Raw genomic sequence first — 546,163 nt, forward strand, 5'->3', positions numbered from 1 at the left:
GTGCTGAGCGGCGGGTCCGTCAGCCCTGGCTGCTGCTGTGTTGCCGTAGTGTCACCTTTTCTCATGGAGCGGACGCAGAGCTCGCTGCTGTCCCCGCGTTAGGCGTTAGGATGCTCTTGGAGGAAGATCAAACTGTTGCAGGGGACGTGAGTGACTTTTCATTTCCTTTTAATTACAAAGCAGATTTGTAATTAATTGATCCAGGCATTTTCTTGAAGAGGGATGAAAGTAAGAGGATGATGCAGTTTCAAAATCAGGACAGATGAAACGCCACGGCAGATTATATTTAATGCTGTGAGCGGCCTCACCAGCCTCCAGCGGAGCTCTGGTCCCTGTGCCATGGGGGCTGGTGGCTGCTGACCAGGAAATGCCACAGGGTTTGTGTGTCCTGCTCACTCGTGTCCCACAAACGCTGGCTGGAGAGGGGTTTCTGACACCCCCAGCCTGGCAGCGCTGCTGCATCTTCAGTTTCCATGGCAACAGCAGGATGCTGTGCGGTGGCGCTGGGTACCGGTGCTCACCACGGGCTCCTGCGGCACCGCCGGGGCTGCTGGTTCCTGCGGGTGAGGGTGGCACGAGCGGCCGGAGGAGCCCGCGGGACGCAGGTACAGGGCACCGTGTGTGGCAGGGGGACACCTGCAACCCTGCAGGGAAGCACAACACACATAGATAAGGGCAGGGAGAGGCAGGTTACACTTTTTCCACCGTTCTCAGGAAGTCTGCAGGTGGCTGATGCTTATCTGTTGTCTTAATTCTAGTTTCTTTTCACCCATGGGTGAGGACGGGCAGGGCCAGCGCGGCACCCAGCACCCCCCCCGTGGCCGGGGCTCCCCGTGCTCCCGCTCCCTTCCACAGACGCGCTTTTCTCTTTCTGCAGTTTGTGTCTTTTCTGTGTGCTGGAACTCACTGCCCTTTGCTCTGCCTGTAATCTGCCGTGCGTTGTATTCCGTCCACATCGCCACCCCGCTGACGGGGCATGGCCACCCTGGTGACAGGGCATTCGCCTCCCCGGTGACAGGGCATCGCCTCCCCGGTGACAGGGCATTCGCCTCCCCGGTGACAGGGCATGGCCACCCCGGTGACAGGGCATGGCCACCCTGGTGACAGGGCATCGCCCCCCCGCCCGGGAGCGCTTTCCTGGCCCGTTTTGGTGCTGGCTGCTCGCAGCAGGGCTCCGCGGCCCCGCCACCTCCCCTCCCAGCACCGGCACCTCGGCAGCTTTCCCGCACACATAATCGATGCACCTCGTTCCCTTTTTGACAACCCCACAGCCGACAAAAGGGAATAAAATGTGAAATGCCACGCAAATGGCATCCCCAAAGAGCGGTAAAGTGCTAAACCACCGCTCCTTGTGACAATGAGATGAGATGAGATGAGATTTTTGTCTTTAGACAAATAACCCTAGTTAACAAAGGAATATTCAAACCCTGTAACAGAGGTGACTCCTCAGAGGCAGCGGGAGGCGCCTGCGCTGCGCCCCGGCCCCTCGCACCCGCTGGTGTCAATGCCCAGGGCAGGAGCCTCTGGCGCGGCACAGGGACCGGGGCCGGCACAGTGATCACAGGGGAAATTTGGGGCCATCCTGGGCTGTGCTGTGCGCTGGAGCCGCCAGCGTGCAGCTCGGTCTCCCTGGCGATGGTTGCCATGCGATGGCTGCGCTGGTGCTGCCGCCGTCAGCCCAACGCTCGGCTCTTCCCAAGGGAACGCGCCGTGTGCGTCCCCGGGGAGGCTCCGCGGAGCCCCGTGATGTGACGGCTGGGACAGACGTGTCCCCGCGATGGGGACAGACGTGTCCCCGTGATGGGACAGACCAGCGGTGTGAGCCCGCGGCAGCCGGGTACGGCAGCAGGAGCAAACAGTGCGTTCCCCAAACCGCGTCCCTGTCCTGCCCTTCCAGGGCGCATCCCGGGTCCAAACGCGCGTCCTGCCGTGGAACAACCATCGGTCACAGCCCTGCAGCAGAGAAAGTTTTCCAAACAGAATGTGGCCAGGAGGACACTGATAACCTGTATTTTGGTGGTTATTTGGTGCCCAAGATGCAGTTTGTTGTCTCGCAGTCCCTTCTGTGCTCCCGAGTTTGAGGCACAAACAACTCTAGAGTAGCATTTTCTCTCTCCCCAGCAAGCAATTACAGTTATGCTGTAAGTTAACTCTGCTATTTTTAAAAATACATCCTCTATAGCAATGCAAGTTTCTTATTTTAAATCCAAATGCAAGAAGGTAGCAGAAAAACAGTGGGAAGAGGCAACACCCCCAGATGAACAAGTGCTTTGTCTTTTGACAGGCCGTGCCTGGTTCAGCGCGGAGCCGCGTGCCCGTTCATGCCGCGAACGCCGTAAGGGACAACACGGGGGTGCCGGGACCCCACCTGCACAGGGCTCAACGGGTGTTGTGTGCAGAGGGGTCCTGGCTTGGAAAAGCATCTGATCACGCGTTGAAAATTATCCTGCAAGAGCTGTTCTCTTGTAATCCCCCAGGATTTGGGGTTCGCCATCAGGACGGGCTCAGTCGTTGGCGGGGGCCGGTGGCTTCACCCGCTGCCCGCGCCGATTCCCCGGTTGCCCCAGCAGAAATCGCCTGGTGTTGCCTCATTTACTCACGTCTGATTTTTGTATCCGCTTTTCCACATGAACAATAGCGGTGAATCGAGCGTCAGTCATCAGACAGACATAATTGGATTTGGAAAGTGTTATATTGTGAATTAAGTTGACTGATGGGGAAGTGTCAGTTTTATTAACAATCTTCCTTCAGATGATAATTTTATATCTATAAGGATGAATTACAAAAGCGTACTTGAAGGCATCAGTTCAAAACGATGAAGTCGTTTTAATAAAGGCTGACTCTTTCTTTCATGCACTTGTTTTTAAATATTTTATCTCCTTGTGGGAAACTATATCCAATTAAGAGCCAAAACCGGTGTAAAAATGCCACATAATCATGCGCTTCGTTTGCATCTGGAGCCCGGGCGCGGAGCTGCCGGCCGGGCAAACGCCGGCCAGGGAGCAGCTGGCGCCGCGCGCCTTCGGGCCCCGTTCCGCTCTTATTAACGAGAGCAGAGCACGGGTTTCCCTTGGCAAACCGAAACACCTTGCCCCGGGGAAGCTCCCGCTGGCGTGGCCGCACGGGGAAGCCCCAGGTGGAGGAATCGCCGCTCGCCGGTGATGGATTCCAGCTCCAGCCCACGATGCTGCCGGATCAAAACGTGTTTTGCTTCGTTTCCCACCTCTGAACAACTTTTGTGGTTGGGGTGTTGTGTGTTGTCCCCGTGGCTGCGGGGAGAAGAGAAGGGGCTGAATTCTCAGGGTGGGAAGAGCTGGACAAGTTGTGCTTCACACAAATGATCTTTAAGAGGAATTCGCTGCAATACAGTGCTTAAATAAATGCGAGGATTATACCAGCATGAAAAAGTTGGAGTTTTGCAGTGAAAACCTGTTTCTGTTGAGGATTGTGCTAAACAGCCGTGTCAGACCCAGGGAAGAGCGAGTGATGCTCCGGGACACCAGCCCGGGATGCGGCTGCCGCCCGAACCGCCCGGCGCCGGGACGGGGCAGGAGGTGTTGGCGTCTCCCCACGTCCTCCTCCAGATGCCTATTTATATTTTATATCTGTTTATACTTATTTACAAATAGTTATGTATAACTTTTATTTATATAACATATTTTTACACTTTATATAAATAAATAATGTATATTTCCATTTGCCTTGAGAGATGAATGGAGGGAGCCAAGTGCTGAGTTTGCTGATGACGAGATCACCCGGGGCTGCCGGAGGGCGGGCGCTGGTACCTGCGCCGGGATGAGCCCCCGCGCTGCGGGGACCTGTCCTGACCCCTCTCAGATAACGGGGGCTGCTATCAATGTGCCCACCGCTTTCCCCTCACTAAAGGGATCCCGGGCTCCAAAGCAGAATGAGAATTCCGGCTGCTCTTTGGTGCAGATCTGAATCTGCTGCTGGAATGGTTCTGCGCTGCAATGGTTTGAAGTCAGATGCTTTAGCAGCACAGAGAGCGTGAGGCCGGATTTGCATGTGAAATGAATCATGCCTGATGTGATTAAAAATGCCATAAAGGTTGAATTTAAGCCTTTTTTTGCTACTTACTATTAAAGTTTTTCAGTAATTTTCCACCCCCTCAGATAAGCATCGTTCAGATGAACCGGAGAGAAACTTTCTTTGCGATTCATTTCTGAGGGGTCTGGGGGGAATTCTTCACTTTTCAGCGAAAAAGGAAAGCTAAAAATAAAGGTTTTTTCCACCAGATAAGTATTTTTGTAGGAGCTGAGATTGTGGGAAACACGAGGGCAGCTTTTCATCCTGTGAATTGTTGGTGGTAACTGATGAGCAAAGGGAGAAGGGGTGGGCAGGGTGCGATGGGCGTGTGGAGCAGCTCCGGGCACCACGAGCAAACAGGAGGTCAGACTGGGTTTGTGTTGATCCATGTCAGCGTTTCGGCATCAGCTGGCACCTCTGTGTCCATCCCACCAGCATCCCCATCCACCTGCATCCCCATCCCACCCGTATCCCCATCCCACCCGTATCTCCATCCACCTGCATCCCCATTCCACCCGTATCCCCATCCCACCCATATCTTCATCCACCTGCATCCCCATACGCCTGCATCCCCATCCCACCCGTGTGTCCATCCCACCCATATCTCCATCCACCTGCATCTTCATCCCACCTGTATCCCCATCCCACCCATACCTCCATCCACTTGCATCCTCATCCCACCTGTATCCCCATCCCACCCATATCTCCATCCACCTGCATCCCCATCCCACCAGCATCTCCATCCCTCCGCATCCCCATCCCACCCGTATCTCCATCCCTCCGCATCCCCATCCCACCGCATCCCTGTGCCCACGGACACAGCCGTCAGTCCCTGAGGACGGATTATTTGCATGATTAAAAAAGAGGGGGAGGAACATCACAGGCAGCAAACCACATTCCTTAACTGTGCTCTTATGAAACAGATGCGTGTCAGTGTATGTCTTAATACGAGCGTCTATAGCAATGACAGCAGAATCCGTCAGTGGCTGGAAGGAAAAAGGAGATATCTCTCCATCTATGTAGATGCGGGGCTGAAAGCGTATTTGTATGGAAATGTGGTTTTTCTAAATGCACGCTAACTTACCAGTTGCTACAGGAGATATTGTATATTCATAGCGGGAAAGCTTTTCACCAGAACAGGAGTTTTCCAAAGCACTTTGCATGATTTTTGCCTTTTTCTCCAAGTGTCGGAGTTTGACTAACACATTGAAAATTAAAAAATAATTGAAACAGATCATAGGCGCCGCAGCAGGGGCATTATTTTCCGGTGAGTGGCAAGGGAGCGGCGGAGCGGTAATGCGCGCCTTTTGTAGCCCTGTCACTTTGATGAATTCTTTAGTACCATCAGAGCAGCGCGGGGGACTCGGGCTTTAATCCGCCTCTCCCGCCGGGGAGGTGCCAGCTGGAGTCAGGAGCCTCGTTCCGCAGAGGATCCTCCGTGTTTTCTGCTAATCAGCAATATACTTTTGCCTTGTAAACACAAATTGGACACGGGAAGGCGGCATTAGGAGTGTTGGGTTTGTGCCTGTGCTTTTTCCCCGGGCGCGGAGCCTGTGGCTGGTTGCAGAGGAAAGGACCACTAAAGGCTCCTGCAAACCCAGCACAGCCCACAAGGCTCAAAAAATTATATATATATATGTATATATAAGTAGTGAAGTGTGGGGCAGGTGAGCAGGGCGATCGCTGCAATCAAAGGTTTACCTCCTAATTAACAAGGATGCTATTCCGCAACCCATGCCTTCGCCTCGGATGTGAACATTTGTCCGCTCTGGGCTGCCCAAGGCCAAGTTCACCTGAGACGTGACGTTCCTGGTGCTCCCGAGCGCTGGGCTGGAGCTGGCGGCCCCGGGGTGTCTGTGGGCGCGTGGTGGGGCTGATCCCGCTCTGCTGGGGGCGGCCGGGAACAGCTTCCCAGGGAAAATAAAAACAACTCATGGCTCGGAATCGTATCTGCCAGCGAACATTTCCATACCACATCTGCTGCTTTGAATTAGGACCTGAATATTCATCTCCAAAATGTATAATTTATACTTACAGCAGACAATTCATAATTTAAGTGTTATTGCTCTAAATTAAGCATAACATTTAAGCTGGCTGTGGACCAGATAACGAAAACCAAGACAGCATGAAGAAGGGGAGGCGCTCCCGCCGCAGGGCCCCGCTGAACTGCGGTACCCGCGTCCTGCCCGGGCAGGGGATGCTCCGGACAGGGATGCTCCGGACAGGGATGCTCCAGGCAGGGATGCTCCAGACAGGGATGCTCCGGACAGGGATGCTCCAGGCAGGGATGCTCCAGACAGGGATGCTCCGGACAGGGATGCTCCGGGCAGGGATGCTCCAGACAGGGATGCTCCGGACAGGGATGCTCCGGACAGGGATGCTCCGGGCAGGGATGCTCTGGACAGGGATGCTCCAGGCAGGGATGCTCCGGGCAGGGATGCTCCGGACAGGGATGCTCCGGGCAGGGATGCTCCGGACAGGGATGCTCTGGGCAGGGATGCTCTGGGCAGGGATGCTCCGGGCAGGGATGCTCTGGGCAGGGATGCCCTGGCTGGAGCAGTGGGACCCGCGGTGCGATGCCCCCGCCTCCTGTGACAGCACCCGGAGAGAAACGCAAAAAATTCAGAAATGAAAAAGGAAAATTAAACATGAAAATTTAATTAAATCACCCTTTGATCACTCTCTGTGGAATGGACTTAGTTCAGAAGATTATTTGTTGGAGAGCAATAATAGCTTCTAATTAGGATAGGATTCAATGTGAAATGAGGTTTTTATTATTTTTTTTAAATCAACTCGTTTTTCCCCTGCACAAATCAACAAGACTCTGCGCACATTCCCAGCCAAATATTATTAAAGTTGTATTTTATAGCCCAGTTACTTGCCATTGTTTACCCGTCTGAAATTTCTGGTATAAATTCAAATTGGAAATATAATCAAAGCGGTCGATGGAGAAGCAGTTCGTGCTTTAATTGCAAAAGCGGGTGCGGGGCGCTCTGTGTGCTCCCTCGGGACGCAGGGCTGGCGAAGAGCGTTTGTCCCCGGCGCTTTGTCCGTCCTTCCCGCGGCACGGCTGGGGTGCTGTGTCCCGTCCCTGTCCCCACCGTCCCGCTGAGCTGGGGACAGCGGAGCAGGTGGCACGAACCCCCCCGGCAGGTGACAAGCGGGGACCCTGGTGGCCGCCATCGTCACGTGCCGGGCGCTGGCTCCCGCGCTGCAAACCCCTGCGAGCGGCCGCCTCGGCGCTGGGAACGGGGCCCTTAAAGATTTGCATATATCATAATAAATGTGAGTCATAACCAGGCAGCATTTAAAATGCTCACCGAAAGAAGGAACCAAATATCCCCATTAGAGCTTTTATCCCCTGCTATTTCGTATCACAATAAAATGTCAAAAGGAAAAGAGAAGCAGATTTCTGATATTATTACTTTGAACTTTTCTTGGCTGTACTCCCCTGCAGCATGACATTTACCGAGGAGAGGGGAGAGGGAAGAGCCTGGAATATCTCCTTCATCATCTTTATTTCAGCGCGTGGCATCGAGCGGCTGGACCCCATGTCCCACCTGTACAGGAGCGGTGAGGGGATGACATGGGGACATGGGGACCTTGTCTGTCCTGGCACCCGCTGGGGACGGGCGCCTCCGGCTGCTCTGCCTGGGTGCAAAAAGAAGCACTGGGGAACATTTATATTATTATTATTATTGTAATCACCACCACTATCAATAGCAACATTAATATTAATATAACAACACATGGTATAGTACAGTAATATAATAACAGCAACACTGAGCGCTTTTCACGGCACCAGCCGGTGATCCCGGTGGGTCTGGCCCAGCAGTGCCTCTGCGGTCGGGCTTTGCCATGGGATTTACACCGCGGCACAAAGGTGCCTCCTGGGGACTGCAAATGAAGCGGTTTGTAAAAAAATTATGGGTCATTAAAGTTCACAGTGGAAGGAAAGGCGTGAATAGACGTCATTAAAAAGTTAGAAGAATGAAGTGTTTCTTCCATCAAAAGCTTTTACGAGTCCACTTAAGAAATCCATTTTAACTGTATTTTAATTTCATTTATGGACCTAATAAAGTCAAAGAGTGTCAGGGAGTCACAGAGGTGGGGCACTAACACCTTGTGTGACTTCTATTTTGGAAAAAAACCACTTTTTGCCATGGCCTGAGCTCCCGGGGCTTTGCTGGCGCCGAGCGGGGTGCCCGGGGTGTCCGCTGCCTCGGCGGAGCCGGGGATGCCGGGGGGCACCCGCCGCCTTTGGTGGCCTGTGGTGGAAGAGCTGAATGGCTGAGGAAGAGCTGAAGAGCAAACGGGAAAGCTAAGCCTGTGGAGCAGGGTGAGGAGCTGCCCGGGGCTGGAAGGGACCCTGCAGCCCCCAAAGGTGGAGCCCTGAGCCCTGCGTGGGGATGTGGGAGCTTTGGGGTTCCGTGGGTCCCAGCTCTCTGCTCCCGGGGCCGGGGCGGCTTCCCCCGCTGCTCCCCAGCCCAAGGGCTCGTTTTCCATCCCCTCACCAGGAACACTCCAACCCGGCTGCGCTGCCAGGCTGCGGAGATCTCCAGAGCTCGTCTCCCCCCTGCACCGCGGCCGGCAGAGGCGATAGACCAAATCTCGGTTTCACATCCCATTCTCATTCCCCGTTTGCTGGGGCACTGGTTCATTTTGCAAACCCGAAGGCAGCGCCTGCCGAGCGCTCGGGTGCCCGAGCTGCTCTGCGCTTCCCCTTCGCTGCAGCCAGACCGTGGCGAGCTTTTCCGAAAGGGAACATAGAGATGGCGAGGGGCCGGGTGAAGTGAGGATATTTAATAAATAAATCAATCTTGCATGGTGAGGGAGAGCGGGAATTAAGATGCTGGGGCATTACTTGGCAGGGTTTGCTCTTCCTGCCAGCTCTCGCCTCCCGCAGCCACGGAGCCGGTTGGTGCCGCCAGGGCTGTGGGGCCGCGAGGCCGATTCCAACAGGTCCTGCCAAATTCGGGGATCCCTGGGCCGTTTCTGTTCCCTTGGGAGCACGCAAAGTTCTAACTGGTTTTCATTGTATTTGTGTATCTCCTGGAATGGGGTCCCCCGTTCCGGCAGCTGCACCGCGGCTGCTTTGCCCTTGGCCCGGCTGCTGGTGCTGCTGCGCCGAGTTTGATCTGTGCAAATGAATCCAATTGAGCAGCTTCATCTCTTGTGTTTAATTTTCATATGAACATAGGGGGGTTATACCTGGCACAGCAAGAGCCCAGAGGCAGGACGAGGAGTTTCTAACAGGCAGGAGCATTAACAACCTTACAGGAGGTGCCTGGAAAAGGAAGTTCTTGCAGAAATGCTCTGTCCTGGGGCTCTGGGCACATTTTGGCGCGATTAAAAGAAATAAACCCCGAAGCTCCCAGCACTGGATGATCTCGTGTGATCAGGACGCAGTTCCAAGCGAGGTCCTGGCAGAGGGATGTGCTGACCTGGAAAGGCAGGAGCGCTGCCCAGGAGATGCTGCGCGTGCGGCTCCGGCTTTGCCCAAATGATGCAAATCCTGCAAAACCAAGACCCGGAGCTGGACTGTCAAAGGGCCACACTGAACCCCGGCAGCTGCGGCAGCACCGGGGGGTCGTGCCGGGCCCGGGGTCCTGCCGTGCCAGGGCGGCGGGTCGGGGAGGGAGCAGCGGCTGCGCTCGCAGCGCGGGAGGGAAGGTGTTGTTATGGTAACAGATGCCTTGTATTCTCCAAAGGAAGCACCATTTGGGTTTAATAGGGGGAAACGCAGGGAAGGAGAAAAGGCTGATATTTCAAAAAAATTTAATGAGACATGAATTGTACACCCTCGTTCTCGGGAGTGCGTGATGGCTCAAGAGGGAGGATGAGGGGCGTTTATGACCCGGCTCACGCGCCGAGCGGGGCTGCCAGCGCTTCCGAGGAGCCAAACCACGGGGCACCCGCTTGGCTCCTCTGGGGCCGGCAAACCAGCTCAGCCAGGATGCCCCAGGAGATTCTATGTGCTCTAAAGCCTCAGCTTCTGCCAAAAGATGCTGCTCGTTTGACAGCACCACGGGGAAGCCAGAGCCGAGGCACCCTGTGCAGGAAAGCCTGGCCATGGGCAGCACGCGAGCGATGCTGGGGCTGTCCAGCTGGTCCAGGTGCATCCCTCCTGCTGGTCCTGGATCATCCCTCCCGCTGGTCCTGGATCATCCCTCCTGCTGGTCCTGGATCATCCCTCCCGCTGGTCCTGGATCATCCCTCCTGCTGGTCCTGGATCATCCCTCCCGCTGGTTCTGGTGCATCCTTCCCATTGGTCCCGGGGCATCCCTCCCGCTGGTCCTGGATCATCCCTCCTGCTGGTCCTGGAGCATCCCTCCCGCTGGTCCTGGATCATCCTTCCTGCTGGTCCTGGATCATCCCTCCCGCTGGTTCTGGTGCATCCTTCCCATTGGTCCCGGGGCATCCCTCCCGCTGGTCCTGGATCATCCCTCCTGCTGGTCCTGGAGCATCCCTCCTGCTGGTCCAGGAGCATCCCTCCCGCGTGGCACAGCCGTGGCACCATGCTGGTGCAGCCCACACCAGACTGGGCTCCCCGAACATCCCTCACCTTCATCTCCCACCCGGCTCTCACCTTCGTCTTCTCTACCTGGCAGTGCTGTTTTGCCAAGGAAAGGCATTGGTTTGATAAGGAACACAATAATTAGGAATGTGCCAGAAACCAGGTATTAATAGAAGTGCTATTAGAGAATTTATGGATGATTTAAGATGCAGCCCATTCTCCTAGTGAATGCCTCGTCTGTTTAAGAGCAGTAATTGCCTATTATCTAGCAGCTTCTGATGTGCTTGGCTCGTGCTGGCATGAAGATGCAGCACATATTTAAAGAGCTAATGCCAATTCAAAGGACCTGCTTGTAATTTTAAACACAGGAATCCAATAAAATTCAAATGGCAGCCGGGAGGTGAAAAAGCAAACGGCACGGGCCAGGCACCAAATCAATATGCAGGTAAGTGCCCCAGAGCACAGAGCTGGGCGCAGCTCTTGGTAGCTGCTTAAGCTGCACAAGACAGTTCTGCTTATCTTTAAAGCGGGTACATTTTACCCCTCCCTTGCTATATGCCACTTATTTTGTGCCCTGTAGCAAAGACAGTTTCATTGATCAAACAGAAGCCAGTTAATGGCTAAAGGAAAGTGAAAAATAATGTAACATCGAGTAAGGCTGAGAGCGTCCTGCTTGTTTATCTGCACATATGTCTTTTGAAATACACCGGTTTGCTTTTTTTCACAATCCTGTGGAGCCTTTTTGCTCTTTGAAGTGCACTAATCTACCGGAGAAGCCTTAATTTCTGTATCGGGGTAAGCGGCTCCTTTGCTGCTGCTCTGAGCACCAGGGCCCTGTCCCGAGCGAGAGGAGCAGATGCTGAGCGCGGGCGGCCCCGGGACGCGATGCTCGGGGGAGCAGCCGCCAGCGGGAGCATCCAGCCAGGCTTTGGTCCTGCTCCGAAACCCACCGCCATGGTCCACCGGCCACCACGGTGCACCGGCCACCACGGTGCACTGGCCACCACGGTGCACTGGCCACCACGGTGCACCACTGACCACAATGGTCCACAGACCACCACAGTCCACCAACCACCACGGTGCACTGACCACCACGGTGCACTGACCACCACGGTGCACCGGCCACCACGGTGCACTGGCCACCACGGTGCACCAGCCACCACGGTGCACCGACCACCACGGTGCACCGACCACCACGGTGCACCAACCACCACGGTGCACTGACCACCACGGTGCACTGGCCACCACGGTGCACCGGCCACCACGGTGCACCGACCACCACGGTGCACCGACCACCACGGTGCACCAACCACCACGGTGCACTGACCACCACGGTGCACCACTGACCACCATGGTCCACAGACCACCACAGTCCACTGACCACCACGGTGCACTGACCACCACGGTGCACCGACCACCACGGTGCACTGACCACCATGGTCCACAGACCACCACAGTGCACAGACCACCACAGTGCACAGACCGCCACGGTGCACAGACCGCCACGGTGCACTGACCATCACGGTGCACAGACCGCCACGGTGCACTGACTACCACAGTCCACCAACCACCACGGTGCACTGACCACCACGGCAGAGGGATTTCATATCTGCAGGAAGGAATCCTTCAGTGGCAGGCAGCTTTCTTGGCGGCGGAGGGAAAGTTCCTGCTGTTTAGCTTGCAGGGCTCCCGCTCTCTCTGCATGGAATAAATGCCTTTTGAAATCCAGCCATGGGAGCCGGGAAGCGCGTTCAACTGTCTTCTTGGCAGCTTTTAATTTATAGCATGTGCACTTTGACGTGTTGATCCTCGTGATTGCACAAGGAATTGAATTTTATTCCGATTTATTTGTTCTACTTTGTGCCTCCTGTTACTTATCGCTGCAGCATCGCAGGCTGCGGATGGGTTTTGTTCAGCCATCCCAATTAAAGCCTGCAAAGTGCAAATACACACAAGAGCAGCTGGAAATACAACACGCAAAAAGCAAACAGGCAAACAAGCCAAGGCCCACGGTGACTGCAAACCCAGCCATTCTGGTGCGAGTTTCTCCAAGAGGACTTTCAGCGGTAGAGCTGGCTCTGTGCGTTTCCCAGGAGCCAGCCCTGCCCTCCGCCGCCAGCCCACAGCAGCAGCAGCGCCCGGTGCCGTGTCAGGAGCGTCAAAGGGGTGTGTGAGATCCGTGTGAGATGTTCTCCTGGCTGCAGCGTCCGCTCTGCGGCCCCGGACATTTCCTGCTCAGGTTATTATCTCCCGGCTCCCCCGGCCCCTGCAGTCTCGGTTATTTAGAGCCTCATTTTCGGAGGGCTGAGCGCCGGCAATTCCAGCTGACTTCAATCTCCTTGTCTGCAAGAAAGGGGACAATGACGGCGACCTCCTTTACACAGCACTGGGAGATTTGCTGATCCACAGCTGCACCCAGGAGGTCAGGATTAGTCATAACGATCCAGAGTGGAGATAAAAGGGCTTTGCACTGTTTTATAGCGGTCCCTTCCTGGCTGCCGTGTGACGCTGTCCCCTCTGAGCAGCGCCCGCCGTGTCCCCGCTGCCCTGGCCCAGCCGCAGCGCGGTGACCCCGGCCGTGCCCCCGGCAGCTCGGACGGGCTCTCCTGGAAGCACCCAGAGCCCGTCATTTCCCTGGGTATCATTAATTGCCCTTGGCGCTATGGGAAAAAAAGGTCTTCATGTTTAATTGGAGTGTGTCTGGCTCTAATTCCGCCCAGCGGTTCTCGCAATACTCTGTACCTGGAGCCCCGCAGCGCTGGCCCTCCCATGCGAATCCCTCTGCAAAGGGTCCAGGTCGTCCCACTCTCTTCTTCTAACAAGCTCAATAGACTGAGCTCTTTCATTTCCTCTGGGGGAGGGATTTTTCCAGCCCTCAACTCATTTTTGCCTGCGTTCCCTCCACGAAGCACCTGCCTGCCTTTTGTGGAGCGTTTGCTCTGTTTGTGTTGCCATCAGGCAGGATTTTCTTTTCTCCTTTTTTTAAAGACAGGTCTATGTTCTCCTCGCAGGTGGCACTATAGAAATCCATAAATAAATAACAATACTGTTGAAGGGCTCTGGCGGGTCACGCCGTCAGAGCTGGTTCTGCGGAGCATGCGGGTGTTCTCCCCCAGCGCCGTGCACAGCACCGCGCACAGCACCGCGCACAGCATCGCGCACAGTACCGCGCACAGCACCGCGCACGGCGCCGTCCGCGCACAGCACCGCGCACAGCACCGCACACATCACCGTCCGCGCACAGCACCGCCCGCCCCGCCTGCCCCGCGGGGACCCCGCGGCTCCCGCGCCACAGTGTCACCTCCTCCCCCAGCCTCCCGCGGCGCCCAGAAGTGACAATGACATGGCAATCAATGGCAATGATCTCCCAAGTAGCCCAGCTGATAAACACGCTCTCCAGGCTGCTGCGAGCATGTCTGAGCTGCTCGCTCTGAATAAATTGGGTTTGATGTACACAACGCGAGGTGTATATACTGCTAGATTTATTCCTTCAATTCCAGTTGCTGCCGAGCCCCTGCTGCTGCGGGGGTGGGCGGGAGCGCTGACGAGCTCCCTAACGAGCTGCGGGGACACGGCCACACTGGGCAGCTCCTGCCACCGCGGGGACAAGGGTCACATCTCCACTCCCTGCGGTTCAGGACCGAAGGGCTGGTCCCCATGTGCTGAGCACACCTGTGCCATGGGGAGGGAGCCGGAGCCAAAGCAGCTGAGACTCGTTATCCTATCTAGTTAAAGTCGGCCATTGCAGGGCAAACACTTGCACTCACTTTAGCAAAAATTGGGCTTTAATGACTCCCCTGAGGCTGCAGTACAAAGCAGCAGCAGTGGGAACATTGGTTTTCCCTGATAGCTGGGCTGGTTACCCTGGTGGCAAAGCCTGGACCCAGGTCTGTGAGCTGGGGCTGTGGGAGAGGTTGGGATGGAGATGGAGATGGAGCTGGGATGAGGTTGGAGCTGGGGCTGGTTTTGCACCAAGGTAGCGATGCCGCTGGGCTTGTTTGCCTGAATGCTTTGTTTGTGTTTGCTTTGTTTATAGAGTATGTGTGAAAAATGAATATAAAGGTGCTAATCAGGTTTGGTCCTGAACGTGAATCTGCTGCAAATATAAACTGAATAGCAAGTGGAGGGGAAGGTTTTATTGGAAAACAGGTTTTCAGCTCAGCCAGAGGCTGTAACTCACGCCTGGGTCTGAAAACCTCGGTAGGTTTCATGGTCTGAAGGCTGAGCGGAGCTTTGCATAAAAACACGCTGTTTGCAAAGGGGAGGCGAGAAACCCCGGCTCCCCGTCCCCCAGGTCCTCTGTGCACGTATCCGTCAGCTCCTTTGTTTGGTTGCTTTAATTGAGCTTGCTATTTATAGCTGATTATTGGAACCAGGTCGAACTCATCTCGGTGCATTTCCATAAGGAGACAGGCAGTGAGTCACCGCGAGTCCCTCCTGTCCCCTCCTGTCCCCGTGCTCGCTGGGGGACGCCCGCCTGGCCCCACCGCTCTCTCCTGCCACCCACCCAACCAGAACGCCTCTTACACCTCAGGTCGGCCTTTGATTTGCAGTTCTGTTCTGCAGAAAATACACATTAGCCTTTTGATCCCCAAAGTGGGCTTTTGAGCAGGAGCTGCAGTAAAGTCCCGGGCATGGGGACGCTGAGCCGCGTAACTGCTCCTGGTGACATAATGAACGGCTGCCGCCAGCACTCTCGCTGGGTTCCCGCACACTTCAGCTGCTGTTTAACACAATCATTTTCTTTTGCTGGCTATAAATATGTTTGAATTCTCTGACCTCGTGAGCCGCATTATTCTTGGAGCAGAATGATTTCTTGCTCTGTGGCTCGTAGCTTGGCTCTGGCCTTGGAGCTGCCCCGACAAGTGCGTGAAGCCCAATTCACAAAGCAAACGAGACGCAGGCAGCAGACCCCGAGGGGGCAGAGCGCCCTCCGCCCCAGCCCTCGCTGCCACCGAGGGGCTGGGTGACAATTAGCAAACAACGTGCCCGTGGACATCACTGTCATGGCGCCAAGAGCCTGGAGGAGCCCGTCCGACCCCTGATGCTACCCAGGGGTTGCAAATGTGTTGCTGCACCGCTGCTTGTGCCTTCCTGCGCTCCCCAGGGCGGCTTGTCTGTCTGTCTGTCCAGCAGCCGACACACGTCGGTGGGGCAGCAGCCCCCAGCGCTGCCCGCAGCCAGCTCCGCGCCTCCCTCCAGCCGCAGCAGTTTGCTTGCATAAATAATTAACAATCCAGTCCCCTATGACTTGCTCCTCATATTCACTGCTAATCCCAGCGTTTTGTTGAAAACCTGTTCCTTATTAATCGCTCCTGGTTTACAGTAGCTCTTAGCTGTACAGTCACTTATTAACAAACCCGTTCCTGTTCCGATGTTCTGCTGGCGGTGACCTTGTCCCCAAACCCCTCTCTGCTGCTCTTCCCTGTGAAACGGCTGCGCCGCAACAGTGCTGGACTGGAAAGAATTTACTGCTTAAATAATTTGTCTAGATTCAGTACAGAAAGTCTTTTGAGGAGATTCATCAGCTAATAAAGAAAATTGATTCTGGAAGCCAAAGTCAATACAGGGTTAGAGAAACAGCAACCCCGCCCTGGGCTCCCTTCCAGAAGCCTCCGCTGCCACATCTGGCTGGCGCTGCCACATCTGGCTGGCGCTGCCACATCTGGCTGGCGCTGCCTGTCCCAGATCAAGGGGATCTGCCTCCCACCCGCCGGCACCCGGGCGCCTCTTTTCCGCACCGGAGCCAGCAGCAGGGCAGCGATGCCCCGTCCCCAGCCCGGGCGTGCTCTGCCCAGCCTGCTCTGCTTTTGGGGAAATATTTTCCCTTTGCATGATCTGGAGGACAAATACCATGAAATTTAAGAAATAGAAGCACCCAGAAAATGGCTCGAACTGGCTGTCAGAAAGGGAGGAGGGACCTGACACCGTGACTGGGGCCGTGGAGCAGACTGGGCACCTTTCGTGGCAGCCCATAGGAGATGAAAAATAGCCAAAGGAAAGAAAGAGAAAAGAATATTTGGCAGAAACATTCAGCCATATGGCTGATTTGTACTTCATGTGTGTTTCTCCATATGTTGTACGTACATGTGTTTGCTTACCCCATGTGCACTTTGCGTGCCAGCGATAGTCTCAAACCTATCAAAATTAGCTTGTAAAAGACTGAGGAGCTCTAGGCACGCGTTCCTTCCCCTGGCCGCTCCTCAGAGTCGTTAATCCAAACCACCTTGATCGCCTTGAAAAATTAAAGCTGCCTCTGCCCTGCGCGGCTTTCCCGCTCACTGCGGCGCTGACCGCGGGCTCCGGCAGGTAATTTACTGCCAGCACGGTGACATTTGCTGGGAAGGGAACGCTCGCTGTCTTCATCGCCTCTGCTGGAACCCGTGTACCCATCAATAATTCAGGTGCCCTCGGAGCCACCCCCAGCAGCTCCCTCCCTGCTTAATGGGAAAGCAGGTTTGTGCCCGGCTCGCCAGCGATGCCGAGCCCGGCGGCGACCGAAGCAGCTCCCAGCATCGCGGGGCTGCTGCTCTCAAACCAGGGAGGTGAAGATGCGTGTAGAACTGGGAACACACAGAAAACATCTCCCAAGTCATTGCAATCATCAGAACCAAAGGAATATCTGCAGGTGCCAAGCCTGCTCCCCCAGCGTGATCTAAACTGAAAATTCAGAACCGTTTCCTGGTACAAATTGTCTGAGCGGGACGAAACAATCAATGGGAGATATAATCTGCGACTGGTCTCTGCAGCCAAAAACATCTCATCTGTGAACACAAACTCGTTAGGAGCGTGATTAATGGGGTGTGCAGGCAGGAGCCGGGGGTAGGAGCTGCCTGTGAGCTCTGCCCTCCGCTTCACCTGCTCTCCCAAAACCGCGCCGGCTGCCCCGAGCACCGCGCGCTTTGCTCTGCCAACAGCTCTTCCTCCCTCGCTCGAGCTGGGGGAGCATCCAAACCGCTCTGTTGGCAGGAGAAGCAGCCCCAGGCTGGTAAAGGCAGAAACGGCCTGGGAAGAGCAGGACCAGCTGTGGAAAGACGCGGAAAGGGGAGAAACGGGGTTGCGGTTCTGGGGTGGCGGGTGCGGGCTCTGCCCAGGACAGCGGCCCCGCAGCCCCGCGGTCCCCGTGCGGTCCCTGCGGCGCAGCCCTTTCCAGCAATGCCCAAATCTGTATTCAGGAGAGACCTCCTTTGGTTTCTCCTCCGAATTGTCTGCTTGATTAGACTTATCAAAAGCGCACGTTGAGGAACAAAGATCCTCTTGCTGCTGCGACCTGACACCAGTGTAAGAAATGACCCAAAGGCTCTCGGCTTCCTCATCAAACAGGCCCTGAGAAGCAAAAAGTGAGGAAGATTTTCGGAATATGGTTCAAACAGTGAGAGGAATTAATTCTGGAGATGCCACAGAAATGATGGCCCATAAAGTTAATGAGATATTGCTGAAGAAAGGGTAAACAATTAGGACTATTAGCTGCAAAGATAAACCAAGACCTATTGCCCTCAGAAACACTGAAACTAATTAAATTGAAAATTACAACATGGGAGTACAAAAACAAAAGCAAATAAATTGAGAGAAAGAATTAAGTGGCTTAATATCACGATGATAATATTATTAGCAATAGGAAGCGGGGATGGTCTGATTAAAGCTGTTTGTTCTCGTGCTGTCACCGAAAGCGGGTGGCGAGGGGCAGGGGGGCCCGCGGCTCCGGGTCTGTCTGTGGTGCCGTCCCAGCGCCGTGACCCCCCGGGGTGGCTGTGTCACCCTGGTCCCACCGCGCCGGGAGGGAGCTCGGGCTCCTCTGCCCACAAACCTGCCCACAAACTCTGCCCTCGCCCGCCACGGCCACGAGAGACCTCCAGGAGAGTCATTAGCGCTCCAATAATTGGTTCCGTTTAAAGGGATTAGAGCCAAATGAACTTTGTGGTTTGCCACCCAGAAATAATCCTGTTTGAAGTGGACGGACTGTCCTGCGGTGTCCAAGGAGACGGTGAGCGGGCAACGTGCTGCTCCAGCGGATCCTCGACCACGGGGGCTCCTGCTCCTTCCTCCAGGGACCTTGCGGAACGAACCTCGTGGGGCTGGCGCATCAGCTGCGGCTTCAGCCGGCGTGATGGACCGGGGAACAAAACCCAGCTGGGAACAATAGGAGATGCTTCGGGCAGGGATTTGTGCACCGAGGAGGCGGCTCTGGCGTAAGCCCTGGGCTGAACCTGGGATTGCTCGGGTCAATGCAAGGCTCCAGAGGATGAAACAGGCATTTCTACTTTACTCCTGTGCTTTTACCTCTTCTGGCCAAGTTATTTACGGGTGGAAGGTGATATGGAGCCGGGTTATTCTATTGCCATCCCAGCAGCTCCTGGGTGCCGCAGGAGCTGGCACTGGGCTGTGCCCACCTGCACCGGGACAGATGAAGGACTTTGCAGCCGGGAGATAACCTGTCTGGGGACATGATAACCCATCCGGAGCGATAACCCATCCAGGGAGATAACCCATCCGCGGTGATAACCTGTCTAGGGCAATAACCCGTCCGCTGGGCAAGCGTTGACCTGGAGGGGCGCGTGTGGCAGAGCAGGGTGGCTCTGCAAGGGCCGACCGAGCACCCGCTGCCCTCTGGGAACAGAAAACCGATAACGTGCCCCTGGGCTGGGCTCCTTTTTTGTCTGTTTTCATCACCAAGTTCTCTAATGATTCAGGAAACACATCAGCAACGTGCAGGGTTTGGGCTTTGGTTTTCCTTTCTTACACCGTCTCTGCCTAACAAAAGGAATCAACACCGACGCATTTCATTTATAGGCTTAAAAAAAAGTTACTCCTCCGTCTGGTTAAAAGAATCTGGCAGGAAACACAAGGATTGTTCCCGGCCAGTGGCTCGATCTGCAGAGGCGGTGAGAGCTGGTTACAAACCGGCTGCCCCGAGCCGGAGCGGTGTGGTGTGTGCTGCCCACCACGAGCAGCAGCGGGGCAGTCCCTGTGTCTGCTCTAATGGATATAAATGGTGACCCTTAGTGCCGAAAAAGCTGAATAGATACAAATATTACCCATACCTTACGGGTGCGCTGGGCCTCGTTATCCTTGGGCAACTGAGGTTATGTGGAGCTCTTCTCCTTTATCTGCCTCTGTCTCTCTTGGCAATGTGCTGAAGCAGAAAAGCCTCTGGGACGAATCGCTGGAGAAGCTGGAGAGGGGCTGGGACCCCGAAAACTGGCCCGGCAGGGGTGAGTTAAATCATGGGCTTCAGTTAAATCTCTGCAAATAGTTACTTGGTACATTTTGTTTCTCTGTCTTTACAAATCGCAGGCAAGAAGCCAGTGACATTTTGAAAAGGATCCGCGGTTATTTCTGACTTTCTCCCAGAAAGGCGGAGATTCGCAGGGTGTGCGAGTCGGTATCGCACAGGACGGCTGCTTTGCCTTCCCCGGGTAAACATCTACCTACGTGCTCCCGTCGCCGCTGCGCACGCTGCTCCGAGAGTACAGAAATAGCCCTTCGGTAAACAAAGCCGGCACTACGGAGACTCCCCAGCGCAGGATTTCGGGGGGTTTATCGCCCTGGCGGAGCCGCCTGCGTTCGGGAATCCCACGAGCGACTCTTCCCGCTTCTTGGTGGGAGTTATCTCGCAGCACACGTTGTGTATTCTACAACTGAATCTATAATGCAACGTTTGCCAGCGCCAAATGCAGGAGCACTCAAGCTGAGAATTTGCTTTCTGCAAGTATTCTGACTAACAAAACTGAGGCCCTAAAATATTCCCGGGAAGTGCTTACAAAAGGCTTTCAGATATGTCAAACGATGTTCTTCATATTATCTCAAATTTGCTCTCACTTTCTAAGGAATCCTCAGCCTTCCAGCTCCCCGGTCCCTTTCCCGCCCGCGGTGGGTTTGGGAGGAGGATGCACATTTACACGGCCGCGCCACCGTGGATCTTCTCACCAAAACGCCGGTGAAGACACTGAGCTGCGTTTTGGCACTGAAATGTTCACACGGATCCATGAAGCTCCAACTCTGTTCACTTGTGTGTTCCTGGAAGCCCCTTCCCCGCAGCCGCGGTGCCCCCGCACGCAGCCCAGGCCCAGCGCCTCCGCTTGCTGCTTCACCAAGGCAGGAACACCATTAATATGATGAAAATGACCTCAAATTGCTATTGCTGGATTATTTAATCTGTCCAAGCTCTTTTCCACTCTCAGCCACCATAAACGAAGACAAATTGCCTGTCTGGTGTTTAAAGGTTTTGGAACACAGGACAGCATCGATTTTGTGTATCTGGAAAGGTGACGGTCCCTGCGCTTGCCAGCCAGCGAGCGTTTTGATGAGAAAGCGCCTGCGGTGCTGATCGTCCCCGCTGATACCGGCACGGAGAGATCACCCGAAAACAGGGAGCGGGGACGAGATGGGGCAGGAAACATCCCCTCCCCGGGCTCCCTGCGGTCTCCTTCCCGAGGAGCGGAGCAGACGCAGCACTTTGCCCCTCCCCGGGAACCATCATCTCCAGTTCTTGGCTCCTATGGCTGAGCGCTCCCCATTCCAGGTGTCTCTCCAGCCCCGTCCCCGCGGCGCTGGGCTGGCACCGGGGCCACCTCACTCCTCACCCCGACCTCACCGTCACCAAAATGGGTGGGGAAGTCTCCATCACCCCCCGATGAGCCGCTGGAGCCTGGGGAAGAGCCGCAATCGCACTTGGCTGCCCCGGCTGGTGCCAGTGGGTTGCTGGCTCCTGTTCGCCCAGCCGAGCTGGGTGCCGATCAACAAGGGCAATTACACCCCAAACTAGTTTACACGCTAAATAAAACTTATTTCTCGTTCATCTTTCCTTCGGCAGGTTCCCAGGAATAGCCCACAAAGGGGCAGCTACAAAGGAAAAAGTGATTAATTCTTGGTGGCACATTTAAACACCATTTTTATTACAATTCAGCCTTTTCGCACACTTTGCCCTTTTCTGATTCATTCGTGCTCTTTTGAGGTGGAACAAGGCTGATGTTTTGCAGCTCCCATTTTTCAAGAGGAGATTTTAACTCTTGATTTGCTGCGGTGGCTGCGTCAGTGAACGAGAACCTTTCCCCTGTGCCCGTGGAAACAGGGGTGCTCGGAGTTTGCTCCGGGTTTGCTCAGAGTTTGCTCCGGGTTTGCTCCCTGGGAGCAGCAGCGCGCTCTGCCCTCCCAGCGTGGGACTTTGCTGCCAGCAGGATCCAGCCCCACAATGATGGGGTTCAATGGGACGCAGTGGGGTTCAATGGGGCGCAATGGGGCGCAGTGGGGTTCGTTGGGGCGCAGTGGGGTGCAGCCCGGCCGGGGCCATCCCTGGCTGAGCCCCCCGGCTCCGCCGCACCGTGCCCCAGCAGCGCTGTTCTACAACAGCGCAACAAACCCTGAAAGGTACTGGAAATAATTCTACTATCTAATGCATTCAGCTCTGTTTGTTTGCTTTTAAATTAACATCAGGGATGAAATAATTCACTGAACTACAAAGAGATGCCTCAGCTTGACAAGAATCACAGGCAGGATTTCTTCCACTTTCAGTTATCACAGGAAAAAAAAAACATTTCAACATCTTGTCTGCTCAGTGGAAGAAAAATAGTTTTGTACTCTATGCCTGGGAAACAAGGAGCTTATCAAAAAGATCTCAGGCATCAGAGGGACGCGGTGGCAGCGGCGCTGAGGAGGCACCTTTTCTGCCAGCGGCGCGAGGACGGGGCTGCAGCAGCATGGGCTGCGCTCGTTAACTGCTGCTGCCCGTTAACTACTGCTGCCCGTTAACCGCTGCTGCCCGTGACCAGCAGGATTAACGCTTCCGGCGAGGAGAAGGGGCAGTGGCACTAACAGGGAGGAGAAGGGGCAGTGGCACTAACAGGGAGAAGGGGCAGTGGCACTAACAGGGAGGAGATGGGCAGTGGCACTAACAGGGAGGAGATGGGCAGTGGCACTAACAAGGAGGAGATGGGCAGTGGCACTAACAGGGAGGAGATGGGCAGTGGCACTAACAGGGAGGAGATGGGCAGTGGCACTAACAGGGAGGAGATGGGCAGTGGCACTAACAGGGTGCTCGGGGCCAGCGCTGCAGCCCAGGGCCAAACGAATGGGGGGAAAGGGAGGGTGTCCAGGGATCCCTCCATCCCGACACGTGGGGATGATTAGGAGCTGCTTTAGCTAATGACGAGGAGCTGCAGCAAAGCAAGTGCGGGTGGATAAGCCGGACTAGTCAAAGACCACATAAGCCTGGAGTCATAATTAGACACGGGGAGAGGAGCCACGACCTTGGAAGAATTAGGGAAGAGGACTCTAATTAGCGGGCAAAAGGGCCAGGCGCTCTTTAACCTGTTTCTAAGAGTCACTGAACCGCCCCGGATGACTTTGTTGCCGGGAGGATTTGGAGGACGAGCTGAGGAGCCTGAGCAGAGCGGACGAGCGGGAGCAGAGGCCGGGGGGCGCGGGGAGGCGCTGCCGGGCGGCCCCGCGCGGACCCGGGTTAATGACGGATCAGCAGCCCCGGGACCGGCTCTGGTGCGGTGATTATTTCTGCATGGATTAGGGCTGGAAAAGGCTTTTAACTCGGGGAAGAGCCTGGTGAGGTTTTGCTTCTGGGCAAACCGGAGACAGAAAGATGGATCTCAGGGAAAGGCTCCTGCGGAACATCAGGCCACAAAGTCATAAATTTCCAAGCGGTTTTAGTGCACAAATGCCTTCAACTTTAACACCTCGGGAGCAAACATGAAACACAGCTCAGAGAATGAAATAAGCCAAAGGAACTGAAAACGTCTGTCGGTCGGTCGCCCTTTTGGAGGATGCTCCAGCTGCTGCTTCCCCAGCTGTGCGGAGGCTCCCAGGAGCATCCCAGCGTGCGGTGGCATTTCATGCACAGCACTGACACATGGGGACTCGTCAACACGGGGGAGAAGTCAAGGGATGTGCAAGTTTACACTTTAGGTTTTCTTTTATTTCTATTTAATTGAGCTGGCTTGCTAGTTTGGGTTTGAAAGCTTCTGACTGACCCGCAGTCAACAAGGGTCCCTGGGATTGCGCTCCCCGCTCCCATCAGGTCTCTTCCACCCACTTAATGAAAACAAATGCCACGGGACAAGGGCCATCCTTCTTATTTGTCTTTTCAGGCCTTGAGAATGGGCTTGCTTTAGACTTCCTTTTATACACGTTATTTTAACAAATGAACCAAGTTATATACCCTGGCTGCTCCCAGATACATCTAATTCCCAAGCCCTGATGGAGCTGTTGCTGGTCTCTGCTCGTTAATCCCGTTAGTGTCAGCGTTTGCATCTGGTCCCAGGTGCCCGAAATCCACGTTACTCTAAGAGGGTGCAAAGGAAAAGCTCCGGGAAACATTCTCCACATTGGGGCTGGGGGCAGGGCTTAGCAGCCAATTAACAGTTGCTAATTACCTCTGCCCTGCCCCTGGCCCAAATCCTCTGGAGGAAGGAGCTGAGGAGCTGAAGGGGGGTCAGCTCCTTTTATGAAGCTTGTGATCCCAGGTTTGTAACGAACCCCAGCGTGCCGGCCGGTGAAACGCACTCACCTTTCGAAGGCAGAGAATTGGAGCTTCCTGGGTGGTTTGTGGCAGGAGAGAAAAGCAGGCGCGGGGGCGGGAGGGACATGTGTGCAAGATGCCAGCCCAGAGAACACACAGGTGAGCAAACGAGCTGCTGAGGATGGATGGGGCTGCAGCAGGACCGCGGCTGCAGCAGCTCGTGTTTCCAGCGGCATCAAACTTCATTCACTCCTAAGTATCTCCAAACTTTCAGGCCGTTTTTCCCCTCAGTGCGGAAGCGCTGCCGCAGCTCCGCTTGCCAGCCCCGCGGGTGCTGGGCGATGAATGAGTGCGTCAGGGAGCACATTGGAAATAACAGCTTACTTTTATTGTAGATAAAAGAGGAAGATGGGGGAGAGCGGAGAAGAGCTGAAATAAAACACCCGCAGCTGTCCCCTGGTGCCACCGGTGTCCCCTGGACCCCCAGCTCGGCTGTGCCTGTTCCGATGGGAAACAACTGCAGGTGTGGCAGAAAGAAGATATTGAGTGTTTTGGTTGGGGCAGAGACCAAATATTTGGGTGTTTGTCCCGTGCTCGACACCTTTGGCGATCCCGGGAGCGCCGATACCGTCCCTGCCGCACAAACAGCAGGAGGTCTTACCCTTGAGCGCTTGCTCTGCCTTTGTTCCCTGGAGCAGACACCTGCTCTTCCCACAAACAAAGCCGTAAATCGCCGGGCAAGCAGGTTTCAAGGGGAAGAAAAAGCGGAGCAGGGATGACAGCGGCGGGGAGTCGAGCGAGGGGGCGAATTACGTGAAATATGGCTGAACACTTCCACGCCATAAATATATTTCTGATCACAGGTAATAAATCATGGTAATTATTCTATAAATAAGGGAAAGGCTGGCTCTGTGGTACCTGGCTTTTCTCTACAGGCCTCTGGAGCAAATTTGTTAGCACCTTAAAATAAACTATTTGCTCCAGATTGTTTGTACTCTCTGGCTGAGTTGTCTTCTCATTCATTTTTCATCCCCTTTGGTTTGGTGGTTGGGAATCTTTCTGTGCGTTTTCCCCCGTCCGGCTCTGACAAAGAGACGCGGAGGGAGGGGAGTGTTTGAAAACCCAGCAGCAAGATCCTGCTTTGCTTCTGTGCCATGAGGGGTCTCGGCAGCCACGATCAGTTTCCCTCGGTCCCCCGGGCTGGCTCCCGTCAGGGTTCCTCGGCCCGGGAGGGCTGGGCTGCAGAAGGGGCCACGCCGGGTGCCGGGTGGCGGTGCCGGGTGGCAGTGCCGGGGTCGCGGTGCCGGGTGGCGGTGCCGGGTTGCAGTGGTCGCGGTGCCGGGTGGCGGTGCTGGGTGGCGGTGCCAGGTCGCGGTGCTCCGGCGACGCGGAGCCGCGTGTCTGAGCATCCCGGCAGAGCAGCCCATGCCAAGGTCTTCCCTCCACACGTCAATGACACGTTTTGTGACCAGTTTGCCACAATGTCCCCCTGCAGCCGGGGGATCCGTGTGCAGCCCCCCGCTCTCCCAGAGCTCCCTGTGCTGAGGCCTCCGTTTAGTGTCTTTTCCACAGGGCTGTAAACTCGCAACACACCATTTTTTCCCTTTTATAGATCAGCATTACTAATTTATTGGAAGTTTACTATTTGGAAATGTTCTCATATAAATTAATGGGAAGGTAATATTAAGCCCCAGTCCCTGGGGGAGGAGGAAGCCAAACAAAATCCACCTTCACTGTGCTCAAGGAAAGGCAGCCCGGTAAATCATCCCCTTGGCTCTGCAGGGACCGGCGCTCCAAGGGCAGGAGCAGCACGGGGCTGTGCCGGGGACGGGGCTGTGCCGGGGACGGGGCTGTGCCGGGGCTGCGGCTGTGCCGGGGCTGCGGCTGTGCCGGGGACAGGGCTGTGCTGGGGCTGCTGCTGTGCCGGGGACGGGGCTGTGCCGGGGCTGCGGCTGTGCCGGGGCTGCGGCTGTGCCGGGGCTGCTGCGGGTCCCGCGCTGGACCAGCCCGGCTCTGGCGCTCGGGACACGCAGGGTGACATTTGCTGGTCCTACAGGATTCTCTCCTCTCCAGCTCCCAGCTCCGCACCACCTTCCTTCACAACTTCGGTGGGGAAACGTGCACCCTGACAGTACTTCCCGCGGTGCTTTTCAGGAACGCAACATCTCCAGAGGCTTCACCAGGCATTTAATTACCCACCGGAGGAAGACGTGCCCTACTCAGCTTTGGTTGCCACTGCAAACCAGCAGCGTCCCGCAGGCCACAGCGTGTGTTTGTGTCAATTGAACGGCATCATTGGTGAGAGGGTTCCCAGCCCCATGTGAGAGATCGGAGCCGGCGCAGGGACAGCTCCCCCGGGGATGGGATGGGGTCCCTCGGCACCCCCGTGGCCGGGGCCGGGCTGGAGGTGACGGAGCTGGGGGGTAACGTTGTGTTCATGTACACACGCCTCCTTTCATTTGATAAAACTGTTCCCGTCTGTGAGAAAATCTGACTTAAATCGCTTCTCCCACCGCAATGTAAAAATGCCGTGGCTCGGGAACACTGACATGCATGAGAGTCGGGCTCACTTCTCTTGCTGAGCAGGAATGATTATTCTGTATCACTTTACAAAAGAGACCTTACTGTAATATACCTGCTGTGCATTGATAAATAGCACCAGCAGATAATAAGGGCCTTAGGCAAGGAGCAAGGAAGAAAAAAGGCTTTCTGGCATGTGAACACAAATGCTTTAAATGTGAACTAAATTGGCCTTATCATTCCTCAGATTTGCAAAATTAAACCGTGCCCAATTGTCAACATCACTGAGATATATGCGACCAATATAGCCAAGCAAAGGGAATCTATAACAGCCCTGCTAGAGATGCTTGTAGGGTTTAAGGACATATCATTAATGAAACCCAATGTTCTGATTTTGTTATCCTACCCACCACCTCCCAAAATGGAAAGCTGGAGAAGTTCATCAGTTTTCAATCAGCAGCTGCTCTGCGCGATGTGGTTGCTCTATGTTCGCTGGGAACTGCAAGTTGGTGAATCAAAATCATTTTTGCTCTGACCCTGGCTACACCTCACTTACCCAGAGCCCCCGGACTCCCGCCATAGCCCAACCCCCCTCCTGCAGAGGCCGGGGAAGAATATCCATCATTTTCTGTTTGTGCACCTTAACCCGTTCAGCAAAGCAGGCCTGGGTTAGCTCCTCTTTCCCGCGAGGAGCGGGGCGAAGCGTCGCTCCCTGTGATGACACCTCTCCTTGAAGGCAGAGACCTCTGCTCCAGTTCCACGTCTCCAGATTGCTAATGTCTCGCAGCACTGTGCGAGGGAGAGCCACCTTGCTTCACCTTGGATGCACAGCCCGGGAAACCATGGCAATGCCGGAGCCAGAGTCACCTCTCTAATGATGGCCAGGGTTTCTCGGCAGAGTTAACAAAGGCAGGTTACCTCTCGAGCTGTTCAAACACCGCTCCCAGTCTCCTGCAAGTGCTGGTTCTCAGGCGTTTGATTTCGACCCCAGCTGGTGCCCTGGGCTCGGCGACAGGGCCGGGAGGCAGCGGGGACAGCTCGGTGTGCCGGGGCTGCCGCCAGCCAGGAGCTGACTGTGCCCCCATCAAAACAGAATGTACCTGAGCACGAAGCGCGGGGTGAGCAGGTGGAACCTGGATGCCTGTGCTGAAGGCAATTAAGCTGCTCAGATGCTCATCTGTCCTCAGGGTCCTGCTTTAGTCAGGGCTTTGCAGGCTGGGCAGGAGGTGGGGGGTGCGGGCGAGGAAGCCAGTTAGAGCAGGATGACTGAGCTGAGCTCGCTCCTCAGGGAGCTGGAGCAGAACAGAGCAGAGCAGCCCCCCCTCATCGCGCTGCTGCTGCTTCTCCCGGGGTGTTTGTGTCTGGAGGAATCTCACACGAGGAGCTCGACCCCATTTAGAGACACGCTGAGAATCCTGACAGCCCACCCTGCCCTAAGCTCTACCAGGGGCCCATAGACCTCCTAAGCGAGCTCTTGAAACAAGAAATGCAAGAGCACCTCGGGACTGCTGCTAAATACCGAGAAAAAGAGAAACCACCAAGATCCCAGCTCAGCTCCAAGAACGAAGTGGTCCCAGCTCTGCCCCACGTTGGTCCTGTCCTGTCCTGTCCTGTCCTGTCCTGTCCCCAGCCAGACTGCTGCCAGTGACCTTGGGGGGCTGATGAGGGACCTGCCGGTAACAATGAGCACCTGGGGCTGGGCAAGCGCTGTCACCATCAAGGGCTGGGGCTCCTGGTGCTCTGGGGCTGTGTCGGGGGCTGGAGAAGGTAGGCATTTTTTCCTTCATTCATTAATCTCTCAGGCTTTAGCTTAATTATGCTACTGGGCTGCTAAGTCAGGGCTTCATGCTTCCTAATTTTTTCTTTTGTCTTGCATACACACATGAGACAGATTTTGCTTCCACGAGGGATATTTATAGGACATATGTTAGAGCTTGAAGAAGCTGATTAGCAATGTTTAGATTTAAAAAAAAAAAAAGAGAAAAAAGAAGCTGCCTGAGAGCAGCCGAATCGGACGAATGGTAGAAAACCTTAGACAGGGTGCCAGTTCTGGGCCGTGCCCCCAGCCCCCCCGCGGTGCTGGACAAACCCGGCCGGGGCGCGGGCAGCGCCGCGGTGCCCAGGGCAGGACGCACTGCCCACGCTCCTTGGGAACGACTTTGGGGACAGAGGCGGCTAAATAGCACGTGGCCCTGCAAAAGGAGCTGGGGCTGGGCGGCTGGGGCTGGGCGGCTGGGTGACGGCCCCGGGCACCCGCGCTGCAGGGGTCAGCGAGGCTGGGGGGCTCTGCAGCCTGGGGAGCAGGCGGCAAGCGGGTGTGCCCCTGAAACACCCCCAGGTGTCTCAGACCCCACCAGCTCCTCTGCCTCGCTGTGTGGTCCTATCAAGACCGTCAGAGGAGTCTGAGACCTTGGGGGATGCTTTCTTAAGTGAATACGAGTCCCGGAGTCCCCTGAGAGCTGCTCAGAGCGTAAATCTCACCAGGCGCCTCCCGAATCCCGCTCCCCACCAGCACAGCTGAGATACCAAAGCGCCATGTCACAAGGAGGCAGAAATTGCATTGTACTCCTCTCTTCTCCACAAGCTCTAAGTAACACTTCTCTTTTCCATATGAAAGCAAAATGGGTAATGACAACCTATTTCTATTGAAGAGACTATTTTCACTCCTTTCGGCAAGTGTAGCTGGGATAGTGTCTTTCTTGCCACTCAGAGGCAAATTAACCGATTTTTGCCTCGAGAACACGCCTGGCGCGGCGCAGCCGGTGAGTTCACCCACCACAGGTGGCACCCTCGGGATGCCCACAGCTCTGAAAGCTCACGGTGGGTGGGTGATAACGCAGGTGCTGTTATGGGAAACCTGGGAAGTGCAGTTTGGATCACAGGGAAAACCCTTTTTCTTCCCAAATATGGGTCCGCAGGAGCAGCCGTGACCCGGCGCTGGCAGCCCCTGCAGGCAGCGCTCGCAGCTCCGCGCCAGCGTCAGGACTTCGCTCTCTTGGAGAGATGACTCTGAGAAGAACAAGTTAGACAAATGAATTCACTAATTACTTCCTTCCCTCCTACTAAATGGTGGGATAATTCGCAGTTCCTGCTCCCGCAGCGGGCTGCTCCATCGCCTGCCGCCCGCTCCGCGCTCGGCAGCCCCGGCAGCAAATGAGCCAGACAAAGGGGGCCGAGATTGCCGATTGGCATCCATCTGCCTTTTGAAATGCCACTAAAAATGGTGCAATGGCTATTTTAAGAAGGTGCAGAAGCGATGCCTCATGTGTCACCTGGTCCAGCAGCAGCAGGGATGCGGGAGAGCAGCGAGGATGTGGGAGAGCAGCGAGGATGCGGCTCGGACACCCGCGCTCCGGCCAAACCTCCTGCAAGGTTTGCTCTCCAAGCTTCTCTGAACCCACAGAGCAGCCTATATATAAGAGCTTTGCATGCGCTCTTGCTTTGGACTGTTGAAAGCCTTAACTCTGCTTTGATATCTCTTTTTGTGGTTCAGAAATACTCCGGGAGCTCCTGGTTGGTGCCGTTTCGGTGCAGGGCAGAGGGCAGAAGCTCTGGAAGGGGCTCGGGGGCAGAGTAAAGCAGATGACAAGGACACGGGGCCTTCCAGTCCTGGGGTTCGCTCGCCTTGCTAATGTCTGCAGAGGCAGAACAGACGTGTACAGCCCAATAAACACAGGCACTCCTGCTGGGTTCCAGCCCCTTTTCAAGCTCTGCCTGTGCTGCCCGGTCCCAGGGCTCCCCAGAGGCCGTCCTGTCCCCCCACTCCAGCACACACCCCCACAACAGCTCTGTGCCTGTGGCACAAATGGGGAAATCGTACTTTTTTAAGTGGGGATGAGTTAAGAGGATTTGTTTCACATACAAGATAGCTCTCATTAATGTTTGCTCGTTTGGGTTTATTTAAGCCTTAATTGATTGTCTTCTACTTAACTGTGTTCCGGTATCTCTCAGGCTCCAGAACAGACTCTTAGGAGACTGACAATGCCTGCTCTTCCCTCCTCCTCTCTGAAGATCTTTCATGTTAGTTTGCCGGGTTTAATGGATTATAAAGTCACTGGGCTTGCAGTAAAGCCGAGCTTTCTCTTTCAAGTCACTGCACATGCAGCCTCCAGAAAGGCTGCGTCCAGGTGAGTGTTGTGCTTTGATACTTGTTTTTGCTGAAGCTGTTGTAATTTGCAGCTATGAACATCACACATAAGATCATGGGAGTGCATGTCGTGAACGTCCCTGGGTCTTGTGGCTCCCTCCCTCCCGGCTGGAGGGACGAGAGCTCTGGGCAGAGCTGCGGTCCAGCCTGGAACTGGCCTCGTCATGGGGATGGAGCGGGGACTGTCACCGGCCTTGCAGCATCACGCGTGCACGCTGCCTGGCCTGCAAGTCGGGATTTCATGGGTGGCTTTGAGTGGACTGTGCCCAAACTGCCCCAGGAGGTCAGAAACACGATGAGGGAAAAACACCAACCAGCCATCATTTAGGACACTTACGTGGTCCTGGTTCTGCTTGGGCTCGGATAGGAGAGACCTGGAATCTCACGGGAGAAGCTGTCCTTCAGGCCAGCCCCTGAGACTTCACCCTTCCCAAAATAGATTCCTTCCGACCAGGAATCCAACTCCAAATATCCTGGGGATTTGGATGCTGAACTACAGCACTTCTAGTGGCAGCTGGAGCTGCTCGGCGGGAGCACGCGAAGGAGCAGGGGCTCGCGAGGCCCCACGGGGCGAGCGCCGACCTTTTGTCTGCCTGCCTCACTTCAAGGAGGCTCCTGCTGCTTCCACACTAAGTTTATATGCAGGCAGAAAAGAAACCCAGTGACTCAGAAAGGCAGTGAGGAGACTCGTTTCTACTTAAGTCTTGCTTGTGCTGCGAGCGTTGGGAACAAAGCGAGCGGCGGCTGGTGAAGTGCCCCTTCCTGCTGGCCTGTGCGGAGCTGCGGTTTGTTCCCTGCGGGGACTGCCCAGGCGGCTCCGGCTGCAAACCGCAGCCCTGATTCCCACTCGTAGCCAGCAGCAGCTTCGAAGAATCTGTCCCCAAATTCATATAAAAACTTCCTTTACTGCAGCAGCTGAGCAGAAACCATCCAAAGAAGCTCATATTTTCAGGAGAGACATTTTTCTTTCAATACACTAGCGATAGGAATAATTAGCTTCTTACTGGCATCACCCCTGGAAAGAGAGAGAAGCTATCAGGCGCTGATGAAACACCTCTTAAAATAACCAAAGCCTTTCCCACCACGTTCACTTGTCCTCTTTGTGCTCTATTGTCTTTAAACGAGCACAGAGCGAGAGAGGCACGCACTTGGCGCCGAAGGAAATTTGGTGGTGGCGGCTGCTACAAATGTGCTGCGGGAGCCTGAGGAGGAGGCGGCTGCGGGGAGATGCCGCTCGCCAGCGGCACATGGGCGCTCACACTCGCTCGACACGTTCCCTGCAGAACAGATGTGCGGGACCACGAGTGGGAACTCTTTTATCGGTCGGGCGCAGGAGGCGGCGGGGGCCGAGGGATCCCGCCCGCTCCCCGGGACTTTCAGAGCACGGATTAAAAATGCAGCCCCTTTCCCGGTGCTCTTTAGGAAACCGCCTTCAGCGCGGGGACTGGAGGCACCGGCTCCTCAGGGACGGGGAATCAGCGCGGTGACACCTCAGTCCCGCACCGCTGACCTGCCAAACGCGCGCCTAACTAAGCTGGCAGTCGGGCTGAAGCAGGTGCCTGCGGATTAGGCAGAGCCCGCAGCTGGTCCGGGTCCGGGAGAAGGCGCGTTCCGGCGCCCGCTCCGCAGGCGCGGGAAGTTGCTGCCCGAACGCGCCGTCTCGGGGAGCCCGGGGCCGTTTGCCGGCGGGTCCCCCCGCGGGCCCCTGCCCGCCGGCTCCAGCGCCCGACGGAGCCGCTCCCGGCCCGGGCTCCGCCGGCAGGTCCGCCCCCGCCCCAGCGCGGAGCGGAGCGGAGGGGCCGCGCTCCGCCCCCGCCTCCTCCCCGCGCAACTTCCCCGAGCCGCGGCCCCCCGCCCCCGCCCCGCGGGTGCGCGCACAGACGCGGGCGCGCCGAGCCGCGCTGAGCCGAGCCGAGCGGAGCCCAGCCGAGCGGAGCCTCGCCGAGCCGCACCGCGCCCGCCGGGGCCCCGCGCCTCTCCCGCCGCGCATGGGGCGCGCAGCCTCCGCGGGCGCGCAGCTGCCCCGCCGGCGCTGAGGGGCCCGGGCAGCCGGAGCGCCGACCCCCGGGCATGCCCGCCCCGCTGCGCGCCGCCTGCCCCGCCGCTGAGCGCCGCCGCGGGCGCGGAGCGGCGCGCCCGGATGGAGAGCTGAGGCGGTGAGCCCCGCCGGGCCGGGCCGGGAGACGTGACGATGTGGATGCGACGGCTCCCGGGAAGCAGGTAGGGCCGGGGCGCGGCGGCCCCGCGGAGCCCCGCGGAGCGAGCGCCGGCTGCGCTTCTCGCCTCCGCCCGCCCGGTGCGCTCGGGGAGCGGCTCCCGGAGTTAAATAATGAACTTCGCGGAGCGGGGTGCGGGATGGGGAGCGGGGCGGCGCGGCTCGGCGGCTTCCAGCGCTCCGGGAGCCGCGGCCGGTCCCGGTGCCCGGCGGGGCTCCCTCCGTCCGGCCGCCCTGCCCGGGGACGCGGGGGTCGGTGTCCCTTCGCTGGCCCTGCGCGCTGCCGGGAACGTGCGGTGCCTTTCGGGGAAAGGGGCCGGGGAGCGGCCGGGGCATGTGCGGCGGACGGGCAGCAGGGTGGATGGATGGATGGATGGATGGATGTGTTCGGGGGATTAATCGAGAATTGCAAAGCAGAGGAGACGGAGGCAAAGTGTTATGTAACACGTTTTCATTACCGCTGCGAAGTCATCTGAGCCGAAATCTTGTTATTTCCATGGTGGTGTGTGTGGAGAACACTAGTTACCCAGCCCCTGCCCGCGCTCTGCCCGGCTGCCCCCGGAGCCGCAGGGAGACCTGTTTTCCTGTGTTTTGAGCCTACCTCGGTGGAATTACATTTAAAGCAGCAGCGTGTTAAACAAGTGAGATCATAAGGAAAACTACAGTGCTGTGTGATGTGTGATCAATTCCTCTCCCCCCACACGCGATTTTGTATTGAGAAGTCCTGGTTTTGAGCTGACAAGTGATTTGTGTGGGGCAGGGGTCAGACCCTCCTGCCTGCCCTGAGCATTCCGGCTGCGGAGCCGAGAGCGGTTCCTGTGCCTTGTCCTGTTCTCTGGCTGCTGTGGAGGGGGGTCCCAAAGCCGGGGGTCCTGAGCAGGCGTCCCCACTCTCGCAGCCCACACCGGGGCCTGTGGCTGCTCCCCGGGCAGCAGCACTCGGTGCCCCAGGCAGCTGCGGGATGAGCAGATGGATGCGGCCCCACCGCCAGCCCTACCCCGTGGAGCCCCAAGGGGAGCCCCCGGCCCGCTCCGCTCCACCTGCTCCGGCAGAACATGGCTGCTGGTCGGGGGTGCGGGGGGGAGGTGGCGGGGCCCCTCACACGCCGTGGGAGCTGCGGGTGATGCGAGAGGCCTTTGTCCATCACCCGCCAGAGTCACTGGAGGCTTTGTCCCTGTGCCTGAGCTTTGGCTGGAGTCCCGGAGGGTGAAACTTGAACTGAGGTTTTGTCTGCGCCGAGGAGCCGGAGGAGGCCCTCAGCTTTGTTTCACACTTGTGTGTGCGCGCAGCACATTCCGGGTGCACATGGCGAGTGAGCTCCCGGTGTGTCCCCGGCCTCGTCCCCTGTCCCCAGCCGATGCACCGTGGCAGCGCGGGCACACGGACACCCTCACGCTGCTGCCGGAGACGTCTGTCCGTCCGTCCGTCTGCCGAGGGAGCGCTGCTGCCGCTGGGAAGGACGGTCTGCGGTGATGTAGTGACCTCAGGAATCGCTCCTTGGAAAGCGCCCGAGCTGGTTTCCAGGGTCCTCGCGTGCGGATTCGTTCTGTGGCAGATGAAGAGCCCGGTGGAACGGGAGGGCTGTTCCTGAGGCTGGAGCCAGCACAAGGCTGTTATCTTGGAAACAGAGGACGCCCTCTGCTTTTTTATTTTTGTGAAGAGTTTAGCAATGAAAACAGGAGCCTTCCGGTCCTTTCTCTCCTCGATTCGCCTTGCGAATTTCTTTGCTGTCTATCCTGGATTCTCAGCGCCAGGCTGTCCTCTGTACCACCTCATCAGCTTCCAGTCCCTCCGTGTTTTATTTTTAATAAGAGACAACTTTACCGCTAACCCTGCCTGCTGCTCTCACTTCTCTCTAACTCTAATTGCTTCTGGCTTTATTTCTGACATTTCCCATGTCGTTTCTCCTCATTTTCTTGAAGACTGCTAGAAAAATAGCTCCGAGAGAAGCAGCAGACCTTTCCAGCGCCCGTTTCACCCCGCGCAGCCCCTGCCTGGAGCTGCTCTCTGGCGTGGGAGATGGTGCCTTATTGCTCCTTTCAAGTCGGATTCCTTTTGCCCGGGGCGGCAGCAGCTGCGTGACCTTGCGGGCGAGCTTTGCTCCTACGCTGAGCAGGGCGAGACCCGCACACCCACCTCGCTCAGAATTATTCTGCCTGCGTTTTGCTGAAGGGGACTGGCTGCTCCCCGGCTCTGAGCGGGGCTGGGGGGCAGCGCTGCAGCCCCCTGCAGTCCCGGGGGTGCTCCAGGTCCGCTCTGCCCTTCGCAGGTGTGGACGCGGGGGCTGCGGGGCGAAGGTCCGTTATCTGGAGGACGGCAGCCACTGTCACCTCCCGAATTGCAGCGACGTGTGTGCCTGCGGCTGCGTCAGCGCCTGCGCCCGCCGGGGAGGGCACGGCAGCGTTTGCAGCGTGCCGCCTGCCGGCCCCAGCCCTGCTGAGGGCTTCCCTTCTGGAGCAACCGAGACGATCTTTTAAACAATATGCTGTGCTTTTTACAGCATTTAGCTCCTGAGTGATTTGCAGTATGAGTAAAAATATGGTTTGCCATTTCTAACCGATTGTGTAAAGCAACTCATTAAAAACATACATCCCTGCGCACTGGCACCGAGGAAACTTTATGGGCCTTGTAGTTACTGCCAAAGCAAACATTTTCCATGAATTTCACTCATCAGGTTCACGCTGTCAAATGTAGATTCAGCCGCTCGTCAAAGATGCAAGCCTTGCAGTCTGGAAAGTAATGAGAGCAGTAAGCAGTGGGAGTTAATGGCCTCCACCAAGGAGCCCTTACTCATCCCGCAGCCGCGCAGGGGCTGCGCTGCCTGCTCCCGGGTGAATTGATTGCCACAGAAATTCATCTAGTGTCACCGGCTATGATACTTAACAGGCACAATAATGCTTGAATAAACTGCACTTTTATGCAGCGGTTCGTACCTCCTAACTGGCAGCAATTTCACAGATGAGGCGAAGGGAGCGGCGCTGGTCTTTAGCAGCCTCATCCCTGGAGCATGAATAATTGTGGTAATAACGCCGGGGCCGCCGCGCTGCCTTTGTGGCATCGCCCCAGGGTGAGGGGTGGGAGCTGCTGCTTGCCCTGGATGCTCGGGGGCTGCCCTGTGTTCCCAGCGTCCCGCCCGCGGGACGTGGGACCCGCTGTCCCCTCCGCTGTCCCCTCCACTCTGGGTGTCAGAGCTTGGGTTTGCTTTACGTAACCGTTGTCCGTGGAAAATCAGGAGCTGCTGATTTTCCTTCAAAGGCCGGGCTGTGGAGGGAACCGCACGAGGCAGGGACCAGCTGTGCGGGTGGCCCGGTGGCCTCGCTCCCCCTCCCTGTCCTCGAGGTCTCCCAGCATGGCTGGTGTACGTTGGTGCCTATATGGATGTATACGGGGTGGCGGCGAGCGCCCCGAGTGGCTTCGCACGATGGCTCTGTAGGGTGTGAATAATCCATATGGCTTCCGACAGGTCTGGGGTTGATTATGGAAATGTATGCATGCTTAAGCCTTTAAATATAGTTAATGGGAGAAGGACTGGGAGGAAGGATTACGGGAATCAATATGAGGAGCGGGAGCTGCGCCGCTCCGGGCTGCTGTGCTCGTTATTCTCGTTAGCGCTGGTGGTGATGAAGCGGGTTACGGCAGCTCAGGCCTGGCGGAGTTTGGGACCAACGCTCTTGCAGCAGCGTCGCCCCTCGAGGGCACGGCGGTGGTGGGATGGAGCCCCCAGCGCCTACACATGGGGTGGGTTTTACTCTGTCCTTCCTTCCTGACCTCCTGTCCTTCCTTCCTGTCCTTCTGTCCTTCCTTCCTGCGGTACCTGGGCAGGGGCTCCCGAAGCGGCCGCTGGCCCCTCCTCACCCCGGGTACTCCCTTCTCACCAGAGACACTTTGGTTTTCCCACTGGAATAATGTAAAACGCTGGACCTGAACTGCCTCCTCGAAAATGGAATTCAACTTGATATGAATATTTCCTGTGGCTCTTCTTACCGGGACCTGCACCTACAGACTTTGATAGCTTACATAATTTCCTGTGATGGAGATGTACTTCATCTAATTTCACTTTGAAATGCATTGATTAAATCAGAACTGCTGGGAGATTTAAACTGAGTCTCTGTGGCCTGAACTTAACTGTGGGAGGTTTACCTGCCTTCATCCTTCAACATTAATTTGGTTTTATGCGGATTCCTCGTGAAATGAGGTTTTGTCTGCCACTGAACTGCTGCTGCTTTCTGGGTTTATCGGCTCCTTCCTCTGAGCGGCTCGGCGAGCGGAGGCCGCGCTGGATCCTCCTTCCAGGGGACTCGGCGGGGACCAGGGGGCGGTTCTGGCATCGCCTGTCTCCGGTGCCCCTTGCCCGGTTGCCCAGGCCGAGGCGAAGCCCCCGCGCCGCTCGTGGCACAGACAGCGGGTCCGGGGATGCTGCGGTGAAGCTCTCGCCTGGGACCAGGGCTGCCGGGTGTGATGCTCATGGAGCAGCACGGAGACTTGATAACGCCAGAGATAACCAGAGTTACTGCAGGAGCATGTGTCACTTTTCCAGCGCGTCCTCTCCTCGGTTCAGCCTTTCTGGTACCAAGCAACAGCGACAAAAAGAAGAGAAATCTGTCTTGGCTGGAGATGGATGAGCCATTGGGCGGAAATCAGCGGGGACGGGGGCAGCGAGCACCGAGCGCCCCGGGCAGGAGGCCAGAGCGCCCGCCGGGGACTCGACCGGGTCCTTCCCGCACAGCGGGGGTGGCGCAGCCCCGGCAAAGCCCCTGAGCCTGGGGCCGGTTCTCAGTGCGGGACCACTGCCCGCCCTCGGGCCAGCGCCCGCGGAGATTCAGTGGCAGAGGCTTCCCAAGAGCCTCCATTGGCTTCCTGGAGAAATTTAATGGACTTTTTTTAGAAAAAATTGAAGCTTATCATTCATGAAGTGTTCATTTTCAACTCTGATCTGCAAAATGTCTCATTGTGACTTGGAGATGATGTGTGGGCAGGAGTTATGCTTTAACATGCGATGATTTTTTGCTTAGATTTGCTCTGAAGGGCTTTCTTGACAGCTCTGCTTTTCTGGAAGCGTCGGTGCACCCCAGCGGTGCCGCGTCCGTCCTGCCGGTGGCCGCTGGTGTGTCCGGCAGCGATGCCGTTGCTGCACACCAGCGTGGTCCAGCTTGCCCAGTCCTGCCCGGAGCTGTGGGGAGCAGAAGCCGTTCCCTGGTGCCGTGTCTGGTGGGCAGCCCTGGAGCGGTAACGACGCGGAGCGTGACGCTGGTGACGTGTTTCTTGCAAGAGAAATACAAATCTGGGCCCTTGAGGTGGAAAAACCGGAGCTTGCCGGGGTGTGCGTGCGCTAACGCAGAGGAGCCAGGGGATGGAGCGGCGCTGGCGCGGGGGCCGTGGCGGGACGAGGTCACCGTGTGCCCCACCGTGCGAGGAACGTGGTTTTGTGGAGCGGGGCAGGGATCGGTCCCTCTCATCTGCAAGGGGCTCTGGCCCTGGGCACCCTGGGATGCTCAGGAGAAGCTCCAGCGGTGGTTTGGGGCGCTGTAAATAGGGAATGCGGCTGCATGGCGCTGGCTGAGTGACGGCGTGAGCCGCTGCGGCTCCGTGCTCAGCAGTCGAGGCTCCGTTAAGAGCGAACGGTGCTAATTGATGTTGCCACTTGACTGCATGTCATTCAGGTTAACGCCGTGGCGAGGTCGGGGGGCAGCGCGGGTGCTCCCCCCGGGATTTGCCGGCCCGCGAGCCGTGCCCGCCGCACACGCCGTGTCCTCGGAGACACGTTCCTGTAATTGCCAGAGGCCCGCGCGTGACCCCAGCCCCGCTGCCCGTGCTGCGATAGCATCTCCGTCTGCAGGACTGAGTAATGAAGCGTCAGTTAATTGACATGGATTAGGACATCCACTTAAGTACCCACTGACACGTGGGTGATTGATGCCGGGAGCCCACGTGGCCGCGTCCCGCCGGAGCCCGGCTGAGCCCGCTGGGGTCACACGGCGCTGCCAGGGCAGGGGCTGCTTCAGAAACAGCTTCCGAGAAGGATAAACCTGTTTTCTACAAGTGGTTGTTTTTCAGGGGTTTTCTTGAGAAACTTTGTTTGCGAAGGATGAGGATGAGCTACTTGTCTTCTTGTTTCTTGGCTTTGTAAGAGGCTCCTCTCGCATCCTCCCATGTGAAATATTCAGAACTTACTCCGGGTTCTTGTCGCAGAGAACCTGGCAGAATCAATTTTGCTAATTTTGATGGATGAGGATGGAAACGTTTCTTGGGGCAGTTCTCTGGGGACGTTTGCTCAGGCGTGCAGTGGGAAGGGATGCGATTCCGTGTCCTTCCCGCTCATCCCTCCCGAGGTCCGGCCCGGCGAGGCTGCTGGCACACGGACCCGGCGCTTGCCGGGAGCCCAGATGCGGTGGCAGATGCGATAAGCTGCAGAGGTTTGCAAAACGCAGCGAGGGCTGGGGGGTCTCCCGTGGCCGCCGTGGGCCTGGCAGAGGCCCCGTCTCTCCGTTGGCGATAACGCTTTGAAAAGTTTCATCGCTCCCGCAAAGAGGGTATTTTTTTCCTTTCAACGAGATGCGAAGCGGAGGGTGTGTGACTCACGGCAATCAGGCTGGGGAGGTGTGTGCCCACAAACAGCGCCGTGTTTTCCAGGCGCTCGTGCCGCTGCTGACTCACCGGCACCTCGATCCGGCGGATTCGGCTCCCGCAGCCGGCGCGGCCGTGGGGAGGTGGCCGGAGAGCTGCTCTTCTCCACCGAGAAGAAACTGCGCGGTGCTGAAAGGGGATTTAAACCTCTGTGTGAAAGGATCAAGAGTCTTTGTCCCGGATTTCATTCTCCCTGCCTTCGCGTTCTATTTTGGTTTGGCTTTTCCTCCATCTTTTTGGACGGTTCTCTGTGTTCCATGAGATGTGTCCCGCCGTGTCTCTCCAGCAGCGGGGTGTCCCCTCCCCAGCGGGGTGTCCCCTCCCCAGCGGGGTCCCAGCAGAGCCCGCAGCCGGTTCCGGAGCTGGGGCTGGTGTTCCCCGCTGCCCTCCTCCCGCCCCGGCTCTCGTGCCTTTGCTTTCTCCAGGCTTTTCCCTATTGATGTTTCACACCTTCAAAGAGTGCTCTGCTGCTGCTATTTTTTTTTTTATTGTATTTCTTGCTCCATAAAAGCCATCTGTCTGCTTTCAGAGGCTTTATCTCCCTCATCTTCTCCATTTCTGTAAGAGCGACTGGCTCTTTTGAAATTCTTTCCTGGTGTTTGTCCCCGTGTGCGGCGCGGAGGTTCTGGGCAGGCTGTGCACCCCGGGGCTGCGGGGCCTTCCCCGCAGACACCAGCGTTGGCTCTTGGGTGTTCCAGTGGAAATAAGCCCCGAATTGGCTGGATTTCCCAGGGACCCGTGCAGACGTCGTCCCTCGCCGTGGGAAGAGGATGCTTGGCCCCGTGTCGGTCATTGGGCACGATGGCATACCTGAGCACATCTGTTTGGGAAAGAAGCTCAGCACTCGGGTTATTCGGTGGTGCCGAAGGGCGGTGTGGGCAGCAGCCTTTACCGTGCTCTCCCTCTCTAGAGAACGAGCCCTGGGCCTGCTGCAGACACCCGCTTTTGTTCACAAATCGGTTGTTACATGGAATGCACACGTGGCAAAGGAAGAAAACTCCCGAGCAAAGCAGGGGAATGGGCAATTCCTTCATTTTGTGGCCATGGTTGATGTGCACCTTCCTGCGCAAGCCGGTATCCGCAGCAGGGGGCCGCCGAAGCGACCGCTGCCCTTGTTTGTTGTGTGCAGCATTAGGGATGATCGCTGAGCTCCCGGGTTTAGTGCTCTCGTACACGCGTCGCAGTCCCTTCGGTTTTCCGTGTGCTTGGCAGGGCGGGCGTTCCCCGCTCGTGGTGACGATGGCGCGGGCAGCGCGGTCACGCTCGCCCGGGGACACCCCGGCGGCTGCTGGCGGGTGAAGCGGGTTTGTGGTGCTCACGAGGTGCTGGAATACACGAGGAGGTTCAGAGAGAGCTAAAATAAGGGAAAAAAACCCCCTAGTTTCCTTAGGTGTATGGGATTTTTCTAATATCACCAAGAATGGCGCTGGAGACTGTGACTGTTCAACAAGATACATGGTAGACTTGAAAATCTGAGTGAAACTTCCCAGCGAGCTGTATCTGAACTGAAGCTCCTGCTGCTGCCCGCTCCCCGGCGCTGGTGCAGAATTTGGGGGGGAAACGAGTGGAATAAGTGGGCGACAGGTGCAGGTTTGTGCTGGAAAGCCAGCGCTCACAAACCCCCTTTATCCCGCGGGACAAAAGCCGAGTGTTCTTGCCCAGGGCTGATGAAACGTCCCACTGTCCGGCCCCGCCACGCTAAATGCGCACAGTGTTTGCCGGCTGGGCTGGTGGGGATGCTCTGCTGGTACCCGGGGATGCTCTGCTGGTACCCAGGGATGCAGGGACCGAACCGAGCTGGGAACAGCCAAACCGTCCCCCTGGGAAGGGTTTGGGGCAGTTTGTTGGAAGGGTTTGGGGCGGATCGTGGCCCGGCCGGGGTGGGAAGCGGCGTGGCCGTGGTGCTGTCCCCGTGGCACACGGCCGGCAGCTCGGGGCAGCTTGCCCGAGCCTCGCCTGGCCACGTCTGGCAGATGGAAGCGCAGCCCGCTGGCTCTTCCCGGGGGAGCCAGACCCGCGCGAGCTCCTTCTGCCGGAGCGGGGATTGCCCAGCGCCGGTTCTGTGCAGAAATTTGCTGAGGACATTTCTCTGTGTGAACGCACACACCGACTCCTGGGCTCCTCGCCCCCCGCGCTCTTCGAATCCGATCTGCAACAGTCCCACACGGCTGGGGGAAGCGCTGGAGGGCGGGTAGATGTTGCGCCCTTTCTAGAGCGAGTGGAGCGAGGCTGGCGAGCCCGGGCGGCGTTTGCCAGCTCGCTGCGCCAGCCGGGCGCTCGCGCTGCTCCTGGGGCTGGCGGCGGGCGCTGGGCACCCCGGCCTGTCAGCAGCCTTGAGAATCTCTGAGAAACTGAGCTTGAAACCCAGAGCTGAAGGTTGGCTGAGCTTTGGCGTGTGGAGCAAACCTGCTTCTCCCTTTGCGGCAACGCCCCGTGCGCCCGTTCGCTCTGGTTTCTCCTTTTTGCTCTTTCCGGGATGCGCCGGCCCCGGCTGCCGCGCTGGGGCTTTGCCCTTTCGCTGCCTCCGGCGAAGGACGGACGCGCAGGCGAGAGCAGCCGGGGCCGCGGCTCCGCTGCGCCAGATCTGCTCCCGACAGCCTTGGCAGGGGCTGCGCCTACCGCATCAGCATATTGGCGGTACCGCTGGGTATTAATTATGCCTTCCGCACTCGCGGCTATTCAAATGTTAAAATTGTTTATTTGCAGCTGGGTGAGCTCGCAGCAGAGGCGGAACGCGAGCGGCTCCCCGCGCCGCGGCCGCCCCAGCCCTCTCTGCTCGCCGGGATGCGGCTCCCGGGCACAGACGGGGACGGGTCCGGCTGCCCCGTCTCAGCATCTTTGTCCCGGGGGCCCCGCTGCTCCCCGGCCCCGCCGACCCTTCCCGCCCCGTTTTCCCCAGAAGCAGGTGCTGGTCTGCCCGGCTGTGGAGTTGAGGATTCAGCCCGTTTCACCCTCTGCTGATTCCCCTCCGCCATCAATCCCGTCCCTCTGCTGCGGGAAGTGGTGTTGGTTTAATTACTTGCGGGAAGAAGGGGGAGAGCAGAAGAACTTAGGACTTTTTTTAAATATCACTTTTATTAGCAGGTAATCCTGCAGCTCAGGTCTGTAATATAGCTAGGTAGCCATGTGGCACATTTGATTTACCTAGATGCTACTGCGTGTCAGCTTTTGTGCCTTAATTCCCAGTCCTGGCTTTAAAGAGCTTGGCAGCCATATTTTCTCGGCTTTATGATTATCTTGGAGAAGCGGCTGCAGTGGTGCAGTGAACAGCGAGTTCCCAGCTCCCGTTGGGTCTGGGTTCGGAGCGGTTTGTCCCCAGAGACGCGCTGGGGTCGGCGGTGCCCGCGGTCCCCGGGGTGCCGGGGGGTCCGCGGGGTCTCCCGCTGCTCCCGTGGCGTAACCCCCTGTGCCTGTTGGCACCTGTTGGTGCTGCCCTGGCACAGGAACGTGCTGCTGCCTCCTCCCCGCGAGGCTGGTGCTGGATTTCCATGGCAATGGCTGGCGGTGTCACAGCAAAGGACGGTCGCTGCGCTGCAGGGATCACCGGCGCAGGAGCAGCTGCGGCTGCCGTCCCCACCTCGGCAAGGACATGCGACTGCGGGCCAAGTATCTGCCACCGCCCAAGCCGTCCCCTTGTCGTCTTGCTCCAGCGTGAATGTCACCACCGAGCTGCAGCGGCCTCATTCTTCCTCTGTACAAGGCCAGTGGTTTCCTGCACGCGCTCCCGCGACGCGCCGTGTCCGGGCACCTTGCAGGACGCGCGCCCGCGCTGCCCAGGACGCTCTTCCCAGAGCGGGGTCCCCGCTTTCCTGCCACGTCTCTCCTGGACAAGCGATCGTCGCCCGTCCCCGGCACGGCTCCCGCTCGCGCTCCAGCGATTCACGGGGATATTTCTGTCTCTTGCTCGCTGGTTGGAGATGTGAAATGCTCAGAGTTCGTAAATCATCCCAACAAGGACATAACCTTGATTCCCTGTGCAATACCAATAGATTACCTAACAGGAGGCATGAAATGGAAGAATGGCTCCATTTGTATAATTCTACATTAAAAATCAGCCTATTCTGCACTTAATGCTGCCAGTGAAGTGTCTCCACAGTCAGGGGAAAAAGGGGCCGGTGTTGGAGAGCAAACAAGCACCTTATGAAAGGGACTCAAATCGGCACCTGGCGCCTGGGGAGTCACGCTCGAGCGAGCCCGGGAGGCTGCGGGAAATGGTCTCTTGCGAACGCCGTGCAGGCTGCTGACGGGCCGCGTTCCGCTGGCTGCCAGAGCCGCTCGGTGGCCACGGTCCCGGTTAATTGCTCCGACAGATTACCGGACTCGGGATTGCTGGGTGTGCAGCAGTCGCCTGGCTCTGCAGCCGCTGGATTAACCCGCGTCCTGCCCGCGGCAGCGGGGCTGGCGGCGCTGTCACCGTCCCCAGGCGTGCCTTGCAGCCGCTGCCCCAGCTCGCAGCCTCCGGCCTCCTTGGAATTAATCTCTCAAGTACCAGCCTTCCTCCTCTTGAAACGGCTGCGTCGGAAAGGATTTGAGAGGGGTTCTTGTTTCATACTGGGGAGAATTCTGAAGTGTCACATAGAGTGGGAAGGCTGCGATGGCTCCGTCTGAAACACCTTCACTGCCTTTGAAACGGAGATTGGCTCGGTTGGGCTCAGCAAAGCAGCCATGGAGCACTTAATGTGCGCGATCCCTGTAATTATCTGAGCAGTTTCCTTGAAATCTGCTCTTGTACTTCTAGCAAAGTGCAGGTAGATATTATGTTTGTAGCAGTTTCCCTCGCTGTGTGAGAGTACAGCCGCCTCTCCATCCATTAGAGCCATGGGAGCGGGTCTGGGGTTCGCAGGAGTGAATGATTTGGATGAGGAGGGCGAGGAAGGAGCCGAGGATGGTGAGGAAGGAGCCGAGGATGGTGAGGAAGGAGCCGAGGGTGGTGAGGAAGGGAACTGAGGAAGGAGCTGAGGATGGTGAGGAAGGGAACTGAGGAAGGAGCTGAGGATGGTGAGGAAGGGAACTGAGGAAGGAGCTGAGGATGGTGAGGAAGGAGCTGACGAAGGAGCTGAGGATGATGAGGAAGGAGCCAAGGATGATGAGGAAGGAGCCGAGGATGGTGGGGAAGGGAACTGAGGAAGGAGCTGCGGGCTCTTGTGGCACAGGCGCATTTCTGGGACAAGGACAAGGTGCAGGACCCCGGGTGGGAGGCGTCCCCGCTCCTGGGGCTGCCCCGGGACGGGTCTCTCTCACCACCCGCTTTGGGGGGTCTGGGGCACAGCAGGGTGGTCCCAGGGTCCCCGGCTGCCGCCGGCCCCACTGCGCGCTGCCGCATCCCTGCGCCGAGCGCATCGCCCCGCGTTGCCATGGCAACGGCAACTCCTACACGCTGCTATTTATTCTGAAGGACACTTGCTCTTATCTGTTGTTGCAAAGCCCTCAAAAGATTGCATGCCACGCAGAATTCCTGCGAGGTAGCCGGACTCGCCGCTCCCCTCCCACAAGCCGCCTCTGGGGCCGTGCCAGCCGGCGGGTGGCCGGGAGGACTCCGTGGGTGACAGCCCTGGGCTGGCGTCACTCGACGGGATGCAGGCGGGAGGGTGACGCGTGGTGTCCTTGGGCAGGACAGGGTGCTGGGGTCTCTGCCTGCCCTGTGCAGCCTGGGCGAGCTGGGGGTGTCTCCTGTGTCCCCCCATCACCGGAGATGCCAGGAGCGGGGGACACTCCTGTGTTAGGGTGTCAGCGGGTGCTGCCTGGCCGCGCTCAGCACGGTGTTTGTGGCACAGCCCGTGTGCAGCCAGGGCGTGCGTTGTGTTTCCCCCGTGTCCTCGTGCCGCCGCAGGGACCGGCACAGCCAGGGCACAGCGATGCCTGGGCAGGTCCCGAACGCCCCAGCCCGGGGCTGCCGTCACCGCAGCCTGAGGACGGCACGGGCGAGCAGGAGGAAGTGGGAAGAGGGGAAAAAATGTGGTTTTCGTCCAAGCTGCCAATCCCGGGAGCTGAGCGCTGGCGTTCTGGCTCTCGGGAGCTGCCGCGGCAGCTGGGGTTCAGGGGTTTGCGCTGGGCGCATCTTCCCCCGGTCTGCGGCTGTTGATAAAAGCGCCGCGTGCAGCTTTGCTGGCGGAGGGCAGGGACAGGTCTGGGTGCAAGGGACACGGGGACATCCCGGGTGGCCTTAGGGGGTCGGGCAGCAGCCGGTCCCAGCCTGATGTGCCGCTGGCCTCAATACGGGCGTTGTCACGGTGGATCCATGGTTGATGCTCTCCCGACTCCTTGCCGGTGCTGCCGGTGGCCCCGCGGGGATTGCTCCTGGTGCTGCCACCGCTCTGCCGGCCGTTAAAAAAAGCCACCAACAGCGTGTTTTGGGTGGTTTGGTTTTACTGAAGCCTTGAAATCCTTCCTCCCCCAGCCTGAACTATTTTGGTATTTGTTGGCTGTTTATGGCTCTTCCCATTCTCCTTCTGCGCTCTTTTCCCTGCGTTGCCTTATTCTTCCCCAAAATAAATGCTGTTACGCTTTGAAAAAATACCCAATTAAAGAAAAAAAAAAAAAAGGAGATTCTCTGAGCAGAAAAGACGGTGCCGGAGAGTATCCAGGTCAGCTCCCTTCGCTTCATTCGCTCCCGCGTGGAGGGAGTGTACAAATGCTTCTGTCAACCAGATGCACATTTTCTAGTGCTACCGAGGACTTTACGGGGTGCAGCGCTGCGGAGGATTAGTCTATTTAGCCATATAAAGCTCTCATTAACTCCCGCTGAGTTTGACAAAAGTCTTTCTTGTGTAAAAGCTGAATAAAATGGAGTAAAGATTTTAGGCTTTGGCCTAACGATTTTTTTGTAAAAACAAGACAAATTTGCCTATCAGGCGTTTCCTTACCATGACACTCGGTGCTTTGTGTGGGGCAGCGTCTTAGGGGCTCTGCCCCCGGGGTGGGTGTTGTGGGAGGGTGCGGGTGCTGCGATGCTGTTCTGGGGGTGCAGGCTGGAGCGCTGGGGGACGCTGGCACCGCTTTCCGCGCTGCCGGGGGGAGCGGGGGTGCCGGGTCCCTCCCCTGCCTTTCTAACACGCTCGCTGTCTGTCCGCAGGTCAGGTTGCCCGCTTGGAAGCCATGCTTGGATTTTAATAGCCATGTTCCACCTAGCCATGGACCTCGCCAGCTGCCAGCCCGTGCCCGGCGGCGCCGGGGGGCGGCTGTCACCGCGGCCGGCGCTCCGGCACAGACTGTCCCGCGGCTCGCTGTGGGGCGCGGGGAGCGGGGAGGAGCTGCGGCGCCCCGGCCCCCCCTGGACCTGCACCCCCGTGCCACCCTCGCAGAGACCCCGCTCCCGCCGGCCGCCCCCCGCCGCCCCGCTGCCCGCCGGCCACCCCCAGCGCCGGCCGCGCTCCCGGAGGGGCCGGCGGCACCTGCGCAGCCGCGGCTTCGCCCCGCGGGACGGGCGGCCCACGGCGCTGCCCGAGGTCATCGTGTGGGGCCCCACGGGCGAGGAGGACTCCCTGGAGAGCAGCACGCTGCCCGGCGCCTTCGCCACCACCGTCGCCACCACCGCTGCCGCCACCACCACCACCACCGTCACCGCTGCCACCGCCGCCACCACGCCGCCCCGCGCACCCCCCAGCACTCCGGCACCCGGCGGGGACACGCCCCGGAGCAGCCCCGGCCGCACCAGCACCGCCGAGCCGGCCGCCGGCCACAGCAGCGGGAAGGACGCTCGCCCGCCCCGCGGGCTGGGGGACAGCACAGGTAGGGGCTGCCGGGGGGAGAATGGGGCGGGGGTCCTGGGACAGGGGGTCGCTGTGGCACGAGCATCCTTGGCGGCAGCGCTGCCTGGGTGGAGATCGGTGCGTGATGTTGAAGGGCACTGGGGAGGCGAGCGGCAGCTGGGCACGTGCTTAACGGGGTCGGTGGCATCGTTTGGGTGAGGACGAGCTGCCGCGTCCCTGGCACGTCCCTCTGTGTCCCTCTGTGTCCCTGCCGTGTCCCTGGTGTGTTCCCTGCCCCGTCCTGGGACAAGCGTTTTGGGAGCCGTCGGCCAGCGCTGTGCCGAAGCCCCGGCCGCGGTTTTGCTGGCGATGCGCCGGTGCAGGGCTGTGCATTTTTCAAGCCCTGCTCCTCTCTGTTGTATAAGCTTTAGCGGCTGGAAGTGTTTGTTCTCTGCTGGGAAAAACATATGGCTACAAATTAGGATTAGGTAACTTGTCTGTACTTTTTATTTGCCTCAGCGAGCATCGCGAGTCCTCCTCCCGTACGGCAGGAGCCCGGGGCGGGCGGGGGGGATGCTGCTCCGCAGCTTGTGGTCCCTCAGCTCTCTCTGGCTGCAGCCCCGGGGGTCCCGCTGGCAGCACCCGAGGGAGCTGGGGCCACCCTGGGAGCCGGCAGAGCCACCCCAGGGTCCCTCAGGCCAGGACACGCCAGTGCATCATCGTTCCCGTCGGGTCCGGTGCCGCCGTCGTGCTAACGAGGGCGTTTCTGCCCCCGTGTTCCTCCCTCCCCGCGTGCATCGCCAAGGGGGCTCGTGCATCGCCAAGGGGGCTCGTGCATCGCCAAGGGGGCTCGTCCTGGGTGCCGCCGGGGCCCTGGGCCCTGGGCTGTGCAGGCAGCAGCGCTCACCTAGATGAGCAATTAAAGCGCTCTCGCTCAGTTAGCTCGGCTTCGCACCCCACTCCTCCTTGCTGAGGAAGTGAGAAGAAAATAAAGCCAGAAACAATGTCTCCGTGACTCACTAACAGCAAAACAAGCTTTAAAACCGCCCTGGAACAGCGAGCACTCGGCTTGTAGGTAGGAGAGGAGGCAGAGGAGAGATGGCTTGTGGTATCCAGAAGGAGAGGCTGTGGGTGCTGCGGGTGCTGCGGGGTGGCTGGGGTGCCCCCGCTCAGGTGTGTGTCCCGGTGCCACCCCTGCCCGCCTGGCAGAGCCGATGGCGCTCAGATGGGCTGCAATCTGCTCACCCAAGCGGAGTGTATGCTTATGCTTTTCAAAAATGCGCCTCCTTTTTCGGGGGCTGTCATCATCATTTTACGGTGGAGCACGGAAGGAGAGAAATCATTAACATTCCAGCATGCGGCAGGGGGCTGGGGCTGCGAGGAGCCTTGTGGGCTCCTGCGCCCAGGCAGAGCATCCTCTGTACCGCGCGCTGCCCGAAAAGCAGAATAAAAGAGAAGAATGAATCAGAGGCTGTCAGAGCTCAGGCGTGAATTGCACTCGCTGGGTTGTCTGAGGCTCTCCTTTCAGTATTATTAGAATAAAGCCACCGTTAATTAAACCTTTAAGTGTTTTGTAAGGCAGAAGACTTTATTTGCCGTCTGCTGCTCTTAATGGTGGTTTGATCGCCAGCACGCAGCGTGTTTGGCGTCGTGCTCTGCGTGCTGGGGCAGGAGCCGCGGCTCCATGTTTCGGGAGGTGAGGGGCTGGGGGCACCGCTGGGCTCGTGGCGTCCCAGCCCCCCCGCTGCTGGCCGGGAACGTATCGGCAATAAATAACAACCATATAGAGGCGTTTGCTTCCCCCCCGGCAGAGGACCCGGCCTTCAGAAAGAAGGTGCGGGAGAAGGGGTGCTGGGCGCAAGGAGATAGCGCATGCAAAAGGCTTCAAAGGAATTAATTAAAGATAAAATGTGTTTAAAAGAAGACCCTGGGCGGTCGGGCTGGAGCCGCCTCTTTGATGCGCCGTGCAAAGGCGTGGGAGCCATGCAAAGGCGTGGGAGCCGTCGCAGCTGGGGGGCTGGGGGCGTCTGTGGGGCCGTCGCCCCCGTCCCGGCCAGCCCCCCGGGGATCCCGCGGCAGAGGGGGCTTTGCCGTGAGGGTGGTGGGAGGAAGAAACCCGAGTCCCGGGCTCGGGGGCCGCGTGTGGCGCTTGCCGAGCTCTCTCTGGCGAGCAGAAGCGCCTCGGTCTCGGCGGGATCAGCAGATGTTGTGCGTGCGTGTGCACCCGCACCCACGTGTGTCTAAATGAGCCAGAGCCTCGCCGCTGCTGCTCTCAGAAGTATTTATGGCTCGGTGATATTTGCTGTAACACCTGAGAAGATAAGTCCCAGCGTCTTTAGCATAAGCCTCTAGGATCATCGTACTTGGCAAGAATATTTCCCAGCAGCAGCAGGATATTCTCCTTTCATCAGCCCGACCCAAACCACCGGGAGGTTTCCAGGAACCTTGCTGTGGTTTGGGTTTTTTCGTTATTTTCTGAGGAGCTGTGTCTGCGGGTCGGGGTGACCGACGCTGCCTGGGCCGGGATGGGGCCGGTCGCCCCGATTTACCGGGCGGCACCGGGTGGCTGTGGCTGTGCGGGCGGGGGGGCTGTGCGGAGCAGCCCCAGCGCGGTCTCCAGCGCAGCGATGAGCGGCTTTGCTCTGGAGCAGGGTTCCAGGTGCCGTGTTCCCCCCGTATCTAACCCTCCTGTGATTGTAGATTGTTTTCTCGCGAGCTGTTACAGGGCGGCAGTGCTGGTGTTAGAGCCTGAGCCATCCCCAGGAGGGGCCCTTTGCGTCTGTGATTGCTGCAGACAGCCACGCAACACTCCTGATTGAATTTGTGTGTCCAAATGTGGTTTATGGGCTAGATGAGGCTCTCGGGGATCAGGCGCGTTCTCTGGGGGCCGGGGAGGCTGAGACGCCGCTCGGGTCCAGCCGGTTTTCCCCAGGGCCCCGGGATGCTCGGGATGCTCGGGATGCGGGGCGGGAGCCGGGACAGTCCGTGCGGGTGTTCGGGGCATCTCTTGGTTGTTCCCACCACTCAAGATGATGCTCTGCAAAATGAAATGGAGCTGGTTTTTCCTTTTTTTTTTAATTTTTTAATTTTATGCAACTTAGAGGCCTTGCCGAGCGTCCTCAAAGAGCTGCGGCTCGTAGCTGTTTTCTTGGGAAAATGAAAAATACGGTCTCCCTAACCAGAGCTGTTGAAATAAAGGCCTTGGGGGATAGAGGTTCTCTTTGTTTTTAATTAAGAGCTTCTATCTCCTGTTCGCTGCCGTTGTGCGCTTCTGCAGCAGCGAGACATTAGTCTGGAATGGATTTTCTCGTGGAATTAATTCCGTTGATGCGGAGGTGTCCGGGAGCCGTCTCAAAAGGTGGCCAGAAAGGCCACAACTCAGCGCTTTCATCTCGGTGGCAAATATATGGTCTTTAAAATAACATCCAAAGGAAGCCCTGGCGTTCGCTTGCTTTGAGGAAATCGCCTTTTCTGGCGATGTGAGGAGCCTGCGGTTGCGTTTCGCGGGTTGGTGCGGGTGCTGCCGCCCGGGGGGATGCTGAGCGTGGGTGTCGCGCCGTGGAGGGGACCAGAGCTTGGATGGGGCCTGAGTGGAAAATCCCAGCGACATTTCAGCATTTCCAGGGTTCAAAAGTGCCTTTGAAGAGCTTCCCTCCTGGCAGGCGACACATTAAATTCTGCTGCTCTAGCAGAAGCGCAGGGGTTTGGACACACTTTCGATTCCATTAAATACTTCTCCTGTAATTACCCTCGAGTTAAATGGTCACTGCGTCAAATCGGCTGGTAAAAGCCTTGTCGGAGGAGCCGCTGGCGGTGCCTGCGCCGGGACGCGGCGCTGCCGGGACCAGCTCACCGAGCATCCCCGGCCCGGCCTCTGCCGCTTTCCTCACCGCTTACTGACGTGTCGTTAGGTGACCGCAGGTCCTGCAGCTCTCTGGCGTTGCAGCTTCGCCGTTTGAAACGTTTGCCACGGAGACGAGCAAACAAACCCAAGGTGCCGTAAGTGCTGCTGCCAGGTCCTGGCGCGCAGCCGGCCCCGTGTTCCGGGGCGCGGTGTTCGCGGTGAGTCACGGGCTCGGCAGAAGCAGAAGGGCCGTTCTGCTTTACGAGCTATCGATTTCACCCTGCAGGTCCCTTTCCTCCAGACAGAGCGGGCTCCAGGGCCGTGGTTTAAACACCACGTATCTCCGCAGCCGTCTCTCTCCTCGCCTCCCCGGTGCTCTGTGTCCCCAGCGGGGTGTTCTGCTCTCCCTGGATACCTCATCCATTAACTCCTTCTCCTGCAGAATGGATGTTTCTCTTCGATTTTGCTCCATGTGGTTCTTTGTATTTCTTTGAAGACCCAGAGGAAAGGACCTGATGCATTTGCAAAGTAAGAAAAAAGACCTGTTAGTCTTTATTGCAGAGGGTATCGCTACAGGGCTTCGCAGGGACTCACCCCAGTTGCCCGTCAAGTCCCTGTCCCTCGTTCCATCACCGCTGTGGTTAACGCTGTTGGGAGAAACATTTCCCATCCCCTTAATCCCCCCGGGCTCTGGTGCAGAATTAATATGCAATGCAAAGGAACTTGCTTCTGTGCCGGTACATATGGCAACTTATGTATGTGATGGAGTCTAAAATTATCCAGGCCTCCTTCAAATCCCTGTGTCCTGCTCCAAGGAGCTGCCATCCTTCCCAGTGCTCAGCCACCTGCAATCTGTTCTGCCGGCGCCTTTCCCATTATGTAAGTGCAAGGATTAATTGCATCGTTAGGTTCTCCCGCGTCCCCGCCGCCTCTGCTCGGCTCCCATCCTTGCAGAAGGGCTCGTCGTTTCCGACGCCGCTTCTGTTTGCAAAGGAATTGGGCACCGGGGTGTTTTTGTTTTATTTTTAGAGTCTTTCCTTTTATCTTTCTCGGCCGTGTCCCACTGGGAGCTGCTCCAGGATTGCTGCGAAGGATGTGGCGGGGCGGGCACCGCTCGCGCTGTGCTCCTCGGCTCTGTTGGGACGTGGCTCCCGTTGGGAGGGTCCTCAGGGACCCGAAAGGTGGGGCTGGGAGCCTTTCTCTGCCCCTCGCCTTCGGCTGGTGGCATCTCCTCGTGAATTCCCTTGGGAAGCGAGAGCCAGCGGCGGCTCCCGCCAGCGCTTCTGGAGGAGCCGTCACAGCGCGCTCGGACCGCGAGTAAACCGCGGAAATGGGTCATTCGCCAAATACGCGCTTGAGTCGAGGGAGAAAAATAACTCTGATCATCCCATTCTGCAGCCGTCCCTCTGTCCAAGTGGCCGTCCCTCTGTCCCAGCAGCCGTCCCTCTGTCCATGCGATGGGAGGGACCGTGTGGCTCGCAGCCCTGGGGAGCAGAGGAGCCCCAGGTCCTGGGCTGTGCGTTGTTCTGCAGCTCCCCGTGGTTCGCTGAGCTCCCGCCGGAGCGGCGCTGGGACCGCGAGGATCCGGAGAGCGGCAGGTCGGACGTGTTGGCCTTCGGGAAGTCATTTCTCCTCCAGCAAACCCCTTGGCCAGAGCTGTGGCTGACATCTGCTCTGGACCACGTCCTGTGCTTAAAACCCATCGGGACGGCTGCTCCTTTCCCCAGCTCTTCTCCCAGACGTCTCTGTAGTGTATCCGCTGGCAAAGCAGAATGAGCGCTGGGAGACGCCAGGTGTGCGTTTCCTTCAGGAAACCCTCCTGCTTTTATTTTGGAGGTGAGTGCTTTTGTCCCCCAGATGCCAGCGCATCGCTCACCTCCTCCCGCCCGCGGTCGCTGCCCGAGCGCTTGGCTCTGGGTGTGTTTCGGTGAATCAGACTCACCGAAGGTGACCTTGGTTTTATTGTATTAAACTGTCAAGACTCGCATCTCTGAGCGCTTGATTTACGCCTGGGACGCGTCCTGGCAGCAAAGTCCGCGAGCGCTTCCTAAAAAGGTGTCACTGCTGGCCGGGTTCATCGCTCGGAACCCGGGATGTCATGGTCTCCGCATCCCAGCGGTGATGCAGCGAGGAGCCGGTGGATGTGGGGCGGGATGCGGCGGGGTGCGGAGCGGGGCGCGCGTGGCCGCGGGCAGGGACACGGAGGGCTGGGGGCCGCTCCGTGGCGGGGGTGGCCTCGGGTGACGGGTGTCCCTGCAGTTTGTCCCCCGGCGCTGAGGCAGCCTGGCACAGCTCTCCTCCCGCTCCGCCCCAGGCCAGGAGCCTTTTCCCTCGTGTTTCGGGGGGATTCGCGGTTCCTGGGGACGCGTGGGCTGGCGTGGGACGCCGTGTCCCCTGGGAGGTGGCGGCTTCGCCCCGGAGCCGCCTGAGGCAGCAGCAGCTTTTCTGCCTTGCTGAGTTTTGTGGGCAGCGTGGGCAGGGACCGGACCCCCGGGACACAGGGGCGAGATCACGGATTCCAAGGGAGTCAGAGCTTTAGTCCTTTGAGAGAAGGCGGCAGAGCAGCAAGTGTGATCCGCGGTTTAAAATACCCCGACAAAACTCCTCTGGCCTCATTATCCAGCCCGGTGCTGGGGCCCCGGGCGAGCGGGGTGCGCTGTGCCCGGAACTGGGGGGCCCTGGCGTGGCCCCAAATCCAGGCGCTTTGGTGGGAAGTAGCAGTGATTTCCCTGCCACGCACACCCGCAGGAGCTGGGAGCCCTGTGCGTGTTTTGCACAGATGCACATGCACATATGTATATATATATCTATAAAACTGCTTGTTTTCCTGTCGTCCTAACACTTATTTATTTATTAAAAATCTGATCCATCAGGAGCTGCAACATCTGTTTGTGAAAAATAGCACATCCTTGGGCTGCAGCCAGCAAAATCATTTCATTACAAAATTGCAACTGTAAAGCAGCACAGAATCACAAACATACTGTACATCGAGACGCTTTTGTTTCCAAACTCCTCATTAGGAATGATACGCGAGCCAAAATTATACCCCGTGTAAGGTGAATTAGGAGAAAGCGAGCCCACCCGACCCAGCGGTCGGTGCGGTGCTGCTGATCCCCGGCTCACCCGCACCCGCTGCGCGGCTGCGCTCATGCTTCCCGGCCGGCCCGGAGGGGACACGTCTCCACATCTCTTCCGTTCTTCGTGCCTAATTCGGGCTGACAAGGAACATACTTGAGAGGGTAGGAAATGAGAGGCCTGGCTTTGAGATTATTTTATGTAAGGCGGGAGGGGGGGTTGGGCCGCTGCAGCGGGGGGGTCTGTGGGGGGGGGTTTGGGGGGCTCTGCTCACAGCTGCCCAGGACCCCAGAATCACCCCTGGGCTCCCATCCCCACTCTCTCTCGTTTCTTCTCTCCCCAGGTCTGGCGGTTCATCAGATAATCACTATTACCGTGTCCCTCATCATGGTCATTGCTGCTCTGATAACAACTCTTGTCTTAAAAAATTGGTAAGGTCCCTCCGGGGTCTGCTGGGCTTGGGGGCGCGGGGACAGGGTGGGGACAGGGTGGGGACAGGGTGGGGACAGGGTGGGACAGGGTGGGGACGGGGTGGGGACAGGGTGGGACAGGGTGGGGACAGGGGGGGGACGGGGTGGGGACAGGGTGGGGACGGGGGTGCGTTTCCAGCTGCGGGGGCTAAAGCCCGTGGCGCCCGCCGGGGCGGCTTCAGAAAGACATTGCAGGAGAAAATCCTGCGTTTTCAATACCGAAACCTGCGGAGGAGGCTGAGGCACCTGCGTTCATCCGTGTCACCGCGCGGTGGGTGGCCTTGGGGACCGGCACGTGGCCAGGGCCGAGTCCCACGTGGACACGTGTGTGTCGCTGCTCGGGTGTCACCTGCTGCGGTCGGAGCGCGGTGGCCACGGCAGGACCTGTCCTGCGCCCGGTGGCATCTCAGCCGCCTTTTGAGCAGCTTTGCAGCTGCTCCTGACGTCCCCAGCCTGGGTCAGCGACCAACAATTGCATTTTCTGCCCTTGCCCACCCTCCAGGGGCTGAAGAGCATCCCCTGACCCCTCGGGTGCCGCCGGTCGGGACCGTCCCCTGTCCCCGGGGTGCTCATGTGCTGCTCCAGCTTCGCTCGCCGTTTGTTCTCTCAGCACGGCTGGCGTACAGCAAAATAGGTTAGCGTCTCGCTCCAGGCGCTCCTGCCTTTACCTGTTTTCCCAGGGACCTGCCCTACTTTGGGGTCAGCGGTGCTGGCGCAGCGATCCGGCTGCAGCGCGGGCCGGTGGCAGAGCTGCCGCGCGGTGCTGCCGCGCCGGGCGGGACGGCAGCTCTGTCCTCGGCACAGCAGCTCCGGTAACCTAATGCTGAAGCCAAAATGGGATAAAAATTAAATACAGCGATCTCCTCGAAGAGCAACCTGATCTGGTGAAGATGTCCCTGCTCATGGCAGGTTGGACTGGGTGAGCCGGGAAGGTCCCTTCAGCCCAAGCTATTCCGTGATTCTATGATCAGTGTAGAACAGAAATTGCTAAGACAAGTGAAAACGGGTGATCCGGGTGGATGCCAGCGGGCGGGCACGGCCTGAGCGGGCCACAGCCTGTGTCCCGGCGGGTTTGCTCAGCTCCAGCATTTGCCAAACCGCTGTGGTGTGTCACACCGCACGCTGGGCTCCCTGCGGCACTGCTTGTGCTGGTGGGGACAGAGCTGACCCTGAGCACACGCTGGGTCCCTGGCCCCGAGGGGACACAGGCTCTGCCCCCCGTCCCTCGGCTGTCGCTTGTCCCCCGGGGCAGGACGGGTGGGCAGTGGCTGCGAGTGTCCTGCTCGTCGTGAGTCCTTGTGCTGCCGTGGCGGAGCCGGCGGCTGCTTTAGGGCTGTGTGGGTCACGTCAGCGGGTGCGGAGCGGCTGTGCCCGCTGCGGGCGGATCCACCGTCCCCAGGGTGGCCCTGTGCAGGCAGCACCAGCGTCCCCAGCTCCCGCTGCCCTCGGAGCTGCCACCTTCCCAAACCCACTGTTACGATGGACACTGTCAGTCCTGTTCAGAAAAAAGTGACAAATTAATCAAATGTGACCCTTAATGAGGAGCAGCCTGATCTGGGGCCGCTTGTCCCGTGGAGCCTCCGCAGGGGGAGACCGGGAGCGGGGTGGCCCTGCCGCTGTCCCTCGGCCGTGTCACGCCGGCTTCTGAGCTGATTTGTGCCCATAACTTAAAACCTCTTGGTGCCTCCCAAACGGAAAGGGCTTCACTTCATTGTTCCCACCTCTGTCTTTTCACTTACAGAAACGTTTTCATCTCCTGCAGGTATAAACCTCTGACTTGCTAACTAATTCCTCTGGTGGTAAAAACCTTGTATCTAAAATTTACATTTGATCCTTAAAAAAAACGCAAGCCGAATGACTGCCTGATTGTGGCTGATCTTTCCAATGTGCCGAATTCTAATCTAATATTGAGTGACGCAGAATTACCAACCGGTAACGCGTGGTGCACCGTGTCCCCTCTCCCGTCCCCAGCTGCGCGCAGAGCGGGCGCCCGCGGCGCAACAGCCACCAGCGCAAGCTGGAGCAGCAGGAGGAGAGCTGCCAGAACCTGACCGACTTCGCGCCGCCCCGCGTGCCCAGCGCCCTCGACATCTTCACCGCCTACAACGAGACGCTGCAGTGCTCCCACGAGTGCGTGCGCACCCCCCTGCCCGTCTACGCCGAGGAGGCGCTGCGCTCGCCCGGGGATTATAAAACCACCTTCAATGGAAACAGGTGAGGTGGCGGCGCGGTGTCCCGCAGGCTGGGGAGCGGCGGCGCGGTGTCCTGTGGGTTGGGGAACAGCAGTGCAGTGTCCTGTGGGCTGGGGAGCGATGGCGCGGTGTCCTGCGGGTTGGGGAACAGCAGTGCAGTGTCCTGTGGGTTGGGGAGCGATGGCGCAGTGTCCTGTGGGTTGGGGAACAGCAGTGCAGTGTCCTGTGGGCTGGGGAGCGATGGCGCGGTGTCCTGCGGGTTGGGGAACAGCAGTGCAGTGTCCTGTGGGCTGGGGAGCGATGGTGCAGTGTCCTGCGGGTTGGGGAACAGCAGTGCAGTGTCCTGTGGGCTGGGGAGCTCCATCCCGTGCCGGGGTCCACTGGCTCCTCTCCTCCCCAGGGAGATGATGCCCTGGCTGTCCTGGCTCTCCCGGCCACTGTGATGCTCTCCCACCCATCAGCTCAGTGTGGCCGTGGCCGCTGGACCCCTTGCCCCCCAGTGCAGACGGGGCTCTGCTCGGTGTCCCCTGTCCCCACGATCAGCCAGCCCTGGCCGCGTTCAGCACCACACGTGTTTCGGTTCCTGGCTGTTGCTGCCAGCACGTAAATGCTGCTGGATCCATCTCCCAGCATCGGCGCTGCCTCCCAAGCGGCATCGGCAGAGCTGCCGGGTTGGAACAAGCGGGGTGGTTAATGGGAGAGCAGGCGGCGAGAGCCAAACCAACCGCGTCTGGTGTGAAATAACGATGCGTTAACCAGGGGCTTTGTAGCAGCCGGTGGTGCGGTGCGGGGGACGCGAGCCCTCGCTCTGCCTGCCCTCGCTCTGCTGCACCGAGGGACGGGGACAGCGCGACCCTCCCCACACCCTGCGCCGGCTCCAGAGCCTGTTGGCGCTTGTGCGGTTCCACCACACCGTAAATGCACGTCCCCCAGAACTAGAGGAAGAATCAGGAGAGTTTTGAGCTTTGCACCATCCTGGTTTCCAGGAGCAATACGCCCATTCAAAGCGTTGCTGTAGAGGCATTCTTTCTCTCCTCTAACACAGCTGATTTCTGCAGCAGCCCATCTCGCTTGCTCCTGCTGCGTTACATGCCAGCACGTGCAAGCCCCTTTTTTGCTCGCTGCAGACCCTCTTCTTCTGACCGGCATCTTATTCCCGTGGCCTTTGTGTCTGAGAAGTGGTTTGAAATCTCCTGCTGACTGGCCGCAGCCTGTTTGACTTCCGGGGGCAGGGCAGACGCCGTCGGGCTGTTTCCTGGTATGTACCGCGTCCGTCCCGCATCCGTCCTGTCCCCATCGTCCCCTGCACGCGATGTGCCGCTCTGCCCACCCCGCTGCCGTCCTCCCGCTCGCGCTCCTGTTGGGATGTCGGACCCGAGCAGGGTGATCCACCCGGACACGTCTCCTGCCGGGGATGGGGCCTTGGGTACCAAAACGGCTTTTCCACGGAGGTGAATTACAGACGGGCTGAGCTGGAAGGTCGGGACTGGGGCGGATGTGGCTTGAGAGCAAAGGGTCCCTGGGGCAGCCTTGAACTTGAGCCTGACCGTGTGGTTCTAAAACCTCGACAAGCGATGGGAATTTCCGTGCTGTGCAAGGGCCGGGTCTGTAATTAACCTCTTGCTGCATGATGGACAGCCCGTCCCGTTGGAGTCACGCACCCGCCATGCACGCTCCATCGGTACCCAAAGATGTTTGCTGCCATAAACGCTTCCACAGTCCCTCTGCGAGGCTGCTGGGGTCTCCTCCTCCTCCTCCTCCTCTCCGTGCTCTGCTCAGCCCAGCCTGTGCACGGCCCCGGGAGCTGCGCTCACAGCCGGCGCTGCTGCCACAGCGGGGATGGCCCTGTTGTACTGGTTTCAATAGTGCACTGGTTGGGGGTTCTTTGGTTTCTGAGTTGGCCTGAGCCGTTTCTCCTCCCTGCGTTGCTGTGGAAGGCGCACGGCCGCGGGCGGTGCCAGGGCCGCGGCCGGAGTCGCTGCGTGCCGGCGCACCGCGGGGCAGCAGAGCCGCGCGCTCAGGTGGATTAATTGCTCTGTTCCCAGTCCCCGCTGTAATGAATCATATATTCCGTGTAAATGAAATTTCCAGCCTTCCCTGAGTGCAGCTGGGTCGGAATAGCCTGTTTAACATTGTGCTCAGCTATTGAACATAGAAATATAATTAGATTAGCATGGAAGGGAACAAAAAGGGAAGAGTCTGGGCCGTGTTGGCTCAGCCGGTGAGGGGGCAGCCGGAGGAGAAGCGAAGGGTTCAGCGTCTGCCGCCGGTGTTTGTGCCCCCAGAGCCTCCCCGGCTGCAGGGGCTGCGCTGTTCAGTGCAAAAAGGCTCTCACTCCCCATCTATTAACGTGCTCTCATTATTTCTTCTGCTGTGGCCGCTGGCTGGCACTGAGGGTGCCCTTGCAGCTCTGCTTTCCAGAGGAGAGGGAGACGCAGCTCTTGGGGAGCAGTGGCTGTTTCCTGACTGGCTTTGGCTGTGGCACCAACGTCACCTGAAGGTGACCTGGGCTGCTGCCGAGCGGCTGCTTTGCACAGGGAGCTCCCATCGCAGGGTTTACAGACACTTTCTCCTCCCAGCTCCTTCCTCGTGTGTGCAGAGGATGGAGGGGACACAGGGTCCCCGCAGCGAGACGAGCGGAGCGCGGGGGTCTCTGCGGGGGCAGACGCTGCCCCGGTCTCCGCGACGGAAACCTCTCTCCTTGGAAAGGCTTGAGGCACTTTATAGGTTTTAATTGATGGCACTTCACTGCTCTGGGCTGTCTAATAAGCAAATTAGTCCTGGCCAATGCGTGGAGTCAGAGCCGGAGGCAGCAGGCGGGCGATGTGGCCGGGGCCAGCGGTGGAGCACAGAGAGGGAGCGCGGGCGTTTCGGCGCCGTGAGCCCCGGGGGCCTGGCTGGAGCCTGACGTGGGCTCTACACCTATCCATCGGCACCGTGCGAGGACCGAACGTCGCGCTGCCCGAGCAGCAGCCGCACATCTGGCGGTGCCGGCGGCACCGCGGGGAGTGGGAGCAGATGTGGGACCCCGCGGCACCGCAGCCCCGGCAGCTGCCGCAGTGCCGGGCTCCTGTCAGAACCTGGTGGGGCCCCTGTGGTGACACAGCCAGCAGATGCTGGCGCTGTGTCCTGGGGTCACAGCCAGCCCGGGCCACAGGAGGGACAGGAGGGTCCCTGTGCCAGCGGCGCGGTCCCCGCGGTGCCGGCAGTGTCACCCGCAGTGAGCGGATGCTGGGGCTTCCCAGCAGATTGTCTCTGGAGCCTGGCGTGGAGGGGATGTCAGGGCCAGGAATGTCACACCTGGGGTGTCACACCCAGGAATGTCACACCCAGGAATGTCACACCCAGGAATGTCACACCTGGGGTGTCACACCCGGGGCTGTCACACCCGGGAATGTCACACCTGGGGTGTCACACTGTCAGGCTGTAAGAAGCAAGCCCATGCGTGCAGGTGACAGAGGTGACAGGCGCTGAGGCAGAGGCAGGAACAGCCGCTGTTTTGCAAACCGAAAGGTGACATTTGCTGCAGACTCGAGTGGCTTTGGCCGGGCACCGCAGCAAACCGTGGCTGCTTTGGTTGGATTTCCGACTGGCTTTGGGGCTTTCTGAAATGAAGTTTGAGATTTCGCATTATTCTTGTCCTTAATCCCACTCTCTTTGACTGAAAAACCCCATGGAATGAGATTATACAAAAATCTGTAAGGTTGATCAAGCGCTGACCTACTTTGCACAAAGAGGCTATTTGGAATACAATATAGATTTTACATCCTGCGATGCATGCATTAAATAGTATTCATCCAGAACTATGTAAATGTTCGGCATCGCTGTCAGGGAAGTAGCAATTTGAGACCTGAGAACTGTACCGGTGCCGTAACATTGGTCTGACCCCGGCTTTGCACAAGGCAGTGAAAACTGCCGGCGCTGTGCGGTAATTCGGTAATTCCGCGCTCCGAGCGCGCGAGCAGCTGCTGTGCTGGCCCCGCTCTGCCTGACAACAGCAAACGGTTTGTATTAACATTGACAGATAATGAGTCATCACAAAAATCCAGGCTTGTCTTTGGAGGAATACCAGCAGTCCCAACAGCCCCGGTGCGGGAGATTAAGGACTCTGCAAAATCTGTCTCGCTAATTAAGACTTCAGTGTTGTTCTTGGAGACGTCGTATAATTGGGCATCTTGCTTAAAAATAATGTTGAAGGAAGAGCCCTTGAACACAGAGCATATCGCGTTTCTCCATGCTGACAGCCAGCCGGTCACAGGTCACGGTGTAGATCGGGGCATGTATGTCCTGAGCACGCCCCAGGCAGCACTTTGCATATGCTGTGTGTATCTATATCTATATCTATATATCTATATCTATATCTATATCTGCCGTATATCAGGCCCGCACATGCCGCTGCGTCGGGCACGCTGAGCTGCATTAGGGCACCTATGGCTGTATATAAAGTCATGTACACGTAAAGCAAGTGGCCACACGCTAATGATGGGGAGTAATTGTCTTTGCATGAAGGTTTAAAGATTACACAGGGAGAGATATTTCAGAAGATGGCAAATAAATAGCTTAGGAAGAACTTCAATAGGATCTCCGGTTCTGATGCTTAAACAATGCTTTATTGATTCTTTAGGGCATTTAACTTTAGAAAATCTTCTTAGTGCTCATCGTCATCTTCTCATGTGCCAGAGCGCCGGCTGCTCCGGCCCCGGGTGCGGAGCCCCAGACGCCGGGTGATCAGACATAGGTCAGGCTTTGGAGGAGGCTCCGAGCAGGGCGCAGGGGGGCACCCCGGCCCCGCGGTCACCCCACCTTTCCCCTCCCCCCGCATGCTCCGGCGCCGGCCATGGGTGAGCAGCGCGGGTCCCTGTCCTGGTTTAATCTTTTGTCTTTCTTCTCGTCCTTAACAGGATTCCATTGGTGAACCTGTAAAAACCATAAAACAAATACTGGGTTACCTGTACCTACCATTTCTGTTTACCAGTAGGAGACTCACAGAGCAGCGTTCTATGGGCCAAATATATTTTTATAAAAATGAACACGCCTATAGGTAACTGTGTTTTTCAAAGAGCGCGTTTTTTGGAGAAGAGAAGGAAAAAAGGGCGAGCAAAGAATCCGTGGAGGAGGACGAGGAACCGGCGAGGGACCGAGGGCAGGGACCGGGCGCCTGGCGTGGACTGACTCCGAACCTGTGCCAATAACACCGTTATGTGCCATGGACCGAGGCAGAGACTTCGCCAGAAGCCGAAGCCAAGTCGCTAACGCCTGGAAACGCTGTGGAGGACGAGGGGGGTGTCTCTTCTGGTGGGGTCGTTCATTCCGGTCCATACGCATACATACATATGATATATGTAGAGAGAAAATATATATATATACACACACAAACACTTTTTGTACTGTAGCAATTTTTGAAGATCTTAAATACGCATTTTTAAAGAAGATGTCATGGGCTAAAAGTCTCATTTCTTTAACACGCATAATGCGAACTAGGTGAACTGATGTTTTCTACTTTGGCAGCTTGCCTTTCAAACCTATATGTGTATATATAAGTAGACATATATACATATATATACGTGTGTGTGTGTATGTATAAGCATATATATGTATGTATACATATATATCTCTAGTTTTGGTTACTTGGGAAGCGCTTTTCCAGTGGGGCTGCGCTGCCCGGGCTCCGGGGCGGGCGGAAGCGCCGGGACGGAACCGGTTGTGGCTGCACGGACGCGTCTGCGCCACATTCACCAAGTGCTTTCCTGCCGGAGGAGCTGCCGGAGCAGGCGGCGGGACGGCTGTTGGCCGGACGGCTGTTGGCCGGACGGCTGTTGGCAGGACGGCTGTTGGCCGGACGGCTGTTGGCGGGACGGCTGTTGGCCGGCCGCTCCAGCCCCAGCATTCGGGGCGGCCGGGAAGGAGCCTGGGAGCCGGCGTCTGCCCTTCGTGGCGCAGCGCGGTCCCTGCGGTGCTGGTTGTGGCGCTTCGGGGCTGGCCGGGGATGGGTGCTGGGCCTGGGCTTGCAAATGATGGGCTTCTTGGCACAAGAGACAACTGCCAGGAGTGGGGTGGGGGAGGTGTTTTGGAAAATGGCTTCAAATTCGGCCACGACACCAAAGCTTGTTCAAGCCCTTGTGAGAAACGCGAGAAGAGCCGGTGGCTCCTGCCCCGGGTTCTCGTTGGGCGGCTGCCGCATTCCGGGGGGGCAACGACAGCAGAGATCAGACCAAAGTCCTCCCGTTCTTTTTGTAAACTGCCCTTCGTAAATGGTAGTGATTTTTTTTAGACTTGTCCAGGTACACATTTCTACTCATCCAGTAATTATTCAGCTCCATTTCTTTATTATAACGAGTGTGGAGTTATAAAAAGGAAGCAGAAGCTCCTGGTGTTGCGCGCAGCCCGTGCGCAGGCTCCCGTTTCCGCACCCTCCTCTGTCCTTTCCTGGTGGAGTCGCACAGTCTGGTTTGTTTTCCCGGAGCTCTGCAGGCTGCCTGGGAACAAGTCTTCCTTGCCGGACCTGGTGGTCACCGGTGGACTCGAACCAAACCTCTCCCAAGGCTTTGGCAACATCCCCAGCGACTCTGATGAGCCTCGAGCGTCCCTGGGTGGGCTCTGCTGCCCCCGCAGCGGGGGGAGGAGGGGGGCCCCTGTTGCCAGGGGTCCGTCCGTGACCGAGCCGCTCGTCCTGCAGAGGTGGTTTCTGGTGGGCAGACTGTGCGTCCCCTTGCCGGGTGGGGTGTCGGGGTGTCAAACAGGGCCGGGTCCCCTCGGGCATGTGCAGCGGAGCGGGATCTGCGCTGTTTGTGCGTGTTACAAGAGCAGAGCTTGGTGCGCTGGGCAGAGGGTGCTGCGCCCGGCTCGCGGGGCGGTGGGTCAGGTGTCTCCATCATCTCAGTGTACTGGGGCTTGTGTTTCGCTGGTGTAAATGGTGCAGCCCCGGCAAATCACCCTGGCTGGCACAGTGTTTGAATTCTTTGACTTCGCTGGCATCAATCGCTCCAGCTCAGAGCCGCGTCTGCCTCCCCCATCCATGTCGCTGTGTACTGGTGTGCGCTGGCTGCGCCCGGCCGGTGTTCCAGGGGGTTTACCGCTGTGATCTCGGTAGCGATTTGACCTCGTAAAATGTGTCTCGACTCCCTCGTTCCCGAGCGTTTGAAGCATCGTTCTGTGTTGCAGGGAGGAGGGGGAGTGTCCGGGCAGAGCTGGGGCTGGCAGGGCACTCGGGCTGGTGACGGTGACGGAAGGTGCCCTGTCCCCCTGTCCCCAACCCATCCCCTGGGGAAGGTGTGTGTGGGGGTGTCAGAACAAAGGTGAATAACTGACCCCAGATGGCAGGAGTTGGCTTCCGATGGCAGGACTTGCACGAGCTTTCCACGCAGTCTGCAGGAGGACAGGTCCTGGTCGCCGAGAGGAGCGGTGAACCAGGGAACACAAGTAGATGCACAATCTCCCCTTATTTATAAGGACCAACAGCACTTGCACTTTATGGAGAAGCCCCGCACGCCCTGCACGCCAAGCACATGGACGGGCACAGCGCCGGGAGGAGGGAGCTGCACGGGGGCTGATTGCGAGGCAGGATCCCAGTGTCTTTTGTAGTAAAAAGAAATGAACTGTGGTTATTTCATTCCTTACCGTTGATGAAAGCCAAAAAAGAAAGCAAGCAGTGAAAACATGAAGTCGTATGCACGTGGAACAGACCTATGGGGCCGATCTTTCACGCAGGGGAAGAGGCAGGCGAGCGTGGGGTTTGCAGACGCGTTCCCTCCTGAGCTTTGCCACGTTAACGCCACATCGCTCCGAGGTCGTTTGGCGCCCACAGCCGCGGGTGGCGGCGCTGGGTGGGCTCCTGCGGCCCTGCCCCTCGCCGGGCACGGAGCTGCGGCTCCATCCGGCTGAGCCAGCCCAGAGCTCCTTGAGCAGTAACCGGGAGGTTTTGCCAACGCTCACGCCACCGGGTGCTTTGGATGTGCTGGAGCCGCTCGCCCGAGCAGCCGGGTCTGGCTGCTGCGCTGTGACAGGTGGGACCGGGAGAATGAGGCGTTTTTGGTGTCGCTCAGCCCAGCCCGTTTTCCAGCCCCGTAGCATTGTGCAGGTAGCAGGAAATGTCCCGCGGTGAAACGCAGCCCTGGCAACGCGGTTATGCTGGATGGACCCGTGAGACATCCAGGGGTGCAGCCCAGACACGGCCTCGAGCGTCCTCCACCGCCCAGCAAAACCATGTTTCCCGGATGCCATTTCCATGGGAAAACAGGTTTGCCCTGCGTTTTGTTTCATTGTGGATGTGGCAGCTTGTGAACGAAAAAGGCTTTGCTCTTGCTTTGCTGTAGACTTCCAGCTCGCTGCTCCTTGGTTCTCTTTGGTTCGTTCTCTGGATTTCTCAGCCCCTCAGCCGTTGTCAGAAATGCGGCACAGCTGCCCGGGGCCGCGCACCCCAGGTGAGCTGCCGAGCGTCCGTGTGCTGCTGCCGCTCTGCCTGCTGGACGCAGCGGCCGCGGACGAGCCCTTTGCTGCCGGCACCGCCGTCCCCTCCCTGCGCCAAACTGGGCTGTGCTGGGCTGCTGGGCCGTGTTGGGCGCCTGGGTGTGCAGGGCCGGGCTGGTTTGGTACCCGAGCCCCTCGCTGTGCAAACGGGGCAGCATCTGCCCGCAGCACCCCCGGGCGCGCGGGGCAGGGGGGCCCGGCCGGGCGCCCGTCTCCCCAAATCCGATGGGTTTTCCTCCACTCTGTCTTCCCAGTGAGGGCTCCGGGCAGCGCCGGGGCCGTGGGGCAGCGCCGGGGCCATGGGGCAGTGCCAGGGCCATGCCGGGGCCGTGATGGGGCCGTGGGGCAGCGCCGGGGCCATGCTGGGGCCGTGACGGGGCCATGGGGCAGTGCCAGGGCCATGGGGCAGTGCCAGGGCCATGCTGGGGCCGTGATGGGGCCGTGGGGCAGCACCGGGGCCGTGGGGCAGCAGAGCCAGCCCGGGGTGCGTTTCGGGTTCCCTCCTCCACTGGCAGCGTGTTGCGAAGGACGGTCGTTCAGCTAAGATGGTAGTTAAATAGTAGATATTCTACACATATTATATATTTTGTAAAAAAAGAAAATAATAATAAAAAAAATAAATAGAACAAAAGTATATCTATAGTATCTCAGCCCACCCATTTCAGGAGGAACATGGTTGGAGTTTTCGTTCAACCAGCTATAAAATCTGTAAGTGACTCTTTCAAAACCAGCAGGAGATCCCTCACGTTCAGTCCGCGGGTTTGGCTCCAGATCTCATGTGACGCTTCTCACGCATTTTTAAGGATTATTCTCAGCGTTTGTAGGTACATTTTTAATAGTGTCACGAGTGGAGATAATATTTACTTTGAGAAAAAGTATATGTTGCACAAAAACGTACACTAAGGGCACAGATTTCTGACCCAGATTCTTCTATTTTAGGTTCCGAGGGGTTTATTTTTGTTCAATAGGACATGTACAGTGAAGTTTACACTTTATTTTGCCAAAAAAAACAAAGAAGTTTTCTAACATGAGACAGCTTTTCCTTATTTGTAACCGGTTTGCCATCACTGAGCGCTTTGGTTACTTGTAACCGGTTTGATATCACTGAGTGCTTTGGTTACTTGTAACCGATTTGATATCACTGAGCTCTTTGGCTACTTGTAACCGGTTTGCCATCACTGAGCGCTTTGGTTACTTGTAACTGGTTTGGTATCACTGAGTGCTTTGGTTATTTGTAACTGGTTTGACATCACTGAGCACTTTGGTTACTTGTAACCGGTTTGGTATCACTGAGTGCTTTGGTTACTTGTAACCGGTTTGGTATCACTGAGCGCTTTGGTTATTTGTAACCGGTTTGCCATCACTGAGCGCTTCTGTTATTTGTAACCGTTTTGACATCACTGAGCGCTTTGGTTATTTGTAACCAGTTTGGTATCACTGAGTGCTTCGGTTATTTGTAACCGGTTTGCCATCACTGAGCGCTTTGGTTATTGCCGGGAAGCGCCGGGGGTGCCGGCGCCGCCACCCGCGGGGCCCACACACCAGACCTGTCTTCTCCCCGAGTGGTTTTCAATCTGTCTCTGTACTGGAAGCTGTGTATTTGGAAGCACTGTAAATGCCACCTGTACCGACCTCCCTCTGTATATTTAGTACTCTGATGTTGCTATTAAAACTGGTATGAGAACCGCGTGGCGGGTGCTGATTGGGTTCCTGTGCGCCCCCCGGGACGGGACGGGCTCGTTTTGGGGTGACCCCTCGGCATAAGGGGCCCAGGGCTGCCCTGGAGAGACGTCCCTGGGCCGAGCGGCCCCACTGTCTCCTCGGAATGGGGTCTCTGTGTCCCCCACCGCGGGGACACCCCTGCATGCGCCTTGGGACAAAGTCCTTTAATAGGGCAGTTAGGGAGTTAATGAGACGTCACTAATGATGTTTTAAATAACCAGCTATGCAATGAGGTAAGCAGGAACCGCTTAAGCCGGATCCATGTTTCACATGGATGGAGGTTGCTGTGAGCAGACGTGTATTAACGTGATGCTTCGTGTGTGCAAATCCGGGTTGAATTGGTGCCGATGTGCCACACTGAGGCTGTTGTGCTCCCAGGCAGGGCTTGCCGGACAGACAGACGGATGTGGGGACGGACACCGGGCAGAGCTGCCGGGCAGCAGGGACGGTGCCAGAGCCCCGTGCCCGTGCTGCAGGACGCGCGACGGCGTGGGTGCCGCTCTTCAAAATACCTTCCGACCCAGAAACAGGGAGAGAAAGCCCTTTCCAGCATCTGTGCCGGCTTTGAAGAGGGATGACCTGAGCAGACAGAGCTCGGCACAGCCGCCCGCTGCTCCGGTTCCGGCCGTGGCAGCCGCCGCGCCGGAGCCCCTGCAGTGAAACGGGGACCGGAGTGCTGCCCAGCCAACCCCCTAGAGATCCCTGCTGTGGGAAAACACACAGGGAAACAGAGGGACAAAGTGAGATGCTCTTCATTTTAGGGCCAAATTGCCAGCTCAAATCCCAGTGACAATGTGTACAAGCGAACAGGACGCGAGTGGCCCCGCAGCTGCGTATACCAGCTCTGCTCCTTCCCAGATCCGAGCGGGATTTCAGGGTATGAAATACGGCGCTGGGATCTCATTCCTTTCCCCGCTGTTTATCACAGCAGGAAAGGTACGCGCTGGCGTGAATGCTGCAAGTGGCGCTGCCCGAGCGCCGAGGAGAAAGAGTGTCTGAGCCGTGCGGCCTGGCACAGGGGACGAGGGCAGCCCGGGGGACGAGGGGGAGCCCAGTGGCCACAGCGGGCGCTGCATGGATTTGCACGGTTCACGTGGATTTGCACGGATTCGCACAGTCCACATGGGTTTGCACAGTTCACACAGGATTGTGCAGTTCACACGGGTTTGCACAGTTCACACGGGTTCGCACAGTTCACACGGGTTTGCACAGTTCACACGGGTTCACACGGGTTTGCACAGTTCACACGGATTCGCACAGTTCACACAGATTCGCACAGTTCACATGGGTTCACACGGGTTTGCACAGTTCACACGGTTCACACGGATTCGCACGGTTCACACGGATTCGCACAGTTCACACGGGTTCGCACAGTTCACATGGGTTCACACGGGTTTGCACACTTCACACGGATTCGCACAGTTCACACGGATTCACACGGTTCACACAGTTCACGTGGATTCACACGGTTCACACGGATTCGCACAGTTCACACGGATTCGCACAGTTCACACGGTTCACACGGATTCACACGGTTCACACAGTTCACGTGGATTCACACGGTTCACACGGATTCGCACAGTTCACACGGGTTTGCACAGTTCACACAGCACACGGATTCACACGGTTCACACAGTTCACGTGGATTCACACGGTTCACACGGGTTTGCACAGTTCACACAGCACACGGATTCACACGGTTCACACAGTTCACGTGGATTCACACGGTTCACACGGATTCGCACAGTTCACACGGATTCGCACAGTTCACACGGTTCACACGGATTCACACGGTTCACACAGTTCACGTGGATTCACACGGTTCACACGGATTCGCACGGCCGCTGGGCTGGTCGCAGCCTGGGTGGCTGCAGGGTGGCTCCATGTGCTTCGCCAGGGCCCGTTGCAGCCACCCCGTGTCCCTTCGGGGCTGCGGCTGGGACTGAACAACAGGGCTGGAAACAAAACACGAGCGCAGTGATGCTGCCGCACACAGTGCTGTTAAAAAGTAGGACTAAGCATTATCCAAGTTTAATTATTATAATTATACCGGGGCGAAGTAATTGCTGGAGATATTTTAAGCATCAATCAACATGCTATTCCGAAAATCGAAGGCCTGGTTTATCCAGGGCTAGGTGGTAACTCTCGATGTGCGACAATGCTGCCTGCGAAGGAGCAGCCCACCCAGGAAGGATTTTTAAGCTGGTTTTATCTTGTTGGCAGACGGAGTTTTTGCGGGGGTGGCGGGAGAGGCGGGAGGGGGGAGGGGAAGGGGGGTCCCCTGGCCACGGGAAGCGGTCGTGCCAGGCAGCAGCAGCTTTGGGACGAGGAGCCGTGTGCGGTGACCCCACTGCAGCGGCGGCTTTGGGGGAGATTGCCTGGGGCTGGATGATTTAGCGATGCTGAGATCATTTAAGCTTGTTATTGTGGTTTCTATGGCTCTCTGGCTGGATGTAACAAATAGTCTGCATCATTTTCCAGATGGATCATTCTTAAATCATCCAGGACAGGCTTCAGGGCTCAGCACTGAAGCAGCAGAAGGCACTTCAGTTCAATAAATGCTGGAAATGTGCTATATTGAGTGCTAGTTCTTATTAAAAGTTTAAGTACATCATCTGAGCTGATGGGTCTCGCAGCCAAGATCCCTGCGCTTCGCACTTCTGAGTGCCTTGAGTCCCACGGGGCTGGGGACAGGGACAGGGACAGGCCGTGCATGGGTGGCTCTGCGGCGGGGGGGACAGGGACAGTGGCAGATGAGCTGGACCGGTAGCTCATCCTCCAGCCCCCATCCCTCACCGGGCCCAAACGTGTCGGGACTTTGGGCCAAACAAAACCTTTCACTGTGATTGGAATGGTTTGATTCATCGCAAAGTTCCATCGCCAGCCGGAGGGGTTTGTCACTGCTGTCACCGGGCGCTGTGCGGACCAGGGTCACCCGCCCCGGGCTGCGGAGCTGCCGAGTGCCGCGCTCGCGGCGCAGCCTTGGCCGCGGATGTGCTGCCCGGTAAATGACAAGCGCTGAGAGAGCGTTTTATTACTGCCAGGCAATTTGCGCTAATAAGCAGTTTGAAGCGGCAAAACCTCTCGGCAGAGATGAACTGTGGCAGGAGGCTGTTGGGGAAGGGGGAGCTGCAAGGATGCTGCAGCCGAGGGGACCTGCACGGAGAGCGCCGGCATGGCCGGGGGGTCAGCCCATGGGGGGTCAGCCCACGGGGGGTCAGCCCACGGGGGGTCAGCCCACAGGGGGTCAGTCCACGGGGGGTCAGCCCACGGGGGGTCAGCCCACGGGGGATCAGCCCACGGGGGGTCAGTCCACGGGGGGTCAGTCCACGGGGGGTCAGCCCACGGGGCTCCTCCGCACCCGCTCCCCATGGCACCCGTGTCTCCTGTGGCTGCGATTCGCAGGATTCAGATGCCGGGCTGGTGCCAGATCTCATCTTGGGTTTATTGACACTGATGTGACCTGAGCCCTGAGACTCCGGGACCTGCTCTGCTCTGCCAGGAGTGACATGTCTATATGTTTTTAATAAACTTAGCAGGATGGAATCCTCACTGCTCCTGTTCATCCTCTGAGCATGATATGCACTGAAAACTCACATTTATCTTACTTCCTTGTCAGGTCAAAACAGGAACAGAGTTTCTTTGGGGTTATTATTATCTTTCCTTGCAGATTTGCAAGGGATGTGCCGGGAGCAGAGGATGGGAGGCAGGAGCTGGGGTCTTGGCAGTGTGGGTGTTCAGAGATACATCGCCTGGTTTCGCTGGCTGCGGAGCATGGCCTCGTGTTCCAACGGGCAACACTGACATGTATGGCCCAAGTATGGATGTGGGGCTTTAGTTTCCCAGAAAAAGCCGTAGTTAAGCAATGCTAATTCAGCCTCCTGTTGCCACGGAGTGTTTCTGAGTTCTATGGTCTGTTCGTGATGGCAGCAGGGGGGGCAACGCAGCCCATTTTTGCCTGAAAAGTGGGATCCGCTCTGTGACAGCTCAGTGTTTTCCCTCTGGTTCTGCTCTCCGTGACCTCGCTGGCTCCATGGCCAGGGCAGCTCTGGGCTGGATGGGCTGGGGGGACACATCCCCTCGGGCTGAGCCGAGCCTGATGCGGGGAGCCGGGCAAGCATCCCGGTCCAGGACCGTTCGGGTCCTGCCTGCCGGTGGGACAGCAGCCGGGCTGCCCTCCTCCCCAGCCACGCGTTTCCCATCCCCAGCACATCTTCCTCTGCTTCTCCGTGTCCAACAGGCTGGCCAGCACTTTGGCCTCGGTCTATAAAAAGCACAGCTTGACATTTGTTTTTCCCTGTTTCTCATTCGCGTTTTCCTTCTCCTTGCTTCAGACCCCGTGCTGACATCCAGACCAACAGCTCTATGCAGAGCAGTGGATTGCGGCCAGCTCCACTTATAAAATGGTTTTGTGAAGCCATGAGGAGAGCAATATCCATGTAACAGTCCATAAACCTGTACATCGAAGCAATTAGCCATGATCGCAGTCTCTGGTAAAGTCCCATGTTCACCGATTTGCTTTCAATCCGCTCAGAGAGCCGTTCAGCTGGGAACCATCCCGCAGCCGGCGACGTCCATCGCCACCGCTAATGGGTTGGGCCGGTGTGTTTGCACTGTTACGTTCTCCCGGGGTTTTGGAAGGCAGGAGCCTCAAAATCTGCCCCTCCTGGGCAGGGCAGTGGGAGCGCTGCGGGTTTCTTTGGCCGTACATCGAGTGTCACGGGGGCAGGAGCCGGCTCGTGTGGGCTCAGACATGCTGCCCTCAGCCTGCAAAGTCTTTGCCAGTCAGGTGGGACGTGTGGCTGAGAAACAGGAGCCAGGACTGATATTTAAAATGCAAATAAACCCCCTTCCCTCAGGACTGGCAGGTTTTAGCGCTGTCTGGTCTCGAATAATTGACTCCCAAAGCCGCCAGTGCTGAGCAACTCCGCAGAACATGGGGACGAAGCAGCGAAGAGCCCCCAAAGCCCTGTCCTGAGCCCGTGTCCCCGCTCGGTGCTGGGGACAGTCTGGGGCCACTTGTCCCAGGATGACCTGGAGCGGGGCGAGCGCCCTGTGGAGCAGAGTCCCCGTGGAGCAGAGTCCCCATGGGGCAGAGTCCCCGTGGAGCAGAGTCCCCATGGGGCAGAGTCCCCATGGGGCAGAGTCCCCGTGGAGCAGCGTCCCCAGGGACGGCACACAGGCAGGGACACAGCGCGGGGACAGCTGTGTGACACCCAGCGGCCTTTCTGCGGGGCGCTGGGGACAGAGCGCACAGCGCAGGCTCTCGGGTGGCACGTTGAACCAGCCAAGAGCGCGGTGGGACAAAAGCCTTTTCCAAAAGATGCCGTTCTCGCTGGAGAGCGTCCGAGCGTGGCTGGAACCCCCCAAATCAATTTGGGATGGTTTGCTAGCCAGGCCCAGCTGGCGCCGTACAAGTAGAGTGTTGGCTTGAGCGGGTTTGAGGGCTGCAAAGAAAGAAAAAGGAAAAAGTGACAGTTCACAAGCTCCATGAAATTCCTTGGAGGGTCCAGCTGGGGGTCTCTGAGAGGAGGCTGAATGGGGGCTGAATGGGGGCTGAGCATCCCTGGCAGCGGCGGGTCCAGCGACGGGGTTCCCAGGGAGCGGGGGAATGGGGGCTGTGTTTTCAAGGAGAAAAAGATGAGAAAAGAGAAAGGAGTAGAAGGAAAAAGGATGCAAGGCGTCAGTGGGAACAGCACCGAATGGGCACTTCTCAACTTAAGCAAAGTTTGGAAGAGCTATTAAAGCAGGAGCTCAGTGAAGGGGGAAATTGAAACGTTAGGGGCTGGAACGGAAAATTAGGCAGAGATAATGGCACAATAGCACTGGGGTTTGAAGTGCCCTCCAGTAATTTGTTGTGAAGAGCTGTGAAACGCTCCCACGTGAGATCATCTCTGTGCAGACACCCAGGAGCAGCGTGGGCACGGCTGCCCCGGCCCCGCTGCCCCGGCCCCGCGCCCTCTGCAGCCCCTGCCCTGCGGGCTGGGGACACCGACGGACCCCATGCCGGTGACGTGGCGGTGCTGGCAATGTGGCGGTGCCAGTGACGTGGCGGTGCCGGTGACGTGCCGGGGCTGAGTGGCAGGTGGATGAGCAGCCGCGTGTGGCACCGGGCTGGACAAAGGGCTTTGCCGTGGCTGCCGGGAGGTGAACCACTGTTTGTTTGGTCCGTGAAGTAAGAAAATCCCTGCACAGAAAACCAGCTGTAGCAGCCAGACACAAGGACAGGCGGACGCGTTCCAGCCAAAGCGGGGCTTGCTAAAGCGGGGCTTGCTAAAACAGGGCTCTTATCGGCCCAAGTCAGGGTGCTGCCTGGCAGCGGCTGGGGACACCAGCACCCAGGACACCAGTGTTTTGGAAAGACCCGCTGCTGCTGCATGGCACAGCAGGTCACAGCAGGTCACGCCAGGGCTGGGGACGGCTGGGGTCCCTGGTGGGGCTGGTGCTGAGTCAGCACCTTCGCAGCTGGGCAGGACAGGGATGGGCAGGGTCAGCTGCCCAGGGAGTGGGACCCTCCCAGCCTCGATTGGGCTGGGGAGAGGTTATTAAGAGGCAGGTGAGCAGCCAGTGGTGCCTTTGCTCAGCCCCTGGAGCCCACTGGTCCCCGGCAGGGATGTGCTGGCCCATGGGAATTGCCAGGGGCACTTCTCCTTCCAGCCCGCGGCCACGAGCCTGGTGTGGGGAGAGGTGCTGATCCGGCAGCTGAGCCCCGCTCTGCGTTTCCACTACAGCGTGGAGGCAGGTGAGGCGTTGGGAGGGACGCGGCGTTGGGAGGAGGGCGTTGGGAGGGACGTGGCGTTGGGAGGAAAGGCTTTGGGAGGGATGCCGTGTTTCGAGGAGCTGCAGCAGTTTTGGTGGGATGCAAACCCCAGGAGCCGTGGCAGCGGGGGCTGCGCTGCCTGGGGAAACTGCGGCTTCTCCCCATGGTGTCTCTCATTCCCGTGGGGCTTTCCAGGCTGTGGGATTGCGGGGTGAGAACCTGCAGAACAGCCGAACAGGGGCAGCGGTTGCGTTTTGAGGCCAAGCTGTGCAGCGGGGTTTGGGGAGATACTCAATACAGTAAATTTCTCTTTAATAGAACCTTAAATATGCACGCGCAATATTTACATAAGCATTGTAACAGCTGCAAAGGAGTCATTAAGAACTACTTACAGAGATAATCCCGATTTTAAAATTCCTTTAATGTGCGTTTCCAGAGAGATTACAGCCACATCTATCTGGTCAATAAAAGCACATGCCCCTCCGCAGGGTTCGAGGGCAGAGCACGAAGGCAATCGACAATAACTGGGCAAAACATATCCGGATTAAGCTGTTTGTTTCTGGCTTCTGTTGGCTTAGTTTGCAGCCTAATGCCGTTTCAAAGGAATATCTTGTGCGCTAATAAGCTACCGAGCCTGAGCAATCAAATGCACAACTGATAAAATCAATCAGTGCCCCGATAAAAGGTTTTTCTCGTCGGTTCGGTCTGCGGGAGTTACTTGTGCTGGCAAATAAGCGTTTCCCGTCCTCCCCGACCGCGGCGACGCGGCTGTTCCCGGGGCCGGGGCTGCTGCTGGGCCCGGGCTGAGCGGGAGGACGGGTCTGGGGCCACTTTGTTGCTGGTTCTGTTTGCAATGTTATAACCTCCCTCAGCATCTCCTGGCCAGGGGGTTTTGCCTGCATGGGGGTTCCCATCACAGCACCGAGCTCAGGGCTGTGGGCACAGCTGCAGTGGCTGCTGTTTCTTCTCTGTTTTGTGTAATGGGAGGACAATTCTGGGTTGACCTGAATGCATAATCACCTTTCCTTTTCCTCTCTGTCCTCTTTTTCCTTCCCCGGTCCCACTGAAGCCTGGATCCCCTCCCTGTTCCTGCTGCGCTGGACCCGCTGGCTCTGGGCACTTGCTGTGCCAGTCCCAGTTTCTGTAGTTCTGTGGCTCTCTGGGCCTCTGGGATCTGAGCCGTGGGACAGATGGGCCCGGCTGCCCTGGGCGTTCGTGCCCGGCTGCCCTGGGCGTTCGTGCCCGGCTGCCCTGGGCGTTCCCGGCTGCCAGCCGCGTCCTGCGAGCACGCGGTGGTTTGCCATGGGGGGTGGTGATGCGCCGGCCTCCCCGTCGCCGCAGCGCCAGCCCGTTGCCCATCAATTATTCATAGGTCACAGCGAAGCCCGGCTTTGCCATTCCGTTGAAACCCTCATCCTGCAGATCTTGTACTTCTGGTTATAAATATTAGATAGAGGCTGAGGTTCGGTAGCTGTGAGCTGCAGGGTCAGTCGTCGCCCCCCACGGGGGGAGCATCAACCGGAGTGATTACCTGGAGTTTTACACGGCAGCTTAGACCTGAATTTGCCCAGTGAGAGTGATTTCGGTAACTCTGCCCTGCCTCTGAATCCGCAGAAGTTCACAGAAATAAACGTGTTCGGCGCTGGAGCCAATGTGAAATCGCTTCACCGAACAGCGCCGCTCCACCGCGCCAGCGCCGTTGGGTTTGAAAGCTCCGTGGTGCACTGAGCCGGCGCTGCCGCCCCGCCGGGCTGCACCGGGACCGCTCTGCGGCCAGCCCGGACGCACAAAATGTGCCGTTTGCTACCCGGAGAAACCTCGGTGTCTTTCTGCCTCAGTCCGTGCCCCAGCAACTCTGGTTCCAGCCGGTGATGTCCTGGCTGCTTGTCTGCAGCGGTTTGGAGGAAAGATTGTGATGGGGAGGTTGCTGCCTTGAGCTGGTCCGGGGGGTTTGGGAGGAAACCAGCCCAGGGCTTCTCTGGGCAGAGATGCAGGGGGTGCTGGGCTGGGGATGCTGATGCTGTGCACGGGGCAGACCCGCAGCTGAACACCGGGATTCGGCTCCGTTTGCAGAGCCCGGGAGCGGTTCAGTTGTCGGGTCCCCTGCAGGACCCGTCCCGTGCCCCCTGCTCCGAGCCGCTTGCCCAGGGCAGCGGGACATCGGCAGCTTTTCCGTCGCCCATCCGCTCGTTTTCCGGAGCCGGGCTGGAAGCCCCGGTCTGCTTCCCTCAGCCTCATTTCCCTCCACAGAAACTGCTTTTCCTGGGCTGTCAAATATTGTTTTGCCTGAACTCCCGGAGGAGACAAATGAAACATTTCAAAGCAAACACTTGGGAATAGGTGTAGGGGAGAGGAACTGGGACCCTCGGGATGTTCTCCCTCTCTGCCGAGACCATACACGCTCCTTTTAATTTCAGGAGTTATTTCTGGCTCCTTCCTTCCCTCCCGTTCCCGCCATGGGAAGGCGGTGGGGAGGACGGGAGCGCGGGGGGACCAGCTCTGCACCGGGACGGGGCTGCAGCGCCTTCCCAGCGCCTGGGGGCTCGGGGAACCTGCTCCCCCGCAAGCGAGAGGGAGCCCGGGGGGGTGAAAACAACCTGCAATTTCAGCTTGTAATTTATCTGGTATGTGATAGCTGAAGCAATAATTGTATTTGTGGAGCCAAAAAGTGAAAGGAGATAAGTGGTTTAATTTGAATCAATATTAATTTTATGCAATTTAACTTTTTATCGCAGCAAATACAATTATCGTACTCGGGATCCAAGTGTGGGCAGGGTGCTTGTGGGCTGAGAGGATTGTTCATCGCTGTGTTTTGAGGGGTGTAGGGAGCGGGTCCCCGCGGGGCTGGGCAGAGCACCGGCGCTGTGCCGAATGTCTTTCTGGTGACGCCCACACGGGTCCTCCGCAGGGATGGGGCAGCAGCGGGTGCTCGGTGACATCCGGGGGGGTGGGACCCCCCTTCCTGGGCACCCTCCGCTCCTCCCGTGTCCGGCGCGGGGACACCGGGGTTCCCGTCGTGGGTGCCGGCTGCCGGCTGAGCGTCGGTGCTGCTGAAACCGCCATGCGAACCTTTGTGGCGTCCTCGCTCGCGCCCGGTTCCTCTGTTTCTCGGGTGTCTCCTCGAACGTGTTACTAATGCAGCCGCGTTAATTGGGAAATGCTGGTGCTGTCTCCATACACCAAGGACAGTTCCTGAACAATCAGCGCTGCAGAGCATTAAACACAGCATTTATCTTCCTGAAAATTGGTACAGGCTTTGAACATAGATTTTCACCTTAGGGCTAACCTGTTCCTTTGGGGAAATGGCTGTAGAATAAAGGATGTTTTGATCTGTTTTGCTTTAGCCTTTTTAAATACATCTGGAGCACAAACTGACTGCTCGTTCATTACCCGCGTTCTGATCGCCTGCGATGCTGGGAGGGGGAGCGGCGGCCGATCAGAGGGACCGACAGCATCGCGACCCCTGCAGCGCCAGCCCCGGGGACGGGACGGGACGGGGTCCCAAAGACGGGAGCAGCCCCCCTGTGGGCGGTGGGGGCGGCCGGGACCCCGGGCCCCCCGGCGCTCGGGCACCCATGTGGCCGCAGAGTTTTGGCAGGAACGGGAGCAGCCAGAATGATTTTGTTCCTTTGCGCAGGTCCGTCCCTGTTACTTCTTTCTCAGAACCAAAGAAAAACCCACCAGAGACGGATGTCCAAATTTTCAGGTCATTTTTTCCCTTTTCTATGGTAATGTATCAGCAAGCAGAAGCAATCCTCGGTAAGTGCCCTAGGACAGAAGAGCTCTTTCAGGGAATGGGCTGTGAGATAGTATCTTTCACTTAAAGTGCAATAAATAAATATACTTCCCTCTTCAAAAAACATGGGGAAGCTGTGCCATGAATCTTGCAGAAAGTGAGGAGACCTGTGAAGCATTCGGTTTTAGACATAATCAGTCATGTTATGCATTTAAAAAGCAAGAAAGCTGGGAAACCAAGCTGCAAGGCTCTCTTTAATGTGCAAAAGTTTTGGAAAGCTGCATTTCTCACGGTGACTGATGGCTGAGCGGGCCCGGCCTCTCGTTGAGATCTGCATAAAGATCGCATTATGGTAAAATTTATGGTTTCAAAACGTGTCTTTCACATGCTCTACTAAATTCTTCATGTTTTACACCAGCTTCTTATCAGCGCCAGGTAACAATATCTTGCAGTTCAGTTTGAGTCCTCGTGGGAAGCGAGGGGGTCGTTCAATTTAAGGGGCACATCTTTCCCAGGAAGAGTCAGGAGTAGAAACCATTGAATGGCTGAGATGGGTTCAGTCTCGGGGCAGCTTTAGCGGGGGAGCTCACCCTCCGCTCCACAGCCGCTGCGTGACCGTGCTCATCGCAAACCCAAAATATGAGTGAAGGGTTTTCAGGACAAAGCACGTGGGTACAAAAGGCTATTCGGAAATAAAACTTCTTTGGGATTCGCTGTTGTTCCCTTGGAGCAAATCTCACTTTTAGGGTAGAAAAGCCTTTTCCCTAAGTGCAAAAGCATGTACTGCGTCCTCCGGGCAGGGAAAACGTGTGATTCGCACCCCTGGCGGTGCCGAAGCCCCGAACCCGCGGAGCGAGGCTGCGGCGCCGCCGGTTCCCTCGGCTCCAAAACACCCAGCGGCGCTCCCGCAATGGGGCGGTGCAGCTGCGCCGAGCCGGGAGCACTCGCGTCTCCGTCACCACATCCCCCCCACGGTAATGAGTGCGTGGCTACGAGGAGCCGTGCCAACGGCTCTTATTCCCGGCTGTCACCGTGCTGGGGCGGCCGGGGGCAGAAAAACCCTCCAGGTTGAGTGGAATAAGGTGAAACGGCCATTTCCCAGGGCTGGTGTTTCCCGGCGGGTTTCCTTGGTTTTGATAATGTAAAAGCACTTCAGTGTGTTTCTGACATTTTCACATCAAAACATAATTATGTTTCGCTATTCAAATATTTAGAAGAAAGTTCTTAACCAATCCTTGCTACATTAATTATTCCAATTAATTATGTATACATTTATAAATAGCAATATAATTAATATTTAACAGTATTTTTATTAGAGAATTTCAAAAGTGTATTGAAAATCTGCATATTTGAAGTGCTACCTTTTAAGCTGAAGGACGGTTTTCCTCTTCATCTCCGTCCCGCTCTGTGGGTTTAAACTCTGTCTGTGCCTCCCCGGGGAGGGTATTTTTAGGTTTGGGCTTTTTGTTTGTTAATCACCGTTTGCAGCAGGAAGCACAATTTGGGTGCTGCTAATTGTCGCTGACCCTGTGCCCGCGTTGTCCGGTGGGGACGTGGCTGTGCCGCTCCGGCAGCACCGGCAGCACCGGCCGCACCGCGCTGTGCCTGCGCCGGCTCGGCAGTTGAGCTCATCGCTCTCTCTTGCCTGAAAGGCAATTCCAGGTTTCGTAGCTGGTTTTGTGCAGGGTGAACGTCCCAGGGGAGCTGGGGACCCCCGGCCGGCACAGCGTCTGCAGCGCGGCCCCGCCAGGGCGGCACGGGCGGCACCCACAGTGATGCTACAACTGATGGGACTGTTTTCTTAGAGAATGCGCCTCTGTCGAAAGAGAAAATGATGATGTCTTCTGCTGGTGTGTTCTGCAGGCTAGAACAAAAGAGAGAACAACGTGAACTAAAGGACAATTTCAGTGTGGATTTCAGTCGAGGAGAAGGAGGTGAAGGCTCTTTGGGCTCCCGCAGCGGCTGCGTTTGAGCCGGCGCTGTCCTGGCGCTGTCCCGGCACGGTCCCTGCGGCGGGCGGTGCCGCGCTCCTGCCTCGCGTCCTCGCCTGTTCCCAGGCTCCCGTCACCCCGAAAAACCTGCCTGTGGTGATGACACTCGGGTCATCAGGATTAATAAGGATCAACTTCTGCTGATGTGTAGTCAGGGAAAAGCACCTGGAGCTGCTCTTTTACGACTGATTAATTAGGGGGAAAAAAATGCTGTGGTTCTAATTGGCATTTGAGTTCTCTCTGAGTTTTAACATTCATGCTATGCAAATATATCAACTCCTAACAATGTCTAACAAGATCATTTGGAAATGAGTGTCCCTGGGGGATTGCAATCACGGCGCGGGGAAGGGCCCGCGTGTCTCCCGTGTTCCTGCAGGTGCAACAGCAACATTGGTGTCGTGGTGTGGGTGGATATGAGTCCCGGGGGGGCCCCGGCCCCCACCCCGCTGTCCGCTGCTCCTGGGCCCTGCAGAACACGCTGTTCATCTCACCGAGAGCAAAACTGCCTCCTGGCCCTTTGTCCCGCGGTCTTGGCGCCGCCCCGTTGCTCCCGCAGCGGCGACGCTGCCCCGGCCCCGCTCCCCCGGCACCAGATGTTTCGGCAGAGGGAGCAGAATTGCTCGTGATTAATTGGTCCTCACGGAAGAGCCGTGTCTGGCTCCGGCTTTAGGGGTGTGTGAGCTGGCTCTGGAAGGGAGCCCGCCCAGGCCGTCTTGGTGATCTAAGGTGTTCCTGGAGGTCTTGTTTACACCGCCGTGATAAAACAAGTCCTCAACATATCTTAATGTGCTAATTGGGGGTTATTACGGCCCTTTTTATTTATGATTATATTACAAATTTAATACTCCGTCTCATTTTACTCTGCACTAAGAGCTTTGAAAGGATGATAATTACCTCTCATGTAAACCTATACTTATATAGAAAAAATGACGTGTGAAATGAAAGGCCTGAAGAAACGGCATAATCTGTGGTTGCTCTGCGTAGACGTGCGGGATACGCGCCCGCCCCGCTCCGGGATGTATGCAATGTGTACGTGGGCCCCGCGCCCCTGCCGTTTGCCCGCTGCACGGGAGCCCTGCCCAGGGAGGAGTGATCCCCCGCCGGCACGCGGAGGGGATGGTTGTGCCCGGTTGAGCTGCCTGGGTGAGCTCCAGCGTGCGCAAGGCACCGCTGCCCGGGGTGTCCGCGAGGCGCCGCCTGGACTCAGCGCGCGGGAGCTGTGGGGTTTGCTGCGTTGCTGGCGATGGCTCGTGCTGCTCCAGGCTCAGCGTTGCCGTCGCATCTGTGCATCTGTTGTACAGAGCACGGGAAAGATTAGCTGCAGATTTTAAGAGTAAAAAAAATAGTACAGGTACAGGGCTATGAAAGCAACAAGCTGTTGACATCAAGGAGGTACCAGAGCACCCGGGACACTGCACAGCGTTTCCCTGCCGCGCTCTTGCCTCTCGCTGCCTCTTCTGTTCTTTTTCCCCTCTTTTTATCTCCAGGGCCTCAGGGCAATAATTATTTTTTGACTGGAACAATAAGGCAAAGCTGTGCGCCCGGCAGGGATAAGTTTGGATGTTATTTGTTTTAAGTGACTAAGCTGATTTGCTTAATGCTCATCTCGCGGCGGGGACGCGGCAGGGGCGGCTCAGCGCGAGCTCTCGCGGTGGCACCGCGGAGGAAAGGTGGACGATTCCTCGGGCAGAAAAGCGGGAGGAGACGACAGAGAAGCAGGAGACGGGCTGTGCAGGGTTCTCTCCATCTTCCCTCCATCATCCTCTCTCCATCTCTCCATGCCAGGTGCCAGCATCTCACAGGGGAGCAAGATCAGACCCTGACGCCCAAAGCCCAGCTCTGTTTGACAATGCTGCTGGCAAGGCCACGTCTCCCATCAGGAATGAAATTCTAGCTAAACTGCAATATTTTTTGCCCCTCTGCTTTTGAAGTTTGTTAGGGAACTTGCTAAGAAGGCTAATACGGAGGTTTAAGCCTGTTCAGAGCAAAGCCAGCTGACCCAGTTAAGTCACCTGTCCCCAGCATAACGGGCTGGATATCTGCTAAACCCGTCAGTGCCAGCGAGGAGCAGCCGCTAATCCTCCCTGGCGGTGCGCGGTGTCACACGGGGCACGGGGATCAGGGGATCAGGGTAACCGGGCCCTGCACCCCGCAGGCTCCCTTGCGGCCACGTCCCTCCCTGCCGGGGTTATTTCAGTGCCGGGGAGGGCTGAGATCGTCCCTGTGTCCTCGGGCTCAGCCGGGCCCTGCAAGACGTGCCCTGTGGAGGCTGCGGCTCTGCTGTGCTGCTGCTCTGCTGCTCGCCCGCCTCTTCTGTTTCCCCGCTGGTTTTCCCAGGGCGCTCACAAACAAGCTGCTCTCGCTCCGCAGCCCCGGCAGCGGCAGCTTTGCCGCTCGCTGCTGCTGCGGCTCCGCGGGCTCCCTCACGCCAGCGCGGCCAGCGGGCGCTCCAAGGGCACTTGATGAAAACCAACAGTGTCCTCCAGCATCGTGGGGTGTCACAGCCTCGTGCTCCCCGAGCGCCCCTGCGGCGCGGGGCGGCCGGTGCCCCGTGTCCCCGGGGGTGCTGACCGACCCCCGCCGTGGTTTCACACCTCCAGCTCGGCCGGGAGGGGCCTCTGGTACGAGCTGCCCCCACCCTCCCCAATATTTGCATTGCAACAGATGCCGCTTTATGCGTTTTCTCTCCCTGAAGCGCGTGGTGGTGACGGAGCGGCAGAGGCGCCAGGTGGGACTCTAACTACCAGAATCAGGGCTCGTTCAGTGCTTTGATGGCATCAATTAGCTCCAGGGTGCAAGTGCCAAGATTTCTCCAATTACGGCAGGTAAATCTCTCCGTCTATAATAATCTCATTTGAAGTGGTTCAAATTAGTTCCATTTCTGTTATACGGAGACATTCCTCCATATGCACCTGTGTACAGAGCATAGAAAACTAGTTGCTGTGCCGTGACTTTTGCCGATAAAGCCTGTGTTTGTAGAGCAGCCGTTCTGCTGAAGAACGGCTCATTTCTGCTGCCATCTGTGTGGCGACCGAGGCCCCAGCGAGTCGCCGGCCCGGGGAGACGAGAAGTGAGTTCTCGGGGCGAACCGAGACCTTCTGGGCGGGCTCGGGGAATCTGGTTCTGGAGCAACACAGAATTATAGTATCCTTCTTGAAAAAAGCACCAAACCTGTGTGGGAGAAGCCGCGTTGTCCTTGCTGTGACTGTTCGGTGGATAAACAGCCACGTTTAATCTTCAGGCTTTCGCTCCAACACCTTTCATCACAACTGTATTAACTTCTTCTCTTTTTTTTAATGAGAGAGCATTAAATCCAAGAGGATTTGCAGCAAAAGTGAGTTTCGTATCCCAGTTTCCGCACCCAGGAAACCAACTGCTGAGTCCAATCGTTGTCAGAAACCTTTTCCAAAAAAAAAAAAGAAGAAACTCAAAATCTGCACAGAAGAAACACAAAGTCTTTGGTGTGAAGAGAAGAGGCGTATCTCCCTGGAGAATGTGATAATTTATAATGAAACATTATCTACAGACCCATATGTTACATTTGCTATTTATGGCTAATTTGCTTAAGCATTTATAATGTGCACCCCAAGGGAGGACAATTTGTCTTTGGGCAGCTGGCTGGCCAGGGAGGGAAGGAACACGACGCTTTCCATCGGCACACATCGGCAGCACCGGCAGGGACGGGGCGCGGGGACGGCTCCCGCGCGGCACCGCCGGGATGCTCGGCACAGCAGAGCGGGGAACCGGCCGCCCCGGCGCTCCCCCCGTCCCAGGTCACTGCTGCAGCCCCAGGACCGGTGACCCTGAGCTGTTTCTGGTGTGAAGAGCGAGGGGCCGGGCTGTCCCGCGGTGCAGAGCATCCCCAGCATCTCCCACCAGCGTCTGGGCCTGGATGAGAACCCAGAGAGCGCGTGTGAAGATGATGGATGCTGCTCTCAGCGCCGAGCTGAGGAGATCCTGGGATATAAACATGACAGTTTATATGGCGGGTATGACTGCTCTGCTCTTCTCGGATGATGTGCAGCCGCAAACATTTCAATCACATCCTCGGCGAGGGGTGGATAACCCAGATGACTCTCTGAATCACTCTCTGCATCACTAAAATATTTTCAGATCTGATCAGAGACGTCTCAACAAGATGTTCACAAATCAGCCCAGGAATACGTCTCCCTGCTTCTGATGTTCAAATTCTGCCCTTGAGCTCTCAGAATTAGAAAAGATTGTGATGATTTGGAGATTTCCTCCTGCTACGTGACCCAGATGGCTCCTGGGAGCGCAGGAGCTGGTCAGGGAGCGCAGGAGCTGGTCAGGGAGCGCAGGACCAGGTCAGGGAGCGCAGGAGCTGGTCAGGATGCGCAGGAGCTGGTCAGGGCACACGGGGAGCGGTCAGGGCGCGTGGACCGGCCGGGCTGCGATGATCCTGCACCCCCGGCAGCAACTGCCCCGCTGCACAGGCTGAGAACCTCATCTGTCCGCTCAGCCACGAGCTGCCGCAGACAGGACGTGGTTTTCCACCCAAGCACGGTGTGGCCGTTCTGCTGAACTCAGGTCCAGGTGCTTTGCACCCGCGGGGCTGCAGCTTCGTTCCTGGTTCTGTGGTTCCCCTGTGCTCGTGGCTGCTCACACGGGGATGGAGTACGATTGCTCATTTACCGGGTATCGGTGGCGTCGGTGACAGACGCGACTCACGCTCTCCTTGCAGGGAGCACGGGGTCACAGGCCTGTTTCTGCTCCGGTGACTGTGCCGGTGCAGAAGGCGGCTCCGTGCCGGCGGGAGCGGGCGCAGCGCTGGGGCCGCGTGCGGGTGCACGTGTGCACCCCCGAAATGCAGCAATAGCAGTCGGCTCCTGCCTTTCCCTGGCCTGTCCCACCCCCGTCCGGCTCCGCAGCAGCAGAGGAGCCGCTCGCCCTCCCCGAACGCTCCGATGACAATGCTATGGCCGCTTTCTGGCAGCAGCAGCAGCGTTCCGGTCCCTCTCCCTCGGCCCTGGAAGCCGTACAGCTGCCTGACGTGTGACCGGAGATCCAACATCTCCCCGATACAATATCAGCCTCCTGGAGCTGATCTCAATAGAGGAAATCAAAGTGAACTATTAAAACTCATTACCATCTTTATCTCCAATGCTGCAGATTCTATTTGCTGTAATTTTCTGAATGCACACTGTATTTGCATGGGCAAGAATACTCTCTGTTTCTGCCCCTCAGTTTTGTTCTAAGGGACAGTTGGTTGCAGCCACAGGGACGAGCAGCAGCACCCGCGTCCCTTTCACAGCCCGGCTCGGAGGCGGTTTGGAGCGCGGGAGCCCAGGGCTGCGGAGCTGCCGGGAAGCCTGGACTGTGGAGAATGGAGCTCAATAATGCAGGAAAACGTCTTGGCGTGTTGAAGTGTTTTAAAGGGGTCAGCAGGGGTACTCGCCAGCGCTTTTCCTCAGCTTGGTGCCCGTTGTGCCTGAGCTGCACAAGGACGAAGGGGCAGGACGGGCTCCGCTGGGCTGCCGGGCTCTGGGACCCGCGTTCCCTGGCACCTCCTCGAGCAGATGTTGGAGCCGCTTCCTTTTGCCAAATTCAAAGTTTAGCATCTGTTTTTACAGCAAACCCTGACTGTGTTTCTGCAGCCCCCTCCAGCGCTTCTGCTCGTCTCCATCCCTCCTTGACAATTTATATTTTAATGCCTAAGCCATGCATAAATGTACCATCTGTAAAAGCAGCGGCACGGGGCTCCTCGGCCTCTTGCTGAGCACAGGGCTGCCTTGCTGGCCCGTGTTGCGCTCGCCAGCGATATCTTGTCTGAAAAATAAAGTCTCGATGTTAATCGGGCTGCGATCCTCCCGTTCACCACAGTTCACCCGCAGCCTCGGCCGCGTTCATTGGAGTTTCCCGTTCCCGCAGCCTGGGAGCAGAGCGCCAAGGCAGCGGCACAGTAATTAACACCGAGGAGTGGAGTAAGGATTCTTTTAAAAAGTGCTATCAAGCAATGAGCAAAGTAATTGAAAGTAAGGCATGGCATGTGGGACACAGGGCGGCCAGCCCTCCCCATCACGGCGCCGTCCCTGCTGGCAAGAGGGGCCGGGCCCTTCCCCACAACGCCGCCCGTTCTGCTGAGATCCCCCCCAGGTTTTAGCACGGGAATCTCATCTTTTGCAACTAGCAGAGGTTCTAATTTTTTGACAGCCAAATTAATATTCATTAATCATCAGGGAAGAAAACGCTGAGCTGTTTATCATTGCTTCATTAGATTTAGCCAAATATCGGCTAAACATGATTACTTGCGTAAACTCCTGTGGCCAGGCTCGAAATTTGTAGTCAAAAAAGAGCATCTGAAGAGGGCCGGTGGCAATCAGCTGTGCCCAGAAAGGGAGCGGCGGCACGAAATGTCCTTATTTGCTCTCTTTAGCTACCGTTTTATTTGGTTTTATTTGTATTTATCCCAGCTATGCCTGTGGGTGATCATGGGGAGGCTGGACCCCCAGGTGCCCCAGTTGGGTTTTGTGGGTGGGGAAATGCAACCTGTTCCCCCCGCCTACACACTTAATTAAGCTAATCAAGCCTTCCCCCTCCCCATCTGCTTCCCTGCCAATAAAAGCAGCGGCTGCCTCAGCCCCAGCTGTGATGTTCTGTGGATGCACAGCTCCAGCTCCAGCTCGGCTCCAGCTCGGCTCCAGCCCAGCTCCAGCCCAGCTCAGCTCCATCTCCACTCCAGCTCAGCTCCAGCCCAGCCCAGCTCAGCTCCATCTCCACTCCAGCCCAGCAGGGACGCTGCAGGACGCTCTCCAGTGGAAGGCAGGTCCCCTGTCCCCCTCCCCTGGGTCCCCTCCCACGTTAAATACCTCTGACAGGCGCCCCAAGAGGGAGCAAAGGCTCTTCTCTGCATTTCAGATCCACTTGCTAATTACAAAGTGCGTTCATTTCTGCACCCTGCTATCCCATAATTGATGTTGGGTACCTCTCACAATGAGCCTGATTTAAATGTATACATGTTTCTCCTTCTCCTGAAACCCTGCTGGCTGTGAGACACCTAATTAACAGCAGAGCTTTCAAAGTCTCCCTAACAAATGCAGCCCTGTGTTTCTTAGCACAAGGACTCTCATTAGCGAAGCTATGCTTTGTGATTATTTATACCCCTTCTATAATTAAAAATGCTGAAAGCTAATTACAATTATCCATCAGTTTTTCAGCATACCGGGTCTAGAGATCTTCACCTTTTTTTGTTTTCTTACAGTTGTTTTTTCTTTTGTAACCGACATCCCCTTGTCCTTCAGGCACCGGTGAGCACGGACCCCGGCCCCCCCGGCTCCGGCCCCCCCGCAGCACCGGGTACTGGCTTTGTTACGTACTTCGCTCCCGTGTTGCTAAAAGTGGTGTTGGCTTTGGTAGCTGGAAGTGGCAGCGATTGCTCCTGAGAGCCCAGGGAGCGTGCGAGGGGCTCACGTGTGTGTGCAAGGTGCTCGTGCATGGGGGGGTGTGCAAGGTGCTCGTGTGCAAGGTGCTGGCCGGTGGCAGCCATCGCTGTTCTGCTCCCCGTTGCCCATTCTCGTGGGCTCGGGGCCGTTCCTGTTGCCATGGCAGCCCCCAAGCTGCCACGTCCCCATCCTGTCACCCCCGCGCCGTGACCCCCCGGCACCTCCCGGGGTCTCGCAGTGGGACCAGCGGGGGGGCTACGCAAAATGACTTTTGAATAGAGCAGGTTCCCTGCTCGGGCTGAGTCTGGGAAGTCGTAATCTTAATATGAACATCTTTAAATATCCTTACTAATGGGCTCATCCTTTAATTTCCTGAAGCAATGACAGTTTCAACAGACCCTATATCACGGCTAAGATGGGATCTGTCACCGAATGGCTGAATTATATTTCATTCTTTATTTTTATCAGCTCCACTGACTTATTTATTACATTTAGAGCCTCGGCCAGCTTTTGTCTGGCCTGCACTTTGCTGCTGCTCGTAGAGGAAAAAGCAATAGTTTATAAAGCCATTTTCACAGTGTCCCCATAATTTTAGGCCATGTCTGAGGCTTCATTTTGAATGAAACTGTGTAGATAAACTGTTATTCACGGTGATGCCTGTGAAGTCCTTGGCAGCCCCCAGAGAACACTGCCTGCTTATGAAGGGCTTTCCCTCCGATTTCTTTTTGAAGAACAAAGGGCAATTTTCCCATCTCCGCAGCAGCCCCCGCGGCAGATGCCGCTCAGGGCGTAATCTTGCAGCTTTTGGTTTTACTGAAAATGTAATAAAGCCCCAGGGCATGTGTGGCTGGAGCGGAGCCCCGGGCTCGCTGCCCGGACAGGAGCGGGTGGGTTTCGGAGGCGGCTGTTCGGGGTCGTCGGGGGGTGCGGAGGCGCCACGGCGCCCGGCTCGTCCCCGCGCTGCTCCCGGAGCTGGACGGTCCCAGCCGGGCCTCGAGCAGCTGGGCGTCCTCAGCTCGGGGTTCTCGAGCCAACGGCGCGTTTGTCCGTGTGGCCCTGGCCGCGTTCCCGCGCTGCCGCGGGGTCGCGCTGTCCCCGCGAGCGACGAGCGTCTCGCGGCGCCGGGCCGGCTCGTGCCATCTGCGAGCGCCGGGCGGCCGGGGCAGCGCGGCACGGGACAAGCTGCCCGAAAATGCCCGTGACCTCCAGGAAGATGCTGTTTTGGGGACAGGGAATTTTCCAGGCAGAAGGGGAGAGCAGGAAGGAGCTGGGGGAGCAGAGGAGAAGCACACGAGCAGCTCCAAGAGCTTCTCCCGAGACCCAGCAAGTGCCAAAGTTAATACATTTAATGTATTTTGTGCATGCCATGCCAGCCATTAGAAATGTGCTTGTTCTGTCATTGCTCTGAGGCGGCCGCAGTGAAGCATTTGTCCTCTGATTGCATGGGGAAAAATTAGAGTGCCCTGAGCTGAAATGGTCAGCCAAAAATAACGTACAGCTTCATCCTTGGAAGGAAATTGGGCATTGATTGGAGGACAGAAGTTCGGTGCAATACTTAAAGCAATGTGACATTCCCATGCGTTAGGGCAGTGTGCAAGGTAGGCGGAATTCGGGCCATAAATCACCGGTCCCTGGCCGTGCTCCTCGCGGGGCTTTGCCCGCGGTGGGACCGAGCGGCTCTGGTATCCCGTGTCCCGGTCCCCACTCGGCGCGTCAGCCCCGGCCTGTGCCGAGGTCACCGCGAGGACCGGCCGTAAAACCTGGCGCGGGGAGATGGTGGGAAAGCTGGTACAGTCATTGTCACACCCTGACTGAGCAGTCGTGGGGGAGGCGATGGAGCCAATTAGCTCTGGCGTAAACGCCAGCCCCACCGATCTCTGCCCGCTCGGCGGCGGGTGGGTGGACGAGGCAGCCGCGGGAGCTGCCGACGGCTGTAGGTGTGTGGGGTTTGCATCGGCAGCCGCTTCCAAGGCTTTTCATATTATTAACAACCTCCTTAGCGAGTGTTCGTATTCCTTCAGTTCCTATGCCAAGGGATATTAAAAGGGAAAAGAAAGGCAATTTTTGGCTTAGGTGATTATGAGATTGCTTCTGTTGCTGCTGACACGACGGTGGGAGTGTCTGTGCTCCATCGCTTCCCGGAGGAAGGCTGAGCACAGACCAGGAGCGGAGCTGTGCCGGGGTCGCGCCGGCGCGGGCTGTGCCGAGGGGTCCCCAGCACCGCGGTGCCCGGACCGGGTGCTCTTCCTGGGGGAGAAGCCGCCCGGTCCCTTCGGCCGGAGGCGCTTTCCCCATCACAGCCCGTGCAAACCATGAGACATTCCTCTCAGCCCTATGAATATTTAAAGTCACTTGCAGAATCTCAAGGGCTCCCTATCTGCCCTTCTTAGGGACAGTAATGATCTCTGAATGTGAAATAAGGAATGATTATAACCCAGGCATCCCTTTAATAACGAGTCGAGTCATTCCTGTGCTTGGTGGCAGAAGTTCTCTGGAAGTTTTCCATGAGCCGAAGCGATTTCCCTGCTCCGCTGCCTCCCCGGGCGCTCTGCACCCCGCTCCGTCCATCGACAGGAACAATGGCCAGGTCCTCTCCTCTGTTATTCTTGGGCTGTGCTAAAAGGCTTTGAGAGGTCTCTTGGTTTTCATTGAATTGATTTTGCTGCGGTTTTAATTGGCAAAAGGGGGATCAAGCTCCAGCTCTCAGGTAATAAGGGCATTGTCTGTAGCTTATTTATGTTTTTCCATTTTAAGTGCATTGGCTTTTATCTCATTGCATTTTCCTCCTTCACATAACTCACTCGTAATTACCTGTTCTCACACGAATTGGATGCTTCCACTTTATCAGCTGGGTTTTTAAAAGGCTGCTAATAGCAGAGATGCCAGAGGGTGATGGGAGTCGTGGTCCGAGGGGACATCATCAGGTCCCCAGCATTTGTGGTTGAGGGGACATTGTCAGGTCCCCAGCTCTCATGGTCTAAGGGGACATCATCGGGTCCCCAGCTCTCATGGTCTAAGGGGACATCGTTAGGTCCCCAGCTCCTTGTGGTCCGAGGGGACGTCGTCAGGTCCCCAGTTCACATGGTCAATGGGACATCGTCAGGTCCCCAGCAGGTCAACACAGTGCCGGCAGCAGCTGTGGAGCCGCCAGGAAAGGCTCAGAGCTCCTATTTCAGAGCAAACTTCCCAACTCCAGCAGTAACTTGAGGAATCCCCAGGCACGTCCAAGGACGTAGAGCCAAGAGCTCCATTCCCCAAGCTTAGATATATATATATATTTAGACAACAGAGAAGAAAGGAGCTTATGACTAAACATCACCGTGGCCTGAAGAGCGCGGCGCTATTTGAGGCTGCTGCCTGCTATCTTTGGACTCTGACTCTCTGATGAGTAACAAAATATTTGCTTTTTTTTCCCCTTTATGGGTCTGCCATTTCGCTGGCACAATCCTGTCCTATTGACCTGAAGAACCTCAATTTCAAAGCTATTAAAACCTAATTTTCTATACCAGGCTCCTGAGACAGGCACTAACTTCATAGAATAATTCATTTCTTCCCTCTGAAAGAAGAGAAAGAGGAAGCGAGAGGGAGGCGCTGGAGCGGCTGTTTGTGCGTGTCCGCTGCTGGCACCGCCGTGTCCTTCCGGGAGAGCGGCGGGGACGCGCTCGGGTGATCGCCCCTTCGGTAGCCGGAGCCTCGGCTGTTTGCACGAGACGAGTGCCGCTGGCTGATGCCGCCCGCTGCTCCGCGAGGGTTCCGGGGGTGATGCGGGTTTGGAGCCGCGGGGTGAGTCAGTCCGGCACCGCTGCCGCTCCCCGCACCGAAACACCGATGTGATGGGAGAGAGAGGCGCGGCGGAGCCGCGATCCCGAGGGGGACGCGCTTGCCCGGCCCAGCGCGGGCGAGCGGGTTGTGGAGGCTGATGCCAACTCTGCTGCTCGCTGGTTTCACTGCTGACCAAAGCACAGGAGGTGGAAAATGTGCCATTTTCTGGGGCTGGCATCTCCTGTCGGTTCCCGGTACCTGCTGATGGAGCAGATGCCCAGGGCTCAGTTCGCAGAGGAGCACGGGGAGTGTTGGGGTCCAGGGCAGAGCTGGGGGTCGTGTCCTGGCAGCAAACTGAGCAGAACAAGTCGGGAACTTGGGGGCTCCCCACTCGGGTCCTGGGAAAGCGGTGGGAAATGGTGGGGGCTGGGCTGTGGTGGGGCCGTGAGGACAGCCCGGTGTGCCCCCGCTGCAAACCCGCGGCTGGTCCTGCTCCGCCAGCCGCCGCTTAACGGTCTCAGTCGTGATAACACTTTGTTGGATAAGTGCTTTTTAAACCCTACAGATAGATAGAGTATCTGGAGTGGCATTTTAAAAGAGAAAATTGAGACAAGATTCATTACAGGCACCAGTAAATGTCAAACATTTTATCAACTGTGTAAAGTGCCGTGTTAAGTTGTCTTTTCCCCCCAAAGCTTGATTAAAACTATAAATGCCTTTTTAATATTAATATTATTCTCTTCTCTGTGCTGCTTGTTTGGTTATTTGTGATGGCAGGAAAGGGCTGGCAGGGGATGGGATGCAGGCAGGGGATGGGATGCAGGCAGGCGTGCTCGGTCCTGGCGATGGGGGTGCCTGGTTGGGGCTGCCCAGGGGGTGAACAGCTGCCCCCCACCCTGTCCTGGGCTGACCCCCCCGCTGTGGGACCCTCGTCCCCAGGCCACCTTTGGGACTCCAAACCTCTCCCGCACCACCTCTCTGGTACCAGGAGAGCCGTCGGGAGCAGGTTCTTCTCGCTAAGCTGTATTTAATTAAAAGCTGGCTCTTTGTTGCGTGTGCTAATTAGCAGTCTTTGCTTGGAGGTTCAGACTCAATCAATATCTAAATCCGTGGTCTAAATCTAGCACAACAATAAATAGCTGCACAGGCAGTTTCAGGAGGATCCCAGAGCTGCTGTTGTTCTTGGCAGCGTGGGGCAGCACCGGGGGCTGCATCTTCCCCCAGGGGCTGCCCGAATTGGCAGGAGATGTGCCCACCATGCGCACACCTGAATGTGCGGGAAAGCTGCTCTTTCGTGTGCACACCTGGACGCACCTCGCTCGCAGGGCCCTCGATTCCCCTAAAACCGCCTGCACGGGTCCCATTGCCTCACCGCAGACTCATAAATGAATTTTGAACACCCGCTGCTGTGTTGAATCTGCAGGCTTGTCCTCAGAGATCAGCGCTGGACTGAAAACGATGCGGTTAAGCGGTGGATCCGTCAGCGGGTGCCTCCGGTCTGCCCATCAGCTCACAGGACACTTGGCCTCCCGTGTAAACACTGTTCAGCGGAGTCACTTAGACGTGTAAATCAAGACAAAAAGGGATGTGGAGAGCAGCCCAGTGAGTGTTCGGCGGTTGCTCTGTTGTGATCAAATAGGCATTGAACGGTAGTGGCCGTGACTGGGCGCTCTGCGGGGTTTCGGTCCCGGTGGCTTTGCCTCCAAGTGCTGTAAGAATGAGGGAGCTGGAACCACATTGTCACTGAGCAGCCGGGGGGTTTGGGGCGCCCTGGTCTCCTGCTCAGTGCTGGTGGCAGCGGGCACGTCCCCAGTCGCACCGAGGGGTGTCCTGGAGAGAGGGACATGGGACAGAAAACACTCTTCAGGGGCAGCGTCGCCCCTGCGTCGGCACTGCCGCTAACCCGTGCGTTAAACCGCAATAGCAGGGACTCTTAAACCCCATCCCGAGAGCACCACTGGGGTGGATCAGAACCAGGTATTTAACTACCATAGCAAGATTTGTATTGGGTTTTTGGGTCCGGGCTGGGAGCGGGAGGTTCACGCGAGCACAGAGAAAATGGATGGTTGGCAACTCCCGTCCGAGCGGTCCTACAGATCACCCGTGAGTCACAGTTATATAAAGCTTCTTATATACTAAACAATCTTGTTAATAAAAGCAGAAGTGCAGGGTCCGGTGTAATCCAGCCAGTGTGACTAACGGGCTTTATAGGCTCCTGGTGCAGAGGCACAAAGATTCCCCAGATGGTGCAGGAACTGATTTCCACAGCAGTGATTCTCCCCTGGAGAAGGAGAATGAGAAGGGGCGATGCCTTGGGAATGGCCTGGCATCATCTATCTATTTGGTTTTAATTGGCTTTCCCAGAGTCCCAGCCCGACCAGCCCACGCTGGCACAGCCTGATCTACACGCGCGGTCCCTTCGGTCCCTCCTGGTCCCTCGGCCGGTTTGTGGACAGCAGTTTGGAGACCTGCTCGCCGTCCCTGGTCCTCCCAGTGCCACTAAACCCTCCTGAGCTGCAGTGCCATGTGTCACCCTCTCCTGCAGCCTTTTGAAAGCGTGAAGAAGGGGACAACTGCGCAAGGTGGCGTTTCCACGCTGGTACCGCAGCACGTGCTCGTGGCGGGGCAGCTCGGGCGGCTCGGGCGCCAGCAGCAGGTAGCGTGGCGTGTTGCGGCTGCTCCCAGACCTCACCCCATCTCCCGTTTCTCTTTTCCTCTTTAAAACGCCGCTGGATGCTCCGGGAGTGCCGGCCGCCCTATGTGAGCGCGGGAGGGGCTTCTCAAAGCTGCCTCCCTTCCAAGGCTTATTTAATCAAAAACCAGTTTTATGGGGCACGCGCTAATTATAACTTTTTAGCCCGGAGGATCAAAATGAACTTGTTGTTTGTAATTCTATAATTCAAATCTACTGCAATTAGATTGGATGCTCAGAAGTTTTCAGAATAATTCATCTATATAAATGTGCTTTACTGAGTTGATTTTTTTTCTCTCTTGAAATTTTTTGTGTGCTTGTATGCAAAGGAAACTGCCTGAGGATGGTTCTTGCAAGAAGTAGGGATGCTGGTTCTTGAAACTATGATGCTGGTGAGCAGTAATAATTATCCCTGTTTTTTAATAGCGTGGTGTCAGATATCCCAGGCGACCGAGCGGTACGGGAGGGGAAACCGCCCCGGGAAGCACGGAGCCGTTTGTCTGGTGCGAGCGGCAGCGGTTTCCCACGGGGTTTGGTGCTTTCCTGGGAGGCGCGGAGGCTGCGGGATCCAGACCCCATGGAAGGGGAAGGCGGGAGAGGCCATTAGTCCCTCGTTAACGACCCGCCAGAACTTTCCCTCTGGCAGCTCCAGCATCCCAGCAGCGAGGAAGGGGACTTGGGGGCTGTTGGGTTCAGGGGGTACGGAGCGCTGCCTGGCCCAGGCGGCCTCTGCATCGCTGGATTTGGACAGAACAGGGAAACCAGAAGGGAAAAAATGCACTAGTCCAAGTTTGAAGTGGAAAAGGGCAACGCTGAGTTTATTCTGGAGTAGCTCGTGGCAGCTGCTGGGGCGGAGCAGACGGGGTCTGGCAGAGGAACGTGTGGCCACGTCCACACTGACCCTCCCAGCAGCTCCGGCGCGTCCGCACATCCGACGGCGGCTGGAAACCCGCGGCGTTGCACAAGGGCAGCGGAGTTGCGGCGGTCTGAAGGTGAGCCGTGACCTGCGATCGTCAGCGCGGTGCTCCACAGCTCTAAAAATAGAGCGTTGCCAACAGAGAAAAGGTATTTTTGGAAAAGCCGGTTATTGGGGCCGACCTCACGGCGTTACCGCAGCCGCTGCTCGGAGCCCGCCTTTGATTTCCTTCTGCTCATAAGTTTGATCAAGTGCCAAGAAAGAGCTGGTGCGTGGCCATGCACAGCAGCGCCCTGCGCGTCCCGCCGCGCGTGCCCACCGTGCGCCCCATCCCGTCCAGGGCTGTCGGCAGCGACTAACGAGCTGCTGTTAATCAGGTGGGGGAGCCCCAGGAGATGCAATTAGCCCTGACTTCACTCGAGGCATCGCAGTGACGCCTGGTTGGAACCGTTAGAAAACCCGACCCCGCGGGTTGTGCACATGGCGTGTAACACACTGAGAGAATGTCCCCGGCAGGTTATTGACCGGAATCGCTGCTCGAAGGGACTCTGAATGCAGGGAAGTGGGTAGAAATGATGAGCTCCAGCTAGAAATCCACTCAGAGTGGGTGCATGAGGTGTATTTTTCTTCTTGTAAATGCAAAAAGACAAGTATCTTCTCTTGCTCCTGGCTGCAGCAGACGGCTCACGGCAGCTCCGCCGCGCCTCCCCGACGAGGATGGAAACCGCCTCGCATGTCTCGTACAAGTACCCAAATTAATGCCATCCTTCACTGGAAGTGGCACATCCAACTGCTCCCCAAAAGGTGAATGTTAACACTCCGGTTTATGCTGTTAGCCCCGTGCTCTGGCCTGGGGCCTGCAGAGACGGGGCGATGGAGGGGGCTCGGTACCCCCGCCCGTCCCGCAGCATCGCTGTGGGAATCCCCAGCGATCGGTTGTGCCGCCACATCAGGTCGCTGTCTCGGAGCGTTTCAATGCGAGAAGAGGAGAGATAAATCTTCCTGGATGCAGACTCATTATCTATGTGGCATTTAAGCATAATTTATGCCCGCCGCCTCGCCACTTCTCTGGTAGGAAATTGCATTGCTGGTTCCCCTGCTCGCGGCTTCTCCGGCAACTGTGTCAGAAATATTGAAATAGATCGATGTGACTTGAGTTCCCTCTGCATTTTTATTGCCGGTTTATCAAGGCGGGCATGGCACCACATGAGTTATGTTGGCAGGAGGAGGACGGTGAAGGCGCGGGGGTCTGGCTGCCCTCGCCGGCGCTACAAAGGGGTTTGGGCGTCTCAGCGCTCCCCGCTGCCTGCACCAGGGATCCGGCTGAACCCTCCGCGCCTCGGCTTTTCCTTCTGGTTTTGTAATGGCATCCTGATTGGGGAACCAGCAGAATCTGTGAAAACAAAAGGAAAACAAACAAACAAATTAATGAGCAGCGTCAGGGGAAGACAAAAGTGTTTCCTGGCCAGCGGCCTTGGCAGGGGTAGGAAATGGTTTGGTGCCGTGGAGCTGCCAGCCGGGAAGTCAAGTGGCGGGAGCCACAGGCTCCGCTCAGCCCGTTCGGTGCCGTAGGCTCCGCTCAGCCCGTTCGGTGCTGCAGCCCTCGCGCCAGGGCTTGGAGCTTCATCCCCAGACCAACCTGCTTGGGAACTCTGTGCCAGTGAGAGGGACAATGGGCTGTTGTGGGGACCCGCAGCACAGCCCCTCTGCTCGCGGCCAGCCGGCGCACACCGGCATCCTCAGCCTGTGCCGTGTCGGCGGAGCAGGGGCAGCGGGGACAGCGGATTCATAGAACCTCATCTGCATCCTCAGGCCCTGCCGCGCACAGGCAAACTCGCCGATCCACACCAACTCGGCCGTATGTCGGCCTGCGCCGGTCCTTGCTCCGTGACGACGCTCCAGCGCGCCCGTGTCCCTCCTCTCCCCCGTGGACCAGCCCGTCTCTCTCTAGAGAACCCAGGGGGTGGTTTCTAGTCCACAGGAAGTGATGCTAAAGTGCTTTTTATAGCAATGCTCCTTTTCTGTAGAACTTTCAGAGTTTGCCCCCAAGTTTGGGTAGGAAGAAGAACATCGTTTCCTTGCTCTGGTGTGAAGTCAGGAACCAGATGGAGACGTTCGGTGCCTCACGGGGATTATTAGAAACAAAATAAGCATTGGCAGGAAAGCATGCCATAAATCCCAGCCTTTCTGTAAGCTCTGAATCTGTTACGCGTTAGACTGTAGTCTTCTAAAACAAAAGGAGACCGAATAGACTGTCATTGTGTAAATATTTCTGCTGGGAAATGCTGCCTGAAGAGAAGACACAATAGCTGCCCTGACGCAGGTTTTATTGGAGCGAGTTGGCACCCGTCTGTTTGTAGGGAGCGGAATGTGCTTGTAGAGATTATACCAGATTTACAGTGATTAATAATGGATTGGACATGGCAGACTTCAAAGGGTTCGGCTCCCTCGCAGTTTGGTGCTGGGTTGAGTTGAAATAAAACGGCAGATCCAATGTCGTCTGTGCACACCCGGACCTCGAGCTGCTACTAAAGACCTTCCCGTGTTTGCTTGGGCTGTAACTTGTTACTAAACTCTTGCAATGTGCTCCCTGCAGCAGGAGCTCCCTCTGCCACTCGGCCTGGAGGCTCCGGATCACACTGAGAGCAAAGAAAGACCGGGACTTTTGACATCAATAGCACTGTTATTAATGATGCATTATTATAAATATGCTCTGCCCAGCGCATTGCTTCTCTTTCGCGACCTGCTCAGGCATGTGGAGGTATGTCGGGATGGATGTCTATCTGTATGTTGGGATGTATGTATGTCTGTGTGTTCGCCCCTGCATCGCTGTAAGGTCACTGAGATGTGCCGGGCAAAGACCAGGGACTGCAGCCGAGTGCATTTCGTAAGTGATAAATGCGTCCGTGTTAATCAAGCGTTATTGTGCGTTGCAGTCGGGAGGCATCTCGAGCTAATGAAGACGTTTCCCCTCTTATCTGCGCTATCTGGCCGGCTGGCAGAGCTGCCGAGCAGCGATCCTCCCGCTCCAGGCGGGCTGATGGGATTTGCACCGCTCCCAGTTGCCATGGAGAAAGTGTTGGATGGCTTTAATACATCTCTCTGAATTTCTCCCCGGAGTTTTCCCGTGACAAGCTGGACTGGAGGTAGCGTATAAGAAGCTGTAATCTTCCAACTCTATGAAAAAATGATTGATGGAGCGTCGGGGCACGAGCAGCTCGGCGGGGTCTGCGGGGAGGTGGGCGGTGGCACCGGAGGGTCCGGCCGTGGTCCCCGAGGGCTGCGCGCTCACCGGGGATTAGAGCAAAAGGAATTAAACAGATATTTATTTTCACATCAGTGTATTCCCGTTTATAAATCCTCATGTTTATAATACATTTGCCCGTTTGCTTTTTAAGTTAATGAAAACATGAATGATTGATGAAAACAGAGGGAAATGGACATTCCAGTGCAGCGTGCAGCACGTCACTCAGCCGCCCGGGCAGCCGCGGTTCGGCTGCCTTCCCCGGGTTCACCACTCTGCCCTGACCCCACCCTGAAAGACTGTTGGGCACGGCCCGTGCTGGGCTCGGGCAGACCTGGCGGGGCTGTTTTCACGGGGAAAGGAGCCGCGGGCCGGGGAGGAGCAGGGAGCGAAGGCTGCGCTGGCACAGCCGGCAGCGGGTTGCGGGAGCTGCGGGAAGGGGGCGCGGGGCGGCGTTCAGAGCAGCCGGCGTGTCGGTGCCACCGCATTCCTCTCCTTTTCGCCCTTTTACTTGATTATTTTTACACTCCACATCCCCAGCGGTGCTTCCGGCTGCTTTAGATTCTCTAAACATTTTCTCTTCGGCAGCTCGTGGGTTTTTGCAATACGAGGCCCGTGGATCGGCGGTGACCGTCGCCTCCCGAGCAGCCCCTGCCGGGCCGGGCGCGGTGAGCGGCCGCTGCCGGAGCCAAAACCAGGTCACCCAGCTCCCTGTGCTCTCTGCCCTTTGCTTTGCAGGGTTTTGGTGAAACCCCCTGCAAACGCCGCCGCTCGGCGGGAGCTGCCCCGGCGCTTGGATCGGAGGTTTCCCACGGAGAGAAGAGGTTGCGTGCGCTTCAGCTGATATGCCAGGGTTAAACAGTAATTAATTAGCGAGTTTATGGTGTTTTCCCATCTGAAATTAAAAACAAAAATTATGCAGAACATGCAAGGTAATTAGGGAGCAGCGAGCTGCCGCACACCTTCAAACGAGAGCTCTAAAGCGTGGTGTTCGGCGGCGGGTGTTCGGTGTGAGGGCTGAGAAGGGCTCGCGCCCTCGGCCGCGTCCCTGCGAGTTCCCATCACGGTTCCCCTTCCCTCGCCGATCCAGGGAGGGCCCCAGCAGCACCGGGGTTTTAATGTTCTCCGTGCTTATCCCTCATCAGGTTTCCCGTTTAAAATCCATCAGCCAAGATGAGAGAATTGGTTCATATTTTCTGTGCCTAGTTTAATTGTTTTATTCCCTCGCCTCTACAACCGGCCCCTGGTGTTTCACCCCCCATGATTCAGCTGTGCAAATGTTCCACCTGTCTGTTAGGGGGGAGCGCATGGAGCAGGTCGTGCCTATCAAACGTGAAGTTTTTCCTATAGTTGGTTCAATAATCTGAAAGGAAAACTTGTCTGTTCCCCCGGGTTCCACTGCGCACCAGCTGCTGCTCTGGGCAGGCGGTTTCTGGGCGGTTTCTGTGTCCGGCGGTGCTGCCCCCGGCACCCCCAGCCCAGCGTCCCCAGCCCTGGCAAGGGGAGCAAACAGCCAAAAACGTGGTCTGAGCATCTTCTGCTGCGGGACTCGGGTGCTGGACGCGCCGTCCTCCGCCCCAGCGGCGCGGGGGCGCTCCCGAGGGGATCCCTGCTTAGGACAGGGGTTGTCCCATCGCTTAAACCGTTTTAAAGACAGACTGTGCTTTTCATCAAGCTCCTTAATGGTTTTCCCTGTTTTTCCCCCATTTTCCAGCCTGTGTGGGTGAGCACGACTCCCCTCACAAAAAGGTGGGGGAATGGGCATGAGAAATGGCGGCGACGTGAGCCGAGCCAAACGGACGGCAGAAGAAAAATCGTCCTCGCGAAAGTGCCGGCGTCAACCTGGCAGGGGAGGGGGAGAAGGATGGCGCTGCAGGAGCAGAACACGAAGGGCTCTGTTGGAATGGCACCTGCGCAGGAAATATTGCCCCAGAAGACAATGCTGGGGATGTCAGAGGTAATTGCTCTTCTCTGCTTTATTAGCTCCGCGCGCACGCTCCGGGTGATGATGGATCATGTTTGCGCTGCCGTTTCTCCAGTTTTCTCTGTGTTGTGTTTGCTTTCTGGTTCCTTCCCGCCTCTCTCTCTTTCTGCTGTTTTCTGCCTTTTCCTGTGACTTTGGGCTGCTCCCTCCCCGCGGAACCAGGCACGGCCGTACCCCAGCATCCGCCACATCCCCGCAGCGCGTCCTGGGGCGCCCACAGACCCCAAACCTGCTCCCCCTCCGGGTCACCCCCCATTAATTGCTCCACTGCCTGTGTTTTGGGCACATTTTCTGAGGCTCCAGCCGTACCAACCCTCCCGCTGCCTCTTGCTCGCCCCAGCCCACTTCTCCTCCAGAAATGATGAGATCTTTTCCCCGTGCGCCAGCTCGGGTGGGTGGGCGAGACTTTGGGTGATGAATTTGCTGCAGGCAAAGGCCTTTTATTTCTGCGTCAGAGCCTGTGGGTGGAAAGGGCTGGCGGCGCGGGGTGGAATGCCGGGTCGCTCTCCCTCGCGGTGACGGCGCGGGACGGGACGGCCGGGCAGGCGAGGACGAGGAGGAGGAGGAGGAGGCACCTCGCGGTGCTGGGGTCGCTGGGGACGGTGGGTGCCGAGCGGCCCGTTATTGCGGTTTGGTGCCCGCAATCAATACGAGCTCACTGGGGGTGATATTTTTATGTCTCTGGAACACTTTATTTGGTTTCTGAAGTGCTCGTGTTCTGGAATAATTTCTCCAGCCTCGTCCAAGCCGCTTGTCATGTCTGTGCTAAGTGAGTTTGAGGGCTATTTTCTAGTCCACTTCGTTGTTTCTATTTTATTGTTTGGCTGGCTCTAAATTTACATTGACGTGGAACTCGGTTTTGTTTTGCTGACTTGGGCGTGAAAAGAAACGCGTCGCTGTCATCTGGAAACGCCTCCGGGACACGTTTCTCTGGGGCAGCTGCTGAGTTTTCTGGGTTCTGCTTCCCTCAGCCCAAGCCCTTTTCTCCTCGTTTCTGTGTCTCTTCATGCAGGGCCGTGGGGACAAAGGGCCGTGGGGACAAAGGGACGCCGTGTCCCCACAGCCGCGCCAGCCCCCTCTCCATGCCCCTCTAAAATCAAGCAGCAAATTAAAGATGGCCCAGGAGCACGGGGAGGGAGGGGAAAGCCTGATCTGTACAGAGGACAGTTAAGCCTGCAGAAGGCTCATGTATTTTACCCACTGTCACATTTAAAAGGCGCTGGATTCACTATACCGTTGAGTAAATACTATTTTTTATCGTGTTTATTTGAGAAGAGCCATTGCTTTCCGGTCAGGAGCTGCTCCTGCTCGGACGAGGCTCCAGGGCGGGCGCGGGGGCTCCAGGTCCCGCGCGGGTGGCGCTGCCGTCCTCGGGGGCCGCGGCGCCGCGGCTGCGCCCGGGGCTGAGGATGCGCCCAAGCGCTCCCACGGCTCCTCCAGCAACAGCTGCTGGGATGGAGAAACCAGACAGGAACTCCCCGTCTCCCGACTGAAGGCAGGAGACGCTCAATGTTGACAGTGTCCTGATCCGAGGTGGTGTCCGAGCATCCCAGAGCGCGGTGCCTGCTGCGGCTCTGCCCGGCTCCGCGCCAGCCATTCCACAGGTATTGAGGGTTTCTTTGAGAGCCGTTGTGCAGAATTCCCTGTCTGTGGACGCAGTGATCTCAGTTTAACTCTGCTGCTAAATATTTTGACAGCCGCTGTCCTTGCAGCCGGGCGCAGCGCGTCGCGTTTGGTGACGGTCCCTGCGGCTCACCCACCCGCTCCTGGAACAGGGGAACGCTCCCAGCTCCACCCCCGGCATGGGAAACGGGCGAGGGGGCTGCTGGGGGCTCAGCCTGTGCCCCCCGAAAGATCCCCAGACTGGCTGGGGTGACATTTAGCCCTGAGCATCTTGCTCTCCGACAGAACACGAGCAGAAACGCTGGAGGCAGGACCCGCAGCTCAGTGAAGCAAGAGAACAAAAACCTTCTGCATCGCTATTTGGAAACGCATTTTTCTTTTCTTAGCCCATTTTGTGGGGAGGAATTGATCTGTCTAATCTCTAATCTGTGACTATGAAATTGTATTTCCCTCTTAATGGGCCTACAAATGTTACAGGCGGATGGTTTGGGAGACGGGCTGTGAACGGCAGGAATGCTGAAAAGGGCTGGTGGGTTCTGCTGGGCTGCAGAACCCGGGACACAGGGGCACCAGGTCCCCAGCAGCCCCAGGTCCCCAGCAGCCCCGGGACCCCGCGCAGACCCGACGTTCGTGCCCAATTCCTGCTGAAATGGGTCTCCAAGAAACTGCATTGGGTTTGGGTACCCCCAGTTCTGAACTCACACAAGCAAGGAGAAGGGAAAGGAAAAGGATGCAAACCCCATGATGAAGCTGGTCGATGAATGAGTTGGTAGCAGGCAAGAGAATGAATATGGAGCAGGAGAACCTTCACACCTTCACAGGGTTTAAATACAGCTGGTTAATCACTTTATCATCCAAATACAGGTGGATTAATGTAGTGGCTTAATACTCTGTTTAAGCAGCTGAGTTTTTAAAAAAGCTAAATAATTGAGGGAATTACGGTAAAATTAGGAAACGTAACAGTTTTTGTACTGGTTATTGTCAGAGCTCCTGGCCCCGGGGCGGGACGGGGGGACAGGGAAGGGGCTCCCAGCGATGGGGAAGGGGCTCCAGGGATGGGGAAGGGGCTCCGGGGATGGGGAAGGGGCTCCCAGTGGTGGGGAAGGGGCTCCCAGTGGTGGGGAAGGGGCTCCGGGGGTGGGGAAGGGGCTCCGGGGTGGGGAAGGGGCTCCGGGATGGGGAAGGGGCTCCGGGGATGGGGAAAGGGCTCCAGCCCCTGCGGCGACAACCACCTGAGTGTGAAATGACTGTGGGAAGAAATGAGCTTCCCCTCCTCGTGTCTGGAGCCGGGAACTGTCACCCGCTCCTCCAGCTCCTCTCGTAAACACAGAATTTATCCATCAGCAACCAAACCAATAGAAGTTGAATAATATTTGTTGATTAATGTAGTCAATGAATTTCATATTTTCTTTAAAATATTTGCTGCATATTTCTGTAAATTATTCATCCGGTTTATAAGGCAAAGCAAATATTTGTGACTAGATATGAATTATGTGATTTGTGAAAATGAAATATTCATGAGTCATTTTCATTATTCACCTCATCCTGGAATTGCTACATAAATCTGATCAGACGAATGGATTTGGTGAGGCTCAGCCCGAATTTACGGGTATCCCAGGGCTCGCTGGCTCCGGCGCAGCGGAGCAGATCTGGAGCGGATCTGGAGCGAGCGCTGGAGCGTGTGCAGGTGCTGCCGCACGTGGAAAGCTGCGTTAGCCTGAGTTTCAGCAGCGGCAAAGGCGAGAGGAGCCTGAGGTTTGTGTCCCTGCCGAGGACACGGGGGACGCGCGGCGCCGTGGGGAAGGTGCTGGGGACAGCGGGAGCGTCGGCCGTGCACGAGTGAAGAGCTGCTCAGCAGAACCACAGCGCACCGCAGCGCTGCCGGGGGAGGACAAGCGCGGCAAACGCTGGTGACAGAGCCCGGGGACAGCGGGACCCCGGCAGGGACACTGAGGCCAGGAACGGATCCGGTGCCGCTGTTAACAAAGGAAAAACAAGAAATTTGATGCTGAAAACTGAGTTAAGCAGATGCTTGGCTGTTAGGGTGCGAGTCGCGCCTCCGGCTAGGCTGGGACTGTGGATCTGCGGAAAGTTAGGCGCACGCTGAGTGCGGTTGGAGCGGTGCCACCCGCGCTCGCTGCCGCTCGGTAATGAACACGGCTGGTTCGGAAGCTGTAAAATGAGCACTCAAAAATTCAGCTTTGGGGACCTTCCTATTTTCCAAAGTGTTAAAGTGCTTTCTCTTTAAATAGCAAGCTTCCATTTAGAAAATAGACCATTCCGCAGATCGCATTATACATCTTCCTCTGCCGGGGCGTTTTGCTCAACACGGCACAGGGACATCGTAAAACCCGCGTGCTCAGCCAAGTGGAATTGCTGACTCTATTACACTGGTCAGAGAAAACCATTTGTCTCCATCCACCCCTTGTCCACCGGGACGGGGCCGGCGGTCCGTCCCAGCGGCGTTCGGCACGTCCCGCGTCCGCACCCGATGGCGCTGAGCGGAAACTCTTCAGGCTGCGGAACCCAAGCTCCGCTCTGCCGCTGCAGGGCTCGGGTCACCTGTGGGATCATTTAAATCCGCGGGAGGTTGGACGGGCAGGTCACCCTTGTGCATGGGGGTCAGCCGAAGCACCAAAGCCCCCCAGCGAGGGTGGCAGTGCGGGGACCCCGGGGACCACGGGCAGCCCCGAGGGAGGACACAGGGCTCTGTGCCGGGGGCGCCCCCACGGGCCATCCCGAAGATCACCTTGCGGGCACAAGGCAGGAGCCGCGACGTTTCCCGGCCAGGGCAGCTCCTGCGCTGCGCTCCGGGCTGTTCAGCCGTGGGATGGCATTTTCCCCTTGCCGGCTCTGGAACAGCACAGAGCAGCCGTTTATCAGCGCTGTGTGCGCATCCAATCTCCCGGGCTCTCTGCTTCGCCTCCCGTTATCGCTCGTCTCCGCGGCGCTTAATGAAGCAGCTATTTTGAGGCGACAGCCTAATGAATTTGAGAAGTTTTTGACTCTTTTATTGCTCCATTTCAAATACCGGTTACCTGGAAAATAGTTTTAATGTTGCGTAGACCATTATGAGCCAAAGCGTTTATTCTGGGTACCCTGCGCCGAGCTGTTTGGCGGAGCTGTGGGGCCGCAGCCAGCGCACTGGGGGGTTTTCCTGAGAGAGGTGTCTCTATTTAACGCCCTTTTCCCAAACAGCTTCTGCCAGCAGGTTGTGTTGCTGTGAGGCTGGAGGTTAAAGCGGTAACGACATGGGCGTTTAGTGACCCAGAGAAACCGCACCCCGGCCACTGCAGCTGGGGGATCTGCCACACGGGCCCCTGTTTGTTGGGGTTTCTTTCCTCTGGTCTCTGGGACCTCTCTTTCCAAGTTTCTTCTCCCCATCTGCTCTGCTGAAAGTCTTTGTTCCTCAGTCATTTATTTTTTAACAGAAAACCGAGATAAAAATCTCCAGTCCTCCAAGGGACGTTAATTGCTGTTACTGTAGAGCATGCACGGCTGGTAATTATAGTTTTTGCTCAGCAGCTGATGGACTTGGGAACCGCTTTTAATGCTGCAAAGGCAGGGAGAGGGAAACTCAGTAACCCGGGCGTGCGTCTCGCGGCGCTGGGACGGTGCCGTGGGCTCCGTGACGGTGCCGTGGGCGCTGGGACGGCAGGAACCCGGTGGTGAGGGCTGAGAGCGGTGACACGGAGCCCCAGGCCACCTGTCCCCTCCAGAAGCGTCTCGGGACCACCCGCTGCCCCGCGCCCAGGGCGCTGGTTTGTTGGCACCGGAGCGGGCGCAGCCGGAGCCCCGTGAGCTCGCGGCCACAGCGGCTCTAATTTTAAGGTCCGTTAAATATGATTTAAATATTTTTTTACTCATTAGTGATAATTTAGAATGATTCTCTCTTTTTTTTTTTTTTTCGGAAACTTCAAGTATGATTGTAATAGCTTTGTAATTTGGGGCTCTATCATTAAAATTAATGATATCCTAATGCTCTGTGTGCACTGGAAAAGTCTGATCAGTTTTTTCCCCTTTATATATCATTACTAATAGAACATTTTAATGGCTGTAATTTCCAGCCCTGTAGATGGAAACCTAAAAATAGGAAGAAAGCCCATTTCATCACGCCATGCCAGCCCCTAAATAATTCAATTACATAGACTGGAATATCTGAAGCCGAGTGTGTTCCAGCTGCAGATAACCAAAAGTACTTGATATTGCTTTTAGAGCAGGGCTGGTTATTACAAGGTCTGGCTCCCCGGCCCCCGCTGGCCCCCCTGGGATGCCAGAGCATCCCCACGGCCCAAGCCTAAAGCTCCCTAAAGCCGGGCTCAGCCCCTGCTTCATTACTGCGCGTGTTCTCCTGCTGTAGGGAACTGCAAAGCCTTTCATCATCCTACAGATGCCTCCGTACAGCCGCCTCCGTTCACATCTTTACCTTGCAGAGTTTATCAGATGGATTTCTGCTATTTGTTGGCTTATGCTTTTATATTTTGGCGTTGTTTGTTTGTTTGTTTTCCCAGGATATTTATCAGTGTTTGGGATAAAAAGACAAAGCAACAGAGAAAATTAGTGCAGCTGCCAAGTTATTGGGCTGGAAGCAGGAACAAATGTGGGAGCATCCCTGGGCTGGGCGATGGAGGGGACAGTGTCCCCAGGCTGGGCGATGGAGGGGATGGTGTCCCCAATCTGGGTGATGGAGGCGATGGTGTCCCAAATCTGGGTGATGGAGGGTATGGTGTCCCCTGGCTGGGTGATGGAGGGGATGGTGTCCCCAATCTGGGTGATGGAGGCAATGGTGTCCCCTGGCTGGGCGATGGAGGGGACGATGTCCCCTGGCTGGGCGATGGAGGGGACGGTGTCCCTGGGCTGTGATGTCTGTGACCCGCGAGCAGCCATCTCTGAGCCCATAATGCTCAGTTTAACTCTCCAAAACTTCTTTTCTCACAACCAGAGAAAGTGCTCGGAGCAGCTATTAAAGTGTAATCAATCAGTGTCAAATAAAAGTCATCAGAATATGACTGAGAGCCTGATTGCCTGTAACCAACATAATTAGACGGTGAGGACTTTCTTTCTTTTCCCTTTCTGCAGGAAGGCTAAAAGCCTCCAGAATTGGAGCTAATATCCTATGTCTGGGGAAAGGTGAATTCACATTTGACCTATTGTTCAAATACAAATTCCCCTCAGATGCAGCGTGGCGCGGTGACGGCAATCGCGGCAGCGGCTTCGGCACAGGCCTGCCCAGAGAGCGCCGCAAAGTTATAAACCCTGGTGCTTGTTCCCTGTCAAAGAGTCTCCTCGGCATCCCCAGAACGCCGTTCCCGTCTCCTCAGGCTGGCCCAGGCAGCCGAGTGTCCCCGTCACCTCACTGTCCCCTCGCTCTCCAGATCCTCTTTGGGTTTATACTGGCATTAACGAAGTACTGGTGTTAATGAAGTATTGGCGTTAACGAAGCGCTGCCGCCCCACCCTCGCCCCACGTACCAGCGCCCCAACATTGTCCAGCTGAGCCAAAAGCCAGAGTTACGGCTCTTATCGCACATTTCCAGAGGAGAAAGACGGGGTTTGGTGCCCGGTTAGCCAGGTTGCCTGGCTGTGGTTTCGGTGAGGTTTTGTTTTCCGACAGCTATTTATTTTCTATTAGATATTCGATGTTTTTCTCCTGTCCTCCTGCCTTTAAGGCGACCTGCAAAGGAAGCAAACAAATGAGTCTCTCATTATTCTGTCCTTTTTCCTTTGCTCCTGGAATGTTTTATTGATCCATTTCTTCCTCCCCTCGTTTGTGTGTGTTTTGGCACGGAGCGTGGTTGGGGACGGTTATGGTGGGCTGTTTCACCCCCTTTGGTGACGGGAAATCGGAGTAAAGAAGGGCAGGGTGGGGGTGTCCGGCACCGTCTCGGCAGCGCGGAGCAGCCGCGCTCGGTGGGACCGGGGAGGGTTCCTGGGGGAGCCCCCGGGGGACGCGTGGGGGAGCCCCCGGGGCGCCCGGGCCCCGCAGCCCCCGCCAGCTGCTGGCGCTTCTCCTCAGCCTCTGGCGTTTGCTTTAACCCGTCCTGGGTCTGCAGTTCCCTCCCAGGATTAAGCGTGAAGCAGCGAGCTGTCGATGCACGGAGGTGAGCGCGCCCCGCGCGGAGCCGCTGCCGTGGCCGAGACGGGAAACTGAGGCAGCACCAGCGTCCCGGGCGAGGGATGCGGAGCCCAAAACCACCCTGCGGGGCAGTTCTAGATGCCACGTGAGTGCTGGCAGAAATCATTTGTGATTAAAGGCTGTGCCGGCTGCTGAGAGAGAGGATGGACAGAACACTGTGTGTCAGGGTGGACAGATGGACAGACAGCCACTGGCCATCCAGCATCCTCCCGGTGGGCCATCGTTTGCCCGCAGGCTCCATCTGGTGGAAGATGCTCCCCGAGGAGCCGGAGGGAGAACCCCTCGGTGTGTGGGGTCCCCTCGGCGTGCGGGGTCCGCTGGGCACCCGCGGTGACAGGAGGGTCCCCAGTGGGTTGGCAGCGCTGGCACCCACCAGCACCCACCGGCAGCTCCCAGGGCTCCCGAGCAGCCTTTCCCTCCTTTCACCTCCCAGCGCTCAGCCCCAGGGTGGAACCGGGTGCTTTTCAGTCTGCTGCATGTTCTGCCTTCATTGAGGTTTATTTGCCATATAATGTGACACAGTAATTTCACTGTGTATAATTTAATGACGCATCAGGAAAGAATTAATTGCTGGAAGCAGCGCTCGTGCCGGACGGCCGTGCTGGGGTTTGGTGGCAGCTCTGCCGCGGGCGAATGGGAACGCTGCCGGTGCTGCCGGTGCCGCCGGTGTCCCCGCTGCCGAGTGTCCCCGGGTCCTTTGCCAGCCGGCTGTGCCCCGCGCTGGGGACGCTGGAGGGACGCGCTTGGAGACGGCGCTCGGTAGGAAAACAGGATACGCAAACCCCTCAACAGCACATCCAATTTCCACTCATTAAGCCACAATTTCCATCATTTTAATTACATAAAAGGCAGATAAATAGCAAGTATGCTCCTACTTGTGCCTTTTCTCTTAATTATGAGTCCTTTGCACGGGCCAGTTTGCAATGAATCAGCCTTTAAACAGTGTTCAATCGGAACATGTTTGAATTATCTTGTTGGCCGATCATTCCCCAGAACATAATAAAACAAACATTAATTACTACTTCAGCGGGTGTAATCTTCTTGAAAGCACTCGACGCCACTCGAATGCCATTGTAGCCTCATGCTCCGCGCTGTGAGACACGTGGGTGAACAGGCACGGCAGGTCGGGGTGCGCGGGCAGAGCTCGCGGGAAACTTTGGTGAAGGAAAACCCTAAACCTGTTGTCCAAAGAGGAGGAACGGTGCTGCAAGGCCACCGCGCTCCTGGCAGCTGGGTGGGATCTGGTGCGATGTGATGGGATGCAGCAGGATGCAGTGAGATGCAGCGGGATGCAACAGGATGCAGTGAGATGCAGCGGGATGGTGAGATGCAGCGGGATGCAGTGAGATGCAGCGGGATGCAGTGAGATGCAGCGGGATGGTGAGATGCAGCAGGATGCAGCAGGTGCCACTGCTTGTGTTTCCACTGGCATGGGGCTTATTTGGGCCGGGTCTCAATCAATTTGGAACATTTCATGTAGGTGTAAATGGCAACCCCTGATCTCCACTCAAAGGTTCCGATGGTTTCTTCTGCTGCTTGTGAGATTTGTTCCCAGAAACTTTTTTAATCAGTAAAACAAATTCTCAATGACCCATCTGAGGCTTCAGAGAACCAGGGAAGCTGTTGTGTATATGAGTCAACCCTAACGCAAAGCTATTTCCTTCCTCATTTGCGAACCCGAACATTCAGACATACACAAATTAATGGGTATTATTATGAGCCTCATTAAAAGAACTGTTCTTTAGGGGGAACCGTCTTCCCCAACACAAGCACTGTGTTCTGTTTGCTCGGCTGTTAATTGATGGCAAACTGTGCAATTCTCAGTTTCGTTATGATGAGCTCGTGTGGTCGGTAACTCGCGCTGGTCGCCCTCCCGGTGCGAGCGGCGCCGGCGCCGGGGTGCACAAGCCCTGGGGACCCGGCCGCTCCGGAGCACCCTGTGCGTCCGATGCCAGCGAACCCATTTCTCTTCCCACGGCTCTCGCGAAGACGCCGGACTTTTTAGGGGGATAAATACCGCTCTGTGTTGGTTTTTTTCTCCCCGTCCTCATGTGGATTGATCCACCACAAGTGTTCATCCTCGCCTTAAGTAGAGAACAGGCACCGCATCTCAAAGCTTCATTTTGCCTTTTGCCATTAAATTACATTAAAAGGGCTCTCATGTTATCTCTTAAGTAGGTGCTTTTCATTCCAGCCACATTTCCTCCGTTACCGCCAGGCTTGTCTCCTCAAAGCAGGAGCTCTCCTGGCGCACACAGGAGCAGAGGCCATCTCGGCTATTTCGCGCAGATTTTAGGCACCTTAAACCCGACGGGGTGTTACGATCCGAGTGCCAACATCTTTTCCACCGGCATGTGAACAGGTGTGAGCTGCTCCTGCCCCCGGCTGCAGCCCCAGGGTCCCTGTCCCCCCATGACATCCATCCCTGGCGATTACAAATCCCGTGACTGTCCCTGGGAGCGATGGGTGCTGGTGGTGAGCTGGGCACCCTGTGCCCGGAGCCGCGCTCGGTGCCGAGGCTGAGAGGCGCGCTCGCTGCTGCACGCCCATGGCCGCCGGTGGAGCCCGCAGCTGCGCTGGAGGAGGAGGAGGGACGCTCAGCTCGTGACCTGGTAGCATGAAACCATCGGGCCAGCCCCACCGGTCCCTCGGCTGCCCGAGAACAGCGCTGACTAATTGGGAGATGCTTGGCCAGAGCCCCATTGGAAGCCTTGAGCAAATTTTTCTTTTACGATGGATGAAAAAAGTCAATTTTCAAGAAGTGCATCAAGCCCTTAATTGGGACTTGAATTCCTAAATGGCAGAGGGTGCGGTGAACCTGGCTCCTCGGGCCGATGCGTCCTGGTTGTTAGAGAGCAGCCAGCCCGGAGCGGGCGGAGGCGGCGGCGCGTGCGTTGCAACGAGCCCCCACAACCAGAGTTGATTTTCTTTTGCATCTAAAAGCAGACATGAGTGGTACTTATTAATTTGAGTCCACCTCTGAATGCACTTATTGATTCAAGTCCAATTAGTTTTCAGAGTGCCCAGGTAGGAAGTAATCATTAAAAACATGTAAATTAAGTTACCGGGGAGCTTAATAGATTAGTCATTGACTTTCTAGCTTATGTTGGCTCTTAACCTTCAGCTTAAATTAATCACCAACAATTTTTCTGGACTGGCTGCAGAAGGTTGGAGCGCAGGGGCTGCGGCACCGTGGTGAGGGCCGGCGAGCGAGAAACAGAGCCGGTGCTGGGCACCGCGGCTGGCACCGCCGTGAGGGCCGGCGAGCAGGAAACAGAGCCTGTGCTGGGTACCGCGGTGAGGGCCGGCGAGCGGGGAAAGGAGCCTGTGCTGGGCACCGCGGCTGCCGTGAGCTGCTGCCTGTGCCGGGGGGTTTGCCCACCCCAGGTCCCGCTCTGCCAGACCCGGCACCCAGAGCCGGTCCCTGGCTGCGGGAATGGTGGCTTTGTCGGCTCACCCGCGGTGCGTGTCCTGGATCGGAGCCTCGGGGCTGAGCTGTGACAGGTGCCGGTCTCTGTCCATCCCCGCCGCTGTCCCTGTTTCCCCCCATGTATCACAAGCGGGTTTCCCAGCCTGCAGTAACCAAACCTCGGTTGCAACTGGAATTAATAGCAGCTAATCTGAAATTATTAAGGTGCTCCTAGTCGATGCCCTAATAGATTAGGAGGTGCCCGGTAGAAAGCTGGAGTCTCCGAGCCCCCCTGCCCCATTGGCAGCAGCTCCGTCAGGGAGGGGGAAATGGAGGAAATATCTTCTAAAAAGATATCAGGCTGTGCACATTTGAAAAAGCTATTTCTAAAATTGCAATTACCAGGGAAGAGAACGAATTACCACTTCAGGGAGCGTCACACATGGAGAATCAGAGCTTTGGGAAATAATCAGAAGAATATATTCACAGAAGTGCATTATTTATATTGAAACATTTTAAAGCAAAGGTCACGAGGAGAAGCTGAGGATTAGTAAATAGGAAAATGCAAGATCGCTTCGGTGCCGCGATGCTCGTGGTCCGTTTTGGGGACGGCCGCGTCAGTCACCGCGCACAGGGTGTGGAGGGGAGGGGACGGTGGGTCCTCGCGCGGTCCCCAGCGGCACCTTCGCTTGTCCCAGCTCCGCCACAGCGCGTCCCAGCTCGCGTCCCCCCTCCCTGCCCGAGGGGCCCCCAGAAAGTATCTGCCGTGTATAAGCAGCAAAAATAGGATTGATTTACTGTAGCGACATCTCAAAGCATGGAGCGGCACTTTTACACTCACATCACCCATTAGACATCTGAAGGCATCAGCACAGCCCATTTCATTTTTAGAGACGTACAAAATGCTCAGAGAAAGCCATTTGACATCCCCATTCTGGGAGCTGTGATAGCGTGCTGGAAATGATACAAACGCATCAGAAGTCTTACGTCTACTCATTTCGGCGCCCGTTTTCCCTTTGAGTCGTGTCAATGTGCTGCTAAAGATCTAGTAAGTGCTGCTCTGTGATTTTTGTGTGTCCCAGCTGCTGTGGACAGCGAGCTGAAACCGGAGTGTCAGGGAGCACCTTACGGGAGACGCTGGGGCACCCGGCGCTGTTCCCGACCAGCAACAGCTGCGCGCTGAGCAGCACCACCCGGCTCTATTAACGAGACTTCACAAGCTCCCGGCTGCTGACAAATGGCCACAATTTTAGCCCTTCCATCTCCCCCAATCAATACCTTTTAATCAAATCCAGTCACACCAAATCGAATTAAGGGAAGTGTCCAAAATAACCTCGAAGTGCTGGGGGTGCGGGGAACCAGCTGACCCGTGCAATCCTCACATCCCCTGCCTGAGCTCCGGTGGTTTCCTGAACGTGCCCCTCGCCCAGCGAGAAGCTGGAGAGCCCATTTCATTACAAGGTTTCCCGCGGCCAAGGGCTGCTCAGGGGAAGCGTTTGTACCACCCGGGATGTGCTGATCAACATGCCCAGGCAACAAAGGACTGAAAATATCTAGGTGTGTATAGCACACAAAACTGACGGCGCTGTTTGCCTGGTGCCCGGGGAGCCGGTGCCGGGGGGACCGTCCCGGGCTGCCCTGCGGCCCCGAGCGCGGCCGACCCGCCAGAGCGCGCTGGGCTGTTCTGCCGCTGTGTCGCTCTCGTGCCTCCGTCGTGTTTGTGCGCTTTCCTTGGGGTTTGCTCTATTTAGCTGCTCAAGCGTCCACCAAGTTTCAGAGCTATTTCTGCGTATGAATTATTCTCTGACACGATTCTGCAGCACTGGTTATATTTAGAGAGCTCGTTCATTGGGTGAGGCTTTCTCGTTTTCCGTTTCGTTGGGTGATTTCTGTGTTCCGTGTTTCAGGCTCCGGTTGATGTGCGCTAACTAATTACATTGTGTGGCGCCAGATGAGGCCGAGCTCGCGTTCCTGCGGTGTTTGCAGCGATGTTGGTTGGCGATGCTGCCGGGAGAGCCGCGGCCCCGTGCGCGTCACAGCTGTATCGGCGCTGGAGCAGCTCTGGAGGAAATGTTCAGCTTGTAAAGAGAAAAGCTGCTGCGGGGGACCCCATTGCTTTATTCCACTTTCTATGAAGGGCCCAGCTCTCCCTGCCGCGTCTGCATCCCGTGTCCTCACCGAGCGCCGTGCCGGGGCCGTCCGGACAGCGCTGGGGTGTCCTGGGGCTGTTTGTCCGTCTGTCCTCGCCTCGCCGGATCCTTTCCTCCCGCCAGTCTGGCACCACTTCTCACACAAGCTCTCCGTTCCCCAGCCAGCTCTCTCACCTCCTTACCTTGATCTATTTTTAATGCTGCTCTTGTTTTTCCTCCTTATCCTTCTGCCTTCCATAAAATAATTGACTTTTCACGGTGCAATTGGCATTTTACGGGCACTCCCCGGGCACGTGTCCTGGCTCCCCACGGCCGGGCTCTCGGGAGCCCCAGCTGCCTCCCCAGCCGCCAGCCCAGCTCCAGGGCCACCGACGTGTCCCCAGGGGCCACTTGTGTGCAGCGTGAGCTGCTCCTGCCAGGAGCCGCGGTGGCCGCGGTGGCCGGTCCCTCTCCGGGAGCCACGGTGCAGCCCTGCGCTGGAGCTGCGCCAGCGGCGGCAGCTGGAGCCTGGCAGAATTAAAGTCTTAATTGCCTGTGATAATTAGAAATCTGAGGAAGTTTCCCCAAAGCACAGAACTGCGTCCTGGCGCAGCCCGGGCGTGCGCGGTTCTGGGCGCTGGAAGGACGGCTCCTTTGTGCCTCCGGATCAGCCCAGCGAGCGCTTGTGGCTGTGCCACCAGCGGGGGTGACAATGCAGCAAAGGCTTCAATAACCGTCTTCAGTCCTGTGCATGCGGTTAACTGCAGCTGCAGATGTATCGTTCCTGCTAATTGTGCAGGTAAATCAGAGGTACCAGGTGAAACCATAGGCAGAAGATGCTGCTGCTGCGGGGGGCCAACCTCGCCATGGGGGTCCCGCTGTCTGCCCCGCCGACAGCGCATCCCAACCCCATTCACCCAGCAGACCCCACCGGGCCCCTCCCGGCCTCTGTGCAGGGTTGTGGGAAATGCCAGGGCCGCGTTTCACACGGAATGTGAGTCCGAGCAGCCCCGGGCCCACAGGGTCTCCGGCGGGAGCTTCGGCGGTAGCCAGCCACCTGGGGATGGTTCATTTGGAGACGGCTCGTTGGGAAGAGCCGACCCTCTGCGGCTCCTGCCGTGGATTAGGAGAGCCCGGCTTGCCAGCGCCGCCTTATCTGCCCAGTAATTGAACGGAATAAGCTCTCTTATCTCTCTGGTGCGGCTTTTCCCTGACAGCCCCTTATCTCGCAGCCCTTGGAGATTGTGAGCGGCTGTCGAGCCTCTGGCGAGGCTGCTCTGTCCATCCGTCCTCTCCCGCCGGGTTTGGGTGTCCCGGTGTGTGAGTGGGCACGGCCCCCCCCCAGCACCCCGGTGTCCCCACAGCCCCTTCCGAGCCCTCCCGGGGAACCCAGGGACCCGGGACGCAAGACATTCCACTCTTCACTCTTTCACCCAAAGCTTTGAAACGATTCCCCACCATCTGCGATGCCAGAGAAAAGCTTTTCGGCGGACGGAGCGGTCGGCGGTGGGGGCTCTGCGGTGGGGGTTCGTTTACGTGTTCGGAGGAACGCGCGTAATTGGGTCTCTTAGGTAAACGGTGCAGGATTGAAGCCTCTGCAGCCGTAGGGCTGATGGACCACTGAGGAGACATTAACATGCGAAATGATGACCATTAACTTGATTAAAGAAAGGACACAACACGCATTTTGTTCTTGTAGCGCAGCCGCTTCTTCCCATGAATCGGTACTTGGGGATTTTGATTTCCTTACGCCAGGAGACAAAACACCTCGGAAGCGGCGGGTAATTGCTTCTGGGCTGAGTTTTTCTAGGCTAACCTAATCTTGCCGGGGATTTGCTTTTAGCCTCAATGTGAGGGTAGATTTTCTTTAAGATCAGGTTGAAAAACACTCTCATACATTAGAAGCAGAATAAATGGCTTCTGAGCACTGGATTTGCACAGGCTTTCAGGAAGTGATGGCTGACCCAAAAATCCAGCCCGTCCCACCCCTGCGAGCCGAGGAGCAATGGGGTGACCCCGGCACGCCGCGGGGTCCTGATGGGGTGACCCCGGCACGCAGCGGGGTCCCGATGGGGTGACCCTGACAGGCCGCGGGGTCCCGATGGGGTGACCCCGACACTGTGGGCTCTCGATGGGGTGACCCCGCACACCACAGGTTCCAATGGGGTGACCCCGACACTGTGGGCTCTCGATGGGGTGACCCCGACACGCCACAGGTTCCAATGGGGTGACCCCGACACTGTGGGCTCTCGATGGGGTGACCCCAACATGCCGCGGGCTCCTGGGGAGCGACTGTACGTGTGGGAAAAGCGGGTCAGCCGGGAGCACAGAGCGGGCAGATGTGCTCGTAATTAGGATGCATCAAATCGGTTAATGCTGAAGACAAAGAAAATTAGAGAAAATGAAGAGGAAATGAAACGTCTCGCACAGATGCAGGAGAAATATTTTTAGTCCCTCTAAGCCCGTGGCGTCCGTCGTGTTTGAAGAGCCCGTGCTGGGTCCCGCGGGACCGCTTCCTTTCAAACGAGGTTGCCATCTCCCCGCGCTGCAATTAGACATGTCCGCACAGCTTCGATTTAGTACAACCAAAGCACTTAATTTTCATTAGAAAGATGACATTGTGAGCAGTTATGAAGGACGAGCGACAGCCGCTGGGATCCGCGTTCCTGAGGACAGAATGGGACACACAGATGCACGAATTATCGGGCACCTTTCCCACGCTGCTTCTTCTCTGCGAAGAAGATTGGACTCGATTGTAGGTGCCTCTCCTGATGTCTCTTCCTAAATCCTATTTACATTTGTGTTAGATAATTCAGTATATCCATAAATTAGTGTTGAACACCAGTTTGTCTTATAGAAGTGCTGAATAATCTCCGCCTCCTGTGTATTCATGGTCCAGCCGGGGATCCCCAGCGCGGCCGGGGGTGCTGTGAGTGTTCGGGAAGGGTCCCCGTCCCCAGTTCCCACAGCTGGAGCTGCCCAGAGCCGGGCGGGCACGGACGGGGCTCTCGCTGCCCTTCAGCTCTCCCACCAACCGTTGCTGGTTCCGGACCGTGACACCAGCGCTGCTGCCCGTGGGCCGAGACCCCGTGGGGCAGGAGCCGGGGCCGGGTAAACAGGGTTGGTTTGATTATTCAAGTTTTCCGTGTCCATGAAAGCAAAGATTCGTGTGGCTGAGCCCGAAGACAAACTGCTTCAAAGAGCAATTTTAATTGAAATTATAATGATGAAAGTTTTGCAGCCCAAATTGAAATAGGCGTTACAAGTATGCCCGCCTCCCGCAAATCACGGCCATGAGGAGCAGAAACAAACCCAGGGATTTTGTGAGAGCCCTTTGGTCTGTGTCTGCGAGCGATGACAGCTTCCTCAGCCCGCAGATTATCTTCTTCTCCGGAGAAATCAATAAGCGGCTGTGCCATCCATCTTCTCTGCAGCTTTTCCCGTGCTCCTGCGCTCCCCTTCCACAGGCACCGGGCTGTCCCACGGGCACGGGCTGGGTGCTGCCGGGCCGGCCTGTGCCCGGGGATGCTCCTCCTGCCTTCCCACCGCACCCACCGCACCCACCGCACCCACCGCACCCACTGCATCCACTGCACCCCACTGCACCAACCGCACCCACTGTATCCCATTGCACCCCACCACACCCACCACACCCACCACACCCATCGCACCCACCACACCCCACCACACCCACTGCACCCACTGCACCCACCACACCCACTGCACCCCATTGCACCCCACCACACCCTACCACACCCACCACACCCATCGCACCCCACCGCACCCACTGCACCCACTGCACTCACCGCACCCACCGCACCCCACCACACCCCACTGCACCCCACCGCACCCCATTGCACCCACTGCACCCCACTGCACCCCATTGCACCCCACTGCATCCCATTGCACCCACTGCACCCACTGCACCCCACTGCACCCCACTGCACCCCACCACACCCACCACACCCATCACACCCATCACACCCATCACACCCACCATCACAGCCATCACAGCCATCACACCCACCACACCCACCACACCCATCACACCCTATTGCACCCACTGCACCCACCACACCCATCCCACCACAGCAGGGTGGGGATGGAGCCCCGGCCGTGCCCCCGCTGTGCCGCTGCGGCTCCCGGCAGGAGTGTGGGAACCCGGGGGTGAAAAGCTCCTGCGCTCCCCAAACAGAAAACGGATGCTGGTTCTTCTCTCTTCAGCATTAATCTCTGTCCCTCCTGGGAAATTATGCCACAATAAATCCTTATTTCTCATGATGGCTTGCCAGTTTTAATAATGGTTTTGCAGGGGATGGGAGAAGCCGGCGAGCCGGAGTGCGGGTGGGAGGACGCAAGCACCAACAGGTCGGGCTGATTTATCCTCCTCCCCAGCTCCGTTTGTCCAGCTGTCGCGCAGGACCAGGTGAGTAACTGTTTCCTCAGTAATTTCGGCCTCGCCCTGATCCCCAGGCACCCGTGCTCCTCTGGAGTCTCTTTGCTGCCCAGCTCCGGCCGGTGAGAGCTGGGGGTCTGCAGCCCCCCCGTCGCGGTGCTCCTGCGGGTGTGGGGAGCAGAGCCCATCCCGGGGGGTGCGCTCCGGAGCCGATGGCACCGCAGGACGGCGCCGGCCGGGTCCAGCGCCGCCGGTGGACGCTGTGCCGCGGAACGCCGCGGTCCCCGCTCCCGTGCCGGTGCTGGAAGGGACAGCCATTGCAGCAGCTCCCAGGGCTGCCGCTGCTTCGTCTGCTGGAACCTGTGAATGCCGCCGTGCCAGGGGTTTCATCGTTTTCTAACCCAATACAAACAATTTGTAGAGCTGCGTAGAAGAAAAATAGAATTTGTCCTTAGTTCCCAGGGTGTCTGACTGGCCAATGTGGATAATTGTGTTTTCCCTTATTTGTGGAGGTAACCGAATGGCCAAATCCAATTACTCTGGAAACGCTGCTGCCATGCAGAGGCCAGCATGGGGTTTCTCTGAGCCGGGGTGGCCGGTGCTCCCGGTGACATCGGGATCGCCATCGCCAGCCTGCGCTCGGCCACCGGCCCCCTCTGCTCCTGCTCTGAGGAGCACGAGGGGTTGAGAATGTCTATTTATGCCCCTTGAAAACGTGACCCACAAATGAGGAAGAAGATGGAGGCAAAGACCTGTTGCATCTTGTCCCGGGGCCGTGACAGCCGGTGCTGGGACCGCCGTGCGCCCCCTCGCCGGGCTGGCAGGGGCCCTGGCTCCTTTCCCACCCGCCCAACAGCGTTTACTGGGGAAATGCTGCCAAATAAAGAAAACCCAAAGCGGAGCTGTTGCCCCCATGAGCAGTCAGCTCCTGCAGCCACGCATATGGCACTTGAGTGGCTTCAAGCGGGTCTCGTAAGGGACGGAGACAAACGACCGCGGGCCCGGGGGCTGCTCCGCTGCGCCGGGGCCGGTGTCAAATGTTTGAGCCGGGAGTTACTATAGAAACTATCTCGACTCCTCTTTCTGTGCAGCCTCGTTGCTACTAATAAATAGCCTCATTATTTTGCAAAAAGTGCTTCGGAAACCAGCAGCACCACGGTTCGGGCAACACAAAATTAATGATTGAAAATAGTGGGGCCATTTTTTTCCCGCACCATAAAGAGTGGGGAGGCCGGGTTTCCATTAGGGAGAGTTATGGCTCATTTCTCCACTTTTGCTGTATTTATGTTTCATGTATTTGAAAGTTATTTCAGCCACTATCACAAATTACTAATTCCCACATTACATTAAACGTCTGTGAACAGGAATGGCTCCTGCCCATCAAAACAAACCGGGAGCGAGGTGCTTGCGGGGACCCGGTCCCGCGGGCGATGCTGCCGGCGCTGCCGTCCCGGCGCTGCCGTCCCGGCGGTGCCGCGGGGACGCCGGCGCCTGGGGCCACGCGGCCTCATTCCCGTGATGAACTTCTCCCCTCTCCCGCAGCCGCCTCCACCCAGAAATGTGCCGTTTCCATTCCATCTCAAGCTCTTCCCGGTGCCCAGAGCAGCCCCAGACAGGACAGGTAACAATAACAACAGGAATAACCCAGCCCTTCAGAAAGAAGCTGAAACACACATTGCTCTTTATTTATTGTATTTTATATATATTTCTATGCTGTTAATCACGCCCATTGCTGTGTCCTGGCAGGCGGGCCCTGCGGAGCGCACGGGCTCTCGGGACTGACTCGGCTCCGGGGTGTCCACAGACACGCGCCCTGTGACCAGCTCCACGTGCTCAGTCCGCCGAGCGCAGCCCAATCTCGCTGGGACAATCAGACGATCCCCGCGGTGCCGGAGCCTCCGCGGCTCGGTCCCCAGACCCGGGAGGTGACCGGCGCTGTCGGATCTGCCTCACTTGTGCCATCTGAAAATCTCCAGATCCGGGCATCCAAAGCCGGAGCATTTCTCTGGCGCAGCCAGGCTGCGCTGTATCGCAAACACCCCGCGTTACCGGGACCGCGTGTCGTACAGACGATGCAGCACGAGCCCCTCTGTGTGTGAAACGGGCGCTTTTAGGGGCAAGCTCCAGCCCCTCTCAGAGCGTTTTCTGCCGTAGATTTTATAGCTCTTGCTATAAACCTCCGATGGGAAGGGCTGCGTTCTGCTCTTTGCGTTTGCACTGCCCTGCCCGTAGCTGCCGGACTCTGTGCTAAATCCAATATCATAATTCATGGTATTCGGGAGGGAGGTGTTGCCAGGAGAAGGTGGGTTCGGTGTTTCCCTCCAGGGAGGACGGTCCCTCAACGAGCCGCCCGCAGAGCGTCGCTGCCGCGTCCCTCCATGCCGCCGCTTTGCGAAACCTTTTGCAGCCACCGAGTTTTCTCTCCTTTGCCTTGTAAAAGCTGGGTAGCGTTGTTTATATCCTCGCGCCTTGTCTCTATATGGAGGCATTTTTGTAAAGATCTGAAGGAAAACTGGAATTGATCATAATGGTTTGCCTCTGGCATGAATCACCGCGAACAAAAAGGAAACACTGCTCTCCACGGCTCCTCTTGGAGGCCACGTTAATGACTTTCCATGGTGCAGACCCAACATCTCGATGGGAGGCAGCCAGGCATCAGAGAGAATGATGGGGAATGTAATGAATCATTTGTCTTCCCTGCAGAAGGAAGAGTGGCAGTGGGAAAACAGGCTCTTAACCCTTCAGTGACCGCCGCCGCTCGTGCTCCCGGCGCCCGGACGGGCGGGGAAAAGGGGAAAGAGAGCGCGGGAGATGGATGAGAGGACGTCGCCGTGCTGGCGAGATTTCGTATGGAAAACTCACTGTCAGAACAACCTGGATGTCAGATATTGCTTATTTTGCTGCTGACGATATAGGGCCACATAGGAATTAACTTTCTCAATAATGGTAATAAAGTGCATTTGGCTTTGTGTGCAACATCCTTCACCTGGGGATGCTGCGGGCACCTCGCTGCTGCCACCTGATGCAACAGGCTCCACCGCCCAACTTTGGGCTCCGCTGCCCAACTTTGGGCTCCATTGCCCAACTTTGGGCTCCACTGCCCAACTTTGGGGCTCAGCGCTATTTATTGAGCAGCGAGGGAAGCGCGGAGCACGGGTCCCACACCGTTAGCTGCGACCACAAACAATTGAGTAATTAGAGCACGGAGCGCCCCCAGACGCAGAGCCCGGCTCCCTGAAACCCAGACTGTGACGGACCAGCCCTGCTCCATTTAATTGGAAAATTTAATTCAATTTTTAAAAATGGCAGGAAATCTGTGAGGATTTTACTCGCTGTCAACCATACTGACCTGGGGGAGGGGCAGCCCGGGCTGATCCCATACAGGCAGACGGGAGGTCCCGGTCGCGCCCTCGGTGCCGCGGATGCTCCGTGGCTTTGGTGATGGTGACAGAGCGGGGACGGCGGAGGGACCGGTCAGCGCTGCAACTTCCCGACATGCCGGAATAAATCACCCGCTCTCCTTTAATCAACTCCGCTCCTTGTTTCCTGTTGAGTGAATTAAAAAGCTTTCAGCAGCACATACAAATAGCGGACCAGCCTCACGACTGATAAACGTTCCTTTTGAACTTCAGCACAATAGGGGAGCCGATTAAACTTTTAACATTTTTAATCATATAATTTATTTAAAATGTATTAGCTGAAAAAAAATAAAGGAAGATCTTTTCTTTATTATTTTCTTAAGAGGAGTTGGCGTTCGAGATGGATAACGGAGCCCAGCAAGCTCGCCGCTGCCGTCACATTCAAACCAGTCCCGCAGCTCGGCCTGAAACTGCCGCCTTTCCGTGAAACCCGGGCCTCAGCTGGGCCGGGAATGTCCCCGTTTGGCAGCCGGACGATGGTGACAGCCATGGAAGATCCACACCCAGTGCAGCGGTGGCACCGGCTCGTCTCCCGTCCGTCAGTTCCGACAGCGCCCGGCACGGCCGGGTCCCGTGCGTCCCCGTTCTCGGGGTGCGGAGCAGGATGCTGAGCGGCCGCCCCCGCGTCCCTCACTGCCCTGTGGTAATCGATACCCCTGCCAACTACAATGCCAATAGTTTAATGCTCGATAAATGGCAGGCATAAAACCCAGCTGTTGTGCTGCTCAAAGAAATTGAATTAAGGGTGAGCAGAAGGGATTCGTCACTCGGCCACGGATGCCGGAGCCGCCGGGTCCAGCCCCATCAAGGACCTTTTGGCTCGTGCTGGTGACGTGGGCGAAGAGCTGCGTCCGACCCCCAAACCCGCACAGCCCCAGCACCGCCTGCCCCGCATCGCGGCAAATAAAGGGATGCTTGTCTTTGCAAACTTTTTAATTACAGGCAGCTTTTGTTGCAATGGACACGTATTTATGTCTGATTATTTTTCCTAATGCATCTGTGACACAATCAGGGTTTCCTCTGCACGCACAGGAAGATTTTCTTCATCAGTTATTAGACTTCAGCCCCCGAAGAGCAAATTAGGGGACATGAATATGCAAATCTAATGCTTCTAAACTGATAGCACCAGCGCTTCCTCCGGAGGATCGAAGCTGCGGTGACATTTGGCTTCCAACTCTTTGCATTCTGGGGGTGGGGTTTATATTGTCTTTAATTTGTTTTTATGCACTGGAGAGAGCTAAAAAAAAAACCTTGCACCAAAGCTGCTCTTTTTTGCTCTTTTTTGCTCCTTTCCTTGCTGGGTTGTGTTTGTTTGGGGCTGTTCAGCCGATATTTGCCCCGTGCTGAGGAAGCTGCGGGCGCAGGGGAGGCGCAGGTGCCGTCCCCGCGGTGCTCTGCACGGCTGTGCCAGCGAGGTGATTTAGCATGAGGGACAGTAGGGGATGTGCCGGATGGCCGTGGCACAGATGGCTCCGGTTTGGGCTGCGACCTCCCCAAACGAGCCATTTCGGCCGCCCCAGTCACCCGCCGGGACCCGCGGCAGAGCTCTGGTCAGTTGAACGCTGCCGGCTGCGGGGCAAACCGCCAACCAGGGCGGCCTCCCCGGGAAATAAACACCGGCTCTGGGGTTCGGCTTTCAACCAGAGCATCTGTCGGACCCCGGGGAGGATGCTCCGGCACCCGCACCAGGGGCTCTGCCACGGCGCAGGGCAGCGATGCGCAAACCCCCGTGTCAGCGTCCGGGACGTGCCCTGGGAAATAAACGAGGGAATGTAGTCAGGGATGGGAAAGAAGAGGAGTAACGTTCAATTCTGCACATGGGGAAGGGATATTTTTAACAGACGCTCCATTAACTGCCAGCAGGATTTGATTTTTCTTTTCTTAGCGTGCGAAACGCTCAGGGAGCGTCAAACGGCGCTCAGTGGCGGTTTCGCTCCTCGCTGCCGTCTGTGCAATGTAGTTCGGATTAACAGAGCAGCCCCCGCCCCGAGTCCCTCCCCACCCCCAGAACAGCCTCTTGCGTGTCCCCAGGGCCCCCTCCCCGCAGCCCGGCTGCAAACCGGGTCAGCGCCACGGCGGGGCCAGTGCGGGTCCCCACAGCAATGGGTTTGTATCGCCTGACGAGGTGAAACGAGTCCCCCGCAATTAATAACCCGCGCGGGAGAAGCCGATGAGTGAAGGTGGGGGCTGAGCACAGGAAAGGGCAGCAGTGAAGGACCAGGAGCATGGGGGGATTCTGAACACCAGGAAAGAAAAAGGCAGAAATTTACCAAAGCTCTTTTATCTAAATGATGTGGCTCTTCGGAAGATGGAAGATCCCCCAAAAGCCGGCGGCCCCCCAGTTATCAGTCTCCAGGAGGAAATACGAGCTCCCGGGAGCTGTGCCGCTGGTAATGGATTGCATCATTCTTTGCTGCGGACTGGAATGAAAGAGCCTTTCCGTGCAGCAGGAGAGCCGATATTTCATGGGAATGGGTGTTTGAAAAGCAGCAGGTGAGGCAGCGAAGCGCCGGACAAGCGCCGGAGCGCTGCGAACCGCAGCACCGCGAACCGCAGCACCGCGCCGGGTCCGGAGCCGCCACCTGGCTCTGGCCAAACACAGGGGGCATGTGGTGGAGCCGGAATTTATTCCCTAGGACTCCTACTTAATTAAGTGCTTCATTTGCATAACCTTGCACAGTTACTCACTCCTGTCATCATGAAGTTCAGCCATGTGCAAACAGTTAGCAGAAATAACACACATAACTCACACTTACGTTTGTTGTACAAACGGTTTTACACGACGCGGTTAAACGGGCCTGACGTGCGGCCAGCACCGTCCTCCCTTCCCGTTTAAAGAGAGGAATCGATCTCCACGTTGATTTGTGGGGAACCGTTGCAGGTCTTGCCGGGCTCCGCTGGCTCCTCTCTGTTTCCTCTCCTGCCCGCTCGGGGTCCCCACAACACCCACACATTTATTTCCCTGTAAATTAGCAAAAAGGCCAATCTGAGGGGTCCTTGAGGCCTGATGTGACCTTATTAAACCTTTCCCTTGCTCTTAAAGGTCACCTGTGTTCAGGTCTCGGCAGCCTGTTAACCGACAGCATGTGTGTCAAATAATGAAGCGGCCAAAAATACACCAGGTGCGCGTACAGCGATGTATTTTTAGGGCAGCTCTGCCCTTGCTTGCCGCCGTCCTCCCGCCTGGCACCGGGAGACACATCCCCGGTGACACTTGGTGGCCGCGCAGCAGTGGCAGCTGGAGCTGCCGAAGGACTCGTCACCTCGCGCCCGCAGAAGCTTTTCACCCCTATGCGGAGGTTTCGGAGGTGTCTGCAAGGTCTGAACACGCCAAGCGTGAGCAGGTCCGGGCTGCGGGTCCCTCTGCGCGGCTGCGGCGCCAGGAGCACACGCTCATCCCTTGTAGGGGGGAAGAACGATTCTAACGTCTATAAACTCCCAGGAAGGTAAATGCATTAACCTTATCTTGATCCCAGAGTGTAATTACATAAAGCCCGGCTCCCAGGTAAATTAGTGCATTAATAACAATTTTGTTCCTGTAATTACTATCATTTCTTAGATCTCACAGCTATTTGCTAATTCGGCTGTGCCCGTGAGGGCATTTCCAGCACCGGACCCAGCGCCCGCGATGGCCCAGCCCTGGCCACACAGCTCCGTGCAACACACGGGCTCTCGGGAAACCTGTCTTTCAACTACAAAGACTGTTCATAGTTTAAACAAAGATGCTGCGAATAGACCAATGTGATGCTTGTTCAGCACAGGGGTCAGGCTGGTCCCCACCTGGGGACACGCGCTGGCCGAGCACCCGGGGATCAGCTCCCGTGTGCGAGAACACCGTCACGGGCAGCGGGTCCGGCAGCGGCAGCACACGGCAAATGCGGCTGCGGAGCCCCCAGATGCTCGGGGACCCCCAAGACCCCCCCAGCCACCCCACGAGGTCCCTCCGCATCGCTCCGGAGGAGGAAGGAGCATCGCTGGGGTCTCCATGGAAACGGGCGCCGAGCGAGGCTTTAATGTGCCGAGCGGCTTGGCCGCGGCCCCGGAGCCGTCGGCGGGAGATGAGCTGCATTAGGGAGCAGCGGGGGGGATGCTGCTCCCAAAATGGGTGCCAGCAGAGTATTGAGACCATTAGGCTGGAGAACCTGCTGCCCGCAGGCAGGGAGCCGAGCCTGCGCAGCCAAGGATCTCTTCAGTTCATTTGGCCCCTTTTTTCTGTGTGCAAATTGTTCATGAAAATACTTTGATTTTTTTTTTTCTTTCTGAATTTGCCTGTTAATTTGGAGCGAGGGGGCAGATGGTCCATGCAGATGGAGCTCAGAGCATCTTCCTTCCTATAGAGACACCACACCTTTCCTTAGGAGACAACATGAAGCACGGACATATAAGACACTCTGCGACCCATGGGACCCACAGTAAAACACAGAGACCCGGCCGAGCCCCCGCGCCTCTCGCTCCATCTCCCACCCTGTGCGTATTGCGGAGATAAACAGAAGGCCGGAGCCTCCGAGGCTTTTATCCAGGACTTTTCATTTAATTTAATTATCGAAGTATGTTTCCCCTGAGATAAGATCTGCGTGACATTTGATAAGCCGTACCTCCTGGCACAGTCCACGCTCATGTACCAGCTGAATGTGTTTACAGAACCTAATAAACCGGTCTTATTGCAGGAGGCAAAACCAGCATCCGTCTCCATCACCCGACGGTGCAGAAAGTCCCAGCAAAGACCCCCAGAGCCCTTGGGGTGCTGCAAACTCTGAAGCTCCGCTCAACTTTACACCCGGGCAGGACGTGAGTTCCACCGGGGAGCAGCGGACCTGATTTTAGATGAGTTATTGGTGAGCATCGTCCCCAGCCGAGCGTCCCCTCGCCGTGGTGCAGCTGCTGCAGCCCTCGAGCACCCAAGGCCCTCTGGTCCAAGCACTGTCGGGTATCGGCCCCCGGAGCCCCGCGGGATGAGCCCCCCCAGGACCTGCTCAGGCCCGGTGTGGCGCTGCCCTGCGGGTCCCGGCCGAGCGGGAGCTCCCCCAGCCCCTTCCTGCGGGACACGCTCATAAAATGCGTTTCCTACAGCCATTGTTTCACTCCTGGAACCCTCAGCCTGGTTTTGATTGAGTGCACTTAATATAGTTGTTCTTGTTGCAGAAAGGATTCTGAGCCTGGTATTTGGCAGCCTCAATCTTAAAGGAATCCATTAGGAGCAGCTTTTTTTGCAGCCGTTAAATCAGTGGTTTATCGAGTCAGTTTTGCGCTTTCAGGGAGACATGTGGGAGAAATGGGGAATAAACCTCCCAACTCCAGTGCTGGGACTTCAGTGCAGTATTTGGGTTACATGTTAATAACCAAAAAGGGATTTTCCTCTGCACAAGAACATCTTAGACCTCACTTTAGAGAAGTACAGGCCCTGAACTTCCCGAGGACAAGACAGAAGGGTAATTACCCTAATAAATATTCCTTACCCTATTCCCTTTGGGTGGTGAGTGCCAGGAACCGCGTGTGGCTCCGTGCACCAGACGCGCCGGTGCTGGCACCAGCGCAGCCCGCGCCAGGTACCGCCGGCAAAGGCAGAGCCTCAGCAATTCACATCAGGTAAATTAAAGCATTTCATTTAGATCCTGACCTTTCAGAAGAAAATGAATAATGCATTTCAAAATAAAAACTCATTTCAGACTTGAGAATCAAAACACTTCCAGCTGGAAATGCCAGGGCAGCGCATTGAACGCCGGGGGGTTCTGATTCCGTAGGTGGAAACACCACTGGCCCAAAGCGCGGTGCCGGCAGCTGCTCCGGCGCGCGGGGCCCCCCCTCGGGGCAGCCCATGGAGCGGGGGGCTCCTCGGGTGCTGCTGCAGCAAAGCACAGAGAGCAGAGACCGCACAGCAATAAACTCAGCGCCGCCCTCCCTCCCCGTGTCGGTGCTGACGCAGACGCCTTCGCCTGGGGCTGCCGAGCCACTTACAAACGGGTCTATCAGCGTCCAATTTGGCAAAGGCTCTAAATACTCATTTTAGCTAATGAAGATACCCAGTAATGTCGCATTACAAGGCTGGCAAACTCCCAGCAAATATTATGGTGAGCCTTGGTTTAATCAGGGCTTTCTCAGGCAGTTGCACTTTCATGCTCCTAACAGGAAAAATAAGCTGGGTTTAAAAGCTTGAGCCCCAGCAGCACCTGCTGAGGCTGCGGCGGCTTTGGCACCAGCTCCCCTTTGCATTAGTGCATTTCCTGGTGTCTCGGGCCCTTTCCCAGCACTGGGCAGCTCTGGCTGCTCCTCCTCTGCGTGGCCAAGGGTGCAGACCCGCTCATTCACACGCCCTCCAGAAACGTCGTTGTACGAAAACGCAATGGAAGTTATTCAGCTAATGTACTTTAATAACCCAACTGGGGGGCCTCTCTGCGCTGCAGACAGTATAATAATTTTTAAAATATTAGCTGTCATCTGCGATCAGTCCTGGAGAGGCAGAGGAACTCGGCACACAGCTCCGCCGAGGCCACTAATTCATCAGCCCCCGACCCATGAAGAGAAGCAATGTGGAGCTCAGAGGCAGAGGGAGAGCCCTTAGTACCCCAGCCCCCCTGATTACAGTGCCCTGGGGGGGGTCTGATGTCCCTCAGCCCCACAGGAAGCGGGGGTGACAGGGGGGACCCCACGGCGGGACGGACGGCACTCGCCCCCACGGGGCCGCAAGGCCTTTCCCCTTCCCACGGAGTGAAACGCAACCACACTTTGTCAGTTCTGCTCAGCAAGTTTAACTGATCAACGGTGAGTAAAAAGTATTAAAAAAATCTCCTGAAAATTGCTTCAGTGTGTGCAAAACTCAGCATAGAATATAAAATACTTCAGAAATATTCTGCAGAATCAGATCTGTAACTCAAGTTAAAAAATAAAGACTCCAACATGCCTAAAAATACAGTAACGCTTAGCAAAAATAAAGACATCCTGCAGGCACAACGCATGGCTACAACACGTTGGGCTCTCCCCGGTTTGTGCCACACGGCACCACCAGCACCCACAGCAACGCCCGGGGACCCCGACGGGCGGCCAGAGCTCCCGGCGCGGGGAGGGGACCGGAGGGGACAGGGCTCATCACGGCCCCGGCAGAGAGACACGGGCACGCCGAGGCGCACAGCCGGCGCGGGGACCGGCCCCGGTGCCCCGGGCTCACTGGTAGAGCACCTTGACGCAGAAGGTTTCCTCGTTCTTGTCCTCGTGGTCGTTGATGTGGATGAGGATCTCCTCCTCGCCCGCCGCCCGGCTGGGCGCGAAGCGCAGCCCGATGGTGTACACCTCCCCGCCGGCCACCTGCAGCAGCGCCGGGGAGCTGGCACGGGCCCGAGTGCCAGGACGGGGGGCTGGGGGGCGGCAGCGTGGGGACGTACCTGGAAGGAATCCTCCTTGAACTGCAGCAGGTCGGGGCGGTTGGTGCTCAGGAAGTAGAGCCGGGGCGAGGGGTAGGGGTTGGTGTAGGTGATGCGCTTGTTGCAGCCTCTCCCGCCGCCGGCGGGCAGCGAGATCTCGAACGCCTGCGGGGGGAGCACGGGCCGTGGGGGGCGGCACAGACCGCGGGGGCAAAGGAACAGCGGGGTCTCCCCCACAGTGGCCATGGCCTCCTGCACGGCACGTCGATCTGGGGCACGTTGCCACGTCCCTCCCGCCACAGCCACGTTTGATCTCTGCCCACAGGTACAAAGGAACCGCGTCCAAGTGAGCGCGTCCTGCCACCCGCGCCTCCGTAGAAGCGAGGACAGCTGCCCAGAGGGCCGGGGAGGGCACCGGCCGGCTCATCCTGCAGCTCATTAACGGATTCTGCGGGCAGAGCCGCGGTGCGCGCTCCGGTGACGCCCCGCGGCCGTGCAGGCAGCCTGGCACATGGGGGACATGGAGGCAGCGGTTTAAACACCGATCTGAACCTCCCCCGGTACAGAGTGCTCAGGGAAACATCTTTAAAAGGAACACGTTAGCCAGGAAATGTAGTTTTAACTCCGAGGCAAGGCCTCTGCCGGCACAGCGCTACGGGAAAGCAGCGCTGCAGCCGTAATTTCCCAACCAGGGGTATGTCAGAGCTGACACCCCTCAGCACAGGACTGCCCCCAAAACACCGGAGAGACATTCACCACAGTCTCCAGGGAGGTTATTCAGGCACCAGAGGACCAAATCTGTTCTGGAGTGACAAGTGTCACAAACACAAAGCAGCAGGAGACAGCCCCGGGTTACCGGGCAGACCGCGAGCGCCGCCCCAGCGCCGCCACCGCGAGAGCCGCCGTACCTTGGAGATGAGCGGCTGCCGGCAGGCCAGGCACAGCAGCCAGGAGGACAGCAGCTGGTGGGACTCCACGTCCACCAGGTTGAGGTAGATGAAGCGGCTGCCCGCGCGCCGCGGCCGCACGCCGATGCGCAGCTCCTGGGCGCCGCTGGCGGGGAGGACGAAGGCGCCGTCCGGGTCCACCTGCGGAAACCAGCACCAGGAGCTGCAGCCATGACAGCCAACAGCCGTGGCCCGTCGCAGCTCCACAACGGCCAGCTCGGAGCATAAACCGGACCCGGCTGCTCCTAACGCCCCGCATGCCAAAGCCACCACTACCGAACCCCAGCTACGCCGAGTTGTGTAGGGAACGAGAAGCTGCTCGGGGAGAGGCAGCTGCCCCTGTCCCCTCGACGGCTGCACCCAGGGACACTTTTTCCTTTGTTTACGGGACAGTGATGAAGTTTTTGTGCCACTTATTATTCACTTTTGCAATTACGGCCGAATGAATTCTAAAGAAATTGTTAGTCTTCACATGGTCTCATTAATGCAGATAATTTGCCCTCTGGGGTTTCACGCCGATGATCCTGCACATGACAGCTCTCATCAAAAGATAATTACGGCAAGCGCTTTACGCAGTGAGCTGCTCGCCATCCGAGGGGCCGCCCTGCCCGCGCCGGGGTCTCCCCGCGGTTACCTGCAGCTCGTGGGGGTGGGAGGCGAAGGCGCGCACCCTGCGCGGGGCCGCGGTGCCGCGCAGCAGCAGGGACAGGCGGGACAGCTGCCCGGCCGTGCAGCCCACGTCCAGCCGCTGCAGCGAGTGCACGTAGAACTGCCAGATCTGCACCGGCGCCGCCAGCCAGGCGTCCCTGCGGCACAGACAGACCGACGGGGCTCACCGACCGGGTCCCGGCTCGCTCCCACCTGCTCCCACAGCACCACTGACACAGAGGCAGCCCAGCTGGCCCAGGAGGCATCAGCCTGCACACCAGAGATGCGCCGGCCGGGGATTATTTAGAGGAAAAGACAACGATGTAAAACCCAGAGCCGCAAGCGTTTTGCGCAGCTGGCTCCGAGCACCCTCCTGGCCGGGCCCGGAGCCGCGAGCAAGGCCGGGCGGGGTGAGCGCGGCCGGGCGGGGTGAGCGCCTCCCGCCCGCCGCGCGCGGGGGTCTCGGTGACCACTTTTGGGGTCCTGCTACTTACATATAAATAGCAACAAAGAACTTTTTGATCTGCGGGCTTGGTCCTCCGGCTACTTTCAAGAAGATGTCCTGCGGCTCCCCGGGCCCCTGCGTGCAGAAGAGAGCGCGGCCCAGCAGTTAACCTCGAGATCAAACCGGCTAATGAGGGCTCCAGGGCTTCCTTCCATAAAGGAAAAACCCGCCATCAACCCACTTACAAAAGCAGATGCTTTCAGCATCTAGTTAAGCTATGTTATTAAGTTATTATACAGCTTGGCTGAGCTCTTCCAGTATTTTTAATTACAAAAGAGGATACAAACAACTATCGCATTCCAGGTCTGCATCTGTAATCAAATTTTGGCAAATTTTCCCCAAGTTTTCTAACAAGCCCTAATCCAATTACCATACTAACGTGTTTCTGCAATGGCAATTAGCAACTACCCTTCGTCACCATCTGCACACATGTGCCCAAGTCTATTTTTCCTTTGCACATCCCCCAGCTGCAAAGCAAGCCCAGGAAAGCCAGCCCGTGCTGGGCATCACCAAACGGGCTGCGCGGGGAGGGATGCAGGCCGGTGCTTAGGCTTGGCCTAAAGAGCCCCCAGCCCAGCACAGCCACCCAGCACCAGGAAGGTCCGTCTCTTCTATGGACATAGAGCTGCTTTTCCCCGGCATTTTAACCGTCTTGTGTTTGCTGGGGAGCACAAGCAACCGCAGGCTGCTGCACGGCGCGATACGGCGCAACGTTCAGCTTCAACCGCAAAAACGATGCGGCTGCTTTTAATTGGGAATAAAGGGCAATTCTGGCTCCATCGCTGCCAGGGTTTCACTGCCACAGGCTGATAAACGGGGTGCAAGGCATTTGCTGACAAAACAACCACAGCAGAAGGACACAAAGGACAGACAGACGCCGAAGCATCACCAGTACCATATTTTTGGTTTCGCAAATGATGTCAGGGTCGCTGCAGCGAACAAACATCTGGGGTTCCCCGCCCGGCATCCCCAGCGGCGCGCCTGCGGAGGAGAGACCGGCGTGAAGCCACATCCAGCATTTTCTCTTTGCGCTCGCAACCTGCACCCGCACGGCACAGACCAGGACGCCTCATGTCAGGCTGCCAGCAACCGCACGGGCGTGCTGGTGCGGGGAACCGAGGATAAAATTAACGCAGGCAAGCTGACAGAGGGCAAGCGAGGAGCTCGAGGCTGTGAAAGGGCGAGGAAGCAGAGCTGAGCACGGCCAGAAGGCTCCTGTGAGCCGCGGCAGCCGGCGACGGGCTCACCGGGGAGCGTGTGCCAGGGGGGCAGCCGGATGGTCTTCTTCAGGAAGGTGAGCTCCGGGTGGTAGAAGCGGAAGGTCTGGTCCACGACGTGGGGCTGCGGCTCCACGGTCACGTGCAGGAGCGCGATGGGCTTCCCCCCGCTCACCTGGAAGGAGACCTGGCCGGGGAGAGGGACGGGGCTCGGCAAGAGCGACACTGCTCCTCCCGCAGCCCCTCGAGCGGCGCCCTCGCCGGCCCCCTCACCTGGATGTGCTTTGTCTGCCCGGCCCCGCTCTTCCCCAGGGAGCAGGCGGCCGTGTTGGCACCGGCACCCAGCCCCGCCGGCCCCTGTGGGTGCGAGAGCGGGCTATGGCACCGCCACGGCGGTGCAGGGCCCTGTGCTGGCCAACACGGCCGAGGGAAACCCTTCAATGAGGAACAGCTTCCAACGGGGCTGCGCTCACCTGCGCTGCGATGACGGCAGGGTCTGCGGAGAAGGTCTGGTATTTGAAGGGGATGCGGACGGTCTCGTTGGGGCGCAGGTACACCTGAGGCCTGAGGTCATCGCGGAGGTGGAACATCTCCTCCTCCACCGGCGAGACGCTCTGCGTCAGCTCCTTGAAGTGCCGCCACTCCCGCGGGTCCAGTATGACACTGGGAGAGCGAGAGCAGAGGTGCTGGTGAGGACCGGTCAGGAGCCAGCGCCACCCGGCACCGCCCCACAAGCACAGGGGACACCCCGCTGCAGCCCCACCTGAGCTCGGGGTGGTCGATCTCGATGGTGACAGTGTGCTGGACGCCGTAGGGGTTCTTCAGGGAGAACTCGAAGAACTCTGCAGTGCCCAGCACGGCGTGCACGGTGCGGGTGGCGGCGATGGCCTGGCTGAGCACCCGCGAGATGCTCTCGCCCTTGGTGTGCTCCCGGTAGGCGGCCACCAGCTGCAGGTCCCGGGCACGTTGCTCCTGCCAGCCCTGCCGGGTGGGGACCGAAGGGACCGTGAGCCTGGAGCCACCACAGCACCCCCAGCCCGGTGTCCCCCTCCTCACCAAGAGCTGGGGCGTCCTCCCACCGCCGGCGTCCTCCTGCTGCCGCACCAGCGCCATGCGCCGCAGCTTGCGCCGGCGGGCGGCCGCGGCCTCGCTGGAGACGGCCGGGGGGACCGGCCTGGGCTCCGGCCGGCGGCTGCACAGCGCGGACGCCAGCTCTCCATCCACCTCGGCCAGCCTGCGTGCCCGCGACACCCGCCCACCTGCGGGACATCACCATGGCACCGCCGCGGACACGGCCAGCGCAGCCCCCGCGGTGCCACGGGGCTGCCAACATGGACCCGCGCAGAGGGCCGGCGCGAGCCCGGGCCGCAGGACTCACCGGCGGCGGAGCTCAGGGAGAACCGGCTGCCGGTGCCGTCTGGGACCGCGCAGGAGCGGGACGGGCGTGGGGACGGCGGCTGCTCCGGCGTGTCCTCGCACGGGTGCCCTGGCGGGAGCGGAGACGGGTAGGTAAGCAGAAACCATTTCCACCACTGTAAAATCTACTGTGAAATCCACCCCCACTGCAGCTCTTTACAGACAATTCTAAAAAGCAGGAGCAGTAGCTGTTCGCTGACGATGCTGCTCCCTCCAGAGCCTGTTGCCGTTACCACCGCACACCGGGACAGCGGCACCAAGAGCACGGCGCCATCCCAGGCGATTCACCACCCAGCCCCAGCCAGCGCCCGCTTCCATTCCGGTGCTCTCCATCTCCATCCCCGGCACTGCCACCGGCACCGCCGCACCTCCCCACTCCTGCTGCGATTCCGCTCCCGCAAAGGCCGTGCCCAGAGCCGGACGAGGCTGTAAAGCCACCGGGATGTACCCAGCCTAGAAACCCCATCCCCGTCCTTACAGGGCACTGCGCTTTTCAATATTGGCTTTAACAACAGTACTTTGACATTCAAAAAGAAGAGAACAAGAGGGAAAACAAACGGCAGTGGAGAAGCGGCTGCGTCCTGGGCAGCACCTCTGCCTCCCCCCGCCCTTCTGTGGGCGCAAGTCAAACCCCTCCCCAGGTTGTCCTTCCCAGGAGCTTATCGTCCCCTCGCAGGCAAAGCACGGAAACGATGATGTACGGTATCTCATAATGGAGCTAATCTTTCTTCTGGAGATAAGATTTGAAACCTGGAGTCACTGAACGTTTATAAGACGGTGAATTAAATATATAAAATAAAAGCACCCAGCGGGTTCTGGGAAGAAAAGGTTCCTACAAGCGTGGGTTTTTTTCGGGTACGGCCTCGCGCGTGCTGCACAAGCTCCAGGCCGCTCGCTCGCACCCAACCTACGCGCCCCCGGCCCCCCCGGCGCTGTGCAGCACCAAACCCTTGGCTGGCGCGGGCAGCGGCTCTTACCGACGTTGGCCAGGCAGAGGTGGAGGCGGCCCCGGGTGGCCACGCGGACTCCGAGGGGCCGCAGGGCACCGTGCCGCAGCGCCTCCCGGCCCAGCTCGGGCGCCTCCGGCTCGTACTCAGTCGTGGCCACCTCCAGCTCGTGGTGGGTCCTGACGGCCGCCCGGCCCTGGCGCAGCAGGGGCTGCGGACAAGGCGAGGACAGAAATGTGTCACCGGGGAGCCGGTCTGGGGTGGAAGGGGCAGGTAAGGAGGTCTTTGCGTGTCTGAGGTCTGGGGGTTTGGCCCCAGAATACTGCAGCGGTTCAGGGAAGTGGAAGTTAATGTTTTGCCATTGCTTTGGAGAAGATGACAAACCCTACAATTAGGGGCTCGTCGGGTTGACATCGGTCTTGGTTACACAGGGGGGCTGACAGCAACTCGATTACTAAAGACACGAGGATAAGGCAACGGCATCTCAATGCGGGGACAAGGGGAAGGCGCCCGCAGGCCGAGCGGGTCCTGAGCCTGGCAGCAAAGAGCCGCGGCTCGACCGGTACCTCCAGCCTGAGGGCAGCGGAGCCCACGAGGAGCAGGGAGTCTCCGTCCCAGACGTCGATCTGGAGGCTGTGCTGGGCCAGGTAGCGCAGGAACCAGCGCTGCTCCCCGGCGCGCAGGAACGCCGGATCCACCAGGTACCTGAGCTGCCAGCCCGGCGGCCCTGCCGAACGGGGCAGCGTCACGGGCACGGAGCCCCCGCGCACCGGCACTCCGGAGAACCTGCCTGCGCGCTCACCCTGCGCTTAATCAGCCTGTCTGCCAATTAGTGAGGTGCGAGGTCCTCCGGACCGGCACCTTCCCACTGAAATGCTCTGTACAGACCCCTCTCCATTAACAGCTCTACGTGGAGAAGGAGCCTTATCAGCCCAATGTGGTTGGGGTCTCTTGGGACCAGAGTTTAATAAGACAGAAAGAAACAAGAAGCATTCAGCTCGCTCTGGGCTCTCTGCTCTCACCTGTCACCATTATTGGGTTTTGGGTTTTTTTAAAATACATTTAACTGCAGTGGGAGTCGGCAACCTCAGCATCTGAACTGCATCACCAAGGACTGCTGCTGCTCTACTTCAAACGCTGGACACTTTGAACGTGTTTCATGCACAAACTAGCAGGTTTGCTCTTAGAGCAGACACCGCCCGCTGAGGCGAGCCCAAATCCGACTGATGGAAAAGCTGCACGAGGAGCCTAAGCCAGAGCTCACCGGTGCTGAGGGTCCCGTCCTTGTTCACCCGGAGCAGGAGCTGCGCCGCGGTCCCGCCGTCCATGCCGAGCAGCTGCAGGCGCGGCGTGGTGACGGGGGGGAAGCGGTAGAACTGGAAGGTGAGGAAGATGGTCCTCGGCCATGTCCCCTCCTCGCTGTCCCGGGCGTCCCTTGAGCAAGAGAGGGGCTTGATGAGCTCCCCAGCGCCACCTCCCAGCCCGAGCTCCTCGCGTGTTGGGCACCCGCTGGGAGGCAGAAGGACAGGAGAAGATCAGCAGCATCACAAGTGTTTGGACTTCCCTGAAGAGAGCAGGCATGTGGTTTGCCTTGGCTTTCCAAAAAGCCTCATCATCCCAGCTGCCTCCTGCCACGTGTGTGATGGAGGAGCCCAAAGGCAGCGTTTTACCTTCGCACACCCTCGGGAACACCGCGAGCAGGGCCCTCCAGCCAAACCCACCCCCCACGGCCAACTTCCTCTACACTACACATGTTTATGGAGAAACCCAGCATTAAGGAGCTTTTACATCACCTTGGGGCTAATGGACACAACCAAAATGGAATATGATGTACAAGTGCCCAGAAAGGGCAAGAGCAGCATCACAGAGCTCCCGGGGCATCACCTCCACAGCAGGTGCTGGGGGAAGCGGCACCTTTGCAAGGACTTCTCCTGCTCAAGCATGAGGGCTTAGGGGGGATTTTGGGAGGACTCTCCCCAGGAGAGCCCTCGGATCCACTGCAGAAGGTACCACGGGGATCCGCCATCCCACCTGCCGAAGGCCAGGAGCTGCAGGGTTACTTCGTTGCCTTGCAGAGGGTCGGCTTCCTCCAGCTGCAGGCTGAAGCTGCCCGGCTCCGCCGGCTCCGAGATCTCCACCGGCTCCCCGTTGCGGTCCAGGATGTCGGGGAAGCCGGCGGCGTGCAGGCGCGCCAGGAACGCGCGGGACAGCGGCGCGTGGGAGCTGGCGAGAAACGGGGCTCAGGGGCGCGGAGGCGGCCGCGGGGAACCCCGAGGGGCCGGTGACAGGGACGGGAGCCCGGGAAGGGCGGGAGCGTCACCTGCCTGCCTGCAGCCCCACGGCGGCCATGGGCACCTGCAGCGGGGTGAAGGGCAGCGCCCGCAGCTGGTCACCGGCACAGGGCTCGGCGTCCGGCGAGCCCAGGTCGGCTTCCAGGTGAGTGATGGCTCCATCCTGCCAAGAGCTGCGGCCACGTGGCACCGGGGACCGGCCCCTGTCCCGCGGTGGGGACGGGAGCTGGGACACCGGGAGCTGGAAGGAGAACAGGGAGAGTGAGCAGCCCCCAAGCACCCCCCTGCAGAACCCCAGGCCAGCCGAATCGGCACCCCTCCCGCTCAATCACCCCTCCCGCTCAATCACCCCTCCCGCTGAACGGCTCAGACGCCGCGTGCTCCGGCATGGGAAGTGGGAGCTCGAGGGCTCGTCCTTCTGCTCCATGTTTCGCTGCTGCACCTGCCCTGCCAAGGGGAGGGACGAGAAAACGCAGCAGGAAGATCAAACTGCTTAACGTGGTCTTATGAAGCATTTTGTTTCATCAAAAACGTTTGCATGCATTGATCCCTGCATCGAGATATTCAAAAGCATAAGAGGGATTTTTAGCATCCATAGCTCGATTTAAACGCCGGTAGCGGGATGTGCCCCCGTACGCCGCCGCCCGTCACCGTGTGCGCTGGCACGTGGCACTTACCCCCGGTCCCTGCGGCGATGCCGCCACGCACGGTGGGGCTGGCGGACCTGCGGACAGGGACGGGAGATACTCAAGCGCAGCCGCCACCCCCCGACATCGCACCCACAGCTGCGCCCTCCCCAGCCAGCCCCCACCTGCCCTTCCAAACCCGGGGTGCCGCCGGCTCAGCGGGGCGCTGGCTGCCTCCCAACCGCTCCTTCGGGTTATTTTTCCACTAAGCCCCTTGCCCGGGGCAGGGACACGGCACATCTCCCGCGCCATGCGCTGCCACCTCTGCCGTACGCGGCAGCTGCTCCGTCGCCAGCCGAGCCGCGGCTCCCCGGGGCCCACGGTGCTGCCCACGTGGGATGCTTAATGAGACATGGAAGTTTAGAACACTTAAGGTTTCTCCATTATTTCTTGTCACTCCCTTCATCTGTTCATGCATTTGTGCCCCCAAACAGTGGGAGCTTTGCTGTGTTTCTGTTTGGCTGCTCCTGTCCCGCTGGCACAGCTGAGCTCCCCGAGCGCGGCTCCCCTGGAGCAGAGCAGGCACAGATGTTCTATCTCTGCACCCACGGGATGCCAAAAACCTTATTTCGCTTTCACCACCAGATATTCCAGCTATTTCACGCTGACTGCCGCACAAAGGGAAGTGCCCTGTGTCCCGCTCTTCTCAAACCCCGTTCTCTCAGCTGGGATGGCTTTGGCCGGTGTCAAAGAGACGACGGGCAGACCCATCGGCAGCACCGGCAGCCGAGCCAACAGAAGATGCGCTCAGCCTCCGCTGGCCAAAAGGACCAGATGGTGTCACATTTTCCAACAGAGCGCTACACCAAGTTAACAGAATGCTGTGCGCGGCAGCTCGGCTGCAGGCTGGCTCTCCCGCGCGGCTGCTCACCTCGCGGCACAGCGCCGGGACCAGCGCCGAGCCGCCCGGCTCCCCCCCTGCCGCCAGCCCCCCGGATCCCCACACTCAGCCCCGGTGTCCTGGACGGCGCCTGGGAAACCTCCTGGAGCTGCAGCCGGGAGGCAGCGCCGCTGAGCGGAGCCTGACCCAGAGCTCCCCAGCCCCATTGCACCTGTGGGGGTCTCTGCTCCGAAGCCCCTCGCACCAGCAGACCCGGCAGAACGGCCGATGCTGGGAGCCGGGACTCGCTGCGGCACAGCCGCGGTGCCGCTGCCATCTCGTGGCAGTCACGGCAGCACCGGAGCGGCAGCAGTGCCCACGCTGCACCCACCACCAGCACCACCCTGACCCGCCAGCCGGATCACCGGCTCACCGGAGACAGATAAGCTCATAAAACACTGAAACGCCACGAGGCACCTGCAGCATCGCACCGAGACCGCACGGGACCTGAGAGCCGAGTTCAGCTCGACAGAAACTCGCTTCGCTCCTGTAATTCACAAACTAGCTCACTGGAGCTCAAAGTCGTGTTTTTCTCCCGAGCAGACACCAGTGCCACACTATATTTTAAATGTCAGCGATCTGGAAAACACTCACTCAGCGACGGCGTGGGAGGCTTCTCCAACCTGTCCCTGTCTTTACGTAGGATCTGTGCAGCAGTTACAAGATGTTCTTCCGAATCAGTGGAAACATGGAATTGGACAGTCCCAGACTCCACGTGCTTCCCCTGAAATTGGAAACAAAATGCTTTCAGACAGCGAGCTGCGCGCAGGCCCCTCCGCCTCCGAGGGACGATGCCCGTGCCCTGCAGCCAGATAAACCGCGGCGTGTGCCGGAGGCGGCCTGGCACGTCAGCGGCTTTCGGCAGAGCCTCTACGGCCAGCCTGCCCAGCAGCCCTTACCTGGCGGGAGCCGCGGCCGCCCGGGGGGGTCCGGTACACCAGGGCTTGGCAGGGGCCGCGGCGGGGGCCGCCTCGCAGGGGCAGCTCCACCTGCGCCTCCCCGGCTCCGGGAACGGGGCTCCAGACGGCCCAACGCACCGAGCGCATGTCAGCGGCCTCACCGCGAGCCTGGGGGGGAAGAGGGGAGCAGGGTGAGCTCCAGCACCCACCGCGAGCCTGGGGGGGAAGAGGGGAGCAGGGTGAGCTCCAGCACCCACCGCGAGCCTGGGGGGGAAGAGGGGAGCAGGGTGAGCTCCAGCACCCACCGCGGGCCTGGGGGGGAAGAGGGGAGCAGGGTGAGCTCCAGCACCCCCACCTCGCCGGAGCCGGGTTCTGATCTGCCGCAGCGCCCCACGCCCGCGGCGCAGACACCGCTCCCCTGCCACCTGCTCCGCAGCCGTTCCCTTTCCCAGCGCCTTATTTCTCTTTGGCACCCATTTCCCCCCGCAGCCCCACCTTCCCGCTCCCACCCCTCCGCAGGCTCCGAGGAGCACCAGGAGCGCTCCCTCCAGGTAACTGCACCTGATCGCCTCTGTGCTATGGATCTGCATCATATAGTGCTGATGTAACACAAACGCACGATATAACGCCCCTCAAAGCACAGGCTTTCTGTCTCCTGTGTATGTTCAGCACACGCAGGCTGAGGCAGGGACACCAGCACCCACACCGCTGAGCCCACACTCACACCGCTGCATTAAGGGATATACGTTATAAGCAATACGTATGTTTGACCCCCAAAAGGCAGCGTAAAGGCTCCCACTTACCCACAGCGTCCCCCTCACCCGGGCAGAGCTGCAGAGCAAACCCAGACCCGCCAGCGCCCGCAATCACCTGCACAGGCTGCTAATTAGGGCAGAGCAAGCGGCTTTGGGATTATCGGCTCTGCCGCCCCAGCTTCCCGGCACCGCCAACGCTTCCATCTGCACCAGGAGCCCCGATCCCCGCGGGTCCCGGGGTTTCAGCTGTTTACGGGTTAAACCCAACACCGAATTTCTGACAGCAAAGCTCAGCTTCTCCTGCCCCTCAACACAAACCGCTCTGGCCTGTCCCACTCCACAAACATCTGCTTTCCCCCAGTTCTGCTCCGGACAGCTCCAGGGAGACAGACACTCGCTGCACTTGCAACGAGCATCTCAGACGATGATTCCGGCCCCTAACGAACCTCCGACCATCGATCCGGCCACTGGAGGGGTAATGAAGGGGAGGACTGAACACTAAGGGGAGGACTGAACACTAAGTACAGCTAAGCTGTACAGCTAAGCTGGGTTTAACCTGCAGAAAGGTTAAACTCAGTTCCATGTAAATGACCGGTAAGTAGGTGCTAACGAGCATGGTCTCTGCAGTCAATAGAGACTTGTCCTGGCTTTAAGGTCTGGACAACAGGCTGAAGCTCCAGAAACACCTCAGCATTCAGGAGAAAATAAAAAAGCCAGAGAGATTTCTTTAGAATTTAGCATTTACGCTGAAAAGTTAAAGTCTTTTATAAAACAAAAAAAGAGCTAAAATTTTCCAAATTTTCCTGCAGGACCACTGCAGGCTATGCTTCTCCGTGTACACAGTGGAGAAATACAACCACATGTAATTAAATGACTCAGTAAGCCCTTTGCAGGGTATTTTGTGCAGCGCTGCAGAAAACACCTGGACATCTCGTTGGCCCTTCGTGTGGCACCGCGGCCACGCAGCGAGGAGCCGCTGAGCCTGGGGGGCGGGCGGGGGTCTCTATGAGGGGAGCCGCTGAGCCTGGGGGCGGGCAGGGGTCTCTATGAGGGGAGCCGCTGCGCCTGGGGGCGGGCAGGGGTCTCTATGAGGGGAGCCGCTGCGCCTGGGGGCGGGCAGGGGTCTCTATGAGGGGAGCCGCTGAGCCTGGGGGCGGGCAGGGGTCTCTATGAGGGGAGCCGCTGAGCCTGGGGGCGGGCAGGGGTCTCTATGAGGGGAGCCGCTGCGCCTGGGGGCGGGCGGGGGTCTCTATGAGGGGAGCCGCTGAGCCTGGGGGCGGGCGGGGGTCTCTATGAGGGGAGCCGCTGCGCCTGGGGGCGGGCAGGGGTCTCTATGAGGGGAGCCGCTGCGCCTGGGGGCGGGCAGGGGTCTCTATGAGGGGAGCCGCTGAGCCTGGGGGGCGGGCGGGGGTCTCTATGAGGGGAGCCGCTGAGCCTGGGGGCGGGCGGGGGTCTCTATGAGGGGAGCCGCTGAGCCTGGGGGCGGGCGGGGGTCTCTATGAGGGGAGCCGCTGCGCCTGGGGGCGGGCGGGGGTCTCTATGAGGGGAGCCGCTGCGCCTGGGGGGCGGGCGGGGGTCTCTATGAGGGGAGCCGCTGTGTCGGGGGGCGGGCGGGGGTCTCCGTGGGGTAGATGGGGTCCCATACCCCGCCGTACCTTCCCAGCGGCTCTCCCCGCGGCGCAGCACACGTACTCGAGCAGGAAGCAGACCCCGAACGCCGGGTGAGGGACCATCTCGTCCAGGTGGATGCGGCTCCTCAGGACCAGCGCTTGACCCGCAGCCCTGCACGGGGACGGAGACGCGGCTGTGGGCAGCGCCGAGCGGGACGGACGCGGCACCGGCGGGTCCCCTTACCTGGCTGTGGAGCCGGGCACCCCCGCGCAGCTGCCCTGCGCCGCCTCCGGCACCAGCACGGCCACCTGCGGCGCCTGGACGAAGCACAGGCCGTTGTGGACGCCGACGTGCAGCCGCCGCTCCCGAACCGCCAGCCCGTCGCCGTCCGGCGCCGCGTTGGCCTGCAACGGGCAGACAAAGGACTCGCCGGCAGCCCCCGAGCGCTGCCGGCCCTGGAGAGCCCAACCGCCCTGAGCGCCGCGGCACCTCACCCCCACACCTCCCACGGCAGAGCAAACCCAAACTCCGCTTTAGTGTCCAGATGATCAAAACAGACCCGACACAGAGCACCCGTGTGCTGACCCAGCAGAAGGCTGCGCAGCAAAAAATCAGATTCCAAGTGAAACAAATACACGAGCGCCATTTATCTGAACTCCTCCTCTCCACCTGTAACCGAAGCGCCGGCACCGGTGCTGGTGCCTGCGCTGTCCCTGCCGTGGCCACCGCGGCGGTACCTGCAGTAAGCGGTCGCTGTTCAGCAGGTCCAGCAGCTCCTCCTCGAACTCCTCCAGGGACGGGTGCAGCCGCACCGACAGCCGCTCCAGGTAGCGCGGCACCGGGCGCAGCAGCCGCGGCCTCTGCAGGCGGTCACCTGCGGGACCAGCAGCACCGGGACTCTGCTCTGGAGACTCGCTTGGCTTCCCATGAGCAGTTACCCCCCAGAAACGGTCAGTTAGAGTGCTTAGCATAGGGTGTTCCAGACAGCAGGATGAGCATAATTCAGCCACAGAACAGAGGGTACTTTTTACCCTCTCAGTCCTCAGATCACATCATTCTAGCTCGAACAGCAAGGCTGCTGCCCACAGGGAAAGATTAACGAGGGCTGGGAGTGCAAGAGCTCGTCCCCTGAGCCTGCCAGACCCCAGCAATCCGGAGCCCACCCACCACGGGGGACTCTGAACCAGCTGCACAGGCTCCCAAGTCTCTGCTGAGCAGCTGTAATTAACCGCACCATCATTTATCGCTAACAGCTTCCCAGGAGCAAAGCAATTAAAGGAAGAGCAGAGCAGAGCCACTCTGACGTCCGTCAGGATGAGCAATGGACACAAGGGCTGCAGCAGCCCTCTCGCCAAGGGGCAGCGCTGCAGAGAACCCGGAGCGCCCCAAAACCGCCCAGCCCTGCCCGCAGCCCCCGGGACCCGCTGCGGGCAGGAGGGCGCAGGCAGAGGAAGGAGCCCCTACCCGTGTCCCCGTGAGCCGGCAGCAAGCCAGGAACGTCCTGCAGCCCGGACATCAGGAGGTTTTCGGGAAGGAGGTGGAATATCATCTCCAGGGGCTGGTGGGGCTTCAGGGAGTACTGCAAGTGGCTCTTCTCCATCATCGTCAGGTATTTGTTCTCTAAAGAGAAAGCACCCCAAGATGTCCAAAACTGGGGCAGACAGCCTTGCAGCGCTGCTGTTGAAGGAATCGTTACCGCAAACACAGGTATTGGGAGCAAATAAAACCTCGTTTTGCCCGGCCAGGATCCCCAGCTGGCAGCGAGGAACGGGCAGTTAGTGCCACCAGGGCACGGGCCACGCGTCGTGCCGACCGACGCACGACGCTCGTCTGGATGAGAGGCCACGGGAAGGCGCGAGGCGCGATGTCTGCTGCCTCTTACTTTCCAGGGGGTCCTGGAAGCGCGGGTGCAGCAAGGCGCGTGGCGTCCCGTGGTACAGCTTCAGCCTGAGAGCAAAGAGCACGCGCAGCGGTCAGGGAAGCCACCCCGAGGCACATTCCATCTTCACAGGCTCCGCTCAGGAGCAAGAGACCACCCGCGGCAAAGCCCCTCTCCTTTGGGGCAAGGCCGGGCACCGCTCGAGCCCATCGCTGCTCCCCAGCCGTGCAGAACTCCAGGGTTCTACGCGCTGGCTTTGTTTCCGCAGCCCCAGGACCATGCTTTGTGCTCCGTGCACATTCCAACCCAACTCCCAGCACGCCCCATCACCCAGTGGGGGGACCTACGTTCTGTCCTCGACAGCCAGGCCCGCAGGCTCCGACCCGCTGCCGAAGAGCGGGATGAGCCCAAAGCCGCAGGAGAGATGCCGAGAGCCCCCGTCCTCTTTCCCTGCCACCGCCACCACTTCCACGACCACGGTGATGCCGGGGTGGTTCAGGGAGGTGTGGAAGTAAACAGTCTGGGATGGGAACAGAGAGACAAAAGGCGTTTCAGAGCTGGTGGCAGCTCCAGACAGAGCAGAACCTGTTGCATGTTCAGCCAGCAGCGCAGCCACATCACCCACTGAATCTTCCAGACAGCAGCTGGTGGCAACCGGCCTCCGGCACCCCTCGGAAATCGCAACCCCCTTCAATCTCAAACATCAACTTCTTACATTTATTTTTTGTTGGCAACACCAGTTCGCCAAAGTAACTCAGAGGCTGCAGAGCCTGTAAGAAGAGCCTGTGGCACGGTGTGAGCCCCCGGGCGCTGGGAACCCTCCTGCCGCGGGAGGGGCTGCGACACAGGTCACCTCCCCGGGACAGGATTTAAAGCTGGGTTAATCTTTCTATTAAAAACTCATTAGTGCAGTGTCCCAGGGAAAACGCTTCCCGTAATCACAGGCTGTCAGGAAGGCATAACAGAGAGAGACATTACTGCAACAGCCCAGTGAAATAAATCATTATTCTATTATCTTTTATTGCAAAACATTGAAATAATGACCGCTGGCTGCAGATCGATGCCTTGCCTTGCAAAGACACAGAGAGCCCGTGCAGCAGGTCCTCTGCAAAGCAAAAAGCTCATCGCTCCCCAGGCTGGGGGGATTTTCTCCACGCCTTTCAAAAATAGCAGGGGCGGGCAGTGATTAGAACACTGGGGGAAGAAACGCGCATTAGCGCCCTTCAGATAACACTGCCTGTTCGAACAAACGACGGAGCGCGGCGTTCACCTGTGCTGCACTGGAGGAGGTGGAAGAAAAAGCTACCAAAACGTGACACCTTGGTTGTCACCCACACCGCAGGGCAGCGGGATGTCCCCAGGAAGGGACACCGCAGCTTGCGGGAGCGATGGCAGCGGCTCTGGCACAGTTTGGCTCCCATGCCAGAGCAGCGCTGTGCCGGCAGAGGCTGCTCTGTCCCTTCCCGTCCCCTCCACTGCTGAGGCAACACCGCGCTCTGCCGCCGGCTGCAGGCACCGCAGGCACCCAACCGCCATCACCAGCCCCAACAACCGCCGCGGAGCCCGATAACAGGATAGGGCCCGGGGAGCTCCCGGGGGTGCCGGACGGGACAAGGGCTCGCTGCTGCTGCTGCTGCCTGCGTGCAGGACAAACTACAGCGGGCAGGGCCGGCCGGACAGACAGACAATGCGTCAGAGCTTGTGCAGGCTCCGCGCCCACCAGAGCAAACCAGCACCAAAGGAGAGCAGCTCCAGGCTGAACTCCAGCAAAAACAGCTGTTTCCCTTTGTGCATTAAAAACCTCCCTGCTGGGACTGAGCTCCCGCAGCTCCAGCAGCCTCCCCGGCATCGCCGCCCCTCGCGCCTCCCCCGGCGCGGCGGGCGCTGTCCCAAAGCCAGCGGTACAGACCCTGCCCGCCGGGCCCGGCTCCCACCTCGTTGAAAGCCGCCCTGGGCGGGCGCAGCGCGGCAACGCGGGCAGCTCGGCGGCCGCTCCTCCACGTCCTCCCGAAGAAGTGGTGGTGGGTGGCATCGAAAAGGGACAGGCGCAGCTGGTACTCGGCTCCCTGCAAGGCACGACAGGCTCCGCTCAGGGACACAGCAGCTCCGCAGCCCCAAAGCTGCAGAAAACACTTCAGGACGAGAGCACGAGCAATTCCTGTTTTCTGACGCCCAGACCAGGCACGTGGCTGTGAACAGCTTTGTGCAGCAGCAGAGAACCTTTCCAAAAGCCAGAGGTTGAACAAGCAAAGCAAGAGTGCGGAAACTGAGTATTGAGCATATAATGAAGAGTTAGCAGACTTATAAAGTGCTACACACGTATTTTAATTTTAAAATGCTTACCTAACTTAAAAAATAATTAAACACAAACTCCCACTTGCAGGTAAAAACACATGGGATTGAGACACGGGGTTGATTTGTGTTTCTGGGAGATCTCTGGTTAGTTCTCACCAAAACAAATAACTTTTGAAAACCTCCACCTTGACGGGCTTTGGCACAGCCCGGTGGCGCCGCAGAGGGCGCCGGGCGGACCCCGAGCGGCACCGCGGGGGGCGCCGGGCAGACCCCGAGCGGCACCGCGGGGGGCGCCGGGCAGACCCCGAGCGGCACCGCGGGGGGCGCCGGGCAGACCCCGAGCGGCACCGCGGGGGGCGCCGGGCAGACCCCGAGCGGCACCGCGGAGGGCGCCGGGCAGACCCCGAGCGGCACCGCGGAGGGCGCCGGGCAGACGCCGAGCGGCACCGCGGAGGGCGCCGGGCAGACGCCGAGCGGCACCGCGGAGGGCGCCGGGCAGACCCCGAGCGGCACCGCGGGGGGCGCCGGGCAGACCCCGAGCGGCACCGCGGGGGGCGCCGGGCAGACCCCGAGCGCGGGCCCAGCGGCCGCCCGGCCGGGCTCTCCTCCCCGTACCTGGGTGAGCGCGGCCCCTTCCAGGCGCCGCAGGACGCAGCGGAACGCGGCGGAGCGCGGCAGGCGAGCCCGTCTGCGCTGGCCGTGGGGAGGAACGGCGAGGTTCTGCAGGAACACCCGCTCCCACTCGCTCATCTCGCTCCCCGAAGGTCGCGCCTCCCTGCGGCGCTGGCTAGGGCGAGCACTGGGCTGGAAAACAGGAGGAAACGCGTGTTCCCGAACACGCTCCGGGCCGCGGCGCTGTGCACGGACAACCCGGCGGGACGCGGGGCGCCCGCCCCGCACCGCGAGGGGCAGCGCTCCCCGGAGCGGGAGCTCAGCACTGCACCCGCGGGCTCTCCCGGGGTACGGCGGGACCGCAGCGGGCCGAGCCCAGCCCCCCCAGCCGCGGACACGCGTGTGTGCACGGACACCCGTGGCGCACGTACCGAGTCCCGTGCACACATGTGCACGTAGCCAGAGCCCACGTGCGCACACACGTACAGCGGCCACGCCCGTGCGCACGTGCACACACACCCGTGGCACCGGGACCGGCCGTGCTGCGCGAGACCAGGCCCGCCTGCGCGCCCACCCGCGCCGCCCCACGGCGCTGCGGGCAGGGCAGGACCGGAGCGCCGGGCCCTATCGATACCCACCGGGGCTGCATGTCCGCCGCAGGGCAAAGCCCCGGCGGGCGCGGCGGACAGCTCAGGGCCCGCGCAGCACGGCAGGACCCACACGACCCGCCCAGCCCGCCGCACCGACCCCCGCGCACGCACCGTGCCCGGACGACATCTTCTCGGGCCCGACCAACTCCGCGCCAGGCCGGGGGGGGGAGAGGGATGCGCCAGCGCCGCTCACCACCCCGCCGCCCACGCTCAACACCGTCACACTGCCGGAGAGCGGTGAAAAAGACAGAGAAAAGATCCCAGAGCGGTGCGGGACTCGGCGGCGGAAGCGGTGGCGGCGGCGGAGGCCGTCCCCCCCCGCGCGGGTGGTCGCGCCCGGCTCAGCATCGGGTTACTAGGGCGATGGTGCCGCACCGGGGGGGGCGGGGCTTCGCCGCTGGGCCCGACCGGCGCTGCAGCCAATGGGGGTGGTGCTGACCGCCTGACATTTGCATACGTAGGGATTGGCGGGGGGCGCGGCCAATCGGCGGCGGGCGGGGAGGGGCGGGGCCTGCCCCCCACGAGGGCGCCGCGGCGGAGCGGCGGGGAGCGGCGGAGGCCGGGCAGGTGCGGGACCGCGGGGACGGGGCAGCGGGGACACCGGGGGAAGGCGGCGGCGGCGGGGGGTGATGGGGGTGATCGGGGCGGCGATGGGGATGATGGATGCGCGCACGGCCGCAGGCAGGGTGCGGTAAGGCCGTGTCGCCGCACACCGGTCCGCGGCGCCGGGCTGGCGCTCCGGCGACATCTGGCTCGTCGCCCGGGAGCGGTGGGAGCGATGCGGGGAGCGATGCGGGGAACACGGTTCCCCTTCCCGCGGGGGCTGCGCCCCGGGCTCCCTCCCAGCGCCGCCGGGCGCAGGCGCGGTCCCGCGGGAACGGAGGATGCTCGGGACGCGGGGCGCACGGCGGAGCCCCGGTCCCGGCCCCTTTCCTCGGGCAAGACACCCCGCGCTGAGCGGGGAACAGGGGGTTTGTCCCTCTTTTTTCCCCAGCGGGTCAGGGTAACCCTGGCTCGGTGCTCGGGCTGCTGGTGGCCGTGGCTGGTTGCCATCGCACTGGGGACAGGCTGGTGCTTAAATCCCGACAACGTGACCTGCAAACCTGCAGGAGAACGGACATGTTATTTTTTTCCCAAAACATCTTCCCCAGTTTTTGTAATCAGTGCTGGATTGGAGACAAAACTGTCACATGCTCTACGGAACATGGTGGCTTCGTTAACCGAAATGACACACGGGGTGGTTGGAAGGGGTGACCCCTCTCCCCCGGGGGCCTCCCTGTCCTGCAGCCCAGCCGCTGCCCTTGGGCCTCCCGTCGGCTCTGCCCAAAACTCCTGGGATTCTGTGGCTTCTTGAGGCTGTTTTCCTCACCACGGGGAGCCCCGTTGGTCCCGTTCCCCTCCGCTGGCAGCCAGGACCCTGCGCTGTCCCAGTTAACGTGGGCATCCTGGCACTGTTCATGCGGGCGCCTTGGGCTCTCGGCCCAGAACTGGTGCTCCGCGCCACCGGGAGGCGAGACCAGGTCAGCACCGGCTTTGCGTGGGTTGGGCAGTGAGCCAGCTGCCCAAAAAACACAGGTTTCTTCCCAAAGTGCTGCTGGGATCCGCAGTGCAGCGTCGTGGTGAGTGCCAGAGCAGGCAGGCTGGGCAACGCATATCCAGTGGATATCACATACATACATACGCTTTGCATATATGCAGTGATTTTCCAGCTGGTTAACAAGAAACGCCTTCCCCGCCTGTCACGTGCTGCCGGCGGAGCTGCCGCGGTGTGGAGAGCGGGCAGCCGTGCGGGTCCCCCCGGTGCCGGCGCGGTTCGGAGCGGGCACCGAGCTCCCCGGTCCCATCTCCAGCAGAGGAATGGCAGGATGCTGCAGTGGAGCTGAGCGGGACTCAGTGATGGAGAGGGACCAGGTTTTCCTCATTTCTAAATGAAAAGAGTGCCATGTGCACTTGTAAAACCCTGACTCCGTTTTGCTGGCTTGGCCTCTGGTTTTCACGTTAAATCCGGCCGCATCGATGCTGTTAGCGCTCCAGGTTACAGCGCCGTGCTGCCTCCAGGGACCAGCGTGCTCCCCTTACTGGGGTGTCCCCAGACTGTGCACTCCAGGCTGGGGTTTTGCCCAAAACGTCCAAAAAGCAGAAGGCACTGAGAAGGCGCAGTTGGCACCCGGAGGAGGACGGGTGGCTGCCCGGGGGGATGCGGCGGCGGGACGAGCCCCCATGCTGGGGGCAGCCCCGCAGCGTCGCCTGCAGACACCCTTATTTTACGTTTTAAGAAAAGCACCCGGCATGACTTAAAGGCCGCATCCGCCGGACGAGCCTCTTCCCGCCTGAGCTGTGCCGGGTGGCAGCCGCTCGCTCGCCCACGCGTGTGCCGGTGCCGGGCTGTGGCGCCGACACGGTTAAGGCAGCGGCGGGATCGGAGCCGGGCTGCGCGCCACGCTGCACGCCACCAGCCGAGCCCAACTTGCCGAGTCAGGATGTGAGAGCGGCAGGGACGGCTCTGCAGCATCCCTGGTGCTGCCGCATCCCGGGGCGCCGGGGGCTCGGCTTCCCCTCCTCCCCAGACACCTTTCGCAGGGACGCAGGGATGGGGTAGGGCCGGCACGGGCTGCGTTTGCACCCAGCTGCTGCGGCTGCTCGGCGCCGGCAGCGGCCCCGCTCCCCAGAGCTGCGGAGCCTCCCGCTCTGCTGGCAGCTCAGGATCCTTTTATTTCGTTTTGTTTTTGCTTCCTGACCGCGCAGCTCCGTTAGAGCACCGGAGTGAGGTAGGTGGGGCTCTGGGGAACCGGTGCTGCCGGCGGGTCTGCGGTGCCGCGGCTGTGGCTCGGCCATGGCGGGAGGTCTGCCCGCCGACCCCCTGGGGTGCGGCATCGGGGACCCGCGGGCACTCAGTGGCCTGATGGACCCCGGTGCTTTCGTGCTGGTGGAGGTGAAGGTGAAGCAGGAATGACCACGTCGGACGTGTCTCGTTTGTGGCTGTGTCATTGACTCCGGCAGCGCCGGGTGCCTGTGCTTTGGTGCGCACAGCACGATCACGGGCGGCCTCACGTGTCGCAGCTGAATCCCCGGCGCCCGCCGTGTTCGTTACCTTAATGACCGGCTTGTAACCAGGCCGGGGCCGCGCAGCCGGGCCAGCGGGAGCCCGCGCCGTGCGGGGCCGCGGGCAGGGGGAAGGGACGGGGCTGCTGCTCTGCGGATCCTGCGGAGCCGGGTGCGGCGCGGGCTGCGCGGGGCACGGACTGAGAGGTGGCAGCCGGAGCTGCCGGCTCGAAAGCCGTTTGCAAGGCAGAGCAGGGCAGTGGCAGGAATGGTGCTAAAGTCACCTTTCCTGGGGCATCTTGTGGGGGGGCATTTGCTGAGGGTGGTGTTTGCAAACCTGGTGAAAAAGGGGTAGAAATGCGGGGACGGGTACCCGGAGCGGGGAGATGCTCAGGGCCATCTGCCCTGCATCCCTCAGCTGAGCAGCTGGGAAGGACGCCGGGGTGCCGGGGCGGGGACCCGCAGCTCCCTCCGGCCCAGCGCCAGCCACGGGGGCTCAGGCTCATCAGTAGCTGCAGAGCTTTGTCCCGATTTCAAATTAATCCCGTGTACAGCTTCACCTCCTCTTGCTGTGCCGGCAGCGGGTTTGGGGGGCTCTGCAGACCCCCCCAGGCTGGCCCTGCAGAGCTGTTCCTCGGGGGGTCCCCAGCCGTGAATCCCCCCGTGTCTGGGTGCCCATCTTGCTCTGTGGGGATGGAGCTCGGTGGGAGCACAAGCTTTTGGGGCACCCTCGGGGTCTCACATGCATCCTGCATGTTCCCCGTCCATGCGTCGCCCTGCAGCAGCTCCTGCAGCTGCGGACTCGGGCCGGTTCTGCCCCAAGGAAGCTGGAGGTGCAGGGGGGTCTGGGGGGGAGGGGGCTTTGGGCAGCGCTGTGGCTCGGGGCACCCGGAGGGGCAGGTTGGCCGGGATGCCCCGTGTGCCGGCAGCCCAGCGGCGCTTCCTGGTAAAGTTCCTCCGGTGCCACCAGAGACTGGGCAGCGACCGCGCTGGGACCCCCAGCGTCCCCGCGAGGTGACGGGTCAGGGGCGCTGGGTCCTGCAGACGACTGCGGAGACCTGAGCTCATGGCACCGCAGATCCTCAGGACGTGTCAGCAGAGCCAGTCCTCAGCCCTGCAATAAGTTTAGTCTCAGTTTGTGGCAGTGCAGGGGGGTCTGGCTGTCCCTGCTGCAGGCATCCCCCAGCTCGCTTCAGCTTCGTTATACAGTTGCTAATGAAGTGCGGCTGGGTGGGCAGGAGGCAGCTTGCAGGATGGTGCCCGGGCCGGTGGCTGCTGTGGAACCGGCATTGTCGCAGGCGGCCAGGAGAGAGATGCGGGGAGTGGCCAAGGTGACATGAGCCGCCCCCGGGAGAAGCCGGGGGGTCGCAGTGGCTCTGGGGGCTTGGCAGGGTCCTGCTGGGGATGTGCAGGGCGATGGCGCGGGGCCATGGGGGAGCGGCTCCCTCCTGCCCTTTCGAAAATAAACCTGGTTTATCGAGCCTGATCTTGCGCTCCAGCGTAGCTGCGGGCAAAGGAGCCACGATTCTGCAGTGCTGGGGGAGGAGGGAGCTGGGGCCCTGCACCGGGGCTGCAGCGGGGCCGGGGGCCGCAGCGGGGCCGGGGACTGCGGGGGGCGGGCGGGCAGCTCCGCGGGGACGGGCTCGGCTGCCGCAGCTGCTGCCATTGGGCTGCGTGGGCTGCAGGGGCTGCGCTGGGCTGCAGGAACGCCGTGCCAGGATGCTGGAGGGATGCGGGATGCAGGCACACTGTGCGGGATGCAGGAGAGATGTGGAAGGGATGCAGGCACGCTGTGCGGGGTGCAGGAGGGATGTGGAAGGGATGCAGGAACACTGTGCAGGATGCAGGAGGGGTGTGGAAGGGATGCAGGAACACTGTGCGGGATGCAGGAGTGATGTGGAAGGGATGCAGGCACACTGTGCGGGATGCAGGAGGGATGCAGGATGTGGGAGGGATGCAGGCGGGATGCGTACCAGGACGCGAGCACTCGCTGTGCCCAGGGCAGCCAGGGAAGGAAGTATTTGCCTTGCCTTGTCCCTTGCAGGGGGACCCTCTGGAGGCTGCTGTACTGTTAACCACCAGCAAAATGTTTAATTTTTCAGGCCTGTGTTTCTTCACCATTTCCTGATGTGTCGTAAGACCTCAGTGCCATGGGTTGCTGCCCCGTGGCGTCCCCTGCTCAGCTCCTGTGGGCAGCCAGGCAGGCAGGGGGCAGGCAGGGGGCAGGCAGGGGGCAGGCAAGGGGCAGGCAGAGGGGCAGGCAGAGGGGCAGGCAGGGGGCAGGCAGGGGGCAGGCAAGGGGCAGGCAGGGGGCAGGCAGAGGGGTCGGCAGGGGGCAGGCAGGGGGCAGGCAGAGGGGCAGGCAGGGGGCAGGCAGGGGCAGGCAGGGGGCAGGCAGGGGGGGCAGGCAGGGGGGCAGGCAGGGGGGCAGGCAGGGGCAGGCAGGGGGCAGGCAGAGGGGCAGGCAGGGGGGCAGGCAGGGGGTCAGGGTGGGATGCTGTGGGCTGGGGCTGGCAGGGCTGCCGTCCTGCCTGCCCCTGCCCGCGCCGCTGCCTGTGCCACACACCCATCCGGTTCGTGAGCGACTGCAGCAGGAAGCACCGTCATGCGCGCACCCCAAAAACCCCGTTTCTTCCTCTTTTCTCCTCCCGCGGCAGGGCTGAGGCGGCGCGCGGCTCCGGGGAGCCCAGGCTGGCTCCATGTATCCCGAATCCACCACTGACTCCCCGGCGCGACTCTCGCTGCGGCAGACAGGCTCCCCCGGGATGATCTACAGGTAAGGGCGGGGGCGGCCCGGGAGGCTCGGCGCGACTCCGGCCGCAGGGCCGCGGCTCCCGAAACGGCCCGCACGCCTCGTGCAAAAACTTCCAGGACTGCAAAACACCCGGCGGCAGCAGCAGCGTCTGTGGGCGCTGGCGCCTGTCACGGGAAGAGGGGCTCCCTCTCGCAGCACGTGCCGGTGCCCGCCGCAGGGTGTCCTCCCCGCAGCCGCCGGCTGTGCCGCGCCATCCCGCTCCACCTTTCTAACGGGGTTTGTGGCATCTTTCTTCTCTCTCCCCTTTGCTGTCGGAAGCGCGAGGTACGGGAGCCCCAAGCGCCAGCTCCAGTTCTACAGGTAACCCGGCCCTCCCCCTCCCCAAAATCCCCCCTTCCGGGCGGGACGGGCATCACCGGCACGGCACCGCGTCTTCACCTGCTCGTGGGTTTGGCAGCGCGACGTGGGGACCCGCGCGTGGCTGGGGCGGTGGGGACGCCCTCGCCGGGCCGCCCCGGCAGCGCAGCGCGGGCAGAGGGCACCGGGAGCAGCGCTGCGGGCGCGGGGCTCGGCTCGGGGAGCGTCCGCACCGGCGCTGCACCGGGAAGAGCCCGCGGCTGCTCCCCAGGGCAGCGCCGGGAGCCGGGCCAGCCGCTCGCTGCTCCTGCCGTTCTGAGAAGCATCACTAAGTGGTACAGAAGGCAACAGTTTCCCCCCACCCCCAGCCTTTTACCGTTTGGAAGTGGCACTTTGCCCATCACACCGTGCCAGTGGCCGCTCCGGCGCTCCCCGGGCCCGGCCCGGGGCGATGAGGAGGAGTCCGTGTTTCCGTCCCACCACGGCTCTGACCCTGCCCCCCAGGGGCCGCGGGAGGCTGCGTCTGCTGCGGGGGCTGCCCCAGAGCCCCGGCTGTCCCCCCGCCCCGTGCCACAGTGGCGCGGGACCTGTCACCGCCGGGCCAGGCGAGGGCGAGGGCTGGCTGCGGCGGGGCGGTGATGCCAGGTTTGATAGAGCAGCGGTGCATCCCCGGGCTTTTAGCGGAGCCGCCATGAATAATTTAGCTCCTCTTCGCGGGGAAGAAAATCCCCTAATAGGGCTAATGGAGTGCGGCGAGAAAGCTGGGCGCGGGGGGCCCGGCGCGGCTGCCAACCGCCTCGGCTGCCAAGCGCCGACACTCCCCTAATGCAAAAAAACCCGGTGGCCGCGTCTCTTATAGCTGCCGGGGCAGCGCGGCCGCCCAGAGCGCTGCCGCTGATGAGCAGCATCCCCGGGGCGCGGGTGAGTCGGGCGCGGGGTCGGCACGGCCGCGGCGCAGCCGCTGCGGCAGCTCGCGGGATTCGCTGCGCGGGTGACTCGGGATTCGGTGCCTTGGGGAGGATTTCGTTTGGGGTCTGTTTGGTTTTCAGCAGCGGTTGGTTGGCAACAAGTTCCCAGCATGGCCAGCCGGGCTGGACAGACGCCGTGCCCAGCAGCTGCCCCGCGCCCCCGGCTGTCACCCGCGCGTTGTGCCTGTGACACACGCTGACGCTCCCCTGCTTCCTCCTGAGCTCGTGTCCCCCCCGTCCCTGCTCCTTCCCGCAGAACAGCCCTCGGGCAGCTTCAGGATTTCTGCTAATGAATGGGGCCGAACCCGCCGCCTCCGCGCTGTCCCCGCACCCCGTAGCGGGCCCGGCTGAGGATCGGGGCTGCGGAGATGAGGGGCTGGTGGATTCCACCCGTTCCCCCCCAGCCTCATCTGCACGGCGGTTCCGTGCAGCCGGCGTGGGCTTTTCCCGGCCACTATCCCGCAAAGGTCCCACCAGGGATGAGGGGTCCTGCTGGGCACCGGGGATCCCCCCGGGTTTGGCTTTGCCGCAGGAGAGGGTCCCCTTTCCAGGGCTCCCTGTGTCCCTGGGCCCTCGCTGCGGAGCAGGAGTGCTGAGGGTCTCCGGCAGTGCCGAAGGTCTCCGGCAGCGCCGGGTATCGCAGGAGCCCCGCGGCTTTGGTGGCCCCTGCCTGCTGCCGCTCCGTGTCGTCTGGGCTTGTTCTTTTTCGTGAGGTCGCACCTCAGTGGGACGGTGCCCTTCGCCTCTGGCTCCTGCTGCTGTGAATTTGAGCTTCATAGGGAAAGAAAAAACCACCGGTGGGAGCCCAGCTGGAGCCTGATACCGGCGCAGCTCCAGCACGGTGCGCTCCCGGCAGCCACGTCGGCACCAGCGCCGCGGTTTTGGCCCCAGTCCCTGCTCCTTCTTTCGGCCCCGGAGCGCGAGGGATGCGGCAGAGAGCAGCAGGGAGATGGATGCCGGTGCCACCGCTGGCGAGGTCCTGGCCATAGCGGTGCGAGGAGCCCACTCTGCGGCAGGCTGTTTTGGCACCCGTGGCTGCAGGGAGGTGTTGCCGGGCTGCAGCCACTTGCCGGGCTTGGGGCCACCATGGTGGCACCACTGCAGTCCCCGCGGCCCACGGCCACCCAGCACCGCGTCCCTTCCCCGCCGTGCTGCCGCCCGCGCTGCTCCCGCTCCCGCCAAGGCTTGGCTCCGCCAAAGAGACCGGCTTCGCCAGGGTCCCTGCTGTCCCCTCTGCGCCCCAGACCCGCCGCAGGTGCTGGCGAGGGCGGGTGCCGCCGCCCCGGCGTCGCGGCGGGACACTCTCCCCGCTCTCTCCGTAGCATCGCTGAGCGCTGGGCGGTGGGGCCGGCCCGCAGAGCCCGCGCCGGGGCGGCGGGATGCTCTCCATGACGTACAGCGAGAGCCTGCGCAGCGTGGCCAGCCGGCACCCCCCCGAGTGGGGGCTGCCCCCGGCCCCCCGGGCGGCCGGCGCGCTGGAGCTGCGGCGGCTGCGGGACGTGCGGGCGGCGGCGCGGGCGAAGACGCTGGAGGAGTTCCTGCGGATGCACGGGCTCTCGCTGGCCGACAGCACCGCCCGCACCACCGGCATGCCGTACAGGTAAGGCAGCGCTGGCGCCTGCGGGTCGGCGAACGCGGCAAGGGCCGAGCTGAGGGGACAGAGCCGGGGACCCGGCCTGCGGAGTGCAGGACTGTGCCGGTTTCCCTGTGCCACACCGAGGCCGGGAGGAGCCGTTTGCCTCGGTGCAGAAGGCGGTCGATCTCGTCCGGTGTGTGCCAGAGAGGCCGTGGCGCGGTGGCACCGTTACCTCTTGCTTGTTCAATGATCTTCGAGCTTCGCACTTGATTTTCCTTTTGCTGTTGGGAAGTGGGAAGTGCGAACACCCTCTGTGCTGTTAACGAGCAGGCGGTTGGCGCAAACAGCTGCAGAGACGCTCCACCGCCTGCCGGCACTCACGGCAGAGCTGGCGCCCCATTAATTTTGCATGCGCGTCCCGGGCGCGGTGCAAGGCGTCTCAGGGTTCCGGTGACTTTTGTCCTTCTCATTGTGCCGCACCGCGGGTCAGGTTCCCCTCCGCTCACCATCACATTTACACAGTGGCAGGAGCTCATCTAATATTCATGGGGTGATTATTTATTGATGGGGAGAGGCTGGCACAGGCACCCCCAGCAATGCTCCTTCGGCCATGTGCCGCTGCCCCCAAAATCTCAGGGGTTCCTCCTCCCCCGGGAGCTGCCGATTGCTGCCGGGGCCCCCCCAGCACGGGGCTGGAGCTGGAGCTGGAGCCAGCGCCACGGGATTACCCGGCTAAGGAGCTTTGCGGCAGAGGGAGGCGGAGGAGATTACAAGAGTTCTCATTAGGCTGGGGCTGAACGTGCATCATTTCCCCCGCAAACCGGCCCCCGGCCCCGCTCCTTTCCCGGGGCACAACACGGGGCAGCCGCTCGCGTCCCGCCTTCCTCGGGAGGTGCTGGGCCGCCTTTCACCCCCATCCGCCGAGCCAAGCGGGGCAACTGCTCCGGCTTCGGCGAACCCCCAGCTCTGCCCCGGAGAGCCGGCGGCGTCACCAGCACCCACGTTCGCGCCCCAGGACGGCGCGGCTGGCGACGCGCAAGTGCTTCTGCTGGGAGGTTTTTGTTTCGGACGCGCATCCACCGGAGAGAAGGGAAGCTGTGCCGGCACGGGCAAAGCGCCGCAGCCCCCGCTGCCCCCCAGCGCCGGCAGCGTCACCCACGGGGGAGCCCTTCGGGGGGCACCCGCTGCGGCACCGCCCGTCCTGCCCCCCACCTGCCCGGCGCCCTCGCGCGCTTCCCGAGCTCATCAAATATTGAGGGCAGGAGGGCCGAGGAGCCGGCCCCCCGCGCCGCCTCGCAGCCCCCGCCGTCACGTTGGCGGCGCGGCGGAGCGCGGGCGCGCAGGAGGAGCTCCCGCCTCGCCCGGGGCCACGGCTAAATTTAGGCAGCTGGCGCGGGGGCCCGGCGGAGCAGCATGCAGGTCTCCTTTGTGTGCTCCGAGCACAGCATCAAAAGCCGGAGCGCGGAGGACCGGCTGAACCGGCAGAATGCCGGCAGCCCCAGCCTCGGCACCCGCGGCAAGTTCCGAGCAGTGGCCATGGTGGCCCGCAGCCTGGGGCAGCTCTCGGTGCAGAACGCCCCCTCCTCCAGCGAGTCCAGCGTCAAGCAGCCGGGGATGAAGTTCCGGTAGGCGAGGGCGCCGCTGGGGCGGGCAGGCGGCTGCTCTGCTCCCCGCGGGCTCGGGCGGCGGGTCGAAGGGTCGGGTGCGCCGCGCTCCCCCAGCTCGCGTCCCGCTCTGGAGGATTCTCGGTGCTAAAAGTGCTGACTGTGCGCCTCATCGCCTCCCTCGCTGCTGCCGGCAGCTCTGAGCCAGCCTTGCTGGGATGGGGGGGAAAGGGACCGCAGAATTTGGGGTCGGATTAGCGGCGTTCCCGGCACCTGCCGAGCTGGGCGGCTGCGGAGCCGCAGAGGTCCGGGGGCTGCTGTGCGTGTTAATCCGCGGGCTGCCATGGCTCCGTTCTGGCACTGCCGGGGACTCGCTGCCCAGCGAAGCGTGTGCGGAGCCGGGACGTGGCTCCCGGCTGCCCGGGGGGGTGTGTACCCGCCGTGCCCCCGCGGGGGTATCGCGCTCCCAGCAACGGGGCCGGGGGCTCCCCCGGGATCAGAGTCCGGCTGCCCTCGCTGCAGCCCAGTCGGACAAGTCCGGCCGTCACCCCGGCGCTGGGCGATGCTCCTGCGGAGGGACAGGACGGGAGGGCTGTGACAGCGGTGACAAGGCGCATCGCGGTGGGACGCTCCTTCACCCTCCTGCCCTCCCCAGGATCCGTCCCCGTCTCGGTTGGGTGGCTGGTGAAGGTGCTTTTGGGCAGGAAAGTGGGGAGCAGTGATTGCTGCCAGCATCAGACACCCAGGGGGCCCCGGCAATGCCCCTGCAGCCTGGGATGGCCAGGACAGGGCTGGTGCCGTCCCCTCCCTGCCACGACCCCCATCGCGGGGCCTGAGCCGCCCCCCGTGTGGCCGCGGCCTCTCCCTGCCACGAAACGCTCTAAAAATACCGCGGGGTCGGGGGGAGCGCCGGCGCCTCCAGATGTTGGGCAATAACGTGGTGGTGCGGAAGGACGATGCCCGGCTCAGCTCAGCCCGCAGTTCGCTGCCGCCCTTGGACCCTGTTGGGCTCCCCGTGCCGTGCCGCGGTGCCATGCCGTGTGCCGGCGCTGGCGGTGCCTCCCGGTTGCTACGCGACACCCGTGCGGGCGAGCTGCCATGGCTCACCTACACTTTATTTATTTTAACACTCACTTCTCGAGCCTTTGTCATTTTTAAGAAGAAACTGGCTCTCCATCACCACGGCGGAGGCGTCTGCCAGCCCGGCCCCCGGCCCGAGAGCTGCTCTCCAGCCAAAACGTTCAGGGTGCTCCATTTCTGCGGGAGCTCCGCTCCTGAGCACCCTCTCCCTGCACACCCCTGTGCCGCGGCACAGGGAACGGGCACAGCCCATGCCACGGCACAGGGAACGGGCACGGCTTGTGCCACGTGTAGGACGCCCTGGGCCTGACGGCCTCTGTGCCATCTTCCCCTCCTCCTGCCCCATGTCCTTGTGCCGGCGGCACTGCCGGGGCAGCCGAACACCTCAGCCCCGTCACAGGAGCCGCTGTAACCAGGTCACTGCCCACGGCCACTCGCCGTTACCCACCAGGCACGACAATTATTTGGGTGCAGAAAATGGCACAGCTGTGCCAGTGCTGGCCGTGCCGCTGGTGCGCGCCATGCACCCGGCCTGGGGTGGCTTTTCAATCCATTGTGGGGGGACCCTCACTGCGGGACCGTCCCACGCGGGGACCGGGGGTGGGACGGGCACTGGGGAGCGCGACTCACCAGCAGGCGCTCGGAGGCTCTGGTGGATTCCTAACGGGTCTCTGTCTTCCAGGAACCTCGGCAAGTCCGGGCTGCGCGTGTCCTGCCTGGGCCTGGGTAAGTGCCGGGGTTGGTGCGGCCCCGCGGCGGCTGCCGGCGAGCGCAGCGTCCCCCGCTCCGCCAAGGCAAGGAAAGGGTTTTGCTCCGGCCCGGCGGCCGCGTTGAGACGCAGCCCAGAGTTGTCAAATTATTTTCTCCTGTTTCTCCTGCGACGTGATGGGAAGCGACCGGGTGCGCTGGGAGCACCGTGCCGCACGCGGCGGGACCAACCGCGGCTGCCGCGTGCCGGGGCTGCGCCAGGGCAGCGGGGAGGGGGCTGGGGGTGCTCACGGCGCTGGCCGCGCTCACCGCGGGCGCGCCCTCTCTCCTCCGCAGGGACGTGGGTGACCTTTGGAGGGCAGATCACAGACGAGGTGAGGGTCGCAGCTCGTCCCTCCCAGCCTTTCCCGAGCCCAGCAGGGCCGGGCCGGGGCCGGCAGAGCCGCGGGCGCTGGTCTCGGTGCACGTGGTGTGCCAGAGCTCACCAGCGCCCGCGAGCCCTTGGCCTTCCCCGCCGACCCTCCCCGCTCTCCCCTCGCAGATGGCGGAGCAGCTGATGACTTTAGCCTATGACAACGGCATTAATCTCTTCGACACGGCAGAAGTCTACGCCGCCGGCAAGTAGGTACCCGCCTTGAGCAGCGGCACAAGGGGCCGCATCCACAAACCAGCCGCCGGCACCTCCGAGCTGCGGCAGCACCGGGAGCCTCCTGGGTTTGCCAGCTGCAGAGTGGCTGCAGGACGGGGCAGCGAGCGCTTGCTCACCGTAGCCGAGCGCCCTCCCCGGCACAGCGAGCGGCCCCGAGGCACCGCGGTGTCCCCACACACCCGCTTAAAAACCAAAACCGAGCACGTGCAACAGGGAGCAGCTCGGCTCTGTGCCACAGCAGAGGGGAACCGGCATCCCCGTGGCCACCGCGTTTGCCCCTTAGTCTGCCGAGGACCGGGGCCATCCCTGCCGGCTGTTTCTTACCACGGTTGTGGTCGCTTCTCCCGGCCGCGGCGTTTCGGCCCCGTGGCTGCAGCAGCCGCGGTGCCGGCGCTGACCCCCCTTCTCTTGCAGGGCCGAGGTGGTGCTGGGGAACATCATCAAGAAGAAAGGCTGGAGGTAAGCTGGGTTGTTCGCGAGCAGCGAACCGGCCGCCGCCGTGCCACGCCGTGCCCTGGCCGCGGGCAGGACGCACGCAGGGCGCGGGGCTCTGCGGGTGCCGCTGCCCGTGACTTTCTTTCTCCGTGCAGACGGTCCAGCCTGGTCATCACCACCAAAATCTTCTGGGGAGGAAAGTAGGTATCGCCCCCCGCGGCGGCAGCGCAGCCGGGGCGCGCCGGGCCTCACCCACCTTTGCTTTCCCAGGGCTGAGACGGAGAGGGGCCTGTCCCGAAAACACATCATCGAAGGTAGGGCTGCTCACCGGGCGCTGCCCGCCCCGGTGCCACGCTGCGCCGCGCCGGCTGCCTCGCGGGGATGCAGAGCCCGGCACGCCTGACAGCGCCGGTGCCACTGGTGCCGCAGGTCTGAAGGCATCGCTGGAGCGGCTGCAGCTGGAGTACGTGGACGTGGTGTTCGCCAACCGGCCTGACCCCAACACGCCGATGGAAGGTGGGTGCTGTGCCGCGGTGCTGCGCTCCTCCCCGCCGCCTTTCGTCGCCCTCGTGGTTGGTTTGTGCCAGGCTTTTATTTCAAGGGCATTTTCACTTCCCAAGCAAACGCGGCTCCTTCGCCTCCCTGGTCAGCCCACGCCATGGTTAAGCCTCTGCCACCCCCAGCCCGGCGCCAGGACCCCCTCGGGCTGCGGCGGGGACGGGTTGGTGGCACAGCGGCAGGTCACTGCCCCCGTCCTGGCAGCAGCCGACTCCACTCTCTCTAAATCTCTCTTTTATCACCAGGGAGCCCATTTAGTTCCTCCAAGTCCAGGACTTTCATCATAGAAGGTACTCCCTGCCCGCACTCTGCCCGCGGCCGCTGCCCGCACGCCAGCGGCGTTTCCTGGGGCAGAACCCCCTCCTCTCTGATTTGCATCCCCGTACCCCGCCGCGGGCAAACCCTGCCATGAAGCGCACAGGCAGCGGCAGCACAACAAAACCACCCCCGCCCCTTCGGACCATCGCGCAGTTAAAGGGGAAAAAGCAAAGAGGCTCCGGGGGGTCCTCGGCACGGGCAGCTGTGCGGCCGTGCCGGGACCGCGGCAGGGTCCCTCTCGCCGGGCAGCTGGCAGCATGCCGGGGCGCTCTGGCCCTGCCGGGCAGCCCCGTGCCCGTCGCTCTCCCCGCTGCCCGCCCTTGGCTGCAGCAACGCGCCTTGGCTTGGCCCCGGCCCGCATGGCTCGGAGCCGGCTCCCCCCGAGACCCCGCGCCCCTCGCACGGGTCCAGGGCTCCCTCCCTCTGCTGGGTCTCGGTGCGCGGGCGATGCTTCAGGTCCCCCCACCGCGGCGGTGCCGAGTGCAGTGCCGGTGCTGGTACCCGTGGGGCCTGGGGCTGCTCCCCGTGCCAGGGGAGCCCCGGCATTGCCAGCAGCATGTCAGGATCAACCGCAGTCCCCAGCACGTCCCAAGTGGCTGCTCCCTCGGTCCCTGTCCTGCTCCTTCTCCAAAAGCATCCAGACACAGCCCGGCCCCGCCAGCCGTCAGCACGGCACGAGCCCTCCCGCGGCACCCCGCTAACCCCACTGCTCTCCTTCCCTCCGGCAGAGACGGTGCGAGCCATGACCCACGTCATCAACCAGGGGATGGCCATGTACTGGGGGACCTCGCGCTGGAGCTCCATGGAGATCATGGTAGGGGCCCGGGGGACCGTGGCGGAGCAGCCCCGGTGACGCTGATTTAATTAGACAGCAGCTGGCAGGAGCCAAGAGCTGGCAGATGCGCTCGAGCCTTAATTATTTTTCGGGGCGGCTCTCGGGGCTCAGTCGGGGGCTCGGGGGGGCACTGAGGTCCCGCTCCCCGGCAGGAGGCGTATTCGGTGGCCCGGCAGTTCAACCTGATCCCGCCGATCTGCGAGCAGGCCGAGTACCACATGTTCCAGCGGGAGAAGGTGGAGGTGCAGCTCCCCGAGCTCTTCCACAAGATCGGTACGGCCGTGGGGGTCCTGCCCTGACCCCCCTCGCGCAGCCCCTGGGGCCGGGGAGCTGGGGGGTGACAGCGTCACCACCGCTCTGCTCTGCCCTCAGGCGTCGGAGCCATGACCTGGTCGCCGCTGGCCTGCGGCATCGTCTCGGGCAAGTACGACGGGGGGATCCCCCCCTACTCCCGCGCCTCGCTGAAGGTGAGCCCGGCCGGGGCTGCGGCGGGACGGGCGGAGCCGGGGGAGCGGGGCTGGGGGTCTCGCAGGGTCCCTGGGGGTGTGCGGGTCCGGGAGCCAGGGGATGCACGGCCTGCACAGGGTCCCCATGCACCCCCCTCCTGTCCCCAGGGGTACCAGTGGCTGAAGGACAAGATCCTGAGCGAGGAGGGCCGGCGGCAGCAGGCCAAGCTGAAGGAGCTGCAGGCCATCGCCGAGCGCCTGGGCTGCACCCTGCCGCAGCTCGCCATCGGTACGGGCGGCGGGCGGGGGGACGGCGGGGACCGCAGGGACGGGGGACAGCGCCCCGCGCTCACACTCTGCTCTCCCTCCTGCCCCAGCCTGGTGCCTGCGCAACGAGGGCGTGAGCTCCGTCCTGCTGGGAGCCTCCAACACCGACCAGCTGATGGAGAACATCGGAGCAATACAGGTCAGTGCTCCACCGCGCCGGGGAGGCTCCGCCTGCGCGGGGCTCCACCGGGGCAGCACCTGCCTGCGCCGGGTGGGGCTGCACGGCTGCAACGCGCTGTGCAGGGAAAGGAGGTTGCGAACCTCCCTCAAAACAAGGAATCTGGGTTTTGCCTGACCTGAAGCTGAGCGGCAGCCGAGGCTTCGCTGCTGAGAACGCAGGGGATGAGCCCAAGCTCATCCCTAACTGGGTCGCTCAGCCAGCAAGCCGGGGCTGGGAGCACCGAGGTGGCGGTGGAGGCGGTGAGCGTGGCACGGCCACGTGCCGCCCGCCGCCGCATCCCCCACGTGCAGCAGGGGCACGATCCTGCCTCCCCACGGCGCTCCGTCCCGACAGGTCCTTCCGAAGCTGTCGTCTTCCATCGTCCACGAGATCGATAGCATCCTGGGCAACAAACCCTACAGCAAGAAGGACTACAGATCCTAAGCGCGCCCGCAAGCGCTGCCCGCCGCGCAGCCCTCGCCGCCCCTTCGCTTGCTTGCGCTTCGTTGGAGCAAAGTGGAGAGCGTGGTTTGCACCACGAGCGCCGGCACTCCCGCCACCCCAGACCATCGCACCGCGTGCGCCGGCACGGCTCGGGAGCAGGGACGGGCGCTGGCGGGGAGCGCGAGCCCCGAGCCGCCCTGCCCGCAGCCGCCACGGCGCCCCGTCGCATGCGAGGCTGCCGCCCGCGGTGCCGGCGGGGCGAGCGGTGCTGAACCCCCAGGCCGACAACACGAAGCTGTTCCTGCCCTGGCCCCTCACCCCTGCCCTGCACCACGGCTGCGCCGGCACCGGGGAACCGCCGGCTGCGGGCCGGAGGGAGGGACGGGGGGCTGGAGGGGTATGTGTATGTATATATATATACACAGATACATATATATGTACATACACCTATGTAAATACAGATCTATACCTCCATACCTACATATATATCTATGCCTATAATCTACCCATACCTATACCCACATATAGACACATGCCTGTATATTTACTCAGATGTGTACATAAGCATGAACACACACATGTATTAAATTCCACGTTATATACACACGTGTATAAAAATATACAGATGTGTATATATATACATACCCACATAGATATAGCTGTACCTATATATCAATACCTATTTATGTATGCTTATATAAAGATGAAGATGCACACACATATGTCCAAAAATGACAATTCTATGTATATTGACATGTGTTTGCACACCTACATATATGTGTAGAGGTATACACATACATACATGTATGTAGGTATAGGTACATATATGTATGTGTATATGCACCTGTATAAAAATCACAACATATATCTACATGTACAGACACACACAGGTCTGTCTGTCTGTCCGTGAGTGCACAGGAGTGTGTGGGAGCACCAGGGGCTGCTGGACCGGTGACCGGGGGGGTGCAGGGACCGTGACCGCAGCCGGGACCCCCAGAGCCCCCCGTCCCCACCAGCACGGTCGCCCCCGCCCGCGCCCGCCAGGCCGCTGCGACACCCTTCCCTTCCGAAAGGATTTATTAAAACACAGAGAACAGAAACCGGGACACATGGAGCACAAAGAGAACGCGGGGGCGTCGCTAACGGCTGCCGCCAGCTCCGGCAAGGGGCCACCACCCCAACACAGCCGGTGTCGCCACACTCGAGGTGTCCCCTGCCCAGCTCCGGCTGTCCCTCCCTCCTGCCCGCGGCACCTCCGCCGTGCGCCCCGCTGCCGGGACAGCTGCGGCCCCGGGCGGCGCGGGGACCGGCAGCGCGGCTGGCGCCAGACGTGGCACTGGCTGAAACACCACCAGGACGCAGAAATGGACCCTGGGGGGAAGTGGGAGCAGCTCGGCCCCGGCCGGGCACCCCGGAGCGGCCGGACCCCCGCCCGCCGCCCCGCACACCCACACGCGGCAAGAACACCAGACAGAAACGCAGCCTCGCCTCCCCCCAGCTCGGCCCACCTCGCCCAGACAAACTCTTCAAGTCTTCAATAAGAAAGTGCAAAAAATGTACACGGAAATGAGCCCCCGCGGCACTGCTGCGGCGCCGGCGGGGTCGCGTTGCTCGAAGCACACGTGAAGCGGGAGCGGGAGAGCCCGGCAGCGCCGGCGGCAGCTCGTCTTCCACACGGGCACCGCCGCGCTGCCCGTCCTCCAGCCAGGGCAGCTTTCGGCTGGGGAACGGCCCCGGGGCTGCTGCAGAGAGAGGGGAGAGCTGCCCGTCAGCCGGGACCCCCCCAAACCGGGGGCACGGGGAGGGTGCCAGCACCGGCGCGGGGCGGGCAGCGCAGCCTCACCTCAGCTGGAGACGGGGCTGCGAGGAGGACGGCGTGAACAGCTAAATATCTGCGATGAGAGGAGACGCCTGCTCGCCCGCTGGCGATGCCACGACCCCCAAACCCAGCCCTCGAATGGCTCTGCCCGGAGCACCCACTGGAAACCCCGACCTACCGGTCACGTACGGTCCCAGCGGCATCTGGCTGTAGTTGACAATCCCGCCTGGCCCGGGACCTCGGAAATTCGGCCCGAAGTTGCTGTTGTAGATCTGGGAGGAGCCGAAGGAGCCCTGGGGAGGCGAGGAGGGGTAAGAGGTGCAGACCTGCAGCCCTGAGCCCCTGCCACCCCACCGAGGCCTCTGTCCCTGTCCTCGTCCCCACGGACCTGCTGGGTGGCCGGGTCCCCGCCGCGGGTGGCCAGGCGGCTGAGGATGCTCCGCTCCGACATCTGCAGCCGGGCGGCCACGGGCGGGATGCGGGACAGCATGGAGGGCAGGCGCGTCACGTCGGCCTTCATGTCGCTCAGCAGCTCCTCGAGCTGGTTCAGCACTGCGAGCGGAGCCGGGCGCGCTCAGGGGACCAGGCCCAGCACCCCTGTCCCAGCCCCGCCAGCCGACGGCAAAGCTCCCCGCGGACCCCGCCGCCGCGGCAAACCCCTCCCGCCCCGGCACACACCCTTGTGCAGGACGGCGTTCGCGGGCTTGTTGCCGGCCAGGGACTCTTTGGAGAGGTGCTGGTGGCTCTCGGCAAGGCACTCCACTTCAGCCAGCCGCGCGTTCAGGGCCATGGCCGGGTGACTGGGGTCTTGGGTCATGTTGAGGTACGCGGCCCGCCGCAGCTGCTCCTCGATCACCAGGGCCTGCTCCAGCAACTGCCCGGTACAGGAGGGGAGGGCTCAGGACCAGCCCCCACTCCAGTATAAACCAGTACTCTGCCCTTCTGTTCTCTTGTCCCAACCGTGGGCCCGTTCAGACACCGAGCACACGGCTGCTCTGCTCCCAGAAGGCGCCGGCGGGACCCCCCACCAGTAAGGACTCACCAGCCCCGGACCCACAACTCGCCTTGAACCGCCGGGCGAGGAACTTGTTCTTCATCTCCAGGTAGTTCCCCTTGTGCACCTCCGACTTGAAGGGCTCGTTCAGGATCACGTACCGCGGGTCGTTCTGGATGTCCTGCCAGCGGGCGTAGCCGTGACTGGGGCGGGGGGCGTCAAGGCAAGAACCAGCCAGCCGATGGTGTGCCCACCGCTCCATAGAGGCCACATCACCAAACCCCCTCCCTGTGACACTGTCACCCCAGCTCCCGCGACCCGCGGAGGTCCCCTGGCCTCCCTGCCACCCGACAGCGGGAGCCACGGTCCCACCAAGACAAAGGGTACGTGACAATTCCTGCCAGCAGCCAGTAGTCGTGTCGGCGGTGCCAGATGTCGTAGATCTTGCCGGAGGAGATGGCAGCCCGCTCCTCGTTCTGCCACAGCGTGTGCAGCTCTGCGGGACAGGGGTGAGACAGCCCGGCAGGCAGCGGGGCCGCCGGGACACCGCGCGGTGCGCCAGGCAGCGCCGGCGGCGACACTGCCCGGGCAGCCACGGGCACAGGGCACGAGCCAGACCCCCTGCTGCGAGGGAGGCGCCAGCCCGGCCCCAGCCTTCCGTATCATTCGCATTTTGTGCAGAAGCTCTGCAGGAGCAGCCGGTGCCTCATCTCTTGCCTTTACCTGTAAAACCACCATCTGCGATGTTGAACATGAATCGGAAGTTCACACTTCTGTCATCCTTCTTTCCATCCTCGTCGTCCTCTCTGTCCCCGTTTTGCTGAGCCTCGCTGTGCTCCTTCTCCTCCGCCTTGGCATCCTCTGCTTGGCAAACACAAGAAACCGTGCCTGCCCAACCGTACTCTGCCAAAAGCGTCATCCCTGCCCCGCCAGCTGCCAAGGAGCTCCCGCTAAAGCCACCACTGGGAAAGCACCTCACCTGCTTTGACTTCTTTATCTTCCCCTTTCCCTGCGCTGCTGCTCAGCTCCGGCTTCTCCAAAGGCTTCTCCTTCTCTGGAACCCCCTCGTCTGCAGAGGGAAACGGGACACGAGAAAAGCTTGATGTGCAAAACGCTCCTCAGGGAACAACGTATTGTCTGGAGGGACTTTCCCTTTCAGAATAAAGTGATTCTGTTGTTTGTACATTCAAGACATTGAAAAACTTCAAGCAGAATATTCTTCTGCATTTTGTCAAGAAAACGTATTTAGTTCTCCCTTTTCCTTGAGACGTCTGGAGGACACATTGCTGGGAACAGAGCATTGCTGAGGACAGAAAAGGTGCCCCTGGTTGTACATACAGACTGGGGGATGAGATGCTGGAGAGCAGCGCTGCAGAGGGACCTGGGGGTTCTGGTCCCGGTAAGCTGGACCCACCTTTCAGCAGGGGCTCAGGAGAAGGCTCAGCCTTTTCACTCTCCCCTTGCTTCTCCTCCCTCGGTTTCTCCTTGCTCTCACAGCTCTCCGGGTGCTCTTCGCTTTCCCCCTTCTCGGCACTCGCAGGCACCTTAAGGTGAAGCGCCCGGCCCAGATCAGCCCCGCGCTCTCCCCGGGGAGCGCTCGGCGTCCCGGCAGCCCAGCAGAAGGCTCCCGGAGGAGCAGCCGAGAGCAGCCGTCCCACCTGGCTGTCAGACGCCTTCCTGGACACGTGCTCCCCGTGCTCCTTCTCCTCCTGGAACCCGAGCTGCGTTTCTGGTTTGTCTGCAGCAACAGCAAAGCACAAGAGCTGTTGCCAGGGCCCCCAGAGGGTCACAGGCGCTGCCGGGACAGGCAGACACCAGAGAGACCTTCTGGTGTCCCAGGCCACCTCCCCTCCCCAGCGCGATCCCCGGGAAGCCCGTCGGCACACGCACCTGCCAGGGCCGGCGGTCCCGCCTGCGTGTACGCGGGGCTGGCGGGGACGGGGGTGGTGGGGTCTGAAGACACCATCTCCATGGACTTCTTGCTCTCCGGGCCCTCGAGAACCAGGTCCGGGGTGCTGTACTTCCCGTTGACGTGCTCGAACTCCTGGACCTGGGACGGACACAACCCGCCAAGTCAAACGCAGCAGAGACCTCCAGCCCGACGCTGCAGGAGCGGTACGTCCCGGCCGCTGTCCCGCCGCGACGCAGCGGCAGGATCGCTCCCCGCCCTGAGCCCAACGCTGCAGGAGCGGTACGTCCCGGCCGCTGTCCCGCCGCGACGCAGCGGCAGGATCGCTCCCCCGCCCTGCAGGGACAGCGGACACCACAGCTCTGGGACCCAACGACTCTCTGACGCAATTTCTCTTTTTGGCCAGACAGACCACTGAACACCTGCCCACCCGGCACCCCTCCCAGGGAAAGAAGTGGCAGGTTTGAAAGGCAGTTTGCGTTACTGTTACTGATGTGTTTCTGACAAACGCGGGTGGGCTCTGAGCTGGGATATTCTGCTGGGATCCCTGGCGAAAAGCGTTTGCAGCCCGTGAAACCCACGAGTCCCCAGAACACACCTGAAACAGCACAACCCGGGTTTTCCTCACCCACCTTCTTCCTCACTAGCGACATGACCCCTATGCGGGTCAGCACGTGCTGCCGGGACAGCCCTTCCCGGGGAACGCCGTCCGCAAAGGTTTCGGCACCGTCCGCCCCGGGTTCACACAGATGTCTCATGAAGAGGGAGACGTAGGCCCTGCAGAGGGAAGGAGTCGCACCGCGGGCTGAGATCCAGCCTGGCTTAAAGAGAACGGCGGCCGCCCTCGCAAACCAACAGGCGTTGCCTCCCCAAAAAGGAACCCCGGTGGGGGTGCAGGCACTGGGGCTACTGCTGCCCGGCCAGTCTGTCCCAGCACAGCCTCTGCCTCGCCCTGGGGAGCACGGCAGAGGTGGTGACACAGCAAGACAGCAGCGTGACCACAGTTGGCCCTGGATGCGCGGGCCGAGCGCTCGGCCGGCGCCCGGGACAGCCCTCGCCCCCCGCCCGGACCCCCCCGCACCTGAACTCCTTCTCGCTCTTCCCGCGCAGGTCCCGCACCAGCCAGTGGGAGTTGAAGGCGTCCTGGGGCGGCATCCCCCAGCGCATGATGGCGTTCAGGAACGCCTTGCGCTGCCGCGCGTTGAAGCCGAGGACCTGCAGGAGGAGGTGTTGGGCTCACACCGCTGCCCCGGGACCCACGCGCAGGAGCCTCGCGCGGAGCTGCCGGCCGCGAGCCCGGGGCAGCCCCAGCACCGCCGGGCGCTCACCTCGATGTTCCCCCCAACTCTCGCCAGCAGAGGAGGGAGCGGCTTGTCCCGGTCGCTCTTCAGCTGCCGCCGGGATTGTCTCCTGCCACCTACGGCCAAGCAGCCCAGCGTCGGTCGGGCCCCGGCAGCGAGGACGGATGGTCAGAGCTCCCTGTGCTCCCCGATGGGAGCAGGACTGGGCAGAGCCGCAGTCCCCCCACCGCCCGCTGCCCCAGCCGGGACACGCTCTGCCCTCGGCAGGCAAGGGACACTGCTCCTGCGGCCCCGTCCTTCCCCCAGGACCTGCAGCGGCCAGCGCAGCACTAACCGGCTGCCTGCGCTGCCCGGGAGCCTCCTCACCTGCAGGCACGTGGGACAGGGACACGGAGCGCGCCGGTCCCTCCAGCCCAGACGTTCCTGCTGCACCCGAGCGCCAGGGCTTCCCGCAGAGCAAAATCCCGGGGAGCAAACGCATTAACTCACTCTGACCTTCTGGCCTCTCTTCAAAGTCTTCGTCCTCGTCCTCGGAGCCGATGGAGTACTCGGACTGGTTGTCAGAGAGCTCGTCCTGCCACTCTGCAGAGCGCGGGGGAGCCAGGTTAGCACAGCCCCCGGGCAGCGAGAGAGGGACACAACAAGCAGGGAATCACATGCTCAGGGTTCCCAAAATTAGTATTCTCCTATACAGAAAAAATCTCTCTTTGAAATATTTTGCCCACAGATGTGTTTTTCCTCAGTTTTTCCAGCAAAAACGCAGTGTAGAGACCAAAATATAAAAAGAATTTCTGTCCTGGGAGGCTCATGATTCTGGGAAGCACAGAGGCACAGGGGCTGCCAGACTGCGGAGGAACGCCAGGCAGCGACTCGGCCAACGCGTCCCCAGGAAGCGCTTGTGCCCCCCGCCCCGGCCAGGCCGTACCTTGGTCCTCCTGCGAGGTGTCGTTGTAGTTGACCTGCTTGCGGATCCTCTTCCCTTTCCCCAGGTTCCTGGCCAGATCTTCCTGCTGCTGCTCGTAGTGGTGCCGCAGCAGCTTCTCCCAGTAGTCGGGGTCCACGTTCTCCTCTTGCTTGATGATCTCGCGTTCCACCTCCTCCTGCAAAGCCAGAGACAAGCGGCTTGAGACGGGGCAGGCACCGACCTGCCTGTGCTCTAACCGGGGACCGGGGGGACCCAGCCGCTGCCGGGAACCCGGCTCCTGGCTTTGCCCAAACGGACTGACCCCAGCGCAAGGGTGTCAACAGGCTGAGCCAACCTCCCGCCCAGGAAGGGACCTCGCGGAGCAGCAGCGCCGTCCGCTTCATCGAGGGGGGAAGGAAACGAGTCAGATGCTGGGAAACCCGGGGCGGCAGCGCGGCACACGGCAGCACCGTGCCCACTCCCAGCCCGCAGGGAAGGGCCCTCGCAAGGCACCCATGGGTGCTCTGATGGAACCAAGGTCCTGTGGCGGCAGGGACAGCCCGGCTGGCACCGCAGGCCGCACAAAGGAACCCCCTGCTCTGAACAACCTCCCGCAGCCGTGGGTAGAAAGCAGAGGGGTCCTGCCCGCACCGAAACACTCGCCAGGACGGGGAAGGGAGCAGAGGAAACACCGAGGGGCATACAAAGAGGCACGATTGTAAGACATGATACTGATCACTTTACCACACCGTCCTCTTCTCTCACAACATACTGGGCCACTTTAAAGGAGCTGAGATACTCGTTCATGTTCTGCAGCTCCGTGTCATCGGTCGCATCCTGGTTGCGGTCCAGAAGCTTAGAGATGGCAGCATCGTCATAGTGGATCACGCTGCTGTCATCCACGTCCTTATTGTCACCTGGAGAGCAAAGCAAGGGGAATGGAAGCGCAAACCGCCGTGCTGAGGACAGCCCGTCCCAGCGTCAGGCGAGCTCGGGTTGATGCAGGGCCAGGGAGGGGACAGGTGACCCCAGCAACAGGGGCTACACACCTGGGGGGGTACCACCGTGCTTCTTTTTCATGCCGGTAGTCGCTGCACCCCCTTTGGTTGACAGGGTATCAGAGAAAGGGGTGACAGCATCTGGCACAGCGACGCGCTGTCCCTGGGACACCGTGCCTGCGGGCACCAGAGGAGAACGAGCCCCAGCAGCTCAGCCTGTGCCCCCCACGCAGAGCAGCCCCCGCGCCTCCCACCTCACCTTCCACGTCGTCCTTGAACAGCTCTTCCGTCCCAAACTTGAGGATGTCGTCCAGCTCCTGCTTGGTCATGGAGCCCGACTTGGAGCCCAGCCCCGGGCGCACCACGAGGTGCGTGAGCATCATCTTCCGCTTGGCCACCTGGGTGATGCGCTCCTCCACCGAGGCTCTGGTCACGAAGCGGTAGATCATCACCTTCTTGTTCTGCCCAATGCGGTGAGCTCTGCTGAACGCCTGCGGGCAGAGAGCGCGGCTGCCAGGGCGGCCCCGCAACACAACGGCCGAGGGCTCCGCGGCACAACGGCCGAGGGCTCCACGGCTGAATTCCGCATTCAAGGCTCCCACGGGACGGCGGAGTGAGAGCGGCTCCTTAGAGCCAACCCGGACGCGCCGGCCTGTCCCCTGCCCGCGGGACTCCAGCCTCCCCACGCAGCCCCCGCTGCAGGGTCTGCGCACAGCGAGGATGCGCTCCCGGGAACCCCTGGCTGCAGAGCCACCGCGCCAGCACTGCGCCAGCACCGCGCCGCGCCAGCGCATCCCCGCGCCTGGAGCCAGGGAAAGGAACGTGGCACAGACGGGAAGGGTGGCTGGAGCTCTGGAGAGGAGCCTTTCCCAGCCGGGGAGCATGGGAGGGTTACACATTTCCCTGCACTTTTCCATCGCTTTCGGGGGCATTGGCTGCCGCCCAGCCCAGCTGCTGTTGCCCTGGGTGTGTGGAAACACAAGCAGAAGCTCCCCAAGAGAGGACGGGACACGCTGTTATGAAAAGGCAGCAGGAGAAAGTGAGAAGCCTGCAGAAGAGCCCGTTTGACCTGCCAGGTCCCTCCGTGCTGCGGACAGGCCAGGTGAGGCCAGTGGATGCGAGAAAGGGGCTGCTGAGCAGAAACGTGCCCCACAAATACAGCAGAGAGGGCCAGCAGCTCTCGAGAGGAGTCTGAGCTCCCTGTGCAGGGTGTGCAGGCAGAGGGCAGAGCCAGAGAGGTACTTACTATACAAGAAGGAAAAGGAAAAGTCAGAAACCTGGATGTCATTGTGGGGATTCCAGTCAGAATCATAAATAATGACTGTGTCGGCCGTAGCAAGGTTTATGCCCAGACCGCCGGCACGGGTAGAGAGGAGAAAGCAGAACTGCTGAGCACCAGGAGCTGAGAAAGACAAACCCAGGTGGGAAACGGTGAGACAGAGACAGCGTGGGCAGAGGAGCAGCACCGCGCTTCAGGACGGACCAGCGGGAACCCCCGGCCGAGCCAGCCGGCAGCGGCAGGGGAGGCGAGGAGGGAGCTGCTGGAACACAGCTCCAGAGCCAAAGGAGAAGTTCTGTCGTCTGCCTAGGAGGGAAAGGCAGGAGTCCCGCACACCACGCGCGCTCAGCGTTCACCGTGGGACAGCCCAGGGGCCAAACGATTCGGTACGAGCAGCCCCCACTGTGCCCACGAGCAGTGCCCCACCAAGCGTGGCGCAACTGAGGCGCAGGCACAGCCACAACCGAGGCTCAGCCACAACCGAGGCTCAGCCACAACCACAACTGAGGCGCAGGCACAGCCACAACCGAGGCTCAGCCACAACCACAACTGAGGCGCAGGCACAGCCAGGGCACAGGCACAGCCAGGGCACAGGCACAGCCACAACCGGGGCACAGGCACAGCCACAGCCGGGGCGCAGGCACAGCCACAGCCGGGGCGCAGGCACAGCCACAACCGGGGCACAGGCGCAGCCACAGCCGGGGCGCAGGCACAGCCACAACCGGGGCGCAGGCGCAGCCACAGCCGGGGCGCAGCCCCCCTGCGCCCCCTCCTCGGCCAGGCAGGACCACCATACCGTTAAACCTGTCGATGGCCTCCTGGCGCAGGCCGCCGGTGATGCCCCCGTCGATCCGCTCGTACTTGTAGCCTTCATACTCCAGGAAATCCTCCAGTAAGTCCAGCATCTTCGTCATCTGCAGGGCAAGGTGACCCTGACACGGGTGGCCCCGGGGACCTGCCCTGCCCGACCCGGCACCGCGGCGGCGGTGGCACCACCAGCTCTGCCACCTCTCCCTATCTGCTCCTAGCACCAAATTCTCATACAGAACAAAAAAAATCCTTTACAAATGTATTGATTATTAATTCGTCCCTACGCTCACCTGAGAGAAGATCAGAACTCTGTGACCCCCATCCCGTAACTTCTTCAGCATCTTTTGGAGCAGCATCAGTTTCCCAGAAGACTTGACCAAAGAATTCCCATCGTAGGATCCGTTGGGCAGAACCGGGGCCTCCTGCAAGGGCAGCCTGGTCAGCCGCTCCAGGACAGCACTGCTCGGCCCCACACGGGAATTCCCGTGCACTTTAAAGACCAAATCTCTGTGTGCAGCCACTTGCATGAAAACCCACACCAGGAACCAAAGCACAGCTAGGGACAAAGCGCCCACCGACAGCTTCCACACGACATTCTGAGGATCGCCCCCCGGAGCAAACACAGCCGACGTACCACGGCCGCCACCGGGAAGAGGTACGGATGGTTGCAGCACTTCTTCAGGTCCATCATGATGTTGAGCAGCGAGACCTGGTTCCCACCGCCTTTCGAGTTCAGGGCTTCGAAATTCCTCGTCAGGATGAACTTGTAGTACTTCCTGCAGGGACAGGGTGGGACAGACACCCCGGTTACCTCAGCCAGATGTGGGACTGGCCTGACCAGGTCTGCGCTGAGCTAAACCCCGCGGGCAGCGCCGGAGCTCTGGGCTGAGCCGGCGCCCCGGGGCAGCAGGGACACCGGGGGTGGCAGCGCAGGCCGGTGCCCCGGGGCCAGGAGCAGAAGGGGTTCAGCCCCCACATTTTCTCTGCACCCCCAGAACTCACAGAACCGCGCTGAGGGGCTGCCGGCATCAACACTTCCTGCCGAGCAGCCGGGACTGCTCAGAGCCCAGTTTAACCAGGCTGGACGTGCTCCCCACGAGACCGACAGCACCCGGCACAGGGGGCGTCCGGCCCCCCGGCCCCTGCCCCAGGAAAACACTCACTTCTGCATCTGGCTCAGCTCCACCCGCACGATCAGCTCCGTCTTGGCTGGCATGTTCTTGAACACATCGGCCTTGAGCCGCCGCAGCATGTGGGGACCCAGCAGATCATGGAGCTTTTTGATCTGGTCCTCCTTGGAGATGTCAGCAAACTCCTCCAGGAACCCCTCCAGGTTACTGCAAAAGCAGCCAGAACCACACGGTGCTGAGCAATACTGGGACTTTGAGAGCAGACATCTGTTCCTCTAGGAGTTCGAACGCGGGCAGAGCTCTCCCGGCACACGCCGAGGTGACGCTCCCGCATCCCAGCGGAGCAGAAGCCGGAGCGGGGAGCCGCACGCAGGGCTGAGGCACAGATCACACTAAATGCACTCACACGTGCCCTGAACAAGCTCCCCAAGTGCCTCTGCCTCCTCAGAGAGGGTTTAAGCTCCTCGCTCACAAATCTCCTGATCATAGCAAGGCCACAGCTGCCCATGGGACACAAAAAGCAGTGGTCCACGGGAACAAATGTGGGGGGGCATAAACGTGTGTGCATCTGCTGTGACAAACCACGGGTGACGCGCCATCCGCCTGCCGGTGCGGTCAGCGACGCTGGCACAGCAGCGACCGGGCCCAGGAGCCCCACACGCCGGGCAGCCTCTGCGGAGCACCGCGCTGGCCAGCAAGGAACGGGGTCCCGGCCGCTCCCCCTTTGGTGGGAGAACTGGTGCCACTTACTTAAACCTCTCGGGGGTCAGGAAGTTGAGCAGGTGGAAGAGCTCTTCCAGGTTGTTCTGGAGCGGAGTCCCGGTGAGCAGCAGCTTGTAATCGATCTTGTAGCAGTTTAACACTCTGAAGAACTGGGAGAAGAACTGAGGTGAGGAGAGCCCGGAGCAGCCCGGCTGGGACGCTGCCGATCGCGCACACGGAGACCCCGCGGGGACCTGCCCTGCCAGGCACGCGGAGCAGACGCCGGCTCCATGTCCTGCCCCAGCCGTCCCCGTCGGGCACGGGCAGCGCTGCTGAGCGCCCTTGAAGGACTTGTAATGCCAGAGGATGTTAAAGAGCAAATCCCCGCAACGGGGGGCCAGACAGAGCCCGTGCCGGGGAGGACATCTTTCAGCTCCCACGGAGGGAACCACGGAGCCGCCAGCAGCCCGTGCCGGGGTGCTGTATCTTTGTGGCACCAACCACGCCACGGAAATCAGTCACAAACATCTGCCACCTACTTTGGACTGGTTGTTCTTCAGCCTGTGCGCCTCATCCACCACCAGACAGGCCCACTCGATGGAGCCCAGCACCGCCTGGTCAATGGTGATCAGCTCGTAGGAGGTGAGCAGGACGTGGAACTTGATCTGGGCTTCCTTCTGGGGAGCAGAGGGGAAACCGGTAAGCGAGCAGCTCAGCTCCGGCTCTGCTGCTGCTGCCCCGGCCCAAGGGATCCCCAATTCCGCTCTCTCCCCCTCCTGGCTGCCGGTTAAAGTACTGGGTAGGGCTCCCACCTTCATCCGGAAAACCTTCTTTCCACTGCGGATGGCGTTGTCCTCAAAAGAAAACTCGTTCTCCCGGATGACGGAGCGGCTTTCTTTGTCCCCTGTGTAGGTGACGACGTAGAAGTCGGGTGCCCACATCTCAAACTCACGCTCCCAGTTGATGATGGTGGAGAGAGGGGCGCTGACCAGGTACGGCCCTTTCGAGTGGCCCTGCTCGGGGACACAACGCCCGAGTCGTTCTCCCCGCACCGAGCAGCTCTCGGCCGCCTCAGGGAGTGCCGGGTGCTCCACTCACCTCCTTGTACAGGGAGTACAAGAACACGATAGTCTGCACCGTCTTCCCCAGCCCCATCTCGTCAGCCAGGATCGTATCTGTCCCCTGGGCCCAGGAAAACCTCAGCCAGTTCAGCCCCTCCAGCTGGTAGGGGTGGAGCGTCCCTCCGGTGGCGTCGATGTACCACGGCTGCTTGTCGAACTTCACTGTGGGCTGGGACACGATGCAGAGCGGTGAGAACCAACTCCCTCTCCTTTCTCTGCACACGAGCACATCCCTCTATAGCTTTGTGCCACCAAACGGCCCCAAAAGAGACACAGACACGGTCCCAAGCACAGCCCAGCCCCCCAGGCAAAACCAGCCCGGAGCTTTGAATGGAAAAAACAAGAAGGAACTAGAGGAGAAAAAGGTGCCAGGGCGGGCAGACAGACACAGCCCCACCGGACCCCACCACGCCAACTCACATCCACCAGAGGCCTTTCTGGGGGCTTTTCCAGCTTCTCCTCTTTCAGCTTTTTCCCTTTCTTGTTCAGCTTCTTCAGCGGGCGCGTGTCCTCCCCCAGCATCAGCTCCCTGCAAGAGCGCGCGGCTCAGGAGCCGGCGGGCGCCGCGCCGACCCGGCCCCCAGGCACAGGGACGCAGGCGCCTCAGAGGCCCTGCCTTGTCCCCACGGCAGCTCCTCTGTCCCAGTTAGCACAGGCGCTCATGGAGCACTAATCGTCCCCCCGCAACAGCCCGTGTAACATCGTGCAAACCGGAGAACAGCAATCAAGAGTACAGCAGTTTTCCCCCAAAACAGCCGGGCGGCAGCGCCACGGGGCTGCCAGGAACGTTCGGCAGCGCGGCCGGGGGGGGAGCAGCGCTGGGCTTCCCCGCAGCCCTGAGCGGCCTCTGGGCAGAACCAGCCCTCCCGAAGCGCCCGGGCAGCGCTCCCCAGAGCGGGACACCCCGCGCAGCCGCCCTGCCCGCGCTCCTGCCTGTGGTTCCAGTAGAGCTGCTTGAGGTTCTCGTAGTACGGGATGTCGATGTCGTCGATCTCCCAGGTGCACTGGTCGTACGGCAGGTCCTTCCACTTGATCAGGTAGTGGACGTCTCCCTTCTTGTCAAAACTGTAACGCGTGAAAAGCCAATCAGAGAAACGACACTCGCCCCCCGGGACGCAGCTCAACAAACTGCACGGAGCCGGGCGCTTCATCCTCGGCCTTCACCCAGACAGGCAGAAAAACGTACAGTACCGGCACTTTCCAACAGAAACGGCCGTTAATCTGCTGCATGTGTTATATCATTAGGCTTTAAAGGCTGCTTGTCCACCCCACTGAGCAAGCTCATTCTCCCAGGCCTGGATGAGCACCAGCGCCCACCCGCGCTCTCCTGCAGCATCCGCCGCTCTGGGGAGTTTTGCTTACACTGAGAAACGAACAAACACGCTACCGAGGCTGATTGCACCCCTCTGGGGAGAAAACCCCTGCCTTATTAGCAGATAACGTAAAGCTCGCATGAAAATTAGCCAGGCAGCTTTATTTACTTCCTGCCAAGCAGCCCTCAAGTAGAGTCACCACTTGAAGTCCCAAGTTGCCCCTTGAAATGTGGAAATTCAACAAAAAGGTGTCTCCAGCTGCTGAGTGTGACAAGCCCACCTGCACAGCACACTCCACACGCAGAAACTCCTTCTGCGGCACAGAAACGCAGCTGCCGAGGCTTTGAAAGGGAGCCAGGCACCTGCTCGGACCGCACGGCGCCGGGGAGGCGAGGAACAGCGCACCCAAACCCGACCGAGCGCGGACGGGCCTCAGCTCGGCTTCCCGGGAACGGACGGCCCGCACGGGAACGGCGGCTGCTCGGCCAGCGGCCGCAGCTGTGGGGCTCGACCAATGGACGCCAGACCCAGCACCGGGCTGCAGCACCGGTTTATGGCATGATTAGGTTGTAACAGGGACCCAAACAACGTCTGTGAACAGCTCTGTCGCCTGGGAGCTTTGCTCTGAGGTGAAGCCAAGGCCAGAGCTCGAAACAAGCCAGCAGCTGGAACTGCAGCAGCCGAGCCTCTGGCTGCGCGGGACGGAAAGAACGTCCTGTCCCCGGGGGAAGGACTCGGCGAGCACAGAACCCGCAGCAGACAGCCCCGGACGCTCAGCGAGCCCCGAAACCATCCGCGCGGGGGTGCGCAAAGGGAAAACCCGCCGAGCGCATGGACCCACCGCTCCCGGCTTCGTCCCAGCGCTCACCGGGCTCCAGGAGCGCGGCAGGCTCGCCATTGCCATTACTGCTGTTCCCCTCCCAGCTTCTGATGGCACGGCCCAGCGCCACAGCGCCGGGGCTCAGGCACGCGCCACCCACCTGTGGTTCAGGATGCGGTGGATCATCATCCACTCGGGCTTGATGCCGTAGCGGTAGAACCGCTCCTCCATCTTGGCGTACTGCGGGTCTTTGTTCTTGCGCTTCTCCCGCTGGCTGTCCTCGTCCCCAGAGCCGTAGTCGAAGGCCGGCGGCTCGTCCATGTCGTTCTTGCGTTGGTAGTTGCGGTACATGACGGTGTGGTAGAGCTCCAGCTGCGCAGGAGGAGCCGCGCTCAGCCGGGGCGGCGGTGCGGGACGCGGGAGGGCGCCGGGCGGGGGGCAGGCTCACCTGCAGCTCCTTGACCCAGGAGCAGTGCCAGTAGGACAGACCTGCCCATTTCACGAAGAACTCGCGCTCCGGGATCCCCCCCAGCGCCTTGGGCGGGGGCAGCGGCAGCTCCGCGCCCGGGGGCCCCAGCGCGGGCGGGACGGGGGCGGCCAGCGGCTCCTTCCAGGCCCAGTGCAGGATGCGCTGGACTTTGCCCTTCAAGGGAGGGCACTGCGGATGAAGAAAGGAAATGGGCAGGAGCACAGAGTTTAGGGCGAGCCCGTGTCCGGGGCCGCAGGGACGCCAGCAGAGCTGGAGCGGCAGGGGCAGCACGGGCAGGGCTGCAGCGTGGCCATGCAGAGAAGTGCCTGTGACTCCGCTGCGTCCCCACGGGGACGGGCTGGGCCGCCAGGCAAGAAAGGACCCTCTACACCAGCCCTGCAGCAGACGGGGCTTGACGTCCCACCTGAGAACCGGCGGGAGGGCACCAGGCAGCAGCTCCCGCGGGGCAGAGCCCCCAGAACCCGAGCGAGGGTTCTCCAAGGAGGGCTTGTGGCACAGGGCAGGACGCTCCCCACGGCACGGGGAGGGCTGTGGGAGCGGGGAGGAGGCGAGCAAGGCTGGAGACACTCACCGTACAGCGAGGGCAGAGCCATTCCCCGTTGGGGATCTCGGGCAGCGGCGGGTTCAGGCAGTGCAGGTGGTAGGAGGACGGGCAGGTGTCGCAGCACAGCAGCTCCCCGCCATCCTTACAGACCCGGCAGAACTCCATGTGGTCGTCGTCCTCCTCCTCCTCGCCGCCTTCCTCCTCCTCCTCCTCCTCGTCCTTCGGCTCCCACTGGATGCCCTCCTTCTCCTGGGCAGCACGGCCGCTGTCACCCGAGGGCTCCGGCCACCCGGCCCCCCCCAGCTCCCGGCCCCACTCACGCAGTGGGGGCAGCTCCACCTGCCCTCGGGCGCCTTCTCCAGCTCGGGGTCCAGGCACACCAGGTGGTAGGCGCGGGGACAGGTGTCGCACAGGATGATCTCCCCGCCCTGCTGGCACACCTCGCAGTAGTCCTGGTGGTCTGTCTCGTAGCCATCCCCTTCTTCAACTGCAAGCAAGGGACAGACGTACGGTCAGAGGGACGGCAGAGCTGCCGGCTCTCCCGGGAGGCAACGGGACGCTCGCTCCTCTATGGTACAGTTAAGGAAACGTGGAAAGCGTTTCACCTCGGACCCCTCCTGTAACATCCCCCTACCTGTCTGTCCCTCAGCACCACCGGTCACCTGCGCACACAGCATCATCTCACCTCTGTCTCTCTTTCTCTCTCCACACTGTATCATCCTTTGGTTCCTTCAGGCTCTCAATGGAGAATGCCAGAACCTGGAGAGGTTGCAAGGGAGGCCGGTCAGAGAAACCTCCCGGGTACCAGCGCCAACTGCAAACGCACCATGCAAGGGTGACACGGCCGAGGAGGACCAGGACTCCTCCTCTCTGGGCCTGCCGGCCCTGGCAGCTCCCTGGCGCAGCGGCAGAGCTCGCTCAGCTCGTGGGTGGGAAGAGGACGGGACCTTGCAAGCACCAGCACAGCTCCTCTCAGCTCCCAGCTCTGCCACAAACTCCCGGCACAGACTCCGACCTGCTCCTCCGGCACACGGCAGGAGCTGCCATCCCGGCACAAGCGCCCATCCCGGCACGAGTGCCCTTGGATGGCAACAAGCCACGGGAAGACCCTGACAAGACGCTTTCCAACGCTGTTCCTGTGCCTCCCTCTTCCTACATCACTACCACGGATCTACCGCCTGCCCGCTGCCTGCCCACACGCCTCACGCAGACCAGACGCCCGCGGCCGCGCGGCTCCGCTGGAGCGCGCCGTGAGCCTCGATCTCCCAGGGCTGCTCCTCGCAAATCCCTTCCCTGGAAGCCCCACAGATCCTGGAACTTTCCAGACAAACCCGGGCAGGACCACACGTGCGGGCGGGTGCCCAGAGCAGGGTCTGCGCACCGGGACAAACCTCGTGCCCCACGCACAGACACGCGCATTGCGGCACCGAGCCAGCACCAGACACCGCCCGGAGCCGGGAAAGCACCGTCTGGAGAGGGAAAGGCAGCCAGAACGGGATCAGAGTACAAAGGAATGGCCTACTCCTCTTTTTCTTTCTCCTCCTCTTCCCTCTCTTCCCCAGGCCAGCCGAGCACTCGGAGCGCACCGACGAGCTGTTGACGCTGGCGCTGTCCAAGTCGGATTCCTCCCGTTCCTCCTCTTCGCTCTGCACAGGGGAAAACCAAGAAGAAAACTGGTAATGGGGTGTTGGCGCCCCAGCTGCAGGAGCAAGCCCAGGCTCTTTGTGACCCTCAGAAAGGTCAATGCACAGACCCAGAGTGCACCCAGGGGGATGTTCCCTGACGTGACTGAAAGAACCCACAGCTGCCAGCGGCCGCCGCGCGGTGCTGCCTTCGCTGCAGCGCCTGGTGCGCAAACCGGTTGTACTACGCGAACCAGAGTCACTGACCTCCAGCAGGAGTGAACTAACGGCGTTTTGATCAATATTATCAAGGCCTACAAGAGTTCCAGCCCATTCTCTAGAAAGCTCTGCCGCTCTTTAAAGCGCAGCTCGTACCTGCGCGCTGAGCAGCGCCCGCGGCGCGGGGGCCGCCCGCCCCAGCGGCACCACGGCGTGGGGTAACTCTCTGTGGCGGGCAGTCCAGCTCTGCACGAGAAATCTGAACTCACGGCATTACCGGCCTCGTCACTGAAGGTAAATGTGCTTATACGATTGTATTGGGTTGGTGCAAAAGTAATTGCGGTTTCAAACGGTGAATTTTAAATCATCATAACTAGGCGCAAACATCTTTATTAGTCAAAATAGGAACCATTACAATCAACACATTTTTGGCCAATGACAAATAAGTTTGTTTATTCCTGTAGCATAAAAATCCGTGCTTTGGAATTCGATGAACTCTTGTGAAGTGTTTGCTGCATCCTGCTGGTTGTGGAAGCGTTTGCTGCATCCTGCTGGTTGTGGAAGCGTTTGCTGCATCCTGCTGGTTGTGGAAGCGTTTGCTGCATCCTGCTGGTTGTGGAAGCGTTTGCTGCATCCTGCTGGTTGTGGAAGCGTTTGCTGCATCCTGCTGGTTGTGGAAGCGTTTGCTGCATCCTGCTCGTTCTGGAAGCGTTTGCTGCATCCTGCTCGTTCTGGAAGCGTTTTCCCCGCAAAGAGTGGCCCGGATGCTTGGAGAACTGGCAGTGGGTTGGCGAGAGGTCAGGGGAATGGGGCGGATGAGGCAAAACTCCATACACCAATTTGTTCCGCTTTTGAAGTGCTGGTTGTGCGAGGCGCCGTCAGGTGTTGTCATGGAGCAGAACTGGGCCCTTTCTGGTGAGCGATGCCGGACGCGGGCGTTGCAGTTTTCAGCGCATCTCATCGATTTGTGGAGCACCCGTCTCGGATGTGATGGTTTGGCCAGGACACAGAAAGCTGGAGTGGATCAGACTGGCCAGAGAGCACCAGACGGGGACCGTGACCTTTTCCTGGTGCAGGTTTGGCTTCGGGAAGCGCTGTGGAAGCTCTTCGCAGCCCAGCACTGAGCGCGCTGTCACCGGTTGCCATATAAAATCTACTTCACAATCGAGAAATGGTTCTTTGTTGTTGCACAGAATAAGAGAAGATGACACTTCAAAATGACAATTTCTTTTCTTTTTGGTCCGGCACCTACTTATCGAGCTTTTTCACCATTACAATTCACTTCCAATGCTGAACGACCGTAGAATAGTCGACGTTGAGCCCTGGTCAATGCTGAGTTCTTCAGCAACTTCTTGTGCAGGTGCCAGAGGATCAGTCTCGACCATCGCTCCCAACTGGTCCCTGTCACCTTCCGATGGCGGCCACCCTGCTCCTCATCCTCAAGGCTCTCGTGTCCTTTGCCGAACCTCCTGAGGCACCGCTGCGCCGTACGTTGGCGAGCAGTTCCAAATCGCTGTTGATGTGGCAAGTCGTTACCCATTTTGAACTTGAATAAGAAAATCACTCGCATTTGCTTTCTGTCTAACATCATTCCCATAGTCTAAAATAAAAGTAACCAGCAAGTAATAAGTCAGTAGCAAAAAACAAAGTGAGAAAAGCGCATTAAAATGATGTATAACATGACCACATTGAAGAATGTATTCCAGTATAAACAGCATATTTCAACAATGCAAAAACCGCAATTCCTTTTGCACCAGCCCAGCAGAACTTGTGCCCAGACGCGACATCTCTGCAGAGCCCGGACACGGCTCTCCGGCAAAGGGGCAGGCGTGCCGAGCGGAGACGGGCGCCCGCGGAGGGACGCGGGGAAGCCCCCGGAGGGACCCGGGCGAGGTGACACCCCCTGCGCCACCGCAGCTCCCGGGGCCGCCCCAGCGCGTCCCCGCCCTGCGCCCGCTCCCAGCGCACACTCACAGAGGAGCCCTTTTTCCTTTTGCTGGGGATTCCTCCAAACCGGAATTTCAAGCCTGCCATCTTTTTCCCCTTCCCCTTTTTCTTCCCGTCTTTGGAGCCCTTGATTTTCTTCCGCACGCCTGGACCTGCAAAAACAGAAGACTCGTTTGGGACTCTGAGACCAGCTGTCCCCAGATCACCTCCCAGCCCGAACCAGGATTCACGGGGATGCTGGGAGCGCACCGGGGCGCCCCTTCGATAAACGTCAGAGCATTTCCAGAGGAGCTGCAGATTTACACGGTTGTTTTGCTCCTCTCACGCGGGCTTTGAAGACAGTCACCTTCCACCCAAGCGCCAAACCCTTTACACTGACACAGAGCCGCGTTGCCAGTGCTCTCCCGTCACCGAGCTCCTGTCACCGCGGAGGCGCGGCTGCCGAACGGTGCGCGCTCCCCGCAGCGCCCACCCGCGCTGCCACAGCTGCCCGGCCCCGCCAGCCCACGCGCCCCCCAGCTCGGGCTGAGGACGCGGCTGGGGGGGCTCACGAATCCCCTGGGAGAACCGGGGAGAATCCCCTGGGAGCGATGACGGCACAAAAATACACGGCCGAGCCACTGCTCTAGGATGCGAGAACGAAGCTGAGCGTTAATTGCTACAAACTGCCGAAAGCTCAGAAGAGCCGGCGCCCCGCTCGCCGCAGCACGGCCCTCCCTGGAGACACGGCCCCGCAGCCGCGCAGCCCCTCGCCCAGCCCGCGCCTACCCTTGCCCTCCTTGGTCTTGGCCTTCCTGACAACGGGGGGCAGGGGGCACGGCTGGGGGCTGGCGGCCAGCCCGGGCGCGATGCTGACCGTCTCCACCGCGGCAGCAACGGCCGCGGCTGCGGCGGCTGCCGAGCTGCCCTTGAACGGGTTGTTGGCGCTGAACTCCCGCCACTTGGCGCCAAGCACGGTCATCATCTTGGACATGGGGATCTTGGGGTTCTTCTTGGCGATCAGGGGCCTGCAGGGCGGGTGAGAGGGAAAACACGTTAACAGAACCGCTTGGCCGCTCGTCCACTCTGCGCATCGTGTGCCGGTGCTTCAGCCCCGGCAACGCCGCCGCGGCACCGGCTCCCGCCGCGCCAGCCCCACACGGGCAGCAGCGACCAGAGCTTTCCCAGACCAGCACAGATGCAAAAGGGGCCACACCTGGACCTCCCAGAGACCGCCCTGCCTTGAAGCGCCTGCGAGCTCTGAACCGCTCACAAGGACAGATTTGTTATTGTTATTCAATTCTTGTCATTAAACTTCTCAAACAAGAACACACAAAAAATGGGATTTTGAAGAGGAGGGGGGAGGGAAACACTTCAGCTGTTTTCCAGACAATTCTGCAATTAAAATGAAAGTCTGAGGACCGTTCCTGGCCAGGCAGGGAGGAGCAACAAGGAGCTCACGATGCTGAATTCACATCACCCACCCAAACCTCAGCCAGCACACACGGGCCCATCCAGACCCACCTGAGGAACTGGCTGAAAGCCTTGTAATTAGTAAGAGTATGATAATCCTCTTCCGAGAAAACGTAATCCACGTCGTCCAGGCCCCACTCCTCCATCAGCTGGGCTGAGCTCTTGGGCTCCTGCGGACACACGGACACCAGGACATCAGCGAGGAGCCGGGTTCCTGCTCACGTCCAACCCCTCCCGGCCGCCCACACGTGGGGCTCGTTACGTGATTCACAAAACAGAGCACGCACAAGTGCTTAACGAACCAACATTCACATGCTTCCAAGAAGCAAATTAACGTGGCAACATCCAAACGCTCCCTGCACCGGGTAACACAATGCAAAGCCTTGGCACGTTCGCCCCTCTAGCGCCAGCGCAGGGCAAAGGAACCTCTGGTACCTTCAGCCCTCCATCGTCGTTGTCATCCTCCTCTTCATCTTTCTTTCGTTTTGGCTTTTTCTCCTTCTTGTCCTTCAGTTTTTTCTTCTTCTTTTTGTTGGGGGAATAGTCGCTCCCTTCGCTCTCGGATTTCTCCTCGATCTCCTCTTCGTTGTCTGACATGTCATCATTGCTCCCCTAGAAGGGACAGTGACAGTGGGGGGCGAGCAGGGCCCGTCCCCTCCCCGCTGTCCCCACCGAAGCCCCGAGCAGCCGCTGTCAGCAGCCCACGCCACCCTGGCACGGCGCGGCCGCCACCCGCGGGGCCGGGACCACGGAAACCCCGCGTGGGCGCGGCGAGAGGCTGGTGACCGGGGGACAGGCGGGAGGAGCCCCCGCTCAGCTGGACGGCCGCGTCGGGGCCGTTCTGTGACCCATTCCCGCTGCCGCCGGTCCCCGGAACCCGGGCCTCTCCTCCCGCGGTCGTTACAGATGTAATTCCGCACGGAGTAATTGGTTGCCATGGTAACTGCCGCAGTACCGGCTGAAATTCCCTCTCTCCGCTCCCTCCCCTGACAAGGACCTTCATCTCCATATGCTGAGCTTCAGCCCGCTGATCTTATGCAGATTTCCAGGGGTCTGCAGCACCGACGCCTGCACCGGGGCTCCCAGCGGCGCCGCCGCCAACGCAACGAGCCGCACGGCGGGCAGCGCCGCGGACACGGAGCACGGGGGGAACGGCCACGTGCCCACAGAGCTCTGGAGGAGGAGGTTACCAAAAGAAAGCCCCATTCAAGGCCCCTCTATCTTCCTCCTCACCCAAAACGTGGTCTGGGTGCTGCTCAGCACCCACCAACAGCTACAGCACCAGCTTCCCCGTGGCCTCGATGAACGAGGGAACAAGCTCCCACGGGTGGAACCGGGGCTGGGTAACGCCGCCCACGCAAGGCAGGCGTTGAAAATCAAGCACACGATGTTCAGCCCGTTATTTCCCCCCACCCTGTCAAGGCTGCGGTCGGACGCGGCCCGAGCTGCTGCAGGCAGCGCCGGGCGGCTCCTCGGGCAGCCGGCAGCGCGGCCTCGGGAAGGCCCGACCCTCCAGGACACGCCACCTCATCTCTGTTTTCCTAAAGAAGGTCCAGCAGCCCTTCCACGTGCCAAATCCTCGATGTCCCCGTCCTGCCTCACTTGAAAAAGGCCCCGGACAAGTGCAGCCAATGCCATCATCTACAGAAACCCACAAGCCCTGCCTGCTGTGTCCCCAGCTCAGCAGTCTGCACCTCCCGGCTCAGAAACACGAGCCCCAGACGCCACAGGGGTGCAGGACACGCCGGATTCACTGCCTGCCATGGGGGGGGCACGCACCACCGTGTGCCGCAGCCCAGCGCTCCCGAGGGACCGGCAGCCGCGGCACTGCAGGGCGACCACTGCACGGTGGCCAATGATGGCCACTGCATGGTGGCCACTTCTCCCCCCAGAGACCACTCACAGGGCTGTTTTCTACCCCAGAACACCGAGCTGGACAAGAACCACTCGTGCCCAGGCTCTGGGTCACCTCCCAGGGCCAGGGGGGCACCAGCTCGGCAAGAGAACCCCCGGTAACCCCCGTTTCCACCCACGGACACCCGAGAAGTGCCTGCCATTGGCGCCGTGGGAAGGCACGCGGCGTTACCTCCTTCTTCCTCCTCTTGGTTTTGGCAGCCTTGCCGTCTTTCAGCTTCTTGGATTTCTTTTTTTTCTGCACGGCCACTTGCTCTTCTGCAAAAAACTCATCCAGTCCCTCCAGCACCACATCGTCTTCTTCTGGGGACAAAAGGGACAGCTCACGCGGACCGACCGCACGGCGCACAGGGCACCGCGCTCGCGTTCGCCCCTCCCGGAGGAGCAGCCCGGGCGGCAGCATCAGCCCACGGGACACGGGGCTCCCCGGCCTCTCCGGAGACCCTCACGCCGGTGTCCGTGACTGGTGCCCCGGGGAGCAGCTCCTGGCCCGGCATTCGCGGTGCCCAGGTCTGGCTCCTGGCGCACAGCCCAGGTTTGGCAGAGGGGACAGGGGACACCCGGGCGCTGCCGGCTCCTGCTGACCCGGGTGACGACGGAACAGCCAAGGAGAGCCCGTTACAATGGACTCGACGGAAGGCGAGCATGGCGGATGGGTGCCACAGCTCACGGGACACCGGTCCCTGCCACGGGCAAAGACACCGACCCCAGCCCCCACTCCCGCCTGCCCGCCCCCCGAGCCCAGCCCCGCAGCGAGCCCCAGCAGCCCGTCCGCTCTGTGCGTTTCAGTATTTTCATCGGCAGTTCCGGAGCTCACGGAGCAGGAACGCTCCAGAGCCGCCGGGGCGCTCCTGGGTGATTTCACGCCGCGCCGGCTCCCGGGGGAGGGCGGGGCCGGAGCCGCCCAGCTGGGGACGGGGCCGGAGCCTGCGCGGAGAACCGGCCGGCACCGGGAACCGGCAACGAGGACACGGCGGCAGCGCCGGGGTGCCGGGAGCGCGGCCCGATGCTGCGAGGGAGCCAGAGCCGCCGGCTCCGGCCGCCGCCCGGGTCCACGCCCCGCAAAGGCAGCGCCGCCCGCCCGCGGGGCTCCGGTGAACGGGGCTGAGCTGCAGGAGCAGCGCCCGGCGGAGGTCCCCGGCCCGCTCCCCCACCCGCCGCCTACCCGAGACGTCCTCCTCGTTCTCCGCGTCCTCCAGCAGCGCCGGCCCCCGCATGCCGGGCGGCAGCACCGGCCACGGGCACCGGCCAGCGCCGGGCGCGCCCGCTCCGCGCCAAGATGGCGACCGTGCGCCACGCCCACCGCGGGCCGCCCAGCCCCGCCCCCGAGGAGCCCCGCCCCTGGCTCTGCCCCTCCGGCCCCGCCCCCGCGGAACTCCGCCCTCGGCCACGCCTCTTCGGCCACGCCCCCGCAGAGCTCCGCCCCTTCGCCACTGGCCCCGTCCTCCCCGAAAAGCCCCAAACCGCCCCAAATCCGCGCCCCGGCAGCCGCCAGCGGAGCGTGGGGTATCAACAACTCTCCCCGCCGTTTATTTCAGGAAAGCAAAACTGTACAAAATGGCCGCGGGGGGTTCAATCCTCCTCCTCCTCCTCCTCCTCGTCCTGGTTGATCTGGAAGTAGCGCAGCTCGTAGCTCTCCTTGCTGTTGGCCACCACGCGCAGCCAGTCCCGCAGGTTGTTCTTCTTCAGGTACTTCTTGGTCAGGTACTTCAGGTATCTGTGGACAGGGGGGCCCAGAGCGGCTTTGTACCCCCGGATCTGCCGCAGCACCTCCCGCCCCATGAACCCCCACACGGCGCTCGCGGCAAACATGTCCCTGGTCCCCACCTCCAGCAGCCACCAGCACGTCCCGGCAAAGCTGCACCGGGGGAATCGCATCAGCAGCTCCCAGGACGCCCTTACCCCCCCGAGGCTGCGGCCACACACATTTCCACGCCACCGGGTCAGCACACCAGGACGGCAGGTAACGGCTGCCGGTGCCCGCAGGGGCTGCTGGCACACACCGGGTACGGCACCGGCACCGAGAACCCCCTCAGCCGTAAGGCGGGTGCTCGCGGAGCGGGGCGCCGCCCCAGCACCCCACACACGGCTCCTGTTCCCAGCGCTTTAGACCGGGGCTGCCTCCCGTGCCACCGCTGCCACAGCAAACACCGCGTTTAACGCCACACAAAGGACCGGCAGCCCTGAGAAACTAGCAGCACAACACACAGTGAAAGAGCTCAGCTGTGCATCGGCCGCTAAACCCTGCGCTGGGCGTCCTTTTGGCTGTGCCCCCCGGCCACCCACCCACCCGCCTTCCGAGCAGGAACATCCACGTCTCTCACAGATCGTTCCGGCACCAGCAGCTGCTGCACCAAGCGCCGCACCGTGTTTAACCCAGAGTCTTGGCACGACTCCTGCACAAAGACATCCCTGTAGCACCGCGCCCGCCTGACCGCTGGGCTCCTGCCCCTGTGCCAGCGATCCTGCCAAGAGCCACCGCTGCCGGCGCCACCACCGAGTGGCCTCATGGCCATGACCTGCACCGGTGGGACCAGGGCTGCCCTGCCACCTCACCTCTTTGAGAACGGGACCTCCGACGTGACGGTGATCTTGCTCTTGCTCCTCTCGATGGTCACCACGCCCCCGCCCAGGTTTCCCGCTTTGCCGTTCACCTTGATCCGTTCCTGCAGGAACTGCTCCTGCAAGACAGGGACGGCACCGCTCAGCCGGGGCCGCCAGCTCCTGCCGGACAAGGCCCTCACAGCTCGGCCGTGCCCGGCGCTTTGGCTTCTTGTTAGAGCTGGGAGGATAGAAGTGCTGTTACGTCGGCGGGCAGAGAGCTGCCCTCCCGCAGGCCGGGAGGCTCCGAGCCTGCCAGCACCTTCCACAACTGACCCAACCAGCGGCAGCGAGGCTGCCAAGCCCAAAAGCATCAGACCAGTGAGGCAGGGACACGTTTCCTGCCTTCCCAAGGGACAGCCAGGGAGGCGACGGCTGCGTTATGATCCCCCGAGGCCACCTCAGCCCCGCACTTCGAACTGGAGCACAGTTTGAATGAAAAGAGGCTCGTCACAGAGCGCCTGCCCTCGCCGTTCCTCACCGCCAGACAGAAAACTCCCCGCACGAGGGATGGACAGTGACACTGTTCAACCGTGGGGAAAACGCTTGTGCTTGAACTAGCAAGCGTTTAAACCCAGCAAGCATGTGGGCTCAGCAGCGCCGGGCTCTTTGTCCGCAGCTGCGCCGTGTGCGGAGCACGAGCAGGAGCGGGAGCGGGGCTGCACCGCGCCCGCACCCCCCGGCCGCCCCACTCACGAAGTTGGCGGCGTCCATGATCCCGTCCTCCACGGGGTGCGTGCAGTCCAGGGTGAACTTCAACACCTGCTTCTTTTTCTTGCCACCTTTGGCCGCGGCCTTCTTCTGCAGGGGAGAGAGAGCGTGAGGGGCCGCGCCGGGCAGCGGGGCTGCCGCGGGATCCGGGCTGCAGCGGGGGGCTGCCGCGGGATCCGGGCTGCAGCGAGGGGCTGCCGCGGGATCCGGGCTGCAGCGAGGGGCTGCCGCGGGATCCGGGCTGCAGCGGGGGTCTGCCCCGGGATCCGGGCTGCAGCGGGGGTCTGCCCCGGGATCCGGGCTGCAGCGAGGGGCTGCCCCGGGATCCGGGCTGCAGCGGGGGGCTGCCCCGGGATCCGGGCTGCAGCGGGGGGCTGCCCCGGGATCCGGGCTGCAGCGGGGGGACCGGGAGGGGACCGGGCCGGGGGAGCGGAAGGCGCCGAGGACCGGGCCGGGGCGCGGGAAGGGCCCCGCATGGCCGGCGCTGGGCGGGCCGGGCCCGGAGGAGGCCCAGAGCCGGGCCCGTCCCCGGGCGGGGCCGCGGGCGGCAGCAGCCGAGGCGGGAGGGGCGGCGCGGGGCGCGGGGGCCCGGGCGGCGCGGGCCCGGCCGCGCACTCACCACGGGCGCCATGGCGGCTGCGGAGAACGGGCAGAAAGGGAGCGCCGGCCGCGCGCGTGCGCCGGAACAGCCTCGGGCGGCCACGGCGCATGCGCCGACCCCGCGCCCACGCTGCCGCCGGGCTGCCTGACATAGCCGAACGACGAGAGCGTCGATGGCTCCCGGCCCCGCCCACGCACGCCTCTGCCGCTCCGCGAGCGCAGAGTGCTGCCTGGCTGCGCGCGGTGGGCGGGGCCGGGGAAGCAGGGCGGGGCTTCAGGCTGTGTCGGTGTTTGGGGCGGAGCTTCGGGCTGGGGCGGGGATTGGGGCGGGGTCGGCGAGAAGTGAGTGGGGTCGGCGAGAAGTGGGCGGGGAGCGGGGGGCTCGGGGCCGCTGTGCAGCGCGGGGCGCACCCGGGTGCTGCGGGAGCGCGCGTCCCGGACCCGCTCACTGCCCTGGGGAGCAGCCCCGCACCCCCGCTGCTGCGCGGCCCGCGAGGTCATCCCTGCACCCCGCGGTGCTGTGCTGCCCGTGGGACACACGTGTCACTGCCCGCAGGGTCGCCCCTGCACCCCGCGGTGCTGTGCTGCCGTGGGACACACGTGTCACTGCCCGCAGGGTCACCCCTGCACCCCGGCCGCCGCACCCTCGCGTCCTGCGGCCATCCCCACGGGCGCCAGGTCCGCGCAGCCCGTGTCCCCACACCCGCGGGCTGGCCCTGCTGAGCACACCCGGCTATTTTTGGGCCGCAGTGCCAGGGGCCCCGCGTCACGGGGGCGGCCGGGCCCGGCGCCTCGGTGTCGGCTCCATTGCCGCCGGTGCACGGGGAGCAGCAGCGGCGCAGCCCGGCAGAGCTCGGCACGGCTGAGCCCCCGGCGTGCAGACGGGGAGAGGTAAAGCCTTCGGGGGATGCTCCCTCCTGGGGCCACCCGTTCCTGGGACACCCCCCACCCCTGTTCTGGGGACGCTCTGCTGCAGGGGACACCGCACCCCCGGTGACACCCCACCCCAGGGGCTGCGCCTGCTCTGGGGGACACCCCACCCCAGGGACCACCCCACCCGGCCCTGCCGCCCCCATCCTGGGTGCCGGGCACGTTCAGGGCAGCCTTGTGCCGCGCTGCTCATCGCCTAAAAATAGGCAGCTCCTGGGCCCCGCGGCGGGACGCGTCCTTCCCGCGCCGGCCGCGGGGCCGGCAGGGAGCGGGGCTGCGGGGTGGCACGGGGGCCGCTCTGCCCCGCAGATGGCCGGCGGCATCTTCTCCCCGCTGGGGAGCTGCTCGGAGCTGGAGAAGGCCAACTGCCACCCGCTGGTGTGCCTGCTGTGCCACGAGCCCTACCAGCACCCCTGCCTGCTCGACTGCTACCACAACTTCTGCGCCAGCTGCCTGCGGGGCCGCGCCAGCGACGGCCGCCTGTGCTGCCCGCTCTGCGGGTAGGGACACCGTGCGCGGGGACACCGGGGCCGGGCGTGCCGCCCCGGCAGCCCTGGGCAGGTGTCCCCATCCCTGCCCGTGTCCCCGTGCCCGTCCCTGCAGGCACCCCTCGGTGGTGAGGGGGGGCACAGGGCTGCCCCCCGTGGACCGGCTCCTGCAGTTCCTGGTGGACAGCTCGGCCGACGGCGAGGAGGACGTGCAGTGCGCCAACTGCGACCGGTGCTGCGCCAAGGCGGTGAGGGCAGCGGGACAGACGGGGCGGGCAGGGGACCCCCGCCCCTGCGTGCCACCAGCCGCCCCCCTCCCACGCAGGAGCTGGACACCATGTACTTCTGCAACACCTGCGGGCAGCCCCTCTGCGCCCCTTGCCGCGAGGAGACCCACCGCGCCAAGATGTTCGCCCGCCACGAGATCGTCTCCCTCTCCAAGCGCACCAAGGACATCCACAAGAAGTGCCGTGAGTCCTGCGCCAGGCTGTGCCGCGCCAGGCTGCACCGGCTGTGCCGCGCCAGGCTGCACCGGGCTGTGCCGCGCCAGGCTGCACCGGCTGTGCCGCGCCAGGCTGCACCGGGCTGTGCCGCGCCAGGCTGCACCGGCTGTGCCGCGCCAGGCTGCACCGGGCTGTGCCGCGCCAGGCTGCACCGGGCTGTGCCGCGCCAGGCTGCGCCGCCCAGCACCCTGTCCCTTGCAGCGCTGCACGAGGAGCCCTACATCATGTTCTCCACTGAGAAGAAGTCCATGCTCTGCATCAACTGCTTCAGGGACATGCAGGGGTGAGCAGCCCCGGCCCCGCACCTGCCCCGCACCCCGTCCCGCCCCGTGCCCTGACGCCCGTGCCCGCAGGGAGAGCCGGGCGCACTGCATCGACATCGAGACGGCGTACATGCAGGGCTGCCAGCGGCTGGACCAGGCGGTGATGGTGGGCAGGGGCTGGCGGGGCTGGGGGGCGCGGGGCTGCCCGCGGCGCTGCAGCTGCCCCTGCCGCAGGCTGTGAAGGAGCTGCAGACCTCCACGCGCGAGGCCATCGTCCTCCTCAAGGCCATGATCGAGGAGGTGCGCAACAGTGCCAGCGAGGAGGAGGCGGCCATCAACTCCCTCTTCGGCCGCATGCAGGTCGGGGTCACCGTGCCCTGCGCCCACGGGTGCCCGCTGGGTGGGCACGGCAGAGCTGGGGTGGCAGGAGGGGACCGGGGCGGGCGCAGGACACGGGGGGCTGTGCCATTTGCAGGAGCAGCTCTCCGAGAGGAAGAAGACGCTCCTGAAAGCTGTGCAGAGGTGAGGGGCCCGGGCCGAGCGCCCTCCCAGGGGCGTCCCCCTCCCGGGCGCGGGGGTCCTGGTGCCGAGGCTGAGCCCTGTCCGCTCCGCTGCAGCCAGCACGAGGAGAAGGAGAAGGCGTTCAAGGAGCAGCTCGCCCACCTGGCCTCCCTGCTGCCCACCCTGCAGGTGGGCTCTGGGCTCTGGGCACGGGCCGCGCTGCCGCGGCCCCCAGGGGCACCGCGGTGACAGCTCCGCACACACAGGTGCACCTGGTGACCTGCTCAGCCTTCCTGAGCTCCGCCAACAAAGCCGAGTTCCTGGACCTGGGCTACGTGAGTGGTGCTGGTGCTGGGGGGCGGCTGGTGCACCCCGCCGCGGTGCTGGTGCCGGGGGACGGCTGGTGCACCCCGCCGCGGTGCTGGTGCTGGGGGGCGGCTGGTGCACCCCGCCGCGGTGCTGGTGCTGGGGGGCGGCTGGTGCACCCCGCCGCGGTGCTGGGGGGCGGCTGGTGCACCCCGCCGCGGTGCCGGTCGCCCCTCACCGCACCTCGCCGCTGCTTTCCAGCAACTGATGGAGCGGCTGCAGCGGATCGTGAAGCTGCCGCACCGCCTGCGGCCGGCGCAGACCAGCAAGGTAGAGCTGAGCCCCTGCCCACGGCGCCCACGGGCGGCCCCGGCTGCCGGCTCTGCCCCGGCCCCACCGCGCTCGCCCCCGTTTCGCCCCCAGATCAACAGCGAGTACCGGGCAGAGTTCGCCCGCTGCCTGGAGCCCCTGCTGATGCTCAGCCCCCGCCGCTCCGTGGTGGGCAGCGCCGGCGGCATCGGCCCCGGCATCGCCAGCGCAAACATGTGAGGTGCTGCGATCGCACCCAGGGCTGGGGCGCATCCTGTCATGCATGTCCCTGTGTCCTGTGCCGCACACCGTGCCGCACGTCCCTCTTGGCATCCCACCGTGCCGAGCTCGCCCTGCTGCTGCCCTTGAGCGTGTCACCTCGGCGCGGCGGGGGCGGCGCGGGCACAGCTGCGCTGACGAACGACAGGCACGGGCTTCAAGTGACACTTCTGGGAAGCGGGGCTGGAGGGTGGGCAGGGGGGTGCCCGGCGAGCCTGCACCCCGCTCCCCCTGCCCGACCGCGCTCCCCGGGGCTCTGGCACCGGCTCCCGCTCGCCCGCGGCGCCGCAGCCCCTTCGCCCACCACTATTTTTATCAGAATTTCAGGGAAGTGCCCGGCCGTTCCTCGCCTGGGATATATTTAGGCCCATTGATGTCACGGTGGTGCTGGCCCTGCCAGGCGCTCCCGGCAGGAGAGGACAAACAGGCGCTGCCGCCCATGGGGACCGCTCCTCACCCCCGGCCGGGCTCAGCACCGCGGGGCTGAGCTCCTGGGGCTGCCGGCGCGGGCAGGGGAGCGCTGCACGGTAGGACCGATGGCGGTGGGGCAGGACGGGGAGACTGCGGGACAGGGCGAGACACGGGGCAGCGGCACCCGCCAAGGGGCCGGGAGATGCCGGCGGTGGGGGAGCCGGCCGCATCCTTCCCTCTGGAAACGTGCCGAGCTCGGCTCCTGCCTTGTCCCCACCATGGCCAGTCACAAAGCTGTGGGCGTCGGGAGAGCCGTCCGTGGAAACGTGACTTTCAGGGCGGCATAAGGTGCCTTCGACTGACCCCGCGTGAAGGGACAAGTGGGGCTGGCGCGTCCCCAGGCAGCCCAGGGCGAGGGGCCGGGGGCTGAGCCGGCAGCACCGTCCCTGCCGCGGCTCGCCCGCAGCACTTCGCTGTCGCCATCTCCACGCAGGCTCCCCGGCGGCCAATGCTCCAAGACCCTCATGGTGCCCGGCTGCCCCCCCGGCGGCGATAAAATGTCCACCAGCCCCATGGTGCGGAAGCCAACAATGCACCGGTACATCAGCACCAAGGTCCTGCTGGCCGAGGGGCGCGAGACCCCCTTCGCCGAGCACTGCCGCAACTACGAGAACACCTACCGGGTAGGGAGCGCGGGTCAGGATGGGACGGGGGGGACGGGACGGTGCTGCTCACGCGGCGGCGCTGCCCCTGCCCCGCAGATGCTGCAGACGGAGATCCAGGGCCTGAAGGACCAGGTGCAGGAGCTGCACCGCGACCTCACCAAGCACCACTCGCTCATCAAGACGGAGATCATGAGCGAGATCCTGCAGAAGTCGCTGCAGATGGACGTGCAGATCGCCGCTCACTACTCCGCCGTGGAGATGATGCGCAGCGTCTTCGAGGAGGTGCGTCCAGCAGAGCAGGGTCCCTCCGCGGCGCAGGGTCCCTCCATGCTGTGCCGCAGCATGCTGCCTGGCTCCCTCTCCCTCTTCCAGGTCTGGGAGGAGACGTACCAGCGGGTGGCAAACGAACAGGAGATCTACGAAGGTACCGATGACCCCCATCCCCGAGCCCCCTGTGCCAACCCAGCAGCCGTGGCCGCAGCCCGTCCCCTCGCCCCCAGCCCAGCTCCACGACCTGCTGCAGCTGCGGCAGGAGAACAGCTGCCTGACCACCATCACCAAGCAGATCGCGCCCTACGTCCGCTCCATCGCCAAGGTGAAGGAGCGGCTGGAGCCCAGGTGAGGGGCGCGGGGGGGCTGCTGGGGCTGGGAGAGCCGGCCCTGGCTCACACCCCCCCGCAGGCTGCAGGAGCCATGGGAGCCCAAGGAGGAACAGGCGCAGATGCTGCTCAAGATCTGCGATGGCAGCGAAGCGGCACCAAGGTAGGAGATGGTGAGCGGCCAGAGCCGAGTTCCCCCTGCGCCCTCCCCAGCTGCGCCCACCGAGGTGCCTCCCCCTCCCCAGGGACGCCCCGTCCGGCAGCACAGCGGGCGCTCCGGCCGGCCCTGGGGAGCGCTGTGAGCCCGGCCCCCCCGGAGACCCCTCCCCGGAAAGCACAGACTGCTGCGGGGGCCAGCAGGGAAGCGGGGCCGGGAGCAGCGCCCGGAAAGAGCTGGTGCCGTAGAGCCTGAGAGTGCGGAGCCGCCCGGTGCCCGGAGCCATGTCCCGGCTGTCGACCGCGCTGCGCCGCGAGGGCAGGAAAACCGCCCGGTGCAGGGCCCTGCTGTGGAACGTGCCCTAGGCTGACTTCGTTAGTCTGAAAAAACACTTGTCCTTGCACTCTCCCTCTCGTGTGTTACAAGTGAAATAAAAGGGTGCGAGTGTACGTGTCCGCTTGGCTCTGCAGCTCTGGACAGAATCGGACTCCCGGCGCCCGCCCTGCGCCTGCGGAGCTTCAGGCGCGGGCCTGGCGAGAGGACGAGGTTAAGAGGGGCTGTCGGTGTCGGAGCACCAGGAGGGCTCCGCGCGGCTGGCTCGGGAGTCTCTCCCTCTCTCGGGTGGGAGCCAGCGCTGCCGCAGACCAGCAGCGAGGTGCATTTACTGCAAAGAACACCTGGAGAAAAAGACCCGTTTCCACCCTCAGCTCACATCAAAGCCAAGTGACACCCACTTTGTCTGTTTGTTCCAAAGGATGCTTGGAGTTCACAGCAGAAAAAAGCTACAAAAAATGTTGTTCAAAGTTACCTCTCCCGGGGCGCGCTGGCTACAGCAGGTCACAGCCCCTCCGAGCTGGAAACACCATCGGCAGAAGACAAAGCAGCAGTGCAGGCGTCGGGCCGGCGCTCCGTGCAGAACACGCTGCGGAACACAACGCGAAGCTGGCGGAGGAAGCACCGTGCACCCGCTGGGAGATGGAGAACTCACCCGCCCGGCGGCTCCAACGCGCGTTCTGGAAACCCACCGCCAGGATTCCAGTTCCAGGGACGTCACCGGCACCTCAGCGGATCCCCAAATAACCACCAGACAGAAGTTGGCAATATCTTTTCTTGTTTTTTATAAAAGAAAAAACTAACCCAAAGCAATTTCCCTCCGTGCCCCTTTCCTGAGCCGTACCGCAGCCCTGTCCCCAGGGAACAGCGCCGTCCCCAAGCGTGAGCTGACGAGCCATTCGTCTCCGTTCCAGCGAGGAAGAATAACGTAAAACTCAAGAAAACAGTGCACCTCTTTGGTATATAACGACAGAGTAAGTTATACCACAAAGCTCGAGTAGGAACCATTTCCAAAATGGTAACGTTTAGAATAGCATTAGCTAGCCAAACTTTTGTCCCACCTGGGGAATTTCCCCAGCAGCACCTCCCAGTGGTGCCGACATCCCAGGTTTTGCCCGGCAAGGCAGGCAAGGATCTCGAGCGCCTGGCAGGTGCGGTTCTGTCCCACCCCAGGCCCCTGGGATCTCTGCAGGACGGGGGGGGACTGGCGGGGTAGGAAGCAGCGTGATTTGGAAGAGGGAACAGAGGTGGCGGGGTCAGCTCGGGAAGGCAGCGGCTGGAACGGCACCTCCGGCGCCGGCAGCCGGTGGGGGGGAGCAGGCTCGCTCTCCCGCCGCGTGTCGGAGGCGCTCGCGGTCCAGCGGCACGAGGCGAGCGGAAAGGGCTCCCTGTGGCCAGCAATGCCAGGGAGAACCTGAGCAGTGGAGCTGGAGGCCGCGCGCCAGCTCACGGAGTCGGGCCTGAAGAGATTAAAGCCACGAGACTGGCTCGCAAGGTGAAAAAGCTTTAAAACCAAATCATGCCACAGGAACAACCCGCTGACCCGCGCCCTTCCTGTTCTCCGGAGAACCGGTCCGGAGGCGTTTCGGTATGATTCAGCTTCTGCAGGTAGGAGAGTTCGGTTCTCTTTAGGGTCACTACAGGCAAAGTTATCTGGAAGATCCCTGAATGTGCAACAAAGGACTTATCTCAAGAAGGATAAAGGAGCTTCTGATCTGGTAGTGACCTGGCAGCTGCCCAGCTCTGCCACCCTGCGGCAGCTCCTCCTGGGCAGCCGGGAAATCCCGAGGAGCTGCTCCAGGAGCCCCGCGGCGCCTGGAGCCGCGCGTTCGCTCAGCCAGTCCGGTCTTCTCCCGCATTACAGTTCCACTTTGACTCCTTTAATAAAAGGGAGACCTGATGGCACCTTCCGTTTGTACTCCAGGTACTCTTCTCCAAAGAAGTGAATGAGCGTGATCTCCTCCTCCTCGATCCGCTCCCTGAAGAAGCGCCAGGACGCCAGCGCGTAGCCCACCACGCAGATGGGGTTGCACAGTAACACCTGCGGGCAGACGCGGCCGTTAGCGTCCCCTTCCTCCAGACACCGCGGCCACCCGCCCCCACAGGCTAATTGCCCTTTGTTAAGTTTGCCATGAGATCTAAGTGCTCTGCAAAGAAAATAAAAGATCCCAGCGCCTCCTGGGGAATTTCATTCCAGAGATAAATCAGCTTGTGAGGAACCAGGCCCGCAGGCAGCTGCTGGCTTCTGTGGGCCCAGCTCTAGAGCCCGTGCGCGGCCGCAGCGCCCCACGTGCAGCCTTCACGGTCCCTCTCGGGAGAAATAAACCCAAACGCCAAGCACGGGAAGAGCACAACAGAGGCAGCGCTGAGCTACAGCTCAACCACAGCCGCTGCCCGCTCCCCGGGCCAGGGCCCTGGCTGGCATCCTGTGACGGGTGCGTGGCCGCATTAAGAAAGATACGGGGTATACGACAAAAGCATCTGAGCGCATCATATACGGTACCTGTGTTCCAATACTCCAGTAAAACCATCCCACGTAAGACGGGTGCCGGAACCACCCGTACACCCCACTTGTCACCAAAGTATGAGTATCCGATTTCTCGTTCTGAACGATGTGGTTGAAGTTGGAGCCAGCGGTGAGCATGGCCGCCTTCCGCAGGCAGTCCCCGACGATCACCATCAGCAGCCCCACGGTGCTCAGCCAGGTGATCTGCTTCAGCTCTGCAGGGAACGCGGGCGGGTCACGGCAGGTCTGCACACACCAGGCCCGCCTGGGTGAGCTTCCCCCATCTCAAAGTGCAACAGGGTGTAAAACACAACCAGCGTTCCCTGCCCTGCCGTCCCACCACCAAAACACATAAACAGTGTCCCCTGCCACGGAGCCACCCCCGATGCGGAGTCCGTACATCCGCGGCAGCGCCCAGCTCTACAGCATACAGGGGGCACTACCTCCGGCCCCCCCAGACCAAAACCGAGAGGCTTTGAGCACAGAGCGGTTAAGGCGGTGTGGAGCGCGGCCCCGCCGCGGCTCGGTCGCATCACAGCGCTCTGCCACGGGCCGGTGGCACCGGGGGCCGGGCAGCCGACCTGGGAACAGCAGCTTCTCCAGCGTGAACTCCACCCAGGAGGAGAGCGCGGCCAGGTTGTACTCGAAGCTGTGGTTGAGCAGGAAGGAGTCCAGCGAGAGGCTGCGCGGGTTGTTGATGGCGGTCACCAGGTACTCCGAGTAGTGGAAGAGGGAGAGGGAGCACATGTACCTGCGGGAGGGAGCCGCGCTGAGCCGGCTGCGCGCCCACCCGCCCGCCCGCCCGTCCGTCCCTCCGTCCGCCCGCCCGTCCCTCCGTCCGCCCGTCCCTCCGTCCCCCCGCCCGTCCCCCCGCCCGCCCGCCCGTCCGTCCCCCCGCCCGCCCGCCCGTCCGTCCGTCCCCCCGCCCGTCCGTCCGTCCGTCCCCCCGCCCGCCCGTCCGTCCGTCCGTCCCCCCGCCCGCCCGTCCGTCCGTCCGTCCGTCCCCCCGCCCGCCCGTCCCTTACCAGCCGAAGTGGCGCCAGGCGGAGCGGCCGGCGCTCAGCAGCAGCCCGCAGCCGAACGCGAAGCCCAGGAAGCCGGCCCGGACGGCGATCTGCGGGCAGAGCGGGGAGAAAACGCTGCCATGGCCCGCCGGAGCCTTCCAGCGGGCCCGGCGGCCCCCGCCCGCCACCCCGGGGCCGCCCCACCCGCACCCCCGGGCCGCCCCGCACCTTGTAGAGCGGCCGCGGGTACAGCAGCAGCAGCGCCGCGTTGACGGCCGCCGCGTGCAGCGCCAGCGCCAGGCGGCCGCGCAGCCCCGGGGCGGCCAGCAGCGCGGGCGGGGCGCCCAGCGCCAGCGGCAGCGCCGCCACCGACGCGCCCAGCAGGAACGCGCCCAGGCTGGCGCGCGCCTCCCGGCCCAGCCGGCCCCGCCGCGGAGACGCCGCCGCCATCATGGCGGCGCCCGCCCCGCCCGCGTCGCCGGGGAAACGGCCGCGCGGCTCTCGCGAGAGCCCCGCCCCGCGCAGGCGCAGCGGCCCCGGCAGCGCCGCTCTCGCGAGACTTGCGGCGCGCAGGCGCAGCGGCCGCGGGCGGGGCCGGGAGCGGGGCGGGGCCGGGGCCGGGGCTGGGCGGGGCTGGGCGGGGCCGGCCGGGCGGGTGGTCCCGCCGGCTCCGAGCTCCTCTCGGGCGGCTCGGAGCTCAGGAGCTCCCCCCTCAGCTCCTGCTCCCCGGCTGAACCCCCCCGGTCCCGTCACACTCGTGCTCCAGCCCTAAAGCTCCTGAGCCAGAATTGCTGCTGCTTGGGAGAAAGAATAAAGAAAAAGCTACACCCATTTTCAGCCAACGACAACAGACTTTAATTATGCCACAGGATTCCTTGAATATAATAACTTAGATGTGCACAAAGAAACTACCTAGAGATGTCAACGGGATGGTTCAAGACATTCAGTACGGCCCGGGGCGCGCCCCGCCGCCGGTGCCGTACGCGAGCTTTGGTGTGCGGTCTGAGGACATACCGGCGAGTGGAACACAGCATCACAAACGCCTCGCGCGTCCCTCGAGCCGCCGCGCGCCCACTGACGGGACTGAAAACGGGGCTCACGGGGAGAGGGGCGAGCGGCCGGGGCCGCCCCAGAGGCTTCTGGGCGCTTAAGCCACCTAAAGCACAAGGTCTACGGCGTTAAACGGATCGGCGGCGAAGCGGCCGCGGCTCTGGCGGCAGCGGGGGCGGGCGGAGGCGCGAGGCCGGACACGACGCGGACGGGAACCTGGACGTTCGGCGGGGCGGCGGGGCGGTCACTGCCGGGCAGCCTGCTGCACCTGCGCCTGCCGCTTGGCTTTCGTCTGGAGGTACCGGCCCTTCCCCTCCTCGAAGCGCCGCTTCTCGTCCTCCGTCTCCGTCTGCCAGGGACACAAGGAAAGCGAACACGCCGGCGTCAGGTGCGGGCGGCGCCGCTCTGCCACGCCGCGCGCTGCAGGCGCGTGCGGGGGAAACGCGCCTCCCCCACGGGAAACAGAGCGAAGCCCGCGCTCCGTGAAACGCGTGTTTTGACAGCTCATCACAAAATACTCAGGTGCGCACAAAAGCAGACAGCAGGAGGGGACATGCACGGGATAAAATATTAATAAAGAAACAGCCTCCAGTCAGCGGCACTGCACCAGCGGCACTGGAGACAGACCGGAGGGCTGGAGCGGGGATGCAGCGCGGGACAAGGGCCGCTGCGGGTCCCCTCCGGTGTGTCTCAGCGTGGGCAGGCGGGGAAACGGCAGAGCCTGCGCGCAGCCCATCCTCAACCGTGAGCAACAAGAAACCCCAGTGCCCACATCAGCAATTTTCAAACAAGAAATCTCAAAAAACAACCCTGACGCCTGCTCTGGAAAGCCTCACTCATGCTCCTATTTTCCTGCCAAATAACTGGAGGGAGGAGAATCTGTTGGACAGAACATCTGGTTGCGTGTGCCCCAGGAGGAGCAGGAGCGGGGCTGGGAGCTCTTACCAGCAGCTGCGGGACGGGCAGGGGCTTCCCCTCCTTGCTCAGGGACACGTAGGTGAAGAAGGCGCTGACAGCGCGGTACCGCTCCCGGGGCTCGTCCACGAACGGGTCGGCATCCACAAAGACTTCGATTTCCATGGATTTATTGCTCGTGAAGGTCATGCGCCCCGAAATGGTGATGACACTGCCTGCGGAGCCGAGAGGGGCCGGTGAGCAGGCGGCCCCCGCTTCTGCCCGGAGGAAGGGGTCCCGCATCTTTTATGCTTAAGCCACATCTTAAGCAGAGCTGCTCAGCACAGGAAAAGTCTAACAGGGACTAAATTGCTCTGCCGGCACATCCCGAGCACGCAGCCAGGGGAGCCGGGATGTGGCACCGCGGAGAGCCAAGTGCCCACTGCCACCCCGGTACCTTTTTTGATTTTCTCGTGAAAGTTGATGGCGTCCACTGAGGCGGTGACAATGTTGGTCTTGCAGTGGCGGGCGGCCACAATCCCAGCGACCTCGTCCATGAGCTTCATGGTGACGCCTGGGGAGGGAGGCAGAGGATGAGATCTGGGGAAAAGCCACACAGATGGGTAAAGCCTTTGCACCGCCAAAGCTGCACCAGGGAGCTGGACTGGAGACTGAATCCCACCCGCGGGAAACCGCTGGTACCAGCACAGAGGCTCCTGTGCAGAGTACCGTCAGGGTGACATCCTCACAGACCTGGGCTTAAGACTTAGGCCAGCTCTGGCTCTTCTAAATGTCTCTGAGCAAAACTCAGCCTTGGAGGGCAAGATCAGTCCCACAAACCTCCAGCTTGGGCAGAGCTCTGAGCCACATTGTTGGTTTGGTTTGGTTTTCTTCCTTTTAAGAACACAGATGACCAACAGCATCCAGCGTTGTCCCAGCCCTTGGTGAACGCGCCTGTCCCCGGGATCACGGCGCAGGCGCCGCCCTGCCCACCCGGCACGGGCACTGCGGCCAAGAGGAGATCCCTCCAGCAAACTGCAGTGCCTGTACTCCGGGTGCTTGTAATCTGGGATTTGCAGTTTAAGTGATGATTACAAAACTGCAGGATTTACAGTTCCGAGTATGTCAGTTTTGGGGGTCTTTTTTAAGCATAGAAAAAGAAGCAGCTTCTTTTTTGTCTCAGCTGAAGCGATGCCAAGCCGTGCAGATGGTGGGAAGGGGCCTGCACACCTTTAGAGGCAGAGCCTGCATCCCAAAAACACCGCGATACACGAGGTGCTCTCAAACGGCGCTCCCGCCCCGGGAGGGACCGCAGCGGCGCCGCTCACCTCCGTGCACGAAGCCCAGCAGCGTGCAGTCCGACGGCCCCACCAGGTGGATCAGGCTGGACTGGCTGTAGCCCACGGTGTGCGGCTCTGGGTGAAAAACAGCAAAGCGAATCTCAGAGCTGCTCGGCCAGCACTGTACCCCACCGCACGCCGCCGCCTGAAACACGGAACTGTGGGGCCGGCCTGTGCAAAGCTGGACTACGTTCAAACCAGCGTTTAAATTGGCCTCGAGAAGTCCCGAGAGCAGAGGCTGGTGGGCTGCCACCTCCCTCCAGCGCCCACCCATAAATCTCATTCCAGCTCAGCTTGCTGCGTCTGTTAAAGCTTTAAAAGCCTGAAAGCAAAGGGGAGTGAACTAGACAGACCGTACGCACTCCCTCCACCAGCCGCAGCCAAATCCCCTTGAACCTGACGCTTTGCAGCGTCTCCCAAGACCCACACTGTCCCCCCAGGCCCCACGGCCGCCAGCCCTGGCACACGCTGGTGAGATCTGACTCGCCACTAAATCCAGGCGACAGAAATCGCGCCCTCTGACTGGCAGCAGAGGAAACCCGCCCTCGGGGACAGCTGCGTTTTCCGTTTGGCCGGAGATGCCAAAGGTGCTCGGTGCAGGAAAAACCAGCCGAGCGCCTGAGCGCCTGGCATCCCCTCCTCGGGGACACCCACGTGGCAGCGCCCGCAGGGCCTTACCTTTTGTCTGCCTGTCTGTGAGCAGAGAGAACAGAGGGGAAAAAAGCATTTGAACAACTTTGATCCTGCATCAGCCCCGCAGCAATCCCCATGCACCACCTCCCCGCCTCTGCCCGAGGACGCGGCTGGTCCTGGAGGCCACCGGCCACTCAGCCCTTCGGTTCACCAGCAGCGCTGCCACCACGTTTCCAGAAGCCGGGACAACGCTTTCGGTAGGAACGGGATCCCCAGAGATCCCCCAGGGAGAGCAGGAACCGCACCTGCCAGCCCAGCAGGGACCACAGGTGCCACCACAGCTCCAAAATCCTCTCCCCAAACCCACCGCAGGGTTTAAGAGCACACGCTCGCAGCCACGGGTGCCCAGAGACATCCAGAGCTGCCTCGGGGACAAGTTTGGCCTCCCAGCACTGCTGTGACATTCCCGTGGGCCACACACCATCCGTGTTACCTGGGTTGATGACGGGGAAGATCACGTCACCGTTTCTCTGCTTAGTTTCCAGCCGATCCAGCTTTTGCTCCTCATAACGCTTCCTCCCCTCGTCCTCCTGCTCCTTTCTCGCATACTGGAAGGAAAGGCGGCGACACCGGGGTCGGCAAAGCCACCAGCACAGCGGGCGTGCCGACAGGGCCGGGCTAGCACCTGGAGGAGCTGAGCTCTGCTATGTGGGGAGCAATGTGAGCCGTCCTACCTGGATAGGGGGAACCTCGAGGACCTTGTTCACGTTCTTCAGGGACAGTGGCACGTACCACAGCGTCGCCTTGTTCGTCACCTTCTTGGCCCCTGAAGGAGAGTGGGACAGAGGGTGACTGTGCCGATGGCACGGCTGCGGCCCGGGGCCGGCCGTGTGCTGGCGGTGCTGCCGGCACAGGCAGCCCCTTCCCCGCTGGCTCCCGCCGGGGTCCGGCTCCGAGCGGATGTGACAATGCACTTTTGGCAAGGCAATCTGGCAAGGAGCTGGTTGCCACAGCAACGGCAGGAAAAGGGCCTTTTTCAGGCTGAAGGCAGCCACAGGCAGCAAATTAGGCAGGAGGAGCTAAGGGCAGGTTTTTCCTTTCTTTGCTAAAAACAATCAACGGAGCCGTAATCCCCGGGGAGCCTGTTTGGCCTCCCCTCCTGGCGCCCACCCGCCCCACCGCTCCCAGCACTCCCAGTGAAAGGGAAGATCTCCCCTTGCCCGACGCTGCCGGCTCCATGGGCAGAGCGTGCGGTCACCGCCATGTCACCGTTACTGCTGCAGTTTTGGGACAGAGCTACTTGTGGCCACCCACCTGTTAAAATGTTTTCGGACATGACGTTGACCTGGACCTCCACGGAGTGCCGGGAGGTGTAGGTGATCTCGGCGCTGACATTGGCCACCTCGCCGATGCACACTGGGGACAGGAAGTCCGTCCGCTCCACCCGCGCCAGCGCGGCCACGCAGGGCTCCTGGGGACAGCGGCACAGCGAGGGTAGCAGCCGCGGCCACGCCGCGCGGGCCCGCGGGACACCGCGCAGAGCTCCCCAGGGCTGGCCCGTGCCGCGTGTGGCTCCGGCACTTCAACCTCCGCCTTATCCGCCAAAAGCCGCGCTTCCTTCCCCGCCTGTAACTGGCGCCAGGGCCGCCTCTGCCTCACCCTTTGCAGGAGTTAACAGCAGCATAATAAAGTTTCTGGTAATGACCCACCGTTCAGTGGGACGCTCTGGCAGCGGTCTGCAGTCTGCACACAGGAGCACGTGGTTCCGGTGTGTGTGGGGGTGACGGGGGAGGCCCAGGTGGGCCCGGGGACCCCCTGCTTCCTGCAGACCCTCAGGGCACGGCGGGGGGGCTGCAGAGCGGCCGAGCCAGAGCCCGGCGGGCACTCTGACAACTACTCACCCCGGCCTGGGAGTTGCAGTGGCGGGTGCTGATGATGGCTCCCGCCTCCTCTATCATCTTCAGGATGGTTCCTCCATGGACGTTCCCCGCAACGTTGGCATCGTCGGGGCGCATGATCCTGCCGGGAAAGGGACACAGGAGCTTGCACCCCCCGCCGCAGCCCCGGGCCGGGGCCCGGTGCAGCCCACCGGGGGCACCGCTACGGCCCTACCGGATGAGCTGCTGGGCCATTTCCCCGCGGTGGTGCCGGCAACGTCACCGGCACTGCCGGCGTGCGGCTTCCTGCGAGCGGCGGGGAAACCGCCCAGATGACGGCCGGGGGTGGAAGGCGGCACCGCTGCCCCGCGGGGCGGCCGGCGGGGACCGCACCTGCCCCCCCCGGCGGCAACGGCCACCGAGCGGCACGTGCCACCGCGCGCCCCGGCGGCAGCTTCTACCGGAGCGGCAAATATCCGCCCGGAGGAGGCAAGGCGAGGCACGGCGGCGATGGGGCGAGGGCTGTGCGCCGGCCCAGCGGGGAGCCGCGCTCCGGCAAGGCGGCCATGCGGGAAAAGGCAGGAGAACCGGGCGCGCCCCGCCCGCTCACCGGCACGGCGCTGCGCCCGGTGCAGGCAGCGATGCTGCTGCTGGCAGCGTGACCAGCGCAGGCAGCGCTGCTGGTGCCGGCGGAGTGTCGGTGCAGGCGGCGCTGCCGGTGACCGCAACGGCGCAGGTGGCACCGTCGGTAGCATCCCCGTTGCAGGCGGGTCCCGGCCGCAGCGCCCGCCCGCGGCCCCCCAGCCCGCCTGCTCTCCCCTCTGCTCCGCCATGGCAGCGGGCGGCGCGGCGGGGCCGTACCTGGAGACCTGGATGGCGGCCGGGCCCGGGCCCGGGCCCTCGGCCCCCGGCTCCGACATGGCGGCACCGGCGCCCCACCCGCAACGGCGCTGCGGCAGCGGCACGCCTGGACACGCCCGCCCCGGGACACGCCCCTCGCGCCTCCCCATTGGCGGGTAGCGGCTCGCCACGCCCCCGAGGCCGGCAACGGAGGCGGAGCTGCGGTGCTGCTCGGGGGCGGAGCTCCAGTGCCCAGGGGCGGAGCTCCGGTGTTGTCCGGGGGCAGTGCATGCCCCCCCGGGGACACAGGTCCCTGTACCCGCTCTTACTCCCACGCCCGCTGCTCCGTGCCGTGCCCAAACTGGCCCCGCGGAGCATCAAGGCGCTACCGGGGAGGGTCACCCCGAACCCCCTGCCATGAGCCCATAGCGGCCGGAGGATGCCTATTACCTGCCTCGCCGGGCACACGGCTGTCGGCAGGAAGGCTCCCCGCCTTCCCCGGTGGTGGCGTCTCTCTCCAGTTGGGAAAGAGCTTCGCGGGGCGCCCGGGGTTTGCGGGACGGGCGGAGGCGGCGGCCCCGAGTAACGGGTGATGGATCGTGCCGGGCGCGGGCGGGGGTCGGGGTCGGGACAGAACACGGCGACGCTTCTGCGAGAGGCGCTTGGGGCTCCGCGGGCAGACGGGGCGGTGAGGGCGGCCCGGGGGTCCCGGGGCTCTCTCCTCGCGTATCTCGGCGGCGGCGGGAGGCGGCGCGGGGCTCGGCGGGGACGCGGTGCTGCAGCGCTCCGGTACCGGCCGTGCCGCTGTCCGCGGTGCTGAGCGCGCGAGCCGCCGCTCTCCGCGGTGCTGACGGCGGAAGTGCCTCCTCCTGCCCGCTGCCGGTGCCCGGGGAGGCCGCCGCCGCTTCCCGCTCTGCCCACGGGTCCCGCCGTCGGTTTCCGCGGGCCTACCCTCCTCGCCGCTCGTCCCGGCCCCCCCGCGAAGAGAGGAGGCAGGGCAGAGCGCCCGGCATCCCCTCCTGCCGGTTTTGCCGGGGCCGGCGGGCACACGTCGGGGCTGCCGGAGAAGCCCAGCACCGCCGCGGTGGCGGGCGGGGGAAGGGGACACCCACGGGGCGGAGCGGGGAGGCAGCAGCTTCCCAGGACAGCGCCGGCAGCCGGGGACCGGAGGCTCTCGGGGTCCCGCGGACCGTCCGCAGGCTGGCAAGCCCGGCTGCCCTGGCAGGGGCCGGCGTCGGCGGCCTGGGGTCCCGGGCAGCGGCAGCGGGCAGCCGCCGCGCCGTCGGGAGGGGCGGGCGGAGGGGCGGCCCCGGGGGAGGAGAAGGAGGAGCCGGCGGGACCGGGGGCCGGCGGGGTGGCAGCGCCACGCAGTGCCAAGCGGCGGCCGGGGCCGCCGCCGGGGCCGCCGCCGGGATGGCGCTGGAGCGGGCGCTGCTGGCGGCGAGGCAGGGCGACGTGGAGGCGCTGCGGGGGCTGCGGGCGGCCGGGCTGCTCCGGCCGGGGCTGCGGGACGCCCTGGGCGCCTCCCCCGCTCACCACGCCGCCCGCGCCGGCCGCCTCGCCTGCCTCCGGTATCTGGCGGCCGAGGCCGCGCTCCCCGGGGACGCGCGGGCGCGCAACGGGGCCACGCCGGCCCACGACGCCGCCGCCACCGGCAACCTCGCCTGTCTCCAGTGGCTGCTCACGCAGGGGGGCTGCGGCGTGCAGGTGCGAGCGGGAGCGCGGGGAGCGGCGGGAGGGAGCAGCGGGTCCGGGTGGGCTCGGGCAACCGGGAGGAGACGGTCGCGCCTGGACCCTCCAGCTCTCCCGCCGGCGCGCCGGAGTCCGGACCAGCACGGGCAGGACACGGCCGTGCAGACCGGCTGGCAGCCGGAGGGTCCCCGGCATCCCGGCGGGGCTCAGCCCCAAGGGGGCGCAGACCCTCCGGGGCCTTGCCCGGGGCTGCCGGCCCCTCCCGGGGTTACACAACGGCAGGACCGGGGCGGTAAGCGGCTTGCCCCGGGGCCGGCCGAGAGCTAACGACATGTGACGGGCGGGAGGAAGAGGAGGCGGCGGAGGGGCTGGGAGCGCGGATTAAGCGGGAAGGACGGGGTCAGCGCGCTGCGGCAACCCCCTGGCCGGGGGCCAGCTCTGCCCGCGCCCCGCCGAGCGCGGAGGGCGGCCGGGCCGGCGGCACAGCGGGGCCCCGCGGGCAGGGGCTGCCCGCCGCCGGCAGAACGAGAGGGCTTTGTGCCGCGCCCGCTGTGTGCGGGTGGCACACGGCCCCGCCGGAGGGCAGCACGCTTGGCACACGGCCCCTCCGACGGCCCGTCCCTCCCGCTGGCTCTGCTCCGTGCTGCCGGGACCTCCAGCCAGTGGCCCCCGGCCCCACGCACGTTTCCCGGCGCCCGACGGCCGCCCCGCTTCCTCCTGCAGGATACAGACAACTCCGGTGCCACCATCCTACACCTGGCAGCCCGCTTCGGTCACCACGAGGTGATCGACTGGCTCCTCCGCTTCGGGGGCAGCGACCCCACGGCGGCCACAGACACGGGAGCGCTGCCCGTCCACTACGCCGCGGCCAAAGGGGATTTCCCGTCCCTGCGACTCCTCTTGGGACACTGCCCAAGGTAACCGTCCCCGCTGCCGGCGGGCGAGACGGGCTCCACTCGGCGAGCTCGCCACCCACCGGCGGGGGAGCAGGGTGCCCGCTGCCCCCCCATCCCTCCCTCCGGCCGCCGGGCTCGGTGCCAGCGCTGGGGACGGATGCCGCAGCCACCCTCGTTCCCCAGCTCCAAGGGCAACGCGGCCGCGTTATCAGGCTGGGCAGGCAGCTGCACCTTCTTTATGGCCCAGAAAGGGTGAGGAGGAGGGCGGCGAGCGCTGGCAGAAATATTGCCGCTGGGTCGGTTCGCCGGGCTCCTGGCGCGGGGCGATAACACAGCGGCCTTTGTCCGCCCGCTGTTATGTAAAGGGATTGGGCCGCCCGCCCGGGAGGGGCCGCTCCCCGCGCCCGGGGCCCGCGGGCATCGCCGGGCACGGCAGCCGCGCTCGGCCGGTGCCCCGGCGGCAGCGGCCCCGCTTTGCCTCCCGAGCGGTATCGGGCCGGGCTGGTGCTCCGGGTTACACGGTGGAGTCGCCCACCGGGCCGGCGGAACCGACTCCCCGCGGGTCTGCAGCAGCCGCGCCGGCGGCCCCGCTCTGATTTCCCACGGTGGAGCCTGCGGGGTGCGCCGCCGCCCCGCACCGACCCGGCGGGCTCCGGGGCTGCGGGTGCGTGTGCAGCGGGATGTGAACCGGGGCTCAGTACCCCACTGTCTCGGGTGCCACGACCCCACACCCCCCATCCTACCTGCCAGGCAGGGCCATCGAGCCCGTTGCAGGGTCCCCGTACCCCCACAGCACTCACCGGCCGCAGCCTCCCCAGCTCTTTATCCCCCCACCCCAGCTGTGCCGGCTCAGCCCTGGCACCTGTGGGATTAACCCTCCGCAGCTCACAGCCCCAGCCCAGCCGCGGCTCCTGCTCAGTGCCCGTGGTATCAGCACGGTGTGGTGCAGCCTTCCCATGTTGGCTTTCGCGCTTCTTGCTGGGGTTGCTCCAGTGCCGTTGCCGCCTTCCCCCTGAATTATTCAGGGTTCACCCCGCTCCCGGCCCCACGCCTGTCTGGAGGCTCCGTTACAGCTGCGAAATCCAACCCCTGGGTGCTGCAGCGGGACACTGGTGCTCCCAACCCACCTTCGCCCCAGCCCCATGGGGAACCCAGTAGCCAGTGGCCCAGCGTGAGGTCGCAGCCATCTGGCAAAGCAGTTTACCAGCGCTTGCCCAAGTGGCTTAACCCCTTCCCAATTAGTGGGGAATGGCAACCAGGGGCTGAACGCGTGCCTGTTCGCCCGCCGTCCCCTGCCTGCAGGCCTGGCCCCAGCCCCTGTTCCAGGAGCCCAGCGGCATTGCCGGCCTGGGGCTGCGGCACGGCGCAGCAGGAAGGCAGCGCTGGCTGCAGCCCGTCTCACAGTTACAGGGATCAATTATTAAGGGCCCATGATCGTTGTGATAGCAGAGAAGAGTATTTATTGCTCTTCCTTTTTTAAATATTCAACAGGTTTTTTCATGGAGCACTTGATAAAACAGCTTCCTGTGAGTGGGGATGTGGGATGCAGAATGGACAACACAGGGCTATGGGGTGTGGGATGCAGGATGCACGATTCAGGATACACAGTGTGGGACATGGGGATGCCAAGGTGCACTGGGGTGGCAGGGGGACACCCGTGCCTGGCAGCGGAGCTGGCGGGGGGCAGCGGGGCCGGTCAGCACCGTGGTGCAGGCCAGCATTTCCCTGCCGCCTCCCCTGTGGCCGGTGCTACCTAAGCTGCTTATTTTAAAATACTGCTAAATTGCAGTGTCCAAAAACAGCCGGAGGAAGGAGCTTAGCCTAAGCAGGCTGATTAACTTAGTGACCTCCCGCTGCAGTGGCCGCTGCTGCACAGGGACCCAGCGGGGAGCCAAGGGGTGGGTGGCTCCCAGCCCACGCTGCCCACACTGCCCACGGTGCCACAATGCGCAGCCCTAATGCTGCCCTGCCTGCCCCCAGCCAGGGTGTGCCCTGGGTGTCCCCTGTGCCCTGTGTGTCCCTATGTCCCTGTGACCCATGTGTCCCCCATCCTGGCTTGCAGTGGCTGTGGGTGACGGGCACTGTGCCCCGCTTGCAGCACGCTGAGTGCCCAGACCAAAACAGGGGCCACCCCGCTGTACCTCGCCTGCCAGGAGGGCCACCTGGAGATCATCCAGTACCTGGTGCAGGACTGTGGGGCTGACCCCCACGCGCGTGCCCACGATGGCATGACCCCGTTGCACGCCGCTGCCCAGATGGGCCACAACACCGTCATCGTCTGGCTGGTGAGCGCTGGCTGGGCATGGCCTGGCGGTGTGGGGGCCCGGGGTGGCGGCACAGCGTGGGGCTGGTGGCACCGGCGCTCAGCCCGCCCGCCCGCACAGATGAGCTTCACGACGGTGAGCCTGTCGGAGCGGGACGCCGAGGGCGCCACGGCCATGCACTTTGCCGCCAGCCGCGGCCACGCCAAGGTGCTGAGCTGGCTGCTGCTGCACGGCGGGGAGATCACTGCAGACGGCTGGGGCGGCACGCCGCTGCACGACGCCGCTGAGAACGGCGAGCTGGAGGTGGGTGCTGCTGGCTGGTGGGGCGCCGGGGCCGGGGGGGCCACCCTCTGGCCCTGCCACGTGCCCCCTCTCCCCAGTGCTGCCAGATCCTGGTGGTGAATGGCGCCGACCTCAGCATCCGCGACCAGGATGGCTACACAGCGGCTGACCTCGCTGACTACAATGGCCATGGCCACTGCGCCCAGTACCTGCGCACGGTAGAGAACATGGTACGGTGGCGTGCCGTGGGCGAGTGCACAGGGAGCACATGGGGTGCCACCGCTCCCCCACCGCCTGACCGCACCGCTGTCCTGGCAGAGCGTGGAGCACCGCGTGCTGTCGCGAGACCCCTCGGCGGACGGGGAGTGCCGGCAGCCCGACTCGGGCATGTCGTCCCCCAACACCACGACGTCGGCGCCCCAGGCGCGCTTCGAGGTGGGCTCCCCCGTCAGCACCCTCTCCAACTACGACTCCTGCCACTCCAGCCAGTCCAGCACCGGGGAGAAGAGGGGCGGCCCCGCGGGGGCCCCCGCTGCCCGTGAGTGTAGGCCCGGGGGGTGCGGGGCAGGGGACGCGGGTGAGCCCCCCTGACCCCCTGCCCTGCGCAGGGGTGCCCGAGCCGGCGCTGGCGGACATGCAGGCGTACATGGACATGCTGGATCCCGAGACACGGCCGCGGGGCCGGGGGCCGGCAAGCGAGGCCCCCCCCCCACCCCCACCCCCCACCTTTCCCCCGCCACCACCCCCACCCCCTGCTGCCCGGCCGCCCCCGCCACCCCCCGGCTACCCCGCGCCCGCACCCCCCGCCGCCCCCCACACCGCCGACATCTACGTGCGGGCCAAGAACAACCTGCGGCACGTGGAGAGCCAGGCGCTGCGCCGAGAGGTACTGCCCTGCGTCCCATGCACCGTGTGCCCCGGGCACCGTGCCCAATGCATAGCCCCTCCTGGCCACACAGGTCAGGGGACAAGCCACCCAGGGGGGACAAGCCACTGGGCACTGATCCCCTGTGGGGAGCTGTTAGCTCTTGGCGGAACCAGGAGGGCCCAGACCCAGCTTCAGGCCATGGCCCCACAGTGCTGGCACGCACCGGGGCGCTGGGACACAACCGGCAGCAAGGGCACAGCGAGCGGGGCTGGCGATGCTCCTGTGCTTGCATGGCACCAGGTGGCCCTGCCCCACCGCCACGCCGGCACGGGCGCCTGGCGGCACCGCGCAGGCCGGCGCGTGGCCAGCACCGCAGCCGCACCCACGTGGCCTCGGCGACGCCACCGGCACCGCACCGCACTGGGCGTGGGCGGCTGCGCAGGCTGTAACCCGAGCAGCCAGCTCCGGTGTCGCCCGCGCCGCAGGTGTCGGGTGGCACAGCGGGTGCTGCCAGGAGCTGAGAGGGCTCAGCCGGGCGTGCACAGGTAAGAGGGGTGCAGCCCCCCAGGGCGGGCTGGGGGGACAGGGACACAGTGGGCTCAGGGTTGCCCCAAACCCTTGCTGCAGCTCTTGCCACCCCACCGGGGACAGGAGCCCGGTGCACGGCCAGGGCACTGGCAGAGCCCAGCACCACAGGGGATGTGGGCACATGGGATGGGGGTCTCGGCAGAGCAGAGTGTGCCAGGCCCCTGTGGGGCTCCGAACCCCGTTGTGTTCGTTCTGCACGGCCCCAGCTCGTTAGTGCTTACTGGGGTAAGAAGCAGCCCTGCCTGGGGCCGCGCAGCCGGGCTGCCCGCGGGAGGTGTGGGCGCGTGCCGGCGCGGTGCCAGCGCTGCGCGGGTGCCCCACGCAGCGGGGCTGAGCGGCACGGACCCTCGCACCGGAGCGGGGCCGGGGCTGCCGGGGCGAGAGCCAGCGCTGGCACAGCGCCCATGGCAGCCACAGCAGGAAGCGCTGAGCTGGTGCTTGTTGACTCAGCTGGTGCTGGCGAGCACCTGGGCTCACCGTGCAAATGCCGTGGGTGGAGGTGGCGCATGGAGAAATGCTAATAGCGGGGCCCCGGCACAGAGAGCGGGGCTGTGCTGCTGAGGCACCCCAAACCCGGGGAACGGACGTGACCCCCCGCAGCACCAGTGCTTGGCAGCACGACCCGCAAAGCCGCTGCGGTATGTGCCGGGGTGAGCTGAGGCCGCGCTGCCTGAGAGCTCCGTTCAGAGAGAGGTTTGGAACTGGGCCCCGGCCCCACGGGAGATAAGCTCCCAGTAATCCGCGGGGCCGGGGCTCGGCACTCCTGTTCCCAGGGGGTTATCCCAGGGGAGGCTCGGCCAGGCTCCTGGGTCCAGGCTCCGGGGTCACAGCGCCAGGTGCTGACAGCACACGTTGCCGCCCCGGTGTGCAGCCCCTGGTGCAGCCCTGTGCTGAGCGGATCCGGGGAAATGCACCTGCCATCCCCCAGCCCGGCACCTGCCCCAGGGTCACCGCTGGCACAGCCCCGCTCCACTGCAGCTCTGCCCCACGGCCACCCCGGTCACTGCCAGGCACGGCCGCGCTGAACCGCGCTCCCGTTGCAGCTGACATCCCGCGAGAGCAGCCCCGAGGGCCTGCGCCGCGCCGACTCCACCAGGCGGTCGAGGAACTTCGGCAAGCAGCCGAGCACCGGTGACTACTACAAGCACCTGGGGCACGGTGCGGCTGAGCAGCCTGGCCCCCGGCGAATGGCGCACAGCGAGGAGGTGAGCCCTGGCCTCGCGCCGTGTGCCTGCACGTGGCTCCATGGCACCGGGCGACGCCTTCCCGTGCTCTTCCAGGCATCACCCATCTCAGCGGACACCATGCGCAACGGCGACAGCAAGCCCAGTGCCGAGCTGCCGCCACCACCGCCGCCCCCGCCGCTGCCTGACGCTGCCTGCCCACCGCCCCCACCGCCGCCCCCGCTGGCTGAGACCCCCGCCGGCCCCCGCCGCTCCTCCTCCTCCACGGGAAGTAAGTGGCGGGGAGCTGGGTGGGCACAGGGAGCAATCCTGGGCACCATCCCATCGGCTGCACCGCGTCTCCTCCTGCGGCGCTCTGGCCGCGCGGCTCCTGACGGCCTCTCTGTCCTTCTCTCCTCCGGTGTCGGCGCGGGGGCCCCCACGCCCGCCCGCCCCCGCCTGCTCTCACTGCTGGCCACTTCTCTTCTCTCTTGTCTTGCGGTGGCCAAATCCTTCCTTTGCCGCGCACCCTGCGCCGCCTCTCTGCTTCTCCCCCTAGGAGGAAAGGCACTCAGGCAGATGAAGAGTAAGTATCGCGGCCCCGCGCTCCTCCCTGCTCAGGGGGTGCCCCGGCGCGGGGCACGGCCAGAGGGGCCTGACCTGGCACCATCCTGCGCTGGAGCCACCGGCCACTGACGGCTGCCGGGGCTGGCAGCTGCCCGCAGCCCTCCTGCCCACCAAGCCCTTGCCACTGCGTCGCCAGGCCAGTCTGCCATGTGGGCGCCGCAAGTGCCGGCGTGGGGCTGCCGAAGCCAGCGAGCAGGGCTGGCAGGGCTGGGCACGCGGCCGGGGCCCCGTGGCCCCCACAGCCCCGCCGCCGGCCCTGCGCACAGAGAGCCTTTGTTCACGCTCAGCCGGCCGGCGTGACTCCACCACGTGAGCGCACCGGCCGCTCCCCCGACGCTGATTGCAGCCAGCGGGCTTGGCCACCGCTTGGCGTCCGCTTTATTAGCACCGGTTCCCAGGGCTGGGGGGGTCTCAGCTGGCGCTGGATGGCAGCGCGTGTGCCCTGCTGGGCTCTCAGCACCCACAGCCGTCTGGCCCCGGCGTGGCCGAGCACCACAAGCTGCGGGTCCTGGCGGTGGGGAGGGGACTCTGCTTTGGCACGGCACTATGGGCCGTTAGGGACCCACACATGGCTGGCACGGACGGTGGGTGCTCATGGCGCGGGAGGCATGACCAGCGGTGCGGGCATCCCCAGGGCATTGCATGCCCTGGTGCAGGTGCCGTGCAGGGCTTGCAGCTGGCAGCGGGGTGGGCAAGGGCTTTCGATGCGGCATTTCTGGGGGCTGTGGGGGAGTGCAGGGGGTCCAGGGCCACCCAGTGGCTCAGGACTATCCGGCGGTGCCAGAGCTGATGCCAGCCGCAGAGCCATCCCTCCACTGGCTGGTGACTGCGGTCACAGCAGGTGCCGTGGGGAGGGTGGCACTTGGGGCTGGAGCTGTGCTGGGGCCACAGGAGCTGGGCGCCGAGTGCTGTTCCAGCAGGGTCCCATGGACCCAGTGAGCAGGGACTTGGGATGCTGGTCCCGTGGACCCAGGGAGCTGGGTGCTGTGGACTCGGGAGCTGGGTGATGGGGTGCTGGTCTGCTGGGGTCCCATGGACCCAGTGCCTGGCGGACTGAGAGCTGGGATGCTGCTCCGACGGGAGTCCCAGCGGCTCCCGGGGATGGGGCCATTCAGCCGTCCACCCGGCAGACGCCGTGCCCTTGAGCCGGCGGGGAAGGCTGGGGGGCTGCCGCCGGGGGGACCCTCACTGCCCGCCCTGCCTCCCTCCAGGCACCAAGTCCTTCAACATGATGTCCCCCACCGGCGACAACTCGGAGCTGCTGGCTGAGATCAAGGCCGGGAAGAGCCTCAAGCCGACGCCGCAGAGCAAAGGCTTCACCACCGTCTTCTCCGGCAGCGGCCAGGCGGGCGCCAACGTAGGTGGCAGCGGGGGAGCCGGGGCCGGGGGCGGGGAACGGCGGGCGCCCACCGACCCCCTCCGGCCTCCCTCCGCAGGCAGACTCGCCGGCGTCCTCGCCGTCCCCCACCAGGACGCCCACCCCTCCCGCCACCCCCGAGGCTGCCGCGCCGCCGCGCTGCCTGGCGGGGGGCTCGCCGGAGCCGGTGCTGAACGGGAGCTCGCCGGTGCCGGCGGCGGGCGCGGGGGCGCCGGTGGAGGCAGAGACGCTGGTGCCGAGCCACGACGAGCAGGGCCGGCCCATCCCCGAGTGGAAGCGGCAGGTGCTGGTGCGCAAGCTGCAGCTCCGCATGCAGGAGGAGGAGGAGCAGCGGCGCAAGGTAGGGGGGTCCCGCGGGGGCACGGCGGGCGCCGCCGGGCGGCCGGTGCGGGAGGAGGACGTGCGGCGCCTGGAGCGGCGGCTGGGCAGCCTGCGGGTGATGCACGGGGCGCGGCCCGAGGAGGAGCTGCCGCCGCTCCCGCCGCTGCCCGCGCCCCCCGCCCGCGGCAGCCGCCCCCCCGCGCGGCCGAGGAGCGCGTCCCCGCCGCCGGCCGGCCCGGGGGAACGGGAATGGGGAGGTCCCGGCGCCCAGCACGACCCTCGCCGGGAGCTCCTGGGCTGCGGCGTCTCCGTCCGCAGCCTCAAGGCCAACTACGAGGGGCCGGGAGGGGTGACCAAGCGCAGGCGGGTGCAGCCCCCCGGCAGCGCCCGCCGGCCCGTCCTGGAGGAGGAGTACGGGGCCGGGGCGCCGCGGGAGCGCGCCGAGGCGCGGCGGGAGCGCGCAGCCCGCCTGTTCCTGCAGCACTGGAGGCAGCGGGCGCTGCCGGCGGCGCCCGGCGAGGAGCGGTTGCGGCGGGCGGCGGGGCGGCTGCTGGCCCGCTGGCGGAGCGTGGCCCGCCGGGTGCCGCGCCGGCAGCTCCGGCGCCTGAGCCACGCCGTGGGGCTCCACTGGCCCCAGCACTTCCTGCCGCACGTCGGCGGCTCGCCCGTGCCCCACGACAGCCTCCCGCTCGACCTCTTCATGCTGGGCTACTTCCAGCTGCTGGAGATGCCGCTCAGCCCCGAGGAGCGGCGCTTCCGCCACCTCCTCTGCTACGAGATGTTCGACCGTCTGGGCAGCCACAGCTGGCCCCGCGTCCGCCGCTTCCACCGCGCCGCGCTGGAGCGCGTTGAGGCCGGCCACCGCGGCTGGCTCGACGGCTTCGAGGACCTCGTGCAGGAGTTTTTCGGGGATGGCCCTGCCGCGGTGGTGGAGAGCCTGCTGGAGCCCCCCACCGTGGCCCCGGGGCGGGAGGGGGTGGTAGTGCCGGTGCCGGAGCTGGGCGAGTTCAGTGAGGAGGATGTCTGCCGCTTCATCGACCGCAGCTTCTCCTTCTGGAAGGAGAAGGAGGCAGAGATGTCCGACACCTGAGCTCGGCAGGATGGTGCGGGCAGTGCCAGCGGTGTGGCATGGGGCTGGCCGGGACCAGCTCGGGGGCAGCCGAGGCAGCGAGAACCGGTGTCTGGGTTCCGCAGCCGCCTCTGCGGCTCTGGCAGTGCCGCGGCTCTGCTCGGCTCGGTGAAGGGCTCGGTCTTGGTTTGTGTGGCCCGGGGCCGAGGTTGTGGCGTGCCGCTTGCCGTGGCTGTGTGTTGTGCAGGGGGGCGTAGCGCCGGGGCTGCGCTCCCCTCTGGCGTGGCGTTTGCAGTGCCAGGGCGGTGTGGGCCCCGCGTGTCAGTGCAATAAAGCTGTGATGTGCTGCGAAGGGCTGGCCGCGCCGCGCACTCCTTCCTCCTCCCTGCGCCGGCAGAAGGCAGGCGATGTTGGGGAGCCGTGTACCGGCAAGCCACGCACCGGCGAGCCCCACCAGCAGCCTGCTGGGTGCACAGAGCGGCCTGGCTGCCAGCAGGACGTGGTGCCAACACACTAGGGCGATGCCACTGCCTGCAGAGCCGGTGGCGAGGGCAGGCTCCCGGCGGTGCCGCTAACACGGCTGTCTGTTGCAGGAGAAGGAGGAGGAGGCGCGCCTGGCCAGCATGCCAGCCTGGAGGAGGGACATCCTGCGCAAGAAGCTGGAGGAGGAGAGGTGAGCCGGGTCCGGGGGCTGCTGCACCAGCCAGCTGTCCCCGCGGCTCCGCTAACCCCGCTCTTCCCTTTGCCTTTGCAGGGAGCAGAAACGGTGAGTGTCGGGAGACCTTCCCTGGGCGGGTGCGCGGGCATGGCGGCTCCGGTGACCACAGCGCCCTGTGCCTTCCGCTGCCAAGCAGGAAAGAGCAGGAGAAGCAGAAGCGGGAGGAAGAGGAGAAGGAGAAGGAGCAGTCAGAAAAGCTAAGGACTCTCGGGTACGATGAGACAAAGCTGGCGCCCTGGCAGCGGCAGATCATCCTCAAGAAGGGGGACATAGCCAAGCACTAGCCATGCCACGCTGCATCCCGGCTCTTCGTGGCGGGAGGAGGCCGGTGGGTCACACCGCAGACTGGGACGCGCCTTGGCACCCTCCTCCCGCCACGGATGGCCGTGTAGCCCGACCCGGAGGAGCCCCCCACTGCCTCGGGCACATGTAGCCCCCCGTCCTGCTGCCGCCCCACCCTGCCCTTTGCAAAGCGAGCTATTGCGGTGAGGGACACCTGGCTCCGTGCGGGACGCCCGGCTCACGCACTGCGGTGGGCTCGCCGTGCTGCCGGCTCCCCGTGCTCCCCACTGGCACCACTTGCCTCCAATCCTGCCCCTCCTGGCTCCAGAGCCGCTCGAGGCTGGCTCCCGGCTCACCTCCGCTCCGGACCGCCTGCCTTTCCAGCAATTAAAGCGATGAACCCAGCCAGCAGTGCCCCGCGCCTTCCTGGGGCTGCCCACGCCACCCCCTGCCCGTGCCACGCCGCGCCCATGTGGTTCCCCCATCGCCACCATCACTCATGTTGCCTTCATCACCCGTGGTGGCCACATCATTGGTGGTGGCCCTGATGCCAGCAGTGCCCCGGTGCCCTGACGGGCTAGTGCAGTGCCGGGAAGAAGGGCCGGGGGCCGGCAGTTGGAGAACACTCCGCTTTATTGGGGTGGGGGCAGGCACACCTGGCAGCAGGCGGCCTCGAGAACTATCCCATGGGTTTGCGGCAGGCTCGATGCCGCTCGTCCCGCGAGCGGCTGGGCAGCCGGTGTGCCGGGGCACGGCGTCCCCCCTGGCCCTGGGAGCAGGAGGACATAAATAGGGGGGCAAGCGGGCGAGGAGGGGACATAAAACTGACATAAAATGTCTACACGGCGTAAGTAACAATACTTAGGGGTACGGCTTGCCTGAGGTGCTTGGCGAGCCGGGGAGGTGCTGGGAGCTCCTTCCGGCAGGGCGGCAGTGCCGGGGTCAGGGGCCCGCCGGCAGGCTCTGGCGCAGAGCCTCGGCACAGCCACCCAGATCCATGTGCTCCAGGGCGGCGAAGACGCGGTCGAGCGAGGCGCTGGTCTGCTGGCACCAGCGCTTCAGCATCTCGTACTGCTGGTCACGGATGTGGGCCACCTCCAGCTCCACCAGCTCGATCTCCGCTTCCCGCAGCTCCAGCACCCGCATGAACTCCTTCCAGCGCCGCACCGGCACCGCGTCGATGACGGCGTAGAGCTGGCTGCCCTGCAGCAGGGCGGCGCGGGGCTCCGGGGGGGAGGAGGGGTCCCGCTCGCCGCCCGGCTGGGCTGCGCCGTGGGGCTGCTCCCGCAGCAGCGCCCAGTGCTCGGGGCTCCACCTTGCTGTGCCGGTGCCATGCTCCATCCTCGGGGGAGAGCACGGCCGGGTCCAGCACAGACTGTCCCAGCCCCAGGCACTGGCTTGGCACCATGGCGTGGCCACTGCCTCAGCTGTAGGGGTGGCCGCCTGTGCCGCAGGGAGGGGGCCACCCGCCAGGGCATTTTGCCGAAGCCGCCTCCTCTTGTGGTAGATGGCAAGGGCGCCCAGGAAGAGGGGCCCGGTGAGCGCCAGCAGGACGTACTCCAGCCCCGAGCCTGCAAGGAGGAACGGGAGCGTCCCCATCAGCCAGCTGGTGTGGCGTCCCCTGCGCCACCACCCCCAGCCCCACCGCCCCTGCACCTCGGCTGCCGCTGCTGCTGCACGCCCGCTGGCACTCCTTGCCGCAGGTCTCCTGGGCGTTCCTGCAAGGACAGGGAGCCATGGGTGCCGTGCCACAGCCCCGCGCGTGTCCCCGGCCAGGGCACAGGGAGGGTCAGCACTCACGTGTGGCATGGCCGGCACTCGCCCCCCTCAGCATAGAAGTCGGGCTTGCAGGTGCCGCAGAGCGTGTCCTGCAGCTGCGTGCCTGTGGAGAGGGCGGGGGTCAGGCTGGCGGCGCCGCTGGGGGCGACCGGCCGGGGGCAGGCGGCAGAACTCACAGGGCCGCTGGATGAGCCGCCCGGTGCAGGGCTGGCACTGCCGGCAGGAGAACTCGCTGCAGTGTTCGTCAACGCAGTCGCGGAAGCGGCCGGGCTCGCAGCCGCAGGCGACGTTGCTGGTGGCCGAGCAGTTGCTCAGCACGCTCTGGAAAGCTGCAGGAGACAGGTGGTGAGCAGCACAGCACAGGCGCTGCATGGCACAGCGCAACACCGTGTGGCACAGCACCGGCTCACCGTGGCGGTCGCACTCGTAGCAAGCCTGGCACTCGCGGAAGGTGTTGGGCTGGGCGCGGAAGGTACCGGTGGGACAAGGAGCGCAGTCGCTGTCGTTGCCGCGGCTTGAACACGAGCTGCGCAGGAACGTCCCTGTGGGGACAGCAGGGAGCATGGCCACCCGGTGCAATGCAACCGGTGTGCCGCAGCGTGCCGTGCCGTGCCGGCTGGGCAGCTCTCACCTGCGGGACAGGGGGTGCAGCACTGGTGGGTCCCCTCGATCCAGTTCATGCCGGCGGGGCAGCGGGGTCTGGCGGTGTGCCGCTGCGGGCGGGCGGGCGGCTGCGCCAGCACCCGCCGTCCCTGCAGCACGACGCGGTCCTGGGCCCCCAGGGGCTGCGATTCACTCGCTGCCAGCCGCAGCGTGGCCAGGAGCACCTGCAGGCAGGGAGCAGGCAGGGATGCAGGCAGCTGGGGCGCCCCAGAAGCGGGGTGCTCCTCCCTTTCCAGCTGCACACACTGGGCTATTGCAGCCAGAGCGGAGCCTGGCCCGGTGCTGCTCAGCACCCGTGTGGCACTGGGCAGAACGGCTGGAGCTGCAGCCCCACATGCCCTGGAGCTGCGTGGGTGTGGGGCCTGGGGCTGGGAATGCCCCGTGGCAGCCCCTGTGCCGCACTCTCCCCGCTGTACCCAAGCAGGCGATTTCCTGCCGGCACCACGAGGCACAGACACCGGGGGAGCTGCTGCGCCACCCCCTGTGCCTGGGGGGCCGCCACCGGGTGCCCCACGTGTGCTCTGCAAATGGTGCCACCAGGCTGCTGGGGTGCTCAGCCACCTGTCCCCAGCCTTGTCGCTGGGGCCGAGGGAGGTGGCGCAGGGGCCACCACTGGTGCTCTGCCCGCGGGACGGACGGCCAGCCTGGCGGGGCGCCAGCAGCCGAAGGGTTAAGCTGTGAGGTTGGCTTTCCTGGGGTTTATCTCTCGCAGAGGAGATGATTTCCTGCCCGAGAGGAAGCCGTGCCTGGCTCACGCTCTCCCTGATGCTATCGTGCCTCATACGTACGTCCCAAAGTAGGTCACCGCTCCCGTGGGCTCCGGTGCTGCCCCCAGGGGAGCCCCCGCACTCCAGAGAGCCGGGCAGGGGCAGCCAGGGGGTGCCCGCGGCAGCACCCCCGCCCCGGGGAGCGCCCCGGCGCGGGCAGGCAGCCAGGGGATTCCTTACTGGGGGCTGGATTTCCCAGCCGCGATGGCCCCGATTACGGCAACTGAATCATTTTCTATTAAACCCGCCACAGACTGGAAACCGCGCACAGGCGTCCTGCTCGCGAAGTGCCGACAGCAGATCGGGGCGGCCACCTCGGCTCGGCTGCCAATGGCGCATCTGAGTCACCGCTGAGGCACGGCCTGCCCGCGGCGGGGCACGGCCTGCCCGCGCTGCCGGCGGGCGGGGGGCGCGGAGCCCCCGCAGGGCAGAGCCGCAGGCCCAGGAGCCGTCCCGCTGCCGGGACCCCCCTTCATCTGCTGTGCCAGCACCACCCTGCCCGTAACACAGCCCCGGCGCGGCCTCTGCTCCTGGCACCTGTGTGCCGGGAACACCCCCACCCAGTGCCGGGACGGCTCTGGCAGTCACCACCAGCCTGACCCGTGCCCGCAGGCTGTCGGCACAGCTGGTGCCTGTGGCAGGGCGCCCCCTGAAGCCCCGGCACCAGGCCCGCAGCTCCCACAGCAGCATTGCAGCCATGTCCGCAGCCATTGTGGCTGCGCCACCCCTGCAGTCCCCGTGGCTGTGCCTGTGGTCCCTGTGGCCATGCCCGCTGTTCCCTGCTGCAGGTGCTGCCGCAGGGCGGCCCCAGTTCCAGGCGTTCAGCCGGGGGCGCGAGGGTTTCCAGCACACCTGCCCGGGACTTACCCCCCTCCCGCTGCAGAACCCCCACAGCCACAGCCCCGGGGCACCTGCGACTGGTGCCAGGGGTCTGCAGGACGCCGGTGCCGCCGCACTCACCCAAGCCACCCCCAGGCAGCAGCGCTTCATCCTTGCGGCCATGCAGCTGGGTCATGCCGGGGGGCGAGGGGGCCGGGCGGTGGGTGCTGGGGCAGCTCAGTGCCCGGGCCGGGCGCCCTGGCACCCCATGGCCACCGCCAGCAGCACACGGTGTGCGGTGAGTGAGCGCCAGCCCTCCCCACACAGGCTTTTACACCCAACCATGGCAGGAGGAAATGCTTTTTTGGAAACGAGTCTGGGGATGCGAAACGACATGCTGGGAGTGCCGTGCGCGGGAGGGACCTGCGCCGCCTCACCACGGGCCGCTGCCCTCCCTTTCCTGCTGGCACAGACCCACCACGGCTGGGGCTGTGGAGGGCGGCGCTGACCCCCTCCTCACAGCTCCATCCCCACCCCAAGCCCCAGGGCTGTCCCCAGCGTCCCCGCGGTGTCGGCCCTGGCGGGGCTCCCTCAGCCGCACCGTGTTCCCACCACAGTCCTGCTGCAGGAGAGGCGAGACGGGGGCGACGGGCACCAGTGCATTTATTGCTCAACCAGGACGCGGAGCACAGCCCAGCACAGGGGAGCAGCTGCCACTCCGGCCGCTGCCACATCCCCCTGCAGCGCCCACGCTCCAGCCCCTGGTACCGCTGCCCGTCCCACCGCCAGACCCCGCGGCCACGACCACCCCAGCCTGGCACCTTCCCCGTGGCACCAGCCCCAGCCTCCTTCCCACGCCGCCTGCACCGCATCCCTCTCAGCACCTTCCCCACTCACCACTGCCAACGTCGTCATCCCTTCCTCACCCACAGGAGCCACCCCACAGCCCCACGGCCCCCGTGACCCCAGGGCTGCCTGTCCCACGCACCGTGGGGTGGCTGGGCCCAGAGCGATGACCCCCATCTCTGCAGACGAGGGCTCGGCTCGAGCCACACGCTACATCTGTCCCCGTTCCAGGGAGACGCGGGCAGCCCTGTGCCGCCCTGCCCAGGGCACGTCCTCACTGAGGGGACCGCTCAGCGTCCCCACCGGCGCGGCACCCCGGCTACGGTCAGAAGCAGGAGCAGATCCTTGGTGTGGCTGCGCGTCTGTCCTCAGGGCCCTGGCAGCTCTCAGACCTCCCTGCAAGGCACAGATTGTGGAGAGATGCCCTCAGTCCCAGGACCTGCACGCTGTGAGCACCCAGGAGGGCCAGAGCATCCCCCGGGAGCGAGCGCGCAGGAGCGTGCGAGGACACTTACGAGGCGGTCAGCGTGGAGTTGAGCAGCAGCGTGGTCCGGAGCCGGTAGAGCTGCGCCAGCGTCAGCTTGCGGTGTTGGGCTGACTGCGGGTCCGAGAGGGTCCGGTGGGCAGTGGGGGGGGCGGCATGGCCGAGCTCCCCGGGGAGCGACACCGGGTTCTGCCCCGGCTCCTCTGGCTCCGAGAGCTCAGAGGTGGAGCTGCTGCTGCTGCCGGGGGCAGCCGGGGGGCTGGGGGCTTGGCTAGTCCTGGGGGGGCCAGCGCAGAGGTCGCAGAGGCTGCGGCTCTGGCTGAGGGGCGCCGGGGGGCCGGGGGGCAGGAGCTGGGGCAGGTTGGCCTCGGACTTGGACTTGAGCACCCTGGCCGGGCAGGGCAGCAGCTGCACAGGTGTCCGGCGCCGCAGCCGGGGAGAGGGGGGTCGCAGGGCCGGAGGGGCTGGGGGGAGCTCCCGCCCCTCTCCAGACACCCCCTCCGGTTGCTGGCTGAAGTCCCGCAGCGAGGCGGGCGAGAGGGTGCCGTAGGCGCTGTCGATGGAGGCCGAGCGGCAGCCGCCAGCCGGGGGCGCCATGCCGTGGGGCAGGGGTACCGGCAGGGCGCCCACAGGCAGCTCCTGGGTGGGGGTCTCAGTGGAGGTGGGGGTCTCAGCAGAGGTGCTGGTGCCGACGGAGGAGCCATCCGAGGTCGAGCCAAAGGGCCCCGCATCCCAGTCCGGGGAGGAGAGCTCATCGCCGCCTTCCGCCGCCACCACAGCGAGGGTCTCGGTGGAGCCGTCGGAGGGGCTGTGGGGGCAGCAGGGTGAGGAGGGGGCTGTGCCAGGCCAGGGGTGCGTGGGGGCGCCCCTGCTCCCTACCAGCGCTGTGAGTCCGGGCTGACGCTGCCATGGCGCAGGACCGTGGGTGAGCTGGCGGCAGAAGTGCTGCTCTCACCCTCATCCTCCTCCTCTTCTTCCTCCAGGCGCCGGTGCTGCCGGAGCCGCTGCAGCAGGTTCTGGGGAGGGGGAGGCATCAGACAGGCGGGGGTACCCACAGGACCCCCACCCGCTCCCCACGCCCCTCACCTGCGCATTGCGCATCGCCTCGACCCAGCTGCGGCACAGCGCCTGCCCGCTGGCCTGGAAGGTGTAGGCGGCCACGGCGCTGCCCAGCTCGTTCAGGTAGATGAGGAGGAAGGAGCCTGCCGGGGGGGGAGTCAGCAGTCCCTGGGGCCCCCCCACAGCCCCCATCGCCCCTGGCACCACTCACCTGGGTCCCTGAGCTCCCGGCAGACGACCTTGTCCATCATCAGGGGCGGCCGGACCACCTTGGTGCGCTCAGCCTTCTTGAGGGGCTTGGTGATGAGGAAGAGGTCGGTGAAGAGGAAGCAGTAGACATCCATCTGGGGAGAGAGTGGGGCCGTGGGTGCTGGTGGGCGCGGCGGGTGGGGCGGGAGGGCAGGGGCCCCGCGGTCCTCACCTTGCTGTCTTTACCTTCCCGCATCCGCAGGCTGCCCTCGAGGAGGAGCTGCCGCGTGTCCTCGGGGGAGGCGCCGGGGATGGGGGCGATCAGGTCCAGCCGCAGGAACTCCCTGAGCAGCTGCGGAGCCCCCGGGTCAGCGCCGGGCACAGGTGGGGGCATAGGGTGGCGTGACATGGCATGGGGGGCTTGGCATGACACTGGGTCACGTGGTGTGAAATGACATAGAGTGGCTAGCGCAGTATGGTATAGGGTGGCACGTGTGACACGGCATGAACCAGCATGGCATGGGTGGCACGGCACGGGTTGGCAGCCCCGCCATGCCCAGCCTACCTTGTCTACCTCATCGGTGCCGCCCTCCACCACCTCGTAGGCGTCGATGCGGCTGAGGACGGCGGCCAGTCGCTGCCGCTCCTGCCGCTGGCGCATCCGCGAGTTGATGTGGTTGATGAAGCGCTCCACGGAGCCGATCTGCAGGCGCGCAGTGAGTGCCGGGGCGGGCAGACCACCCCACGCTGCGCCCGTCTGACCCGTGCCCCCCGCCTCTTACCACAGCGGTGATGGCATCGCGGGCGCGCAGGTCGTCCGTCTTCTTCAGCACGGACTTGAGGAGCAGCGGGTACTTGGTGAGGCGCTGGTGGGGCTTCACCAGCATGTCGCTCAGCTTCAGGCGGCTGCACTGCTCGTGTTTCTCGGCCCACTGCGGCACATGGGGGTCAGCCCGGCCCTGGCCCCCGCCCGGCCCCCACCCACTCCCCTTACCGTCACATAGGTGCGGAAGAGCTCGCTGTCCCGCAGCAGCGCCCGCATGTACTCCATGCAGCCCTCCTCCTCCATGCAGTACCGCACGTAGGGCTTGAACAGGGAGCCGAACTGGGGGCACAGGGAGGTCACTGTGGGGCGCAGCGTGGCACTGATCCCCACCACAGCACGGGGTCCCACTCACCATCTTGAAGCCATCGAGGAAGTCCATGGGGTCAAGTAGTGCCCCGGTCCGGCGCACCTTGGCCAGCGCCGGGGCCATGACGCTGCGCCACAGCTCCCGGTGCAGCCGGATGATCTCCCCGACGTTGCTGAAGAGCCGCTCAGCGTCCACCTGTGTGGCGAGGCGGGTGGCTGCGCGGGGACGGCACCCTCACCGCGCCGCGCGGCCAGACCCAGGTCACGTCCCGGCCCCACCGCCCCCCCGCTCACCTCGCAGAGCAGCCCCGACTCCTGCAGGTTCAGCAGGCAGCAGAGGAAGAGCTGCGGGACAGAGCAGGGAGCCGTGGGGTGCAGCCACAGCCCGGGCCCCCCGCCGCGGCACGGCGCGACTGACGCCAGCACTCACGTCCGTGATGACTTGGAGCTTGCGGATGTAGGTGGCCTCAGTGTGCAGCAGCTCCCAGATGGCTTCCTGCTGGTGGGACTGCCGGCGCGACAGGGCCTGTGGGGCCGGGCATCAGCACAGACCAGCGGCCGCGCAGACCCCCGTGGGCCCCGGTCCTACCTCGGCGCCGCGGATGATCTGCTGCCAGCTGTCCTCCAGCGCCAGCCCGGCCTCGTCCCCGTCCTCCTCCCAGGAGTCGCGGTCGAAGCAGAGCTGGGGCGGCAGCTTGGGCAGCCCAAAGGTGCTGTAGGCGTGCAGCCGGCTCACCAGCTGCTCCAGCTTCTCTGTCTCCTGCCAAAATGAGGGGCAGAGCGGCTGGGCCAGGATGTGCCACAGAGCCCCTCACCCTGCCCGCAGAGCTGGGGGCCTGGAGCCCAGGGGACCCATCCCAGCTCCCCAGCATCGCTGCGGACCACTACTGCCCCTGTCCCTGTGCCTGCATCCCACCTACCCGCCCAAAGGAGCCAGCGCTGGTGCCAGAGCCGAAGAAGCCGCTGAAGCGGCTGGCAGCACGGTTCTTCCAGGTGTCAGTGCCATTGGCGGGCAGGGAGCCACCACCGTGGGAGGCCGGTTCGGGGCCGGGAATGCTGGTGTCCCCCAGGAACTCTGTCATGTTCTTCCTCCGCCGGCCTGGAGCCTGCGGCAGGGACGGCCAGTGTCCGCGGGTCAGCGCCCAGCACTGCGCACCCAGGCCAGCGGGACGGGGACAGCGACAGGGTGCAGCCCCATTCCACAGCAGGGCTGACCTCGAGCACCCGCAGGACAGACAGACACCAAGACAGCACCCCGGGCAGCGCGTCCCCCGGCCGCGCTCCCTGCCCGCACTGACCTGCCTACCTGCATCCCGGGGCGCGGGGCCGCGGGCGCTGCCTGGCCAAGCCCGGCCGGTCGCAGGCAAACGGCCGCAGCAGCGCGGGGGCTCGGGGCACCCGTGGGGCGCAGCGCCGGCCGAGCCACCCACCCGGCCACGCTCCCAGCTCGGACGGTGCAGCCGGAGCCAGGCCGGCAGTGGCTGGGCTCCTCCGAAACAAAAGGAGGTGGGGCCAGCTCCGAAAACCTAATTTCCCTCCTCACCAGATAAGCTGACCAGAGCCAAACAATTCAGCGCAGAGATCAAAGCCCCCCCGGCCGGCCACAAGCGCTGGGTCACAGCCAAGTGCTCCCGCGGTCCCGGACAGCGCTGCACTGGCTGCTCCCGGCAGCTCCCCGGGCCGTGCCGGGACACAGCTGCTGCCATCTCCCTGCCCTGGCACAAAGGGTTGCGGGGCCAGGGCTCCCTGCTTGCCACTGAGCCACGGGACATGGTACGGTGCCACCGAGCCACGGGACATGGTACGGTGCCACTACCACCGCTGGCACAGCCCCATGCCCTGCCACATCCCCGGTTCCAGGCAGGGAGAGCCACCACATGCACTGTCCCCGTTACTCACTGTGCCACTGTGTCCCCAGGCAGCACAGCCACCTCCAGCCCCATCGACCCAGCACAGCTCAGCGCCCGTCAGGCCCCCGGAAGGCAGTGGGGGCCGAGACCCCCGTGAGGGCTGTTTGGTGCTCTCGGAGCCCCCTGCCCCACTGGGGCCCTGCCGGTCCCGCAGCCAGGTGTCATAGTGCTGGACGCGGGCGGCCACCAGCCCTGGCCACACGGCCAGCTCGTCACCTGAAGGGCAGCCGGCGCAGGGCTGAGCGCCCGTCCCACCCACCGGCACCACTTCCCATGAGCGTGGCAGCCTGCTCCCACGGGAGTGGCGCCAGCCTGGCCCCACGGCTTATCTGGGGCCAGGGTCCACAGGGCAGGACCGAGCTGTGCTCAGCAGCTGCCAGGCGCCGCAGCGAGAGCAGCGCCGGGGCTGGGACCGCACTGAGCGGCTGCAGCCGCCGGGGCCTCCAGGCTGCTGTTTGCCTTTGCTCTTGTGCCAGCCTGTAGGGGCCACGGCCACAGGGCCAGTGCCACGCCTGGCACAGGGCGCTCCCTGTGCACTGCCATGACGGCACAGCCACCACGGCACAGCCAGAAGCCCTAATGGCTCTTGGGGACTCTGGGGGATCTTCAGCTCACACCACACAAGGAAATCCAGCAGCGGCTGCCCCACATCTCCACCTTCCCAGCAAGGATGGCTAAGGGGGATCCTGTGCCCTGACACCCCCCAGGGCTGGCACCGGCACTCACCAGGCTGTCAGCGCCCTCTCGGCGCCCTGGCGCTGGCTCGAGCGGCGCAGCGGTGCTGGCGGGCCGCAGGACGGGCAGGCCGGCAGACCTGGCATCCCATGCCGCCTGCTCCACCTTCAGCTCTTCGCCGGGCTTGGCTGCAGGAGCAGCAGACGGTCAGAGTCCCCCGAGAACCCTGGGGCAGCCGAGCCTCCCCCGGGCCCCGCCGCACCTTTCACCCGCAGGTAGTGCCCCCCGAAGCGGAACGCCTCAAACTGCAGGGACAGCGGCGTGTGGGACTGGTCCAGGTAGATGTCCACCTTGCCCAGCTCGATCGCCTTCCTCTCGAAGACGGGCAGCAGCACCTCCCTGCAGGGACACGAGCCCCAAGTCCGTCTGCACATCTGCCTACACATCAGGTCCGGCACCTGTCCCCATACCTGTCCCCAGCAGGCTTACCCCAGCGACTTCTTCTTCACGGCTGGTACGATCTCCGCCCCGGTGTCGACGCCGAGGTCGAACCTCAGGGTGAAGCACTCTGCACTGGGGTCCTGGGGGGAGCGGCAGCTGCTCACCCGGGGGTCCCTCCCACTGAGCACCAAGGAGAGGGGCCGGTGCCTCACGTCTGTGTGCCTGCGCCGAGCCTTCCTCTTGGGCAGCTTCAGCGCTGAGCTCCTGCGCTCCCTGTGGGCACAGGGCGGGCAGGGTGAGGGGTCGCCAAGGGCTGGGGATGTGGAGGGGACGCGCAGAGCCGGGGGCTCACCCTCTGCTGTCCGCCGGTCCCTCCTCCTCCTCCTCCATGTCGGAGGCAGGGCTGGTGCGTGGCGGGCACGAGCGCGTTGACATGTTGCGGGCTAGGATGGAGCCTGCAAGGGGGTGCGGAACGGGGCTGTGTGGTACGCCTGGCATCGCGCCGGCTCTGGTCGCAGCCCCCTGCACCGGCCACCAGCGCATCTCGCTGCCGCAGAGCTGCCAGGACCGCAGTGCCGCCGCAGCCAGCCCGGCTCACCTTGCGGGTGCGGGTCGAAGCGGATGTGGCTGTCGCAGGACATGGCGCCATGGAGCTGGCTGTCACAGAGCTCACGCAGGCTGGGGGGGCTGCCGCAGCTCAGCCGCCGGCACTCGGCATGCTGGCATCCCTGTGGGCGCAGGTGTCACCGGGCATGGCCGCCCAGGGCTGCCGGCCACGGCACGCCGGTGGGGGGATGGGCAGCACCAGAAGCAGTGGGGACGGGACACCCCTTCTCATCCCAAACTGCTGCTGGCACCGCTCATGGCAACACTGGGGGCAGAGCGGGCACGGGGAGAGCAGCCTGAGTGGGGTAGGGCCACGGGCCGGGGTCTGCACCGCAGGGCCCTCCATGCTCCGCCACACTGAGCGGGGACACCGGGAGGGCTGCGTGGGGATGGGACAGGGAGCCGGGACACAGCCACCTGTGCCCATGCCACCCGCACCTCGCCGGGTGCCGGGGTCCCGTGTTCCTGTGCCGCAGCCCCTTTGTGCTGGCGAGAGCAGCGTCCCCGCGGCAGGACGGAGGAAGCGAGTGTCTGCAGAGAAACAATGCTCAAAGCCGGCCTGTTTCCTCCGATTGTGCGCCGGCTGCGGCCCCGGCCCCACCGGGCATTCATAGCAGGTTATTTTTAAACCCCCGGCTGGGCCCCCAGTGCAGCACACGGCCCGTGACCCCCGGCCAGCGCCCGCTGTGCTGGAGCCTCCAGCTGACCGCGCTCCTGGAGACGGTGGTGCCACCAGCCACCGCCAGCAAGCCCCGCTGCACCGCTGGCACGTCCTCGTCCCCCGCGGGACCCCGTCACCGCGCTGCATGTGGAGCGGGGCGAGGGCTCTGGGGAGGAGCGGTGCCTGCTGCCTGCAGCGCAGAGCCGTGCTGAGGAAGCGCCCGTGCAGCTCCCGCTGCCCCCGCTTCCTGCCCTCCTTCCTCCCGGTGCTGCTGAGGTCAGAGCTGACGCCCTCCCGCCACCCACCGGCTCCCGAGGGGCCCCAGCACCCACCCCCGTGGCACCCGCTGGTGTCCTGTGCCAGGCACGAGGCAGCCGCAGCCTGGAGACACACGAGCCCCGGCCAGGACGCCCTACGCCCCCCACCCTCCTCCGCTCCCCCGCCTGCCCCAGCCCAACACCACCATGGCACCTGCGGGACAGGAGTGTGGCCACAGGCAGCAACCGCAGCCGGTGCTCGCTCAGCGGGCACCCCAGGGCCGCAGCCGCCCTGCCGAGACACAGGGCTCCCCGTCCACCCTGTGCCAGCAGCTCAGCCCTGGGCTTGTCCCCGCAGGGGGGGCCAGGTGGGACACCCAAACCCCCCTGCCCACCCCAGGGATCAGCCCCAGCCCCACCGGGCTCCTGCCAGGCAGCAGCTTTGCCCTTGGAAGCTGCCCCGCGAGGCGAGGAGGACACGGTGCAGCTCCGTGCCTGGCCAGGACCCTCGCCCCACGCTACCTGCTGCCAGGGGTCTCTGGTGACAGCAGCGGGGTGGCCCTGGCAGGTCCCTCCTGGCAGTCCTGGCTGTGCCCCAGGGTGGCCGCAGCCAAGTGCCACGCGTGTCCCCGCCGGCGCTGGCCCGGCCGCCCCAGCGTGCAAACAAAGCGCGGCGGCACACCTCCCGGCACAGCCGGGCTGCCGTCCTGCCGCCGCGCCAGGACACCGCCTGCAGGCCAGGAACCTGCGCTGGGAGCTGCCGAGTGGGTCCAGCGGCCCCACACCCGGTGTGGGGGGAGAAGGGACACGAAACCTGCGCTGGAGTCACGTTAGTGAGCAGGGGCACAGAAGGGCTGGAGCGAATCAGCCCGAATGACGGCAGCTGTGGCAGACGGGCAAGCCACCGATGTACCATCAAATGGCGGCAGAACCGTGACAGCACCAGGAGACGTGCGGCCAGCGTGGGCTGGGGGGGCTACAGCCGTGCCGGCGGTGCGGGGAGCGGCGGGTGAGGCAGAGCCGCCCGCTGCCCCTTCTCAGCCCCCCAGACCAACGCCAAGTGCCACAGCAGGAGCTGCCCGGCGCTGCCACCGCCCCGCAGGACCCACCTCGGCCGCGGTCCTCTCGCCGGCACAGTCGGGGCTCTGGCACCGTGGCACCGGCTCCTCCGGCACCGGCTCCTCCGTCGGGCACAGCTCAGCTGCAGGAGAGAGGGGGTCAGTGCGGGGCAGTGCAGCGATCCCCCAGCCCTGCCCACACAGGGGGGGCCGCACCAAGGTTTCCGCGCCACAAACCCCGGGTTTGAGGGCCTGGCAAAGCACGGGGGCTCAGCCGAGGCTGGGCCTGCCTGCCCCGCAGCCCCCCGGGCTGACACCCCGTGCCCAAGGGCCAGCACTGGGTCCCCGCTGGGGACGGGCTCCCCGTGTCCCACAGCACCAGGACGTGGCACCTCCTGCCCAGCGCCCCGAGTCACAGGATCAGGACACGGACCTGTCCCAGCTCCCCGGGGCCAGCGCTGAGCGAGGCTGCGGCAGAGACACTAAATCCGCCACCTGCCAGTCCCCAGTGGGGCTTAGGAGCCACGTTAAGCTTTGACAGTTAAATCGGCCTTGGGGACAAATCCTATTTTCAAGGCTTTTGTTATGTGTCGCATCTAATCATTTAAAAATAACAGACTCTGGGCGGCTTGTAGTAACCAAGCAGCATGAACACCCTCCTGCGGGGCTGCAGGGGTGCTCCGATGGGACCTGCCCCACCAGGCATGGAGCTGGCACAGGAAAAGCCACCAGCATGGCCACGCCGGCAGCCGGCACAGGGGCTTCCCCCTTCGCGCCGCTCCCCTCTCCCCATCCCTCCTGCCAACAGCAACGGCATCCGCGCCGGCCCGAGCGGGACCGCGGCCAAGGCCGGGGTCAGACCCAGCCTGCGGGGAAAACGCCTTTTGGGGCAGCACCGAAAAAGCCGCTGCTTCTGCCCAGAGAGGGGGAGTCAGTCCGGAGCGGTGCCGGCTGCCGCAGCTCCCGGTGCAGGCAGGGCTGCCCGTGCCGCCGGGGCTGCCGCGGCATGGCGGGCACTGCCGGCGCAGCCGGGCCGGGCTCGGCTCGCTGCCCCCCGGGAGCCGGGGCTGTCGCTGCCCCCACGGCGGGAGCACAATGGGGGCTCTGTCCCCGCGGCCGCCCCGCAGCGCCGGCCCCCGCCCCCCGCCACCGCTGTTTCACTTGACCTCTCAGGAATAATAATGGAAACAAATAGGAAATTCTTTCCCGCACCCGAGAGAAAGTTTCCAAACTCACCGAAAACTCGGGGCCGGCTGCAGCGGCCGGTGGCGCCGAGGAGCAGCCCCGCGCCGCAGCTGCCGGCACGGCCAGAGCCGCGTGGCTCTGCCAAACGCGGCCCCTGGCAGCGGGTCACGCGTGCGCCGGGGCCTGCGCGGGGCGGGAGCCCCTCGGCGGGAGCACCGCGGGAGCCCCGGTCGCTGGCAGAGGCAGGAGGGTGCCCGGGTCCCCACCAGCCACTTGGGCTGCCGGAGGAGGGATCCTGTCCCCACCAGCTCCTCTGCCCGGCCGGTCACCTCCCGCTGCCGCCGCCACCGGCTGCGTTATCACACCCGGCTGTCCTGGTGACAGCAGACAAGTCTGAAACTGGACCGTCTGCGCAACAGAGCGCACGGTGGCAGCTCACTGTTCCATGGGTTTGCTGAGCGCTCCCTGCTGCACCTGCTGCATCCCCGCTGCAGCGTCATCCCTGCAACATCCCGCTGCAGCATCCCCGCTGCAACATCCCGCTGCAGCATCCGTCATCCCTGCAACATCCCCACTCCGGCCAGAACTTCTCCTGGCCCCTCACCCTCCTTGCCAGGGCTGGAGGTTTGGCCCAGGGCTGCTGCCCACAGCCCCCCAGCTCCCCACAGCCCCCAGCCACCTACCCCCGAGCTCCGCGCTGACATCCAGCCTGGAGCTCCAGGAGAAGCGCTCCACGCCGCACTGCAGCCCCGCCAGCCCCGCGGGCAAAGCCTCCAGCTCGTAGGCGCCCCGCTTCCTCCAGTACAGGAACATCCTGGGGCCGGGGGGCCCCGGGGCCGTGCCCACCCCGCCGGGGCCACCGGTGGGACTGACCGGGGGAGCTCGGCTCCGGCTTTAAGAGCGGATCCCGGTCTCCGGACAAGCGGCGCATTGAGGCCGGTGGCTGGGAGCCGCGGCGGCAGAGGGTGCGCTGGAGGCTGCCCAGCGCCCGCGCGGGGGGCACACAAAGGGCCTTTCTTCAGCCTCCTACAGACATTGCACAAATTTCACTTTCCGCCGTCTGTGAAAGACATTCGGCCACGGAGACAAGACGCGCTTGTGATTAAAATAATCAGCACCAAGGGGGGGCTGTGCGGCGGCCCTGCCATCGCATGGTTTTGGGGGGGCAGGAATGCGTCGCCCCAGCCGCAGCCCCGGGCACGCAGGGGCCTGGCCCGCGTGGGGAATGCTGGGGGTCTTTGGAGGGGTTTTCCCCGCTGAATCTGAGGAAGCGGGAAAGCACCAGATAGGGCTTGAAACACACCAGGGCAGCAAAGGACGGCACCTTCATCCTGCCCCGCGCAGAACTCCCCCTAAAACAGGCAGAGAAGCAAAACACCGAGCGGGACAGTCAGCCAGGCCGAGGCGACCCCAGCCCCCAGACCCACCGGCATCAACAGCACCTTCTCCCAAAGGCGCCACACGCTCCCCACAGTTTTGCTGCTTCCAGGCACCAGAAATCAGAAAATCAATCCTTGCTGTGAAGTTGACAGGCGCTAACACACACAAAAATCCCAAACCTGCTTTATTTAGCACATCCTTGATGCTTTAAGTGCTGAGCAACCGATTTGCCATCGATCACGGTACCGTGCCCCCGCCCCCTCCTGTGGGATGCTGCACTGGGGGCACTGGCTGCCTGCTCCCCCGAAAGGTCCCGCACGGACACTGGAGGCTCGGTGCGGCTGCGCGGGGGTTACCCGCTTGTGCCGCAGCTCCTGGGGAGCCCCGGCCCGGCCCGTGCGGGTCCCTCGCCGCTGGCCGGGCGGGTGCTGGGGCCGGTGACGGCACCGGGGGGATGCTCTGCCCAGGGGGGTCTGTGCCGAGCATTTCGCCTGCGCTGCTCGCCCATCTCACCTTTCCCGGTGCCTTTTGCACCTGCTCCCCTGTGACCTGAACTCCCGCCCCATCCGGGGTTTCGCCCCTGGCTGAACGATGGCCCCTGTATTTATTTTAGCCACCATTCAGGTCAGGCTGCCAGCCAAGTCCTTCCTTCACTGCTAGACCCAGCCAGATGGGGATAATTAGGCCTGGATTAAGTTAAAGCTTTAACTCTTTAAAAGGTAGCAACTCTGCACAGCCCCTCGCAGCTCCGCCCCCTCCTGCTAGTTGTCCCATGTAGTTTGTTTGTTTGCAGGTACACGTTATTGCTGGAGGGCTGGGAAATCTCCTGGCAAACCAGATAGAAGCATTTTCTGCAGATTACTCACACCTACAGCGGCTGCCAGCTGAACGGACCCAGCAGCGAGGGCGCCCCATGTCCCCCTTCCTCCGCACCCCCTTCCTCCGCACCCCCTTCCTCCGCACCCCCCCTTCCTCCGCGGGAGAGCAGCCCCAGGGCAGCTGAAGAGGCTCAGGGGCTGCAGAGCCGGGGCCGCGCTGTCCCGTGTGGGAGGTGGCAGAGCCACGCCGCAGTACAGAGCCACGCCGCGGTACAGAGCCGCGCCGCGGTACAGGGCCTGCACTCAGGTTATTTTTGTGGTTCTATGAAACGCCTGACACAGCGGTGTTACCGGTTCAGAAGTGGTTTTCCAGAGAACGCCCCCAGCTCAGCCCCAGACGCTCGCTCAGCTCCGCGCACCTCCCGCCAGCCTCGTCCTGGCCAGGAGCAAAGCGCTGCCCCAGGGAAGAGCTGCGAAAGAGCAAAACACACACAACCATCAAAAGCGCCTCTGGCCTTTCCACCGGGCAGAGCAGGCGAGGAGGGGGTGAGCCTGTGTCCCCCGCTCTGCACAGCACAGGAGATGGTTCCTCCCCACGTTTACCCCTTTTGGCCTCTCCCCCCTGCACGATCCACCCCGAGCCGGGCGACACGTCCCAGGTGCACGCACGGCCCTGAACTTGAGCTGTACCAGCGGGTGGCAGCGGAGCCGGCCGTGGGGCAGCACCCAGCGGCGTCCCCACTCACGCGGGTTGCAGAGGCCGCCACGGAGGCCAGCAGTGACAGCACAGAGCCACCAGCCCCCTCCCGGCCACCTCCCTGCGGCAGCTCCAGCTGCAGCGCCCGGGATCACCCAACCTGCTCCTCTCTCCTGGAGCAGCGACACCAGAGCCACGGGCACGAGCCCTTCCCGGGCCAGGCACAGCCCCAGGCCATGGCCGGCGTGCGCCGAGCCCTCAGCACAGCCGATCGCTCCAAAACCCTGAGCAACCCCAAGGCCAGACCCTCCCCCAGGAACCGCTGGTGCCGCGGGGCAGAGCGCGTCTCGACGGCACCGCCCCCGGCCGCCCGCCACGTCCACACCAGCGCAGGCTGAGCAAAAATTCAAACCAAACCCGTGTTTTTAAATAGATGTTTATTACAAAACACCAAAATACAAACTGAAAATATAAAACCGTATCAAAAAGGGACACGCTGTGGTACCTACACCGGACACGCCTGCCCAGGGTCTCTCGGAGCTCTGTGGCACCAGGGCCCCACGACCACACCAGACTCCCTGCAGAACAAATCCCGCTGCCAACATCTCCGAGGCTTCAGGTGTAATCGCACTCGAACGCGTACTCCCTCTTCTTGAAATGCTTCTTCTTTTTCAGCTTCCCAGACCCCAGGATGCTGTAGTTATAATCGGATGTGACATAGGGGATCTCACCCTCAACTCCTTGCTGGAAAGAGGAAAAACACCAACTTGCTATCACCAAACAAACCCCGCTCTGGTATCTGAAACACGAGAACAACATTCTCTTCTGCCTCATTCCCACGTGTTAACGATAACTTCCAGAACGATAACCATCTGCTGATGCCCAGACATCTCTGGGCACGCACACGTCTCAGACTCAGAGAACGGAAAAGCCGCGGGGCAGCCGGAGCTCAGCGGCTCCGTTGGCTCCGCGCAGCTCCCACCTGGCCCACGAGAACGCAGTTCGGGATGGCGACGTTCCCCAGGAGCAGGCAGTTCACCAGGCGCAGCTTCTCCGGAGGCACCGGCGTCAGAACGTGGTAAAGCTTCCTCTCCATCTCAACTCCTCGGACAATTCCTGAAAAACACAGTTCAGTTTTAACTTCGCCTGGTAACTTTGGACTGCTCTGAATAAACGGCTCTTGCAGCACCAAGAGAGGAAGGCCAGACACATCTTGAGAAAAATCTGCTCTGCTATAACCTGTATCCTGCCTCTCCAGTATCTCGGCACACACAAGAACAGCCACCCAATCCACCTGTCCCTGCTCAGCTCCCACAGCAACCCCAGGGGCTCAGCGGCAACCCCATGTCAGAACAGGGGTGTTAAATCCAGCCGCAAACTGACAGACAACTCAAGGAATTTCACATAAGCCACGTGAATCTGCTTCTGAGAACGTGACTCCAGAGAGCAGTAACTGTGAAGATGCAAGAGAAGCAGGCTACAAAAGGCGCCACTCAGTGACGTTCCCCAGAGCTGTTACCACAAGCTAATGAAAACCAAAGCGCCTGCAGCACGGCGCGTCATCAAAGACGACACGCAACTATTCTTTAATCTCGTGCCGCTGTGTCAGCGGTTTCCGAAGGAGCAGGCGGTCCCGCCGGAGCGAGCGGTCGGGCCGCGGCGCTCACCGAAGCCCAGGCAGTCGCACACCGGGGTCTGCGTCAGCAGCACCGGCCCGTCGCTCTGGCCCCGGATCTCCTCGGGGATCCGGCACAGCCCCACCCAGCTGGCGTTCACCGCGTACATGATGTTGGTGGGGGCGACGTCGGTGTGAATAACCCGCAGCGCTACAGCGCTGAAAGGTACCTGAGGGGCAGAAAAAGAAGAAAAAATCCCGTTCATCAGCTCGACACCAATTTAGCTTGAGTTCAGAGATAAGATAACACTAAGTACACAAACCTGGAAGCTCCAGCCTGCACCTATGGACAGGCATTATCTCACCACAAACACCAGCGCTCCCAACGCCTACAGCTGAACACACAGAAACACGCGCCACAGCAACACCAACACGAACCTCACTGCCACGCACACCCCATCAACCTCGTCTTTTTGCAGAGCACAGAGCTTTTCCCTCTTCCAAAAACCCGTTTTCAATACAAGCTGAACTGTCAGTTACTACGAGCCGGTTCCCTGCAACACCTGCGCCTTCCAAAACCGCCCGTTTACCTGGTACGGCACAAGACCGTGCAGCGGCAGCACCGCCCCCGCATCCGGGGGCTGCAGCTGGCCCAGGTAGCCCAGGATGGCCATGTCACGCAGGATGCTGCTGTGCACTCGCCTGCAAAAGCAACCGCGCCGCGTCAGGGAACGGCGGCACATCCGCACACGGCAATTCAAACCAGGGAGCCCAGCGCCCGCGGACGCCGGGCAGCACCGGCCACTGTTCACACACGCTTACCTTCTAAAGCTTTTATCACTGAAGAAAATTTACAGCTATATTTTTATTGCCTTAAATCCTGTGATCTCTTGGAGGTATTATTTCAGCTTTTAAAAGGCGTTAATTAACAGGGTGGTGGGTTTTTTTTAACAAATTCTGTTATTAGATAATGGGTAAGGAACCTCCCAGGTAGAAAAAACGACATAATATTAAATGATTCCAAATGGAAGTCATGCCCAGTGTAAAAGTAACTGACAACAGTCACTGGGAGCAGAGTAGGAAGAACAGTGCCCTCCCCTCCCCAACCTAAAACACGAACCCCATACAAACCTCCCCCCAAAACCACCAGAGAGCACAAACACACACACAACCCCTAAGAACTAATAACTGACCAGTCTGACAGCCCTCAAGGCCAAAGCAAAGAGCCAGGACCACACGGCTTTGCTGAGCCCACCGCCCCCCAGGTAACACCGAACTCTGCACTTACGCTTCCCCCGCGACGCCGGCTCGCGGGAACTCGGGGTGCACGTACAGCAGCTTGTACTCGGGAGCGGCCGCGTCGCCCTCGCCCTCGCCGGCCGCCCAGCTCCCCGCCGGCCCGCGCCGCGCCGGCTGCCGGCCCCTGGTGTGGAGCCCGGGCGCCAGGCGCACGTGCTCGGGGGTGAGCGGCGCCATGGCCTTCCAGTCGCACACGTCCATCTGCACCACGTGGCTGGGCGACAGCAGCCGCAGCAGGTCCAGCAGCAGCAGCAGCCCCTCCCCTGTTGGAGCGGAGAAAACGCGATTGCTGCTGCTGCACAGACAGTCAGAACGCTGCTACAGAGCCCAGTGCCAGCTCGCGGGGGGCAAGCGCTGTTTCTGGTTCCACACGCTCTAGAACGCGCGGTGCCGTGCCGCTGTGACCGTCAGCTGGCTGCCGCAGCGCCTCGGGAGAACACGTCTCCCTGTTTACCTTTCACCCAGCCCATGGTGTTGATGACTAAAGGCACTTCTTTCTTGTAGGAGCTGAACACGTACTTCACGACATCAAGGTATCTTTCTGTGTCGTGCTCACAACTAGTCTGTCCAAAATACACCATCTTAAGTGGCGTTTGTTGATGAGTGAACGGCGGACCTGCAAAAGCAAGCAGCAAACCTCTCTTGGTTCCAGTCAGGTGAAATAAAAAGCCTCCCATCCCCATAGCACCTACATGAAATCCCTCCTGAAATAATCCGCCCCCTTTTCACACGCTAACGGTCCTCCTCGTACAGCCTGCACCTATGGAAAAACTTCTCTGTCACTTGCAAGACCCCACGCTGGGAGTTTTATTTGTTTGAATCTAAATCACTGGTTACGCATTTGTGAATTTCAAACCAAGAGTCTCCTAAGACAGATTATCCAAAAAGCAAACCAACCTGGCCATATCTAACCCACAGCACTGCAGACAGCAGCAATTTCTGTGGCTCTAACACCCATAACAGCTCCTAACCTGTGTGGATCCACTTAGTAATTCTCTAGCTTGTTTTATCTAGAGATACTAAAAACTGGGAAAGACTTTCCCAGAGACCTTTCAAACGTGAAAGGCTGAAAATCCACTTTGACGTGCCACAGCCTGTTCCACCAGCTCATCCTCTCTTTAAACCAGAAAAAACGCGCAGGAGAACAGCTCCGCGCTGTACAGGGAGATGTTCACACGGAGCTCAGATGCCCCAGCAAGAATACTTCTCCAGCTTCGTTTTCTTTTCCGTGCACTTCTGACAGATGTGGCAACTTCCCCCCAAGCGCAGCCTCTGCTCAGAAAGCACCTTCTGGAAACGAAACAGGTTGCCGGCAACTGCGGAAAGTGGCAAAACACGTACCGAGAATTGGTTCTGTTATGTTGCTTAAGGACACGCATCCAGGAGGTGTAAATTCGGTTTGACCTATGTCGCACTCCATATATTCAACTGAGGGAAGGCTGCAGTGAAAGAAGCCTGAATATTAGTGTCTACTGAAAAAAGAAACAGGACACGACCTGGAACACATCAGCAGCACAATCTGATTTTGTTCCACACCTTCAAAATTACATTATTGAACGCAATCAAACCACCACTTATATCTCTCTCCTCTCACCTAAAGAGATATTAAGGCTCAGCTACAGCTTAATGTCCCCACAGCTCCATTCCCAGCCAGCTTGGACAGACGCCGGTGGAACAACGACTGCAGGCGGTACTGGGCGCACAGCACCTCTCCTGCAGTAACTGGGCGCCTGAGACCAGCCACCCAAGATTTACAAACTTCATGGGCTTTATTTCAAGCATGTGGTGGTCAGGAGAGTAAACTTCTACACCTTGCTCTGCCAAGAAACTTCAAAGACACTCACAAATGGCAATTCACTGGATTTCTACTGCTCAGCGTTTAATTAGCTCCCCTGCTCCAGACAGCCATTTAGCAGTATTTCAACAGAAACGTTCCAGTAGGCAACTGGTATGAAAGGAGCCCAAGACAACGCCTATTTTTATGAACTTTTGTTGTTTTTAAAAGATATTCACCTTCCAGTGCTAACAGCTTTTCAAGAATCTAGGCAGACAGTTTTTTTCCTTCTCCCAAGCCCCACTTCAGAAAACCTTCTAGAAGACAAGGAGACTCACCGATTCAGTAGCAGATTAATTAGGTATCTATTAAATGTTGATTTCCCAGTGTTTTTCGGGCCACACACCAGGACCACCGGGACACCTTCGTCTTCCGCTGGAAAAAAAATCAAAACAACATGCTCTGAAATGGACCAACGCGGTCAGTTATTCCAACGTGTCCAAAACATCCCCCAGATGTGGTCTGCCATATATTTTAATTAAATGGAAAAAAACCTGTTAAAGAGGAGCACGTTAACGGTAGCAGTGCAAAGGGAAGAGGCTCCCGGGTGAGAGCAAGGCCCAGCACTGAACGCCAGCAGCTGAGAGCTCCGACCGCTCCAGCGCTTTGAGTGCTGCCGGGTGCGTGAGAGGGGGTTTTTCTCCACCGGCCACAGAAGAGCCAAGCGGCAGCGGCGCCACCGCCGGGCGCTGTCCGGCGGCCAAGAGGCGCCACCCGCGCAGGGGACGCCGGAGCTCCCGAGCGCCGAACGCGACCCGCGGGCAGCGCCCGGGCACGGTCCGCGTCCCGCGCCCCCGCTCCCCGGCCCGGCGCTCACCGCAGCACGCCCGCACCAGCTCCTCCAGCGCCGCCAGCGTGCTCTCGGACAGCAGCAGCCCGCGCTCCGCGCCGCACGGCACGATGCCCACGGCCGCCAGCGCCGCCGCCTCGGGGGTGAAGCCGGATTCTTCCTTTTTCTAGGGAAGAGCGGAAAACGCTTCGAGGCGCGCGCCGGGCCCGGGGCCGCGCGGCCGACAGAGCGGCGCGCCGCGCGGGGACGCGCAGCCGACAGAGCGGCGCGCCGCGCGGGGACGCGCAGCCGCCTCCGGCGCTCACCTGGGGCTCGAAGAGGCGCGACAGCGGCGGGTGGCTCAGCAGGAACCGCGTCACCGGCGTGTCCAGGTGCTCCAGCAGCACCAGCGCGCAGTCCGGGGAGAACTGCGCCATCACCGTCACCCGCTCCGCTGCACGGAGAGGGGGGCGCCTCAGCCGCGCGAAATGGCGGCGCCCGCGCGGCACCCAAAATGGCCGCCCCCCCGCACGCGAAATGGCGGCGGCCCCGCGCCCCCCGCGCCCCGGGACTCACGGCGGCGGACGCGGTGCGCTCGCATGGCGGCGCGGGCGGCGAGGCGCAGCTGCCGGGCGGTGGCGGCGGGCGGGCGGGCGGCGGGCAGCGCCTCCAGGGACAGCGCGCAGTGCGTGCCCGGGGAGAAGACCGGCAGCCCCGGCTGGTGCGGGGACACGGCGAAGCCCAGGAGGCGGACGGCGCCGTAGAGGCAGCGCAGGCGGCATTTCCCGGTGAAGGTCAGCGCCTGCGGGCGGGCAGCGGTGAGCGGCGGCGGGGGCCGGGAGCCGCGGCGGCCGGGCGGGCGGCGCTCACCTGCCGCGGCGGCAGCAGCAGCACGGCCGCGCCCTCCGCCGACTCCACGGCCACCAGCCCCGGCTCGGCCGGCGGCACCATGCCGGCGCGGGCGAACGACGCGGCGAACTCCCTCCAGGCGGCCTCCCCCCGGCCCCCGCGGGCCGCGGCCCGGCGGAGGCGGCGAGACTGGGGCCCGCGCCGCGCGGGCATGGCCGCTCCGGCCTGCCCCGCCCCCGGCCCGCCCGGCGCCGCCCTCGGCCCGGCGCCGCCCGCCCGTTAAGAGGCGCCGCCCGCCCGTTACGAGGCGCCGCCCGCCGCCATGCTGCCCGCGCTGCTCTGGCTCTGCGCGGCCGCCGCCGCCGGCTGCCCCGGCCGCTACCGCCTGGCCGGGCTGTTCCCGGTGCACGTGCCGCCGCTGCGCCCCGCGCGCCCGCTGCTGCGCGGCTGCGACCCGTGAGTGCCGGCGCGCGGCCGCTGCCCCGCGGCACCGCGCGTCCCCCCCTGACCGCGCCTCTGCCTTCGCACAGCGCCTCCGCCTGCAAGCGCCACGGCTACCACCTGTCCCAGGCCATGCGCTTCGCGGTGCAGGAGATCAACAACTCCAGCGCCCTGCTCCCCAACGTCACCCTGGCCTGCGACATCCACGACACCTGCTCGGAGCCCGCCAACCTGCACGCCACGCTGCGCGCCCTCGCCCGCGGGCGCCAGGTGCAGGTGCTGCCCGCCCTGCAGCGCTACGAGCCCGAGGCGGTGGCCGTCATCGGGCCGGACAGCACGGAGCTGGCCCTCACCACCGCCGCCATCCTCAGCGTCTTCCTCGTGCCGCAGGTGAGCGCCGCTGCCCTGCCGGGAGCGACGGCTGCAGGGAGCACGGGCTGGGCAGCAAACGCAGCCCCTCCGCGCTGTCCCGGGGCAGCCGGCAGGCGGGAGCTGCGGGCGGGAGCTGCAGCCGGCTCAGCATCTTGCGTGGCAGCGCGTTCTGCGCCGGGTCCGCTCCTGCCCAGCCCCAGCGCTGCCCGTGCCGTCAGCTCTTAGGGAGCACACCCCCCTTTCTTTGGCTCCCTTTGCAGATCAGCTATGAAGCGTCCCAGGAGACGCTGAGCCTGAAGCGGCTGTACCCCGCGTTCCTGCGCACCATTCCCAGCGACAGGCAGCAGGTGAAGGCCATCTTCCTGCTGCTGCGGCGCTTCGGCTGGACGTGGGTCGCGCTGCTGGGCAGCGACAATGCCTACGGCAGGAACGGCCTGGACGCCCTCTACGAGCTGCTGAGCGCGAGCGACGTGTGTGTCGCCTACCGAGGCATCATCCCCACCGCCAAGGACGCCAGCGGCCCAGAGCTCCACAACCTGGTCAGAATCCTTGTGGACATCAGGGTCAACGTCACTGTCGTCTTCTCCAACAGAAAAAGCGCGCACGGGTTCTTTGAGGTGGTGGTGCAGAGGAACGTCACGGGCATGGTGTGGGTGGGCTCCGAAGACTGGTCGGCAGCCCAAACCATCTGGCAGGTGCCTGGCATCCAGAGCATTGGCCCGGTGATCGGGATGTTGGTTGAGAAGACAGAGCCCGCGATGCTGGAGCGCTTCGAGGCGTGGAGGGCGGCAGAGGACAGCGAGGCTGAATGCGCCGGCAGCGCGGGAGCAGGCGGGGGGAGCACCCAGCTGGACTGCACCCAGCGCTGCGCCCACTGCCGTTCACTCGCCAGCACCCCTGACGTGTACGACGCCCAGGCCGCCTTCAACGTGTACTCAGCCGTATACGCTGTGGCCCACGGCCTGCACGACCTGCTGGGCTGCGCCTCGGGGGCCTGCAGCAAAGGCACCGTCTATCCCTGGCAGGTGAGAGCAACACGAGGATCTTCCTCCTGAGGAGGTTCCCTGAGGATCCTTCCTTACAGGGAAGGATCTTCCCCTTGCACCCAAGGTTTTCTGCCCCTCTGAAAGCCTTATGGGCTTCAGCCGCTCATCCTCATTGGGATGGCCTCTCCTCCTACTCTCTCTTTTATAGCTCCTGCAAAAAATTAAGCAAGTAAACTTCACCCTGTACAAGAGCCGCATCTCTTTTGATGCCAACGGGGACATTCATAAGGGCTACGACATCATCATGTGGAACTGGAGCGGCCCGAGCTGGGCTTTCGATGTGATAGGAACTTTCAGCGTGAACCCAGACAGGCTGAGCATTGCCCAGGGCAAAATCCTGTGGCACACCAGCAATCGCCAGGTACCGTCCTGCGCCAGCCCCCGCGTGTTGCTGACTGCCGAGCCAGCTCCAGCCCAGCACCGCCAGCTCTGGAGTGCTCACCTGCGGCAGCACAAAAACGAGGGCAGACAGTGGTGGTGTGGGGGGGTGACCTGTGTTCTGAGTATCAGCTTTCACCCTTCCAAAGACCAAGCAGGGCACACAAACCGAAAAGGCTCCTATTTTTACCTTTGAGCAGTCTCATTTTCCCACCCCTCCGTAAGAACCGCAGCCCTGGGGAGCTCTCGGCTCCTGCCCAGTGTGTCCCGAACGCCGGCAGCAAGCTGCCCAACCGCGGCCGGGCACTCCCGCGTGTCCTGCTGCCCGCCTGACCCCGGCCGTGCTCCGCAGGCTCCCCCCTCGCTGTGCTCCGTGCCCTGCCAGCCCGGGGAGCGGCGGCTGCGGCAGAGCCGCCATCAGTGCTGCTTCAGCTGCGTGGCCTGTCCGGCAGGAACCTTCCTGAACAGATCGGGTCAGTACACCCGGGGCTGCCCCCTCCCGTCCTCCCGCTCGGCTCCCCTGCCTGCACCCCTGCCTCCTCCTCCTCCTCTCAGCCCCTTGCTGCCGTCCAGCTGTCCCAGCCACTTCCCTCCTGCTCCCTCTTCCTCCCTGTGGTCAGTAAAACCTCCGAGCTGACCTGAACACGGTCGGTCCGGCTCCTGTTTGCTCACCGGTGGGTATGCAAAGCCCACACACGCCCTGTGCTGTCCGGGGAGCGCTGCCCACAGTGCCCCTTCTCCCACTGCCGGGGGACAAGGGACGTTTCCTGCACCACATCCTCCAGGAGGCAAATTCTGACCCAGTGGTTGCCTTTGTGCCCAGGTGGCACTTGGGGCTTCCGCACCATGCAGTCACCAGCAGCTGGCGTATGGAAATGTCCCCCGCCTGGGACAGATGGCAGGAAATCTCCTGTCCCAGAGTCACCGGCCCCAACAACAAACCCCTTGCTGGCAGCACGTGGGCTGAGTGGGCAGTTCTGGTGGCAGTGGGAGAAAGAAGCCCCCAAATGTGACTGTCCCATGCCAAGCCTGCGGCAGGGGGGCTGTTGCAGACCCTTCCCGGCCTTTGCAGGTTCCTGCTGGACACACAAGTCCCTTCCCACCCACAGCCTGTGCGCCCCTGAGCCTCGGCTCCTCTAACTGCGCTCCTGTGGGCATTGCCCCTCTCAACCCAAGCAATGGACTTTGGGGAAGTGCACGGGGGACTTGGAAGAAGAGCCCCCTCTGCTCCCCAAGGCTTGGGACGCCCCAGGGAAAGGCGCACGGCAGGAGGCGCTGGCGGCTCTCGCAGAGCTCAGGGGCTGCCGTGGCAGGTGCTCCGCTGCGGCAGATCTCTTACCGGGGTCCATGGGGTGTGAGGTGCCTCTGTCACCACCTGGGCTTGTGTCCCCTGCAGATCTCTACAGCTGCCAGTCCTGCGGGGCAGACGAGTGGGCTCCGGCGCGGAGCGAAGCTTGCTTCCAGCGGACCGTGGAGTTTCTGTCCTGGTCCGAGCCCCTGTCCTGGGCGCTGCTGACCCTCGCTGTGCTCCTCCTGCTGCTCATGGCGGCGCTGGCCGTGCTGTTTGCCCTCAACGCCTCCACGCCGGTGGTCAAGTCTGCGGGCGGGAAGCTGTGCTTCCTCATGCTGGGCTCTCTGGCCTGCGCCTGCGGCAGCCTCTTCTGCCACTTCGGGGAGCCCACGCGGGCCGCGTGCCTGCTGCGGGGGCCGCTCTCCGCGCTCGGCGTCACCGCGTTCCTCGCGTGCGTGGCGACCCGCTCCTTCCAGATCCTCTGCGTCTTCAAGCTGAGCGCGCGCTGGCCGGCGCTGCACGCGGCCTGGCTGCGGCGCCGCGGGCCGCCGCTCCTCATCGGCGCCTGCACGGCGGCGCAGGCCGCGCTCTGCCTGGCCGCGGAGGCCGCCGGCCCCTCGGCGCCGCGCCGGGACTACGGCGTGTGGGCCGAGCGGGTGGTGCTGGAGTGCGGCCCGAGCGCCGCGGCCAGCGCGGCCGCCGCCTTCCCCGTGCTGCTCAGCGCCGGCTGCTTCGCGCTCAGCTACGCGGGCAAGGACCTGCCGGCCGGCTACAGCGACGCCAAGTGCCTGACGGGCGGGCTGCTGCTGCACCTGGCCGGCTCCGCCGCCGCGCTCTGCGCGCGGGGCGCGTTCCGCGGCCGGGCCGAGGCGGCCGCGCGGGTGCTGGGCGGGCTGTGCGTGCTCGCGGCCGCGCTGGGCGGGTTCTTCCTCCCGAAGGCCTTCGTGATCGCGCTGCGGCCGCGGCTCAACACGCGCGGGCGCTTCCGCACCGCGATCCAGAGCTACGCGCGGCGCCGCGCGGACGCCTGAGCCCGGCCGCCGCCTCCGCCCGCGCGCCACATCCGGCGCGCCCTGACGCCACGTCCGGCGCTGCCAAGATGGCGGCGCGGCGCGGGGCCCGGTAGCGCGGCCATGGCGGCGGCGGCGGCGCACAGCGTGCGCGTGCTGCGCGAGCTGAACCGGCAGCGCGCGGCCGGGCAGTTCTGCGACGCCACGCTGGGCGTGGGCGGGCGCGAGTTCCGCGCGCACTGGCCGGTGCTCGCGAGCTGCTCCCGCTTCTTCCGCGCGCGCGGCCCCGGCGGCCCGGTGGCGCTGCCCGACGGCCTGGCCGACACGTTCCAGCTGCTGCTCGACTTCTTCTACACCGGCCGCCTGGCGCTCACCGCGCACAACCGCGCGCGCCTCCTGGCCGCCGCCGAGCAGCTGGGCGTGCCCGACGCCGTGGCGCTGTGCCGGGCCTTCCGCCCCGCCGCGCCGCGCCCGCGGCCCCGCCGCGCCCCGGGAGCGCCCCGCCCGGCCGCGGTGCGTCAGGGGGGCGGGGGCGGGCGGGAGGGGGCCGCCGGCCCGGCGGGGGCGGCGCCGTGACCCGCCCGTTCCCCCGCAGGCCCCGGAGGAGGCGGCGGGCGGCGGCGACCGCGGGGACGGCGGCGGCGAGTCCGTGCCCGGGAAAGAGGCCCCGCGGAGCAAGAGGAGCGGCCGGGCGGGGCCGGCGGGCGGCCGGCGGGGCGCGGGGGAGCCGGCCGAGTGCCCCACGTGTCACAAAACCTTCCTCAGCAAATACTACCTGAAGGTGCACAACAGGTAACGGCTCCGGCTGCTCCTTCCCCACCGGCAGCTGCCGGCGCCGCCGCGGTGTCCCGGCACGGCACGGGGGTCCCCGCTGCCCCGGGGGGCCGTTCGGAGCTGGGGAGTCGCACACCCCCGAACCGCAGCCGAGAGCCGCAGCCGCTGCCCCGGGCTCCCGCTGGCGGGGCCGGAGCCCCCGCGCTGGGACGGGCGGCGCTGAGGGGCTGGCGGGGACGCGGCTGCAGCCGGACGAGGGCGAACCGTCTTGGGGGCTGCCCGGGGCAGCCGGGCTGCAGGGCCCTGGCCAGGGCTGCGGGAGCCCGGGGCGCTGCGGGAGCCCGGGGCGCTGCGGGAGCCCGGGGCGCTGCGGGGAGCCCGGGGCGCTGCGGGGAGCCCGGGGCGCTGCGGAGAGCCCGGGGCGCTGCGGGGAGCCCGGGGCGCTGCGGGGAGCCCGGGGCGCTGCGGGGAGCACAGCGCGCGTGAGGGCGCGAGCTGCGGCGTCGCTTGGCTCAAGGGGCGAACCTCGCCCTGTGAGACGGAGATTTGAGGAGCGCGGCGGCCCCGGCGGCTCGGCCGCGCTCCCGGGGTGGGCAGAGCCGGCAGGGAAGGAGGCTTTGGGGCAACCGAGTGCTGGCGCTGGGCTGAGAGCCGCGGGGCCTCCCCGTCGCCGGCCCGCTCCTGCGGGCTGCGGCTGCGCAGGCGGTGACGAGCACTCCCCGTTTGCGTTCTCCCTAGGAAACACACTGGAGAGAAGCCATTTGAGTGCTCCAAGTGTGGCAAATGTTATTTTAGAAAAGAGAATCTCCTGGAACACGAAGCCAGAAATTGCATGAACCGATCCGAGCAGGTACGCCTGGACGCTGCCGCTGCAGCGCTGCAGAGCGGGCGCCGTTTTGCAGGAGCAGAGCTGGAGCCTTTTTCCAGCCACCGTCCGCTCACGCTCAGCTCCCCAAGCAAACCCTCGTCCCCGCGGCGCGTCCTGCAGCCAGGGTGCCCTGGGCCTGCGAGCGTGGCCGCAGCTTTGGTCTGATTTACCAGACAACTCTGCTTTGGTCTGTGCTTTTCGAGCACACGAGGATCCTCTTAGTACAGGAAAGGATCCCATTTGCTGCGGCGCAGGTTAAATGCCGCAGTGCTGGCGTGAGCTGTGGGCGCTGTGGCACTCGTGGCTCTGCAGCAGCCGACGTGTCCCCGTCTCTTGCAGGTTTTCACGTGTTCCATCTGCCAGGAGGTGTTCAAGAGGCGGATGGAGCTGCGGCTGCACATGGTGTCGCACACGGGGGAGATGCCGTACAAGGTCAGCAGCGCCTGCGGACGCTGGCACGAGAGCAGAGGGGCGAGCGGTTCTGTCCAGGGGAGCTGAGCACCTGCTCTGAGCTGGAACGTGCTCTGGGGAGGCACCAAAGCTGGCGCCGGCTGCGCCTCCCCAGGGACTCGCGCTCCCGGAGCGCTGCTCCCTCCTCCCCTGAAAGCGCTGTCTGCGGGCGGGAGCCTGACCCCCTCTCCTGTCTCCCAGTGCTCCTCCTGCGCCCAGCAGTTCATGCAGAAGAAGGACCTGCAGAGCCACATGATAAAGCTGCACGGCGCGCCGAAGCCCCACGCGGTGAGGGGGCCGGCGCCGCAGGGGTCGGGTGGCGGGCGCGCCGTCGGCGAGCGCACGAGCCGCCTGACCCGCGCTCCTGTGGCCTTGCAGTGCTCGACCTGCGCCAAGTGCTTTCTGTCCCGGACGGAGCTGCGCCTGCACGAGGCCTTCAAGCACCGGGGGGAGAAGCTGTTTGTCTGCGAGGAGTGCGGGCACCGGGCCTCGAGCCGCAACGGCCTGCAGATGCACATCAAGGCCAAGCACAGGTACAAGACGGGACCCGCGTCCTCCCGGCCGTCACCCCAGCTCTCCTGGCTGCGGGTGGTGCGGGGGGCAGCGAGCTCCCCCGTCCCGGAGGCGCTGGGCTGAGACTTTGGCCAGAAATCAACTGAGGGGCTGACCCACGTTCTTTCCTCTCTGCCAAAGGGAGTGTGGACTGTTGGCACTTCTCTGTGTGTGATTGTGTTAACACAGGTGATAACCAAAGCTCTTCAGAGCTCCAAAATACTGTAGTTTGAGATGGGTTGACGTAGGGTTTGATGGCAAGAACTCTGGGTGCGCGGTGACAGCTGCCCCGCGGGGCGAGAGCAGCACAGGGGAGGGTGACGTTTCCCTGCCCCCAGGAACGAGCGGCCCTACGTGTGCGAGTTCTGCCACCACGCCTTCACGCAGAAAGCCAACCTCAACATGCACCTGCGCACGCACACCGGGGAGAAGCCCTTCCAGTGCCACCTCTGCGGCAAGACCTTCCGGACACAAGGTACGGGGGGCGCGGCCGGGAGCGCCGGGCACCGCGAGCAGCGCCGGGCACCGCGCTCCACTACCAGGGTGCCCAGAAAGCAGCTGAGCTGTGAGACCCCCTTCTCGTGCCACCTTCCCTAGTCAGGCCGTTGCGAGCGCTGCTGACCCGAGGCAGGCGCGTTCCCGTTATCTCTGTTACCCTCGTGGCACAAAAGAAGCAGAACTTGGTGCCTTTTCCCCAGCACGGCTCAGCCTGGGCCGGGAGGCTGCTGCTTGTGCCGCTCCTGAGCCCTCCTGCCGGCGGGCGCAGACCGTGCACGCGTGTCCCCGAGCACGGGACGGGGGACACGCACCGCACCGCTGACCAGCCGCTCTCCCCCGTGCCCGACAGCGAGCCTGGACAAGCACAACCGCACCCACACCGGGGAGCGCCCCTTCGGCTGCGAGTTCTGTGACCAGCGCTTCACCGAGAAGGGGCCCCTGCTGCGGCACATCGCCAGCCGGCACCAGGAGGGGAGGCCCCACTTCTGCCAGATCTGCGGGAAAACCTTCAAAGGTAACGGCCGGGGCTCCAGCCCTCCCGCATCTCCCACCCACCTGCCTTCCCGCGGGTTCGCGCCGCGAGCGCTGCCCCAACGGGCTCTGCCTCCCCCAGCTGTGGAGCAGCTGCGCGTCCACGTCCGCCGGCACAAGGGCGTGAGGAAGTTCGAGTGCACTGAGTGTGGCTACAAGTTCACGCGGCAGGTGAGCGTCCCCCAGCCCCGGGGACCACGAGTGCCCGCGCCGGAGCCGCCTCAGCGGCCCCTGTCCCCCCTCCCTTGCAGGCTCACTTGAGGCGCCACATGGAGATCCACGACCGCGTGGAGAACTACAACCCGCGGCAGCGGAAGCTGCGGAACCTGGTGATCGAGGACGAGAAGGCCGTGGTGGGGGCCCTGCAGCCCCCGGAGCTGGAGGTGGGCTCGGCCGAGGTGATCGTGGCGTCCCTGTCCCGCGGCTCCCTGCCCGACGGCCCCGTGCAGAGACTCTGCTCAAACGAGAACTTCTCTACAGCGGATGTGATCGAGCAGTCGCTCATTATAGCGACGACGATTCCTGAAGACTGTGAGACGTAGCGCGGCCCCCGCGCGTCCTTCCCGCGGGACGCAGTAACGCGCCGGCTGCGGCCACTGTGCCGCGCTGGGCTGTTCGCGTGGCGCCTGCGCCCCGTCCCCTCCCGCCACGCTCCCGCCCCGCGGGCAGGGAAACGGAGGGACAGTGAAGTCACCATCGGCTCGCAAATGAAAACAACACAAAGCTGCTCAGAACAGCTGCTCAAATAAACGTCCACACGCTGTGAGGCAGGAGGTGACCGAGTCTGCGTGACCCTGTGAAGGGCCTTTGAACAGGCTGTTTGCGGCGCAGGGCCGGCCGTGCTCCCTTCCCTCCCATTAAAGCTCTGCCCCCTCCCACCAATGGTTGTTGAAAGGATTGTCTGTTGATTTGTGCCTTTCTTCTACTTTCTTTGTCAAGGTTCTGCTCGTTGCTGACTCTTTACCCACTGAAGGTACCCGCTCACCAGTGAACTAATTTAACCGGTACTTAACACGTTATCTCAGAGAGCTGGAAAATGCTCCAAGCTCCCATTTTTAGGTGTAGGGACTTAACACTTGTCTGAAATGACACAGTCAGGACACCAGGAACCGTTTCCTGAGTGTTCCCAGGGTGCGGGGAGATCCCCCCATGCCCCAAATCACAACCACGCTCTCTCCCGTCTCTCTCTTCTACTCACCGAGAAGGCAGAAAGTCTCCGGTTTAGCTGGATCTCAGGCCTGGAATGAGGAACATGCACTCAAAACTTAGTGCAGTAATTTGCTCAAAGACAACCTACTCATGGAACGCGTTTTATTTAACTTGACTGCTGCAAGTAAATCTGAAAACAAACTATGAGAATAAAAATAAATTATCTGTGAACATAAAATGCCTTTGCTCCAAAGGACGGCATTTAAACTGGACTCAAAGATTCAGACGCATTGAGTTTTACAAAAAATAAATACAGCTCCATAAGTGTTCAGGCGGTTGGGGAATTCGGGGGCGGCGGGTCCAGCAGCGAGCGCCGCGGCGCGAGACGGGGCGTGCGTCCTATTGGTAGTTGAGTGAAGCGCCCGGCTCCGTGGTGCGAGCTCAGCTGCGCAGCGCGCGCGGTCCTGGGGCTCCGGCTGCTCCGGCCCCCGCCCGGGCCCCCCCCACAGGGACCCCCCCACAGGGCCCCCACACAGGGTCCCCGCAGCGCCGGGTGCTTTGCGGCCCCCGCCGGCCGCGCGTTCAAGGCACTGTCAGAGTTTCAGGCTGAGCAGCCCAGTCTCGTGAGCCGCGTCCCGGGCCCGCCGCGCTCAACAGCCGCCAAGGCAAACCAGATGTTCCTGTAAAGCTGTGAAGATGCTGACGTTGCGGCGATGGCGCTTGGACGCTGCTCAGCCCAAGGGCAATCAAGTGTACGCGCTTTCCATCTCTGAATTAAGTTTAAATTCAGTTTTTTTTCCAATTGGTTCAACACAAAAGATGGAAAAGCGGCCGCACCCGGCCAGCGCTTCAGCTGCCGTCCCACCTGGCAGGTTTCCCGCAGGTGTGGCGGTTGTTGCTCGGGAACCGCTCCCCCAGCAAAGCGCGGGGGCTGCTCCTCCGCCCGGGAGAGGAAACGCAGCCCAAGCTCGTGAGGGCACTTGGGCGAGTAAAAGGCAAAAAAACCCCAGCAAACCCCAAACAAAAAAGAGAACCTACAATAACTACTTTTCAACCCGCAACACTCTGGCTAACTCCTACAGCTTCAACAAACGCGTCAGCAGCACTTTCCACCAGCCCGAGTCCCGGAGCCACAACAGGCAGGAGGCCCCTCTGGAGCTCCGGGAGTTCCTGCGCCCAAGGCGACGCATCCGAAAGAGATTCTGTGTCGGGGTGTCCGACCCCGCCAGCGCCCCCGCCGCTGGTGCCGCGCTCCCCTTTCCCGCTGCGTTGTTGGTTTTTCTTCTGACTTGGCTCCTTTAAAACAGTGAAGAAACAAAACCCGACCCTGGCTGCACGGGCCCGTCTGCCCAGCGGAGCCGCCGCGCTGGCGCACGCAGCCGCTGTCCCTGCCCTGCCTGTGTCACCGCGCCGTGCCACCGCGCCCTGCCGCAGCGGGAGGGGACAGCGGCCACCGCCCCGGGTCGCCGCTGCTTCTCCCGACCTTCCCTGTGAAAGAGGGCGCAGCTGGGGCGATCGGAAACGAAAGCAATCTAGCTGTGAGAATGCAATAAGAACATAAATAAGGGTGTTTGTTCTTAGAAGGAAAAACCAATTTTCTAGGGAAACCAATACCTGCAAAAGTTCAAATATTGAGACTTAAATAAGCCCAGCTCGGCGAGGTCCGCGCCCGGGACAGCAGGAACGGAGCCACAGCTGTGCCGAGGGCAGCAGAGGCCGCGCTCTGGTCTCAGCCCCCGCGGGCAGCCACAGAGCGGGTGGGGGCCCAGGGCACCGTCCCACCCGCCAGACCCCTCACAGCAAAGAACCTGAAGAAAGGAGTTTGGTGGCAAATGAAGCATTGGGGGTGAAGGAGCTCAGTGAAGGGCGTCTGACCGCGAGCCATGAGCTGCGGGCGGTGCTGCGGTGACGTTCGAGGCGACGGGCTCCTCGGAGCTCCCCCCTCGTGTCTCCGCGGCCGTGCGGAGCCCCCTCCCGCCCCGGGAAGGGCCGAGGGAGCCGCGATGGAGGCCTCACCGGCTGCCGTTCCACAACGGCACGTCCACCGCGCAGTTTTCCCCCCTCTGTGATCAGTACGTTTTTGCTTCCAAGCGCCAGTTTGCATCTGCCTTCTCCCAAAGCAGCTCTGGTTCTGGATAATGAACTCGTGCCGGGCCAGGGGGAGAGCGCCCTCCCCTGCTAACGAAGCTCGTTAAGGTTCTGGTTGTGAAGGTTTTGGTGCTGCCTGTTCAAGTTGATGCTGTTGTCCAGCGTGATGCCATCGTCCTCCTGCGTGGTTTCGGGCATGAACTGCCGGAATATGCTGACGCTGCCGTGCCAGAAGATGGGCTCGGGGAGCCGCCCCACCACGCTCCACGCGCGCGTCTCGGGGTCGTAGGCTTCCAGGACGTCCGAGAGCTCGAACGTGTTATCGTAGCCACCAGACACATAGAGCTTCCCGCCGAGCACGGCCACGCTCCCCCCAACGTGAACCTGCCGTTCAACAATAAATTACACAACAATTAGCAAGGAGGGTTTTGCCCAACTACGCAGCTGATAAAAGCGTCAGGTTCTTTGCGCGCGGAGCCCAACACAACCGGCCACCGGCTCTGGCTCAGCCCCGGGACGGGGATTCCCGGCTCCCGTGTGCTGGGCCGAGCACCCGCCTGCGCAGCCACAGCCCAGGGTTGGTCCTGCCGGGCGGCCGCGATCGCTTCGCTGCGCTCTGCGTGCGAGGGGTTATGATCCCGAGAGCACCGGCTTTTCCAAAGGTAAATTAAGCCAACCGGTAACACTGAAAGGCAGCCAGTGGGTCGGCAAGCGTCCTACCTGGAGCATGGCGGGGATTTTATCCCACTCGTTCTTGGCTGGATTGTAAACATCCACTTCAGCTGAGTCATCCCTGTGGGAGGTAACGCAAAATGACTTTTCTGTGTTCTAAGAGCCTCCCGCCTCGTGAATCCCCCGTTCGGCAGCCCGAGACGCTGCGGTGAGCGCTCTGCTCCCGCCCCAGCACACACAGCGGAGACCAGAGGGTTCCTGCACGGAGCCTTAAACCTCCGTGCCGTCAAAGTAACGGCATCGCCGCTGCTCGGGCCGTCCACCAGCACCACGTTCAGGGGGCCAGAGGAGCGTGAGAAGAGCTGGCGCGGCAGCGTCCCCCGCGGCCCGCACACCCTCCCCCGTGACAGCGAGGGTGACAGTGACAGCTGAGGGACGTTTGCAACCGCTGACACAAGAATGCAGGAGGACGAGGCGGCGGCAGCCAGAGAAGCGCTGCCGGTCACTCCAACACAGTCCAGCTACAGCCGGACTCCAAGGGCCGCGAGGAGCGCCCGGCCGGCCGTGTCCCCCGTGCCGCGCAGCCCGGCTGAGGACGCAGCCGCAGCCCCAGCACCGCTGCCGCGTTTACGGCGACCGAACCAGCCCCGCTGCGGGGGGGCAACAGGCAGAAGCTTTAGGCTGAGCTATTTAAAATAACCAAAAAATGAGGTTGTGACTTTTATTTGTAACCTGTTCCTCCATCCTCCCAAGGTTATCTTACAGCTTTATATAGAGCAGCAGTCCCTGTGCAGCACACAGAAAGAGGGGAGAAAAACCTGACCCCGATAATCTCCCATTAACTCCTGCAGGCACATGCGATCAGAAATCCTGAGGTGTCCATCACCAGCATCTTAAAGTGAATGAGAAAAGGGAAAACCTACAGAACTGGCTTGTGACAAGTAGCCGAACAGTTCGGCCACCCCTGCCAGTGTTTGCTGAGAAGCAGGTGACTCAATCTGTGACCTGCAGGCAGCGGCCAGGAACTGACACACTCGGCTGCACTCGAATCCATCAAATAAAAGGTCCTGGGTAGAAGTTGCTGCTTTATGCAAAGCCAAGAGGAGATTAAAACCAGAAAAGTGCCTGGAGGCCATCACAGGAGCCGATGTTTGCCCAGAGTCAACACAACAACTCGCAGTGTTCGGCCCCAGCATGCCTTCCCGTTTATTTTTAATTAAGTGGATAACCGAAGTATTTGCAGCACCAGGACAGCTTCAGATGGGTAATTAAGTCCCAATTTGGAAAGGTGCTTAAAAATAGTGACCAATCACTTCATCTTCAGTCCCCTTATCTCTGCTGAGACGGAGGATGTCCTCTCCTGCACTGCCGTTTAACGTTTTCTTGGAGCTCACTTGCTTATTTATAGCAACGAGGGGGGTTGAACCAGAAGCCAAGAAAACTGAGAAGTCTCTTTCCAAGCAGCGCAGCCGACTGCAGCCGGATTTACACCTCGCCGCGCCCCAGCCCGCACGCCGACACCGAGACGTTCTCACACAACTGCAGGCGCGGTTCTCTGGGGCCCCAGTGCCCCCAGAGCGAAGGAGCGGTATGGGGCTTCAGAGCCCCCACCAGCAGCACCGCGCTCCCCCGCCACCGCCACCCCGCCCGGGCAGGGGACGCGGCGGCCCCGGCACTCACCGCACGAAGTACATGAGGCCGTTGAGCGTGACGGTCTTTGGGGCGAAGGACCAGGGAGGCAGGTGGCCGCAGTTGACGAGGGACCAGAGGTCGCAGTCGGGGTCGTAGCACTGCATCACCATGGACTCCTTGCCGGCCAGGGAGCCGATGGCGAAGAGCTTGCCGCGGCAGGCGGTGGTGGAGCAGTTGTCCATGGGGTACAGCATGGGCTGCAGGGCCTCCCAGCTGTCCAGCGCGTGGTCGTAGCGCTCCGTGCTGTCCGAAGCGATCACGTAGAGCAGCCCGTCCAGGACGGTGGAGCTGTGGTACTCCCTGGCCTTCAGCATGGGCGACACCTCTGTCCACTCGTTCACGCTGGAGTTGTACCTCCAGACGCAGTCGTAGAGCCGGGACCCGTCCGACCCCCCTGCAGACACACGCCACCGTCACCGCTGGTGCACAAGGGAAGCGCTGTGGGGCGGCGGAGGAGAGGGCTCGGCACCGGGACCTTTGTTACGTCTTCCGGCTGCACCTCAATACCCACACACACATTTCTGCTTCCCACAGCCATACATTACGAGAATATTTGGTACGGGAGGAACGCAGTGGCACGCAGTGCAGGGATTTAGGGGCAGTTTTGCACTGGTTCTTTTCCAGCAAGCCAGGAAGGATTCCTCCTGTGCTGTTCCTAGCCTGTGCTCAGCCACCTCTGGGGTTTGCCCACCTCTATCCTTCCAAACAACCGTTTTCTCTCCCATCTGGCAGCCCCCGCTCCTTTGCTGTCCAGAAGCTGCTGTGATGTGGCACAGAACAAGGCTCAGCAGCGCCCGCAGCCAAGGCAGCGCCGCCGCCGGGCACGGGAGCCTCCGGCCGCCCCGCCGCCCGCAGCGCCGCCGCCGGGCACGGGAGCCTCCGGCCGCCCCGCCGCCCGCAGCGCCGCCGCCGGGCAGAGCCGCCGAAGGTGCTGCCGGCAGCAGCCTCGCGGGGCACGGGGCTCCCGGCGGTACCGGCGGCCCCAGACCCGCCTGGGGCTGCTCCCGAAAGCTCCCACGGCCACGAGTGCAGCCCCATTTTAACAACCCGGCCTTTAAAGCAGAGCCCCATTTCCTGCTCCTAACTAGAGAAAAGGCAGCTTTCTGTTCACCTGCGTTTGACCTGCCCTTCAAACCCCGGCACGCCCAGCACCAGCTGCTCGGCAGCGCCGCTGTCCCCGGCCTTGGCTCCTTGCGGCTGCCGCCCCATGGGGACGTGTTCAAAGGAGACATCTACATGCAGATTAACAGCCAAATTGACACCTCTGTGTCACCTTGACAGAAGCAATTACAGCCGCAGTGGCCTGCGAGGAGGCAGGACTCCGGGAAGGCTCCGTGACTCACGGGCGCTGGCTGCTGCGGAACCCGCCTCAAGCACGCGCTGCCTTGTGACGGACGGGGCTCGGGACCCAAACAGCTTCTCCGCAGCCAGAAATTCAACACCCTCTCCAGTCACTCCTGTCCCCGCAGCGAGCGCTTAGGAAGTTCCACCAGTGCAAGATCTGTGACTCCTGCCCGCGTGCTCAGGAGCATTAGTCATGACAAAATACCTCCTGGACTGAGACCAGCTGCTAAATCCAGCACCGACTCCAGGAGTCCCTGGGCCTGTCCTCAGGCTGCAGCGAGCCCAGGCTGTTACAGACTCTCTGCTACCCAAGAAAAGCCAAGTCTCGTGGCCAGAACCCACGTGTTTTCAACTGAAATCTCTACATCGGTGCTTTCATACAAGTTTTCCCATCTTGTGCTTTTTACCCTGGGAACGCCCGCCCAGGTGCCCCCATGCCTTACCGGTGACGTAGATGTCGTTGCCCAGCGCAGCCACGCTGTAGCCCCCGCCCAGGTGCTCGGGGAACTCGGCCAGGTAGCGCCAGTGCCCGGTGCGCGGGTTGTAGCAGTCGACGGTGACGAGCTCGTCGCAGTCGCGGTCGCAGCCGCCGACGAGGACGAGGATCTCGGCGAGGCCGGTGGAGGGCCGGGGGCGCATGCGGGCGCAGGGGCCGCGGTCGTGGCGGTCGAGGCGCGCGGCCTGGAAGTCGCGGGCCTCGCGCAGGAGGCGCAGGCAGGGCGGGCAGCGGGCCACCAGCGGCTCGCCCTCCACGTGGGCCAGCAGGTAGAAGCGGCGCACGAAGGGCAGGCGCACGTGGGCCAGGAGCTGCGGCAGCAGCGGGGCGCGGGCGGCGGGGTCGGCGCGCACCCAGCGCAGCGCCAGCTGGAAGGCGGCCTCCTCCTTGGGGACGCAGAGCCCGTCGTCCCGCAGGTAGGAGAGCAGGCGCGGCAGCGGCAGCTGCTCCAGCTGGGCGCCCAGCTCGCCCACGTGCCGCAGGACAAACCGGTGCGCGGCGGCCGCCAGCGCCGGGCAGGCGAAGGCCTCGGCGAAGTCCTGCATGTCCAGCGCGTTGGCGGGCTCCAGCTGCCGCGCCAGCCAGGCGCCGCAGGCCTCCTTGACGGCGGGGAACTGCAGCAGGTCGGCGGCGCGCAGCAGGCGCTCGGCGATGTCGGGGCCCAGCCCGCCCACGCGGCCGGTGTAGGCGAAGTCGAGGAGGCGCGCCAGGCACTCGGGCTCCACGCCGTGCAGCCGCACGCGCTCGGCCCGCGCCTCCCGCAGCGCCCCGCCGAACATGGCGCGGAAGTAGCCGGAGGCGGCGGCCAAGACGACGCGGTGCGCCCCGAACTCGCAGCCGCCCGCCACCACCGTGACGTCCAGCAGGCTCCGCTCCGCGCGCAGCGCGCTCAGCCCCTGCAGCAGGGCCGCCGCGTGCGCCAGCTCCCCCGGTGCCACCGCCGCCGTCCCGCCGCTGCCGTCCGTGCTCGCTGCCATGCTGCGCCTGCGGGAGCACACGCCGCGTCACCCCGAGAGCAGCTTGCGAGGCAGAGGGGAGAGGAAAATAAAGGTGGGACAGCACAGGGAAAAACGTCCTGCGGCCGGGAAGCGGGATAAACTAAACAGCCCTGGCAAACACCCCCTCCCAGCCGCGCAGGAGCGGCGGTTGCATAACGCGCTGGCAGCCTCCCCTGCTCGGTCCAATGGTGTTTTCAAGCAGCCCGAGCCGCAGTTCGCCAGGGCCGGGGCAGCTCCGGGGCCGGGCAGAGCCGGGAGCCCGGCAGCCCCCGAGCGGCTGTCCCGCTGAGCTCCCCGCAGGGCCCCGCTCCGCGGAGCCGCCCGGTACCGACGGCCCGGCTCCGGGGAGCCGCGGCTGCTGCCTGCCTGTTGCTTCCCGTCAAATAAAGAGCGGAGCGGCACAAGAAGCCCGGTTCGGAGCCGCGGGGAGCACGCCCCGCGCACGGGGCCGCCGGGGCCGCCGCGGGTGCGGAGAAACGGGCGCGAGGCGGGAGTCCGGCGTCCCTCCGGGGCCGGGGCCGAGGCGCCACCGGCGACCCCTGCCGGGCGGTAAACCGAGGGCTCCCCCTCCCCCGGGGCCTATCACGACCCTGCTGCGGGCCCGCGCTCCGCGCCAACCGCCGCCCCGCTCACCGCGCCGGTACCGCCGCCCGATACCGCCGCCCCGCTCCCGGCCCCGGTACCGCCGCCCGGTACCGCCGCCCCGCTCACCTCCCGGCTCGGCTCCGCTCCGCGCCCGCCCCGCCCTCCCGGGCCGGACCCGCCGCCGCTCCCGGCAGCCCCCGCGGCGCCAGTGCGCACGCCCGGACTACAGCTCCCGGCGGCCCCCGCGCCAGCGGACTACCGCTCCCAGCAGCCCCCGCGCCAGCGGCCGCCCCTTCGCCGCCTCCCGCCGGTACCGAGCGGTTCGCGGGTGTCGGCGCTGCCCGGTTGCTGCCGTCGCTGCCGCCCAGGCCCCGCCCCCGCCCCCTGCGCCAGGACATGGACTCCGACTCCTGCACCTCTCCGTTCGCCCCGGAGGTGAGCCGGAGCCCCGTGGAACCGGGGGAAGGGGGGGCGTCTCCCGCCGCCCGGCCCGGCCCGGCCGCCGGTACCCGCTCCCCGCCGCGGGCCCGGGGCCATCTTGTGCCGCCCAAGCGCGGAGGGCCGGCGCGGGGAACGGTGGCGGCGCCCCCCGCCGTGTCGTGCCGCGGGGGACGGCCCGCCCGAGGGCCCGGTACCGACACCGGGCGGCGGGGGGGCGGGGGGAGGGGGACCGGGACCGGGGGGGACCGGGCGGGAGCCGCGCGCTGCCCGGCGGCCGCCGCCGCGGGGGTGGGGGTGGGGCGGCGGGGAGCGGCGGCGCCTCCCCCGGCCGTGCCGCCTCCGCCGCGCGCGGCCGCGCTCACCCGCCCCTCCCGCAGGACCTGTCCCCCGCCGCCCGGCGGCACCGCACCGTGGAGGACTTCAACAAGTTCTGCACCTTCGTCCTGGCCTACGCCGGCTACATCCCGTACCCGCAGGAGGTGAGCGCGCCGGGCGGGGCGGCGGCGCTGCCGGGCGCGTTCGCACGGTCGCGGCGGGGAGGAGGTTCCGCCCCCGCGCCCGTGTCCCCGGAACAAAAGGGGGACCGGCAGCCGCTGGGAGGGGCTCCGGGGGCGGCCCTGGGGGGGCTCGCGGGGGTCCGGGGCCGCTCCCGCTGCCGCCCCGGGCTCTGCCCGGCCGTGGGGACGGGGGGGCTCGGCCCGGGGGGCGCCGGGCCTGGGGGCAGCGCCTGGGGGGTCGGGCGCGGTGCCTCGGTGCCCCGTGAGAAGCGGCTCCGAATTAATGCCTGTATCTGCCTTCTCGACGTTCCGCAGGAAGCCCCGCTGAGGAACAGCCCCAGCCCTCCCAACAGCACCGGTGGCACGATTGACAGCGATAGCTGGGATCCGCGGTTCAATGACACCCCCTCTTCCATCTCTCTGCCCACCAAGAACAGAAAGAACTTCAGTCAGCTTAAGCGAGCGAAACCGTACAGTTCCCTGTTCCAGAGGGCAAAACCCGGTAACTTCCTGCCGGAGCGAAAGCAAATTGACAAGATCAGGAAGAAGAAAAAGCTGAAGAGGAGGGAAACGGAGGTGTCTGCAGAGGAGGACTATGAGGAGAAGCTGCTGGAGCTGGAAGCAGAGGACTCTTACGTGGAGACACCGATGAGCCCCTCGTCCGAGGGCGACCCCCAGTCTGCGACCGAGCACTGCTCGGTGTGGGACTCGGACACGCCGTCCAGCGTCTCCTACCCCGCTGCGGCGGCTGAGCAGACGGTGGAGATCCAGAGCGTGGGCAAGCGAACGGTCATTCGTCAGGGCAAGCAGGTGGTGTTCCGCGATGAGGACGGCACTGGCGACGACGAGGACATCATGGTGGATTCAGGTAGGTGGCCTGGCTGGCAGAAGCGGGAGGTGGAGCTGATGCGGGCAGTCTCTTTAGTGCTTGTAGCACGAGGTTAACGCCAAGGTGTGCTGCCTGGGCAGAATTCAGTAGCAGTTGGGTTTTTGGGGGAAGAAGAGGGGTCGGTTGGCTGTTTTTGCAATAGACTGACTGTAAAGCTTCGACTTTATAGAAGCAGCCGTTTCTCCTCTCCTGGGTTATGGCTTCTCTCATATTGCTGAGAGTAGTTTCTCTTAAGACCTGGAAAAATCCTGCCTTTGAAGCCCAGGCAATTGATTTAGCACAACGGTAAATTGCCGATTTGAGGCCAGAAGTGTTGGCTGTTAAAAACGTAGCTTGCTGTTTCTCTTTGCAGACGATGATTCGTGGGACCTGGTCACTTGCTTCTGCATGAAGCCTTTCGCCGGGCGGCCGATGATCGAGTGCAACGAGTGCCACACCTGGATCCACCTCTCCTGCGCCAAGATCCGCAAGTCCAACGTCCCAGAGGTCTACATCTGCCAGAAGTGCCGGGACTCCAAGTTTGACATTCGCCGCTCGAACCGCTCCCGGACGGGCTCGCGCAGGCGCTTTCTGGACTAGGGGCGGGAGGCGCGTGCTGCTGCGCTGCTTGGGCGGGCGGGCAAGCGGGGGCCGGGGAGGGCGCCCCCGAACTGCTGCTGCTCAGGCTGGGGCTGCCCGGCCGGCCTGCGCCCACAGGGACGAGGAATCGCCGGGTCGTGGGCAGCCAGGGCTGCAAGAGGCCGACCGGTTGAAACTGCTGCTAGAGACCGAGGAGCTCAAGGGACAGACTGAGCTCTGGGTTCGGTGGGGTTTTGTCTGGTTACCGTTATGAACTGGGTGATGTCTGGGGAATGTACAATACCTTTGCCACGTATGTTTTCTCATCCCATCGGGAAACTGCAACCCTTCGCTGTGCTAGGAAACTCCTCCTCCAAAGAGGGAGGAGAAGGAGGAGGAGGGAATCTGTGTGAAGAGTCTGAAAAGTAAATGGCCACATTTTAATTTTGATGTAATATTATACCTGCCCATTTGTCCGTATATATCAATCTTAGCTATTCTAAGGCTCCATAGGAGCGAGCGTCAATGCGTACCGACCTCCGCGCGATCTGCCTCCTCTCCAGCGGCCCGGGCAGCGGGGGAGTTCTGTGATTTGGCGTCATTGAGGTGAAAACGGGACTTGCCGAGGGACCGGTGCGTTTGAAGGACGAGCCGCCCTCTTTCTGGACAGGCAGCGCTGGGGACGAGTGACACCAGATTTCTTCCTTGAAGGTCTCTTCTTATGGTGGTTTTTTGTGACTTTGTTTTGCATGATCGGCTCAAGTGTGTGTACGAAGGATGCTGTCTATTCTGTTTCCCAGCCCTTTGTTAAACTCTAAGGTGCTGTTTTAAGAAGACTCTCCCTTTCCTCAGCCCAGAATTCAACATGGACTGTAGAAGGGGCCATAGTAAACTTCGAACTTGGCAGGTCTGGTTTGGGATTTGATAATTTTGATCCAAGTACTACAGCTGAGTTGACTTTTGGTTTTGCCGTTTGTTTTTTGAGACTGGATTTGTAATCCAAAAACCGCAATCTTTAACCTATTGGTTACAAATCATCCAGAAAAGACCAGACGCAGGCTGTGCAGCTAGCAAGATCAAGCGCAGCGAAGACCTGCCTGGTGTGGGGAGGACAGGAGAGCACCCAGGGCCCCGCTGGTGCAGCTCCTCGACGGGACTTCGTGGGGCCTCAGCTGAGGGAAAGCTGCTCAGAAACGCGAGGCAGTCACGGCTCGTGCGTGAGGCCACGGAGATGGTGGCGTTGTTCCTCGGTGACCATTTCACGGTGTTCTCTGAAGCTACACCTGATGAACACCACGTGCTGTGTGTGGCGAGAGCGAGGGGCTGCCCCGGCCGGTACCGCGGCAGAAGGAGACGGGCTGCGCTGCAGGAGCGCGGCCGCGCGGCTCCTGCGGGTGCGGCGCCTCGGAGCACCCGTTTGTCCCAGGACTGGCTCACCGGGGTGACCCAGGGTCTCCAGCGCAGAGCCAGGCAGCCCCCCCAGACGTCCGACACGGGGCCGCCAAAGCTTCAGGCAGACGGGCAGCACCGCGGGGGCCTGGGCTCCGCCACGAGCGCTGCGACAGCTCTGCTGGCCCAGCTCGGGATGGCGGAGCTGCACAACGTTCAACTTTCTGTCCTGCTGCTTTATAAAAGTCCCGTTCCACCAAGCTGCAACAACTGACTCCAGGTTCTGAAAACCAGCTCCAGGTTCTGTAGAACCTGAAGACCATGGCCTGTGGTACGCTGCCTTCCGGAAGCCACGTGGAGCCACCGAGGAGTTTGCCAAAGACTTGCCCCAGCGGCTGCCTGACTGTTCTCTGCAGCCAGAAAAATAACCAAAGTTCTCAAGTGCTGCCGTTTCACTCTGCAAACAGAAACGCTTTGGAAGATTCCAGTCACACACTGCGCAAGCGTTGGACCTGCTCTGAAAATCATATCTCTGTGTTTATAGCGTGTCTGCACGTCAACTGGACCTCCACGGAGCAAGGTCCTGAGGCCTTTATGGGAGAAATGGCGAGCTGCCAAACGAACTGGCTTTTTCACAGAGGTTCGATACTAATCAATGTGACTGACTCTTTTTCTGTTACCTTTTCAGATATATCCCAATAGATGGTGTCTGACAAATCCAGCACGTTACAATATCAGCAGAGGAAAAAAAGTAACATCTCCATTATTTTAGTTCATCACTTTCAGCCATGTATAATTATAGTTTAATTCAGAACTTTATTTTTTCATTAAAACTGTTTTAAGGAACCATGTTTTTTTCTTAAATGTGAAAGAAGTGAACAACGATTTTGTCTCATTCTGAACTGAGGAGTCTGCTGTTGTGATTTACTGGTGTGTGACGCGGTTCTGCCAGGTGGCAGCAAGGCCTGGCACTACACGCGCTCTTCCCGGGACGCCCCGCGAGCCGGGCTGGCAGGAAGCGCTGCCGCCGCGTCCTCCCCATGCCGGCAGGTATCTCAGCTCTCCCTGGGCAGCTGCTCCTGGCGCAGCCTCTGCTGCGAGGCAGAGCGTGGTGGAGCCCCGCGGCAGGAGGAGGCGGCAGCAGGAGCGCGGAGCGGCTGGAGGCGGCCGGGACGCCGCGCCGGGCTCGCCGGCGGACCTGCCGCAGGGACCTGCCGCAGGGTGCGGTGGCCGGCGCGAGCCCGGGTGCTGCTGGCACCGGCAGCGTGTGGTCCTGGCCGCTGTCCCTTCGTGGGAAGCGCCCGAAGGCAGAGCTGGTGCGTGCAGCCGGGCACGGGCACAGCAAGTCACGGCAGGCGGGACCGCTGGCCAAGGTGACCCCGCACCGTCCCACCTGCCCAAGCCCCGTTGCTGCAGGAGCGGGCACCGCGGGCTGTGCCACATCTGCCTGGCGAAGGCCGGCTGGCAATGCCAGCGCCCACCCAACCCTCGGGCTGCGCCAGGACGGCTCCTTCCCTCCCCCCTCCCCACGCACGGCCGTACTGGAGCCCCCAAACACCCCAGGGTGCTGGTGCCCCGGCTCCCGTGCGGCACTGCGGCTCAGCAGCTGTGCTCCACGCAGCAGCTTTAGCACCCTGGGAAACCCAGAGGATGGCTCAGCTCTGGTTTACTTATACAAACTGTGCTCCTTTTTTCCTAGAAATAAATTAGCTGGGAACAGATGCAGCCTTGGAATCAAATGACATGAATTACCGTCCTTCCACCCCACTTGCTTTCCTCCTCTCTTGAAAACCTTGATAGTACATGATTCTAGGTGGCATAAGAATTAATAAGACTATTACAGCCTATGTCCTTAACTGGAATAGCAGTGTTTGAAACGAGCAGCTGGGTGGATTCATGCTGAAGAGGTCCATGCTACTACAAAAGGCAAAGAACTTCATTTTGAACATACTCGTTCTTAACCAAGTACATTTCAAATAGGGATCTGAGATGACAATCTCTGTCCTCTCTCCAGCGACAGGATTTGCAGAGGCCGTACACAGAGAAGCTCCCCTCAGGAGCAGAGAAAGGACTGCTACCTACCCCAGGAGGGCATCGCGTCTTCCTCCCGCTCCGCGCAGGGACGCGAGATGAGCCCGCGCTAACGGACCGTGGCCAGGTCGCAGCAGGGAAGACGCGGCTGCTCGGCGCCCGCTCGCACAACCTCGGCAGAAAGCACTGCGCATTCAGAAGTCACGGTGCTTTATTGGATACTGAGCCACAATTCAGAGAAGTGTTGCCTTGGAGCCACCTGGAGAAGCAGGTTCTCTCGTTTTGTCTCCTAACACGACTGGGAGGACACCGCCTGCTATATGGGTGTAAAAATAAAAACGTCTCTGTTCAACCTTCTGGTGTCCAGGGGAAGGTTTTGTAGCTTCTGTTGACCCAGGTGCCGTAATGGACGCACACGGCCCCACCAGATTAACCATCCGCATCGATCCTGTGAGCTGTGGGATGAGAACAAGGAAGGGATACACACCACTTCTGCTGGACAAGACACAGCCCAGCTTGAATTTACCACCAGACCAGGGACAGGCAGGAGTATTTTTGGCTGCTAATTAAACACGATTCATATATATCTCAAACATAACTATGGAAGCTTTGTAAATTAAATACGCTTCTTAAATGGGGCCAGAGAGCTGGTCTAGAGTAAATACGAGGTTTGTGCCCTTCAGCCAAGTCCCCCAGCCTACAGGGATTCCAGTAAAACTTGTAGGGAAAACGTTTTGGCAGATAGATAAACGGGGACGAGGAGGAAACTGTCAGGCCTCCAACTTGCCTCCATGGGTTCACCTCGGCCCTCGAAGGGCCACCCAAGGCCATGAATTGCCAGGCAGGGACAGCAGCCGCTCAGGACGCCTCTGCATCCCCCTCCAGTTAGAAACACAAGGCTGGATGGTACGGCAGCTGCGGTTCTGCTGCTGAGCCGCTCGGGTCATGCTCCAGACACACCTTGCTCAGTCCATTCCAGTAACCCCGGTTCCGAACCCCAGTCCCGTGTGCTTCGCCACACAGAGCAGAAGCGATCCTGTTCTGGTTCCCGAGGGAAGAAGCGGCGTGGTCCTTGCTACTTACATTGCTTTGGTATCCTAAGGGCCTCGTTGTCCGCTGACATCACTTGGTGCAGGACTCCTCGGAACTGGTAAAGCACTTTCAAACTCTTCTCCTCACCCACACAGGGGTCGTAGAAACCTGGCAGCCCAGCCTTGAACCACAGGACAGACAGACCGAGCATCAGGGAATGGTGTCATTAAAACAAGAATCTTGCTGCTCTTGAGTCCAGGCTGTGCCAGAGCAGCCACGTACCTTGGATGACTCCGTGAGGATGAGTTTGGAGTCCTTCACCAAGCACTGCAGGGGCACAGTCACATCTATTACTTTCACCTTCTCGTTCTTCCTGCTGTTGTCATTAACAAACTTCCCGTACCAGGCATTCACTACGATCAAACCTGCATTGCACACAAAACCACAGATGTGAGGAAAGGCTTCCCGCCAACCGCTGCGAGGACACGGATGAAAAGACCATCCCCACAGTTTCTCTCGCTTTCCATGGTATTTAAGTTTTCCCTGCTGGGACCCACGCTTGCCAGGACAGAAGAGCATTTCTGCTTGGGTGTTCCTTAGTCTTCAGCACTCGGGACACAGCACCCTGACTTCAATGCCACACTGGTGGGACAGTCCAAGTGGATGTCAGTTCACTTTGGAACATTCTCCCGAAGATTTCTAACAAATATCAGAATCCTGGTTTCCATTATCATCCAGGAGCAAACTGCGTAAGCCAGAAACTACTGAAACCTGAACTTCACCCTCTTAACTTTAGCACATATTTATACACGCACCTGTTTTGTGAAGAGGTGAGTCCAGATTATTGTGTTGAGCCTGCTGACCCACCTCAGAGCGCGTCCCAATATTCATCAGATCCCTTCTAAGCTCAGGCACCAGAAGCCAAATCATAATAAGAACTTCCCCACTACACACACAACAGCAATTACGCTGTGGAAATGAAGAAATGATACCTTGCATTTCTCCCCATCAACCACCCAGCCTCTGTGTTGTTCCTTCCTCCCTCCAAATTCACGGAACAAGCAACTGGTGTAATCTTTACCCATTCTGGCTTCCTCCGCTTCAATGATTCTCCGAACCGACTCCTGCATTAACCGGACCTGTCAACACAAGGGGCAGAGCAAAATCAAGCAGGGTCAGATGCTGTGTCCAAAGTGGAAACAGGGGACTGAGTGACCAGACTTACCGCAGCTTCCGCCTCCTGCTTCTTCTGCAGGATGTCGCTGGCCGTGCTCTCCCTCTGCTTCTCCAGCTCTCTGCCACGAGGAGTCAAGACTACGTCAGGTCTGCAGGACTCAGCCCCAAAGCGGTGACGTTTGCTCACCCACCCCAGCTACAACCGACCCACAACCTCACACGAAGGAGCTCGGTTTTAAAGCTCTTCCCCACTGCTCAGGGTACTTTTGTAGGCTTCCAGCAGTACTGGTGATGCAGAGACCCCCGTGCCCCAGCTGGATGTCCCAGCCTTTGCACCAGGCTCCCGCCTGATGGGACTGCCAAGCTCTGAATTTAAAAGTGTCTCACAGGCTCACCTCTCTTTCTGTGCCCTGAGGTAGGGTTTGATAATTAACCTATGCATGGCGAAGTACATAACTAGAGGTCCCACGGTGGCGTAGAACACAGCACTGGGCAGCAGCTGATCTGTGAGGTGGACAGGGAAGAAGTAGGTCTGGCTGGCCCTGTTCAGCCTACAACAAAGAACAGAGTGGCAGGTAAGAGGAAACAGAGCTTCACGACTTGATTAAGCGCACTGAGCAGCAGCGTGTGCCAAGTGCATGAGCATCCAGCAACCTGAAACAAGACAACTGTGAGACACATAGCTGGCACTGCCCGGAGCCAGACTCGGACGGAGCAGACATCTCTTGTGACAGTATCTGACCATTCTAACATGGTTTTTTGAATCTTAGGAGAATGTATTGGGTCATTAATTTCACCAGGGAAAGGGACCAACATTATCATCAAAAGAAAATGCTTATAGAGAAATCTGCGTTCACTACACTGGCATGTATCTTCAAGGAAAGTGTATGTTAATATTCTCCCGACACTTACAATAATATTTATCTTAGAAAACCTTAGTCTTCTTGGGACCGAGTTCGTCACCCCTTGACGGTTTCTGCACCCTGGCTTGCCCTCTGCTGGCACCAGTTAAAAATGCACCACAGTATACGAACTCTTTAAATAAAGTTCTGCCCGCTTTGTGAACCGCACCTGGTTCACAGTACAATCGCCTATGTTAGTCAACAGTACTTCACCAATTCAAGTTCACATTTGTGTACAGTGTTACAAAAACTAAAAGGCAATCAAATCCATTCCTACTAAAAATATTTTCGGAAATCTTCCATCCACTTACCATAATGCTCCAAACCTTACTTTAAGCTGTATTTTCAGAATATTTGATGCCCACGCGCACACACGCGTGCCCTGAGCGAGCACCCGCAGAAGGCACACGCCAGTCCTGACGGCGCGTTAGGGGCGAGGGCAGCTGCAGCCTCTCATCGTGATACATCAATATATCTGTACTGCCCTAAGACTGGGACCTTCCCACCTGAATATCGGAAAGAGAATAAGGCGGGTTATGGTCAGCCTCTGCAATCCAGAGTTGTAATCTTGAACTGACTTGATTTTCAAAGACACTCCTTGGGGAACACCAACACTGACGGTGGCTCCTAAAATGCTGTGCCTGGAGATCTTCCTCTCTGCTCCATACTCCACTATGGTCCCAAAGAAACCCGCCCTGGAACGACAGAACCAAAAACTGGTGAGACAGGGAAGACTCCTGAATTTCTCTTTACTGAATTCTGCAATTCCCCAACAAGTAAAACATGGAAATATATCCGTGTGCAGCAGATGTTGGCTACTGGAAGATTCAGGGTGTATCTAGACGGTGAGATTAACCTTTTCAGTTTGTAGAGTAGCAAACAGGCTACAGGAACCTCTAGCTTTCTCATTGGTGATGGTCTAGAGACACCACACACAAGTGCTGCAAGTTCCACTTGTCCAAAGGGGCACAGTGAGCTAAGCCTCCCAGGCATCCACTTCAGCATTCACCAGGTTTAGTTAATGAAAAGCAGATTCCCAAAGACACAACAGAAGCATTCGATCTGTGTGGAACCTGGCAGCCTACGACAGCAGGAGAGGACAGATTCTTCAGGCCGTGAGCAATGTGAATTTCCTCTTGAACACTTACTTGAGAGAACCTTTCACTCGTGTTTGATCCTCATCCTGAAACTTATGCTGATAACTGACCATCATGAAAGAATGGGGGATTCCCAGCTGAAATACAAGAGGCACAGATGTATGGAAACACCCACCACCGAATGTCCCCAAATTTCCCTTCTTATCCTTTGCGTGGCACAGAGCACAGAGCAAAGCCTGCCGCTCGCCGGTCACAGCCTGCAATCTGCAGCCCACGCTGTGCACCCTGACCCTCACCCGGGCTGATCCGCACTCGATACGACAACGTTGGGTGCAAAGTGCTGGGCTCTGCCGTTAGATGTTCACACCACACAGTACCAACTGCTCCATTATCCTCTCGTCCCAAGCCAAAATACTGCTGGGCTGGAAAAGCTGAGGCATTTCTCTCCCATGGGCTGGTATTGTTGTCCCCTGCGCCCGGCCACGGGATCCTCACCTGTAGGGCCACGGTGAAGTGGCTGGTTTTGGTGTCCCGGACAATGCTGGTGTTCATGGCTGACTGGATGCCCCAGCGCCACTGCAGGTAGCCCATCGTGTTCTTGTCCAGGTGACGGGCCAGGACCGTGGTGAGGCCCGGCCGGATCCCGCGCGACGAGAACTGCAGGGCGCAGTTTGTAGTGACGAAACTAGGAGAAACGAGCAAAGCGTCACCAGTGACCAAACACGGGCTCCCAGACGGCCTCAGATCCTGCCTTCCCAGAGCCTCGCTGAATACAGAGACCATCCTGCAAACAGCGCCACACCCAAGGGCTTCAGGGAAACTCAGAGCTACCTTAGACTCCTGACCACGGCATCGCCCAGAGGGCCGGCTCATGGCCTGGGTTACTGGTCTGCGCCACAACACTGAGGCCAAGGCAGCGGGCGACCTGCCGCCTCGGCCCGTCTTGCCGCAGGCAGATAAAGTCCCGCTCTTCTGCAGAGGCAGAGCCTCGGCTGCTGGAACACGGCAGCCCTGCTGTTTAATAATCCTCGAGCATCAGCTCCCAAACCCAGCATTAAAGGGCTCTACAGGGAACAAGATCCCTGTATAAGCTCTGAGGAATGGCATGTTTATTAAGTTACTCCATCTCTCACATACAGAAGCCCCTGAAGAGCACCCCGATTTTTTGTTCTGCTTCCAGAGCAAACTTCTGTCACTCTGATTGTGAGATCACACCTCAAGTATCACAAATTCATGACAAGATCAAATACAAACCTAAGGAAGCAGAACACGGACCTTGCTTAAACTGAAGTATGAAAACGGAGGACACCAATGCACAAAAAAGAATATAAGCATTTCGATCAGTACTAAAGCACAATCTTAACGCCTCATTCTGTGGGATAGAAAACAAATGCAGAAGCAACACTGAAGAGAATTCAAGCCATTCAGCTCCTTAGTGTGGAATATTAGCCATTAGACCATTTTTCTACTATTTACCATTTTGGTGTAAGATTACGGAATATCTTCAGACCGAAGAGAGGTCCCTGAAGATCTCCTGCTCCAAACTCCAACTGTTCGAATGCACAATGCCAAATTGTTACAAGAAAACATCTTTGACAACAGTGACAAAGTACTTGGCAAGTGTCATTTACATCACAGACATTTTACACATCCGAGTAACATCTAGCACACATTTCAGCATCCTCTTTCCTGCTAGCTTTGCAGAGGAAAACTCCCACTTCTCCCAAGCTGAGGAAGCAGGTGGGCAGGAGCTGGACGTGCTGGAGGGATGGCGCAGGAAGAGCCACAGCGGCCCCCCAGAGCCACGGCGGCCCCCCAGAGCCACGGCAGCCCCCCAGAGCCACGGCGGCCCCCCAGAGCCACGGTGGCATCCCAGAGCCACGGCGGCCCCCCAGAGCCACGGCGGCCCCCCAGAGCCACAGCCGCTGCTCTGGCCAGGCGCAGCTTGTAGGTGTAACACGGGACCTTCCAGCTACTCAGACTGTATCTGCCTGGCAGTCAAACTGTTTGCCCCCACAACTTATTCCCTTGTGAGCAGAGCGGTTTTTGAAGGAAGGCAAACGCTGACAGCGCCGGGCAGCACCTGGCAGCCTTTGGACCAGGGGATTAGAAAGGCCCTGGAGACAACGGGTGACAATTCCGTCAGTGTAAGTGAAGTCCAAAATGCACAGCCAAATGCAAAGGGGAAAGAAAAACCAAGGCTTAGCCTTCCTTTTTTCTCAAATTCCTTTCAGAATTCCTTTTTCTACGTTCTACAGAATGTAGACAATGGGAGATGACACAGAGCTAAAGTTCCCTAAAGAAAACAACCACCAGGTAACTAACCCAAGCAGCCTGAAACACACTGGATGCAGAAATACGGAACAGCTCACGCTCTTACCTCTCCCCACCCCTTGGCAGACGTCACTCGTCTCAGAGCAAAGTTGATGGATCCCCCTCCGTTCCCGTTCTGGGTGGAAAGGTTACCAGACAGTATTGCTGTGTCCGTGGCGGTCAGCGGCGCCTGCAAAACGAGGACACGGGGCGTTTCGCGTGCCGCTGCTCTGCGCCGCGGGCCCCGCCGCCCCGCTCCTGCCCCTCACCTCGATGGACTGCGAGATGTGCATCTTGTTTATCTCGATCTGCGGAAAGCTGCTCCCAGGCACATCTTCGTACTCTTCATCGTACCGATCAAAGAGGTCGGTGGCGTCTATTCCAACACTAATTGTTCCCTAAGGAATGACGAGTAACTTACTTGGCATTAACAAACACCCAACACGTATCAGTCACATGGCTAAAGCATCCTTGCAGGTTTTTTGCAGTTTTTTCTTGTTCTGCAATTACCTTTTCCACGCTAAAATGCATTTCTTACACATTCAAGCCAAACATAAATGATTACATTATTCTAAAACAGCAATATAAATCATAAAATAAACTAGATAAAAGACAGTTTTTCAGTAGGAATGCAACCAGTAAAACTCGTAGGCAATTTTTCTGTTGTGACACATTCCCGAAGCAGGCAAAACTCTGCTAGGCAGCAGGTTTCTTCTTTCTCCACAACTGACTCTGCTCTGTCAGTAAAGTTGAAATAATATATTTTTGAAATTGATTTTCTTCAATGGCACTTGGCCAGAAATCCTCTAAATGCTTTCTTCTTACGAATTATGGGAAACAACTCGGTTTTGCGCTGCATCATTCACTTGCAATTGACCTCCTTAGTCAAAAATTTTGTTCTCTTTTTCCTATTTCACATCTTATAATCGGAAGAAAAGCCTGACAAAGACAGACTGGAAAAAATCATAAACATTTCAGCATTAGGTCTGTTTTCTTGAAATTGCTGAAAGAGATGTTTGCTCCTACATGTTTCAACAAAAAAAAGAAACCAAACCAACCAACTTTCAAGAGAGGATTGCTGCTCAAAGAGTCACCTGTTTTCCCTACATTGTCCAGAGCAACTACCTAATCAGCAGAGAAAAAGTAACTCAGGAGGTGCGGATGCCCGAGGGGCTGTTTCCTGCAGCCCCTGGTCCAGGCTCGTCACACCTCGCATGTTCGGCATAACTCGGAGCCGCGGTCTCGGGAGCGGGACGGAGCCTCTGCGTTACCTTTGGGTTGGTGCGCTGCTGCAGCCTCCTCTCTTCCCTCTCCCTCTGCAAACGCTCAAATTCCTCCCTGATTTCAGCTGGGGTTCTCTTCCGTTCCACAACCTGCTCCGAAAGCAATTAGAAACAGAGGAGTTGAGGGATCGCCCCGGACAAAGATGTGGCCTGTCACGGTAACACCCCGTTAGGGAACTCTGAATGTTGGGGGTTACTGTTCTCTTGTCAAGTGAAAAACTCAAGTGTTCGTTGAAAACCCATCATGGTGTTTCCGCAGAGAGAGAAATAACTAAGTGAGGGTGCCTTCAAACAAGAATTTATTACTGTGAGGGTGTCAGTGCAGCTCAACAAAACAAGAATGGCAGATAAAGGCGGGTTTAGGGCGCTCCGTTTCTCTCACCTCCCAGCCTTCCATTTCCAGTCCTCTCCTCCCGTATATGTCATAGATGGCTCTGGTCTGGGGGTCACTGAGCACTGCAAGTTAAAATCAAAAGAAAAGTCAGTCTTGGTCTTCTCCTCGAATTTCAGACCAACACACGCATGTTACTCATAATTCAAGCACAGGACGGGGCATCTATTCTGGCACAGCAGTTGTTTAGTGCAGAAGGGTCCTACCAGCCCTCGATGCACCTGCGCTCCAGGTGCCTCTCACCACGTTTGCAAAATGCTGCAGGCTGATCCCCGCGAGTCCCTCCTGCCCCGCGCGCTGTGTGCGACCTGCGCTGACAGCGGCGGCCGAGTGAACGTCAGCGTCACTCAGAATATTTTAAAGGGCCCTGGCATCCTTGGAGCAGATAAAAGCTCTAACTGCTCTGAATCCATTGTCTTTGTCTCCGTCTCCACACACGTAAGAACAAATGCAGAAAATGGTGAAAACCACTGGAGGCCACAGGCAGGTGACAGAGAACAGAAACTTGGGACGCGTCCGTTCAAAAGTAAAATTGGAAACTGTCTTTCTGTTTGAGACTTTTTGGTCTCTTATGGGAGATTCTTTTCAGAACTAAGGGAAGCGGTGACAAGATTATTTACGAGGCGCAGGAAATGAGATGGAGACTCCACATCTCATTCATCACGGAGTTTATACTGCACCGCTCCTCTGAGGAACAGGACAGAAGCATCGCTGCCTATCAGCAAATTCTCTTATTACTCTCTGATAATACCAATCTTCTTCAAAAAGCAGGAAGACAAGCACCCTTGCGGAAACCCCCGCAGCGGTTTCTGCAGAGCGCAGCCCGCACCGACCTTCGTACGCCTGGTGCACGAGGTTGAAGAGCCGCTCGGCCTGCGACTTGAGCTCGGGGTCGCGGTGCTTGTCGGGGTGGTAGAGCATGCACAGCCGCCGGTACGCGCCCTTCAGCTCCTCCTGCGACGCCTGCGGGGCAGCGAGAACGGGCTGAGGCGCGGCCGGCGCCGCCTCACACGGACACGCGGAGATCGGCCCAGGAGAACCCACCAGCTGTCACCGCAACCAGAACGAAGGCTGGGCTTCTGTTTGGTTACACAAGTTAATAAAACGTTCAACTCTGCACAGAGGTATTTTCACACTATTTATAGTGCAATAAGTGACAGCACCAGCTCGTCAGTGTGCACCTCGGTATAAAAGTACAAAACACACCCAGCAGCCTGTGCTTGTGCATTATGTTTTTGGGCAACTCCTGTCTCCTCGGTTCAACAGTCACCTCAGGACAAAGCCCCGAGTGCCGGTGCTGGGATCCTCGCTGGCGCGGAGCGGAGCAGCCGCCGGAGCGGCCGCCGCGGTGTAACCGAACCGCACCGAGAGCGCTGACCTTCCGCTCCCTCAAAACCAACCGTTTGTTTTCTGAGAGAGGCGCTTGGCAAGGCCGCGGCTGTTTCGTGCCCAGGGCGCTCCGGACGAGCGGACGCGGGGCCGGACACGCGGGGCCGGGGCTCGGGCCGCCCCACCCGGCTCCGGCTCCCGCTCCCGCCGCAGCCCCGCCCCGCCCCGCCCCGCCCCGCCGCGGGCAGCGCCTGACCGGGGGAGCGGGTCCCGGCCGCCCGGCCCCGCGCTCGGCCGCCCCGCCCCGCCCGCGGCCGCACCTCCCGCCGCACGTTGAGCAGCGAGTAGTAGTCCTGGTTGTCCGGCGCCTCCTCCGCCAAGGCCGCCGCCATCTTCCCGACCTCTCACCCCGCGCGCCCGGGCCGGGGCACCGCGAGAACGCGGAGCTGAACGCGCTGCGCATGCGCGAGTTCTGTCTTAAAGCGCATGTGCCCGCTACAGTACCTGCGCACGCGCAGATACACGTGTTACGGCGCATGCGCAATTAGTCACATGCAAGACCACGTGGCCGCTACTTTGCCCACGCATGCGCACAATATATGTTTTAAAGCGCATGCACTCTTTACATTGTTTGCATATGCGCATACTGTTTAAGGCGCATGCGCACGTTTGCGTTATACAGCGCGTGTGCCCTTCACTGTGTTTGTTCATGCGCAGTAACGCGGTTTAAAGCGCGTGCGTGTTTTTTCCTCAAGGTGCTTTGCCACGCCTCTCTGTGCCCGCGCATGCGCGCGCCCCGGGCCGGAGCGTTCCCGCGCGGCCCCGCCCCGCCCCGCCCCGCCCCGCCGGGAGCTGCCGCCGGAGCCGCGGGGAGCGCCCGGGGAGCGCGCGGCCCGCCGGTGCCGTGCGGCCGCTCCGTCCCGCGCACCGGCCCGGCTGCGGGGTCCGAGCGGCGGCTGCGCCGCGGGGCCCGGGCCGGCGGAGCCGCGGCGGTGGGGGCTCTGCCCGCTCCGTTCCCAGGTGAGAGGAGGTGAAGAGCGGCCGCGGGCGGTGCCGCTGTCTCGGGTGTGGGGAAATGTGGGGCCGCGCCGGGCCGGGGCCACCGGCTCTTGGCGTTTGACTCCCCGGAGCTGCCGGTAACGGGGCGGCCGGTGGCACCCGCCGCCGTGGGGCCGAGTGTTCCAGGCACCGAGTGGGAAGGGCGCGGGGGAACCACGAGAGGGCGCTCGCCGAGCGCCGCCGGTCCCAGAGCGGGAGGAGGCGCGGGAGCGGGGTCGGCCGCGGGGGAGCTCCCGGGCCGCGCTGCCCTGCGCCCGCGGCGGGCGGGCGGCGGCTGCCGGCGCTGCCGGGCTCTGGGGCTCGTGCAGCGTCCCCGGCCCCATTGCCGGGTGCCGCTGTCCCCAAAGAGCAGCTTTGAAAGCCCTTTTGTTACCACCAGTGCAGCCTCGCCTGGGGCTAAAACCGTGATTTCCCTTTCCGAAGCTCAGCTGATGTGTTTTGGATTTTATCTTCGAGTAACTTCTGTTTGAAACCAGGAATGTCTCAGTAAGTCTCTTTCCAAGGCAGGGGTAGTTGACGAGGAAGCGCTGGTGGTGCTGTGCGGCTCTGCGCCGTGCGCCGGTGCTGTGCGCTGGGCACACCTGCCCCGCTCAGCGTCACCCACGTGCTTCAGGACTCTTTGAGTCGCAAAAACGCAAAGGCTTGAGTTCTGAGGATGTCGGTTGCCGTGGCAACGCCATTTACCATAGATTTTGGTTGTAACGGGATTTGGGAGTTGTGTGCTCCTCGGGGACATCAGTGTTACCGGGAATCCCTCCCTACCCAGATGGATCTGACGCTTTCCTCAGGGCACAGCTGCTCGTTCCCAGCTCCGGCTGCTGTTCCACACGCATCACAGGTGATTCCGGGCAGTTTTTTGCAGAACAGTCCACAGATGTCACAGGGAAATACAGGAAGAGAGAAATATGGCTTTAGGGACCTAAACGTGAACTGGGCTTTTTGAGCATGTGGAGACAGCTCTTTAAACTCCTAAATTGTAACGGAGGAAGTGTCACATCTATGGCAAAAAACAACCTGGAGAAAAAAAAGGAGAGTACTTTGTGTGCTTTCCTGGCTTGCCCGGTCTGGGCTGGGCGCAGGCTCCCCGCGGCGGTGCCGCGGCGCGCGGGGACGCGCCCCCTGCGCGGGGCAGCGCGGCGGGTCAGACCTGGCTCCGCCGGCCCCGGTGGCCGCGTGTGCCGCGTCCCTTTGTACACCGGAGCAGCTCCCGCGTCCTGAGGCGGCTCTGGGACGGAAACGATCCAAGGACGCGGACCAGCCGAGTTCCCCTCTGCTATCGGCCAGATTAGTGCTGACTCCCAGATCGTACCAAAGGTCATCTCTGGTCCCATTTGTTAGTATTTGGAGTCCATAGAGATAATGTCTTTTCACGTATGAAAGATGCTATCGATTTTCTGTTGCCGTTGTCCTGAAATGTGCGCAGCGTGTCTGTGGAGCAGTGACGATCCTCCATCACTAGCTTTATGGGAAAAGAATGGTTATTGAATCTCTTCCCATAAAATAGAATCTCTCTCTCTCTTCCAGAATTTGCCACCCCCGTGGGAGCCCCTCGTGTTATCTCGTTGAGAAAATTGATTTTTTTGTCTCTGCCTAGTACGCCTGTGTTCAGTTTTATTTTTAATTCGCCTCGTGTGATATGAAGTGAAGCCTCCCCTAACGTCAAGTGTGCTTCCTCAGCATTGGGTTGCTGCTGCTTCGTATAGTTGAACACTTTCGGAATGTTGTAAAATCAAATAAAGATGTTTGCTGGGCACAAGTCTCTGCTGTAGTTGCTGGGCGTTCGTTCCTCCGGCAGCGCGGAGCGCGGGCGGGCGGTTCCGTGTCCGGAGCCAGCGCAGCCCGGGCGCTGTGGGACGAGGGAGAGCGCGGCGGGGGACGCGGCTGGGGCTCCTGCGGCCGAGGAGCCGCGGCCCCTGCGTGGAACCCTGGCAGGAGCGCCGGCAGATCGGGCCCTTCCTCGCGCAGCAAAAGACTGACTGTGGGACTCTTTCCTTTCAGGGCAGAAACGGCAACATGAATTCGTAGATGATGAGTAGGATGCCCAAGCCAGAGATGACAGTGCTCTTGAGGAAGTGCTGGGTAGAACAAAAAGGTAAAAGGAACAGCTGACTGCGGGATTTGTGCGGTACCTCCCCCCAGACCGGGGCGGGGGCTCCGAGCTCCCTCTGACCTGGTCCTGCTGCGCTCGGAACCGTGGGGCCAAGTGTCCGTGTGTCTGAGTGTCCGTGTGTCTGCACGGGCCCAGCAGCCACCTCGTGCTGCCCGCCCGGCCCGCAGCCGTGCCCGCAGCCCGCAGCCGTGCCGGCGCCCGCAGCCCGCAGCCGTGCCGGCGCCCGCAGCCGTGCCGGTGCCGCGGCGCGTGGTGGCAGCGCAGAGGGAACAGGAGCCGGGGCCGTTCTGCCGGGTGCGGCGCAGCGCAGCTGCTCCCCGCGCTGTCCCGGCTCACGCGCGCGGGCACACGCAGCTGACACGGCCGGAGCGCGTTGCAGACCAGTCGCCTCCACGAGGGCTACATTGCTTTCTGCTACTCTGATGCTTTTTGCTGCGTTTTGCCTTAATGCTGTTGAGATGCCCAATGGAATCGCTTCTTAGTGGCTCCTGCATTCTGAGGAATTCTCTCCGTAGCTCCGCTCGGGGCCCGGGCAGCGCGAGGCGGGTCCGAGCGCCGCGGCCGGGACCCCGTGCCCGTCTCGGGGTAGCGAAGCTGGCTGAAGCCATGTAAACGGGGCGGGGGGGTTGTTGGTGTAAATTGACTAGCACAGTAAATCACAGCCTAATTATTAGTTTTTTTCTGGCTAAAATTAGCATTTGATATAATGGTCAATAGACATTTTCTTTAATTTTTGAGCCATAATTTCTAACAGCTAATCCCAATGAACTGGAGAAAGTAGCTGCAGAATTGAAAAGATAAGTTCTCTGAACGCGATGGTGACCTGCTGCTGAATCCCCGTAGCTGGAGCTTTAATTTGCCTCATCTTTCCGTTGTTCTCCGCTGCCGGGCGTTCGGCAGAGCGAACCAGCGGCTGCTGTCCCGCGGGGACGGGCGGGGGCTGCGCTGGGGGGCGTGGCACGTGGGAGGGCGGGGCTTTGGGGCGTGGCACGGGGCGGGGCTTAGGGCGTGGGGCGGGGCGGTCCCGCAGGGACAGCAATTAGCGGGTTTGGTAATTGCACTTGGCAGGTGCAGAGCAGTACTGAGCAGTGACGGTGTGTTTCCACACGCACGTTGGCTGGTTTACGTCTTGGGTTTGGTTTTTGTTGTTTGATTTTATTTTATTCTCTGGAAGAGACACCTTTGGTTCTGCAAGTGGAGCAAGGAGAGGGCAAAACCATTTCACTCATTGCCAGGGGTCTTTTAAGAATCTCTATCCACACTTTTAAGAGTATTTTTGTAAAAACACTTGGCACTCCCTGCTTCTAAATTGTGGAGTAACTTTGTGCAAACAATTCCAAAGAACTGGGTTCCAACGTTGTCACTATAGCCATTAAAACAGTCTGAACTGGTGTGCGTTTTGATGATCGCCATAGCAATGGTGGGGATATAATTTGCTGACTCTCCGTAACGGGCTGTTTGAATGTGTTCCTTACAGTCTGAGTTGTGTGTATAACTGAGCGTGCCAAACCATCACATTGACCAAGCCAGACCCACATCCGCCGCGGAATGACAACAAAGACTTTCCTAAAGGACTTGGTATTTCACCTCCCTCTTCACAAAGTGCCCGAACACGGCACATCAGAGTAGCTGCAGCTTTTATCAGTGTGCTGCTAAAAATTATCCGTGATCTGGGCTGCAGCAACTCGTGGCACCTCTGCTTTCTTGCTGCTTATCAGCAGGAGGCGTCTCCGTGTTCGTGCCTCTGGAAAGGTAAGACCGAGCCCGTTTACCCTGTACCGTACACGCACGGAATCTTTTGCGGTTCAGCACCTCTGTGCCTTAATACTGATTAGACCTTTGATTTCTGAACAGGGGGGAGCTGGGAAACTAGAAAGATACCAGCAGCACTTCAATTCAAATGGCTCCTTTCTTATCATTTTATTGCACAAGGAATTAAATGGAAATATTTGGGACTTTGCTGGCGTGTTTGATGAAAAATCCATGTTCAAATAGCATCTGTAATACTACAGAGATCACATGGCTGTAATAACCTGTATGCTACCGTTAAAATTACATATGATTTCAGGTATATAAGATTCAGTTTATCAGGGTTGTGGGGTTTTTTGTCCTGGTAGGAAAGCTTATATTGAGGAAGAGAATGAGATCATTAGCCATATGTAGCAGAGTCCATACGCTGCTTCAATAGCCCCTTAGAAACGCCTTGTTTGTCCTCATGCACGCAAACTGCTGCGGTTTCTGCAGCGTGGAGCCAAGGCGGCGCGGGCGCCGGCAGCGCGGCTGCTGCCAGCCCGGGCGGCGGGGGTTCCCCTGCCCCGGGGAGGCAGCCGGTGTCCTCAACAGCCCGCTCCCTCACGGCGCACGGGCTGGTTACCCTCGTGAGCAGAGAGGCACGTGAGGAGCGACTCGAGCTTTGGGGAGGAGGAGGCGGACGCTGTTGTGTGCCTGGTTGTGCGTTTCGTCACGGCTGTGGCTGCTCTCAAGGTGCCCCATGTGGAGTTCTGTATGGCTGTTTGTTCTCAGGCGTACATACGTGAATAATGCAGCGGGGGCTACGACCGGATAAACATTTGTGCTCGTGTCCCTGCACGGCACAGAGAGGCTGTTGGGGCTCCTGCTGCTGTTGGCCCCGAGCGCCGGTGTCTGCAGAACCAGATCCCAGCAGCTCTGCAGCGCAGCTGGGTTTGGTAGCAGTCAGAGGAGACCCATTCGCTTCACCATTTCTGAGCCCAGTGTGCCCTTTGGGAAGGTGTCACCTGAACAGCCGATCGTCCCTCGGTGTCCCCAGGCCTGGGGACCTTTTCTAATCTCTCAGTCTGCTCTGGTGTCACGCAGGCCGTGAGGAGCACCGGCTGCCTCCGCTGAGCGCACAGATCATCTTGGGAGGGTATCCGAGGAGAGACGTAAATGCCCCAGAACTCAGCAAGGGATGGCAGCTCTTTGCCAGTGTGGCAACTAGAAGAGTTTCCAGTGTATCTTGAGCAGCTGAAGGAAACAATTAGCTGATCTGAAGCTGCGTTAGTATTGGTGCGTATTTGTAGGACAGAGGATACTAGACTAGCCGTATGGCCATCGGGAGCAGGCCTGCCGTTCTAGACCTTCACTCAATGTGCCTTTCACGCTCCATGAGATTAGCAGCCGCTGAAAAGAGGAAAACAAGAATTTTCCTTTCTTCTGTCTTACAAGAGGCTCCTCGCGCCACACGCGCCTTTCGTCTGGGCTTGGGTATGGCTTCGGTCCCTAGCAAAACCAGAGCCAACAGGTCTTCCTACAGAAGTTCCATTCTCCTGAGGATCTAAGGGAAAATATCCTTTTTGTGTGTTTAGTCACACAGATCAAAGGAAACAACTGTCTTGGTTGGCATTGTGCGGGCATTAGATGTGGTCCAGTTCGCAGGGCTCCACTGGAGAAGGCGGCAGGGCCGGGCTCTTCCAGCTTTGACAGAGACGGGAGGAAACTCGCCCAGGCACAGAATATATCGCTCGTTCATTTCTAAAAGGACAGAGCGATTCTCCTGGTTTCTTGGGAGACGCTCGGCAGCACAAGCTCCTCGAGATGCGGGTGCAGCGGGCGGCGTGTCCGGCTCCGCGCGGCCCTGCCCGAGTGATCGCGGTCACGGTCACGCCGCGCGGCTGTGCCGGCCCTGCCCGTGTGATCGCGGTCACGCCGCGCGGCTGTGCCGGCCCTGCCCGTGTGATCGCGGTCACGGTCACGCCGCGCGGCTGTGCCGGCCCTGCCCGTGTGATCGCGGTCACGGTCACGCCGCGCGGCTGTGCCGGCCCTGCCCGAGTGATCGCGGTCACGGTCACGCCGCGCGGCTGTGCCGGCCCTGCCCGTGTGATCGCGGTCACGGCCACGCCGCGCGGCTGTGCCGGCCCTGCCCGTGTGATCGCGGTCACGGCCACGCCGCGCGGCTGTGCCGGCCCTGCCCGTGTGATCGCGGTCACGCCGCGCTGCCGTGCCGGCGCTCCGGCCCTTCCCGTGCTGCCGGCAGCGCTCGCAGCCCGCGGTGCTGCCCGGCGGAGCCGTGTGCCCGGCGGCCCCGCGGCGCTGGGCCCGTGTCCTCGGAGCGGGCGGCGGGCGGTGCCGCCCCGGGGGTCGCTGCCGGGCCGGGCCGAGTTACCAGCGGACGGGAAGGAACAGCGTTCCTGTCAACGGCCCTTTCTACACCGCGCTGAGAACCTCTGCGCGAGCCTTCGACTCGCAGCCTCTGAGATTCCGCTTGGCCGCGGCGGCTCCTGCAGCCCGGGGGGGCCGCGGCGTAACCGCGTCCCGGCGCAGGGGGAGAGCGCCCGGTTACCGGGCCGGCTGCCGGCGGGTCCCGCTCCGCTGTGCACGGGGACCCGGGCGGGGCGGGGCGGGCGCGGGGATTGGCGGGCGGACCGCCCGCCGCGCCAATCGGCGGCTTTGTTTAGGGTTACAGGGCGCGGAGGGGGCGGGCGCCTGCCGGGGCGGTCCGCAGCCAATGGACAGGGCTGGGGGCAGTGGCGCGGCGGCCGCCCGGCTCGCTCACCCCATTGGCCCTGCGCGCGGTCACTCTGGCGGACGGCGCTGCTCGTTGGCTGCCGGCGCCGGCGGTGCCGTGCGTCAATCGGCAAGTCCCGCTTCCTCCGCGGCGCGGTTGGCTCCGGCGGCTGTCAGTCGTGAGGCATCGCTTCCTGAGTGGCCGCTGCGGCCGTCAGTAAAGCGCGGCGTCTCGCTCTCCTCGTTTTCCCGGCGTCTCCGCTTAGTGGCTGCGGAGCGTGTCACTGAAGCGCTGCCGCGTTGCGATTGGCGGCGCGCGCTGTCCGTCGCGCCCATCCCCTCAGGGTGCCCGCCCTCCGCCCGACACGATTGGCCGCCGCGGGTGTCAGTGCGGCTTCTCCCCCAATGGGCGGCGCGGGGTGTGCGCCGTGCGCGCGGGGTGGCCGGCCCGGCGGCGGCGGCGGCAGCGGGAGGAGGCGGCGCGCGCCTGGGTCCCGGTCGCGAGGAGGCGGAGGAGGATGTGGCGCGCGGAGGGGAAATGGCCGCCGAAAACAAGCCGGAAGGTGAGAGCGCGGCCGGGCCCACCCGCTCCGCGCCGCCGCGCCGGGCCGGGCCTGTCCGCCGCCGCCGCGGGGCTGCCGGCGCGCCGGGCCTCCCGCGCCGCCCCCCCCCGCCGTCCCTGCCGGCGGCGCGGAGGCCGGGCTGGGCCGCGCGGCGCGAAGTTTGGCGGCGGTGGGAGCCCCCGCGGGGCCGGGCCGGGCCGGGGGGCGGCGGGCAGGCCATGTGCGGCGGGCAGGCCGCGTGGCGCCGGGGCCGCGGCGGCCGGGCTGGGCCGAGGCTCGGGCACGCCTCCCGCCGCCCGCCGGCACGTGCCCGCCCGCCGCCAACATGGAGGCTGAGGCGGCGGGGCGGCGCGCGGCTCCGGGCATCCGCCGGCCGGGGGCGGCCTGGGCCCGCCGCCGCCGCCCGGGTCACGCCGCGCCGGGCCGGGCTCGGCCGCGCCGCCCCCGCCGCTCCCCCGCGCGCTCCCCCCCGGCGGCGCCGGCGCACGTGCCTCGCGAGCGCGCGCCTGTCACGAGCGGGGCGGGCTCGGCCGCGGCCCCGCCGCACCGGGGCCTTCGCGCCGGCGGGAGCGGGCGGGCCGGGGCGGGGGGGGCGCTGCCGGGGCCGGCGGAGCGGCGGGCTCGGAGGGGAGCGGGGGGCGGCCCGGCCCTGCCCGGCCCCGCGGGCGGCGCGGCGGGGAGGGGAGGGGAGGGGAGGGGAGGGGGGCGGCCGGGGCGCCCAACTCCGGCCGAAAGTTACCGGCGCGGCGGGAGCGGGGGCGCGGCGTGTCCGCAAGGGGGTAGCGCTGCTCCGCCCGCGCGCCCCGCGGCGCCCCCAGCCCGGCGGGGCCGTCCGGTGGGAGCTCGGCGGGAAGGGCGGGCGGCGGCCCCGGCCCGTTCGGCCCCGATCGCCTGGCTCGGGCGATTTCCCTGAAGTTCGCCCCGCGGGCCGCGGGAAGCGCTGGCGGCGCCTCCCGCCCCGCCGGCGGCTGCTGCGCCCGCTCTCCCGGCCCCGGCGGTCGCGCCGCGGGACGGTGTCGCCCCGACTTCCGTGGTCGGCGGGGCTGCCCGGTAACCGGTACCCGGTGTCGCGGCTCCGTTTGCCGGGGCGGGAGGGGGCGGTTTGTGTCCCGCAGCTCACCGGTTGCGTAACTGAAACCGGGTAAATTTCGGGAATGCCGCTGGCGTTTATTGGGTTGCAGTCGGGCACCTCGAATATCGGTGTTTCTTTGGCTAATTGTTTTTTCCGCGTCCCTGTAGCAAACGTCCTTCCTCGCTTTTAATCCATTTGCAGCTCTTACTGGGAAACCCCTTTTGGGATTCCGGGTTGTGATTCCGACCTCTTCATCTGGATTTTTGCTCAAAGTGCTTTGGAAGTATCTTTTTATTTTTGGTTGTTTCTTGTAATTTAGCGGGTGTAGAACCTCCCCAGGCATGGCCACCTTTGGTTTGCTGTCTGTCTGTGCCTTGTCCAGCGTGAGAGCTCTACGGCAAATGTACCTTTTAAGTATCAGCGGTGATTATGACTGTTGTCAGCTTCATCTTTTATTAATCTCTTTGATGCTCCCAAATTCCTTAGTTCCATCTTTCCTGTGGTCCGGAAAATACCGGGCTTCTTTTCTCATTTGCATTGAATTAAATGATTAATTCCACTGAACTAGTGAAATATCAACTGGTTAACACAGGTGTGAGAAGAGAATGAGCATCCATGCGGACTACATGGCTCAAATAGTGAAGTTGCACTTCTTCAGCAGATGAGAGTCTTGTTCCCAAAGCACACGCGGGCTTGGCTCTTCTTGCCCTTCCTGTGCTAACGTGCGATGACATTTTCCTGCGTAAGGCGCAGATTTCAGTGTACTCGTTCCTGCGAGGCCGCGGCTTTACAGAACCACGCAGATCAGCGCTCCTTGACTTGAAAGGTAATTTGGCTGTGACGCTTGTTACTTAATGCGGCTGTTACCGTGTTTCGTGTTGGAAACTGATTTTTGTGGGCTGTTGAAGTGTGTGCTTGCTGAGGAGATGGGTCTGCAGCAGCGTTGGCCTTTGTGCTGGAGTGCTGTGCACGAGCTGCTGGAGAAAGGACGTTTGTGCCCGGCGCTGGAGCACACCCGTGCGGTGCTGCAGCCCGGCGGCTCGTGGAGGGGCTCGCTGGCCGGGGCCGCGCCGTGCCCTGCAGAGCCGCGTCCCCGGGGCCGCGCCGTGCCGGGCGGGAGCGCGGAGCCGGCAGCGCGGCACCAGCTCCGGTGCTGTGCTCGTAGTGAGCACCCAGAGCAGCTCTCGCCCTGACTAGGTCTCTGGTGTATTCGCGAGGAGGCAAGATATAAACCATTCATTCCTTAAATTTAAACTCTGCCTGTCAGAAACTTAACTGGGAGTAATTTTAAAGCATGATTCAAGATAAATGTTTCACCAGTAGTACGGATGCTAGAGGAGAGAACGCAGGTTGCTTTAGGTTTCTGTTAGTTTAACGTCCAAAACCCGAAGGTAAGTGGCAGCGGGCAGGTCAGCTGCGTGGAGCGCGGCTTCTCCGGGAGCCGCGTGCCCTGCCCGCGGCGTGCGGGGGGGCAGCCTCCTGACGGGCCTCCTGACAGCGGGCAGCAGCGCTGCAGACCGGCCGGCTCTCCCAGCTTCCCTCTCCAGCTCTGCTCCAGGCTCCCTGTGCCCAGCAGAAATTCCTCGGCGGTGGGTGAGGGTTTGGGGGGAGTCTGGACTCAGTCCCCTGGCTGCAGGAGGCATTGCCACGTCTCTGAGGACTTGGGTGAGCTACCTCTTTTCTGGTTTCCCTAGGCAGATGAAGTTGGGCTCGATGACCGAGCAGCTCTTACGTTACTGCAGCAGAGGGTTTGTGGCTTTTGTAGTTTATGACGCGTTCTGTGTCTGGACCGAAACGGGAGGACTGACCCTGGGAGGCGCTGCTTGGCAGCTCTGAGGGGCTCTGAAATAGATTGGGGTGGGGGTCTGCTGCAAATGTAAGAAAGTTCAGGGCTGGATGCGCATGGAGACCCTTTCCCGGTATTTCTGTGCGCTCTCCTGGGCAGGTGTGAAACCCAGGGCTGCGACGCGGAGCAGTGCCCGTGTCCCTGTGGCAGCTGGCGCGGGAGCTGGCGCTGTTTGTGGTGCCCTCGCGTGCGGTGCCGTGCGGCGGGTCAGTTTTTCCTCTGCTAGTTCAGGCAGGGCCAGGAGTTGGTGGGGACCCGAGGGACTCGGCGCTTCAGGTGTGGTGGGATGCTGAGCGGCGGTTTGGGGAGCGTCCCTCTGGAAAACCAAGCAGTCCTGATCTGGTTGTCAAACAGCAAATATTTACTTCCCTCTGCGGAAGTGTTGCATAACAATTTGTTACTTAAACAAACCTGAGGCCTTTGCAGCGCGATGGTCGCGTTTGTACCGCGGTCCCTCCTGGCCGAGCTCCTGTGTCGGCCACGCGCTGCCACGGAGCTTTTGCTCATTTCAGCAGCCGGGGTTTCGCCCCTGTCCGTGGGCAGAGGCGGACGAGCTGCCTCGTGCCGGGGTCTCTGGCTCGGGGGCTGTGGGCCAGCAGGACGGGGCGCGGGGTGGGCTCCGGTCGCTCTCCAGACTGCAGGAGCTGCGTGTGCGAGAGCAGTTCTCTTTAGTGCTTTGGTATCGTAACTGTTTGACGTGCACGGTTCCTGATGGAAGGCGCGGGGCTTGTTTAAAGCTCGAGTTTTTAAATTCCACATCTGTTGTTCTTAATGATTTTCCCAAACACTTCATCTCAAAAGGTTTTTAGTTTATTTGTGTGGGTTTTTAAAGCTAGGTCTGTAGGAAGGTTTCCTATAGCCATTGTAACTCAGGTTTCATTTCATTTATCAGGAAACAGTGCAAGGATTATGTACAAGTAAGTTTAAAACGAATGTTTTTAAAATTCAGTCTTTCAGGACTTGGTGCTGACTTTACTACCACAATTAAACGATCCTTCTCAAACATGCCATCTTTCAGAGACCTGCTTGGCAAAGCACACGGCAGCAGAGGAGGAGGAAAAGCTCTGTCCAGGGTGCCCTCAGAAAGAGGGAGCTGGAATGTGACCTTCCTTTTCCAGTGTCCCTTCTGTCTCTGCTTCAGTATCCGAGTATGTCTGCAGGGAGAGAAAACAAACAAAGCCCAATGCCAAAACAGCAGCAAAAGCCCCCGAGCTTCCCCTGGAGCGAGCGGAGCGTGCGCGGAGCCGCGCGGGTTCGCTGCGGCCGCGCGCGTCCTGGCTGCTTCCGGCGTCCTTCCAGGCCTTTCCGAGCTGTTCCTGTGTTCATCTCCTGTGCCTTCCTGCGCCCCGTCAGCCCCGTCTGGCGTTGGCCGCGGTTCGAGCGCTGTGGGTGTGAAGGCGCCGGGGGTCCCCGGGGCAGTCACGGCCCCGCGGCTGAGCGAGCTCCCGGTGGCGCTGGGGCTGGAGGGCTCGGTGTCCTTGTCCTGCTCTTGGCGCATCTTTGCTTCCAGGGGTTTTGTGGTGCTGTTTTGGTGTTTGTTTCCCCTGCCAGCTCTCCAGGTAGGTTTCCAAACTCAAACTGTTCATAGTTTAAAAAATAAAGTAAAAATATCCATGGTTGGCGGCTGCCAGTGTCCAGGGTCCGAGTGGGCGATCTCACTAGCCGTAGCCAGTACTTCAGGATACTTGGGAATGTGCTGGAGTCTTGAGGATGTTTGTAGTATTGAGAGCTGTGTAGATGGGCGGTTTGTTTTTGAGAGGCTCAACTACTAATATCCATCTCTCTTTAGTTTCATTGCAGTTGAATTTGATGATGTAGTTCTAGTGAGAACCAAGGGCCGAAGGACTGGGTGGCGGGTCTGAAGCCACGGTGCCGCTGGTGACCCCGGCGATGCTCCGCTCGCCTGCTGCACTCGCCGTACAACGCGCCGCGGCAGCGTGGAGCGCGAGCCGCCCGTGAGCGCCGGGCGCTGCGTCCTCGGGACGGTCACAGCGTCCCCTGCGCGGGGAGCGCAGCCCGGGTGCTGAGCGCTGCCGTCCGTGCGCAGCGTGAGAGCCTAACAGCTCATTGTGTGCGCCAGACCCTCCGCCAGCGCGTAGGCCTCCATGAGGAATTGTGCTATCAACTCTGCCCCAGAACGCGTCGGTTGCAGTTTTACATAACTGTGTTGTTCAAATTGGATTCAGTTATAAAATGTCAAGAAACTTCCTGCTATGTGAAAAGGATACAATAACTTACAAGTAGCGCGTTATTGGTGGGAAAACCAGGACGATAATACACAGCAGCAGAGTTTCAGCTGTATTTGCATTCCTTACAGCCTTAGAATGGTTTGTAGAGCTTGTCAGAGCAACGGAGTATCACAACTGTTCCAAGAAATTAGGCTAGCTTCAATAATTTACTAGAGTAAAATGATGATGTTGATCATCCTTGATACTGCTGCCATTCCTGTGATCTCCTCGTCCCCCGTTTTCCTCACAGGCAGCAGTCCCAGCGGTGCGTGTGCTGGTTTGCCCGTCGGCCGCTCGTGCTCCTCTTTCATGTTTTTACCTTTGCCTGAAGAGCTGACGCGTCCCCCGCGTCCCCCGCGTCCCTGCCCCGTCCCCCCACAGGGACCAGGACACCTTTGCTCAACCGGCAGCTGAGCCGAGCGCTGGCAAAGGAGCGGGACCTGGTTATCTTGTCTGAGCCGCCCTCGACTGATATTTAGAAATTGGCTTTTGTTGACAAGAGATGTACAACTGTAATTGTCCAAATATTTCTAGAACACAGACCAAGAGCTGTTGGGTTTGTTTATATTGCTACTTGTTGACTGATTGAAAATGCCAGAGACCAAGTTTAACTATGAGGAGAAGCATCCCAGTGGTTCAGAAGTTTGGATCAGGGGTGATTCTTTGCGTTTCATTCTGCCAGACTGGATTTATCGGTTTTGCCTCTGTCCAGAGGTCAGCACATGAAGAACAGAGAACTTCATGGTGATGGCCCAGCCCGGCGCCCGCCAGAGCCAGATCAGCATGGAAATACCAATGTGAATTCTTTTGACTTTGACTTTTGTCTGTGTTCGCGTGTCATCCTTGGAGCAGCGGGTTATTGGGGAGCAGCCAAGGGGAGGGTTTTGGGAAAGCCGGCGGGGCTGGGAACCGCAGCGGTGGGCTGGGAACCGGCAGCGGCGGGCTGGGAACCGGCAGCGCCGGGCTGGGAACCGCAGCGCCGGGCTGGGAACCGCAGCGGCGGGCTGGGAACCGCAGCGCCGGGCTGGGAACCGCAGCGCCGGGCTGGGAACCGCAGCGCCGGGCTGGGAACCGCAGCGCCGGGCTGGGAACCGCAGCGGCGGGCTGGGAACCGGCAGTGCCGGGCTGGGAACCGCAGTGCCAGGCTGGCGCTGGAGCCGTTGCCCTGCGAGCTGCTGTGATGGCACCGAGCTCCCTGAGACCAGGCACGGACGACTTTTACAGGCTTGTTCTTTACGTTGATTTCCAGCATAGAACTGTCTGCAAATCAACGGCTGATCAACACCCATTCAGCCGTTCCTCTGTTCTCCAGTTACACCTTCTATTGATACACTGTGGTAGTTAAATGGTCTGTAGATCTGAATTCATCCCCTGGATCACAGAAGATTTAAGAACCAGTTAAAGAAAAAGCAAAGGTTGTTTGGAGAGCGGGGTGAGGGCACAGACTCGCTGTGTGATTTGCTGTTGTGTGCTTTAAAGTTTTATGGCCCGTGTTGCATCCCTTGGGAGGATAAAGTGTAAGGAGCATGAAGAAACCCATAAAATTACGAAGGGTTTATGTGGTATAATTAATATGGAACTTTCTATGAACTTTATAGTCGCTTTACTTTCTTAGTTTTGCACAAGTTTCTGGTTTGCTAATGAGCAATCTTGAAGATCGCTAGTGGAATTTGAATTTGGGATTTTCATACCGTATTCCAAGATCCATTGTGGGCCGCTGTGTTTCAGTGTATATCTGCCGTGTTGGCGTTTGCAGATTTGGCCGTGCGTGCCTTGGGAAGCACTTTTTGAGCTGTGGCCAGCTTTGCACTAAAAAAACCCCATGTCGATACAGCTTTACTGGCAGATCCTCCTTGTGCAAGTGCAGCTTTGCTTGCAGAAGCACTTTTTATTGACACTGGATGGGTTTGCAGATCACAATGTCATAAGTCCCACCCATAGCAAAAATAATACGAGGGAGAGAGTTCAAGTACAAATCTGGCCTGGATTTGCACAGTAGAACCAAGTAAATATTGTGAAATTGCAGCTCGTGTTTGTAAGCACAGCGGAGGTGGCAGCCGGGGCGGCGGGAGCTGCTCCCCGTGCCGCCGGGCGCGGAGCGGGCCGGCTCCGGCTCCTCCGCGGGCGGGAGGCGCTGCCCGGGCTGTGGCACCGCAGCGGGGCTGGAAGTGACTGATGAGGTTCAGGCCAAGGGACAACCACTTCTTTCCTTTTCTCTGGCTCCCTAAAGGTGTATGTGTTGTAGCTGGAAGGATTGCCGTGATTTGTGTGGAACATAAGTGGCAAAGCAATAGCTGGTTTGGAGCAATGTGAACTCTCGGTAGCCGGTCTGCAGGGGTGGCAGGTCCTGGGCACACTTGGGGACCTGCTGGTGGAGCTGCGTGCGGAGGAACCGGAGCACGGAGAGGGGCCCGGGGGGACGTTTCAGCGGCGGGGACGGCTCCAGCGCTGCAGCCACCGTGCCCATCGCCCCTGGGCACCCGCGTGCTCTGGACCCTCCTGGCTGGTTGGCAGCTTCGCCCTTGCCCAAGGTCAGGTCTGGTTTAGGGAGGTGGAATTGAGGACTGGCTTTCCGTGCCGTGGTTGCCGTGCGTGGCGCTGACCGCCTGGCCAGAGCTTTCCATCGAGGCGGCGGCGCTTGCCGCTTTCCACGTTGGGGAGTTTCTGGAATGAAGAAATGTGGCTGCTGAATGCAGAGAAGGAAAGCATATGTGAAATGCTGTCACCCTCCGGGGGGTGCAAATGACCTTCCGTTGCTGTTGTAACACAGGGGCGCGAGATGCCAACAACAGGAGGTGGAAGGTTTAGAGTCAGCAAGTTCTGAGAACTTCTACCAAAACATTTTTAAGGGATCTATTATCCATAGGCACTTTCTGGATTAATAATACTGATAATTGATGACAGTGGAAGAAAGTTAATAAAACGAGCTGAATAATTAGAGGTCTGCCAGCCCTGCAAAATAATAGAATGAATGATAGAGGACTTGACTGATACGGAGGTAAGGGAAGTAATACAATTAATGTCAATTAAAATGTACCCATGGAAAATAAGCTGATGAGATGTAACTGGGGATGTAGTTTGGCTGATAAAAGCAATAATGTGTGCTGTAAAATGCTTTGCCTCCTTAATGAATTGAATATAGTGCAATGCAATATTTTGAATGAGAAATGAAAACGGTATAAAATTAGTGTAGGGAATGTTAAGTAGGTACCAGCGAACCCGGCTGGAGGGGCGGGCAGGGTGGGCAGGGGCTGCCGGCTGCCGGCCCGGCCCGCTCTGCGCTCTGTCCCGGTGGGTCGGTGTCTTTGGGGCTGCCGGGCCCGGCCAGCTCTGCGCTCTGTCCCGGTGGGTCGGTGTCTTTGGGGCTGCCGGCCCGGCCAGCTCTGCGCTCTGTCCCGGTGGGTCGGTGCCGGGCCGGCCCGCTCTGCGCTCTGTCCCGGTGGGTCGGTGTCTTTGGGGCTGCCGGCCCGGCCCGCTCTGCGCTCTGTCCCGGTGGGTCGGTGCCGGGCCCGGCCCGCTCTGCGCTCTGTCCCGGTGGGTCGGTGTCTTTGGGGCTGCCGGGCCCGGCCAGCTCTGCGCTCTGTCCCGGTGGGTCGGTGTCTTTGGGGCTGCCGGGCCCGGCCCGCTCTGCGCTCTGTCCCGGTGGGTCGGTGTCTTTGGGGCTGCCGGGCCCGGCCAGCTCTGCGCTCTGTCCCGGTGGGTCGGTGTCTTTGGGGCTGCCGGGCCCGGCCCGCTCTGCGCTCTGTCCCGGTGGGTCGGTGTCTTTGGGGCTGCCGGGCCCGGCCAGCTCTGCGCTCTGTCCCGGTGGGTCCGTGTCCTTGTGGATCGCCCCAGGCGTTTGTGAAGCTTCGAGTGGCTGGAGGTGGGACAGTCGCACATGGAGAACACTGACTTGGAAAAAGAAGTGGCCAAGAAGCCCCGTGGGCTAGCGGTCTGAGATCCGCAGTGTCGAGGCAGACGTCCTGGAGCGCTGTACGAAAGACGGAGGGATCCTTCCTCCTGATTGCCGTGCCGGCTCCGCAGAGCTCTCTGCTCCGGGAGGAGGGAACGCAGCAGCGCTGGCGTTGGGTCGGGGCAGCCGGAGAGGGAAGGTCCCGCAGCCGGGAGCGCGGGGCTCGTGAATTATAGAGCAGCTCACGTTTATCATACACGTCGCTGCTTGTCTTGTAAGCTCATCTGCTCCGCTTGCACGAGTGGTTGATTTAACAGCGTGTACATTGTTGAACTTGACACATCCAAGAGCAGAATCGAGCTTTGAGAATCCCGGGGCTGTGGAGCTGCGGGTTTGCGCTCCGGCGCGGCCGCGGGACGGGCTCTGGTTTGCCGCGGGTTGGGGGACGTTCTGTATTGTGCGGAGTTGCAGAGCAGTTTTATCAAGATGCTGGCAGCTGTTTGATGACGTAAAATGATTAGATGTATAAAAGGGAAAGTTAATATCCTTTTTCTGTATGCTCCCAAATGGGAGATGACTACAAGTTAGTTTTGCAGGGCAGAACGGCAGTGAATAAGCGTGGTCCTCGTACCCCGCTGTGCGGGCGCGGGGCGGGGGGCGGGGGCGCAGGGCTGTGCCGGGGGTCTGGTCCCGCGGATGCTCTGGTGCTGAAGGTGGTGGTAGAAGTTGGCGCTTCTGGGACTCACGCAGGCTGCTGCTGGGCTGCAGGGCTTTGGGGGGCTCTCGTTTGTTTGTTCATTTGTTTTTTAAGGGTAATTGATGCACTTGCTACATTTTTAGCAACAAAAAAGAATAATCTTATATTCTCCGGTAGTTCTGCTTTCGAGAGCCCCGGGCATGGTGAGGGAGGAGGATTTCCATCCCTCTGCCTCGCTCACATGTTGAGGAGCTACATTCACTGCCTGAGCGGTCCCTGGAAGGAAAAGTAACCTGTTTTTAATCAGGTACAGTGCATTTTAGTTTTAAATGAACTAATAGACCTTGAGATGCATTTCTGCTGCAGCTTGGCAAAATTATAGCAGGTACTGGGGCTCTGTGCTTATTTACTTGCAAATCCTGTCAAGTGTGAACTTCATTTACGACTTCCCTGGCAGGTCATAGCGCTATGGTCACAGCTTCTGTAACGTTTTGTCGCTATTGCTTGTAAAATTTGTCGCTGAGGGAGGCAGTAAGCTGAAAGAGGCACAGGTGAGCACACACAGGCTCCTTGTGCACAAATCCATCAAAGCTCCTCTCCAACTTTGCAACCACGAGGAACTGCGCTGTATTTGTATATGTGGAATAAAGGTGCGATTTGAACAGGAAGCCGTGTTGTTCTTTGCGGCGGCGCGGCGCCCGCTCTCTGCGCGCGGGCTGGCGGGTGCGCGGGCTCCGGAGCCCGGCTCTCGTGGCAGCGCCTCCCCGTCCCTACATCACGTGTCTGTGTCTCCTCTTCTTTCCAGATGATCATGGGAACAGCAATGGCAGTCATGTAAAAATCTTTTTACCGAAGAAGCTGCTTGAATGTCTACCGAAATGTTCAAGTTTACCGAAAGAGAGGCACCGCTGGAACACTAACGAGGTAGCTAAATCTCTATTTTATTCTTAAATGTACCAGCTTACTTGATGCTTGTGGATTATTTTTTGAGAGCATGCCATGAAAGTTACGGGATATGAATTCCCTGGCTCCAGAACCTGTTGCTTAAACAATGAAGTCCTGTTACGTGTTGAAAGTGGGATTCAAACTGGACCTGAAGGCACATGTGATGCTGGTGTAGTAGGGGTCTGTTGCTCATGTGTATGTCGCCCGTCTCAAAGAGTCAGATCTTGTGTCATCCTCCTGCCATGCTCCAAAATTGTTAACATTAGACAGGCGTTTGGGCGCAGCGTTAAACAGGTGCTGTCTTTCCATGCGTAAGGACTTCCGAACAAAACCACAGTGCGTGTTCTTTCCTGCCAAACGGGATCCTGAGAAATAACCAGCTCGCGCTTGTCTGAGAAATCTTGTTAGGACAGGGAGGCACAAAGAACGGGTGTTTTGTACTGGGATCGGTTACTCTGAATGTGGCACTCTGCGTACCTGCTGTTAGCGCATCGTGGTTGGGGTCACCGGTGTGAGCGCACGGTGGAGCTGGAGCACAGTTCGGACAGGCCCGGGGTCTTTGTTCCTCCGGGCGGCGAGGCTGAGGTCGCACCGCAGTACCCGCAGCGTAGCTGTGCCTCAGTAGCGCTGTCCCGCTGTACCTTTGCCGTGTTGTGGGAATCATTCGATAACAGAAGCAAGCAGCTCTGAGAAACCCCTGTAAAACTGCAGTCAGTATCTGCCTGTTGCACGCTGACTGTTCTGTAACATTTAAACGTGTTCACACAAACGCTGCTCACGAGTTGAACTACAGGCGGCGAGCTGGGCGCAGTCGGACACCGTCAGCCCTGCGCGTGTTCAGGGCTGGAGGGCTCGCCCCCCGCTGTCTGAGGCTCAGGTCGGGTACCTGGTGTTGCCATACCTGTGCTGTGACAGCGAGTCGGCTCTTCTGGGGAGCTGCTGCTGCTGGCTCCTTTGTGTAGATGGTTTTGTCTTGGGTCATTTGAATTTAAGTGTAAATTTTAGAAAATGCGGGTTGCAGTTTATTCTGGGCTGGCGTTGGTGCTGATGGGCACGGAGCTGGAGCCATTCAGTGGCTCGAAGGATGGCGTTTGACAGACGGCTGCGGAAGCAAGCGCTCTGCGGGGCTTGTGGCACAGGGAGGCTCCGTCTTGTGACGGGAGCAGCTTGCTGGTGTTCGGTCGCTTGTCTCCCCGGTTCAGAGGCTCGTGTACACGCTCACACGCTTCCAGCTTCACCGTGTGGCCTCCCAGGGTACAGAGGGCGGCAAACAAAGTTAATTCATAGCTGGAAATCTTGATTGTTCATAAGTGTGATGCAAAGCAGAGAGCGTAGGTGCTTGCAGTGTGAACTGGGCTGGAAGAAGCATCCTCCATCTGAAGGACATGTCGGCATTCCGGAGGGGGAAGGTGAGCAGTTTGGATGGTGCCTGTTTTTGCCATAAGTTTCTCTTGGACTTTAATTCTAGATCAATGGTTTGCCAATAATCCCGAATCATCAGCTGGTATGTTAAAAGCTGCACCAGCCCCCTTCTGCCTTATGGGATGTCCGGTCTGTCGTGCCCGTCAGCGTCTGCTCCGAACCCGCGGCCGTGGGACCGGGAGCTGGTTGTGACCGCGGCTGTTCTGGGCTGGCTCTGCCGGCCTGTGTGCCGGTTGTGGTTTCGCTGTTGCATTATTGACAAGGAAGAGCTTTTCTGGTGGCCTGAGATGTTTGGCCTTGTCAGCTCGGAGGAGGAAAAAAAGGCAGAACTTCGTGCCTAGATGGAGTCTTGGGAAATTCGTGATAATGACGGGGGAGGAGGGAGCTCAGCTTCCAGATTTGATTTCCCTCCCTGCCCCCAACCTGGAAGTTTAATTCTGGTCACTGTTACAAAACTTGAGTTTTTCTTAGGGTATAATTGAATAATAGTGTTGGACACATTTCAGAGTCATTCCAAAGGGAATGTATTTTTCATCTGAGTGCACGGGTGTTCCGGCTGTGCTGGGGAGGGCCCCATTTGTACTTTGTACGGTGGTACTTCCGTAGCCCTTGTGTTCCTTCCAGAATCGCTGGGGCAGCTCGTGAGGCGTTTCACCAACAGGGAGCTTTATTGAAAGATACAAAAGGAATAAAATGCGTGAGGTAGCTGCCAGGTGTGCGGTGCGGTGCCGCAGCGGTGTCCCTCGGCCCCGTGCGCTGGGGCAGGCGCAGCACGCCCGGCGGGGCCGCGGGCGCCGTGGGCTGCGGGATGTGTCCCGGGAGCGCGGGCACCGCGTCTCTGCTCTCCCAGGCGGGTCCTCGCCGGGGGGCGGGGCTGGGGGGGGGTCAGGGCCCCCCAGGGCTTGTCCGGCCGCGGGTCCCGCTGAGCAGCCGCCTCTGCAGACGGGGCTGAGCGCCGGCGGCGTGGGGTGACAGACACGACCCTGCGAGAGCCGGCGGGGCCGTGGTTCACTTTACACTTGGTAAAATAATGCTGTGAGCAGCAAGAGAAATGGAGCATTTAAAAGTGCTTACAACATGTTATCGAGATGTTTGCTTTCCTTCAGATTATGCAGTTTTAACTGAAATGTTTGAGGGAAATATATTTCCATATCAAGATGTCATCTCGTCTTAAATCCAGTTTATAGTGGTTTTATATTTCCTGGTGACGGAAGTGTTCCTTCTCATTTTTTTTTTTTTCCAGAGATAGAAAATCGTAAGTTTAGCCGAGCAATTCAGTGACAGATTTACGTGTTCTCCGGTTCCCGTGGCAGCGTGTGTGAGCTGCTTTCTCCTGCTCGGGGGGGACAGAAGGGGGGTTTCCATGGGATTTCTCACATCGGGACGAATCGGTTGACTGCCAGAGAGCTGCGGGGCTCTGTGCGTGAGGGCGTTAGTGCCTTGCTCTGGGCTTTCGGTTGTTCATTTTGAACCGGTTTGGCGTTGTGTAAGGCAGACGGGGTTTGGTGTCAGGCTCCCGGTGGCTGGTGCTGCCCGCGGCTCGCTCGCCGTGCCCGGCACGGGGCTGCAGCACCCAAAGCGCCTGCGGGCCCCTCGGGCCCCGGCCTGGGCCCGTGGCGGACGGCTCGTTAACGGCCACTCGCGCAGCGGCTCGTTCTGCGCTGGCGGCCGGGCAGCACGGGCCGGTTTGCGGGAAGCGCTGCCCGGCGGCTCCCGGCAGCTCCGGCGGGGCCGCGGTCGCGCTGACCTTGTCTCGCGCGGCGCTCGCCCGAGCGGGATTGCGGCTTCCAGCCGAGATGCCTTTCACTAATGGAGCTGGCAGCCGCAGTCATTAATCATCCTTGTAAACACGTGGTGACACAGGACGAGAAAGAAGGAAAAGTTAGACATCCAAAATGTAAAATGCTACCTAGGGCTTTTGTTTCCCACAGCGTCCTGTATTTACATTCTCTGTTGGGAAAACCAAGAAGTTCCAGGGTAGAAAAACCCAGTAGTACTTGCTGCATGTGCTTGAGGGCATGGCAGGAACGCCCCTTTTCCCGCGTTTCACACACTGTGGGCTCAGGTATCGCTCGATAGTGTGCAAGTGCAGTTACAAATCTCTGTCTGAACATCACTTAGCGTAGCAAGAAATTCTTTGATGCTGATCTGGGGACCTTGAGTCGCTGCTCACAGACGTCTCCGGCGTGGTCGCGCGTCTTTGCTTCGCTTGGCCGACACTGACATTCTCCTCTTCCACTCGACATCAAGCGTCCGGGGGGTGCAGGACGGGGCTGTTGGTGCCCGCGCGGTGCTTGGTGAGTGGCGGCTGTTGGCGCCCGCGCGGTGGCGAGTGGCGCCCGTCACCGGCCAACAGCAGGAGTGTGAGAATCCCCCGTCTTTAAAGGAGCAGGAAAAGCCCCGAGGTGCGGGGGAGCGCTCCCGCCTGCCCGGAGCAGCGCCGCCTCGGGCGCCGGTGCCTGCGCCCGCCTGGCGCGGGTGTGATGGCAGGTTAAGGCTGATCAGTGAGCGAGATGGAAATTTCTCTTTATCAGAAGCACTTCATTATGGGTTTATTTTGTGAAATTAATGAAATTCTGTGCTTTGCTTAATGTACAAGGCAGAAAATCTGCCAGTGGCTTTGCTTTTGCAGTTTCTCAGTCGTGTTTACATAATTAGTAAATGCTGTGAGCAGGCTCGGTGATCGAGCAGGATTGAAAGGTTCCTGTTCTGGCAGTTAGAACAAAAGCAGCAATACCTGCTGGCTGTTCTGGCTCTAACAGACATTCCTCCTCTTCCTCATAGGAAATTCTGACTCTCTTTTCCTTCCTTTTGGTCAGTATTAGGGCCGATGTGACTGTATGATGACAAGTCTCCAGAAGTGGCTGGTTTTGCAGCTCTGAGCAGTCAGTGTGTCGGGTCCCGGGGCCAGGCCGGCGGTGCAGAGCGCAGCGAGCCGCAGCGGGTTGGCTTGGGCCAGTGCTGCCCTCCTGCTTGCTTTTCTTCTTTTCCCAAGTGAATTCAATTGCATGAATTAAATTAACTTTTTTACCCTTAATGATTGCTAAAGAAAAAAGTTACTTCATAATTAGTTTTAGCATATTATACACAAAGTATAAAATGCTGCCGGTATTTAACTCCATGGCTGAGTAACCTGTCAGGCTACCTCTGTGTATTTTTACACATGTTGAAACTTTCTATCAACGGGTTTGGAATGGCGGGGTGTGTTTGGAGGGCTCCCGGCGCCGTGCCGCGGGCGGTGGGTGCCCCGCTCCCCTGGGCTCACGGGGCTCGGGCGCCAGAACGGACCCAGAGCCTTGGCGAGTGTGTTAATGGAATGAGCGTTTAGCTGCGGGTCTGCAGGGACAGCACCGCGGACGGCGCGTACCGCGGCACCACGGGCGGTGGTTACTGCTGCACCGTGGGCGGCGCGTGCCGCGGCACCATGGACGGCGCGTACTGCGGCACCATGGACGGCGCGTACTGCAGCACCGCGGGCGGTGGTTACCGCGGCACCGCGGACAGCGCGTACCGCGGCACCACGGACAGCGCGTACCCGTGCACCGCGAGCGTACCGCGGCACCACGGACAGCGCGTACCCGTGCACCGCGAGCGTACCGCGGCACCACGGACAGCGCGTACCCGTGCACCGCGAGCGGCGTGTACTGCGGCACCAGGGACAGCGCGTGCCGCGGCACCGCAGCTTTGGCTCTGGCTTGCCCAGCACCGAGGAGAACGCTCACTGGTCTGTTAGGCGAGTTGTACTTTGTACCGCGTTTTACAAGGAAAATGTTACAACAAAGTCAATTTACAAAGTCAATTTAAATGTCTCTGCCAGGGACTGGCATATATAAACACAAATGAATTGATTCGCTTGTCAAATGAATGGAAACCGAGGATATTACGTTTTGTAAGTGATTGAAATCCTGTCCTCCTGGTCTGATGTTCACCTCTTCCAAGGGTGGCTGTGGCATTTTCAAGAGAAAATTCAGGGGATTTAGAGGAAAAAGGAGAACTAGATATGAGGGAAAAAGGAGTGCCAGTGGAAGTGGAGGTGTATGCAGGGCAGCACTGGAGAAAGGGACCGTGAGCGGGAGCCGTTTGTTTCTGCGGAGCAGCGGCTGCGGTGCCCGGAGAGGCGGCTCCGGGGGCTCCTGGGCGCACCCGCTGGCGCCAGAGCAGCCCGAGCCCCGGGGGCCGTGCCGGGGGCTGGCGCTGGTGGCCCCTCCGCGGCCGCGGGGGCTTCTGGCCGCACCCTCCGCGTTAGTAGCGTTAGTAGCGCTGGGCTCAATTAGCTGCTGAGTCACTGCCGTCGTGTGGGCGCCGGATCGTTTCTAAGTCACTTGGTTTCCAAATCGCTTCCATCCAAAATGAGGGTGTCTTACGACTCTGCAGTGTAAATCGTGAGAAAGGACCAGCTTCAGCAACGGGTGAAAGAACAGCGGAGAAGCTGCGCTGTTGTTGCAGTTCGCAAAAATTGGAGTTGATACCTGTTGGAAATAATGGCAGGGACCGAGTTTTAACTCCGACGCGCGGCAGTAACTTCAGCGGGAGCGTTTGCCAGAGATCTCAGACACGAGCCGTCCCGCTCCCTCGGCGCGTCCCGGGCGCCGGCCCGCGGGAAGCGGGAGCGGAGCCCAGAGGCGCGACGCGTTTGTTCTCTGGACAGACGTGCCTGCAGGTTGGATCCTCGCGCTGCGCACCAGCTTTGGACACGGTGGTTTTCTGTCGGTGGTGACTTCTTTGTCTATGAAGACACAACTCGGTTTTGGGGGTGGGTTGGTTTGTTGGTTTCCAGCTCGAAGCTGTTTTGGGGCAGCTGAGCGGCTGCGGAGAGCGACGTCCCCGGGCTGTGCCGGCGCGGTGGGGTCTCACTCATCTGGTGTAAATGTGACACTCTGCATAAATCCAGTATAGATAATGGACTGCATCTTGCTTGGAAATGAGTACCAAAGAGGTTTTTATAGCTTCTGTGTCATTGAAATTCCAGGAGGAGAGGCCTTTGTCGTGGTAACCACATTTGAATTACTGTTTTATTGTAGCGTTACAGGCACACACGTTATGATGTCAGGAGCTCGGTGTGCGTGTCGATGATCGCTGTATTTCCAGTTACAAAGAGTAAAGCAGTCAAGCAAACTGTGTTCCAGGATGTGACGCTGAGCGCAGGGGCTGGAGGGGTGCGGGGCCGGCCGAGCGCTGCGGGCTCTGCGGCTCCGAGCCGCGCGGGCTGTCCCGGCCCCTCTGTGCGACCGGCAGCGGGGCCGGGTGCGGGAACGGCCGGGCCGGTGGCAGGGCCAGCGGCGGCGGTGGCGGAGCGTCCTGGCGGCGGTGGTGCTGGCGCCGGGCTGGGGCGGTCGCGGGAGCCGTGCCGCGGGAGCCGTGCCGCGGGAGCCGTGCCGCGGGCCGTGGAGGGTGTTGCTTGTACTCACTGCAGCTCCTTTGTTTTGCAGAGATCTTGATGCAGACGCCCTTTTGGATTTCTTTTTAATAATGTGTGACCCTTCACCTTTGATCCCCTGACCTGCATTACTTTGGTAACCATTTCATTTTTTAAATTCATTTCACTTTAATTTTGGTGTGCAAGCTGTAACGTTTCATCGTTTTAAACTGTAGCGTTCTTTCACCTCCCCAAATGTCTTTTTTTTCCTATATAAATGTGTAATGTTGGCTTTTCTTGAATAAAAATTACTTCAGTTGTTAAAGTATGTAATTTTCATTGGTTTTTGCTTCTTTTAAGTTTAAATGTGTGGGTTTTGTGTAGTACATTACTTTTTTTGACCTGTGTTCTCCCGGTGCTTAATGTGATTTATTTTGATATTTCTGTGCACCTTTGGTTTGATTTGCGTTTCTCCACAGTTCTGTTGGTCAGTAAAACATACGCTGTTCGTATTTCCCCCCTCACCTCCGGTCACACTTGGACAGCTCAGAGTGATCACGGGAGCATTTCACATACTCTTCTGAATTAAAAATATGCTCTATTTGTAAAATTTTGTTCATCCTGAGATCACTTTTCCCAACCCTCAGCTTAAAAGCGATGGCTGTTCAATAAAAGACCAAACTTAGACCAAAATGAGAATCTCAGTCGAAACTCAATTTATGTTTATTTTTGCATCATCATTGAAACCAAAAGCAGAGTTACGGTGGTGCGCGGTGTGTGCGGTGCGCGGTGTGTGCGGTGCGCGGTGTGTGCGGGCAGCCGTGTGTGCGGTGTGTGCGGTGTGTGCGGGCAGCCGTGTGTGCGGTGTGTGCGGTGCGCGGTGTGTGCGGGCAGCCGTGTGTGCGGTGCGGTGTGTGCGGTGTGTGCGGGCAGCCGTGTGTGCGGTGCGCGGTGTGTGCAGTGTGTGCAGGCAGCCGTGTGTGCGGTGCGTGGTGCGCGGTGTGTGCGGTGTGTGCGGTGTGTGCAGGCAGCCGTGTGTGCGGTGTGTGCGGTGTGCGCGGGCAGCCGTGTGTGCGGTGCGTGGTGCGCGGTGTGTGCGGTGTGTGCAGGCAGCCGTGTGTGCGGTGCGTGGTGCGCGGTGTGTGCGGTGTGTGCAGGCAGCCGTGTGTGCGGTGCGGTGTGTGCGGTGTGTGCGGTGTGTGCGGGCAGCCGTGTGTGCGGTGCGTGGTGTGCGGTGTGTGCGGTGTGTGCGGGCAGCCGTGTGTGCGGTGCGCGGTGTGTGCGGGCAGCCGTGTGTGCGGTGCGTGGTGTGCGGTGTGTGCGGTGTGTGCGGGCAGCCGTGTGTGCGGTGTGTGCGGTGTGTGCAGGCAGCCGTGTGTGCGGTGCGTGGTGCGCGGTGTGTGCAGGCAGCCGTGTGTGCGGTGCGTGGTGTGCGGTGTGTGCGGGCAGCCGTGTGTGCGGTGCGTGGTGTGCGGTGTGTGCGGTGTGTGCGGGCAGCCGTGTGTGCGGTGCGGTGTGTGCGGTGTGTGCAGTGTGCGCGGGCAGCCGTGTGTGCGGTGCGTGGTGTGCGGTGTGTGCGGTGTGCGCGGGCAGCCGTGTGTGCGGTGCGGTGTGTGCGGTGTGTGCAGGCAGCCGTGTGTGCGGTGCGGTGTGTGCGGTGTGTGCAGGCAGCCGTGTGTGCGGTGCGGTGTGTGCGGTGTGTGCAGGCAGCCGTGTGTGCGGTGCGGTGTGTGCGGTGTGTGCGGTGTGTGCGGGCAGCCGTGTGTGCGGTGCGTGGTGTGCGGTGTGTGCGGTGTGTGCGGGCAGCCGTGTGTGCGGTGCGTGGTGTGCGGTGTGTGCGGTGTGTGCGGGCAGCCGTGTGTGCGGTGCGTGGTGCGCGGTGTGTGCGGTGTGTGCGGGCAGCCGTGTGTGCGGTGCGTGGTGTGCGGTGTGTGCAGTGTGCGCGGGCAGCCGTGTGTGCGGTGCGTGGTGCGCGGTGTGTGCGGTGTGTGCGGGCAGCCGTGTGTGCGGTGCGGTGTGTGCAGTGTGTGCAGGCAGCCGTGTGTGCGGTGTGTGCGGTGCGTGGTGCGCGGTGTGTGCGGTGTGTGCAGGCAGCCGTGTGTGCGGTGCGTGGTGCGTGCGGTGTGTGCGGGCAGCCGTGTGTGCGGTGCGTGGTGTGCGGTGTGTGCGGTGTGTGCGGGCAGCCGTGTGTGCGGTGCGTGGTGCGCGGTGTGTGCGGTGTGTGCAGGCAGCCGTGTGTGCGGTGCGGTGTGTGCAGTGTGTGCAGTGTGCGCGGGCAGCCGTGTGTGCGGTGCGTGGTGCGCGGTGTGTGCGGTGTGTGCAGGCAGCCGTGTGTGCGGTGCGTGGTGCGCGGTGTGTGCGGTGTGTGCGGGCAGCCGTGTGTGCGGTGCGTGGTGCGCGGTGTGTGCGGTGTGTGCGGGCAGCCGTGTGTGCGGTGCGTGGTGTGCGGTGTGTGCGGTGTGTGCGGGCAGCCGTGTGTGCGGTGTGCAGTGTGCGGTGTGTGTGTGGTGCTTCCTCCCGCCGTTCTGCTCGGCGGTGCCGGTACCAGACACGGCTCTTGGCCAGGCTCCGGTTTGTTCTGAGAACGGGCACACGAAATCCAGTGAACGTGGCCACTGAAGCACAGATTATTTTTTAAGTGTCTCATTATTTTACTCTAGAACATTTAATGCTGAAGTTTTAATTGCGCACGGATGAAGCTGCTAATGAGCGCTGAAATGGCTTTAGGTCTCTCTGAGCCTCGTTGGTGCTTATAGAACTGGCGGTTGGTCACTGGCGCGGCAGCCGCGGGCAGCGGCAGCCCGGGCAGGGCCGGGATCCGGTTCACGGCCAGGGGTGACGGAACTGAGCTCGTGGTACTGAACCGGGACTGGAATGTGCGTTTTCTTCAAACACTCAAAGAGCTACAAAGTGCTGCCAAACGCTGGCAAAACAAGACGTTTGTCTCTTTACATATTGAGGGAAGACTGAGAGATTTATTCCTGCTGATGAGGGTTTTCTGTTACCCAAAGCCAGAATATTGATAACGTCCACTCCTGAAACAAGTCTTAATTTTGACATTCATGCGGTATCTTCCGCTGGATGCGTTTGCATGCCAACCTTGGCATAGGGCCGAGTGACTGGAATGAAGGACTTGGCACATCTGGTAGATTTAGAACGTTGCATGTCTTGCAGTTCAGGTAATGCAGCCAGTGTAGGATTAACCTAATCTGCTTTATTCAACCTCATAGACATACTTGGGTATCAATCATCTGCATGTGCTCTTCATTTAACAAAATATACATAGGCAACAGACAAATTGCCCACTTCAGTCTGGACTGCTTTGAAAAACAGATCTGTTAGTCAGCACGAGCAAACGTTGGTTTTCTATTAATAGTAAAACTCATCCAAACGCGCAAGATGAAAAAGTGCGCGGGACAGACCTTTCCTTTCCTTTCCTCCGCAGGGTCTGTACCCGAGGAGGCACACGCTGCTGTTCAGGAGCCGTCTGTACGCAGCCGGCGCGGGGGGCGGCAGCGCCCTGCTGACGTGTCCCGGCTGCGGCTGCTCGGCGGGGCTGGGGGCGGCTCCGGTTCGGGAGCCCAGCGGTGCCGGGGGGGCGGCTCCGGTTCGGGAGCCCAGCGGTGCCGGGGGGTCGGCTCCGGTTCGGGAGCCCAGCGGTGCCGGGGGGGCGGCTCCGGTTCGGGAGCCCAGTGGTGCCGGGGGGGCGGCTCCGGTTCGGGAGCTCCGGTTCGGGAGCCCAGCGGTGCCGGGGGGGCGGCTCCGGTTCGGGAGCCCAGCGGTGCTGGGGGGGCGGCTCCGGTTTGGGAGCCCAGCGGTGCCGGGGGGTTGGCTCCGGTTCGGGAGCCCAGCGGTGCCGGGGGGCGGCTCCGGTTCGGGAGCCCAGCGGTGCCGGGGGGCGGCTCCGGTTCGGGAGCCCAGCGGTGCCGGGGGGTCGGCTCCGGTTCGGGAGCCCAGCGGTGCCGGGGGGGCGGCTCCGGTTCGGGAGCCCAGCGGTGCCGGGGGGCGGCTCCGGTTTGGGAGCCCAGCAGTGCTGGTGGGGGCAGCTCTGGTTTGGGGGGCCCTGCCCAGGGCTGCTTGGGGGGTTTCTGCTCGGGGCTGGGCTGAGCTTCCCAGGCTGGTCGCCCCGCTTGCTGCTCTGTGCGTGTTGTCTTGCAAAGTCCTTCAATCATTTCATTATCGCTGTCGCTTCCATCTCTCAGTTTTGAGCGCGCTGAGGTCTGTGGCTGAAGGGAGAGGTGGCGCGGCTGGGCAGCCTCCCCTGGCTCGCTCCTGTGCTCCTGCTTCGACTCTGCTTGCGGAGCAGCCGCTGCTGTGCCGGTGGAAGCCCCGCGTTCGGTTTCCCGTCCTGCTGGAGCCGGGCTCCTCTGCCTTTCCTCGCTCTTTGCTGTGGCCGCGGCCGAGAAAACGTCCGGTGATAAAAATGTGTTTTTGTTTCTCCTTCAGGTTGGGCTTGTCTGCTTTTCAGCTCCTCTAGACGCGGGAAATGGCCGTTTGTGTTTGTGTGCTCTGGATTCCCTCCCACGAGACAGAAGTGAATTCAGCCTGGATTGTTGGGAGAACCTTGGCTGGGGATGAGGATAATTGCAGTCTCTGGCTGTGCCACACATTTACTGATGATTTCTTTTAAGTTATTCACCTGCACTGTATCTGTTTCCTCAGCTGTAAAATATGGGTAATTACCTCCTTTGTAAAATGTTATGGGGTCTGCTGGTAATTATACGAATGAAGCACTAATTACAGTGATTATTACTTGGACCCAGCCGAGATCTGGGTGATGTTCCTGTTGTGATGAACACATGAAGCAAACCCCACAGCGTGCTGCTCTCCGCTCTTTGGGAGGACGGAAGGGAAGGGGCCGCGGCACGGGGCGAGTTCCCGGCGGAGGCGCCGCTGCTCCCGCGTCCCGCGCGCTGCGGCGAGCCCGAGGAACGGCCGGCTCTGCGCTCGCAGCGTGTGCCATTCGGTAACGAGGATTTGTGCTTGGGCAGTCGCTTTTCCTCTCGGAGAAGCGTGGAATAAAGCCGACTGGGGACGGTTCTCTTTGGGACAGCGGCTGGGCTGGTGCCACATGGTGGCCGCGGTTCCCTCCAGGCCTGACCCTGGCGCAGGGAAAGGTGTCCTCCCCACGCTTGAGGTTATTTCCCCTCCCATAAAAGACTACAGGTTGCATTTATTATCAAGCACTTCATTTGCCTTTCTGCTCTCCATTTATTTAGGACACGGTTTCTTTGTAGCTGGGAGTAGCTGTGCTGTCCACTAAGCGCGGCCGGGTAGTGCAGGAAGAACTGATGTTCCTCAAGGTAGGAATGGAGCGTTCTCATCCAGAAAACGCTGCTGCTGCTGCTGCCCGGATGACGCTGTAGTTTCCGACAGTAGTAATAATGAGTAATGTCTTATATCCGTTGACGACGAGATCCTGCCCAGCACCAGCCTTCCCAGACGCACGGCGCGTGGCGCGGGGACAGCGGGAGTCGTGGCGGTGGCTCGCGGGGCTGCAGCTCCTGCTCTGCTCTGCTCAGCCGCGGGCTCGGTGCTGACCCCGGAACCGGCGCCGAGCCAGAGCCGATGCGCCGGGCAGCTCTGCCGTTCCCGTAGCCTCATCAGCACAGGGAGCGTTAACATTCAGGAGGAGGGTTCAGTTTTTGTCTGGTATGATAATATGGAAAGGATTTCCAGCGAGAGAAAGGCAATTTTTCCTTGTGGTTTGGCACTTGAATTTTCCGAACTAGATGCTCATCTCTGACAGCTTATTTCCGATTGTCTCTGCACAGTGAAACTGGTCTGCAGTCCTCATCCGTGCGGTATTTCAGTCATTGGCAACGCTACGTCCATCTAATGCAGCTTATTGGGTTGGTGTTCTGTTTAGGGATGACTACGGGGATGAATGGTTCCAAGCAGAGATCTTTTTCAAGGCTTCTAGGTTTAAAACTCTTAAAAGAACTGAAAATCCACCGGGTGCTCGTGTTTGTTCTCGAGCCGGAGCGCTGGTCCCCGGCTCGCGGTGCAGCCGCTGGGGCGCGGCGCCCGGCAGCGGCACCAGGAACCGCCCGCCGCGGTCGTGACCGAGCGCTCCAGTGCCGGCCCAGCGGGAGAGAGCAGTGGCCTTGGAAGGGCTGGGCCGGGGGTCCTGGGGTCCCGGCCCACCCGGGGTCTGGGGTCACCCAGAAAGGAGGGTTGGAAGGAACTGACCCTGATAGGCGGAGGAGAAAGTAAACAAGGGAATACCTGCCTTCCCGCAGTCAAAAGTACCCGGTCGCTGTCCGTGTGTCTGTGTGTCCGTGTGTCTGTGTGTCTGTGCACTTCACCTAACATTCATGTGAGATTTCCAAAAAAAATCCTAAATTATTTGGGAAGCAAAAACCTGGTTCGTTCCTACAGAAGCAACATCCATTAAGATTAATTAATTTGCTGTGAGATGCTTTGTAAGTGAATAATACTGTATAAATATTCTTACTATACGATGCACGAGTGCACGGATCTGCGTGCACTCTGCAAGTCTCGTATGGCGAGGCGCAGTAAATTACTACATAATCTGAAGGATAGTCAGTAATTCAGTTTCAGGATTTATTCAACCCCGATTTTACGGTGTCCTTGCAAAAAGTGGGAAGGTGTGTGATATCTGTGGGATTTCTGTATCTCAGTACCCCTGAATGCTGTAAATCAACAGCATAAGTAACATAGGAACTTTATAATTGAAATGTTTGGTAAGGTAATAACGATAAACTCTCTGTAGTCTTCCTCCTCAGGAATCAGTGAGCTTTCTGCATTTCGTGGCAGTGGCAAAGTGTTGCATAAAACCACTGTAGCTTAGGATAACAATGCTTTCAAGTATCTGAATTAAAATGCGGCATCGCCACGAAACAAAAGTATTAAAGCTTCAGGGATTCCAAAGTGATGATCTGCTGCGGGGGGACTGGCCCGGTTTCCAGCAGGTTTCCGAGCGCTAGCGCAGCCCGTTTGGTGGCGGCTGCGACCCCGGCGAGGCGGCCGAGGTGCCGTCGCGTTTGCCAGCGGTTGCTGTGGAATCGGCGGGAGCCGGCGGGAGCGCTCGGAGCAGCCGGCGCAGCGGGAGCGGGATCTGCTCCGCGCACCCCGTTTCCAGCTGCCCCCGTCTCTGTACGGACACGGAATCCCCACAGGAGGGTGCTGTGAAGGCATTTAATGTGCACATTTTGCAGGGAAGATCCGAGTTTTGAGGAAACAGCGATTATGGGGAAGCCAAAGCTGCGTGGCAAGGACAGCGCGTGCGTGGTGCCAAGGGCCGGCGCGGCTGCCGTGGTGCCGCGGTGGCAGCGTGGCCATGGTGATGCTGCTGTGGCGGCATGGCCGTGGCGATGCCGCCGTGGCAGTGCAGGCGTGGCCGTGGCGGTGTGGCCGTGGCGATGCCGCTGTGGCAGTGCAGCCGTGGCAGTGCAGCCGTGGCAGCGTGGCCGTGGCGATGCCGCCATGGCAGTGCAGCCGTGGCAGTGCAGCCGTGGCAGTGCAGCCGTGGCAGCGTGGCCGTGGCGATGCCGCTGTGGCAGTGCAGCCGTGGCAGCGTGGCCGTGGCGGTGTGGCCGTGGCGATGGCGCCGTGGCAGTGCAGCCGTGGCAGTGCAGCCATGGCAGCGTGGCCGTGGCGGTGTGGCCGTGGCGATGCCGCTGTGGCAGTGCAGCTGTGGCAGTGCAGCCGTGGCAGTGCAGCCGTGGCAGCGTGGCCGTGGCGATGCTGCTGTGGCAGTGCAGCCGTGGCAGCGTGGCCGTGGCGGTGTGGCCGTGGCGATGCCGCTGTGCCAGAGGCCTGGAGCAGCCGTGATGTGACGGGACAGCGGTGAGAGCCCTGTCACAGGGCGGCTTCTGGCTCTGGGGAGGTCTGTAAACATGCTGGACATTGCCTGTGGTTACTGCCTGCGAGTTCAGTCACAGCTTTTTCTGGAGGTTTGTGCTTACAGGTGTATCCCTGTTCTGCTTTGTTTGGAAAGATTGCCGCATTCAGCCTTATTTCGTAGGTACTTCTGCTTTTCTTCCTAGGGAGAAAAGGGAGTTCATTCCTGTCTCCCAGGGTCGATGCCCTTGCAGCATCCTCCCCGTTTCACCGGTAACACTGCGGGTGGCTGGTTTCCTTGGTTTGTGACAGGGACACAAAAGGTTCATTTTTGGGGATGGCAGAAGTGGCGGCGTCTCCAGGAGACCCCTCTGCCGGGCCAGGACGTGCCGCAGCTCGTGTCCGCGGCGGCTCTGGCGCGAGGCTCGGGGCGCCGTGCCCACGGGAGGCGACGTCGCGTGGGGCGTCTGCGCAGCTGTTCTCACGGGACGGGCCGCGGGCGGTTCAGCCGTCCGCGGGCAGAGCTGCACCCACGAGCTGCGTTTGCAGCGTGGTAGCTTCAATGTTTTGCTTTCTGTGGTGCAGTCGTTCTAATTAAAACAATTTGCGGATTCTGCCTGTTTGCCTTTTTTCCTTGACCTTGTTTCTTCTTTGACCAAAGTCCTAATACCCGGATGGGCTGCAGGCACACGGGGATGTGTATCACCAAGTAAAGGTATTATGAAAGCAATCAGCTATAAGTTACCCGCTTGGCGTGTTAGAGGCGGCTCCTCCCCCATGCAAGGCCAAGTGACTCTGAATTTGTCCCCTGGGATTTGGCGTTAAAACGTGTTTGCTGCCAGCTGACAAAAGAGTCAAGCTTGGATTTATTACACCGGCACCTGCAGTAAAAAATGACAGATGATGAAAATGTATTTAATTATCATTCAGTGCCACATCTCTGTCTGCTCCAGTCTCGCTGCTGCAGCTGTTGGCACACGCTTTATTTTAAAGTCAATGTGCTTATCTGGAGAAGAGCCTGATCTCCTGCGTAAACTGGCCGGGGAGCGGGAGCCGTCGGCTGCTCCGGCGCAGCCGAGCACACGCGGGCCGGCGCTGCCCCTGGGGCCGGGCTGGGCCCCGCCGGGCCGACCGCGGCCCGCGCCGGCAGAGCCGCCACACTGCACAACCGCGTGTAATTAAACAGCCGTGCGGCGATAATTGGCTACAGTCGTTGGGGGGCACGCGTCTCAGAGGCGACTGCGGTTTGCAGCAAGGTCAGGGGGACGGGACACGCTGCTGCAGCAGAGGCGTTTCAGTCCCCTTTCCACACGGGTTAACGTGTTGTGTACAGAGCTGCCGGCGGCACCGGGGAGCACACCCGTGTGTGCGGTTGTCTGTCCAGATGCGCACGTGTCTGCATGTGTACACGGGTAACTGGCTGCGTCCCGGGTGCCCGGGTGCTGCTCGCCCCGGCCTGGGCTGCCCGGCTGTGGCCAGCGGAGCCGCCGAGGCTGCTGGGAAACGGGGACAAGCCCGGTCCCTGCTGGGCTCGCTTTGCCGGGGCGTCCCTGGGGTGCGGAGCCCCGTGTCCCCTCGCCCTCTCCCCACCGCGGCCCTGCGGCTCCGGGGCGCCTGCGGGCTGCCTCCAGCACGGGCTGTTCTGGGGCAGAAAGGCGATGGAGCAGGTGAGCCGGGCTGCGTGGGGCTGGCGTCGGGGCCCGAGTGGGGAGCGGCGTTCCTGACTCCCGGGAGCAGCGGTGTCGTGTCTGTGGACGTTGCAGGGGTAGGAGCCGTTTTGTGTCCTCGGGAGCACAGGAGTGCACCGTGTACAGGGCGCTGTGCGGTTCCCCGCTGCTGTCTGCAGCCCGCAGTGCTTTCCGCAGCACCAAATCCCCCCAGTAAATCCAGGTTTGAACTGGGGCACACGGGGAAGGATCCTCTGGCTCCCTCCTCATGGGGGCCCCGCGCTGGCCCTGGCTGCGGAGCAGCCGTGGCCTCGGCGCCTCGTGCCGGGAGCAGTGGCTGTTTGGGCTTCGTTGTCGCTCGGTGTTGCTGGTGTTCACGCCCTGCCGGGGGAAGGAGGCTCCCGGGAGAGCCAAAACACTCGACTCCCAGCGGCTCCCTCGTGCTGGCCAGCGCCGGCGCTGTGTCGGGTGAACTCCGGCAGCTCTGACCCTGCGGAGGAAACAAGAACCCGTGGCCAGAGGAACTGGCAAGAAACCGTCTGAAAAATCTGATTTTTTCCAAAGCTTAAGAGGAAAAACTGAAATGTTTTGATCTTGCCAAAACGCTTTTGACATTGCAACGCTTTCTTTGCTTTTAATAATGCCTTTAAGAAAATATTAAGTTGAAAGCAAACCGTAGAAGTGACCTGGAAGAGAAGGGTTTTCTTACATGCCCTTTCCCGGGGTATCCTTGCTTTTGTGTGCTGACCGAGGGGCGGTTGCCTCTGGGGAGACCTCGCCTGGCCCGAGCGCCGGGTCGGGCGGTTTCCCCGCAGGGCTCCTAGCAGCCGTGCGGGCGCTGGGGCGGGCGCTGCTCCCGCCGGCGCCGCAGACCCGGCTCAGCGCTGCAGCGGCTGCTGTGGAGCGGGGCGGTCGGAGTCCTCCCGGCCCGCGGCGCTGAGGTTGCGGCGCCCTCGGGGCGCGGGCGCTGGGCATCGCGCTCCTGCCCCAGCGCGGGGCGAGACAAAGCGGCTTTTAGCATTCATGAAAAATGCCCGTGACAGCCCTACCCCACGTAATGAGAAGCCACCTGCAGTTCGGAGCAGTACTTGATAATGCCGTAATTAGATTGGAGATGCAAAAAAGCTCATTAAAATTAAATAACATATTTGTCACTGTTTTAAGAGGTGCAGATTGCCTCGAACCATGCTGGTCTCTTGACCTTGACTGTTGTGGTGTAGTCCTCGCTGCCGGGAGTGCGGAACTAACACCGGAGCGTCGGCGGGGGGTTCGCGCTGGGGTTTTGGGCCGAGGGCGCGGGACCCCGGTGAGCCCGGCCTGCGATGGCGCTGCCGGGCGGAGCCGCGCGGCCGGGCAGCGGAGGATCCCGCGGCACAGCGGCCTTGCCTCCCTGCCAGAGCAGATTGCAGATGCAGATGTACTCCGGTTGGGAATTGTGCAGTGCAGACACGGGGCTGCCAAAGGCATTTGTCTCTATCTCTTCAGTTTTGGTGAAATACGCTAAAAGGTGCCTCAGATCCCCTTCCTCCCTCCTGCCTGAAAAGGAACATGCAAAGCCGTAACAGAGTCTATTAACAAGACTGTAATTTTCCAAAATTAATTTTTAATGACTAATTTGTCTTGTTTTGGGCTGTTTTACACAACAGCTATTGTTAAACCCCACTTGTTTCTCCACAGTGTCACCGGGAAGGAGAGCAGCCCTGTGCCGGGTCTGGCTGGAGCGTGGTCACCGCGCCGCTCTGCCGGGGCCGGGGCACCGCTCACCCTTTGCCAGCGCAGAGCGGGGTGCTCCCAGGGCTGCTCCCCTCCCACCCGAGACAGGAGCCTTAACAGAAAGTGGGTTTCTCTTCCTCCTCCTCGCTAGTGAGTGATGACACGGAGGTGTCTTGGAGCGGGAGCGTTTACAGATGCTCCTTACTTTTGGAGCGTGGGGATTTTCCCTCCGCGGCACTGGCGCTGTGAGCTGCGCCACGTGCGCCGGGGCCGCTTGGCCTGGAGCCTGACTCGTCCCTGCAGGCTGGTCGGTCGGTTGGTTTCTCGCTGGGGAGAGGAGGGAAAGGCGGGTGCCCCGGCACACGGCCCGTGGCGCTGAGGGCGGCCCCGCCTGCCGCTGGCGCCTGGCGCACGTTGGGGGTTCATAACACCCTTTTTCCTGCTCACGAATGGTGCTGGAGGGCTGGGAGCTGGGTGCCAGCAGCCTGTGCAGCTGGGCACGCTGCTGGTTTTGCCTGTTGCCAATCACGTCAATGTTTGCTTTGATATTCCTGGCACCAAGTGGGAATTTTTTCAGAGCTCGTTCTGCCAAATGTTGATGAAAGGGCAAAAATTCATTATTAGAGAGAAGCGGCTGATGCTCGGCTGGTGTTCCCCAGGTAGGTGAGTAAATATTGGGGAACTTCTGTAGTGCAGTTTCCGCTGCAAACCGCGCTGGCGCAGGCCTGGCGGGTGCACGGACGCGGCGTCGGAGCCGCCGTTGCCAGGCCGGCCGGGCTCTCCCCGCTGGTGCACGGGGCAGCATGGGGGCGTCACTCAGGCCCACGCGGGTCCCTCGGGGCGTCTGTGGCGGGTCCGGGGGAACAGAAAATCCCAAACCCCATTTAGCCCGTGTGGCTGTACCGAGGAATCTGCTGGAAGAGTGAGCCCTGGGTAAACATCCTCGATTTGCTGCCTCCTGAAACGGAGCAGCTTTTAGAGTTTCAAGCCACAATTTGTATTCAAATGAAGGTCATTTGAAAGGTGTAACATAGTAAACAGCCATTATTTCATTTTGATAGTGGTACTAAAATTATAGTGTTGGTTGAATTATTTTAGTGTGGGACCATTACCATCTCCCTAAAACACTTAGAGGGATTTTTATATCAGTGCTGCAGTCCTGAAATTAGAGGAAAATTAAAAATCACACAGCTGCGGTAGGGGAGTGAATTTTGCAAGCATGCCTTTGTTTTATCGCGTGCGCTCCTCCCTCTGCCGAGAGAGGAGCACTCGGCCTGCTGGTCCCGCGGCCCGCCGGCAGCACCGGCAGCGCCAGCAGCACCGGCAGCACCGGCAGCACCGGCAGCACCAGCAGTACCGGCAGCGCCAGCAGCACCGGCAGCACCGGCAGCGCCGGCGTTGGCTTGGGGCTTTTCTTCAGCAAAAGAAGGTGCCGCAGTGTCGCCTGACTTGTGCTCTTTGCCAGCACGCTGTACTTCAAAATGCTGGTGTAGGGGAGGAGATACACACTGACAGTCTCTCCACATTTATTTCTTTTAGCAATGCACGTACTAAAAGTTGGAGTTAGTAGAACGGCGGCGGTTTCCCCGCCGGGCCGCGGGCGGGCGGCCGGTGGAGCGCGGCAGTTACGGGCGGAGGGGCTGGCGCTCGACGGGCCGCGTGCGAGCAGGGCCCGTCAGACGTGAGCAAAATCCCGATCGTGGAATTCCTGCAGATCGTTAGGGCTGCCTTCGTTAACGTTCTCACGCCTGGCTGGCTAACGGATGAGGAGAAGGGCTTTCTGTGCCGCTGGTGACGGCGCTGGGCCTGCGCCCTCGCCCCGCGCTCGGCTCTGGGCAGGGGGGGTCGTGGCTCTTTGTGGAGGGAACAGGAGAAATCCCCAGCTGCTCTTGAGCGTTCTCAGTGGGAACCTGTGTTGGTGGTCAGCTGGTTCCCAGTAAAAGGAAAACCGTGCAAATAACATTCCCCTTAGTTTAAAAGTCCTCCCAGAATTTAAGATGTGACATTTCTGTTTTCTACCTGCAGGGACGTGCCTCGTGTCTCCCCAGTGTCCCCTCCCCGCCCCGTGTCCCCGGTGCCCTGTGTCTCCCCAGTGTCCCCTCCCCGCCCCGTGTCTCCCCAGTGTCCCCCCTTGCCCTGTGTCTCCCCACTGTCCCCCCTGCCCCACATCCCCGGTGCCCCGTGTCCCCCCGCCCGCTCCTGCTCGCGGGTTTGCGGGAAGCGGGTTTGCGGGAAGTGGGTTTGCGGGAAGCGGGTTTGCGGGAAGCGGGTTTCGGGGCGCGGAGGCGGCACAGCCCGGGGAGGAGGCTGCGGTGGGGAGCACCCTCGGGGTGAGCATGGCAACCTCGCCCACGGTTATCACGGGCAACAGTTTGACTAAGGGAGAATTTAGATTAATAACATTCAGCCCGGAGAAGTAATTTCCTTTGAGAAAGCGATTTACATGCACTCTGCCAAAAAGAGCCGTCACCGTGCGCTCTCGTCGTGTCAGCTCCAATAATGAAGTTGGAAATAACATGGGAGGTTAATAGGTCCTACTTATCTCCTTAGCGCTGGAAAGGAAGATTTACAGCGCGGAGCCTGGTTTGCATATTTCCATTGGCAATGGGGCGGTTGTTCCCGGCTGAGCGCGGCGCTGCGGTGACGGCGCTGGTGCCGCGCAGGGACTGGGCCGGGGCCGGTGCCGCGGTTCCAGCGGGACTGTTGTAACCGCTGTGTCTGCTCCGTGCCCGGGACCCCGTGCAGCCCGTGGGCCTTTCCCTGGGAACGTGGCAGCGGGCACCGGTGCGGGCACAGCTCTGCGGCACATGGCACCGGGTTCACCGGTGTGGGGCTGCACCGGGCCAGGAGCTGCTCCTGTAATTAGAAATGGTAACGACCGTGCCATCGCCGGCGAGGACCCGCTGCCCTGGCCGTCGCCGGGGCTGGAAGCGGCTGGAGCTGCCTTGGAATCCTCCTTTCCCCTCTGCCTCGCTGTCGGGGCCAGCGGCGCCGGAGCCCTGTCACTTGGAATTACTCTGATTAAAGTCCCGAAGGACTCGTGGCACGTTATGGGCCAGCGGGAGCTGTTTCATTTCCAACAGCAAAGCTGTCCGTGAGTTACAGGAGTACAGAAAAGCTCTCAGACCTGCTGCTGCTTCCCTCCCTCCCTCAGCTGCTTGAAAACAGCTTTCTGAGCGCCCTCCTCGCCCAGCAGGTTTGCGTTTGGTCCTCAGCGGGTTGTGGCCTTTCCCGCTCTGGGAGTGAACAGAACCCCACAAATCGTTCCCTCTTGGTGGCTGAGACCGCGCAGCGCGCTGGGCTCAGAACGGGAGCTCTGAACGGGGTAGAATTCTTCATGAACGTTCTGTCTAGCACTAACTGTAAAATATTCATTTAAGCTGGTTATTTCGCATTACCAAGTAAGTGCAGGAAGAATGAACTTTCTGAACAGCTTACGGTACAATTCAGCAATAACCTGAGCCATTTAATGAATGAAATATTGAACAGAATTTGCGTACACGGAGGGATGGGGCAGGGGGTGCAGCAGACGTAGCTCGGGCCGGGGCAGCGGCAGGGGGACAGTCGGGTTCCGCGTTGCCGTGGCCGGTTGTGGCTGTCGAGGGCCTGCCCGGCGCCCAGCCTGCCTGATCCTCCTCGCAAATGCCTTTTGTCAGCTCCAAGTGCTGCCTTCCCACCACTCGCTTCCCAGGTCGCCGGTGAATATTCAGCAATAAAGGATGGAGGCTGAAGACAAATATGAAAGGAGTTAGACAAGGAATCCCCATCTGGCTGGGAATGTGGAGCTCCTTGATGTCAGCACTGGCTCTCGAGAACTTTAAATGCTTCAATATACAGGTGGACAGAGTGATCCTGAACAGCATCTCTCTCTTTGTTAGATAAGGACTTTAACAAGGTTTATATTTTGAACAGGTGGTGAAATGGGCCCGCGGTCGGTGCCGTGAGGCACAGCCCGGGACGGCACTCGCGGTCCCTCTCGGGGCTGGATTTGCGCTGCCGATGCCGTGACAGCACCGCAAAGTCCGCGTTACCCTGAGAACTCCCACTTTCATAGCAGGCAATTACGTTTGTGTTGGAAATGCTTTGTTTGATTTCTGGAGCCATTCATTATAGGATCAAGGCATCCAATTGGAGCCAATTAAACCTGAGAGCTGCTTTTAAAAAGCTTTTTCCAGCCGCCAAGAGCTGGAAGGTTAAACGCGGAGGAGTGAGCATCCAGCCCGCGGGGGCGCCGGGTGCCCTCGCCGGTGCCGGCTGCGCCGCGCGGCGCACGCCGCCTCACCCACTCGCTATATTTAGTAAGAAATGCATCAGCATCTTCCTCCCTCCCAGGTTCCCCCCGGGAGCAGAGCCGGTACAGAGCTGTGCCGCTAAAAATACCGCCCGCGCCAGCCCTGGCAGCTCGTTCCTGCGCTGGCTGAGCACAGACCCCAGGGGCCCCGGCCCCGCCCCGCGGAAACACCGCTGGGTTTGTGGTTGTTTTATTAAAAAAAGAAGAAAAGAAAAAAAGGCAGAAACCAGCCGCTTCAGCATGCAAAGACCAGGAACGCGCCTGCAGCGCTTAACCTTTGGAAAGCAGTACTAGTGCCCTCGGCCGTCTGCTCTGTCGGTACAGCCCCGGCACAGCCGTCGCCGCAGCCCAAGGTGACCGGGGCGGTGCCGGGAGCCGCGTCCCCGGGCGCCGCGGGCACCGTCCCTGTTGTGCAGCAGCCCTGTGGCAGCTCCTGTCCCCGCAGGAGCCGGGAGCGCGGGCCGGTCGCCGTCCCGGCGCCGCTCGGTTGCTCGGCAGCTCGGCTCCCCAGCCCGCTCTGCTGCACGAGCGAGTCTCTGAGCCGGCGGTGCGGTGGGATCATTTATAATGGTTTGGGTAATAACACCGGCAATTTTGAAAGGTCTTTTTTATCCCGTTGACACCCCAGGTTTTGTTTGAGGTTTATTTGGATTAATTGGGCAGATGTTTGGGGAGGAGAACAAATACCTGCTGGCATTTGATTTTGCTCGTGCAGCTGTGTGGTGGAGGGGAACGGCAGCGGAAGAGCTCAGACCCGTTGGGTTGTCTCCAGGGTCAGCTGTATCCTAGAGCTGCTCGGCACAGCCAGCAGGGCGCTTTGGGTGGGGTGACCCAGAGAGGCTTTAATGGACAAACGGGCACCGCAGTTCGTGTCCCTGAAGGCGGCGCAGCAGGAGCTCTCAGTCTCTGCTACCGGCTCTTTTGAGTAATGAGTAATTAATTTATATTAATGTTTGAAGAACACTTTTCCGGCTGCCTCTCGGTGTTCACTCCTGTGTTTGACATTGGTCACTGAACACAGCGCTTAGGATTTAATATGTATCTTTTAAGAAGGATTTTAATTCCGTGTTTGAAATAAGAAAACGCCATAAATCAGAGACAGAATCTTTTAACATTTGCAGTTCCAAATGAATTCCTGGTGAGCGTCTCTTAAGCCAGATTTATATCTGATTCTGCATTGAACTGCGTCGTTACGTGGGGCTGAAAACTCTTACAAAATGAGGCATAATGCAGAAACATGCTGAAAAGACAGTTCTGCAGGAGTGTGGAACGTTATTATGCTGGAGAATATCGGAGTGAGGAACGTGCAAGAAAGAGACAATTACCGTGGATATGTTCCTTTAGTGAGCCCGGTTCGGTTCTGAGCGGGAGGGTTTGCGGGGGCGCTGGTGCGTCCGTCCCGGCGCAGCCTCGTCCGCGGCTGTTCCGGTAGCTGAAGATGAGGCGTTATTTAGCATCGCCCTGTTTTACTGACTAACCCTTAACTTGCGACTGAAATGGAAGGTAAAATCTGTCCTAATCCCGTTAGGCACTGGCAGATTCAAGGCCTGACTTTGCTAAGACTCGACTGACGGTCCTGCTGAGCCGGGCGGCCCGGGACAGAGCTGCGGTGCTGCTGTTACAAAGACCCGTGCGTGTTTAAGTTTGCTGTTCTCTGTGTGTTTGGCAGGTGAAATTCCAGAGCAGGTCTGGTTTAACTCTGGTTTCAGTTAACTACCACTTATTCACTTGATTGTTCTTTTTCTTCTCCTTTTCATGCGTATTAGGGAAAAATATTTATGGCCTTAATCCAGCTTCTTCCTACCAGGTTTGGCCTCGGGAAGGGAGCGTTTCTGTCGTCCCCGCGCCCGTTACAAGGCTCAGGAGCGGCAGACCGGCCGCTTCGAGCTGCGCTCGTGCCGACCTGGAGGAACCGCCGTGGTTTAACTGAGCTGAGCCTTACAAATCGCTGCAGCTCAGAGGGCGTTCTCCTGCTCGTAATAAACAATCCCCAGCAACGTCTCAAATTAAAATCGTAATGAAAAGTAGAGCAGAATGGTCTGAAGTCTTCAGTGTGCTGGAAGAAGCTCTATGAATGCGTTCTAAATGGGGTTGTGTAAAGTGGTTGTTAATTATTAATCGTCAGCAGAGAACGTCCGAATGCGCGGGTTGCGGTCAGGCGGGGGCGCCGCGGGGCGCTCGTGGCGGGCAGATCCAGCTCTGCTCTGGCGCCGTGCCCCAGCGTGGCGAGCGTGGGGCAGAGCTGCGGGGGCTCGGTTCGGGCGACGCTGGCGGCACGGCTGAGCCTGTGCTCGTCCTGCGCCCTCCCGGCCGTCTCCACGCGTGTCTTTGGGAAGGTGTCCCAGCTGGGGGGAGCTGTTTTCTGTGCTGCCGAGGCCGCCGTTGGTTTCCTGCTGCCGCGGTGGGCGCGGGCGGCCCCTTCGGCATCGCCAAAGCTGCGCCGTCCGTCGGCCCTCGGAGCTCAGGATTCCGAAATGTCAGCCTATAATGCCTCATTAAGGTGGCAGTTTGAAGACATCATGTACTTTAATTGAAAACCGTAAGAGTAATCTATTCCCTTTTTTCGGTTAAATTAATAGCACGGACCTTTAGCAGATGGTTGGCAAGATGCTGTTATTAATGGAACCGTCGCGCTGCCCGCGGTCCGCTCGGCGCCGCGCACGGTGTGCACGGGCACGATGTGCATCTCCCAACCAGACGCGTTTTCCACTCGGTGCCTTTATTCTCCCGCGGTGCCGATTCGCGGTCCCAGCGCTGCCGTTGCGCCTCCTTTGCAAGATTTAAGCTCTGCAGAGGTGTGGGAAGGAGCCGGCGCAGCCGCGGGTCACCTCTGCTCTCTGGGAAAGCAAGGAGCACTCGGCCCCGGATTTGAGCTCTTTCCATCCGTTAGGGCAGCAGACCCAGCGTCAGGCTGCTCAGTGACATTTTGGCGGGGTCAGTGAGCGCCCCGCTGCGTGCGAGCGGGCGCAGCGTCCGTGCGGGCGAGCTCTGCCCCCGTCCCGCCGGCGGAGCTCACCGGGGTGCCAGGTTTTGGAAACAAATCTTTTGTTTTGGTAACGAATCCTTTGTTCCCCTCTCCCATCTCTCTCGCTTCGCCACTTCCCAGAGGGACAAGCGGCAGCAGCGGGGACTGGGGAGAGCTGGGATATTTATCGCTCTCTCCTGCACAGAGGCTCTAAAACGGCTTCTGCAAAATAAATCTCCTTTAAGACCCTTCTGGAGCGGGGTTTGGCGAATTGCTCCAGGAATAAAGAAAAGCCTTCTCCTCTCCAGGCGAATAGCTGGGACCCCAGCAGCGGGGGCCCGGGGGGCTGCCGCGTCCTGGCGGCTCGTGGGTGTGTGTCTGCCAGAAAGCGGGCGTTTAGAAAGCAGCCGCGTGCTGGGGAGCACAGGGCGAGGCGGAGTGTCCTTGCACAGGTGCCACCGGGCAGCTGGTGCAGAAGGGCGTCCCCAGGGCGAGGGCATCGCACCCGCTGCGGCATCTTGGGGGGAGCCGCGGCAGGGACGCGGGGACACGGGTGCTGGGACATGGCAGTGCAGGGACACGGGTGCCGGGACACGGGGACACGGGTGCCGGGACACGGGGATGCGGGTGCCGGGACACGGGGATGTCGGGTCCCAGCCGCGGAGGTTCGGTGCGCGGCAGCCCCGGTGCCAGCTCCCCTCCCCGGGCAGGGAGCCCCTCAGCACGGCGCTGGCTGCAAATGATGCAGTTAGTGAGCTGCAGATACTGATAATAAAACCCGGCTTCCAGCTAATTAGATAGAACGTTAGTTGGTGTACCCTTACTCAATTAGAAAAACACATTTTAAATGAAGTTCTAATTTATTTTTGTCTTTAATGGCGTTGCGGTGGCAGAGGCAGTGCTTCCAGGTGCCTCGTGTCAGACACCGCAGGAGGTGACACCGCGCGTCCCCGCGGCGTGTCTGGGGACAGCCGGGGCGAGCCGTGCCGACTGCTGCCGCCAGCCGGGCGGGTTTCTGGCAGGAAATCCACGGGGAGCTTTGGAGAACCAAAGCCACGCGAGCCCAGCCCGCCGAGCTGCTCCGGCGTCTCGGCAGAACGCTGCCCTGGGACCCCGTCCCGCGTCGGCCGCTCGGGCAGTCGTCACTGAGACCGCAGGAGCGTTTGGGTTTGTCCCCTGCTCAGCGCCAGAGCCTGCAGACCAACCTCTGCTTTGGCAAGCCGCGGATCGGTAACGCTGCCACACCAAGACAACCCACAAACCTTTACCTGCAAAACGAAATACAAAGTTTTGGTTTAAAAGCGTGTGGGAAAGGCTCCGGTGGCCGTCGCGTACGGCCTGGCTGATGTGGCCAGACAGGCTCCAGCTGACGGCTCTTGGGTGCGTTTGAACTGGTGATCTTAACAAACCGGGGAGCGCAGAGAAAAATTAATGTTCATTTGTATAAAATGTTTTCAGCCCGAGCGGCAAAGTCTAAATTGGGTCACTGAATTATGTGACCAAGATTAGGATAAAACATAACTTGTGTGATTTTAATGTTAAATTATCTGATTGCTTTGCAGGGTGCTTGTGTCAGCTGGTCAAGTCGAGCAGCTTTTCCTCCCCAGCCTGAGGAGCTGTGTCCGGGGGTAGCAGTGGGACCGGCACACCCGCACACCCGCACACCCTGCGGCTGGCAGCAGCGGGACCCGCACACCCGCGGTGCTGCGGCGCTCGGACGCGCTGGGGCTGACGGGGGGGACGCGCTGCGGGACCCGCACACCCGCGGTGCTGCGGCGCTCCGACGCGCTGGGACGGGACGGGCGCGGGCGCTGCTGCCCTCGCCCACAGGTGCTCCTGGGTGGCCTTGGGGCCCCCGCTGCCGCCTGCCCTGCCCGGCGCCTCGGGACGCGATGAGCTGGTCGTGCACGGCGAGCACGCGCCTCCTTTTATCTCCTTGCTCGGTTTGTAATTACCCAGCAGAGCCGGGGCCGAGCTGCGGTTTGACCTTGCTGTGCCACGCTGCCTTTTGTTTGTAATCGCAGGCAAGAAGCAATGGAAAAGGGTTTGATAGGAGACAAAAGCAAACAATCGCCTCGCTCCGAAGATACGATGAATGGGGTGTAATTGAATTTTTTGGTGAAGACATTGATTTGACCCTGTAAGACACACAGAGTGAAGCATTAGGGGAATTAACGCACATTAAAATGCAGGGTTTTTTTATCAGAGGGCTTTTATTGTGCCTATAGTTTTGTTTTTAATTATTTAATGACTTTGTGTCTCCTAGTGATAAATCTATTTCTTCCCCTTTCTCAGAAGGAAACGGTGCTGGTGTGAGCGGGGGCGCGCGGCGGTTCCTGAGCGGCCCTGGCGCCCACCGCGCGGGGGCCGGTTCCTGCGAAACCCCCGTTTTCTGTGCAGCACCAGTGCGGGGTTCAGCACCGGTTCGGGGTTCAGCACCCATTCGGGGTTCAGCACCGGTTCGGGGTTCAGCACCAGTGCGCGGTTCAGCACCGGTTCGGGGTTCAGCACCGGTTCGGGTTCAGCACCGGTTCGGGGTTCAGCACCAGTGCGCAGTTCAGCACCAGTGCGCGGTTCAGCACCGGTTCGGGTTCAGCACCGGTTCGGGGTTCAGCACCGGTTTGGGTTCAGCCCGTGCCCAGGACGCGCCTTTCACTGCAGCCCCGGTGGCCCGGCTGTGTGTGCGAGTGTTCACCGTGAGCGTCGCGGCGCTGCCCCGGGTCACCCGCGGGGCTCTGCCACTTGGGGCGGCAGACGAGCGGTTCTTTTCCCACAGTCTTGCTGCTTCTGTGCCGAAGAACTCACAGAAGTGTCGAACCGCGAATGTGTTTGTGCCCGCGTGTCCCCGGCCCGGCGCGGGCTGTGCGGCCGCGATGGCTCTGCCGGCACCGGAGCCGCGTCCCGCCTGCAGCCTTTGCCTATACCAGTCCTTGTAATTTTGAGCGCTCGGGGCAGGGAAGGCAGCGTGGAGGATTCGCTGTCTCTTTACGTGTTAATTTATAGCGCTGCTGTGAGCTAGATTTTCCTTGTTATCCAAGGTATTTCCTCTGGAGGAGGGAAATCAGGCTGTAATGTATCATTAAGCGGAAAGCCTGGGGGAGCTCCTATCCTAGCTGGTGCGGATCCTTCTTTTATCCTGTTAGAAGAATTGAATTACGCGTTTTGAGTTGTCTGGAGGCCCAGGTTGGCGCTTCCCCGCGGCGGGGCAGGAGCTCCGGACGCGCCGGCACCGCGGGGCCGTGTCGGGGTCGCCCGCGTGTCTGCCACGTCGATCCTTCGCCCAGATTTGCTGAGCGGGCCAGCGGGACGGAGCAAAGTGGCCAAGCCTGGAGCCACACTCACGCTCCTTTACCTCAAGTACTCGGGGTTTCTGTGCTGTAGCAGGACATTGATCCTGCCATGAAACCTATAAATCGCTATTTTCTCCTTACGGCAACTTGATTTTGTGTAGGAATAAGCAAAGTCCCATGCTAATCCGAACCCCTCCGACCCTGCCTGCTTTTGCAGGATTCTAAGGGTGAATGGGCTGGATCCGCCTGTGCCTCGCAGGGTTTGTTCTGCGAACAATCGCAGGCTGTGGGGACCCCCGGGCTGGGAATCAAACTCTGCAAATGGCAGCACATTTGGTGGCAATACTGCACTTGCCCTGTGTCACAGCCATGTGTGCCGCTGCACCGGCGGCTCCCGCGCTGGCGGTGCCGTTGGGAGCCCGAGGAGACCCGGCCAGACCGTCCGGCGCGGCAGCGTCACCGCCTGAGCGCTCGCCGCTGGTGGGAAACACGGCCGGCGTGTCCTCGGGAGGGCCGCGCGGGTGCTGTGCCGGCAGCCGGCGCGCGCTGGAGCGCCGCAGCGGCCAGCGTGCGGAGTTCACACGGCAGCAGCCAGGGGTGCCGGAGAGGCGCCGCCAGGGCGCCGCGCCGCTGCCGCTCCGGTGACCCCCGACCGCGAGCCGCGCCGGGGAAGCCAGGGCCGCGGCGCATTCTGGGGGAATTTATTTGCAGTGTAAACATGTTGGTTAGGAGTCATTAATATGACATTCACACAACTCTAATAAAGTACATAACACGGAGATCTGGCACTGTTGCAATACCCAGAGGACATTAAGTATGAGTCTTAAAACCAAGAGTATTGGAAACAAGATATTTTTACGTCTCGTTTGGGAGTAATATAATTGTGTTTTGTGGCTCTAGCAGATGCTTGGGCCAGCTGGTTGGAGAGTGTTGTGGGTTTTTTTAGCTTTGGTACTATACAACTACAGCCCTTACACAGAACTGTCTTTAGAAGAGCTATCGCCTCCCGGTCGCAGGGCCCGTGCCGCGCGCTGAGCGGCGGCCCCGAGCGCTCGGAGCCGCTTCCCCGACCGTTCCTCGCAGACCGGCTACCGCGGGTCTCGGGAAGGGAAACCGACCGGCTGGGAGGCGGTTGTTGGAAGAGAACCATCAAAAACCACCTATTTCTGTCTGGGGGGGTGAAAGCGTGTTCGCTGCAGCCCAAGGGCCCGTGGCCACCTCGGCGCTGGGACGTGGCGGGTGTGGGGCAGCGGGGTGTCCCCTCCCTGCCTCTCCGAGGGGCCGGGCGGCCGCTCCGCGTCCCCGTTCGTACCAGCGCCGTCATCAAATATCTCGCGGCACCCATAATTTCCTGTGAACAAATCGGTTCTGATCTGGAAGTAATCGCCCGTATCATTCCTGCAAGTGGGAGCGATGACTTATGTTGATGTCACCCGCTGGCTTTTTATGGCAACGATTAATAATTCAGTAATTCTCTCTGCAGTGATGCTGTGTGCCGGTCTCGGCGCGCCTGCCCTTTGCCTCCCGCCCTAACGCCAGGCTCCCGGCGGTGCCGCGGCCACCGCAGCTGCCAGCAGGCTGCCTGTGCCGGGAACTGCCCGTGCCTTTCCCCGCTTGCCTCTGCTCCTGCCGTTGTTAAATCGGGCTCTGGTGCTGTGACTGTGAACACTGCTCTCCCAGGCAAAACCTGGCTTAAGCTGCAGAGCTAACCCGGGGCTGGCAGCTCCTTGTCTCTGTTTTAAAACTTTGTGGTTTCCAACACAGCCATGCAAATAACTTCTTTTTCTTTCTGCGTTTCTCTTTCAGGAAATTGCAGCTTATTTAATAACGTTTGAAAAGCACGAAGAATGGCTAACAACTTCCCCTAAAACAAGGTAACGTTGCTCCTGCTTCAGCACATTGACTCGTTCTCGCTGGCGATTCGCTAATCAATGCCTTGGCCACCAAGTGAAAACTCCCAGTCACGCTTGATGCCTTGTGACACCGAGCTCTCATTAATTGACTTTTTTTATTGAAAGAAATCCGATTGATTAAAAATGGAACAGCTGCAGTCTTGACAGGCTAAAGTTTGAACCCGATGGCTCGGGGTTGACTGCAGCCCTTCGGCTGCGCTGGAGCCCGTGGCGAGGCTGCCGGCCGCTCGTCTCGCGGGGCTCTGCAGCCGCAGCTCCAGCGAAGCAGAGGCACAGCCCGCCCCGCGCTCTGCCCGGCCGGCGTGCAGCCACCGGCATTGTTTGCCTTCTGCTGCTTTTCTTGCTGGGGTTAAGTGCGTGATGGCGAGGAGGTCCCAAAAAGCTGCATTAACAGACGTGTTTGCAGTTTGTTATTCAGTGAATGTCATGTCTTCCTGGCGCTGCCATAAACGTTCAGCTCCCCCGGGACCCCGCAGGGAGGTTTGCGGGTGTTTTGCTGACGTTTCTGCCTCGCTCGGGCTCGCAGCGGTTCTGGATGTCTCACTGGCACAAAAACGACTCTTGCGTTCTGATGTTGCAGGATTTTGTCGTTTTCTCTTTTTGTCGATCTGCCTCTCTCCTGCCGGAAGGGCAGGATTACGGGAGGGAGCCGGCGGGGCGTCCCGTCGCCATGGCCGCAGGGCCGGTGCTGGCAGCACCGCGCCGCCGGGCGCTGCGTTTGGCGCCGCCTCGGCTGTAACGAGCGGGGGCAGAGCTTACAGTGGGGCGCAGGGACCCGGGGTTGAGCCTGCCGAACAGCACACGTTGACCCGGGGGCCGCGCAGCCCGCGGGGCAGAGGCCGAGCTGGGGCGGGCGGGCGGAGCGCCGGGCGCTGCGGGACGAGGGGCTGGGTGCCCTGCGGTTCCGCCCCGGCCGCTTCCCCCCGCACTGCGGCCAAAGGGCCCTGGGGCGCCGCCGCCCTCCTGGGTGACCCCGCGAACACGGGGCCGCCCCTCGGCCGCAGGACAGCGGTGACACGGGAGCGATGGGGAGCGCTGCTTTCTGAGCGGGGAATCCCATTTCAGAATTAATGCAGAAGAATTTCTTGCAGAACCTTTGCCAGAGGAGCTGTTGAGTGGGCAGGAAACATATGAGCCAGTCTGGGTGTCCATGGCGTCATTGAAGGTGTGAGATTACAGGTGTTTTTGTAGCAGGTCTTACGATTTTAAGAGTTTGGTTTGCAAAAAGCAACGCATGCAAATGATTTGCTGATGAATATTACTGTACCTTCCTCCCGCCTGTTTACACTTGAAAGAAATAGTGTCCCAGGAGAGGGGAAGTTGTGGTGGCTGTTCAAGGACCTTCCGAAATTGTTGAGTTGGTTTTTCTTTTTTTTTTTTTTAATATAAAAATTAATTGGAAGAGTTAAATGCTGAGTTCATGCAATTAGGCCTCCCAGTATTGCAGAATTAATGACATCGATCTGGCGCTGAACTGGAACACTCCAGTTCTTTGGTTGCTGCTGTGGGTGCTGCTGATTTCATCTCAACAATTAACACAGGTGGCTCGCCCGCTGGCAGTGGCGCTGGGACCCTCAGGTGGCCTCGGTCACGGGTGGAGGAGGAGCCGACGCTCTGGTGGTGCCATCGTGGTGGCGCCATCGTGGTGGCGCCAGAGGAGCCGCAGGAGAGCGTTCACAGGATCTGAAATGGCTTTTCTCTGAAACTTGGTGTCGAATGACTCTAGTTGATAAAATATGCTGATCTAAATAGACCGGAATATTATTACAACAGCCTTGTGAGTGCTCCAGTTTATCAACATAAATTAACAAGAGCGCGTCACAAGGCATCGACCTTGGTGTTTCCTTGCGATGGTGTTTGGTTGCTTGCTGACGTGCCGGATAACCCACAGCGGCGTTCCGGCGCAGGGCGCTGTGCCGGTGCAGCGGCGCTGAGCTCCGACATTGCTGAGCTCAGTGCGAATTGTGACAGCAACAAAAAACTACTTGACGTTTGTGTATCGAGTAGAACTTAATTGCTATTTACATTGGAATTTCAATGACAAAGCCAGCTTTCTTAGTCCAAAGACCTTCTGCTAGATGAAGATACTTTGCTTATCTGCTTCCAAGTGCCTTACGTAGTTGTCGATTTTAGAGTCTTTCAAAAATACACTTGAGCAGTGCGGTGGAGCTTCAGCTGTGTCTCAGGAGCGCGGCTCCGGCAGCCGAGCGGACTCGGCCGTGCCGGGAGCTCGAGGTGTTTCCCAGCAGGAGGGAGTGCGGGCGGGTCCGCGCCCCGTCCTGGCTCCGCGTCCCGTCTGCTCCGTGCGACACCGGCGTGCGGCAGGCGCAGCAGGGCCGAGCTCCCGCCTCCTCCCTCCGGAGCCCAGGAGGTGACTGTTTCTTGGGAACGTTTTGGAAAGCTGGCGCCGCAAGAAGCCGTCGCTTGTGCGGACACGCGAGGCGGCTGGGGAAATTCCCAGACGGGGGTTTTTCAGCCCAGAAAGAGCCCAAATGCCGTTTTTAGGCAGGGAGACTTGGCAGTGATTAATATTTCTGCAGCTAAAAGCAGTTGGGTGGCAGCCTGCTCCTACAAATCAATAGTGATTTGCATAACACCGTCAGGATCCATTTGGGGTGATTCGGTGTTACTTCTGCTGCCTCCTGGGTTACTTTTAGCATTTAAATTCCCCTCTCGTGGCTGAAGGAAAATGTGTGTGGCTCGTGCTGGGGGCGGCGAGTCCCGCTGGTGAATCCCGGCCGCACTGGGGGCTGTGGGGACGCGTCCCAGGCAGGAGCGGCCCCGGCTCCGCGGGTTGGGGAGCGCAGGGCCCGTCCCGCTGCCCCAGACGCTGAGCCGGGCCTTGGCTGGGCCCAGCTCCAGGCCTAGGGACAGACCCGGTTTGCTTGGGCGGCAGAGAACACGGGGAGCCCGGTTTGCTCTCGTCAGAGCCGGTGCGGTGGACGGGGCTGCTCTGCCGTGTGCTCCCCTGCCCCTGCTGGCGCGGCTGCTAAAACGGGACGTGCAGGTCATGTCAGGCTGGTTTTTGTTGTGCGGTGAGCCCGGTGCGTGCGGTGACCCCAGTGTGTGCGGTGACCCCAGTGTGTCTGTGACCCCAGTGTGTGCGGTGAGCCCGGTGTGTGCGGTGACCCCGGTGTGTGCGGTGACCCCGGTGTGTGCGGTGACCCCAGTGTGTCTGTGACCCCGGTGTGTGCGGTCACCCCGGTGTGTCTGTGACCCCAGTGTGTCTGTGACCCCAGTGTGTCTGTGACCCCGGTGTGTGCGGTGACCCCGGTGTGTGCGGTGACCCCAGTGTGTCTGTGACCCCAGTGTGTGTGGTGACCCCAGTGTGTCTGTGACCCCAGTGTGTCTGTGACCCCAGTGTGTCTGTGACCCCGGTGTGTGCGGTGACCCCAGTGTGTCTGTGACCCCAGTGTGTCTGTGACCCCAGTGTGTGCGGTGAGCCCGGTGTGTGCGGTGAGCCCGGTGTGTGCGGTCACCCCGGTGTGTCTGTGACCCCGGTGCGTGCGGTGACCCCGGTGTGTGCGGTGACCCCGGTGTGTCTGTGACCCCGGTGTGTCTGTGACCCCGGTGCATGTGGTGCTGCCACAGCTGGGCTGGGTCCCCGTCCCAAGCCCCACCTGACCCCTGTCCGGCCTAAGGAACACGTGTTGTCGTGGATATCTTTATGGAGGGCTCCTTAAAGATAAGTTAGAATCTCGCAGTATATTAATTTTGTGTTAAATAATTAATAGTAAAATTAATTGAATTATTCCATTTTCAGGTAAAAATAGGGTGATAAATATTCATAACTTATTTTATTAAGGGAATTTCCATTTCCTATGTCATTAAGGTGAGATTAACTAAGGTTGGATTTAAATGAAGATTGAAAACAATTGTGCTTTGGAATTAATGTGCGGCGTTTGGTCGCTGCCACGCGCGGCGGCTCCGCGGCTGGTGCCCGCGCGCCCAGCGCCGCCGGCCTCACCGCGCGGCGTGGGACCCTGGGCTGGCTGCTCGCGCTGCTGGAAACCCTGTTTGTGTGTTCGGGGTCCCGTATGACCCGTTTCTCCTCCATCAAAGGCAATGTGTGTGCTGTCAGCTCCTTCTGCCTTGGGATGCTGCTTGACATAATCCCTGCTAAATGTGGCACGTCTCTCTTTACACTTTAAAGATTTCATGACTCTCAACACTCTCTTCTCGCCGCTCTCAGTATTTCCTACTCTTTTTTTTTTCCCCCCCAAAGAGGATAAACAGTGCAGAGATGGTTTTAAGAGGCATCGACTCATATAGATTTTCAGTCGCTGTGGTCCAGGGGTGTTGAGACACCAATAATTAATTCCTATAACAGCTCAAGTCCTTTGTTTTAATGTGACCCGCTTTGCCAGGCGTTGGCCGGGGGCGGGTTCAGGGCTGTTGGCTCCACCGCAGGTCCATGTGGTCTGAGACGCCGGCTCCATCGCAGGTCCATGTGGTTTGAGACGCCGGCTCCATCGCTGGTCCGTGTGGTTTGAGACGCTGGCTCCATCGCTGGTCCGTGTGGTTTGAGACGCTGGCTCCATCGCTGGTCCGTGTGGTGTGAGACGCTGGCTCCATCGCTGGTCTGTGTGGTGTGAGGCGCTGGCTCCGTCACTGGTCCATGTGGTCTGAGATGCCGGCTCCATCGCAGGTCCACGCACACAGACACCTCGTCCCGCCGCCGCCCTTGCAGGGTGCGAACGCTCCTGCTCCTCTTCACACAGAGTTGGGAGAGTCCTGCAGCGTCACCCTTGGAGAGGCAGAGAGCCCTGGAACACGTGGAATCGTCAGGAAAAGCAATTACCTGATAATAAAGCAATTCAGTTATTGAGCAAACTACTGCCTGCCTTGGGAAGGCCTGGTGAGCTTTTCCCGTCAGTAGATATGGCCAAGGAGGATACTGGGTGCTTGGTTTTGGACAGCTGGCTTTCGGAATTGGGGCAGGCTCTGCCGGGCGCCCTGTCCGGGTGCAGCAGACAAGGCTGTAAACGTGAGGGGTGTGGGGCCGGGGCTCCCGATGGTGGAGCCGGAGCCAGCGGAGCAGCCGGCAGAGCGTGGATTCGCGGCTCCCCGCCGGTTTAAAGGCTGCAGAAGGGCCAGGAAATCTGGTATTTGATCCCACGGTTTTAAACAGCAACAGAATTAAAGTCTTTGTCGCATTTTAAAGGATTTGCAACTTAATTTGTATTCTGGTATGGTAATAAAGAAGCATCTTTTGTCCAGGAGGTGAGATATGCAAAAATAACCTTTCAGATGCTCATAATTAACCTTTAACGATATTCTCTCATTTTTCCAATATATCCTCTGCGTCAAAAACAACATACAGAGAGAATGCCTGAGACTGCTTGTTGCATCTTAATGGCCTGCAAATACCAGCTGATTAAAAATAACCTATTTATCAGGATGATTTATTGGCGGAGCCGTGGCCCTGGCGCGCCGGGCTGGAGCCGGCACCGCGGCAGCGGGTCAGCCGCTCGGTGGCTGCCGAGCCCGCAGCCTGGGCGCTTCGCTTTCCAGATGACACCGTGTGATGGTTGTGGCAGACGTAGCGCGATTTAAACCGTGCGCGGGTGCGTTAGCCAGCGCGCGCTGGAGCACGGGCCGGGGCTCCTGCGCCCGGCGGGACCCGCTGGGCCGGTCGGAGGATGCGCAGGGATTAGTGGAACCAGACGGAGGGAGCAGCCGAGCACAGAGCTGATGGCTCTTGGTGCTGGAGAGAGCGCGCGTGGGCCTGAGCAGCAGGACGAGCCCTGAGAACAGAGACGTGCAACAGTCCGCAGGGCTCTCCTGGAGGTGCTCTGGTTGGCGTTCTCGCTACGCGCGCCGTAACAATGCTTTCATATAATCACATTTTAAATTCCGTGTGGATATCTGGTGGGTAGGCAGATGTACCGGTATGTTAAACTTTATGTCACTTAAAAATGGTTTTCAAGTACATCAGAGGGAGATCATCCAGCTGTAAAATTATCTGCTTTATGACGCTGCATCGCAGCTTTGGTCTTTTTGTTTTAATTAAAAATGTACCTTAAACCTCACACCCTCACGTAATCTCCACCGTGCCTTTTTGTTACTGTAACTTACGGACAGAACGTACAATGACACAATTCTCGTGGCGTTTTTCGGTGTGGGTGATGGGGATCAGCCCTCTCCCGTTTCCCGGGCTGACCTGGTGCCGGTTTCCTGCCGCGTGAGCCGCCTCCGCAGCAGCGCCCGCGCCCCGACAAGCGACGTTCAGCTTAAGGATGACTCCGGCGACTGGGAAGGTGCTGGTTGTTTGGCTTCTCCAGCGAGCGGCCATCCCGGGGCCTCTGCTCTGCTCCGGGCCCTGGCCAAGCCGCCGTGCCGCTCCGGCAGGGCCGGCGCTCCCGTTGGGGTTTTCCAGCCCGTGCCAGTTGTGCCAGCTGAGCTGCGTCAAACGGGGGCGGCACAGAAAAAGGGGTTTCTGTCCTCACGTGTTCGTTCAGGCTGAATTAATCTGGAAATGTGGAATTTAATCTCAACTAAAAATACTGCAAGGTAATTAAGTTCAGAAGCAGGATGAGCTGAGAGGATATAGGAAAGATAAACATCAGAATAAGACAATAATTGAGTTTGCGTTGTAAACACATTCCTATCGCAGTTTGGGGTTTTTATTTGTTTTTTTTAAGCTGCCTCATTAAGAATTTGAGCAGAAAGTGCTCAAGAGCTTCGGCGGGTCCTGGAGGGGTGGGCGACGGCCTTTGCGTTTGTTCCTGTGCTTCGCAGCAGTTTCTGTATTGGGGTTTAATTCTCTTTTATCATCCAATAGTCTATGAATGTGTTTGAAGGTGAAGAAGGCTTAAAATCGGAAAATGTGTGTTTCCTTGTGAAACCGCTTGTTTTGTGGATTCCCGTAAGCTTTTAATCTAATTATTCTAATAATTGGATGTTTAATGTATAAAATCGATAAATCAGGTTAGTATCATTAGATATTCGATGTATGAATTCTGAGGAGCGTCACGGGTGCTGTGGCGGATAAGCCGCGGTGTGTCCGCGCGGGGCCGCGCCGAGCGCTGGTGACCCGGCTCTTGGATGTATTTGCGGAAGGCTGATCTGAGCACTTTCAGCCCAAAGCGCTGGGGGGTGTTCGGTGCCCGCGGTGGTCGGCGTTGGGGCTCGCGTTGCTGCTGCTGGGGGCTCCGCACCGCGCGGGGACGGGGACGGGGGCCGCGCCGCGCTGCTCCGGCTCGGTCCGGAGACCGACCCGCGGGGTCAGGAGCAGCTGCGGCGATGGTGGCTGCTCAGGCGCCTGTTTGGACGCCGCACGATCCGCTGCGCCCGGCGCGGTGCCCTGTGCCTCGCTTTGATTTTTCCAGAGGTTTGCAGGAAAAATGCAAAAACATTTCCTTCCCATTTACTAGTAATAATTTACCCTTAATTCTGAAAAATTACTTTACGGATCTTCATATTTCACAGACCATAACTAGATTACTGCCTTTTACTGGAATACTGTATGTTAATGAAGACCGATTGGGATTACATAATAGATTTCCTCTAAAGAAGGCATTATGTGGTTATTTTTTACTGTCTGGCATTCTAGTTAATTGCCTTGTCATCATTAACTGATAGGGCTAAATTGATATAAATAAATAGAAGATGTTCTGGAGGTCAGTTTGGAAGGCAGGAGGCGCTTGGCACAGGCCGCAGCCTGCGGTTGTGACGGTCGGAGGGAGCCCGTGCGCCCAGATGTGCCCGTAAAGCCACTTCCCGCGCGGCCGGAGCAGACGGAGCGCCCGCTGTCCCGGCTGCGCGGGGATGGGCTCGGCCTTGGGCTGGGCTCGGCCTTGGGCTGGGCTCGGCATCCCCAGCATCCCCAGCATCCTCAGCATCCTCAGCACCCTCAGCATCCCCAGCATCCCCAGCATCCTCAGCATCCCCAGCACCCTCAGCACCCTCAGCATCCCCAGCATCCCCAGCATCCCCAGCAGCCCCAGCACCCTCAGCAGCCCCAGCAGCCCCAGCATGCTCAGCACCCTCAGCATCCCCAGCATCCCCAGCACCCTCAGCATCCCCAGCATCCCCAGCACCCTCAGCATCCCCAGCACCCTCAGCATCCCCAGCATGCTCAGCATGGTCAGCAGCCCCAGCAGCCCCAGCATCCCCAGCACCCTCAGCATCCCCAGCATCCCCAGCACCCTCAGCATCCCCAGCAGCCCCAGCAGCCCCAGCACCCTCAGCAGCCCCAGCAGCCCCAGCATCCCCAGCAGCCCCAGCAGCCCCAGCAGCCGTGGGTGGCTGCAGGTCCGGGAGCAGCGTGGCATCTCCTTCCCAGTTGTAGCAGGAACAGTTTGGGAAAAGTAGCTCTTATGCTGCTGTGGCAATTTATGTGAGAGCTGTGGTGGTAAATAACCGGAGAGGGAGGGAAGCATCTCACATCTCATCAATAGTGGAGACAAAAGGCTTTCTGCTGAGCCGTTACTCTTCCGTCCTTTCCCTCCTTCCCCCAGGCCGCCAGCAAGAAACCCAAATAGAGATCAGGCAGCTTTTAAATGCCACAGGCTCATAAAAGGGAGGAGATTCAGAGCTGTAATGTGCTGCGTGCTGTTCGGGTCTGTAAGCTCCACACCGTGGGGCCAGAAACAACTGCGGCGTCTGTGCCAAGAGCGCGGCCCGTGTGGTGCCCGGGCCAGCGCCGTGCGGCTGCTGGCGGCCAGGACGGTCCCGGCACCCGGCCTGCCGGGGATCCAGGACGTTCTGTGGGTTGCAGGATGCGGAGCAGCAGCGGTGCTGGTGGCGAAGATTTGTGGCTGGTGTCCCCAGCGCAGATATGGTGATGCACTGCACACCGGCAAGCGCTTGTCTCTGCCGGGGGACCTTTCAGGGTGCTCCGTGCCCCTGCTCCCAGGCCCTTTCCTTTGGTTTGCTGCTTTTTCCTGGGGCGCAGCCGTGGCGTGTGGAGCGGGCGCCGCGCTGCGCGCACCGAGATGCGCGGCAGAGCCGGGACGGACGGGGCTCCGCAGCGGGACCCGCCGCCGCTGGCGTGTTCGCGCCAGGTAATTTCAGCTGGCCGGTGGTGGTAGAAAACCATCAAGAGCTTGTTTTCCTCAGTAATAAGGTGCCTTTATGCACTTAATGGAGCATTGGGATGAGTTACTCTATAATTAACAGCTTTTACATCAACGTTACTGCCCTATTATTATGCGATAAACACGGGTGAAGGCGGGTGTCTTCGAGTGGGGTGTTTTGTTGGAGAAGAATGAGAAGCGGCGCCCGCAGGAGCTCGTCCTCGTGCTGGACGCGCAGGAGCGGGGCCGGAGGCCGCGCTGACGTTCGGTGGCTTTTCTCTACGTAATGCAAAGCTGTTTCTTCTTTTCAGACCGCAGAATGGTTCCATGATCCTGTACAACAGGAAGAAGGTGAAATACAGGAAAGATGGATATTGCTGGAAAAAAAGGAAAGATGGGAAAACCACCAGGGAGGATCACATGAAGCTGAAGGTGCAAGGAGTGGAGGTAGGAGCCGGAGGGCGGGCTGGGGGCGCGGGGCGGGACGCGCGGCCCCCGGGACGTGGTCACCGTGCCCCTGTGCCCACCTCCAGGAAACACGTGTGGTCACTGCGCTCCAGCCTTTCCCCTCTCGCTCCCCAAAAACACACGTGTTCTCCACGAGCGCTTTGAGCAACACTCGGATGTGGCTTCACCGTCTGGTTGTGTTGCTGCTCGAGTTGCCGTGAGGCTCAATGGAGACACTGAAGTGTCTTCACGCTGAGCGGCTTTTGGTGGAATACGGGCTTTTTGGGACAGGCACGGGGTGGCCACGCAGCTCGAGGGGGTTGCCAAGCGCTTGTTTTACCTGACAGCTTTGCATGTTCGTGGTTTGATTCTCACAGACCCCAGCTGGGTTTTGGAAGCGGTTACCGTGGTTTCCCGTGTGCTCGCGTTGGTCTCACAGTGTGCAGGGGTAGGATTGCTGTTGAATTCGGACCAGCACCGGGCTCTCCTTCAGGGTGTGTTTTGGAGGAGACCGTCGCTGTACTGATGGTGCTGAGCTGACAGCCCTTTGGTACCTGACGTTTTACCTCCAGAAGGTACTTACGGGCTCTCACCGAACCATCCTCGGGCTCCTCGGGGAGGTCAGAGAACAAGGTGGATGCGCCAGAGCTCATAGATCTGAAATCTCTTGTTCTCTCATATATCTGTCTTGTGCCTTGGCTCGGTACAATGTGATAATCTTTACAAATTCCTTAACAAGGAAAAAAAAGTTAAACTCTAAGTCTTATTAAGAGAGAAACTCCCTTGTGGAGATGCAGAGTATCAGTTTTGTGTCAGGACTTGTATTTAATTATTGTCATAGCAGTCCCTTAACACTGTTACAGATTAGTCCGAGAGGACAGCGGTGGAAATTTTCGGTTACTCAGTTACCGCATAAACCCTGGGACACCCCTCAAAACTCCGCAGGAGGTTTCTGTAGCGTTTGGCTCTGACAATGACCCTGCGCTCGGCACCGCGGGCCCCTCGTGGGCCGCGGCGGTGGGGGCGCTCCCGGTGACAGCCGCGGGTGACGGTGGTGGGCACGGCAGCAGAACACGGGGCTGCGACGGCGTCTGAGCGGTTCGTGTGGCTGGTTTCCGATTGCAAAGGGGAATATGGATTATCGTTAAACCTGGAACGCATCTCCTGGGAGTCTCTGCTGAAGGGAACATACGTATCAATAATTCCTCTTCTATACCAGGGTCCTAATGCATTCGCTTGCAGTAACATAAATTCACAGCAAATGGTGGTGGGTTTTGGCGTCTTTTCCTAACGCCCTATATGTGTCTATACGTGTCAAGGAGCTTTTGTTCTTCAGCAGACCCGTAAGGTCCCTAATGCTTTAATTGTCTCAGCTGACTTTGCGGTGTGTGGTGAAGGTGTTTCCCTCATGGATCATCACTTCGCCCATCAGGTTGGGTTACTGGAGGATTCCAGGTGGAGACTCTGAAAGAAATGAAAATAAATTTACAAAGAAATAACGAGTCTGTTTCCTACTCGTGGTTTTGCAAATAGTCCTTCCAGTGGCAGATTGGGAATGGGCTGAGTTACAGCGGGAATGGGGAGAGCTGTGGGTAGGAAGAGCAAGCGTTGCATTTACTTTAAAGGATATAGCGCCAAGCAACTGTTTTTACACTTAATTAGTTTGCACATCGTTTTGGACACGGACCAGAATGGAAAACGTTTTTGGTTTTGTTTTGGTATGATTAAGGGAGAAAAGGTGGAATGAAAGGATTAAATTGCTTTTCCCCGTTATTTGATGCCTTGCACCGTTAGTTTGGTGGGGTTTCGGTGGCGTGAGGGATCCTGACCCTCCCTCATCCGCTTTTAGCAAAGACAACTTTTGAAACTTAACGGATTGACATTTCTTGTTTGAAAACAATCTGTTTTGTGGCAACAGCTGAGGGTTTTCCGTGACCGCTATGAAGCGCAGCTCGGAGCGAGAGCTTCGGGACTGCGCCTCTGCTCGAGCACGTTTTCGGCGCATTCCGGTGAACAGTAAGTGGTGCGGGGGTTCGGCAGTTGCGCTGGGTGTGGGGTGCGGAGCCTGGCACCGGCAGCGACGGGAGGGTTCTGAGCGCGGGGCGCGGGCCCGTCCGGCGGCGGGCAGGGCTGCGCAGGGCAGCAGGAGCGCAGGAGCGGCTCCGAACTGGCTGCAGCGCCTTGTTTTCCGTTTAATAAACAGTGCGAACAAAGCTGAGCCGCGTGGGGTAGGATTGTAACTCAAACCCCATTCTCTAAAGTCTGGACATTTTTCATTTAGCATGTAAAGGCGGTTTCGATGCAGATTATTCCAAAAGGATCTCTGTGGACGAATGACATTAGCGTCTGGATAGATGGAAGTTGTTTGAGTAACTGATGCTGCAGCTGCACCTCGTGCTCTGGGGACGGGAGGAACCGGTGCGCTCGGGTTCCCCTCCGGGGGAGGCGTGTGGACGGGGCCCAAGGAGCGGGGCGACCAGCGCCCGCCAGCACCGGCCCCGCACCCCGCTCCCCCGCACCCCGCTCCCCCGCACCCCGTTCCCCCGCACCCCGCTCCCCCGCACCCCGCTCCCCCGCACCCTGCTCCCCCTGCGAAGCCGGGGAGACATCGCGCTGCTTCTGACCCCAAACAAACAAAATTAACACACACACACCCCTTCATGTTATTTAGCCATCCTTATTGAATAAAATGTTAGAACAAGTGTGCAAACACAAAGCAAGGCAACGGGCGCGCCTGTACCCCTCCGGAACGTGAGGTGTGTGTCACCACAGTGCTGTGCAGCGCAAACACACGTTGACGTTTATATTGACTGTTTCAGTTTAGAGAAATTCAAAATTAAATACGCTTTCTGCCAGCTCCGCGGGAAAATCCAGTTAGGAAAACAAAATCCAATAGGAGATCTAAAGATTGGTGGCCAGAAATGAAATATTTTGAGAATCAAATATACGGAGCTTGCATTGCCGGATCCGTGGTCTCGGTGTCACGTGCTGGGGACTGGAGGCGGGAGCGGAGGTTTTTGGTCCCAGCTCTTTCCCTGTGTTTGCAATTCAGACGAGACGGTTTACAGCAAACCCAGCGCTGTTGGGACCAGGGGCAGCGGTTTGCATCACGTTTGGCCCCGGTTGCCTTTCTATGCCGCGTGAGCCGGGCCCCGGGCCGCACGGCTCCGGGCTCACGGGCCCCGCGGGCGGCGCGGTGCCGGCCCGCGCAGGGCTCGCGGGTTTCGTTGGCGTGGGGGCCTGTGCGGGGGCCCGTGATCCTGTCAGCACCTCGCGTGATGGAGACCGGGGCTTCCCGCAGACCGCCCGGCCTGCAGCGGTTCAGAGCGCTGCAAATCTGTTTGTGAAGATTATGCCTTCTGTCTGACCCGAGCACGTTCCATAACACCGCCCGGGCGTTCCTGTTGGTGGTTACCCTCTGCCTGCAGTTTTTATGTGCCCGCTGCCGTAGACAAATTTTGAATAAACTGAGAATGAGGCAATACTTCCATGCTCAGGCGCAGGCGCCGGTGGCGCGGGGGCCCGTGTCTGCCCCACAGCCTCACCCGCCCCGTGTGACGGGCCCCGTGCCCTGGGGACGCGGGCCGGCCGCTGCGTGGAGCCTTACCCGCCACAGCCAGAACCGTTTGTTTATTCCTGCTAAAGAGAAGCATGATTTGGGGCTTCAAAAGGTTAAATACATCCTCTCCTGCCTCCCGTGTGCTTCCCTTCCTGCCCATCGTGTGCTGGAGGGGAGGCTGTGGCCAACGCTGGGACTTGACCTTCAGCAGAGACTTTCCCTTTGCCCAGCTGTTGGTTGCTGTCCGACCCTGTGCGCACGGAGCCGCAGGCTCCCGCACGCAGACGGTGTTAAACGTGGCAACGCCGTCCCGGAGCCACGGCAGCCCGGGCAGGGACGGCCGCCCGCACGGCGCCGCGCAGAGCGGCTTCCAGACCGCAGCCCCTTCGGGGCGCGTTTGTCACGCTCCTGAATTAACAGTTTTTGAACTACAGCAACTGTATAAAACATATGGAAGGGTTTTGATTACAAATCTGAAATCTGAAGGTTTATTAATGGCCAGAGGGCACTGGAATTTAATACCTGCCTGTTGGCTTGTCAATTCACAGCATTTAAAGAACCAGCAGTGGTTGAGATGGTTCTATATATAGCAACTTTATTTGAATAGTCGACACAGCTTTCAAAGTAAATATTAATTCCATTATGCTATAAACTGTTATTTATCACGACAGAAAGCCATAAAGTTATTTTACTAGAGTATAGCCAGCAAATTGCGTATCCTAGATGAGATACAGCGTGCGCTGAGTTCCAGCAGCAATGACCCAGCGTACTTTACACACGCTGGTGTTAAACGCGCTCGAACCCGCGTCGCGGCCGCAGCCTGTGGAAAAGCCTCTGCGGCCGTTGTCCGTCCGGCGACACCGCGGTGCGGCCGGGGCCGGGGCCGGGCGTTCGGCTGCTTCAACTACCCGACCTTCTCCCTGCAAGCGCCTCCCGACCGCCTGGCTCCGGGCAGCCGCGGTGCCGGCGCTGATGGGGGTGATTTACGGTCATCCTTTGAGCCCGGTGTAGCCCTGGAGGTGTCCAAGGGGGAGGAGTGGTACAAATCCACCCCCCTACCCTGGTGCTCTGATAAAGTGTTTTCTGCCCAGGATCTTGGAGGAACATCCTTATTTCATGAATGACTTTAGGGAGAGGAGCAATCCCCACCAGGAAACCATCGGGGAGGGTGGATTTTATTATATTTTGCCAGTAAACAACAATTGGTACATTTAATACTTGCCCAGGTCCTGTGGGATCTCTCTGACTAACGCGAAGTGACAGTTGTCACAGTATTCCGTATAAATACCCATCTCTTTGCAGGTGTCTGTTCTGTTTTCAGTGTGATCCCACCGTTCCTGCGGGGCGGGAGGGGGTGGTGACGGATGGCCCCGCACCCGTGTCTGTACCGGTACCGTTCTGTTGTCCGTGGAGTGCGGGGGCTCGGTGCTGTCGCTGCCGTGGCGCCGTGCCGTTTGGTGCCGTGCCGTTCGGTGCTGTCGCTGCCGTGGCGCCGTGCCGTTTGGTGCCGTGCCGTTCGGTGCCGTGCCGTTTGGTGTCGTGCCGTTTGGTGCCGTGCCGTTCGGTGCCGTGCCGTTCGGTGCCGTGCCGTTTGGTGCCGTGCCGTTCGGCGCCGTGCCGTTCGGCGCCGTGCCGTTCGGTGCCGTGCCGTTTGGTGCCGTGCCGTTCGGCGCCGTGCCGTTCGGCGCCGTGCCGTTCGGTGCCGTGCCGTTTGGTGTCATGCCGTTTGGTGCCGTGCCGTTCGGTGCCGTGCCGTTCGGCGCCGTGCCGTTCGGCGCCGTGCCGTTCGGCGCCGCGCCATGCGCTGGCAGGGCCCGCGGGCCGGCCCGGGGCCGCACGGGCGGGAACAGGAGCGGAGGAACAAGATCAGGCGTCAGGAGGGTGTGTAATGTCACGGGTGCGTGTGGTACCAGGACCGCTTGATGCCGTGTTGTGGAAAATTTAGAGGCTGCTTCTTTAGTTCCAGTTTTACACGTTTGATTCAGAATTAAGCAAACATTCTTATGTGGCTGGTGTTTTTCCTTGTGGATAACTTGAGCCCTTAATGTATTAATTTGCATATATATGTATCTATTTATATACATATATATATTTACTTTGCTGTAATTTACTCTCATGCATCCTGTGAATTATTCATGAGGGACGTTTTGAATTTTCATTCCCCTGCTGGGCACAGACCGATGTTTCTGGCCGGGCCTGGCCGCGCGGTGCCACACGCGGCGCCACAGGGCTCGATGCGCGGGACGCCGGGAGCCGGTCTGGCTGTGGGCTGGTCCCGGGAACCCGGTGAGCGGCCCCAGCGCCCGCGGCTCCGGCGCCCGTGCCCGGGGTGTGGGCTCCGGTGCAAGGCGCTGTGGTACCGCCGGACCGCGCCGGGCCAGGCAACCGCAGGCAGCGTCCGCTCTGACTATCGAACAAAGCACTTCTGTAGCCCGCTCGAGATCTTCTGGCCGTGTTTACATTTTAATAGCACTGCTGCAGAGGAGAACGTATTTTTATTGCTTACATTTATCAGTGAGAGCAAAGAACGAGCGCCTGGCGGCAGCTCCGCAGAGAACGTGCGCTAAGGAAGCAGTACATGAAGCTGTTTGGGGGAGAATACCATGGAATTTTAGACTTAGATAACCATACTGAGCCTGCATCTGATTGCTGATACAAATTATCAGAAAGAAATTCTACTTTAAAACAGAATTTTGAGCAATATCCCTGTGTAATAAAATGAGCAGGAAGTGGAAAGTCACGTCTCTGTTTCATGCTGAACGGGAGACCCCTATTACCTTCATTTAAAGGAAAAAAAATTAAGCAAATGATGTAAGCTCTTGATATTGCTTGTTGAGAGCGCGTTGCAGTTGCAGGATTGCCTTCCTGGGAGCTGGAGGCGCTTTGTGTGCTGCCAAGGGCGCCTGGAAGGGGCGGCAGAGGCGCCTGGAGCCGGGGGGCGCGGGCAGGATGCACCTCGTGGCCAGAGCCGCGCGCCCTCCCGGCCCCTCACCCCAGACATCGTCCTGCGGACACCAGAGGAAAACGGCACAACCTCATTTCTTCAAAGATCAGCCGATCTAGCCCAGAGCTGTAATAAAATTCCAAACTTTACTTTTAGGAATCATCTTTTGTGAGTAATATTTTTTGGAGTTAAGTGGTAGGTACACAGCTGAGAAATAAAATGCCAAGGCTCGGTGCCTGGGAGCTGTGTAGGATGTCGTGTTGTGGCGACGGCTCGGCTCTGTTGGAGAGTTACACGGTGTAGATGGTCCTCAGCTCGGTCTGCGCTCCGGCCCTCCTGGGCACACGCAGAAAGCCGTATCTCAGCCTGCGGCAGCGCTGCCGTTCTTCACGCACAGAATGGGTTGTGTTGCCAGAACAGACTCTTGCCGTCTGCCCGTGGGTCTTGTGCCATCAGCAGCTGCGTTCCTGGGGAGGTTTTACAGCCACGTGGTGTCAGACAGCAAATCCAGGCTGCATTAGGATTCTGTGCTTTTGCCTGTTAATGGTACCGCAGAATAGTGATAATTATAGGAGGCATCGTTTAACATCGTTGCCAGCGTGCTCTGTGTTTGTTTCCACACGTTCTCATTGGCGGTCGACAGACCCGGACTCTAAGTGGAGTGTCCCTGGCCGCTGCGTGTGCCCGGCTGCGGGTGGCGGAGCTCGGTTCGCTGCGCCGCGGGCCGGCGCCTGAGCTGCCCGCACCCGCCACTGCTTTTGATTGCTTGCTTCACCCTGTGCTGTCGGAGGAGCGGTTCCTGCAGGTGACACCTGCTGCTGCTGCTTCCTTCTCAGGAACCCATTAGACGTTCATTAAACTTTTTACAGATATTAGTTCAAAGTGCTGAAAATTACTGGAATTTAGAAAATGTGGAGAATGTAAAAGGCTTTTCCATTTCTTGTCGAGCAATCTGACTTTGCTGGTGTAAAAGTCGTGGTTGTACAGGTGGGTGTATCGCATCGTGGTTGTACAGGTGGGTGTATTGTATTGTGGTTGTACAGGTGGGCGCATCACATCATGGTTGTACATGTGGGCGCATCACATCGTGGTTGTACAGGTGGGTGTATCACGTCGTGGTTGTACAGGTGGGTGTATCACATCATGGTTGTACAGGTGGGTGTATCACATCATGGTTGTACAGGTGGGTGCATCACATCGTGGTTGTACATGTGGGCGCATCACATCATGGTTGTACAGGTGGGTGTATCATATCGTGGTTGTACAGGTGGGTGTATCATATCGTGGTTGTACAGGTGGGTGTATTGTATTGTGGTTGTACAGGTGGGTGCATCGCGTCGTGCAGGCAGATAACGGTGTGTTTCAGTGGAAGCCTGTCCCGGCAGCGGGCCCGCTGCAGGCAGGAGGCCGGGCGGGCGAGCGCCAGCTCCGCGTTCCTCCTTCGTTCCGGCGCGTGCCCTCGGGAGCGCTGTGCAGCGCGGCCGAGTCACTTTGCGAACTGCTGTACCTGCAGGGGACCTTGAACTATAAAATAACATTTTATTATCTGCATAATGCTGGACTCTTGCAGTAACGCCAATGTCAGAAAGATTGTTAATAAATAATGAACAGCAGAATGAGCCAAGGGTTGACCTTTTGTAGAGCACCATCTGTCACCAGAGCTTCACTTGATCTTTACTTCCCGTGCTGATTTCTTTTCCCATCCCCTCTGGGGATGTTGTAGGCTTCACTCCTATTAATAGCTTTTGTCTGACTTGTAAAAACTCTTGTAAAACTGAGAGGTTTCCCGCTTTCACGGGCGACGAATACTCGGGGAAGAGGGTCAGGGATGTTTGTGAGCGGGCAGTGACTGTGCGGGACGCTCCTCGTAGCCCGCGGTGCGGCAGAGCGACGCTGCTTGGGAACGGGAGAGCGTGCGAGAGCGTCCCTGGCGCCTCGGCTGCTCTGTCTCCGCGCTCCGTGTTGTCTGGCAATGGGAAGGTAAGGAGAGCAAAATGCAGGGGAGAGTTTGCCAGGGTTTCAAGGCAGGGCTTTCTGGCGTTGTGAAGAGCGGATCAGGCGGCACGGGGAGGTGCGCTGGGCGAGCGAAGGAGCCGCGGCCGGGGCCTGCTCCCGCTCCTCCGCAGGCCGAGCGCCGCGTGCGCCTGGTCACGCCATTTAGGAGGAAATTACAGAAGATAAATGCCCCAGTTTTTCAGATTGATCATAAATAAGTGCTTGTTAAAAGCACTCAAGTTCATCCCTCTGGGTTGGGGCATAAGTGGCTAATTTAACAATACAGTTCAGGTTCAGTTCCCCCATCTTTAGCAATAGTGCCATCAGCTGAAGGAAATCATAACCAGATATGACTTGTACAAAACTTCCTTCTTTTAAGCCAACTGTAGATGGAAAGGAGAGAAGATTGTGGAACTTTCCTACTCCGATGGCCACTGGCACTTCCGGTTGAGAATCTGACTTTGCCGGCAGCGCCGCTGCTCGTCAGGACGGGACGGATGCTCCGCGGCATCCTCCTCCTGCACCGCGGAGGCGACTTCATTGGGTTCAACGTGCATGAGAAGATAAAACTTTAAAGTCAAGTGACTTAAACATGGAAAAAAAATGCAGCTTGGTTATTATGGTGTATGCTAAATTTTAGTAGCATTTAGAAAGTGGTTTGTGGGGTAGAAAGGAGAAGCAAACCCATCAAACCTCAGCTGTGTTCTGGTTTATAGTGCAGAACACTTTTCGCTGCCATCCAAAGGCTTTAAAACGTAATAAGGCACGGTCGAACCCAAGGGTGTCAGGATATAGGTAAGAAGTGTGCATTAAAGGAGTGGCAAATGTGACCCCCTGTTTACTTCATGCCGTTACATGCTGCTATATATAGCAAACAGGTATTCAGTGTAGTTGTTAATTGACGCCAGTCAAAAATAGTGCTTCTGGTTAGCGTACAAAAAGCAGAGTGCCGCAACGCTGAGAACGGCAAAACCCCAGAGCGTCGCTGCAGCCGCTCACGGGACGTTGTTACCCCGTGAGATCTGCTCTGCGGCGGGGACACGGGCTGGGGCCCGGCTGGGCCGGGCAGCACGAGCGCCGGGCTGTGCCGGCTGTGCCGGCTGTGCCGCGTGGAGCGGGGGCGCCGGGTGAACGCGGAGAGCGCTGCGCCGAGAGCACCGGGGCTGGATCACGCTCTCGGCGCCAGCCGGCAGCGCGGCAGAGCCGCCAGCAGAGCAGCCTGCACGTTTGCTTAATCCTGGGAAAAAATGTGGCGCTTGTTTTTTTTTTGTTCAAACATTCTCGCTTCAGGCTTAAGAGTGTTCTTATTTGGGAGTGTTTCCAGTTATTTGCAATGTGCTAATTACCCAGTGGCAGAACCTAAGTGGGTGTAAATTGTCATATCTCTGCTGACTTCTGTGGAACTGTGGCAATTTGCACTTGAGGAGGATCTGTCACCAGATTGCTGCCAAGTCTGAAATCCCTTGGCTCTTGGCTGGGGAGCCCCGGGCTCCTGGGAATACGGAGGGAAGCGAGCGGTTGGCAGGGCTCAGGGTCCCGGGCTGATGTGTCATGGCTCGTGTTCGCTGCTCGGCCGCGGTGGGCGCGGGAGCCATGGCGGCCGTTGCCATGGCAGCGGCAGGCCCGGAGCAGCAGGGAGGCCGCGGCCTCCAGAGCCACCGCGACGCCAGGAGCGCAGTCGAGGCTTCTGCCTCTTGGCGTGTCTCGTGGTGTGTGTCATGGTGTGACTGCGTGTCTGGCCATGTGTCTGACCGTGTGTCTGACCGTGTGTCTGACCGTGTCTGGCCGTGTGTCTGACCGTGTGTCTGACCGTGTGTCTGACCGGGGATGCTCGTCGTGCCGGGGACGCTCCCGGTGCCGGGGATGCACGTGCTGCTCGCCTCGCGCAGCCGGGTGGAAGAGGGAACCACAATACCATGTTACTGAGCAGCATCTGGAAAATTGCCCTCAGGTCTTACATTCATGTTTGTAACCTTTATAAAAATATTCTTTCCCATTGCTACCGGTTTTTATAATGTCAGGGTACTAAGCTCTGCCTCCCAGTGTTACATCTGGCACACAGTGCTACCTTCTTTATACCCTAGAGCACATGTATTTTCTAAGCCGGCTTTCAAAAATAGCCGGTTTCCAAAAAAAAGAATTCAGGGGAGACTGCTGTTGGCAGGGAAAGAAGATTTTATCAGGCCTGAAGCGAAATGCGCAGCGGATCTGAAACTGAAGTTCACCTTTAGCGATCAGGGTTCTTCTGGCTCCCTCTGGAAAGCTGCTCCGCTGGATCCTCATCCGCAGAGATTCCCTCTCCTGTGGAGGATCCTGTGCCACAGCCAGGATCGCCCCGGGCGCGTGTCCGGCGCGTCCGGCGTGTCCGCGTGTCCGGCGTGTCCGCCATGTCAGGCGTGTCCGGCGTGTCCGGCGTGTCCGGCGTGTCCGCGTGTCCGGCGTGTCCGCGTGTCCGGCGTGTCCGCCATGTCAGGCGTGTCCGGCGTGTCCGGCCTGTCCGCGTGTCCGCGTGTCCGGCGTGTCCGCGTGTCCGCGTGTCCGCGTGTCCGGCGTGTCCGGCCGCTGGCGAGCGCCCAGCCTGGGACAGCCCGGTGGGCTGGGGGAGATGCTGCCACGGGTCCCTGCTCCCGTGCTCCTGCCTCCACCTGCCCTGCTCCTCCTCCTCCTGCTCCTCCTCCTGCTCCTCTTCCTCCTCTGCAAGAGCTGGGTTCCCTCCTGTTAGGTTTACAAACCTCATCCCATCTGGAAACCTTCTCATCATCCCGTTTTCCCTCTGCGAAGTGCAGAATTAAGAAGCTGCAGTTAGATTATGGAAGGAATTGCCCAAAAATACGCACAGCCGAAAGGGGCGGCTGGGGAAATGTAACGGGAATGCAATAGCTGTACAAGGTCACTGGTAGGGAGTGAGTTCCAGCTGCACTGGAATTTAAGGAAATTAATACAAATTGTGTATAACACTCCTACTCAGAATACCAAATCGTAGCATCTTATGTTTTGACATGTCTATTATTTATATGCAAATTCAGCTTTTTCTGCAGAATTTCCTTGGAGATAAACATTTTATTAGGGAGTTAAGGAAAAGGACACAATACGTTAATGGAAGATAATCAACACGGAGCTTGTGACGGGGAATGTCACAAGGGGGACGGGAGCGTCCGCTCCCTCGGCGGAACTCGCATCTCCATGGACACCGGCTCAACCATCCTTTTTTGTGCAGGGTTTCCTCAGGTGCCAGCGTATCTGGAGCTCTCCCCCTCCTCATTGACCTCTGTAGAATCGGTTTGGTCTTGTCCCCCAATGGCTGACACAACCAACACAGACGTGAATGGTTCATCCACGTTTGTATCGGATTTTCCATTTATGTTGTAGTAGACATGATTAAAGCCTTCAAGTAAAATTGCAGCTAAATCCTGTCATAGCCTAACCCATTATTTTTTTGTGCTCCTATTAGGATTTTAGGCATTTCTTTGACACATTTTTATTGCCAGATTAGGAGGAAAACACTTGACTTGTTTGCAGTGTTCTCATTATATTGTCTTTATAACATTTCTAAAAGAGAATAAATATAAAATACTTCAGTGTAGTGTGGCTGTATTTCAGCCTGACGTTAATATGCCCCGTGGTTCCCCGGCTCACAGTTCTTCTCACCTCGTGGTGACGGTGCAGAAACCCTGGAGCCGCCTGGTCCCCGCGGGCCGGGCCGGGCCGGACCCCACCAGCCCCTGGCACGGGGACCCGCGTTTGCAGCCCCCGCTGGGGCCGGGCCTCCGGTGGAAAGGTTGAGTAGTGCCAGCGGGGCAGCCCGGTCCCGGCTCCAGCGGCGGCCGCGGGGCTGGGCCTGGCAGCAGCACCAGCACCCACTGGTGGTTCGCACGGCGCCGGTGACCGTCACGTCCGGGCCGGCCCCGGCCAGCGCCTGCTCCTTCGTGGTGGAGCTCAGGCGGTCTGCCAGCCCAGAGTGGCGCTTCCTGTGCGCTTCTCGTTCATGGAAGAGATGACGTTATTCCCGAGATGTGGACGTTTACAAATCGGTTTGGTTTCGTCGCGTGGTGCAGGGCAGGGCCCTCCCCGATAGTCCTGGAGGCCCGTGCCGTGTCCCAGCCGTGCTCACACCCGCATCTCAGCAGCTCCCCGGTCTCCGGAAAACCCTGGGCGTTACTCCAGAGTATTCGAGCTGGCGGTTGCCAAGCTGCGTGGGGCTGTTTGCGGCACCGGCGTGAATTTGGGGCTGGGTTATCGTGGTCATCACGGTCACCCCCGGGGGTTTTCTGGTGATTCCTGGGTTTGGGGTGGGTGTTGAGCGTGCGGTGGCAGGGAGCGGGGCAGGTGGTGTGAGGCCTTTTGTGCCAGCTGGGGAGGTGGTTTGACGAGGATGTTCTGTAACGAGCTGGCTGTGATCCTGGCCCTAAGGAAGCTTTAAGCTCCGGGAAAGCCGCTGATCCCGTCCAGGGTCCCGCGCACGCCCGAGCTGTTCCCAAGGGAAGCGAGACGTGTCCCGTGTCCCGCGCCCCGCGCCCGTCCCTGCCCGCAGCGTCCCGCGGGCGCCTGCTCACCGCGGCCACGGTGATTAAGCACTTAAACTGATTAATCAAATTTCTTGTGATGAGAACTACTGTCGTTCATTAATCTGAATGGGATTATAAATAAGGGTTGGCAGATAGGGAAGACAAACATGTTGACAGATAGACCTGCTGCTTTGAATACAAATGACGCTGCTGCATCTGGAGGGTTTTAGCTCCTGGCAGCCTCGGGATGTGGCTTCCCTAAAGGTAAAATTAGACTGAGATTAAAGTATCCCCATATTAATAAAGAAATACGTATTTATGAACAGGCATCTACTGCAGGCGGGAGTGTGGGTCTGCATACCAATGATACCACAGCAGGACTGGCTGTGGATTTTGCTTCCTGTGGAATTCATGAAAGATTTTATGAGGTTAGTTGTAGTCAAAACTCAAGGATAACCCAATTGCAAGTGTGTGGCTAATACCAATTTGAGCAATAAAGTGGCAGGCTAGTGCGAGCAGTTCCTGTTGAGTCGTCTTGCAGTTGGCAGCATGGCAAATAACAGAAAATTCATGTCAAATTTTGCCCTTGTGGAGATGCTGCCTCGTGTTGGCTTTCTGGGGAGACAGCGCCGCGCGGTTTCCGTGGCACGGCCGGTGCGGGACGTGGTCCCGGCGTCTCGCCGCGGCGCGCGGGCAGGGCGGTGGAGCGCGCGGAGATTAAAGCTGCTGCTCCTCCCTGGACTGGCCGCCTGCGCTTCTCTTCATGAATATTTGAAGAATTCTTATTAAAAGAATTACCAGTATAAAAATGGAGAGTTTGATAGCCGGCACGTAGCGCTGCAGCGTCGTCGTGTGCGGGGAAGTCGGGGGCCGCGGCGCCTCTCGCCCCACGGAACAGCACGTTTCCCGGGACCAGGAATAGAAAAGAGAGGTTTGGGCAGGCTGCAAAATGCCGTTATAGGCTTCAGACTGGGGAACAAAAACACGTTAAAGCGGGAAATGCGGCCGTCCTGCAGTATCAAACAGGGAGCAGGTTCAGCGTCTCTTTCTCATGCATCCGTGACACAGAGGCTGCAGACGCGGAGCACGGTGCTCGGTGGCAGCAGGCGGGGAAGGTGCTGGAGCGCGCCCTGGGGCCGCTGTGGCGCCCGGGCTGGGCGGCCGGGGCGGGCGCTCGGCGTGTGAATCGAGGCTGCGGGCACGGCGCGTGCGCGTGCATGTGCGTGCGTGTGCCGCACCAGAGATCGCTGCCCTCATCTGCGGGTTTCTGTCAATTAGCCAGTGTCGCTTGAAGAATCCTTTCCAACAGTAAGAAAGCTAAAACCTGCTGTCCTTGCAGTGACTTCAGAACTCCACGGAGGGGAAACCGTTTGACAAAGATCCCATTAAACATTTAAATATTTCATTAAATATTGAACATTTCCAAAATTGCCTTCTAACAAGTCCCGAGGTAAACAGGGCAATATTTGGTAGCAAAAGCTACCAGAAGTGACAAGGCCTGCAGTGGCTGGAGCTTGGCTCTGGGTTTGGAGGCTGCGGTGACCCCTCCTGGGTTGATGAGCCGCCAGACGAGATCCCCGGGCTTGCTCCAGAAACCCTTATCTGAGCGTCGCTGCTGCTGACATGGGGGCACCGGGCGGGTTTGAAACGCGGCGGAGAAGAGCCAGCAGGATTAAACCAGAACCGCGCTGCGCAGAAACGAAGGGTCAGGTTCTCCGGGCCCTGCAGCCACCTCAGCGTTCAGCTGGTTTTTGAGGTCTGCCGTCAGAACACAGGGACTCTTTGCCCAAACTGGCGAACCAAAGGCCATTGCTCAAGTTCGGCTGACGTTGATGGAAGGTGAACCTTGCCAGCAGTGCGGATCAGTCCAGCGCTGAGATCTCAGCACGCGTTTTGCGCTTTGCTGAATCAAAGGTGGTGTCTACAGACGCTGGATGAAAGGCCAGACCTGTCTGGTGTCTGGCTCACGGAGATGAGCAGTGAGAAAGCACGTTCAGCAGTGTTTCGGCTGAGGATTTGCTGTCACAGCGGGAAGTCTGCGATGCCTCCCCGTGTTGTGACACCTTTTCCCTTCTTAGGTGGAACCCAGACCCCGGGGGCAGCCCCTGCCCCAGGGACCCCCAGCACTGCAGCGTCAGCCGCGTGTGCACCTCCCTGCGTCTGTACGGACAAACGCTGCGCTCGGGTTCCTGTTGTGTCCCCGTCAGCCTGGTGTAACTGCATCACTTCCTTGTCGAAAACCTGCTCCTCCGCCCCCGAGCCCCCTCGTTGCCCGCCCTCCCCAGCGCATCTCGCTGCCAGGGAGGAGGAGGAAGATTGATGGCGCTGGGTTCCCCGTGCGTGGTGCTGGCATCGAGTCAGGGGGTTTTACAGCAGCACGCTGGCTTTTCTCACTGCATTTTGATTAATGGAGCAGGCGGAGCTGCTGCTGTCTCCCAGTCCTGCGGCTGACAGGGGTGAGCCTAATCTGATGTTCAAACGGATTTGGAACGTGCCTGTGGCTGTAGCATCCCTGTCCTGAAGGACGGGCCATCTGCAGCGAGATAACCCCATCTCGGAGGGTGCTCGCTTCAGGTCTGCGGGAAAGAGAGGTGACAGTGTGCGAGCTGAAGGTTTTCCCTGATGCTTGATAATCTGGTGGCCAAGAGGCAGCTCCCGTTGAAGAGTCCAGGTTTTGGTTGCCTTGCTTTTGCAACCGTGCTCCCCGGCAGGTCCGTGTCCCTGGCCAGTCCGTGTCCCTGCATCAGATCCGTGTCCCTGGCCGGTCCGTGTCCCTGGCAGGTCCGTGTCCCTGCATCAGATCCGTGTCCCCGGCAGGTCCGTGTCCCTGGCCGGTCCGTGTCCCTGCATCAGATCCGTGTCCCTGCATCAGATCCGTGTCCCTGGCCGGTCCGTGTCCCTGGCCGGTCCGTGTCCCTGCATCCGATCCGTGTCCCTGCATCAGATCCGTGTCCCTGGCCGGTCCGTGTCCCTGGCAGGTCCGTGTCCCTGCATCAGGTCCGTGTCCCCGGCAGGTCCGTGTCCCCGGCAGGTCCGTGTCCCTGGCCGGTCCGTGTCCCTGCATCAGATCCGTGTCCCTGGCCGCACCGGGAGCACGGTCGCCGCGCTGGAAGTTGAAGCCTTACACCACAAAATTACTCAAGTATATTTTAATAATTTAAAGCCACAGGTCTTACGTGATTTGTTCTCTAAAGATTGATTTAGCTTCTTATTAAGGGAATTGGGAATTCAGGGTGAAAATCTGAACAAAATCGAGGCGTTTTTTATTTTTTTTAAATATCCGCTGGTGTGACTCGCTGGGGAGAAGAATTTCAAAGCCTGTCCAGCGCTATCTTGAATTTTTTATTCTCCTGCTTTCCTGTTTCAATTCCCAGGGCGTTCTTGTTAAGGAAGAACACCTCAGCATTATTGTATTTTTTTAAATAAGCCACAATCACTGTAAGGAGCTCAGGATAGAAAAATCCACTAATACTTGGATTTTTTCCTCTGCCCTCTGGTGTCACAAGTTCGATAACACGAGGTGCCGGCCGCGTGTGAATGGGGGCGGGGGCTGTGACTGCACAGGCTCCCCTCTGTCCAGAGGGCCCTCTGCTCTGTAACTGCCATTGATCTGGGGGAGGAACAGCTGCGGCGGGGCCGGGGCAGGCGGGGCTTTGGCGTTCGGGAGCCGGCGGCTGCTCTCGGCCGCTCCGGCGGCGGCATCGCCGGCACCCGGGGCCAGAGCCGGGGCGGAGCGCCGTGTCCGGCTGAGGGCACGGCACGGGACGGGACGGAGCTGCTCTGGCGCCCCGCGGCGCGGGCGCTGCCGGTCGCCTCCCGTCCCCGGAGCTGGACGAGCTTCTGAAGCCGCGTTTCGTTTCCCCTCAGCTCAGAAATGCCGGTTCTGTCCTGGAGATTTCGTAAACTGGAGAGAGGATCATGAGAAACGCGCTCTCCCCTGTCCAGCCCATTAATTCAGCCTGCTCGGGACAGAATTAACCTTGGCAAGCCTTCCCGAGGAGAGAGTCATTCTAACCTTAAAAATCTGCTGATTAAAGCTGGTTTCAGGAATTCGATTTCACTTAATGCGTTGGCTGAGCGCCCAGCCCGGCATTAACGTAGCCACAGACACACAGGCCTGCGCAATTGCATCTCCTCGCCTGAAAACACCAAAAACCAGCTAATGAAAGCCCTTTTGCCTGTTTTGAGCAAGAATTCATTTTACAGACGCGTGTGGCTCCGGGCCTGCCGGTGCCCTGCTCACCCGCCCCCCGGCGCCGGGCGGGCAACTCCCGGTGATTCCCTTCCCCGCGCTGGCAGTGGCAGCGCCGTGGTGCCCAGCACCGTGGTGCCCAGCGCCGTGGGGCCCAGCGCCGTGGTGCCCAGCGCCCGGCACGGGCCCAGCGCCGTGGTGCCCAGCACCGCGGGGCCTCCCCTGCGCTCCCCAGACCCCGCGGGCCCACGGGGATCGCGCACCACACTTCAGATTTTATGTCATCGAACAGCGCTTGACTCATTCACCTTTAAAATGCATTTTTATCCAAAAAGTGATGTAGTTTTCGCGCCGCTGTCGCCTGTTCTGTCTGTGCTCCACAAGCTGTTCTCCCGGTGCAGAAGCTCCCGCTGTCCTGCGTGTCCTTCCTGCCGGCTGCCCAGATCAGCACATCCAGCCCCAACCCGTCGGAGCAGATCCAGATTCCCACATCCAGCCCCAACCCGTCGGAGCAGATCCAGATTCCCACATCCAGCCCCAACCCCTCGGAGCAGATCCAGATTCCCACATCCAGCCCCAACCCGTCGGAGCAGATCCAGATTCCCACATCCAGCCCCAACCTGTCGGAGCAGATCCAGATTCCCACATCCAGCCCCAACCTGTCGGAGCAGATCCAGATTACCACATCCAGCCCCAACCCCTCGGAGCAGATCCAGATTCCCACATCCAGCCCCAACCCCTCGGAGCAGATCCAGATTCCCACATCCAGCCCCAACCCCTCGGAGCAGATCCAGATTCCCACATCCAGCCCCAACCCCTCGGAGCAGATCCAGATTCCCACATCCAGCCCCAACCCGTCGGAGCAGATCCAGATTCCCACATCCAGCCCCAACCCCTCGGAGCAGATCCAGATTCCCACATCCAGCCCCAACCCCTCGGAGCAGATCCAGATTCCCACATCCAGCCCCAACCCCTCGGTGCAGATCCAGATTCCCACATCCAGCCCCAACCCATCGGAGCAGATCCAGATTCCCACATCCAGCCCCAACCCCTCGGTGCAGATCCAGATTCCCACATTGTGCTGGGGGGTAAAAGAAAAGAAAAGAAATCTGCTCAGTATTCAGGACGCTGTGTAGATTGCGGGAACCGTTAGGGTTTCCTAATGGCTTGCTGAAGTGTTGAAGAGCAGTTTTGCAGAGGTGGGATGCTTTTATGTAAGTCGTTATCGACACCTCTAGAATTACATGCGAGACAGACCTGGAGATGGAGCGCAGCTTCCCGCCGCGCAGCGCAGCTCAGCGTTAGTGCTTGTCGTGCGTTTTTGTTTTAATCACGGTGAAGTTTCGATCGCCTTCGCAGCAAATCGGGGCCGCGAAGCAGGCGGGGGCGTGCTGCTATGGATTGGTACAGATTGATATGTATTGCATGAGGCGCTGGGGGTGTTCCCGGCGGCGGGGGCTGCTCCGGAGCAGCTGGCTGGCGCTGGAGCTGCTGCCCTGCCGAGGCGCTTCCCGGGGCACGGGGAGCAGCTCTGGGGCGGCGGAGCCGAGCGGTGCCGCGCAGCCGGAGCGCGCTCAGGGATTATCCGAGACAAACGGCGGCTGCTTTCCCTCGGCTGAGCGCTGGGATTTAAATGTCAAACTTTTCTTTGGATTATTTTCTGCAGGTTTTTTTCCCCTCTGTTTTTCCTCCCTGCTTTTTTTTGTGTGTGGAAGGTACCATTGGCACATTTTAAAACATTATTAATCTTTGTCATTTGTATTTTAAAAATAACTTGGAGATAGCAGCCAGCAGTCCCTAAAAATCCTCTTCAGGCCGACTTTGCGAGCACGGACCTCGCGGCCCGCGTGTTCTCCGACACGTGTGCTCGGGCGGGCTCGGGAGCCGCCGCAGCGCGTGCCCGCGGTTCCGGCGGCCCCAGCCGGGCTGCCCGCGGCGCGCTCGTGCCCGGGATGGCGGCGGCACCACCGGCTCCCGCGGTTCCGGCGGCCCCAGCCGGGCTGCCCGCGGCGCGCTCGTGCCCGGGATGGCGGCGGCACCGCGCGCGTCCCCGCGCTGCTCTGTCCCGGTGCCGCGTGCCCGCCTGTGCATTGCTGCTGGTGCAGCGGCATCTGAACCCACCAAAGGTGTTCACAACCACCGGGATGGTGGTTCAGCGACAGGCTCTTCTGGGACCCGTCTGCTTGGGTCCCGTTCAGTGCGGTTCCCAGTGGGGCCGGGGACGTCCCGTCCTGCGGCCGCTGCTGCCGGGTCCTTCGGTGCCGGCTCCAGAATCCCGGAGCCGCGGGCCCGGCGGTGGAGAACGCGGTGTCGTGAGCATCCTCAGAGCTGCTGAGCGAAACAAGAAGGAAATTCCTGCAGTGGGATCTATTCACTTGTTCTGGAGCGGCGGAACACTGGTGTGCCTGGAATGCACGTGGCCCGCGGTGTCCTTGGGAAAACACCAGGAGAAAGCTGTGAGCAGATTGCTGGGCTGTTGCAATCTCGCATTTAAGAAAAACTAATCACCTTACGTATGGGAGAATATATCATTACACACACCCCGTGCCCCATGTGTGCTGTATTAAAAGCCAGCACAGGCAGAAAATAATATTGCTTTCTTAATAATAAACAAATCTTGTGGACAGGAATTGTATCGGGATCTTTCAAATGAAAACAGTTCTGTGTTTGGCTTGCGCTGGGCTCAGCTCCCGACCAACGGTGGTGCCGGAAAGTTTTAACAGACGGGAAATTTAATTTTTTCCTGCAGAAAGAGTTCCTTCGGCTTACTCGTTTCAGTTAATCAGGGAATAAGCGTTTGTTTAAAAAAAGAAGAAAAATATAGTAACTGTGTTTTGGCACTTTGCTGTATAAAATACCTGACAGCCGCCTTTTCAGTTCACAACCCCTGCCTGCTCAGCTGCACAGGAGGCGTCTGTGTTTCTGAAGGGCTGTGCTGGAGCGAAGCCGGCGGGGTGGCCGCGGCGCTGTGACCTGTGGTGACGCTCCAGACCTGCGCTGGGAGCTGGGACCCAGGGCCGCGTGTCCCGACGTGTCCCCAGCGCCGCTGCCTCGGTGACCGTTTCCTCCGCTAACCCCCTCTGCTTTCTCTCTTTTTGTGTCCCCAGTGCTTGTACGGCTGCTACGTCCATTCCTCCATCATCCCCACGTTTCACAGAAGGTGCTACTGGCTGCTGCAGGTAGGATGGCGACCGGTTCCTCTCCCGGCTCTGGCTCGCTCACGTTCGGAGGGCGCGTGTCGATGTTCAGGCATCCTCTTTGCTCTGATAATTGCTTTGGATCAAGATGGGTGCATGGGAAGCGTGTTCTCGTGAGCCTATTTATAAAAGGTGGCGCGGGACACCTCGCTGTGCGCGTAGCGTACTCGTTTCGGAACCCAGGACGCGCTGTGCCCTCGCGTGGGAGGACCGGGGGGTGATTCACGGCAGCGTCTCCCAGGCGCCCGGCATCCTTCAGTCGTGCGCTCAAGGTTACGCAGCTGGAGACAAAAGCGCCAGCCAGGAACCGGTGACGCTTTTCTAACGGCTGCGCGACGCGTCCGTTCAGCGCCGCGGTGAATTCGGGGTGAGCGAGACCGGGAGCAACAGGCAGCGTGAGGATTTAGGTCTTTTTCAACAGAAATTGGAAGCATTACAATCTCATAAAAATTCCTGAGACTTTTGCGTAGTAATGGGGTTTTATTTTTCATTTGGGTGAAATAGAAATGATGGGGCAATAAAGCTTTGAAGGTGGCGCGCTGCTTGAGGGCACTTTCATGGGCCCCGTGCTGTTGGGGAGCAGGGTGTGAGCTCGGCTCTCGGCCTTTGCTCTTTTCCTAAGGGTATATAAAGTGCTGCTGCGATGCCGGCCCGTTTTCCCATTGGTTTAGCCCATATAACGAAATCAAGTGCATCTTGAAGTGTAGCAGAGTACGGTGGTGAGATGGACCATGATACCCAACAGAAAGAGAAACTCCCGGTTCCTACAATGTGGCCACAAAGGAGGTGGAAAGGAGGGAAAAGTGCTGCCTTTCTCATGTTCAGAAAGCCGTGATTTCCAAGGCTTGGGTGCTGCCGGGACACCGTGAGCGGCTGCGCCTCCCTGGCTGCATGAGGAGCCCGTGTCCCCCCCGCAGACACGTCCCCGGCATGAGGAGCCCGTGTCGCTCCCGCAGACACGTCCCCGGCATGAGGAGCCCGTGTCCCTCCCGCAGACACGTCCCCGGCATGAGGAGCCCGTGTCCCCCCCGCAGACACGTCCCCGGCATGAGGAGCCCGTGTCCCTCCCGCAGACACGTCCCCGCCATGAGGAGCCCGTGTCCCCCCCACAGACACGTCCCCGGCATGAGGAGCCCGTGTCCCCCCCACAGACACGTACCTGGCATGAGGAGCCCGTGTCCCCCCCACAGACACGTCCCCGGCATGAGCAGCCCGTGTCCCCCCCACAGACACGTCCCCGGCATGAGCAGCCCGTGTCCCTCCCGCAGACACGTCCCCGGCATGAGGAGCCCGTGTCCCCCCCGCAGACACGTCCCCGGCATGAGGAGCCCGTGTCCCTCCCGCAGACACGTCCCCGGCATGAGGAGCCCGTGTCCCCCCTGCAGACACGTCCCCGCCATGAGGAGCCCGTGTCCCCCCCACAGACACGTCCCCGCCATGAGGAGCCCGTGTCGCTCCCGCAGACACGTCCCTGGCATGAGGAGCCCGTGTCCCCCCTGCAGACACGTCCCTGGCATGAGGAGCCCGTGTCCCCCCCGCAGACACGTCCCCGCCATGAGGAGCCCGTGTCCCTCCCACAGACACGTCCCCGGCATGAGGAGCCCGTGTCCCTCCCGCAGACACGTCCCCGGCATGAGGAGCCCGTGTCCCTCCCGCAGACACGTCCCCGGCCGTGGGCCGGGCTGGGTCCCTGCAGAACACCGGTGGGGTTTGGCGCGTGCGGGACGAGCGCGTCGGGCGCGGCAGCGAGGACCCTGTGCGGATGCGCCCGCGGCGGGAGGCGGGAGGGTTACAAATGAACTGGTGTCTCAGTGGCTGGAAACATTTCAGCAGGAGTGCTTTATCTTTTGTAATGTTTTTATAAATTATTTATTAACACACTTGCTGCATTTTCCTGAGAAATTGGATAGAAAAGCAAAATGTATAGCTGGCAGATTATATTCCAGAAGAAAGACGCCAGTGATTAAAAAACAATTTCCAACCCTTTCAAACACATAACTTTATTTTAGACGAGTAGTCTGCTATTTTTGTATCGCTCTCCACCATTTTAAAGAAAATCCCGGATTCGTTCCCTAGATATATGAGGAGACTGACGTTAATGCGAGAAAACTAAAAAGCAGTCAGAGTGCTTTAGTTGTTGCTTAAATAATCTGTTGTCATTTATAGAGGAGATGCGGTTCCCAAACTGCTGCGGGACGTGCCTGGGCTGCTAATCGAGAGCGGTTATTAAGGGCGACACAGCGAGTGCGAACATGGCGGGCCCCGCGGCGGGGAGCGGATGCGGCGCCGGCCGCGCTCACGCCTGGCTGGGGATGGAGCGCGGGGTCTCGGGGGCGGGGCCGCTGCGGCGTGTTGTGCACGGGGGCAGCAGCTCCGCACCGTCTGCCCGCAGCCCCGCGCTGCCCGCCCGCGGCCACAGCGCCTGCCCCGGCTGGTTCGGGAGCGGGCACCTGGTGCTGTGGCTGGGAGCAGCAGCTCCGGCGCTGGCGCGGCTGGAACCGGGCGGCTTGGCTGGGCACGCACCGGCCTGTCCCGGAGGGGCCCGGCGTGCCGAGCGCGCGTCTCCGGGTTCTGCTCCGCGCTGGGCCGGTGACGCCGTCACCGAGGTGTCCTGGCGGCAGGGACCCAGCTGGAGATGAAATCAAACCACAGGCTCCAAGGCACTTATTAATATGCTCTGTATACCAAGGATTAGGCTTTTGGTGACACTTAAATTGAATTCTAATGCTATTTTGAAATATATAATATGCTGAATTTACTTCACCTCAGGTTTGAGTTAATGGTTTATTAAATTATGCACCTTGCAGTAGCAAAACCGGTTCCTGGTGCAGGACAGCGGGCTTGCAGTAGCAATGCAGCAGTTTTGCTGATCTCACCCACACCTCCTGGTCAATTATTAGGTCTGCAGGTGTCTGTGAATGCATTACCGTGGCGGCTGAAGTTTCACCCTTGCCAAAGAAGCATAACTGGGGGTTGGGTTGGAAGCTTTGCAGTGAAGGAGCTGCAGCGTGAGCGGAGAGGCCTGGAGCGGGCAGGGGGCGCAGCAGGTGCTGCCGGGACTGTCTCCTCCGAGGCACTGGTGTTTCCTTTGAGATGCAGAGTTTTGGCCTGCAGTGCGTTGCCCCTTTTCGTGTTGCGCTTGTCCAGCCGCGCTTTTGTGGGTGTTCCAGACAAGCTCAGGTCGGCGCGGCCGGGGGCAGCGCGCAGGCTCCGCCGCCGGGCCCTGCTGGTCGGCAGCTGTAGTCCAGCGAGCTGTGCGGGCGCTTTCTGCTGGAAAAGGGGCAGAGGAGGCTGCCGGGACTTCCACCGCTCTCCGTTTGTGTTTATTCCTGGCGCTCTCTAAACGCCACCATCAACGGCTCCTCGGGGTTCTGCTGTTTCCTGGCGCGGCGCTGGTGTTGGCCGCTGGTGTCGGCCGTGCCGGCCGAGGGGAAGGACCTTCAGCCGGGCCCAACATGGAGACACAAATGAGTCTCTCTATAGTGTCCACATGGAGGTTTTTAATACTTGGGAGAGCCATTGCCTTTCCAAAACACATCAGTCACGTTTTGGTCATCTCACGCTTTTGCATTTCGTGCCTGTGTCTTGCTGGGAATTTGCCTGATGTGCATAGTGTAACACTTTGTAGGAAAAGGAATCCACGTAAAAAACAAATCCCCTTCTCAGCCCAGAGTGAAGAGAACGGAGCCGTGACATCAGCCGTGCTGTGAGCGGGGCGAGCGAGCTGTGGAAATCAGCCCTGACCTCCTCCTGCAGCCCTTGGCACTGGCACAAACAGCCTGAGCCTCGAATGCTGTGATTCTTTCGGTTTTATTGAACGTTAAATCCATCACAAAAACATGCAGAAAGAAAAATGAATGCAACATCCCTCAAGGTCACTCGTCTCGTGGAGGCGACGCAGCTGCACTGGGCTTTCTGTAACAAAGCAGCATCGCTGCAGGAGCCATCCATTTCATAGAAACAACCCGGGACCGCGTGGCGATGCTCTTTTCATGGAAAAATACAGCAGGTCTGTCCTGTAACCTGCTAGTGAGGCACTCTGATCAACAGTAATTATAACTGTTACGGGATGTCATCTCCCGTCTGCCGCTTATTGACCTTTCCTTCAGTATCATTTTCTTCTCAGGAGCCCAGGTAACTGAATATCCCAGGAAGGACAGTCGGTGTGGGTGTCGGGACAGCACAGCCGCGAGGCACTTGGCTTCTCACAGGTGCTCCATTTGGACACGTAATATTTGCGTTGTGCTCTGGAAGCTTTGAGCGCAGCCGTCGGGAGGACGGGGGTCGCGCTGCCGGTGCCGCGAGGCTGCGGGAGGGACTTGTCTGAAACAGCTTCTCTGTCTGCGAGATCAGTTTAGATCCCAGAGTCTTTCCAAGCTCAACGTGACCTGTCATCTTGTTTGTACAGTGAGAAATGTCGTCCTCCCAGGGAACTAAACCCTCATTTTCGGGTGCCGTGCGTCTGCACCCTCCTGGGGGACCGTGGCCGCGGCTTCCAGCCTGCCGCTCGTGTTGAGGGACAGGACGGAGGGGACGTGGGCTCGGCTTCATTAAGAAATGCTTTTGCTTCTTCTCTCGAAGGGTTTTTGCAGAGAAAACTGTACATGAAATTTATACTCCTCTCATATGATTTTGACTGGTTTTAGTGCACAAATTCTCAGTAGAAAATGTATTCAATAAAAATTTGATGTGGAACTATAGCTCAGCAGAATCTTTTTTAAGAAATCCAGCTCTGGAATATTTATTTTGCATCTAGTTTCAGTTTTAGTGCCTGTTCCTCTGCAGATGCCCTCGTTAGCCTGCTAACGGCTGTGAGGAGCTCAGCGCCCTCGCGCCTGGGTCCCGGCACCCCGGCGTGCCCGCGGCATGTGGTGCTGCCGGAGGCACCGCGGCGTGTGGCGCTGCCGGCGGCTGCCACTGCCCCTTTCTGCCGGCAAACCGTGCTTTTTGTTGGTGAGGAGACAGGGGGCTCGGGCGCGGGGGCCGAGCCCGCGGCAGGTAACACGGCACCACGAGCGCGCCTGGAAGAACGTGGTGCTCCTGATTTATAGCCAGCCTACCGGGAATCGGTGTTAGCAGGAAAAGTGCAACAGATCTGGATTTATTCTCCCTTGACGCTGGGCATGCAGAGGACACCTGGGGAAGCAGGAGAGGAGTGCGGCGTGGCCACCCTGAAGACGTCAGGGCGAACCTGACACCTGCGAGTCCCTCAGGGTCGTTTCTCGCTGTGGAATCGTGGCCCCGGAGGTCGCGGTGTCTCCACGAGTTGACTCCGATGCGCTGGGGAGACGGGACTTTGCTGGGCTTTGGAGCCAGTAACAGTGATGAGGGAAATCCTTGCTCGCCTTCTTGATTCCTGACTGTTATGCCAAAAGATTCCCATTTTTCCCAAAATTGCAGGGAGCATCACTTTGTTAGATGCCGTTTGTCCAGCCGCCTCTTCCCACTCTGCCACGGGAGTGGGTCCTGCGGCTCCGATACCCGCAGTGACTCTCCGAACATCGGTCCCAAGGCTCAGACCCCTGCTCAGCACCTCAGGGTCGCCGTACAGACCCTGCCGGTTTCTGCCCGTGCCGTATCGTGTCCCGTTCCTGCCGGCACCGGGAGCCGTGTCCTGGTGTTTGGCGATGAGCCCGCGGTGCCGCGGGCGCCCGGCTGCCTGCGCTTCAGCAGGAGCACGCTGGGGCCCTCTTGCAAAAACATTCGCTGTGTCAGGCAAAACTGGAGGCTTTGAGTTGTGTTTCTCTAGTCTTTTATTTCTCTACCTTCTAGTGTTCTCATATCAAATTTTCACTGGAAAAATACTGCCCGGCGGCATAGGAAATGGCACCCGGCTTTATGAAATACACCCTCGTCCTGGGACACGCCATGTTTTTATTTTGTGACAGTCCAGGATTCAGTGCCTGGCCTAAATATTGTGGCATCCCATTTGATTTTTGAATTGTTGGGTGGACTAGAGGCTATAGCTCATGGGCAACAGGACCATTTTTCCTCGTGGTTTACCCTTTTTCTAGATTACTGTCTGTAAGTTTCAAAATGGAACAGGATTCCTCCGTGGTTTATAAATTAGGGCCATATTACAGCAGCACCCAATAGTGCTGCTATATTTTAGGTGGTGTCAGGGTTTCTATTATAAACCTCATTTTTCAGAGGTTTATGGCACAGCAATAAAAATTCAGTGTATGCTGGGACTCAGAATGTAACAGCTGCATCTCAGCCACGCAGAGGACGTGTTTGCATGTGTTTATTACAGGCAAAACAAACCGTGCTTTGTGTGTGCGTGTACACATGGAGGTCTGTATAATTACATTAAAATCAGTGTAAATGTATCCTAACTTCTGACGTCAGAGTTAGTTGCTCGGGAGCTGGGAACGGCCCGTTTGGCAGCCCGAGCAGCTCTATTTCTTCCAGTCGCCGGAAGGAGCGCGGCAGGGCTGTCGGTGCCTGTGCCGCGCGCGGCGCCGGGGATGGCGTTGCCCGCGCAGTTCGAACAGTCACCAGTGCGGCAGCGGTTTTGTATATACAAACAGCCGAATAATGAAGGGGACAGGTTCCCTATGAATGTATTAAAAAGAAAAACCCACACAATCTGCGAGGCGGTGTTGACCTACCTGAGGCTAAATGCATCTTCCATGGCATTCTGGCTCTCGTTGGCTTCCCATCTGTCTGGGCTTTGCCGTTGACTCAGGGCGGGCCTGTCTGAGCGTGTGTTTTCTGTGCGTTGGGGTACTCGGACCTTGTTGCCGTTGGCCGGCGTCAGCTCCGAGCTGCGCGGAGCGCGGCGCCGCGGGCACGGGGCGGCTCTCCCCAGGAGCTCCTCGGTGCTTCCTCCGAGTCCAGACCGAGTGCCCCGCGCGGCGACGCGTGTCCGGCGGGTGACGGGGGCTCCGTGCTGCAGGTGGCGCCGCCGCTGACCCCGCACCGGGCTCCTCTGAGGCGCATGGCGCCCGGCGGCTTCCATGGACACACCTGCACAGCCTCATTAATTAATATCATGTTTTACATTTCATTTTAATAAAGTCTTTTCATTACGGAGCTTATTCCCATGGTAGGAAAAATTGAAATTCTTTGCGAGAGCATGATAATTGAGCTGTAGTGCGATGGGGAGGAAAGTGCCTTGGAAAGTGTCTGTCGGAGCCGTCTCGCTGCACAGGCGATCCCAGCGGCGCCGGGCAGGTCCCTGGCTGCGCTTTGCGAGGTTGCACCCGGGGAGCCCGCCTGCCGGAGCCCGGCTCGGGTTCCACTCTCGGGCCGGCGCTGCCAGGCTGGGAGAACAAGGCAACGTCCCCGGGGCGCTGCCCGCGGCTCGGCCGCCCGGGCCCCGCGGCGCTCGGGCGCTCGCGGACGGGGCAGCGGCTTTGCTGCCCAGCTCCTTCTGGGCTTATTTAGGACTGAGCTGCAGCCCAGGGCCTGGTTCTGGGTTACTCAGGACTGAGACATCTGGTGCATGGAGCCCCTTTGGGTGTTTCTTCAGTTTAGTATGAAATACCAAGTGTGGCAGTATAGGAGGCAAAATACTTGGTTATTTTATCAGTGTTGTGACTTGCTCCTGCAGCTTAAAGATCAATACACGAGTGTCTCCACAGCTGTTTGTGACGTGAAGATGCATTTGGATGGGTGTAAGGAGCCCGGGGTTCACCATGAGGTTAAAGCATCTCTGTTCAAAAAAGGCAACTCAGCAAGAGGAGTTAATTAAATTGTGTCAGGATTACTTGCGAATTTGGAAACAGACTTTTGTTTTCTCTTTGACAAAAAATAAGGTTTCTAAATTAGACAAAGCCTGCGTTCTGTTCCTGCGTCTGACCTCGGGGATGCTTATTTACGAGCTAAACAGCACGAAGATGGAAATGCTTCATTAGCAAGCACATTGCATGTTATCTGGAGAAGATCCTAATGGAGTAAATTAGCAGGGAAACATCTGTTGCTTTCTGTCTTGGTTTTGGTGCTCAATCTGGTGCTAATTCTGGCCTTTTGTGACCTTTTTATATGTCCCTTCATCCTAAATATGAGATGTGTTTTGTTCATTAACCGTGGACGTGTGTTGCAGCCTTTGAACTGAAACGCTCCAGAGTTCACCTCTGCTCTCTAGGAGATTCATTCCTGTCTTACGTTCCTCCATTTCCAAGACCCTCCAGACAAAGTGTAAGAGGTGGAGTTGGAGGGAGGGGAGGCTGAGAGGGACTGAATTCTGAGCCAGGCGGAGAAGGGATGTGTGTATATACACGTGCATGCGTGTATACGGTAGAGAAGGGATGTGTGTATATACACGTGCATGCGTGTATACGGTAGAGAAGGGATGTGTGTATATACACGTGCATGCGTGTATACGGTAGAGAAGGGATGTGTGTATATACACGTGCATGCGTGTATACGATAGAGAAGGGATGTGTGTATATACACGTGCATGCGTGTATACGGTAGAGAAGGGATGTGTGTATATACACGTGCATGCGTGTATACGGTAGAGAAGGGATGTGTGTATATACACGTGCATGCGTGTATACGGTAGAGAAGGGATGTGTGTATATACACGTGCATGCGTGTATACGGTAGAGAAGGGATGTGTGTATATACACGTGCATGCGTGTATACGGTAGAGAAGGGATGTGTGTATATACACGTGCATGCGTGTATACGATAGAGAAGGGATGTGTGTATATACACGTGCATGCGTGTATACGGTAGAGAAGGGATGTGTGTATATACACGTGCATGCGTGTATACGGTAGAGAAGGGATGTGTGTATATACACGTGCATGCGTGTATACGATAGAGAAGGGATGTGTGTATATACACGTGCATGCGTGTATACGGTAGAGAAGGGATGTGTGTATATACACGTGCATGCGTGTATACGATAGAGAAGGGATGTGTGCATGCGTGTATACGATGGAGTTCTGCCTTCTTCTCCCGTCGTCACAGGCGCAGAAGAGTTTTGTTCAAGGCTTAAATCGCTTGCTTAAATTAATGACCAAAAATGTCAGATTTGTCCACAGCTAATTATTCATTAGATGCGTAATTAGTGTGAGATGATTGTGACATTTTACTGTTATTAATGTTTATACTCTAATAGGAATGAAGTCAGCCTGTGATCACAGAACAGCAGTTTGAGCTCGGTGCTGGAGATGCCGTTGCTGGGCCGGGCAGGTTGCAAACAAGTAATTATTTCTGCACATGTTGATTTTTAAGGCATTTTGTTCTGAGAGAGTGTTGACGCTGTTGGGTTTCCTGAGGTCGGTTTGAACTTCTGCTGTGTCTCTGCTCCAAGTAGTCGCGAGATTCAGGTGGCCAGGCCAGGCCTCCTCATTCCCAAGCCTTGTTGTCTTCGTTCAGGCAACGATCAGCTCAGAAAGAGCAAAGCCAAGTGTGTTGGGTTCTGTTCATTAGCAGACTGGCGGCTTGCTGGCTTTGTTGTGTTTTAATACACCAAGAGCAGATGCAGGTTGACAAATGGCATCAGCCAAGGGACACAACTTCACAAGGTTGTGTTGAAGCGGGGCTTGGAAATCGCCAGCTGAAATCTAATTTGTAGCCAAGTGGAATAAATTGGAACTGATAGTTATTCAATTAATGGCATGGGCAGCAAGGTGAGGTCTCCTCTCAAAATAGCAGAATAAGGTTTCTTGACAGGGAGGTTTGGGAAAACGGGGCACAGCACCAGGTTCTCAGTCCGGTTCAGCCGTTAATCATCTAAGTAGCAGGAGGGAGATGTGATTATTCTGGAGAGACTCAGCGAAGTGGTTGGAGTGAGCAGTTCCCAAAAGCGCGGTGGAGTTCAGACCCGCAGCGTGACCCGGCGAGTGCCCGAGCGCTTCCCGGGCACGGGCACCGCGGCATCCCGGCACGGGCACCGCGGCGTCCCCGGCACGGGCACCGCGGCATCCCGGCACGGGCACCGCGGCGTCCCGGCACGGACACCGCGGCGTCCCCGGCACGGACACCGCGGCGTCCCGGCACGGGTACCGCGGCATCCCGGCACGGGCACCGCGGCGTCCCGGCACGGACACCGCGGCGTCCCCGGCACGGACACCGCGGCATCCCGGCACGGACACCGCGGCGTCCCCGGCACGGACACCGCGGCATCCCGGCACGGACACCGCGGCATCCCTGGCACGGGCACCGCGGCCCTGCTGCCCCCGCTGTCTCCAAGATGTTCTCCCGTACCTGAGGAGCTCGTGGCAATGGGCAGCCTGGGCATGCTCGCGGTGCTCTCTGTGCACCCAGAGAGGCAGAGGGGATGGTTCACTAATGTATCCGCCAGACTTATCGCCGGTTCCTGCGGTGCGGTGCTTCAGGTCTTTGGGTAAGTGCATAGTGGTGAAGCTGCCGTAGTTCTCTGTGCCACAAGCAGACCAAGAAATATAGAAAGGCTTTTTTTTTTTTTAATCAAATGAAAAATGTCTTCCTATGCGAATGGCCTCCATAATAATATTATCAGCGTTGCCTCCAGCTTGCACAAGCTGAACACAAGAGAAGTGGAGTTTGCGATTTCAGCAGAATGGTTTTAAGCTTTATCAGTTCGGTATGTAAGTAGGAAAGGAAGCCTCGTTTTACCTGGAATAATGGGATCCTTTGGTTGCATTTAAAGGCAGGCGGATTGTTGGTGCTGGAGGCCCGTGCTGGTCTGCGCTGCCGGCGCAGCCGTCCCGCGGCGCGTGGGCGCACGAGAGGGCTCAGGGATTGGGGTCAACGCCAACGAGCCACGTAGATCAAGTCTAAACCAAGACTTTTCTCAGCTTGTAATATACATATGGTCCAACATCTGTGGTCTTTCATTAAAAACGAAGTTATGAGAGTGAGATTTCACTCAGTGACACTGGTGTGGTGCCTGTGAAAACATTAACAGTTTGATATTGTAGCTTTCTCATTATAAACTTCTGAGGGAAAGGGGAATTAATTTTGCTGTGCAGTCAGAAGTTGTCAGGGCAGATCCCTCCCTTCCTGCATAACCAGAGCAGAAATTCCTCGTGTGTGCATTGACCCCATCTCTCTGGGGAACACGTTCGTTGAAGTCGCACTTCTAATTAAACTTGTGCTGCAGGAGAGGAGTGTAAAAATAATGCTGAGTAACAGTGGCAGGCCTGGAGGAATTTGTGGGAGTTTGAAGCAGGGCAGAGGGTAACGCATCCAACCGGAGCGCCCAGGAGGAGGTGACCCACGGCAGAGCCTCTCTGCTTGTACGTAGGACGCTTTTCCATAAGCAAGAATACAAGTCGGTATCTTATTGCAGCAGCATCTCGAGCTGTCTCACAATGTGCAAGCCCTTGGTGGGGTTTCTGAGGCAGCGATGCCGGCGAACGTGCCAGTCCCGGCAGTCCCGGCAATCCTGGTGTGCCACCGCTCCGGCCGCAGAGGGGCCGGGACGTGCTGACTCGACCACTTAGAAAACCAAACAAAACCTATTCCGGCCAAGTGGCGGCCTCTGCTCCGGGATGCGCTGGAACGCGCTGGAGCCGGGCGCTGCCCTGGAGCTGGGCGCTGCTGTGGAGCTGGAGGCTGCCCTGGAGCTGGGCGCTGCCCTGGAGCTGGGCGCTGCCCTGGAGCCGGGCGCTGCCCTGGAGCTGGGCGCTGCCGTGGAGCTGGAGGCTGCCCTGGAGCTGGAGGCTGCCCTGGAGCTGGGGGCTGCCCTGGAGCCGGGAGCAGAGCGGCCCGGCTGGGGATATTGATGCCAAAGGACTGTCAGCTGAAAGGTGAAAATCTGCTGCGCTCTCCCAGGGCTCCGAACTTTCTCCCCTCCAGGCAGCTGGCAGGATGTCTCTAAATATTTGAGATGGTAAAGAGCTCGAGCTGGATTACTCCTGGACATGAGCGATTATAATTGTAAATGCACTGTTATCTGAGCGCTCTCCTGGCGCGGTTCTGGCACCGAGGACGCGGTGACGGGGCGTGCGGCCGAGGGCAGGGTGAGGAGAGCCCTTCCCCGGCTGTTTGCAGCAGACCTGGCCCCTGTCCCTCCCGCCGTCTCAGAGCTGCAGAAGGGGCTTCCAGGCTGCCCCCGCAGCTCCGCTCTGAGAACCTGATGTTTTTAAAGTCATTAGTATTTCAGTGTTGAATTTAACTGATCTCGGTGATTGGCAGCGTGTTATTAAATATGAAATCGGTCTGTTGGGCACAAAGCGAGATCCCCGTTCCTGGCAGCGCGGGGCATGTTGGCAGGACACACGCCACACAAAATGCAGCATTTTCTACAGCCTGAAATTGTTCTTCCCGGAGCCAGGAGGTTGGGAATTTACCTCCTGTGTGGTTTCCAGAGCGATGGCTGTGTTTCTGTCACACGGAGGAGGAGAGATCAGAGGACGTTCAGCAGGAGCTCGGGAGGCTGCTGATAGATGAGCCTTTCAGATGAGGTGTTTGCATATAGCAGTGTTGGAAACAGGTAGCCGGTAGCTCACACCCACGCATCCTCAGCGCCTCTCCAGCCCCGGGAAGCCGCTGCCGTCCCTCTGCAGCAGGACCAGCCGCAGCCTCCACGCTGCGCCCCCGCCCCAGGGAGAAGGGAGGAAAGGACCGTGTGCCCATGATGTCCCGTCTGCTAGTACTGAGCTTAAAGCCCAGCCTATGTGCAAGGCAGAGGCTCCTTCACGGGAGAGGTTGATGGGAATAAAGACAAGACACCTCCAGCACATCCCTCGAATGTCTGCCCATCTCTGGGGCCTCGCTTGGGGTTTAGAAATGGTTTGAAGTCGAGGTGTCGATAAAAGGAAAGCTTCATAAAACAATCCTCGGAAAAATAAACGAAATCCTTTTATCTGATTCCTTGCTGGTCCCCTGAGGTTCCTGAGATGTGGGGTGGGGGGACCACAAGTTCATCTGCAAAGGATAATCTGGAAAGGTTTTTTTCTATCTGCATGAGCAGTTAACTGGAGCATGGCGCAGAGTGTTTACGGCAGGATTTTGGCTTCACAATGGATTAAAAGATTTAAAAATCCATCTGCAGAATATCTTGAACTTTAGCATTGTTGTGTGCTCAAAATAACGTTAGTCTTTTAATGTTTGATGTGCTGGGAGCCTTGAGGGGAATCAGAGGGGTTTGAAATGGCGGGGGGGGCGCAGCTCTTGGCATGCACAGGGTCCTTCGAGGGGCTGACGCAGGGCCCTGCCCGGCAGAAGCGCCGCTGCGGGTCGGGAGCCCCATGCGAGCCCAGGGTGGGCTGGGCTCTGCCGGGCTGGGCTCTGCCGGGCTGGGCTCTGCTGGGCTGGGCTCTGCGATCTGGGCTCTGCTGGGTGGGCTCTGCTGGGCTGGGCTCTGCCGGGTGGGCTCTGCCGGGTGGGCTCTGCCGGGCTGGGCTCTGCTGGGCTGGGCTCAGCGATCTGGCCTCTGCTGGGCTGGGCTCTACCGGGCTGGGCTCTGCCGGGCTGGGCTCTGCCGGGTGGGCTCTGCTGGGCTGGGCTCAGCGTGCGGGGTGGGCCGAAGCTGCTGCAGCAGCCCGTGGTTGCCACGTGCATGGCTGTGAAGGTGTGCAATGGCTCCAGCCCGGTTGGCGGACCCCGACGGGAGAGAAAGCAGCAGTTTGCGGTGCAGACCTCGGCCCAGCCCGCCGGCTGGAGCGCCTGTGCCGCGCTTTGTTCTGGCAGCGGCTGAAGCCGCAGCCCGGCCCAGGTGTGTCCGCTGCCCTTGGCAATGAGCCGGGTGCGGCGTCCAGGGCTCCGGGGACCGCGCGTGGCCTGAGGGGTCACAGAAGCGTGTCGGGGCCGGGCACCGAGCGGGCCACGGCAGCCTGCTTCATTGGCTAAATTGGGGGGGCCGTGACCTACCCACAGAGGTTCCGTGGATGCGTGGGTGACGCTCAGGACGGTGCTCAGCACGGCAGAGCAGGGCCGGTCAGACACCTGGAACACCGAGCCCGGGGACGTGTTTTCCCGTCGACCCCTCGGGTGCAGTTCGTGGTCAGGTGCGGGACAAAAAGGGGCTGCCAGGATTAGCATTTTGGAGCTTGCTCATTGCAACTCATTGTACTTTTAAAATGAGTTGCCATTTACATTTTTTGCCAACAGGCAGCTGTGAAAAAGCCCTTGGACTAAACCGTCTCCTTAGGGGGTAAAGCAACCTCCAGTATATTTTAATGGATTCTTGTCAAATTACTGATCAGAATAAATCCAAGTGCTCTCGGAGACTGAATGTTTCTTGTTAAACTCTCCAAAAAAAGAATAGGATTGATTTGGAAATGTCACTTGTGATTTAAAAGCTTAAAGGTGAGAACATCGAGATATAATTAGCAGCAGCTGATTTTTCCTTTATTTACTGCTTGTTGTCTGCATCAAACCGTGATGCCCAGGGGTGAGTTTCTCGGCCGCAGAGGCAGGACCTGCAGGTCCCGAGGTGGGAGATCTCGGGTGCCGCGCGGTCGCACCACGTTCGGGTGACAGCAGCGGGAGGGGGACACGTCGTGTTGCCGTCGCCCGTGCCGGTTGTTGAGCGGGCGCTGTAAGCCCTGGAGCTGTCGGTGGTCGGTTCTCCCGTCCTCCCGGCGGCGGCCGCTCGTCCTTGGCCTCGGCGCCGCTGGCGCACGCGATGGAGTCATGGGGAGCCGGCAAAACCAGCGCTATTTATAGAGTGATTTGGCAGCCAAAGGCAGCGTGATGAGACGCCCTGTAACGGGGGAACTCACTGGGTCCTCAGGTCTTGATTTAATTGGATTCTTTCTTAACTGAAGAAAAGAGACATGGTCCTGCAGCTCTGGACTAATTTCCAATATTAGGAAATATTAGTGTGAAATACCATTGTCATAATCTTCTGGAAATACCACCTTTTATCACTCTAGGTATTAGTTTTGAAATATTCCTTTATTTCTCAAAAATAGAATGTGAGCCTATAAATAGAAATGACGTTGTGAATCCAGATTTTAGCTGAAATCGCTGGTATAAAGTATTCAAGATACAGTCTTTGAAAGAGTCCGATTGTGACAGTCCCACAGTGTTAGAAATACATTGTGCCGCCAAACACGTGACGAGACCCGCGCTCTCTTTTTCCGATACGGAACGTGCAGCCATTGGTGGGGATCGCCCGGTCCTGTCTCCGTCCCGGCTTTGCCCTGATGATGCGCGTTTCTCCTGCTCATATTATCTTTGTCGAATTTGAATAAGATTCAATTTCCTGACATCTAGGGCTCTTTGTACCCTGCAAATTGTTATCCTTGTTCACAAAAAGGACACGTGGGCTCTCCCGGTAGCTGTGCACAGGGAGACGTGCCGGGGCTGCAGCCGCTCCGCAGCCCGGCAGACGCGGACGCGCTGCGGCACCGCGCCGGCCCGGCCGCCCTGGGCGCTGTCACGTCCTGTCTGTGGTGTCCGGATTCACTCGAGGGGAACACGCAAAGAAAATGTGTGGGGGCTTAAATGTGGAGCGCTGGAGGGTGTCCCGCGGCGCTCCCCGCCCTGCCCGGGGCTCGCGGCGCAGCGCCTCCCCGCGCACAGCCCCGGTGTTTGCGGAGCCGGCGCGAGGCTGCCCTGATTACCATTTAATGAGGCTGGTGTTATTGAGGGCCCTTCGGTGTCAGTTCTGCGCTCGTCAGCAAATGGATCCGGCGGCCGGCGCGTGGGGGTGACCCTGGCTCTGCGGGGACCGGGCTGCGCCGCGATGCTGCAGCAGGGCTTCCCTTTTGTTTGTTATTTGCTGCTTCAGCCATTGGAATTGAATTTGTGCCCATTAAAACTAAATTAGTGCTGCCTAGAATTTTAAATAGGCTCTGGCAGAGCAGCCTGTTAACTCTATTGGAGCTGTTTCTGCAGATCCTCCTCTACAGGCGCACGATGCACACTGAAAACCACTGCAAAATGTTGATTGTTTGCATGTTCTCAAGGATGATTGGAGTGATGGTTCCAGAGACAGCGTATTACGGTTTCGAAAGCCGTTAGCGTGGCTCAGAGCTGGTTTTGATTTCCTCTACTTCACAAAAAAGCGTGGTGTAGAGGTCTCACCGCATGAGTTTGCAGTTCCTCGGGCTGGTGCTGAACGAGCGCCACGAGCTCCGGTCCCGCTGCGGCTCTGGTGCCGCCGCTCGGGTCGTCCCGTCCTGGACGCCGGGCAGGACTCGGTGGCCTCGGCGGGTGAACGGACACCGTGTGTTGGGCTCACTGCTAAAATAACCGCTGTTGTTCAATAGTGTCTGGGGAGAAAAGAGAAAATACACCTGAGCGAAATGGTGCGTCTTGTTTACAAAGAGTGGAATTTAATTTAAAGCTTATTCTTTGCAGAAAAGAAAAACATGTTCAATCAGCCAGAACCACTCCAGCAGAGTTCATGAGACACGGCTTGGCCGCCTGTTCCTGGTACCAGCAGGACCCTCAGATCTGGTGATAATGTATTGCAGGTCTTTCCTGGGCGTGCAGCGGGTGAAGGGAGCGTCGCTCTGGCGCTGCGCCGGCGCTGCGCGCTCCTCGCAGCCCGGCGCCGGGCAGTGCCCGCGCACGCTCCCACCAGGCTCCGTCTCGGCTTTGTTTGCCTTGGCTGCGCGTCTGCGCATCATAGAACAGCTGGGGAGCCTCCTCGTTTGAGCCCAGAGCAGCGGGTCAGCGCTGTACAGACACGGCCTCGCTTGGTTGTTTTTCTTCTGGAGCCAAGTCTGCTCCTGAAATGTCCGAAAAATGCTTTGTGGTTTTCCAGGCCGAGGGAGGCACAGGAACGCGGGGCGCGTTGTTCCCAGGTCCAGAATTACCCGATGCTGCTGCCGCCAGGGCTCCGAGTCACGGGGCAGGGGCTGCCCGCTCATCGCCTGGATGGCAGGTCTGCATCTCGTGGTCCGTCCTCATCTCGTGATAAAAAATGCACTATGGGCATCTGTCTACAGTCAGTAAATTCAGCTCCTTTGCTTTTGCAAAGCCAGAGCACGACCCGCGCTGCTGCCTCGTGTCGGGAAGGGCTGGGAATCGACCCCGCGGCCCAGAGCCCAGCAGCGTTTCTTCTAGAATTTGATATAAAGTGGCCAACGTGACTCCTGCGTAAAAGCTTTGAATCCGTTTAATGCTGCCTGAGTAGATATTAGGAATTATAAAAAGGAATACGACTCTGAGCTTGTCACCTAAACTATGATAATATTCCTTCAAAGCAGGCACATTTGCAAACATTATTAATTACCTGGGGAACAGCTCAGGGTTTAAACTGAATTAAGAGGAGGATGTGTTTTTGTGATTTCAGGTTTGATTGAGAGAGAGAGAGGTCTGTGTTCTCAAAGAAGGGAGCATTTCTTTGTCACAGACCTGGCAGCAAAATACAGGGAGTTAGTCTGCACTGAGTCCGTCACCCCCAAAACCAATTTACCAGCAGGGGTATTATGCCAGGAATTACCTGGGGCCAAAATTGCTTTTAACCGTGTTTAGCACAGGCTCCCCTCACTAGAAAGGCCCAGGAGCGCCTGGCTAAACTGGGCTTGTTTTCCCTGCAGGGCGCGGTGGCCCTGGGCCGGAGCCCTCGGGGTCCGGGTGCTCTCGGGGGCTGTGGGTGCTCTTGGGGGCTGTGGGTGCCCCTCGGGGGGCTGTGGGTGCTCTCGGGGGCTGTGGGTGCTCTCGGGGACTGTGGGTGCTCTCGGGGGGCTGTGGGTGCCCCTCGGGGGCTGTGGGTGCTCTTGGGGGCTGTGGGTGCCCCTCAGGGGGCTGTGGGTGCTCTCAGGGGCTGTGGGTGCCCCTCGGGGGGCTGTGGGTGCTCTCAGGGGCTGTGGGTGCTCTCGGGCGGCTGTGGGTGCTCTCGGGGGCTGTGGGTGCCCCTCGGGGGCTGTGGGTGCTCTTGGGGGCTGTGGGTGCTCTCGGGGGCTGTGGGTGCTCTTGGGGGCTGTGGGTGCCCCTCGGGGGCTGTGGGTGCTCTCAGGGGCTGTGGGTGCCCCTCGGGGGCTGTGGGTGCTCTCGGGGGGCTGTGGGTGCTCTCGGGGGCTGTGGGTGCTCTTGGGGGCTGTGGGTGCTCTCGGGGGCTGTGGGTGCTCTTGGGGGCTGTGGGTGCTCTCGGGGGCTGTGGGTGCTCTCGGGGGCTGTGGGTGCCCCTCGGGGGCTGTGGGTGCTCTTGGGGGCTGTGGGTGCTCTCGGGGGCTGTGGGTGCCCCTCGGGGGCTGTGGGTGCTCTTGGGGGCTGTGGGTGCTCTCGGGGGCTGTGGGTGCTCTTGGGGGCTGTGGGTGCTCTCGGGGGCTGTGGGTGCTCTTGGGGGCTGTGGGTGCCCCTCGGGGGCTGTGGGTGCTCTTGGGGGCTGTGGGTGCTCTCGGGGGCTGTGGGTGCTCTCGGGGGCTGTGGGTGCCCCTCGGGGGACTGTGGGTGCTCTCGGGGGCTGTGGGTGCTCTCGGGGGCTGTGGGTGCTCTCGGGGGGCTGTGGGTGCTTAGACCCCGTTAGCCCGGGAAATACCTAGGATCTCTTTTTTCATTATTTTGATCGCTTTTCCTGCCCTCCGTGTAAAGAAAGGGTCAGCTTGTCTGAAATGACTGCATCCTAAGCCACAACCACCAGGCCATCTCACCAGCAGAGGTCTGCTTATCTCAGGGGCACCTGGAGCTGCTTTCAGCCCGTTTTACCGGCATTGCTGCACCTGGGTGCATTTAGAGCAGTCAGGAGAGGCCGCTCCTGTAATAGAGCGCAGGTGTGTGAGCTCTGCACAAAGGCCCCAGCAGCCCCGGGGGTGCGGGGCACATGGGGTCCTGCTCCGGCCTGGCTGTAGGGTCTCTGTGTCGACACCGAGATTCCTTTTCCTACCAGCCACGGAAACTTGGTTTTTACTTAATTGCAGTGTGCAGGCTGCAATTGAAAATACCCTCTGAAGGTATTTGCTGCGTGGCTCAGCGTGAGCTGAGGATCTCAGGGAGCTTCGCATGGCAATGGCATCTTCCTCGGGCCCTCGCGTGGCACTGTCACCGGCAGGTAAGGGTTATTTCGGTTCTGCGGAGCTGAAAGCGCCCGCCCTTGGGCCGCGTGCGGCTGGCTGTGAGGAGCCCGCAGCCGCGTCCCGAAATCGCCAAGCGACGGCGGCCCCTTTGCTCTCGCGGAGCAAACTGAAACATTGATTTATCTCTTTGTTTTGCAACCAACCCCAGGGCTTCGTTATGCCATTCCCTAGGGACGTGCTCCCGCGTGCTTGGGTTTGAAATTAACTCCTCTTACCAAAAAGTGTGCGTGGCTTTGGTTTTAGTTTTGAAGAAAAGCCCTACTTGGCTTGCTGTGCGTTCGCGTGCGGCCTCGGGCTGCTGGGCAGAACACACGGAACCTCCTTCCCGGAGCTTCGCATGCAGCTCTGCCCCAGGATCTGGTCTGGGCCTCGGGCGCCGTCTCGGTGTCTGTGACACGCTGCTGGGAACGCGGGCGGAGCGGGAACACGGGCGGAGCGGCGAGGGCGCGCCCCCGCGCTGCCGGGGCGGGAACACGGGCGGAGCGGCGAGGGCGCGCCCCCGCGCTGCCGGGCAGGACCGCGGTGCCGCCGCAGCGCGGGGACCCTTCGAGGGAGAAGCGGCGGGTGCTGTCGTGGCCGCCGGGAGGTTCTGACGGGAACGATCTGCCCGCACGTGCGATTGCGCGGCCTGGGCTGAGCTCCGCGCTGCCCGGCGGGTGGCCCTGCCCTGCAGAAGTTTTCCTTCAGGTCAAAAGGAAATGGAAGGATTTGGGAAATAGGAAGAGGAGGAAGCTAAGAAAGGTACATCAGGTTTGAGGAGTCTGTCGTAATAAGTTCACAGATAAAGGGGCTCTCCGTTTGATTGCCTAGGCCTTGCCCCATGGCAATGAACACAAAGCGTGTTTGCTCATTAAGCCCAAACAATGTTCATGATTGTTTATCAAAGCATGTTCAGGAAATAACAGTAAGTAATCGTTAAAGTTCGTGCAAGTGCTGCTTATCCTGAGATTTCCTTCTGGACCAGCTGTGTGTTGCGGCTCCCTGGCCGTGCTTAGCTCTCCGTTCCCCACACACCAAATGCATTATTAAAATGCACTTAAGCAACACGCAGCAAATGGCTGCCCCGCTCGGACGGAGCGGAGCTGGCTGCCCCCGCCGCTGCAGGGGAGACGGTGAGCTACGAGGTTGTTTAAGGCTCAGTCTGCCTCGGCGGAATGTGCTTAAAATGAAGATGTTGCTGATAAATAGGAAAAGAGAGAAGAGTGGAAGGCCCTGGGCCAAAGGTACTTGGTGACATGGGGCTATCGTGTGGTGTTTTTGGAGAACAGTGCAGCCCAGTGACTAAACGGTGTCTGTCACCTCATTCCAGGGTGCCAGGGTCAGGTGGGGCAGGGCATTGTAATGTAGGACTGAGGGGTCCCGCACCGCAGAGTTACAGGTCGCTGTTTGGCTGGATTCAGCCTAAACATACAGGAAATTGCTCCTCGGGATTATTTAAACAAAATTAAGGTTGTTCTCCGGGTTTACTGGCAGCCTTGTGACGGATCTGGGATCAGGGGATCCCCTCTGCCCCGGACACCCCCTGCGCCTCACGGAGCCGGCGGAGCCAGCGCCCGCTCCCTGCCCCGTGACTGCGAGCGGACGGACGGACGGACGGGCTTTCCTGCACTTGGAGTCAGTTATTCCAGCTGAGAAACCAGGGCGTGGAATACACGTCGGCACCACACAGACACTTTCCAAATCACCACAATCAAGCTTAAATTCTTCTTATTCTTCACTGTAAACCTGTTCTAAAGTAGGTTAGTGGATCAGAGCCGATCTGCTCTATATTATTTATAGGTTGTTTCCTTCCAGGTCTTGCTGCCTGGCTGGATGCTGCTGGAGAGGACTCCATGTTCCGCAGCCCTTCTCTTTGCTGCAGCTTTAACACTTGCTATTTTTGTCTGTAGGAATCCCTTCTCCCCAGCTCCCTTTTCTGCTAAAATCAGCACGCTGGCAGTGCTGAAAGTCTTTCATCGCTTGCCGTGCCAGGGTCTGAACACGCTGAGAAGCGCCGCGCTGTTTGGTGAGCGGGGCGCCGCGGCAGCGCCAGCGCGGCTGCTCGGCCGCCGTCCCTCGGGGAAACGCCGCGGTGCTCCCCAGGACGCCTGGGCCGGGCTGTTCTGCACAAGCCCTGCTGCCCGGTGAGCCGGGCGACCTTCCGGGAGCGCTGGCAGCGGCAGAACTGGGCTTTGGCCTCGAGGGCGCTGGAGCTCGGCAGGCTGCAGCGGCCGGCGCGGGGCGGCGCTCGCACAGCGCGGCACGAGCCCTCGTCGCTTTCAAGGAGCTCCCCATATTTAAACCCACTGTCAGGTGAAGAGGCTCCACACAGCCGCCAAATGTGATAGGCAGGGTATGGCTGCATAATTTATGAAACTGCATTTCTTTTTGATGAGATCTTGAGTCTAAAAGCTCTGGGAGGGGTGTGCTATTTTTTATTGCACCTCTGAACTCAAATTATCTCACGTTCTGAGGGCACAGTCTGTGCTTGCAAAAAAAATAAATAATAAGTTAAGAAAACAAAGAAGTGCAGGCTCGGGTGGTTGTTGCTGCGCGAGCGCTCCCGGGCCGGCGCGGCGGGGTGGGACGGCTCCGCGCGGCTCAGCGAGAGCGCCGGGGACCGGCTCTGGCCACTGCCGGGGACCGCGCCCGTCCCGGCGGGACCGTGCGCCCTGGTGTTCGGTGTCTCTGTGCCCTGTTTCATGTGCCGTGTTTCGTGTCTGGCTGCAGCTCGGTCTCTGGGAGTCAGGATCTTCCTGCTGGCGTCCCGTGGCCCCGGCTCGAGCAGCCCCGTGGAGCTCCGCACAAGGGAGCTCCCAGCCACGCCGTCACCTCGGGACGGACGTGGACTTGGGGTCGGGGTGGCCCATCTCTCGCGCGCCGACATGGGCATGGGCAGCATTGCTCCAAGTGAACGTCAGCACATCAGCCCAGCCGGTTCTGGTTCGCGCTGCAGAGGTGCGTGCCCGGGGCTCGTGTGTGGGAGGCAGCCTGCTCTTGGCACAAGGGTTCCCTTTTTGAGCAGCTTATTCTGAGAAAATTATTGCAGTTTGAGGTCGGAGAGGCTGATATCACCAGCCGTACTAATGTGTAAGGATTTGGGAGACTTGCTGATGTTTTCTGGAGATAAACCACTAGAAATTGGGAAAACGTTATGAAACTGCAGCCCAAGTTCCTGTTCCCTTATCTCTGTGTGAGTGTTATCGAGAGTTTAAAATGTGTGTGTGATAAAGTGCTTCCTGGAGCTGTTGCAGGGGTGACGCGTCCTGAGGAGCATCTGCGGGTCCCGGTGCCCGGGGAGCCCTCCTGGCACGGGACGGGACGCCCCGAGCGCTCCGGGTCCCTGTGCCCGGGGAGCCCTCCTGGCCGCGGGACGGGACGCCCCGAGCGCGCCGGGTCCCGGTGCCGGGGAGCCCTCCTGGCCGCGGGACGGGACGCCCCGAGCGCGCCGGGTCCCGGTGCCTGGGGACCCCTCCTGGCACGGGACGGGACGCCCCGAGCGCTCTGGGTCCCTGTGCCCGGGGAGCCCTCCTGGCCGTGGGACGGGACGCCCCGAGCGCTCCGGGTCCCGGTGCCTGGGGACCCCTCCTGGCACGGGACGGGACGCCCCGAGCGCGCCGGGTCCCGGTGCCTGGGGAGCCCTCCTGGCCGCGGGACGGGACGCCCCGAGCGCGCCGGGTCCCGGTGCCGGGGAGCCCTCCTGGCCGCGGGACGGGACGCCCCGAGCGCGCCGGGTCCCGGTGCCGGGGAGCCCTCCTGGCCGCGGGACGGGACGCCCCGAGCGCGCCGGGTCCCGGTGCCGGGGAGCCCTCCTGGCCGCGGGACGGGACGCCCCGAGCGCGCCGGGTCCCGGTGCCGGGGAGCCCTCCTGGCACGGGACGGGACGCCCCGAGCGCGCCGCTGCTGGGAGGAGCGTTTCCGCAAGGGAGCGCGGCCGGGTGGCTGTCATTTGTGCTCCTTTAAACTAGCGTGATATCACCTCGTGTGTTGTGTGGGCTGTGATTAGTTTAAAAATATTTATTTATTTTAAATTTGTGGCAGTGCGTCCTCTAAGGCCCTAACGTACTGTGGGATCAGTTGTGACTTGCGGGGTGTCGGCTCGAGCCGCCTGTTGAGGTGCCCGCGACACTGAGCAGCACTCAGGGCTTTCCGAGCTGATGGGGTTTGGTCATCAAGCAGGGAGGTAATACCTGATACTCAATAAAAACCCTAAATCTGGCCTGTGAAAAGGAATGAGTTGTTTCTGAAGTGCTTCAGCATTGAGGTACGTATAAATGGAATTACTGGGCGAGGGGTGGGCTCCTGACACAGAGCTGGCAGCTTCCCTCGAGCACTAACCATGCGCGATGCCTGAGCCGAACACCCTTCAGAGCTGCTTAAGAGCTTCTCTTTTCCATTTTGGTGAGATCTTTCTAAATTATACATTAAACTTATCAGGGTGAGTAATGCATCACAGCTTCCCCGTGTCAGACCTAATGTGACTTGCTCGGCTGCAGCTTTGTGTTTGCCTTTCTCTTCCGTTTATCCTCAGGCTCTGTGCTGGAGCAAACCCAGCTCCCTGTGCCGCCCGCAGTCTGTGCGGGGCGCCGTGGGCGGGGCGCCGTGTGCGGGGCCGTGGGGCGCTCTGTGGGGCGCTCTGTGGGGCGCCGTGGGCGGGGCCGTGGGCGGGGCCGTGGGCGGGGCCGTGGGCGCCATGTGGGGTGCCATGTGCGGGGCCGTGGGGCGCTCTGTGGGGCGCTCTGTGGGGCGCTCTGTGGGGCGCTCTGTGGGGCGCTCTGTGGGGCGCCGTGGGGCGCCATGTGGGGCGCCGTGTGCGGGGCCGTGGGCGCCATGTGGGGCGCCGTGTGCGGGGCCGTGGGGCGCTCTGTGGGGCGCCGTGTGCGGGGCCGTGGGGCGCTCTGTGGGGCGCCGTGTGCGGGGCCGTGGGCGCCATGTGGGGCGCCGTGTGCGGGGCCGTGGGGCGCTCTGTGGGGCGCCGTGTGCGGGGCCGTGTGCGGGGCCGTGGGGCGCTGTACCTGTTTCTTTGGCCATTTCACACTCTCCACCATGCAGGTGGTTTGCAGGACTGTTTCAAGCACTCCTCGTATATTGTTTGCTTCATTTTATTCTGATGTACATATATAATTGGATGTCGTTAGTGGGTCGCAGCCGCTCCTGGGTCATGCCCGTCAGCGCTCCTCCGCTCCTTTCTCTCAGACGTCGGGGCAGATGTGGGACTGTTCTTTCAATGGGTGCAGTCCCTCCAGTCTCCTCAGCACCTGAGCGTGTTCTGAGCAGCAGCCAGCGTCAGCTATTTGTGTCACCCTTTCACCTTACTGTGTTTACATTTCTATAGCAAAACACGGTATGTTTTCAGCAAAATTAATCAGTATAATTATACATGATTTCCAATGTCAGGTTCAGCTGAAACACTGATTTAGGGTGGTGATTAGCCCTATCAGAAGCGACGAGGATGGAGAGCTAATCTGTGCCTAAAACTGTTCTTTTGAAAGGTGCCGTTTATACTCTATTCATAAATTGAATATTTCCGCTGAACCCCCCCAGTCAATTTGAATGGAAAATACATTTATAGTAGGAGGCAGCACACCTTGCTTGTTTCAGACCGGCGCGTTGCTGCGGTTCGCAGGGGCGCCCGTGCAGACAGAAAGGGGCTGAGCGGAGTGTGTTCGTTTATTAACAGGACCCCTGCACCTTTGTATTTGGCTGAGGTTACATCGAATGAGATCTCAAAATGATTTAAATCTGCATAGTCTTCATCATCTCTGATCCCTGCGAAGCTGAAGCCCTGTGCGCCGCGTGGGCAGGCGCCGCAGCAGCACGGCGCCGGAGTACCCGCGCGGCGTGTTCTGGGTCCTGAACCCCTGCGAGGCTCCCGAGGCGCGTTCGGGGTTCGTTACAGACACGAACGTGGAAGAGTCATGGAGATGAGGATTAGTCTCCGTTTCCAGCATGCAGCCTTTCAGAATCAGGAGCATTTTAAAGACTGCAGGCTCCAAGAGTGATTAATTTGCTATTTTACTCCTTTAGAAAGTGCAATTATATAGAAACGAAGTTCCTGCATCGTAAAAAAAGTTCAGATCAATTAAAACAATTTACTTTGTTACTAATGATTTCAGACCGTTGTAATTTATTGCTAAATGAGTGACTCCGGCGCGTGTTGGCTCGGAGGGCGCGCAGGGGGACGTGGGCGGGTTCCTGGGCGGTGGAGCGCGGGCTTAGTTCGGGGTTTGTTGGGGCTCTCGCCGCGACGCGCCGGGGCCGGCGCAGCCCGGGGCTCCGGGAGCGCGGGGCTCGATTCCCCGGCGACACCTGCGCAGCCTTGCTCCTCCACCCTGTGTTACGGGCTTTGAAAAGCTGTTTGGTTGGGGTTTCCCAGATTATTTCAGTTACAAATAAAAATCTAGGGTTTTTTCCGTATGCAGACAAACAGAATTACCAAGGTGAGCGCATCCCTTTGGCAGCCGTGAGGAGTCACCGGTGGCGCAGAACGGTCTGCGCTGTGTTTGGCGGAGACAAGAACTTAAACAGCGATTACTGAGCAGCTGCAAATATATGCTGTGAAATCTTTTGAATGGCCTTTCAAAATGGTCCTTTTTTAGTGGAACTCAATGGTGTTAAAAAGTAGGAGTCAGTGCTGGTGTTGTCAGGGTCTCACTTATCCTGGGGACAAGTCTGCCGCGGCTTCAATTTGCCAGCCGGTGAAATGGGCTGTCACGCGGCGGGGACAGCCAGATCCGTCAAGCTCCACACGGTTTTCCTTTATTAGTTCTATTGGTTTTATTGCCCTTCTTGTGCTCTGAGGGATGATGGTTGTTTAGTGACAAGAACCTGGAAAATCATTCAAGTTGACAATGCGTTTTAGATTTCATTTTTTCCTTGTGTCTCTATCTATAAAAAAGAACGACTTGACGACACGGCGAACTGAGCGGGGGTTTGTGCTGAGGACTCGCCTCGTGTTCAGGGCTCTGCGGCCGTCCCCGTCCCCCGCCCGCGGGGTGCTCGGCCCTCGGTCTGCGACACTGGAAACTCGGGTTTCCAAGACGCACCAGCCTGAGCTGCAAAGAAACCTTTGATGTGCCCCCCGCGCTCCCCAGCGCTCCCCAGCGCACACGCTCCCTGTTGAACTCCGAGCGTTCCCGTGTCTGGCGCTGGATGCGCCGCCCGCTGCTGCGTCCCGGGCTGCCTCGGCCGGGTCCCGGGCTGCCTCGGCCGGGTCGGGGTGCCTCGGCCGGGTCGGGGTGCCTCGGCCGGGTCCCGGGGTGCCTCGGCCGGGTCGGGGTGCCTCGGCCGGGTCCCGGGCTGCCTCGGCCGGGTCCCGGGCTGCCTCGGCCGGGTCCCGGGCTGCCTCGGCCGGGTCCCGGGCTGCCTCGGCCGGGTCGGGGTGCACGGCCGGGTCGGGGTGCACGGCCGGGTCGGGGCGCTGGCGGGCGGACACGCGATGGTTTCCCCGTGGAACAGCGCAGCTGTTCTGAATGGAGCAGCCTCTGCCTTTGCAGGTTTTGTGAAGGGTGCAGTGTTCTCGGCACTGTGTGTTCTTTTCTGTGGCCAACGTGAGAGTGCAGCAGCACTCAACTTAGAAAATATCTCAACTTCAGAGGCATTTTGGGGGAGTAAATATAAAAAATAGAAAAAAAAAAAAGTAATTTCTCCATGTAACGGCAAATGCATTGCTATTTGCTACACTCTTCAGAAGGCATTGCTGAAACGTCAATGTTGTTATTAGAGCATACTATGGAATAAAAAGGTCACGGAAAATCTCCAAAGGAACAAGGCGAGACGCAGCCGTGGAGTTACCAAAGAAGCTGGTAACTCTGCAGCACGTCTCCAACCATTTATCTGACAAATTTGCTCTCGCTACTTTAAAATCTAATGGGATGTGGCGTCAGCATCTGTCACCGGCGCAGCCTGAGCCCGCGGGCTCGGCGAAGCTCACCTCCCTCTGTCGGCCGTGGCAGCTCTGCAGGCGGCGGCTGCGCTGCCGTCCGTGCGGACGCGACCGCCCGCTCGCTGCTCCGGCCTCGCGGCCAGCGGGTCGCGGTGAGGCCCGGTCGATGTAGCCGGGTTGGAGCACCCTGATTCCCCATCACTAATAACAATTATAATACCTTTAGTTAGCAGCCAGGTTGCTTATTCTGCCGTGGGGATCTGAGGCAGGACAGGCGCACTGTCCTGTCCCTGCTCTCTTCTCTTGGTGTGTGAGAGAGACACGTGGCACAGAGAGACCTGCGGTGGGAAGAGGCGCCCGGACGCCGCGCGCGCCTCTCGGAGCTCCGGGTCGCGTCAGCAGCCCGTGCAGCGCGGGGCCGCGGCACCGCCGCGCCGTTACTGCTTCTGGATAATGTGTACGCTTCCACTATCACAGAGTTTTCCTCCTTCATTTTTCATGAGAACTGGCACTAGATTAATGTTCGAGCCATGGAAGAAACGTAACACCGTGCCAGTCTGATTTATTGACCACTTAGTGCTGATGAAGCTGCAAACAAGAATCAGACAGATGTTGCAGCTGCATTTTTCTTTATCAAAACTAACAGCTTATTTTGGTTTTTTAACCACTTCTCGTGTCATCTCCTGCTCACCCGGCAGCACCGGGATGAGCTCCTGCGGCCACCGGCGGGACGCGATGCCGCGGCGCGCGGGGCCCGGCCGGGCCGGTGGCGGCAGCTCTGGCTGCCCCGGTGCAGCGGGCGGCTCCGCGGGGCTCGGGCACGCTCGGCCGCGCCGCCCGTCCCCGCGCCGCCCGTCCCCGCGCCGCCCGTCCCCGCGCCGCCCGTCCCCGCACCGCCCGTCCCCGCGCCGCTGTCCGCCCGCTGCTCCAACCCTCGGCGGTTTCATAAGCAAGTGCTGCCATTAGCACAACCTTTGCAAAGGAATGATGGCTTGTGCTCCCCCTCCCCCTTGGAACAGGGCTCTAACAGCATTAATGAAACATTAGGGTTTTAATTACACCATTATCGTATTTATTTTTATAAATAATTCCAAAGCAGTCATTAAAGTTTGTGAACTTAGGAGTAAACGACTTAAGGGAAAGAAATCAGCTTCTCAATCTCGTTATTATCTATTGTACCGTCTCCCTGGGACGCTGGTGGGAACTGGCGGCGTTGCTGCTGTTAGGATGATTCATTTACTCACAGGCGGTAACGCGCTGCCGAGCGCCCTGCGTGGAGCGGGCGGCCCCGCGGCCCCTCGGCCCCCGAGCGCAGGGAACAGCCCGCGGCAGCGAGCGCCGCGCGCTCTGCGCAGGACGTGGGCTCGGTCCCGACCTTCCGCAGCCTTCCTTGCAAAGCTGCAAGATCTTCACAAGAGAAGAAGTGTCGGGCTTGTCTGGAAGGGCCTGTCCTTGGGGCACTGTGGTGCTGTTCGAGAGCCTCTTGGCTCTTCCCTCCCGCTCTCTGCTGCCTCACGGAAAGCGTGGCTGTTGCAGGTGTTCTCGGGTGGATTTCTGTGCATTTGAAATAGCCCAGTGTGGACTGGGACCGATGAAAGCGTTGGACCAAACAGACCACATGTCCCACATGTCCCAAAGCAAATCAGCTGGTGTTTGCTGCGACTGTTTGTAGGACGCTCACGAGTATTCGGTGTCGTACGGGTTGGAAAAGCGCTCGAGGGGCGAGGGGAGGCGCCTGCAAACTGTCGTGCGTCATCTTCTGCCACCTCTTCTGAAGAGCCTCTGGCACACGCTGGGGTGTAACTGTGGTGCTTCCTGCCGGGTGTTGGCCGGGCAGGCGGCGGCGGAGCCCGCAGAGAGGGGCCCGAGGCCGTGACGCTGTCTGTGCTCTCCCCGCAGAACCCCGACATCGTGCTGGTGCACTACCTGAACGTCCCTGCCATCGAGGACTGCGGGAAGCCCTGCGGCCCCATCTTATGCTCAATAAACACAGACAAGAAGGAATGGGCGAAGTGGACAAAAGAGGAGCTCATCGGACAGCTCAAACCCATGTGTGAGTATCTGGAGGCTTCTTTGCTCTTTGGCTTTACAGAGGGTTAAAATCTCTGTTTATGGGTACATGTCCTGGGAAAGGTATCCTTAGACATGTAGCTAAAATAAAAGCTTTAGATTCTGGTCAGACCTAGAAAACAACGAGGACGTGGATAACGGTGCTCAGGGAGCACAGAGGGGCACTGCTTGCCAAGAAGCCATCAGATTTGGTTCCAGTATTGGGTGTGCCATGAGGTTCTGGAGCCAAGCACATTAGTTTCATCACATTTTTGCATTAATCACATTCTTTCACAGCCTTTACAGTTTGATCGTCTGATGTTTCCAAATTTCTCTGCCATAAAGCAGGTTTGTCAATGACTTACTCAAAGTGTCGTGCGTGGTGCTGGTCAGGTGACAGTCTCACCCTGTCCCTGTTCGTGTTGTGGTTCCTCTAGTGTTGTTCCTCTGGAGCTGGAAGCTGCATGAGGCTTTTGTCGATTCTTTGGTTTCCTTGGTTGCCGTTTTTCGCAAGCACGTCGCGTTTTGGACGGTGCGCGGTGGCGCAGCCAGGGGGTGCGTGGAGGTCCCGGGACAGGTGCTGCCCTGCAGGGAGGCTTTTCATCCCGCTCCCGACTGTGTGTCGTTCGGAGTGTGGAGGATCAGCTGGCACCAGTTCTGCCTCTGGGGACAACGCCTCGTCCTGCGCAGGGCTCAGTGACCCGCTGAGCACAAGGGCTGTTTGCTCGGCCCTGGTGTTAGAGCTTTTGGCCCGTGTCGGCGTCCGGGGCGCGCGGCAGCGGGTTCCCTCGGCCGCGCGGCGCGGCAGGGACGGAGGCAGCGTGCCGACAAATACCCCAGGCTGGTTTTCCTGAAAAGCGGGGGGTTTGCTCGCATTCTTGCATTTGTAATTCACTTGGTTGCCTCCTCGCAGCCCAGTGCGTCGTCCCGGAGCCAGCCCGGCTGCAGCGAGGCTCCGGCGCCCAGCGGTGTCACCGGTCACAGAGCGCAGCCCGGCTGAGACGGGCGCTGTTCACGGCTCCAGCAGACGATTCCTCTCTCCTTCCAGACCAGGAGATGTCTCAGAGCTGTGGTCAGGGAGCCTCCACCGAAACCTCTGCAGACCGGTGACAATCTGACTGTCGGCAGCATCCTAACTGGTTGAATGAAAGGGTCATCGCGTGTGTTGCTTCTGTACGCCTGCAGCCTTTCGGGACAGTTGTGCAAAATGAGTAGCAATAGTAGATGGAGATTCTGTGGGAGCGCTGTCTGAGACACCTGTAAGTCATTTTGGGCTGCCTGGTGTGAAGAATGGGCCTCGGTTCGGCGTCGCTCTCAGTTTTCTCCGCCTCTCGTGCCCTGTTAGGGGCTTGCTTGGAGATTTCTGTGAACAGATTAGCAGGTGTCCTCTGAGGCATCTGGTGGTAAAAGCAAAATGCAGTGGCAGAATCCAGCACAGCAGAATTCTGTGAATAAGCTCCATATGATCAGCAAATTGTGGGCCAGCTCCTGTTGAGGGTTCCTCCAAATCGTCCCCATTTGGCACTCTCGTCCCTCGGCCGGCAGAGCGCGAGTTACACGCTCACAGTTGGTGCTGCGTTGCAGTCCTCGTTTCAGGTCTGCTATAACTAAGACCTGTCTTTCTTGGGGAAAAAAGCTTTTTTCATTGCTCTGCTGTTCATAAACTGATGGCTCGTGCCGCGGCTTGCAGCCGGGAAGCTGTGGGGGTCACCGAACCCCTTTGGGCGCAGGCAGCTCGAGTTCTCTGTGCTGCCCATGGGAAGGGACCATCCAGGGCTCGGGGAGGTGACCTGGACCTGCGTCCCCACGTTGTCACACTGCAGCAGGCACTGGGCGCTTCAGCCTCGAACGACGTTTAGGCACAGCGATTGGCACTGATCCGGTCTGAAGCGCTGAGCTGTCGGGTCTCCTGAGCTCCGTTTGCGCTGGCGTCAGTGCCAGGGCGGCGCCGCGGGGGCTTCTCACAAAACCGCCCAGCGAGATTTGTGCTTAAAAACACGGAAAAGAAGCTCCCCGTGGAGGGCGGCGGGAGGCCCGCGGGGTCGCTCTGGGGGTCTCTGAGGTGCCTCCGACCCCACGTTCTGCGGTCCGGGGATTCTGTGGGCGGGGCCCCGCCCCGGGCCCGCCCCCGGGCCCCGCCCCCAGCGCCCGTTCCTGGTCCGCGGGCGCCCCCTGGCGTTTGAATTGTAACTGATCAGGAAACACCGGGGGCGTCTGACCAGAAATCGGATTAAAATACCTCCCAGAACTGCTGCTGAGCTTCAATATTTTTTCCTCTTTTTATTTTTCTTTGCGTTCCTGCATTCGGACTGTATTTAATCAAATGTGGTTCTACAGTGATTTCACTTTTCCAACCACTAGGAAACAGGAAGAGCGTGTGTGTATATGCTTGTTTCTTAACCTTCCTTTCATAATGCGTTTTCTTCTGTATGGAAATCTCCTTTCCTGCTGATTCATTATGTGTCAGGAAGCCAAGCATGACATGTTACAAGCCATCTCAATAGCATTTGGTATTCAGTACTAAAATCTTACCAGCTCACAGGAGTTCTTCTTTACAAGGGGGAAGGAGAAAACGTGCATATTGGATGTGTTAAGGTAGTAGATAATTTGCATTAAGCATCTATACTTTTTTTTTTTTTTGCCATCTGTCACCTTTTACTGGCTTTCTGTTTTATAACCTTCCTGATGTATGGGGAACGTAAGCACTGAAATCCGTTGCACCCCGTTCGGACCGGGGAATGGGGGCACAGCAGGACCCGCGGCAGCAGCTGACCCGGGGGCTGCAGGACCTGAGGATCGCCAGCCTGGTGCTGTAGGTGTCCAGCTGCAAAGCTGCCGTACTTCTGAGCTTCCAGCCCGCGGCTCGGTTCAGGTTCACGAACACACAAACCGCGAGACGCAGTTCGTGACCAGACTTGCCCGGTCGTGACGCTGCTCCGGGGGTTTGGCAGCAGGGACCAGGCTCTGCTGCAAAACTGACTCTGACCCCGCTGTACCTGACCCCCCCGGTTCAGCAAAGCGCTTCCGAGGTGACCGCAGAGGACTTAATGAGTACAGCTCAGTACCTTTATATAGTATAGCTGAAAATGTGCCCAATACGTCACTGCATTTTAATCTTGCTGTCAACATATTTTTTGCAAAACTGCTATTTGAACATCACTTATTAGGTATAACATCACACGTAACAGAATAACATACCTAGAATAATAAAACGAATGTGCGTGGAGGTACTGAAGCGGTAAGCGTATATAAACTTTAGCTTAGACATAATAACAGATACTGAGTGTTAAGAGGAAATTCAAAATTGTGAATTTACTAGAAAGCAAAATCTGTTGGGTACGATAACAATAAATGTGGTTGTCAAGCAAGGATAGAGGGACTCATTACTAAAGTAACTGCACTACTTTAAATACTGATATGAGGAAGAAAACTTGTAAACCTTATTTACAGTATTTCTGCAAGTTATGCAGCCCAGCCAATAAACGTGTGAATTCTGTAATATAAAACTTAACCAAGATGAGATGCTGTTAGGCACGGTAACATCAGCGGGTGATGAGGGAGCACAGCAACAGGTGATAAAAAGCAGTAAACGTGCTGCACAGGGCAGGGCCGGGCTCTGTTCGGCGTGCTGCCCGCGGCACGCTGAGCGAGCAGCGCCCAGGGGAGCGGGGGTGCGGGCGTCCCCTCCGTCCCTGCAGCGAGCGGGCGCTGAGCGAGCAGCGCCCAGGGGAGCGGGGGTGCGGGCGTCCCCTCTGTCCCTGCAGCGAGCGGGCGCTGAGCGAGCAGCGCCCAGGGGAGCGGGGGTGCGGGCGTCCCCTCCGTCCCTGCAGCGAGCGGGCGCTCAGCTGGACAAAGGCGCTGCTGGGAGCCGGGCCGCACCCACGCTCCCCAGCCCGCGCGGGCTCCAGTGCACGCGGAGGACAGATAGATGATAGGCACGTGTAAATCACTTAAAGAGACATTTAAGGAGACAGAAGATGCTTTCAGTCAGTTATTATGGAGAAAATATTTTATAAATGCTCTTTCGATTGTAATTTGGGTTGAAAATACCACTGTTATGTGCAGTTCTGCATCTAAAAATTCTGAGAGGGAGCCTTTATTCCAATAATTCGTGTGCCTGCAGTTTGGCATTGTAAATGGCTAACAGGCCCCAAGAAGAGAGACCTTCAGTTTGCAGCGTGTCCTGCAGCATCACCCCATCCTTTCCCAAGTGACCAGGAGGCTGTCTGAGGAGGAGCTGGCGCGGTGTCTGGCAGCGGCTCCCGGAGACGGCGCCACCAGCGCCGGCAGCGAGGGCTGCAGGGCTTTGCCTTCGCGGTACACCGGCAGATCTGCAGCTGCTGATTTTGTTATAAAACAAGCTAATTCTGGTTTCACATTAGAGAGAAAAAGATTGCAAAGTGTTTCTTGGAATTGTACTGGTTTACTTCAATGAAACACAAGTATTTGGTTGCTTTCGGGGTTTATCGAAGGTCACATGCACTGCTCAGATAGTCCTTACCATGGTTCACCTTAGCGAGAGCCGCCGCTAGCAGCAAACGGAACAAAGATGTTCTGCTGGGGTGTTTTCCTGACAAAAAGCAGCAGGATTGGGTTTCTGCCTTTCTTTTGGTGATTCCTGGGATGTCTCTGATGGGAAGTTTTGCTGTTCTCTTGGCAGTTCATGGCATCAAGTGGACGTGCAGCAACGGCAACAGCAGCTCGGGGTTCTCGGTGGAGCAGCTGGTGCAGCAGATCCTCGACAGCCACCAGACCAAACCGCAGCCTCGGACACACAACTGTCTCTGCACTGGTACCTTGGGTGAGCACCTCGAGGGGATGGTTTTGAGTGAGGCTACAACAGCAAGAAACAGCATCCTTCGTTTAGCATTTTGTACACAGAGCAAGAAGCTCAGTGATTCTCTTTTCCAACTCATCCGCTTTATAGCCACCCCTTCCTAGTGCTTTGGTCCAGTAAAATATGACACATTCGTTAGTCTTTAGCAGAATTTCTAAAGGAAAACTGTCAGTGCTTCAAAGGGTTTATTTTTTCTTCTTTTATGGGGGCAGTTGCATTATACAATTGAGACTTGAGTAAGAATGATGACCTCTGAAATACCTGAGTTTGGGTTAAAATTCAACCTTACGGCTCAGCATTTGATCCAGGCTTGCAGATCTGAACACGAACCCTTCTATTCTTCCCTGTGATGTTGCCTGGCGCCAGTGGCCGTGCGCCTCGTGCCGCAGCAGCATCGCCCGCTCCGTGACGGCTCGCGCGCCGACGCGCGGGCGGCTCCGCCTGCCGCCCGCAGCGTGAGGGCCGCTCCCCTGCTCCCGCTCGTCCCTGTGCCCAGGAGAACAGAGAGGTTTATATTGCATTTAGTCTCAAAAGCGCTGTCCTGAACTACTTTAAGTGACCTGATTCAAGTCTTGAGCACATAATAAAGAAGTTCCCTTTGAAGGACAAGGAACAAAAGATTTAGCAAACTGCAGCGGCTACACGGATGCTTTATGTTACTCAGAGGACGGCATTGATAATCATAGCCATTAGCTCTAAGGAGGAGGTCTCTTTCCCCCCGTAGTCGTTATGCAGTATCATAATTAATGTTCTTACCTTATTCTGGGGAAAATGAATCAATTGAGGAAGGAAACATCAAAAATTCGTGGGCTGTTCTTTCTTAAACACCACAAGCAGTCCTGGCACTGGAGTTGGCGGCCGAGACGCGTGTGCAGACAGCGTTGTGTCCTTCGTCCTCCCGGGCGCGGGGACGTTCTCCTGCCGGCCTGGGCTGGCGCGTCCTGCAGCCGCTCCGGCGCTAATTGCACACGGTGCCTGCGACCTCTCGGTGTGCAAAGTGTTCGTTTGTCAGCAGAGGAACGGCTCGGGACCGGGGGAACGCATCGCCCTCCTTACGGGCTTTCGTTGTGCTGGCTGGTGTGCTGCTTTTAAATAATGTGATTGGCAGCTGTAATAGACACGATAATAACAAGGAGATAAGGTTGCAGTCAAGGCGGCAGGATGACGCTCAGTACAGGACTGTGATGTGGCATCTGTCACCTCCGTGTTACCCGTCAGCATCCAGCCCAGGAGAGCGGTTGTCAAACCACCCGGCATCGCGGCGTGACGGGCCGAGCGGCAGAGCGGGGGCAGAGCGGGGGCCGAGCAGCTGTGCGGGGCCATGCGGGGGCCGAGCAGCCATGTGGGGGCCGAGCGGCCGTGCGGGGCCATGCGGGGGCCGAGCGGCCGTGCGGGGCCATGCGGGGGCCAAGCAGCCGTGCGGGGGCCGAGCGGCCGTGCGGGGCCAAGCGGGAGCAGCCATGCGGGGGCCGAGCGGCCGTGCGGGGCCAAGCGGGAGCAGCCATGCGGGGGCCGAGCAGCCGTGCGGGGGCCGAGCAGCCATGCGGGGGCCGAGCGGCCGTGCGGGGGCCGAGCGGCCGTGTCAGGGCCGAGCGGGGCCGAGGGCGCGTCGCGCTGCGGACGGACGGGCCTGTGCGTCAGAAACCCGCTGCCACGGCCTTGTGGGCTCTGTGCGGTGATCGGGCGCATTTCGGTAGCTCCAAAACCGGTCGCAGGTGCTGATTCCTCTCCCGTGGCGTCCGATCCAGCAGGGCTGAGGGGGACGGGTGCTACGTGGGGTGAGGGGAGGGGAACAAACGCACCTGTTCAGAGGTTGCTGTCATTGCACACAAAGGATCTATGTGTTAGGTGGAAAGGGAGCCATAAACCTGGCACTAGGAAGACATTAATGTTACTTCCAAGGTCTCGTGTGTGCCAGCGCTCCCTCACACACACAGCGTGAGCACGGCTCTCCTTTGCTGCAGCCCTAAGATACACAACTAGCGTTGTCTTAATTTTGTATGTACTGAATGGCAAATGTTGTTTTCTGGCACAGGGGCAGGAAGCAGTGTGCATCACAAGTGTAACAGTGCCAAACACCGCATCATATCACCAAAGGTCGAACCAAGGACAGGTGGGTACAGCGCTCACTCAGAGGTACAAAATAACGATGTCTCTGAAGGCAAGAACGAGCACAGCCATGGCAAGGCCTCCAGCCGAGAGAAGAGGAACGGCAAAGTGGCGAAACCAGTGTTGCTCCACCAAAACAGCACCGAGGTTTCCTCCACCAACCAGGTGGAGGTCCCCGACACAACCCAGAATTCTCCGGTGTCCATCAGCAGCGGATTGAACAGCGACCCGGACATGGCGGACAGCCCGGCCGTCACCGGCGTCTCCAGTATGGCTGTAGCGTCCGTTATGGGAAGCTTGTCACAAAGTGCCACCGTGTTTATGTCAGAAGTCACCAGTGAAGCTGTGTACACCATGTCACCCACCTCTGGCCCAAACCAGCACCTTCTGTCCTCAGATGCAGCTGCACAAGGACTGGTACTTGCTGTGAGTTCAGATGGACACAAGTTTGCTTTTCCAACAACTGGCAGCTCGGAGAGCTTGTCGATGCTGCCCAGCACTGTCTCTGAGGAACTCGTGCTCTCTACAACTTTAGATGGAAATAGAAAAATTCCAGAAACCACCATGAATTTTGACCCAGACTGTTTTCTTAACAATCCCAAGCAAGGGCAGACTTACGGTGGAGGAGGTATGAAAAGTGACAGCATCAGTACCAACATGAGGCAGTCGCCCACAACAGAACGCAGCTTCAACTTCAATACGACCCTCACAAAAGAAATTAAAACTGAGGACACATCTTTTGAACAACAGATGTCCAAAGAAGCATTTTCCTCCACTTCTGCATCAAACACACTCACCCTCACCACTGGCTCAGGTTTGCTTCCGTCCGGAGGAGGTCTGAGCCCAAGTACCACCCTGGAGCAGATGGACTTCAGTGCCATTGACTCCAACAAGGACTATTCTTCCAGCTTCAGTCAGACTGTCCAGAGCCCTCATGTTCATCAGACCCCTTCCCCCAGCTTCTTTCTGCAGGATGCCAGCAAACCTCTTCCCCTTGAGCAGAACACTCACAGCAACTTGAATGACACAAGTGGCTCATTTGTGAACACGTTAGGAATCCCCAGTGTGAAAACAGAGTCCCCATCCCAAACCACTTCCAACTGTAACGGCACAGTGGAAACCAGAATAGAGTCCAGCTCTTCTCTCCAGCTCATGCAGTTCCAAACAAACTTCCAGGCTATGACTGCAGAAGCTGAAGTTCCCATGGAGACTTCCCAGCAGGCAGAAGGGAATGAAAATCTACTTAAATCAGGGGATCTTCAAGCCTGCGGCACAGAACACTACTTGCAGCCCGAGGCCAACGGGGGTATCAGGAACGGGAACAACCTCCCTATTCTCCAAGGAAACATGGTACAAGGACTCTATCCTGTGGCCCATGCCAGCTTAAATAACTCCTCCAACATGGAGCTTAACTTGGACCACTTTGACATCTCCTTCAGCAACCAGTTTTCCGATCTAATTAATGATTTCATATCGGTAGAAGGTGGGAGCAATGCTCTCTATGGACACCAGCTGGTGTCGGGTGACAGTGCCGGACTGTCTCAGCCTGAAGACAGTAACAGAGCAACCTACAGCCAGGCTGAAATGTGCATTCCTTGCTGCAGCCCTCAGCAAGCCAACATGCAGCTCAGCAGCACGGAGAGCGGCGCCAGCACCATGGCGTACATGCACGTGGCTGAGGTGGTGTCTGCAGCTGCAGCACAAGGCACTTTGGGGTTGCTGCAGCAGAGCGGGCGCTTGTTCATGGTGACAGATTACTCACCAGAATGGTCTTACCCTGAGGTAAGTCCAGGACTTTTACTCATTAATGTTTACTGCTTTATTTGTCATTGCTTTATTAATCAGGGCTCCCAAGAACTGTTTCCTTGAAGTTTTGATGAGGCTTTCAAAGTATTTCTCTTGGAAGTCAGAGGCCCAAGGCCGTTTGCATGTCTGCCTGTACTTCAGTTAATTACACTTCCGTGGAGGGTGACACAGCTGAAGCGCCAGCACGGTGGCGGCCGCTGTCACCTGGCTGCGTGACGCCAGCGGGGTGCCGCGCGGCCCGTGCAGCCGGGCCGGGCCACGTGCGTCGGGGCGCCCGGCTCCGCCGGCGCTGCTGCTGGCGCTCCTGGTGTCCGCACGGCCGGGCCGACCCTTTAGCGCTTGTGTGGAAGGTCCCAAAAATCAGCAGAACACCCCTAACTGAACCTGCAGCCTTTCTGGTGCACATCTTTTTTTTGCTGCTATCATGGGAACCTTTGTTATCTGTTGCTACACTAATGAATTGTTCGACTCCCGCTGGCAGTGCTTGTTGTATTTGGGTTTTGTACAGACCACAAGGCCTAATGCATCTGCATAAACTCACCAGAACATTTTTCAAAACCAGCACGAGTCCAGGATTGCTTTCTGGTTGCGTGGATTCATCCTGGCGGGTCAGGGTTTGATGTGCAACGGCTCAGAGCGATGCCCCAGCCATTTGTTTTCTGTGTGTGCTGCTGCGGAGCGCCCAGAGGCCGCGGGCAGCCCCGGCGGGAGCGACCGGCTCCGCTCCGCCCGGCCCTGCCACAGAGGCTCGGGGCTCCCGGGGCGCTGCCGCTGTCCCCCCGGAGCCTGGTGCGCGTCCCCCGGGGCGCGTCCCCCGGGGCGCGTCCCCCGGAGCCCGGAGCGCGTCCCCCAGAGCACGTCCCCCGGAGCTCGGGGCTCCCGCCGGCGGCCGCCCGAGGGCAGCAGGGCCGCGGGGACAGAATGGGGACCGGGGACGGGAACGGGTGCCCCTCGCTGCTGGCTGCGGGTCCAGAGGCCGCAGTGCCCGGCGGGAGGCGCTGGGGTGGCCCCGGGTGTCCCGGTCCCGCCGGGCCTCTGTGCTCCCGAGCAGGCGCAGGGACGGAGCCGGAGCGCAGCTGTCCCAGCATCGTGCTCGTCCGCCAGAGCCCTGCCCGGGGAAGGGTTGGGACAGGCTGTGCTCAAATGGCTTCTCTGCAAACACAGTCCTGTTCGGGTCACCCACTGTCGTCTTGTGTCCTTATTTAGCCACATTCCCAGTAGCCGAACAACGCAAGTCGTATGACTGCTGGTTTTAGCTGAGATTTCATACATCGCTGTCTGTCAGATTCATGGTCCAACTCCTCTCGTGCTTGCAACAGTCCCTTTGAAGATGACATGTCGCTTTTTGTGTCCTCTACATGGTCGTGCATCCATGTCAGCAGGGTCAAGGCAGTGATGGCAACTGTGCAGCACGCTTGCTGTGGTGGACCCGCGGCACTTCTCTGCGGCACGGAGGAAGGGCTGAGCTTGGGCAGGCAGCAGCGGGGAGGCGATGGTGGGCAGGACGGAGCGCCCCGAGTCCCAGAGCTGCCGGCTGGAGGGACGTCTGGCTCGCAGCATCAAGATTTGCCGTGGGCGCTCTCGGAGCTGGCGCAGGACGGGCCCGTGGGCAGGGGCGGGGAACAGCGCGCGTGGCGAGAGCAAAGTCCTCTGCTGCAGGATGCATTTGCGTGTCTCCCGCGGTGCTGGAGGCTGGGCCACCGGTGTCGAAGGTGCCAGGGACCCGCGTTCGCTTGGCACTCGTTCGCCCTCGGGATGCTGTTTGCCCTTCAGCCCCTCCAGTGCACGGCCCTCTCTGGAGGTGGCTTTTTCTGTAACCTACTCTTTTTGTTCACTGTTTTCCTCACAGGGAGGAGTAAAAGTCCTAATTACCGGTCCATGGCAGGAAGCCAGCAATAATTACAGCTGTCTGTTTGATCAGATCTCAGTGCCTGCATCTTTAATTCAGCCCGGGGTACTGCGCTGCTACTGCCCAGGTAAGGAACAGCCCTCCCCTAACGCTGGGGCTTTCAGAGCAAGTTCTTAGCCTGACAGTCTCACGTATTTGTCTTGACTAGACTCACAGACCCCTTGTGAACGGTAGCGCATAAACACCAAGAAGCTTTTACTTTTTATTTGACATATTTAGTGTGAGAACAGCAGCTAAGGATCTTGATACGTCACAACAGATCACAACAAATATTACTTAGGAGCTCTGAATTAACTTTAAAATAATTACTTGAAACAAAATAATTCTGAGCATTTCCTTAGTTTTGAAAAAGCAGACTAAAGAGCAACTGTTATTCAGGGTGCACTCACTGCTCTTCTGACTCTTAATTTGCCTGTTGTGCACTTTGTTCCTGGTCCGCACAGGATGAGAACACCTCCAGCCTCCCTGCAGAGATTTTCAGGAGAGCTGCTCCTCAGAATATGACTTTAAGGGTACGCAGAATAACTTGGCGGCATTGTTAGGGCCCAGCTTCCCGCTGGAAATGCGGTGAGGCTGGTTCCACCTTCTGCTAAAACAACCCATTAGATGACTCTGAAGCTTCGAACCTTAATGTTTGAAAACACAGACTGGCATTTTGGACTCTTCAGTTATCTAGTCACAAAAACATTGTCAAACGCCCCCTCTCCTTTCACTGTATCTGCTCCCAGCTGCCATCCAGCCCATGGGGAGATCCGCGGGTAATACCTGGCCGTGCATTTCTGCAGGGAGGTTTGTCTCACCACGTGCACTTTCCTTCTAGCTCATGACACTGGGCTCGTGACTTTGCAAGTTGCCTTCAACAATCAGATCATCTCCAATTCCGTGGTGTTTGAGTATAAAGCCAGAGCTCTGCCGACCCTGCCTTCCTCCCAGCATGACTGGCTATCCTTGGATGGTAAGAAGCGTGCAATATTCTTCAACAAAGCTCACTGCACGGTAGGACTGTGAATGAACGAAGCGGCTCCTGGCATGGGGGAGGGATGTAGTTATTATTATTTTATGTCTTTGATGGACATGGCAGATGCTTAGAACCGTTTAACTGGGGAAATACTGGACAGTTTCAAGCTGGATTCAGGCCTGCCACCTGTCAGCGCAGGCAGGGGCTGTTCTGCAGGCTCTCGGGCTCCTGTGGTGGCAGAGCAGCCATTCAGGCAGCGGTGGGAGCTTTCCCCCTGCCGCGGGGGCTCCTGTGGTGGCAGAGCAGCCATTCAGGCAGGTGGGAGCTTTTCCCCTGCCGCGGGGGCTCCTGTGGTGGCAGAGCAGCCATTCAGGCAGGTGGGAGCTTTCCCCCTGCCGCGGGCCGGGCGCCGGGCGCCGGCGGGAGTCACGGCTGAGCGCCGCGGCGCGGCCGTGGGAGCGCCCGCGGCTCATGGCGAACGCGGCGCGGGCGGGGAGGCGCCGTGTCTAGCCGGGTTCTGGCACAGCAGCACGTGTACACCTGCAGAGTTGGACCTGGTGGGTTTGGAGACAGTTGGCAGGGAAATAACAAGAAAGTAGAATTTCCTTCCAAGTAGCATCAGTCATGATTTCAGTGGCACAGCACCCGTATCTTTAGCTGTTCAGGGTTATCCATGAACAGCAGCAGCAGACAGACACGTCCTTCCCTGGTTCTCCCCCTGCCTGTAACGTCACAGAACACAAATGTTCAATTTGTCTCTGCTTTCTGGCCGGTAGCTGCTGTGCTTTCAGGCCACACACAAGAGGGACATTTGACGGAGGTCAGGGTGGCACTGCTTGTGACGTTCGTGGACATGAGCAGAACAGAGACAGGTCACTGTGGTTATTGCAGGAGTAAAGGGGTTTGCAGCTTGTCTGCAGAGGCATAGCTTGCAAACAGAAACATCTCTTAAAAAGGAAGAGCACATCATCTCACGTTTAGCATCAGTGCTGAGTTTGCTTGACTTCTGAGCATCGGAAGACTCTGCGGGCGCTTTTCATCTGCTGGCGCGGCTGCAGGTGAGGAGCAGCGACGGGGAGCGGCGCAGGCCGGCACAGCTGCCAGCCGTCTCCGAGCGGCACGCGCGGGGCAGGCTGTAAAGCCCTTGTTTAGCGGATCCCGCGGCGCTGGCGATTCGAAGGCCGCGCAGGGTGGCGGCGCCGTCTCCAGCGTTCCCGCAGCTCGTCCGGAGCTCCCGGTCAGCGGGCAAGCCCTCGGTGAGAGGTTGTTAGATGCGATGGTGGAAGGCAGGGAGGCTGCAGCAGCGGCCAAACTAGGGCATTGCTAGCAGGGAGGAGAGAAAAAAGCCAAAGGACCGCTGCATTGCAGGGGCCCTTCAGGGAAACAGGCTGAATAATTATCCTAACCGTGACTTATCAGAAGCCTCTGCCTTGATGCACAGTGCTCCAAAGGGAGTAAATTACCCTCTTATTTAAAGGACCAGCAGCTTCTTCCCGTTTATCCGTAGAGAGCAAATGTTAGCTTAGCTAGCTAAGGTATAAGTTAATGTGAGTTGATTCTATCAATAGAATAAATACACAAATCCCTGTCTTCTCTGTTTACTTTAATTGCCTTGCTTCAATTCCTTGCCCTACTGCCTGTTATGTAGTCTGGAGGCAAGGTTTCCAAGGAGTATTTAGAGTCCCAAAATATTGACTAGAATTTTAAAATTCCTTTTAATTAACTCAGTGGAACACTTTGAGATCTTTGCGCTACGCTGTTACAGCTCATGGCCCCAGGTGGTGCGACCGCTGCGAGAGAGGCAGGGTACCCCAGGAACCGTACCCCAGGAACGGCGTGGAAACGGGACTGGCAATTTACATCTTACATAAGTTTAGGTAGACATCTGTCTCCCACAGATCTCTTTAAAATAAAGACAGACATCCTGTATGTGAACTGTCTGTTTTCAGTTACACTAAGACAAAAAATAGCCTGCCCTCTTTGTTCAGTTCTGCAGACGACTGAAGAGCGTCTGTTCCTGGCGGAAGCGGGCAGCGCTGGCCTTGCCGGCTCTTCGGGTCTCTGCAAGCTCCTCTGCAGGTTTACTGCCGGGCCGGGGCCGTCGTGCGCCGTTGCGAGAGCGGCTCTGCCGCGCCTGCCGCCTTCCTGCGGGAAGCTCCTCCCGCGGCGTCTGCTTCCAGGTGGTTTTAAGGCTGGAAATTGCTATGAGCGTCAGGGAACGTTTAACCAGTGCCCGCGGGGCTCAGGGTCTGGGAGAGGCAGAGTGGACAGGAGGCGATTTTGAGTGAAACAGGGAATTGTGGTTCCCAGAGGAAAGCATTTCATAGAATTGTTTTGATTGGAAAAGACCTTCAATTAAATAATTTGCTGGTTTATAGTAATTGCTACTCTTGGAAGTAGTGAGCTCAGGGCAAGGGCAAAATCCCACCTTTCTGAGCGCAGAGCAGGTGTTAGAAGTGCAACGATCTGGGAATGTTGTGAGACCGTGTCCCTCCTGCTGCTCTGGGGCGCCCGAGCGAGGGAAGGAACGTGCCGAGGAGCTGAAGGGGCAGCGTGTTGGGGGGACCTCCCTCTGAAGGTCTTCTCGCTTTTTCGGAGCCTGCGCTGGGCTGCGAAGGACGGTGCACACTTTTCCAAGCGGTACACAGCCATGCTTGTTTCATTCTGGGTCTTTTGTGGTTTTGTTTTTTGTCTTGGTTTTTAACTCCACAGAGGAGTTCAGTCTCTTACAAATGGGCAGTAGACAGCAGCTGCTGATGTTCTTGCTTTTTTTTCTAGTTAATTAGAATAGCAGTGTTCTCTTTTTTCAAAGAAAGCCTTTCTTCTTCTCATTTATGTGCTCCCACGTGATCCTGATCTTCTCTGATAAACTTGGCAGCCTCTTCTTTTTTCTCTATAAAACGGGCAGTTTTCAGGAGCCATCATGTGCTTCTGTCACCGTTTGACCTCACCTTCCATTCGCTGTCTGCAGAGACGTTCTCTTCAGAAAAACAAAAACCAAACGGGAGAGACACCCCCTTCTGAACCGAAGGACAGAAATCTTCTAGTGACAACGTGTAACGAATTAGAAAGGACTTCTAGTACGGATTTCCTGTGGAAAGCATGTACGTTTGCCCTCTGCCAAAGCCTTGGCTTCTTTCAGAAATGCAGAGATGACGTTTGCTCGGCATGGGACACGAGCAGAAAGCGCAGGTCTGGGTCCTTGCTGGGAACAGCCCTGTGAACCCGCGGTGTTTGTGTTCATCCTCTGCTCTTCACCGACTCTTGCTCTGTGCTGGTTTCATTGTATCCTGCTGAGATTTGATTGGGTTTTTTCCCTTTCATCATCCTTAAGGCCGGGCTGCTCGGCTATGCTTGTTTTGGGAAGCCTGTCCTCTGGTGCTTTGGCTGTGTTCCTCAGAGTATCCAGTTCTGTCTTGGCTAAAATGTGATAGAATTGAGGTGAGGAGTATTTCATTTTCTGTTCTGAATGTTGTCTTTTGAGCCAGTCCCAGGCTTCATGGTCACACATCCGATTCCTCTGGGAAGCCCGTGTTTGTTCTCAGGCCGGTGGCTGATCATGCTCCACTGCTCAGATGAGCCTGTACTGGAGCCTGCACAGACGCCATCTGGAATTTTACGTCAGGTTTTAATGCTCTGCAAGTTTACCTTATTAGAGCAATTAGTAGAAGTATCAGTACTTTGTGTGTAGTGAGATGAGAAGAACTCCACATAAGAGCGCAGTTGCTTTAAGGTGATGCAGGTATTTCACATCCCGGCCCTGAATCCCTGTCGCTTACCGGAGCACGCCGTGTGGACACACGTTTGCGGGAGGTGCTCGTAGCCGCGCTCCCGGCGGCGAGCGGAGCGGGAGGAGGCCAGGAAGCCAGTGGGACGCTGGGCAAGCACACACTTGCCCACTCCCCGTGCCCAGGGCTGGTTCTGGGGCCAGTGCCCGGGAGATGCCGCCACGGCACACACGGTAAACACTGCGGCATCTACAGCTGCCTGAAAGGAGGTTGTAGCATGGAGAGCGTTGGGCTCTTCTCCCAAGTAACAAGCACCAGGATGAGAGGAAAGTGCTTCAAGTTGCGCCAGGGGAGGTTGAGGTTGGATTTAGGAACAATTTCTTCCCCAAAGGGCTGTGGGGCATTGGAACAGGCTGCCCAGGGCAGTGCTGGAGTCACCATCCCTGGAGGGCTGGACAGACGGACATGAGGTTCTCAGGGCACGGGGCAGTGCCGGGGTGGGTTATGGGTGGACTCGATGGGCTTGAGGTTCTCTTCCAACCGGAATGATTGTGTGGTTCTGTGACTCGACGTCAGGGCGCGGGGCGGGGCCGCGGGCTCGCCGGCACAGACAATGGGGGGCGCCGCCACCGCCGAGCGGGGACCCGCGGACGGGGCTGGTGGCCGCGATGGTGGCGGCGGGAGGCCCCGGCGTGGGCTGAGGGCGGCGGGACCAGCGCCCGGCGGGTCTCGGGGCTGCTCCCCGCTCCGGCTGCCCCGAGTCCGGCGAGGCGCCGCTGCCCGGGCGGCTGCCGGCGCCTCGGGTGCCCCCGGTGCCCGCGGGTGCGCGGCGATGGGCCCAGGGGCGCGCTCGGCGTGAGCGGGGCCGCCGCCCCGCCGGCTCCCGGTGCCTCGCCTGACCCGCCCCGCCGGTGCTTTTGCTGGCCGGGCGCGGCTCTTGCGGCGGGCTGGGCTCCGGGGCAGGGCGGCCGGCGCGGCCCCGCCGGTGGGTGAGCCCGCGGCGCTCGGAGGCGGCGCTCGGCGCTGTGGGCCGGGCGCGGGAGGAGCGGCCCATCCGCGCACAGCCCCGCAGTTCCGCGGGTGTGGGCCGTGCCGCCCCGCGGCCCCGGAGCCCGCCGCTGAGCGGGGCCCGCCGCTGCCCCGGCGCCGGGCGGCCTGCGCCCCGCCATGCCCCTGCCCGCCCAACCGCGCTCGGCGTCGGCTCCCGCTGCGGACGGCGGGACTCGCCCGCTCCCGGGACGCGCTCGCCCGCGCCGCGGGGGTGCGGAGGGGGCAGAGCCGAGGCTCCCGCCAGCGCTGCGGTGAGACGGACGAGCCCCGGCCGCTGCGAGGATGCGAAAGGCGACAGCCCGGTCTGCGGGAGCCTGCTCCGTCCGCCCCTGCTGCAGGGTCCGCACCAGACGCTGGCTGGAGCCGCCGCCGACGCCTTGGTAGCCTCCCAGGTCAGTCCTGCGGCCAGATGGCGTCGGTTATTTATCCGAAAGCAGGTGGAGGTGCTACGGGGGGTCCCGGACCCCATCCTTTGCCGGTGGCTGTGCAGATGTGACAAAGTACTGCTCCCATTAAGTGTTACAGGATGATGGGTCATGCAGTATTGTTTGGGTTTAAATCTGCATGCTTCTGTGTTGACTGTCGCTGCTGTACTCGCAGTGTAAACGTGCGCCTTTTTAGGCAGACTGTTCCTCCCCCTTCTCTCTGTGCCCCCAGCTGTGGGACGCAGTCGCGTTTCCATCTGCTCGCCCCCTGTTCCCGGGCGATGTTCCAGGGCAGGCGCAGAGCTGTGGCAGCTCTGTTGCTGTGGCCTCACGCGAGCAGGACAGGTCGCATCCGAACGCCTCCGGCTCGCAGTCCATTTTCTGAGCTGGGGAGCTTAAGAGTGCTCGAAGCACACAGCTGCTCCATGCCGGGTCACTGCAAAACTTGTTTTGCAGGGTGTTTCATCAGAAAGAGTAGGACTAGGAAGGGGCTTAAGGAGACCATGTGGGCCACTCCCACTTCAGAGATGGGTTGACTGTGAGTGATGTCTGACTTTTTGAAAAGCTTCCAGTGAAGGAGATCTGGGTCTCTTTTGCTGACCTATTCTATCATTTCACAGGGTATTCTAGTCTCTTCACAAGTAGCTCGCAGCAGTTTCTATTTATCTAATTTTGGAGCAAACAGAGGCCATTTTATATTATTCTGCTCATCAGTCCAGTGACTTCTGAGTGAGTATTTTGTTCTTGAGTTTGCTATTTCTATGAGAGGCAACTTGGGTCAGAATTTTTACCGTACTTAGGGCACCATAGCACAGATGCTGCATAGTGCCCTGTGAGGTGCTTTTTTTCCTTTTCGGAGCCCCTTTGGTGTGTGACCCGTGGGGTCTCCGTGGGTTGCACTGTGCGGGTGAGCATTGGGGCAGACGTGTCCTCCCCGGCTGTTGCTCTTTGCGCACATCCAAAAGCACAACATCTTCAATCGTGTTGACGCCCTTGCAAAGCACAGCCCGTTTCTGGCTTGGTGTGCAGAGACTGACCTTAGGCAGCCAGCGGTTTTTGTACAAATTACTAAATAGTGCAAGAAGTGGCATCTTTAGCAGTCTGACCTACCTCTAAAACGTATCAAGTCCACATGGCTTGTCTAAAACCTTTCCTGGGTTGCTGAAGTAGCTATTCCTGGACTGCACGAAAATCTCGTCCTCCCTAAGCTCTGGGGAAGAGACGCCTGAAAAAAAAGGCAGCAAGTGCTTCATTGCTGTTGGTGTAGACGCTGCCATCTTGGGAAGAGCCAGCCTGAGCCACCCCCTTCTCCCCCCGTAGCGGCACGGTAACGAACAGCAGGGGCAGGTACCGTCTCTGAGAGCTCTGGCTGCCGGGCACGGCCCAGAGGAGCGGAGGAGCCCAAGTGGCCTGCGAGTTACAGCTGGAGGTCCCGCAGCACTGGGAGAGCTGTGGGGAAGTGTTGCCGTAAGGAGTTTTGCCCTGGTAGACAGATTAATGTCTTAAAATCAATGACAGCGCCTGTGTGTGCAGGGCTGGATTACCTCATTATTCCTGCCCATGCCCAGTACTGTTTATTTCTCCTGTGAAACCACAGACATTCTTGAGCTGTCGCTTGGGCTCGAGGTGGAAATACAGTGTTGTTCTCATCTTGTGCCTCAGTAGTTGTAGTATTTCTCACTAACCGAAAGGCCTGGAAGTGACCGGCCTCACAAGTGTAGATGTGAATTTATCTTTGAATGTTAAGTAAAAGTGTAAGTGCTTTCATTTTTTGGTAGAGACCATGGCCTGCAATAGCCTACTGCTAAACAGGGCTTTTTGTAAGATGCATTGAGGATGCTACTGCAGTTTCATTTCAGAAATATGTGTTCCTGCAGTTATGACACCTCAGAAATAAGAACTAAACCAGATCAAATTGATGCTGCAATGTGGAAGGTGTTCAGGATTTTTGCAGTATGGAAGAATTAAACAAGATGTTACAGGCAAATGACAGATGATTTGTAAAAGAGGAGCAGCACAGTGGCCCTCAGAGGAGTGACGTGTCCTCAGATTGCTTCCATCCCCACCCACGGCTTGCGGCGGATGACACAATATGGTGTCTCTCTTGCTCGGCAAAATAGAAGAATGTCTTTGTGCTGCATGGGGCTTTTGTAGTGCTCAGCTGTCGCACTTGTTAAATTCAGTCTGCACGTGTTCATGCCCTGACCGTTCAACTCAGAAACTGCCGTTAAGCGGATGTGCCCTCGCAGCAGCTCCTTCCCCCGCGGCTGAAGCTCAGTGCCCGCGCCCGTCTCACACAGCACCAGGATTCCTTGCTTAGAAGTCTGTGGGGAAATAAGTGTCTCCTGGGCAGCTGCTGCCCCGCTGGGACCTGCAGACCATGCACCCTGGTCCTGCAGCCCTTCCAGTCGAATGCTGCCTGCTCTTCAGGTTGTGCACGCGGCAAAACAGACCTCCAGGTGAGGGAGCAGAAAAGAGCAAAGGGTGCAGACCTGCTCGCTGCTGAGAGCTGCTTCATCTTGCATCAGCGCAAAGCGGCATTTCCTCTGTAACAGTTCTGGCTGCACTGCCAGGTCACGCGTGGCACAGAGTTTCTTGGCCAAAGGACGGAAGAGGAGACCCTTTTGGCTCTGGACTTGTCCGGCGAAGCGGCGTGCGGGGCTGCGGGGGGCGGCGCTCCGCGCCTTCCTCACGCTCGGCTCGGCGGGGCCGGCAGCGCCGCGCGCTGCGCCGGGACCGCCCTGCGCCGGGACCGCCCTGCGGAGCGCTGCGGGCGCGCCTCGCGACGGCGCGATCGCGCGGCGTCTGGGGGAGGGGGCGGCTGCGGGGGAGGGCTGCGCGGGGGGGGGCTGTGCGGGGGGGGGGGGCTGTGCGGGGGAGGGGGCTGCGCGGGGGAGGGGGCTGCGCGGGGTGGAGGACTGCGCGCGGGAGGGGGCTGTGCGGGAGAGGGGGGCTGTCGGGGCAGGTGAAGTGTTGCGCTGGTCCCTGTGCTCCGCAGCGCAGGCGCTGCCCCCGCACTGGGCCCTGGGTTTCTGCGCCGTTTAGGGTGCGGACTCCACCGAGTCCGAGTGTCTCCTGCCGGCAGGTCCAGGCTGTTGTGGTTCTGGAGCTCTGTCCCGCTCGTGTGTCACCGCACGCCTTTCTGGTAGCAACCTCGTGGTGTTTGGGCTTTGCTGGCAGTGCTGTCTTGGCAATTAGGGATTTTGCGGGAGAATGTGTTTGAGAGTCAGCAGGACTGGGTCAGGTTTTGTCATGTTTTCTTTACCAGAAAAAACATGGTTTTCTCTTGCGATGGAGCACAGCACTTTGTTTAAAGAACGTGTTGTGGCATCATCGAATACCTTTACTGCTGAGCTGGAGGATCTTTTTTCTGACCTCAGTTATGTTTGGTATGTAACACACACACGCGAAAAACCAACCCCTTGCTTCCCTAATATGAGAGATTTTCTTCTGTCCAGTTCCTCAAAGTCCAGCACAGCTGTAGCCAACATCTTTCTAGACAGGCTGCTAAATGGGTACAGATACGTCAGCTTTAAAGATAAACAGGGTGTATTCCATACGACTCCTATGGTATATAAAGTTGATTTTGTTTTTGGTCTCCTTGAGCCCAGGGTGTATAAAGGAAAGGAGATGTTTTCATGCCAGTTTCTGTGGCATGTACTGTACTTCCCTTCCCAACGTGATGCTGTTGGAAGGAAGGGGGAGGCAGCGGCGCGGACTGCAGTGCAGCACACTGCAGCACTCGGGAACAAAGACCGACCGGGAAAACACGTTTGTGCTGCTGCTGCGCGCTGCGGGCGGCCCAGGGACGGGGCCCCGGGACCTGTCTCTGCTGGGAATACTTCGTCAGTCACTTTCCCAGGGCTTCACAATTAACAGGACAACTGAATTAGTAATAAGGCACTAATAATAAGTATTGCATATCCTCTAGTGAGAGTTGTGCCTTGCAGCGTGTAGTATACATGTACTTCTGCAGCCTTCCAGAGAGGACTCTGCATGTAATGAAGTCACTCACAGAAGACTTCATCTCTTTAAACTTGATCAGAGCTTCTTCATTTGATGCACATATTCCTATTACTGTCAGTGGGCTTTGTCCTGGGATTATCGTAGAATCATAGGATGGTTGGGGTTGGAAGGGACCTTAAAGATCATGTAGTTCACCCGTTCCCGACCAGTTGCCCAGAGCCCCGCCCAGCCCGGCCCCGGGCGCTCGAGGAACGGGGCGTCCCCGCTGCTGGGGCAGCTGTGCCGGGCCGGGGCGTCCCCGCTGCTGGGGCAGCTGTGCCGGGCCGGGGCGTCCCCCGCTGCTGGGGCAGCTGTGCCGGGCCGGGGCGTCCCCGCTGCTGGGGCAGCTGTGCCAGGCCGGGGTGTCCCCGCTGCTGGGGCAGCTGTGCCGGGCCGGGGTGTCCCCGCTGCTGGGGCAGCCAGGCCGGGGTGTCCCCGCTGCTGGGGCAGCCAGGCCGGGGCGTCCCCGCTGCTGGGGCAGCTGTGCCGGGGTGTCCCCGCTGCTGGGGCAGCTGTGCCGGGCCGGGGTGTCCCCGCTGCTGGGGCAGCTGTGCCGGGCCGGGGCGTTCCCGCTGCTGGGGCAGCCAGGCCGGGGTGTCCCCGCTGCTGGGGCAGCTGTGCCGGGCCGGGGTGTCCCCCGCTGCTGGGGCAGCTGTGCCGGGGCGTCCCCGCTGCTGGGGCAGCTGTGCCGGGCCGGGGCGTCCCCCGCTGCTGGGGCAGCCAGGCCGGGGCGTCCCCGCTGCTGGGGCAGCTGTGCCGGGCCGGGGCGTCCCCCGCTGCTGGGGCAGCCAGGCCGGGGCGTCCCCGCTGCTGGGGCAGCTGTGCCGGGCCGGGGCGTCCCCGCTGCTGGGGCAGCTGTGCCGGGCCGGGGTGTCCCCCGCTGCTGGGGCAGCTGTGCCGGGGCGTCCCCGCTGCTGGGGCAGCTGTGCCAGGGCCTCGCTGCCCCGCGGCAGGAGTCCTGTGTCTGCTCCGTGTCTGTGCTTTCGCTGCTCTGCGCTGCCACGTATCTCCATGCGTGCATGAAGCCAAACAGGATAAGGCTTGTCTTTTCCCACAGCTCATTGCATACACTGTTAGCATGTTAGCAGGATTAAATGTTCCCTAGCCACGCGGTTACCCTGCCCAGCCCCACGTGAGCTGCATGAAGCTTCTCCCTTGTGGGTCAAAAGACAGAGGAGCCCTCTGTGCTTGCAGCCACGCCAGCTACACTGCCTGGCCCTGAACACAGAGGGGTTGCTTAGGCTGATCCCTGCAGCAGCAGGTTTAACAATGTCCAGATCTCCCTGCTCCACCATCAGTAACTGTGCAAGGAGGAGATAATAACTGATGTAGCCTTTAGACTTCTGCAGAGACCAGAGGGCGCCAGAGTTGTGCTGCTCTTCAGCATGATGTTAGTGGATTATCAGGGCCCATACTGTGATTTCTGGTAGTTCTGTTTCAAGCTGTTTTCCAAGAAGAGGAGCCTGTCAAGGAAGCAGCAGGTGCCTTTTTAAAGGCTGCTCTCTCTGGGCACGGAAGGAAGCAAGAGGAGTCTTGTTCCTCCAGGTTCCATTGTTGCGTGGTTTCAGCAGACAAGCCAGGTTGAATTCAGGACTCTGTGAAATACAGGGATTGACTCAAAAATGGAACGTATTTTGACAGATAAGATCCTACTGCAAGTGCTGTCTGAATGGTTATATTTGCTTAGGGTTTCCTTGTGTTTTCAAAGCCATTGCATTACCCCAGTCCTCTATCGTGTGGTACAGATAAAATCACAAGGGAAGGGATGTGTCTTCTGCCTGCATTTCCATGTTTCTGTCCCCTTTCTTCAAGAAGTTCTCCGGCATGGCGGTCGAGGGCCTGCTGCACACCTCGGGGAGCTGGCTCCGGCACGGCCCCGGCCCGGCCCTGGGCGCTGCCGCGCAGGGCTCCCGTGTGCGCTCCAGGGTCGCTGGGTTTGGTGTCCCGCAGCGGGCTGCCAAAACTGAGCTTGCTTTCTATGGAAATAGCCCTATTCTGGCCTTCTCCCACCTAGACAACCAGTTCAGGATGTCCATATTGGAGCGACTGGAGCAGATGGAGAGGAGAATGGCTGAAATGACAGGCTCCCAGCAGCACAAACAGGGAGGAGGAGGCGGGAGCAATGGCAGCGGAAACGGAGGAACGCAGGCGCAGGTATGAACCCCGCTGCGTCCGGGCACGGCCGCTTTACACTTTCTTACCAGAGTTTGGTTTTGGGGGGCTGGAAAAGGTTACAGTTTTTCCTAAGCAAGTCTGGTTTGTAGGTGTCTTTAACAGCAGTTGGCTTTCACTGGTCTTTTCCACTGTCTGGGTGCTTCTGGAAGGGAAGGCTGCCTGCTCAGGCAGTTGCAGCTCCCTCAGCCGTTAAACTGAGGTGTGTGGTGTTGCAGTGCGTTTCTGGGACCGGGACGCTGGGCAGCTGCTTTGAGAGCCGCGTGGTGGTGGTGTGCGAGAAGATGATGAGTCGTGCTTGCTGGGCCAAGTCCAAACACTTGATCCATTCAAAAACCTTCCGAGGGATGACGCTGCTCCACCTCGCTGCTGCGCAGGGCTACGCGACACTGATCCAGACCCTCATCAAATGGCGGTAAGACCCAGCCCACGGGACTCGTGGCTGTTGTGGCAGAAGCATGTGTAAGCTCTGCTTGGTACAGATTTCTGGTTGTCCCTTACAAAGGACCAAGTCCCTGAACTCGTTCCTGTCCCCTGGCCTCGTGGGACCTGTCTCTTGTGAGAGTGGGTCCAGGCACTGGGTGCATCATGCTCTTAAAGTCTCTGGTCGGGGCACCAACTGTAGTAAATATGCATGTGATGGGCATATGCGTGGCCACATCTCCCTGGTATGACACACTGGGCAAAGCTGTGCATTTAGGCAATGATCCTAACACGACTACAGAGCATCACTCCTTCTGTTGTTTCCTCTGCAGCACCAAACATGCAGACAGCATCGACCTGGAGCTGGAAGTTGACCCTTTGAATGTGGATCATTTTTCCTGCACTCCTCTGGTAAGAGCGGAGACTGAACTTGCGAGAGCATCTGAGCACCCGCTGGAGTTCTTCCTCCTGTTATTTTCCTAACGTGTTTCACACACTCTGAAGAGTAGACTTTTCTTGTGTGCCGTTGCCATGTAAATGGTGAGACATGACTATGAGCTTCCCAGCATTTTGTTGAGGAGAGACCACACAGAAAAAACCTTGTCATTGAGTAACACAAGGAAAGGGGACAGACGGGTGCTTCTGGTTTGTCTTTTACCCAGAAGGAGAAAGGACTTTACACGCCTCCCTTCAGGTTGTTCTCTTTGATTGACTGTAGAGGTTTTAAAGTCGTTACGACATCCTGGTCATTGGAATTGTGAAATCATGACTGAGAACTTAAGCAAAAAGCCAAAGCAGGTGGAACCAGAAGTGCCAGTTTTCAACAGCAGTGTGTTGGTTGTATTGTTCCCAACCTTTGGTCCTGGCTGCGTGTTCCTGATCTCAGAGGTTCCTTTGTGTATGAGACTGTTCTGTCTCTGCAGTGATGCCAGGAAAAAAACAAACACAAACCCAAGAAACTTTTATTGCTAAACAAGTAACTGTCAGTCTCATTGGCAGATGGAGGTTTGTCATAGGCGGGAATAGCATGCACCTAATCCTCTGTAATGGCCTTTTATCGGGATAGGATGTATATGCAAGCCAGTTGCTGGGGTTCAAACATGTTATGGATTTGCTTATCAGAGTCATTTTTCCGTGAACTGGGGACCAGACTCCGCTGCGTTAGCAAGAAAGGAAGGAGAAGGCAGGTCACCCAGTGGGTCACTTGTCATTTCTGTTTCAGATGTGGGCGTGTGCGCTTGGCCACATGGACGCAGCCCTCGTGCTGTACAAGTGGGACCGCCGAGCCATCTCCATTCCCGACTCCCTCGGGCGGCTGCCGCTGGCCATCGCCCGGTCCCGGGGCCACGTGAAGCTGGCAGAGTGCCTGGAGCAGCTGCAGCGCGACGAGCAGACTCAGCTCGGGCAGAGCCCCCGGATCCAGTGCCCCTCGAGCACGGACTCCAGCACAGAGAGCTGGGTGGCTCAGTGGCACGGTGAGCTGGTTGCCTCGCAGGAGCCCCAGAAGGGAGTCACTGTGATTTCCAGCACCAACACGGGTAAGACACCCCGCCGTTTTGTCTGGTGTTTGGCATGTGGAAACATGGGGGTCAGGAGCTCACCTGGGTGGCACATGCCACATGTAGCCCTGCTGTCCATGCTCAATTCTGTTCTTGTGAGCTCTCTGTCATGTGCTCCATGCACTTGCATAAGTATCGGGAAGAGGAGTGCGTGCCTGCTTCAGAAAGGTGTGTGCATCTTAAGAGTGGTTGGGGTAGTATGCTCCCGGGGTGATAGTTACTCCCTTTGCACACAGTGTCGCATGTCCCAGAGTGCGGCACAAACTTCTGCCTGCAGCTCTGTGGTAGAAGCTGCCATCGCTCTACAGCCGTCATGGGTTGCTTGTTTAATTTTGACCATTGTTCGGTCCACTTCCAGAGTTAAGACGACCAAGATCAGAACCTTCCAGTTACTACAGTAGTGAGACTCAGAAAGACTACCCTGCACCCAAAAAACATAAGCTGAGCCCTGAATACTTTCAAGCCCGGCCAGAAAAGCTGCTTTCCACTGCGCTGAGCCTGGAGCAGCCAAGCGTCAGGAAGCAGAACTCCAGCTCCAAGCAATCTGCCACCGAGACAATCAGCCCCAGTGAAGGGATGAGGGACTATGGCCGGGAGCTCTCCCAGCACATCCCAGAAGCTACTGGGTACCGAGGCTCTGGCAGCCAAGCAGGCATCAAATGGAGCCCAAAAGACGTTTATATTGGTGTGAGCACAGTGCAGGTGGCGGGGGGCCAGAAGGGGACTGCGCTGGGGAAGGACACGGTGGCACATCGGCTGCGCCAGCGAGAGCAGATGAACGTGCTGATGATGGCTGACAGGGAGATGGTGGATGCAGAGCTCCTGTCTTACCGGGACAGCGCCGGGGATGAGGACTGCTTGCACCACATGGATGACTTGCAGGTAAGTGCACCGCAGCACCAGCTCAGCAGGCTCAGAGAACATGGTGGCCGCGCAGAGGAGCCCAGCTGTGAGCATCTGCTGTGGAGCCTTTAGAGACTGAGTTGTGCTTGTGAGAGGAGGCAGCCACGTGGTCAGTTTATACTTTCTTCTGCTTTCAAAGGGCTTTCAGCTCAGATGCAAAGGCTGACGGTTTAGCATTTAGGCTCACGCACTGGCATCCACTTGAGCAGTGTACAGAACACACAAAGTTGTTTGCAATTTAGCAAGGAAAAGGAAAAATCAAAGCCTCCTGGTCATGGGAGTGAATGAGACTGAGGTGGCCCCGTAGTCCTTTGGGAACTGGGAAGCAGTCCCTACAAAGACAAGGTGACCTGGGAAAGGCAGCGCTGTGGTTGGAGGTCAGGTTGCTGCGCTTTGAAGGGCAAGGAGAGAAGAGTGGAGAAGGGGAGAGACAGTGGGTTTGGGAAAGGAAAAATCCCAGCAGTTATGGAATAGAGGACATAGAAACACAGCAGGACAGACAGGTGAGAAGGAGTCGGTGGGGGAAGGACAATGCGTTTGGTCTTCTGAGCAAAAAGCGTAATGGGAGCGCAGGCTATGTGCCCTGCCTTGGCATCTCTAAATATTCTGGTATTGATGGCAAAACATGGATGCAGCAGATCTTGGCAAAGCAAGCGCTGTTTTCTGTTCTCCGTATTCAGAATTCCTGTGAACCTTGGTGAGTGGGGAGATACGGTTCAGAGGATTCCTGACTAAGCTGTGGGATTTTAACTGCTCTGATGTGCCTTTATTGTCCTGCCATGCTCTGCTGTGCGTCTCGGTGGACAAGTAGCAAGATCACTTCTCCCTTGGCAACACGAAAGTAGTGACATACACCTTTCACCACATCTCTTACACTCCCTGCACACTCCAGGAAAAAGAGGTCTGCGGAATATGAAAACTGCTGTACTTTGTCAGAGGAGACAGAATAGCAAATGAGCTTTGGTCAGTGAATTTCTCTCCAGTGCGGAGACAAATAGTAGAGTCCAGCTGCCACAGGTTTGGGGAAATGGGGCAGTCTGTCTGAAATTGGACTGTAGCATGCGAGCATGAGGCTCCTGCTGCCAGGTGGCAGAAGTTGTCTCTCCTCTCCCCATACCAGGTGAACATGATGACGCTTGCAGAGCACATTATTGAAGCTACGCCTGACAGGATCAAGCGGGAGAATTTTGTGCCAATGGAGTCGCCGCTGGTGGAGAGGACAGAGGTTGCTGCCATGAGCACCACGATGAGCTGGCTGGCCAGTTACCTCGCTGACGTCGACCATCTGCCGAGCGCGGCGCAGATGAGGTCAGTGGGAGCCACGGAGCTGCTCAGGCGTTCTGAGCTGTCAAAAGCTGGGCAGCGGGCGCTCAGTCTTTAGCCTGCAGGTGCCATTTCTCGGTAGGGTTCAGTGCTGATGTTCCGAGCCCAGACACACTCTCATGGTCAAACATGTCATTGCCAGCGCAACTACAAATCATGGAGGAATGGGGAGTGCGTGTGGTGGGAGGGGAAAGTGGCCACAAGGTCTGACTTGTGACTTCTCTGCCGGTGCCAAGTCAGTGCGGTGCAGCACGGGCGGGCTCAGGAGTGTGGGGTGTTGCTTGGAGAGAGGGAGGGGAGCACAAGCTCAGAAATGTTGTATTCCTTGTCTGCGATGCCAGCCGAGGCGCTTGGTGAGCCAATAATTCCTACTGTGATTGGTATTTCAGAAGTCTGTATAGTGAACCCCTGACCCCTTCTTCGAACACCAGCTTGAGCCCCGCAGGCTCACCAATCAGTGAAATAGCTTTTGAGAAACCCAGCCTTCCCTCGGCAGCCGACTGGTCTGAGTTCCTGAGTGCGTCCACCAGCGAGAAGGTAGAAAACGAGTTTGCACAGTTAACTCTGTCTGATCATGAGCAGAGAGAACTCTATGAAGCTGCCAAACTTGTCCAGACAGCATTCAGGAAATACAAGGTATGTGCCCAGAATGTCCGATGTCTTCCTTGTTAGGTGTGAGAGAGTATAATGTGTTAGAAAACAAAACGTGGGTAACACCCACTCCTAGGACAAAAATACAGTTTGTGCCAGAACAGCAGTCACAAAGTATGTCCTCAAAATATACCCGGAGGTTCTGGTTAGTTGCCTGTTTGGTGTAAAGACTCATTTTGAGGGTTTGTCCCTTGTGTGAACTGACAGTAAAGGCATCTCCAGGAAGTGCCTGGACCTGCGGGCGCAGGGCGGCAGGGGGAGGAGCGGGCGCCCCGCGCGCCTCGCGCCGGCCGGGCTGCGCGCTGACCGCTGTCGCTTCTCTCCGCGCAGGGTCGTCCTCTCCGGGAGCAGCAGGAGGTGGCTGCCGCTGTCATTCAGCGTTGCTACCGAAAATACAAACAGGTAAACAAAGAGGTGACGTTTTATGAAACACACACAAAGTGCCGTGAACACCACCCTTGGTAACGGGAATTATCCCGCTGTTCCTCTTGTGTGCTTTTCAGCATGCAGTAATGAAAGACCCTGCTCAGGCAAAATAGAAAAGGGAAGGAAATTCATGTCCTGAGCGTCCATTTTGGAGGGAATCCTTGAAAGAGGATTCCGTATGTGATGATTCCTGCATTTTTGCCATGAGCTAGAGGGCAATGGTATATTCCATACTGGCCTTTGTGCATGCTATGGCCTGGTGAGACTGTTCTCTTGACTAGTTGCTTGCCAAATTTCATTGTGAAATTGAAGTTGGTTTTGCCTTTGATAAAGGCGAAGATAAAAAGCAGGTTGTTTTATTTTGCACATATTAAACTTCTAAACTATGGCAAGTCGCGTGTTTTAGCTTGATGTGAGTTTTCCAGGACGGAGACTGTTCTCCGGGCAGAGTCTGGAGAAATGCGTTTAGGCTGAGTTCTCAACCCCAGAAAAAGAAGATACTTTCTGGTTTTGGTGGTTTCTGCTGCTGTTGCGGAGGCTGGAGCCCACGCCGCCTCCACCGCCCCGCTGCACTCCAGCTGCCTGGCGCTTGAGACACGTTGTGTGACGTGAAAGGCAAGACGCCTGTTGTTCTTTTACAGCCTTCAAAAATACATATTGGGGAAGCCTTTCCAGCATTAGGTGACTGCATCATAATTCACATTGAACCTGTCATACAGCTGTCATTCTGGAATTATGCTTCCTGTAATAGGGAAGCTTAATTCCTCTTGAAAACTGCTGACAGGCTGCTTGTCTTGGATCCTGGAATAGATTATTTTTGAAAGAAGATTATTAGTTTGGGTTTTTTTAATTTTTTCATTCTTTATTTGCAGAACTAACATTAACTATGTATTTTTCTGTTTCTCCCTAAGCTTACTTGGATAGCCTTGAAGGTAATACTGATGCAAACACTATTTTGGAAACAATTCCCCGTGGGTCACAAACTTTCACATTCATTATAAACCAGGAGAACCTGGCATTTAGAGAAATGTTTACATAGTATCCACTAATGAATACTGGTGGTTGAGGAACCGCTGACAAACCAGGCCGTACGGGAGACACGTACGGGCTGCTGTGCCGCAGCGTGCCGACACGGTGGTACAACTGGAAAGGGAAAGAAACAAGCGGTCTCCTGCTCCGACACGTAATGCTGTAGGCAGGATGGCAGAGTGGCGGGAGGGCTTTGCAGCAGCTTCCAGAGGACAAGCGTTCCTTCGCTGCGCTTTGCCTGGGCGCCCGGGGAGCGCAGGAGGACGGCGACCGGCCCTGTGCCGCCGGTGGCCTCCGCACTGTGCCTGCAGAGCACCGGAGCCTTCGCTCCCACCTGCGCCGCGTTCCCACGGCCGCCAGCTCTCGGGCGCTGCTGCTCGAGCTGGGGGCGCGGCTGTCGGTGCCAGTCTGAACTGTGCACGGACAGTAATTTTCTGCCGTACAGATGAATTCTGCAGCTGTGCAACATCTTGCTCTCGTCAGATAGGAGAATCAGCTGGGCTTGCTGAGCTGCCAGGAGCAAGGCCGGAGCAAGGCCGGAGCAAGGCCTCTCCTGCGGGGGAGCCGGGTCCCCGCGGCGGGGCCGTGCTGCGGGTCAGCACAGGCTCGTGGCGCTAGATTTGAACAGTCGTAGGTCTCATCACCGTTTCTGTTTGAACCCTTCTGTTCAGGGGTTTGTAACTCAGCCACAGAAGTCCCATCTGGGCTAAAAATTGGAACGAAAACCATGATCAGCCCATGAGAGGGCTTGTTTAAAATGTCTCATTTAAAATCACAATCTGATCCATTTAATTAATAATGTTGAAAAGAAAACAAGCACCAACCAAAAAAAAAAAAGAAGGCAAAATTTAACTGCACCTAATGACTGCTTCAATTCCAAAAAGTGAAATTTGGTAAATGGTGGTCTGTGGTGATACTGGAGGGATGATGTTGGGGGGGTTGGCTGGTGGCTTTTTGGGGTTTTTCCCCAACAGACAGGAAAGCTTCTCTGAGACACATCAGAGCGTTACTGTGTACAGGGCGGTGGTTGCTCTTTCTGTGTCTCGTCGGTCTGGAAGTGAGCAGAAGTGAGCATCCTGTGCTTCGCTGTGAGATTTCTGCATGCAAGAGAAACAGGCAGTTCCTTCGGTGTAGCCAGTGGGTTTAGCACAGCCCGCCACAGCACAAAGCCGAAGCAGCATAAACACGACTCAGGAGCAGCTCCAGTTGTTCCAGACTTGTTCGTAAGTCTGGAACAGCTGGATCTGGTCATCAGCGTGTACGTGTCGAGCCTCTGCTAGGCAGGTGTGGAACAGAACCCCTCCTGTCAAATGCTCCAGGGGCAGCAAAACAGGCAGTGGCGTTCTTGGTGCAGACCAGGTTCTGTACCGGTCTCACGACCGCTCGGTTACCCGTCACCCTGTTTTCGCACAGTTCCCCATCAGTGAGTAGAGACTCATTTGCTTCTCGTCACACCTTGGTGGCACAAGAGTCTTTCGCTATCGGAACCTGCTTCTTGCTGGTTTTATTGGAATGCCTCAGCTTCTCTTTGTTTCCGTTGTAGTATGCACTTTACAAAAAGATGACGCAAGCTGCCATTCTTATCCAGAGCAAATTCCGAAGTTATTATGAGCAGAAAAAATTCCAGCAGAGCCGACGAGCTGCGATGCTGATCCAGCAGTACTACCGCAGCTACAAAGAATGTGGGAAGAGGAGGCAGAACCGCCGGGCGGCCACCATTGTACAGCAGAAACTCCGGTGAGCGGTTGGATGTCAGGTGTACCAGGAGCATTACGTAAATTGTTGTTACACTCATTGGGGCTGTGCTGTAATTTACAGACAAAGGACAGTGGTTCATTGGGTAGTTATTCTTGCATTTAGTATTATTCTCCCCAGTTTTGCCTGCACTTCAGTGTTTGGGTGTTTTTCTGTGTTTAGAAGCAGTCTGCTTACCAAGAAGCAGGATCAAGCTGCTCGAAAGATTATGCGGTTTTTACGACGCTGCCGCCACAGGTACGACACCATCTTTTGGTATCTGTCCTTCATTAGAGCAGTGCAACAGTATTCAAGTGTGTCAGGAAGGGGTGTCATGTGAAGGGTAGGAGATCAGCTCACTACGGATCTTCTAATCAAATAATGAAGCCCAGTTGATTCCAAGTTATACTGACAGAAAGGAAATCTCTAACAGGACCGTTGCTGAAAAAGGATCATACTCAGCTCCATTGCTGATGTGGTAAAGCAGCTCAGGTTTTGTTGGGTGGACAGAGAATCGGGAAACTTTGAGCAAAGCAAGGCACGTAACTTTAGAAGTTGAACTTGAGGAGGTCTGAAAAGAACCCTTAATGAACCATAGCTCCAGCCTCTACGTGCTGCACAAAGCATTCATGGTATGTGGGAAAGCACAAAATGTGACAACATCTGGTGTAAGCTGGAAATGCCTTTAGTTTGATCACAGGATCATTTGGCAAACTCTCATCAAATACGGGTTCTTTATAATGCGGATAAAGGGGAACGTGGAACAGCGCAGCAGGCGGGTTCGCTCCCGCTCCGCAGTCCTCAGGCGCCGGGCGCGCAGGCAGACACGGAAGGTGCATCGTCTCCCGCAGGGCGTTGCACCGCGCCCCCGAGGCGGCGAGCGCTGCCGCGAGCGCTCCGCTACGTGCAGGGCGTTGGGGTAGAGTTGGTCCTTTGATCCCTGTATGATCAGGTTGCAAACTGGAACTCTGCCTAGACAAAAGTGATTTCAGATGTTTCTGACTCTGCTCCCTCCATTCCCACCACACATGCATTTCATCCACTCCGGAGCTGGTCAGACCTGATGCATGTTGAAGCATGTCTAGCTCAGCACAGTGAGGTTTGAACAAGGAGAGCTCTGAGAGGCAGAGACCATGTGATAAACTGGAGTTTTAGAAACAGACTCGGTCCTTTCTGTAGGATTTCAGAGCTGCAGTTGGCGGGTCAGTGCGGCTCATGGTGTGGAAGGGCATCTTAGCTGCAGGTTCAGTGTGAAGTGACGTGTGGACAAGAAAGGGCTGTATAGTTTCCAGGCCAATTCCAAATGCACTTGAAATAGCCACAGTTGTTCATGAAGAAGCGCAAGTGGCTTTTTGCTCTGAGCAGGGCATGTGGAAGAAACCGAAAGGTTTATTTTGCTGTATTTGCTGGGCAGCACGTCCCACTGAGGCAGGTGGAGGCGCAGAACTTCTGTATCCTCTCCGATCTGCTTGAGATCCAAGTTGTCCCGGGGAAGCCACGTGCCCATTTCCATCCGGGGCGGCCCTGGGTCGCCGTGCCAGAGGCTCCCGCAGCCAGAGCTCACACACAGGCCCAGAGAAACCTCACGCCTGGCTGCACCCCTGGCTTTCCCACCAGTGTCCGGGTCGCGCCGTGCACTTCAGTGGAGTCCTCCCCTGGTCGAGTAACTTAGGCTCTCCAGGGCTGAAGTTGCCCGTGATTCCAGCAGTTTCTCCTGCCTTCAGCTCATTGCCTTCCTCCTCCTCAGCGTCTCCTGTTTCCTTTGTAGGGCAAGACCCTACTCACGTGCATTGCTGAAGTTTGTAGCAAGAGCCTTCCCTTTGCCTGTAGCCTCCTCTCTCCAGCAGCGTGGTCACCACTGCTGCACATCGCTGAGAAACCAGTTTAGGTCTCGGGTGCCCACAGACAGCAGGTGAAAGCGAGGCGCGGGGGAGGCTGCTGGCAGCAGGCTCGCTCTGTCATGTCACAGTGCGCAGTACGCGAAATTCTGCAGCGGTGCAGTCCTGTCTGTGTCAACAGGCGCTTTATTCACAGTTGCTGTTACTTGGGAGTTCATCTGTGGTTCTTGGCTAGGATGCAACAAACGTTTGCTTCGGCATCTCAGCTGATTCTGATCCACTTGCTTCCCGCCCGGGGGGGACCCGCGTGCCCTCCCTGGCGTCCTGGCGAGACCACCGCGCTCGTTCCCTCCCGGGCGGCTCTGCAGCCCCTTCCTGAGCTGCGCTCTTTGCGGGGCCTGCGCACCGGGTGCCACGCGGGAGACGAGGGAATTGCTCCCTTCTCGTCTGATCATCTTCAAGCTTTCTGAATCATTTGTGTCTTCATAATTACCTTTATTCCTCACTGCTTGACTTTTCTTGCGTACCTCTTTCTAAGTACAGAGTAATAAGACTTAGGATGTTAAATCAGTTTAAAACCACCTCTATAAAAGCCTCCTCGTTATTTCCATTTGGTTTACCGTGCATCCTGTGTAAGGCTCAGACAGGACACAGCTGATGATGATGTGACGGGTACATGGCCCAACAGCCCCACGCACTGTTCAGGAGCCCTGCTTGTCGGAACTCCATCGTGGACTCCTCTTGAAATGCATAAAATTAGCACGCTGCTGCAATAAACAAGAAAGTCCCAGGCTCCATAAAGAAAATACCTCAGCTGTCCAAGCTCCTGAAATCCAGGAACAAGCCGTAACAACTGACATCTAATGTTATTTAGTGCTAGGTAGTGTAAAAACGGCGCTGTGGAATCGCTTGGTAAACCTCCGTGCCTGTCAGTGTCAGGGATGGAAGTGACGGGTACCTCTGGGAAGCCCGAGGAGCGCGCGGCGCAGCCAGGAGCGCGCGGGCAGCCGCTCTGGCGCAGGAGCGGGAGGAGCCCGCGAAGCCGCGCGCAGTCGCACGGTCGTGAGCTACGGGAAAAGGCAGCGAATTCTTAACGTCCAGAAATTCAACCTTAACATGAAACTCTTTAACCCAGGTTTTTGTCCGCAAGCAGGTTCTGTTGCTGGGCCAATTAATAACTCTTATGAAGAACTTACTCTGTAGGTTTTAGGCAAGATTTGCTCAGGCTTTCCCCAGAAACCATCTGCTTGGTTGTTTTTTCCCTATTTTAAATTGATCCAAGCCTACTTTAAGCCAATTACGAGAACTCTCTCTGCTAGCACTCAGAACAGCTGAAATGGTCTTCTTGTCCTATTTTGCGTGTTAGCTTTTTGGCCTAAAGCCGCAGTAGTGCGCGATTCCTGTGAGCTCGAGGATCCGGGGTGCGTAGGCCTGTTGGTCTTGTGTTTTCTGACCTCCTGAACTTACCATTTGTTGCCTGATCAGACGGTGTTTCAGATGTTTTGAGAAGAGTTAATGAGGGAGGTTCTGCAGTTGAAGCTCTCTCAGTAATGGACATGTAGATGTTGATGAAAATCAGAGAAGAAGTGTAAGTTTTGGTCAAATGTATTCTTAGAGAAGAGATTTGAGCTCTAGCAGCTGAACGTTGTCGGGTATCACGGAGGCTGAAGTGGTCGCTCAGCAGCAGCAGTCATTCTGACAGTCAGACGTGTTGTTTGCTTTTGACTTTGGAAAAAAATGTTTATCCATCTTTTGTCATTCTCAAAAATCTGGCGGAAAACATGCATCAGCCATAACATGGTATCACCGTGACTTGTCCCGCAAGCGTTGTTTGTTGGAACGAGGAGCAGCAGCTCCCTGGCTCGCAGGAGAGCTTCGCCTGTCGTTGGCTGGCGCTTGAGCGGCCTCAGCCTGAGCTTGGCCGGGCAGCCCCTGTCCCGCTGTCCCGCTGTCCTGCTGTCCCGCTGTCCCGGCGCCGTGTCCTGGCTGAGACCGGGACAAGGCTTTGTGTATTTCCTGGTTTTGGAAAGACTCCACCTGCGTAGCGATCCCCAGATGTGACACATCTAGATCTGCGAGGGAATCTGAGAGCTCCAAGTGGGTTTGGGTTTGTTGAGCTGAATCTGTGTGTGGTCCATACAGTCAGCTCTCCCTGGGAGGTAACCTCCTATTTCATGTTCTTTCTCCTTTTCTTAGGAAAATTTTACTCTTCTGAGATGTATCTAGAGCATTCCTAGGCTGTGATCATGACCTGCAGTGTTATTTATGGAGTAGTGTTTGGAATGAGGCAGCGAAGGGGCGATCGCTGCAGGGGAAGGCAGGATGCAGCTCTGAGTGCCACGGGGGTGACAGTGCTGGGTTTCCTCTACTGGCCTATTATGTCCTGCCCTGAAACGCCTGAACGCGGGGCTGCTCTTTCCGGGGAAGGAGGAGGGTCCAGCAGGCAGGACTGGGAAGGGTTCTTTCTCTCCAGCCAAGCAGAAGTCTTGTCTCGTCCCCGAAGTGAATCTCTTGGTAAGGTACGGTTATTGCCATGTGTGTGCTAATAGCTCTTTGGTATTGTTTTGCAATCTGAAGCCCACTGGTGGACCATAGGCTGTACAAAAGGGTGAGTGTAGCTGCCTGCTAGCCAGGTCCTCTCTTCCATTTTAAATATTTTTGCTTTCTGCTTGCTTGCATGAGGCTGCAGCCAAGATACGCCAGTAAGTTTCACCTCCATTAATTATATAAAACAGAACTCTGTATAAACTAACCCTACTGCAATGACTAACACTGCTGCTTTTACAACAGGAGAGAGCTCTGCAGTAGATGTTACCAGTGCATGAATATGTGAAAAAGGACTTGTATATTCATCATGGGCATGCTTAGGCGACGTTGTCGGTGGGGTATTTTTTTCAGTATCCAAAATGGCTGTTGGTAGATTTTGGAACTCGATGGGTCAGTGCTCACACTCAATGAGTGACAATGTCCTTTGTCACGGGGCTGGATTGTAGGAAGCTGCAGTGCAGATGCAGCTCTAGCTGGGTCTTCATTTCTGCCTAAGCCAGACAGCAGCAGAAGAGCCCTTGACGCTGTGGTTTACTCCCTAAGGCGGTTAAGTACCAATGCTTGTCTTCTAGAAGGTGGTCTTTGGTAAGTCACACATCACCTTACTAGGGCCAGCTTTTCCACAGCTGCTTCTCTCAGCTGCTAACCTACGTAGTGGGAAAGAGACCAGAAAACCTGAAATGGAGCTGCGGTAACCGTGTTACAGGAAGTGCCGAGTAAGCTGCTGTTGGGAGCCTGGTTCTCAGCGGAGCAGAGTCCGTCGTGCGGGGGGCGCGTCCCTGCGCCAGCAGAGCGCGCGGCCGCGGGGCTGCTCCGTGCTGTCTGGCGTTCGCAAGGTTGCAGGGCAGCAGGGGGTGAAAAACTGCAGTTGGAAATAGCACCATTTTTGTGCTTATTACTGCAAACCCACCCCTGAGGGCAGCTCTGGAGATGCCGTGCGGTGACTCTGCTCTGGTGCAGCTGACAGGCTGCTCATCGCATTGCAGGAACAAAAGCTTTTGCACTTTAAGGCTTTGTGTATGTAACAGTGTGTAAGAAATGAGCAGGAAGCAGATTCTGGAGGTTTAGTAGCATTTGCAGGTTCTGCCTTAGGTGGCAGGTGATGTGGGATCGATCAGGAGATTGGAGAGTTCTCTGCTTATCTGGAAAAGGTTCACTGTGGACTATCACAAACTGTATCAGCTGCTGTTCTGCCCAAGTAAGTCTGTTACAGCAAATGATTCTTTTTTGCTTGGCGTTCGGATAGCAACTTCTGTGTGTATGCTGCTGGCGTGCACACACATCAGAAGGGTGTTTCTGGGCCTTCTGATGTGTCCGTATGTGCTGAAGGAATGCCAGCAAACATATGTCTGTAATACACAAATCCAATGTGTTCTGTACGCTGACACCACGCTTCCGTGGCCTGCGTGTGCAGATGAGTAATCACAGCGTTTGTCTCCATGTTTCAGTTTGAAAATATCTTTTCAAATTGATTTCATAACTTTTTCAGGATTTATTTGGGTTACATTGCACTGGGATCAGTAAAGAGAGAGAGGCGGCAGATTTTGTTGTCCAACTTGGGCGAGACAAAACTTGCTGTCTTTCTGCAGTGGAAATGAAAAGACTTTCCAGGAACAAAGATAAATCGAGTTCCTGTTGCCTCTGAGTGACAGCAATAGCGTTCCTCCGAGGGGGCGCCCGCGGCGCGCGGACGGCGCTGGTCGCGGGTCGCAGACGGTGCCCTGCTCGCGGGTTAAAGATCCCCCGCAGCCTCCTGTGGGAGCTCTTCTGGGAGTCCGGAGCCCGGATGCGCTCGGGGATTCACGCTGCACCCCTGCACGAGAGCTGGGTCCTGTCCGGTCATAACAACTTCACTTGTTATCTGTGATCGTCAGTAATAAAGAATTCATTCACAGCATCTTTCATTTAAAAATAGATCCCCTTTACCCACACCCCGTCTGTTTCTTATGGTCCAATTAAATGCTGCTCTCCAGTGTGGGGAGTGTGCATCTTAACACCTGCAGTCAGTTCCTCCGGTAAGTACAACTTTATTTCATACCTGAATAAAAAACATCTACTATATTATGTTCTCTGCATACCCTTCTCTCTCTCTTAGTGTTTCAGCTACAAACCCTTTCCAGGACTTGTATTTTTTGTGTGTTTTTAATATGTGCTATGCAGCAGCTATGGCCTTTAAGTATCCAGTTTCTTATATCTCTTAGTCAGATTGAGAATGGGGGAAAATTTTAGGGGATGAAAAAGTCCCATTTGTTTGAGTTCAGGACAATGTGAGAAAATGTCTTATTGGGATATGCATCACTGTACCTGCAACAAAAGTTTTCCAAGTAATTTATTTTTCATTTACCTCTTGCAGGGGCTGAATGCATTTGGAGCTCACATGTGTGTGTTAAATAGCAGACTGCATGCACTGGGGTGTCATTCTTATTGGGCCTTTCTGTCTCTTTTGTTTTGCTGCCCAAATGAGATATCTGGAAAAAGGCAAGAGCTCCCTTTTCTTAAATGTCCCACAGACCATTTCAGCTCTCAGAGCAACAGGTAACTCGCCAGACAGCCTTCTCTGGCTCCCGCACCCTGTCCTTTGCTGATCTTCAGCATTCTGATTCATTGAGCATTTCCCTGGCTGGGCATTATGGAGTAAATTTGATGAAGCAGCTTTGTGTTACGCTTTACCCATGAAGCCATCGTTCGCTGTGACTCTTTCGGAGTAGGCGTAATTCATTTGCTGACACACTCCCATACAAGACGGGGAGAGGAGCTGCCGCTCGCTGCTGGGGCTGCTGCTTTCTACATCGCTTCAGCACGTAACGATGCAACCTCCTGTACGGTGTCCGAGTAAGTAACACACTCAAAGGGCAGGAGCTTTGTCTGGCCAGAGCCATCTGGGAACTGGGACGGAGCTCCCGAGCGTCAGGGTTCAGCGCTCGTGGTTGAACTCATCTTCTTGTCCCTTTCTCTGCGTCAGCAGCACAGCTGCGATCCCGGCACTTCGTCAGTGCTCATCTCTATTGCACGTGCTTTTTCTGTCCATCTGCTCTTCAGCAGTTGCTGAGGGAATGACTTTGTACGTTAGCAGTGCTGACTGTCTAGAGCAAACATTACTTGAGCAGGTTTTCATCGAAGGCTTCATCAGTGCAAAACCACATTTACGGTCCTTGCGGTTCCGCGCGTGGTTTCCGTGGCTGCTGAGGTAGGACGGTCCTTCCCGTTTGGAGTCTTGCCACAGCCCGTTACCCGTTCTGGTGCACCGGCTCTCAGCCGCGTCCCTTGGTGTGCGCGGTGCCCGTCCCGCGCAGCAGAGGCGCCTCCAGCAGGGACCCCCGGCACCCGGGGGGGCTGGGGCTCCGTCCCTCAGCACGCGGCCTGCGGGGGGCGCTGGCTCTCAGCGCTCTCATCTCTTCTGTTATTTGAAAAAAAATATATACCTGTAAGTCTACCAAACCGAACTCAAACATATTCTCTAAGAACATCCTTTCTGCTGCACCCTTCTGTAAATTCCAGTAGTCTTCTTTTTCGTAGAGCAGCTTATTAATGCTCATAGCTGCAAATGGCACATATTTAGAGGGTTTATTACACTGAGCTTTAATGAAGAGGAAATCCCAGCCCCACGCTCATGTTGAGACTTTACATTGTTGTAACAAAATCAAATCAAAGTACCGCTGAGTCAGGTACTTACTTGAAAAGAAGTGTTAAATGGGGACTAAAAGGCTGCAGTACAGACTATCCAATAAGGAATTAATTGACTGAGGACAGTTAGTTTTAGGTTCTCTTGATGAAGCAATTCGGAGGCTTGTTTAAGAACAGTTATTTTAAATGCTCAAATCAATGGATTACCCTGGTCTGATATCTGGCTTGGTGCGTGCGCTGGCTCTGGCACTTCACATTGGGCCCAGTGGGGGAAGCAGCAGAGTGTTCGCAGCAGCTCCGTGGTCTGGCCCGGGGCTCACTCGGTCATTGGTGGCAGTCGCAGGGACCTCAGGTCGCTTGTTGGTGGCAGCTGGAGGGACTTCAGGTCCGCTCTGGCCCCGCGGGTCCCAGGAGAGATCTCCTCTGGCCTCCGGGTGCCGCTCTCCTGCCCGGGAGACGCCGCAGCGCAGGCCATCGCTGGCGGGTGTGCAGAGAAAGGGCTCGGAGTACAGACACGTGCTCCCGCTTTTAACGTAACGCACGCATACTTACTGAACGCAGAGGGTAGTTTAATAAAAACAAAAGTGGTTGCTTAATAAATTTGGATGGTCATCGTCTCAAAGCTTAAGTTTTTAAACGCTGTGGAATGCAGGGTTTGTTTTAAGCCATTACATACTAAACAGCATCTTTCAATAACATACCGATGACAAATTTAAAAGTCTGTAACTTTGCTGTAAGGGAAATCCTGTCCTAGTATGTGCTTGTGTTTTTAAGCAGTAATTATCATTGCACTTGCAACTTTCTTATAAGCCTGAAAATCTGTCAACCACTGTAAAGTACACTTGACCAAGGAAAGTGTTCCATACTTCTGAACAGGATCTGTACTAGTGCAAATGTTGGGTGCTGCAGTAATTAACTTCCATTGGCATGTGTGTTGCAGTTGAACAGATAAAACAGGTCTGCACCAGTACAGATATTGCATGCTGTAGGTTGAAGTTTGCAGCAGAGCATGTCTTGCATTCCTCCAGCAAAAGTGCTTTGTTAGTGTAGTCCTTGCATGTCAAAGTGCTCAACTAAGGTATAGCATGTCTCGGTGAAAGAGCCACCAGCTTATCTAATGTGCATGTTCTCAGCAAAAGATTTATAATAACAGGTTAATTTTATGTTACAGTACTGAAGTGCAACAGAAAACACATGGAAGTTGCACTGCAAATCATGCATTAGTAGATGGTATCTTGAACCCTGTAAATCTAAGTTGCCTAGTGTACAGAGGCATGCTGCGTTTCTCTAGCACAGCAGCGATCTTGGCACTCACCTTCTGCTTCTGAGCAGTGCAGTGATAGAAACTTCAGTAATGATTTCAAGGCAGTGGCTGCTTTTCTGCTGCAAGAAAAAGGAGGAAAACTAAATCTACTGCAGACAGACAGTTGACATTTGTGAGCATTTTCAGTTCACTGAACCAGTCCTCCCGTGTTGCCTGTATGAGAAGATGAACTGGACTGAGCCAGCAGGTAGCACCATGGCATGTCAGCCCCGCTCCCCGATGTCAGCAGGGTCTGTGGGACACCAGCTTGCGCAGAGCCAAAACTTCCCGGTGTAAAACGTCTCTAAGTTGTTGCGGGCCTTTCAGCTCTGCGCAGCGCTGCCCGGATGGGACCCGGGAACCGGCGCTGTTGCTCTGCTCCCCCCAGCCGCAGCCTGGGGACTGAGGCACTTGGTGGCACCTGGGAGCAGGACGTTGAGCCTCCTGTGCTCGACTTGCATCTCGGTGGAGGGTTGTGCATCCCCGGGCTCCCAAAACAGCACGTGTGTTTGGACTGTCAGAGCCCCCTGTCTTGCCAGCTGTGATATCCTCAGGCAGTCAGGTGGAATTCTGGTAATGAGCAAAGGTCTGATCTGCATGTTGGTTAGTGTGAGTTATTCCTTGACTCCTGTTTCCCCTCGTTTCACAAAAGAAAGCAAGCCTTTGAGTCAGCTAAAACAGTTAAAAGCAGCCAGCTCCCTTTGACTGCGATTCTGAGTAATAGTACACGCAGAAAAATGAAGAAATAATAAAACGGAAGTGTGTTAGTGGAGATCAGTTCGTAGCCTTCGTCGTGTCCTGCAATTAGAAGGCTGGTGCAAGAGCCAAAAGAGGACGTGTGAGGGGGAGCCTGCACACAGAAGCTACAAACTGGTGTTGCCGGTCTTAAGCTCTTCCATTATCTTTTACTATCTCTGTTTACTTGGGCTTTGTTAAAGTCATTTGCTCTTATCATAGTTGGGTTCTGTTACACAGACTTGCAGCTCTGACACAATTCTTTGTACCATACCTTCCTTCCTTGTCCTTCCAAGTTTTTGCTACATGCATCGGGCACGTACCTGCTTTGCTAAATCAGCTGAATTTGGGCTGCGTTCTGCTCCTCGCGGCAGCAGAGGAAGGACACGGGAGGCAGGTGCGCAGGGCCGGTGCTGCGGAAGGGAGCGCCCTGCAGCAGGAGGCAGAGCCCGCGGGTTTGGGGCAGCGGGGACGTCCCTGGGACCAGGTTGGGCTCCTTTGCCCGGAGCCGTGGCGGTCGCGCTGTCGGCCTGAGCAGAGGGTCGCTGCTGCTTTGGCACCGATGCAGAATTCTGCTTCATTTGATGGGGTTGAAACTATTCCCTTCTCTTCATCCTTTTAATTTAATTTGTAGTTATTTCAGCTTTCAGTGGTGATTTAGTTCTTATGCTGACAAGTGCTAGAGGAGGTAAGGTATCACATGCATTTTCAGGAGTTGAGAACTCAAGGTATCAGGCCACATCTAGAGAAAGCGACTCTTCCATTAGGTTCCTCCTCCTTGGCACACAGTGTCCTGCACTGCTGGCCAGGAAAAGACGTGAAGCTTCTGCAACATGCTAGAAAATACAGAAACACCCCAAGCGACGAGGTGGGCAGCACCAGAAGGCCAGCGGGAGTTACAAAACCAGGCAAAGCAGCAGCTGGGAAGACGCCAGCCTTTCCAGATGGCTTTAGTCTGGGACTTCTAGTGCCCGTCCTTGTGCTTCCCGCTGCTGGCGGTGCGAGGACCGCGTCGCCCTCGGGTTGTTGCTCCGGAGGCTGGGTCTTTGCACGGGAGGTTGGACTGAGAAATCACTTTGATTCTTCTGTTTTGAAAGAGGTTTGCAATAGAAGTGTTATATAGCTCCTCTTTGTTTTTTCAGAGTGAAAGAATTGAAAAAGGCCAAGGAACTTGAAGATACGCAGCAGCATCCCGTAGCAATGTGACATTGCTTTTCAGACTGTTTTCATTTTCTGTTTTTAGCAGAGACATGCAACAACAACAAAAATACTCGCTGCAGTTCTGGGACCACCAGCTGCAGGATTTTAACAGTAATGTTTTGGTCATTGCATTTGCACTTTCATGGAGAACTTTTAATTTGTTCAGCAAGACATCTTGGAACTCAATCTTCTGTTGTTGGATCATGGGGAAAACAAAAGACACCAGGAGGAAATTGTGAGTTGCTTCATTCTCCAAGAAGGAAGAAGCGATTAATTATCCTTTTAATATAGGGCTGTATTAAACAACATGTGGAACTGTACAAATACTATACCAAAAATCTTGTTAAGAGAAGGTGGGAATGCACAAGCAACACAAGAATGCTGTTCCTGCACCTGTCAGTCATCTCCAAGAACCGAAGCTTTGGGAGTCGCGGTGGAGGGGCTGAGACCAGCCCGTCGTTGTCGGGTCCATGCATCCTCATTTCCTTCGCACCTCTGTCCTTCGTGGTTTAGTTCAATCTCTACAGCACACTTAATGCAACTTTTTAACTCTGCAGGTTTTTAATACATCCTGGGGGAACTTACAGAAGGGTTGGTGTACGAGATAAACGGGTAACGCGTGAGGAACCGAGAGAGCAGCTTCAGCGAGTTTCACTACGTTTTTTTGGTGTTTTAACTAGAACCTGCAAACATATCAGTTGTCACGTACGTTCTCTCATATTCAGCACTTTATTTTCTAGCCTTACTTTCATGTATTATGGTTTTAATTTAAGTTGGTAAAATAATTTGTGAAACGTAGCTTTTTATCTTGAGTACTTGTCAAACCTCTTGTTGTTTTGCAGAGTCACACACATACGTTGCCTGGACATTTTATAACCACCTAAAGATCAGAGTGGTGCTGCATTCTGGCCAGTAAATTTCTTATTTTGGCTACTTCATCAAAATCTGGGCAGTTTCTGTATATATAGAAGGTAGAAATGGAAAATGAGAAATATTTGAGAGGGAATATATTGATTAATTACTAAATATTTTATTCGCAAAGGGTCAATAACTTGGCAAGATAAAATTATTATTTGTATAGTTTTGTCTGAATGAACGAGAAGAGTGTGGATGTATTGTTTGTACATATTGTATATATTAAAACAAAGAGATATGTGCATGAACTCAAGAAAAAGAAATGAACAAAGCAAAGCATTAGTGGCTATGGTCTGTAAAATGAAACAAAAACTTTATTTCACTATAAGAAACTTTATTTTAAATGTTCTTTAGAAGAACATTTTTGCTAAAGCATGACTAAATGGCAAAAAAGAGCTACTGTATTTAGACTTAGGAAAAGGCAGAGCAACATTACTTTAAGAAAAAAAAAAGAAAAAAAAAAAGGATATGTTTACATTTGATTTCGGTACCAGGAGTGCGGTCGGTGGTTTAATTTATTTGGTCCTTCCTCGGTTTTTTACCCGTCTTTTTCTTTTTTTTTGCCAATGGTGCCAATAACGTGAATGCTGATAAATAGCGCTTAAGAAAATTGAGTTACTTTTGCAAAGCAGATAATCATAAGAGTACAAAAACCGTATCTAGCTTAACACCATACACTCACTCCAATAAAGAACACTTAGAATGAACATAAAACAAGGAAAAAAAAAAAAGAAATAGTATGAAAGTAGAAAATATGTTTCACATTTTCATATCTCCTGCTGGAAGTCAGAAAATGTAATAAAAATTGCACAAAAAATAATTTAAAAAAGAGTAAAACTTTAAAAAAAAAAAGATGCAAACTGATCTCGTAGGGGTGTCATGGTATATTGCTATTTCCACATAGTGAGGAGCCAAAGAAATTAGGGTTTTAAAATTGAACTACTAATTTAAAACTGTCACAGGTTCCCACCGCGGGCCGGGCTGCGGTCGGGGCGCCGGGGCCGGAACCCGCTCCTGCGGCGCCGCCGCGCGCCGGGGGACACCAGTGTCACCTGAGGGGCAGGTTTGGAGTAGTTGTTCTTGCTTGATTCCGGCCACCAACTGCAACGTTTAAACACAGGGCTTGTTTTGAAGCCTAAAAATATTCATACGTAAGAAGCTTTTAAACTGGTGTCTTTAAAAGAAGAGTGAAAACAAAGATTGTGGCAAAAAAAAACCCTGGGGTCAGTGCTCTTGGTGCCTTTTCTATAATTGTACCTGTTTTTAATTACTTCTTTTCACTGCCAGCATTGAATTACAGTAGATGTGCTATAGCTCATTACCAGAATTCTCTTGTACATTTCTGAACTGCTGCTTTATGATCTGATTCAATTTAAAAACAAGAAAAAGGAAAACAAAAGATAAAAGCGACCGGCCCGGCACTCCCGCTGTGCCCGTGGGCAGCCCCGCAGCCTCGGTGCGCTGCGTGGAATTGGGACCTTGACCCTGAAATCTTCCTCTCGTGCAAAAACAACAGGAGACAGCGAGGAGTCTCCTTTGGAATGAATTGGAAACGCTCTGTATTAATCCTGGAAGAACTGTGGCATTCCGAACACGAGATGTTGCTCCCATTAACCAATACATGACAATATAGAATTGACCTTTTCCTAACAAGAGTAGTGACCTCAGTGGAAATGTTTTACCCCCTGTCTTTGCAGAAAACGATTCCATAACATACAGAGCTATTTCAAATTACTCTTCCAGATCCATGGGCCTGGTGGTGTATCCTACTAACCTAGATCCCGCTTCAGCCAACTGTTCCAGCGCGTACTTGCTGTTCAACATGCAAGCGATTCCCTGGTGCTGCAGAGCTACTTGCATGCTGGAGGCCAAGTACCGCTCTCGAGTGCTTTGTTGTGTCGGGCTGTGGCCCTTCCGTGTGTCCCCGGGGGGTGGGACAGACCCCCACGGTGAGGTGATCCCACTCACCCGCCTCTTGGTTGTGGAACTTACGTCTTCATGGGAGACACGTAAGTGCAGCTTTCTGGGAATGTCCGAATTCCCAAGTGCCAGGAGCCAGATCTTCTGTCTTCTGATAATGGAATTGCTCCTTTGCGAAACACATTCGACAGCAGTAATACTGTGTGAAAGAAATACAGAATATAACATGAACCCCCTCTCTGGTTGCACGCTTATGGCAGTTCCACACAATAGCTGGTGCCCATGGGGGGGTCCCCGAGACTTGCATGTAAAACTAGTATAGATGTCTTCTCTTTTGTAAGTTTTATTTTTGTAACCGTGCATGTAAAGCATCACTGAATCAATGGATCTGTTGAAGAACTCAGCTGCTGGAACCATGCAAAATGTTTTGAATTGCCCTTAAAATATGGAAAATGTTTTCTGAATGCTTTATATTCTTTCTGCTGTAAATTAAAAACAAAGAAAATTTCCCCATATAATGTGTGCACCTTTTTTTAAACATGTCTCTTCCTCCTCCCTCTCTGCTCTGCCCTGGGGAGACCACACCGGGAATATTGTGTCCCGTTGTGGCCCCTCAGTTCCAGCAGGACAGGGAACTGCTGCAGAGAGTCCAGCGCAGCCACCAAGATGCTGAGGGAGTGGAGCATCTCCCGTGTGAGGAAAGGCTGAGGGAGCTGGGGCTCTGGAGCTGGACAAGAGGGCACTGAGGGGGGACTCATTCATGGGGATCAAGGTGGAAAGGGGGAGTGTCAGGAGGATGGAGCCAGGCTCTTCTGGTGACAACCAGTGACAGGACAAGGGGCAATGGGTGCAAACTGGAACACAAAAGGTTCCACTTAAATTTGAGAAGAAACTTGTTCCCGGTGAGGGTGGCAGAGCCTGGCCCAGGCTGCCCAGGGGGGTTGTGGAGTCTCCTTCTGTGCAGACATTCCAACCCGCCTGGACACCTTCCTGTGTAACCTCATCTGGGTGTTCCTGCTCCATGGGGGGATTGCACTGGATGAGCTTTCCAGGGCCCTTCAGCCCCTGACACTCTGGGATTCTGTGATCCTCGTTTCAGAGAGTAACGTCATTCTTTAGTCACTGTAAGTAACCATGAAAAGAACACATTTGTTCTGCTACATGACCCGCTTGTCAGCAGCATCAGGTTTCTTAGGGATGCTAATCCATGGAGCCTGTCTGCAAGCAGGGCTGCAGCCCTGGAGCGTGCTGGCATTCACCGAAGGCAACACCAGTCCCCGGATCTGCTGCCGCATTCCAGGAAGTAACCTTGGCTGGGTGCGTAAGTCACGCGTGAGAGGAAGGAACCCTTCCTTCCTGAGGCAGCGAACTTGCGGGTCTCCTGAAGCGCTGGCTGCCCAGCGCTGCTCCGGCGCTGCGCCTGGCCACAGCGGCGGGCGCCACGCCAGCAGCTGCAGGACCAACCTTGTGCGCACCAGCCACCCTCTGCTTCGCCGAGGCCCTCTAGTAGCCAGGGTTTTGACAAGATGGCTAAAACTGCACAAAAGAGTTACAAACCCATGTGTCCTTAACAATACAAGTTCTGCCAAGCTGCAGCGAGTAGCCTGGCTTGCTGGAAATGAGTTTTCAGGGCGATAGGCTGCACTTTATCAAATTCGGAAACACCCAATGTCACAGAATAAAAGGACATAATCCTACATATTTGTAAATATTTCACCAGCGGTTAGATGGCACCAATGCTGACCAGATTTTCTGACTGCTTAAAGCAGTTAAGTGACAACTAGCTTCTCTGAGATCATTTTCAGTTCCTCTTCAGCAGCCGGTCACTTTCAGAGCAGGGTGTCGGTGCTTTTAACAAGAAACCGCACACACCTAGCAATAGAATGTTAAATCTTACGTTGTGCACAAAGCAGAGGTGAATCTTTGTAGAACTCAAAAGGCTGATATAGAAACCTGAGGGGTCACAATAATACAGTGTTACTATAGCCGAGGCTTAGTAACTATTGCACTGAACAGCTACATACATTACATGAGCCAGTCCTCAGTCATGCAACTTCTGTACCTGACTGCAAGGCTAACCGAGCAGGGAAAAACAGCTTTAATAAATTAATCATTTGTTAATCATGTACTATGTTAGTAGTATTACAAGTAAGTTCTTCCAAAACTCAGGACCACAACAGAAGATGAGATTGCATTAAGAGCGTTTCTTCTGGCCTATAGAGAAAAAAGTTAAATCATGTTTCTCTTTAAGAATAAATCAGCATTTGACTTCCTGATTTCCTCACAGATACTTGCCCAGTTTCCCACTGTATGTCTCCTTCCAGCCTCCCCCCACCCCGTCCCAGCACAGCGCAGCGTGGGCACAGCCCCAGGTCCTTGCGCAGTGAGCCCAGGTCTGATTCTGGGCTCAGGCCACACCAAGAGCTCCTCACAACCAGGAGTGATGAGAACACTCTACCCGCACTGGCGAGCGCTCACCCTCAGCGCTGCCGCCGCGCCCGGTGCTGCGCGGCACACGCTGGCACTGCTGGGGAAAATAAAACCCAACCCACCACCAATCGAAAACCACCAAAGCAACGAACGCTGCCACCACAACCAACGGTACCTCAAGACCACCACAAGGATCAGCAGCTCAGGCCTGGTGTTTGCTATGAAGGGGACGTAACAGCACCATTTCTGAGGGTGCAACCACAGAGAAATGGGGTCTCACACAGAAGATGGGCAGCAGCCCCAGAATGTTTGCTGGGAGGCGTTAACACACAGAGGCGGCCCAGGAACTGACCCAGAGAGCGGCCGGGCGGGAGCGGGACAGGCCGCGTGCCCGCGCGCCCCAGCAGGGCCCGCCCGGCCTGCTCCGCGCGGCCGCGCTCCTCACGGCGCCGACACCAGGCGGCCGCGTGGTGGCGCGCGAGGGCGGTGCCGCGCGCACGCTGTCCCCGCCCTGCTCAAGGGGCGTGGCCTTCGGGAGAATAGCTTCCGCATGCACCGCCCAGTCGAAGGCGTGGTCCCCCCGCGCCCCACCCCAGCCCCGCCCCGAGATGTCGTCATATCCTGGCCGCCGCTGCGGGTGTTACACTCCCCGTCGGAGGCGCCCGGACGCTCTGGCTGTGTAGGAGCGACCCCGCCAGGATGTGAGTGCGGCGCGACAGCCCCACCGGGACACCCGGCGACAACCGCCCGCGGGGGCCCGGGGAGCGGCGGCCCCGGGAGCGGCGGCGGGCCTGGCCGAGGCGGCCGCGCCCAGGCGGGAGGCGGAAGCAGGGACAGGCCTGCTGCGCCAGGCGGCCCGGCGGTGTCACGGGGAGGTCCCGGGAGCGGCGGTGCTGGGGTCGGGAGGCCCAGCCGGTCCCTCGGGCCGCACGGCCTGAGCTGCCGCTCGGGCCGGCTGCCGGCCGCTTGGCCGGGGCGGGCGGGCCTCTTCGGTGGCTTTGCGGCAGCCCGGGCCGGGTTCTGCCAGCCTTGGGCGGCTCTGAGAGCACTGCCCGCGGAGCCGGAGCCCGGAGAGAGCACTCGCTGGTGCCTGCTCGGCTCTTGTGTTCGGAAGCTTTGCTCGCAGGAAGAGGCTTCATTTCGCAGACTCCTGGGTCTGGGACCAGCAGCAGAGCGCCGTGAGAGGGTGCCTGCGCTGCCCAGCCGGAGGAGCGGTGATGCTGCTACACGGGGATGCTCTGGGTCCTGTCGCAGCCTCCTGGCTTTGCTCATTGTGCCCACAGGCATCTGTTCTCGCTAAATGTAAATTAGAAGTCAATGTGTAGATACAGCTAATCTCAGATTCAGTTGTTTGAGTGTCATGCACTCAACAGTACGTGCTTCTGATGCAGCAGAGATGAAGACATGGAAAAGCAACTTGTGTGCAGCTAGTTCCAGCTCGGTAAAGCAGTGAAAAGGGTGTGAAGTTTGTACAGGGGCTCTTGCCATCCATCACAAAGATGCAGGGTGCTGCAGCTGGTAAAAAGAATTGACTGCCTGAGGTTGTGAATTGAAAGCTAACCAGCAGTAAATTGTTCTATATGCTAAATGCCTTTTCCCTCCTGTGCTTCCTCTAGCTCCATGTCAACTGTTTCAAAAGAACAGAGAAGGAGGAAACCACTACATTTCTGTATTTAATCTTTTGTAAGCTACTGTAGCTTGATGCTTAGTATTTGTGTTCATACTGGAAAGCAAGAACACCCCTGAGCCCAGACGCCTGACTGTTTGAGCACTATGAACCATTGTAGGAGTTGTCATACGCCTTACTGAAAACTAGTATTAGCAAGCTACTGCTGTCTTTTTACCACATCAAGAAATTGGCTGGCAACACTGCATGACTTACATCTGTTGTCAGCTGCTAAAGCATCACTTCTCCAGTAGGAAACAGCCCCATATTTACTCCAACGATACAAGTTTCCTGTGTTCAGGGATGTCAGATAACTCATGTACTCTAGGTATCTGCGCTTAAAAACAAAACCACAATCTATCAAAAGCTTACAAGAATAATGATGACTTTGTTCACTGTAGGTCAGCCAATATCCCTGGAAGTTCAAATGTCGCTGCCGGCAGTAATCGTCGTCTTCAGCAGACTCAACACCAAGTAGATGAGGTAAAAGTCTAGTCTGATAGCAGTGCAGTAATTTTCCTGTGGGAAACCTATACAACTAGAAGAGGTATTTTGGCCAAAGGAGTTTCCCCTTCATTATCTGAAGAGGAAGCCTAGGATCATTCCCCTTGTTTTGTTGTACGTGTCATCTTAACTCTTGCAAAGGTTAAAAAAAAAAAAAAAAATCAGCTGAAGTGGGGAAGTGGAGAGAAACTACCGGTGTCCAAACATTAGCTGCAAACTCAGTGCTTGAGGATTTGGTGTAAGTAAAAACCTTTGTTCTTACTGAGAACAAGCTTTTCTCTTGTCAGCAGCAATGGAGGCTGTCTGCTAGACACTGCAGATCTCAGGGGAGTCCGAAAGCCAGGCTGGCTACTGACGGTAGTTTTTTGACACATGGTTAACTGTGACGTTTGTGTGCCTCAACTCCTCCTGAAGCGAGTGAGGAATTGCTTCCCAGGTTTAAGGGAAGGCCAGCACAATGGGCACAACTGACATTTTAAAGGAGATATTGGGGGCTTCCAGCTGCAGGTGCATTTCACTATTTTCTTTAAGCTGGTGATACTAAAAGGCAATAAGCAAGTAAGAGTACCTTGTGTTACTATCTGTTGCCTGCAATTAAATTCAACAACCAATAACTTACAGTAAGCATTAAATTGGTGCAGGTTGTTGACATCATGCGAGTGAATGTGGACAAGGTCCTGGAGCGAGACCAGAAGCTGTCAGAACTGGACGACCGTGCTGATGCGCTGCAAGCAGGAGCTTCCCAGTTTGAGACCAGTGCTGCCAAGCTGAAAAGAAAGTACTGGTGGAAGAACTGTAAGGTAACTGGCTTGTATACTTACACTATGCAGTGTTGCAGTTGACACTGTTACAATTGGCATCTCAAAAGGCAAAAGTGACTTTAGTCAATGTTAAGTTACAGCATCTATTTTTAAAACATGGTGTAGTGGTTCAGTGAAGTAACCAAAATCTGGATTACCAGCCATGCTGCTTGATGTAAGACCTTGTCTAAGGTCATGATGGCCAGAGGGAAACACCTCAGGAATCTGAGGCTTTGGGGAACAGGAAGAAAAAGGCCGCAAATGCACAGGCTGGGTTAACATGCAGGAAGTATTGGAAAGCAGGAGAAGCTTGCTCAGACTCCTGCACTCGTAGCTGTTCCCAAAGTTTGGAATCTTCTTTGGTGAGCAGCACAGATAGTGAAAGACGTGGTAGAGAGTGAGAGTAGAAATGGTGCTTGCGAGTGCTTTACTTCTGCTTGTATAGTGACCTGAGACAGGCTTTGCAGGGAGGCACAATGGAAAAGGAGCTGTTGGTGTGCTCTGCCTGTGCACACAGCCTGCCATCTGAGCGGGAATGGTGAATCAGACCTGCTTACCCGGGAGTCTTACTTGCTGTGTTAGGTCTGGCACACAGCACAACGGTGCCTTGCAGGGGCTGCTTTCCGGTACCGTAAGGGCCAGTTAATGTTGATGCATGCTTTGTAGTAAGTGTTGTGTGGCTTTCTTCACAGATGTGGGCAATATTGATAGCTGTTGTTCTCATTATCATCATCATCATTATTGGTAAGTGTCACCAAAATGAGGATTTGTCATAGAGCCGGAATAGATGGTGTTAATTCACTGACTGGTACAGTTTAAATAAAACCAGGATACTCAAAGTATATACAACATTAATGTGAAGCAGCAGGAACTGGCTTCACAGCTGCTGCCTGCAGTGAGTAGTGAGCTGTGACCAGCTGTGGGAGCTCTAACAGCTGGATCTCAAACCCCTGTAGAGCCAAACCGTTGACAGTGGAAACAGCAAGGGCTGGCAAACCAGAAACAAGCTTGCGTTTTTACAGCTGCATGTTGCAGGAGTATGAGGAGAAATACCATATGTATGCCTCCCTTGTCTGAGAACTGTTTTTCATCTGCTGTAGCATCTTGCTAGATGAATCCTGTTCAGTGTGGCAGTTCCTGGGGCACTGCTGTAGTAGGTTGGCTTTTTTCAAGTGGAGACTTTGCTGCTGGGTGAAATTATGTCAAGCCAGGAACATATAGTTCAGCCTTTGGTTTGAATTCTCAGGTAATCCCCAAGTTCTTCAATCAAGGATGAAGTTTGTGCTGTAGTACAGTAACAAACACTGCAGTAACTTGGCAACAGATACATGGTCCTGGGTGAGAAATAGCAGTGTGCAAGCAAAAAGAAAAACTAAAACTAGGAAAACCAAAATGGGAAACTCTTCAATCCCTCTCTACCTGTCTGTAGTAACTTACCATGTTAAAATGCAGGGCTGTTATGGTAACAGGCTGAAGGAGACTGTCCTTTGTGAAATTTTTTTCTTCTTTTTATAGTCTTGACTGTATCTTCGTGAGCTCCAGGGAGAAACTGATCAACTGAAGGTGCCAATCTTCAGCCTCTCCACTCCAGACCTGCTGCATTTTCAGCCTATTTCCTGCTGTTCATTGCTCATTTTTTGATTACTGACACGTTAACTAACTTCACCTGGTTGCCTTATGACACTCCGTTACAAGTTACTAACCAGCACAGCCTGCCACTTGCACAGTGCCTGGATAACTGGGGCACGGAGCTGGGGAGGGGGATTTGTCTTCAGAGCTCCCGTGGTCGGGGCAGTAACTGGCTCTGTAGCCAGTTCAGGGATTTACCCTCCGTCTTCCTCCTCGCCAGCCCCGCTCGGTGCCATCGCCGTGTCTGTGCCCAGCCAGTGCCTTACAGGGAAGCGGCCGTTTCTCACGCCGCTGAGCCCTACAGCGCGGTGGGCGCTGCCGGTCCCGCCGAGCGGGTCGGGCCCCGCCTCCCCCCAGGCCCCGCCTCCCCGCGGGCCCCGCCTTCCCCCGGCGGGGCCGCACGTGGCAGCGGGGCAGGCGCGCGCAAGGGGGCCGCGTGCGGCGGCGCGTGATGGGCGGGGCGGGGCCCCCGCGGCCGCTCGCCCCGCCCCGCTGCCCGATTTGCAGCCAATAAAGCGCCTCTGATTCTGACTCCGCCTGCTCTCTGTTGGGGGCGGGGCTTGGCGCACGTGGCCGAGGCGTGTGGGAGCGGGGCCGCCGCGTGCGGCCGCCGTTACGTAAGCGCGCGGGGCGGGGGCGCGGCGCCTCACGGCGGCGAGAGCGGGACCTCGGGGGCCCTCGCTGCCCGAAGCAGGTAGCGCCTGGGGCCGGCGGGAGAGGCGCGGTTTGGGGGGCACGGAGGGGCGGAGCGGCGGCTGCCCGGAGTAGCCGGAGTCTGCTCCTGTGAGCGGGCGGCGCGGCCTGGCCCGAGGAAACGGGCAGGAGAAGGGGAACTGGCGCGGGGTCGCGCCTGCTGCTGCCGCGCTCCCTGAGCCGCCGGTTGTATTTCCCGCAGGAGGCTCCAGGCCCGGCTGCCGTGCCGAGGAGCCCGGCCGATGCCCCGGCGTCCCAGTGGTCTGCGGGCCGGAGATGGACGCGGCCGGGCCGGAGCGGGAGGGGGCGGCCGGCCCCGGGCAGCGCCGGCGGGCTGCGCGCTCCCCCGCCGCGGTGCGGAGCTCCGGCGGGACCGACCGCTGCAGCCGGGAGCCGCACAGCTGTTCAGAGCGGACTGTCAGCAAAGTCACCAGGTAACCCGGACAGCCCGCGGAACCGGTTTTCCTCGCGCTGGATGGAGGCGCTTGACTTGAGCAGGGGCTGAAGTCGGAGTCCAGGGCCCCGCGCGGTTGCGATCCGGAGCTCTCCTCGGGCTCGGCGGTCTCCGTGCACCGGGGAGCTGGTCTGGGCCGCAGCCCGCGGCGTTCGCGGCGCTCTCGCGTGTAGATGGGGTTGCTGCTGCATGATTCCTCGTAAGCTGTTTGCCTGATTCTTAGATTGGCTGATCAGCGTACGTCATTGACCCTTTTTATGCCTTCTGTATATACCTGATCTAAAGACTGCATTTAGTAGTAGTAAGGCAGAAATTTACCTAGATAATATTTCCCCCAGAAGTTCAGCAATTCAATGAGGTGCTACTTTATTAAACTAAAAAAAAAAGGGCAGGTCAAGAGCTATAATTTATGCCATGTTTAACTGGCAGGTAAAGTTAACATGCAATGCTTGAACTTATTTATTGGTTTATATAGCAGCAGTATGGCACTAATAAAAGTGCCAAATGGATAGAAGTTATTTAAAATAATGTTCATATCTCATCTGTAGAATTAGAATCGGTCTGCGTTTTGAGAATATCGACTGCTTATTTTTGCAGTCGGTGAAAAAAGTGAAGGAAAGAAGTGGAAGATTTTGCTTGTTAATAACCTTGCAGCTGTTAAAAGTGTAATGAAGGGTCCGGAGTTACGTGAGGAATGAAATCTGTGCATAAGGTGTATTTCAAGGATCCCGTGTTTCCCTAAAGTGCTTAAAATCAGATGCAGACTTCAAGGCTGGAAAGACTTGCATATAGAATCGTATGCATAAAGAGTCAGCATATATTCGTGATTTTAATATTAGTGGGGTTTAGAAAATCTAGAGTAAAGATCAGCTTATTTTAAGTTGCTAAGCATCTTAGCAAGCAGCTCAGTTATGATGTGATTTTGCCATCCATGACATACCAGAGCTGGAAAGGGGAAAGGTAGAGGAGAACAGATCAAGTAGCCAAGAAGTGAGAAAATACAGCAGGAAATATAGTGGAAGAGCATTAGGACCTTCCGGGATATTCTGCAACTCTGTGGCCAAGCGCCTAAAATGTTAATTTAGTGAATAATTTTAATTAGTTGTCAGAAAAGAAGCTCCTATATCTGCAGCCTTTGGTGACATTTAACCTCTGTTTTACAGTGAACGGCTGAACTGGAACCAGTCTCATAGAGATCTGATGTTGATGATCCAAGAAATGAAGAGGTGTTTGCCTGAAGAGAAGAGGAGTTCCAGCAAGCCCAGTACCATCAGTGCTCTCAACTACGCCTTGCAGTGTGTCCAACAGGTCCAAGGTACACGTCGGAAAAACCTGGAAGCGTAGAAACTATAGAGTAGCTTGGTTTGAATAGGTGCATCTGGCACCAAATAACATTAAAACAAGTGAAAGCATTCCAGTTATCATGCAAGGAGTTGGCTTTCTGAGGCACTGTGACTTGTGTGAGTTTTTAAATAGTCGTGTCATCTTTTCTTTTGAAACACTCACCTTCTGCTTCTCTTTTCTTCAGAATCCTGTAGCTATTAGGTGCCTGCTAATAACTTTCTGTGTATATTGAAAACTAACGTTCCCATCCCACTTTGAAAACCTATTGGGTAGTCTGTGTTTTCCAAGAGAACTAAGTAGTTAAAATTGTTCTTTTGCCATCACATTCTGTCCTAATTCCTCATGCTCATCTTTTGTAATATAAATAGATCACTCCAAGTAGTATAACTGGTATTCCTTTTTCCTTTGTTGCTACACAGACCTTCCTCATCTCACCTTGGACTTCACCAAAAAGATGACAAAAGTACAAGGGCTGTAAGAAATATTTTCAAAATAGTCTCCTTACTGACTTCCTTGTGTTTGTTTTGCCTTTCCTGTTTTCTTTTTTTCAATTAGCAAACAGTGACTTTTTCCAGGCTCTGAAGGACCGAAGAGTGTTTCAGACAGATGTGATGACATACAGCATAGAAGAGTTGGTGGCCGTTGCATCTGAACACACTCCAAAAAATACTGTAAGGAATTCAGGCAGACTTAAGGAGTTCGTCAATTGCTGTTTCACTCTCTTATTTGATCTCCTTACATCATCTTGTGGAAGTAGAATGTGTAAGACTGAAAAGTCTTGAAGTTTTAGCTAGATGAGCCTTTGTGTTTTTAAAGGTAGATCAAGACTACTTCTTATCTGTGCTGACTTAGGGTACACAACAGCAGTGAGTGAAGAATTACCTATTTTTCGTTTGCCTTTTTTCACCCAAAGCAACAAATATCTCTTTGAGAATCACTTATAGCATAGTAATCGCTTGAGACAGACTTAGCAGAATGTTTTCAAAGCCAGTCGAGTCCACAGTTGTGAGTGTCTTTGGTTTCTGTTTGTGCTCCTGGATTTAATTTTTTGTTTGTCTTGATCTGCAGTGTGTCTCATGCTTTCTGGCTCTGTTTCAAAGAAAAGTGTGTTTCGTGCGATTCAGTACTGTTATATGCCATATTAGAAATATTGCAAATACCTTCTATTTCAAAAGTTCTCAGAATGTTTTTGTATGTGGAATTGTGGTGAATGCTCTAAGATCTGGGGAGAAGCATGTGGAGTGATAACCACTTGTTCTGGACAACGGCAGGCATCGCTGCAATCCGTTTCCGTTTTGATACTGCAGTCTTAGTAGCATTTGTAAATCACGAGTAAGCTATCATAGCATTAGAGATTGTAGTAACTCACAACCAACTTTAATTGGATGCTAACTTAAGGACACATTTTTGAATGTCTGTCTTAGGTTGTGGTGTGTGGTGGTTTGGGTGTCATTTGGGGGTTGGTTCTCTTGGTTTTCATCCTTATAGTATTGCTACCATGTGTTGGGGGAAGACTGATCTTTAATGATGTTTGTTTTCCAGGACACGTTTGTGGCTGTGTTTTCCTTGCTTTCTGGACGCATGGTACATATTTCTGAGCAGGCAGCGTCCATTCTAAACTGCAAGAAGAAAGTGCTGGACTCCTCCCGGTTTGTAGAGCTGCTTGTCCCTCAGGATGTAAGCGTGTTCTACACACACACCGATCAGTCCCACCTGCCGCTTTGGAGCACAGAAAGTCAAACAGGTGGGCCTTGGCAGCACTCCTGAATGCTGTTATGTATCTTTCTGTCTTTGCAGAATGAGGGGAGAATAGTTGTTCATTTTAAATGCTTATGCTAGCAAGATACGTAGGCAACGCTTATTCCCTTTCTACTTTGAAAACTTGAGTAAATGTGCAGCTAGTCTTACCTAGTCTCCTCGAGGCTTAACTCTTACTTGTGGTAAGGAGAAGGCAGATACTTCATTGTTTTGTGTACCATCTTAGTCATTCCAAATACTGATACTTTGTAAAAGGAAACTAAACACATAATTGTGGGTTTGAAGTCATTTAATCTGCATCGTAGGTGCTTAGGTGCTTTGTCTTTGGTCCACTTGGAGCCTGCTGTGAGCACAGCTCATTGAACCCAAGTTTTAAGGTGACTTGCTGTCTAGTGCTGGATGTGCCTAAATGGTGGCTTTTAAGTCCCGTGTTATTTGTCAGCAATTTCAGTGTAGCTTGCGTGGCAAGGCAGTGTCTTGTGCCCACGTAGCTGCAGGGCTGTTCTGCCATCAGAGCTGGGAAGTCCAAAGTCTTTGCTACCAAAGGACGTGAAACTTCAGAGGTTGTTAACGTAACGTGCCGGGGATTCTGCAGCTTGGAAGCCAGTTGTGTGCCTACCAGCAGAGCAGTGTCAGCCTTATGCAGTTGTTGTCATGTTCTTGCTGTGAACTATTACTGAGTTTTCCTGTCCCCATAACTCTTGGCTGTATCTAGTTTTCAGTACGTGGGTCCATAGCGATGCACTGGGGAAAGGAGTTTTTTAGATCACGTGGGTTTCCTCTGAATTTAGCTCTGGGTCAGCCATTTCTCCAAGAGTTGAGTGGGCTAGCGAAGAGAGAACATTTGAGGTGGGAACAGACTATTGAACAGCTAATTCAGTAGCTAATAAAGAGCAGGTTGTGAGACTTTGTTCTTGCTCAGAAAGTCTGGAGAATGCAGAATTTAAAATAGTTCTTACAGGTGTGACCTTTTGAGGATATTAACTGATATTTTCAATGTGTTCCTATTAGCTTCTCTGTATGAGTATGCCCAGGTGAAATCCTTTTTCTGCAGGATCAGGCAAGTACATTGTAATTGTTTTGTGATGGCTGGGCAAAGGGTACAGTACTGGGCAGAAACAGTGTTCTGTTACAGCTGACCAGTGTGAGCTCATGGAACTCCGTTACAAAATAGTCTTATTGTGTTTAATGTTGGCATCCAGTGGGGCGTGTTGAGTATCTTTCCCATAGCGATGCTTAAACTTGCATGGGGATAGACCACATGAGCGAGTCTCATGAATACATTTGGTCTGAGAAATAGCAGGTGGTCTTTAGCCATTAGAGTATCAGCATTTCCAGGACAGCCTCTGAACGCAAGTGGTGGAGGCAAAACCCTGCTCAGTGTTGAGGGGAGCAGGATCAGTGTGGCTGATGTGTTGCCCTTGGATCTCTGTGTGCTCAGCATAACTTCTCTGTGCAGGGCTCTCAGCCCTGGCCTAAAGTGTCGGAATCTTGAAACCAGTGTGCTAATCCCTGTTACTTTTCTTCAGATGTGGTAAAGATCAAAAACAAGAAACACGCTGTTACCCCTTCCGAATCACACCATACTTGGTCCATGTGTGTACTTCTGTCCACGTGGATGCAGAATCCTGCTGCTTAGCTTTGGCTGAGAAAATTCACTCTGGATATGAAGGCAAGTCAGGAACTCCGGTGGAAACGGAAAAAAAAGCCAATAAGAAAACGCAGAATATGAAAGTCTACTTCCTTTTTTTAGAACTTGTGCTTGGGTGGTCTCACCTGTGTGCCTTCCAGTTTGTGCGTGTGTGCAAGCATGCGAATCTAGAGCATTTGTGCCTTCTTTGCAAGGCCCCAAAGCGTTTGACCTCTTCTCACTATTTTTATTTTTGGGAGTAGTCTGCAGCACCTAAAAATTTGTGATTTTTCTATGAGTTTCTCATCAGAAAGCAGTGAACAATTAAAAAGTTCAGGAGCCAATAACAATCATGAGCAGAAATAACAGGTTTTCTTTCTCCATGCATGTCTTGTTTCAGTAAATATTTCTTTTTCTATTAGCTCCTCGAATTCCTATGGATAAAAGAATCTTCACCACCACTCACACCCCTGGATGTGTTTTTCTTGAGATAGATGACAGGTGAGATTTGAGTCTTAAGACCTGCAAGGTGTGTATGGAGAGGTAGCAAAAAAATCTTCTAGTGATGCGGCTAGAGACCCAAGTGAAGGAGCCAAAGTATGCACTTGGCAATGGCTAATTAAACAAACTCTTTTTTTGTTAGTCTGCTCATGGTAAAGCATCTAGAACTCCACAGACATAATCTCCTTTCTTGACTTAAAATGTGAAATAAACATAACTGCAGTCAGTTTTCATTATCCAGGGCAATGGGGACCTGTGGTAACACAGTGGAAAACGCGCATAGTGCAGAGCTCTGGGGATCATAGTGTGGAGATAGACTGAGCTGGGCCGGGTAAATTTGGACAGACTGTAGCTGTCTCCTGCAGAGCCACAAGTGTTCTTACAAGAGACTTTGCAGCATCTGTGTCAGACTTCTTACTGACATTTTGCCTGTGACCTGTTCAAGATCCCCTTTTTTCGTTTTTTTCCTTGCATATAGACAAGCACAAAACTGCCTGCAAATGTGACAGTCTGTTCTGTCACCAGACAGAGAAGTGTTTCCCATTGGTATTTGCATGTCTGCATTGCACCGTTGGATGAGCTGCACAATGTTCTTTAGCCTTAGTTCGTGCCATATTAGCTCTTGCATGGGCACTTCACTGACAAGCAAAGACTTAAGGATGTAAATACTCAAAACTGTATTATAATCAGTGCTAATGGGTTTGGGTTTCAGAGCAGTGCCTTTGTTGGGTTACTTACCTCAGGATTTAATTGGAACATCCATACTGATGTATTTGCACCCAGAAGATCGTCCTTTGATGATTGCTATTCACAGGAAAAGTAAGTACAGTTGCTTTAAGAGGAGTTTCTACTGACTGTGACATTCTTTCATGATCATATTGCCTGACATGTGACTGATCTGCAGCCTAGAGAAAAATAAATGAACTAATGAATTAAAGCAACCGGTTAGAAATAAAAGCGAATTCCAACCCAGAGTTTTAAAGGACCCCAGTTGTTAGTGTTTGTGCTTCACTACTGTGGCAGAACGTAAACTCAACCTCGTTTCCTGATTCTTTCTTTTTTTCCCAGTTCTGAAATTCGCTGGCCAATCCCCTTTTGAACATTTGCCTATTAGATTCTGTACTCAAAATGGGGATTATGTTATACTGGATACCAGCTGGTCCAGTTTTGTGAATCCGTGGAGCAGGAAAGTAGTGTTCATCATTGGCCGACACAAAGTCCGGACGTAAGTCAGTTGTAGAATTGATCTGTTTTTCTTTGAATACTCCACAAAACAGAGCGGTCTCAGTACCAGAGTAGAGACATAATGTTGCTCTGTCAGCCCATGGTAAATACTGAGCGTGTCTTGGAGCTCATACCTTCAGAGCAGCATTAGTCTATTTATTAAGTATGGAAATAAGTAAATTACTTTGAAGTAAAAGGCAAAGCCAACTTTTTTTTAACATGTTTTTGCACATGATTGGTGTCTGAATACTGTGACAAGGGATGTGCCTGAATCAAAATGTGAGTTTTAGACAAGCCGAGTAAAAGCTAAAAAGCAACGTAAAAGGAGATCACTTGAACACATGTCAACTAATTACTTGTTAATGATTGACCCATTAAAAAAAAAAAAAATTAATTGACAGGCGTGTTGCCAAAATCACCTTCTGGCTTGTTTTGTTCTGGAACATTCACTTGATACAGAATCTAAGTATTTACCACGGCAACTTCTTTTAAAAATACAATCAGTATGGAATGTGCTGGTTAATTTTTCCGATGTTTCTCCTTAACTCCCAAGAGATTTGGAAACAGGACTGCCTGCCTTCCTCCTAACTGGTTTCTTTTCTAGGAAATGGCTTTTGGGGATGGCCTGGGATCTTTTATTCCAGATTTTCGGTGGTGTGCATTTGTCGTGTAAGTGAAGGAGGCAGAGGGGTGGATGCTCGTCCCCCTGAGCTGCCGGCACTGCTTCCCTGGGGCGCCACGTGAACACTGTTCCCATGGCGCTGCCCGGGCCCGGCCGCGCTGCTGGCGGAACAGGTGACATCCCTTGTGGATTCCGGAAAACAGTCAAAATGAAATCATGATAATGGAAAAAGAAAAATAATCTACCGCTTTTATGGCTACCTTATCTTCATCGAATTCAAGTTAATAGTGAAATTTTGTTGGCTGTCTCCAGAAGCCCTCTGAATGAAGATGTCTTTGCTGCAAGAAGTAAAGAAACGAGCAGTGTCGAGGAAGAGATCAGAGAGTTGCAAGGACAAATATACAGGCTACTGCTGCAGGTAAAGGAGGTGAAGGAATTTCAAAATACTGGCCGGCCTTCTGAATGAGTGGCTGAAGAGACTTGGGTCTGTTCAGCAGAGCGCTTTGGGGATGACCTTTTAAGAAGGTCTGAAAGGAAGGTTCTCAGTGGAGACAGGCTCGTGCGGCAGCGGTGAAACACGGCTCCAGGTAGCCCCCGTGCTTAGAAAAAAATATTTTGTTTGACATATTTGCCAAGTCTTTATGTTGAAAGATAACTCTGCATCCTGGAACATTTTTAAGCATGGTAGGGAATTTTTACCAAGCACGTGGCAGAGCCCAGAGCCATACTGACTTTTCATTTAATTTTCTTTGTTTACTTGAAGTTCTGTGTGGCAAAAGTATGTTGTTCCCTTCTTTTTGTTCTCTGAGAGGATTACTTTTTTTTAGTTACTGTTTTTTCCTCTCATACAGCCAGTTCACAGTAATGTTTCCAGTGGTTATGGAAGCCTTGAAAGCAATGGCTCTTATGAACACTACATCAGCATAGCATCGTCCAGTGACTCCAATGGGAATTGTGCGGAGGAAGTACAGGAACCAGTAAGTCTATAAATGTGTCACTGCCTGCAGAGTAGTAGAAATACTGTTTTTAAAATGAACATTTTTACTGTGTACATAGGCACTACTCATCCTGAATTTTCCTTAAGTGGGAAGATACAGCTGTGTTCAGGCTAAATGTACTTAAATCGATCAGTTATAGAATGCCAGCTATCGTTTGTGGCTCTTAATTTTGCTGGCTAAAATGAGCAGATAACTACCATGGTAGTTCGCTAAAGTAAATTGAAGACTTAGTTAAGATCAGCCTTCTCAGAGAACCGGTGGGCTCAGAGAAAAAAGTGGAAGAACCATGCAACCAGAAAAAGGATTGATGCATGTGGAGGGGTTTCTGTTTGCTGGGGGTTTTCTGTTTTGTTTCAAAAAGGGAGCTAGAGGTACAGTGCTACAGGAGGGAGTGGAAACAGCGCTGTCCTAAAACAAGCTTTGCAATTACCTAATTTTCTTGTGAGACTCCTGGGTAAGTCATCAGCTTATTCCCACTCTCAAGGCTTGCATCGATATTAAAACAAATACTGAGGCTGTTTGAGCTTTATGATAGTTAATTAAATTAACCGTGATGATTAGATTCATTACATTTACAAATACCAATACCAGGCTTAGGCTGACAGCCTACTCCCTTTCAGTCTGGAGAATACAAGAACACAAGCCCATCCAAATGGTCTCCTATGGACTCTTTTTATTAATTTTATTCTGACTTCACATTTTCACATATCTCAAGATGACATTGCAACAGGTTTGTGCAGATGTCAACCGAATAAAGAATCTGGGACAGCAACTGTATATTGCATCAAGGAGCAAGCCACAGAATGGACATGGACAGGCTGCGAGCTCAGAAGTGCTGGGAGGTATGTTCACGTAATTATGATCCTCAAGGTAAGACTCACAGAATCGACCTGTGCTCCTGTCCCATGAACTGACCGACCCAGTGCTTCAAAGTCTTTTTTAATTATCTTGGCACTTCTTCTATCAATGTCCTCGCTGCCAGCTTGGACTACTAATGGGGGCTAATAGTCTGAGGGCTGAATTAGCCCAGGAAGTCTTCTATTAATGTTCCTCACCCTGGCCCCAGGAAGGCAGCGGACCTCCCTGTGGGATGGGTCTGGGTGACATACAGGGCCCTCTGTTCCCCTCAGAGGGGAGTCGCCAACTACGACCACCCTGCTTTGTTTTTTTCTCATAGCTGCAGTTGTAATCCGTTTTGTAGATGAGGTCCCTCCGGGAGGCTCTCCAGGCAGATCTTGGCTGTTCTCTGCCTGATTTTCTGTGTCCAGGGCCTCATATCTATTTGTAGCAAGTATGAGCCTCCTATGGAAGCTTCCCTTAATTACTTCATGTGGGCTCTCAGAGACAGTCCATAGGTTGGAAAACACTGTCCTACTTCCCAATGAAGTAGTAGTTTAGTTATTGAGTGCTTAGTATTAAGTTAATGCACATTATTTGCAGTTAGTACTTAGCACAGATATATGGAGAGAACAGGGAACTTCCTCAAATATCACAGGAATCTGTATTAAAACATTTTGCACTGTGATATTCTCTGAGAGTTACAGTTATGTCCTAGTCTTGTTGACAAGAGGATTGCACTGTGAGTGTTGGTGTGGTCTGACCAGTGTATCCATGCTATAAAAACTGTGAATTACTCTTAAATAACAGGTCAGATTCTGTGATGTATAAATTGAGAGAAAAGTAATATTAATTGCAGCTTTGGTTATGATCTAAATACAATATTTTTACTGTCCTGTTTTCTTGCTGTTTTCTAGTTCTCAGTGGAAGTTTAAGGTGTTGTGGGGGTGTTTTTAGGCATTCTTTCCCCTTCTCGATTCCCTGTCTCGACATAAGAAAATGCAGAATAATTTGGTAATGAGAGCTTTGCTGTCATAGGCTGTATGTCCCTGTAGAAAATATATATCTATCCCAGTGTGTATGTATATATGAATGTGTGTGTGTGCAGGTGTGCAGCTTGTTAGGGGCGGTGTTCAAATGCCTTTGAGAGGAGTCTTTGAGGATTTCTTCTTCTCCAGGAGAGAGGCGCGCTGCTTCCTGCTGCCTTCACGCACTGGGGGGTGACAGCACAGAAGAACCAGGCAATGCGCTTTATGCTGATTCAAAAAAGACTCCACGTGTTCCTTCCTATCAGCAGATCAGTTGTGTTGATACTATCATCAGGTAATAAAAGATGAAGCGATTTTAGTGATATAAGTTTAATATAATTGGTAGAAGGTAAATTTTCAAGCAGTTTACATTAGTCTAAACTGTGTGGGTTTTGAGTTGTGAGATACATTTGGGATTGTTTGTAAAGTTTTTTGCCCCTCTGGGCAATCCATCCCAATGCTCAGTCAGTCTGAATTACACAGTAATGAAGAATTTAGGGCCTAAGGTTCCGTTTGCAAATACTGACGTTTTTATACTGCTGGTTTCACCATTGGTGCAATAGGAGTTTAAGAGAATGTCGATGGGGACAATATGTCAATGTCCTCTCAGTATACGTTTTGAGAACATCTGTATAAAATAGAAAGTCAATGTAATTTGTAAAAAATGTCAGTATTTTTTAACCCAGTGGATAACAGTGTATTTTTTTCTTTTTTTTTTTCCTTCCTTTTTTTTGTAAAAAAAGAGTAATTGATCGATTTTATTTAAAACACTCATTGGAAAGCAGATATGTATCCAGAGCTTTCTGCAGTGAATTTAAAATACTAGTTAGCAACCCCTGGGTTTCCAGTTTGAATTGTCCAAATGTTTGTTTCTCAAAACTGAGAAAAAACACAAAGTAGGGAGAGCTTCCTGGGATACGCTTTTATTTCAGATATCTAGAGAGCTGCAGTATTCCAGCATTGAAAAGGAAATGTAAATCTTCTGCAAATACATCATCATCATCTTCAGAAGATGACAAGCAAGTCCAGCGAAGTCAGCAGGAAGTTGAGGCATTGGAAGGTAACACAAAGCATACTGACCATCATAATAGAACTGCAACAGCCGATTTATTTTGTATATGCTGCTCTTGTACGTTCCAAGGTTTATGTCCACTTTTTAAATTGTCACACTGACAGCACAGATATTTTGGTTATGTAGCAAATATTTGCTTACCTTGTATAGATCCCACAATTACGCATAAGCTACAGTATTAAGTCTTTGAATGTAGAGTGCATCAAAAGAACTATTGTTTGTAGCTAAATGAACCTGCTCACTCATTTTATGCCACGTATAGTATGCTATGGTTGCACTGGTATATGAATGTTACATTTATTTGTATATAAGATTGACTTATTTAATAGTCTGCATGGTTACTGGTTGTTTCTGAACCAGTCAGACTTGCTGAATTCGGAGCACAGTGCTTGGGATGCAGTTCCATGTAGAATCTTTGTTATTTACCAATAGATGCTACTGTGCTTTCGGCAGTTCATTCCCAAACTCCGGTACCTGCTGGTCAGGAGGAGATGCTGAAGGACCAGGCGGCTGCAGGTGTGGCCGGAGCTCCTCTGGCAGACCTGGGCCTCTCCACCAAGGCGCCCAGCGTGGTGTCGGTCACCAGCCAGTGCAGTTACAGCAGCACCATCGTGCATGTCCCGCACCCTGAATCAGGTACCGATCACACTCGCAAAACAGTGACTTGACTCACTGAGTTTTAAACTTACACAGTGTTTCTAGCCTTAAGTACACAGTGAGAAAGTTTTGTCCTTTTGAGTTACATTCTTATGAATATAAAATCTGATATATAATCAAGGTACTTCTAGGGACACAGTGAAGAAAATTTGAGCCTGGAGATTTTTACAGTATTGTAATAAAACCTAATTTTAACAGTGTACACTGTTTCCTTTCCCTTTAAATTATTCACATATACCTCAAAACAATGTGCTTTTGGTGGTCGAGGATTAAAATAAAAATGGCTAATGGGCCAGTGTTACTTCATTTTAATGCAGAAAGAAACATAAAAATGAGTATTTAACTGCTGTTGTTCTAAGAAAGTATGAAGAAAGAGGTGCCTCTGTAACTTCAGGTAAATTTGAAGTTTTCCAGACCATACAAAGTAAATTGCTCGGTTGATGTTTGTGTAACTATATTCGATTGTAAAGGGTGTTTTCTCCCCACCCTGCCCCTGCGGCCTGTATCTGCTTGGTAGCTCAGGCAAGGCTGTTTTCTGTGTAACCCTCTGGCTGTTGTGGGGGTTGACACCAGAGCACCAAAGCAAAAGGTGTTTTATTTTCTTCCCTCTTCAAAGAAGTGACTACAATGGAGGATCCTATGCTTGGAAATGAACAGGCTGAGCTGCCTCCTGTGAATGCTCAGAATCTCACCGTGGTGCCTGAGGACCTGAAGCCAGTTGGGCTAACAAAAGAGACGTTGTCAGCACACACTCAGAAGGAGGAGCAGAACTACGTTGACAAGTTCCGCCAGAGGATCTTGCTCTCTCCATTTAGGACTTACCTTCAGCAGGGGAACAGAAGTAACAACGGACGTTCCTGTGGCCAAGGTAGGCAAGAGCTTTGAGAAATCAAGACTTAGTAGATGACTTAGAAAGATCAACCTACCCGTGGAGTCTGGTTCTCTTTCATATGATTTGGTGAGTATCTTACTATGACTGCAGACAGAATACTTCTTTTGAGCTGCCAAAGCTTGACAACAGCATTGCCCACACAGATATCTGCTCCATTTTGTGTGTTCCTATCTTAGACTTTGCACAGAGCAGATAATTATTGCAATAAACCCTGCAGATCCCAAGTAGTTTATTGCCTTCTCTTGAAGGAATGCAGAAGATCTGATTGGGATAAGCCAAAGTGATCAATAAGAAAATTGATGACATGAAGGAAGATATTGTACACGTGTCAGCAAATCCACCCACTGTAGTGGAAAAGGAAAGTCAGCTCTCTGAATAAGCCACACTCAATTATCTGGGTGTTGTTTTTTCAATTTTTTTCCCCCAGGTCTGTCATTTCAGTCAATGTGTCTGTTTTTCTTTCTCCTTAGGAGATTCCCCTTCAAAGCAGATGAGCCCAGCTAGCTGTAAAAAAGGCAAACATGGAAAATTCAAGCAGCAGAAACCTCAGAGACAGTCCTCAGATAGCCACTCTTCTAGTAAGAACAGAAATAGTCTTCCATGTGAGAAGAGAACAATTCAGACACAGTCATTCTCTCCCTCGGAACTGTCCTGTCTGAGCTCCTCCAGTGTGAATGTCCTTCCTCCCGTGGGACTTCCTGCCTGTTCGGATCCACTGCCCACTTTCCCAGCGTCTTCGTTAGGAGAGGAGCTTGCCCTTCGCTGGTTACAACCCGAGTCCACGCCATTGTCCCGACAATGCTGTGAAGCACAGTCATGCCCAGCACTGTATCCCCCAAATGTAGGCATGTTTATGGCTGTATTTTTTCAGAGTATTCCCATATATGCTCAGATGCCTCAATATGTCTTTCTTCCTAGCCCTCAGTCTGTTTATCCCCCGTCTTCATACCCATGCACTACGCTGCCTCCAGCCCCCCCTCCCGCTCCATCACCGATCACACCACACTCTCTGGATCAGCCCCTTCCAGCCTCTTCTGCCTCATCTGTGAGGAACCAGCCAGAGGGCCAGCGCGACCAGGCCCTGCTGTTGAGCAGCTCACGGAGCAGCTCCCCCCTTCAGCTGAATTTGCTTCAAGAAGAGCTGCCGAAGCCCATGGAGCTTTCTGTTAGTACTGATGTTAAAGCACGTGCAGAAGCTAAATGTGTAAGTAACGCAATTTTTTAATGTAGAGGAGAAACTCTTGACTTTTCACAGTGTTTGGTCACCAAAACCAGTGCTGGTGATCTGTGTTTCAGGGTCACCAGATTTTGTGAGCTGCTTTTTCCACAGGCTGTGCTATGTAGAGTGCAGGGCACAAATAGCACAGGAGGCGGAGAAAGCTGTTTGTACTTGCACCCGTGGGAATTCAGTACAGTGTTGGCACTTAGCAAATGACAGAAATGTGAGATCTTCTGATCTAGGCTGCCACAAGCCACCTTTGCTCAGCGTTTTTAAGGCAGCCTTTTCAATTTCAGCAGGAATTTTGGGTTTTGGGCTTTTATGCATGTGGAACTTGGTTAGTGCTGCGCAATTCGCATCCTTTTTCACCCAGTCCCACAGTCTCTGTGGAGAACCAAAACAAAGGGAAGATACGCTTCTAATTACTCCCTCTGTCTCCCAGGGATGCAGCTAATGAACGAAGAACAGGGATCCGTGTGGGTCGGTTTCCATACATGGGCATAGAAAAGGCCTCTCCAACTTCCGCGGTAAACTCAGAGACAGGAATCTGAGCTCTGCAGTCAAGGAAAAAAATGTTGGCTCCCGAATCCAGATTGGGCTGGGAAGGCTGGATCAGCTGAATCTGCAGGGTAGGGTCCTGAAAGGGGAGTTGGTGTGCCTGTAGCTGCCGAAGCAGCGAGCTTCACGTAGCGAATCAGGGGAACGTCCTCTCATTTTCCCCGTAGTGCACCATTGCTTGATGTGTCTGGCTGCTTCATGCCATCTAACAGGACGTGAAGGGAACAGACTCCTGCTCTCTTATCAGCAGAGAATGTTAACTTAATGCAACAGTACAATATCTTGACCCAGTGGGGAAGGATCTACAGCAGAAACCAGTAAACCTGAGTCCAGACGCTTCTTGATTTAACCTGTGAAGAGTGTTATACTGAGTTGTAGACCACCATTCATTTTCAGAGCTAGAAGCTCCAAACCTATTGGATTGGTACAAGAACTTAGTCAACTTATGACGAATTCAGTAAATGCATGAATTTCCTTTTTCAAACTTAAATGTAACTTCCATGGATATGTTTGTTTTGATTTTCGTCTCCAGGACAATGATCTGGAAGACAGCCGTTGTGCCTCTAGTGATCTTACTGACTGCTGGCTCTATGAGGACTCCCAGTCTGGCACAGGTTCAGCAGCATCAGGCAGTGGATCAGCTTTATCTGGTTCTTTAGGCTCTGGCTCCAATAAGACTTCTGGTTGTGGCACAGGTAGGGAAGTTAAAGATTTGGATGTTTGGTGCTTTGCTAGTACGTTGGTAATTCATAGCAAGATACTACAATGGGAAGCCCAGTAAGAGGATCTGTAGTCTTTACTTTTCACAGACTTTCAGTGTTGGAAGCAAAGTTTGTTTCAGTCACTGTAGCTGGAAATGGGAATCTATCTAAGAAGCTATTTGTTTAACCTGTAGGTCACTCTTTCATTTTGCTCATTATGACTTCTCTCTACATTTAATGCTGGCTTACATCTTGTTTGAGTAAAGGTAGATCTGCCTAGAGCAGGACCTCTTGAAACAGAAGCAGAGAAGCTGAGCTGATTAATGTTGAGAAGAGTAAATAGACCTTTGGAGACCTCGAATAACTTAATAAAATGCACTTTGTCTTTGGATTCTCAATAGATTGCAATCACTTGCTAGAGCAGTCATCTGGGAGTACCCGTGTTCGTGTTGTAGAACTAGCTTGCAAGAATACACTGGTATTCTGTTACTTTTTGTGCTGGATTACTAGGATTTCTCAGGCATCTGTGTTCATCGTTTTTCATGGCAATTCTCAGCAGGTAGTGGGAAAAGCAGCAAGTATTTTGCCAGTAATGATTGTTCTGAAGCTTCCAAAGAAGAGAAGAATTGGGAAGCAGGAGAAAAAGGGACAGCTCATAAATCCAAACCTGAGTCAGTCTGGGTGATGATGGATCACACACCTGAGCGAGTTCTAATGACTTACCAAATGCCAAACAGGTTGGAAAACATCAACAATTTTTGACATGTAGTTTGGAATTGTGCATAGAACTGTGGAATTAAAAATGAGACCATGGAAGTGCACGTGCGAATGGAACTCTAAGGTGTATTAATTTACTGTTTATTTTAAGCCCTGTTTATTTCCTTTTGTTGTCTTTTCCCATTCCCCCATCAGTTAAAATATGGTAACATGTAACCTTTTTGCTGAAGTGTTAAGGGGATTGGTTATTGTCCTGTACTTTGAATGCATGAAGGGGTAAAAATACCTGTTGTTTGCAAGTTGCTTGCAATTCGCTTATGTGTAATGAAATATCACATTTAAAAAAAATCAGTAAAACCACACCAAACACAAAAAACCCCACAACAACAAGAACCGAAAAAGCCCCGACACCTAGACCAGTTTTTCAAAGAAGCCTCACAAAGCAAACAAGGTGTGACAAAGTATAGTTGCTTTTCAATGGCTGATGCCCCTAGACTTCAGCCATAGACACTGGTGAAGAGACTCCCATAGTGATTGCGGCCAGTGCCCGCCTTGCCTGGTTCAGTACAGCTGTGTTCACAGGTGTCTGTTGCCTGCAGAATTAAAGAGGAGGTTTTGAAGGAGGATCTGGAGAAGCTGACCGTCATGCAGAAGCGGCAGCCATGGTTCACAGATGGGCAGAAGAGGGAGCTGGCAGAGGTGCATACATGGATCCGGACCCAGACTGTCCCACTGCAGATCAGCACCCAGGTAAGGAGCCACGGAAGGAACCGACAGCTTGTTCTCTGGCCAGAGGCCAAATCCTTAGTGAGCAGCTTCCTTGTGAAACTGAAAGGTAAGTCAAGGAGGTCACGTGACTTTACATCTGAAAGCTGCAACTGTATGTTCCACTAACCAAAGAATTAATTTCTCAGACGAGATAGGGCTGGAGGTGCAAGTGTCTGTTTCTGAAAATAAGATACCTGTACAATCTCTGCTTTTAGGGAGATTTCAGCCCCACTGATGAGAGGTTTCAAGAGACTGCGACATATGCTATCAGGATTTGACTCTTAGAAATACACTCATAAAAAGGAGAATTTAAATTACTATGTTTTTGTTCCGTTTTAAAGGGCTGTGCTACATGTGACATTAGGGAAGCGAGCTGTGAGGCTGCACTGGCTGATGACAATATGGAAAACAAGGGAAAATCGCCTCCGCTCCTGCAACGTTGAAGGCATCAGCACTTGTGTCAGTAAAACTGCTTGATGTGATTCCCATTCTTTGTTCCTCTGGCTTTGCCGTAACACATGCTCGCGGTGAATCTGTCTGGCTGTCTCTTCCCAACACGAGCAGTCGCACGCGTGCCGCTAAATCTCCGTGCGTTCCTCTCCGCTCCCGCGGGACTGCGAGGCGTCTCTCCCAGGAGGCCGTTTCCCTTCCTGACCTCGCAGACTTGGCGCGGGATGGGTTATGTTTCCAACTTTTTATTGCTCAGTGATGAGCAAAATACTACGTTTTTTTGGGTTTCGTACTTTTAATAGCAATTCATTTACAATCTTTCTCGTTAAAGCTTATTTCAAGAAAAGTTATTTTTACAGAATTTTAAGTTTTCAAGGCTAATTTGACTCAGGCAGTTTTCTTTTGATTTTTTTTAACAGTATGCTTGCCTGCTTTGTTTGTACCTGTTTCTTTCTACTTATGCTTATTTATCTTTCTTTTTTTTCACCTTGAGCTTGTTTCTTATTGTGTTATAGATCTGTAGAGGGCCACACATCCTCAGTGCTTTTTGTGTTTGAACTTCAAGCCTTTAAAATAAGAGACTTGATTAGGTGATTACATCTAGCAAGTTACGTACTCAAGTAGGAAAACGTGGGCAATACCGTATAGCTTTTCTAGTCTTTTTCCAGGACTTCCCAGATATGGTATTATGCTTTATAACTACACTGCCGAAAATATTTGCTCTAAAACGTGTAATAAGATGCTTTGTGTATATGTCCTTTTCTTAATTGAGAAGCTTCTTAACTAAATTGTCAATAGATGCACTAGAATCCTTTCTAGTTAGCTGTGCTTAAATTAAAATGACTGCTTTCATGTGTTTTGAGACTTAGTGAAATAGATTAATTTAAGGACTCCACGTAAGGATGGCTGTCTCCTTCAAAAGAGTTTAGAAGTGTAAGCTGGAAGGAAAGTTTAGATAATCAATTATTTTGCTGTACGTTATTTCCACTGGTTATTCCCTGAGCATGAGAATGAGATGGTTTGTGATGTCTTAGCAGGCATACGCGTCACCCATTTTATGAAACAGTGGGACGTTGTTTAGGAGAATCGTCACATGCACCTAACACTTGAATAATGTTTTTTTATCCATAGGTCTGGAAACTTGTCAAAATGATGACTCCCGTTGTCCCAGTTGTATAAAAAGAGGCAGAGACACAAAGGACTTGCACAGCTGCATACCCCCACTTCATACCAACCCAGGAGTATCATTTGGGGATCTTCACCCACTGTGTCCTGTGCATCTTTGCTACAAGTGGTCAAGATTCTGATTTTGTACATAGAAGCTTGATCATATGAAATGTGTTTCTTGTTTGGAGATGTTAGCCCTTCTTGTACCACCTACTACTATGAATTTGTGCCCAGTAGGATCATATAGAAACAGAAATCCTAGACAGTTTTTGTAGTGCTGTGAACACCATGCCCTCCCATTGTATGTAATGATGGTGCATGTGCCTAGGAGTTCGAATTAGAAGTCTGTAATCCTGTCTAGATCTTAGGTACAAGATTCCTTATCTGGGGCTACATGAATCCTGGGTTATGGGAAAAATTACGGTATGGGAGAAGAATGTAAGAGGGATGAAGAGGGCAATCAGTGCCGTGTGTGACAATGAAACTGAATTATTCACTTAAAAACACAAACGGTCATGGCTGTGCTTAAAAGCACAAATGGTCTTGGCTGCAAAACCAGGTTTAGCTGCTGTTTACCCCCCTAGAACCACAATATCTTGTCATCAAATGCCTTATCAAGCCTTTTGGGAAGGGCCTCGTTTCCAGATGTTTTCAGGAACTGGTAGTTTTTACTTCAGCTTATATTAATCTTGCAGTCTTTGTAGTTTTGTGGAGTAGTTGAAGTGAGATCCAGTTCTGATCTGAAAGACCAATGGAGTAAATATTGCAGCCAGATTTGCACATGCTGTTTTGTTTATGTGACTTTTTTTTCCTGGCGTAATTAAAACGTTTCAGACAGTTAGAGCTGGTTGGAGGGCCGGGTGGCTGGTGGTCAGAGGAGAAGCGCGCAGGTCCAGCAGTGATGCCGTTACTACCCCCTGTGGGGGCGTCCGCAGTTTGGAAACCCTTGGTGGTGGATTTCGCTGGCAGCTTTTTTGTTATATTCATGAATACAGAATTCTGTTTTTAAAAGATGAGTTGATGTGCAGATATTTTCATGGCATTGCTGTGAACATGAGGGACCCTAGTGCATTTTTACAGTATGCAGTAAGTATTTACTGAATGAGTAATGTGTTGGTAAATTTATATTCTAGCTGAATTGAGTTTTAAATTGCAGTCTAATGAGATTTTACATCAGTTGATAGGAATATTTTATTGAAATAATATTCAGCTGTGGTTGAATTTACAGTTGTGATTTTAACTGTACACTTTAAAGGAGCTTCTGGTTTTTATAAATAAAACTGAAAAATGTGCTGCAAGGAACTGTTTCAAGTGTGTGTTTACTTTTGTTGTTGGTAATTTCTAGAAAACAGACTAAAGAAAATATTAATTACGTTTGTTCTGATTGTGCAGAGGTGTTGAGGTGGTGGTTGGTACGGTGAAAACGGTCGTGTGGTGGTCACTCATGCTGTTCTGTGGGTTCTCTTAATCTCACTCTACCTGGCCCACTTCAGGACATGTTATTTCCTTTCTAATTGCATCCCACAAAGAAGAGCAAGTACCTTTTGGATGTGAAGGATTGTGTTAGGATGTGTAGGCTGTTGAGGTTGGACATGCAGGATTTAAACTTCTGTCTGTGCTGATTTTTTAGAAAACGTAAATAATAAGCAGCCGTGGGGCTCTGGGGCCCCACCATGCTCGAATTTGTGTTCTGGAGGAAGTACAAAGGAGCAACTCACAGGTTTAATTTGCAGGCATGTCTCATGGGAATCTTGTTTTCCCTGCCTGAGATCCCTTCATGTTGCATATTTATCTCTTTGTCCTGTTATTTCCTCTTGTGCTGAACTCTAAGAAAATACTACACCACTCACAGCATAATTGCAAAACATCAAGAATTTATTGATCTCCAAGTAGCAGAGAGTCTAAAGTTAGGAGCTATCTTTGTATTTCTTCGTTCTCATTTTAGATCAAGCAACTCTATATACAAGTTTTCAGACATCTGTATAAATTATGCAGCCCGAGTCGGGGAGGGTTTCTTCATCTGTTTACACGCAATATTTCCAGAAGCACTCAGAAAGATTCCCACGTTTCTTATACTGTTTCCTGTCCTTGGTCAAGAAGCGGCCCAGCAAAGCGATTCGAGGATGGTTTCCATAGGAAGCCTGAAGTCAAACAGCGTTAGAGAGGTTACTGTTGGACGGTAAACGTTCCCAGAGGGAAGTGAAGCGTGCTCTTCACCGCCCCGACCGCGCGCCCAGCGTCGTGTTCCAGCCGCCCGGGAGCGCCCAGCGTGCCCTGTGGTGGCGGGTGATGCACTGAAGCTAGTCCCTGTCTTCTGCCTTAATTCAGCAGGCGAGTGAACAGGAATGATGTTCTCCATTTGCCTAATGCGTCATAACAAGTCTGAGAACACTGTGCAGCTTGTGTTAAAGTAGGGGGAAGAATGACATGCAGCTAATACTGGTTAATGTCCTGACCTGGCCTGTTGTAGCTGGAAACTGGCCTTTGTTTTGAAAGCTGGTTTTATGGGAAGAAAAGTACAGGATTTAGAATGAAAGGCTCTGGATTACTTGCTGTTGGTTTTGGTGTAGGGTTGGTTGGTTGTTTTCTCTGTTGGTCTAACTGCTAAGCGATTCCTGTTCTAAGAACACTGGCATACTTTAGTCTATACTGCTTATGAAGTCTGTGGATCTTAAATGATGTCTCAGTAACAATTCAGTGTAGTTTAAAATGTGGAGTCTTATTTTTCTTGTTTCGTTGACAAATGGTGATTTACTTACCTCTTTGGTATTTTCCCTTGGGTCGTAGTTTCTGGGGCTAAGACCTGGTAGAGGGGAGACATAACGAAATACTTTACTGTTTAGAAATTGTGAACCTACGCAACTCGTTCTCGTGTACCACAGTGCTACAGCCAGCAGAGTCTTGACCAGGAATGTCCAGAGGACCAGCCAGAAAGCCCTGCTGCTGCAGCGTGGCCGGTTCCTGTGGCACACCGTTCCAGCAGGATCTGGGACTCTGCAGATGCAGACTGCACGGTCCTCTTCACCAGGCACCTGTTACGGCTGTTGGCCCCCAAACCATCTGTTGCTATCGATTCTGCACTTTCTGTTGCTGTGGTAAATCCTCACCTGCTTTGTTGTCATCAGTCAGGGTGCCCAAGAGCTCTGGCAGAAAGTGAAGCAGGGAAGTGCTTCCTGGGCTGCCCAGCTGCGCCACATTTAATCTTGAATCTTCATCAGCTGCAAATGGAACATGACAGAAATGGGCATATGGTAAGAGTCTTACTTTGAATCCCTATTTCAGCCTGTCTCAGGTGATTTCCGAGGACAATTGCAAAGGACAGTGGGGATTTCGATACAAGACTCTGAATAAGAATATTGTAACTTCCCTGTGCTATGTGGAGGCAATTCATATCTGTAGCCTTGTATTATTTTATAATTCAGAGCACTGTTAGCAGGTAAATTTGCTTCGAGATTTACAACAAACCAACCCTCTCTTATACAGTTCTACTTCTATCTTACCCAGCCCAGAAACTCTTTATATTGGCAAGGAAGATTTAATAAGCCTAATGGATGTCTTCAAACAAATGCAGTAATTGTTGCAGCCAGCATGTTCAGCCGGTGATGCGATGGATGTTATCCATACTGAGTCAGGGTTGCCTGTAAATGCACGTTACATAGTGGACAGCTGGCTTGAGAAGATGCTGGCTTAGCGAGTCCAAGATTTTCGAAGCAAACTAAGGACTCCCGGTACCGCTAAACCAGCACAACAGCTGTTGCACCTGCAAGGCAGGTAAGAACAGCCACTCTTTAATCGTGAGCTTTATGCAATAGCTTTGAGTTAGATTTGCCTGTTGTTTTAGAACTCGTTTAAGAAAGTCTTCCAGCACAGGTCAGGTCTGGTGACAGTAACCTTCCAGACTCTGTTTTGCGTTTTGACTGAGACATTTCAGTCTTGGACTTACGCTATATAATTTCAGACTTTGAGGACAGCTTTTTCAAGCAAAGATTGATTCTTTCACTGGACTGAATGGATTAGTTTTCATTAGTGCAAACAGGTAGCATGCTCAATACCTTGCTATTTTTTGTAGTATAAGACAGACTTGCCTGTTCTTGATCTGAGTAAAACTGCATTAATCTTTGCATAGGTTTCCCTCTTTTAAAATAAAACTTCAGTTAAGCATAGCTCATTTTAAAGCATGGCAAGAGGGGAGGAAGTACAACCAAGTTTCTTTAAATTACCCAATGCCTACTGATGCTGCTTCCAAGGCAGACGCTGTATGAGCCAGCTCTCGCTTGATGCTAGGAGGCTCGGATACCTTTGCTTCCTGGATCTCAAAGCAGCAGGAAGAAATATTTAGGGCACCCAAACTCCTAATTTTACGAGACTAGCACCCACCCACCAATGATGTCACTTGCGCTGCCGGTGTCCCCAAGTAATTCCTGCTTTTTCTACAGCTGATCTGCACAGATAAAGGCTCCCTGGGAAACACACCTGCTTCTCTTCTGTTTTTACTGCTCCAGCCCCTGCTTTCTGACTATTAAAATCAGAAGACTCTTACCTGAGAGCTGGTAAGACATCTCGCTGCTGTTGACGATGGGGAGAGACAACAGAGGGCAGGAGAAGCTGATGATAGTGAGACAGCAGAATATTAGCTTATGCATCCTTGCTGTGTTGAATATATTTCGTCTTTGTCTACTCCTGTCACTCTGAACGGTCTGACTGTTGCCTCTGCTCCCAGTTTCACCCATTATATAGCTGCTCATGACCTCATAAATATCATCATGTTCTCTCCCCCTTTCAAAAAAAAATCCAATGAATTTATTGCCCATTGATTCTAAATGGAAACCACTTTGCATTGATGTAATTTTTCAAGGTAACAGTTCATAGACAATAAATTTACTGTCTTATAGCTTGGTGTACAAAATGGACATTATATCAAACCAAGCACAGTGAAGTTTATAAATCTGGCATTAAAAAAACCAAAAAACTTCCAGTTATAAATCATGAGTTAACAAAAGGGTCAGACGTTGGTTGAAATGGCCAGGGCAATAAGACAGCTGATTGATGAGCCTTAGCAAGCTTGACGCAAAGCGTCTGATATGAAATGCACCTTTTCTTTTTTTTTTCCTTCTGTGAGATGGATGTGTTGTGTTGTAGTTGGGGTTCTCGTGCCAGAAAAGGTAAAGGAGAAGGGGAGCGAAGGTATCGAGTTAATTTACAAAGTGAATGCTAGGGGAGTTGTTTGGTTTTTTTTCCTTATAGCGTTTCATATCTGTTTATTTGAGGAGACCCCATCCCGTGTTCCTCTAGAGAGCTGCCTTGGCAAAGAAAGTGGAGCTTCCACCTGGAGACTTACTTGGTACATAAAATCTCCTGTGGTTGACATTAATCACGGGACCCTCACTAGACTGGGAGACCCTTTCCAGTTTTGCTTATCTTCTCTTTCAGTTGGAGCTAGCAACTTAATTCTGGGTGCACTAGCTAGTTTTTCTTCCCGTTTGCCTTTTGCTTTTATTTAATGCTAACACAGTAGTTGCTGTATGCAATCGCGTCACTTTAGTCTTTATTTCTCTCCATCTAGCATATTTTGTCTTCTCTACTTACAATTTCATTTTTTCGCATCAAAGAGCGAGGCTGGAAGGCGCCTCTGGACGTTCCCCAGTCTAAGCCTGCTGCTCAAAGCAGGCTCAGCCAGAGCAGCGTGCCCAGGAGTGTGTCCAGTCAGGTTTGAGCAGCTTCAGGGATGGACTGGGACATGATTTCCAACCTAAGCTTGACAAGGCAACAAGCATCCCAGTGTAAGTTCAAATGCTCTGCTTTGAGTGCAGGGGTGGGCAGTGGAGAGCTGAGAGGACCTTCAGGGGTCCTTCCAGCCTCCACTTTTCTATCTTTCTGCATATACAGAGAGGTCTAGTGTTGGCTTATAGAACACAGGCTGCAGGTGTCTGAACTACAAATCCCGTTTCTCTGGTCTCTGCTAAAGTGAGTGGATATGACAAAATAATATCTCTGCAGAATTAACCTAATACATTTTATATGCCTCTTTCCCTGTGCTTCCCTGTGAGAGGAATAAGTAGCTAGAGAGGAAATCTCTCTCTTTGTCTGAGTCATGCAACTCTTTGTTCCAAAACTGCGGACAGTAATTAGGTCTGATTTGATGCATGATGTTACTGTTGGTGCTGGATGCTCTGTACAAATGCTTCTCCTTCAGTGAACTATCAATGACAATGGCATTATCAATATTCGCTTGAGCATCCTCCAAGGAAAGCTAATGAAGCACTCTTCACGAGCAGCTCATGTCCTTTGTCTTCTCTGAAGGGAGACTCAGCCTCTTAGAGCCATCATGGAGTGCGTCATGTGGAGGTTGGGCAGCTTGCCCGCACCTTATTGCCTTTACTCAGATTTGGAGCTGTCACTTGGACACTCTTTCCTCTACCAAAATGTCAAAGGCGTTTTCCTCAGGGGAGAGTTTGCGCGTCATCATGCAAAGCAAAGAAACAGCTCATCCTAAACAAAGGTACAAAACCCTGAACACATAGGTGAGGGAAGTAAATGTGAAATGCACTTGGAAAACTTGGAAACTGATTTGCAAGAAACTATTTTAATTTTTATCAAAACTAGCATTATGTGGGAAAACTTTTTAAAATTCTTATTTATATTAATAGACAGACTTTCAAGTGCTTCAGTTTAAAGTAACAGGGCAGCAGTAGTCCAGATAAATTACTGAACAAACTCTGTATGGTTGTTACCCTATCACAAAAGACTATCCTTAATTATCAGAAGAAATAACTATTCTTGGCAGAAAACGGTGGCTCGTGAATCACAGAATCGACTGGTTGGAAAAGCCCTCAGAGATCATCCAGTCCAGCCCTTGGTCCAACTCCAGTACATTGACCAGATCATGGCACTAAGTGCCATGTCCAACCTCAGTTTAAAAACCTCCAGGACGGTGAGTCCAGCACCTCCCTGGGCAGCCATTCCAATCCTGACCACTCTCTGCACAGAATTGCTTTCTAATCTCCAGCCTCAATTTCCCCTGTCAGAGCTGAAGCCCATGGCCCCTTGTCCTATTGCTGACTGCCTGGGAGAAGAGCCCAATCCCCACCTGGCTAGAACTGCCCTTCAGGTAGTTCTAGAGAGTGCTGAGCTCAGCTCTGAGCCTCCTCTTCTCCAGACTAAACAAGCCCAGCTCCCTCAGCCTCTCCCCATAGGGCTTATGTTCAAGTCCCTTCCCCAGTCTTGTTGCTCTTCTCTGGACCCGCTCCAGCACTTCAATCTCTTTCCTGAGCTGAGGGGCCCAGAACTGAACACAACACTCCAGGTGTGGCCTCCCCAATGCAGAGCACAGGGGAAGGATCACTGCCCTTGTCCTGCTGACCACGCTGGTTTGGATACAGGACAGGACACCACTGGCCTTCTTGGCCACCTGGGCACACCGTTGGCTCATGTTGAGCTTCCTGTCCATTAGTCCCCCAGGTCCCTTTCTGTCTGACTGCTCTCCAGCCACTCTGCGCCCAGCCTGGAGCGCTGCGGGGGGTTGTTGTGGCCAAAGTGCAGGACCCGGCACTTGGCCTTGTTGAACTTCATCCCATTGGAATCAGCCCATTTTTCCAGTCTATCCAGATCCCTCTGCAGAGCCTCCTGCCTTCTAGCAGGTTGACACTCCCTCCCAACTTGGTGTCATCAGCAAATTTGCTGATGATGGTCTCAGTCCCCTCATCTAAATAATCAATCAAGATGTTAAACAGGACTGGACCCAACACTGACCCCTGGAGGACACCACTAGTGACTGGCCGCCAGCTGGATGCGGCCCCATTCACCAGCACTCTCTGGGCCCGGCCCTCCAGCCAGTTCTTAACCCAGCAGGGAGTGCGCTTGTCCAAGCCACGGGCCATCAGCTTTTGCAGGAGTATATTATGGGAGACCGTGTCGAAGGCCGTGCTGAAGTCCAGATAGACCACATATACAGCTTTCCCCTCATCCACCAGGTGAGTCACCTGATCGCAAAAGGAGACCAGGTTGGTGAGACAGGACCTGCCCCTCCTAAACCCATGCTGGCTGGGGCTGGTCCCTTGTCCATCCTGAAGGTGCCGTGTAATTCCATTCAGGATGATCTGCTCCATAACCCTGCCGGGCACCGAGGTCAGGCTGACAGGCCTGGAGCTGCCAGGGTCAGCTTTGCCGCCCTTTTTGTGGATCGGGGTAACATTTGCCCGTTTCCAATCGTATGGGACCTCCCCAGTGAGCCAGGACTGTTGGAAGGTGAAGAATAAGTTGCTGATGAAGTCAAGAAAACTTGAAGAAACAACACAAGAAAACTAATCAAAGACACCCCCAAAATTATCCACCTGAGTAAAACAGTAAGGATGAAACCTAATCTATAATGCAAAAACTATTTCCCCTGTTTTAAAGTGCTTTATGATGAGTGAGCGTGAGTTGTTATCTTAGTCAAGTATCATGACAATTGGCAAAAGCAGGAATTTCAGAAAATGTGTGATTTAGCAGTCGCATTTGTATGAGGGACTTTTTACCAGGATATAACTTTTAGGGTAATTTTTTGCTTTAATTCAGGTTGCATGGAGAGAGGTTTGCAGTAGATCGTTTTTGTATTGACACTAAGTGCAGATGAGCCTTTTATTATAGAAATGTCCAGCTCTGCCTTGGATTTTACTAGAATTTGACTCATATCTTGTTTCAATTAGTTATATTAATATATGTTGGCTGGTGTGAGAAAAAAGATATTTGCTGCGTTATTTACTTCTCCGATAGGGTCCAGCTTCTCATTTAGGAGTTCTGGGGGTTTTGCTTTGCTGTCACTGTCGGTTTAGCAGATACCTGTCCTAACACCTCAGAAGTTAGCTTTAACCTGGAATTTCTCATTTTAGCGAATCATTCAGCTTCATAACGTGGTTATTAGGTCTATTTTACACACTGAAATAGCTGCCTTTTGAGATTATATGTGAAATAAGTTGTTCTGCCGCTAGCTTGCATTGCCTTATATACACTCTGCATTTTAGAGTGTACTGAAAGTAGCCTTTTGGGAGACTCAGTGGATCAAAGGAAAAAACTAACCATGACTTGGGCACTTGCTGCTAAGTCCCTTTTTTGAAGATGCTGCTTCTGCCCACTGCGCACAAACTGTAACGTATGTGTGGTGTATGTTCTATATAACCAAATGACAACACGTGGTGTATTTTGAGCGCACACGGTAGTATTTCTGTCTTCTGAATTTCTCTCAAAGTTACGTGAGATGCCGAAGAAGCTCTGCAGGAGGATTCCTTGTTCTGTGTTGGGCTGGAGGTGCGTGGGAGAGCACGTACTCTGTGTGCGTGAACGTGGCGGGTCCGTAGTCCTTTCTGAAGGTGATTTATTTTGCTATACAACTGACAAGTGCTCTAACAGCTCTCTGTTACAGGATCACAGCTGCCAAAACATTGCCCCTTTGTAGTATAGTTTCCACCAGCTTTGGCGGGCTTGGAACCCTCTTGATTTTTGGCCCTGCTGGGCTGGCACACTGTAGTGTGGGTATATTCTCCAAGTGAAGCTTGACAAGCTGGTCCTTAGTTCCCCTGTCCTCTCAGCACTACATAATCAGCAGACTGAAGCTTCACACCGTTTGACATGAAAGAAAGTCAGTCTGGCATGACTGGAGTTTGGAAATACAGCGCTTCAGTATCTTATGGGAATTGGGTTCTGGATAACGCAGCCACAAACAGAGGAGCGGAGACCAGATCTTGAAATAAGGTTTCTTCCACAAAAAGCGTAATGGAACTAACTATGCAATTATAGTTTATTTTTAAAACTGAAATTATGAGAGCAGGTGCTAAGGGGAGAGAGAGGGATGCTTCTGCAGCGAGAATGGTACTTTAACGTTTCCTGCTCAACCAAAATATCCCACATATCTGTTCAGCCCTAATAAATTATGATCTGGGGAAAAGCAGAATAAAAACCTTCTTTATCTCACCTTTTGTGGCCAGCGTGCTGCACAGAAAGGTGCACAAAGCAGCCTTGCTGAAGGGCAGAGGCTGTTAGTGATGGTCCATACTTACACTCTCAGTTCATCAGTCCCAGCGCAGAACAAGCTGGGCTCAGTTTCCGTGGAGGTGTATGTGAGCTTCTGCAGCACTGCTGCACTTGGAACCAGTGAGAGTTTCTAATTCGGGCTTCTTTGTTGCGGAGAAGTCTGTTGTGGGGCATTTTCAAGGCAAAGTACTGGATTTTGAGAGACCTTGCAGTAATCCAGAGTAGTCCAAATCAGCTCTGGTCCGAGACACAGCATGCCAACCCTTCCCATGCTGTGCGGGGAGAGAAGGAGGAGAGCTGAACGCGTTTTCCTGTTTGGTTGTCCGAGCAGGGCTCGATTAACCTTCGGGCGGCTGTATTTTTTATCAGTTAGCCGCGGTGCCTCCGCTAGTAACAGGTGCCTCGTTTTGTCAGACTGTGTTTCAGAGAAAAGTAACCTGCTCTCCCTGCTCATGCTGGTTTTGTCCCCCAGTGAATCTAAGGGACCTGACAGTGGAATTACTGCCCCAAAGCCGCCGCTGGGAGGCCTTCCAAAAACGGTCGGAGCGTGCAGGGAGCGGGCGCTGGGCTTGGGGCTGCTCTGACAGGCAGGACTGGTATCGATTTAGATAAGGGGGGAAACGTGACCGTGTGGTGTTGCTTTGGGGTGTTTGCTTTTCCCCATTTTTCTCTTTATTTCTCATCCCTTCTTGCATTAGTATACGTTTGTCAGCTGAAGAGCTCTCTTCGATGGTTTTGAAGAATGATTAAATAAGGTCAAGGAATAGCCCTATGCTGTGAGGACGAGATAATAAAAACTATAGGTTTGTATATATCGTGGCATTGCAGAGGATTCATATAAAACTGCTAGATCACTTTTTCTCCTGCCATCTGTTGCTGTACTACCCCCGCACAGGATTTAATTGCATCAATTTGTGTCTGTGTGCCAGAGCAAAGGCGCAGGCTGGAGACCTCGAGCGTGGCACGGAGGTGCCTGTGTGCTTCAGGGGATAGACGGGGAGCAACGTTTGCTGAAATGCTTTTGGGAATTAACTGGGAGAGAAAGAATCGAATTTTGTGCATGCTCTGCATCTACAGAAGCTTTTGCCACGCTTGAGTCTTCTGTCACCGACTAATTAAAGAGGTATCCTAATAATTACTGCCGTTTTTAATTGTCCTATGTAGTGTAGGCAGTAAAGGAATGGCTCACCAAAGCAGACTTTAATTCTTTACTTTGCTTTCCAAGTGCATAATCCCTTTAATCCTTCACCATTTGGAGGTTTTTTTTGTTAATTAAATGGAATCTCTGTAGGCGTGGTGATTCACATCTCAGGACAAATACGCGTACTTAACGGGGAAAGTTGGCATTAGGTCTCACTGGGCAACTTGAGGTTTCAAGTGGTTCTTTCAAGGTTATTTTGTAAATGAATGAGTGTTTCTTGGCAGTCAGCCATGCAGAATCCTCCCTTCGCTTTTTAAGAGATGGATTCCATGGATTACGTAAACTGAGTAGACTTAACAGGTTTCAGATACACTATGATAAGTCATCCTTAAATTGAAGTAGGTGTCTTTGTATGAGGTTTTGTACTTGCTAAATCAAATAAAACCTGATTTATTGTCCTAATGCAAACAGGTTAGACAAACAGGAGAGATTTTTCCCTGATTTCAGTGGGTGTTCAGTTGGTGTGTTTTTCTTTAAAATGTAACCCAGTTTGCCTTAGAGTACCATAGGAATAGTCTAATAGTCTGCTGTTTTAACTGGCAGGGATCCAGGATCTAGAAGGTGAAAGGAAACATAGTAGATGATATCATAACTAATTCCTGCCAAATCGAGGTTAGAGGGATTTTCCATTTTCTTTGTAGATGGTGTTCAAAGGCTCTGCTCGCGGTGAGGGCGGTGGTGGTTCCCAGCAGCCGCCTTCTGGTGGGCCCAGGGCAGGAGGATGCTCGGCTCTGCTCCTGGTGCGCGGCGCGGATCCTCCTTGGACAGGCGCGTGTCAGGGGAGGCTCCTTCGTAGCCGAGAGAGGAGCTGAGGGGACAGTGCTGGGCTAGAACTTCGTGTGATTTTAGTAGTGAAACGTACCTTGACTTTTTATCACCTGTTTGAAATGCAGGCAGAGTGATACAAGTTGCCTGTTTAATGCTATTCCCTCTGTGTCAAGTCTCTTCAGAGTGTCTCCCATGGAGGTTTTTGCATCATTGGTGTTAGTATCAGAATGACTGTCAGAGAAGAGCGTGCTTCCTATGAAGGATCTGATAGAAAGACTGAAAATAAGAAATCATATTCTTTTAAAAAACACCACGATGTTTGTATGTTTAAGAGGAGCTATTGCATTTTCAGGGTCTCTATCCTCCACAAGTATCGGCACAGAAATGCAGAAGCATGCCTGTCCAAGAGAGGGAGGTGAGAGAGAGAAAACCTTTTGCTATCAACCTCTTGCTTTCCTTAGCCACACAACTCATGAAATTATGAAGCCAAGACACGTGACAAATAGAGTTTTAATTGCTGGTGCTAGTAACTGCCAGGAAACAGTGCTGGTTCTGGGAGCAATGAAAAAGCAGCAGTCTCCTCTGCTTCAACTTATCGTTAAAGAGGATTTGTCTCATTTTTCCATGCCCTCAGAGCTCTGCCCGACACCACCTGGGCCTCCGCACACACTCTGGCCAGGAGGACACTTTTTGACTTCCAAGAAAAACAAATGGCCAGGGCAAGAAGCTCCCGTTACCTCATCCTCAGCCACCTGGGCTGCTTGAGAGTCATCATGGTGTTCCCCGTTCCTTTTCACTTGCTGCATGATAAATGTAAAATATTGTTGAGAAAAGAGATGTTCACAGAAAGCAGACAACGCTTAGAGCTTAAAGAGTTAGAAGGACTGAACTGCATAATTTCTACATGAACTGGTAAGTTTCTTCAGGTATTAAAGAGTCTGTATGTTCAGTGAATCTCCCTGTGAAACCAACATGCACATGATCTATCAATTATATGTCATTGCCAAAAAATACTGCTTTTCCACAGCCCTGGCTCTGAATTACAGACAGTCAGGCTTTCCTCCTTCCTTCTGCCTTGATTACCAATAATTAAAGAGATAGACAGTGCAGTTTTGCACTGTCTTCAGAGCATTTCAAAATATATGCAGAATTCACTAACTAGATGTAAAGTTCCAGCTGGAATATCTTTTTTCCAAGGAGAAAACACCAGATGTTTTGAGTTTTTAGAGGATGCGTACTTTAATTTTCACACCTTACACGTGGATTAGAAACTAATCACAAGCAGAGCTGTTCTCCCGTGTTCTAGGACACTGTGCTCTGGCGCAAAGGTCGCTCTTTGGTTTATAAATAATTGGTGGCTTTCATGTGTCCTGTTCATGTCTCTTAAGTTTTTGAACTTGGCGTAATAATCACTTTGTCTCGTGGTTGAAAGTACTACTAGAGAGGGGCCAGGGATAAACAGACTCATTTAAATATACTTAACTTCATAGTTCAGGCTTCTGTATGACGTTTATTTTCTCACATACTGTTTTATATTTACTGGTATACAAGTTTATAAAAATGTGTAAGTGTGGTTTGGTGAAAATAATCTGCTGTCGCAATCTTCTGCTGAATAGAGAGATGGGCCGTCGTTCTTCAAGCACAAGAATAGCGTTCTCTAAGTTGGAATCACGTAGAGGGGAAAATCACCCTTTACAGGACATACTGGTGAGTTTTCACTTTATTTTTTTGAATAACATTTATGGAAGAAGAAAAATTAAATCTTTGCTTTTGTAAAAGGTTAAAAATGATGTTGCAAGTGCCGTGACTCAAGCGTGTTCTTTTTTCTCTTTGAGACCAAAGTAACAGTAATTGATCAAAGAGACAGATACAGTGTCTGATGTTAAAATCTTTCCAACCTCAGAGTTACAAAAATAGTGCCAGAAATGTATCATATTTACACATACCTCATCTGCAACGTACATAATGTTTACATCACCTAAAAGATCAAAGCTGAGTGATGCAGGGCTGAAGGTGGTGCAGTCCAGCTGCACAGTAACATGTATTTTGAAGGTCAACCACAGCTCTTCTCAGTGTTTCCACTGCCTCTCTTGAGCCAGCCAGTGTGACACAACAGCAGATGCAAGCTATTGTGAAGCACTTTGCAGCTCTAGATTCTTATGGCTTCCTCTCTCCTACGTATCGGAAGGTGCAGTGGTCAGGACAGGTACTTGTTTCTAGGGCTGATGGGATCTGGAATGAGGTTTATCTGTATTTGCTCATGAAACCCAAAACTGTTGGGTCTGATCCGAACTTTGGAAGGAACTGCAGCTCTAGACTGAAGAGGGTGGCTGTAATGGTAACAGAGGCCATCAGTGTCACATGTACCTCTACTATGTGCTACAGCTCCTCTCTTTAGTGTCAAATGTTTTCAGACTGCGTGGAAATATAGCTTAGGTGCCATTTACAAGGGGGACCAGAAATCCATCCTGCCCTTCTATTACTGCTTTTAAGGGCAGTACTAATTTCTATATGTAGATCAAGTACTTCTTACCAATATGATTCTTAGTCCTAGAAGAAGAAAGTCAGCAAACTAGGTATTTTATTCATTTATCTTTATTTTTTAAAGAGATTTAAAATATACACTTTTTCCTCAGTGGCTGGGCTGTTTAGCACTCTGAAATTCATAGATTTTGACACCCTCTCTATGTATGTAAACAAGTTCTTGTCCTGTGTTCCAAAAGAGAGTTCGCAAATGGTTGATCTGGACAGTCCCACTGCTAGTTCTCCAAAAGATCTCTGAATTCTGTGGATTTGCCGTGGTCCTGATATTCACCTTGTTCTTCCTCAGGAAAGCGGCAGCTGCAGGCATCCTCCTCCTGAACTGACTGTTCAGGTGTGGTGTGCACTGAAGAAAAAGACCAAATGTTCACTTTTTGTTGCATTTATTCAGCCATCTTATTTCACCCTTCCTCGGTCAAAAGTGCGGGAAGTTGGCAGGAAAAATTCTTCCAAATAATTCAGTATTCTGAAATTTTTCCTCTACAGCATGTACATCTGATAAAACTGATTTATCATACTTTGTTTTCCCTAATGCAACAGCGGCTGCTAGTGCTTTCTGTGTCACAGGAAGGAAGACCAACGTGGAGTTGTTAGATTTTTGGAGCAACTGTCTCCTGTATTCAGAGTTGCACTGGGAGATCAAGCCCTTGTCTCTAGGAAAGGGGAGAGGACGAGAGAGAGAGAGAAAACCCCAAAGGAACAAAGATGCCAACTGTGCTGGATGCAATTCCACCTCCTTGCGTCCTGCAACAGAAATTCCAAAACTCTTTCCCTTTCAGTCGTTCAGTTGTTTTTTGGTGTTTTTGCTGGGTTTGTTTGTTTGTTTTCTGACATACAAGGCCAAAAAATGAAGCTGTCTGCAACTATCTTTGAAAGATACTTAAAAGACAAGGGATTCCTGATTTCTGGCTAGTTTCAAAAAAGATAAAGAGTCTAGCTATCTTACTTTTCTTGAAGACATCACGTAGTTTCTTTTTCTGCCAGATAATGAGGCATATGCATGAAGGCAGCAGAAACACTATGCACAGCACCCCAGCTACAGTGAGAGAAATTCTGACAGCGTCTGTCTGGAGGTCCTCCCCTAGGAAACAAACAGCATTCTCTAAGCAGTGTTACAGAGCAAAATTCTACTGCCCCCAAATTAGCTGACAACTTTGTCTCAAGCTCTGCTTCTGGGTAAGTCTGCAACACTGGAAATGGACAGAAGGACGGACTCTTGCTTTAAATAAACGGTAAGTGAATGAGCTACAGTATGTTTCCAAGTAGGTCATAATTCTTTCACACTATAAGCAATACTACACAACCACTTACCTGGCACAGTGATAGGAAGTGGAATTGCAGGAGATGTGGTAGGTGGACTCGTGAGTAAAGGAGGATTATCTGAAGCATGTTTGCAAATGACATCTTTGGCTGTGGTTCCAGACTCCGGGACCTGGTTTGCAGAGCACCTGAAAGACATTTTAAAGCAACACAGAAAAACAGAACAGAACAAAAACCATGGGAAAAAAATCCAGCCAAGTGCAATAACTGCAGCATTTATTTTTAGATTACTTACTTTGTCCAGTTTTTACAGGAGCCATTAGGCTGATCATTAAAAGTTCCATAGCGGCAAGTCTGGCAACCTTCGACAGACAAGGGCAGGTAAATTTGTACAAGATGAGCATTTAAAGCAACATTTGAAACATTATTCTTGCCTGCTTGTACAGTGATGTGATGCACATTCATAGCATTACTGTTACATAAGATGCTCTGAGTATGCAAGGTAAGTCTTTCCCTGTGAGCTATGTCCCCCTACAGTTCTCAGCTACAGAATTGAGTTAATGTGGCATGAGGTGCCACACATCATCTCTAACTCCAGAGTTCCCAGCTCGGTTTTTTCAGAGGCTAGTGACAAAAGAGCTGTCATGCAGAGCAACCTAACTGGTGCACAATTGAGCTGCAGTAGGGCTCTGAGTTTGGCTCGCTCCACACACAATTCAAACCGTTTAGCAGCAGCGGCAGCCTTTATCTTGCCGTGTCCTTACTCAGGCAGTTTTCTTGCTGTGCAAGATGCAGGGGTGCATTTGGTATGGTGAGCACAAGAGGTTTAAACTGGTGTGGAAAGGCAACCTTACCGCTCTTGGTGTTCTCCTGGCCCACGCCGCAGCTCCGGTCACAGCGGGAGCAGCTGTCGCCGCTGCAGCGATACCCCTCCTTGCACGTGCACTCAGCGTCGCTTGTTGAGGAACACTCTTTCAAATACCTGAATCTTCCTAGGAAGTGGAAACGAGTCGCAGTGTAGGTGCGTGCTCAGCACGCCAGACGCAGCGCAGCAAAGGCGCGGGACCTTTGCTCGTACACAAGTCAGGCTGACGGCTTCAGCCAGGAGCCCCGCAGCCGCGCCGCATTGTTCTGCCAGCGCCGCTTCCACTCGCGGCGCCGTGACAGACTCACGCTCGATGTTTCACCCCGGGCGGGGGAACAAGGGGCCGAGAAGTCGCCGCCTGTACCTTCGCACTTGCGGCAGAGCGTGCAGCCGCTGAGTCCGGCCGCGCTGGAGAAGGTGTCGGGCGGGCAGCGCCGGCAGCCCGCGCCCAGCACGAAGGTACCTGCGGGCCGAGACACGGGTGGCTGCCGTGGGGCCGCGCTGCCGCGGGCCGCGCCCAGTGTCCCCCGGCCCGGCCCGGCCCGGCGCTCACCCGCGGGGCAGTCGGCGCCGCTCGGCGGGGCGGCCGTGGGCCCCGGGCTCAGCGCCAGCGCCAGCAGAGCCGCCGGCAGAAGCGCCCGGGCCGCCCGCGCCGCCGCTGCTCCCATGGGCTCGGTGCCGGAGTGCGCGCGGGGCGGCAGGCGCCGACCCTTAGGGGCCGCCCCCGGAGGAGCTGGTGCGTCAGCCGGGGGCGGTGGGGAAACTCCGGCCCCGCGGGACTTTCCGGCCCCCCCGGCGCGACCCCCAGCTCTGCCGGGCAGCGCCTGCAGCCCTGTCAGCGTTGCCCAGCAGCGGCCGCCGCTGCCCCCGGGGCTCCCCGGTGAGTCCCGCGCGGAATCCCCGCAGGGCACCGCGGCTTGGCCCGTGCGGGAAGCGGGGCCGCTCCCCGGTCGCGCCCCCGAAGGTGAGGGGAGAGTCCGGGTGGCGGGAGAGGCGCGGCCCGCGGAGGCAGCGGGGGTCAGGCCGCACCGACATGTCTGCGAGCGCCTCCGTCGTGCGCGGAGATACTGCGGCTGAGACCGCCTTGGGACGCGGTGGATCCCGCGGCCGGGCCCCGCGCCGAGCGGGCCGGGTGACCGGGGCAGGCGGGCGGGAAGCGGGGATGCGCTGCCGAAGTGTCCGGCCGGGAAGCCCCGCCCCCTGCGGCTCCTCGCGGCCAATCGCCGTTGCTTCTGTACAGGCGCGTGGCCGCTGGGTTACGGCGGGGCCCCGTGAGGGCCCCGGGCCGGGGGACGGGCGGGAGCGGCCGGGCCGCAGGCCGGGGTGCTGGGGGGGCGGGCGAGCCGCAGGCCGAGGGGGCGGGGGCGGGCGGGACGCGGTGCTGAGGGGGCGGGGGCTGTGGCTGCCGCGCGGCGGGATAGGCGGGGCCCCCCAGAGCCACCCGCGCTTCGGCTGAGGTAAGTGAGTCGTCGCCGCCGCCGCCGCCGCCGGTCGTGTCGCCCGCGCTGCGTCGTACGCGGCTCTGGCCGGAGGAACTGCCCGGGGGGAGGGGGGTGGCCGGGGCTGAGCCGGCGCTTGCGGAGGGCGTGAGTTTGGCGGGGCGGCCGGACGGGGCCGCGCGGCTTCGGCAACCGCCGTAGGGGCTCGGCCGCGAAGGCCGCTCAGGCCGCTCGCCTGTTCTCCGCGGACCGATCGGCGCTCCGGGCGCTGCAGGCGCGGCCGCCTCGCCCCGTGCCGTTCTTCGTGGTCTGCTGAAATCCTGGCTACGTGGAATGGCGCTGTGTCCTAAAATAAATGGATGAATGTGGCCTTTCTTCCAGCCTGGCTGAACTGGTGACCCGTAAAACTTCCATTGCCGCTGGTAGTTCGCTGCTTGGTCGGGGCGTCGGAGCGTGTGGGGTTTTTAAAGTCAGAAACCTTAGCGTTCTGATCAGCTACCTGCCACAAGTCGCCCTCTCGAGAAACACGCACGTACCACATAGGGAAATGCGTTTATCACACTGGTTCAAGGCAGCCTATGTGTACGCTGGCACTGAGATGCAAACAGATTTGCATCTGCTCTGCACAGATAGCTTGTTGGATGAAGTGGCTGTTACCTCTGTGTGACTTGGTTCTGCCTTCTCAGAAAACAGCCTTGCCCCCGTGGTATTTACAGCGTGACGGCTACTTCCGTACGCACCCACATACAATTTGAGCATACTTGATCAGTTGGCCTTGCATTTGACAGTACATAAAGCTGCCCTAAAAGCAGGATTTAACACACAGAATTAGTCTGCTTTGGCTGTTTCTGCATGCTGCAGGATGTTCTACTGTATATTACTGTATTCTGGAATAGCGTCTTGCTAAATGAGGCTAAAAGTAGGGAGCAAACCTGAAAATAGATGATGCAGGATAAGGGGATGGTTTTCCTTCATGTAGGCAACTAAATGTGGATCTCATTTTAAGAAGAGCCCCCAGATGCTACAGGAATTTCTGAATGGAAAGTCCCTACACAGGAAAAAATCCCTGTCTTACAGAGTGGATGAAATGCCTTCTCACGCCACAGATGATTTCAGACTTCTGTCAGACCTGTATGAGTTAGTGTGTATTTTACGTGATGTAGTTAAAGTTACTTTACAGTCACATGGAAATTTGACCATTCACTTCAACTTGAATTTAGGAGCTAAAAAAAAAAAGTCTTAAGCCTGGTTTGTTCCATTTTCTAAATTCTGTGGTCTGCTCCCCCATCACACATGTGCACACACATTTCTCCCACACACAATTGTGCAATACCCAAAAAATCTATTGCTCGTTTTTTGTAGGGGCACTGGTCGGGTCATTGTAAGTCACAGGAAACTTCACAAAGCATGCTGTGTGGAAACTAAGTACCAGACATGAGGTCAAAGCTCATGCAAGCCCTTTTTATAAACACTGACCTGGGTAGGAGTCGGTAGGCTGGGTACGTGTGAGGGCGTGCGAATTGAAATCAGCTCTGCCACCCACCTTGAACCCTGCTCTCTGGCAGACTCAAACCGTGTAAAGTCTTGATCAGGCCAAGCTGCTTCTCGCTCTGGTGATGATGTGCTGTGCCTCCCACTGCACACGTCTTTATCCCTTAGTATCAGAACACATTCTTTGTTAAAAGCTCTTTAGTGAAATGAGATCGCTGTGAATATTGATTAAAGCTAGTGAACTATTTTGAGGTGGCTTAAGTGAAAGCAAATGTAAATTTCTCACTTTTAAACTTCACTGTTAGGAAGGGTTTGTACTAGGGAATCTGTCTTCTAACCACGTTGTCTCTTTCTACTCTCCTTAGCTCCTCCCCTCACAATTGTCTCACCCGAGAGCAACACAGTAAGACATGGCCTCGAAAAGAGCATTGGTGATTCTAGCAAAAGGTGCTGAGGAAATGGAAACTGTAATCCCCACCGATGTTATGAGAAGAGCTGGGGTGAGTATGCAGACAACGAAAAGTCTATTTGTGAGTGCTTGGTGAAGGGGACAAACTTTGCCCCAAGTTCATTGCTAGGAGTTCAAGGTTTAGTCTGAAAATTTACTTGTGCCTTCTTGCTGGTTAGCAAATATCTGTGCTGTGCTCCAAATAAGGATGCACGACAACAGACGTTTGTGCAAAAGGTAAACTTGTAAAATACGAGCCTAACGTGGACTGGTGCAGATGTTTCAAGTAAATCTTACCCTGTCAGAAAACACGGCTACTCCCTTGCATCACAGCAGGAAATGCTTTTTTTTGTGGGGGTCTGAACAGCTTAGTATGTTACAGATTGTGACATTACATAGCTTTTCTTGAGTTACTTTTAAAATTGGGTTATTAGCTAGAATTCCATCTGGTGGGATTCCTCATGCTGTTTGTTACTTTTGCAACTGTAGTGGTACACAGTGTTACCATCTGATTAGGTATGAAAATAAGATTTTAAATAAATACACTAACTTCACATGTATAGAAATGGCTAAAATAAAAATTACCTTCTCCAACCACCTTTGTAGTTTCATTAATGTGCTCTCTGTTTCACCTGACATGAGAAGCACAAGCTTGCGAATATGAGCTGTGCCATGCACATCTATGATATTATGACCGGGCATCTAAAAGTCAAAGGAGAAAATGGAACACACCATAAGTGTGTTTGAAAATGGCTCGAGCCTTCAGAGATACTTTAATTCATTATCTGATCCACTTAGTCTGGCTCTCCTGGGTTGTGTTGTATTGTTTTGTTTAAAACCTGTGGAATCAGGTATTCTCTAAATGTCCTGTTTGAAAAGTTGAACTATTGGAGGTATTTGTTAATCTCTAGGTGAATATTGCTGCTCACCTTGTGTGTTTCGGTTTACTCATGGTTTGGGGAGCTTAAGTGTTGCCCCATTCTTGACAGCTTTCAGTGGTGCTTTGCTTGTTCTGTGTACTACTTAAGAACCAATGTGTAAGAAAAATGCCCTAAATTCTTGGGCTGTAATGATCCATGTATTCTTCTGTCAGATCAAGGTGACTGTTGCAGGCCTAACAGGAAAAGAACCAGTGCAGTGTAGTCGAGATGTCTTCATTTGTCCTGATGCCAGTCTTGAAGATGCCAGAAAAGAGGTTGGTCATCACCCTGGTCTGACGTAGCAGCCAATGTAGCCTTTCTCACGGTTTCAGAGATGAATCTGGAAAGCTTATGCATTCCCTTTAGAAATATGTCGCATGTTATGTTGGCTCTATGCTGCAGTGAATCACAGAACTGCACATCCCGCAATGCTCCCCTTTGGTGTTGTCCTGCTTCACAGCATGCTAAGATCAGACAGATTTCTTAATTCTGCAGAGGTATTTGTTTTTGCGAAGCATCAAACCTAGAGCTTTATTTCGCATGTTAGTCGGTCCGACAAAATACTGTGATTTGGAACAACTGAAAAGTTCCGATGGGAAGCTGACCAATTCTGTACAGCAAGGCTGGGGCAAAAGCACTTGTCCTTACAGTGCAAGAGCTGCCATTTGCGTGCTGAAGCTCTCAAATGCACGAGGCTTAAAAGTTAGTTCTGTAGCAGACTTCATCAATAATAGGCTACTCCTGGAGTTCCATAATTGCAACTGGTTCTCCTAGTCTAAAGTGTTGTTCCGTGGAAGAAAAGGTAGATCCCGTTGCTTCTCGCTTGATTCAGCTGTAATGGCTTTAAAACGGGGTAATGCACGTACCAGCCTCTGTTCTACAGAGCAGTTTTATCTTTTGTTTGTTTAGGGGCCTTACGATGTCGTGGTCCTGCCTGGGGGTAACCTTGGAGCCCAAAACTTGTCAGAGGTAAAGTTCTGGTATCGTAAAGGTGCATGGGCATCCTCATGAGTAGTGGGTGGTCTACACTTGCTTAGTAATCCTGCAAATTCAGTTCAGCATCTGAAAATTGTTTTCTGAATGAATCAGTAAACTAATTGCTAATTGTTAATTTTGTTGTGGGACAAGTATTTATTCATTTCAGTTTTTCTCCTTCTTGAGTGTTTTCGTTGCCATCTGTCTTGAGGCAGGAGGGAGAGTTGTCGGTTTTCTTTGTAAAACTTGTGTATGAATTTTCTGTGGAAAATGTTTCAGCTGTGCTTCAAACAATGAACTGCAAACAATGACTTGTGATCTGGTTTCTTTATACAGTCTGCTGCTGTCAAAGACATTTTGAAGGACCAGGAAAGCAGAAAAGGCCTGATTGCTGCTATATGTGCAGGTGGGTTAACAGGACATCTTGCTTTTTAAAGCATTTGGATATTTCGAAGGGCCATGCAGACAGTTTCCTGTCTTAGAAATCTGTATTCCTGTAATTTAATAGCAGGGATTTGTACCATACGTGCACCCATCAGCATGTGATCTTTTTGTAAATTTAATAGCAATCTCTGAAATATTGCGAATGCTTTTCTTACAAGTTCTGCTTGGTACCCAGTTCTTTCCAACCAGTTGTGGTGCTGTCTTTAAAATTAAAAGTGAAAGGTAATGTGCTGGGATTTTTTACAAAATATTTGCTTATTCTGGTGTTCTTTCTGTGGGGACACAGTGCTGGCAGAACATTATTGCTATAAATTCATGTGACTTCTCCTGCCCTTTAGCTTCAGAAGGAGTGCTGTAAAGATAGAATTACAGGCTCACCCTTCCTCAGCTGAGTGGTAGCTAAAGATGGAATTACTCTGAGGAGAGGGTTGTCTGCTTACATATTCCGCACAGCTAGGCATCCAGTTCATTTCTTTGCAAGATTTGTAAGTAAAAAAAAGCAAGATGAACAATTTCCAGTACTCCCATCTGAACTGAGAGGCTGGCCTAGGTACCTGCAGCTAAGAATGAGGAGAGTGGTGACAAGCATGAGACAATCTGGCAGAGTGTGTTTGTGTATTTTCACTTCTGTTTTCTGGTACGTTGCTGAGGTGGTTTTGCTTTCATTCTTTACTTAGGTGATGCGTGTACAGAGTCGTAAACATTCTTGACCTGGGCAGTGGTGCTTTTCTAGTTCTCTGACTGTATCATCTGCAGAACAATTGCAAATTTGCAGTTGCCCAATAAAGGCCTTTGCTTATAATCAGGATGGTCCATTTATTTAAGTATAATGCTTCTTAGAGCTGATTCCAACTGAACACAAAGAAGGTTATTTTCTGGACTATATCTGAAATGAATCAAATCTACAGAAATGAAACTCACATTAGGCAAATCCTGTCTTCAGTTTCTTTTGGAATTCCCGTGAGGATTTCTGTCAGATGACCTAAGAATTCTTGACACAAACTCCTTCCTCAATTCAGGCCAAGGAGGAAGTACGAAAATAAAAGAGAAAGGCTGTTAAACAAAAAACCGAGTAGTTAGCCCATGATCTGTCTGAAATACTTCTTGGCACACAATTCCAACGTGTGAAGTTCCTCACGGGTGCAAACTTTTGTCTTTCAGGTCCTACTGCCCTTCTGGCACATGGGGTAGGGTTTGGAAGCAAAGTCACGACACATCCTTTGGCCAAGGATAAAATGATGAATGGAGGTACGTAATGACTTTTGTAAGTTTCTAAACCCTTTTGAGAATGTTTGTTTGTTTGTTTGTTTTTTAGCTGAACGCTTGATCTAAAGAAAGCAAAATAAAAAATGGTTTTTGTATCTTACTTTATATGTTAGAATTTCCTTAAGGCTTTCCTGAATGTAATCAAAATTCATCTGAATATGCTAAAACTATACTTCTAAGGCTGTTCAACCTGAAAATACAGGGCTGTATTAACATTCAAGTTCTTGGGCAAAACAGGCTGCTGGTGTCATGCTAGGAGCATTTTCTCCCTTGTCCTCTTGAGGCTGCGCCATGTTTTACCCTTTTGGTTCTTTGCCTCAGTTCTTCCAACCACAAACTCCAGCAGCGCCTTTCCTGCTCTCCCATGACTGATGCTTTGGTGCTGTGAGCAGCTGGTGGGCCCACACTTCCTCCTCATACATGAAGGAAGTGGTGCCGAAGCACTATTTAAGAAAACATTCTGTGAACATTAACAAGTCTGAAGGAGAGCAGGAGATGGCAGAGTTCCTCTGCACACATTTGGAAAAAAAAAGCAAATTGTGAACAGCTACACAGAAGCAGTCTGACTTCCAAAAGTAACCTCATGGGAACTGACAGGCACAGCGAGCAGTTCTTGATGAGCTTGTAGAATCAGGGGTACATTCCCATCCCATGTGTGTTGGCTCCCTGAGCTCCCTGCAGCCATTTTCCTGCCTGAGGACTGCAGGCAGTGATGAGCTGTCGGTTCTGGAGGGACAGAGACGCAGAGCCCCAGGCAGGCAGGGCCCACACAGGCGGCCGAGGCGCTGGCTGCGCAGCACGATGCTGCTGGCGGGAGCCGCCGCTCCTGCGTTGCTGCAGGCAGCGGTAGACAGATCCGTGCTCTGCAGCGGCTGTGGGCACTGCGCTGAAGACTGACCTTCTTTCTGTTGTGTTCCCCCAAGAACACTACCGCTACTCCGAGAGCCGCGTGGAGAAAGATGGGAACATCCTCACCAGCCGCGGCCCTGGTACCAGCTTTGAGTTTGGGTTGGCCATTGTTGAAACACTGCTGGGGAAGGAAGTGGCTGAGCAGGTGAAGGCACCCCTAATACTGAAAGAATGAAATCCAGGTGTGGGACAGGGAGTAGGACAATGTTGGATGGAGAATCTTGACCTCTGTAGAATAACTGTAGGATGCGCTGTTGTAAATAGAATTTAATTGTGGGTGAAGTTAGTAACTCCACTTAACCTAAACTGGTGTACCTTAACAAACCAATGGTCTTTATTTCTGGAAAAGGATGCTGTTAGCAAAAAGCTTCATCACAAAGAAGCATCCAGCATCTAATAATCTTAGTTGGCTCGTGGATGGCATTTAAAAAAATTGCATTGGAAAATGTTTGCTGAGTAAATAAAAATGAAGCAACCCTTGCTTGTGTGTTGTTTCTTTGTGTGTTTTCTACCAACCCAGACCTATGAAACCTTTAAACCACTATGGCTGGCAATGTACTACTATTCAAAACAGCTTCTGTCTAGAATCTCACACAGTTCTTCTGACGTATGAGCTGAAACAAGAAGGTGGTTGAGTGCTGGAACAAGCTCCCTAGAGAAGTGGTCAGGGCCCCAAGCCTGTTGGTGTTCAAGAAGCATTTGGACAACACTCTTAGATACATGGCTTAACTTTTAGTTTGGCCTGTGCAGAGTCAGGAGTTGGACTTGATGATCCTTGTGGGTCTCCTCTGACTCAGGATATTCTATGACTCTATGAAATAGATGCTAGGAATCTAATGAAACACTAGAAATTCTGAGACAACATGGAACTACATTTAGGGTGGGATATTCTTACCTTGTCAAGCACTCCAGCGTTCCCATAGCTTGCAGGTTGTCCAAGATACCATTGCAGTTTGTCTTCTTAAACTATTGCAAATCCATTGAGCTTTTTAGGCAGCTAATAATCAGCATAAAGCAGGAAACTGGACTTGGTAGCTTACCACCAGTAGCAGTGCTCGTTTCTGCTTACTATAAATCAGAACTTGCTGCAAACCTGACTTAAGTCAGCATAGGTCAGTTTAGAGGAGTTGCTGGACAGGTTTCTGGAGGAAGTAGTGGAGCTGTATCCCCATGTGAATAAAGAATTTGGGATCAATTTTTGTCTTTGCTACCTTTTACCAAAGAACTCTGCTGTTCCTGGCTCTGTCGGCAGTCGCGGTTACAAGGTGGCACCTCACTGGACTCGGAGTTGTCACACCATCTGGAGAGCTGGCTCTGTGTACATCTGGAATGTACAGTCTGAGCTTTAGAGAACGGCTGCATAGGGGCCTTTATGATTGCTTGTTTTAATGGGAAGTAAGTTCATTCTCAGTTACTGCATTTTGGTGATGACATACATAGGTACTTTGCAAATGCCTCTATGTTGTTAGTATCTACTGGAAGAACTGCTTTAGTTGTGTGCTCTGCTTCTCATTTGTTTAGGAAATCTTTTGTATGTTTTTCTGGCTTTGAAATATACTCAAGATATGCAAAAAGTTGTAATCTATGTAAGATTGGACATGTTTGTTCATTAAATCTGCACGTCTAACTGGTATTGCTATGCAAATGTAAACCAAATGATGGAAAGAGCCTTTGTCCTAGAATCTGGAATAATCACCTGGTTTGTAAATGGGCATGATTCAGAATACAGGAAAAGCTCTGCATTCCCTGGCAGTAGTGCTGCTTTGTAGCAATAGAAGGAAAATATTTCCAAGCTTCTATATAGCATTGACAAAGCAGCCAGGAATTTGATTATACTTTTTTCTTTTTTATTGTAAGGCTGAGAGTTCCTTTTACATAAGTGAGGTTTTCAGTGCACACATTTGGGCTTACCCACTCCTGCTAAAATAGTGATAGGAAAAGCACTCAATAAAATGAGCTTAGAGCCCACTAATGGATCTGGTTAGCTTTCAGATTCTTTCACTGCATTCAGCAAAAAGGACTTGTTTAATGAAATGTGGCAATGCTACTTGCATCACAGTTTCCTTCTATAAAGCTGATCCTGCTCTCAACCTTTTACATTGCCAGCGTCCAGCAAACCGGAATTTACACGCGTTATCTGTTTCTGCTGAGGTGCCATTAACTCAGTTTCTAAGTCAGGGGAGTTGTGTGAACTAAGACTGAGCTAATTTTCCTCTTACGGGAAGTATTAAGAAGGAACTTGCTCATTAGAGGGAGAAAAAGCACCTTCCAAGTTGTTAAATGCTTTTTTCCTCTCTCCTCCTCCATTTCACATTTCATAAAGAAGATCCCTACTGGCTACATATCTCTTTTCCTAAAATCCCCTTTATCTGCTGCCGAAAGATGCGATACTGTTCTGCTCAGTGTTTCATGAACACTAGAAACTTTGTGCCCTGTTAGTATTGGCAAGCTTTAGTTTTAGAGCCTACGGTAATTAGCTGTTGGCCACAGAACTTGGCTAAAATGAAAGTGCATCCACTCTTCTCTACCTAGAATTTAGCTTTTTGTTCCCTGACTGCTGGAGTTTGTTTTCCTGCTGAGAAGGTAGTCAGTAAGCATCTGCCGCATGCCTTGTGTCATCTCTCAGTAATAGTGGGGGGGGTTTCTCTTGATTCTGGTGGTTGTGTAGGCTTAAATGTGTATTTGAGAGTGAGCTCTTTCGCTGAATTGAGAAGTATTATATGACTTAGGCACATGAACAAGATGGCGTAGATGCTCACACCTGCAGTGAATACTCGCGTTGCTGAAAAATATTTTCCGTTGGAATGAAGTAGCTTGTAACTGAAGCAGCAGCTCTGAACCAGAAGAAGACAGGACATGCGGGGAGTGAGCAGTGTGGTTTTGCTGCAGGTCTTTGGCAAGTTTCTTTCCAAGCAGGGAAAGTACACAGCACTGTGCTGTAAGCAGGTGGAAATCCCAGCCCAGGAATATGTCCCTTGGAGCAACAGAGAAAGGATGCTCTTCTGGAGGGAGAAAGGCATTGCTTTTAAAATAGGTGGAGATAAACACAACCCTAATGGATGCAAACTAGCCCACACACTAGTGCTTACAGCTGTAAAAGTACACAAGGGAGGATGCTTCATCCAGTAATTACAAGCGTTGACCTAGCTACAAAGGCATGAGACCCACAGTGAGCGTTAGTGAGTGTCCTTTCAGTCTAGTAGCATATTGAATTTTACTTAATTATGCAATTTTATCTGCTGTTCAAGACTTAGTGAAAAGAAGTAATGCCATTTTTAATAAGAGCTTTTGAAGTCAGGTGCATTACAGCACCTCATGCTTGAGACAGACTGCTTTTACTGCAGGACACTCAAAGTATTGGCCTAAATTTGCTGCTAGTTCCTAAAAATGAAAATGTCCTTGAGCAGTGACCATCATCCCTTCAAACAGTTTGGAAACAGGTTTTTCCAGGGTCGAGCAGCAGCTGTGGGCACTGAGTGCCCATCACGGCCCGACCAGCCTCACCTGGGCCCTCGCAGCACCTGCTGCCCCCAGAGCTGCATATAAGCTGAGTCTTGAGCCCAGCACTGGTTTTTGCTAAGTCTGATTTCCTGGGGGGCTTCCTGGTTGCCTTTGGAGATGCCTCTTTGCTTCAGAGCTGCTGGATCGCCGGACCGCTGGCTGCCGCTCTCCTTGCGCAGGTACGGTGCCCGCGGCCGCTGCGTCTGCGTCGGGCTCGGTTTGTCTGCTCGTGTGGAGAAGCGCCCGGCCGCGCTGCTGTGCTTGCTCCTTGAGAGTGCAGGTTTTGGTGCTGGACGGGACGGTGTTGTTTGCTGGCTCTAAACCTGGCAACAGGGATATTTTCTACTCTTTAGTTGGAAGCACTTTAGTTCTTAAAGACTCTCTGGATTTGCGTCTAGAATTTAGGAAATTCTGAACTGCAGTACTCTGAAGAGGCATGTTTCTATTGAGGTTTTTGCAGTTATAGCTCTTCTTTAGATGATGTGTTTGGTTTCTCTCTGCTGTTAAGCTTCAATGAGTTATTTTGGAGACTGGTCTCTGTATAGTTTCGACACTGCTTTTTAAATTGCATGCATTGCACTGTAAGTACTGTTGACTTTGGGAGCTGCCTCCTTTTGTACATCAAAACATTTCTCAATTACAGTGCGTTCTCAGAAGGCTTTGTTTACTTCCACATACAAGCAGTTCTAGCCTCAGACTCCCACTTTCTCCTGCGTTATTTTGTATATAAATTAGAACGAGCCCTCTCACACTGAAGTTACCAGCTAGGCAAGGTAGCGACTGGCAGGCGGGAGGCAAGCTGCCTTGGGTGGGGGCGAATCCGACCACTGATGGGAACAGCACTGGTGCTTGCATTTTTAATAGGAAACCTGCTGTTGGGGTGGGGAATTGCTGTCTCAGAACTGGCAACAGAAGATGCATTTATCTCTGCTGACTTCTCCCATTGCCACATTTGACATGTTAATCGGTTGCCCGTCCTTGTGTTTTGCAGGGGAGTACTTTCCCTGCCCTTTAGTTGTGCAGAAGGGAAATGAATGCTTGTAGCTCTCTCTGGCCCTGGGCAGGGTTGTGAGACAGGAGTTTCTGCAGGTCAATAAAAAGGGTTGGAGGGTGTTAGTGTCTGGAACTTTGGGTGGAAGGTCTTGGCGTTGTGCGGTACTTTGCACAGAGCCCGTTTGGGGGGAATATTCAGCCTCCCTGAATTCTCCAGGGCATTGTCTGCATCCTGTCGTGTTGCCTGTGAAGGCCCGGGTTATGTATTTGTGTTGCACTGGGCACTCCCTTGTGCACAACTGAATGTCCCAATGTAAAATAAAGCTCAGGCATTGAACTGTAAGTCGGACTGTTTGCAAAACAGCCGCCTTACTTATTGTGCTGCTCCAGGGCATGCAATAGCATCCTGCCTTATCGTGGAGCTTGCTTTTGGCCGGGTTGGTCTGACTAAGCTCGGCTGACAGGAGGAGCGTGGCCCGCCTGGGCGAGGCAGCGTGTCCAGAGCAAGGGCCCGTTCGGTTCCTGGCAGCCCGAGGGGCCGAGCGATCCTGAGCTCGCTCCCGTGCCTCGCAGGGTTCCTAAAGCCGAGGCTGGAGCGATGCCGGTGCCTGCTGCGTCTGTCCCGTTGCAGTGCAGTCTGCTCCTCCGGTGGGAAGGTTGACTGGGGAGCGACGCGGTCCTTGGCCATTCCCACGGAGCAGTGCTGCTATGGGCGGCATCCAGCACAAGGCATCGTATGACTGGTAAAAACTTTAGAAGAAAATGGTCTGATGTGGTCTTCTCACCCTTAAAAACATGTGCTTTTAGACTGTCAGTCTTTAGCAAAACACTAGCATTAAACCATTTAACTTGAGGGTAGGAGCTACACAGTTCATCCTTCTTTAAGGCTCGTCCTTTGTCTTTAGAGCCCCATGCTAGTTCTCCATCAGGCTCTTTATCGGGCAGGAGATCACTGGCACTTGCCTTGCTGCCGTCCTCTTTTAGAAGTGTGTCTCGGACAGGGCTGTCGACCACTTTGGTTCATCGGATCATTTTTCAGCACGATAAGACGCTCTCTGGGAGGCAGCCCTCCCTCTTCCCAGCAAGAGCAGTTCAGGCTGTTTTAATCCCATGACCACAGAGTGTGTCAGGGCGTGCGCCGTAATCTCATCTCCGCCCCGAGTTGTCAGAGGCCTTTGCCTTGCCACGTGCCTATTGCTGCGCTGTAGGTTCTGCATCATAAGAGCACAATCCCAATTCAAATTTCTTGATCTCGAACACAGGGGTGTGCAACCAGGATGCAGAAAAACTTTTCTGGAATAACTTGTCAGTGTGATAGATGACAAATGACGTCACCAAGTACAACCTAATATGGCTGGAGTCTCGGGTTTCCTCTGGACCTTGCTTAACAGCCAGTAAGTGACACCACAGGGATTACAGGGCAGTGAGCACCCTTGCAAAGGTCCGCTTGCAGTTCACCCGCGTCTCCCTTGCACCTCGCCCACGGTAGCTGGACTCAGCGTGGCGTGAGCTGATGTGCTCCTCAGCGTGAAGTTCCCTGGGAGCTTTACGCCTAAAGACTGTAAAGTGTATAGGGCTGGTCGTGTGTCCCAGTTGCCTTCCAGAAGGGTGCTTGGTAGTGCTGACCCTGCCCTTGAAGCTGTTGCGAGCGTAATAAACACGTTAATGAAGGTAAAACAATATTTTGGATGACTGGAACACGCCCCTCCGTTGCCTGGGTAGGTGGTTGCAGGAGTTTGTTCTTCTGGGTCAGGCTGATGCGCCTGTGCTTGATCTAGAGACCGTGCGTGGAGGGCCGCGCAGTATTTCATCACCATGGCTCGGTGTGCAGTGGGCAGCGTCCTCGCGCAGATTTGGGCCGGTGATGGTGTGGTCATCTGGCATGTTTTTCCTTCTGGTATTCCGTGGCGGTATATTTGCATGCTTCTTCCTTTGTAGTTTTCAAATGCTAAGAATTTGTGGGCAACAGTTTTAGTCTTCAGCAAGAAGCTGCGTGTTTTAAACATAGAAGCATCTTTTCCTCTGAATCACTTTGTAAGGAAATGAATAGCAGTAATGGTTCCCATGTTTCACTGGCATGCCACTTAGAATTTGGAATACTTAACACTTTTTCCAAAAGTAACCGCAACTGGGATGAAGGTGTACACCGATATATAAATAATATAGCAGCAGTCTATGAGCAATCACGGGTGTGGCATCCAAATATGATTCAGAAAAAATAATGAGCAGTGTGGATGAAAATAGGTATTTGGGTGGGGATTATGCAAGGCCTGAATTACAACGCAGGATGGGTGGGGGTAACACCTCTTTCGCTTACAAATGCTAATCACAGGCTCAGCAGCCAGAGGAATCTCTGCAGTGCTGTTTAGCAAATATTAATAATTAAACTTTGTGTGCTAGATTTTCAGTGCCAAGGAGCTAAGGGAAACAGAACATTTGCTATCAGTTTTCGGTTTTAAATGACTATAACCTGTTCTGGAAAGCAAGCTACCAAGAAAAGGAAATATTAGGCTACTTTAAAAAATACAAAAGTTTACCCCAGGAACACGCCACTCACACTGAATAGGTTACTGAACTGCAGAGACCCTAGAAGCAGATAAAATCATGTGTCTCATTACCTCCATCTCCAATTTCTTGCCAGTAGTCTAGAGAGTGTGTAGTTAACGTGTAGCTTGTAATACTATTAAACATGTTTATAAGGGCTGCGGTCTGTAATCATGAGTTCGAAGGGTGGGAATTCCACTGTGACTGATCTGGTCATCATCTTAACCCTGAATTCCTGACAAGACTCGGTATGAACACCATCAGCAACTACTCCCTGCTGTAATAACTGCCCTTGCAAAACTGCTGGTGCCTTTGTCCTGGACTAGATGGATGCTTGTCCAGCCTACAGCTTCACTCAGACTGGTCGAAAACAGAACAAAGGCTGCAGCAATGAAAGGCAATCTCGGTGAGAGCTCTTCTGCAGTTTCAGTGCAGCGGCAGTTGTGTCTGGGATTGAATGGAAAGCTCTTAGTGACAGCAACAACAATGATCAGTAATTTTAAATGACTGCGGAATTCAATTACGTTGCCAATCAGCATGCTTCCAAGTTGGGTTTATCTTGTGTTTAGATGTATCCCTTAGGATGCAATAGAAACTGCTGACCAAGAGGTTTTTAACTGACCTCCCAGTACAGCTGTGTGTTATTTCCTGACAGCTGTTTAGGAGCAAGTTAACATGGTGGAGAAGTTAAGCTCATGGGGTTTTCAAGTCACACAGTCTCTTCCTTTCAGGAAAAGGCACATTGAGGCAAACATCCTATCCTTTAGTTTCCAGCTCAGCTCCTCGGGGTAGATTTACTGGTCTGAAACTCAGCAGGTGGGGGGTGTTTCGCCACTCTTGGGGCATGGCCTTTCCTTAGATGCACATCTTTCTTCCCTGTTTTAACACAAATTCCTTGACTCTTCCGACTTCGCTGTATCAAGCTGTAACTGCTTTGAAGTGTGGTTATTCCAGTCCAGTCTATCTGGCGAGGGGCTCTCAGAGGCGAGCTGTCAGGCCTTGCCCAGCTGAGCCCAAGCTCTGAGTATTCAGACACGTGAGCAGGCTGTTGCAAAAGCATGTTGTGTCCTGCAAGTCTTATCATGTGTCGGGGATGAGCAGAGAAATGTCTTCTGGCCAGAACCTGCAAAGCTTCCCTCACAACGCTACAGCCTTAATTACTCACCTGGAAAACAAATACAATTTTTGCATCACACAAACTTTGTCCCCCAAAGCACAGGAATCCGGTATCTAAGAACATACAAGCAAGGCTTCCGGGTGCTTTTGTCAGTGACCCCCTCTCTGTCACCCAGAGAGAACCACTGAACCGTGGACCAAGTCCTCAGTGAAACCCTACTGCTCTGGATTTTTTAAGGGAAAATAGCCAAGTTACTTAAATGCCGTAAGACTTGACTATGAATTACTTTCCTCATACTGAAGAGGCACATGAGCTCTGCAACCTGCTTTAGTGTTTTGCTCATAGCCCGGCAGTTCCAGCCACCATTTTCCATTCAGGTTCAGTCTGTTTTGCTTCAGTTGCACTAAAGTTCATCATTTAACTTCTGGAATGAGACTTAACTCTGTGCTGTTATTCAGCTGACATGCAGTAATTAGGCATTACTGAAAAACTGCATCTGATACTTTTTCCATCAAGTAGAATTCCAAGGATGGTGACCTGCTTTACTCTGAAACAAAGTCATTACCGAAAATGTTAAGACTTCAGTCTGCCAGATCAAGGCGACTATTTACTTGCATACACAGCTGAAAGATGCAAGTTGTGTGATGCTTCCTATCTTCAGTAACCTTATGCGTGGCTTGCATACTGCAGTTAAATGTACTTGCTTTGTGATGACTATTGGCTGTTTCTTTCTCCTCCTAAGAAGAAAAAGGCCAACACTATTCTTGAGCTTTTTTCATCCTCATGAGTAGCTCCTCTTCAGTGACCCTTAATGTACAATTTAGTCCTTTTTTAACAGGTGAGAAATTGAAGACAGGAGCACTACTGTCCTCTCTTTTCTGTACAATGGTGCCTAACATGCGCTGGCGACTCTCGAAATAACAGAGGTTATTAATAGTGATAGGCCGAGCAACTTAATTTTTAAGGAGGGTTTACGTGATGCTGCCAGGTAGCGAGGAATTCATGGTGTGCGATGTGAGTTACTGAGCACTTCTGCAGAAATCTTAAATGCAAGCTAAATTCAACATTTGTTGCATGTTTAACATTATACACTTTGAAGTTTCCAGTAAATGCAGAACTCAAATGCACAATTGCATACACTACTCAAAAAAGCAAAAACCAAAATGTATCATAAATAAGTATTTTATAACTTTATTAAACTCAAGACATTACAATATTCAAAATACAAAGTGAATTCTTTTTTATTCAATACTGTACATGATGCAGAAATATCAGTGCATTTCTATAGCATGTATTTCACCTTCATTTAGTCTGTACTAAAACAAATAAAAAATAAGCTTTAAAATAGCTCAAACATCTCATTCAGCAGTTTAAACTGTAAACAGCCTGTTTATTTCTGTTAGGAGGAAGATATTCACCTTCTCTGCCTCTGTTAATGAGCACCCTTCCTCTTGTGCTGATCTGTAAGGGGATGAATGTAACCAAAACGAGCACGAGAAAGTGCTCATGCACAAATGCGGCGCTTCAATGAACGTGAGTGGATCGCTGAGGCACAATGAGGAAAAATTAAACAGCCAGTAGCAGCACCTGAAGCAGCAAGAGATGGGACTGACACTGTTCATAAATGGAATAATGTGTTTTCCTCATACCCTCCTCCTCCAAAATACTGAGTAGAAACCAAAACACAAGACCAGCTTGTGCTGCGATTCTGTAATACAGTCAGAATTTTAGGTGAGCATGTAGTTGTTACTGCCTACCTACTAGCAACTGTGCAGCTGCTCACATCCTCTGCTGCTTTCAGGACGCTTTCACACGTTTCTGCGATCCAGCAGGAAAAGAGCAGCAGCAGAGGCTTACCAATAGTCTGTCCTAGGAAAAACTGAGCCGTGTTTGGCAACTGAAAGCATCCACAAAACCTAACTCACTTTAAAAGTCTATTAGGGTCAAATTAAGCTGTAAAATAGATTAGTCTTTCGAAACGCACTTCCAGTATGCCTGCCAAGTCTTGAAGTGGCTATCAGATCTTGCAGTTGCCTTCTTACCAGGCTGGCATACCCGAGTCAGAGAGGACAGAGTCTGTTCTCAGCACTTACTACTCTGTGAAAGAGATTTTGGAAAAGCCTGTTGCAGAAACTCTACAGTGTTATCTGCTCTGTCAGCTTTGTAAGTGACTCGTAACCAAAGCTACTGTTTTGTTTGTTTTGGATAATGTGACTACCAAATATGTTAGTCTAGGTAGCATATAACTGGCCAGCTGTGACTACTATCCCTTCATATGTTTCTATGGAATCTTTGCAGGTTTCCAGCTATACATACCAAGACAAAAACCAGTCTAAAGAAACATATCAGAGATATGCAGCATAAGAGGACTTTACCATCCATTTTCCAGTTCTCAGAGTTCAAACTGGTCCTACTTCATTATCTGAGAACCTTAAGAACTTTGTAACGTGGTAAAGTTCTGCTCCATCCTGAACAACTGAGATGAGACTGTGCTCTCAGAGACTACGGGGAAACCACGTAAGACAGGTGTTTCCGTTTGAGGTGACCAGCTATGTCCATTCGAGGTTTTGAGTCCAGTTTTGCTGGGCCCGCAGTGGCTGTGCAGTCACCAGACCAGGACTGAACCGCAGTGTTAGAGCTGCTCTCCTCTGCTTCTCTGAAGAACTTCTCGTACTTGTCCAAATATGGAGGCCTTTCGGGCAGCAGATAGTAGTGCGTGGAACTGGCCTTCTTACCATTTTCAATAATTGGCAGAATGCAAGGGATCCTGTTGGAAGATCCTTCACTATTTTGTCTTTGTAGAGCTTTGCTGCTGACGTACTTCGGATCAGGTGCAAAACTCTGGGTGGGGGGCATAACCCCATTGAGGTATGATGGCAGGCTTTTGGGACTTGGTGTACGGGAATTGCTGTGTGACAAAGGTTCTCTCGGGGGCACTTTGGGAGGCCTGTCTTCGTCACTGTACGCACTAGAAGCAACTTCTGCTGACCACCTTCTGTAATCTGGTTTGAGAGCCCTTGGAGGTATGGGAACCCGTGGTGGAATCTCTGGTTTGTCTTCATCAGAGTTTGGAGAAGACCGATTTAAGTGTCCAGATAGCCTTACTACTGGTTTATTAAGAGATCCAGCTGGCCCAGAATGGGACCTTCGCAAACGTCGATGCAGCTGCTGTGCGGGAGGATAAATACTGGATATGTATCCACTTAGGCTTTGTGTAGGGTGGGCATCTTCCGGTTTTGGTCCTGTTGGAGTATCAAAGTATGCATAGTTGATTTGTCCACAGCCCCTAAAGCTCCGCCGGCTTGGAGCACTGGATTTAAAAGGAGGAAGTTCATAATCTTCTAACAAAAAGTCAGTATCTGAGCTAGTCAGGAATTCCACCTCTTTGTCAACCTCATCTGCAGTAAGGTCTTCAGAAACAGGCAGCGGGGGTAATGGTCTGGAGCTACGCTCATTGGAAGAAGCAGACAGAAATTGAATTGGCCCATTTTTTATTGGCATGTGAGGAGGTGTTTCTTCAGAAACACAGCCCATGGTTAATGACAGTTTACTAAAGCCAGGAACAAGATGGTCTTCGTATCTTGAAACTGGCTGTTCATTCCTGGGACTTACAGGAGGTGGGCTGGGTTTCTGAGATGGGACTTGGATGCAACTTTCAGGAAAGCTGTGGTCATTCATGGAAGCATGGTTGGAAGAGTGCCCTAAAAACACGAGAAAGTATTAGAAATGCTATTTTAGGTAACGCTCTAGCACAAGAGTTTGCCACCGCATATTTAACTGTCATTCCTTCTAATGCAACAGTAAGTAACGTCTGCTTAATGATTCCAGTAGCAAAACTTAGCTAGTACAGATATTTTCTGGTCATGGATTTATGCGTTTCAAGTTAAGAGGGCAGCTGATTATCGTACTGCTTCAAGCCAGTGCTCCAGTTAAACGAGGTAGTTCATGAGACCCCAAGCATAAGTACCAGGACAGAGCCACCAAGATGCCAGCAGAGGACTACAAGGGAACAAGTGCTATTTTACTAAGTGGCTTTTCTGTCAGAAGTCTAATGGCAATTCAGAGGCCTGTGAGTAAAAGGTTTTGTTCAACTTGATCACGTTATTGAAAATGTTTGGGGTTCTTTGTCCGGGTGTGTTGTTGTTTGGCTAGGAGTGGTATCTTCTGGAAACGTTTGCGTTCAGTCACCAGAGGGCAGCCGCACATGCAGAACGAGACAGCGTTCAGTGTCTTAGAGAAGACCTGAGGATTTTTTTTTTCAAGACAAATCCATTTCACCACCTAAATACATATGTTAGTCGTTATACTTACCAATGGATGGTAAATGTTGCTCTGTTGATGGATTCAGATTATATGCCACTGTTATAGGATCCACATTAAAGAAAGTACTGGAAAAAAAAAAAAGCCTTCGCTGTAAATAAACCATAAGTTGGTACTGGTCTGGTACAAATATTCTTAATGCTCATTTCATATATCTGAAGATGCAATAGATCAAATTTTAGCCTCACTCACTTTTCAAATCCACTGTGGCTACCCCAGCAGGTTTTCAGACTCCCCATGCCTTGACTAGCGTGAAGAAATCCAGCTTTTAATGGGACTCTGATGTCTTGCGCAGCAACTCCTGCAGCTGACATTATGCACGGCGCTCTTGTGATGTCTCACAGCCCTAGAAATTCACAGTCCTTGACGGGCTTCCTGCGGTTTTCATTCCCTTCAAAAGAGAGGAGGACATAAATATCAGAAATGCAAACTTGCCTTCATCTCCCGTATGAAATTTCAGTGTGCCAAGGAATGAAATAGCTGTGTAGAAAGGCCTTCTGTACTAATGCCTGCCAAGAAACAAACTTTACCCAACTTGTTTATTTTGTGTCTGACTGCAAAACTGAAGTACAAAATAGGTAAGTTCTCTTACACAAACTGTATAGGAAAAATATGTTCAGTAAAGCTATTGATAGATGGCAAACAAGCATCAACAATTTCGGTTCTTGTACGTAAACTGCCAGTTATCTATGCAAAATGAGTTTTCCAGAACAATCTCTCTAATTTTCTAGTGGCTATCTATCTCTGTTTTTTTCTTTCTACTGGTGAGTTTATGGTTTCCAGTATAGCCAACATGTAACAGCCTAATCTGTTTTTAAGTGTTACCTTCAATAGCTTAACAAATGGCCTATTCTCCAATAAACATAATTACTGACTACTTAAATCAGAATTACCAAACTTCTTTTATATAAAGCAGTCACTATTGTTACCAAACTTAAGCATGAAGATACTTTAAATTGGCCTCAAGTCTTTCTAGCTGTTTCAAACAAACTGGAAATCTAGGGATTTGAAATAATCTCAGATTAAACTGTCCTGCTGTATTCAGCTTTATTTTGAATGTGTGAACGATGCTTTACCTGGCCCACTTAAAACAGGAAAAAAAAGTGTTGGCAATTGCTTTATATTGAATAAGTAATCCTAGTCTGAGGAACAAGCTGATTCACAGGGCTTTGTTTAGGAAATTCAAAATGGGTTGAGGGGCGGGGACAGTCAACATTCTGAAGGCAGCAGAAATTAAATCCAAGACTAGAAGCAAACATGTTCTCTGGGTCTGTGCTTCATCCACACAACTATCCGAACTTCAGCAAGTACAATACGGTGCTGTATGGCTGTTTAAAACAAAAAATATTAAACCCAGCCATCCAAACAACCGAAAACCAACGGACCCAAACCAGTTTTATCTCTCTTGAGAATCAAGAATATTTCTTAACACAAACGTCCTTGCCTCTCTCCCACAAAAGAAAAAATTCCACCTGAAGTCAACCAACACTGGAGGGCCAGCTACAGACATAATGAAAAATCCCCTTCTCACCATGGTACTGTGAGAAAATCATAGAATCACGATAGTTTGGGTGGAAGGGACCTCCCATTCTCACCCAGTGCCCCCCCTGCCATGACAGGGACATCTTCACCAGCCCAGGGTGCTCAGAGCCCCGTCCAGCCTGGCCTGGGGTGTCTCCTTAAAAGCTAGCTTAACCCTGGAAATTTTTGCATTACACAGTCAAGCTGGACCCTTCACAGTAATGGGAACTGCAGATTTTTCATAGTAAAATTAACTACATACACCCCCAGGAAGCAATAACATACTTCTGATTACCAAATGAGTTTAAAATGTCTCCAGTTCTGTAAGTGCAAGCAGAACCACTGTCTATGTGCAAGCAGAAGACTGGAGAAACCCATTTGTCAAAAAGACTTAAGCAGCACAGGGCCAGTATAACACCAATTCTAAAATTACTTCCTATCATGTTAACACAATTTGCGAATGAAACATCCATCACATCAGTTCACACTGTGTTGAGCAGTGGTATTTTTTATGCCTCACAGATCCTATCCTATTAGCAATAAATCTGCAAAAGACACGAAGGAGAACGAGTTAGTGAACCTAAGGCTAATGCCTATGGAGTTTGCGCTTCCTATTCGTTATTTTTCGAAGTCAAATGCAAGTTAACAAGTTGAAAAATTACTGATACAGCACACTGATTAGTCAGGAAATGACAGTACTCCATCTCAGCACACATACAAGATCTGACAAGACCATGAACGAGACATTGATTATGATACAAAAATGAGACAAGAAGGGGGGGTGGCATTGCTGTAGCTGAGAGCACATGTAATGTGCTTGCTGTGATAACACGGAGCCCTCGCAGGGCTTGTTAAGAAGCCCAACCTCCATCAGATCCCACGCCAAAACCACTGCTCGTAATTACTGTGTCAGCTTTCTGGATGCTGCCTAAATCTCAGCTCTCAAGACTGATCATTGCACAATCGCCTCTCTGAAATCCCTCTGGAATGCTAAGTTCGATTTCTGAAATGGACTTAAATATTTACATATGCTAGGAAAAGGTAATTTTCACTTGTTTCAATCAACTCTTTATTTTTTAAAAATAACGCACGCAGATTTTGCAGCCATAAAACTTGCTTCTAACAATAAGGTCTTTGTGAATGCAAAGAAGGTGCCTTGCCTTGACGTTTCTGGAGTAGTTGTGAATGGACAGTTATGAAACTGTCCTCCGTGCCTTAAGCAAGGAGTATCAAGAGAGGTAGCGTGTGTGCTCTTTCACTGCATCACCCAGTTACTTTTTCAGTGGAGTCTAGAGAGCTGATGCTTATATTTTAAAGCATGCACAAGCTTGTTTGCAGAAATAGTGTCTTAAGAGGGAGCCATGAGGATGTGTAATCAAGAAGTACAAACTCTGTATGTACAAACTCTGGTTATTCTGCTTGTCTGGCCTAGTTAGGCGTAGATTATGGCACCTGGAAAGATCGGAACACTTTTGAAGATGTTACAGTTTCAGTGTTATTCAAAAGGAACTGAGTTACTTCAAACTAAAACTATAGCTAGTAATTACTACAGGGCAGATTCAAGGCAAGGCAATTCAAAGGTTTGTCGGTGCATTAGGAAGCTATTAACACCATCCAGTCTAAGGGAAGGTAACTGTGCAAAGGAAGATCCTTTTTCATCATTCATGCTGCTGCTCATATTAACAAATACAAATTATTCTAAATACCAGAGATGTGATTGATTTTTTTTTTTTTTTTTTTTTTGCAAGGCCAAATGTACCTTTAGACCTGAACTGATGAGTGAATGATAGGATGGATATGTGTAAGCTGAAAATGGTCTAATGTATCCATAAGCAGCAGGGTATCTACATAGTGAAGAATACATATGGGAAGCTATAAAAAAGATTCTTGTGAGATGAACTTTCATTACATAAAACATCCCAAACATACAGTTTTCCTACTGACATATATTACTAAATACTTGCGTTATAGTGACAATAATCCTCTGTTTGGAAATTAAGAAGCATTGGCATGTATTTTAGCTCAATACCTGTAACTGATCACACAGATAGTCTTGTTGCTCTGTTCCCTGCTCTCCCAGCTCCAATGCAACCAAATATTTGAGGCCAGTCAGGTTCAGAATAAAGAAAATCTTTCTGGTATTCACAGTAGAACAAAGCATGCTCTAGAATGTTTCACTTAATGGGTACGGAATATAGCAATTTTCCATTCAGAGTTTTGAATGCCTGCACAAATTTTGGGCATTTTTATAAAGGTAACACTCTTGATAAGCAGCTTTTATATATTTCTTGTAAGAAACAGGGGGGTGGGAAGCAAGCCCAACTTACCACTTTCGGGAGGGGAAGAAATGCGGCTACCTTAAATCCACAACCTATTTTTGCTCACCTTGCCACCACATATCTTTAACAAATCTCAGAAGCAATTCACAGGAGGAGGGGCACATTTTTGCACTACAAGTCATCTGCTCCAGCTAGCTGTTCCTTATTTGACAATGTGATGTCATTTCCTTTTCTTCCTTTGACTTTCTGTTTAATCTAAGTACCTAAGATAGACCCATCTCTTTTAATATTTAAGTATTTCAGATTTTTAATTGGATTTTTAAAAGCCTAAGAGCTGTTAGTATACTTTCTGGAACTCCATGTACTTAAAAATTAATTCCTGCTTCTCCTACTGGTCATATCATCCCTTAAGTGCTTTTGTCTTTGCAACTAGATGAATGATGAGTAACCGACATATAGCAGAAACAGCATCATGAGAAGATTAACTTAAATCTAGTCCTGTAATAACTAACTAGATATTATTTACTATGCACCAAACCTCCACAGTGCAGTTCTGTATTCCTTGGAGTCACAAGCTCATGCTCAGATACAGGCCGCAGGAGATTTTTCCATTTATAGGAATTATGTTTTTACAGTTATTATATGAGGCATATTCTTAGCGTTGAGATATTTTTCTACGCATTTTGCCAACCAGAAATGGACCATTCTGTGGTAGAGAATTTAAGAGTGATCACTTAGTGAAGATGGATAAAAAAGCTGTTCAAACCACAGGAGGTTGCAAACAAAATTAATTCTACATGTATACCCCAGATGACGATGGGTATAACTTTAAAGAGACAAATCAACTGAACAGCAGACAAACAATGTATTTACATTATAACAGCCAGCTGTTTTGGAATATATTCAAAGAACTACAGTTCATCAAGGAGTTTAAGTTCAGTTAAAATTTGGACTACTACTTCATAATGCTACACAGCAACTGGGAGAAACTTGTAAGTTGCCGGTACAAAACTAATAATTAAATAGCAAGACAATTGCCTTGCCCCTGCTTGTCAGATTACAGGTGCATGCTTAAAGTATGGTACTTCACCCTCCTGAAAATTTTAATGTGATTATAGCCAGCTTGCATTCAGGAAATAAAAATTCCTTTATAGCTGACTCAGTCATATAACTATACCATTAGACATGCTGTGATAAGTTTTAATTCGGTTTTTCACTACGGAGAAGTGGAACAGTTTTCCTGTGAAGTAATTCCTGTTTTGGAGAGAATGGCAAAGGGCTTCACCAAGATCATACACGATCTCAAACGACAGGTTTCTATTTAAGAAAAAAAAAATGTGTGCGTAAAGTAACCTGGATGAATTGAGCAGTTTGGTTTCCTCTCTTAGTTTTACAAGCTTATAAATGCAATTCACAGATGTGTTTGTGATGCAGAGGCATCGTTCATCTGTCATTCCAGTACGATGGCAAAGATTTGAGTATCCCTGAACTGGCCAAAGAGACCTTGTCCCCAGAATCTTTCCCATGTATCCAATCAAGCACTGTTAACTTTAGATCAAGCATAATGAGTTTTTGGCTTATTGCTTCAGCAATACTGCACAGGGTCCTTAGTTTGTGCGCTAGTGACACGAGGCCACTGGAGCCTCGGAGTCACTTGGGACTGCTCGCTTGGCGTGACCAGCATTGTGCGTGTCCGCAGTGGGCAGACATGCTCGAGAGATGCTCTGTAAATACTTGAAGGGTAGAGTGCCGTCTCCAGATTTAAACACCACAGACAGGTTATTTTAGAAAATCGAGGATGGGGTGTACTGGGGTATTAAGTCATGGAGAAATGTCTATTCTAAATTAAGCCATCCTAAATTAGAGTGCAAAGTCCAGAGCCTGAGCCCGCAGCGCAGTTTCTGTGGTCGCAGAGAGGAGCAGCTCGGAGTCAAGCTAGAGGAAACGCGAACGCTCCTGTGGGGCAGGAGGGAAGCGCGCGGCGCGGGGCTCCCGAGAGCGCGGCTGCGGCGCCGCTGACACCGGGATCCCACCCCCGGGGCCGCTGCCGCCGAGCCCCGCACTCCTCCCGCACTCCCCCCGCGGCCGGGCGCCTCCAGCCGGGCCCCGCAGGTCAGCGGCGCGGCGGCGGCTCTAGGCCCGGGTTCCCCCCGCCAGCACCGCGGCAGACAACGCGCTCCCGCTCGGCCCCGGCGCGCCTCCCGGGCCGCCTCCTCCCTCCGCGCACGCTGGCGTGGGCAGCGCCGGCACGGCGGCTCCATTCCACGGGCCCGGCCAGCGCTGGCGCCACGGCCCGGCCGAGCTCGGGCGACCTGCTGCTGCGGCCGGCGGTCGCCCGCTCCTCTCCCCGGCGGCGGGGCCCGGGGCGGCCCGCGGCCGAGGAAGTTCCGGTGCGTGGCGGACGGGAGCGGATCGGTAGGCCGCAGCAGCGAGGGGCCTCGCCGCCATGGCAACGAGCGGCGCGGGGCGGCGGAAGTGCCGCCGGGGGGACCGTCACTCACCCCGAAAGCGTCGCGCAGCTCCGCATGTCCCCGCGCAGCAGCTGGCGCCACACGCATGCGCCGAACCGCAACAGCGCCGACCACTGCGGCGCCGGGCGCGGACGGTCGTGCTTATACTGGGGGGCGGAGCCGCAGGGGAGCCACGCCTCCCGGACGCGCCCCTCCTCACGTTGCGCTGTCGTCGGAAAAAGCCGTAAAGAGGCCACGGCCGCGGGTGGGCCCGTACGGGCGCTGCGGCGGTGTTCGGGAGGGTGCGGGCCTCGCCGGGCACGGGCGGGGGCTGCAGGGGGCCGCGGCGGGGGACTGGGCGCTGGCGGCGACGTCCGCTCTTCTGGGCCGGTCTGCGCGAACGGCCGCCGATGCGTCCGCTGGGCAGCGCTGCTGGCGCGGTGCCGCCCACGCCTCGGCGCACGCCCCGCCTCCGCCCGGGTGTGCGAGCCCGGCCGCCTCCGGGCTGAGCGACGGGCGCGTCCGCTGAACGGCCTCCGCGCGGGGGTGAGCGGGGCGCAGGGCCGGCCGGGGAGCTGCTGCCCTGCGGCGGGGCGAGGCCGCGGTGGGGAGCGGAGGCGGCGCGGCCTCGCGGGAGCTCGCTCTCGGTTTCCGCGGGGCGCCGCCGTCCCGCGGGTGGCACGAGGGGCAGCGGGCGCCGCGCGGCGGGGGCGGGAAGCCCCTTTCCCGGCTCGGGAGGCGTTTGCCGGTGCCGCCGCCGCCGCCGTCGGGGCGCGCTGGCCCTGCGTCCCGCAGCGCCGGGCCCGGCGGGCCGGCTGGTGGCGGCTCCGCTCCCGGCGCTGCGTGCGGCGGCTCTTGCTGCGGCCACGGGGCAGCGGGGAGCTGGTCCTCGCCGCACGCGAGCGCTTTGCAGTCGAAGGGAACACTCGCCCCTCAGTATCACCAGGAGGAGAAAAATACCAACGCTTTAACCGTTGTACGGATTGCAAGTGTGGGTGTCCGTTTTCATGAGCTTTGTGTTGAAATAAATCCATCTTCATGTGTAATGATTTATTGGACATCTTGAGTAAGCGTATGTGGGTTTTCACAAACGTGACAGTGTATTTTGTGCCTAGACTTGGACATTTGTGATAGTAAAATGTAGTGGTTAGGGTAGTAGGATTCTCAGTGAAAGCTACTGTGTAAAGACTGTTTATTGAACGTTTGTGAGTGATGCTGGTTTTCACACTGTAAACAAAGAATCTCGTTTTTGATCAGTTTTGCTGTACAGTTCAATCACTTGTTTGCTGGACAAAGAAGTGTCAACATGGGGCTCTAAAACTCCCAGCACTGAGAGCTGCTAACAACAGGATTAACAGAATGTGTCCACTGTGCTCTTTGAGCTGGAATAGTTATTAATATTGCTGAGAAAGAAGAATGATAGATTTCACTGCACTATGTGGTGCACGCTTCAGTTGACTTCTGCTTTCCCTTGTGTTTTCTGTTGGCCTCTGATGCAAGTCCCCCATCTGCCCTTGTTCTTCCGGACAGTAAGCTCTCCTACTGCATATTTGTGTCGTAAGAACTGCTGTATTGCTGTGTAAATGAAGGTGATGTGAGAAGAAAGGGAAGGAACATAAACTAGGAGAGATATTCTGTTGTTTGTTTCTTTTTTTTATTTGATGTGCAGGAGAGGTTCTCCCAAGTTGGCTGGGCATGTTATCAGATGAGCAAAAGTGAGAAGAATTCAAGAGGGGGCGGTGGACATGGAAGCATCACAACAAAGGAGGAGGGCAGACACGCAAGGTTGTGTGGGTTTGATTAATTAGGGCTTGCTGTGTTAAAGTTGAGGCTTAGAGGGGGCAGCAACTAGTGATGATGTGCTGAACTGAGCATGCTCAAAGGCTTCTTCCAAATGCTTTGCTGTAGTTCTGTTGGTCTGGACTTGAAGACTGCAACTAATTGTTTCTGTGGATGAACTGTGCGTGCAACGTGAGTTATTTTGAGTTTAAAGTGTCCTGGTTGCATATATGTGTTGACAAGAAAGTTGTCTTTCTAAAATAAAAATATATCTATATTCTGGTGTGTTCAGGTACATTCTTGCTGATGGTGCAAATAGCCCTAAATGTTATCATGAGTGGGTACAAAGGACAAACTTTTTTAAATACACGTTTCAGAAAGTTGGTGTGACGGCCGTAGGACGCTCCCGCGGTGCCTCCGTGGCGGAACGCGAGGAGGGACGATGTTTGGCTTTTAAACTGGTTTGTGCCTGGGAATCTTTGGTCCGGGAAAAGGTCATTCCGGCTCACCTGCAAACGTCAGCGTATGGTCTCAGTGCCTCCATCAGCAGGCCTGGCTTTGCTCGCTTAGGTAATTTGAGAGTTAGTTCATGTGCAGGTAATGGTATGGAATTTTTGTGTCTTACTGTTAAATGACTTTATCTATGGCCTTTGTTCACTGAAGCCCCACTGCCTTAAATTTCTGATTGTTCTACTGAATAAAAATGTTTAGTAATGGTGTCACTTGCAAGGGTTTGTGTACTGACTCGTGCACAGCAGAATTTGAATTGTGTACCGGAATTCTTGTTTCTCTTCCTATTCTGTGATATGAAGTTATTTCAGGACTCTTAAACTACCTCACAGTTCTATAGGCATGTATAAACCACTCTGTGCAATTTGCTAATTAGCCTAAAGACTAACTCCTAAGTAATCTTGGACATCCTGGTTGGTTAATATTTGTTAATAACAAGTCTGCTAAAAAGCAGCTCAAGTAGTATTACAAGATGCTTTAAACCTCTTTTGTACCCTCTTGGAAACGGGTAGCAGACCTGTCTGTTTAATAAACGAAATGTCTGAATTATGTAAAGAAAAAAAATAATATCACGGACTTTCATTCATGGTGTTCCCTTTCCTTGGAGGATTCCCTTTGCAGAGGGAATCCCTGGGATGTCATTTGATCCGGTGCTCCTAGTTCTAGCTTGCTTTGCAGCGTACACCTTTTCAATGATCTCAATTCCCTTGATATTTCCCATTTTCAACACTTAACATTTCTGGTTGCTATTTCTGTTGGTTTTGAGAGGACAGAGGTGTCAATGTAAGCAGCAGCTGGGGAAGCAAAATGCAAAATCTCTTTAGGAAGCTAGAAAATGATGAAAGTAAAATTTCATACTGGAAGACTAACATAGCAAGTAATAGATCTGTATTTTTAGAATAGAATGTCAGATGCAGTTCTCATGTGTCATTCTGTAGATTGTAGTGATTTTTTTTTTCATGAGCCAGGTTCTATAAACAATGTACTTGTTTTACAGTAGCTGCTTCTGCATTATTCCTTAGTCCTACTTATTCGTGGCAGCTGCTCTTGAGCAGGAAGTTTGGGGTTTTTCCTGTGTTTTCGAGCAAGCATGCCTCCGGTCTGGTTACCTGAAAGGGAATTACTAGCTTAGAAACTCTTCTGTGTTGTTAATGACTAGAAGAGGTAATTGTGGTAAATCATCAGAGAGGAAAAGCTTTGCTCAAGAGAGGTAAACAAAGCGTAAGTTGGATGCTGTGGTGCTAGTTTTTGCACGACTGGATGTGTGAATGAGGGTGGTGTAGATACAATCCTACAGCAGCTCCGGAGGTGCTTCTGCAGAGCCGAGACCGTCTGTCACCAGTTATTTCAGATGTAGCCTTTATGAACCCTTTAGTAGGGGACTGCTTGGGGCAAGCAAACCCAGCAAAAAGCAGTGCAGAAGTTGGTCTATTAATAAATCTTTCCCACTTGACAAGTGCCAAATTCTGTCATTATTCAATAGAATAAAATATAACACCTTGGCTTGGATACAGACTTCCAAAATGAATGACTTGTCACGTCCCTTATCTCTTTCTTAAAAGATCACAGCCTTTACCTTAAGCAGAATCAAGATGCGCACAGTAGAAGTTAAACTATGTGCGATCCTTACGTAGTTTCATTTCATAGGTCTCATTCAGGTCCTTATCTTCTGTTTTGTAGTAGTCTGACAGAGCGGATCTACATGTGAATGCTGAGGTTAAGGAGTCTGCGTGGTACTCTCTTACTGTAGTGATGCTTGCGTGATGACTATGTAAACAAAGTGTGCAGGTAACAACATTCTTACCTGTGTTTTGAACATTTGCCACCCTGAAGTGAGGGAAATCAACTTGAACATCTGTTAATTCGAGGGGACAAAACCAATACCTACGGGATGCATTGGAACTGCTGCAGTCTCACTGACCTAATACCAGGGACTGTGGTGCCGCGGTAGTAAACTCCTGTGCTGGTATGTGGGTGGAGAAATCATATTACCCAACTTACAAGCGGTTAAACTTGATACTTACTTACGGGGGATGTTCTGTGGTGGTACTTACCGTGCGACAGGGAAAGATGCGTAATTGTGCAAGGAATGGGCAAAGCCAATGGGTTTGAGCGTAAGGTGCATCCAAAGGTCAGCAGTGCAGACTCTGGTATTGCAAGGGTAACAATACACAGCTGTGCAGACCTGATGCTGATATTCAGCCTCCTACAGGGGCCATTACTCGGGCTTTGTGCAAATTCACCCCATACAAGACTTTAAAGCAATTGGGTAATGCTAAATTGCCTCTTAAGTCACCTGTAGAAACTGACACAGATAGCAAATCTTTTATTCTTCAGGCGTATGGAAGTGTTTTGTGATGCAAACGTACTGTCTGAAGTGGAAGTACAGCATGGCTTTTGTGAGCGCTCATCTGTGTGCCTTGATTGTATCTCTGTCTGAACGCTGCATATGCCAGAAGTTTTACATGGCTTCAAAAACTGGGCACAGAGAGCCTGATGAAAGAAAAACCCACTGAGGCTGCAGAGAGAGTGCCTTGTGCTAGGAGAGGCCATTGCCCACTGCCCTCAACCCCTTGTTGCCTTTTTCCCCGTGCTAGGGCAACGTTTGGTTAGGTGGACCTTGGATCTGAGGCAGCGTGGCTGCTGTTAGCATACATCTGTATTTTCTTCTCCCTTTCATATTTCAATCAGACTCTTCTATTGTTATCTGCCTATGTAACTGGGTACACAATGATTTAATTCTGCTTACAAGATTCAGCTTAGGTCCTTGTCTCTGCGGATGTGTCCCAAATCCTTCCAGGAAAGGACAGCACAGTTCTTTAAGTCTGGAGGCAGCAAAGAAGGGAGCAGGATTAGGAGAGTGTGAGGATTTGTCATTGCTACGAATGAGGGAAATGTGCTTACTTCACTGGTCAGATTGGTATGAATGCAGTTACACCAGGCAGGTGTAGGGCAGAATGAGTGTGTTGCATTTCCAGTTTAGCCAGAAGACCCACAGAAGGGAGGAAACTCATGGGTCAGTAAAGGAGGGCTAAATTAGAGGTTAGCATATTCAAGTGTCTAGACAGCAAATACAGACATACTGCAAAAGTCAGTCTGTCAGGGAGTGGAGAGTCTAGATTAAAAAGCCATTTCAAAGGCATGTTGCCGGGATGGGGTAATCATGTGCTCAGACTTTTTCAGCACATAAGCATAAGCTGAGTGAGGAAAGAGATCAAAAAAGGACACAAAGGTTGACACAGATTCTGTAGCAGCTTAGAGTGGAATGGAACTTGATAAATTAAAAATAGCTGTTTGTTCACTCTTGTATTTCCCAGAAATGGCCACAGCCACATCTGTTTTTTGCCATCCATTCCGTAATATCTGAATGCCTTGCAGAAACGTTACAGCCATCCTGCTGCTGTAGGGACATTGTTATACAGTCCTCCAGGCTGAGTTTAGTTTGTTCATGCTCTCAGGCACGTGAACTGGCCATTGGGAAGCAGAGCTCCAGTCTGATGAAACATCCGGTGTTCACTCAGTCCCGGTTAGGTTGGATTCTTTTAGGGCAGTGTTGTGAGACGTTCCCCGCAGGATGCTGGGCAGATGAGCAGAGACGGAGGAGCTGGCTCAGTTCCCAGCTGAACTGCCCTCTTGCATCCCCTCTCCCGCCGTGCAGAGCCGAGGCCGTGCTGCAATGGGCCCGCTCAGCTGTGTTCGAATGCCCTTTAGGCACAGCGTTTCACACAAGCCTAGAGTTACACATAATGACAGTTCGGGGGAAGTTCCTGCAATCTATCCACATGGCTTGTGTGAAACGCTGTGCAGACCTCTACAAAATAAATAGTAAGGAAAACTGACTGCCTAGAAGTATAGCATGCCATTACAAACATATCCCAGGAAAGCTCTGGATGTCTTAAGTGTCAGGTGGGTATTTGTGAGACCTCTGGAAGCAGGGGAAGGAGATTGCAGGCGTTTACAAGACCCGAAGGTGGAACAGCGTGCGGCTTTGGTGAGCCAGGGAGGTTGGAGCGGTTTGAGCAGGACGGACAGTGGGGGTGGAGCTCAGCTTGTTCTCATTCTGAACCAGTAATTTTAGTCGAAAAGCTATATATATAGAAACAGTTCTAAGTGTATAATTGTAGAAATTAATAGTTCGGTAACTTGATCCCTAAACAGCATAAAGTTAATTTTATTCATATTTGAGATTCTGCCTATACAGGGTATGTGGAAGGGGACACAACGGTCTGTCGAGCATTTATATTTTGAGATGTGTGCTTGTGTCTGCATTACTGATCCCTTGCTACAGACACCCCAAAAAAGTGAGACTCTGCTGCTGAATGTGTTCTGGTTTTTTGTCATGTCAAAATCTGACGTGGTTTTGATGCCTATTTATTGAAGTGCCTTCAGTGTTCAAATTTCAAAAATTTACAATGCATACTTCACTACTGCAATTTCTTGTTTTTAACTACATTGCAGAAAATTCATGGGAAATACTTCCCATTTCATTTGAGGGGTGAATCCAAATGATGGTGGAGGTTTGTTTGAGGAACTAAATAAGTTGAGTTTTTAGCACATCTTTGATTTCAACTGCGGAAGTTGTATGGTGTCTGCTTTGTCATAAGCATAATCTTCTAATTGTTAATCAAAATGGTGTGAGTACCATAGTCAACAATAAAAGCTTTAGTCAGTTCAGAGGCATCTGAGTTTTACATTTTTCATGTAAATTTGTGGTAGTGAGATGGGGCTGTTGAAAGTAGACGTGAAGAGTCAGGTATGATCGGACCGAATTTGCTTTTGAGCTACAGACGCGGGGAGGAGAAGCCCAGCTCTGCAGCGCGGCTGGCGGCCGCGGCGCCGGGGCTCTGGTGGGCACGGCGACGGTGGGAAACTCCTGTCGCCGCCTCCTTTGCCAGTCCCGTGTGCTCATTTGAACACAGGAACATCAGTTTTCTTTGTAATTTAGCAACTGGGAATCCTACCCCAGATAAGCTTTAACATTTCCAGGAAGTCATAGGTACTTCTCTTTAAAACATAATGAGTTTGTCTTTGTTTTCTGCTTCTCTAATTGGCACTTTCCATTCCAATAAACCAACACCCACAAACCATACAGCCACATGATCTTTTCAGTTAATACAAATCGTCATTTCCAGTCCAATAGACTCAGTTAATTGTGCAAACCTGCAACACACCCATAAAGTGGCTATCTAGTTTGTTATGCAATGATGAATCATGAAGGAAATGTGGAGTGTAATTAAATACAGTGATGCAAAGATAGTAGCATGAAGCCAAAATCAAAGTAGAAGTGATAATCATCTGTATTACATGTTTATTTCTGCATGCTGTTTTCAGAAATTACTTACATGATAAGTTATCTGGCTGCTGTACACATGCCTGGCATATGTTTTGACAAGTTAAAAAATCACCTGCAAACCTGTAAATAAACTGAACCAAGTCTGCTATCAAAGTTTTTTGGGGAAGGAAAGGCATGGGGTTCAATCTCAGCCGTGGCACACAGGTGCTTTCTAGTTTTGGTGTGACCTCCCAGGCTTTCTGGTCTTGCTGGAAGCGGTGGTTTCAAAGTAAATCCTTCATTAAATTCCTGCTGTGAAGTGATTTCTAGTAATACAGTCCTTATCTCCAAGTTACTTTAGTATCCACTAAATCTAGCAGGGAAAGATGCTGTCTCTATATTGATGGAGAACTTGGGGCTTACAAAGAGGACAAGTTTTCTAGTGGTGGGTTCATGATTTCTCTTAAATCTTCTTTTTATAACTTTGACAGTAAGCTTTACCTACAGGAGGGCACGTGTGCAGAGGGCTCGCTGCACAGTACTCTGCAAATATGTTATTTTGCCCTTTTCCAATGTGCTCATTGTAGATGAGAATGTTTGTCTGCTTATTTGCTCGTCTTTCACACACAACACACACCAGTGACAACCTCTGGCATGTTCGTGGTAGACATGTTAAGAATTCTTCTCCTTGCCTGTCGAAGGGCGTTGTGTTCCAGCACAGCACCTGGCAGCAGCTCAGCAGCACCGTCTGGCTCCCAAAGGACAGCCCACATTTCCATGGAAAAGAGAGAGAATCTAGAACCGTACAATGAAAATGACGCCTGTTCAGGCTCTCGTGTGTGTGCGTGAGTATCAAGACAGTGCACAAACTGGAGTTGCGAATTTGAATCTTCTGTTTGACTGTGGATTCAACTAAAGCTGAGAGATTTGTGTGTGGGAATAAAATGAACATGGGTCAGACCAACAGTCCAGCTAGGCCAGTAGCTGTTTTCAGGCTTTTTAGATTGCTTTCTGGGCATTTTTTTCTGGGAGTTGTTGGAGGGTATGCTTTACGTTTTAATGCTTGGAGGTTCCTAAATCAGCCTCTAGCATGAGGTGGCTATAGCTTATTTTAAAACAAAGACACGGTGTAAGGAACAGGAGGCTTTAAGAAGCCCGTGTTCCAGTACAGTCGCCAGCAAAGGTGGTGAAGGATATTGGCAAATGTCTCAGGGATAATGCCTTCCCTATCTGTTTGCTGAAGAGTTCCTGTGCAATACCTGACACGCTCCCTAGTGCCCTTCAATGCGTGCTTTGAAATTGCCACAGGTAGTAGGATAGATTAGACTCAACCTAGATATGAGAGATTATTTTACACTTTCCCTTTTCCTCTTTGAGGTTGCACCAATAGCCAGCGTTTCCATCTGTATCCACGAGGCTGACGGGTCTGTAGTTCACGCCAGCGCCAGATGGCTGGGCCAGAGGAGATAGCAGGGCTTTGTATCTCACCTCGAAGCCCCAGGAGGCCTGTGAATCTGCAGGGTGTTTTTGCTTTGTGGCATTTCCAGAGGCCGCTTTGCTGCTTTTAAATGGAGATGTGTAAGAATATTCTGTGCCATAAAAGTCATGTTAAGTGTATTTAATCACTTGAATTTACAGGTTTGGGAAATTATGTAAACTGTACCATTGCTGTCTGTACTTGAGAGAAGCTGGAGCAGCTTGCTTGCACATCAGGTTCTGGTAGCTGGTGTTTATTTTGTAAAGAAGATATCAACAATGTTATTTGGCAAGCAAGTGAACAGGAAGAAATGTCACGAGAGTCATTATTTCTTGGTGTCAAAGTGAAAGGGTTGGCTTGATAATTTGTCCTGATAGCTGAGTAACCCTGAGTCACCCAACGTAAGACTCGACTGCTGAAGTCAGATTTAAGGTAGCTGGGATATCGCAGTCTGTAATCTGTTGTTGCAAAATTGAAATCCATTTCCCTTCTGAAGTCTCTTTCACCCTAAATTGTCATATAATCCAATTAGTAGCAAGTACAGGCAAACAGAAAGCTGTAGGAGTGCTTTTGTCCAGCCTGCTCGAATTCCATTCTTCCAGGTGACCCTGCCCAGAATATACACGCATTGTTTGCTTTCACAACGCTTAAAGCCAACACAGTGATTAACTTTCGAAGAGTTCCCTTCTAAATATGCTAGGCTGAGGAATTACACTGATTAGCGTAAGGTTTTTCTTATGGTGAGTAAAGCCCTCTTACAATTTTAAAAGAAAGAGTCTTCCCCAATGAGGAGCTAAGGACAGAAACTCCTGAACAGCTGCTGTGTTTAAAGACAATGATTTACAGAACTGCCAGAGCCAGCTGCCGATAATACGTCCCAGGAATTTGTTTGAACACTTAGTTTAACTTTTTAAAATTATTTATTTTTTTGGTCAGGCAGCTGTGGCACGGCTGGAGAATGGCTTCTAAACATCTCGAGTCACCATGAAGGTTCAGGATTCTGTGTCTGAAACTCAGTCTGTGCAAAGAACCTGGATTCTCTGTGTGCAGAAGCCTACAAGACTCTTGTTTGGGCCAAACAGTAAGAGGGAAAAGGACGTTGCTTCCTTGCGGCTGAGTCAAGAGGGGTGGGACAGGGTGAGTGGTCGGCCAAAGGTGCGGGTGCCGTTGAGCCCCTCCCGAGATGGGCCGGAGGCTCCCGCGCTGCCGGGTGCTTGAGAGGCGCAGGGTCTGCCTGGGGTTTGGAAGGGACTGCACTGGTGGCGGTTGCTGCAGTGCAGCATGTTGGGCACGCTCAGTTGGAAGGGGAAGTAAAAAGCTGTATGTGAAATCCTCTTTGTTGCAAAGATGTCAAAATATCCAGACTACATTCTGGCAGTGTGGGAGGGAAAAGGTTAAGCAAAGGCACTGCATGTAGTGTCACATTTACAGCCTCACCTGGGCCCCCAGCCAACAAAGCCAGTATTTCAGGTTGGATAGGATTCAGAAGAGGCTAGCCCTCCTCTTAAGAATGTTAGATCTGACTGCCGTCTCTGAAGAAACTGGACTGGAAAACAGAAATGAGAGAAAAGCTGAGCTGAAGAGTCACCTTCAATGCAGCTTTTCTGTGGAAACAGGGGAAATGCAGCTGTGCTTCATCTGCATTTAACCAAGTGAGGAAGATGATGCCATGGGCATGCTCCAGGGCTGCTCCAGCGGGTCCCCGGGCACTGCGGCCTTTGAGGACTCTCCCTGGCTCCCGGGAGCTGCCCCTTGTGTCAGAGGGGACAGTGCCTTGTGTTGGCAGCAAGGCTGAGCGGCCTGCCCGCAGTCCCTCGCAAAGGCTGAGCCCGGCCCCGGGGGGACTCCCTGTGACTAGCAATTCTGACGTTCATTTGGTACTGTGTCTTTAAAGCACCATTATGACTAGTTAGCAGAGTTCCTAGAGAAATTCCCTTCAGAACAGGTAAGGCCTCATGGACAGGAGGGCAGCTTGCTGAGCCGTGTGCGTCCTCACCCGTATCTCCTGCCATTGAGAGAGGCCGTTGCCTAGAGCCCACGTTAGAGGATTTCTGAAGTGCTGGCGTTTCCACCGATCCTGTCTCGCCGGGGGTCCTGTCCTGCGGTCACCTGCTGATGATCCTTGCTGAAGGATTACTTTTCCCCAGTCGTAAAAGTCCTAGCTCAGACATTTGCCAAGGTGAGGGGTGAGCTGGGCCTCGGCCAAAAGTCTGTTAGTGATTTTTCCAGAGAGAAGCATTGGAGCCAGGAGGATCACTTGGAGTGTAGTGGGTGTTGTTGGCCTTTATGGTTCAAAGGGATGAGGCATTGCACAAAGAAAACTCGAGAACCAGGTTAGCTCTTTCTCTGTGAGGAAAGGTCTTATCTGTAGGGCTTTTGTTTTGCATCCTGCTTTAAGGAACTTGGTATTGACAACTCTCTTAAGCAAGACACAGAATTAGATGGATCCTTTTCATTTTTTTTTTCCTCTCTCCAGAATATCTACTGCTTTATTGCTACCAGCAATGGAAAGGCTACCTCTTTCTGTGCATAATGCAATGACTGCTGTTGTTCATCACGGTGTTGTTAGGAAGTCAGAGCAGTTATTTGCATTGGGCTCAGCACACAAGCTCTGGAGTTGTTGCAGCAGGCAGCGCAAGTTTGCTTTGCAGCTTCCCCTTGATGTGACAAATGTGTTAACTACAGAAATGTTGTCCTAACCTCATGGCCTCGTTTGTAGTTAGCCTTTCGTAGAACCAGTAAGGCGATTTCCATCACTCTAGCCTCTGCTTGCCTAACACAGATGTTTCTTAAGCAATACCAAAATATGTCCGGCACTTGCCATGTGTAAATTTACGTGTGTGTTAATCAGAGGAAAAGGCAAAAACCCTTTGTGCTGATTCTTCTGCTTGGAATGCTGAGAGGGAAAGCTGGAATGCTTACTGGGCCACGAGTGGTTCTGGGGCCAAATAATTTCTGCTTCTTACTGACCAAAGAGACTAAGGGAATGGAGATGTTTTCTGTTTTGTTGAAAGTTGGCAAGGCAAGGTGTGCTTTTAATCTCTGCTTCCTCCGACCCTTTCTAAAACGTGCTCATGCCTATCAAGAACCAGTAGGGTAAAGGCCCTGAGTTGATTTTTATGATGCTGAAACCATGTCAGGCTTACTATCTGCATCCCGAAGGATAAGAAAATGGAAGTCCACGAAGCTGCTAGTAAGGAAGAGGAATAGATTTATGCAAATGCAAAGCTAAAACTGGAGATGATCAGTCTTCAGTGGTGGAGAGCCTGAAGTTCTCAGGGGCTCTTTTCTCTGCGGTGGGAGGTGATGCATATAGCCTGGTGTGTACTGATTGGAGGCGGGAATTCATTGCTCAGCTGTTTGCCCTTCTCCTTGTTATTCTGTTCCCACAGCCCTGTCACAAAGATGGGACATCAGGGCTGTGCAGAAGCTGCAGCTTCAGTCGTGTGGCTCGGAGTATATTGGGAACCACTTACATATCACTGCCTGTCTGCAAAGACTGTGTGCAGCTAGTGAAGGTACTTCATTCAGCACTGTAAGAAACTGTTTGATGTGGGTCTGAGATTTTTGCCTATTACTATATATTCTTTTTTAATTTAAGCTTATTTACCATTCTGATTTTACTGTATAAACTGTAGGGGCTAGTGAAGCATTAACCCAGGCCTGCTGTCCAAATACACACAAATTCCCAGCTGCATAGACAGCAGCAGATTCTTTTTCTTAATTGAACATGCTAATTCCTTTTCTTTCCACCTCACATTTAAGATATCTGGGCCTATGTTGCTGAGAAGGTAACTGGAGCTGGCAAGTGCAGCTTTCCTTGCATCCTGGCCTTGCCAGCTTTCAAGTACTTAGCCTTTAAGTAAATATGTGTTTGTGCTAGAATATGGCAAATACTAAGGTGCTTTCTGCCAGGATTCTTTTATGAAAACTGTTTGCAATTTTGAGTTAAATTTGTTTGTAATTAGAAGTTAAAATCTCTTGATGTTTTGTGTGGAAAAGGAAAGTGAAGCATTCATGGGACAGAGAAGGCTTTTCTGGTTTTGTCAGAGTAACCATGACCTGGAGCAGCAAAAGGGTGATTCCCCATTTCAACAGATCCAATGCAGAAATGCATCTGTTTTAATGAATAGATATATGTAAACACAGAGGAGCACAGGTCACGAAGCACGAGTTGGTTGGGGCACACTGGAATGAGTCACTGATGGGATGTAGCGAGCATCACAGATGTGCTCATACTATGTGCCCAATTTGGGAAACCTTGACTTGCAGTAGAAGAACATGAGGAGGAGGGTTACACAAAGCCCTAGGAGATGCCAAGTCTCTTTTGTTCATGACTCACCAAGGCAGTGTCAGCTTGTACTTGCTGCTCCCTGACTAATGCAGGGGTTATTCCTGCGTGTTCAAAGAATATTGGAGGTTACTAGTTCAGAATTTTTGCAGATTACATCATTTTGTTGCAATGACTGACTCATCGGGTCAGTGTATTTAGCAAGTAAGCAGTGGTAAGCGAGGGAACTCTAACAGGGTATACCTGCATTGGCTCAGCTGACAGTACAGTTTGCTCCCTGTTCTAATTACTTCTTGATAAGATTTATCTCTTTTCCCAGGGGCAGAGGTAGCACAGCAGTACCTGCAGGCAATCCATGAGTCTTAAACAGAAACCCAGTTGGTGTGGGGGGATTTATTTTGTGGGTTAAAAAGAAAAAATCTATTATTTTCTGAAATCTCATTTTGCATGGCTTTGTGTACAGGAAGCAGATTTGTTTTAATTTTAAAGCTTGCCTGTGATGATACTACCAGTGCTTGAATTTGCTGATGCAAGGTGGCAGATCTCAAATGGTTCAAGACTCAGGACAGATGTCTTCCATACACCATGATGTGTTAAATCACAAGGAATATTCGCTATTCTGAGGCAAAAAGAAACTGCCTTACTTTTACTTTCACCAGAACATAATGGAGTTTGATCTCAGCACATGAAAATATTCCACATGGAAGACATTATAATATAATATTTCTAAAAGGGCTTATGCTAATCAGCTGGAATACATTTAACTGGCGTGGTCTTTTCAGTCAGGAGCGCTGGGCTTTGCTGTTTGTAAAGCCCACTGAAGTTACTCTATGATTTTTCAGACATGGCAGACATTTGTTATGAACCTGTGTGCCACACATGGCTATAGAACTGTGCTGCCACCTTCGTGATGGTCCTGTCCTCTGCCTCTGCACAGTAACTGCACTGATTCGCCCATCACTGAGACGCTGCCATGGACACACCTTCTGATGTCACTTTTGGTGTCGCCATAAGGTTACGGATGCTCTCAGCATCTTGCAGCACAAAGCTGCAATCTGGAAGGATTTGTGAAAAGACAGGGCAGAGAGAAGATGGGCAGTCTGGGGCAGGTCTATGTACTAGTGGAAAAATCAGGCGAGGTAAGCTTCCTGCAGAAGGAATGTGGCGTTAGAACAATTTCAGCATGGACTGAAGCAACTGATGTGGTTTGAATCGGTGCTACCAAGATTCTGTTACGGAGCTGAAAGACCATGGGCCTTTTAGAGGGCTTATCTCCCCTTCTTGCCCCAGGACCCATTGTGTCTTTTGTTGTGTGCGCATTAGTTGAAGAAATCAAATTCACTGAAGTCCGTAATTTGACTTGCAGTCCCTCAGTTTAGAAGGTAATTGAGAAAGCTACATTCCCTGATTTTAGCTCTTGTCAGGCACAGGATCTTTCCCCTGACGTGGAGGGAAGTGCTGTTACAACTGGAGCCCAAGGCGCTGCTGATTCACGTGCGTTATCTGTCTCTCGCACTCTGGAATCAGGAGGCCGCAGGCTGCCCCACCCTATGGGCCTTCTAGAAAATATCCTCTTGAAAAAAAATAATAAAAATAAAAATAAGCTTTGCCTTCTGATTTCTGTGGTGACACAGAAGAGTTGATGGTTGAGTGAAGGATTTGAAATAGGTACTATTTCCTTATACTGCAGGAAAACTCTCTCGGTAGTAAGACTTTTGGCAAAATTAATAGTATTTTTTGAGGAGGGGATATGGAAGGCTCTGCAGACAGTACAGAACATTTGAATCCTAGCAGAAATAGGCACGCAAATCCTGCCTGCTTCCTAAGAACCATAATGAAATGAGAGACTACGAAGACTCCATGTTTACCTAAAATCTGTGGGCTGATTTTACAATGAGCTGTGAGAACATCGTGAAGTCTTCACTAAAACCTTCTCCAGAGGAACTGAAGTTTTCTCTGAGTCCAGTGTGGGTTTTCTTTGGTGTTTTTTTGGTTTGGTTCTGCACCCCCCCCCAGCCCCCACTTCCTTTGTGACTTGCGTGAATACAGATGCAATGACCTTTATGGTTAAGGACACCACATCTTTGCTTGCTAGTTTTTTAGTTTTTGCTTGTTGAAGTTTGTCAGGAACTGTGTAGAACAATAGAGAAGTGTGCTGTGATTACTTAGGATGTAGAGATTTCAGCGGGAATAGGCAAGCACAAACCGTCATGAGAAAGGGAATAGTGCAGAGAAGCACCTGTTAATGGTCAGCAGAGATCAGATGCTGTGTCTAGATTAAGAAGCAGACTCTTCAAGATCCTGCTTCTGCAGTCATCAAGGTCAGGTACCTACTTAAAACAGAGTGTGTTCCGTCTACATGCTGGTACGCACATTCCTTTTCTGGCCGCGGAAATGAAGCAGGGATGAAAAATGCCCAACTCTTACTTCAGTGTAGCATCAACTTGTGGCTGGACCAAACGCACATTTAGACTTAGCCTAACTGTTACAGATTTTGCTTCATGAGTTTAAAGTCAGGCACCGGAGGCTTTTTAGGAAAAATTATGTTAATACTTGTGAAAACGTTTTTGTGAATGTTTTGTATCTGTTCTTGCTTTCATTGCTGAGATGTCTGAGCATGAAGAGAGAATTCACTGTTAACTGTCATGATTGGGGGCGAAGGGGGTGGTGGTATTGTGTAGCTGTGGCAATGGGGAACAATTTGTGGCCTTTTCAGTTGTTGTGTAGGGTCTGTTTTTAACGTGGGAATGCTGGAATCGGCTGCTTTCTCCTCAAAAGGACAATTGAGCTTTTTCTTCCATTAGTCAAGTGATTACAAGGCTGGTGGAAAGGAGGAGTGTAGGTAATTTCCTTTCAGCAAGTGTGGCCCAACAGATCAAGTTACTATTAAGCTCCCACTCTGCTTGAAGAGTGGGACGAAAAACTACGAGCTTTGGTTTGGCTCATTCTCTGAGTTTGCTCCCAAACTTGGTTAATCAGACGTTGTCCCAGCACCTCGGACTCCAGCCAGACACAGCGGCGCGGGAGGGGGCATTGCTGCTGCCAGAGTGCGATTTTTGATGAACAAAGATTTCTTGCCTAAAAGGAAGAAAAAGCATAACCTAAACATGAAACATTTTCTTAGCAATTTTGCATTATGCTTTTGTGACAAGTGCAGGAAGTGCCTGAGGGGTAGACAAGGCTTCTCCTGGACCTTCCTGTTTGCGCTTCCTGTGGTCAACTTAAAATACAGTGCTAAATGATGTTTAGGAAGTTTTTGCAGAGGCAAGGTTAGCAAGAGTAGACTTTGAACTTCACATAGATAGTTGAGAATCAATCTCTACATTTCCATGTTGTTGCTGCCTCAGTGAAACTCCAGGTTACTTTGTGTGAAGGGCAGATTTCATTGTACAGAGTGAACTGATAACCATTGTTAGGGGGCAAAGCCTAAAAACTTTAATCCAAGGCTGTAGTTAGATACGCAGGAGCTGTACTCTGTAAACTGAATTAAACAGGTAGCACCCCCGGCCTCCTCTGCATTAGAGTTAGCACGGCACGGCTGTGAACTGGCGGCTTGGAGAGCTGCTTGAGCTGTTGGACCTGCGCATGTAGAAGAAAACCAGGGATACGGTGGAATTTGTGTTGCGGTGTACTGCTTGTATTCCTGTGCCGTTCTTTCCCTGGCGTTTCTGCAGATGCTCTGAGGTGGCACATCAGACTTGTATCGGTGCAGAGCTTGCATGGTTCCTCGGCAGAGGCGTGGTGGACAGGCCCTCTCCAGCCTGGTGTGAGCTGCAGCGCGGCCCGGGCGCCGCGGCCGAGCGGGCCTCGGCCTCCAGCACCGCGCAGCGGCGCAGGACTCAGCCGGTCAGCCGGCCCGCGCGCTCGCTCTCCTGCTCGCTCCCCGTGAGCCTAACGCTTCGGGCTGTCGGTTGCTGCAGAACTGCAAATGCTGAGAGACAGCTCTTCTGGAATCCGCTTCGTGTCTGAGCAGCTGATTGACAAGGTGGTTGGTATTTTCTATGTCACAATTTGCACTCCAACTCACATTTCTTGCTTTCAGTTCACCTTATGCTGCAAACATGCCTGTGAGGGTATGAAGTGACATTTCAAAGGCATCGCTAATCGCTCATATAGAGCTGTAACTGAAGCACTTGCTTTTTAAAACAGTTGTTTTCTGGCAATTCATGCCAAAAAAGGTAACCAGACTTGGCTACCTGATATTGTTAAACCCCAGGGTTTTATCAAGAGCATCAGGGTTTCCTGGCACCATGCTGTGCTTACTGAAGATGAGCAAAAGCATACTATGTGTGTATTAGTGGTGTAGTATGAACGTAGATCCTGCAAACATCAGAATTTAGAGCACTACATTTTTTCTCTGTGGTTTCCACTGGCCCCTTGATGGTTTCTGACCAACGGATAAATCTTCCCCTTCCTGCCAATACGAAGTAATCCCCATATGAAAACTACTCAAGAGTCAGTTTTATAGTGATGCCCGTGTCCATCTGACCTCTTCTGGGAATCCATGCATAATAAAGTTAACTTCTCAGCACATGGCATAGCCGTGACTGAGGAACATCCTTTCATTTCCAGATTCCATCTACATACTATCATGAACAGCTTACTATAAAGAACAAGCATTAAGGCTGAACAGGAGTAAAGCTCTAGGAAAGATGAAGTTTACTTTTAGCTTGCTTAGAGTGTGCATTGCAGAAAATGGCTATATCCTATGTCTATGAGTTACATACCACTGGAATCTATAGCAGTACTTAGCATCCAGAAATAAGTTTAACACTGATATGGCTTTATTAGTACTTAGCTAAGTTCCTGAGGGGAAAACACCACCACCAAAAAACCCCACAGACAACAATACAAAGAAGTAAAAGAAAGAAACAAAAACCAAACCAAGCTCCTAAGGCACCCGAAAGACTTTTACAGATATAGATAGTGTTTTCAAAATATTTGCCATGTTCATTCCTAGGTGTTAACAAATGGCAGATAGTGTTCATCCTTGTAATCAATAATTTTGAGTGCTTATGCTTATAACAGTGTGGGGTTTTTATTTACTCTCATAACATCAGGAAACTGTTATTTGCCTTCGATTGCATGGTAATAAGCTGTTGGAAATATGCTCATAATGTATATGTAAAAGTAAATAGGGCCAGTGACACAGCACCTGTGTTTGTCCTCAGCACCCTGAGCCTCACCTCTCTCCTTGCTACAGTGTCTTTTTAACGCCCTGACAACAGCCCCTGTGTCACAAAGCAGTCAGTCCTAGAAATAGTTTTGGTCTTGTAGGAATCGTGCCAAAAGACTGTAAGGTCCACATCGATGGTCTGGAACACGAGTCACTTCCGAGTTCTCTGACTCACCCCCATAGATGAGCAATTTAATGACTTTTAAATAATTGCTCCTGAATCATCTGGAGGGCTGTAAAGGAAGATGCGTGGCACTTGTTTTTTGCCAACACTCTTCTCCGATTGTTACAGGGTATTAGTGAATCATAATCCAGGGAAGGGAGCACTTATATGAACATCTGCAGAAGCACTGGGACCTCACAGAGAGCAGCACAAAACATGGAATTTCTTTGCTTTCTTTTTCTTGTTAGAATTTTTGAATTTGTGTTACCTTTTCACATCAGTATTACTTTCCTTGAATCATTGGCCTGTTATTAATGTCTGGATGATTACACTTCTGTCCATTATTTTACTTTTTCTTATCTTGCATAGCTTTAAGCACGTACACTTTATCACACCTTAACAGCAGTGTTCTCAGCACAACAGAACCTAGGCTACGCACCTATGCTGTGTTGAATTGAATTTGGCTTTGGGTCACAGCCTGAAATGCTATGCTGAGTGTTACAAGGAGGCAGAAGCGCCCCCTACGCTGTGTTCTAATGTGGACCGTACCATGACATGGGCATGAGATCTCTCTGCTTCACAGAGGTGGGGTTTCTTCAGGCTCTTTGACAGAATGCATTTGATGCTTGTTCATTGCTGCTGCATGCTCTCAGATTTCCCTTCTGAAAAGGTTCAAAACATGAGGGACAGTGTCGTAATGGAGCACAGCTCATTTCTGTCGCTGAGGCTTTTCTTACTAACTTTTGCCTGCTCGTTTGCATGAGAGCACGAGGCATTACCATTTCCTCCATAACCCTCTGGCCGCTCGGACCATCAGAAACAGCGTGGTCAAAGTTTCATCAGAGCAGGACTCATTCATGTCTTGTCCGGATATTCCAAGTTTTCTTCACGAGCTCAGAGCACGTTCGCACCTAGCTGAAAATTACATTATGTTTACGTGGCCCATGCATATTCCTCTTGAAAAGAATAGCTTGATTACTATTGTGAATGGGTTTTCATTGGCTAAACTTGGTGGTTTTCTTCCTCGTGTTAATTGACAAAGGAAGAATATACATACAGGTTAAGAAAATTTTTGGCTACTTTGAATGGATTAGGTGTCCAAGCAGCTCTCCAAGGGAATTCATACGTCATCGACTGAGAGCAAAGCTGCAGGTTGTCTATTCATAACAAGGCAAGAATAACAGTCTTATTCCTGTTAAATGGTTGTTCTTATTTTACATACGTACTGGCAAATGCAGCTTCTGAAGGACTCTGAATTTGAGTAAGGTCTTCACCGTTTTGAGCAGAGAGGAGCCTTGTGTCGCAGGAAGCTCTGTCTGCTATAGCTCTTGCTTTCCTGTGTGGCCTTCAAGGGTAGTCTCAAGAGATTAATCTTTCTCCATTAACCAGTCTTGGTAAATAAATCCTAGCAACATTCCTCTTTCAGGATCTTGACAGAATACTCTCAGACTTCTAATGTTTCTTCTAGAATACGAAACCAGACTGGAAGAATTGCTGAAGTTTTAATTTACTACCTGGTGTCTGTCTCCCGGAGGAAGAGGAAAAAAGCTGGAAAGCAGTGGTCTCCCACTGGAGTCTTGGCTTGAGGTGAATAGAGGAATGACAGCATCTCTGTCTGCAGTGCAGGCTCTCTGACCTCTCGCTTCCTGTGGAGTTGTGAAATAACAAAGTCAACATTTAGCTGAATGTGGCAGCCTGAGACAATTGGCCCTATTGTAGAAGGAGTTCCAGTCCCTTCTCTCTCAGCATAAATTCTCTTCGCTGGCACTGCTAATAGAGCTGCAGTGGAAGAAAGCCGGGCCTTTCATTGGGCAGGGCCCAATGTGAGCAGAAATTCAAGTGGCGTGTGGTTTGGTTGCTGGAAGTGCCCTGGATGCGGCAGGGCTGCTGAGGATTGCCCATGGTCACAGCCCTTGCAAAAGCATTGTCTTTGTAGCACAGGAAATTGATTTGCAGTGCCGAAGTCTTCAGAGCTCTGCATGCGGGCTGGTGGGCTTGGTTGGATTGGGCATCATTTTTTTACCAATATGGAGTGGAATTGCTGAGATGTGTTCCTTGGAGCAAGAGGAGTCATTCTTCAGACTCGCTTCCTTGATCACGTAGCGCTGCTGTGACTGCATTGCTAGTGGAGTCAGGCTTCTCAGCATGAATAAAACCACAAGTTCTAAAATGCTATCAATTTACCTGAACTTATTGTTCATCCAGCTCAGGTGTAAATAGTCTGTTCCCTTGTCCCAGGCTCACCAGTGCATACCAGCCTTCAACTGTGCTACAGACAGTCCTCGCTTTGGGTGATCCTGAAGATTCGTTACTTCTGTCTTGGATGCAGAATCAGAATATGTCAGGGAAAATGTCAAAAAAAAAAAAGTAGGCGGTACATGCGGAGCTGAGCGCCGAGCCCGGCCGCCTGGCGAGCCGCAGAGCCTGCCCTGCCTCGGACTCCCTTCCTGGAGCCACTGTCTTTCTCTGAGACTTTCCTAGGTGGTTTTCACAAGCACATATTTCCAAGCAGCTTTCTAGGGGGACTTCTAAATGTCATGTGCTTTGATTTGCCAAGTCCCTAGCCTTGCAAGGCAAGCTTGCTATTTCCCTGTGAGAAAAATTAAGGGCTTTAAAACTGACACTTGCCCAGTTTTTCAAACATATTGTTCCTCTGTTTATTCTTCCAGTGCCACCCAATGTAGATGAGTTCCCGTTAGTCACATAATAGTTTTTTTATAACCTGATATGCAATGATGTGCTCTCAGCCCAGCGTTCATTCAATTCTGGCAGCTTCCTGTTCATAACGTGATTGCACCTCAGTTCCTTGTCACGTGGGCAGCTGTAAGCGGCCTAGGAGATGGCTTACAGGTCCCCTCAAATTCTCGTGGCTTAGACCTGCCAAAGTTCTCATGTCGTCTGCTTTGTGAGGCTCCATTTGAACGAGGATGAACTTCAAGAGCTGTAGTTCAGACAGCAGTCTTAAATTACTAAGCTCTCATTGAAATTCATTTTCTTCAAGGTTCGTTGCTTTCTTACACTTGCCACCATGATCACTGCTATGCTGAGCTTTCCTAATTTTTTATTACTGCCTGCTAGTGAATCTTTTAGATGGACTTGTTGGAGTGTAGCTTGATGGGCTTTGATACATATATTAAAAGTGGACTGTGCAAAAATATTATAGTATATACAAATCATAATACCTATTACTTCTGGTCTGTGGCTGAAAATGGACCACTATTTTGTTTAAAGAGGAAAGGAGTCCAAACAGCTGCACTGTTTGAGCTGTCCTAGGATGTAGAATGTTGCAGCCTAGGGCTGGCTCTGCTGGAGGCACAGAGAGGACAAAGCCACTCCTCTGTGTTTTTTCCTCTTTGTAGCAAGCTGATTAATTCCTGAAGCAGAATTTTCATCAGAGCTGGGGATGGAAGCCCTATCATGCCTTTTCTTGTGTGGATGAAGAATTATGGGGGGAGCTGGAATTGGCAACGAATGCCAGATGCCAATTGATGCTTCTTCCATTCTGGTCACTTTAAACTTTGTAAAGTTTATGCAAATGAGCTGCTGTGCCCTCTTGTTTTTACCACACTGGAAATAAGGGAGAAGTGAAGTGTCTAACAGAAGCAGTGAAACCAGACAGAACCGTATCTTGCTCTTTTATGTGTTGTCATGTGACAAACTGAACCATGCATGTTTGCCTCACCTGCCTCAGTCGCATTTTGTCATTGTACTTGCACTGGTTGGTTGGGTGGTTTTTTTTCCCGGAGTTACCGCATCTTATTCCTAATAACAGACCTTACAGGCTTCTCTGCCTGTATTGCTGTATTTTTGAGTAACTCTCTCTAAACAGATAATGTTTTCCAAAATCGGGGAGGCGGGGGAAGGAAGAGAAGAGTGAATTGCCTGTAGGGGCTAGAATGCAAGAGAGGAGTGATCTCACGTGGAGATATTGAAAAGGCATTCTCCGGTTGGGGAGACGGGCTCTTCGCTGCTCTGCGGGGTGTCGCCTGCGTGCTGCGCGGGACCGCGTGTGTGCAGCGCTGCAGGGCAAACCCAGCGCTGCCGGGCACAGGTTTTCAAGCTTGTTCTGGTGATATACTTTCTGCTTCAGTCTTTCATCTCCAAAATGTTATTTTAACTTCTGGAAATTTAATGGAAGGCTGTGCAGATTGATGGCTTAAAAACTATTGTTAAGTTCTTTCCCTCTTGGGAATGTTTCTAGTGTCCTGTTGGCAAGCAAAACACAGCTCTTTTTTCCAGAAGCAAAATTTATCTTTCTTCCCGCCTGAGTAAATTCACTCAGTCCTCCTGCAGTTCATGCAGCTGCAAGTTTTCAGACTTGAAATAAAACACTAGCATTCATTTGTTTAGACCTGTCTCAAGTAAGAGAGTTTTAAAGCTGGTATTTTTAAAAATACTTTTCTGCCTCTCAAAGTAAAGATAAAGGAAGACACTTAGTCTTGGAATGGATAAATAATTTTGCAGTAACTTTGCTAATTATTGATTAATTTATCTGCTTAGTTTCAGAATAGGTCTCTTAGGACTAATTAAAATGTCCCTGTAAAATGTTTTATTGTAAAATCCTGACAGTAGGTCCTGCTTCCCTTACACTACAGTATTTGAGACAATTTGGTTTGAAATGGCATTTGTCCGATACATTTATTTACTGGCTCTTATTATAAAATATAACTCCATGTTGGTATAGCTTTTGCATTACGCAGTGTATTCTTATTTTGGGGATCTGGAAATCTAGAGGGTTTTTAGTTGTTGTCTTGTGTTTTTGTTTGGGTCCCCCACCACCCTCGAGTATGCTGACACAGTTTCAGTAATGTATCCATTAGACATTACACAAATGGGAAGAGGGAGAAGTGTTGAGACACTCTGTAAACTTTGAGCAACATGGTAGAAATCAAAGAGACTGAATGAAAACCTGTTATCCAACTTGTGAAAGCATGAATCGCGTTGATGAGGCTGGAAAGAGGATTTACTGCTGCTGGGTGTGCCCTTCTCCAGTGGGCATCGTGCAGACTCTCCGGGCTGTGCGTGTTCAGTGGGCATCAGTGGTAGAACCCAGAATTTGTGTGAAAGTTATCCATGAATCTGTGGTGTTAGCAGTTTAGTGGTGAGTTTACTTTCAATGTATTCTGCTCATAGCAGCGTCAGTGACTTGGAGCTGTATTTGGTGGTTTCCTAATTTTGGAAGTAGAAAAACAATACAAATTTTTGAGATTAGTTTAACATGCCCCCAAAAACAGAACCTTCCGCACAAAACCAGAAAAACCGAACACTTTAGGATGAAACATTAATGTTATGACCTTAGCATGAACATACATAAAGTTAGCACATTTGAGGATGTCTAAGAAACATAGCAGCAGCAAAAGCTGAATAGCTTCTTATGAGCAGTTAGTCTGAAGAAATTTATCAGGTGCTAGCCTTTCCCTTACAGTTTCTTCCTGTCTTCGGAGAGAAGGGGGAGGTGGGGGGACACATGGGGCTATCTGTTTGTATGTCTTATAAGCAGGTTCTTTTTATTCTTCAGGAAAACACAGTAATACACACTCTACCAATTGGTTTTAAATTGACATAGGTCTTCCAGAGCAAGACAAAAATATACACATGTAGTCTGGATTCAGTCCAAAGCATCTTTACCTCTGAACTGGTCTAGGCTAGAGAGACAGGATGTTCCAGGGAGCAAAAAAGCATGTGATTAAAGAGCATGAGCAAACACAGAGTATATTATTAACGAAACATCAGACTGCATTTCAGGTTGGGTTTTCTGGCTGGTCACTATGGAGTTGACTCAAAAAGTTAACAGAGACACAAAGGTCCAGTCTGTTCTAACAGAACTAATAATCACAAAGGACTCCCTGAAGCCTTCTTCCCCTATGGCGGTGTTAAAAAGCTGTTCACACTGGTCCTGACAGTGGTACAAATACGCCACAGTGAGACTCTGCTTGGAAGTGTGTGCTGAATGTTTCGGCATCTGCCATGGAGGGTTTTACCTTGTTCACTGTTCTGTGAGTGTCTAGCAGTTAGGCTCCCTGATCTCCAGGGTCCTCATGCTGCTGACAACATCTTTCATTTCTCCCTCAGGTTCTGACTCACAGGTCTGTCAGTGTCATTCCGTCTGTCCTACCCCGTGGCCCCTTTCCTTTTCAGGATGTGGCTGATTCCTCCACATCCTGGTCAGCAGCTGTCGAGGCCATGATCCCCACGGGCAGGCCTGAGTCACTCTGCTTTGTGTTGAAGATGCGTGTAGCAGAGGCACGAGGTGAAGGGCATGGGGTGTTTGGAGACTTGTGGAGCACTTCTCAAGCAGCTGATGGGAAATTTTCATCGTAAGATGGAAGTGCCTTGGCTGGTCACATGCAAGGAAGAGAGTTGAAAAAAATTGAACATTTTTTTCAGTAGTCGATAGCATTGGGAGATTCTGCTTCTGGGAATTTGCATGTCTTTGGCCCCAGAAAGCCTGAAGAGGCCCACAAACCTGTACCATGGAAAAGTTCCTTCAGAAAATTCAGTGAAAAAGCATCAGAACCGCTGTGTCCCATCCTATGCACGTGCATGCCATTTTCCTGGGAGGCTGCATTTCTGCTCTCCTTCTCCATGAGCAGAGGGCTGAGGTGCCAGCGAGCATGTGGTAATCCTGGTGGTGGTTTTCAAAAACTGCCTTCTGCTCCCTGGGCAGTGTGTGTGGGTATTGGGAAGGGAAGTGTCAGGCCCATTTGCATTTATTTTTCACAGAAAGTCACTTTATTACAAATGGACTTGCGTATCCTGGGTTTTTCTTCTCAGGGCTTCACAAATTCTATCAGTTTTTCCATTTGTACTGAACACTTTTAGCCAAACAGAGAGAGCTCTAGCTGTAATTTAAGTCCTCCTTACTGTTGCAGGCTCATCATATTTAACATGCATTTTAGCCAGGAGGGGAAGGAGCATTCGGTGCGGTGGAAGCAGTGGGTGTTTGATCGCTGAGAGGCAATGTGCTGCTGTTGAAGGTGACAGCTTTTCTAGTACTGCCAGAAGCATCTCCTCCCTTGCAGACATGCCAGCTGCCTTCCCTTCCCGGCTGGTGCCCGCTGTTAGTCAGCAGATGCACTCCACTCCTCCGCATCCAAAGTAGAAGACATTTTTCCTAGCACTTCCTCTCCCTCCTTTGTGATTGCTGAAACTGAGCTTTCCTGAGGCGCTTTGGGCATGGGGTTGCTGTGGGTGCAGGAGAGGTGCTGTGAGCAGCAGGTCCAGGAGCTGCTCCCTGGGGCGCCTGCCCGGAGCGTGGGCCGTGAGCGCGAGGCATGGGCGGCAGAACCCGCGCGGGGCGGCCGTGCCGTGGGGCTGGAGGCGGCAGAACCCGCGCGGGGCGGCCGTGCCGTGGGGCTGGAGGCGGCAGAACCCACGCGGGGCGGCCGTGCCGTGGGGCTGGAGGCGGCAGAACCCGCGCGGGGCGGCCGTGCCGTGGGGCTGGAGGCGGCAGAACCCGCGCGGGGCGGCCGTGCCGTGGGGCTGGAGGCGGCAGAACCCGCGCGGGGCGGCCGTGTTGGAGGCACCGGAGCCGGCAGCGGGTCAGCTGGCGGGGGCCGCAGCCCCAAGTGAAAGCCTACAGCTCGCCAGCCAGCGTGCAGCTCCAAAAGTGAATATTTGCATTTCATCAGTGCCTCGTATTGTCTCTCTGAGCAATGGTATGCAATTGCAGGTAATTGGTAGTGCTTCGGTTTCCTGTGGCTTTCCACCTGTTCATTTGTGTTGGGTCATCTCAGCTGCTTTATAAACATGGAAATGTACTTGAAATCTGATGAGCTTGCAATGTGAAAGAAAACCTAAAATGCCATCAGATCTCAAGTGCCAGAACTGTGTGGCTTTCTACCAGGCTTCTGTTCAGGTTTTTGTGTAATGGTGAAATTAAAACTTGGTGCTTTTTTTGGTCCGAATCAGATAAATCATTCCTAGCAACTGTAAACAAAAGACCAAATTATATTTCACTGTTTGTATTCTTCCAAAAAGATAAATACGTGGGAATCCTGTAGCAGTCGACTGGGAGCTGTGGTACCTGCCAAGTCAGCTGGCCTATAAATCGTTTCATGTGTCCTTGGTATGAAAACGCACTGGAATTTCGCAACAAAATGGCGAGCGTAACGTACCATGACCTGTTTACTAACCCTGGGACGAGATAAAATTTGAACTGGTGACAGGTATCAGAGTATTTGCCTAAGCAAACATGGTAAAAGTTGTGTTAAGCCTTTTGGAATGTTCAGTAAGCCACTTCTGCTTGATTTGCATGATAACATCTCAAAGGATGGAATAGAAACACTTTTCATATGTAAAGTAACAATCATCAAGTTCTTCCAGAATGTTCTATCTTGATACTGAAATGCTCTGCAGATTTTGCTGTGTTAGGTGGCGTAAAAGGGTAATTTTTACCACCTTAAGTGCAGTTTTCTGATTGCATCCCGAATACATTAAGCTACAGTGTGCTTCCTTAATCCAAACATTTTGAAGGTAAAATTGCTTTTACTTGGAGTCTGTCACTATTGCTGTCACAGCTTTTTATTTACTAGCAGAGAAGTTCTAGTCGGAGACCGTAAATCACAGGTTTCTGTCTCCTCAGTTCTTCTTGCAAGACCTCCCAAGTTCTTTGTGACTCTTAGAAGTAATCCTGTTTTTCCATGAACAGTTTTCCACAGTGCAGGCTTAGAGGTATTTCAGCTATTTCCTGGCTATTGTATCCAAATACATGAGAGATTCTTTTGTCCTGGTACCCTGCTGCACCGGCACTGAACCTTGTGTTACAGCCCAGCATCCTCCCAGCTCTGTGTTCACCCAGGAGCAAAGCTCTGCTGGTAGGCGCACTCATTTTATTAAGACCTTGGGTGGAAACGTCGGTGCCTGTGGCTTCCTGGGGAGCTGAGCGGCTTGGCGAGAGCGTGACGGCTGGTTGGCTAGGTTGTGCCCAGGTGGCAGCTACTTGCTTTGGGAATGCCCCCCCTAATTCTGCAAAAAGGGTGTCCCTTCTCCCGCTTGTCTTGTTCATACTTTGAGAGATGAGTTTTCTCCCTGACCTATGGAGCTTACGTTTTGCAAGTAATTGAAAAATACGTCAGTTAGATCCTCAGACATCTCTTTTAGGGCTCTGGGGTGCTGATTCACTGATATCTCACCTTTGGTAATATTTAAATATCAGTCTGAGTTGTTGGTTTTAAGAGAGATTATATGATATGCATTGTCTTGCAGTCCAGAGCAGAAATAACTGTGAGAAATATCTACCTTTTCTGTGTTGATTTGACAGATTTTACCTTACAAATGTAGTATGGACAATCTGATTATTACAGATCTTTCAATAGATTGTTACATTTGTTTTTTTCCTAGCGTATGTAAACACTTCTGTTTGACTTCTGGTTGTCTTTGTCTGCGGGGAGGTGGGTTTTTGGGGGGGTGTTTGTGTGGTTTTTGATGTTGCTGTTTGTTTGTGTTTTTTGTTGTTGCCCCCCTTCCTCACTGCCTCTTACTTCTGTTACCTGTTTCCCAAACTGGTTATGTATAGTTGCTGCTATTTTTAGCTCCTCTCTGGCTTCCATTAATCTCGTATTTCCAAAATTGTCAATATCACATCTGGGACAAATGTTTTCTGATTAAATTCAGCTCTTTTGATCTGCCCTGATGTAAAGAACCTGACCAAGAAAATATGCATTTTAAATATAAGTTCTGATTGCTAGAGATGCACCTTTTCCTGCCACAGGTGCAGTCAACAGCCCAAGGTTTGGCTACAAACCTACTTTGTTTCTTGTTTTTCAGGTCAAAGTAACATCCAGTCAGACTTTGCATGGCATGAGGCAGAAACAGGATTTTCTAGCATGGCGAGTACTTGCAGGATCAACAGGCGGCTGATTTCTAATGACCAAGAATCTGAGAGACACTGCATCCTAAATAGAAGCAAAAGGGGGTCAGTAATCACTGAGTAAATTCTGTTTCACCTCTACTGGTTTTATAGGTGGCTTCAGGGAGGAATTTGGGAAAGGCGCGTTATTCAATGGCTTAACGTGAGCTCTCATGATGATTGCAAGGAGCACTACCAGGAGATGTTCACAAATTGAGTTTTGAAGGAGCTATTTAAAATGATAATATGGGTAGGAATTTAATGATGGTGTTCATGAGAAGACCTTACATAGGGATCATGTAGCAGAGTGCATGTATCCCTTCAGGACTCACTGTCTTTGGCTTCCATTGTAAACTCTTTTCTCTCCCATCACTTCACTAGATGTAGACTTTTCAAGCCTCTTTTGGCTTCTTTTGCTTCCACAGCTGAACACAGACCAGAAGTGTCTCTTTTGTAATTTTGTAGTTTTCTAGAAAGCAATCGCGTCAAATGCATTTATTCAGAGCCAGGCCCTTACTACACAATAGCCAATCTATTATAAATACAGATTTCTCTGGTAACTGCATGTTCTTTGATTTCTTTGAATGCTATGATACAAATAGTTCTTGTGATATAGGTGTCTGCAATACAGTAGAGGTGCTTCTGCAGCAGAAGTAATTACTTCTCATTAAATCTAAAAAATTAGTTACAAAGTCCATCAAGTTGTACCTACCTACAGGTCGCATTCGTTGCAACCGAAACCCTCAGTGCGACGGTCTGTTGATGCACAAGAGTCGCATCCACAGGCCCACCCACAGTCAGTCCCACTCTGCTCCACGATGATCAATAAGTGCCACTTCAGTGCCATCTTTTCCACTTACCTCTTGGCTAAAGGAAATCAATAGTATGATGTTCAGTGACACAGCAAATGTTTCAAAATCCTCATCAATGAGGAGATCACCCTGTTACCTAAATTAGACATGTTATGGAATTTCAGAAATGCAAAAATAAATGTGTGATCTAGGTTTGAATTGGCTAATACAATTTTGGGATTAAACCACGTAGGGGAGGCCTCCTATGACACTGGCTTTTGACCAGAGTTTTATGGCCTTTTATTTGTGTGGTGCCTGTTCTATCCCTAAAACACTACTGCAAGGAGCAGATCAAGAGAGCAGATACAACTGGACAATGCCCTTGGTTTGCTGTAGAAGAATCATTTACCTTTGCATTGCTTTCTTGCCTCCTGTCTTCTGATTTACTGTGACCTGCAAGGGAACATTCCTCTACCACAGCCAAGGCATTCAGGCGGAGCTAATTGGGCAATTAAAATATCAGGTGGTGGAAGTAAAAATCTCATCCACACAGCAGATGGATTTAGCAATCTGACTCCTTTTAGCTTATGACTTACCATTATGTAATGTGTGTTGCTACATAGGTGCACACTCTCCGCAAACAAACAAACAAAAAAGAGGAAAGCAGCTGTTCTGCCACATGGTCTAGCTGACCTGGGGTTCATGACTTCTGTCAACTGACTGTAGAAGAAGGTGACAGTGGGGGTTTCTGAGGACAAACTGTGAATGTGGACAGTCCATTTCATGGAACTTTCCTTTCCAACAATTCCTTTATTGCAAGTCTCCTGTCAGGACACTCTTATTTTCTTGCTTGATGGGAGAGGAAAAAAACCAAACAAACCCAAAAGTAGAGATGGCAAACTAACAGCAAGCCTATTCTTATTCTACCAGGCAGGAGATTAATTAGATTATTTTGAGGTCTGACCTCCAATTTTGTATCTAAAAGTCATGGCTCTTGTTGGAGAGGTCAATTAATATAACAGTGTATCAGGCTTAACACAGAAAAGCCATCCAAACAGTGTACGGGGAACCTTTGTGTACTGTGCATTTGCCCTAGCAGATAGTTAATCTGGGTTACTGTTTGCTACCTGTTCCATTTGTCTTGCTCAAGAGCATTAGCAAATGTTTATTAGACAGAATGTTCTGTTACTCTCCTCTCCATTTTTTCCCCACCTCTCTTCTAAGGAAATGCAAGCTGACCGCAGAGCTGGACTCCCGTCAGAGGAGTTTCTTTACTGCTGATGGGGGAGTAGAAAGCATCTTGAGAATGATCTGCCAAACAAGGAAAGGGCCTTTAACTCAAGGGTGAGAAATCAGAAGAAAGAAGATATTTAGAGCACTTTGACTTACGTAAAAAAAACTCAACAAATTGAATATCAGGGTGAATAGTTTACTTAGACCAGCAGAAGCAAAAAGCTGGCTTGTGAATAGCAGCAACCAAGTGTCCACTACTAACCCCTGTTGGAAACGGGACTGCTATCTGATCTCGTGTTGTAGCTTTGGTGTTTTAGGCAGACAGAGGGCCTGAAAGAGACTGCCAAGCTCCAAGAGTGGCACAGGAGTGTCCTTGTTCTTCACCTCTGCCCTTCTCTCTGCCTCAGTGGATGCGAGAGGCAAGGGAGGCTGTCGGAGCAGCCTCGGGGCCGTCCAGGAATAATCAAGCACCTCTCCGTATCTGTTTACAACCAGTAGCCATACCGCACCCCAACATCTGTCAGTCTTCATCAGGTAACTGATTGTTTGGGATGGCATGTAGACATCCCTATAGTCTCTGCTAGACACTTTCAGGCAGAAAGGGGATGACAGCCCCTGCCTCTCCTGTCTGACAGGCACTCTGTATGGATGGAAGAGACTAAATTAAAAACAGCAGGAGCAGACTTTCTGGTTTTTCTTGATAACTGGTATAAAGGAGAAAAGGGAGCAGTCTGTTCACTGCAATTAACATTGGGTGCTATTGTAACTCATCCTGTAATGTGATACAGATACAATCTCAGCAGAAAATTGAATGCTGCACTGAGTCAGAAACATGGAGCAATGATGGGTTTTGAAGAAAGTAATTAGCCCCAGGGACTCGGTGATTTCTCATTTCCCCTGTGGTAAACACAGGCAAGCAGGGCAGTATTTCCCATAAGCTTCCAAAGTCAATTTAAACAAGGTACAGAGCCAACTTATAAACCCAAGTTTTCATGAATGCTTAGCAAGTAGCAGGCACACCTCCCATCTTCCTGCAGTGCCCACTACTCGAGCGTCGTGCTGCGTTTCTTTGGTCAGCTCCGAGTACCCTGTTTCTGTGCGGGCGCTGCCCAGCCAGCGCAGGCCCTGCTCGGGCAGTGGCTGGAGAGCACAGCCCGGTGCGGCGTTGGTTTGGTTCCCTTTGCCACCTCTTCCGCCAAGGGCTGTGCTGTGTGATGGACCTGCCGGGGTCACATTTCCCAGCTTCCCTGCAGCCAGGTGCTGTGACTGCCCTCTGCACGGTGCCTCACCCAGCCACCTTGTCCTGGTACAGCAGCGACTGAGCTCTTCCTTGTGCTGCCCTGCACTTGGCCTTCACAAAAGCAGTGATTTGAGGTTTTCCAGAACTGACTAATCACATGAGTTCTGCTCTCCTTCTACAGCAGAAGAACAGGAGTGTATTGAATCACAGGAATAAGACATCCAGTAGCCAAGAAAACTTTGATCTTACTAATGACGAGGCCTACTGGCCGGAAGCTGCAGCTCGCAATTAATATGAGAGGCAAGGAATCGAGCTGTTCGGATAACATAGCAGGGATGACAGCAATCTCTGTTTATGCTCTATCTTTAAATGAAAGTAGAGTTTACGTCTAAAATACATGTAGCCCATGACAGCAAGTTCCTGCATCCAGGATTCTCGCTCCTGCTTTCCTGCCATACTGCTTGTCACCTTTCTGTGGTTTGTCACATCCAGAAAATAACCGGCAGGGTCTTTGGGGCATAATCACATCCTTGACTTTTATGAAATGTATAGTCCACTTGAGGCATCACAGTGAAACAAAACATTGTACTTCAGTGAGTTTGCCACACTGCTTTGTGTTCCTGCACCTCTGTCCCTGAAGCTGCACTCAACAGTGACACAGCACTGGTATCCTGCATTGTAAATATCTTACATGCCTGCAGTTAACACTTGTGTTCAGCATTTGTCCAGAAGTGCGTGGTCAATGCAGCCTACATGCGTGTTGCCTCAGAGGAGATTTTTTTTCCTCAATCTGCTTTCATTTAGTCGATGGAAAAAGAGACGATGATAAAGCTCTTCTGAAATATAATTATGTCCGTGGTTCTGTATCTTAAAGTGTTGGTCGCAGGAGCTCGTTAGGAAGTAAACATAAAACTTGTCACTTGGACTCTAAACTGTTGGACCGCAGCCTTCGGATGCCGAGTGCCTTCTCAATCTTCTGGATTCTCTAAGTGCCCTCTAGTGACTAATTATGGGAACTGTACCGAGTTTTCGGTGTCAGGGAGACCAGCCATGGAAGGAGTTGTTGTGTGGTGAGGACAGGAGCTGGGTGAATGCCCTTACGTTATTTTGAGGGCGTCACTAGTTTGTCCTGCAGAAGCAAATAGAAATGCTCATTGAGAAGTCACTGCACAAAGCTCAAGAAAGCGAATGCATGCTATTGTGGGAGTTGCATGTCTGAACTGAAACATGAGCCAAATCAAGTGCAAACCTATTGGGCTGTCACTGCATGACATTTTAACGGTTTCAGTGAAGTGTGACATTAGAGAATTTTTTCTGAATAATTGTTCTCTGAGGTTTGGGAAGGGGCCATGGCTTTCTGTTTTTTGTTTGATACAGCAACTGTAGACTAGGCTGATGGATTACTGATGTTTCATTTGTACCGTTAATAGCATTCCAGTTTTTCTAATTGGTTTGCTTACTTTACTTACTTACCGAAGACTTTGCCAGTTTAAAAAAGTTTCATTTGTTTTGCGAAACAGTTTGAACTACAGTCCAAGACTATGTTAATCCTCTGTGTATTTGTCAACAGTGGGGTCATTTCTGTCTTTTCTTATTATTAGAGCTCAATGCGCCATGTTGTATGTTGTAGTTGCCTGGCACACTTGTCAGGGCATCTTGAGAATATTTCTTAACGAATAATTTCAGGAACGTGGCCTCACCTTGCATCTGAAAAGAATTGGGTAGATCTGCTTTGTTCCCGGAAAGGATAGGGGCGGACACAAACTGCTTTTGTACTCTGTTATATCCACACAAGTGCAGACTTACGAAGTACAGACAGCAGTTGTCAGAAATGCGTACTTGTTTCTTTAAAAATTCACATTCTTATCTTGTATAGTTGTTCACTATGTTGAATTTCATTTCTCAATGAATTGACAACTCAATTTTAATGCAAATGGCTCAGTGCTGTTATCATTGCTGTTCACTCTGCAGCAAAAGACTGGGTTTCATTTCTGATGGTGTTTTGGGCGTGGGTTTTGGTTTGTTTGTTTGTTTGTTTGTTTTTTCCCTTGTGCTTTCCCTTTTACATAAAAATCAAGTGCCCTTTTAAATGTTTAATTGCATTCGTTAATGTAGCCAGCATAGGAGTTTGGTGAATCCAGGTTCAGGAACCGATTTATCTGGGCTGTTAAAGTCATATGACAATATGCTAAGGGCCAGATATGGAGGTGCTGTGCAAACTGGCATATATGAGACTTCTTTATGTTCTTACATTGTATTAGCCTCCCACCAACTTCCTTACACCTACTCAGCTGACATGTAAGGGATGCTAGGGCGGTGTAATTGATGTGGTAATCTCCTCTTACCATATAGGCATTATGAACACATAATTGAAAGGCACCTCACTTTGTTTGAACTTGCTTCTTTTTTGGTGTCTTACTCTGTATTTGCACTGAGTCCAATACCATAGGCCGTAGACCTTATTGGCATGACTGGGCATTTATGGAAATATAAATTTACTTCTTCAACCGATATAATAAGTGTTGCAGAAAGCAGTTTCTTTTGGGTTTAGCAATGGAGTAAAAGCTCTTGTGTACCTGGAATACATGTACTGGAAGAGTTTGAGGGACAAGAGCAAACTGGCATTGGCTCCAGAAATGATCAAGAAAAGTGGATTGTGGAAAGAGCAAGGATAGTTGGGGTTTAAAGAGCGCTTCAGCCTATGTGATGGATGCCTGTATTCTTCTAGGTAACTCCAGCTGTAACCAGTGATAGCACATGAAGAGATGGAAGGAAGCTGAGTCGGGGAAGGTTCAGATTGGACGTTAGGAAAAGGTTTGTCAGTAGGAGATGGTCACTGGAACAGGCTTCCCAGAGAGGTGGTCTTAGTGCTTAATGCTTAGGCTTAGTGCTCTGAGGTTGAAGTTTTTTAAAAAATATGTAATGGCACTTTGTTTTGCAAACCAGGAGGAAATCTGGAACACGAGCACAAAATTAACGAATCGCCTTACCTAAGGAAGGGGAAGACTGAGCACTACTGTTAATTAGAAGAGAGAGAAGTGCAGCGTCATCTATGGCATCTACTCAGCCTACCAAAAAATATCCCCGCTCCAGCTAAAAATCCTACTATCGCGACCCACTTTCCCTGCGATTCCAGTGCCAATATGGGATAAGTCTGTGGCGGTGACGGTGCGGCGGCTGACACCGCTCCGGGGCGAGCGTGGGTACGGAGAGCAGGCGCGGGGGCTGCGCGGGTAGCTCGAAGCGAGAGCGCTGGATTTCCCTTCCTCTCGGCTGGCGCGCAGCCTGGGGGGCTGCTCCTGGTCAGCCCTGACGGTGCCGGGATGTCCCTGCGGGAGCGGAGCGCGATCGCAACCGCTGCCGGCAGAGCTCTGTGGGGACGCGGAGCCGCAAAGCGGGGCAGGCGCAGCACCAGCCGGGCGCCCGCCCGTGCGGCGGCAGACGCGGCCGTGACGGCGCTGCGGGGGCGGTGCTTCCGCCGGCGAATCGCGGGGGGCGATTCAGCCGCGCGGGCCGACGTCACCGGGAGCGGCCGGTGTCACCGCGCGGCGCGGAGCGGGCCCGACCGGGGGCCGCTGGAGGTGAGCTCACCGGGCGGGGGGTGCTGCGGCCCGGTGGGCCCGAGGCCGTGGGGGGGCGATGGCGGCGGCCCCGCGCCGGGCGGTTGCTCAGCGCGGGCAGTAGGGCCCGTTCCGGCCGACACGGGCGTGGGGAAGGCGGCGAGAGTGGGCAGGGTCCGTGGGGTGTTCGGAGCCCCCGGTACCCACCGCAGAAAAATCGGGGCCAGATTCTGCCAAGGAAGCAGAAACGCTTTTTGGGCGTAGAGGTGCCCGGGAGGAGCAGCGATGACCGGCCCCTGCGCACGTTTGGCGGTGCCGGCAGCTGGCAGCAGAGCCGGGATCACCAAGGCCGCGTGGATTGAGATGTACAGCGGTTGGGGTAACGAATGTCAAGTGGCAAAAATCGCAAATAACTATTGACAGTGAAAGCTAACAGCCATGTAATTGTTTTTCACGCCAAAAGAGAGGTTTCCTGCCTTGGAGCTGTTGTGAACACCCGGTGGATTCACCTGAGGACAGGCTTAAGTCCTTTGAATATGTCCTCTGATGAGGAATTTAGAAGTTGAGGAAAATGGGTGATGAGGAATAGAGGCTCAGGTCACAGTTTTTCTCTGACCTGCTGGTCCAGTGACACGCTGTCAGTAATATCCTTTTAATTTAATAGCTAAGTAATGGCAAATCACCACGTGTATTTTTGAGCAGTGTGGAGTTCTTTCCTTCTCTCACCAAAATGTTGCTGCTTACGGCTTGCGATACAATGTCTTTGTAATGCATGGTACGGAGCAGGAAGATGAAGGAGGATCTAGGATGGGGATACGTGTTGCGTAGACTAAAGGCTACAGGAAGAAAGACTGGTGTGTCAAACAGAAAGTGGGAGATTGTGGGATTTCTGTACAGCCAAAGTAGCAGAACAGCTGGGAGTCCTTTACGCAGGGGAACTGTAAACAAAAACGTTAGACTCTTGTTTTGCTTACTAGTGTGCAGGTGTGAGGATTTTCCTGAAGAGGTGTGGTGTGATGTGGGGCCATTCCTGTGCAGCAGCAGCAGCCGCCTTTGGTCCATGGGCAATAAAGCAGAAGGAAAAGGTCAGGCTTATGAGCTGTTTCCATTTCTGGCAACAGGAGGCAATAAATCACATGTGGTTCGTTAATCAGCAGATCTGTCAACATCTATCCTGAGATGCTCTTTTGGAGTCCCTTTGGCTGTTTTATACACCACAGTCTGCATGCTTTGGCTACAGGACTGATTCCAATGAGACCCGAGGAGGCTGTTCAACACTTGACCACCATTAGTCGCCGAGAGGGGTAGCAGTTCCGAGCGTGGCTTGTGGGGTGTGTTTCATCTTCTCAGGAGTTAGTTTGAAACTTCAGTTCATGCACTGAAAAATGACATGAACTTCTTGTTCCAAGCATATTTGTTTTCAGCTGACCTCATCCAAGTGTTCAGCTTGTGTAATCTGAAATTGAAAAACATATTCTTTGGGCGCTCCTGTAAAGTCTTGTGGAAATAGAACCAGCAAGAAGCAGGGGATCAGACCTTGTCTTTGCAACCGTGCATCTCCACTGAATTCAGGAATGCAAACAGGAAGAAAACCAAACTCAGTTATTGCGAAAAAAGTTCCGCATTAAGCCTCGGCCTCAGCCTGGGCAGCAGAAATGCTAGGATCAGTACTGAAAGGTGATTTCACATTGCAGCGGAGGTCTGGATCTGCAGCCAAGCCACAGTTTTGCTTTACTGTAAACGTAGACTGAGGTCGTGATTCATCTTACTTTAGTTCGAGTGAATTGCAGATACATGTAAGCCCATTGCTGTTATGGGAACCTCCGGGGAAATGTGACGTGTCTGACCGCTAATTGTTTTAAATATTTCAGTGTTAATCCTCGATGATGGTAGGCAATTCCTAGTTAACCAAGCTAGGATCTCTGGTGTCTCCTTTGTGCAAAGATGGAGGAGATGTGGCCATAAAATGTATATGTCGCATGTCAAGAGACAGAGAGAAGAGGTTGTAACTGATACGAAGGCTATATTCAGTATGCGAAATGTTGAGAAATGGCTTGAACTTTGGTAAATGAAATAGAGCAAAGTTTTTCTTGCTCAACTGTTTTATTCTGAGCTGTTTTTCTTTCAGACGCCTACTCGTTATGATTCCACCATCTGCAACAACCCCTGTCAGCGATGCTGCAGTCTTGCCAGGCATGGCTTCTCAGGAGATCTGGAGGTCGCAAGTTCCAGGCTATTCTGGATCGGTCACACGGCACATAAGTCATCGGGCCAACAACTTCAAGAGACATCCGAAAAGGAGAAAACACATTCGCCCTTCGCCGCCACCACCGCCAAATACTCCATGTCCTATTGATTTGATGGACTTTGGGGATCTCCAGCCTCAGAGGTCTTTCCTAGAACTCCTGTTTAATGGGTGCATTCTCTTTGGGCTCGAGTTCAGCTATGCTATGGAAACAGCTTATGTTACCCCTGTGCTGCTTCAGATGGGGCTCCCAGACCAACTTTATGGACTGGTGTGGTTCATCAGCCCTATATTAGGTAACTTTTCTTTATGCTATTTCTTCCACTAGATGGGTGGTATATGTTTTTGTTTTCCCTATCTTAGCTGTTCACAAGTATATTCTGTGTGCTCATGACGTTAAGAAACACTAGCCATAATTTTAGATAACTGAGTGGAGAATAATTCTTGCTGTGTCTTGCCTGAAATGGTCCTGGCATGATCAAAAGGTCTGTTCTTTTAATGTCTTCCCAGCCTCTTACATCTTGTGCAAGGGTAAGTTTTGGCTACTCTGTTCCTGTATTTAAAAACTAGCAGAAGGGGTTCAGTATATCCATTTATGTCCTTACTAAAAGAAAAAAAAGCATACAGAGACAGTTTGCAAAGGTGTCCGAAAAAAGTGGAGTGGGATTGCCTTTTCCTGTTTAACTTCCTGAAATGAAGCATTCTAGTCATTAAAGACTGTCGACCACTACTGAGTCCCTTAGAAAGTATAACTGCTGTACTTTTACTCTTCACCTGACGTCAAACTCTGCTGTATTAACGATTTAGAGTGAACTGCCGTGACAGTGAGCAGCGGCACGTGACATTAACCAGTCCCTGACCTGGGAAATGCCAGGAAGCACACTGTGTGCACTTGGGTGACTAGTAGCGACTGAGGATATCACTGTGCCATGGTGTTCTACCCTTAACTGCCTTTTAAGCTACCTATTGTAACTTGGCTGTGAAACAAGCTTGTAGAAAAATGCTTCTTATGGGTGATGCCCTTTTTCCTAGGGTTCTTGCTACAGCCTTTACTGGGGGCCTGGAGTGACAGATGCACCTCAAGATTCGGGAGGAGAAGACCTTTCATTCTGGTCTTGGCAGTAGGTGCGTCTTTTAGAAAGGATGGGCATAACACTTGTAAAGTAGAAACATTGTGCATCTCTCTTCTGACATCTCCTGTAGCACTAGGCTGAACAAAATGTTGGGTGTTACGGGTGTGAAAAACGTGGTGAGTGGCGCCGAGGTGACGCTTTGGCAGCCAGAGATCCACACATAAAAAAGCTTGTCTTATCAGAGTCTGAAGAGGTGACGTTTTGAGGGTCAAGAATGTTTTTCCTTGTCCAAAAACAACTCCAGACATTTGTAAGCTTGAACAGTGGGAAAGGATTTTGCGTATTTCATCAGCCATGCTTATTCCCCAGACTGCGATCATCTAAACAAGAACAATAGTGCTTGCCCCAAGGCTGTGCAGGTACTATAATGCTTTTAGTTCATGGAGCGATGCAGGTTTTTTGCTTACAAGCAGTCAATGGTTTGATTTTGATTTTGGTTTGGTTTTGTTCCCAGGAGCTTTGCTTGGGCTCTCGCTGACGCTGAATGGCAAAGATATAGGGAGTGCCTTGTCTGACACTGCAAATAACCACAAGTGGGGGATCATTCTTACGGTCTGTGGTGTTGTCCTCATGGACTTCAGCGCAGACTCAGCAGACAATCCCAGTCATGCCTACATGATGGACGTATGCAGCCCAGTGGATCAAGACAGAGGCCTCAACATCCACGCTTTGTTGGCAGGTATGCTTTCTTGGTGCTTCCTAGGTGACATGAACCCTAAGTAAATAAGCCCTGCTGTGAGAAAGCAGAGTGTAAATTGCTGATCTATTCCTGTATAAGCATAATAACTGAATACGTGGAGAGGTAGCACTAATAACTTTGAAAACAAGCTTCTGCTTACTGCAAAAGGCTTTTGTAATGACCAAAAGTCAAACAAGACACAGTCCTTGGTTGTTCATCTGAAGGTTCCCCGTGTCATTTGTAACAGCTATGGAAAGAAAATTGTCTGTTGCGGGAGGAGGTTCAGCATCCTGCTGGTGTGGAAAATGCCTTATTTAACTGATGTATGGGAGGAAAATGCGCTTCCTAGGGGCTATGATCCTTCATGCTGCCATCTTCAATTGCTGTACTGCCCTAGTCTAGTTTTCCTCTCCATCAGGAGACTTGTTTATGCTCTTGAATGTGTTCATAAGAAAGAGAGGATAGCGTCGTAAGACTTTTACCCTGCGAATGGTGTGAGACAAGTATGCGGTGCTCTCAGAACTTCCCTGTTCATTGGTAGTAATGCAGTGGCAGTTTTGCATGCTGTCAACGCATTGCTGAGTAACGAGCTTGCTATGCTTCTGAAGTGATTCAGTCTGTCTTGGACGCAGTTAGATCTGCGTTCCTCTAACTGAGTGAGGAAAATGGATTTTCACTTACTTTCAGGAAAACAGTCTTAGCTGACTGATTGCAGAGCCTTGCCACGAGGCTGGTGGACACTTCTGTTTTACGGACTGAAATAGCTGTGAAGGTAAAGTGGTTTGTTCTTGGCAAAGAAAGAACTACCATTTTTATTCTTTGTATCAGCACTGACCTTCTCCCTCTTTCTGTACTGTGTTTGTACATCCAAACTGTCCTTGTAGCGCGGATAACTGTGTCTATTACTGCATTTGAATTGAAAAGGGGTTGAGTAGTAAAACAGAAGTAACGCATCGGATTCTACTCACGAATCATTAGACAAGTGGTGCTGTGCTGCTACTGACTTCCAGGATTGGCTAGGGAAGATAATCTTGGCTCTGTTTTTCCACCAGGTCTTGGAGGTGGCTTTGGTTATGTTGTTGGAGGAATACACTGGGATAAAACCAGTTTTGGAAAAGCTGTGGGAGGGCAACTTCGCGTCATCTATGTCTTCACCTCAGTTATACTGACTATCGCTACTGTGCTGACTCTAATTAGCATTCCAGAAAGACCCTTAAGGTCCTTTAGCAGGAAGAAAAAGGTGATGAAGAGTCCAAGTCTTCCTCTCCCTCCTTCTCCACCTCTCTTCTTTGAGGAGGGCGTAAATGAAAACTTTGCTTCCGATAACTCAGCTCACTTGTATGCGAGTTTTACGAGTCCCGTGTCCCCCCTCAGCCCACTCACGCCCAAATACGGGAGTTTTGTAAGCAGAGACAATTCCTTGACGGGAATTAATGAGTTTGCATCATCATTTGGGACTTCAAATATTGACAGTGTGCTTATAGACTGTTTTACAGGCGGGCCCAGTAGTTACTTAGCACTTCCAGCCAGCTTGCCCAGGCAGCCTGTCAGCGTCAGCTTTCCTCGGGTGCCTGACGGCTGTTACCAAGGAGAAAATGGAGTTCTGGAGCAAGGGGAGAGCAGCGTGACGCCAGGGCCTGATGGTGAGGCGCTGAGTGTGGGCTCACTGGATGCGATAAAGCCACGGTCGTCGGGGATCCTGAAAAGACCTCAGACCTTGGCCATTCCAGATATTGTAACAGGACACTGTCCAGAAAATAGCAGAAGAAGAAATGTAACCTTCAGCCAACAGGTAAGGGCAGAAAATGACCATGTAAACCGGGCTGTCCGTTTAATCTCTTCATATAGTTTTAAATGTGTGGTGCACAAATCCATCATTAAAGACTGCTTGTGACAGTTTGCCTATAAAAGTCATTATGGGAACAGCATACCTGCTATGACTTTATCGGTAAAATAGCAGTTAGGATGTGAATTATGACTGGCAGTCTGTCAGCTGCCTTTGTTAAGATGGCAGAAATGGGAGTGTTCCGCTCTCACAGGGCCACGTGTGAAAGTCAGGTTGGTATTGTTAGCCCTACTTCACCACCCAGGGAGTTATCACGAGAGCAGAAAAAGGCACGTTTTTATTGAGTCTGTATCTTCCCTTTCCACAGAAATACCTGCAAGATAGGGCCAGGGATAGAATTCTCCCATGAGCTGCTTCTTATGACAGTCATTACATCTGGTTCCATCAGGGAGGTGAGGTTTCCCTTACCCAGAGATAAGACTGACCTCACCTCCCACGGTTGGTGATAACTTGGAATGTCTGAGACCTCTGTATGCTGGCCCCTTTTTTTTATGATCCGGGATGAGGTAAACTGTCAACTGTCCTCCGTGGGGTTTTTTTTCTTTGCGTGTTTTTTTTTTTTTTTTGTGTGTGTGTGTGTGTTTTTTTGTTTTGCTTTGTCTTTTTTTGTTTGTTTGTTTGGTTTTTTTTTTTTTTGCTTTGTTTTTGGGGGTGGTGTATTGTGTTGTTTGTTGTTGTTGTTTTGGTTGATTTGTTCGTTGCTGTCGCTGTACCTTCAGCCAGTTTGTGAGAGCAGGTTTTGTTAGGGCTAGGGTTTTACATGCTGTGCACGCAGAGATCAAGCATCAAGGTTAGCAAGTGATGAGAATATGTTTCAGCTAAGACCGGCCTCTTCTTCCTTAATGTCTCTACAAGTTCAGGAACCAAATTCACCTAAATGTGGGTACAACTCCTATTAAATGTAATGGAATTTATGCCTTCCCTATGCTAGCATCAGGATTTGGTTGCCAAATACCCTAGAGAAGTGAAGAGCACTGTTTCAAGTATGCTGAAAGCTGCAGCGCAGTGCTGCCATTTATCACTTGTTGCAAGACCGAACTTAACAGCTGAGCTGAATACACTGTTCTTAATCTCCAAGTCGACATACTACAGCAGCAGAGTTTAACTTTCAGATGATCATATAGGTGTGTCATATTGCATAGATTTGTTCAAAGGATGTTTGGGTTTTTCTTACCTTGTTTGTTGACCTGGGAGTCCTTATGGTGCAGGTTGCTAATATCTTGCTGAATGGTGTTAAGTATGAGAGCGAGCTGAATGGATCAGGCGAGACCTCTGAGCAGCCGCTCTCCGTGAAGCTGCTTTGTTCGACCATCTGCCAGATGCCCAAGGCTCTTCGTAACCTCTGCATCAACCACTTCCTAGGTATTCAGAAAGCACTGTCTTGCTTTGACTGTGAAGTAGTCTACCTCGGGTGCATGTTTTTGAATATATTATCTGTTGCTGCAATAGCTGCTAACTAGAGAGGACATGATTTGTTCCATATACGCTCACCAATAAGGTACTTTCTGGTATTTAGTTTCTTAGAACACTGAGAAGGGAAGAAAACCCCAGTCAACCAAACGATAAAACAGTAATGCCTACATTCCTAGAAAGGTAATAACCACGGCCTAAATCAGTGCATTAATTAAATGGAATGTTTACATGGGGATGAGAAATGCCATTGAACCAAGAACTTGAAACTATCAACCTTCTCTTTTTTTTTTTTTAACACTCTGAAACTGGCATTACTGAGCAGAAAGATAAGTTGTATTTCCCTACTTACACACCTGAGACCAGCATTCACTTTCCTCTGTGTGACAGCATGTGTATAGGGGTCCCAGAACAGGCCCTGACGAGGCGCAGAACATGACTGCAGGAGGGCCCGTAACCAATGAATGCACTGTTACCTTTACTTGTACCAGCGCAGGACTGATCGTTAGGAAGGGCTTGGAAGCAATTCAGTTTACACAAAACTGGACAGAAGGTAACAGGTAGTTAATACTTATTGGCTGTGAAAGGAATTAAGAGATTGTCTGCATCAGTGGCCCTGACGCTGGTGTGTGAGCAGTTTCTCACTGTGTCAGAGGTGCTGTAGAGGCTGCAACCATGACATAAGAAGCATTCCTTCCAGTTCTGTGTGGGAGGACAACAGCAACCTGAAACAACTATGTGATGAGCTACTCTGTGAAACCGAGCGTTGTGTCCTGTCAAAACCTGAAGGCATCTCAGACTGCTGCAATCTGTTTTTCTGTCTTGCTAAACCAGTATTCTGTGGCCTGTGGTCAGCCTCTAGGATTCCACTTGGGAAATCCACTTCCACTTATCAAAGGATAAGTCTTGGTCTTTAGAATCTTGAATGTCTTTGACAAACATTGTAGCATAATGCATGGGGAACAGCAGACTCAGGTAAATGTGGCTGAATGTTATATAGTACTCACTTCGCACAACCTGTCTTCAGTTGTGATTTGTAAAATATCTGCTAGCATTCATGTAAGCTTACAAGGGCAAACAGTCTGCAGCCCTAATAGGTTACTTCTGGTTTCTTTCAGGATGGCTTTCATTTGAGGGGATGTTACTCTTCTATACCGACTTCATGGGAGAAGTAGTGTTTCAAGGGAATCCGAAAGCACCTCACAACTCAGATGAGTATCAGAAGTACAACGCTGGGGTCACCATGGGCTGCTGGGGAATGTGCATCTATGCATTCAGTGCTGCTTTCTATTCAGGTACTTAGTACAGCCATCTTAGCCACTGCTGTGAGAAGAATACACCTGCCCCTTAAGTGGTGTTTCTGTAACAAGTAGTATAGCATTTATGTTGCTTATAGCCTACCATACAGCATGAGTGCTGCAGCAAAGTGATATTTTTCGTTGTATTCTCTCTGTGAGTTAGCTTAGCCTGCACTGACAGCAGTTGAGGTCAGCAGACCAGGGAAAACACATCTCTGTTAGTATATAGTTCCTTTCACAAGTGGCATTTTCAACATACATTGAACCCAGAAATACAAGCAGCCACCGTAGGCATAGTTCTGGCACAGCAGCACTCAGTGCCCATGTGCCCCTGGCAGAACACTCTGGTGTCACACACCGCTCCAGCACCTTGTCATGCGTGTTGTGTGTGTGTCCACTTCCCCCACTGCACAACAGTTCCCATTTATCTCTCCGGGACAGTGGGCACTGCCAGGCTTCAGCTCTGCTGTGCCCGCCACACAGGTAGGGCAGCAAGGCTGCATGGTGGCAGGGGGATTTGGAAGGGGGTTTTTGGCACTCATTTGCGAGCCCCTGGTTACTCAAAGGTGTAACGGTTGCCGCTGAGATGTGGCTGCCCAATGACTGTGCTGCGGGGCCCGAAGGTGCACCCGTCGGGCCCGCTGACCAGCTAGCAGCAGTTCACCCCGAATGCCATACTGTTGTCTTGCAGCCATGCTGGAGAAACTGGAGGAGCGGTTCAGTGCACGGACGCTGTACTTTGTGGCGTATTTGGCCTTTGGGCTGGGCACAGGGCTGGCCACGCTCTCCAGAAACGTTTATGTGGTGCTGTCACTGTGTGCTACCTACGGCATCCTCTTTGCCACGCTCTGCACGCTGCCCTACTCCCTGCTCTGTGACTACTACCAGAGCTGCGAGGTGAGCCCTGGGCTTGGGAAAGGAGAGGGGCTCCTGTGGCAACCACTTACGCTGGGTTCCCTGCAGTTTGTAGGCTCGCAGGCGGAGGGCACCCGTCGTGGGATGGGCGTTGACATCTCCCTGCTGAGCTGCCAGTACTTCCTGGCGCAGATCCTCGTGGCCCTGGCCATGGGGCCGCTGACGGCGGCCGTGGGCAGTGCCAGCGGCGCCATGTACTTCGCCAGCCTGGTGTCCTTCCTGGGCTGTCTCTTCTCTTCGCTCTGTGTCACCTATGAGCTGCTGCCCACTGAGGAGCTGCTGCCCACTGATGAGCAGCGCCCACTCTTGCCGCGCACACGGAATGAATAAATGGGAGAAGCTGCCACAGCCTCTGCTGCCTCATTGCGTCGCCCTCAGCTTCTCCATCGCGATGCGGTGGGCTTGCGCACCCCCAGGACGGCAGCAGTGGGCATGGCACATTGTCAGAAGGTCTGTGCTGGCTTTACCAAGCTTTCCCCTGCTGGCTGGAGGGTGAGGGACGAGTTGGTGGTGCCTGGCACTGCTCATCCTTCCCCTGAGGTGGCAAAGGCCCATCTGTGCCCAGGGACCACATCAACAGGACACGGTGGTGTCAGTGCGAGGCCGTTCCCTCCGTCCCCCTCAGTCCCCGGGGGGACAAGCGACGTTGTCCGGCCTGAGGCAGGGGACCTGGAAGTCTGGCGCCCGGGCAGGGCAGCCGCTGTCTCTCTTGAGCAGCAGCAGCTGCAGGGCTGCGCACCCACTGTGGGCATCACTGCTGCTGGAGCACAGGGTCTGCGGCATTCCACCAGCTTTGTGGGCAGAATGTGCCATCTCCTGGCCAGGCAGAGCGGCCTTGGGCACCAAGGGCAGCAGTGACTCCTGCGAGGCCTCAGGGAGTACCAGGGAGAACCTGCGGGTCCTGGCCCCTGTCTATGGTAGGCCTGGCTCTGGAGGGTACGTTTCAAAACTTGGTAAAGGCTGACAGCGACTGGTCTTGCTCGTGTGGCATAAATACTCTGCCAAGAGGCACAGCTGGACTCCTGGGTGTGCAGAGCTCCCACCAGCAGAACGACTCCGAGTAAGCCGCTGTGGGGTGAAACCACAGCAGCTTGGCTCCCAAACCCTGCTTGGTGGGCTCTGGCTGTGATCCACAGGGATGGTTGCTGATATGTATTTCCTTCCATCTTAGACTTTTAACTAAGACTACAGGGGCTTGCAATGACTTAGCATAACCCAGCTTTGAGAAGAAGGGTCTTTTGCTTCCCTTGGGTAGAAGCTTACTCCGAGTTGAGAATTTAAGAAAAATCGTTTGCGTGAAAGCCTGCAGCACATCATCCTTGTTTTTCTTACAGTTGTGCCTGTGACATTAAAATCTGCATGGGGATCAGTGATTAAGCACTTGTCAGCTAAAGCTGGATCTTCCATATCTCACTGAAACTTGTTAAAAAGGCTTTGGGTCTCGTTTACCATGAGAATTCTTAATTATCCTGGTTTTGGAATTTTGTAAATGTGGGAGATCTCTTACAAGTTCTGGTTAAGCAAAGATGAAAATGGAAATAAAACTACTACTAGGATTCCCGTCAGCCTACCTCTGTACTTGAATAGGCAGCCAAGGTTTTACCAAGGCTGATGGGCATTTTGGTTGTTTACGTGTGCTGTGTGCGGCATCCCCGTAGAGGTTATTTTTGCTTACCTCATCTTTAGGTCCAGAAGAAGGGTTTTCTCTGGAGGCTCACTCTTTTAGACGAGTTGTACTTGACTGTTCACCTAAGTTTATTCTGGTTCTTGACCTATGATGCCAAGATGAAGTAATGTGTGTGATCTTTAGCTGTTGTGGCTTACTGTACTCCAGTGCTGAAAGCATAATGTGCAACTTGTAAGAACCTCTTGTTCTTATTGTCTGACCCCGAGTATTACTTTTTTTTTTTTTTTTTTATTTTGAGAAGCAAATTTCATGCTACTCAGTATTTACTTAAATGGAGGAACACTACTGAAGTTACGAAGTCAAGCACTCAGAGGTAAAGGACTGTCAGATTGCTGAGTCTGTTCATCTTTGGGCTTACGTAGCGTCATATTTGTAGGAATATCTGACGTGCCATTTCCTTGATGATGGGACAGCCGTTTCCAAGAAAGTTCAGGATGAAGCTAGAACAAAATAGCATGAGAAATTGTACATTTGGCACATCTGATTTCTGACAATTTAAAGACTCAACTTTGGAGAATTTTTCATTGCTTTTTGGTCCTTAATTTCTCTTCCTTATCAAACTTTTAAACTTTTTTCTTTTTTTCTGGTCCCACTAGCTGGTGGGGTATTACTTCTTACTACTTGTTAAAATGTTTTCTTTGCTTAAGTTTTGTAGCTAGCACTATGGCACTAAATGAGTCACGAGTACTTTCGTTTTCTACGTAGCTGGAGTTGCAGATCATTTTGTTGTAAGCAAGGATCTTCAAAAGATTCATAGAATGGATAAAATAAATGTATTTGATGGTAATGTTTGTCTCTGCTTCCACCTGTAAATAATATTACAAAATATGTTTCTATAGTTATAAAACTATTGTTATGCCCATATGCATTGCCTAATAGAATATGTATTACATTTTCAGTTTTATCAAATGTGGACTTTATTGTGTATATGTATTTGTGTAGTGTTTACATACATTGTACTTTTAAGTCAAGGCCAATGTATGTTAATTTGAGGCTTGGAGCAATGCTGGTGGTGTCTGGAAAAAACCCACTGCCTGGCAAATACCCTTCAAATACTCTCTCTAAATCTGCAAGCAGCTGTTTAGAAGTGAGATGCATGAATTTAGGCTGGGAAGTGATTTTACACCATGATGTAGTTTAATCTCTTCGGCAGTGCCAAAAGGTTAATTTTTATTAAGTAAGTCCTTATCATTAAAAGTTGTTTGATGTCAACTATTTGTGGATATTCATAAATGTATATATAACACATGTACAGAAGAAAGGAAAATGGGGAGAGGGATGGAGAAAGCACCTAACGGTCTCCTAATTAAGCACCTAATTAAACTAGCTGTAACCATTTTAGAGTGTGCCTGCAGTTCACTCGACCTCTGCCTTGTCTCTCAAAAAAGACAACCTAATGATTTAGAAGTTCTGCTGTATCTTTGAATGAAGAAAGTATTTTCAAGAATTAAATAAAATCAAATTGCATGACTGTATATATACGTATATAAAAACTATATTGGGAACTATTTGAAAAGAGTTGTCTAGACAATGGATTTTCTACTAATGAGCAGTTAGTCATCTTTTACTCTATAGGAGATGCACTCTATTGAAAAGATAATTTGCCTTTGGGTAAAAGGTGGCTTTCTTAAGGTATGTTCTCCCTCAGATTGGAAGACAGCCTTAGTGAGGGACTTTTAGATGCCAGTTGCATTAAGTACAATAACTTGAGAATTCCATGACTACTGGAGCTGAAATGCCTGAAATGCCAAGGGAAATCTCCAGCATCTGCGTAATTTGCCTAAATTGACAATTTCCATACTTCTGGTTGTTAACGATTCATTTAGCCTATATTTTTGCTGGAAGGTTTTTGTTGATGTTCACTGAGGAGATGGCTGCAGCAACTCTCCGCTGCTGTTCCCCTGCCCCAGGCTGTTGCTTCTGTAGCAGCATCAGTGGAAAGGAAGGTGCCAGTGGAAGTGGGCCTGTGTTTAAGGTGGCGAATTTCCAGCTGTCCGGTGTATGGAAAACACAAGTATTCTTGGACCACGAAGAAAGCAGGGAATGAGTAACGTTAATCAGGTGAATTAAAATGTGAATTAGGCACAGAGTCTGCAGACCGAGGAACAGTCTGCAGTGGGGATGATACAGTATTTGCCATATATATAAGCCATACGCAAGCATATTTGTTTTGGTTTTGCTTTTTCTAGGATCCAGCCATAGTTTCTCAATCGAAAGGTAACAATTTTGTTGCAGTAGCCAATGGAACAGCTGACAGAAGAAATCACAGCGTCAGAGCAGAAATGAAGATTTTGGTTTGTGTGAGTAGACTGCTAACCAAGCTAACAAGAGCTACTTAAACATGAAGAATTTAACAGTATTGCTATGAAATGCTGTGAAGATTTACTATGCTAGAGACTAAAACTTCATCTGTCGCTTTCTTTAAGCCTAGCTTTTGCTGTGCGTCAGCCTGATGCCACTCTGCTTTCCCTCTGCCTTATGCTCCTTGTATGCCGCTATTTTTTTTAGCCTACGCAACTGTTGGGGCAGGAGGGGAAGGTGACAGTATAGCTGAATAAGTTTAATAGCTTCTTCCTACCAAGAAAGGAAAGTTCCTGCTCCTTTTTCCCTAGCCCTTGCTCTAGAGTATTTGTTGGAGTGTCCACAGTAACATGTACACCCTTGAAACTAAATCCTTATGTGTTATATTACTATGCACAGCGCCCTTAAGCAACAGGCCATCATGGCTCCGAAGAAAAGCAGGTTCAGCCCAAAGTGTAAATGGTGTTTGGTGCTTGTAGGCAACTGCTGCTGCTTTTCTCTAGCAAACTCCAGGAAGCCTCAGCCATACCCTTTTTCCAGCACTGCACTTTGACCATTTGCAAGACACCAGAATTGCTCATTGTAATTGGTTCACAGTCCTCACCTTCTGACAGCATCACAACAGCTGTCTGAGAAT

The 546,163-nt window shown here is 56.6% G+C and overlaps 26 protein-coding genes and 3 long non-coding RNA genes across 75 annotated transcripts; 17 read left to right on the plus strand and 12 right to left on the minus strand.

Annotated features, from left to right (window-relative positions):
* The first annotated feature begins 32,853 nt into the window (after positions 1–32,853).
* Positions 32,854–62,219, plus strand: AJAP1 (adherens junctions associated protein 1). The gene is made up of 6 exons (XM_082070063.1): positions 32,854–32,919; positions 46,611–47,266; positions 54,489–54,576; positions 56,587–56,829; positions 57,935–58,065; positions 61,709–62,219. The coding sequence occupies exons 1-5, from the start codon at positions 32,891–32,893 to the stop codon at positions 58,005–58,007; spliced, it is 1,089 nt and encodes a 362-aa protein (XP_081926189.1). The 5' UTR covers positions 32,854–32,890; the 3' UTR covers positions 58,008–58,065; positions 61,709–62,219.
* A 32,031-nt stretch (positions 62,220–94,250) lies between these two features.
* On the plus strand, positions 94,251–97,586 carry LOC309448433. Its single transcript, XR_014185797.1, has 2 exons — positions 94,251–94,328; positions 97,189–97,586. It is a non-coding gene; the product is annotated as an uncharacterized lncRNA (long non-coding RNA).
* Positions 97,587–97,956: 370 nt separating this feature from the next.
* Positions 97,957–117,141, plus strand: LOC309448432. The gene is made up of 3 exons (XR_014185796.1): positions 97,957–98,357; positions 99,211–99,453; positions 117,089–117,141. It is a non-coding gene; the product is annotated as an uncharacterized lncRNA (long non-coding RNA).
* A 10,178-nt stretch (positions 117,142–127,319) lies between these two features.
* On the minus strand, positions 127,320–146,470 carry NPHP4 (nephrocystin 4). 5 transcript variants are annotated; one of them, XM_082070062.1, is made up of 29 exons: positions 146,296–146,470; positions 145,538–145,726; positions 144,562–144,693; positions 142,975–143,147; positions 142,631–142,695; positions 142,213–142,368; positions 141,486–141,622; positions 140,992–141,152; positions 140,793–140,919; positions 138,383–138,550; positions 138,078–138,207; positions 136,595–136,641; positions 135,947–136,158; positions 135,658–135,849; positions 134,891–135,060; positions 134,193–134,353; positions 133,657–133,837; positions 132,642–132,749; positions 132,320–132,522; positions 132,027–132,244; positions 131,737–131,926; positions 131,537–131,620; positions 131,294–131,450; positions 130,942–131,027; positions 130,036–130,121; positions 129,528–129,699; positions 128,855–129,034; positions 127,968–128,111; positions 127,616–127,890 (listed from the first exon to the last, which is right to left on the minus strand). In XM_082070062.1, exons 2-29 carry the CDS (start codon positions 145,670–145,672, stop codon positions 127,750–127,752), a joined length of 4,116 nt encoding a protein of 1,371 aa, XP_081926188.1. In that variant the 5' UTR covers positions 145,673–145,726; positions 146,296–146,470; the 3' UTR covers positions 127,616–127,749. The 5 variants fall into 5 exon arrangements, with proteins under 5 accessions (XP_081926186.1, XP_081926184.1, XP_081926185.1 ...); XM_082070060.1 differs by having other exon boundaries at positions 127,320–128,111; positions 131,294–131,438; XM_082070058.1 differs by having other exon boundaries at positions 127,320–128,111.
* A 251-nt stretch (positions 146,471–146,721) lies between these two features.
* On the plus strand, positions 146,722–162,854 carry KCNAB2 (potassium voltage-gated channel subfamily A regulatory beta subunit 2). 2 transcript variants are annotated; one of them, XM_082070100.1, is made up of 16 exons: positions 146,729–146,751; positions 151,884–152,002; positions 152,300–152,341; positions 158,249–158,292; positions 158,611–158,648; positions 158,816–158,895; positions 159,338–159,382; positions 159,514–159,558; positions 159,629–159,672; positions 159,788–159,874; positions 160,963–161,048; positions 161,222–161,342; positions 161,442–161,536; positions 161,684–161,804; positions 161,893–161,981; positions 162,357–162,854. In XM_082070100.1, the coding sequence occupies exons 2-16, from the start codon at positions 151,926–151,928 to the stop codon at positions 162,444–162,446; spliced, it is 1,104 nt and encodes a 367-aa protein (XP_081926226.1). In that variant the 5' UTR covers positions 146,729–146,751; positions 151,884–151,925; the 3' UTR covers positions 162,447–162,854. The 2 variants fall into 2 exon arrangements, with proteins under 2 accessions (XP_081926227.1, XP_081926226.1); XM_082070101.1 differs by lacking the exon at positions 152,300–152,341 and having other exon boundaries at positions 146,722–146,751; positions 162,357–162,852.
* Positions 162,855–163,180: 326 nt separating this feature from the next.
* On the minus strand, positions 163,181–187,035 carry CHD5 (chromodomain helicase DNA binding protein 5). Of its 8 annotated transcripts, XM_082070096.1 has the most exons (42): positions 186,900–187,035; positions 185,907–186,037; positions 184,256–184,432; positions 183,872–183,990; positions 183,137–183,375; positions 182,396–182,520; positions 180,103–180,253; positions 178,901–179,067; positions 178,608–178,829; positions 177,995–178,204; positions 177,707–177,918; positions 176,347–176,478; positions 175,834–175,942; positions 175,391–175,582; positions 175,105–175,305; positions 174,832–174,969; positions 174,341–174,462; positions 173,624–173,797; positions 173,095–173,236; positions 172,751–172,882; positions 172,447–172,564; positions 171,649–171,773; positions 170,631–170,862; positions 170,423–170,548; positions 170,118–170,290; positions 169,395–169,569; positions 168,959–169,051; positions 168,497–168,585; positions 168,250–168,383; positions 167,801–167,945; positions 167,150–167,309; positions 166,918–166,997; positions 166,674–166,803; positions 166,239–166,328; positions 165,983–166,120; positions 165,647–165,755; positions 165,330–165,462; positions 164,944–165,139; positions 164,654–164,817; positions 164,444–164,558; positions 164,290–164,338; positions 164,054–164,188 (listed from the first exon to the last, which is right to left on the minus strand). In XM_082070096.1, the coding sequence occupies exons 1-41, from the start codon at positions 186,949–186,951 to the stop codon at positions 164,331–164,333; spliced, it is 5,880 nt and encodes a 1,959-aa protein (XP_081926222.1). In that variant the 5' UTR covers positions 186,952–187,035; the 3' UTR covers positions 164,054–164,188; positions 164,290–164,330. The 8 variants fall into 8 exon arrangements, with proteins under 8 accessions (XP_081926217.1, XP_081926221.1, XP_081926220.1 ...); XM_082070091.1 differs by lacking the exon at positions 164,290–164,338 and having other exon boundaries at positions 163,181–164,188; positions 185,907–186,034; XM_082070095.1 differs by lacking the exon at positions 164,290–164,338 and having other exon boundaries at positions 163,181–164,188; positions 168,965–169,051; positions 180,103–180,226.
* A 206-nt stretch (positions 187,036–187,241) lies between these two features.
* Positions 187,242–199,355, minus strand: RPL22 (ribosomal protein L22). Of its 3 annotated transcripts, XM_082070051.1 has the most exons (7): positions 199,129–199,355; positions 198,922–199,010; positions 198,478–198,647; positions 197,894–198,111; positions 189,032–189,136; positions 188,291–188,415; positions 187,242–187,451 (listed from the first exon to the last, which is right to left on the minus strand). In XM_082070051.1, the coding sequence occupies exons 1-7, from the start codon at positions 199,351–199,353 to the stop codon at positions 187,307–187,309; spliced, it is 1,077 nt and encodes a 358-aa protein (XP_081926177.1). In that variant the 5' UTR covers positions 199,354–199,355; the 3' UTR covers positions 187,242–187,306. The 3 variants fall into 3 exon arrangements, with proteins under 3 accessions (XP_081926177.1, XP_081926176.1, XP_081926175.1); XM_082070049.1 differs by lacking the exons at positions 187,242–187,451; positions 188,291–188,415; positions 189,032–189,136 and adding an exon at positions 196,333–197,431; XM_082070050.1 differs by lacking the exons at positions 197,894–198,111; positions 198,478–198,647; positions 198,922–199,010; positions 199,129–199,355 and adding an exon at positions 189,666–189,801.
* RNF207 (ring finger protein 207) lies at positions 190,385–196,207 on the plus strand. Of its 8 annotated transcripts, none has more exons than XR_014185808.1 (18): positions 190,385–190,537; positions 190,886–191,076; positions 191,180–191,312; positions 191,390–191,534; positions 191,769–191,850; positions 191,921–191,996; positions 192,065–192,190; positions 192,306–192,352; positions 192,448–192,520; positions 192,598–192,666; positions 192,899–192,967; positions 193,061–193,182; positions 194,130–194,319; positions 194,398–194,583; positions 194,674–194,725; positions 194,802–194,896; positions 194,983–195,712; positions 195,812–196,207. XR_014185808.1 is itself a non-coding variant. In XM_082070045.1 (18 exons), the coding sequence occupies exons 2-18, from the start codon at positions 190,886–190,888 to the stop codon at positions 195,303–195,305; spliced, it is 1,782 nt and encodes a 593-aa protein (XP_081926171.1). In that variant the 5' UTR covers positions 190,385–190,537; the 3' UTR covers positions 195,306–195,442. The 8 variants fall into 8 exon arrangements, 7 of the variants coding, with proteins under 7 accessions (XP_081926171.1, XP_081926170.1, XP_081926165.1 ...); XM_082070045.1 differs by lacking the exon at positions 195,812–196,207 and having other exon boundaries at positions 194,983–195,063; positions 195,261–195,442; XM_082070044.1 differs by lacking the exon at positions 195,812–196,207 and having other exon boundaries at positions 194,983–195,063; positions 195,146–195,344.
* Positions 199,356–199,731: 376 nt separating the features above from the next.
* Positions 199,732–205,688, minus strand: ACOT7 (acyl-CoA thioesterase 7). Of its 2 annotated transcripts, none has more exons than XM_082070102.1 (9): positions 205,556–205,688; positions 204,719–204,836; positions 204,132–204,288; positions 203,552–203,643; positions 203,311–203,425; positions 202,173–202,259; positions 201,302–201,418; positions 200,896–201,080; positions 199,732–200,299 (listed from the first exon to the last, which is right to left on the minus strand). In XM_082070102.1, the coding sequence occupies exons 1-9, from the start codon at positions 205,612–205,614 to the stop codon at positions 200,195–200,197; spliced, it is 1,035 nt and encodes a 344-aa protein (XP_081926228.1). In that variant the 5' UTR covers positions 205,615–205,688; the 3' UTR covers positions 199,732–200,194. The 2 variants fall into 2 exon arrangements, with proteins under 2 accessions (XP_081926228.1, XP_081926229.1); XM_082070103.1 differs by lacking the exon at positions 205,556–205,688 and adding an exon at positions 204,930–205,071.
* Positions 205,689–206,947: 1,259 nt separating this feature from the next.
* Positions 206,948–218,079, plus strand: LOC309448416 (espin-like; the record flags this gene model as incomplete). 2 transcript variants are annotated; one of them, XM_082069904.1, is made up of 15 exons in its annotated part: positions 206,948–207,241; positions 207,950–208,143; positions 210,221–210,407; positions 210,507–210,689; positions 210,767–210,898; positions 210,987–211,206; positions 211,277–211,554; positions 213,168–213,329; positions 213,405–213,579; positions 213,847–213,873; positions 215,126–215,271; positions 215,351–215,632; positions 217,276–217,355; positions 217,437–217,448; positions 217,537–218,079. In XM_082069904.1, the coding sequence occupies 15 exons, from the start codon at positions 206,948–206,950 to the stop codon at positions 217,682–217,684; spliced, it is 2,520 nt and encodes an 839-aa protein (XP_081926030.1). In that variant the 3' UTR covers positions 217,685–218,079. The 2 variants fall into 2 exon arrangements, with proteins under 2 accessions (XP_081926030.1, XP_081926031.1); XM_082069905.1 differs by lacking the exon at positions 213,847–213,873.
* On the plus strand, positions 215,732–217,249 carry LOC309448262 (espin-like protein; the record flags this gene model as incomplete). The annotated part of the gene is made up of 1 exon (XM_082069647.1): positions 215,732–217,249. One exon carries the CDS (start codon positions 215,732–215,734, stop codon positions 216,701–216,703), a length of 972 nt encoding a protein of 323 aa, XP_081925773.1. The 3' UTR covers positions 216,704–217,249.
* A 249-nt stretch (positions 218,080–218,328) lies between the features above and the next one.
* TNFRSF25 (TNF receptor superfamily member 25) lies at positions 218,329–222,080 on the minus strand. 3 transcript variants are annotated; one of them, XM_082069923.1, is made up of 7 exons: positions 221,852–222,080; positions 220,093–220,288; positions 219,872–220,003; positions 219,638–219,790; positions 219,483–219,564; positions 219,339–219,400; positions 218,329–219,253 (listed from the first exon to the last, which is right to left on the minus strand). In XM_082069923.1, the coding sequence occupies exons 1-7, from the start codon at positions 221,891–221,893 to the stop codon at positions 218,625–218,627; spliced, it is 1,296 nt and encodes a 431-aa protein (XP_081926049.1). In that variant the 5' UTR covers positions 221,894–222,080; the 3' UTR covers positions 218,329–218,624. The 3 variants fall into 3 exon arrangements, with proteins under 3 accessions (XP_081926049.1, XP_081926050.1, XP_081926048.1); XM_082069924.1 differs by lacking the exon at positions 220,093–220,288; XM_082069922.1 differs by having other exon boundaries at positions 219,638–220,003.
* Positions 222,081–222,386: 306 nt separating this feature from the next.
* On the minus strand, positions 222,387–233,026 carry PLEKHG5 (pleckstrin homology and RhoGEF domain containing G5; the record flags this gene model as incomplete). The annotated part of the gene is given in 22 exon segments (XM_082069932.1): positions 222,387–222,952; positions 223,072–223,848; positions 223,920–224,071; positions 224,073–224,242; positions 224,311–224,443; positions 224,521–224,640; positions 224,854–224,991; positions 225,071–225,220; positions 225,283–225,393; positions 225,467–225,616; positions 225,715–225,765; positions 225,851–225,946; positions 226,010–226,180; positions 226,341–226,526; positions 228,057–228,193; positions 228,268–228,404; positions 228,495–228,586; positions 228,659–228,719; positions 228,799–228,901; positions 229,045–229,174; positions 231,080–231,171; positions 232,897–233,026. Coding segments are annotated over 22 exon segments (3,297 nt in total). The 3' UTR covers positions 222,387–222,942.
* A 2,502-nt stretch (positions 233,027–235,528) lies between these two features.
* Positions 235,529–241,721, minus strand: NOL9 (nucleolar protein 9). The gene is made up of 12 exons (XM_082069578.1): positions 241,496–241,721; positions 241,202–241,427; positions 240,952–241,079; positions 240,674–240,812; positions 240,135–240,231; positions 239,364–239,461; positions 238,477–238,638; positions 238,012–238,285; positions 237,314–237,425; positions 236,776–236,953; positions 236,091–236,224; positions 235,529–235,852 (listed from the first exon to the last, which is right to left on the minus strand). Exons 1-12 carry the CDS (start codon positions 241,685–241,687, stop codon positions 235,724–235,726), a joined length of 1,869 nt encoding a protein of 622 aa, XP_081925704.1. The 5' UTR covers positions 241,688–241,721; the 3' UTR covers positions 235,529–235,723.
* A 188-nt stretch (positions 241,722–241,909) lies between these two features.
* LOC309448229 (taste receptor type 1 member 1-like) lies at positions 241,910–242,652 on the plus strand. The gene has a single exon (XM_082069585.1). It carries the CDS (start codon positions 242,048–242,050, stop codon positions 242,510–242,512), a length of 465 nt encoding a protein of 154 aa, XP_081925711.1. The 5' UTR covers positions 241,910–242,047; the 3' UTR covers positions 242,513–242,652.
* Positions 242,653–245,055: 2,403 nt separating this feature from the next.
* On the plus strand, positions 245,056–246,114 carry LOC309448227 (taste receptor type 1 member 1-like). Its single transcript, XM_082069583.1, has one exon. It carries the CDS (start codon positions 245,059–245,061, stop codon positions 246,031–246,033), a length of 975 nt encoding a protein of 324 aa, XP_081925709.1. The 5' UTR covers positions 245,056–245,058; the 3' UTR covers positions 246,034–246,114.
* On the plus strand, positions 246,074–251,072 carry ZBTB48 (zinc finger and BTB domain containing 48). Of its 3 annotated transcripts, none has more exons than XM_082069580.1 (11): positions 246,074–246,525; positions 246,608–246,804; positions 247,525–247,636; positions 247,994–248,086; positions 248,306–248,392; positions 248,483–248,637; positions 248,995–249,131; positions 249,504–249,668; positions 249,768–249,856; positions 249,937–250,083; positions 250,166–251,072. In XM_082069580.1, exons 1-11 carry the CDS (start codon positions 246,136–246,138, stop codon positions 250,172–250,174), a joined length of 1,581 nt encoding a protein of 526 aa, XP_081925706.1. In that variant the 5' UTR covers positions 246,074–246,135; the 3' UTR covers positions 250,175–251,072. The 3 variants fall into 3 exon arrangements, with proteins under 3 accessions (XP_081925706.1, XP_081925707.1, XP_081925705.1); XM_082069581.1 differs by having other exon boundaries at positions 249,937–250,068; XM_082069579.1 differs by having other exon boundaries at positions 249,937–251,072.
* On the minus strand, positions 250,983–259,107 carry KLHL21 (kelch like family member 21; the record flags this gene model as incomplete). Its single annotated transcript, XM_082069577.1, has 5 exons — positions 250,983–253,306; positions 253,643–253,715; positions 255,275–255,680; positions 257,074–258,110; positions 258,836–259,107. 5 exons carry the CDS (start codon positions 259,105–259,107, stop codon positions 253,013–253,015), a joined length of 2,082 nt encoding a protein of 693 aa, XP_081925703.1. The 3' UTR covers positions 250,983–253,012.
* PHF13 (PHD finger protein 13) lies at positions 259,011–263,385 on the plus strand. The gene is made up of 4 exons (XM_082069584.1): positions 259,011–259,144; positions 259,528–259,629; positions 259,963–260,515; positions 260,889–263,385. Exons 1-4 carry the CDS (start codon positions 259,106–259,108, stop codon positions 261,113–261,115), a joined length of 921 nt encoding a protein of 306 aa, XP_081925710.1. The 5' UTR covers positions 259,011–259,105; the 3' UTR covers positions 261,116–263,385.
* Positions 263,386–264,707: 1,322 nt separating this feature from the next.
* DNAJC11 (DnaJ heat shock protein family (Hsp40) member C11) lies at positions 264,708–274,500 on the minus strand. Its single transcript, XM_082069582.1, has 16 exons — positions 274,358–274,500; positions 273,542–273,671; positions 272,700–272,773; positions 272,306–272,407; positions 271,304–271,432; positions 271,102–271,224; positions 270,198–270,271; positions 269,217–269,406; positions 268,773–268,858; positions 268,203–268,319; positions 267,118–267,273; positions 266,772–266,841; positions 266,628–266,685; positions 265,829–265,971; positions 265,598–265,727; positions 264,708–264,969 (listed from the first exon to the last, which is right to left on the minus strand). The coding sequence occupies exons 1-16, from the start codon at positions 274,427–274,429 to the stop codon at positions 264,944–264,946; spliced, it is 1,680 nt and encodes a 559-aa protein (XP_081925708.1). The 5' UTR covers positions 274,430–274,500; the 3' UTR covers positions 264,708–264,943.
* A 390-nt stretch (positions 274,501–274,890) lies between these two features.
* CAMTA1 (calmodulin binding transcription activator 1) lies at positions 274,891–427,612 on the plus strand. 7 transcript variants are annotated; one of them, XM_082070022.1, is made up of 23 exons: positions 274,891–275,057; positions 277,095–277,188; positions 292,774–292,892; positions 323,230–323,297; positions 332,668–332,803; positions 353,106–353,177; positions 381,816–381,969; positions 386,626–386,766; positions 388,838–390,693; positions 392,567–392,693; positions 393,447–393,581; positions 404,807–404,946; positions 405,183–405,379; positions 405,720–405,798; positions 406,610–406,925; positions 407,305–407,828; positions 408,970–409,157; positions 409,562–409,808; positions 410,154–410,225; positions 411,161–411,181; positions 412,822–413,015; positions 413,196–413,270; positions 424,202–427,612. In XM_082070022.1, the coding sequence occupies exons 2-23, from the start codon at positions 277,122–277,124 to the stop codon at positions 424,263–424,265; spliced, it is 4,992 nt and encodes a 1,663-aa protein (XP_081926148.1). In that variant the 5' UTR covers positions 274,891–275,057; positions 277,095–277,121; the 3' UTR covers positions 424,266–427,612. The 7 variants fall into 7 exon arrangements, 6 of the variants coding, with proteins under 6 accessions (XP_081926148.1, XP_081926143.1, XP_081926146.1 ...); XM_082070017.1 differs by lacking the exons at positions 274,891–275,057; positions 277,095–277,188; positions 292,774–292,892 and having other exon boundaries at positions 323,234–323,297; XM_082070020.1 differs by lacking the exons at positions 274,891–275,057; positions 277,095–277,188; positions 292,774–292,892; positions 413,196–413,270 and having other exon boundaries at positions 323,234–323,297.
* Positions 299,763–300,384, plus strand: LOC309448470. Its single transcript, XR_014185806.1, has 2 exons — positions 299,763–299,848; positions 300,171–300,384. It is a non-coding gene; the product is annotated as an uncharacterized lncRNA (long non-coding RNA).
* Positions 427,613–430,118: 2,506 nt separating the features above from the next.
* On the plus strand, positions 430,119–434,654 carry VAMP3 (vesicle associated membrane protein 3). Of its 2 annotated transcripts, XM_082070134.1 has the most exons (6): positions 430,119–430,225; positions 431,592–431,673; positions 432,336–432,494; positions 433,187–433,238; positions 434,010–434,057; positions 434,344–434,654. In XM_082070134.1, coding segments are annotated over exons 1-5 (315 nt in total). In that variant the 5' UTR covers positions 430,119–430,223; the 3' UTR covers positions 434,030–434,057; positions 434,344–434,654. The 2 variants fall into 2 exon arrangements, with proteins under 2 accessions (XP_081926260.1, XP_081926259.1); XM_082070133.1 differs by having other exon boundaries at positions 434,010–434,654.
* A 43-nt stretch (positions 434,655–434,697) lies between these two features.
* Positions 434,698–454,705, plus strand: PER3 (period circadian regulator 3). Of its 11 annotated transcripts, none has more exons than XM_082070124.1 (23): positions 434,698–434,817; positions 435,019–435,250; positions 436,434–436,585; positions 437,170–437,285; positions 438,157–438,358; positions 439,384–439,432; positions 439,902–440,044; positions 440,425–440,503; positions 441,216–441,322; positions 441,572–441,728; positions 442,662–442,767; positions 443,201–443,326; positions 444,063–444,189; positions 445,363–445,507; positions 446,145–446,272; positions 446,717–446,920; positions 447,558–447,809; positions 448,304–449,037; positions 450,143–450,305; positions 450,868–451,048; positions 451,628–451,778; positions 452,138–452,255; positions 453,378–454,705. In XM_082070124.1, exons 2-22 carry the CDS (start codon positions 435,093–435,095, stop codon positions 452,237–452,239), a joined length of 3,582 nt encoding a protein of 1,193 aa, XP_081926250.1. In that variant the 5' UTR covers positions 434,698–434,817; positions 435,019–435,092; the 3' UTR covers positions 452,240–452,255; positions 453,378–454,705. The 11 variants fall into 11 exon arrangements, 9 of the variants coding, with proteins under 9 accessions (XP_081926250.1, XP_081926253.1, XP_081926254.1 ...); XM_082070127.1 differs by having other exon boundaries at positions 450,871–451,048; XM_082070128.1 differs by having other exon boundaries at positions 447,561–447,809.
* Positions 454,706–455,437: 732 nt separating this feature from the next.
* Positions 455,438–458,056, minus strand: UTS2 (urotensin 2; the record flags this gene model as incomplete). Its single annotated transcript, XM_082069870.1, has 4 exons — positions 455,438–455,554; positions 456,173–456,216; positions 456,521–456,631; positions 457,954–458,056. The coding sequence occupies 4 exons, from the start codon at positions 458,054–458,056 to the stop codon at positions 455,438–455,440; spliced, it is 375 nt and encodes a 124-aa protein (XP_081925996.1).
* A 9,916-nt stretch (positions 458,057–467,972) lies between these two features.
* On the minus strand, positions 467,973–470,932 carry TNFRSF9 (TNF receptor superfamily member 9). Of its 3 annotated transcripts, XM_082069604.1 has the most exons (7): positions 470,607–470,920; positions 470,418–470,516; positions 470,043–470,180; positions 469,484–469,550; positions 469,240–469,376; positions 468,875–469,009; positions 468,014–468,274 (listed from the first exon to the last, which is right to left on the minus strand). In XM_082069604.1, exons 1-7 carry the CDS (start codon positions 470,719–470,721, stop codon positions 468,147–468,149), a joined length of 819 nt encoding a protein of 272 aa, XP_081925730.1. In that variant the 5' UTR covers positions 470,722–470,920; the 3' UTR covers positions 468,014–468,146. The 3 variants fall into 3 exon arrangements, with proteins under 3 accessions (XP_081925731.1, XP_081925730.1, XP_081925732.1); XM_082069605.1 differs by lacking the exon at positions 468,875–469,009 and having other exon boundaries at positions 467,973–468,274; positions 469,240–469,384; positions 470,607–470,932; XM_082069606.1 differs by lacking the exon at positions 468,875–469,009 and having other exon boundaries at positions 470,607–470,929.
* A 479-nt stretch (positions 470,933–471,411) lies between these two features.
* PARK7 (Parkinsonism associated deglycase) lies at positions 471,412–478,425 on the plus strand. Its single transcript, XM_082069607.1, has 7 exons — positions 471,412–471,510; positions 473,349–473,483; positions 474,525–474,626; positions 475,261–475,320; positions 475,663–475,732; positions 476,932–477,018; positions 477,960–478,425. The coding sequence occupies exons 2-7, from the start codon at positions 473,394–473,396 to the stop codon at positions 478,118–478,120; spliced, it is 570 nt and encodes a 189-aa protein (XP_081925733.1). The 5' UTR covers positions 471,412–471,510; positions 473,349–473,393; the 3' UTR covers positions 478,121–478,425.
* Positions 478,426–487,266: 8,841 nt separating this feature from the next.
* On the minus strand, positions 487,267–496,841 carry ERRFI1 (ERBB receptor feedback inhibitor 1). Its single transcript, XM_082069586.1, has 4 exons — positions 496,722–496,841; positions 490,613–490,811; positions 490,412–490,488; positions 487,267–489,801 (listed from the first exon to the last, which is right to left on the minus strand). Exons 2-4 carry the CDS (start codon positions 490,732–490,734, stop codon positions 488,603–488,605), a joined length of 1,398 nt encoding a protein of 465 aa, XP_081925712.1. The 5' UTR covers positions 490,735–490,811; positions 496,722–496,841; the 3' UTR covers positions 487,267–488,602.
* A 28,313-nt stretch (positions 496,842–525,154) lies between these two features.
* Positions 525,155–543,424, plus strand: SLC45A1 (solute carrier family 45 member 1). The gene is made up of 9 exons (XM_082069589.1): positions 525,155–525,254; positions 534,141–534,553; positions 535,290–535,382; positions 535,845–536,069; positions 537,122–537,861; positions 539,124–539,277; positions 540,444–540,620; positions 541,315–541,520; positions 541,587–543,424. The coding sequence occupies exons 1-9, from the start codon at positions 525,166–525,168 to the stop codon at positions 541,866–541,868; spliced, it is 2,379 nt and encodes a 792-aa protein (XP_081925715.1). The 5' UTR covers positions 525,155–525,165; the 3' UTR covers positions 541,869–543,424.
* Positions 543,425–546,163: the final 2,739 nt, after the last annotated feature.

This window comes from Streptopelia decaocto (assembly GCF_964273445.1).
Source record: "Streptopelia decaocto genome assembly, chromosome: 20".
In the NCBI taxonomy this organism is placed as follows: domain Eukaryota; kingdom Metazoa; phylum Chordata; class Aves; order Columbiformes; family Columbidae; genus Streptopelia; species Streptopelia decaocto.

What these genes read in the sequence shown, in the direction of transcription:
- ERRFI1 (XM_082069586.1), bottom strand. Translation starts at nt 490,734, where the DNA reads ATGTCAGCTGCAGGAGTTGCTGCGCAAGACATCAGAGTCCCATTAAAA. An exon ending in AGCCACAGTGGATTTGAAAA is followed by an intron (nt 490,489 to 490,612) that starts GTGAGTGAGGCT and finishes TTTTTTTTCCAG; the next exon opens with TACTTTCTTTAATGTGGATC. An exon ending in GCAACATTTACCATCCATTG is followed by an intron (nt 489,802 to 490,411) that starts GTAAGTATAACG and finishes TCGTGTTTTTAG; the next exon opens with GGCACTCTTCCAACCATGCT.
- NOL9 (XM_082069578.1), bottom strand. Translation starts at nt 241,687, where the DNA reads ATGCCCGCGCGGCGCGGGCCCCAGTCTCGCCGCCTCCGCCGGGCCGCG. An exon ending in CACCATGGGCTGGGTGAAAG is followed by an intron (nt 238,286 to 238,476) that starts GTAAACAGGGAG and finishes CCGCTCCAACAG; the next exon opens with GGGAGGGGCTGCTGCTGCTG. An exon ending in ACGGTCTTGTGCCGTACCAG is followed by an intron (nt 236,954 to 237,313) that starts GTAAACGGGCGG and finishes TCTGCCCCTCAG; the next exon opens with GTACCTTTCAGCGCTGTAGC.
- RPL22 (XM_082070051.1), bottom strand. Translation starts at nt 199,353, where the DNA reads ATGATGGCGGCGGCGTCTCCGCGGCGGGGCCGGCTGGGCCGGGAGGCG. An exon ending in GCCTGGCGCCACTTCGGCTG is followed by an intron (nt 198,648 to 198,921) that starts GTAAGGGACGGG and finishes TCCCTCCCGCAG; the next exon opens with GTACATGTGCTCCCTCTCCC. An exon ending in ACTGGAGTATTGGAACACAG is followed by an intron (nt 189,137 to 197,893) that starts GTACCGTATATG and finishes TCTCCCCTGCAG; the next exon opens with AAGAAGGCCGCGGCCAAAGG.
- SLC45A1 (XM_082069589.1), top strand. Translation starts at nt 525,166, where the DNA reads ATGGCGAGTACTTGCAGGATCAACAGGCGGCTGATTTCTAATGACCAA. An exon ending in CATCCACGCTTTGTTGGCAG is followed by an intron (nt 536,070 to 537,121) that starts GTATGCTTTCTT and finishes TTTTTCCACCAG; the next exon opens with GTCTTGGAGGTGGCTTTGGT. An exon ending in CTGCATCAACCACTTCCTAG is followed by an intron (nt 539,278 to 540,443) that starts GTATTCAGAAAG and finishes GGTTTCTTTCAG; the next exon opens with GATGGCTTTCATTTGAGGGG.
- KCNAB2 (XM_082070100.1), top strand. Translation starts at nt 151,926, where the DNA reads ATGTATCCCGAATCCACCACTGACTCCCCGGCGCGACTCTCGCTGCGG. An exon ending in CGTGTCCTGCCTGGGCCTGG is followed by an intron (nt 158,293 to 158,610) that starts GTAAGTGCCGGG and finishes TCTCCTCCGCAG; the next exon opens with GGACGTGGGTGACCTTTGGA. An exon ending in ACTCCCGCGCCTCGCTGAAG is followed by an intron (nt 161,537 to 161,683) that starts GTGAGCCCGGCC and finishes TCCTGTCCCCAG; the next exon opens with GGGTACCAGTGGCTGAAGGA.
- PARK7 (XM_082069607.1), top strand. Translation starts at nt 473,394, where the DNA reads ATGGCCTCGAAAAGAGCATTGGTGATTCTAGCAAAAGGTGCTGAGGAA. An exon ending in ATGTTATGAGAAGAGCTGGG is followed by an intron (nt 473,484 to 474,524) that starts GTGAGTATGCAG and finishes TTCTTCTGTCAG; the next exon opens with ATCAAGGTGACTGTTGCAGG. An exon ending in GAGCCCAAAACTTGTCAGAG is followed by an intron (nt 475,321 to 475,662) that starts GTAAAGTTCTGG and finishes TTCTTTATACAG; the next exon opens with TCTGCTGCTGTCAAAGACAT.
- ZBTB48 (XM_082069579.1), top strand. Translation starts at nt 246,136, where the DNA reads ATGGCGGCGGCGGCGGCGCACAGCGTGCGCGTGCTGCGCGAGCTGAAC. An exon ending in GAGCGCCCCGCCCGGCCGCG is followed by an intron (nt 246,526 to 246,607) that starts GTGCGTCAGGGG and finishes GTTCCCCCGCAG; the next exon opens with GCCCCGGAGGAGGCGGCGGG. An exon ending in CGGGGGAGATGCCGTACAAG is followed by an intron (nt 248,087 to 248,305) that starts GTCAGCAGCGCC and finishes CCTGTCTCCCAG; the next exon opens with TGCTCCTCCTGCGCCCAGCA.
- TNFRSF25 (XM_082069922.1), bottom strand. Translation starts at nt 221,893, where the DNA reads ATGGCCGCAAGGATGAAGCGCTGCTGCCTGGGGGTGGCTTGG. An exon ending in GCTGCCTGGGGGTGGCTTGG is followed by an intron (nt 220,289 to 221,851) that starts GTGAGTGCGGCG and finishes CCCTGCCTGCAG; the next exon opens with GTGCTCCTGGCCACGCTGCG. An exon ending in CTGCACCCCCTGTCCCGCAG is followed by an intron (nt 220,004 to 220,092) that starts GTGAGAGCTGCC and finishes CTGTCCCCACAG; the next exon opens with GGACGTTCCTGCGCAGCTCG.
- PER3 (XM_082070124.1), top strand. Translation starts at nt 435,093, where the DNA reads ATGGACGCGGCCGGGCCGGAGCGGGAGGGGGCGGCCGGCCCCGGGCAG. An exon ending in AATTCACTCTGGATATGAAG is followed by an intron (nt 440,045 to 440,424) that starts GCAAGTCAGGAA and finishes TTTTTCTATTAG; the next exon opens with CTCCTCGAATTCCTATGGAT. An exon ending in CGGACGTTCCTGTGGCCAAG is followed by an intron (nt 447,810 to 448,303) that starts GTAGGCAAGAGC and finishes CTTTCTCCTTAG; the next exon opens with GAGATTCCCCTTCAAAGCAG.
- PHF13 (XM_082069584.1), top strand. Translation starts at nt 259,106, where the DNA reads ATGGACTCCGACTCCTGCACCTCTCCGTTCGCCCCGGAG. An exon ending in ACATCCCGTACCCGCAGGAG is followed by an intron (nt 259,630 to 259,962) that starts GTGAGCGCGCCG and finishes GACGTTCCGCAG; the next exon opens with GAAGCCCCGCTGAGGAACAG. An exon ending in GGACATCATGGTGGATTCAG is followed by an intron (nt 260,516 to 260,888) that starts GTAGGTGGCCTG and finishes TTCTCTTTGCAG; the next exon opens with ACGATGATTCGTGGGACCTG.
- VAMP3 (XM_082070133.1), top strand. An exon ending in ACTGGTGGAAGAACTGTAAG is followed by an intron (nt 432,495 to 433,186) that starts GTAACTGGCTTG and finishes CTTTCTTCACAG; the next exon opens with ATGTGGGCAATATTGATAGC. An exon ending in TATCATCATCATCATTATTG is followed by an intron (nt 433,239 to 434,009) that starts GTAAGTGTCACC and finishes TTCTTTTTATAG; the next exon opens with TCTTGACTGTATCTTCGTGA.
- CHD5 (XM_082070090.1), bottom strand. Translation starts at nt 186,951, where the DNA reads ATGCGGGGGCCGGCGCTGCTGGAGGACGCGGAGAACGAGGAGGACGTC. An exon ending in GAGTTGGGGGGAACATCGAG is followed by an intron (nt 168,384 to 168,496) that starts GTGAGCGCCCGG and finishes CTCCTCCTGCAG; the next exon opens with GTCCTCGGCTTCAACGCGCG. An exon ending in GGGACCCGGCCACCCAGCAG is followed by an intron (nt 164,559 to 164,653) that starts GTCCGTGGGGAC and finishes TCGCCTCCCCAG; the next exon opens with GGCTCCTTCGGCTCCTCCCA.
- ACOT7 (XM_082070102.1), bottom strand. Translation starts at nt 205,614, where the DNA reads ATGTCGGAGCCGGGGGCCGAGGGCCCGGGCCCGGGCCCGGCCGCCATC. An exon ending in TCGAGGTTCCCCCTATCCAG is followed by an intron (nt 203,426 to 203,551) that starts GTAGGACGGCTC and finishes CTTTCCTTCCAG; the next exon opens with TATGCGAGAAAGGAGCAGGA. An exon ending in TCACGAGAAAATCAAAAAAG is followed by an intron (nt 201,081 to 201,301) that starts GTACCGGGGTGG and finishes TCGGCTCCGCAG; the next exon opens with GCAGTGTCATCACCATTTCG.
- DNAJC11 (XM_082069582.1), bottom strand. Translation starts at nt 274,429, where the DNA reads ATGGCGGCGGCCTTGGCGGAGGAGGCGCCGGACAACCAGGACTACTAC. An exon ending in TGCTCAACGTGCGGCGGGAG is followed by an intron (nt 273,672 to 274,357) that starts GTGCGGCCGCGG and finishes GCTGCCCCGCAG; the next exon opens with GCGTCGCAGGAGGAGCTGAA. An exon ending in AGCGGAGGAAGCCAGAATGG is followed by an intron (nt 265,972 to 266,627) that starts GTAAAGATTACA and finishes TGTGCAATGCAG; the next exon opens with GTTTGATCGTAGTGAATGCC.
- NPHP4 (XM_082070058.1), bottom strand. Translation starts at nt 145,672, where the DNA reads ATGAGCGAGTGGGAGCGGGTGTTCCTGCAGAACCTCGCCGTTCCTCCC. An exon ending in GCCGGCTCACGGGGACACGG is followed by an intron (nt 141,623 to 142,212) that starts GTAGGGGCTCCT and finishes CTGGTCCCGCAG; the next exon opens with GTGACCGCCTGCAGAGGCCG. An exon ending in GCGGCCGCGGCTCCCGCCAG is followed by an intron (nt 138,208 to 138,382) that starts GTAAGGGCTGCT and finishes TTCCAATTTCAG; the next exon opens with GGGAAGCACGTGGAGTCTGG.
- AJAP1 (XM_082070063.1), top strand. Translation starts at nt 32,891, where the DNA reads ATGTGGATGCGACGGCTCCCGGGAAGCAG. An exon ending in CGGGCTGGGGGACAGCACAG is followed by an intron (nt 47,267 to 54,488) that starts GTAGGGGCTGCC and finishes TTCTCTCCCCAG; the next exon opens with GTCTGGCGGTTCATCAGATA. An exon ending in ACTCTTGTCTTAAAAAATTG is followed by an intron (nt 54,577 to 56,586) that starts GTAAGGTCCCTC and finishes TCCCGTCCCCAG; the next exon opens with CTGCGCGCAGAGCGGGCGCC.
- RNF207 (XM_082070039.1), top strand. Translation starts at nt 190,886, where the DNA reads ATGGCCGGCGGCATCTTCTCCCCGCTGGGGAGCTGCTCGGAGCTGGAG. An exon ending in TGCTTCAGGGACATGCAGGG is followed by an intron (nt 191,851 to 191,920) that starts GTGAGCAGCCCC and finishes CCGTGCCCGCAG; the next exon opens with GGAGAGCCGGGCGCACTGCA. An exon ending in ACGTCCGCTCCATCGCCAAG is followed by an intron (nt 194,897 to 194,982) that starts GTGAAGGAGCGG and finishes ACCCCCCCGCAG; the next exon opens with GCTGCAGGAGCCATGGGAGC.
- LOC309448227 (XM_082069583.1), top strand. Translation starts at nt 245,059, where the DNA reads ATGGGGTGTGAGGTGCCTCTGTCACCACCTGGGCTTGTGTCCCCTGCA.
- TNFRSF9 (XM_082069605.1), bottom strand. Translation starts at nt 470,721, where the DNA reads ATGGGAGCAGCGGCGGCGCGGGCGGCCCGGGCGCTTCTGCCGGCGGCT. An exon ending in CGGCGCCGACTGCCCCGCGG is followed by an intron (nt 470,517 to 470,606) that starts GTGAGCGCCGGG and finishes CTCGGCCCGCAG; the next exon opens with GTACCTTCGTGCTGGGCGCG. An exon ending in CCAGGAGAACACCAAGAGCG is followed by an intron (nt 469,551 to 470,042) that starts GTAAGGTTGCCT and finishes TGTCTGTCGAAG; the next exon opens with GTTGCCAGACTTGCCGCTAT.
- CAMTA1 (XM_082070022.1), top strand. Translation starts at nt 277,122, where the DNA reads ATGATGAGTAGGATGCCCAAGCCAGAGATGACAGTGCTCTTGAGGAAG. An exon ending in ACTGCGCTGCTACTGCCCAG is followed by an intron (nt 392,694 to 393,446) that starts GTAAGGAACAGC and finishes CTTTCCTTCTAG; the next exon opens with CTCATGACACTGGGCTCGTG. An exon ending in ATTTTTCCTGCACTCCTCTG is followed by an intron (nt 405,799 to 406,609) that starts GTAAGAGCGGAG and finishes TTTCTGTTTCAG; the next exon opens with ATGTGGGCGTGTGCGCTTGG.
- LOC309448229 (XM_082069585.1), top strand. Translation starts at nt 242,048, where the DNA reads ATGCGCTTCGCGGTGCAGGAGATCAACAACTCCAGCGCCCTGCTCCCC.